Source organism: Schistocerca serialis, chromosome 5 (genome assembly GCF_023864345.2).
Source record: "Schistocerca serialis cubense isolate TAMUIC-IGC-003099 chromosome 5, iqSchSeri2.2, whole genome shotgun sequence".
NCBI classification, from domain to species: Eukaryota; Metazoa; Arthropoda; class Insecta; order Orthoptera; family Acrididae; genus Schistocerca; species Schistocerca serialis.
In genome coordinates, this window is record NC_064642.1 from 412070904 (window position 1) to 412647619 (window position 576716).

Sequence of the window (576716 nt, forward strand, 5' to 3'; positions counted from 1 at the left end):
GATATGCAAATGATTAGCTTTTCAGAGCATTCACACAAGGTTGACGCCAGTAGCGACACCTACAACGTGCTGACATGAGGAAAGTTTCCAACCGATTTCTCATACACAAACAGCAGTTGACCGACGTTGTCTGGTGAAACGTTGTTGTGATGCCTCGTTTAAGGAGGAGAAATGGGTATCATCACGTTTCCGACTTTGATAAAGATGGGATTGTAGACTATAGCGATTGCGGTTTATCGTATCGCGACATTGCTGCTCGCGTTGGTTGAGATCCAATGACTGTTAGCAGAATGTCGAATCGGTGGGTTCAGGAGGGTAATACGGAATGCCGTGGTGGATCCCAACGGCCTCCTATTACTAGCAGTAGAGATGACAGGCGTCTAATCCGCATGGCTGTAATGGATCCCTGAGTCAACAGATGGGGACGTTTGCAAGACAACAACCATCTGCACGAACAGTTAGACGACGTTTGCAGCAGCAGGGACTATCAGCTGGGAGACCATGGCTGCGGTTACCCTTGACGCTGCATCATAGACAGAAGCGCCTGCGATGGTGTACTCAACGACGAACCTGGGTGCACGAATGGAAAAACGTCATTTTTTCGGATGAATCAAGGTTCTGTTTACAGCATCATGATAGTCGCATCCGTGTTTGGCGACATCGCTGTAAACGCACATTGGAAGTGTGTATTCGTCATCGCCATACTGGCGTATCACCCAGCTTCATGGTATGGGGTGCCATTGGTTACACGTCTCGGTCACCTCTTGTTCGCATTGACGGCACTTTGAACAGTGGACGTTACATTTCAGATGTGTTACGACCCGTGGCTCTACCCTTCATTCGATCCCTGCGAAACCCTACATTTCAGCAGGATATTGCACGACCGCATGTTGCAGGTCCTGTACGGGCCTTTCTGGATACAAAAAATGTTCGACTGCTGCCCTAGCCAGCACTTTCTCCAGTTATCTCACCAATTGAAAACGTTTAGTCAATGGTGGCCGAGCAACTGGCTCGTCACAATAAGCCAGTCACTACTCTTGATGAACTGTGGTATCGTGTTGAAGCTGCATGGGCAGCTGTACCTGTACACGCCATCCGAGCTCTGTTTGACTCAATGCCTAGGCGTATCAATGCCAGGGGTGGTTGTTCTGGGTACTGATTTCTCAGGATCTGTGCACCCAAACTGCGTGAGAATGTAATCACATGTCAGTTCTAGCATAATATATTTGTCCAATGAATACCCGTTTATCATCTGCATTTCTTCTTGGTGTAGCAATTTTAATGGCCAGTAGAGCAGCTACAGTGGAGACATGTCCCTGCCTTGGATCCCCACGTCCGGTCCCCTCGTCACTTCACACAGATTCTCTCCAAGTCCCTCCGAAAACTGCAAAGTAAACAAAATATCACATTCTGAAAGTATGGCACTGCAATAAGATTTTTATAACCTGTATGTAGGAAATATTATTCGGAGTACAAACATGTTCTGTGAAGAATGAATGATTAGGCAATCTTAAATACAATTTCTGTAATTGATTTTTAATAATCTGTATATTGCCGAAAGTAAGTTTATCTAATGATAACTGGCCACGGAAACAAAATTGACTTCACTGGGTAAATAAGGGGGGGGGGGGGGACGTTCAGAAAAAAACTCCACTATTTAAAAGACGCACCAAATCCACAGTTTTGAAGATACAGTAATGAAATATTGTACCATGCTTTACATGAAATTAACACATTTACTGTTACGTTCCTTGGGTTATATATATTTAACTTTTTTATGGAATTAAAAAAAATTTAGTTTAAAAAAATAATAAATTTACCTTTTTCTCAGAAACTATTCAAGAGGTTTTTGCAAATTTTCTGTTTAATCTCTTGGCATATATGAAGCTTCTCTCATAAGGATTTTGAATATATCCAATATGAGAATTTTAATAACTGTTAATAATAATTCTGTAAGTATAACATAAAATTCATGCAAAATTCCAAGCACTTTACCCCATATCCCAGATTGCAATCATAATTTCATAATTTACCCTTGAGACAAGATTTATTGCGTTTATAGAAATAAGTATACAAAATTTCATATTTCTGGACTTTGTAGATTCTGAGAAAAATGTACATAAACTTTAAAAAGCACAATTCCCAGGAAATTTAATTTAAAGTTCATCCTAACGTCTTTCCTTGCGTCATCTCTGCAGAGGGCACCAGATTTACACTCAGTGCCCTCTTCTTATCAAGGCTTCTCCTCTGGTTTCTTGTTTTCTACCTTCTTTCCGCTGCCAGGTCTTCAACTGACTCTTCAGCTACAGAGAGACGCTGTACACCTATTTTTCTCAAGATGTCTTGAACGAAAATTCCTATCTCAAAACCCAATCTCCCTGATACCTCCATGGGCCCTACATTTCTGTCATGAAATACAAGAATTGTACCGTAAGTTGCAATTATGACAACTATAGCAGATGACAGTGTTTTATGACATCGTTTCCATTGAGTGAATTTAGAGACTCATTTGGATCCTGGGTTTTCCCATGAACACACTCCTTTAGAAGTTCAGGGTTCACAGCCTTCAAGATGTGTCCCCCGTGACTTCGCTTGAAATAATCCACGGAAGCGTTGTCCACCGAGCTAGTATTTACGTGTTACTTCAAAACACGGGCGTGACAGGAATGTCACGTCACATATTTAATTATTTTTCACGCACTTTGGATGCTATTTCATCATTGAAACTATGGGAACTTTTTCTCCATGACTTCTATTAATAAATAAAAAATAAACTGAAAATTGACATTTTCTACAAACTCATGAACGTTTTCCCCTTAACGTTTTCAGAGATGAACCGAAAATGTAAAGAAACGGATAGTCAAAATATAATGATTACAATATACACTACCGGCCATTAAAATAGCTACACCAAGTAGATGACGTGTTACAGACGCGAAATTTAACCGACATGAAGAAGATGCTGTGATATGCATATGATTAGGTTTCAAGAGCATTCACACAAGGTTGGCGCCGATGGTGACACGTACAACGTGCTGAGATGCGGAAAGTTTCCAACCGATTTCTCATACACAAACAGCAGTTAACCGTCGTTGCCTGGTGAAACGTTGCTGTGATGCCTCGCGGAAGGAGGTGAAATGCATACCATCACGTTTCCGACTTTTATAAAGGTCGGATTGTAGACTATCGCGACTGCGGTGTATCGTATCGCGTCATTGCTGCTCGTGTTGGTCGAGATCCAATGACTGTTAGCAGAATATGGAATCGGTGGATTCAGGAGGGTAATACGGAACGCCGTGGTGGATCCCAACGACCTCGTATCACTAGCAGTCGAGATGACAGGCATCTTATCCGCATGGCTCTAACGGGTCGTGCAGCCACGTCTCGATCCCTGAGTCAACAGATGGGGACATTTGCAAGACAACAACCACCTGCACGAACAGTTCGACGACGCTTGCAGCAGCATGGACTACCAGCTCGGAGAACGTGGCTCCGGTTACCCTTGACGCTGCATCACAGACAGGAGCTCCTGCGATGGTGTACTCAACGACGAACCTGGGTGCACGAATGGCAAAACGTCATTTTTTCGGATGAATCAAGGTTGTGTTTACAGCATCATGATGGTCGCATCCGTGTTTGGAGACATCGCGATGAACGCAAAGCGTGTATTCGTTATCGCCATACTGGAGTATCATCCGGCGTGATGGTATGAGTTGCCATTGGTTGCACGTCTCGGTCACCTCTTGTTCGCATTGACGGCACTTTGAACAGTGGACGTTACATATCAGATGTGTTACGACCCGTGGCTTTACCCTTCATTCGATCCCTGGAAAACCTTACATTTCAGCAGGATAGTGCGCGACCGCATGTTGCAGGTCCTGTACGGGCCTTTCTGGATACAGAAAATATTCGACTGCTGCCATGGCCAGCACATTCTCCAGATCTCTCACCAATTGAAAACGTCTGGTCAATGGTGGCCGAGCAACTGGCTCATCACAATACGCCAGTCACTACTCTTGATGATCTGTGGTATCGTGTTGAAGCTGCATTTGCAGCTGTACCTGTACACGCTATCCAAGCTCTGTTCGACTCAATGCCCAGGCGTATCAAGCCCGTTATTACGGCCAGATGTGGTTGTTCTAGGTACTGATTTCTCAGGATCTATTCACCCAAATTGAGTGAAAATGTAATCACCTGTCAGTTCTAGTATAATATATTTGTCCAATGAATACCCGTTTGTCATCTGCATTTCCTGTTGGTGTAGTAATTTTAATGGCCAGTAGTGTAATATGATACGTGAAATTTCAAATAATAATCGCCAGACATCATAAAAATCCCGAAAACAACTATAATAAAAATAAGTTTTGCAATTACAAGGAATCAGAGTTAGAATATGAATGATATCGAGAGGTTCATTTGACATAGCTGTATCGTCACCTACTACTGAACAGATGTCACAATGGAGCAGATTCGTTCGAGTTTGTACAGGTGGAGCGTGGTGACGGTGCAGAGATCTTATCTGCTCTATCGACCGCTAAGCAGGTCAGGCCGCGGTGGGAGCGCCCCTTGTGGTAGCCGGCGCGGCGGCCCGCCCGCGCCCGCCGGCACGCGGCTGCCCCTGGTGGATCTCAGGCCGGACGGCGACGTGTGAGGTGGTGCAGTGGCATCTCGGCTCGCCGCGCCTCGTCTCCAGTTTCCCTGCGGGGCTGTTTTTGTGCACCCGGCCATCTCGCGCTGCGCTCTCTCGCCTTCCGGACAACGACCCTCTGTTGCTGCCCCGTCACTGCACCTATTTTCTCTGTGTGCGTGCGTGTGCGTGGTCTTCTGGAGAAGAGGGCGCGCGAATCGTGTCCGGTGGACGCTGAATGCACCCTTCCTTTCCCTCTTTTCCGCGCGTCCGTCGATTTGGGGCGGCCGGCGTCGTCGCGTGGCAGGCCCGCTTAAATTGATTTACAGTCGGCGCAGTAAAGCTGCTAGCATCACTTAAGACCACACGACTGCCTCTCGGACCACCGGTTGCTCAGAGCAACAAGCGCCAGAACAGAGCCACGGGAGCTAATCTACGATTGTCGTTCAATAAATAATGCTAAATCGTTTTATTTCTTTTCTGAACACATCTTTTATGAAGAGCTAGAATTAATGATATCAGTCAATATTACCTTTACATACAGGGTGAAGAAAAGTTCGAACACTCGGACTTTGCAGCGCGATTCCTCAGATGCTGTCAATACAAAAATGTCTGTCACAAAATTTCGTCCTGTGCATATTTCGGGCGGTAAATGTACGCTAAAGATTGGCAATCTGGCAACGCCGTAATTACATGTACGGTAACTACCTCCGTTAGCAAGCTGTGCAGTTGGTGCAGTGTAAAGGATTTTTGAGTTAGCACGCGAGAAGACGAGGGTTCTATTCTGCGTCGAGGTTTATTTGTTTTCATTTGCTAAAAGTAGTCTGCCTGGTACGATGTCTGCCGTTTTAATCGTCATACAGTGATTACAATGAGTCTTCTAAAAAATATTTGTAGTTACGTGCTACGATCACAGAAATGAAGTACAATCGTTTTCATTAGTCAGCTTTGAAAGAAGCCGTTTGCACGTCGTGGACCCGAATTGTTTCGCGCCACTGCATTTAATAGATTTCGAACCTGTTTTATGTGGACCCTCCCCGATTCGGCCCATCGAAATTATTTGGAAAGCACGTTGCTAGCCCTACGGGTGAGGTAAGGCCCTAACGAAATGTAAAGTACCTGAACGTGGCAAGAATAATAGCTGGTGTTAATCCATGGGACATTTGGGGGAGGGTACACACAAAACAAGTTTGGAATCTAGTAGATGCAGTGGTGCGAAAGAATTCGCGTGCAAAAGAGTTCTTTAAAAGCTGGCCAGTGAAAATGATTCTATTTCCATTTGTGTGTCTGTAGTGTGTAACAGTATATACTTTGTAGATGATACACTGTAGTCTCTATATAAAGATTAAGACGCCATGTATCGTACCACGCAGACTACTGTCAGCAAATAAAGATAAATAATCTTCGACCCAGAATCGAACCGTCGACCTCCCGCATCCTAGCCCAAAACACTATCCAGTGCACCAACTACGCAGCATTACTGCTGTGTTCTGACAGACTTAGTTACCCTACACGTGATTACAGTATTGCCAGATTGCCATTTACTAGCCGAAATATGCGCAGGACGGAATTTTGTGAGAGATATTTTTGTATTGCTAGTATGAGAGGAATCGCGCTGCGCAGTCCAAGTGCGCAATTTTTTCTTCACCCTGTATACTATATTTATACATACCCTCCATCGTGTTCTATGACATGTTCTACGACATTATGTTAGAGTTGTGTAACAGCGGGTATTCTTTGTTGGTAGAACCTTTTATACTGCGCTAGTGGCCATGTTTTCACTGCACGAACTACTCTCTTATCTTCTCCAAGTATGTCCCACGTAGAGAATCCTTAAGTGGTCTGAACAGGTGTTGTCCGAGGCTGTCAGGTCTGGACTGTAGGCTGGCTGACGCAGTGATGTCCAGCCCAATTTGACAATGCCTTTCCGTGTCCTGGAACTTGTGTGAGAGCGTGCATTCTCGTGCTAGAACAAGGTTTCTTTTCGGTTACACATCGGAAACGGTTCTTTAGTTCGTTGGGAGCCGTCACATTATACCTTAGAATTCATAGTTGACCCCTTAGGCAACACATCCACGAGAATGGTACCAGACTATCCCTAAAGACTGTCACTCTACTTTATCGGCAGAAAAACCTGCCTTAAATACCTTCTTTACTGGCGATTGTAATTACTGCCACTCCAGTGACTGCCTGTTTGTTTCCAGGTCAAAGTGATGCATTCAGGTTTTGTCACCTGTAACGATCCATGGTAGAAAGATATCTCCGTTCGCCTCAGACTGCCCCAACAGTTCTTTGAATAGGTTGTGAGCATTAGTGGAAAACATCTCGCGCATACCTTAGAATATTAAAGATTTTCAGTCGCAGCACACGCACTTCTAATGGTCACCGATAGCCGAAGAGTCAGTTGTCAAGCGATCCACTGGTCTGTAAGGATCACCCGCGCAGTTCACCACGTCTGGAGCAGTGGCTGAACTCAGTTTCTGAGTTACCTGACGCTTTAGCTCTCTTTACCCGTCACCCTACAGTACTCCCATCAACTGCATCATTAGCATACACTCCGTGTTTCTGGATGTTCACCATGGTTTCTTTCTTAGCAACCAAGAATGCAATCACAGCACGCTGCTTGTAACGAGTGCCTTACGTAGACGCCACTTTGCTGGTTCACAACGGCTCCGCACATCTGTCGCAGTTGTTCGAAGCTTCGCGCACATACAGGAGAAACATTAGAACTGAAAATCGTAAGAGAACGCTTTGGTATACATGTATATACACTCTAAGAAAAAGACGTACCACGAAGGAATTATCCGAATGGGACTGAAATCGGTAAATGTGGTGAGTATATACACAAAACAAATGATAGAATTTTCACAAATATTGGATGATCTAAAAAGCTTCACCAATTGAGCAAGTTAATAACGCCTTGGTCCATCTGTGACTGTTACACAAGCAGTTGTTTGGCTTGCCATGGAATGACAGGGTTGCTGGATGTCCTCCTGAGGGATGTCAAGCCATACTCTGTCCACCTGGCGCATCGTTTAAATCCAGGGCAGGTTTGAGGTCCTGTCCATAATGTTCTAAACGTTCTCTCTTGGAAAGAGAACCGGCGACCTTTCTGGCCAAGGTAGGGTTTGCCAAGCACGAAGACAAGCAGTAGACACTATGGACGGGTATTATCTTGCCGAAATGTGAGCCCAGACTGTCTTTCCATAAATGCCAACAAAACAAGGCTTAGAACATCGTCGACGGGAATGACAACCAAAGGGGTTCTGCTACGAAAAGAAATGTCATCCCCGCCAGCACTCCCGCTTGTCGGTCCGTGTGGTCACTGTCTGAGGCCTGTCCAGATACGTCTTCGGCCTGGAACTTCATTGACTGGAGAAGAATTGTCTTTAGTGACAAGTCCTGCTTCGAACTGAGCCCCGATGACCAGCAGTGGGATACCAACCTACTGTCGCCCAACATACAGCCCAACAAGAAGGAGTGGTGGTCGGCGGTGACTTTTCTTCCATAGCAGGACCCCTTTGGATGTCATCCGCGGCACCTTGTCGGTCCGTGTGGTCACTGTCTGAGGCCTGTCCAGATACGTCTTCGGCCTGGAACTTCATTGACTGGAGGAGAATTGTCTTTAGTGACAAGTCCTGCTTCGAACTGAGCCCCGATGACCAGCAGTGGGATACCAACCTACTGTCGCCCAACATACAGCCCAACAAGAAGGAGTGGTGGTCGGCGGTGACTTTTCTTCCATAGCAGGACCCCTTTGGATGTCATCCGCGGCACCTTTCAGCACAGTGGAACGTTGACAATATTCTACGCCCTTCACGGAAGGCCGTCCTGGGCTTACGTTTCAGCAAGATAATGCCCGCCCACACACGGCGAGAGTATCTGCCACTTATCTTCGTGCTTGCCAGACCCTACCTTGCCAGCAAGGTCGCGTGATCTCTCTCTGTCTTGTCTTACCCACTCGTCGCCAATAGGGTGCCCTCGGGATGCTATACAAAAATTTCAAACAAACAACATTGATAGTTTTATTTCCAAAAAAGCAAGTTGACAGTACCTAACTTTTCCTACATCAAATGTCGCTAGCGAGAGGCAGTTCTTGCTGTACAGCAAGTGCAAGGAACCACTTTATGCGGATCTGTACAGCGGAGCACTAATCAAGTTGCAGACTCGGGCCGATCTTGAGCTCGAGGCTAGCATGAGCTGCGTTTATATGTAGCTGTAGCAGGTGGCGCGCCTGGCGCGGAGCTGTCCTATTCCGCGCACCATTGGTCTCCGATTCTTCACTGCCTTCTCTGGTCTTACGTTTCGCCTCTTCGTTCCGGCGTTTGTGGTTACACCAGAACACTCTCCACTTGAGAACGTTTACAGTATTACTGATAGGACTCTCGAACCATCACATCTGCCTATTTCCGTCTCATTCGGATAATTACTTTGTAATGCGTCGTTTTTCCTTTTTTTTCTTTTTCTCTTAGAGTGGATTAATGGTTGTGAAAAAGTAGGGACTCTATTTACTGAATGACCAGCGTAATTTCTTTACCCTTGCAGACATTTTACTGGAACGATACCCGGTCAAAGAAAGTGATTCGCCAAAAGTCAGAGTAAGGTAAACGTATCTAAAGAAATGCAGTGTGTGAATGTTGCGGCTAGGATATACACTACGTCTGACTACTCTGTTACAGAAAGGTGTCTATTGAACATGGCAGCACGTACCTAATTTACCGGTTTTGAAAGTGGAATAATAACCAGTACAAGGCGCATGGGTCATAAAATGTCGAAAACTACACAAAAATTCGAGTTTTCGAACTGAGCTGTGTATAGGGTGTGCAAGGATGTAGCTTTAGGGAGCCTGTGTAAAAATGACTTGCAACTGAATGCACAAAGACGGTTTCGGGAGAACTATGGACAGCGGATCTATACTTGTAGCCTTATCAGCACTTACACGAACATTGCAGAAACTGTGAGTAACTGTAAGTAAGTTGTAAATGTTGTTATGCAAAGTAACAGAGGAATAATGTTTACTTGTTGAACAGGCAGACTGCGTGCGTGCAATTAGTCTGTAATTGATCACACGGCTCAGTCACATTAACTTTGGACCAAAATGGTACTCAAACAGAGGATGACAGACTAAAGGCCGAAATACTAAATGTCCTTTTCCAAAGCTGTTTCACAAACATTATCGCACAGATGACAAAATGCAAGATATCGAAATAGACGACAGAGGGACAGAAAAACAATTAAAATCGCTCAAAAGAGGAAAGGCCGCTGGATCTGATGGGATACCAGTTCGATTTTACACACAATACGCGAAGGAACTGCCCCCCTTCTTGCAGCCGTGTACCGTAGTTCTCTAGAAGAGCGTAGCGTTCCAAAAGATCGGAAAAGGTCTCAGGTCATCCCCGTTTTCAAGAAGGGACGTCGAACAGATGTGCAGAACTATAGACTTATATCTCTAACGTCGATCAGTTATAGAATTTTGGAACACGTATTACGTTCGAGTTAATGACTTTTCTGGAGACTAGAAATTTCCTTTGTAGGAATCAGCATGGGTTTAGAAAAAGACGATCGTGTGAAATCCAGCTCGAGCTATTAATCCACGAGACTCAGAGGGCCATAGACACGGGTTCCAGGTAGATACCTTGTTTCTTGACTTCCGCAAGGCGTTCGATACAGTTCACCACAGTCGTTTAATGAACAAAGTAAGAGCACATGGACTATCAAACCAGTGGTGTGATTGGATTGAAGAGTTCCTAGATAACAGAACGCAGCATGTCATTCTCAATGGAGAGAAGTCTTCCGAAGTAAGAGTGATTTCAGGTGTGCCGCAGGGGAGTGTCGTAGGACCGTTGCTATTCACAATATATATAAATGACCTTGTGGATAACATCGGAAGTTCACTGAGGCTTTTTTCGGATGATACTGTAGTATATCAAGGGGTTGTGACAAATTGAAAATTGTACTGAAATGCAGGAGGATCTGCAACGAATTGACGCATGGTGCAGGGAATGGCAATTGAATCTCAATGTAGACAAGTGTAATGTGCTGCGAATACATAGAAAGAAAGATCCTTTATCATTTAGCTACAATATAGCAGGTTAGCTACTGGAAGCAGTTAATTCCATAAATTATCTGGGAGTACGCATTAGGAGTGATTTAAAATGGAATGACTATATGAAATTAATCGTCGGTAAAGCAGATGCCAGACTGAGATTCATTGGAAGAATCCTAAGGAAATGCAGTCCGAAAACAAAGGAAGTAGGTTACAGTACACTTGTTCGCCCACTGCTTGGATACTGCTCACCGGTGTGGAATCCGTACCAGAGAGGGTTGACGGAAGAGATAGAGAAGACCCAACGGAGAACAACGCGCTTCGTTACTGGATCATTTAGTAATCGCGAAAGCGTTACGGAGATGACAGATAAACTCCAGTGGAAGACTCTGCAAGAGAGATGCTCAGTAGCTCGGTGCGGGCTTTTGTTGTAGTTTCGAGAACATACCTTCACCGAGGCGTCAAGCAGTACATTGCTCCCTCCTACTTATATCTCGCGAAGAGACGATGAGGATGAAATCTAAGAGATTAGAGACCACATAGAGTCATACCGACAATCTTTCTTTCCACAAACAATACGAGACTGGAATAGAAGGGAGAACCGATAGAGGTAGTCAAGGTACCCTCCGCCACACATCGTCAGGTGGCTTGCGGAGTATGGATGTAGATGATGTAGAACGTGACCACCGCCTTCGTTCGTAGCAGTGGAAGGTGTATGAAGCACGTCACGTGGGTGGCGTGAAGGGGGGGGGGGGGGGGGAGGGCAAGACATTGCGGAAAAACCGCGATTTATTTGTTTGACGTCTAAAAGGGCATGACTATTGGCTTTCGGGCGAAGGATGGAAGCATTTCCGTAACGGCTAAGTTCGTAAACTGTTCGCCCGGCGACGCCATCTTAAAAGTATACCGTGCATGGCAAAATGGCGCTGCCCAAAACCAGTGCCGAGGCAACTGCGATGCAACACGGGCCATAGATGGCAGGGATGAACGACGACTGCGCAGTTGTGTACAGGCGGACATACGTGCAACTACTGAGCAACTGACCGCCCAGATGAACCACGTGGGTACCAACAGTGTCTCCTGATCGAACGTTCAGCAAACGTTGCTGCGTATGGGCCTCCTTAGCGACGCCTGGTTCATGCACCGATGCTGACTGCTGTCCATTGGCGACGAAGTCTGGAATTTGCACGCCAGTACCACAGCTGGACACCCACTGACTGGCGACAGGTGGCCTTTTCAGATGACTCATCTTTTATGCTCCATCGGACAGATGGCCGTTGGCATGTATGGCGTGAAACGTCTGAAAGCAGTCACCTTGTAGCAATTGACGGAAGGATCGAGGCCGGAGGAGGGAGCGCTGAAATTTAAGGTCGCCGAATGCCAGCGTCGACAACCAATGTCGTCATGGAGACAATGTTTTCCATACGTGTAAGACCCCGCACACGAGAAAAGGACGTGACGCTGCCTCCGCAGAGCGATACGGGGCGGTCAACGCTCTACTGTGAGTCAGACAGGAAGTCTTCACTCGCCTGTCGCGATGAAGAACAAAAAATAGTCCGGAGAGCGTTCAGGAAACTCAAGCGTTCATTCGAAATAACCGTTTAGCAACTTCCTGCGCAAGCATTAGAACAAAGTCCTGTCTTGAGCAAACACAGACTCCTATTGTTAAACAAGGACTGAAAATACAAAAGAAACAGAGGAGAGCCTACGCTGACACAGAGGAACTCAACACATCTACAATATAGGAACTCACATGGCAAGACTGCGACTGAGTTTACATTGGACAGACAGGTAAAAATATCAGCATTAGTTACACTGAACACAGAAAGACTCTTAAGAATAGTATTAGTCACTTTACATTTGCAGAGCACCTTGTGGACATGAACCGCAGACCAACAGACATGAACATCTATCTAAAAATTCTTAACTGTAGCAGCAGCCCATCACACAGTCTTATAATACAATAAAATTATCATATACATAAAGCCACAGTAGAAGGAAAGGAATAATTAATGAATACACAGCACTCTGCAACAGACCCCTAGTCTCTGCTGAAAAAGAACTATTAGAAGATCAAGGCACATAACGCACATGCACACACACACACACACACACACACACACACACACACGCACACACACACAGGTACATACAAAGATTGCTGCCGTCACAAAATTTGAAAATACCTCACAGAACATAACACAAGATGGTGGAATAATTGACTGTCCGACAAAAAGCGTCAGTGCGAGTAAGAAAGCACGTATGTTGTAGAGAATTGGAAAAGCGGCATAAAAAAAGGAAAGTAAAGGCCTTCTTTAGATACATAGGCTCCTCTTGCACTCACCAATTTACAATGCCCCTCACAACATTTTCAAAAATTAATACTTTAACCCAACAAACGACAGTTAAAGAATAACAAAAAATCAATGTTCGTTACAGAATATAATCTAATGGCAGTAGTATTGTAAACTGCAAAGTGGAAAAAACAACGAAAATTGTAGGCCCAACTTTTTGGCAAATATACGTGACATAATTCTGAAAATTCCTGATTAATTGCAGCTGAGAAACTGGAGCAAAATATTAGATGTAGTGCAAATGTCAGAAAGCCACATAAGCATCAGTAAGTGATGCTAGGGTATATGTTTCATTCTGTTAATAATTCATAAGTATAAATACCATACTCTCTAAACACGTATTTTCATTCAAAATTTTTTTATAATTATTTGACAGAGAAAATGTTAATTCTGGTTGTTCACTCTAAATCAGAGGCCAAGTTAGAAATTATAATTAAAAGTGGATTGGCTTTACTGAAACCAAAACGGCTTTCCTCTATACTTTACTTTCTCATGACCATATTGGTGCTAACGGTATCTTGTGCGAACTAGAAACTCTGACTACTGTGTAGCAACCGAACTTTTGAACAAGGTAAAAAGAAAATAGAGTTTTCTTGTGAAAGATAAACAATACAGGATCGGTTTCTGGTCTAAATACATTATCTCTGTGTGTGACCTCTACTGTGGCGGAGGAAACGCTTATGGTAGCCAGCGGCCTGCATTAACGGCGTCACCCGCTGGAATTAGCTTGACGTCCGTAGCTGGCAGAGGCTAATACTGTGACAGCCCTGTCCAGGCTTCTGGCCCATCTCAGGAAGCGGACTAGCCGGCCGGAGTGGCCGTGTGGTTCTAGGCGCTGCAGTCTGAAGCCTAGCGACCGCTACGGTCGCAGGTTCGAATCCTGCCTCGGGCATGGATGTGTGTGATGTCCTTAGGTTAGTTAGCTTTAATTAGTTCTAAGTCGTAGGCGGACCTCAGAAGTTAAGTCGCATAGTGGTCAGAGCCATTTGAACCATTTGAAGCGGACTAGAGTACAGATATCGAAGATACTGAAAGTGTAACCCACAGCATGATCGATGTCGAAGGCGTGTGCCCGTGCTGGTCGATGATTACCATCGATGGAAACCTTTAGGAACACATGCACAGTGATAGAGAGACTGGGTCGCCGCCAGCCTGGGCTCGAACTGGTGTCTCACTGCAAAGGTGGCTCCCAGCAGGAAAGTCATTGAGAGGGTGAGCCAGTAGTGTAGAGGCTCTAGGTCGTCTACATACGGTCCCCAGCACAGGCGGTTGCCTGCCACTGCTGGAGACGAAGTGTTTGGTAGATCACTGGTTACTTCATCTGGGTCTGCAGTAGTCTCCACCCAGAAGACAGCTGATGAAGACAGCTTTAGTTGCCATCACATACACACCTCGGTACGTTCATGTACACAGAATGTCGGGAAGCATCTGGCACCAATTGAGTACATCTGAGAGTAAGGTTCTGGTTTGGGGGATATTTATGAGAGTCTGCTGGCCGGTACTTCTCCAACAGCAACATCCCTGCCCCACAAGAGACAACAGACTGTAGCAGCTGGGTGTCACCAATGGGTGCTTATGACTTAATTCGTTCGCCTCTTCTTGTTTAATCAGTTCGTGAAGGAGCCTAGCTGGAGCTGTAGTAGTAGTCATCTTCGCCTTTCAAACGCCTCTCCTTGTTTCCTTGTTAATAGCTATTTTTTTCTATATGGTGCATCAGTCACCAAGACGAAAGCTTGTCTCCTCCTGTGACGTCGTTTCGTTGCTTTGGCGCCGGCAGTTCGGTATTCCAGACTAGGGTGTGGTGCAAAACCGTCATGAGAGTTCATTACAGTGCGTGCTAGGATGCAGACTAGAAGAACCATTCTGAAAGACAGTACAGTCTCTGTGGATGACAGATATGTAGAGTAAAGATACTATCAGGCTGAAGTTTTGTATCCGATTGTGAATGTGATCGAACTGCTGTGTTCGCTGTATATTACTTGCTAGATGGAAAAGTTCAGCGTTGAATGTCGGTCGGGCACAAAGTAGTTACGAAAGCGTTACTGCAGCAGCTTACGATTAAACTGATGTAAAGATGCACTGACAATTTATCGAGTTCTTCAGAAACAATATTTATGTCGTACGTCGTACAACTATCTGCACAGGGAGAACTGGAAAAAATCGTGTGCCAAATTCCGTACGCACGCCGAGACATTTCTCACTTGGAGGGTATCTGTAGATCATTGTCAAGGTGGCAAAACAGTGATAACTATGGTGCAGTTTGTGTTTTTACTGGACTGTTTGAATTAAATAAACACCAACAGCAAAATTATGGCTTTCAATTTATTAAACGATGTACTAATCGCATAACGGTTTCACCTCTCAGTACACGAGAGAAGCGTAACTGAGCAGGTGCAAACGGATGTTACATTATAACCCAGTGCATGGTCTCCGGCAGAGAGCTTTCTGGGCCTCCTTGCGTTGCGAGAATCAACCTTATCCCGCTGTCGACCACAGACGTTATCAGTATCGATTGCATCGCGCAGCGGCGACACAAGAGGTTCATATCAGAACATACGGCAGGCCCTTGCAATCCGTTTATGCCCACCCCATTAGCATGTTGTACTCATAGATAATTGAAAAACGAACCCATCCCCGAAATGTTGACAGTAGGGCTGTTCAGTAGGTTGGACGATCCTGCCATGATATTGCAGAGCCCTCAAATTGCCCTCGATAGCGCTGAAAGGAGTCAGAAATCCGTGCGTCACTTCGACCCAAAAATGACTTTCTCACCTCTCTTGGGACTGCATGAGTAAGACGAGAACTGGTACATGGTCTTTGTCACCCTCTTCTACTACTATCATCATGTGACAGACAAACCCTCCATTCTTTGGCGACGAGTACCCCATGCCAGTGATCCTGGTTCCATTCCAGTTGCTATCTTGCCTCCGTTCTTCGTGCACAGCAGTCTTCTTCCTGTGAAGAGACAATGCATGCACTCTCTCGTGAGTCTTCAACGCATTCGGCTAGACTGACGGTGTACACCAGCCGCACTGGACCGCTCGGACCTGGAGACACAGCAAGCCCTACCGAGCCGCACTGACGATGTGTGGTTAGCTGTACCTCTGTTACCCAAGCGGCTATACACAGCTGTTTCCTACGATCAAAAGAGTGCTCAGAAAGGGGACTGATGACCTCAGATGTTAAGTCCCATAGTGCTCAGAGCCATCTGAACCATTTGAAGTGCTGAGAAGGAGATTTTAGATAAAAGAAAGTAACTATACATGTGATGAGAGTGGTACAATTTTTTTTTGAGCAATTTATTATAGTTTCCATTGTAAATATGCTGACCGTCTACGGCAAGACGACTTCTCTGATATAGCGGCAATGCATTATATATACAAAACCTTCCTCGTGAGTCAGTCTATTTATCAGTGAAAATCGTGCCAAAATCCCTACAATTGTTCCTGACATTATTCTACACATAGGACAGGCGGGGACAAAGGTGCGCACGGGACAAAGACTCGAATCTAGTGTTTTTCCTGCTTATGATTGTAGCGTTGCAGTCCTGCATCTTCAGTTGAGACCTTTTACGGTGGGAGAATTAGGGGTGGTGGTGGTGGTTAGCGTTTAACGTCCCGTCGACAACGAGGTCATTAGAGACGGAGCGCAAGCTCGGCTTAGGAAAGGATTGGGAAGGAAATCGGCCGTGCCCTTTCAAAGGAACCATCCCGGCATTTGCCTCAAACGATTTAGGGAAATCACGGAAAACCTAAATCAGGATGGCTGGAGACGGGATTGAACCGTCGTCCTCCCGAATGCGAGTCCAGTGTGCTAACCACTGCGCCACCTCGCTCGGTAGAATTAGGGGTGTTGTGTAAATGGTTTGCTATTTGAAGCTTTGGAGATATAAGGTAAGTCAAAGTTTTGAACATTCGATCTAAATATTTACCATGTAATGGATGGCGATCTGTCTACTGCAACAAAGAATTATCAATAGCTCGTATGTAAATACATAACCTAACGCATGATTTAACCTTAGTTGTTAGTTTAACAAATTCACACATATGGCAGCTGTTACCAGAAGGAGGGAAATCAGCGCCATGGGGCAAAGATTCTACGATCTAGTTGGGGCAAATGTCTGTATGCGTACTTTTGCCTCAAAATGTTGGTTTTTTTCTTTCTTCTGTTTTAATACTGAACACGTGGGTTTGTGTAACTTATTTAATGGACCTTATGTCACATAGACGGTTTCTCCATTAACAAGACTAGTTCAGCTCCATGTTACAGAAGCTGTGACAGAAAAACGTCCTCCACGCCATTGTCTCGTAAAACGCTAGAGGAGGCTAAAAATCCAACAGAAAATGGATCTTCCATTAAAAATGCAGCTAAAAGGCTTGGATATAATGATCCACATGACGTAAAAGACATAAAGCAGGCTGTGGTTAAAAAAAGACTAGAAGAGCACAAGGGCCATTGCAGAACGGAGGAGACTGACAGATATTTTGCAGCCAGGAAACCACCACATTCATTCTGACAGGGCACAAGTACTGGCAGCTACAAGCGGATACCATGAAAGGCTACACAGAGAGCCCACAGAGATCCTAAAACACCAAGGAATATCAATAGAAAGGAGGAGGGTGTGAAACTGAATTACATCGGGGTTCCGGTGCTGAAGGAGACGTGCACCAGTCTTTCATCATAGGATGATATGGGGTGATACGAAAAGCGCTCGTGTACTCAAAACATGTGACGTCACCTCACTGCGCGGGGCACGCGTAATCGGAATTTCGCTGCAGTCAGTAGCGAACCAGGGCGTGAATCGGACACTCAAAGAAGCTACCATCCCCCTTGAAAATGTCCTCGGCAGATGGGGACGAAACAGATGGTTTAAAGGTGGAATCCATCCGAACACAGCATAATAACCCGGACCATTTAATTAAATGTAACTTGCAAACTTTGCAATCTAAATATAATATTTCACCCGATCGGGTCTGTAATGAAGACGAAACAGCAATACATACTTTACTGGAAAAACTGCAGAAAAAGTGGCAAGGAAAGCCAAATAATAATAATAAAATGTGTTAAAATGTTTTGCATCTAAATTAGTGATATGTTAGTGTAATCTTTTGATTTTTAATACGACCACAATGTTGGTGACAATGGTGATGATTATTGTAATGATGGTGATGATTTTGGCATAGTAAAGCATTATACAAGGTAACGATGGCAGTACCTGACAAATACTGTAATTCTCCTTTAGAGTAAAATAATTATAGTAATTTCTTTCTAAGTGAAATTTTGCTCCATAACAATAGGATGTTTACCCAGGCCCAGGGAAAAAATCCATTTTCTTCATTTGCAACATTCTGTAAAATATAACTTCAGTGCATAACAAACAATCTAGAACTTACGGTGTTGTGTAAAGTATGATCCTAGGTATATTGTACACAATTTCCATTGTCATGTAACCAGAAAAACAGAAGGGAAAAGCAGAAAAGTGTTAAGTTCTCGTCTTTGCCCCTAACTGACCTGCAGACAGAAAAACGAAGTACTACGCTTTAATTTATAATATGTGTAGATGTACAGAACATTTAAGAAATCGAATCCAAACACAGAGAGATATTATCCGCACAGAAATTAAACTATGGAGTAGAATGACTTGTCAGGCAAAATTTATTTCAGTCTGTTTTTAAAATTATTTACAATGTGTGGTAACACGTTTTAATTCATAACGGAAAAGGTTGTAACCTATTTCCCTGTTACTTAATTTTACATATCGATTTCTAAAACTTATGTGTAAGCCACGACACACACATCTCTACGCTGTGGCCGGTGGCTTGAGTTCCAGGCGCGCACCAGCCTCACGCTAAAGCAAACTCACCTATTCGTTTCCGCCAGTCGGTCCGCGACAGTGGCGCTGCAGTCTGCAAAAACTCACCTGCCTTACCTTTAATTGCATGTGTTCTTACGCTGCGCTCCTAATAGTGGCACATGTCCACACTTTCAATGAAATTACAGCCCTGGGAGCGATTTGCTAGGTCAGAAAACAAGCACTCAATCCATCTTTTTTTTTTTTTTTTTTTTTTTTTTTTTTTTTTTTTTTTTTTTTTTTTTTTTTTTTTTAGAAAGTCTATACCGTTGAGATTGTAACGTTACGTTCATGAGAGCGAGTTATTCGGCTACATATTGGTACTAAGCGAAGTGAGTTTCTTTGAGCAGCTGAACGCTAGCTAGTTGGTCCAGCAAAGCAACCGGTATGGCCCTGTCCAGATACGAAGGTCGTCAGTGTGGTTGGAAATGGGAAAATCCTCAGTGCAGGGAACTTGGACGGCAGTTTCTTACTTACTTGAAGAGACGAAGCCCCGGAAATGGCGGAGTGTCAGATAGTCTTAAATATGGCTACTTACAACACTTAGAAATTCTATAATAAAGTGTACTTATGCAATAAACCAAATATCAATACATCATCGATCTCAGAAAAAATGAGTTACAACCAATGAAACAATACTATTTTCAATATCTTAAAAACTACGCAAGTTAGTAATTTACGGTGACCAAATGAACCTTAGAATTAACAACTTTTAGATGTGCTTTCAGACGTTTCAGGCGATTTCACCAAACAATATCTCAATATAGCTAGCATCCCTGAAATATATGTATCTGTATCTACTTTATTTATTGATTTATTACATTTTTATATCCTTTTCATTATGCAAATGTTTGTCAGAACATCGTATTCTCAACAATAACACATCAAATGAATGCAGCATGAATACCTCATATCTTGTCATAATTGTGTAGTTATTGCTCTGTTTTTGTTGGTAACTTTATTTCAATATGATAACAATGGAAACAAAAAGCACTATAATTTATGAAGTGGTCAATCGCGTCTATTAGCCGACGCCATAACTGAAAACAGTACCAGAAGACGCTTCTGTCAAGCAGATATAAATAACTGCTTAAACAACATTTAACGACATTTTGTCGTCATTTAACATGAGCGCTCCGGTTCAAAATTGATGGGTTCTTTATTTATAAACAAACCTTTGTATTTATTGTGATTGGTTTCAGTATTACCATATGTTTATGACATTTATTTATTTAAATATTGCAATAATATATTAGTTTGGTACCGAAAGTGGTCAACTTGAGTGAAAATCGTGTGTGCAGAAAATAAGAACGATATGATTTTACTGGAAATGGGTTGGGTTGTTTCGCGGAGGGGACCAAACAGCGAGATCATCGGTCTCATCGGGTTAGGGAAGGACGGGGAGGGAGTCGGCCGTGCCATTTCAAAGGAACCAGCCCGGCATTTGCCAGGCTGGCCGGATGCGGGATTGAACCGTCGTCCTCCCGAATGCGAGTCCAGTGTGTTAACCACTGCGCCACTTCGCTCGATTTAGTGGAAATGGTCTTCCGCTAATGAGAGTCAGACAGTGGCAGAACACTACTAAATGGAGGTTGACACTTTTAGAGAGGTGAGCTCAGAGGAGCGACTCGGAACGCTTTTTAATACCGATTCTTGAAGAAGGCATACCTGCCTATGGTATAGTGAGATATTCGATCGTGTGAGTGATTGATTCTGGGCGGTGAACGGGTGCTACAAGACTTTAGCTTTAGAAGACACCTTTATATCAGTCATGGAAGAAGCATGTAGACCTGCCTTTAGTAACATGTGTTGTCTCGGTCATAGCTTCTGGGCGATTATGACTGCTACACTATTTCAACTTTTCAAGGGGCTCAGCTTTCGAGAAGTATGAATGTGCTTCAGTGCAGAACTTTAACTTTTTACGACTGCATTACGGACTTTAGAGCAGGCACAGGATGAGTTTCTCTCGTTATCTCGTGTGTGTTGTTAAGTAGGCTGTTTAGGTGTATATGTTGGTAACGCCACGTAGCGCTCTGTATGAAAATCACTGACTGTGCTGTGTGCAGTCTGTGGCTGGTTAGCATTGTTGGAATATTCGCTATTGTAGCGTTGGGTAGTTGGATGTGAACAGCGCGTAGCGTTGCACAGTTGGAGGTGAGCCGCCAGCGGTGGTGGATGTGGGGAGAGACATGGCAGAATTTTAAGAGCGGACGATCTGGACTTGTGTCCGCCAGAAAGAGTAAATTTGTAATACTGGATATCATGAACTGATATATATATATATATATATATATATATATATATATATATATATATGACTTTTGAACACTATTAAGGTAAATACATAGTATTGATCAGAATAAGTAAAGAGCGAAATGTCTGAGTATGTTCAGTTCTGCTCAGCTGTTTGAAAATCAAATAACGTAAGCGGTTTACCAGCACAGTAATTCAATAATATTTCTAAGGGGAATTTTCAAATTCAGTGCTATTTTCATAATACTCCTACCAAATAGAATCGTTTCATATACATCACGATAACAGCTTGTTTTATTTCTACATCGACATTTTCCTAGTGACTATTGTCTTTTGTCTTTTTAGTCCTTTTCACCCACTTTTAACGCAGTTCAATCAATATTTTATTAACACTTCTTGCATTAGACCATAACTAGCAGTTTGGGAGGGACTCTGACTGTCATTTGGATGCACTTAACTATCTGTATAATCAGCTATCGCCACAACTTAAGTTTATAAGAAAGTTAATTTGAGTCATAAGGCACGTCGTAATTGTCACGTGGGACTTGTCTGACGTAATAAGAATGACGTCATTAGCCAACAAAATTAAAGCAGCAGCCTCGCCTGAAGAGGGACACTTGGACAGTTGTGATAACGGGCTTGACAGATATCGACGAGTGAAGCTAGCAGATGCTTTGGCAGACACAGATGTGCAGACGTTTCCAAGATGGCGCTGTACTGTTTTTTGCTTAGGGGGAAGGTGGATATACCGAACCAACAAGATATTTCAATCCTACAGTCTTGTTATTATCATAAAGTTGTGATGGGCTATTTACAGGGGATCTCAAATTGATTCTCACATGTCTGGGTTTCCAGAAGGCTTTTGATACCGTTAATCACAAGAGACTTTTAAGTATATTGGGTGCTTATGGAGTATAGCCTCAGCTGTGCCACTGGATTTTTAATTTAATATCAGAAAGGCCAGTTCGTACTGATACGTAGTCACTGAGTGAAACAGAAGCGAGAACTGACGTTCCCCAAAGAAGTTCTATAGGCTGTCTGCTGTTCCTATCTACATAAATGATCTAGTGGGCAATCTGTCCAGGCCTCTTGAACTGTTTACAGATGATGTCGTCTTTTGCCGTTTAATAAAGTCATCAGATGATCAAAACCAATCGGAAAACGATTCAGACAAGATATTTGCATGGTGCGAAAGGTGACAATTGACTCCAAATATTAAGGTGTGTGAGATCATCCGCATAAGTACCGAAAGGAATCAGCTAAATTCCGGTTACACGACAAATCGCACAGTTCTAAAGAACTCCGTCTTCAGGCCACAAGTGGCCCATCGGGACCATCCGACCGCCATGTCATCCTCAGATGAGGATGTGGATAGGAGGGGCGTGCGGTCAGCACACTTCTCACCCAGTCGTTATGACGGTTTTCTTTGACCGGAGCCGCTACTATTCAGTCGAGTAGCTCCTCAATTGGCATCACGAGGCTGAGTGCACACCGAAAAATGGTAAAAGCACATGACGGCCCTGATAGTCACCCATCCAAGTGCCGGCAACGCCCGACAGCGCTTAACTTCGGTGATCTGACAGGAACGGGTGTATCCACTGCGGCAAGGCCGTTGCACACAGTTCTAAAGGCTGACAGTTTAACTAAATTCGTAGGAATAACTATTACGAGCAATTTAAATCAGAACTATTGCATAGATAATGTTGCGGCGAAGGTGATCCTAAGACTGCATTTTACTGACGAAAGTCTTAAAATGTGCAACACATCCATTAAACAGACTGCGTACTGTAATCTTGTCCGTCCTCTGCTAAAGTATTGCTGTGCGGCAGAGGATCCTTACCAGACAGGACTGATGAAGGACATTGAAAAAGTTGAAAGAAGGGCTGTTAGTACTGTGCTATCACGGAATAGGGGAGAAAGTGCCACGGATATGTTACGCGAGTTGAGGTGGCAATCATTAAAACATGTGCTTTTTGTATGCCGAGACATCTTTACAAAAAATTTCAATCTCAGCTTTCTGCTCCGAGTGAGAAAATATTTTTTTTGACGCCCACCTACATTAGGAGAAACGATATAAGTAATAAAGTAATAAAAATCAAGCTCACACGGAGATTTACCTGTTCGTTTCTCCCGCACGCTGTTCGAAATAGTGTGAAAGTGTTTCGATGAAACTCTGCTAGGCACTTAAGTGTGAATTGTAGAATATTCGTGGAGATGTAGATTTATTGTCTACGGAACAATAATAAACCTACATTGTTCGTAGTTTTTGTTCGTTATTCATAAAGTTCAAGAACAGGTGAAATAACGTATGATACCGTGGACTTGCTACTGCGAATTTGAGAATCTAAGCTATTAGTGAAGGCGCGAATTATTATCGTTTAAAACAAACAATAGGTAGGGCCCAAAATGCAGAAAAGTTTCGTTGTAGATCCTGTAAGAGAGACATGTAATACGAATAAAAGTTTCAGGTATTAATCAAAGTAGACGCCATTGATTTAAACAACATTTATTTTCGGTAGCATATACTACTGAGGTATTGTCAGATAATCTGGAGAACGCGTTTTGGAAAGCGGACAGAAGCAACTGCTTCGCTTTTCTTTCGTAATATTTATTAGTTTCACTTTCTCGAAACAATCTCTTGTACTATGTGTCACTGTCTACCAATTCATTTACAACCGATCAACGTAAATGATCAGACGACATTTACGCAGATCACACAACAGAACAACACTGTCGGTTTGCATGCGTGTGACAAAGATCGCCTTCTCCCGGGCATCGCAAGCGGAAGCGACGCCTGGAGAGCAGAAACGTCCAAGTTCCTAAATAGTTTTATTGTCACATTGCACTGCTCGGATAGATGCACAACACGAAGACCACAAGCACAGAGGCAGCTGGGCATATGTGCCGTTTCTTAAAGAAGGCAGTTGGTTGCGGTGAAGCACAACAGTCTGGTGTACGTCTTTGGTACAGAGGAAAGCCTGGAGATATTGTTACGTCACTTTTATGATCTTAAATCACAAGCACCGAGTTGCTGACACAAGCGCTTTGCACAGTAGTGTCCTGTTTCGTCGCACATTTCCTGTAGCCGCAGATGTGCCGCAGCGGTTCCTCGAACGCGCTGGATACTGCCCGACACGGAGCTGCAGCAACGGTTACAAGGCGCAGGTAACGCCGAGGTAACGAACGCCTCCGGCCAGCTGTAGCTAGACGGTGTACTTGACGTGCTCGTAGAAGGCGTGCGCCGTGTTGGCGGCGGGCGGCGACGGCAGGCTGGTGGGGATGGACGCCTGCTGCAGCTGCAGCGCCTGCTGCTGCACCTGCGGCGGCTGCGGCTGCGACTGCTGCGCCACCGGCGGCGGCGTCAGGTACGGCTTCCGGTCGCACTGCACGCTCACGCCGGCGCCGCGCAGGCCTGCCAACACACCAGCACCGAACATCACACCGTCTGAGCCGAATTATCATACACACAAGGTTTCAGCGACAGGTTCAACTGAAGAGTGTAAATGAAAAGCGTTCGAAGTTCCAAATCTGACATTTGTCAGGAGGATGAAAAACACTGAATCTCTGTTTGTGATCTGCATTCAGAAAATTGAGAGGAAATCTGATACATAGAATTATGCAGCTCACTGCATCACCGCAAAAAATAATGAGTCGAACTAGAAAATAAATAGAATGAGATTTTCACTCTACAGCGGAGTTGCGCTGATACGAAACTTCCTGGCAGGAAGTTTCATATCAGCGCACACTCCGTTGTGAAGTGAAAATCTCATTCTAGAAACATCCCCCTGGCTGTGGCTAAGCCATGTCTCCGGAAGGGGAAGGGTAAATTGGCTGGGGAAATAGCAGGAAAGTTAAAGGGGGGAGGCACTTTCATGAGTGGTAAAATACCAGTGGTTATAGGGTTCAGAAAAGACTCTTTTTTAGGGTAGGGAGGAAAGAAAGAAAGCAAATTTTAAGAGAGGTTAGAACTGAGACAAACCTTCAGTTTGAGAAAGAAATCAAAAAACATAATTCCAGCTTATTACATCAGCATAAACAGCTCTTGGTTAAGAATTTTCAACAGTCAGCATATATTTTAACTCTACCCAATTTTAACTCAGTCAATATGAAATGTCAGCTATCTTTATTGCATCAAAATATTTGAGGACTGAGAAATAAAATTAATGAATTAACTATCTACATAGATGAATTAGAGTCTTCAAACCCAGCTGACATTATCTGCCTCTCTGAACATCATGTGACCACTGGTATAGAAGTTTTAAGTGTTACAGGGTTTAGGTTAGCATCTCACTTTTGTAGATCAGAAATGGAGAAAGGAGGAGTTGCCACATTCATCAGGAACTGTCATAAATTTAAGAACATAGACATTCATAAATTTTGCCAAGAACAGCATATGGAAGCATGTGCAACAGAATTAGAATTCCACAAAAAATCCTTCATAATATTAAGTGTATATCGAGCACCTGCAGGTAACTTTGATCTGTTTGTAAACCATCTTGAAGCTGTACTGGCCCATTTAACAACCAAAAACAAAGAAGTAGTGGTTGCTGGTGATTTCAATATAGATTTCCTTAAAGACTCTCCCAGTAAGGACTTACTTGAGTTAGTAACACTATCATCCAACTTAATTCCCACTGTAAAGTTCTCCACTAGGGTAGCCACTTGCTCACAAACAGCCATTGATAATATCTTTATAGAAAAGTCCAATGAACAAAATTATATTACAAAACCAATAGTCAATGGCCTCTCAGACCATGAAATGCAGATCCTCCTGTTAAATGTTAATACTGAACAGGATATAAAATCTGTTAAATCTGAGCTCAAGAGTGTAATCAATAAGCCAAAAATTGATTATTTTAGGACACTCCTCAGAGACATTCACTGGACTGATGTTTACAGTGCTCCTGGCATGAATGAAAAATATAACACTTTTGCTAATAAAGTGCTTACCTTATTCGAACACTGTTTTCCCCCAAACCTTACCAAGGCTAGAGCAAAGTCTACAAAGAAGCCATGGATTACTCAAGGAATAGGGGTATCTTGTAAAACAAAAAGAAAACTGCATCTGTCAATCCGAAAATGTTCAGATGCTGATGCTACAGCACATTACAAGAAATACTGCAAAATATTAAAGACTGTAATACGGATGTCAAAGCAAATATATTACAAGGAAAGGATAGTCATATCAGATAACAAAATAAAGACAATATGGGATATAGTGAAGGAGGACACCGGTAGAACCAGACATGAAGAGGAACAAATAGCATTAAGAGTAAATGATACATTGGTGACAGATGTGTATAGTGTTGCAGAACTTTTTAACAAACATTTTATAACTGTTACTGAATAGATGGGGTTGTCAGGTTCGGTAGATTCTGCTATGGAATACCTCAGACCAGACATTTCAAGTAACTTTCATAATATGAATTTGACCATCACTACCCCAACAGAAATAATGTCCATCATAAAATCTTTAAAATCAAAAACATCTAGTGGGTATGATGAAATATCAACAAAGTTAATTAAAGAATGTGATTCTGAACTAAGTAACATATTAAGCTATCTGTGTAACCAGTCGTTTATCAGTGGAACATTTCCTGAATGGTTGAAATATGCTGAAGTTAAGCCACTGTTTAAGAAGGAAGATAAAGAAATAGCATCAAATTTCCATCCAATTTCACTGTTGCCAGCATTCTCAAAAATTTTAGAAAAAGTGATGTACAGTCGGCTTTATAACCATCTTATCTCGAATAACAAACTGTCAAAGTCTCAGTTTGGATTTCTAAAAGGTTCTGATATTGAGAAGGCTATCTACACTTACAGTGAAAATGTGCTTAATTCATTGGATAAAAAATTGCAGGCAACTGGTATATTTTGTGATCTGTCAAAGGCATTTGACTGTGTAAATCACAATATCCTTTTAAGTAAATTAGAATATTATAGTGTAACAGGAAATGCTGCAAAATGGTTCAAATCTTATATCTCAGGCAGGAAACAAAGGGTGTTATTAAGAAAGTGACATGTATCAAGCTATCAGGCATCATGCAACTGGGAACTAATTACATGTGGGGTCCCACAAGGTTCCATTTTGGGGCCCTTAATTTTTCTTGTGTATATCAATGACCTTTCATCAGTAACATTACCAGATGCCAATTTCGTTTTGTTTGCCAATGATACAAACATTGCAATAAATAGCAATTCAAGTGTAGTCTTAGAAAGATCAGCTAATAAAATATTTGTGGGCATTAATCACTGGTTCCTAGCCAATTATTTGCCACTAAACTTTGAAAAAACACACAACATGCAGTTCAGAACTTGTAAGGGGTGTCCCACGAGTATAACACATGATGACAAGAAGACAGAAGAAGTGGACAGTGTTAAATTCTTGGGATTACAGCTTGATAATAAATTCAACTGGGAGGATCACACCACAGAACTGCTGAAGCGTCTTAACAATTCTCTGTTTGCAATGCGAATTTTGTCAGACATAGGGGATATAAAAATGAAAAAGCTGGCCATAATGTCATATGGGATTATTTTTTGGGGTAATTCATCAAGCCAAGCTAAATTTTTCTGGACACAAAAACGTGCAGTAAGAGTTTTATGTGGTGTGAACTCAAGAACATCCTGCAGAAGCCTGTTTAGGGAACTAGGGATACTAACTACTGCTTCCCAATATATTTATTCCTTAATGAAATTTGTCATTAAAATATATCACCTTTTCAAACCAACAGCTCAATTCATGGAATCAATACTAGAAATAAGAATAATCTTCACAAGGATTTAAAGTCACTTAGTCTTGTACAAAAAGGTGTGCATTATTCAGGAACACACATTTTCAATAACTTGCCAGCAGCCATAAAAAGCTTAACAACCAATGAAATTCAGTTTAAGAGAAGCCTAAAGGATTTATTGGTGGCCAACTCCTTCTACTCCATTGATGAATTTCTCAGTAAAACCAACTGATATATATATATATATATATATATATATATATATATATATATATATATATAACTTCTGCACAATTTCAGTGCAGTGATGTATTCACTGTAAATATGTGTGTGTGTGTGTGTGTGTGTGTGTGTGTGTGTGTATGAACTTCTGCACCATTTCAGTGCAGTAATGTGTTCATTGTAAATAAGTATTATGGCAGTTGTATTACCTTATAAACAAATAAAAAACTTTTTTATTTTAAATTCAGTGCATTAGTATTTGAAAAATGACTCTTTCATATAGTGTTCATTAAAAAATGACGATCATTCCACTTGGGACCTGTGGAATGGTACATTAGCTTATTTGTTTTAGTTGTAAATATTTGTCATGTATTGTTGTTTTTCTGACATGTTCCACATCCTGGAGGACTCCTCACTACGGATCAATTGGAATGAAACTAAATCTAATCTAATCTAATATCCTTTCTTCCAGGAGTGCTAGTTCTGCAAGGTTCGCAGGAGAGCTTCTGTGAAGTTCGGAAGGTAGGAGACGAGGTACTGGTTGAATTACAGCTCTGAGGACAGGGTCTGAGTTGTGCCTGGGTAGCTCAATTGGTAGAGCACTTGCCCGCGAAAGGCAAAGGTCCGCAGTTCGAGTCTTGGTCCGGCACACAGTTTTAATCTGCCAGGAAGTTTGAGAAAATAAATAGTTTATTAAGATCTTTCTAAGTGCATTACCAGACACATGACTGGTTCTAAGAACCCGTAAGAAAGTTGTTACAAGTCGACTACTGCAATGAAGAAAATAGCACCAACCACTGTTAGTAACGCTATTTATTTATACCAACAGTGCCATTACCGGCTTCGAACCGACAACTTCATATTCAGACCGTTGTTCACGTTTACATTACCCTTATTGTTCGCTTTTTTCCCAACTAATGTAAACAACAACAACAGTCGTCTGAAGATAAACCTGTCGGTCGAAACAGGTAACACTGCTGTTTTTTTTTATAACAAATAGCATTATTGATTGTTGCTGATTTCTGTTTTATTTTCTGTAAAAATTGACTTGTATTTTGTACACAGCCACGTTCTCAAAACTGTCAGTTTTCGATAAAATACAGTAGCAGGAAGAAATTTTTTTCCATATGCCATTAATACTGAGACAAAAAATGGCTCTGAGCACTATGGGACTTAACTTCGGAGGTCATCAGTCCCCTAGAACTTAGAACTACTTAACCTAACTAAACTAAGGATGGCACACACATCCATGATCGTGGCAGGATTCGAACCTGGGACCGTAGCGGTCGCGCGGTACCACACTATAGCGTTTTTCCATATGCCATTAATACTGAGACAAAAAAATGGCTCTGAGCACTATGGGACCTAACTTCGGAGGTCATCAGTCCCCTAGAACTTAGAACTACTTAACCTAACTAACCTAAGGACATCACACACATCCATGATCGTGGCAGGATTCGAACCTGGGACCGTAGCGGCCGGCCTAGAACAGCTCGGCCACTCCGGCCGGCAAGATTGAGACACTACGTTTAATTTGTGGTAATACAACTACAGAAATGCAGGATTATGTTTGTAGGTAGTAGAACTGCAATGAACAAAACCCATCTTTCATGTTGTTGTAGTTGTTGTGGTGTTCAGTCCGAAAACTGGTTTCATGCCGCTCTCCATGCTACTTTATCCTGTGCAAGCCTCTTCATCTCCAAGTAACTGCTGCAACTTACTTCCTTATGAATCTGCTTAGTGTATTCATTTCTAGATCTGCCTCTAAGATTCTTACCACTCCCCCCCCCCCCCCCCCCCCCCCCACACACACACACACACACTTCCTTCTGATACTAAGTTGGTGATTACTTGATATCTCAGAATGTGTCCTTTCGATCGAACTCTTCTTCTAATGAGGCTATGCCACAAATTTCTTTTTTGTGCAGTTCTATTCAGCACCTCCTCATTAGTTACGCGATCTACCCATCTAACCTCCAGCATTCATCCGTAGCATCACATTTCAAAGGCCTCTATACTATTCTTATTGAAAGTGTTTATCGCCCATGTTTCACTTCCAAACGTGGCTACACTCCACATAAATACGTTCAGAAAAGAGTTCGTAAGACTCAAATCTATATTCGATGTTAACAAATTTCTGTTCTTCATAAACGCTTTCCTTGTCATTGCCGGTCTACATTTTACATCCTCTCTATTTCAGCCATCATCCGTTACTTTACTGCCTGAATACCAAACCACATCTACTACTTTAAGTTTCTGGTTTCCTAATCTAATTCCCTCAGCTTTACCTGATTTAATATGACGACATTTCAATGTCCTTGTTTTATTTTTGTTTATGTTCATCTTATATCCAAATTTCAAGACACCATCCACACCGTTCAACTGCTCTTCCAAGTAATTTGCTGACCCTGAGAGAACCACAATGTCAAGGACAAACGTGACCACTGTTATTCCTCCCCCCTGTACTTTAGTTTCTTCTCCAATTCCTTTACTGCTTGCTCAATACACAGATCGAATAACATTGGGAATAGGTTACAACTCTGTCTCACTCCCTTCTCAATCATTGATTCCTTTTCACGCCCGTCGACTCTGTGTGGTTTCTGCACAAGTTGTAAATAGCCTTTCCCTCCCAGTGTTTTATCTATGCGACCTTCAGAATTTGAAAGAGAGTACTCCATCAACATTATCAAAAACTTTTTCTAAGTCTACAAACGCTGTAAACGTAGATTTGCTTGTTCATAGCCTATCTTCTAAGATAAGTCGTAGGATCACTATTGCCTCGCGTGTTCCTACAGTTCTTCGGAATCCAAATTGATCTTCCTCGAGGTCGTTTTCCACTAGTTTTTCCATTCCTCTGCAAAGATTTCATATCAGTATTTTCGAATCATGACGTATTAAACTCATAATTCGATAATATTAACACCTGTCAGAACCAGCTTTCTTTGGAATTGGATTGATTATATTCTTCTTAAAGTCTGACGGTATTTCCCCTGTCTCATGCATCTTGCACACCGGCTGGAAGAGTTTTATCAAGGTCGACTTTTCCAAGGCTGTCAGTAGGTGTGACGGAATATCGTCTACTCCTAGAGTATTGTTTAGACTTTGGTCTTTCAGTTCTCTGTCAAATTATTCTCGTAGTATCATGTTTCCCATCTCACCTTAATCTATTTCCTTTTTCATTTCCATAATACTGTCTGCAAGAACGTCTTCCTTGTATAGGCCCTCTGCATACTCCTTCCACCTTTTTGCTTTCCCTTTTTGCTTAGGACTCGTTTTCTATCTGAGCTCTTCATATTCATACAGTTGGTTTTCTTTTCTCCAAAGACCTATTTAATTTTCTTGTAGGCAATATCTGCCTTTTCCGCAGGGAAACAGTGAGATAAGGGGAAAGCTGCTATATCATGCATGACGTTTAAATTTATTACTTATTTGCTACAACTCTATTCGCAATACTTTATGCGGACAGTGTCAGCACTTGTCATTGAATGTACCTAGAAAAATATATCAATGTACTTCACATAGTTCAGTAGTTATGACGTCATAAACATTGAGCTACGTGGAAATGAAAACTCTGGGCGAAATTCGCTAGAGACATGGGTGAAATATGTGCAAAAATACGTATGAAATATGTTAAATGTAAGAGAAATATATTTGACATGGGCGTACGTCAGCAGAGACACGGGTAGACAGCCCATTGTAAGCCCTAGAACGATTTCAACTAAATTTTGTACACGTATTATTTATCGATGTGGAAAAAATGGTAAGGTGGTAATAACCACCAGCCTCCCATTGGAGTTGGTGTGATGATGCAGAGAGAGAGGCGGGAAGAAGAGATGGCAAAAAGAGAGGGGGAAGGAGGACACAGATAGGGCGAAAGAGGATATGGACAGAGACAGCGTAAGGGAAATGGACAGAGAGGGGGGAGAGGAGGAGATGGACAGAGAAAGGAAAGAGGAGCAGATAGAGAAATGGGGTGGAAGAGATGTGTGGAGAGGGGGGGGGGGGGGGGAAAGGAGAGGGATAGAAAGATGGGGAGGAGGGAATGGATAGAGAAAGGTGAGTAGATGGACAGAGAAAGGGGGGACGAGGAAATGGACAAAGAAAGGAAAGACGAGGCTAATCTTGATCATGTTGTGCACCACAGTTTACAATAACGTTTTTGATTAATGAAACCCACTTCAGCTGTATTATCACAAATATGTTGTGTTATGGCCGGTTTCGTTCTTTGAACAATTCGGAAACCTGAAGGTGTTCAACGAACAAAACTGGTAGTAACACAATAAATATTTAATGATACAGCTGGGTTGGTTTTCATGTGCCATTAACGAAAGAGGAGGAGATAGACAGAGAGAGAGCAGAGAGAGGGAGATGAGTACCGAGAGGGGGAGGAGGAGATGGACAGAGAGAGGGGGAGGAGGAGATGGACAGATAGAGGGGAGGAGATGGACAGATAGAGGAACAGGGTGGAGATAGACAAACAGAGGGGAAGAGGATATGGAATTAGATGGGGGGAGGTGGACAGGGGAGGAAAGATGAGATGGACAGAGGGACGAGGAGCAGATAGAGGAGGTGGGAAGGAGAAGATGGAAACAGATAGTGGTAGGTGGAGATGGACAGGGAATGGGGGGGGGGGGGCAGGGGTAGGTGATGGAAAGAGAGGGGAAAGACGAGATGGGTAGGGAGATGGGGAAGTAGGAGATGGACTAACAGAAGATATAAATAAATACATACCCGAGCGTATACTTATCTACTATTTTTATAAAAATGAAGAAGGATTTTCTATAACTGTGTGACCAAAGCACACTAAAGATGTGAAACATAAGCAGTGGGAGAAAGAGGAGAGGGGGTGTTGGGGGAACAATTTCAGGGGATTAGAAATATGATGTTACAGTAGAGTATCTTATACAGGCAAGAAGTTCCACCGTGAATAGTCGGAGGAAATAAATCTATGGAAACCCATTATCGTAAAAACGACAACTCACCCGAGATAAGTGGTTATACGCCCTGAAATACACTTACTTCTGTGAAAATTACAACACCAAGAAGAATACTTGGGGATGATATGAGCATCATATGACAAATTAGCTATCAGAAAATTGCAATTATAAGGGACACGGAACTGTTACGAATTCTGTCTTTAAGCATTTAATATGAAGCGAATGAATGAATTCGTGTTGGTTTCGAGTAGGTGCAAGACTATTTTGTGATTGGCGCCACTTTGAAGCCATGCGTGTCAGCTCCCTATAATGTGGCTGTTCCGTATACGTATCTGTATCGAGTGGGTGTGTTGTGTGGCACCACATTAGTGCTGAACGATGATGATACAAGGAAAGGGTGACTCGCTCCGAAGACACACAGGCTAACGCTATGAAGTAGCACCTAGGAGGTTCCCATCCGATGGACGGATCACCATCAGTAGTGTCATATGCCCTAACTCCATAAGACTCTGCGGGACGTTTGAAATTTACGCCAAGGCATTGGCGCAGAGTCTGGTAATCGGGAACTGTGCGTCACCACGTCTCCTCCTCTTCCCGACGAAAGACAGACGATGAAAATTCTTTCCGCCTACATGATCCAAACTAGCTACTTTCCTATCGCGTGTCAATGCACACGCGTGCTTTGAAACCTCGGTAACAGAGGCGGATAGCAGTAGTATACTACTAGTGGTAGTAGTAGTTTCATTCACCCACAGGTCATATTCACAAGGGTACTGGACTGTCTTATACTTGCAATTTAAGGACAAAAAACTGAAAAGTGGAGCTGCTGTGAGCATCCCTCTTTCTGTCGCTTACAATGCCAATCGTCAGACCACGACCATCACGGTAGCGTCTAACATGTAAGCAACCATCCGAGAGGACCACTACCGAAAAGAATACATTATGCAACTCATAACCTTTCGTCAGGGTTCACGTGCCCATTACAGTCTGGTTTCTGGAGAGCGGAAAACGACGCTATGATATGCCCGCCTCTAATCCAACCCGTAACAGACAGCGTAGGAGCTGACAGGTACACAACTGGTGCAGTGCTAAACGCTGTGGTCGAGAGAGCTCGGTATGTTAACGGCCATACGAATGAAATAATGGCCACCCAGAGCTATGATCATATTGGGTTGTCTGACTCGTGCTCATAGTGTACTGTTGACTTTTCTCCGCTGTTTCTACATACGTATCACTGTCATACCTTGAATGAATCATAACGTCAGGCTTTGATAGACCCATTTCCTAGAGACCGATCATTATGCAGCCGTCGGAAATCCCCCACACGTTACATTGTACTCTTTGACGTAGATGAGACGTGCTGGCACTTGATTTCATTTTTTACAATTTGTCTGACAGCTCTTCAGTGCGTGATCTTCAGGTAAAACGAGCGGATAATATTGGGCCTAGGTGCGTGTCTCCACTCTGCGACATTGTTCCGCACAACTCTGGTTCTTTTTTTGTTCAAGCGTACTATTATTTCTAGTAGTTGTAGTTTACGCACACATTAATACACACTAAGAAAAAAAAACAAAGACGCACCATGAAGGAATTATCTGAATGGAAAGGAAATCGGTAGATGTGATATACATGTACAGACAAACAAATGATTTTAATTTCGGAAAAATAGAGTGATTTATTCAAGAAAAAAAAAATCTCCACAAACTGATCAAGTCAATATAGCGATGGTCCACCCCTGGTTTTTATGCAAGCAGTTGTTCGGCTTAGCATTGATCGAAAGAGTTGTTAGATGTCCTGAGAGGTATCGTGCCAAAGTCCGTCCAACTTACAGGTCAGATCGTCAAAATCCCTACCTGGGTGAGACGGCCCTGCCCATAATACTCTAAACGTTCTCAACTTGGGAGATATCCGGCGACCTTGCTAGTCAAGGTACGGTATGACAAGCACAAAGACAAGCAGTAGAATCTACCGCACTATACCGGCGAGCGTTACATTGCTGAAATGTAAGCCCAGGATACCTTTCCATGAAGGGCAACAAAACTGTGCGTAGAATATCGTTGAAGCACCACTTGCTGTAAGCGTGCCGCGGATGGCATCTAAAGGAGTATTGCCATGCCCTGGCTGTCGGTCTGTGTAGCGGGCGACAACACCACCGCTGTCTGAGGCATCTCAAGACACGTGTTCGCCTGTCGTCGTAGCTCGATTCGAAGCGGGACTCATCGCTGAAGACAGTTCATATCAGTCAATCAGATTCCATGCCGAATATGCGCGAAACCACTGCAAACGGGCTTGTGGGTGTACAGAGATCAATGGTAATCGGCGCTAGGGACGCCATAAGCGCAGTCCCTTTTCTGTGAGGCGCCTATTAATGGTCCTTGTGGTCTCTGGCACATCAGCTGCACGTCGAATCAATGATAGTGATGAGTCCGAGGCTCTGAGTGCCTCTCTGACGACCGCTCGATGCTCCTGCCTCTCTAGTTCAACACGTTTCCTTGTTAACACTGCGTTGGGTCACGGCTCACCCATTCCCGCCAACATCGTCGAATAGTGGCACCGCTCCTATTGAAATGTCGAGCAATTCGCCTATTACTCCAACCGGCTTTTTCGAGTCCAACTACAGGTCCTCTCAAATACTTACATCTGCGTATATTGTCCACGAGCCTGTCTGCTAGTCATAGTTACTGTCCAACTGAGAACACGGAATGAAATTCATAAAGACTTTCTGCCCTGGGATATCGGTATGTCCTCTGTTTACTGTCCTTGCCAGTTGCACTGTGAAATTGCGTTGCAATCTTACACATTCATCCATCACCCCTCAAAGTTTACAATTTCGCCTTTTGCATCGATACCTGTATGAACAATATTAATTTGTGACTAATATCTTCTGTTCTTTACCCCTACGTAGGGCGTCGTTATTTATTTATTTATTTGTTTTTTTGTCCTAGAGTGTACTGTAAGTAGGTTCTGAAAGAAACAAACAGTGGAAATGTACACTTATGAAACGGTTCAAAGAATTTTTTTTCTGTCCGAAGATTAGTTAACCGCTAACGTAAATCGCTGAAAGTGGTAAGGAGAGGGTACTAACTAATAATATCCGAGTGCTCTCAGGGGTAATTGTCTCAGAAAGGTTGGGGACAACTGATAGTATTTATAGATGTGCTGCGGTCTAAGGCGCTGCAGTCATGGACTGTGCGACTGGTCCCGGCCGGCCAGTGTGGCCGAGCGGTTCTAGGCGATTGAGTCTGGCACCGCGCGACCGCTACGGTCGCAGATTCGAATCCTGCCTCGGGCATGGATGTGTGTGATGTCCTTAGGTTAGTTAGGTTTAAGTAGTTCTAAGTTCTAGGGGACTGATGACCTCAGATGTTGAGTCCCATAGTGCTCCGAGCCATTTTTGACTGGTCCCGGCGGAGGTTGGAGTCCTCCCTTGGGCATGGGTGTGTGTGTTTGTCCTTAGGATAAAATTAGTTAAAGTATTGTGTAAGCTTAGGGGCTGATGACCTTAGCAGTTAGGTCCCATAAGATTTCACACACATTTGAACACATAGATGTGCTCGGATGTTTATTCTTTGAGGGCGTGCCTACGAAATTTTTTATTCTGTTTTCAATATCGGTCGAACTATTACATCTCATGAATACTCGTATTACTCGAATGACTTTCTTACTTCGCTGACGCAAGCTGGGACCATCTGCCGCTAAGGGACTCCGAATGGTGTTGGTGGTGTGTAACGTAATGACGTGACTGTGTCGGTGCATGAGCAACCTCGTTCTGTAATCGAGTTTCTAAGTGCAGTAAACGTGCCCCCAATTGAAATTCATAGAAAAATAAAGGCTGTGTGCGATGATGCTTGTATAGACATCAGTAACGTGCGACGTCGTTTTTAACCCCGAGAACGAGAGAGCATCAGTGGATATGCGACACAAGTGATCACCGACGCCAAGAAAGCTCAAGAGCATGCCATCAGAAGGCAAAATGATGCTCACAATGTTCCGGGGTGTTCAAGGTGTAGTGGATTTGGAATTCATTCCTAAATGACCTCCATAAACTCTGCAAGGTAACGCGAGACGAGCAGAAAACTGAAAGCACGAATACGAAGAGGTCGTCCACACATGGAGCATCCACAAAGATTAGAAAAGGATGGGCGCACTATGCATAGATAAATATCTTAGCGCAATGTTAAAAGATATACACAATGACATGAAGGAACGTCAGCAGAAGGTAAAGATGGGGCGATGGCACGGTGGCGCTGTTGACCCAGAAAGTGGTGCGAGAGTAGGTGGCTGTCGATATGTGTAAACGGGGCCTGCGGCCGGCGTAACGAGGGGAACGCACAGAATTAACCCGGCCAGACGGCGCCGCCCACACCGGTGGGGCGGCTCGCCAGCGTTAAACGCGCTGCTACTGCTGTCGACGACCGCCCCAGACCCTCCTTCCCAGGCCTCCCTCCTCAGGTTTCGTGTCTGCCTTATATTCGCTCTAGAGGTTACTTCGTCAGTAATTTTACGGGGCTATTACAAAATTTTGGAATATTTCTTTCTTATATGAATGCGTTGTGTCTGTTGTTTCGGACATTTCCGAAAGAACAGCCACGACGTATTCATATACAATCGATTCGCCTCGATGGCTAATGAATCCGCAACCTCCAGTGCGGATGCACGGCATGGTAATATGGTTCGCCCACCAGTGGGAATCCAAAATTAGCGAGCAAGGAGGACATGGACGGCTTTACTTATATGAATGCGTGGTGTCTGTTGTTTCGGACATGTCCGAAAGAACAGACACGACGCATTCATATACAATCGATTCGCCTCGATGGCTAATGAATCCGCAACCATCAGTGCGGATGCACAGTATCGTTCGACCTTCAGGGGGAACTTAAATTTATCGAGCTAGGAGGACATTGACGGAGATTGCGGATAGGTGGCTCTACGTAGAAATGTGAGTCGTCCGCGGAGCGTGCCGAGACAGTCCGTGCATGTGCGATAGACACTGTATGAGCATGTCGCAGTGGTTAACGTAACTGCCTAAAAGCTGGAGATCACGAGTTCGAGGCCCGGTCCGGTACACATTTTTCGCTCGTCGCCGTTGATCCCGCATAAAGTCCTAATGCCGCTGATACCATCACTTCCTTTCCTTTTTTCTCCTTTTCATCTCGTCACCGCTACTTCACATAATTTCTTTACTTATTGTACATGATACACGAATGCGAATGGTAAAGCAGTCGACCGAAACTGTCGGAACGGATCATGAGATATAAATCGATTGGGCATTAAACTTTTCCATCTGGGGTTGAAAGAATGGGCAGGTACAGAGATTGCAATCAAACTTCTGATGCTGATATTGCTGATCTTGTTCACCCAAAATTAAAGAAGAGAAATATATGATTGGGAAAATGAAAAACCTGTCAGAATGACTGGTTTTTTTACATCTCTGAAGAGGCATTCTGATCTTACTGCCTGAAATTAAAGAGGCTATCTGAGATAGGGGCCTGTGGGACGGTTAAATCGAATGTATAGGGATTCTTTGAAATGTATCGTACAATTGTCATTAACATTGTCATAGAATAAGCTAGTGGTTATGATCCTAAACTGTTGCATGGGGGATCTTGAGTTCAAGACTCACCTGGACTGTACAATTTTAATTTCTATATACAGTTCGAGTACATTCTAGAAGTATCCACAATTGTCAAGAATCATTGTAGTTGAACGTTCTGTAGCTGTATATATACTGTATGTGTTCTGGCCGGAGGCAGTTTGCTCCGTGCTCTCGTATGTGCAAGTGCTGAATAAACCTACGTTAAGTGAAGTTAGTGTTCGTCATTCATCTAATTACACCTTCTTCTACGTGACAATATAAATGTGACTGGGTGCAGAACAAAGCTCTCTGATATCGACGAAAATAGATTTCCGTTTAACAACAAAACTACAAAAACAGTAAATGAAAAAGGAATTCATGTCGATATGAAACACAGAATGAGATGGATGAAAGGAGTTAGAATTTCACAGTTGTTGTTAATTTCTAAGATGTTGTATTTTTCTTCATTTTCAAACGCAAGGACTTAATATAAACTTGTAAAAATAGATTTTCTCCAGTTTGCTGCATGGAAATGGCCGACACTGAATATGCAAACGAATACCTATTTTTACCGTGGCTCCAGCATTTACACATTGCTTTTTCTCAGCGGTAAAAACGAAAACGGATCGATTATGTTTGTTATGAAACAAAATTATTTTTAAGAATCATTATTATTATCATAGTTTTTTTGAGACTGTAATATTGGTTATGTAAGTGACGAAAAGTTACTATTTTTCTTAATTATTAGCATTTATGCATGATTACGTAAATTGGAGGTGGAGGGAGGGGGGGGGGGGGGAGAAAGAAAGGAAAGGAAAGAAAATAATGATATGATTCCCGATGCAGCTGATATCATTACTTCCTTTCCTTTCTCTCTCTCTACCTTTAATTTACTTAATATGTAGCACATCTGTGGATTCCACGTGTTATGTGTTCTTTCGGACATGTCCGGCAGAACAGACACCACGCATTCGTATAATTAACGTGTGACACTCTGCGGTGGAGATTACAGCATAGTCCACCCACTATAAACATACTTTTTGCTATGTACCACACATATACGTAACAAACTTTAAATATCTCACGAAAAGTCTTCTCCAAGCTGTAGACAGTCCCTGCAATAGCTCAGAGACTGCTTTATTACTCACTTCCAAACGGACAAATGAACTAATTGGCAACACAACGTAACAATAACTACGTTAGGGCTACTATACGGTATTCTTCTTCTTCTTCTCATTATTATTATCAGTAGAGTGATCAGACATAAAACGTCAACAGTCTGAAATCTTCCAGTTTCTGCTCGTTCAGAAATTAGGAGGCCAGTGATTCACGAATAGCAAGTATAGTCAACACATTTTTAATTGGGGGGAGCACGGTGCATGTGAAATAAGTGTCGCTAGGCAGAGGAGCAGTGCAGGGGGAGCACGTTGTATACAAAAACGAAGCGACGCGTACACACATACACACTACCTGAATGCAACACATGAAAGAGAAATGTGACACTGAAGACGTGAAAGTAGATTTTTTGACTATGATGTTAATTAAAATAAAAACAAGGAACTGAATGGATGTGGAGCATGATTTATAATGTTCACTGACTGAGAACAATTCATGTACAGAAAAGATCGTTAGACGCATGCACTACCAACTGTCTCAATGATCTATTAGCTCGTGACTTAATCACAAAAACTAAATAACATTCATCTTTCATCAAAACTATGTTCCAAGAAAATTATTTTTCATTCTAAAGTTAAGCGCTAAAGTTGGGGAACGGTGCCGGGGGAGGGAAACGTTGGTGAGGAGAGTGGCGGGGGTGAGGAGGGGGGGGGGGAACTTGTTCTCACTGGTCATTGGAATGTATAGATATGCATATAAAGCATGACGTATAAGTTGCCTGTCTCTCTTCCGTACTGTGCACGTCTTCCAACCCTTTTTCAAATCAATGAAAGATTTTTTTTAATAATGAAGTGGCCCCACCCCACATTTACAGCCAAGTTAATGTTCACATTTGCAAAATATTTACACGAGCTTAGATCATAAGTACAGCAACAGCTCACTCTACAGAAGAGTTCCAGTGCACAACGTTATTCCCTTAAAAGGTAAATGTAGTCCCAGACGACAACATTATGGAAAAAAACCTCTTCTAATAATCCTGACGCTCCACCTTCATCTACCATTGCAAAGTCATGACCTACTGTACCTTCTACAAGTGTGCCTTCTTCCAGTTAACCATGTACAAGGGCGTGCACAAAAGTGATTCCTTCTAATTTTTTATACCAAAACTCCTACATCTTTTAAAATAAAACAAAAGTTTTAACATTCTACATCTTTATTCTTCATGTCTACACGTTTATTTCCCAACATAGTCGTCGTGGTGACGACCAAATTTCTTTCTACGATCACTGTAGAATATTTGGCTTTGTTGACGGAGGCACAACCTCACCTCTACTTGCACCTCTCCATCACTATCAAAGTGAAGTCCTCAAACGCGTTCTTTATGTTATGGAATCAGATGAAAATGGGATGAGGCCACGTCTGAACTATAAGGAGGATGATACATTACATTAGACCCAATGCATCGAATTGTTGCAGTCCGTGTGTGGTCTGGCACTGACATGTTGAAGGAGGGGATGCTCCATGTTTGGACGACCTCTTCGAATTCGTGCTTTCAGTTTTCTGCTAGTCTCGCATTACCTTCCAGAGTTTATGGAGGTCATTTAGGAATGAATTCCAAATCCACTACACCTTGAACACCCCGGAACATTGTGAGCATGATTTTGCCTTCTGATGGTATGCTCTTGAGTTTTCTTGGCGTCGGTGATCATTTGTGTCGGATCTCCACTGATGCTCTCTCGTTTTAGGGGCTAAAAACGACGTCGCACGTTACTGATGTCTATACAAGCATCATCGCACACAGCCCTCATTTTTCTATGAATTTCAATTGGGGGAACTTTTACTGCAGTTAGAAACTCGATTACAGCACGAAGTTTCTCATAAACCGACACAGTCACTTTATTACGTTACACACCACCACCGTCATGCTAAACTCCACAATTCGGAGTCCTTTAGCGGCATATGGTTGCAACTTGCGTCAACGAAGCAAGAAAGTCGTTCGAGTGATACGAGTATTCACAAGATGTAATACTTCGACCGATATTGAAAACAGAATAAAAAATTCGAAGTCACGCCCTCAAAGAATAAACGTCCGAGCACTTCTGTTGATACTGACACTTGTCCCCAAACTTTCTGAGACCATTACGCCTGAGAGCACTCGGATGTTAGTTGGTAACCCTTCCTTCCCCCCTTTCAGCGTTTTGTATTAGCGATTAACTAAACCTCGGATACAAAAAAAATTCTTTGAACCGTTTCATTGATAAAGTGACAAAAGGTTAATGATATTTAGTTTTTCTGTGTGTCTTATTAAACCACGAATTAATGAGTAAATCAGACAATTGGTATTGCTTATTTCTAACAATCTTTCTTTATAGAAATATGAAGCAGTTCTCAGTACTTAGCGAATGCTACGTATAACTCTTTCTCAGCAAAGTAGGTTAACGACACTTGTTAGGATACACACTTGTTAAGAAACATGCTTCCTCTGTCCCACTCCTTTCCCAAGCGACACTTACTTCACCCACATCCCGCACCCATATTTAAAATAAACGTTACTGAAATGTGTGCCTTGCACTTACTATTTGTAAATCATTTGGTTGCTAGATTTTATACTGCTGTACTGGCAGAAACTGAAAGAATTCACGCTGCCAATGCCTTGCTTCTGATCAGTGTCACTAATAATAATAATAATAATACTCACTGCGATTCACAGTAGTGTAGTAACCATTAGATACTTACTGTCGAGTTGAACAGTATTTTTTCATTTATTCTTATGAAGTGATTAATGAAGCAATTTCTGGTCTATTGCGGGAATTTTACATGAGATATGTAAGCTTATGTGATGTATATATGTTAGTTATACTACCACAGATACATTGTACAATGTACAAAATATATGTGCAGCAGATGGATTACATAGGGGAGATGATGTTCATACATTCGTTTCACAAGCTGTAATCTCCATAGTACTATGTCATGTGTTAATTCTAGTATTTGAAAAAATGTAATTATTGGTATGTTACGTAATCGGTATTACACTCTTACGAAAGAGTGATAACAGTGAAGTTGTTTTTAAATTAATTTAGTTCCGTGACCGAAACACAATTGCACCCTTTTGCTTTTACCGTAGAAAATTACATTTTATCCCTCACGGGTAATTACCTCCAGGTTGGGAACCTCTGAACTCGACAGACCTAAAAATACTGCATGTTAGTCTAACAAGAAGTAGAAAATAAGTGCAAATCTTAAGAAGAGAAAGGTCGTTGCGGTTTTCGCCGTTTCTCATAATATTCAAATTGATGTGTGTTAAAGAGTGACGAGCTACAATACCATAGACATAATCTATGGTTCCATGAAACCTGTGCAGGACTTACCAGTACGAAGCCATTTATTTGTCGATAATGTAATTGAAGTTACATTTTTAAGAGCAACAGTAATTTCAGTTTGAAGAGGAAAAATTACAATGTTAAATTAATTGTAGATGGCATCTCTACAGACTGTGTAACAAATGCAAAATTTTTAGGAACAAATATCGTTTCTCAGTTGAAGTGGTGTGAACACACAAAGGTACGTGCAAACAGAATGTCATAAGCATGTTGTGGCCTTAGATTCCTATCATCAATGTGTAACATGCAATGTCTTTTAGTTAAATACTACTCATATGCACACTCAGTTTCTAGCTATGGCGTTCTTTTTTGAGGAACAAATGCACAAAATATCAACACAATTTTCGAACTCCAGAAAAGAGCCATAAGAATAATAACCAAAAATAGTAGTCGAGCTCATTGTAAGGATCGGTTCAAAACAATGAGGATTTTAACTGCTCTATGTGAATGCATTTACCAGTCAGTTGCACACATCAAAAATAACATTAGTAATCACTGCACAAATAGCTCTGTGCATGACCATGGAACAAGAGCTAGACTCAACTTACATTTACCAAAAAAATAAACATAAAAATCAAAACAGCAGTTTCTACCAAGGAATAAAACTGTACAATAAATTAGCAAAAGACGTTAAAGAAATTGCAAAAATACACTTATTTAAAAAGGCAGCAAAAAAGTACCTGTTATGCAACACATTTTATACATTGAAGGATTACTTAGATAAAACAGAGTAAGAGTTTGGTAAAAGGAAAGTTATAGAAGTAAATAATAATAATAATGATTACAAAACATCCAACATTCCACGTAATACATTCACACTATGTTTTTTCCCCTCTTTTTTCATTTTCTAGTAAAACGTACCCCCAAAGCTATGCTTAGCACAGTACTAACACCTCTTCCTCTTTCTGAGCTCAACATCTCACTCATTGTAGAGGGATGCTGACTCAGTTTTTCAGGATAAAAAATGGGAAGCTGCGGCACAGAAAATGGCCCAGAGATCACCCGTGTGTGTGTTTGTGTGTGTAGTGTGTGAAGTGTTATGAAGCAATGCGTGTATCGTGTTTGCAGTGGCTGATAGATTTGAGTGAACAGTGTGGCATTACATTATTTAATAAGTTATTTGTAAAAGATGTATTGTATACTAGGAGTAAATCTAACGATTGTCTCCAACTAGAAGCCTGTAAATGTATGTGTACACGAATTAGCTTATTTTAAATTGGTCTAAACCTTTAAATACTTTGACATGTCCAATATCCTAGTAAAAAGAGATCTACAGATGAATAAAGCTACTACTACTACTACTACTACTACTATTACAATAGAATGTCGCTGATTTGACCTCGAAAGGTACGACCAGCCGCATACGCCGACCACCCCATTTTCGGTGTCTGTTTGGGCTTGTCGACTCATTGTCTGCTGTATGGAATTGTAGACAGGTGCTGTAGTTCGATCAATTTCTCTAGCTCGCTCATTGTGTGCTATTGTCCACGCATTTGTTTTACAAATTAGCAGCAACGTTCTTCTTACATATTAAAGCATATAAAACTAAATTATGGCATCAACTAAACGTAAACATGTTAATCTGTCTTTAGGGGAGAAATTTGTTAGTTTAGATAAAAGCGGGTCTCTTCAAAACACTAAAAACGAAGTAGTTTCTATGTCAAAGACTATAGAAAGAATAGGGAACCTCTTGAGAGTCATACAATGACGATTAATGACGAGAAAGGACTGAAAATACGTAAGCCTTATGAGAACCCTAAATGTGAAATTGTAGATAAAGCTTTCTGGATGTGATTTGAACAGGAGAGAAGAAAAGTAACTTAGTCGTCTGGACCAATGATAAAAAGAAAAAGCACTATTTTTCTATGAAAAATTAGACAGATGCAACAAAAATGAACTGTTTACATTGAGTGAAAGCTGGCTACATGGTTGAAAAAAAAAGAACTACATGGAACTGAAAATATAATTATTTCCAGCGAGAAGCCTTCCGCTGACGGACTAGATGCCAGCAAGTTCGTTGCGAAATTTGAAAACTTAGTAAAAGAGCTTGAACTGGTCAAGTGTATAACATTCATGAACATGGCTTGAATTATATAATGCTCTTTACAAGAACTCTTGCTGCTCAAAATGAGTCAGTTGTGTGCCACTGCAGTACTGTAATGAGATATGGCAGTTGTTAAACTTTCACTCACACTAACAATATCTTACTGTACGACACGACATATTTTACAGCAAAGGCACTACTGAACATTACACTTTCGTGTAAGATGTTTTAGTGTAGCGACGTATTTTTTTCGTTTTGATGTTGTTTTTACACGGAACAATATTTAGCACAGTACATGTAGTTTATAATTAAAGTTGTGCTGTACAGTATTGTGATGATACGGGTCAACAAAATTGTTTATCGGATAATCGGACCTTTTTTGCGTTCCGACCGGACTCCTGTGGGGACCTGGTTAGAGAGGTTCTAGTGCATAAATATATACGAGTAAATTAATTTTTTTCTTTTGTTTGTCGCTGTAAATACTTTTGCACTACATTAATATGCAGGTAATGTGTAAAACGTCTGAAAAGCTTATAACTCAACGTTTTTTTTCCCCACATTTTAATAGTTACATAAAATAAATTGTTTGTAACTATCTGTACCGTTATTTCGCAAAATAAAAGCTCCTTATTCTCTTACACAGCCGTAAATATGTAATATCCATGTTATACCGTTAGTTTTTTAGTTAAAATTCCCTTTATATGCTGTTCACCACATACCTCATGGTGATCAGAATTACCCCGCGATTTTGCTCATATTATAGGAGAATTTATTAAAGTAATCCAAATTTATACTATTCCATAGTGAAATACTCTTACCTAGTACATAAGGGTTCTTGGGGGAAAATATTAGATTTTTAACATGAGCACGAAGTGGAATGATCGAAATAGCCTCGAGCTACCCTAATGCATAGCACTAAAAGTTTACGACATTCATTACACTCTGGTACTGTACTGATAATAGCCTGTATATTTCGTGTGTAAGAATCTAGTGTTGGGGACGTGTTACTCAATGTTTCAGTCTATCATATGTTAATACAGTGTTGTGGGAAAAGCGTAGATCATACAGCAGTAATTTGTCTACACATTTTAATGTCCGCTCTCTAGAATAACCTAACGGTATATGGCACTAATAATAAGGCAGGGCCAATTCAGCACAGAGAATATTTTGGGAAGCAAGTTTATCGCGACGATTTCCTTGTATAAAATATTCTCGGTCCTCTTGCCGCGGCAAATTAGAGTAAACTATCGGGATTTCGACGATAACCTCCGTCACCTTCGTAAGGACCAGCTGACTGAGACGCTCATGGAGGCGGCGATGGAGGTTATCGTCGGAAGCTTTTACTGTAATTAAACACAGCTAGAAGAGTTAGAATGTAAGTTCAGAACATTTATTACTTAAGTGACTGAGAGACATAACGTAGTCCATGTAACAGTAACTGTGGTCACCCGCAGAGTCTACACAAACGGCTAATTTACCGTGCTCAGTGTCGCAAAACGGCTGAAATCCTGTTTTGGGAACGACACCTCAATGTCTAAGTAAATTTTCGCACAGCTGCACGACGAGTTATTCATCTGGCGCCGCCCACACGTTTGTAGGGGGTGAGGTGTGAAGCGCCATCTGTTGCCCTTATCGTAGATTTGATACTTATAATCCAGGAAGTGCCTGGTCCTACAGAATGATGGTCCTCCATTCATCTCCTCTCTCCGTGGTATCAGTCTGCTTCTCCTTTTAGACAACGCTTCTGAGACCTACTTCTTGCTATTCTTTTGCTTCGTTTTCCCTAGAATATATTTTTCACTACCTTTCCTTCTGACTTTATTTGTACATGCATGCCACTAACTCTAGCTTCTTTAGATTTTATTAGCATTCTTGGCTGTCTACACAAGGGTTTCATTCTTCATTCTGTTTTCACCTCCATTATCCGTTTTCCCTGCCCCCATGAACCATGGACCTTGCCGTTGGTGGGGAGGCTTGCGTGCCTCAGCGATACAGATGGCCGTACCGTAGGTGCAACCACAACAGAGGGGTATCTGTTGAGAGGCTAGACAAACGTGTGGTTCCTGAAGAGGGGCAGCAGCCTTTTCAGTAGTTGCAGGGGCAACAGTCTGGATGATTGACTGACCTGGCCTTGCAAATTAACCAAAACGGCCTTGCTGTGCTGGTACTGCGAACGGCTGAAAGCAAGGTGAAACTACGGCCGTAATTTATCCCGAGGGCATGCAGCTTTACTGTATGGATAAATGATGATGGTGTCCTCTTGGGTAGAATATTCCGGAGGTAAAATAGTCCCCCATTCGGATCTCCGGGAGGGGACTACTCAAGAAGACGTCGTTATCAGGAAAAAGAAAACTGGCGTTCTACGGATCGGTGCGTGGAACGTCAGATCCCTTAACCGGGCAGGTAGATAAGAAAATTTAAAAAGGGAAATGGATAGGTCAAAGTTAGATATAGTGGGAATTAGTGAACTTCGGTGGCAGGAGGAACAAGACTTTTGGTCAGGCGAATACAGGATCATAAATACAAAATCAAATTAGGGGTAATGCAGGAATAGGTTTAATAATGAATAAAAAAATAGGAGTGCGGGTAAGCTACTATAAACAGCATAATGAACGCATTATTGTGGCCAAGATAGACACGAAGCCCACGCCTACTACAGTAGTACAAGTTTATATGCCAACTAGCTCTGCAGATGATGAAGAAATTGAAGACATGTATGAGGAGATAAAAGAAATTATTCAGGTAATGAAGGGAGACGAAAATTTAATAGTCATGGGTGACTGGAATCCGAGAGTAGGAAAAGGGAGAGAAGGAAACATAGTAGGTGACTATGGATTGGGGCTAAGAAATGAAAGAGGAAGCCGCCTGGTAGAGTTTTGCACAGAGCATAACTTAGTCATAGCTAACACTTGGTTCAAGAATCATGAAAGAAGTTGTATACATGGAAGAATCCTGGAGATACTAGAAGGTATCAGATAGATTATACAATGGTAAGACAGAGATTTAGGAATCAGGTTTTAAATTGTAAGACATTTCCAGGGGCAGATCTGGACTCAAACCACAATCTATTGGTTATGAACTGTAGATTAAAACTGAAGAAATTGCAAAAAGGTGGGAATTTAATGAGATGGGACCTGGATAAGCTGACAGAACCAGAGATTGTACAGAGTTTCAGGGAGAGCATAAGGGAACAATTGACAGGAATGGGGGAAAGAAGTACAGTAGAAGAAGAATGGGTAGCTCTGAGGGATGAAATAGTGAAGGCAGCAGAGGATCAAGTAGGTAAAAAGACGAGGGCTAGTAGAACTCCTTGGGTAACAGAAGAAATATTGAATTTAATTGATAAAAGGAGAAAATATAAAAATGCAGTAAATGAAGCAGGCAAAAAGGAATACTGACGTCTTAAAAATGAGATCGACAGGAAGTGCAAAATGGCTAAGCAGGGATGGCTAGAGGGCAAATGTAAGGATGCAGAGGATTATCTCACTAGGGGTAAGATAGATACTGCCTAGGAAACCCAGTTCTAAGCAAAGAAGGGAAAGCAGAAAGGTGGAAGTAGTATATAGAGAGTCTATACAAGGGCGATGTACTTGAGGACAATATTATGGAAATGGAAGAGGATGTAGATGAAGATGAAATGGGAGATACGATACTGCGTGAAGAGTTTGACAGAGCACTAAGAGACCTGAGTCGAAACAAGGCCCCTTGGAGTAGACAACATTCCATTAGAACTACGGACGGCCTTGGGAGAGCCAGTCCTGACAAAACTCTACCATCTGGTGAGCAAGATGTATGAGACAAGCGAAATACCCTCAGACTTCAAGAAGAATGTAATAACTCCAATCCCAAAGAAAGCAGGTGTTGACAGATGTGAAAATTACCGAACTGTCAGTTTAATAAGTCACAGCTGCAAAATACTAACACGAATTCTTTACAGACGAATGGAAAAACTGGTAGAAGCCGACCTCGGGGAAGATCAGTTTTGGATTCCGTAGAAATGTTGAAACACGTGAGGCAATACTGACCTTGCGACTTATCTTAGAAGAAAGATTAAGGAAAGGCAAACCTACGTTTCTAGCATTTGTAGACTCAGAGAAAGCTTTTGACAATGTTGACTGGAATACTCTCTTTCAAATTCTAAAGGTGGCAGGGGTAAAATACAGGGAGCGGAAGGCTATTTACAATTTGTACAGAAATCAGATGGCAGTTATAAGAGTCGAGGGTGGTTGGGAAAGGAGTGAGACAGGGTTGTAGCCTCTCCCCGATGTTATTCAATCTGTATATTGAGCAAGCAGTAAAGGAAACAAATGAAAAATTTGGAGTAGTTGTTAAAATCCATGGAGAAGAAATAAAAACTTTGAGGTTTGCCGATGACATTGTAATTCTATCAGAGACAGCAAAGGACTTGGAAGAGCAGTTGAACGGAATGGACAGTGTCTTGAAAGGAGGATATAAGATGAACATCAACAAAAGCAAAACGAGGATATTGGAATGCGGTCGAATTAAGTCGGGTGATGCTGAGGGAATTAGATTAGGAAATGAGACACTTAAAGTAGTAAAGGAGTTTTGCTATTTGGGGAGCAAAATAACTGATGATGGTCGAAGTAGAGAGGATATAAAATGTAGACTGGCAATGGCAAGTAAAGTGTTTCTGAAGAAGAGAAATTTGTTAACATCGAGTATAGATTTAAGTGTCAGGAAGTCGTTTCTGAAAGTATTTGTATGGAGTGTAGCCATGTATGGAAGTGAAACATGGACGATAAATAGTTTGGACAAGAAGAGAATAGAAGCTTTCGAATTGTGGTGCTACAGAAGAATTCTGAAGATTAGATGGGTAGATCACATAACTAATGATGAAGTATTTAATAGAATTGGGGAGAACTTGACAAAAAGAAGGGACCGGTTAGTAGGACATGTTCTGAGGCACCAAGGGATCACCAGTTTAGTATTGGATGGCAGCGTGGAGGGTAAAAATCGTAGAGGGAGACCAAGAGATGAATACACTAAGCAGATTCAGAAGGATGTGGGTTGCAGTAAGAACTGGGAGATGAAGAAGCTTGCACAGGATAGGGTAGCATGGAGAGCTGCGTCAAACCAGTCTCTGGACTGAAGACCACAACAACAACAACAACATCCGTTTTCATATACTCGTCGATATACGAGTAATTTCCGTAATATTTTTTCCCTTTTCTCCCTCCCGTGCTGTTTATGCTCATAATTATGATCCATTGTTATCAGTGTTCTTATCAGCGCTGTATACACTCTTAAGACAAAAAGAAAAGAGAAAAAAAAGAAAAATGAACCGATGCACCCCGCAGAAATTACCCGAATGGAACGGATATCAGTAGATGTGATGTACATGAACAGACAAACGAATGGTTACAGTTTCAGAAACAATGGCTAATATATTCAAGAGAAAGGGATTCACAAACTGACCAAGACAATAACCTGTTGCTCCACCTCTGGCTTTGATGGAAGCAATTCTTCTGCTTGGCATTGATTCGTAGACTTGTTGGTTGTCCCCTGAGAGTTATAGTGCCAAATTCTGCAAACTGGTGCGTTATATCACCAAAATCCCGAGCTGGTTGGAAGCCTCTGCCAATAATGCTCCAAACGTTCTCCATTTGGGAGAGATCCGACGACTATGCTGGCCTCGGTAGGGTCTGACAAGACAAACAGTAGAAACTCTCATTGTGTGCGGGCGTGCATTATCTTGTTGAAGTGTAAGCCCAGGATGACTTGCCATAAGGGCAACAAAACGGGGTGTAGAATATTGTCGACGTACCGCTTTGTCGTAAGGGTGCTGCGATTGAGAACCGAAGGGGTCTTGGTATGAAATCCACTCCGACTTTTCGTCCAATATGGGGTCGACAGATTGGTTGGTAACCTACCACTGTCCAGGGCGTTTCCAGACACATCTTCGACGTAGAGTCTCCTTGACTGGAGTACAAATGTGTTCAGTGATGAGTCCCGCCGTGAAACGAGTCCCGATGACCAGCAAACATTTGTTTGGAGACGCCCCGTACAGCCTTTCCTAACTTGGTAAGGGAGGTTGCCGGATCTTCTCTTCCCAATTGAGAAAGTTTGGAGCATTATAGACAGGGCCCTCCTACTAGATCGAGATTTTGACGATCTGCGCGACAGTTGGACATAATTGGTGCGATGTTTCTCAGGAGGACACTCAACAACACTGTGTATTAGTACCAAGCCGAACTAAAGCATCACGGCAACAGGTGGACCAATCGTTATTGACTTGCTGTATTTGTGAAGCTCTTTCTCGTGAATAAATCATCCAACTTTTCTGAAGTTGTACCTATTTGTTTGTCGGTACATGTACATCACGACTACCGATTTCCGTCCCATCCAGATAATTCTTTCGTGGAGTGTCTTTTTTTTCTTAGAGTACATATTCTTTCTTATAAATCCTAGTTAATGCTTTGTTGGAGTACGTGACAGCTCAGATTACCTGCAACTGTTCGTTGTTGTATCTCTTTCGACACAAGGCTCTCTTCTTCCATCAATATTCCTAAATATGCCAACTGCCTTACTCTTTCAGTATCCTCTAGGGATAGTCTTCTCTCGGTTCTTCCTCCCTGTTTCGTAGGCTGTTTCATTTCATCAGTTTCAACTCCATCTTTACTGTTATTTCTTGTCAAAATAGCCATATTGTCTGGATAATCTAGATACTGATTCATTCTATTAAAAACTGTTCCTGTATTGTTTGTCCTTACCCCTCTCATTAGCTTTTATAGAACTCCGTCCATATTCTCTGGGGGCTCTATTGGTACCGAGAGACCGCCGTGTCATCCTCTGCCAATTGTGTAATGGAGGGTTCTGGTATTAGCACACCGCTCTCCGGCCGTTATCTGTTAGTAAACCTGGAGCCGCTACTTCTTCATCAGTTGCCATCACGAGGCTGAGGGCACCCCGTACCAGTCTTTCCTCCAAGTAAAAAGGTTTGCCATCGCCAGGAATCGAACGCAGGTCCTACACGTGACATACAGCCATGACTGTTTCCTTCCTCCTTTTTTAAAATTTCTATTTTGTTCGTTATCGTTCTTTGCATTTGTTAGGGACGGACATCCCATGAAACTCGTTCAAGTTCATTGTTGCAACTAACCCTCTGACCGAACACGCTGAGTAACCGCGTTGGCGACTGCTCAGTTGCGGAGAGAGGCAACTTTCATAAGGTTCTATTTAAAAGAATAGGTGGGAGCACAGTTTCTTGGTGGAGCCCTCATTTTGATCATCATATTTGCTTATAGATTTTGAACTGAACATAAATATGTGCGTTTTATCAGTTTTTCAGGATTCAGAATTCCCTCATTGATTTTTAACCATTAGCATCTACATACTGAACTGTATGGGTACTTGACGTTGAAATATGTTTCATGTATTCCGATACTTAAGTAATGAAACTTTCTAATATTCTTCTCAGTGTGAGAATTTGATTTGAGTTTATTTTTCCTGTCAGAATCATCCTTTGTACTCCCACACTGCACTCGCCATTCACAGTCTTATTTTTTTGAGTTAGGATTTTGTGGAAACCTTCTGTATCGTACGCAGAAAGACAATTCCTCTGTAATGTGCGCTGTTTGGGAACGCGCATTATTCTGCTGCAAGGTGCTATGACAGATGCAAAACAGCCAACCGATTGCAACAAAATTTTACTTTTGCCAGGTTTCGACACTGATTACGGGTGTCTTAATCATCAAGTTCACTATTACCTGAAAAGATTAGAACTAAATATTAACATACAGAAAACTGAAGAATAACCTTTTTTATTCCAAACAGATTTATAAGAAGACTGTACTCACATGTGGTAACTGACGAACAAATTGGAGAGCAATTATGCTCTCTTCACGTAAAATATTTGATTAAGAAGTTAATATTAAATCCACATAAAATTAAAGACATTGAAAGAGACATAAAGCTGGTAAGAGCCAGTAAAACTGTGGCTACATGGAGGAGCACAATGCTAAGGGCTGCGACAGATGACAGTCGCTGGGGAGGACGTCAGACAAACAAGTATGAGGCACACATGCCGCAATCGCCGGATCGTGGACACGAAACAAATCACGCCATCTAAAAGCAAACGAAGATAACAGCTGCCTGACTTCTGAAAAATATTTTAAATAGCGTGCAAGTGTTCATCTCAAATATGAATAGCCGGTATAATGCAGTATGAAAAAATAATATAAGATAATGCATCAGCAAATGGTAGGTACATTTTTGTACGAAAGGATTACAGTGTAATAAATGCTGTAAGATCTGGAATTCCAATGTATGCAGATGAAGCTGGGAGACGGAGTTGGTGATATTATTCATTTACGGGGCACTCGTTGTTGTATGCTTATTGAATATCATGGGGATGCGTAACTGCCTGCTCCTTGCGCAATAGCACTCAGAGTGGGTTCTGTAGACACAGGAAGCGTTTTCCGTTTATAAGAAAGTCTGCGGACACCAATACGAGTATGACTTCGTTCAATATAGGAACTGCCTCCTTCTACTTCCAATCTGCGTTGCATTTGAAAAAAAAAGGCCTTTGTCGTCCACAGCCTCTATTAGTAGTAAACTTGTCAGAGGAACAGAGAAACGTAAATCCACTCCAGGCAGCGATTCTTTATTGTTCTTTCACTCAGGGTCTGAACGTGGCTCTGCTTCCTCGGCACTCGCCACCATGTTCTTCGGGCGTTCACTGTAGAGTCAGAGTGGGTCTCGTGGTGCGCGTCATCTGTGGGAACCTTCTGCTTCGTTGTTTCTCCCATTACTCCATGGCGACACAAGACGGCCCATTTTTCTGCACCTAGGTCTGCAGTCTGCAAGTCGCCTTACGTCGTGTAGCTGGTTTACTTTGTGTACGATCCTCACTTCCGCCAAACTCTGTTCCATTTCCGATTGGGCCGCAGGAAGACAGATTGTTGGTAAGTCTCCCTTTGAGCTCCAACCTCTCTAATATTACGTTCATCGTCTTTTCGCGAAATATACGTAGGACGAAGCAGTATATTGCTTCACTCTTCTAGTGACACACTCTCTTGGACCGCAGTTGCCTAAGCTTCTCCGTGAGGCATTCACCCTTGCTAAATTAACCTGCAATGAAACGCGCCGCTCTTCTTTGCATCTTCTCTTTTTCCCCTTCTCAATCTTAATTGATACTGATCTCAGATGGATGAGCAATATTCAAGCACAGGTCAAATGAATGTTTTGTAAGCTACCTCGTCTGTCGGTGGATTCCACTTCCTCAGTTTGACATCTGTCTTGCCTGCGATCAATTTTACGCGGGGACTTCAAAAAATAAATTACGTATGTCGTCCCACACACCTTTGTGTAACAAGAGTAGCGCATTATCGGAAGATAATACATGTTCTGGGTTTCCCGCAAACACAGTTCTGCTGCGGTACTCTAAACAGATGTGTGTGAGTGAAATGGGAGGCAACTGGAAATGTGCTCCAAAGTTGAAGTACGCGGGACACTACGATTCTTGTGGACTAAAAGTCTACATTGCACACAGATTTGCAGTGAAATTCAGGTGATTCGGGTCCGGCCAAGACCGGACAGACGTGTGTGCTGCTGATCGGGAAGGAAGATCATCGACGATGACTGCACATGACCATGTCCAGGTAATCGAGGAACTGATTCGCAGCAATCGCAGATATTCCAACGACGAGGACATTCACACAGCGCAATATGATGTTATTTATTATATACCAGTTGCGGTGCTTCAGTGCACCATCTTCAGGCCTTAACTGACGCTAATGCGGTTAACTCCATCAGTATACACGATTCGTCAGTGGCCAACATCTATGAAGTGGTTTTCGCAGACTACCTGTAACAACGATATTGCGTCTCCAACCATCAACTACCGGCTGACTTTGAATCAGCTGCCCGGAACTGGTAGCCATATAATAAATGACGGTTGTAGGTGTTCAATTTTATTACATAAGTGAACGGCAGAAATCCCTCAAACCACCTATCACAAGAATGGTTACACAAAAAATTCACACAGGGGTCCTCGAATAGCTTTGTGACCAAATAGCGGTTCTGTATCACCGGGGAACTGGACGATTTGTAGAACGGTACGATCGGTGTTTACAGAGACTTCGTGGCTATGTTGTAAAATTGTGTCATGTACCTGCGTCACTTTTAAGAAGTCAATAAAACTTATGTGGTCCGCCATAAAAAAATGTAGCTTATTTGTAGAAGTCCTCGGTATTTGTTCATTAACTGGACTTTTGTGCATGACCAAGCGGATTCTAGGAATATAAACTTGCTGCCACACTCCAAGTTACATAACTATTCTGTGGCAGTTTACTGTTATGTTTCTGATAATGCAGAGACTTTATATGATTCATACTTCCAGACTACTACTCTTCTAATCAATCAAATTTTTTGTCGATTCACTCATATACTGACAATTACTATCTTGTGAAGGATTTTCTGTGAATGTCAAAAGGTACTCATTGAGCCTTTTATATACGAGATCTCGTGTCTGCCTTTGAGTTGAGAAACCCATTTGGACTGCCTTCCGGTCCGCAGCTCGTGGTCGTGCGGTAGCGTTCTCGCTTCCCGCGCCCGGGTTCGATTCCCGGCGGGGTCAGGGATTTTCTCTGCCTCGTGACGACTGTGTGTTGTGTGCTGTCCTTAGGTTAATTAGGTTTAAGTAGTTCTAAGTTCTAGGGGACTGATGACCATAGATGTTAAGTACCATAGCGCTCAGAGCCATTTGAACCATTTTTTTGACTGCCTTACGTTTAATACCTGCTCCTCAACGCATTTGAGTCTGTATAGACACGTGAGGTAATCTGAGATGTAGAAGTACACTGGTTTTCAAAAGGAGGTTTTTAATTCTACGTCTTGTCGATGCCGATTGCATTATGTTGTTGTGATCTTCACTCTGAAGACTGATCTGATACAGCTCTCCATGCTAGTCTATTTTGTGCGAGATTCTTCTTCTCACTAGAAATGCCGCAACCTAAATCCATTTCAATCTGCTAGCTGTAGTCGAGCCTCGGTCTAGCTCTGCAGTTTTACTCCCAACACTTCCGTCAATTAGCAAATTGACAATTTCTTGATGTCTCGGGGTGTGTGGCATCAACTGCTCCATTTAATCAAGTTGTGACATAAATTTCTTTTTTTTCAGAATTTGATTCAGTATCTCTCCATTTGTTGTTCGATCTACCCAATTAATCTTCAACATTCTTCCGTAGCAGCAGATGTGAAAAGATGCTATTCCTTTGTTGTCTAAACTGCTTATCGTTCACGTGTCTCTTCCGTGCAAAGCTACACTCCAGAGTTAAACTTAAATTGATGTTGGATGTTAACAAAGTCCTCTTTTACAGAAACCCTTTTCTTTCTATTGCCAGTCTGTAATTTGAGTCCTCTCTACTTCGGCCATCATGTGTATTTCTTCATTACAGACCGAGCAACGGCTGATGGAAGACAGGGCAAGAAACTGTCGCAGAACACACCTGTAAGCACTGGAACTCTAAATATGGATAACCAGACAGGGATTTGAACCTCGATTGGCACGGAAAAGAAAGTAAGTCAATTTTATTGGTCACTATATGACCACGGTCAGCAATCCGCAAGAAATCTAAAATATTATCAGAGAGAAAAGATAAAGTTCAGGAAATGACAAGGGGTAAAGTCTTGTGAAGAGCTCTCTGAGAAGGTATTTATGGGTTTAGAAGCTGCTTTTTTGTCCGTGGCTTTGCCCGAGTATACACATGTCAAATATATTTCACAATGTGGAGAAGACTTGGAATGCTTAGACATATTTGACAATCGTTGCCCAGCAGGGGCGAAAACGTTTATATGTAATCACCTCCCCGTGGACATGACCAATAAAGTATGTGATGGAGAACGACTCGGGTTTAGGACACTGTAAGCAAGTAAACACTGGCTCCCGTTCATTATTTGTGTTCTGTAACTCAATCTTAACGTTTTATGAAAGGCGTAAAGTGGACATCTGATAGGTTTGCATCTCCTAGTTCTGGCACGAAGCACTTCCTGCATTCAGTAGACGGCATTCATAGAAAGCAAGCATGCGATTGGCAGGTCCTCTACGGCAGTGCTAAACAAATAAGCGAAGTAACGAAAGGACAGAGGTGAGGACTCGATAGAAGTAACCTGGTGGTCTGGAAGTTGAATAAAATAAACGAATGTAGCCAGATGCGAATTTTTGGCAGCTATATCAAAATAGTTACTCTGGAGCGGAGACTGATGGAAGTGAAAAAGTTACACTACCAGCTCTCCGTGTGTGGGTGTTGGCAGAGCTCTCTGTTAAGGTAAGAACATTACACCAACAGGCTGTCATCAGTTATTACGACAGTTCCTAGCGATTTTTATGTAACTCTGTATTCAAGATTGGCTAAGAAAAGAATACTCCAGATGTTTTCTGCTGTTACTGCTGCAAAATTAGAGCGCAAGAAACGAGTAATAAAGTTGAACCTTCCTGACAGATTAAAAGTGTGAGCCAGACCGCGACTCGAAGTCAGAACCTTTGCCGAGTACGAGTCTCGGTCCGGCACACTGTTTTAATCTGCCAGGAAGTTTCATATCAGAGCACACTCCGCTGCAGGGTGAAAGTTTCATTCCGAGTAATAAAGTTCTGTGTTCCACAGAAGAGAAATAAAGAAATCGGCATAACTTTCAAACCAAATGATCCATAGTGTTTGACAAAAGTAGGAGAGTGAGTGCATCTGCAGTCCCCCCTGACTTAATATCTGAGGCAACCAAACTCAGAGTTCTAAAATTTGCGTTGTAACTTGACAAGAAGATGCAATAAATTTTCTTAGCTAAACAAACCTTTGCCAGTTTTGCCAAAGAGTTTTAACAGATTAGTACTCACAAAGCTTCTGAATGTTTCTAATTGGCACCGTAAGTCATTGAATAACAACTCTTATTTTTATTATTTATTAATTCAGGCTGACGCTAGAATCATATTTGGGAAAAGTCGATTTTCGCTCTCAGTGTTAAATTCTCTTGGAAGACTGTAATATCATTTTCAGACTTTTGGAATGACTTCTCGTAGCAGGATCTCAGCTGGTCTGTATTTTAATTTGTAGTGCGAGAGACATTCGAACCATGTACGTAATTTCTCGTGACTCAGACCACTAGCAGCGTTAGGGACCTTCCAGTCCAATGTGCGTCTGATACGCTGGCAGGCAGAGAAGATGTCGGCAGCCAGAAGGAGAGGGTTAATTTCCCTTTGCTTTCAGAAAAATTACCATTGCACAGTGAATTCTTTTACAAAACTTTGTCGGCTGCACCAGGCATCAGAGATAATCCACTGATGTCAGAAGAAACTTTTCTTGACTTAATAGCGTTAATACACTCAAGAGAAACTGAATTAGAAACAGCACCTTTATTGGAGGAAATGCCATTCTGCCAGGTTCTCGAGTGGCATAATGACGTCATACCATTTGCAGACTGTCGGTGAGACATTCTATTGCAGGGTGAGCTAGGCGCGATATAAGGAGTGGAGGGGAGGTTAACGGGGTTATGAACACCCTCTCGCCACCACCAAAAAATTAATAAAAGCGCTTAATGTTTTACATACACAAATTTCCAGAAATTTCAGCTGATTCTCAAAGATGGGAGCCTGCGGAGAACATTCCAGCCAGGTAAAGGTGTCTATTCACAGACTGACCCCTAATACCAGCTGCCGACAACAAATGAGACACGAGACACGCTTTGAGAGTCCCCAGTGGAACGGGTAAAACACAGGAAGATGAGTAAGCCGAGACGGAATGAGAAAGATTACGCGCCCCACTGACAAAACAAATTACATTCAGAACTTAGGCGGAAATGATCGAAAGTAATAAGAATTCCATCACTCACATTCTCACAAAGTCGTATTCTGCAAATCAGTGATCTTAATTGTCAGTGCAAAGTGAAATATTGATAACGGTGATTGAATACTTCGAATTTATTGCGTGTAAATTACGATGTTGTCAAAATTGTGAGAGTTAGTCTCTATTGTAGTTCTTCAATCACTTGCGTGACACATGTACTTCTCCATTTTTTGTATGAATGCTTTTCAAATGCTGTATTTCACTGAAAGGTATTTTTCGAATGTTATGCTAAAGTGATGTACTCATTAATGGAAAAAACTGTTATTCATTAAATTATATTATAGTTATTGTCTGATGGGCCGACTATAGACCACGTGGCAGTTTTAATTCGTTATTCGTTGGTCTTTTCTTTTCTTCCAGTGCTATTTCATTTATCCACTATGTTTTTTCCTTCTTACCTTCTGACTGCTTCAGAACAACCTTTTATTCACTTTCGTACCTTGGAATCCTTCCATATTAAAGACATTTTCCTTAAACACTTCTCCGTCAGTTGTTTCTTCAAATTTCATTTTGCTTCTAAACCTTTTTTTTCTTCGTAGACCCAAATTGTTACTATCTTTTTATCCAATACATGTTTGAATATGTTTTTGGTTAGTTTACTTACTTGTATTCGATACTGAAATCGAAGAAATAGCGGCCTTCTATTTCTCATTACTTCTGATATGTTTTCTATGTTTCGATAAATATCATCGCTACCTCGCAATTCTCAAACTTTCGTGGTATCTAGTGGGCCTAATATTCTTTTCTGACGAATCGTCTTTCTAGCATTTCTAAATTATGTAAGTCATGGTTTAATGCTAGACATTACCTTCCATATAAACATACTACCTAGATTACTGCACTCCAGAGCCTAATTTTTGCAATTTTAGACAGGTGGTTTTCATTACAAAGGTATTTATTTATACTGTATGTCTTTCCCATTTTATGTATCATTTTCTCTGTAGCAGCTTTTTCGAAACATTTTCTTGGATTATCTCCCAATATACTTAAATTTTTTAACCTTCTCTATTTGGTCAATATTTGTTTTCAGAAATTTCGATGCATTTCTAACATTTGTTAAAAATTATGCTTTCTCTGAAGAAATTATGAAGCCTGTACTAGCTGCTACCTCTTCTAAAAGATTAATTTGTATAACAGCGATGTAACATTTTTTAGAAAGAATAACAAAATTATCTGCAAATGCGAAGCAGTTTGTTTCAGTACTTTTGTTTCCTCCGCCAAAACTTATTGGTGAAACCTTACATTCATTCTCTTTTTCATTTAAAATTCTTGTCATTTTTTCGAGAACACACTTAAGTAACTATTCAGAGTTGATTCTACTCTGTTTACTAGCAAAAACGGTATGACAACTACAATACTGTTAAGAAAAGTAAAAGATATGACTGGGAACTTCCGTATAAGACCCTCACCTACATTATTAGATGTTGATGGTAAGCTGATGATTGGCATAAACTAAAGAATACAAGTTCGGAAACAGGACGAGATGTTGTAGCAAAGGAAGTGAGACCAGCAGTAAGAGCAATGAAAGATGGGAAAATAACAGGACCAGATGGGATGCATTCTGCATTTATTAAACTGTTTAATGCAGAACAAATAGAATGGTTTGCACAAAAATTCATTAAAATGAACAGTTCGGGTATATTCTCAAAATACTTTCAGTCAGAGTTTGTAAATTTACCAAAGAACGAGGAGCTAAAATATTATTTAATTTCAGAACAATAAGGCTGATGAGCCATCTCCTGACAATATTTACAAATAATTTAAAAGGTCTGTGAGGAACAGATGACACCTACACTGTTTGGCTTTTACATACGCTGTCTGTACTTGAGAATCTCTGTTCTGCATTCAAATTTTATTCCAGAGGTGCAGATATAAAACCTGCGACGTCTATACCTGTTTTATTGATTATCAAAAAGCTTTTGATAGAGTATGATGCAAGATGACCGAGATTCTAAAAGTAGCGGGATGGGTAGCGAAGTCTTTCGGATCATAATTAATATATTCTGGAAGCAAGATGCTGCTGCGAGAGTAGAAAATGAAAAATGTGCCACAGTAAAGTTGTGACAAAGAGTGAGACAGGGCCATGTTTAGTCGCTACTGGTATTTGATCTATATTCGGAATATGGCTTCAATGAAGCACTTGAAAGTGTCGAAGTAGGAATGGTTTCGAATGGAGAGAAGCCGAACAAAATTGGCTACGACGATGATGCCATAATGTTAAAAATATTGAGAGACAGTTTAAGTACTTTTCAACATCTTTTATCCCGAATAATTTGTGGCTTTATGGCCTAGAAATAAATATAACTAAAACAAAATTAATAGTCATAAGCGAGAAAGACATGCCAAACTGTCATCTAAGCATTAAAGGTAAATTAACTGAGCAAGTAAACAAATATACATATCTGTGAAGTAACACTGACAATCAGTGGGATAACTCTCAAGAAATTGAGGCAGGTGCTGAGAAATGTTTTGTAATGTGTTCAAGAGCCATCACGCCTCACTCCAAACAAAATTAAGATTTACTATTAAAAACAGTCTTGATCACGATTTATTTTACAGGTGACCGGTTTCGACCACTACTGTGGTCATCTTCAGACCAATGAGTTGGAACGCCTTTCTGTTGGAGAATCTCCAACAGAAAGGCGTTCCAACTCATTGGTCTGAAGATGACCACAGTAGTGGTCGAAACCGGTCACCTGTAAAATAAATCGTGATCAAGACTGTTTTTAATAGTAATTATTTACAAGACATTGATCACTGCTGTTCCCATAATGCATTCAAAATTAAGATTTCATTGTTGTTATACACACTGCCAAGCCACATTAACGTGACCACCGATCAAAAACCTGAACGACCACATCTTGCAGCGTGAACCGCTGCCGGTCGTGCAGGAAGAGGGTCACCGAGGTTCTAGAAGGTACCGGCTCCACTGCCGGGCCAGCTGCACTACGTTTCTCGGTTGAGCATCCATGCACAAACAGCTCGATTGGGTCTAAATCCGGGGAGTTTGGTGGCCAGATGAGTACGGCACACGGATCCAAGTGCTCTTCGAACCAAGCACGTACCGTCGTGCTCAAAAGTCTCCGAACGACCTGAATTGCATTTCGCCTGATTCACATGCAACCCACACAACACAGCTCTATAGCAGGTCCTCTAAGCGCTCCTTAGTATAATCGTTTGACTATTGAAAATGGCTCCAGCAAGTCACCACTAGAAAACTCTGTTCTGTATCGCAATAACTCTAGATGTACAGTAATATCACGATATTAGAAATATCAGGGACCACCTTATCACAGATAAGACTGTCCTTAAGGCTTGTAAGCTCATATTTATTGCAATAAATGACATACCTGAAATGTTACTACTCTCATTATTTCGTCAGATAGGTAATGCACGTAGTAAGTTCGTCGTATTCATAATTTCCTCTTCAAAGTAACATACCGTACTTGTTATTTAACACAAAATGACATTAAAAATTTGAGTTATTCACGAGCTGCTAATTGAGAATATGTATGAACTTCAAATGACACGACGAACTTCACAATGACACGATGCAATTGGATTCAAACCCAGGCCATGCAGACTAAGATTTCGTGACTGACGGAAACTAATAGTCATTCCTGACTAGGCATACAGAGAGTGATATACCTCGATTTTACACAGTATCAGTTAGCAAATATCAACTTTAAATTACGTAACGTAAACATTTTTAACGGACGCGAATTCCTACCCAGCATCTATTGTCCCTGCTACCGAACCACGAGAGATGGTAAATATTGCTTCTTCACAAGTAACTTACTTGAAATGCCGTCAGGTAAAGCTTTGTGTTGGACAGGGATTCTAACCCAGAACCTAATCGGATTGTTATCGAAGCACAATCAACTGTGACATATCGGATTTTCTCGGCAGTAGCTAAATGTTTTAACTGAAATGACGAGACCAAACATTAATTTTTTCCTTCCCAGGACTCCAACCCGGAACCTATCGCTGTTATGTTCTAGAGAAAACGAACGTTAAATATGGGTTTGTTACATCAGCAGCGACATGTGAGTATGTTTGAACTAGAAATAATATGACGAAGAGTTCAGTGCTGACTCGGAATCGAACCCCACACATACCGATGTTGACTACACACAAAGGGACGTCAGCTACTGAATTTTTCTCCACCAGTAGCTAGGAATAACATCCTTGAACTTACAGTGATCTATCAAATAGTTCTGTGTCTCACTGGGAGTCAAAAACGTCAGATATCGTTAGTGTTGACTACGAATGAAAATGCATTAAAAATCAAAATTATTATCCACCTGCAGATAGGTGTTCTCATGCTGGAGCTTGATAATACATAATGAAACCTTTAGTGCTGGGCCATCATTCGAACCCATTCACGCGGAATATGTGGACATGTTGAGGAATCTGCAGTTTTGAACAAACAACAAATTGCAGTCTAGCTGTATTGTCACGAAGGGATCAAATTCCGTGTTATGGGCGGTCTGAGTTGCATTCCAAGTTCAGAACCAGTTTTATCGACATACAGAAGCTCAAAATATGTAACAAGGGTCCTGTGACCCTACATGGCGTTTGTTTCGTCAGTAGAAACAAATAACTTGTATAAGAAAGGTTACTGGTGATAGAGTTCCCAAATTTCGCCACTCCTGACTTTATTGTGGTTCAATCTAACATCTACTTGGTAGAGAAGGAATATCATGTTTAATGTGAATTTCAGACCACAATGCCATTATATCTTCTTCACTTTGCGTAGCCAGAGGAGAATAGAATCTATCTCTCCCTGTTAAAAATCATGAGCAGAAGTTGGAATTGAACCCAGACTATCAGCACATGAACCTATCATCAATCCAACAGCCCACCAAATCCTCTTCTCTTTGGCTCGTTTTTCTATCATAACACCGTTGCGGCACACTCGATGAGAATTCCGACACACAGGCTCCCTGTAGTGGTTTGCAGCATGTTCAGTACATTCATTTACTCGGTTGACCGAATCGCCATGAACTAGCAACCTCGGTTACCCAGTGCATACCTTCAATTCTATTTTGTAATCACCGAAATAAAATCACATAACCGCCACCTATACAAAACTGCCAACAGTGTAGCATGCAGAAATTTAAATAGGAAGTGTTTCTTTCCATTCGAGCTACTCTATTGCGCTATTTGTTTGTTGAAAACGTCGTTCAGCGCAAAAGAAAAGCTGTAACTGTCTGTCTCTCAGAAGTCTAGATGCGGCCATATGAATTATCTCACAGCACTGTGGAATATAGAAGTTCTGTACGAATTTTTGTTGACTTCTGGAGGTGTTGTAGCTACATGACAGCTAACAGCGTAACGGTAAGCGTCGCACATCGTAGTGCAGATATCCCGAGTTGTATTACATTCGCTGCTACATTTTTTTTAAACGCATTTCTGCTGTCTGCTGAAGTTATCAATTTAATGGAACTTTGAAAATAATTCCCTTCACTTCTCAACCCAAAATAGCGCGTGTGGAAAAAGGGCTAACGTCTGCGACATTTTATTCTTTTCAGGTTTAATAGACGGCCAGGCAGCAGATGCATCTCGAAGCTTTTGTATTATGTATGGGGAGAGTGCATCGTGCCAAAATAGTCAGAAAAGTATTTTCTACATCACCTGGTAGTGGCATTTTATTCTTCTTCAACCCTTGTTTGACAGCTTTAACTCAGAACAAGTTTTCTACATGCACGTAATCAATAAACTGCATGTGCATTGTCAAACTGTTGTAGATAACATCAGAGAATTCGCGTATATCGTCGATGATTAATTTCTCTCTCATGTTTAGCATTGTTTTAACAACACTAGAAGAACTATTACGAAAATTGTGCACTGTATTATAAGAAATGAAATAAAACTACCCACAATAACCTTACGACGAAAGTCTGTTTTGATAAAACTTAGTATCTGTACACTAGCGTGCCTCTATCGGCACGAATTAGTAAAATACTATTCACATTTCGATTGGGTCTATGTTTAATTGGTATGCTGTGTCATACTCAACAGGTATGCAAATGTGGCATTTCATAAATAAAGTTATGTGTTCCTAGAAACCCGAAATTTGCTTGTCAGCAGCGGAAAGAGGCGTTACCTGTTGTGCAGCATTGTAAGTTTTTCACCATTATACAATGAGCTAAAAGTATTTTCTTGCGATTTCCTATCGATGTTTGATCTGACTGCTTGTAGCTCTTTCACAGAAGGGATAAAAGCGTTGCATTCAGGGAGACTGGAACCGCGGACAATAACAGACGCCTTTTCACAGGTAAGTACGTCACCACAGAGCTAGCGAAGAGGTATGTGATTGGCTTTCCTCTAACGAGTATAATAGTGGCTAGAACTCGTAAACCGCTATTTAAAGGACGAGATTAGTTGCGATTTCCACTTGCTACGACTTTCCTGGGCTGAAAGCCGTAAATTTACGATCATTTGTTACACCTCAAGCGATAATAACTCAGATTATTCAATGGAAATGACAGGAAAAAATCAAGTGAACTTTGAGGCTTAATTCCGTGCACACCAGGAAGTAATCGTCGATCACAGAGTTGCCAAATATACCTTGCCTTGTTGCCAAATCTCAGTTACAGTAACAGCAGGAAGAAGACGAACCGATGTGATCCTACAGCGGGCTGGGAAGTGACCATAGCTGGCGCCTCAAAGACGCCGCTGCTACGGTCTGGAATACGTAATGCGTCTGATTCGCATTTCTGTAACTAGGTTTAGGGACTGGAGCGTAGTTACTAATAATACTCAGAACTGACTGGAAACTAAGCATCATAAATCAGTAACTCTCATAGTTATTTTTATATTTCTTTCGTAACTGTACTCAAAACAAAGAAATTCATTCACGGACGTTTTCGTGCCTCGTCGATAGTCGAGCACACTAAACAAATAATAAAAAAAAGAATGTGTGTGTGTGTGTGTGTGTGTGTGTGTGTGTGTGTGTGTGTGTGTGTGTGTGAGAGAGAGAGAGAAATAAAGATAAAAAAGAATGAGAGAGAGGGTAGAAAATTATTGTAAAGAAATTGAATGCCGGTATATAAATAAATCATTCATAAATATGACATCATTACGAAAAGTCGTATTCATGATCTATGGAACAAGTATTAATCTAATCTAATATAATCTAATCATACCGTATTGCTCATTAGCCGTGAAGATTCATGAACTACCGAAATTTTCGCCAATATCAGTACCCAAATTTCAACTTGAATATAAAAGACGACAGTTTTTGGAATAAACTTGGACTCCTATCAAGACCCTTTCATCCCTGTTAACTAACCACGAAAGATGTCTGATATACCTCCATTCAGAAGTAACAAAGTGTATGCATTTAAAGATGAAGTGCATGTTGTGAAGTTCTGTGACGGAGGTACGAACCCAACACGTAATCGGATTGTTAACTAAGTAAAATAAAATGTTACGTATCGGTTTTTCATACCAGCTGCTACGTGTTTGAATCTAAAATAAGGATATAAATTTTCGTGCCTGAGCGACAATCGAACCGCACTCCTATTGTCCTTCTAATAGCGTCCACGAATATTGTTTCAGTGTCAATTGCTTACTCACCAACAGTAAGATGTATGCGTGTTTGACCAGAAATTGTTGGCAACACATGAACAGACATTAAAAATACACGTTATTTTTCACTAGCAGGCTGGTGTGCACGTGATAGGGCTTGAAATGAAATCATGAATATTTTTGTACTGGATCAGGATTCGGACCCACATACTTACCTTTGGAGGAGACCTAGAGAAGATCACAGTCTTGGAAAAATGAACGAAATGATTGAACTACACTGTTCCGAGGGATTCAGATCCTCGAAAGAGGAGATACGAATTCGAATCACAGTCCAGCACCAAATTTTTCAACGTCTCTAGTTCAATCAAGTACAAGTATAATAAGAGCCCTGTTCCTTTAAATGTAATGTAAGTAAGTTTACTGGCGGCAGTATTTCTGTTTACAGTGACCTCCGATTATGTAATTTCCCAAAGCAAACCGGCTCTGTCCAGCTGGGAATAAGGGAACGTGATGTTTAATGTGGATTCTGTGTTATAACGTCTTTCTCCTGGGATTACCAGAGGTAAAGTAAATCTGTTTGTGCTTCTTAAAAGTAAATGCCAGAACCGATACATTACTCCTGTGATAGTTCGTTCCACCAGACCATTGTGGCCACATTTCCCAGCCCCAGGGGTGCGCTGCAACGGATGATGTGTTTAGCTTACAAAATTAGTCACGGCGGAAAAACTACGAGTCTATTAAATGGTTAAGTAGAAGCAAGCTTCTGACGCGGAGATTATGTTATTCTCACGTAAGCAGGATATAAAGACTCTTCTAGGCACCATAGCCTCGATGTGAAGCCATTTTGAAATTTTCACTAATTCAGGAAATTTCTTAGTTCGAGAAAATCCTGTGAAGTGTGAAGTTACCGGATAATTCGATTATTGCCGTCATTATTACTGTCATTTTCTTCATACCGCTGCTGGAACACATTGGCTTGAAGATAATTTAATGCCTTTTGGTCATTATGGAAGTAGTTGCCCAAGGACAGGTTCTTTCCCTGTCTACGGAATCCTTTTCATGTTAATATCAAACATCAGCAATTACTCGTAGATTACATTAAAACTAAAGTGATTGATGAAGACGTTACTTGATAACTAAAACGCTCTGCCTTTCTTCATTTACTTGCGCCCAGAAGCGGCTGTCGAATGCTGCCAAACCGAAAGCCAAGGGATCTTACTGCTTTGCGATATACGTCGTTGTCAGTTCTTCCATATGATTTGGCTTACGTGACCTGTTTCAAGTTGTGTATGACAGAGAATGCTTTAGAAAATCAGTTGTTTTTCTTTGCAATAAACAGAAAGATTTTCATTCTAAGCTATCGAAGTTTAAAATTTTCGCACTATTAGTTCAAATTTAATATTCGCTTCTATAATACAGGAAAGTATTTCACAGTTGCAAATCCGCATCCGACTCATTGTCCTTACACTTAGTCGCTGACCAAAATTTTAGCTCAGAGTGACACCAGTTAAAGTAACCTAATGTAGCGAAGACTGTTTCCAGTGCTCTTTCTCACCGGAAAATATGCAGTTCACTCATTGGACTCCATAAGTACACTGTAACAGTAATTTCTGTGTGTATGCAATGCAAACTGATTGTAGAATTTAGTGGTGCTCTCTCTTCCACTTCTGTATACAATATGCCTGACCTAAACGGGCCCTTTATCATTGCAGGCCCTGGGCGGTGCAACATCATACTGACAACATTAATGTGCTTATACTGACAACCTCACTGTTCGTTTTACCTGATTTTGTAATCATTTAAATAAAACAACATGACCTTCCAGTGAGAGACATTTCTTCCCCCTTTTCCTTCTGTGAAATTTGTCAGTAAGCTTTTTGCCTTCCAACCAGCGAAATGCGGCAGAGTATGGCCGGTAAACGATTTACAAACTCAATTCAAAATTTAGAATAGTGTAAATAAATATTAACTGCTTCAAATACGATGCTTTTCGCTCCGAGCCACGAATCGAGTCGTTTATGCAGATTGTTAACTGAAGAGTTACAATGCTAAAGGGGTTAAGTAACAAAATGTATTATCTATGTTATTAAAAATAAACTTTACTCAAATAAAATGATCATAAATATGCACTAACTCCACATTAACACTTCCTCAATTACCTCTGAGAACAACAGCGCCTTTTCTAAATAAATTTGCATTGAAATTCTAAATGGACTAGGACTACCAAACAGCTTTTGTATTATTCTACTTCTAATAATCGATTCACTGATCAGTCTTGGCACAATTTACTGTAAAGGTAATTCAAATCTTGTGGTCGGGGTCTGCAGTCATGTAGAACTTTTTAAAGGACTTTTTACAGCCAACGACGAATATGAAGTTCTTAAAAAAATCACCGTAAAACTGTTTGTGCATCTCAGGTAGGGATTCCATTATGCTTTCGAGGTATCTTTCTTCTCTGGAAACAATTATTTTGCGCTAGTGACTTCACTGAATATAATCGTTTGGAAATCTTCACTTGGCCATCCTTTTCTCAACACTCTTTTCATTACCATCCCTGTATTTCACCAAATGCTCTTTACCTAAATTACGCCAGGCATGGTGATTTTGAACTTATATTAATCTTAGTTGTGTTCATGATCGTATCAGCTGCTTGCTGAAAGCCCATAAAATAACTGTCTTTCATCTGAACAACTTTAAATGGTTGCTTATTGTGAGCTGTTGCTATGGGGTTCATTACATCACCAGGAACAGGATGCTTCCTTACCTTTGCTCTTTTTTCAATAACTCCAAAGTCAAGGGCACAAGGTAGAAAGCTATGGCCAGAAACTAAATTTTTGTGATTTATTGACTCGTACGCATTACAGCCAATCAGCAACATACAGAGAAACATCATGATCTGATTTTTATTTTGAACGCTGCAGCTATCACTCCATATTATGAGTTCTTTCTTTGATGTGACATCGGAAACAGAATTTAGCCTAGCACTATAAAGAGATAAGAGGTTACGTTATTTGCGCTCCTACCCCCTACACCTACATGCTGAAAACAGTCGTGTCATGGATATGGACACTATATTTACAGCATAAGAGCTTTCTCGTATAAAACACGTCTAAATGCCTTAGAGTGGGGACCAACAATACCATTTGGAGGTCCACTACAAACACGCATACATGAATCTGCACTGTCTTTCTTTAAACTTTCAACTGTCTTTTCAGTTTTCATATGATGTAGTTGCAACAGCCTTTTGGCCTTAAAGCTCTAATATAGCCAATGAACTCTGCTTTCTGTATATTTAGCTTCAAATGCCTAGTAAAACTTTCTATTGTTGAGGTCTAAGCACAGATATTCTTTGCTTGATATTTTTTGGGAATAGTCTCTTGGTACTGAATTTACATGTTCTTTGATGTACCTGTGAACTATCCTCCTCTACCATCATTACATACTGTATCACCATTCTTCTTCTCCTTATTCTTCTTATTTGTCAAAGTTTCATTTTTTCTTACTGATAGCAAAAATATTAATGAACGTAAGTTTACAGAATCGAATACAATTTCCCGCACCAACAGGTACATTACACATAAAGAGCACTGTTGGCGGCTTTCTTTGGGATTCTTTTCATTTCGTCTGCGATTGACAGGATGACACGAATCAATCCCATTAGCAACGTCCCTTATGTTTGCTCATTTTCAGCACAGGTTCGCAGAGCCGTTCCTTCGTTCGGAATGAAAACCTACTTAACAGTTGAACGGATTCTGAAAAGATAATTTCCAGACGTAGAAAGTAACTGAAGCCTTAGAGCCAGAGAACAAAATAAGGTAAACTTGAAACCTACCTCATTGTTTGATGAATCTTGGCGGTAGCCTTAAAACCTACCTCATTGTTTGATATAATGTTAGCGGGTATTTCTTTTCCTCAATGCGTATGATATGATTTACCATTCTCCCTTAGATCATGCTGACGCTTTCTTTTAGAGTTACCACTTATTCTGTCACTTCCCTTTGTTGAATTACTACTATTGTTTTCATTGTCCATTGTACAGCCAGTGAAGACACGCAAGAGACAAGCTACAAAATGGGAGGAGCACACGGAAGTGTGTAATCTCTGTGTCCATTACAGCCAACTCGTGTAACACATTCTGCACTTACCCCAGTCGGCATGAGAAAGTCATAGCAGTTATCTCTCACGCCATCTGCTGGCCTCCGTAGCACATACATCAGCCATCATTGGAAGCAGTCCTTTTAGTATGTAAAAGCCCTCTTCACATACCACATAACGGTGTATCAAACACAGTTTATACAAAACTGGCTCTTCGCCGCTTGACCGTGAGAACCCTTCAATTTCTTTAGTTGTTAATGTTTAGAAGTATTAGTTGTTAATCTGAAATATCGTTGTTTGTCATGTCCTCGCTCAGATTTACTAATGTACCTGTAATGGAGTGAGAGGGAAAAAGTTTCCTGGGATGCATAGCACATATGACTTTAGAATGGAGAGGAGACTCTGTTGGCGTCGCTGGAAGTGAATAATGGTGGAAACACTTGAGGGAACAATTTAAAAAGAATTTATTTCCCAATGGTTCATCCTTATTCAGGGCAGTAGCTTTTTATCTTTGCAAATCAATGAACACCCACTATCACTCTATATGTTAGTGTTTCCCAGCAACTCCCTGTTCCTGAGTTCCACCTTTCGATATCAGAGATGAGTGCTCTGCTTGCAACTAGTTCCGGCAATACAAAGTACACAGTCAAATACTTTAACCAGAAAGGGAGACATGTGCGATGCAACAGTTGCTTCATTTTGTATTCCGGCACAGAAAATCTCAACTATTACTCGCTGCGGCATTCACAACAGGAAAAAAGTGCGAGATAGCGTTTGTTGCTCTTTGCATTCTGACACATCGAAGATATTAACTATTAATCGTTGCTACTACTTGAGGAAAACTGTACAGAGCTTGTTCTTTTCTAACAGGCAGAAATTCAAGATGATAACTGTTGCTGCATACTTATAAAAGACTCACCAGCTCTCCCTCGAATGTGACAGACTTCTCGTAGTTTTTACTGTGTCACCAGCAAAGTGTCACTCTATAGTGATTGCACCCGGTGACTGCTCATAGCAGCTTCCTGGTAATGATTGGCTTCGCCCCCTCCACTGGCCGTTTATCGACGGTGTTCGGAAATTCCCGTTACAAAATACAAGGACTTTTAGAGAGGAGTGAATACATAATATTTTGAATAGGAACCTCCGTCCAGAAACGTATCGTTTTCGTGCTACAGCCGTTTGAGAAGATGTCTGCTAGGTAGGTATGCAACAGGGTAGTCGTGATGAGGGGTGGTTACGTCGGATCAGCTGATGTAATTTGATGCTCATCCTACCTCTCTGGCCTGCTTGGAGCCTCATTCAGATCTCTGTGAATGTTGGAGCAATACGGTTGAATATACGTTTGCAGAGTACACCGACATGGCCCTTCTGAATAGCGAAGCTCACGGTAATGGAAGATCTGCTCGTCGTCTTTATCAAGGCAACGTCCGACCCCATCGCATACCCTTTTCGCCACAATTAGGAAACTTTCATCGTCAGCAGTGATGGTGGTGCTCCAAGGACACACCGCACACTCTAATTGGAAGAGGCTGTACTGCATCACGTTGAAGAGAACCCGTCAGCGGCCGTATGAGAAAATTATTTGGTTATTAATCAGTGGAACTATAAAAAATTGATGTAATGGGTCACTCCTAATCAGATACTTATAAAAATGGTCGCATTACCAACATATTTTCATATGGTTGTAGCACGGAAACGGTACGTTTTCGGACATGGATTCCGGTTAAAAATATCATCTAATCGCTTCTGTCTACAAGTCCTAGAAGTCTTTATGGGAATTTCCGAACATTCTATATAACAGTTTTTTTTTTCAGGAACTTTTGTGAGAATTTCTCCCGTGGTTATATTTTCCCATCGATCCTTCTGAATGCATTCCTAAAGATTCTTCCAAAATCTTACAGAAGGTTCTCGAAAATTCTGGCTGCTTGCCAGCTTGCTGCTGGTCCTGGAATGTGTTTTTCTTGCTGAGCCATTGTGGCATCGCCGCTTCTCAGCAGGTTATCAACAAGTCTTCACATGGAGTGCTGGCGCACTTTCTTATGCCCACCTGATACCGCGCTTTTCGCGTTGTTCTTAACAAAGTTTCTCTCCTTTCCTTGCAGTCATATCACTTCTCAAATTATTAAATTTTGATAGGCATGACATATCAGTACTATTAACGAATCTTAAAGGGACGATTTAACACCTATAAACTGTTTTATATTACACTGTACAGAGCTTCTTGTTGAGTATTTGTGTGAAACCTCAATAGATTATCGTAGTCAGTGTTTTGTACGAAAGGGTATTTGTGCACACGTTGAGAAAGTATGTGCTGATATGATTGTGTTGCGGCCGGAGTGGCCGTGCGGTTCTGGGCGCTACAGTCTGGAACCAAGCGACCGCTACGGTCGCAGGTTCGAATCCTGCCTCGGGCATGGATGTGTGTGATGTCCTTATATTAGTTAGGTTTAATTAGTTCCAAGTTCTAGGCGATTGATGACCTCAGAAGTTATGTCGCATAGTGCTCAGAGCCATTTGTACCATTTACGATTATGTTAGTGAGCCCATTCAAATATAGATTCTTGATTCCACTTCCACAAAACCTGACTGACGTTTTTAGATACAACTGTGTTCTCATACAGTATGTAACTGCAATGTCTGTTAATTGTCTTCTCTTATGTTGTCTCCTCAGTGTTCAGTGTATACCAAAAGCGTTTATTTTGTTTTGTATATTGTTTTAGAGGGAAGTATTTGCGTTTATGTGTGTAAAAATTTGATAACGCTCTACGAACAAGTAATATGGCAATCTCAGCTCCACACAGCCCAATAGTGGAAGTACATATTATTGGGCCAAATAAGTGATGAGACTGTTTAAAGAGATGGGCAGTTGCTACACAAATTACTTATTAGACACGCGGGCAGTGATGTTGGTTGTCAAAATGTTACATGGCAGTTTATGTCCAAATAGTCAAACAGTCGATTGTACTGGGTGAACATCAATAAATCCGACAAACTGCAAGGACGGATTCCTGAGAGTAAATGGAGGAAAAAATATCGTTTGATCATATGTCCGGAAATGCATCTATGCCATTGTAGATGATGGTGACGAATAAAAGTTACTCTGACCACGTGCTATGTGTTCCCTGTGTGTTGCAGGCTATGTTATTAACGCAGCGTACTTTAAGCAGCGAATGCTCCGCTATTCATGTTGGGATCACGCAGCGATGGTGTTTGTGTACGGCCAAGCAGATAGTAGCGGTCGAGAGGCATGATGACTGTACAAAATCAGATACCCTCACAGGCATCAACCGCATCACACCATATTTCAAGCCCGTATTGGGCGTTTGAGTGATCATAGGTCCTTTCAGACAGACGAACGTGCAGGGAGGCGGCGGACTGTGCCTACACAAGTTTGGAGGATGTTGAGGCGAACCTTAGTACAAGCTCTAGGCAAGTGGCCTGCCAACATAGTGTAAGCCAAAGTACGATTATTTGTACCTGCATGACAACCGATACTATCCCTGTCACCTGCAGTCCCATGGAGGCCACTTCGAACATCTGTTGTGACGTGGATGTGGTGCAGCTCTGTACTGTATTCAGGGATGATTTTTTTGCCGCTGCATGCACCCCGCCCATTGCGAGAAAAATGTTCTAGGACCTTTTTTCCTCCATTTCCAACTAGGAACCCGTCACTGCAGTTTGTCTGTTTTATTAACGTTCACCTTGTATAATCTAATAGGCAGATGCCAGTAATCAGTATAGTCAATGCATTAACACTGCATGAAAACTGCAGACAATATTCACTACTACCAATGATTACACTGCCAATTATTTCTTCGCCTACTTCCTTTCAGTATAGTGAGCGACACTTGGATGCTATATTTAGCTGGTTCGCAAACGGAAATTTAACTTGGAAGGACCCGAGTGTCATAAACGTGTTTGTCACTGTCAGCCACCCCGAGCAGATGTAGAACGGGGAAGTTACAGTGAGCATGTCTGCATAACAGGCACATAGGAGGGCAGCCTCCGTTCCATAAAGACTATATTATGCGAGACACTACATGAAATCCTTTTTGCCAAGATAAGCTCTAAAAGATGGTTGAAAAACTCAGAGCTTGAGACTGTGGGACTGGCCATTGCAGGCAGTCATGCCATACAGAAATATTCATTTAAAGCCGAGTAACAGGAACTACGATCAGTTTACAGTATTTATCTTGGGAAAAGAAACTTTTTCCAGTGTGTGTTTATGTGCAAGGTTTTTGGCTGGCCAGGGTTGGAAATTTGTCATATAGTGGGAGATATTCTCTTCCTCTCTGTGCCACGCCATTATTGGCCATAGAAACATTTCGATGTGTGACGTGTCACACGAATGGGCAGGCCAAGAAAGCAATGGCAGGCTTCCACATTCCTCGCAACGTGTGGTTGGGTGTTGTGCTGCTGAAGTATAGCATGTGGAATGGCCTTCAGGAAGGGTAGTGCCTTGGGCAGTAAAACCTCCCTGATGAAGCAGTAGCTCCTCAACACGTTGGTAATGGCACTCCAACACACCACACTTGGCGCTTGTCCAGTATGCCGCTCAACAATACTCTCCGCCCTACTGCGTAAGCAAGACGGCGTCGAACGCCTATGCAGTCATCACTGTAGGACAAGTTGAAGTGGTACTTGCCCAAAAACACAGCATTTTACCACCAGTTCATCACTGTCGGCATTCACGTGTCCACTGCTCTCTGCAACGTTGGCGTGTTCTGGTCAATGGAAGCCAAGGCAATGGCATGCGTGCCACGAGTCCAGACTATGGAAGACGGCGTCGAACTGTCGATGCAGACAAGCCCACATCCGTTGCAGTGCTCCAACTTCGTGCCAACACTGTGGACGAATCATACAATGAAGGCTTTCACGACCAAATGTTTCAGCTGCCGAGAATTCTTCCGGGTTGCATGGCCGTAGTCAATGGAACCCTCCTATCCCTGACGTTTCGTCCAAAGCTACGTTGGACATATTCGGAGGTGCTCCTGGTTGTGCTGAGTCTTGCCGACTATCCAACGTAGCTTTGGACGAAACGTCAGGGATAAAAGAGTTCCATGGACCACGGCCATACAATACGGAAGAATTCTCGGCAACTGTGAACGAAGCTGTACTGTCCGTTACGACCAAGCGGACAAGATGGCTGTCGTCTCGTGCGGTGGTCACATTATGTTGTCTAGTATCCTGTTGACGCTGTGTACGGTCCTCTTCTCTCCACTGGTTCCACATACGCCTCACTGTTGTATCAGCGTGCCCTGAATGAGCCGCAGTGTCATGGAACAACCGACGCGCATCCTGAAGAGTTATCATTCTGCTCCGCGCGAACGCACTCACATAGGATGTCGGCGAAACTTGGTGGGACTTGGTTACATGTTTCCACTACATATGGCGGCTTCACACCTACTGACTATTGCATAACATTGGCCTGGCCGAGCAATCAAAATACGACATATTTGGGCCTATGTGCATGTCACCTCTCTGCAATTTAAATACTTATTATGGTTCCACTACATGTCATCTTACTGTGGCGAGTTGTAGCTCATTGCTTCTGAGTGTTTCACGTTTTACAAGCAATAGTGTATTCTAGAGAAAGCTATCCCTAATCCTCATTAAGCAACACCAACCCTAGAACAAACCAAGCAAATAATATCGTACTTCAGTATAACAAGGCACCAGCGAAAAAGGGAATAACTGCGGAAAAGTTGTAAATAGGTAGTGACAAACTGGTCTGAATCCTTGAGGAAATACTATGGGACAGCTGGCAAAGTGACGAGACCTCAAAGAATGGAAGTGTGTGTTTATTCACCCACTTCATGAGACAGAAGACAAATGTGATAAAAACAAGTACAGAGGAATCTCCTTACTCTCAGTCATCTGCGAATTTTTCTCTGAATCGCTACCCAATATGTTAGAAAAACATATCTGAAGCGTGCCACTTAACTGGAGAACACCAGAGGCTGGGTTTCAAGAAAGCAGATGGTGTGCAGGCAAATCCCAGACCTTAAAATTACTCTCGAGATTCCCAAAACCAGATTATATGAGAAGAATTCCAGTCCCAAGCAGGGAAAAAAGAACCACGGTAACTGATCAAACAAAGCATGACTGACACAACATCAAAAGTTGATTTCTGAGGAGAATATTCTGCAGCATTGAAAGTCAAGATAAGAATCGGACCGCACTACTGTTCGGTTTAGTTCTGAATATATGAAAGGAGAAAAAAAGACTGCAGCAACTATTACTATTGGGGCATTAGCATTACTGCATCAGTGGGAATGCTGTGGTGTCGAAATATTAAAGAACGTCTAGAGAGTGAAACTATAATACGAGAAGAACAGAGTGGCCTTCCGCAGGTGTGTAGATAATACGTTTAATATAAAAGAGACAACTACGTAGATAATACATTTAGTACAAAAAAGACAACTGAAAAAAGAAAAGCCATAGAAGAGACACACATGATATTCGTAGATTTGCAGAAACCATTTGACATCGTACCGATAAAGAACCCATATCAATATCTTGATGAGAACACAATAAGTAACGTATATGTTTATGTGGGATTAGAGAGGAAAATTAAAACAGGAAACGAAATCTCCCGAGTAATACGAGTAACCAAAGTCGTTAGACAAGGATGCTCTGTTCAAGTATTGTCTGAATGAAGTTCTTAAAGAATCGATAAAAAATTGTGTAGGAATGGCCCTAGACATAGACAGAGCTTACCTACGGAGTTTACTATTCGTTGATGATCAAATAATATTTGCTGTAGATGAATTTCATGTAGAGTACATTATGAAGAAAATTTTAGAAACATAAAATAATTCCGGACTAACAATAAATGTCTCTAAAGCAAAATATCTCTGTATAGGAAGTAAACGACACGGCATTGTCATATATGGAAAAACTACCAAAAGTATAAATATCTGAAAGTTATAATATTACACGATAGTTGCAGTAAACAAGAAATAAGGCAGAGAACAATTCAAGCTGAACAAGCAATCAATACGCTGAACTCCGTCCTATGGTCAGGCAAAATCAAGAAAAAGGCAAAAAAGAGTATACGAATCAAAAACACAAAGGAGTGAAATCCCTTGAAATGACGAAACGAGACAGAAGAATACTTGACGCTGAGGAAATGGATTTTTTTTTTAAGTAAGTTGTAGAGTTTGAAGGCGACGGAAGACCCCACATTATAAATCAGGAGAGAAGAAGACTACCATGTCTATTGCCAAAGACATGGAAAAACGGCGTTTAAAATGGAATGAGCATGAAATGAGATTGGGGAATGAACGATTAGAAGATGCTAAAATGACTATAGGGGTATTCGTTATTGGCAGACATCTCCGAAACAGAATTCATCTTCATTGTCTTGTATTTACTGATGATGTTGCACCCTCTCCAACAGCAGACAACAACTACTTGAATCTCGAAACGAAATACATGGAACAGGCAAGAGCCATGGTCCGAATTTCACACGAGAAGACGCAGAGTATGAAAGAAGCCAGATTGGGATTCAAAAGATTCTGGACAATTTCCCAGGTGAGCAACTTCAAATATTTGGATGAGATGATTGACCAGCCAGAGCTAAATAGAGGATTTACGAAGACAGAAATGCAAAACTACGAATAGCATAGCAAACACACTTGGAAAAAATACAATAAAATAATCTAACAGAAAAGACAAAAATACTACATTATAAAATCGTTGCTAAAATAGTAGTACTTACGCATCTGAAATTAAGTTAATTGGTGGCAGATATCAAATAAAAAATATTGAAAAAGAAAGTAAAACAACGTGGAAAATCCTACGATCTAAATGTGAAAGTCGTATTCGGATAACGGAGGAATGGAAAAAAGACCTCAATTACCTGAGAAACGATTATTGGCACAATCAGGGAACGATGATCATATACCTGGAATTAATAACAATAGGCTCACAAAGAAAATTCGGAACTTAACTTCATCAATGAACACAACTACACTCAGAGCCGGCCGCGGTGGCCGAGCGGTTCTAGGCGCCTCAGTCCGGAACCGGGCGACTGCTACGGTCGCAGGTTCGAATCCTGCCTCGGGCATGGATGTGTGTGATGTCCTTAGGTTAGTTAGGTTTAAGTAGTTCTAAGTTCTAGGGGACTGATGACCTCAGATGTTAAGTCCCATAGTGCTCAGAGCCATTTGAACCATTTTTTAACTACACGCAGGCGTCAAGGAAAGTAACACACGTGAAGAAATCTTTGAAGATAGAAAGCCATTTAGAGCTATAATTAATAGTCACAAATTTTCTTAGAAGCCTCCTGAAGGATCAACAGGATCGGCAGAAGAACAGAAGAAGAAAGGCAGTGGAAAGATGGAAAGATATTAGGAGAAAAAGGAAGAGATACTATCGCTTGTTAAGCACAAGGAAGGGGAAAAAACAACGGACTGCTTGTAGTGCATTGCAAGATTGTCCCTAACAGTCACAGCGTTTAGTGAATATGGTCGCATTAAGAAACGTAGTTGGCGGTTCAGCAATATAACGGTAAGTTGTCAGGCGTTTATTGGATATGTTGTGGCACTGTGTGGCACTAAAACACGTCTTGGGACTGCCTGTGTAATGAATGCTACTATTTGGTCTGACAGCTCTACGAGGGGATGCCCTGTGGAGGGGTAGCTCATTGGCCTCTAGTTTTCGCCACCAGGGCTATAAGAGCGCCGCGGCGAGGCGTCGACCTGATTTCGCGTCGGCGTCGGCGTCAGTGTCGGTCGTGACGGCGCTTGTCGGCCTCGTCAGGGCGGCGCCTATTCTTTCCTAGAGCGCGCCAGGATGAGCTATAAACGTTCCGGCCCGCGGACCACCCATGGCGGCCATAAAGCGGCCGCGCAGCTGCCCGTGACGTCACACAGTGTCGCGCGCCTGCGCACCGCCTCCCGCTGCGCCGCCGCACGTGCCCCGTCCAGGCCGATCCCACGGGACGCCGACGCAGCCCCAGCGTCTGGCGGCCAACGGAGGCTGCAGGGATCACGATGAAGCTGGGGGTGTCACTGTCACACCGAGCATGCGGCCCGTATTCGGCTGCGGACACTGTGGGCCACGGACCAGGACGGCAAACCTCTAAATGTACGAGTGGAAAAGTAGGTGCGGAAACGCAGAAGTTGGGGTAGCGAGATCACTCAAACCGTTTGTGAATTTTGTCTGTCTGTCTTGCACGCCACAGAAAATTTCTTAAATAGAAGTATGCGATGACGCTATATATCTTGCAACACAAAGCAGATCCTGCCTTAAAGCTAAGTAACATTACAAAATATTTAATCAGGTGAACACCTGCAACTGAGGACCATATTTATAGAACAAAAATCCACTTCAGTTGACTCTAATTATATTTTAATTACTGTCGGATTAAGCACCCTACTGTACTTAATTTTAATTTTCTTGTCCACATGGAGACATGGCATCGTTAGTCGCCTAACTTGGTTCCAGTTTAAAGCCGGTATTGCTTGTCACTTATTTTTACAACGGTTGGTGTCGTGTGGTACTCCGTTCTATTTGTGTGTACATCACTTTTACGCGACTAAGAACTTGCTTTGTTTAGGGCTCATAAGAAGACGAGACCAGACATGTCTACTGATCTCAGCCTTTCCTATCTTTTTCTGGCCACCATTCTGCAGTCGCCGTCTTATCGCTCGATTTTTTGACATAATTTATGTACACTACTGGCCATTAAAATTGCTACACCAAGAAGATGACGTGCTACAGACGCGAAATTTAAGCGACAGGAAGAAGATGCTGTGATACGCAAATGATTAGCTTTTCAGAGCATTCACACAAGGTTGGCGGTGGCGATACCTACAACGTGCTGACATGACGAAAGTTTCCAACCGATTTCTCATACACAAACAGCAGTTGACCGGCGTTGCCTGGTGAAACGTTGTTGTGATGCCTCATGTAAGGAGGAGAAATGCGTACCATCACGTTTCCGACTTTGATAAAGGTCGGATTGTAGCCTATCGCGATTGCGGTTTATCGTACCGCGACATTGTTAATCGCGTTGGTCGAGATAAAATGACTGTTAGCAGAATATGGAATCGGTGGGTTCAGGAGGGTAATACGGAACGCCGTACTGGATTCCAACGGCCTTGTATCACTAGCAGTCGAGATGACAGGCATCTTATCCGCATGGCTGTAACGGATTGTGCAGCCACGTCTCGATCCATGAGTCAACAGATAGGGACGTTTGCAAGACAACAACCATCTGCACGAACAGTTCGACGACGTTTGCAGCAGCATGGACTGTCAGCTCGGAGACCATGACTGCGGCTACTCTTGACGCTGCATCACAGACAGGAGCGCCTGCGATGGTGTACTCAACGACGAACCTGGGTGCACGAATGGCAAAACGTCATTTTTTCGGATGAATCCAGGTTCCGTTTACAGCATCATAATGGTCGCATATGTGTTTGGCGACATCGCGGTGAACGCACATTGGAAGCGTGTATTCGTCATCGCCATACTGGCGTGATGGTATAGGGTGCTATTGGTTACACGTCTCGGACACATCTTGTTCGCATTGACGGCACTTTGAACAGTGGACGTTACATTTCAGATGTGTTACGACCCGTGGCTCCACCCCTCATTCGATCCCTGCGAAACCCTTCATTTCAGCAGGAAAATGCACGACCGCATGTTGCAGGTCCTTTACGGGCCTTTCTGGATACAGAAAATGTTCGACTGCTGCCCTGGCCAGCACATTCTCCAGATCTCTCACCAATTGAAAACGTCTGGTCAATGGTGGCCGAGCAACTGGCTCGTCGCAATACGCCAGTCACTACTCTTGATGAACTGTGGTATCGTGTTGAAGCAGCATGGGCAGCTGTACCTCTACACGCCATCAAAGCTCTGTTTGACTAAATTCCCAGGCGTATCAAGGGCGTTAATGCTGCCAGAGGTGGTTGTTCTGGGTACTGATTTCTCAGGATCTATGCACCCAAATTGCGTGAAAATGTAATCACATGTCAGTTCTAGTATAATATATTTGTCCAATGAATACCCGTTTATCATCTGCATTTCTTCTTGGTGTAGCAATTTTAATGGCCAGTAGTGTATCTTGCAATACAAAGCACATCCTGCCGTAAAGCTAAGTAACATTACAAAATATTTGATCAGGTGAACACCTTCAACTGAGGACCATATTTATATAACAAAAATCCACTTCAGTTGACTCTAATTATATTTTAATTACTGTCGGCATAACGATCCTACTGTACTTAATTTTAATGGTCTTATCCCACTACATGTAGACATAGTATCGTTAGTCGCCCAACTTGGTTCCAGTTTACAGCCGCTATTGCTTGTCACTGATTTTTATAACGGTTGGTATCGTGTGGTGCACCGTTCTGTTTATGTGTCTACACTCACATTTCTGTTGTGTATATCTGTTTTATGCGACTAAGGCCTTGCCTTGTTTATAGCCGTTTTATTCCTCGCTTATTGTCATTATGTCTGCTACTGTATAGGTGCAAAGCGCTCTCTTATGTGTGTACATTGTTATTCATGTTGCCTTTATCGTTTTACACGTAACTAAACACTTTACAAAGACGTTTTTGCTCTGTAAGACAAGTCTATAAATGGGTACCGATCGTGCTACCACACCTCACCTCTCGTTGTCGTATTGGTCAGCTTTTAGATATATTTATATATTTCATCCAAACGCACTGTTTTTGTTGTATTTTTATCTTGTATCTCTTTAATATTCTGTGCTGTGTCACGTTGGCTTTCAGGCGTTTTTGCCGATTCCCCTGTTTCTACGATATTATATTATTTTTATATTTGTAGTTCTACTATGTATCGATCTCGTTAACCGCACTTACATAAGCGGTCGGACCAGTCAACCGCCGCTTCCCGCTCTTTTGCGGCCATTTAGTTCGGTGCCCCATTTCAGTCGCTTCTACGTCTGTAGCTTCCGCCGCTGCGGTCAGCTGGCTTCAGGGCCGTCTGTACTAAACACTTCCGTGTCGCTTTGTCCAGGCAGGCGGTGTGGTCGCCGGTTCCAAGTGTGAGTTCAGTTATTTATTTACGTCATTACTGAGTTCATTTCTGTCCAGAACCCTCCCCGAAGCCAGCGTTTTTGTTCCAGTCCCATGCGTTTGTCTGACATGGGTGTGACCCACCCCAATGACTGACTGGCCCGACCGCAACACACTTATGTTCTCATAATTCTGTGAGTACACCACTCCTCATAACCCCATAGTAATTGTAAGAAAATTAGTGGCGAGCACGCCTCCGACCTCCATGTTCTGTGAGGAGGCGTCGACGTCCAATACCTTGTTCCCTATTCGTTGTTTCACCAAGTAAGACGGCATATTTTGCCTCCTTACATGTAATATTACAGCAGTTTTCATATTTTATTCGATATAAGATCGCTATTGACAAAGGGTGATTTTGGTACTTGGTTATTTCTTTATTGGTACTGGTTAGCACCATGTACCAACATTTTTCTGTAGTGTTGCATAGCTGAGATACTGACAGCAGTGAGCGGTGACCGTTGAACGTTCCTACGAAAGCGACGACCGGCACAAGGGAGGCTAGGAAAGAAACCGTGTTTTCAGATTGAAATTTTCACTCTGCAGCGGAGTGTGCGCTGACATGAAACTTCCTGACAAATGTGTGCCGGACCGAGGCTCGAACACGGGACCTTTCCCATTCGTGGAAAAATGCTCTACCGATCCTTTCTTACAGGTGTGCTACTTGTGGAAGTGTCACAGGAGAGCTTCTGTGCAGTTTGGAAAGTAGAAGACGAGATATTGGCGGAAGTAAAGTATTGAGGACAGGTCGTGCGGCGTGCTGGGGTAGCCCAGTCGGTAGAGCTCTAGCCAGCGAAAGGCAAGAGTTCGAGTCTCTGTCCGGCACACACTTTTAAACTGCCAGGAAGTTTCAAGCCGTGTTTTGTTCGACTGAGAGGGATGTTTCACTATTCTGAAGAGAACAGTGTGGAGGCAGAGGGTTTACACCCCTGTTGCCCATCTCCCCATGGCGAGGCCAGTGAGTGGATATGAGACGTCCTCCTCCAGCTAAAAAAATCGGTGAAAACAGCCAGGTGCTGGAAGCTGGGATGGAGAGCAGTAGCATCTTACAAGAGGCATCCTTTTGGTATGAAGGAATGCGCGGGGTTCACTAACAGCGGATGCGAGTTGACCCTTTGTAGATCTTCTAACGGGAGACGGCGAGCCACGTTTCCTGCCAATAAGCGGAAAAGTGAATTTGATTGGCGGGATCCATAGTGGTAGGAGTAGTTGTAGAATGTTTTAGAACAGTGCTCTGTACGGAGTATGAACAGCAGAAGATTTGCTGACAGTATCATGATCCATACAGTAGGAGGCACTGCTTTTGTAACGGGTGCAGGGACTCGTTGTGGGGAGTGCACACGCAGACTCCGCAATCGATTCTTGCTGGAAATCAGCGTACGGCGTGTTAAGGGGACTCTCCTGTGGGCATCGAAAGAGGACGCATCAAGCGGCGACCAATTTAGAGGCTTCGATGACAAGAGCGCCAGCGGAGGGTCTCCCTGTTAGAATTTGCAAAGTGTCGACTTGACCACTAGGAGGGGGTCATTTCTCTGGAAGCAAAGTAACGATTCTTTGCTTCTCTGTGGAGCCTGAGGCATATTGAAGTGGTTCATTACAACCGAATACTTGTGTTGAACTTCTGTTCCTGGCTTTTGTGCAAACAGAAATCTTGACTCATGTTCTGTGTTGTACTGAAGCAGTTTCAGCTGTAGAAGTTCTGTGGATGGTATATTACATCCTCCATACAGACAGAATTTATAGGTACGCAACGAACATCCTCTATACAGCGAGCAACAGCATCGAGCAGATCGTAGCTCCAGTACCACTCCTCTCAATACTGTAATCGGTGATACACGCACCACGGCTCGGCAGATAGGGAAACAATACGTTTCTCGCGGCTAATTAATATCAGCCAACCCATTGTATCCGTCTAATAAACGGGTACGCGATTTTGAGGAAAGTCACAAATGGTCTCCCAATCTCAAAGCTAGATTAAGAGTAGTATTTAACATTCTGTATTGACTTTATACATTTTTGCATTTTTCTGCTGTCTGAAAATAAATAATTTTACAATATCTAGTGCTGTTCGTTCCAGTGGGATATCTATTCAAATTACCGATCTCCTAACAAAGCTAGAATAGAGTATCATCACGATTAGATACCTCATGTAATGTATCCCTCTACACGTAGGTTGTCAATGGCAGGGGTGTTTTTAGTTCAGTTTCAGGCGTTATATTTCCATTGCAGACCCAAAATTGTGCGACCACTCATATACACGCCGTATGTACGCCACCTCCTGGGTATTTACAACCATCCTTCAACCTCTTCCTATAGGTGCTCGCGGCAGTAGTACACAAACAGCCGACCGGTTTCGCCGTTCCCGAGTCACTCGTTCCCGCGGCATAATGATCTTCCCATTGTCAAAGTCGTCTATGTCAGTGGATTTCCTCATTTTCGTTCCATATCGTCGCTAGCATGATTCTTTACTCATCTCTGCTCCGTCTCTATGCTTTCCCGCAACGTCACCAGGTGGGTTGTATCTCGATATGTGCAGTGGTCGTAATGATTGGGCTCATCAGTATATATTTGAATATACTGACGATCACTTATTCATTGGTAAATACCGTCACTTCTATGTTATCTCTGAATTTCCTGCAGTTATTTTATTTCTGAATGTGATAGACAGTTTCCGCCGCGTGGTTCATATGCCGATAGGGAATAATAAAATTATCAATGGAGGGAAATATGGGGTAAAACTTGTTGTGGGAGATCCGAGATTGACTGTGATAAGAAGGTTCATGTGGTTGGTTGTTGCAGTATTTATACAGAGGCGAAGAATTATGCGTAGGGTAAATCAACGTGGACAGCTACACAAATAAACTTCAGATTATAGACCACAACAAGGATGGCTTCTTGGAAGTATAATTGTTCGATCCGGAGAGCAATTCCAAGTTCTCTTACTGAACAGCGCCGGACAGCCTTAGACAACAGGACAGGTGCGAGTCTCAGTCAGAATTTCGAAAAATAATCCGAAGTGCACCGGTGCTTGTTAATTTCAATTCCGAGAACGGTGTGGTACTCGGGAAAGCTTTCACCGCAGGAAGTTCTCTGAGGATTTCATATAACATCAAGGGACTTCTTCCGGTTGTTGATTTGCCAAACTGGGTTACGAGTTGCTTCTAATGAGAGGCCACGCAAATACACCGTCGTCATTCGTTCTAGAAGGAGGTTCCCCGTTAAGAATATCCGCGGATGATAAATAAGCGAGCCGGCCGCGGTGACCTAGCCGTTCTAGGCGCTTCAGTCCGGAACCGCGCGACTGCTACGGTCGCAGGTTCGAATCCTGCCTCGGGCATGGATGTGTGTGTGATGTCCTTAGGTTAGTTAGGTTTAAGTAGTGCTAAGTTCTAGGGGACTGATGACCTCAGATGTTAAGTCCCATAGTGCTCAGAGCCATTTGAACCATAAATAAGCACATCATTCTGTAGCCATATCGCTGATTGTCGAAGAGGCCAAAATGTTTAATATATATGATAGTTGGCCTAATATTTGAGATCGGAGAGAGGGTTGCAGGTACATACGGAGTGGGCAGTGCAAGTCCACCGACCCCGGACGTAGGACTTTGTCGGCAGTACCGAGTTTCGCAGACGGACCTCATCGTTCCAGCGCAGGCACGTGTGATTTTACGGCAATAGCTTTGCTTTAGTAGTTGCTGATCGGCACTGGTAACTCTCAAATTTGTACATTAATTTAGTACAAACTGTAAGAAAAGTGGCGTTCAATAACTAACGCAACATTTTTTTATGAAAGCAGCTTGGTTTTATTTAGGATTCCATTTTCCGTCTAATTAATGGACCTTAGCAATAAACTAAGGGCAATCCGACTGTTGGAGATCAGTAATCGCTTATGGCAGAATGTGCTTTTTACCACCCACGCTAATATAGCAAAGCGGCCGAAACTCGGTTCAAGGAATAAAACGCTTATACAACAGTATGGTAATTGTCTTTCCTTTGTAGATGTTTTCATGATCTTCAAGGAAATGTTAATGTATACTAACCTCAGTAATTTAAATTTATGATGACACCAGGCCTGAAAAAGTGCAGTATTAAGCTATTTATCAGTAATCGTTAGTCATAAGAAAACCATCGATCATTTGCTATAAACTGAAACTATGTTTTTCTGCATTAATCATACAGTTTCAGAGAACGTTACACTTATAGTCGCCTTCAAATTCATTTTAGCTGAACAAGACGTCCTTCGAACACTTCTCATCCGTGTTATCTTGTCGAAACTAACTTTTTATGGAATGAAATTCTTTATTTTTCGGACTGTAACGGCGATCTAATACTGATTACATCTGTTTTCCTTACAGGCATGAAATTTTCTGATAAAATGTAGTGTTTACATATAAAATATCCAAAACCACTTATAAAAGATGGCTGTGGATATTTCCTAACGGCATTAGCAACTTTCCGTCCTATTAGATTCGGTAGAGAGCGAGGGAAATTTCACTGTTTGTTTGTGTCCAAATATTCGTTACCTTCTGCTCATCATCCCCACGCTACAGATACGGTGGAGCCAGTAGGCTTGCTGCACAATCTCCCTCGAATAGCGGTCCTCTAAATTTACCCAACAGGATTTTTACTTTTAAAAAAAGGAAGAAACAAAGTCACTTTTCGATCGACGATCCCCATTTAAATTCTCCGAATCTATAGTGACACTTTCGTACGAGATATACTGACCTGCAGTAACGCATCTCTGAATTGATATGATGTCCGTTGTCATGTCTGTCTGATAAAGGATACCTAAAGCTAGAGAAGCCTTTTAAAATAGGTTGCACATGTCTATTGTATGGTTTGTCTTTTACAGATGCGTCCCACTCTTTCGGAGCGCTCTTAACAAATAAAAGTCTTCCAATAGCTTTCTGTGTGATAGATTTCAATAGCTTATCCCATTAATATCGTGTCATACCACCCTCCTTGATGTTTAAATAGGTTACAGGTTTCAGAAGTTTGCTGTTAAACTTGCAGTCAGATACTAATGGATCTTTGTCTTTGTTTTGCGTTTCATTTCACATTTGTTACATTCCATAAACTTAGTAGAAATAATGTCTAAGCCACTTCCTGACGATCATTCTGCGATTATAATTCACATAGATAACAGAAACTAAAGGGGACAAACTGAGTTTGTTGCTGATCCTATCTGACAAACTGTTTATGAACATTGAGAACCTGACGTTACATTCGCTTATATGTGGTAAGGTATAACAAGAAAAAATCATTTGTTAAATTCATAATATATTTTATTTTATTTTGTGTCTTTATGTGCCATAATGCATAATCCTGAGAGGTTATGCACGGGTATGTATGTAAACTCTTTGGTGGTGATTTTGTATGTACAGTTCGCCAAAATATTATACAACGAAAGAGAAAAAAGTAATGTCATACATTAGTAATAATGTTGATTGGACTGAGGAATGCTATGAATACAAATGCAGTGCCATACAAATGACTAAGACGAAGAACTTACCCACAACACGGTTGACACCGAGCACTGCAGGACGATGTATTTAAGTCTTAACGAGGCGTAGCTAAAAGATACCTGAAGAATAACAAAGCAAGGTAGTAACTGAAACAACGTTGCAAGGGTCTCTTTTATTGATTTAGTCCTATTAAGAACCATAATGTACTTTGTCTCCTTTAGTGTCCCAGCATTACAGAATTAGGCTCAATTCTAGTGTGCAATTCCACCCGTCAGCTTTGACTAATGACTTAATGTGCGGTGTTATTTTATTTGTGCCGCAGACTGGTGTCAATGAACGTTAAATGATTTTTCTGGATTTCCTCGTTACGCGTGTATATTAAAAATTCGATGTGGATTGTTTTATTTTCATATCGTAATTTGTTTTCGGCATCTTTTGTTAATGAAAGTAGTCATGATTTATAAGTTCGTGATTTCTCACGCAATTGCTTTTCGATATGGATGAGTAAGTTGTGTTACAACAATAATTCTCCTTCAGAAAATGACTGACCGAAAATCCACTATAAGATTTTTGCTGTCATTTGGCATTATTGCTGAATTTTGTAAGTGCAGTATTTGTGGAAATTATATGGCTTTGAAAAACGTTCCATTATCACAAACTTCCGACGAATATATGTTGAGATGCAGGAAAAAATAATATCTGGAGATCCATAAGCAGGAGGACGTGGTTCGAAAGATCGAGGCTGAATTTAGAAGTAATAGTCATGCTAACCTAATATTTTTACTATCAATATTCTTGCAAATTCTGTCATGCACGAAGCAGGGGTTTCGCGTGGCACTGTAGTTGACTGGTTTTCATTTTGTAGCGAAGTCTGTGGGGAATTTATGAAGTATAGGGGATTATTGGGGGGGGGGGGGGGGGGGAGAGGCTGACAGGGGTTACAGTTGAAGTACATGAGCCACATTTTGGAAAGAGAAAGTACGAAAGGGGGCATGAGGTTGTTGGGCTTTGGGTTTTTGGAGTAGTAGTTACTGGAGGGATTGTGCTGATGTTGTATTTAGGGTCGTACCAAATCGTACATAGGAAATGTTGGCATCTTTATTGGAAGAATATGTGAAAGAAGGTATCGTAATCATGTCGGATGGGTTTGCTTCGTACAAAGGGTTGGGTGAAGGGGGATATCATCAATTGGTCGTGAATCACAATATTCAGTTTACAGATTACAAGACGGGGGCATGAACGAATACTATCAAGGGGTATTGGGGGGCTGAAAAATCTGTTGTCGGGCGCGGAAACAGAAGGATTTCAGTGTTGCAAGGTCATTTAGACGAATATTGTTGGAGGAAGAGTATTCCTAAAGGTTATTGTGAATTTCTTGCATTTATGGAAAAAGTCAGCAAAATGTACAAGCCTCGTTTTGTTAGATAGGTGTTGGTGGGTCTGATACTTTTTTCTTGCTTTACCTTGCGTTTTTTTATGTTATTGTTCTGTGCGATTGCTACTTTTTTGGTTTCTCTGGGGAGAGGTCTTTTGTCGTTTTAATATTTTTTGGTTACAATGGTAGACCGAGGGGGGTTGCTGTGTCTTTCCCAGGGATTTATATGATTGACACGTGATATCATTTTTTTTATTATTTTAAAATTTTGCGTCTGGTTGAGGGTGGATGGTAGAGAAGAACTGATTTGGGTGGTACCTCTTTCGTGCCTGGTAGTTTGTGTTTCTCATTAATTTTTTCATTAGTTATTCTCGATTTTGCGTATTTCGTTACAGTCTGACCTCCTAACGTTATTTTGTTGTTCTTGTCAGCCTCGACCTTTCACTCCCTTTGAAGTTCATATGTAGTAAGTTCCTTTCTATGTAGCCACTGTTACGTTTTCCTTTTCGATGTTTTTGCTATACTTCTCTTTATTTTACTTTCATTCATGATGTATCAGTTTTACTGAGTGTTATTTTGGAGCTACTGTAGCTGGAGTCACTTTCGTGTAGTATAGTTATCGGTTCCAAGGTTTGGTCATTTTTGGGTTTTTTTTTGGGTGTTTTAATTTAATTTCTCCAACTATCCTGCGCTTCTCCCGTTTGAATCAATAATCAATCATAGAATTAACGTAATACTGGAATAGGACGATATCACCATGCGCTATACTGTAATACAGCTTATGGTTCTCTGTTCCCCTCCACTCGCATAAATTACAATTATTATTATTCTGGATTCACAATGTGAGTACATTTTTCCAGCACCTATTCTAGATTACAGTAAGTCACTAATTATTGTTCTCCACTCTTCTCTATTTGTCCATAAATCTTCAGGAATGTTGTTCTTCCTCATTGCTGACTGAACTCCCTGTATCCATGTATCAGGTGGTCATCCCCTTTTTCTTCTTCCAATTGGTACCCAGTCGATTATGCATTTTGGTAGCCTTTCCTGTTCCATTCGTCTGATGTGTCCATACCATTTAAGTTGTTTGTGCTCGATGAAATCAATAATTGAATTTTTACATTTCATCTTGTCTCTGATTACTTCATTTCTTATTCTTTCTCGTCTTGATATTCTTGCTGAACGTCTCCAGAAATCCATTTCTGTGGCTAATAATTTTGATTTCAGTTGCCATTTTGTTGTCCACACTTCTGAACCATATGTAATAATGCTCCTAACTATTGTTTTAAAAATCCTTATTTTGTTATCAGTTGTTATGTGTTTGTCCCAGAGAATTCCATTCAATAAAGAGATTGTCGTCTTTCCAGAATTTATTCTTGATCTAATTTCTTTGTCCTGTTTCCCATCATTTGTAATTTTCACACCTAAATATTTATATTCCTCAGAAGCTGTTATTGTTCCCATCCCTTCTTCTAATATTAAGTCTCCATTCACTCCACCAATTACCATGTACTTTGTTTTATTCATGTTTACATTTAGACCTGATTTTTTATATTCTTGAATCACCTTTCTGGTCATATACTCTATGTCCTCACAGTCTTGGGCTATAATAATTTGGTCATCTGCAAATTGTAACGAGTATATTGTTCTATCATTTATTGGTATTCCCATAGCGTGACATTTTTTCTTCCAATACTGTAAAGTTACTTCTGTATATATTTTATACAATGTAGGTGAGATGCTACATCCTTGACGTAATCCTTTTGTGACTTGGAATCCATGTGATAGATATTTACCAATTTTTATTTTTGAAATAGAATTTTTATATAAATTTTGAATTGCTTTAATTATTCTTGGATTTATTCCTATTGATATTAAAGCTTTCCATAAACTGGATAAAGGCACACTATCATAGGCTTTTTCTATATCTATGAATACTAAATGTATAGGTTGCGCCCGAACCATTTTTTTTTCAATAATTTGTTGTAGGCAAAAGATATGATCAATTGTTGATCTTCCAGCTCTAAAACCTGCTTGTTCTTCAGCCTCCTTTTCTTTGTATTGTATTGTATTGTAAATTACAATAATAATTCTAATTAGACCCAAATTTCTTACACACCTGCTCTTCGGCTGTCTTCAACTCGTTTACATGTAATTCGTGCCTAAATAATAATCGCGTTAAATGTATTGTTTTATCGCATGCTATATTCGTTTGTTTACGAGTATGATCCGTTCCGTTCATAGTTTGACGATATGCAGCCTCTTTGCCTTACGTATGATGTTATTTTATCGCATGCTATATTCGTTTGTTCACGAGTATGATCCGTTCCGTTCATAGATTGCCGATATGCAGCCTCTTTGCCTTACGTTTGATGTCATTTGTCAAAGCCGACGGGTGGAATTGGTCACTAGAATTTATCCCAGAATTATGTAAAAATACTGAGAACAATTCAGGTGCGAGAAACACTGAGGAGAAAAGAAATTTTAAGTAACGTAGTGCTTGGCTTCTGCTGTTGTCTGACCTCATCGGATTACGAAGAAGATGGCGGTTTTCGTAAGTACATAAATAAACTGTTTACAATTTACAAACGGAGCCTTGAAATGTAATTTTAGTAAAAAGTGCCGATGCGATATACCTTTCATTGCAGTGGTGTTGCTATTCATAGAAGGTAGACGTAGTTAGTGCTTGCATTAGTACATATTTGTGAACATTCTTTGGCATAGCAAGTATTAAGAATTGATTTAAGTCTCTGGTTTTGTTTTGTACAAACGACAAGAAAATTTGCCACAGAGTATGCCATTGTGGAAAACATTATTTTGCTGTCATCATAAACGGGCAGCAGTGATCATAACTTTCGCTCAAATATATATTCAAGAATAGGAGACCCTACTCTTGATTTATGTGTTTAGATTGAACACGAAAGTGAATTTATTAGTTATCCCCGAAGTAACAGACGGTCCCGAATGAAGTAATGAAGATTTCAGAGCTAAATAAAAAAGTGACGATTCTCTATAAGAAAGGGTTGATTTAATGAGGCTTAGATAATGGAGCAGGGATAGACAAAACCCATTGTCGTCAGATATAGGACATTCGCAGTCCGGTATAGCGTACCGAGTTCTTTAATTAAACATTCGTCGAATCTGTCGTATATCAGAGCTGATGCTCCATGTGATAGTATCTAGATTTTCAGTCAACAATGTGCCACACGTGAAGTGCCTTTTTGAAAATACGGGCAGATGAAGGCTACCTGTTCACTTGGATGCAGCATTTGTAAGATATCGTGTATGAAGCTTATTCTTTTTTGGCGTTTACAAAGTTTAAGCTTATAACACGTTCTAGGATCATGCAACAGATGAAAAGTTAGGGTATTGGACAAATTCCATACCTATATCCTATTCTTACAGTCTTGAGGGACCTGTCCTCTTTTCCAGTTATTCACAACTATTCGTAGAATATTAGCTAGCAAAAGGGCTAATTTTGTAGCATATACGCTAAAAGACACATTCCACATCGCCATGTACTTAGAAGATATCGCACTCTCCCATCTTCTCTTATGGTGCAATGATATCCCTGCTCTGTTTTAGAAGGAAAGCTTTCCCCCAACAGCATCTGCACTATAACTTCACTTATCTCCTAGAGTAGTGGCACTTTGTCCTCCATTCTGTAGCCACTACTTGGATGAGTGGATGAATGAAGTCACATGATTCCTGTTCCTTTTCCTCTCTTTTCCCTCACGTACGCATAGCTAAACTCTGCAGCGTAATTTCATCTTATCAAAGCATATTGATTTATTTCATGCTCAGGCACTAGTTAAGAATGTCGATAGGATGTCCACCCATAGTTCTTTGTGGTTATCTTTGAATATGTGTGTGGCGAAAACCCACATCGTGTGTCCTGCTACCATCTTTATAGCTCACTAAATAACTGCAGCTTTGCAAATTAATGCTTCTAGATATTAGCCTGATTTTACATGCTGCACAAAGGGACATTGATATCCACGAAATATTCCCAGAGAGAGACAGAGAGAGAGAGAGAGAGAGAGAGAGAGAGAGGAAGGGTATAGAACTACTGCGCCAAATTTACGAGTTACTGAGTAATTTCCCAAGGGTCCGATGCTCGGTGTGTCGCCTGTTTTATAGGGACACGAAGAGCCTTGCTAAGCATAGCTGACTGAGTGGAAACACAGCTCCCCGCCTCTGCGATCTGTCATTCAGATTGTTAGTTTATTCGAGCTTTAAGATTTCACTGAGTCACGAGTACACAAAATTAAATGTTGTGCATAATTTGCGCATTTTCAACAGAACTTCACGATCGTGATCGAATCATTCCGGGGATAGAACTTCATATCAACTGGAGTGAGCGAATAGCCTAATTTACATCTCTAATAGATAACTGTCCTTGGTGATCTAGCGGATAGAGCACTAGACTTCAGCTCTGGTGGTTTTGGGTTAGACCCCGGATAGGGACGGGTAATTTTCTTCATCCCAGTCCCTCGAAGACAGCCCCAGGTCCGCTTAGCCTGTTATCAAATGAGTTCTAGGTGTCATTCCTAGGGACAAAAGGCAACCAAACCGCTTGGCTCGCCACCCGCCCCCTCTTAGTGATACAGCGAAAAAAGGCTGTACTCTAGCAACAGTCTGGCAAACAGCCGGGTCATGGGGCTGTGCCGCAAAATCATACCTTTTTACCTTAGTAGTTGACTAATTTGAGTGAAACAGCAAAATGTGATTTCAAATTGAGTGCGTGCTTCTTTAACCTATTGAAGCTATGTTGTGCTACATTTCGAAGAATAAACTCAGTAAAGTGAAATTCAATTTATAGATTTTTCTACTTTCAGATTTTAAGAACGATCTAGTATTGTATTTACTATGGAATATCAATTGTGCTCGTAATTGTTCAGGACACAAGCAAGCTTGTTAGGCGGAATCCACACGTAAGTGGCGTGGCGAGGACATGGCGCTGTTTGGAGTCACTCCTGTGTTAACAAATGAAGTAATGCACACAATAGTGGCGTCACGTTCCTTCGTCCACTCCACGTTCACAGTCACGAATGGCGCACCGGCATGGTGGAGGCCTTCAGATGGCTCGATGTTGCTTTCATTAGGGGTCCAACGTGGATGGAGGAACTGAACGTGATAATAATAGCTACCATTAAGAGCGTTCGTAAGTTTCAGAGCTAAATACATAAAACTGCTCTATATGACAAAATCAGTACTTATAAGAAACAGTTCGTTTCAGTGCTGGTCTTAAGAGAAGCACGTGAACAATCGCCTTGGAATATTGTAGCAAAAGAAAATTTACGCGTCAACAGGATACAGTGAATACATAGAACTACCTAATTTGGGCTACTTTTAAACCAAATGTTGTGCATGAAGAGCCATTGCTCTCGCCGTATGTAACAGTGTGGTGTGGATTCACAAGCACCTTTATTCTCGGTCCGTTCTTCTTCGAAGAGAATACACCCAGAGGGCCTGTCAGCTCTACCGTGACCTCTTCCTACAACATGTGATTCCTGCTTTGGAACAGCACAAATGGTTCAAATGACTCTAAACACTATGGGACTTAACACCTGAGGTCATCAGTCCCCTAGACTTAGAACTACTTAAACCTAACTAACCTAAAGACAACACACACATCCATGTCCGAGGCAGGATTCGAACCTGGGACCGTTGTGGTCGCGCGGTTTCTGACTGAATCGCCTAGAACTGCTTGGCCACAGCGGCCGGCTGGAACAGCACAACAGTGTGGAAACCAATATTTTCATGCAAGATGGGACAACACCTCATATCGCTGGCCATTGAAAGATACGCTTAATGAAACCTCCAGTAAACATGTTATCTCCATGACCTGCAAGATCTCTTGATTTGAAACCGTGTGACTTTTGGCTCCGGGGCTATCTAAAAGACAGCGTTTACCAGCGACACGTTCTGTCTCTACCTGATATGAAAGCCAGTATACGAGAACACGTTGCTCAGATTCCACCGGAACTGCTGCGAGCAACAGCTGACCACGTCGTTTTATGGATGCAGCATCTCGTTGACGAGTCCAGTGCTCATATTTGAACGAATGCGCAACCGGAGGTTACTAATAAAATCATCATTATGCCTTTCTAACTCGTTTGACGTTTCCTGACCACGTCTTTTTCCAAGTCCATTAAATATAGAAACTTTTCTATACGTCTTATTTGCACTCACAGCGACAGATTTGCACCTGGTGGCCAAAATTAGAACTAATTTATTTCCCAGTTTCAATCGGTTTCGCATTAACGCTTTAGACTATCTACCAAGCTTCGCTGCCAAACCATAATTATTGCCCACACTGGACCTTTGTCATAGCTACACTTTAGGTGAGCCATACCTAAGAGAGCGCAGTTAAGGAATAACCGGAAATATCTGGGTTATTATCAACAGCAAAACAAAATCATTTTAGATTTATATTTATTAACACAAAATCTACATGTTCAGAAAACTACAACAAGAGAGAGGTAATACTTCTATCGAAGTTTTCCAAAATACAAAAGAAGGGAAACGCGTACTCTTTCGTTCACCTGCGCTTTAAGAGTACTCAAAACATGCCCAAAGGGTACGCATTTAGCAAATGTCACAAATGAAAGCAGTCCTACATTTTAGAGACACAGTGCGGTTTCTGGGCCTAATTTTTGGCTCCAGGTTGTCATGGCTGCCACACCTACGTGACTTGAAAGCCAGAACCCTGAAGGCACTGAACATCCTCAAGTGCCTCAGCCACTGGTCTTGGGGCGCGGACAGGGCGCGTCTCCTACAGTTTTATGGAGCTTTTGTGCGTTCACGGCTGGACTATGGGTGCACAGTATATGGGTCAGCGAGGCCATCTTATTTGCGGCTCCTTGACGCTGTTCACCATGCTGGGATCCGACTGGCCACGGGTGCTTATCGGACCAGTCCCGTACCCAGCCTCTGTGCTGAGTCTGGCGAACCGCCACTTACCATCCGGCGGTAGCTCCTGCTGGTGCGCCAGGCTTGTAAGTTTCTTGCAGCTCCCAGATCGCCTGCTCACCATCTTGTTGCCCATCCACCTCTGTACCGCCTTTTTTCCCGTCGTCCCCGGGCTACGTTGCCGTTTGGGATCCGTGCGCAACGTGTACTAGAGTCCCTCGGTGTGGAGTCTGTACAACCCCAAATCCAAGGTTTTAACCGCCTGCCACCCTGGTTACTGAAGAGGCCCGGAGTGTTTTTAGATTTATTGCAGTACAAGAGAGATTGCACTCCTGCCACCGTTTTTAATGCAGCATTTTCTGCCATTTTATCTGAGCACCACGACTATACGGATGGGTCGAAACAAGGGGATTCTGTTGGTTGCTCAGTTGTTTTTCCATATCGTGTCCTCAAGGTCCGACTGCCTCAGACTTTCACTGTCTTTGATGCAGAATTGTTTGCGATCTTGCGGGCACTGGACCACATGAGACATTCTTCCTCTCCTAAATTTCTTATCAGTTCCGATTCACTCAGTGCCCTTCACTCATTGCAACGTTAGTATCCGGCAGACAAAATTGTCCAGACCATCCAGGATGCCCTCCTCCGACTACAGCGACTGGGGAAGGTTGTGGCTTTCTGCTGGGTTCCGGGGCATGTTGGCATTGCTGGGAATGAAAGGGCAGATCTCGCAGCCAAGGAGGCGTGTCTCGCCCCACAAGTATCTCAGTGTGCTATCCCCTTGCACACACTCACCTCGCTGTTGAGCTCACGGGTCATGTGCCGGTGGGAGGATGAGTGGCTGGAAGTGACTGACAATAAGCTCCGTATAGTCAAGCCCACAACGCGTGTGTGGTGTACTTCCTTTCAGCCCCATCGACGGGACGAGGTTCTCCTCACTCGGCTTCGAATAGGCCACAGCCCTACGACACACGGCTTCCTGCTCCGGCGAGAGGACCCTCCAATGTGTGGTGCTTGCGGCGTCCAGGTCACTGTGCGCCACGTTTTATTGGATTGCGTTTTATTTTCTGACCAGCGGGTCGCGGCTGACTTGCCAGCGGACCTGCCATCTCTTTTAGGCAACACTCGGACAAATGTGGTTAAAGTTTTAAAGTTCTGTGCCCTGTCAAATGTTTTTACAAAGATTTTAGGGAGAGGATTTTAATTTGCTCACTGTGTGACAAGCTCGCCCATATTTTATGTAAGTGGCCAGCCAATAACAATTTCCTCTGACATTCTTGTTGCTATGTTTCCCCTTTCCTTAGGTTTTACTTTCTTATATAGCATTTTCCTTCTTTTCCTGCTTTCTTTGAGTGTGTGCTTTAGTTTTCTTAGGTCTGTCCACATTCGTTCCTTTTAATGTGTGTCAGGGCGCTGATGACCTCGATGTTGAGCGCCCATAAGCCCCAACACACCACCACCACCACCAGTATCACCCACAAATAATGAGCACTCTTCATGCCACCACCTCTCACACTTAATGCACTGGATCCAGTCCTCTGGAGACGCCAAAATCTATGTTCACTACTCATAGCTTTCAGTCGTTTCCTTAAAGCACGCTCCTTCGTACCAAGAGCAGCCGCAACTTTTGTTTGTTTTCTCTATTTCTGTTCTGGCCTCATTGAAGAGCTCTTCATTTTAGGTGAGCTTCCTGTCCGATTTTCGTACTTAATCTGAAGTCATTCAGAAACAATCTTATCCATGGACTCCACAACGCACTCAAGGGGCACAAGTTTGCAGTTGTGGCCTAAAGAGAGATCAAGCGAGGTGGCGCACTGGTTAGCACATTGGACTCGCATTCGGGAGGACGACGGTTCAAACACGCTTCCGGCCATCCCGATTTAGGTTTTCCGTGTTTTGCTAAATCGCTTCAGGCAAATGCCGGGATGGTTCCTTTGAAAGGGCACGGCAAATTTCCTTTCCTATTCTTCCCTATCCGATGGGGCCGATGACCTCGCTGTTTGCTCCCCTCCAACCAAATAAACAAATCTAAAGAGAACGCACGCACTCTTTGGGTCATTATTTGCGCGCTCTTCGGTACAGAAACAATGATTCCAAGCGAAGTCAACTGATAGCAGCGCACGTCACATTGGCAAAACATGTGGTTGCATTACGGTAGACTGCAAGCCAGCCTTTCAAATTGCAGTCAAGAATTAAAGGCTATTGCTCGTGTATTCTGTGTCTAACTTATGCAACAAAGTACCAGAATTACGTCAAGAAAGCGGAAAAACAATTTTTACCGTTTCACTTCGGAAACATAGGATTTCTTCATACAACCTCTACGAGGCCATTCTAATAGCACTCTGAACACAACTTTGCCACTGGCGAGCTAATCAGTTTGGTCAACTGTAAGGAACACAGGCGGCGTTGTCTTTGGGACTGCGCACTTTTTGGTACATTTACTGTAATTGTAACCATCCGGTATCATTTCGGGAACATGCCCGTCAGCTAATGCTGGTCGCTACTGTGAACGCCAGCGCCAGTTTTCCGTTTTCCACAGGACGAGGGATTTTCTCGATCCTGGAGACAAAGGGCGAGTTTTCACTTAATCCCACTAAATTGTTGTGATCCTGCCCGATGCAGCAGTTTTCAAAGTCGAGAAATTTCAACAGTATGGGTGCTGTTTCCTAATACCCTTTGGGAACAAACTTCTGAAAATGACGGCAGGCAGCAGTACCTTTGGCACTACTGTGAGCGGTAACAAGAAACGGTCAGTCGAAGTGCCTACATTCTGTTCTGAAGGCTGATTGGCCTAAGGCCTGGAGTGATTTGGAGCTGGTGTCGAGGAATCGGTCGGCAGTTCTCATGAGGAACAGAAGCCAAGTTCTGAGCATTCTGCCGTGGACAAAGTGTTACGGTGAGTATTTCGGAAGTCGGCAGTTAGTGATCAGCAAAGTTGTTTTCTGGTGTAGAACTTCAGAAAGTATACAGAAATTCGTTCCCATGTGCAGGCGTGGGAACCGGCTTAGCCAGCTACCAGTTTTCGAAGGTGAGTGTTGGTGTTTAGTGGGCGTATACGGACTCTGTAGGAAGAGGCCGCCTAGCAGGGCGTGGAGCAACTAGCTAGCTGTAGGGTTTGTTTAATGAATGAAGCGGTATTGGTGGATGTTATTATAATATAATAAATTCTGTTTTGCTACAATGAGTTCTTACGTGTGGCATTATCCACTTTTACTTTAGAATGTGATCCTGTATGGTTTGTAGAGGAGGTGGTAGAAACCGGATGGTGTCAGAGTTGTGACTGACTGTGGTATTCGTTGCCCAATGCAGTGGTCGGATTTGGACACTGATTAGCAGTATAGAAGGAGTGACTATTTTAACAGCGTCTCGCGGGTCAAATCGACACAGAAATTACTATTTAGTTTGACAGAACGACGACATGCTGAAAAGTAATGCCTCAGACATTTTACATGAAAATTCTTAAAGGTTTTTAAATAAAACGAACGTTATTATCGTTCTACATGTTTATTCTTCGCGTGTACATATTTGCAGCCCTCTACCGCTAGAGAGCTTAGACTCGTAACTTGTAACATGGTGGTGTGTAACGCAACTATGTCCGTGCGTGAGAAACAGTGTGCCGTAATCGAGCTTCGAATTCTAAGAGTCCGTCCACACATGGAGCACCCTCTCCTCATGCATGACAAAGCCAGACCACATACGAGCGATGTGACATCTGCAACAATCCGATTCCTTGTGCTTACTGTCATCAGTCATTTCCACACAGACCGAGATGGCCCCATGCGATTTTGATCTGTTTCCGAAACTTGAAGAACAAATTCGAAGAAAAAATGGCTCTGAGCACTATGGGACTTAACATCTGAGGTAATCAGTCCCCTAGAACTTTGAACTACTTAAACCTAACTAACCTAAGGACATCACACACATCCATGCCCGAAGCAGGATTCGAACCTGCGACCGTAGCGGTCGCGCGGTTCCAGACTGAAACGCCTAGCACCGCTCGGCCACACCGGCCGGCAACAAATTCGAAGACTTCACTTTGATAATGACGGAGCGGTACAAGCACAATTGAGGTTATGGCTCGGTCAACAGAGTCAAACATTCTATAGTGACGGTGTCAACAAATTGGTCTCTCGTCGGGAGAAATGTTTTCGTCGCCAGAGTGGCCTCGTTGAGAAATAAATATGTAGACACGAGAAGTAAGGATGTATAATGTTAATAACGTTTGTTTTGTTTAAAAAACTTTAAGACTTTCCACATAAAAATTCGGAGGCATTACTTTTCTGCACGACCTAGTATATGTGTAGCAGTGCATAGAAATAATCCCGGCCCGCCAGCAAACGTTTCGGAATAAATTTATGGAGCAATAAGATACGTGATTTGCCTCGCGCACCGCACGGCGCGTGGTCTCTCTCCGCGGCCGCGAGTGGGTTTTTACTGGACGCTACGACGGCTCTGTGAACAGGAGGAGAGGGGGCGTTTCATTATGTCTGCAGAACCTGTCGTCATACGTCCTGCAATAACACTGTGCAACTAACAAATAATTTGAATGACGACATGAGCTTTGGAAGGGTTGCAACCGAATGGCTTGTTTTTAGTTACGAATTCTCGTGTTGGCATAACAAAGGCATATTCTACACGTTTTCGTCCCTTTGACAATTTGCTGTTGAATATTCAACGCTCGTTGGTAAACTGATTCCCTCAGAGCGGTTTCATTGCGTTTGTACGTAGGTGAAACGTCTCATCTGTCACAAAATACTTGATAGCGAAACTGATTCTGGCGAATTTAGGTGCTCTTGTTGCAGTGTTCGTCCAAAATGTGTTTTCTGAAATGCTAATCTATCACTGTACTATTAAGATTCATCTATATCTACTATTACAGACAAACTCGGTATGCCTGCGAATCCTAACAATGCATGTAAGAAACCTTTCTAGTTCGCTACGACATTTACCGAATGTGGTGGCGTTTTTTTCCCCATATTTATGTAACGCTCAAATAACCGACATAGCTGGGCAGGTACTAAAGAGTATAGAGACGGTCATATATTTCTTCTCATTTTACATTTCCTCTGAATACTGTTCTTCACTTTGAATAGCACAATACGGAAACACTTCTGAGACATGTTGTAAATATTGTGAGGCACCGAGCGAGGTGGTGCAGTGGTTAGCACACTGGACTCGCATTCGGGAGGACGACGGTTCAATCCCGTCTCCGGCCATCCTGATTTAGGTTTTCCGTGATTTCCCTAAATCGCTTCAGGCAAATGCCGGGATGGTTCCTTTGAAGGGGCACGGCCGATTTCCTTCCCCATCCTTCCCTCACCCGAGCTTGCGCTCCGTCTCTAATGGCCTCGTTGTCGACGGGACGTTAAACACTAATCTCCTCCTTATTGTGAGACAGATCGCAATACATATTCAGCTCTCACACTACGTCAAATATGCCATATGTCTTTCCGTTTTTTAGCTGTAGTTGATGCACTCAATATGTCCTTCGCTGCTGAACACTTACGAGGTGAAGTGCATCATTATTTCGGTCCAAGATGAGTACTTGACACTATTCGCAGCACGACCGCCTCGCTCCTCCTGGAAGCGGCACAGAATATTTTCTGCCCACGTCTTTCTGCGCACGGCAGTCCTGTGTGGACTATGCCTTAGAAGCTAAAAATATTCACAGATGAGAGCTTTTCAATCAGTAAGTAGTCCAGTACCTAAGTTTGTCGAACTCAACAAGTTGTTATTTGTTGGAGACGGAGCTGACAAGCAGGTAACAAAGCAAAGTTTCTCAGACTTTAGCGCAATGCGCAAGGATTTCCAATAAAATGAGGCATCTTACGAACTACCTTGACATATAATCAAGGTAATGTGTCAGTATTATATCGAGGCACATATTGATGAGCATAGTTGCATGAATGAAATTTTCTCTCTACAGCGGAGTGTGCGCTGATATGAAATTCTGGTTGATTAAAATTGTGTGCCGGTCCGAGACTCGAACTCGGGGCGTTTGCCTTCCGCGGGCGTGTGCTCTACCGACTGCGCTGCCAAAACATGATTCACAACACATCCTCACAGCTTTACTTCCGCCATTACCTCATCTCCTACGTTCCAAACTTCACAGAAACTCTCCTGCGAAACTTGCAGGACTAGCAGTCCTGGAAGAAACATACTGCGGATAGCCGGCCAATGTGGCCGAGCGGTTCTAGGCGCTTCAGTCTGCAACCGTGCGACCGCTACGATCGCAGGTTCGAATCCTGCCTCGGGCATGGATGTGTGTGATGTCCTTAGCTTAGTTTGGTTTAAGTAGTTCTAAGTTCTAGGGGACTGATGACCTCAGAAGTTGAGTTCCATAGTGCTCAGAGCCATTTGAACCATACTGCGGATACACTGCTTAGCCACAGCCTAGAGGATGTTTCCAGAATCAGATTTTCACTCTGCACTGGTGGAAGTAAAGCTGTAAGGATGGGTCATGAGTCGCGCTTGGGTAGCTCAGAGACAGAGCACTTGCACGCGAAAGGCGTAGGTCCCGGGTTCGAGTCTTGAGTTTTAATGTGCCACGAAGTTTCAGCATATTACAGTCTAATTCAGTAGTCTGGTTGGAGGTACCACAGGAGACACGAAAAACAATAAAGTATAGGGAGCTGACTCTGATAGTGAGCTACATAAATCGAGAACAGTGTCCGATTTCCGGTAGGGGACTCAGCCGACGATGACTTGGGCGTCCGTGACAAAACGGTTTAAGGAGGGAGTCGGTGCGTTCGCGACTGCATGTGCGCTGTGTGGTGTGCGGGTGTGTGTGCACTTGTCATTAAGGCTGCGCGCTTTTTGTGACCGTCGGCGTTGAAGCCGCGGCTGACTCAGAGCTACAAGTGTCCGCTGACGCGACCTTCTGCCTGTGCGCGCCGGCCGCGGGGACGCCGCCCCGCCTTCTGGACCTCGCAGGTGACTGCTGGAGGGGATACACGTGTCCCCCGTCGGGCACTCCGGCAGCCCCCAAGCGCAATTTTTGTAAGGGCAGTCTCGTGCCGGTCGCTATTGTGAACGCCAATGTCAGTTTTCTGGCATTCTGGGGATTCGTCCTAGAGTTAATTAATCGGTCGTCCCTGTATGGTCGTCTGGGGTGACTGCGATGTTTCCAAGAGCGAGTGATTTTCCCAGGATGGCCTGTGAAATGGAGACATTTTACCGCTGCAAAGTCTTCCGTGACGGAATCGATGGATACAAACTTTTCGGCTAACCTTCCGCGCCAAATTCAGGTAAAATACCAAGCTGTCGATGAGTGCTTGCATCATCGACGTCAGGGGCTAAATCTCATTCTTACGAAACTGGCGAGGCTCACACTTTTATGCCAAGAGGACTATACCTGAGTGGCTAGTTACGTCATGATGACGTCATGAATACTGAGGCTGTTCCTTCTACAATCTTAGACTATCACTCTCCAGTGTCGTTCGCTGCGTCACCACTAATAGCGTAACGATCTGAAGGCTTCCTCTGTGATCTTTATTTACGAAGCGCAGACTTCCATGCACTGCTAAGTGCGCAGTCGTAGTATCTATTGAATTTTTTATCATATAGTCTAATTATCATCGCTTCCTTAATCGCAGAGCCCCAATAGTTCGATTGGTGAGTCAGAATCCTCGCCTGTTCGAACGAAATCTTGTGTATATTCATTAGACTGTGACTTGTAACGTAAGGTAACGTTGATGTCCAATGCACCTGGCAGTAGCCCGTATACTCTGACCCACGTAAGTGCTCTTCACTTACATGGAATATTATAAATCCCTGACACTCTCACACCGAGATTAACTTTAATAGGTCGGGACATTTTTTCACTTTTCCTGCGTGACCGGAAGTCTAGGCTGGTTCCTTGTCTGTTTAGAACTATCTGTCTTATTCTTTGTCACACCGTAGATTGAAAGTCATGCGCTGTGTCTTCCGTCCTTGTCAGGTGGAACGGCATCGCGTCTCGGTTTCGTGGACATAGCTGACCGAGTGTCACGAACTGAATACCCGTTCCTTCCAAACACCGTCCTCGGATGAAGAGGAGGTCCTTTCTAGAGCTACCTCTACGTCTACATATTCCCTAAGCCGCCATAAGGGCCGTGGCGGAGAGTACTTCACCCGTCCACTCGCAAATATGCCTCCCTATGAGGCCTATTTCTCGTATTTTATCTTTGTGGTCCTTGCGTAAAATGTATGTTGGCGACAGCAGTTTCCTTGTGTAGTCAGCTTCAAATGCCGCTTCTATAAATTTTCTCAATAGAGTTCCTCGAAAAGAACGTCGCCTTCCCTCAGAGGATTCCCATTTGAGTTCCCGAAGCACCTCTGCAACACTTCCATGTTGTTCGAATCTACTAGTAACAAGTCTGGCAGCGCGCCTTTGCATTGCTTCGATGTCTTCCGACATGGTGTTGATTCCAAACACTCTAGTAGTACTCAAGAAAGGGTCGCGTTAGTGTAGTATATGCAATCTCCTTTACAGGCGAACCACACTTTCCTAAAATTCCCCAACAAACCGTTGTTGACCATTTGTCTTCCCTACCACAGTTCTCGCATGCAATACACTACTAATGCTGCATCCGAATATAACGATTTTTTTCCGGTCATCTGCATTAACTTACATTTTTCTACATTTAGAGCCAGCTGCCATTCATCACATCAACTAGAAATTTTGTCTAAGTCACGTTGTACCTTTCTGCAGTCACTCGACTTCCACACATTCCCGTACACCGCAGCATCATGTGCAAACGAATGCAGACTGCTGCCCACCCTGTCCTTCAGATCATTTATGTATATGGAAAATAACAGCTGTCCTATCACACTTCCCTGGGACACGCCTGACGATACCCTGGTCCCTGATGATAAACACTCGCCGTCGAGAACAACATACTGGGTTCTTTACGTTAAGAAGTCTTTGAGTAACTCATGTACCGGGAACCTATTTCATAGGCTCGTACCTTTGTCAAAAGTCTGCAGTGGAGCACCGTGTCAAATACTTTCCGGAAATCTAGAAATATGGAACCTACCTGTTTCCCTTCGTCTCTAATTTGCAGTATATCATGTGAGATAGGTCATGTTGAGTTTCGCACAGTGATGCTTTCTAGCTCCATGCTGATTCATGGACAGAGGCTTTTGTGCCCCAAGGAAATTTATTGTACTCGAACCTAGAAAATGTTCAAGAATTCTGCTGCAAACCGAAGAAGTTAAGGATACTAGTAACCAGTCTGGCACGGTGTTGCGATTGTCTGAGATGCTTATTTTGCTATCCAGTGATAGGATCTGAGAGTCTTTTGAAAATGCTCGTAGATGCATTTCTACAGAGATATCATTAGTAGTGTTGAAGTAATGACGATCTCAACACTGTCTCGCGGGTCAAAGCGAGGCTGGCGACCCTTCTTTACACAGATAGTGTATGTTTAATACTATAGATAATTAATCCGAGACCTGCCATCAAACGTATCCGGGTAAACCTGCACGCAACACCTTGCATAATTTGTCTCAGGCGCCGCACAGCGCTAAGAGTGCGTGATGTTTGCTCCACGACACAGCTACCGAACCTCAGCGAATGGAGGAATAGGAACGTTTCAGGCACTTTTAACACGGCTTGAGTTTGAGCCAAGTATGTTCACGTTAATACAGGGTAATTCGGAAGTAACGGATCACACGTCTATTCGGTAAAGCGTTTAGCGAGAGTGCATTTTTGACAGGTTTCGCGTGCAACATTTACCAAATGCATCGTATTCCAGTGTTATAAAATGCTGGTTTTTTCAAAGTTACTGACTGAACCTTTAAAGTGTTTACTACCAAGGTTGCAATGGAGCAACGAATTTGGTGCGTACGCTTTGTAGCCGACAAGGAGCAGCAGATACACAGCTGTAAGCATCTGGATTGTGAAAATTATGCACCATCGCAGATTATTCCACTTTGAGGCAAGTGGCACTTTGCGGCAGGTCTAGAGTCATCATCCTATGGATCGTCACCAGACCACAAAATCATTGTCAAAAACATGAAACAGAAACTACACTACTGGCCATTAAAATTGATACACCACGAAGATGACGTGCTACAGACGCCAAATTTTACCGACAGGAAGAAGATGCTGTGATATGCAAATGATTAGCTTTACAGAGCATTCACACTAGGTTGGCGCCGGTGGCGACACCTCCAACGTGCTGACATGAGGAAAGATTCCAACCGATTTCTCATACACAAACAGCAATTGACCGGTGTTGCCTGTTGAAACGTTGTTGTGATGCCTCGTGTAAGGAGGAGAAATGCGTGCCATCACGTTTCCGACTTTGATAAAGTTCGGATTGTAGCCTATCGCGATTGCTGCTCGCGTTGGTCGAGATCCGATGACTGTTAGCAGAATATGGAATCGGTGGGTTCAGGAGGGTAATACGGAACGTCGTGCTGGATCCTAACGGCCTCGTATCACTAGCAGACGATATGACAGGCATCTTATCCGCATGGCTGTAACGGATCGTGCAGCCACGTCTCGTTCCCTGAGTCAACAGATGGGGACGTTTGCAAGACAACAACCATCTGCACGAACCGTTTGACGACGTTTGCAGCAGGATGGACTATCAGCTCGGAGACCGTGGCTGCGGTTACCCTTGACGCTGCATCACAGACAGGAGCGCCTGCAATGGTGTACTCAACAACGAACCTGGGTGCACGAGTGGCAAAACGTCATTTTTTCGGATGAATCCAGGTTCTGTTTACAGCATCATGATGGTCGCATCCGTGTTTGGCGACATCGCGGTGAACGCATATTGGAAGCATGTATTCGTCATCGCCATACTGGCGTATCACCCGGCGTGATGGTATGGGGTGCCATTGGTTACACGTCTCGGTCACCTCTTGTTCGCATTGATGGCACTTAACAGTGGACGTTATATTTCAGATGTGTTACGACCCGTGGCTCTACCCTTCATTCGATCGCTGCGAAACCCTACATTTCAGCAGGGTAATGCACGACCGCATGTTGCAGGTCCTGTACGGGCCATTCTGGATACAGAAAATGTTCGACTGCTGCCCTGGCCAGCACATTCTCCAGATCTCTCACCAATTGCAAACGTCTGGTCAATGGCGGCCGAGCAACTGGCTCGCCGCGATACGCCAGTCACTACTCTTGATGAACTGTGGTATCGTGTTGACGCTGCATGGGCAACTGTACCTGTACACGCCATCCAAGCTGTGTTTGACGCAATGCCCAGGCGTATCAAGGCCGTTATTACGGCCAGAGGTGGTTGTTCTGGGTACTGATTTCTCAGGATCTATGCACCCAAATTGCGTGAAAATGTAATCACGTGTCAGTTCTAGTATAATATATTTGTCCAATGAATACCCGTTTATCATCTGCATTTCTTCATGGCGCAACAATTTTAATGGCCAGTAGTGTATATCATACGACATTCGTCCACAGATTGAATGAAGATGATCCTGATCGCTTACCAAATTGGAAGAAGACCCGCAGTTACGCATAATGTTTTGGTGATTGATGAAGTCAAATTTCATCTGACCAGTAGTGTAAAAAGGCTTAATAGTGTTTACTGATATTATTCGAAACTAAATCTGATAACTGCATAGGACGACAGTAGCCCAAGCGTCACTTTCTGAGGATGTTTTAGTTGCAGGATACCATAAGGCTCTTCTTCTCTGGAGAGACGTCAATGTTAAGAAGTACCTGAAGCTCATTAGACGCACTGTGTACTCTTTGCTGCAGCAGAGACCACTTTGATCGGTTGTGGTCGCAGGAGGATGGAACTCCCTCTCATTTTAACACCTACTACAGCAATTCCTTGTTCTACGGCGTGCTGGCAGTTTTTGGTCTCCCTGGCACGGAGTATGCAGTACGCTGCCAGTTGCATCGAAGGCTTTGCTCAAACACGCAAATATATCTGCTTTGGTGAATCTGGCCCATACTGAAATCATATAAGGCGATGAACTTCTTGCACGTTTTTGTTGTGGAGTATAGGCATACTCAGCTAAGCCATTGATCCAAAGTAATCCTGTTAGTCGGAATTTCAGAAGCTCGACCTGTTTTAAGAAACCAACAATTTATAGCATTGCAACATGATATATCTGCTACAAGTTACAAGTAAAAGCTGTCATAAAATGCACATCCGCTAGATCAGTAATTTCCAACCAGGGGCAAATTACCCCCTTAGGGGGTAAAACGAAACTAGATGATTCGATTCTGTTTCAACAACGACACTAAGCTGTTTTCGAAAGGTTATTAGTATTATCACAATTTTGTAAGAGTCTGGTATTGATTGTATAAGCATCAATAATTACTTTTTCTCAGTTAGTAGCCTTAATGCGGTGCACGTTACAGGTTCTTCACGTAGTCCACCCACTACACACGCATGTTGTAGTTTGTCCCGTACATCGCTGATAATAAAAGTGAGGCATACACGTAAAAAGTGGTAAACACCTTAAGTTGTCCAACTTCTGCCAGTTGAGAAGTAAGGAGTGCAGCACAGCAATTAAGTGGTTTACGAACAGTGAGTATAATGCACACACCTGAACTTGTTTGATTTTAAATGGCGTTGCAGAGTGCAGGTCAAGCAAGTGCCACAATGGAGAGGAGTAATGCAGGGGAAGCATGTTTTGTAACAAGTGTGTACCCTTACTGTGGGTAGTTAGATTTCTTTTCTGAGAAGGAGTTGTGGTTAGCACTTGCAATTCGCCACGATTTCCTTCGTCATTCATTCTAACACACACACACACACACACACACACACACACACAATCATTCATCTTTCATCATTTTAAAAATAAAAGTGTTCCAAGAAAAGTCTTTCATTCTACAGTTAAGTTTGGTGCTATAGTTGGTGATAATGTGGGGGAGCGGGGTGGCAACAGATGGAAGAGGGTGGAGGGCGGGGGTACTAGCCAATGTCTGATTGCACTCTGGAGTAATGGATCCAAAAATGGTTGCGAATCACTGTGCTAGAGGTCATGACGATCCAATCTGTGGTGTACTACTTATGGGGAACCCGGTAGATGGGAGCTGCATAGGATAATTCGCTAGACAATCTATTGGGCGAGTTGAAGCGGAGGTGAGGTGACGCAATGCTTAGCACGCTGGACTCGCATTCGGGAGGAAGATGGTTCAGAACCGCGTTCGACCATCCTCATTTAGGTTTTCCATGATATCCCTAAATCGCTCTAGGCAAACGTCTGGATGTTCGTTTTTAAAGGACACGGCCGATTTCCTTCACAATCTTTAAAAAAATCCATGCTCGTGCTCCGTCTCCAATGACCTCGTTGTCCACGGGACATTAAATCCTATTCTTCCTTCCTTCCTTTCTTGAAGCAGACGATAAATGAATCAAAGCAGGACCTTACTCTCCTAATTTCACTTCAGGTGTATACCAGAAAGTTTCCGTTGGAGAATTACGACTGAAGCAATAGAAGTAAAACTGAAGTTGTCACTTTATGTACTTTCAGACATAGGTCTATCAGTGAGTGGCAGTCATCTTCAAAGCAGGACCGGTGACAGCTCTCACACGACTGCATTTATTCCTCCTGTAGCTCAAAACATGTCCACATACCATTTTCCATGAGATTGCTCCGCTGGTGAAACACATGAACAACGTCTATAGTAGACTCGTCCACTGCGGGTGAGGTAATCGATTTTGAAGAAACTTGTCACTGCGCAGCTGCAAAGTTCAAGGTGGAAAAAATGTCGCGCTGCAGCACGCCACGGCAAATAATTCCCAAGCAAAGCATGTGTTCTCCATTTCTCTGTTTTATGTAGAGATAATATTTCGGTCCTTCGTGTCCATCTTCAAGTGCAATTTTTTTCATTGTACCTCTTAAGCGATACCCATCTGTGGAAAATGTGTCTCATTCACAAGAAAACTTTATGTCAAAATTTGAAGAGCGGAAATCAGTGAAAACTAAACCAAATGAGAGGACAATTATCAAGCATGAGAAACGTATCAGAAAAGATGGAACTTTGCTTGACTCATTACTAATGTTTGGAGAGGAGCAATGTTCTTCACTGCAGAACATCACTTTGTGGGACCTCTGTTAACATACCATTTCATGTCCTAGCTTTCACCGAAACTCAGATGTTTGAACTAGAAGGCTATCAAGAATCTCCGTACGCTCACAGGTCACCTCGTAACACACAGGAAATACGCCTGCTTTTCGCCTTGTGGCAGCGATGGTTGATATATTGTTTTTTTCGGGCAGTTCACACAGCTAAAGTGATGCTGAGAACTATTTAAGGAAAGTCTTACTAAAGTATCGAAGACAAATGATGTGCTAAGATATACTCCTATATAGAATCTAAGATGACGACAACATCGTATATCGTGGTAACGTATCGCAAGTAGAGATTGTTAATGGTCGGAAAGCAACTCACGGTGACTGGAGTTGACTAATGTTGTAGAAGATTGTGTTACAAAACCGCTTGCCTAATGTAACAGTGATGTTGCAGACTGACCACTTCCTGGAATAATCGGTTTATGTGATCAAAGTCCTATGCAGTCTGTAAAAACTGAGCATTTGAGACGTGTTGGGAAATCGCGAAACACTGTTTTTATGTAGGAATATTAATTATCCTCGTCTAGAGAGATATTTAACGAATAAGTTGCACTTGAGAATAGTTAACGAAGTCAATTAGAAATAACCGAGATTTCACCAATGGCGACGACGGACCTGCGATACGTTTCACGGTTTGATCTTTAGTGGTTTAGAGAAGTAAATATATCAAAGTTTTAAAAAAGTTAAATGTGTGTTTCACAGTAATATCTTCACTTATGGTCCTAAGGGGGTGAAATACGGCCTCAGAAAATCACGTTGTTAAGTAGACTTGAATTGTACTGTCAGAATGCGGGAAGAGGCCGACGACATACAGGAAATTCGTTTCCAGTGCACACGGTCGCGGCCATGCAGAGAGATAGCAAGCTGAGCGTGCCGGATGAAGCGCGGTAATAAGCAGCTAGCTGGTAGAGTGGAAACACCTTTGTGTGCTCTCCCTTGAGACCCTGAACGCTGAGAGGCAGATGTATGTAGCTGATCCCCAAGACGACGAACCCTGCTCACAAAAAAAGGTATAGGGGGGCAAAACTCAGAGGCGAGTACAATGCAGAAAAAATAATAATGTCAGTATCTTAATTGAATAGAGCACTGGTCGGATACTCTGGGATGATGCACAGTTGTCATTGTGATCCAAGGACGAAGCCTGCAAGTGTTCTAAAGATGTATAAGAAGAGACTGTGGTGCTTTTCTGAGTTGTTGACCAGATCGTGGCAGACATGTCACATTAATGACAGTTGCAAGGTAAGGAATGCATTTACAAACCACAAGAACATGTTACTCGTCCGCAGCTCACACATGCAACGAGAACACGGTAACATTTGACACGGTGCTAAACAGTTCAAAACGAGACTATGAAATAAACTATTGGTGCTCTTACCAAGCGAACTAGCGCAATGGTTATCTCTATGAATGAGGTGCAAATGTCGTAGCACCATCCTTTAAATCACTTCGTCAAATACTGGAATGGGTCCTTCCGCGAGGCCGAAAGCAGTTTTATTGCTTATCCTACATCATGTGAAACAGTATTACGTACTTATCAACGGTCGGTAAGTTTTAAACCTCCAGGGTTTACTTTTCCTCAACACATGCTCGTGGCAGCGGCAGTTTACAGTCTCAGACCAGTTCCTATAGGCACTGGTTAAACTGCAAGCTTATTTCAAGAATTGCGATGTTGTTTATGACGAACCGTCTGTCGACGCATCTGAGCAGAGTAGAGTGTGTGTCGATGTCATGCTACACTACTGGCCATTAAAATTGCTACAGCACGAAGATCACATGCTACAGACGCGAAATTTAACAGGCAGGAAGAAGATGCTGTGATATGCAAATGATTAGCTTTACAGAGCATTCACGCTAGGTTGGCGCCGGTGGCGACACCTCCAACGTGCTGACATGAGGAAAGATTCCAACCGATTTCTCATACACAAACAGCAGTTGACCGGCGTTGCCTGGTGAAACGTTGTTGTGATGCCTCGTGTAAGGAGGAGAAATGCGTACCATCACGATTCCGACTTTGATAAAGGTCGGATTGTAGCCTATCGCGATTGCGGTTTATCGTATCGGAGACATTGCTGCTCGCGTTGGTCGAGATCCGATGACTGTTAGCAGAATATGGAATCGGTGGGTTCAGGAGGGCAATACGGAACGCCGTCCTGGATCCCAACGGCCTCGTATCACTAGCAGTCGAGATGACAGGCATCTTATCCGCATGGCTGTAACGGATCGTGCAGCCACGTCTCGATCCCTGAGTCAACAGATGGGGACGTTTGCAAGACAACAACCATCTGCACGAACCGTTTGACGACGTTTGCAGCAGGATGGACTATCAGCTCGGAGACCGTGGCTGCGGTTACCCTTGACGCTGCATCACAGACAGAGCGCCTGCGATGGTGTACTCAGAGACGAACCTGGGTGCACGAATGGCAAAATGTCACTTTTTCGGATGAATCCAGGTTCTGTTTACAGCATCACGATGGTAGCATCCGTGTTTGGCGGCATCGCGGTGAACGCTCATTGGAAGCGTGTATTCGTTATCGCCATACTGGCGTATCACCCGGCGTGATGGTATGGGCGCCATTGGTTACACGTCTCGTTCACCTCTTGTTCGCATTGACGGCACTTTGAACAGTGGACGCTACATTTCAGATGCGTTACGACCCGTGGCTCTACCCTTCATTCGAACACTGCGAAACATTTCAGCAGGATAATGCACGACCACATGTTGCAGGTCCTGTATGGGCCTTTTTTGGGATACAGAAAATGATCGACTGCTGCCCTGTCCAGCACATTCTCCAGATTTCTCACCAACTGAAAACGTCTTTTCAATGGTGGCCGAGCAACTGGCTCGTCACAATACCCCAGTCACTACTCTTGGTGAACTGTGGTATCATGTTGAAGCTGCATGGGCAGCTGTACCTGTACACGCCATCCAAGCTGTGTTTGACTCAATGCCCAGACGTATCAAGGCCGTTATTATGGCCAGAGGTGGTTGTTCTGGGTACTGATTTCTCAGGATCTATGCACCCGAATTGCATGAATAAGTAATCACATGTCAGTTCTAGTATAATATATTTGTCCAATGAATGCCCGTTTATCATCTGCATTTCTTCTTGGTGAAGCAATTTTAATGGCCAGTAGTGTACGTTCTCCCGCTTCCTTTCATTCCACATTCACGCACTAGAACGTAAACCGAAAGCAACACTGTCACAGTTCGTGTCTGTAGCGGCAGTACTGCCTAGTGTCGTGGCGGTAGTGGAGAGCTTCCCCTCACAGCTGGCGCCTCGTGTGGATTGATGTGTGAGCACGTGGCGGCGGGAGGTTGGCGACCGTGCGGTTGCGGCGGTCAGCGCTGCCGGCCTGGTCACTGTCTGCGGCAATCTGCGCACTCCGCGCCGGCGATACGCTTGCATCACTGCCGGCGGCTGTGACTCACCGCCGAGTATCGGCCACGCGGAGACGTGGGAACCTCCCTATAGCGAGCTCCTTGCCTCGCGTTGGCGGCTCAGCTGAAGCGCAATTACTCGCTGAACCGCGTATGTCTAAACCTGTTTGTTGCCTCGGACACTGTGAAAGAATACTGTATGAGCCCCCTTTCATGTAGTATTTCTCGGGGATAGTTAAATTTCGTTCAATAACTACCAGATCTGCTGCTTTAGTGGGAGGAAGATTGACTAAGGAACCATTGCACATTATTTTCATTTCAATATATTTCACATCAGCGTCCTGTGCCATACATTTACGATAATTAAAAAAAAAAAAGGTTCAAATGGCTCTAAGCATTATGGGACTTAATATCTGAGGTCATCAGTCCTCTAGACTTAGAACTACTTAAACCTAACTAACCTAAGGACATCACACACATCCATGCTCGAGGCAGGATTCGAACCTGCGACCGTAGCAGCAGCGCGGTTCCGGACTGATGCGCCTAGAACCGCTCGCCCACAGCGGCCGGCTACGATATTTCCCTTCAAGAACAAACTCTACATAATTTATTTGTAGCTAGAAAATCAGGGTAGCTTGCCTTATTTCTTTTTATATGCCTCTGTAACATTTAGTTTAATCTCATTTTTCAAATCTGTCTTGTGACCTGAGATGGCCGTAGGAGACGAGCTTCTCCCATTCTGTAAAAAGTTCGCCCTGTGATTGGTCAGTTTAGAGCACACGCCGGCCGGAATGGAAAGTGCGACTGAGTTTTATGTTCGAATATTGTCCTCTAGACTACAGTGGGAACAGGCGCACAGTTTTTTATTGCGATTAGCTGGTACCCACCGGACTGGATGAGGGTGTGGAGCCACCAGAGTGTTTTTGTGATTGGCCGAATACAGCCCCACTTTGTTAAAACAAGCCGGTCAAGCGAAGACTAGGGTAGCTTTCCAAAGGGTTTGAAGAACACTGAGAAGCTGTGACCACGAGGTAAGATGTGCTCCTAAGAGAGCTCCTAATTTAAACTGAACTTGGGTAGGATTTCATAATCCATTGTAGGTGTTTACTGATTTACGTTAATTCAACCTCTAATTGTATCAGTACTCCTTGAAAGCATATGTAGGACAAAATATTTCTAACATCTGCTGCCTTCCAACTTCCAAGACATGAGATAGTTCCCATAGAACAAATTATCATTCTAACAGTTGGCCAGATCTTTCGAAACTGAGCAGTATAAATGCTGGGTTCGGTATCTAATTTGCACGTGACGACTTTAATGAATTTTCTCTGTTCTTTGACGGAATCACTTTTAGGAATCAGTCATGTAATAAAGTTGCCATGCCGGAGTTTTCTGCGCCAGTCTTTCAACGTTATGAATACAGACACGACAGAGGAGTTTTGATGATCAGTGTTAACCATTAGAATCTCCACCACTATGCAGAACGGCCGGCCGGTGTGGCCGTGCGGTTAAAGGCGCTTCAGTCTGGAACCGCGTGACCGCTACGGCCGCAGGTTCGAATCCTGCCTCGGGCATGGATGTGTGTGATGTCCTTAGGTTAGTTAGGTTTAATTAGTTCTAAGTTCTAGGCGACTGATGACCTCAGAAGTTGAATCGCATAGTGCTCAGAGCCATTTGAACCACTATGCAGAACGTAGTTTCTGGAACTTGTTTCCTTCATTGTGAAGTTAGTTTGACTCTGAGCACCATGGGACTTAACATCTGTGGTCATCAGTCCCCTAGAACTTAGAACTACTTAAACCTAACTAACCTAAGGACATCACACACGTCCATGCCCGAGGCAGGATTCGAACCTGCGACCGTAACGGTCACGCGGTTCCAGACCTAATCGCCTAGAAGTTAGTTTCTGGTCCTTTCTTCCTTCACCTGCAATATTACCTTCTCTTGTAGTTTTGCTTGTTTATTTGCTATAAATGTGAGAATATTGCCAATAACTATAGCTAATTACGTTCCAACGAGGTGCAACAACGTTACCATCCTTTACCAATGTTGATACACTATGTGATCAAAAGTATCCGAACACCTGGCTGAAAATGACTTACAAGTTTGTGGATTCCTCCATCGATAATCCTGGAATTCAATTTGGTGTTGGCCAACTCTTAGCCTTGGTGACAGCGTACACTCTCGCAGGCATACGTTCAGTCAGGTGCTGGAAGGTTTCTTATGGAATTGCAGCCCATTCTTCACGAAGTGCTGCGCGGAGGAGAGGTATCGATGTCGGTCGTTGAGGCCTGGCATCCCCGAATTGCTCTTCAACCAAAAGTGAGAAGCAAGAAGGTGCTTAAAACATCAATGTAGGCCTGAGCTGTGATAGTGCTACGCAAAACAACAACAAAATACGACCACACCATAACACCACCGCCTCCGAATTTCACTGTTGGCACTGCACACCCTGGCAGATGACATTCACCAGCCATTCGCTATACCCACATCCTGCAATCGGATTGCCACATTGTGTACCGTCGTGATTCGTCACTCTACACTCTTCAGTCGTCCAATGTTTACGCTTCTTACACCAAGCGAAGCGTCGTTTGGCATTTACCGGTGTGATGTGTGGCTTATGAACAGTCGCTCGACCGTGAAATCCAAGTTTTCTTACCTCCCACCTGTCATAGTACTTGGAGTGGATCCCGATGCAGTTTGCAATTCCTGTGTGATGATCTGGACAGATGTCTGCCTGTTACACATTACGACCCACTTCAACTTTCGGCAGTCCATCGAGCGAGGTGGCGCAGTGGTTAGCACACTGGACTCGCATTCGGGAGGACGACGGTTCAATCCCGTCTCCGGCCATCCTGATTTAGGTTTTCCGTGATTTCCCTAAATCGCTTCAGGCAAATGCCGGGATGGTTCCTTTGAAAGGGCACGGCCGATTTCCTTCCCCATCCTTCCCTCACCCGAGCTTGCGCTCCGTCTCTAATGACCTCGTTGTCGACGGGACGTTAAACACTAATATCCTCCTCCTCCTCCTCGGCAGTCCCTGTCAGTCAACAGACGAGATCGGTGGAAATCTCGTGTACAGACGTTTGACACAAGTGACACCCAATCACCTGACCACGTTCGGAGTGGTGAGTTCCACGGAGCGCCCCATTCCGCTCTCCCACAATGTCTAATGACTACTGAGGTCACTGATATGGAGTACCTGACAGTAGAAGGCAGCACAATGTACCTAATATGAAAAAGTATGTTTTTGGGGGTGTCCGGATACTTTTGATCGCATACTGTTTGCGTTGAAAGTTAACCCCCCTCCCCTGCCACTCCTTTCAAGGAACCATAAATATAATTTTATCTTGTTATGATATTTGCCTATTGAGTTGAGAAAAGGGGTTGAAGGATAATAGATATTAAATCTCACGGAAAAAATTCAGTATTCATTCTTCACCCTCGACTTCCATAGTGCCATCTTTCCTCTCTTACTGTAAAATCACTCACGACACTGTTTCCTTTCCCTGCATGTCGTGTGGAGTTACCATTTTCAGTTCCGATGCACTGTTTAATATAATTTAATGGGTTATGTTTCTTAATGAACTCTCACGATATTGCATAACGGTAGCAAATTATTATAAAAGTAAGAGACATCTTAAAAACCAAATTAAACAGAGTAGAACAACCTTTTAACCGTTACATAACATTTTGGGTTGTAGAGTGCAAACCACCATATGAATGGCGCATCTACATGAGTGATACATCTACAAGATTATCCTACAGTTCACACTTAAGTGTTTGACAGAGGGTTCATACAACCACATTCAGACTATTTCTCGACCGTTCCACTCTCGAATAGTACGTTAGAAAAACGAAGTCTTTTTGTGAGGGTTCTGGTTCAAATGGCTCTGAGCACTATGGGACTTAAAATCTGAGGTCATCAGTCCCCTAGACTTAGAACTATTTAAACCTAACTAACCTAAGGACAACACACATATCCATGCCCGAGGCAGGAGTCGATCCTGCGGCCGTAGCGGTCGCGCGGTTCCAGACTGTAGCGCCTAGAACCGCTCGGCCACACCGGCCGGCCGTGAGAGTTCTGGTTTCACTTATTGTATCATGATGGTCATTTATCTGTACTTAGGTGAGGAGTGATTTGGTTATTTTTCATAAAAAAACCGAGCTGCCCTTCTTTGAACTTTTTAAAATTCTCTATCTATACTATCTGATAAGAATACCATATTGCCCAGCAGTACTCCAGAAGAACATGGTCAAGCGTATTGTCGGAAGTTTCGTTAGAAGATCTGTTGTATCCTCTAAACGTTCTGATAATAAAACGCAGTCTCTGGTTCGCCTTCTCCCACGTCTTCTTCTATATGATGGCTACAATGTAAGCTGTTTGTAACTGAAATTTCTGGGTACTTAGTGGAATCGACAGTCTTTAAATTTCTGTGATTTATTGTATAATCGCAACTAAAAAATTTTTTTTTACTACTCGTCTTTACGAACTTACACTTTTTAAGGTACAGGCTCAATTATCACTTTCCACACCATGCTGGTGTCTTGTCTTGATCAAGCTTTCATTCGATTTGTTCTTATAATGACTATTAGAAGGTAAAAGACAGCATCGTCTGCAAAGAATCCCAGAGGGCTGCTGAGATTGTCACCTTAACCGTCTATATAGATGAGCAACAGCAGTGGGCCTATAACTAATCCTTTGCGGACGCCAGATATCACTCTGGTTTCAACAGATTATTTTCCGTCAAATAATGACAGGAACTTACTAGTCCAGTCGCACAACTGGAATCATGCTCCATAGGCAAGCAGTTTGATTAGAAGCCGCTAGTGGGAAACTTCGTTAAAAGCTTCCTGCAAATCTAAATATATGAAATAAACTTGAGATCTCCTGTCGATAGCAATCTTTACTTCGTATGAATAAAGAGCTAATTGTGAACGACAAGAACGACATTTTCTAAGTCCGTAGTGTTTATGTGGCAGTACATCGTTTTCACGCGTTATTTCATAATGTTCGAACACAGTATATGTATCCGAAATCCTACTGCAAATAGATGTTAAAGATAAGAGTCCGTTAGTCATTGGATTACTTCCATTTTGTTTTCTTGTATTGGTTGATCTGCGCAGTTATCCAGGCTTTAGACCGAGCGGACAGTTGCGTATGACTGTTAAAGATGGAGTTATTTCATCAGCATACTCTGAATGGAAACTAACTGGTATGCAGTCTGCAAATGAAGACTTTCCTTTCTTAGGTGACTTATTTTGTTAATAAAACCGTATATTTCGCTTATTAAAATTGCTTTATTTATTACGACGTTTCGGCTACTGCCATCATCAGATATCAAAGAGCTTGGAACTTACAGAAGAAAGTTCTGTGTCAGTACGTACGCCCAGTAGGGCATACGTTTTAGTACTGACACAGAACCTTCCTTTGCAAGTTCTAAGCTCTTTGGTACCTGATGATGGCAGTAGCCGAAACGTCATAATAAATAAAGAAATTTTAATAATCTATGTAGATGGTTTCATTCACTTCTACAACAGTGGCCTGACCTGTTTTGTTTACCAAGGAGGATCCGTCCCGATTCTTATTAATTTATTTTATGTTTTCACTCATGTATTGAGCGAGGAACAAACGACTTTCTTTATAACTCTCTGTGCACTGTTATCTTATATTATTCTCATGTTTGCTATACGAGACAAACGATGGTGGCAGCAAAATGGTCTTGAGTGCAGGATTTCTATATTTCCACAACACGGTTTCTTGAAAAGAAAGTCGTCTTTTTCTCAAAGACAAAATCAAACTTATATTAATCTGAACACATTACCCGCTGGTCCCTTTCAGGGTGATCCATATAACAATACAGTATTTCATAGTGGTGCCTAGGAGTCATTAGAACGCACCATACAAGCTTCTGACCTTCAGTCCGCCTCCAGTCACGTATAGATAGGGTTGCCTTAAGCCCTAGCGCAACCTGATGCAATTTGCACATGAACAGTCGGGCAGTATCTTTTCGCCAATTCCTTCTTTCTGCGTTATTCACTTCCTGAACCCCCATCATGTGCACATACTGGTACTGTGATGAATCACCTAAAACCAATCAGTTGCTGTCCGATGACCATAAAGACTAATAAGTTCCCTTTTACGTCTTCAGATAGAGAATTATTCACAAAGGATACAAATACAGCACAAAATCTAATTCCGGTTAAGACTGTCTTCAGGCATCACAAGCTACCGATTAACTACATCAGATGTTCGTAGATGGTTCAAATGGCTCTGAGCACTATGGGACTTAACAGCTATGGTCATCAGTCCCCTAGAACTTAGAACTACTTAAACCTAACTTACCTAAGGACATCACACAACACCCAGTCATCACGAGGCAGAAAAAATCCCTGACCCCGCCGGGAATCGAACCCGGGAACCCGCGCGCGGGGAGCGAGAACGCTACCGCACGACCACGAGCTGCGGACTGTTCGTAGATAACTGAACACCAGCAGCGTTGTTGACCTGACTCGTTAGTCGTCATTCACCCTTCTTAACAGTGCCAAATGGACACTGTTGATGTAACAGGAGCTTTTATAATCACTATAAAAGTGATTGGTGATGAAACTGAGGGAAATGAAATAAAAATCATCGCAAGATCCACCTTAGTCGTATCAGTTGGTACTCTTAAACTTCCACCCAATTTCATATCTGAAGAAAGTTTTCGATACATAATAACGGGTTGGACTCAATGAAGAGGTTATCGCAACCATCAGTGGGTATTCCTTATCGAAACCGAATTTTAGGTTAGGATCTAATCACTGGACAAACATTAAGCTAAGCAGAGTGATCTAAAATCATCTTCTACATAAGATGGTTATGTACGGATGCAGAGGTGTCTTGTTGAAGGATGTGGGCATTTGAAGGGATTCGTAAATGAAAAGAATTGTTTAAGGAGTAATTAACCAAGTTTATTCAATGTATGGAATACACACAAATGTACCTAGGTAGGTGAGTTAACGCGTTGTGGCGGGAAATTGGGTGAAGTTAATTTTCACATCAGCATAAAGACCGCAATAATGTAGTTGCTAGTTGGAAGCAAGAGCAAGAGAGAGCGTCCAACCTGGAACGAGTTCTCAATGTAGCGACCAACGGACATCACGTTACTTTCTCTCCCATGCTTTCTATTGCCTACCGACAGCAAGTGCACAGTACACATGTTGCCAGCAGATCAGATTTGACAACAAACATCCTCTGCTGAGGTAACGATCCTCCTTGGTACATAGGTCACAATGAATTATTCGTGAACATTATAATGCAATGTTAAAATGAAAAATCTACTTATCTATCTTCTTCTTTTATACACATGCTAGCCTTTTCCCTCCGGCTTCGACCGTGCATGTGTTCGACACACATGTTGAACACACCTCCTTCTCCGCCTCTCTGTGTTCACTTCTTCGTCACTCTGTCTACACCTCATCCTCTCAGCTTTATCTGTCTATCTCCTCGTACCCAAACTTCTGGCTTCTCGTGTCCTTCCTCCCCTCTCTCTTTCCATCTCCACCTCCCCCTCTTCCTTTCCCAACTGCCCCCTATCCCTTTGCACCTCCCACCTGACTTATGCATCTCCCAATCCATCCCTCTCTCTGTACATTTCCACACCTCTCACTCGGTCCAACCCCTCCTCTATCCTTCTCACCGGCAGCCAGCTGTGGTCTATGGCGTGTGTATACCCTGCAATACAATTCAAAAAGCAGGCCGGTGCTACTCTCGCAACACACCTGTCATGCAGAGCGGGCTACACAACACGGGCTTGAAAATCATTTAGTTGTCCCTGATGTAAAGGCTGCCCTGCTAATCAAATCGGTAAAGCAGTCATATACTACTCCAGTGCAACATGCCTGTCATGCAGGGCAGCCTACATGTCGATTATTATATTATAATTTATATCAGTAAATATTTCGTACAAACTGACTGAACTGCGATGAATTAAAGTCCTTCGTCGATCTAAAAATGACGCTGGTGCCATCTAGTGGTGAATGTTAGAACTCCTTGGAATCATCCATTTACAGGGTGAACTTTAATAAAACAAACAAACTGCAGGGACGGATTCCTGGCAGGAAATGGAGGAGAAAAGGTCCTATGAATATTTATCTGGAAACGAACGGCGTGTACAACGACAACAGATCGTTCTGGAACACAGTACAGAGCTGCGTAGCATCCAATTCACAACTGATGTCGAAAGTGGCTTCCATGAGATACAATGCACACATTCACAGGTTGCGTCGTGGATTGCCACAGTTTGGCTTACACCATGTTGGCCAGCCACTTGCCTGGAGCTTGTACTAGGGTTGGTCTCAATATCCTGTTGAACCGCCTCTCTGCCAGTTCGTCTGTCTGAAAGGACCCATGATCACACTAACGCCCAAAAAGTGGTTTCAAATGTCGTGTGATGTGGTTGGTGTCTGTGAGGATACTTGGTTTGGTGTAGCCGAGCTGCACCTCGACCGTTTCCATCTGTTTGGCCGTACACAAACACGATCTCGGCTTGTTCCCGAAATGAATACAGGACCATTCTGCTACATATAGAAGTCTGCGTCAATCACACACTTCCTCTGCGTGGGCCACGATTAGTAAGTCCCGGATGCTGACGCTCCAGCGCCTACAGAATAAAGTTCTCAGGTGGAGTCTTCACGCCCCTCCGCTTACCAGGATTGTCACTCTGCACCCCTCCTCCGTACTTACACCGTCGGAGGGTAGCACGGAACTTAAAGTTCCACCGCCACGCCTTCAACGTGCTATGCTCGGCTGTTATTCAGCTGTTGCTTTGAGTCCCCTCTCACTTGTCCACCAAGACAGTTGGACCGAATTTGAACAAGTGACTTAGTAAACTGCCACAAAAAAAAAAAAAAAAAGAATCACACACAAGGAACACACGGCACGTGGTTAGAGTAACCCCCATACGTCAGCTTCAACTACAGTTGCAACTATATATTTTCGGACGCATGTTCTGTCTCTGCAGTTTGTCGATTTTATTAATGTTCATTCTGCATATTAGCAATCTGACTGCAGTTGCAAACCAGTGCAGGCTAACGTTAATGGCAGGCCGACACAAGCTACTGCCGACCTCCTAAACGACCTGCGCTGCAGGACTGTGGTGTGCATACTGCAAGACCTTCGGTACACACACCATCAGATTATTTGACTTGTCGCTCTAACGAAGTAGGCGAATGTCACAATATGTCACGTGGTCTTATTGTGGCGTGTTTATCTTCTGTCGTTAGGTCAGACGATAGAAATGTCACATGCACGCTTAGAGTAGCAGTTTGACGGTGACCAACTTTAAACTGAACTTGATTAATTTTCACACACATCTGCTAAAATAATAACCAGCATAAAAATAACTTAACTTGGTTCTGGATGCTATTTACAATTGACACTCTGAAGTTCCTTTGGTCTTGGTACGTTAATCTTATTCTCACATATCTCTGATACTTGACAAAGTGTCTACACATTTATCTTTATGTCTATGTACAGGAATATGATGATCTTATTAGGCGCAGACTGAAACTTGACTATAAACTGGTACAGACTAATGCAGACTGGTACAGACTGGTGCAGACAAATGCAGACTGACTGATTGGAGGTCTGTACACTCGTTATAATACCTCGCGCATTCAGGTATCAGTGCGCGAGTGGGATCCGCGAGGAGAAAAGGTTCTACATTAGCAGAAATCTCATTGGCTACATTACATTTTAATACGCGGATCGGCGGAAGCAGAATTTGGTCCGTCTCTAAGGCAGCGCCATCTCGTAGTGCGGAGACGGACGAGCGCTGTGCCTGCGCTGTTGTGCTTAGCGGGGCGCGCTCTAGTGGGATAGTTGTGTACGCGCTGACTACGCAGAACTGTGTACACTTGTATGAGATACAAGCTGATAAGAACGGGTTGTTTACGTAGAGCGAATTTATAAGAGCGGTGAAGGGAAACGCAGGAAAAGGTATCAAATAAAATAATTGCCACTATACAAGTCGTCCGGCTGCACGTACTTAGCACTACCTTTGTGGAGCCAGGGTGGGTCGTTATTTTAAAATAAAGATAAGACTGGCTAGGCAACCTGTGCAAGTGTAATTTGCACCAAAGTGCGAGAATCTTTGGCCGTAGCCCTGGAGCCAGTGTCTGGCAGCGCGTCGGGCCGTAGAGCTGGAGCTGGAGCTGCAGCAGCCAGAGGCCACTTGAGAGGCTCTCAGGCGACCGCCACTAGAGGCGAGCGCTCCCGGCCGCAGACGGCGGCGGCCACAAATCTCTGCCGGCCCGGCTCTCCAGCAGGCACTGTCGCGAATCCAGCTGAGGCGCCGGACACACTTTTTCTGCACAGTCTCGCGATACTGAGGCGCGGTTAAGTGCCTACTAACTAGAGGGGCACGGCACAAATAAATGGGCGATGGGAACGTGTGGAGTACAGAATGCCGTAGCTGCCGTTATTGTTGTTGTTGTTGCTGTAGTCTTCTTCCCAAAGGTTGGTTTGATGCAGTTCTCCACGCTAGTCTGTCCTGTGCAGCCACCTTTTTCTATATAAATAAAAATCAGCTGCCGCATGTATGAAAAATCATCACCTGAGAGCGGCTTGACTGATTTGGTTGTTGTTTTGTTGTTGCGTTCCTTATTCTTAAGGTACAGTTTGTATGAAAGAAAATTTTTGGAAAGACCAACGGAAAAATTAAAATCAATTGCCGCACATATACCGGGTGATCAAAAAGTCAGTATAAATTTGAAAACTGAATAAATCACAGAATAATGTAGATAGAGAGGTACAAATTGACACACATGCTTGGAATGACATGGGGTTTTATTAGAACCAAAAACGTACAAAAGTTCAAAAAATGTCCGACAGATGGCGCTTCATCTGATCAGAATAGCAATAATTAGCATAACAAAGTAAGACAAAGCAAAGATGATGTTCCTTACAGCAAATGCTCAATATTTCCACCGTCATTCCTCAACAATAGCTGTAGTCGAGGAATAACGTTGTGAACAGCACTGTAAAGCATGTCCGGAGTTATGGTGAGGCATTGGCGTCGGATGTTGTCTTTCAGCATCCCTAGAGATGTCGGTCGATCACGATACACTTGCGACTTCAGGTAACCCCAAAGCCAATAATTGCACGGACTGAGGTCTGAGGACCCGGGAGGCCAAGCGTTGACGAAAGTGGCGTCTGAGCACACTATCATCACCAAACGACGCGTGCAAGATATTTTTCACGCGTCTAGCAATACTTTTTTTTATTCTAATAAAACCCCATGTCATTCCAAGCATGTGTGTCCATTTTTACCTCTCTATCTACATTATTCCTTGGTTTATTAAGTTTTCAAATTTATACTGACTTTTTGCTCACCCGGTACATCATCAATAAAGAACACAGGTTTGGTTTATGTCTGTCTTTGTTGTGTTCGTAATTGTCAAAACGAAGTTTGTATGAAAGAAAATTTTTGGAAAATCAACCGGAAAAGTCGGAAATGAAAGTAAACTGTGAAAGATAATTACTTGAGAACAGCTAGAGCGATTTGCAAGATTTTTTATTTTATTTATTTACTTATTTATTTATTTTTTGTTTGTAATTATGAGTAGCGATAGTATTTTTGGTATGTAAAATTAAAAAAAAAACTGCATCCAATTTCACAGTTGCGCTGTCACATGTTTTAATTTTCAAAAGCTGCGACATGGTCTCGAGCTGAACAATGACCCGAATATAGAATAAATTTCCTGCGCTTGACTTGTATGGCCATACATTTTTTGTCGTCATACTACCAGTTTCGGTCTTTAATGACCATCTGCAGATTTTCGACAAAATATGGGAAAAACACAAATACTCTAGCAGATTGTCTACAGCTTAAAACAATAAAATAGACCATAATGAAAAGTATTACTGACATGCATTTGTGCGCTTAAGTATGTGTTATAAAAACATGTGCCAATATACTGGAGCCTTGACATCGTCAAATGCAAAACACAAAATCAGCGCCAGTATTGTCGAATATAATTAGATAAAAGTATATACAAGAGTCATCTTGTAAGCAGAACTACTGTTCAAAACAAACTGCCTTACAGTAGCCACAAAACGTTTGTGTTGCAATTTCGCCAGATGTCGCTACTTAGGCGTATACATATACTACAATGATTAATTGTACGATGAAAAATAAAGGGAGGTACAATCTGTAAAGTCTGTAATGGGCTTATAAAGTGTAAGAGACATCATAGTAATAAAAAGCAATGAAATAAAACGCCACAAAAGTCAAATTGTTAAAGAGGGAAAAGTTAAGAGACAGTAATTGATTTATGGTCAAGTGGTGATATTAGAGATAATGAGATAAATAATAAACAGAGACAGTATTTGACATACGCTCAATGGCGATATTATAGGTAAAAATATAAATAATAACAGCGTTCCGAGTACACAGAATAAAATAAAAACGAGAATAATATAAAAATTACAAAACAAATAGCTAAATAAGCTCATTGAATAAAAACATACTGTCGCACATAATCACGTTCCTCTAACCACTTCTCGCCTATGCGGCGTTCTGGCGTTAGCGCTAACAGAGGGGGCTGATTATGTGCGGCAGTCTTTTCATTCATTGGGCTTCTTTAGCAATTTGTTTTGTAATTTTTATGTTATTCTGTGTACTTGGAAAGCTGTTTATCATTTATCTCATTATCTATAATATCGCCACTTGAGCACACGTCAATTACTGTCTCTTAACTTTTTCCTTTTTAACAATTTAACTTTTGTCATGTTTTATTTCATTGATTTTTGTTACTATAATGCCTCTTACACTTTATAAGCCCATTGCAGACTTTACTGACTGTACCTCCCTTTATTTTACATCGTACAATTAACTACTGCAGAACATTTATACGTCTAAGTAGCAACATCTGGCGAACTTACATTTCAAACATTTTGTGGCTACTGTAAGGCTGTTTGTTTTGAACAGTAGTGCTGCTGACAAGGTGACTCCTGTATATACTAATATTTAATTATATTCGACAATACTGGCGCTGATTTTGTGTTTAGCGTTTGACGACGCTAAGACTCCAGTATATTGGGACATGTTTTTATAACACATACTTAAAGCGCACAAATGCATGTCAGTAATACTTTTCATTATGGTCTATTTTATTGCCTTAAGCTGTAGACAATCTGATAGAGTATTTGTGGTTTTCCCATACTTTGCTGCAAACCTGAAGATGGTCATTATAGACCGAAACTGGTAGTCTAATGACAAAAAATTTGTGACCATAGAAGTGAAGTAAAGGAAATGTGTAGCATATTTTTATAACAAAAAGATCAATTTGACACTTACCTGTATATAACAAATAAATACATATGTCATATACAAAGGGAGGTTGTTATCGAAAATCTCGAAATGGTCGTGACCGATTTACTACAAATTTTTACACAACACTCTGATGTACATAGGCTATATATTTTCTTAATATATTACATTTATATATTTATATGTAATATATGAAGGGAAAACTTTGTCACCAAAAATGCCGAAAATATCTTGACGGATTTGCTTCAAATTTTTGCATAATAGTCCATTGAAGACTAAGACGGAAACGGACATAGTGGGGGGGGGGGGGGAGGAGGAGGAGGAGACGGACAGAGTTCGAGGGCGTGGATGTTTAGCACATAGAGATGGGGTGATGAGGTGATGTACGGAAGGAGAGGGGTGATGAGAAGATGTACAGAGAGAGGGGAAGGGCAAGGATTATAAGACGTATATGCAATACCCATACATGTTTAGCAATTGCGAAGCACTGCCGGGCTCGCTAGTCTTTTCATAAATACTGCAACCTACAGGCATTTAAAACTGCATATTGTAGCCGAGCCGCGTTTTCCATCTAACTGAATCTTATTACTGTAACCAAGCCATAATTTCCGTCTACAGTTTCTCCCCGGCCCCACTCTTTCATCCGTTATCAAACTATTCCTCGATGGCTCAGAACATCTCCTATCAGGCGATCCTTTCTGTCACTGAAATTTCGCCATGAAATTCTTTCCTCTCCAACTCGATTTAGTTCCTTTTGATTAGTTACCCTACCTAAAAATCTAATCTTCAGCGTTTTTCTGTAGCACCACATTTCAGATGGTTGTATTCCCTCCTTGTCAGAACTGTTTATCATCCACTCCTCAGCCCTGTACGAGCCACATTCCAGACAGACATCAGAAAAGAACTCCTAACAGCTACCGCCAAATAGCAAAACTCTTCGTCTGTTTTTAGTGTCTCATTTTCTAATGTAGTTCTGCCAGCATCACATGATATTTTGTTTTGTTTTACTTTTGTTTACATTCACGTTATATTCCTTTATCCACTCCGTTAAACTGATATAGGAAGCTACTTTGCTGTCTCCAATGGAATTCTATGTTATCGGCAAATCTTAACGTTCTGTAAAATAGAAAAGAAAGCTGAAGAAAGATCAAGCACCCAGCGTCCCTTTACAGGAGAGTGATTTTTTATTTCTGTCTTGGTAATCAATTTAAAGTTCAGCTAAATGTTATTTTAGACTTTTTAAACATTTCCTTAAAAATTTTGAAGAAATTCACACTAAACAATTAAGCACTAATGAATTACCATAGTTTCTTGTAAAGTTATTTGCGGTTAGCTAGATCGATCGTACCAAACGAGAGATCTTTTATTGCAAGTGGAGCGGAAGATCCACAATTGGAAATGAAATGAGCGCATGGCATCGTTGGCCGGGAGGCCCCATCCGGGGAAGTTCGGCCGCCGAGTGCGAGTCTTATTTCAGTCGACGCCACATTGGACAACTTGCGCTCCGGTGTCGAGGATGAAATGATGATGAAGACAGCACAGCACCCAGTCCCCGACCGGAGAAAATCTCCAACCCAGCTGGGGTCGAACCCGGACCCGCTTGCATGGGATGCGAGCACGTTGCCATCCAGCTAAGCAGGCGGACTTCGTAAATAGTGTCATGGAACTTTGGTGACGAAGATATTTGTGAATTCTCTATCTACAGAGAAAGGAAACGTTGCTGGTAAAGGCTACTTAATATCTCTTCAAGTAATCTTAATCTAGTGACGCATTGCTGTCAGCAATGGATTTCTTACACTCTTGGGGATGTTCGGTGTTGATTTGATGACGATGAAGCTAAAGTAACGTTTCTCTTCATTGTCCTGTATAATCACAGAATTAGAATATTATCGAATTTTGCAATTTTTATATGGTTTCTTGGAATGTTACGGTAATTAATCCTGACTACAGTCGTCATATACATGAGTATTTGGAATAGCATCCCAGTGAACTCGGGAGATACAAGCTACGCTTCGGATACGTGGAATATTACGTAATACTACTCCGTCACTATCATTGTTTAGGAATGTGTTGTCAACAGCAAGACTGAACTGAAAACAGCACAACACCATTACTCTTATACATATTACACCAGTAGTGGCGATGGTACTCGATAAAAAGCACTAGATTAGTTAAATGTGCGTTTTATTACATCCAGTGCCATCAACATGCTAAATTGTCGCTGCTCCAGTGCAGGACACGTGCTCGTATCGTTGCTGATACTGTACGGATGATAACACATTTAAGTAAATAGAAACTGAATAAGCCAATTATATACGTAACTAAAATATATGTTACAAGCGACACCGAAAATAAGGTTAGAACTGAGGTTTATCCTCACTACTCAAGTTATCAAGGCAGCGCATCAATCTGCGAAGATGCTCGTAAGGAAGAGAAGCAGTGTCTCTGTCTGTACAGTTCAGCAGCGTCCAAGAAAGAGAAGGAAATATGGTCTAAGGCGCTCGCGTGCAGACATGCTCTTCTGGAACAGCACTCTCGGAAAAAGCGCCAGGCAATCAAAATGTAACCAACCTCTAGCGCTGATTACTTTCAACTCTTTTTTCATATGGTTTACATGATCAATTTGCTAATTTAATAAGGCAGTCAGCCTCTTTTCAATCTTAATATAGCTGTTACCATTTCATTGTTATTAATTATAATTTTATCTCAGTTATGATATTCCTTTTCTATTCGCTGGTCGCTAGGGTGTTTTTCTCCGAAAATCCCGCCGCCAACATCCATAGATAATCGTTACGGAGTGCTCTGCACCTTATGCCAGGTTGAACTACTTGACAGCGCCTGAAGTCTGATATATTTTGAATTCTCAGGATACTGTCGAGAGTAAGTGCCGTTTGTCCTGTACGGTCAGTACCTGATGAAAATGAACCTCTACAGAATTCACATCCCTCTCCTATATTAAATATTTTATTATTGTAAATGTTTGGGTGGTACATAACATTTCAGATTCGAAAAATAATAGTTTACATTCCTCCAGCATCTATTAAGGGTTTGGAACAGTTTATTTCTGGGAAACAGGATAAAATCCCATCAACCTTATGAGGATTCAGGCTATTTAGCATGCCAAAAGCAGCCCTGCATCTTGTTAAGTGGGTCTTGATATTAGTTTGTCCAAAGACAGTCAAATCATTTGACAAAATATTAGTCACACCATGAAAAGTCCACAGCGGTTGCTTTCGAGCGGTGTAGATTGTGTATAGTTGGTACCAGGCGGTCATGTGCCTCTCCATCGCTGGCGTGAGTCATGGCACGTGCCAGTCGATTGTACGGAATCGGTGCAGTAAGGTGGGTGCGCGAGGAGACTTTACAAAATAGTTGAAAGTAACTGTAATATTTGGACATGCCCATGACCACACAGTGCGTGGAGTTCCGCGATTTGTTGGTGTATCAGTGCGGACTGTCAGGCATTCACACAAAGAGTGATGTATGACTGGCCGGAATGTAACACAGCGTAAGAATAGCGGTCGCAAAAAGACCCTAATTGGCAGGGACTGCAGACGACCAAAAAAAATGGTTCAAATGGCTCTGAGCACTATGGGACTCAACTGCTGTGGTCATTAGTCCCCTAGAACTTAGAACTAGTTAAACCTAACTAACCTAAGGACATCACAAACATCCATGCCCGAGGCAGGATTCGAACCTGCGACCGTAGCGGTCTTGCGGTTCCAGACTGCAGCGCCTTTAACCGCACGGCCACTCGGCCGGCTGCAGACGACCGCCACGCCTTGTCATTGGCAACTGGTATCAAACTGATCTGGAATTGCTGCTCTCAGTGAATGCAGATCCATCTCAAATAGCTTCCGAGAGCGATACTGTGAACGGAACTGGATGCAATGGACATCCGGAGTGGGATACCTCGCAAAAGTCCATTACTCCTAGTAGTAAATAAAGCTGCACGTTTTCAATGGACCTAAAGTCGCAGAAACAGTAGCTGATTGGAAGAATGCAGTGTCGCAAGGCGAGTCTCCATTTTGCCTGTTTTCAAGTGACCCAAATGTCCGTCTCCGTAGATTAGTGGTCACGGCGGCTGACTACCACGCAGGGGACCCAGGTTTGATTCCCGTAACTGCCAGGTATTTTCCCTTGGTGGGGGGACTGGTACGGGGTGCCCTCAAACTCGTGAGGCCAACTGAGGAGCTACTCAGCGCGATCAGTAGCGGTTCCAAGGTCAAGAAACCCGACAACAGCCGGGAGAGTGGTCTGCTTACCACATGTCCATCCATACCGCAGCCAATGCCGCCATTGGCAGAGTACGACACGGTGGTTGCTCGGGCCAGGTTAGCCCTCTAGGGCCATAGCACGGAACTTTATCTGAAGTGATGCAAAGCGTTGCGTGCATTACGACCCAATGACGCATTTAATGCTCAGTATGTGGAGGAGATTCTGTAATGTTTTGGGGGTGTATTGGAATCACCCATTGGCGTTGTCGTGACCATAAACAAGAATGTCTATCTCAACGCGTTACCTTTTCTGCTGCATATTCATGATGAGTATGCTGTGCAAAGCTACGGTTGCAGGTTCGAATCCTGCCTCGGATATGGATGTGTGTGATGTCCTTAGGTTAGTTAGGTTTAAGTGGTTCTAAATCTTGGGGACTGATGAACTCAGATGTTAAGTCCCATAGTGCTTAGAGCCATTTGAACCATTTTGCTGTGCAAACTCCCGTCTTCCGAGGTGACAACAGTAGTAGTCACAGTGCGGTACGAATTATTTCCTGATTTGACGAACGCTTAGGCACCCTGCGGGATTTCGTTATTTCCTGCTAAGTGACCCGATCTTATTCCCATGGAAAATTTCTCGGACCAACTAGAACAGCGGTTGAAACGAATCCTGCAATTTGGTAGCGCTATGTTGTCAATCATCAGGGAGTGGCTTCACATGGTATTAGGGATATAGGAACAGATATTTTGATCGTTGGTACCTTAATATGTATCCACTTCTTTCTGACAACTGTCCTATCTCTACGTTTCGCAAGCACAGCACATAATTTGCCACCTGATGTTTTCTGCACGCTCGTAACCACATCGCTAAGTGGACAAAGCATCTACTTGTCTTCACTTCAATACGTGACCTGCTGTCCAGGAGAAAACGAACATTAACGGCTTGCTTGTGTCATATGTACTTAGTTTTACTAACCAACCTAAAAATATACTACTCGTAACAGCTCTAATTAGTAGTCTGCAAATGAAATAAATACTGTTTCGTTCGAAGTTCGTCTAGCCGAGAATTGGCATGCTGAACAGGAAAAATCACCGTGAGCATTGAGGCAGTCATCCTACCGACACATCAAGCTGAAGATATCTATTGATAAAACACTGTGTCCTTCTGTGTGAAGAAGCGCATAACTGCCTGCTGCACATCCTCATCCGACAGGAGTCGGTGACCCTTGAAGGTTTCTTTAAGGGATCCAAGGTGCGATGGTCGGATGGTGAGAGATCGGAGAACTATAGGGTGGGTCCTCGAATGTCTCCCACTTGATGACGCACATTTCTCAGGTCCACCGGCGTCTTGTGTCGAATCGCGAACAGTATAGCACTTGGTGCATCTTCCCACAATTGCGGTTTTTGACAGGTTCTTCGTTCTCTGATGGGTATCTACCAGTGTTTGTCATTAGGCAGCCGAGAAGGGAATAACAGCAAGTTGGTCTTGTTTGTATGTATTTCGTAACAAAGTCGCCATAGTTCACGTTTCTGCATTTACCGCACACACGTATGAAAGACACGAATGCCTCACTAATCCGTTGCCTACATGTATATACCCGCAACGGAGTTGCGCTACGTTACACACACGCTGCACCAACGACCTCGGATGAAAACTTTATGAGCGCCTCTTATAGCACAATACACCTGCAGAAGCTTGTGGACTCTCTTCCTCATCGAACTGAGGCCATTATCGTGGCTGTAGGCGGTATTATGCGATATTAGTGCGCTGTGTCCTAGGTGTGAGCAATTCTTCGTTCGGTGTCGCTGTTGTGTGGAATGTAGGGCTGTTAGTGTGCTTTCACTTTCGCTGGCGCCCCAGAGTGAGAGGTGGTCCGTTAATCGGCTGGCGACGGCAGCTGGACGGCCGCTATCTGCTCCGGCGATTACAGAAGGGCCGGTCGCCATTAAGTTGTCCCGCGCGCTGACTTACGACCGCGGCTGCAGTTCGTCCGTCACGCCGGCGGATCAGCGCGGCCGCTGCAAGGCCGGCGCTCCGCCTTGCGTCGTCTTCAACAGCTGGCGAACTGAAAGGCTCAACGTACACATTTACGATCAAATGCCAGGTGACGTATGTGCATCGCGCTACAGATGCGCTGTAATACATTTATTTCGCGTGTTCCTAGTAGCAGGAATTTTGCGTTGCATGGTGCGTAATGCCATCGGTGCAATGCGTCTTTCCCCCGGCAGTGACAAAATATTGAAAATTTTTGCCGTAATTCTACACCGTTTTACGTCAGCCGTGACAGGCCAACTGCTTCTGGAGGAGTCAAACGCGTTGTACGCTGATTTGCTGCAAATCAGGTGAAATTCAATTCACAATGGCTACAATGTGTACTAAAAAGCTCAAAGTGCGTTTCAGTGCCGAGAAAAATGAACTGTTAATTGACGCCATGTCGAAGAAACATTGCTAGAGTTTTTCTACGATTCGCATATGTTTCTTCTTCGTCCATTACACACGATCCACTCACACTAATATGACCACCAAATAAGTCGACGTCAGCGTGGAATAACCACTCACAAACGGCAGGTGGCAACACTAGCAGTGGAGGGCATATAAAGCGTGTCGGAGGGACGCGGAAAACAGCGCAGTCGTTGCATCGTTACTGACATGGAGCAATTTGACGTCCAAAAGGGCATGATCATTGAATTTCGGGCCAAGGTTGGAAGCATTTCCGAAACAGCAAAGTTTCTAAACTCTTCGCGTATTGCTGTAATTAAAGCTTAACGTGCCTGGCAAAAAGGCGATACCCAAAACTGCTGCCGAGGTATCTTTGGTTCACAACGGGCCATAGAAGTGAGGGGTAAACGACGGCTACGGAGATGTATGCAGGCCATTAGACGTGCAACTGACGGGCAACTGACAGCCCAGATGAACTAAGGGGCTGTTGACAGTGTATCCTCTACGATCAATCAGCGAACGTTGCTTCACATGGCTCTCCACAGCAGGCGGCCAGCTCACGAACTCCTGAAGACTAATGTTCATCGGCGACGAAGGCTGGAATTTTCACGCCAATACCGCAATTGGACGTCTACTGAGTAGCGTCAGGCGGCCTTTCTACACGAATTACATTTATGCTCCATCGGACAGAAGGCCATTATTGCGTAAGGCGTGAAACGTCTTAAACCAAACACTCTCCAAACATCGATGGAAGGGTCCAGTCCCGAGGAGAGGGTGATGAGGTCTGGGGAATGTTTTCATGGTATTCCCTGGGTGGTCTCCTCATTCTGGAAGGCACAGTGACTCAACACAAGTATGCGTCTTTTCCTGGGGACCATGTCCACACCTATATGCAGTTTGTTTTCCCTCGGCTCTGTGGCATCTACCAGCAGGACAATGCTGCATGTGGCACAGGTCGCAGTGTATGTGCGTGGATCGAAGAGCACCAGGACGAGTTTACCGTACTTCCCTGGGCCCCAGGCTCACCGGTTTTAAACCCAATCTAGAATCTGTGAGATCATCTGAATCGGGCTCTTCGCGCCATGGATCCTCAGACGAGATACCTCGGGCAACTGGCCACAATACTGGAGTGGGCGTGGCTCCACATCCCTGTCGGTACGTTCCAAAAGCTCAATGACTCTCTTCCTGTAAGAGTCACAACGGTCCGCGCAGCAAAATATGGCTATTCAGGCTTTTGGCAGGTGATGACGTTGATGTGGCTGGATAGCGTACGTTTAGCTATCAGCAAAGCCAGGAGTTTCCTTTTCTTCCATGCGATCCATCAATGCTGTATAGAATATTAACAGTTCGGTTAAAGGAACATCACTTTGAACAATAATCCCAAACAGCTCGTTTTGACTGAGCAGTTTACGAGTTCGTGGTTTAACTTTCTGGCAACACACAAGTTCGCAACATATTTAATTTTCGCCTCTCTCTCGACGCACAACGCCCTATTCTGTTCCTGCGTGCAAAGTTCCTGCTCCTAAGAAAACCCAACTTCAGATAATTCATCAAATGGTTCAAATGGCTCTGAGCACTATGGGACTTAACATCTATGGTCATCAGTCCCCTAGAACTTAGAACTACTTAAACCTAACTAACCTAAGGACAGCACACAACACCCAGTCATCGCGAGGCAGAGAAAATCCCTGACCCCGCCGGGAATCGAACCCGGGAACACGGGCGTGGGAAGCGAGAACGCTACCGCACGACCACGAGATGCGGACGATAATTCATCGACTTGAGTCATACTCACCGATCTGGTTGGCGCACTGCTCAGTATTCAGGAGGGCAGTGGCTCAGACCTTTATCTGGCCATCATGATTTAGGTTTATTGTGGCTTTTCCAAATTATCTAACGACATCGTCATGGAATGGAACTTGACACACCAATCTCCTTTCCTTCTCCAAGTAGCACCCATTTATTTCTGTACCCAACAAGAAGAAACAAGCTTGTTAAAATGTAACGGCCAGCGTCTGTTGTGGTTCGCCTCGCTTGCCAAATTCTTGCTCTAAAATGTGAAACACAACTTGGGAGATGTCATACCGTGTGGACTTGGAAACACCCGACTTGACCCTACTTAAAGGCGTGAATCAAGCAGTCAGTCCGAACATCGATTAACCATAGTTTGTAACGGGGATGCAAATGAAAATGAAGGGCCGTACCACATCACAACGACGGGAGGAATTCTAGATTTTACTTATTAACTGAATCGGTGAATTGAAAAACGGATAATCTCCCAGGAATCTTTAGGAGCCATAGAAAACTGTTTTATTACAGAACGGGCTTAAACAAGGCGTCGTAATTGTGCTGAGTAGCAGCTGGTCTCAGGATGAAATAATATACACCATTATAACATACTACAGCCACCGAGTGTGGTTAGTAATCCAGTCTGAAAGTGCTGCAGATGACCCTTTTTCGAACTAGCGTTCTGTTGCAGCGAAATGATTGTGGTACACAAGTTCCTGTTATTCATCTTCATTATAGGAATAAAAGAGTGTGTTATGAGCCTATAGGTTCATTTATTGGTTACCGAAAGTACAACCACAGCCAAAATACAGCAAAACAGACATTGGTGGGTATGCTTCGTCATTATCTTGCTCACCCTTCGCTGGCAACTGGTAGATATTGTTATAAAATGATTTCTGCTCCTCAGGTATGTATGCTAGAATGTATACGATGCATAGTGTCTTCTTTTTTACGGGGACAGGTTCACCATATGCTTGTTTATCTGGGCATGGCCCTTTTCTAACTCTTACTCACCTAACGAGCGCTTCTGTTGATAGACTAAGACTCCTTGTTATACCAAATTTTTCGAACAGGTATAATGCTCAGTTCTCGCTGGAAAACGTAATTTGAAGAAAAATAGTGGACATGGCCCCCTTTCCAACTCACCGACTGCACTGAAATGTATTCTGAACTAAATATTTACAAACAAACGAATGTTAAGCATAAAAATCAGGAGGAAAGATTGCGCTAGTACTTAGTACCAGATTTCAAATGCAGTCAAGCATAAATTAAAAATAAAAGTTACGGAATGAAATCAGGGATGCCGCAGAAGGGCTGAGACGAGCGAGCGAGAGAGAAAGATAATAGCAATAAGAAGCAACGATGAAACTTGATAGCGTCTTACGTAGGCTGTAGGCCGTAACATCTCGCCGAGTTAAGCAGAAGGCAGCCGCCGGTTATTTTCCGACCGTGTGAATCGCATAAATTGTTCACGCCTTGCGAGCGGTAAAAATAATAATCGATTTTCAAAGACTGTCACTCCTATACATGCGCTTATCCGTACGTCCTCTGTGATGGACACTGACTACGCGAATACTGTGTGTTGACTGCTGCAGAATACTGGCAAAAGTGAGGCTGGATGACTCTGCTCGGCTCTATTCAAAAAGTCGGTGTCACTAAGAAAACAGCAAACTGCTACGCTAGGCACCACTTCATACCGCCACACTAAATTACCGTTCCTACACAAATCTGAGAGAACTCTCCGATCTCCAGATATGTTGGTTTGTCGTTGCCTGGCTGGTCCTGACTGCCAGCTACCTCCCAGGAAAATATCAGTGCGCTCCTAGCATCCTCTCTTAAACCAAAGAGAGTCTCCAATGGCTACCGACGTCTCGTTGATCACATACAATTACAGTCTGAAAGACAAAAGCATTTTTTTCTTCGAAGTTTGAAAGGCGTTGCATTAAAATTAACCTTGTTCGAAATTACACGTTTACAGTCAAAATGATGAAATGTAACTTCCTGGAGGCAAGTTTCTTTTTTTTTAATTTTACTTTATACATTAATTCCGTAACAAAATAAATGACGTGTCACGACTTGAACTAAACGTTCTAGGTAATGTGGGAAGGTGGGAAGATATTCCAGTTTAACAAATACGACAAGAAAACCGCTAAAGACGACATGAGTAGTCAGCAACACACATTCAGCACTGGGGAAGAGAATGCAGAAGATCTGCAGCAGAAATTCATACGTACTAAAAGTAATTTACTAAATACGTTTCTACGATGTAAGGCAGTGGCAACATATGGTCGCACCGCGATTCAACAACGATTTGGAAAGTTCTTTCGAAAACACAGAGAGCTGCGTAGCAGATTTAAACGAAATAGAATTCTTCGTGAACAAACGTAAGGACAGCCATGCGAGAATCTTTTCAGGAATTTGATAAAAGAAGCTAACTAATTATAATACTACCAAAACGAAAGGCTGAAAGAGTAAGAAATATCTTCAAAAATTATTTCACCCAAAAAAGATCACTAGGCAGGTCTTATTTGCGACCATTCCACGAAATCGAAAACGACTGATACAGAAATATGTGGGAGCGAACTGAGAAACCTGCTCATGTCGCTAGATAGAAAAGTGATCACTTGATATAATGGGGCTGACCTTTTTTCTACCAATAGAGAACTGTAGGTCGCTGAAGTAACGGTGCTTTCCATGTGATAGGAAGGTGATTGAGGTCGTTCCGGTCCATAACAAGTCTCACACCCACGCTGCGCAGAAATAAAAACGTATCTCACTGATGTCAGACTCTTGTAGAACTGTGCAACATACTTTGTGCTCGAACGTGATGACTTACCTACAAGCAGTCAAGAGTAGATCGCAAGCATCTATCCGGATAGCTCATCGTAAACAAGATTCAGGAGGTTTTAAACAGCAGCTTTTAGGTTCATCCCACGTTTTATGAGTTATGAAATACCTTAGATACAGTCACGCACTATTGCAACATAGACAGAAGAAATGTTTACATAATGTCCAACTTGGTATGCTTCTGGATTGAAGACAATCTAGTAAGCGGAAATGAGTACCTCTTTCTTAATGGTGACACGTAGAAGGAAATGAAAATAACGTACAGTAAATGTGATAGAACCTTTACGGCAATCAGTGTTCACATATGGGACATTTGTATACAGGTAAGACATATCGTTCGAAAATTGTTGGGAACTACAGCTAGATTTGCAGATTATCAGTGCTTACTGCAAGCACTGGTTGATCACATTCAACATAAATGCCCGCAAATAAAATGCCAGGCTAAATCTTTGACAATCAGCCCCTGGAGTCAATCAGATCTGTCAATGACTCACTTGCTAGCAGTCCGGAACAGAATACAACCATCTCGCTTCTCCTTGCCAGTCATATACAACTAGTAGAATTTTCACTCGCCTCCAGAATGCATTCAGCTGCTTACGGGTACAATGAGTTGTTTTAGAACAAGTAGCTACATTCGACTAAAGAAAATTGAAATAAGATTATTTTGACAACTGTGTAGATGGACTGCTTCCATGTCTCGCAGTCATGGGCGCCCCCAGAAAGTTTTCCAAGATTCAAAACTTGTCAGTTTTGATATATCTGATTCGGTGAGTTTGTAAATGTATGGTGCCAGTTGTTTTAGTATTTTTAAGGTAGCATATTTCACAGCGCATGCAAAGTATAGTACTTTATGTTATTGACTTGAATATGGTCGAAACCATTTGATTCAATGGACTGAAATTAAATACTCCCATGCTTAAATCCAGGCTACAAAACGAGTTATGAAATTAGGCTAAAATATTGACAAAAATAATTCATTCATGCTGTCATAATGTTAGGTTGAACTGAAATATAAAAACTGAAATAGAAAAGAAAGTCAGACTGATTGAAGAAATACAGCTGGATATCAAGAAAAATGCCACATTAATACCCTTCGAAGTGGAGCAACAGGGAACAAACTATAAAAAAGTCTTCGATGACGCCCTTCGGCTAAACTCTCTAAAGAATCGTTCTAAGAAATACCGAATTAAGGTATTTGCTCTATCAGTATTTGATCTGCTTATACATGCTTTTAGGTTATCCAAGTCTGCACAACGCGATCGCGATTCTTAAATACGTGTATTTGTTCTCTGTTTTCCATGTAGATCAACCTGAAGATGCCTAAATAAGGCGAAACGCGTAGTTGAAAAATTAAAAAAAGTAAAATTGCAACCAAGACTGTTTTTAGCCAATACATTAAAGAGAAGTTGTGTTGGAGGTACTTATCTTCTAGCGAGTAGTAAACATTTTCAGCCAAGAAAAGGCGACGGCGTTGAGAAGCCATTATGACCCATGAGCGGTCGATTACCTCTCAGAATCCGCTGAGACTATTCGGAGTTGGCCCCCAAGGCACCGACAATGGCACCGTCGTCTACCAGGATTAAAATTATAATGGACTGAGCAAACACCGTCATATCCGTGAGATGTCTCTCAAAGCGTTTTAGTAGAATTCTGGAACGATGGAAGAGTATAATGTCTTGATAAAGGGATGGGTCACCTGCGGAATGCCACAGGCGATCTAACTAGTGCATATGCTGAGACAGAAAGCTCTCGTCACGTTCACCAACGGGAGACATTTGCAGACGCATCAGTAACCCCATATGAGCCTAGGCTGAATGTTACACAGCAGAACGCCTCCACCACTCGCCTGGTTCAAATGGCTCTGAGCACTATGGGACTTAACATCTGAGGTCATCAGTCCCCTAGAACTTAGAACTACTTAAACGTAACTAACCTAAGGACATCACACACATCCATGCCCGAGGCAGGATTCGAACCTGCGACCGCAGTGGTCGCGCGGTTCCAGACTGAAGCGCCTAGAACCGCTCGGCCACACTGGCCGGCCCACCACTCGCCTGAATGATATTCTATCGGCAAATGGAATGCATCGTTTCATGTGGTTCCCAACCCACTCGTACCCTGCCGCCGTAGGGCACCCCGATTCATTAGCTCAAATGACTTCTCCATGCCTCTTGCTCCAGTGGCAGTGTTTCAGCGCCCGTGTTAGGCTCTGTCCAATGTAACGCGCAGTGGGTGAAGGTTCATGTGTGCTGAGCTGGTTGCTGTACCCCATAGCGAGAAGATAATGGTTCAAATGGCTCTGAGCACTATGGGACTCAACTGCTGTGGTCATCAGTCCCCTAGAACTTAGAACTACTTAAACCTAACTAACCTAAGGACAGCACACACATCCATGCCCGAGGCAGGATTCGAACCAGCGAGAAGATAGTTCCGATTGAATGACTGCTCACTGGCTGCTTACCATTGAATTGGTGAGTGATTTGCAGCAGCGTGGGCCATAAATTAGCTGTTACAATCCGCTGCCCATGGCGGCTGGCACTGGCGACGGCCGTTTATCCGGATTGAGGTACTTGCGGTACACACTTAACACTGTGGCACGTGAAAAGTTTAGAGTCTTTACGACCACGGTGGTAAAATAGCCCATTCTGTGCACACGCTATGTGGCTTTCTCTCCAATGTGATGATATAGCGCGCCTTGCTCATTCTGCGGTGTATTACAGGCTTGACGTCACAGTCACGTGACGCTCAGCACTAATCGATTCACCGTGGAGACTCCCTATCCAACACTGCAAGGACAGTTATTCATAAATGTAAACGACTATATACAGTATAGATGCGTGCACTGATTGCCCAGTAAAATATACAAATGTGTGAATTGACTGGTTGGAAGAAAAGGGAGGGAAATGGTTGTTATGATACACTAACGAATTAAATGGTTCAAATGGCTCTGAGCACTATGCGACTTAACCTCTGAGGTCATCAGTCGCCTAGAACTTAGAACTAATTAAACCTATCTAACCTAGGGACATCATACACATCCATGCCCGAGGCAGGATTCGAACCTGCGACCGTAGCGGTCGCTCGGTTCCAGACTGTAGCGCCTAGAACCGCACGGCCACTCCGGCCGGCAACGAATTAAAACTCGAGGGTCATACTGTAAGTACTGGGCAACAATTACAAAATTTCTTGATATTTATGTTTTAGAGAAACCAAGTACATTACAGTAATCTAAAGACTTTTCTCTCGCATCCCAACATAGTATCCACTTCTTTGCACACCTTTTTCACATCGTTCTGCGAGTTTGCAAACAGCTGTACGACAGAGCGCCTTTCCATTTGCGCGATGATACTGACACACTGCTTTCTGAATATCGTTCACCGTTTCGTAGCGTTCGTCGCCCGTCGCAACACTCGTCAAAAAATCGGCACTTGCATTTTGAAATCCTTGAATAAGGTTTTGGCTGATGCACTGTGTCCTACTCCAAGCTAGGCAGCGATTTCATTGACTGTGATACGCCTGTCATCTCTAATGAGATCACCAACTCATTCCTTATTGCGTACCGTGGAGGAAATTTGCGGACAACCGGCATGTGGCTCATCTCTGACACTCGTTTTCCCGTCTTAGAAATGCTTCACCTATCTCCCAACACTGCTAAGACTGATGCAAACATCTCCATAGCCTCGTTGCAGTCTGAGGTGAATTTGAGCTGCAGATTTCACTCTTTAACAAGGAATTCAACGGCAGCATGCTTTCGAAACGAAACAACATTGTCCGCCATTTCGGAAGTGCTGCCTATGATCACGTGATAGACGCTAATGACGTCGCAGTATGACAACATGTTATGGAAAGTCTGTAAATTACGATCCTGCATTCTGGTGAGGAGGCTGGGTGTTCCACAAATTCGAACCTCCACAAAATTTATAGTTTTCTCTTTGTGATGGGAACGTTATAGGCCGGCGGACTGTCCACAAGAAAAGTGATTTAATTTTTTTCAGTTCAGGCCCCTTTTGGTGGCATATTTGATCCAGTTTGTTGACTTACTTAATATTCGTCCGTTATTATTGTATCGTTTGCAAGTTTTTCAGTAAAGATTATCCCCTTGCATCCGAGAAAATAAGGGTATCTTTCCAGTAGACGACTTCGTCCTTACCACATAGGTGCTCTGGCTATCGCCCGCTGCCATAATTCTTGTTTAATTTCCACAGTCCCAAAATGAGGCCAAAAATAAATTTTTTTCGTGTGTCCACAATAGACCAGGAATTCGTTCTGAGGCTTAGTTTCGGTCAGCATTCAACATGGCACTCATTTTGCACAACACGTTGTTATAGTTCTTACTTCACACTGATTGTCCCACGCCACTTCTTTCAATTTGCCTATGAAACCAACTTTTCATACAGCTTTAACTACAAATCAGCAGATATCATGATGTTCACTACTCGATTATTTCATCTGTGGTTGCACTTACGGGATGCCCTCTACGTTTAACATTTCCGGGAGAATTACGATCACATATAAAATCTGTCAATTATTTACCAGGGACGTTCAATAAGTAATAGGACACATTTTTCTCGGCTAGTTTCGGCTGAAAAGAAGCGGAATTTGTTGTGCCACGCCGCTTCAGCCACTATAGTTTCATGAAGTTCTGATTAGAGGTTGCGCTGAAAGTCGTCTTCTTAACGGCGCCTGCAGCGGTGGTGCGTTCCTAATGTAAGTAGGCTGTTTATGTTTTCTCTATGTAAGTAGGCTGTTTATGTTTTCTTATTGGCAACGTTACGTAGCGCTCAATATGAAAATCACTGGCTGTGCTGTGTGCAGTCTGTGGCTAGTTTGCATTGTTGTCTGCCATTGTAGTGTTGGGCAGCGGCAGCTGGATGTGAACAGCGCGTAGCGTTGCGCAGTTGGAGGTGAGCCGCCAGCAGTGGTGGATGTGGGGAGAGAGATGGCGGAGATTTGTAATTTGTCATGAACTGATATATATATTATGACTTGTGATAATATCAAGGTAAATACATTGTTTGTTCTCTATTAATATCTTTCATTTGCTAACTATCCCTATCAGTAGTTAGTGCCTTCCATAGTTTGAATCTTTTATTTAGCTGGCAGTAGTGGCGCTCGCTGTATTGCAGTAGCTTGAGCAGCGAAGATTTTTGTGAGGTAAGTGATTTGTGAAAGGTATAGTTTAATGTTAGTCAGGGCCATTCTTTTGTAGGGAATTTTGAAAGTCAGATTGCGTTGCGCTAAAAATATTGTGTGTCAGGTTAAGCACAGTCATATATAAATTGTTCAAAGGGTACGTTTCACTAATAGCTGTTATTGAGCTTCTTTTGGAGGAAAATTAGAGCATCGCAGATATTCATAGGCGCTTGAAGATTGTCTATGGAGACCTGGCAGTGAACGAAAACGCAGTGAGTGTTTGGGCGAGGCGTCTCATATCATCGCCTCAAGGTCGGGCAAACCTACAGCCGTGACTCCTGCAATGTTGGAACATGCGGACACTCCCATTCGAGGTGATCGACGGATCGGAATTCAACATGTCGCTGCGCAAGTAGATGTCTATGTTGGTAGTGCAGAGACACTCGTCACCATTTGGGATACTCAAAGGTGTGAGCCCGCTGGGATCCTCGCCACTTAACAGAACACCAAAAGAGCAACAACTATACGGAATTTCTTGCTCGTTACGAGGCTGATAGCGACAATTTTCGGTCGAGGATCGTCACAGGCGACGAAACATTGGTTCATCTCTTCGAACCGGAACGAAACGGCAATCCATGGAATGGTGCTAAAATGGTTCAAATGGCTCTGAGCACTATGGGACTTAATATCTGAGGTCATCAGTCCCCTAGAACTTAGAACAACTTAAACCTAACTAACCTAAGGACATCACACACATCCATGTCCGAGACAGGATTACAACCTGCGACCGTAGCGGTCGCGCGGTTCCATTCTGAAGCGCCTAGAACCGCTCGGTTACATCGGCCGGCTGGAATGGTGTCACAACACGTCTCCTCAGAAGAGAGAATTCAAAGCCGCACCCTCAGTCAGTAAAGTTCTGACGACGGTCTTCTGGAGCTCTGAATAGGTTATTCTGTTTGATGTCCTCCCTCATGGTGCTACGATCAACTGTGAGTTATTTTGCGCTACCCTGAGGAAAGTAAACAAACGCGTTCGTCGCCATAAAAATGCAAACGAACTTCTCCTTCTCTATGACTACGCTAGTCCTCACACAGGACTGCGTACCCGGGAGGAGCTCACAAAACTTCATTGGACAGTTCTTTCTCATCCACCCTGCAGTACGGATCACGTAATTTCGACTTCCAACTGCTTGGCCCAACGAAGGATGCACACCGCGGGAAGCAGTACGTGAATGATTGGGAGGTTATTGATATAGCAAGATGTTGGCTCCGACGTCGACCAGTTGAGTGATACCATGCGGGCGTACACGTCCTGCCAGTAAGATGGCGTAAGGCCGTCGCCTGGAACGGAAATTATATGGAGGAACAGGGTTTTGCAGCAAAAGGAGTGGGGAATAATATGGCGTATTGGAATGCTTTTCAGAAAAAAGAGTGTTGCATTAATTACTGAACGCCCCTCGTACTACGTTTTGAAAATGAAGAATGTGACTGTTTACAAGTCTTCACTAAATATGGAAAACAGAGAATTGCTGACGGCAATATATTCTTGTTTACGGGTCTGAATGAAAATGCACAACACCATTTTCTTAAAAAGCTGTATTGTAAGTAGACTGTTAAGGTTTTTATGTTGGTAACGCCACGTAGCGCTCTGTATGAAAATCACTGACTGTGCTGTGAGCAGTCTGTGACTGGTTGTCATTGTTGCAATATTCGCTATTGTAGTGTTGGGCAGTTGGATGTGAACAGCGCGTAGCGTTGCGCAGTTGGAGGTGAGCCGCCAGCAGTGGTGGATGTGGGGAGAGAGGTACCAGAGTTTGAGCGGACGATCTGGACGTGTGTCTGCCAGAAAGAGTAAATCTTTAAGACTGGATGTCATGAACTGGTATATATATTATGACTTTTGAACACTATTAAGGTAAATACATTGTTCTCTATCAAAATCTTTCATTTGCTAACTGTGCTTATTAGTAGTTTGTGCCATCAGCAGTTCGAATCTTTTATTTAGCTGGCAGTATTGGCGCTCGCTGTATTGCAGTGGTTCGAGTAACGAAAATTTTTGTGAGGTAAGTGTTTAATGAAAGGTTTAGGTTATTGTTAGTCAGGGCCATTCTTTTGTAGTGATTATTGAAAGTCAGATTGCGTTGCGCTAAAAATATTGTGTGTCAGTTTAGTGTTGATCAGAATAAGTAAAGAGCGAAATGTCTGAGTACGTTCAGTTCTGCTCAGCTGTTTGAAAATCAGATAACGTGAGGGGTTTATCAGCACAGTAATTCACTAATTTTTCTAAGGGGACGTTTCAGTATGAACTGTACAACTGCGCATTTCAAGTTGACACCTGTTAATACCGTATAACTAGTACAGTAACAAAAAATGAATTATTTCAACAGCGTCTCTGTGCCAGGACGACAGCTTCCCGCACTGCCGCCGTATAAATAATACTGAGAAGAATACCTCTGTCAGTACGATCCCTGCAGTAGCTGTTCTTACCGCATAAACAATTTCGTGGAGCTAATCGTCAACATTTTTTGTAAAACAGTAGCAATATATTTCTTAAAAAAGTATGCTTGGTGGTTGAAATAAAGAAAACAGGCCTCTGTGATACCAACTTTTTGCCATAAAGTGTCTGCATGGTTTCGAAACGTTGCCTTGATGTGCCATCGTGCTGCCTGCTGTCTTATAATGCTGACACACTGTTAGCAGCGGTTCTGTGACAGCCATAGTATAGAACAGACCATCTCGCCTCAGTCGACAAACTCTGATAGCACTGCTCCCGAATGAAAATCATAAAACGAGCGGCACTCGTGGCTACGTGCCCAGAATATCGCGTAATGTGTGGGCGTCATTTCGACTGATTTATTCCAAAGCGGGTGCGGCGTCAGGAAGTCCGAATATACCGCGGCAAGTGGCTGTCGTTGCGCCGTGTCACGGGCTCCAGAAATAAAGCTGAGTGCCACTCAGCGCTAGTGCCTCCGCCACTCCCTGCCCGTGGCTTCTGCTGCCGCGCCGCCGTACCTGACTGCACGACAGTTCCGACGGAGGAATCGTCCCCGTGTGCTGGTTGCGGTTCACTCTGACAGCTGAGCCAACTACGCAAGAAAATCAAACTTCGTTCTTGATGCGGACACGGCGTGACGATAAGGTCCTTCTTGACGTCACCCCACGTGATATGTACTCTACGCTGAAGCTGTTTGAATTTAACTAGATTAACTCTTTAACGACGGAACAATTTCTATCAAACATGCTGTGCGCGTAACTTACTGACGTCCGCAGCTCGTGGTCTAGTGGAATGCCGGCACGGTAGCTCAGCGTGTTGGGTCAGAGGGTTAGCTACCCTTTGTAATAAAAAAAAACTGAGCGAACGGATCAATGAACAAAGTGAACGGGTGTCACCGGACGTCCGCCCTGAACTAATACAACGAATAATATAGAACAAAATGAAATTTTAAAAAAAAGTGGCTAGCGTTGCTACCTCTGGATCACGGGGTCCCGGGTTCGATTCCCGACCGTGTTGGGGATTTTCTCTGCCCGGGGACTGGGTGTTTGTGTTGTCCTAACCATTCCATCATCATTCGTGAAAGTGGCTAGATTGGACTGGGGACAGATTGGGAATTTGTACGGGTGCTGCTGACCGCGCAGATGAGCGCTCCACAAACCAAACATCATCATCACGTAACTTACTGAGGAAAAGTGTTACTATAGTGTTCAAGCACCTATAGTACTCATAGGAAGACAGCTGAGGCTGTAACAGGGCAACACGTAAAATTAAAATAAAATAAAATATTGTTGTTAGCGTCGAATCAACAGTATTCGTTGTCATTATGCTGATCCAAGAAGCCTGTTTAATTGAACATAACGATTAAAATTCCGTAGAATATTCTGGAAACTTTTAGAAAAAGGTAGACGTTTGCAAAACCTTCAAGATGGAGCTAAAGATACAGGAAATATTTTTCTTATGTCTTTATTTTCTGAGAATCAGTTTATCTTTCTATACACGCAAATCCCCGCTCGCTTACACTCACACACACGCACGCACACACACACACACACACACACACACACACACACACACACACACACACACGTGCTTATCTTTAATTAGAACATCGTAGGATACTCGGCTACCTTCCAACAACGAAGATCAGTGAACTCGACGCGAAGTCTAGCTGTTGCAGGAATCAAAATGAACAACGACGAATATTGTTTGCAAGCGATAACAGTGGGCTTTTTAGTAGATGCAAATAGTGTTAAAAATGTAGTTAATGATACCAAAAAAAGTGGAAGTTCTTAATAACCTTATTACTACACAGTAAAGGGGAGTGACAGAATACACCATTGGGTTAGTGGTGATGGAAAATTTCAATCTTTTTCTGAAAATAAATAGGCATAATGATCCGATATGAGTTTCTGAGAAACGGCAGGTTGTCACGAATCGAGAAGTAAACGTGCTTTGTTCATTTAACAAACGACATTTTGAATCTTTTCTTTTTTTTTCGTAGAGGTCGCGTGTACTTGGATATATTGAAACGTCACAGTCCACGGCAGAGGTTGAGGAAAATAAGTACATTTTCCAACAGGAGGCAAGCCCTCTGTGTTGATGTACGGGTATTCGATAGTATCGCCTTCGACTGCTGTCAGGTCAGTGGGATGGATCCACATCGGCTACAGTTAAGACTAATCTTCCTGTTGGATTTCTCTTTTTGTAATTTGTCCCTAACATTGTCAACAAGGACAGAGCCTTCAGCCCTCCTCATCCAGTAACATCATCAGCAGTTAATTGTTCAGAAATATAAAATTGTACATTTCATAAGTTGAAGACACATAGTGTCCTATGACTACAATATCAGTGAGTCGAAATACCTAGGCACATCTACAGGGTGTCTCAAACTTTTTGGGTCAAATTGAAATGGGTCGTAGTTGGTCCACAACCGATTGTATTGAGATAAGGAACCAGTGATCGGAAATACATATTTATTGCGTTATGGATATCACTGTGTACACCACATAACAACTTAGTTCATAGTAATTGTTCAAAGTGACAACCGCCAGTCTCAATGCATGCATGGCCATGGCACATGAAATCCTGCCACATTCCGTCAAAGATCAAGACATAATAGAATTAAAGACATTAGGAACCAGTGGGAATTGATTTATATCAATGGGGGAAGTTGAAAATTTGTGTATATTCTGGATTTGAACCAAGATCTACTTGCTAGGCAGATGCGCTGACCACCACATGGACTCCCCTAGCACGCCTCCCATCAGACCCAAATTCTCAACTTATATGTCACATTACTGTTGTAGTGTCCATGCTCATTAGTCTCATTACTCGCAGGATCTCGCCGATTACTGTAAGATTTAGAGCTTGGTGTGCATCTCCTCTGAAGGTATCACTGGCCATCAATGCCTTAATTATATGTAGGTAGTGTCTCTCCTTTCGCATATGTGTGAACACTACATGTATCTCTCTCAAAGATTCCAAGTGTCTGTTATACCAGGAGACAGGCAGGTTGGACCCTAGCAATCAGGTTTTCATCTGTTTCTAGGGTGTTTAATACACCAGCGTCTTGACATGGTCCCAGAGCAATAAGTTCAGAGGTGTGAGACACGGCGATCGCGCTGGCCATGGTACAGGACCTCCCATTCCAGTCCAGCGATGAGGGTACATGTTGTTGAAATTAGCATCAAAGTGGGCTCGTGCACCTTTGTTTTGAAACCATATGCTTTCTGTGGCCAACAGTATCTGAACTGTGGCAACACATCTAGCAGGAACGCCAGGTTACCATGCGTGCATTATGATTACCTGTCATCACTTTGAACAATTGCTACGAGCTATGTTGTTATGCAGTGTACACTGTGAATGGCCATAGGATAATAAAAATGCATTTCTGAACATTGGTTCCATATCTCAGTGTAATTGATTGTAAACTCACTGTAAAGTGTTTCAATTTGAATCAAAAGGTTTGGACACCCTCTGCTGGTAGGGATATGAAATGAACCGATCACAGAGACTCAGTCATAGGTGAAGCAGGTGGCAGACTGTGGTTCATTGATAGAGTATTAGGAAGTGTAAACAGTCTACAAAGGAGATTGCCTAGAAAACACTTGTGCGACCCATCCTAGAATATTGCTCAAGCATGTGGGACCCATACTGAGTAGAACTAACTGGGGATACGGTAAATAGTTTTATATCTAACTGACTCAAGTAACTGAAGTTTAACTACGACCACCCTCAACGCTAATGCAATATGTTGTAGAGTACTGCGTGAATGTTTTGAGCCCATTATAAAAATAAGCCTAACAAAAGGCATCGAATTAATTCAGAGATGTTGTGTTAGTATCGTAAAATGTTAATGTAGCATATACAAAAGCGTAGCACAGTTGTTCAGAGAACTTAACGGAATCTCTGGATGAAAGCCTCAAAAGCGGTCTTCTAGGTAGACTGCACAATATTTGTGCTGCACCCATTTTACATATCACTTAGAGCTCATGTTATATAAGGTAAGGGAGCAACTTTCTCACAGATTGTGGTTGTGTGCTAGACTGGGGTTTGAACCCAGGACTTGCCCTTTCCCGATGATGCACAGTATGTTTGCAGAGTGAAAGATGAATCCTGGAACCAATACCCAGGCTGCACGAAGCCATTACTCCATGATATCCTATCTTCCACAAGTGCTTGTACCACAATGTATACAGGAGAATGTCTGTCATGTTTTGAAAGTACGAGAGAGACATTGGCAGAAGTGAAGCAAGAGGACTTGTGTCTGTAAGTCAGTAAGGGTACTGGCTGTAGAAACTAGGTTTCAGGTTTGACATCCAGTCCAGAACACAGTTTTAACCCATCAGGTAGTTTCACCACAGTGCACACTTCCAGGATAGTAAAAAGGAAGAGAGATTAGGGCCACACATGGTATTTTTCTGACCATACTTCGAAGTGTGAAACACGTTACTGTGTGTCAGCAGTCGGACACAGAGGGTTCTGAGCCATTATATTTGTGTAGGTCGCATACATTCAGGAGCAAGCATACATTCAGAGGCAAATTAACCCTCCTTAACCGACTGTTCTATTAATTTATGACACACTCAGATTGCTTTATGACCCCCTGGGGATAATCTGTCGTTCTGAGAAACCCCCCCCACCACTCCCTCTCCCCCATCCTTCTGGAAATTCCCTCCCTTCTCCTCGCCAATAAGAGCTCAAACTTGATATCAAATTAATTGACTAATTAATTAAACTGATCAACTATTACACCCTCCCCCCTCCTGGAAGATCCCCCAGCCTTACTCTCCCCTCCACCACTACTAGCATTCCTTCTGCCACTTCCTCCCTCCCCTCCCCCATCTGGAAATTGACGAGAAAAAGACTCAGCCTGTGCTGGAGAGAAAGGATCTCTTGACACGAAATTCAAATCCATTGACAAAATAATATATTGTTCAATTCAATTTCTTATTTCATCAGTTTGTGGGAGACAGGGCTCCCCCACTTGGGTAGAGCTCATATATGCACCCCCCCCCCCTCCCCCCCCACAATCACCACTTCCCATAACGTAATAACTCTAAGCACTGAGGAATGGAATGAAGTGCGGTATATGGCTGTTTTGAGTTGCCCATATGTCTATCACCTGGGCGCCACCAAGGACATCGAAAACTGCCCCATGTCCTTATTACAGATCATGATACTAAATACGATGACTGTAGACTGTAAGTTGGCATCCTTTGATATTTGATACCCAGGAAACCACTTCTGCTCTCTCTCTCTCAAGTGGCTACTTTCTGCTGTAACACCAGCTCTTCAAACTCATAGATAGAGATGACACGCCTACCTGCCTGTGGTAACTCCATTTGTTCACGTGGCCCCTGAACAGAGTTTCAGGGAGAGCATAAGAGAACAATTGACAGGAATGGGGGAAAGAAATACAGTAGAAGAAGAATGGATAGCTTTGAGGAATGAAATAGTGAAGGCAGAAGAGGATCGAATAGGTAAAAAGACGAGGGATAGTAGAAACCCTTGGGTAACAGAAGAAATATTGAATTTAAATGATGAAAGGAGAAAATATAAAAATGCAGTAAATGAAGCAGGCAAAAAGGAATACAAACGTCTCAAACATGAGATCGACAGGAAGTGCAAAATGGCTAAGCAGGGATGGCTAGAGGATAAATGTAAGGATGTAGAGGCTTATCTCACTAGGGGTAAGATAGATACTGCCTACAGGAAAATTAAAGAGACCTTTGAAGCCGGCCGCGGTGGCCGTGCGGTTCTAGGCGCTGCAGTCCGGAACCACGGGACTGCTACGGTCGCAGGTTCGAATCCTGCCTCGGGCATGGATGTGTGTGATGTCGTTACGTTAGTTAGGATTAAGTAGTTCTAAGTTCTAGGGGACTGATGACCTAAGATGTTAAGTCCCATAGTGCTCAGAGCCATTTGAACCAGACCTTTGAAGAAAGGAGAACCACTTGCATGAATATCAAGAGCTTTGATGGAAACCCAGTTCTAAGCAAAGAAGGGAAAGCAGAAAGGTGAAAGGAGTATATAGAGGGTCTATACAAGGGCGATGTACTTGAGGACAATATTATGGAAATGGAAGAGGATGTAGATGAAGATGAAATGGGAGATATGATACTGCGTGAAGAATCTGATAGAGCACTGAAAGACCTAAGTCGAAACAAGGCCCCCGGAGTAGACAACATTCCATTAGAACTACTGACAGCCTTGGGAGAGCCAGTCCTGACAAAACTCTACCATCTGGTGAGCAGGATGTATGAGACAGGCGAAATACCCTCAGACTTCAAGAAGAATATAATAATTCCAATCCCAAAGAAAGCAGGTGTTGACAGATGTGAAAATTACCGAACTATCAGTTTAATAAGTCACGGCTGCAAAATACTAACGCGAATTCTTTACAGACGAATGGAAAAACTAGTAGAAGCCGACATCGGGGAAGATCAGTTTGGATTCCGTAGAAATGTTGGAACACGTGAGGCAATACTGACCCTACGACTTATCTTAGAAGCTAGATTAAGGAAAGGCAAACCTACGTTTCTAGCATTTGTAGACTTAGAGAAAGCTTTTGACAATGTTGATTGGAATACTCTCTTTCAAATTCTGAAGGTGGCAGGGATAAAATACAGGGAGCGAAAGGCTATTTAAAATTTATACAGAAACCAGATGGCAGTTATGAGAGTCGAGGGGTATGAAAGGGAAGCAGTGGTTGGGAAGGGAGTGAGACAGGGTTGTAGCCTATCCCTGATGTTATTCATTCTGTATACTGAGCAAGCAATAAAGGAAACAAAAGAAAAGTTCGGAGTAGGTGTTAAAATCCATGGAGAAGAAATAAAAACTTTGAGGTTCACCGATGACATTGTAATTCTGTCAGAGACAGCAAAGGACTTGGAAGAGCAGTAGAACGGAATGGACAGTGTCTTGAAAGGAGGGTATAAGATGAACATCAACAAAAGCAAAACGAGGATAATGGAATGTAGTCGAATGAAGTCGGGTGATGCTGAGGGAATTAGATTAGGAAATGAGACACTTAAAGTAGTAAAGGAGTTTTGCTATTTGGGGAGCAAAATAACTGATGATGGTCGAAGTAGAGAGGATATAAAATGTAGACTGGCAATGGCAAAGAAAGCGTTTCTGAAGGAGAAAAATTGTTAACATCGAGTATAGATTTAAATGTCAGGAAGTCGTTTCTGAAAGTATTTGTATGGAGTGTAGCCATGTATGCAAGTGAAACGTGGACGATAAATAGTTTAGACAATAAGAGAATAGAAGCTTTCGAAATGTGGTGCTACAGAAGAATGCTGAAGATTAGATGGGTAGATCATATAACTAATGAGGAGGTATTGAATAGAATTAGGGAGAAGAGAAGCTTGTGGCACTACTTGACTAGAAGAAGGGATTGGTTGGTAGGACATGCTCTGAGACATCGAGGGATCACCAAGTTAGTATTGGAGGGCAGCGTGGAGGGTAAAAATCGTAGAGGGAGAACAAGAGATGAATACACTAAGCAGATTCAGAAGGATGTTGGCTGCAGTAGGTACTGGGAGATGAAGAAGCGTGCACAGGATAGAGTAGCATGGAGAGCTGCATCAAACCAGTCTCAGGACTGAAGACCACAACAACAACAACAACAACAACTGAACAAAGCATCAGGTGGCGGCATTCCTCTGATTAGGAAATTCCAGACTTGCTCCCTGTCTCTGTTCAAATCGCTCTGAGCACTATGGGACTTAACATCTATGGTCATGAGTCCCCTAGAACTTAGAACTACTTAAACCTAACTAACCTAAGGACAACACACAACACCCAGTCCTGGGCGTGAGAAGCGAGAACGCTACCGCACGACCACGAGCTGCGGACCCTGTCTCTGTCTCTCTCAACTAATCACTTACAGTTTGTGTGAACACATACATGAAATAACATCTCCAGACATGCAGATGAGATTTTCTTTCCTCTTCTGAATGTTGGCTGTGGTAGAACCCTTCCCACTAATGTGTTCCTGTTGGCTAATGCTGGGAACAAAGGGAAAACTCATACAGTTGCAATTCCAAAAAAGGCATAAAATAGTCCATTTGCACTACCCTACCAAATTAGTTGTTTAACAATTTACAAGAGCCAGACAAATTGCTTAAAACACTCATCACCACCTTAAAATACTCTTCACTGCAATAAAACATATTTTCAACAGTTGAGAATCATGCACATACATTTCACAAATCAAGTAATTAAACTTCCATCACAAACAGATAACAGCGCTGAACATACCTGACGTCTTGTATGCACTAACATTTGAGAACACAAGCGTCCTCCTCCACCACAGAATTTCCACCTTACACAAATATATGTGGTGAAAAAAACGTTCTTACTGCCCACACTCCATCCATTGATTGCCGGGAAGCTGCAGCCACACCAGTAGTTGCGAGCCCATTTCCAGGTATCGAAATGCTGGCCTTATCGGACGTTCAGGGGCCAGAGAGATTGTTCCATGGCCACGCAGCCATCAACCAATCAATTTCATGAGGGGGAATAATCCTGGAGCGCTAACACTCTTCATATTGAGTCTTCTCACGCTAAACACACATTCGCTTCTGTCGCTGCTCTAACAGCATACAGGCTAATTCGCTATTCAGCCTTCCAGAGGGCAGCACGAAGTCTGCCATCAGGACTTGTCCCCAAGGCTGTGGGCAAGAGCTAGCAGGTCGGAGCATTCTTTGTAATAAGCACTTGCAGAACTGTTAAGGTGCGACTTCTGGTTGGCCACTGCCCATGGACACTGTGAGACAAGTAAGTATGGCTTGGATATGTAGTTCTAAATGAAATTCCACTCCGAGGTAGAGTCCCCACCTTAAAAAATCCACTTTACCCTATCCAAAACGAGGATGTTGTTGTCCACACGCCTCGAATTTCGCGTGAAAAGTGTAGAAAGATTAATCTCGAAAAGAAAGAATAAGGGAGATAACTGTAGACTCTAGCAAACGGTCGTCAGTAATTAACTCATGCTCAAAAAAATTATATGACGTTTATTTTTCGGTCTCAGGTGCTAATTTTTGACAGTATGACTAATTTCGATGACGTTCGGTCATTTCAGGGTGTGGGCAAAATAAGGTAAAACCACAAACGCAGCGCATTATCACGCCTAATACGGTGTAGCAAAACTGCTGTCATTCAAAATAGCTTCCAGTCGTGTCGGAATAGATATATAAAGATCCTGTATAGTTTTGAAGGGAATCTTACACTATTATGCCTGCAAAATAGTGGAAACTTCAAGTATCGGCGATGAAGGTGGACAGCGATCACGCACCTTTCTCTCCAAAGTAAATCACAAAAGTTCACTGGCCGTGCGGTTCTAGGCGCTACAGTCAGGAACCGAGCGACCGCTACGGTTGCAGGTTCGAATCCTGCCTCGGGCATGGATGTGTGTGATGTCCTTAGGATAGTTAGGTTTAATTAGTTCTAAGTTCTAGGCAACTGATGACCTCAGAAGTTAAGTCGCACAGTGCTCAGAGCCATTTGAACCATTTGAACAAAAGTTCACTAATATTGAGATCTGGTGTCTGTGGTGGCCTTTGGAGATGCGAAAATTCATCCCCGTGCTCACAAAACCTCGACGATGCGAGTTTTGTGAACAGGGGCCCTATCATCCTGGAACAGAACATAACATTACACTTGGGAAGCAAACACTGTACCATGTGAGGGGCCTGCCGAAATCATCACCGGACGTCCGCCACGTTTTACTGTTTGGACTTAAGATTGGCCAGAATTCGGAAACAGTGTGAAACAAGAATCATCCGATCAAATGTTGTCCCTCCATTGCTCCATAGTCCAAGTTTCAAGGCTTCGTCACCACGTTCTCCTGGTACAGGCATTACGGGCGTTTCCATCTGTGATGAGTGCTTTTGAAATTCCAGCTCGCACTATAGCTCCTTGATTATGGGGCTCCCATAGAATTGTTTTGGTGCTGACAGGGTTCACGAGTGCGACATTCAGTTCTGCACTGACTTCCGCAGCTGTTGTCCTATTTTTCAATGACCGTCCATCACGATCACCCAACACACACTTTCGTCTGCGTTGTGACTTAGAAGCTGATGTCTGTCTGCTTTCGTGTTTGCAGTATGAACCTACGATGCGGCGTCTCTTGAAGCACCAAACTCGTCGAACCCTTTGGTTACGGAAGCACCAAAGACTTCGGCTTCCTTGGTTACGGAAGCTGCCTCCTTAGGTGCACCAACAATTTGGCCACCTTCGAATTCACTTAGCTCCGACATAATGCACCGACAACTACACAGAACATTGTTATGATCAGGACTGGCACTTGCAACGTACTGAGGACATTGCACAGGTACCGTTCGTGGCCAAATACAACAACGTTAACCGAGCGAGGTGGCGCAGTGGCTAGAACACTGGACTCGCATTCGGGAGGACGACGGTTCAATCTCGGGTCGGCCATCCTGATTTAGATTTTCCGTGACTTTCCTAAGTCGCTCCAGGAAAATGCCGGGATGGTTCCTTTGAAAGGGCACGGCCGACTTCCTTCCCAGTCCTTCCCTGATCCGATGAGACCGATGACTTCACTGTCCCAACAACAACATAACCAACAAGCTCGGTTAGCATCTGCATTCATGCTCACGCACTCATTTCTCGCGGTGCTTTCGAATTTTTGTCGGACCCCTGTATGAGATCAACAGACTTGCTGAATTCTTTCGTGACGAATATGTCGTTTATAGTGATTTACTTTGTCAGTTCAGGGGACTAATGCATGCGCAGAAGAAAACCAATATGTAACAATTCTAGTCATACAGCCACGAGTACATCACATTTACTCTAGAACCATTGCAATAGAGCTGAACACACAGTCCACCAAAGAAAATTTGGAGAATGATGACAATGACTTTGTTGATCAATAGAGCATTAAGGAATAATCTAATATGCAGTTGTGATCAGTGTAATAATATCACTGGTTCTATAAGAATCACTTATATCAAAAACGAGAATGTGAAACGTCTCTGTGTTAATATAATAAGAAAGAGACGTGTATACTTTTGACAGAAAATTAGTATTATTCATATTCTTATATCAAATAGCCTCCTAAAACTGTCGAAGGGAAAGTGAACCAACAAAACGTTCAAAAACGATGTAAAAGCAACAACTTTAATGGTTTAGTTGATATTGCGAGGGCTATTCGGAAAGTAAGGTCCGACTGACGAAGCTTCGCATGGATGTGTTGGAAAGTTTCTCTAGTACGCCAACAGATCTCATCCCGTCGCTCTTTTCAGTTATGAGCGCTCAGTGAACACCCAAAGATGCCTAGAAAATAGTGTCTCCCGCCAAGTATGAATGCCTATGAGGGATTTCGCCTGATTTCGTGGAGCCCACACAACGAAACTGTTACGCATGTCTTTCTTCATGACAATTATCGACCGCACACTGCAGGGGAAATGAGGACGATCTTGTAGCGTTTTCGATGGGAAGCGTTTGACCACCCACCATACAGGCCGAACTTGGCTTCCTCTGATTTTCATCTCTGCTCACATGAACCGCTCTCTATGAAGACAACATTTTGGCACCGAAGAGCAAACTGCAGATCAGCGTAGAGAATTAGCGGACAGCACTTCTATAATGAGTGTAGCGGGACGTTGGTATAATGCCACAACAAATGTCTCAGTCGGTGCGGTGACTATGTAGAGAAGTAGCTGGAAGGTGTAGGTAACTGTTGCAAACAAAACGTTTTTGATTTTCCAAATAGTCCTCCTATAATAGTCCATTGAGTCACATATCTAATCCCTCTTAAACTTGAAAAATATTTATATTGCATGGTTAGTTAATTCCAGTCAATTCTCTTTTCAGCTCTTTCTCTGAAAGTTGACTTTAATGGTCAATTTAAATTCCGAACCCTAAGTGTATAGATATAGATTTTATGAAGAGGACAGTGCGGTGGCAGCTGAGGAGCGGTCCAGAGAAGTCAGTGTCGGAGGGACGAGTACTGTCACTGCAACTGAAGCAACCGCGCCGCGCGGCAGACAGCGCGAGGATTGCTGTGGGGTTACGGGCCATTATAAGCGCTGCATGTGTTGCAAGGCATTACGTATTACGCATTGCTGCCAGCGCCGCGCAGACGGCCGCTGCAAAAAGATCCGCGGAGGCGGCCGAGCGTGGATACGCTGCACTGTGCACTCGGCTGCTAGCTGCCGAGCCGTCGCCAGTTTCTCCGGAGATGCCCGGTCTTGGACGTGAACGTCCTAGTTCACGCCTAGCCTCGACTGTTATCAGCATCAGCTGAAAGATGGCATTACCTGTAACTAGGCACCTTTGACTTAAAGCTCCGTAACGTGTTTCAGAGACCTCTACTGCCAACATCATCTGGAGTGAACCTACATCTATATCTATACTCCGCAAACAACTTTCTAGTGCGTGGTGGCGCGTACGTTGAGTACTTCTGTTACTTCCCTCTTTCGTGTTCCACTCGTGTATAGTTCGCAGGAGGAATAATCGCCGGTAAGGCCCGTGTTGGCCTGAATCTATCTAATTCTACACTACTGGCCATTAAAATTGCTACACCACGAAGATGACGTGCTACAGACGCGAAATTTAACCGACAGGAAGAAGATGCTGAGATATGCAAAAGATTAGTTTTTCAGAGCCTTCACACAAGGCTGGCCCCGGTGGCGACACCTACAACGTGCTGACATGAGGAAAGTTTCCAATCGATTTCTCATACACAGACAGCAGTTGACCGGCGTTGCCTGGTGAAACGTTGTCAACAGATGGGGACGTTTGCAAGACAACAACCATCTGCACGAACGGTTCGACGACATTTGCAGCAGAGTGGACTATCAGCTCGGAGACCATGGCTGCGGCTACCCTTGACGCTGCATCACAGACAGGAGCGCCTGCAATGGTGTCCTCAACAACGAACCTGGGTGCACGAGTGGCAAAACGTCGTTTTTTCGGATGAATCCAGGTTCTGTTTACAGCATCATGATGGTCGCGTCCGTGTTTGGCGACATCGCGGTGAACGCATATTGGAAGCGTGTATTCGTCATCGCCATACTGGCGTATCACCCGGCGTGATGGTATGGGGCGCCATTGGTTACACGTCTCGTCACCTCCTGTCCGCATTGACGGCACTTTGAACAGTGGACGTTACATTTCAGATGTGTTACGACCTGTGGCTCTACCCTTCATTCGATCCGTGCAAAACCCTACATTTCAGCAGGATAATGCACGACCGCAAGTTGCAGGTCCTGTACGGGCCTTTCTGGATACAGAAAATGTTCGACTGATGCCCTGGCCAGCACATTCTCCAGATCTCTCACCAATTGAAAACGTCTGGTCAATGGTGGTCGAGGAACTGGCTCATCACAATACGCCAGTCACTACTCTTGATGAACTGTGGTATCGTGTTGAAGCTGCATGAGCAGCTGTACCTGTACACGCCATCCAAGCTCTGTTTGACTCAATGCCCAGGCGTATCAAGGCCGTTATTTCGGCCAGAGGTGGTTGTTGTGGGTACTGATTTCTCAGGATCTATGCACCCAAATTGCGTGAAAATATAATCAAAATGGTTCAAATGGCTCTGAGCACTATGGGACTCAACTGCTGAGGTCATCAGTCCCCTAGAACTTAGAACTAGTGAAACCTAACTAACCTAAGGACATCACACACATCCACGCCCGAGGCAGGATTCGAACCTGCGACCGTAGCGGTCTCGCGGTTCCAGACTGCAGCGCCAGAACCGCGCGGCCACTTCGGCCGGCAAAATATAATCACATGTCAGTTCTAATATAATATATTTGTCCAATGAATACCCGTTTATCATCTGCATTTCTTCTTGTTGTAGCAATTTTAATGGTCAGTAGTGTATTTTTATGTCTTTTATTCTTTTTTGCGAGATACGCGAAGGAGGAAGCAATGTATTTGTTAACTCTTCTAGGAACGTAAGCTCTAGGCATTTAAATGATAAACCACACCGTGATACAGAACGGCGCTCTTGCAGCGTCTGCCACTAGAGTTGTTTGAGCAGCTCTGTGACGCTTTCGTACTTAGTAAATGAACCTCTAACGAAGCACGCCGCTCCTCTTTGGATCTTCTCTGTTTCCTCTACGAGTCCTTTATTTCCTTCGTTGTGCAAATGGAAGGAAACAATAAAATGAATCGGTTTTCTCAAAACCCAGTGACAAGAGACCTCGTCGGCCCATCAGTGCGAGTACTGCAAATTAACATAGAAGGTATAAGTAAGACTAAATGTGATATCCTCTCAAGACTAGCACGAGATAACAATATTGATGTCATACTGGTCCAAGAAACACATGTAAACCACGAGGCAGATCTCATGAAAAGAGGTCTCATAAGTGGATACACCGTTGCTGGAGCTATTCACCACGAAAACTATGGATCTGCTACATACGTGCGTAGTGGCATTGATAACTGGGCTCCAATAAAAATAAGTTCTTCGGATAACATATTTTTAATAGAAACACTAGTAAGCAACCTCACAATAGTCAATGTATATAAGCCTCCCAACATCCAACGGCCAAAAGAAGCACTCCCTAAAACAAAATACCCTACCCTCTTAATGGGCGATTTCAATAGCTACCACAGTTTATGGGGCTATAGTGAAAACGATGATAATGGTCAAGCCCTACTTGAGTGGGCAGATATTGAAGACGTGCAAGTAATATATGATGCTAAAGAGAGACACGCCTTCTGGTCAGCTAGATGGCAACGCGGTTTCAACCCAGATCTGTGCTTTGTTAGTAGAGACCACAAGAGTAAAGGTTACCCATCAAGCAAGAAAGTATTAACTAACTTCCCACACAGCCAGCATAGACCTGTCAATGTCCACATTGGAATACAAGTCCCTCATATCAAATCAGCTCCAAAACCAAGATGGAATTTTGAAAAGGCTAATTGGGAGTCATACGCAAAACGTGCCGATGCCACTGTACGGTGGATAAAGCCAATCATTAACAACTATGAACGATTTAGTAAAGCTCTTATTGCATCAGCTAAGAAATCTATACCACGCGGTTTCAGGAAAGAATATGCACCTGCCTGGAATTAAACAACTGAACGCCTCTATAACGAGTTCAAAGAATCGGGAGACAGGGAAGTGGCAGAGGAACTTATCGAGTCACTTGACAGCGCCCGAAGAGAAAAGTGGAAAAAAACCGTGGAAGGTATAGACTTTAGAAAGTCCAGTCGAAAAGCGTGGGCCCTACTCAGGAAACTAGGATCTGGTGCATACAATCCCTGTGCAATTGCAGGCCGTATAGCCAATATGTCCAGGGCACCTCTTGACAAAGAAACCGCCAGAAACATCAAGAAACTAATTAAAACACGGTGGAGTCAAGCTACTGAAAGATCACATCCTGCAGCACCTTTCACAGTGGAAGAACTGAAAACGGCTATCTCGAACATCAAAACGAGGAAGGCAGCTGGGCCAGATGAGTTATACCCAGAATTCATTAGGTATAGTGGGAAAAATGTTATCAACTGGCTCGTGAACTTCTACAATAACATCCTTGAAGAAGGCCGAGTGCCTAAGATATTCAAAAGATCTAAAGTATTGCCAATATTAAAACCTGGGAAAACACCAGACAAGCCTGAAAATTTTAGACCAATCTCTCTCCTGAGCACCTGCTTCAAACTCTTGGAGAGACTCTTGTATAATCGTATTGGGACGACTTTGAATGAAAGAATCCCCATCGAGCAGGCTGGTTTTCGACCACAATGTAACTGTTGCGACCAAGTACTGGCTTTAACAACACGTATCGAGAACGGTTATGAACGGAAACTTAAAACAGCTGTTGCATTTGTAGATTTAACGGCTGCATACGATACTGTGTGGAGGCATGGTCTTCTTAGCAAGATACTAGAGATTATCCCTTGCCAGACCTTGTACAAATTACTAAGTGATATGCTCAGCAATAGAACCCTTGAAGTTCATCTAGAAGGAAAGAAGAGTCGAACCATTGTTTCAAACAACGGCTTACCACAAGGTTCTGTATTGGCACCATTACTTTTCAATGTGTACATAAGCAACATACCAACAACAAATGCGCGGAAGTTCTGTTATGCAGATGACATGGCCCTGGCTGAGCAACATGAAAGTTTTGAACAGTGTGAAAACTCCCTTAATCATGACCTCGGAGTAATGGGTAAATATTTCAGATCTTGGAGATTAATTCCTAACCCAATAAAGTCAGAAGTTACAGTGTTTCATTTAAACAACCAACAGGCAACCCGATCCCTTGACGTTACCTTTGCTGGTAGAAAGTTAAAGCATAACCCAAACCCAAAATATCTTGGTATTAAATTGGATAGATCGCTTACATTCAAACCACACCTAATAGATACTGCTGCTAAGATACGTACAAGAAATAATATTATTCAAAAGCTCGCCAATACTAGCTGGGGAGCTGATGTACATACTCTGAAGATTTCTTCTGTAGTGCTGGTATACTCTGTTGCGGAATATTGCAGCCCTATTTGGCTTAACAGCAGCCACACGTCTAAAGTGGATACTCAACTAAACAATATCATGAGAACCATAACTGGGACAATTAAATCCACCCCACTACCTTGGCTTCCTGTTCTCTGCAGTATAGCTCCACCACATCTTAGGCGGGAAACCACCTTAGTTTGTGAATGGCGTTAAAATCTCCTCCAATACCAAGCTTCCAATCCATCAGGACATTGCCTCAAATCTTTTCCGACTAAGATCTAGAAGACCACCACGGAGAACAGCTCAAAACCTTATGGCTACGTCTTACGATGCTGTGGATTCGTGGAAAAATGAATGGTCTCAGACCGGACTATCCAAGAACTGCAATGAAATATCACCTGGTCAAAACCTACCTGGTACAGACCTGCCAAGAAGAACTTGGGTTATACTCAATAGACTCAGAACTGGCCATGGCAGAAGTGGCGAGATGCTCTGTAGATGGGGCATACGAGATTCACCACAGTGCGATTGCGGACATCCAGAGCAAACGATCCAGCACATCATTCAGGAATGCCCTAAACGTGCGTTTAAATGCTCCATTAGAGAACTTTATGCAGCCTCCCCTGCAGCCGTCGAGTGGATGAGAAACCTAGACATAGAACTTTAAACGGACTCTATAGATTCCATATATGTGATTGCTGAATGACCTTATAGCAACAATTTGTATATGATAATATTATCTTATCTATTACAAGATACCTTATTGTAACAACCTGTGTATGCCTACTTTATCCTTAATTGAATGTCAATAAGACGAGACATTATTTATGTGTTATAATGTATGTTGATTTTATCTTTATCTGTCTGTATGTAATTAAACATGAAACCATTTGTACTTGAAAACCACATACGCTAAATAAATAAATTCGTTGATGGACTACATTTCCTGAGGGTTCTTCCAATGACTATCATTCTGGTATCTGCATTACTCACGAGTAATTTTATATGGTGTTTCCCTTAAAAATTGCTCCGTAGGCTTACTCCTAGGTATTTTGTGGCAGTAACTTCAGCCAACGATTGTTCCGCTATTGTGTAATTGTAGCCTAAAGGTCTTTCTGTCTGTGTTTTCGCAATACATCACAGCTGTTTATGTTGAGGGTCCGTCACCACTCCCTCTACCAAGCGCCGATCATTTGCAGATCTTCCTGCACTTCGCTACAATTTTCTACCTTCGCGACTTCTCTTAAAGAACATTATCATCCGAACAAAGCCTCATGGAACTTCCGACGTTATCTACTATGTCATTTATATATATTGTGAAAGTATAGCTCCTATAGCTGTACTATTATTATATAATTATGTATTATTACTACGTCATAAGCCAGCGGCCTTGCCGCAGTGGTAACACCGGTTCCTGTCAGATCACCGAAGTTAAGCGCAGTCGGGCTGGGCTAGCACTTGGATGGGTGACCATCAGGTCTGCCGAGCGCTGTTGGCAATCGGGGTGCACTCAGCCCTTGTGAGGCAAACTGAGGAGCTACTTGATTGAGAAATAGCGGCTCCCGTCTCGGAAACTGACATACGGCCGGGAGAGCGGTTGGTGACCACATGCCCCTCCATATTCGCATACAGTGACGCCTATGGGCTGAGGATGACACGGCGGCTGGTCGGTACCGTTGGACCTTCATGGCCGTTTCGGGAGGAATTGAGTTTTACTACGTCATAAATGCTGTTACCTCTGCCTTATTACTACAAGGCAATGCTGTCCAAAATTATAATTAACGGTGCTGGGGACCATTACAGTATTTAATCATACAATGTAGGCTTTCACGGCCGGTGTTGTCTTCAGTTGAAATTTCCGGGCTGAGAGGCCGTGGTCAATGTATAAAATTTCTACCTGACGTTTCGTCTCCATCTGCGGAAGACATCTTCTGAGGTCATCCGTCTACTGCCACTGAGGCTCCAGGTACTCTCGCATTTATAGAGCGCATAGAGGGCACCACCATCCGTCACGTGATGCCGACGGTATGCCTATCTTTGGAAGGCGTCATCATTCTCGATTAAGAGTAATCGATTGTCATTCTGCTGGCGCAACGTCGACATCCATATTTTGTCCAACTTTAAAACTTCCTCTTTTCTATTAAAGTTGTTATGGTGTTTGTGAATTTCTATTGCTTCTCTACACATGCGCGCATGATAATGGGATGTTCGTGCTAGAACGCTTGTCTCATTAAATTTAATTTCGTGATTCCCATCTCGAAAAACATGGTCAGCTACGGCCGATTATTCGATGTGTCCTAAGCGACAGTTTCTTTTATGTTCGGCTAAGCCGGTGTTTACACTTCTTTTCGTTGTTCCAGTATATACTTGTCCACAACTGCATGGAATTTTGTATACCCCAGGTGTTGCTAGGGGATGTCGGGCGTCTTTTGCAGTTCTGAAGTATTTCTTAATCTTCTTGGTGGGTCTGAAGATTGTTTCGATCCCATACTTGGCCAGAGCTTTCCCGATACGGTCCGTGACCTTATTAAGGAACGGTAGGAAATTTTTTCCGGTAGGTGACTGTTGTCGCTCTGGACTTCTGGCTTCTTTTCTTCTTTGATGGAGGGCTCAATCAATTTCCTTGCTGGTATATCCATTTTTCATAAAGGCTGACCGTAGGTGATCCAGTTCGTCTTGTAAGTGAGCCGGATCGCAGATTTTGTTGGCTCTGTCCACCAAGGTTTTCATGACACCTCTCTTTTGCCTAGGCAAATCGCCTCCTCCGATTAAAAAAAAAATCTAGAATTTTTTTTACTATTACCACTGACACCATCATCGTGTTCTAAATATTTGTTTTATGGAAAACTGCAAAAGATGCAAATATATTTTAAATTGTGTTGGTAGCCGCTTGTGTAAACTCTAGACGTAAGGCTGCCGTTTGATTGGAATGGCGCAAAAATTTGAGGAAGCTGTTCTTATATAGTTCTGTTTTTGTGTTTAAAGTGAATGTTCAGTTTACGATCCGTCCTTTTTAACTTAACGGTCAGACCGTCTGACTGCAACGTGTAGAGGTCGAGTTCGATTCCCGGCAGGGTGAAGGTTATCTCCACTCTGGGACTGGGTAGTGTGTTGTCCTCATTTTCGACACGAAAGTAGCCCAACTGAAAAGACATGCAGGGCAGTGGCCGAACTTCTCCAAGTGGGGACTTCCGACCATCAGTGCCATTCGATCATTTCGTTTCATTCGGTTTACGAACCTTCTTTGCAGTATTTCGGACGTGCTTTTTGCTGCAAACATGACGTCAAAATCAACGTGGAACGAATTTAAAGAAATGTTTCACGATGAAAATATGGTCTTTGTTAGTAAACAGAGAGTGGTATTTATTCATAGTGATACAGCCTTCCATTGCTATTACTACAATTTCCCACGCAAGTAGACGTATAAACAACAGCGAACTAGATCATCTCTCGCCGTTCCTGTTATTTTCACGTACAGTACATGGGAATAAAGATGTGGATGTCCTTCTTTACACGCCATTCATAGTCGTTATATGAGATGCAACGTCTTCTCTAAAACATGTTCAGTGGAACAGGTACCTCATCAGAAATAAGAAGAATGTCTGCAGTTAACCCCACACAGTCTCAAGAAGCTATGTGGTTTAGGATCGAGGAGGAAGTACAAATGACAGGCATCAAACCTGCACATGTGCATGATAGAAGGTTGTGACGAAAAGTGAAACACAACGCGCATCTAATAGCCTCCCAATCTGTGTTTACTGATCAGTTCCGTAAGGTTCTCACGATACAGAGTACGCAGCTTTCTTTTGATACTTTTACATGTCTTTCATTAATCCATATTTGGTTGGGGTCTCAAACCTTCCTGGCACTCAATAAATGGCCGAACGAGCGTTTTGTAAGCAATTTACGTCGAGCATAAGAAACATGTCTTGATGACCTCCCAATTAGTTCCTCTCAACATTTGGTAGCCAACGGTACATCCCATCATAGAGGAACTCTCACATGTCCGTGTTACTGAGATGCTGGCGAGCGGCTTCTCGTCCGCGACTCCAGTCTGCTACCTGTTCTTACAATAGTTGACAGCTGCACTAAAAATGTAAAACGTCTGATTTTAAAGAACTTTTGTGTGCAGTTACGTCTTTCGTTTCGGCATACAATATTTATAATTAAATATGCTCTAGTATTAATGTTGGTCCACCACCGAAGCAGAGGGGTCAGCAGGTCTGACTGCCATGAGAAAGACCCTGATTCAACTCCAGATACAGCCTGAGATTTGTTTGGTAGGAGTACTGGAACGGGGTCCACTTAGAGCCGTGGTGCCAATTGACAAGCTCGTTGTTTGAGGCTTCAGGATCTGGAAAGCCGACAACGGCCGTTAGAGCGATGAGGCGACAAAATGCCCGTCTATGACGTCATATGAGAGAGGACGATACAATGGCCGATCGGCATGACGCGATCCTCTTGGGCTGATCGCATAGTTTTCGGTACTAACCTTAATTTAAAAATGACTGTATTCGGATTAGAGAAATTTAGTATACAGTATAAACAAAGCGAAAAGACTGTAATGTAAACTATCTTTACTGAAATCGTGCGATTAGCTAATTTCGGTCACAAGTCATTTTCAGGCACCTGTAAAACCAACGTGGATGAGTACCACATTATCTGCATACATCTCCGTACGTCGCCGTGTATAAAAATAACACATTACACAATTCATATCAACACACCACCTTATCGTGCAATATTTCTACTTACATATGTGATATTACGTATTGTAGTTGTCAAATTATTTTACTTTACGCATACAAAGTACACGTTATTTCTAGGTTACATTGGCAATATATTCGCTTCACAAATGTTACAATTTCACATGTCATATTGGTAACTATTTAGTAATTACTACAGCTTGACAACTAACAGCAACTGCTATGTTGTTGTTAAAGATATGCACACATCCAAACACTGTAGAACTATCGGTAGCATATGTAAGAGGCTCATTGTATGCAGTGCTGGCAGGCCAGAATTAGGTGATGTATTGTGTATCACGTTATCAGTGGCCAAAGACCACTGAAGGGCATACAGACAGACGTACAGCACATTAGAAGTATGAATGTAATAAAATATTGAAAAATGAACACTCTACTAATTGCTAGCGTGCCAGACTTACGTGGGTCGTCAATGACTGAGGGCTATGTACACTGTTCAGCCAGAATATAATGACCACCTACCTAATAGCCAGTATGTCCACCTTTGGCAGGGATAACAGCGGCCACGCGTCGTGGCATGAAAGCAATGAGGCCTTGGTAGGCCGCTGGAGGGAGTTGTCACCTTCTCTGCACACGCAAGTCGCCTAATTCCCTAAATACCGGATAGGTGGGTGATGAGCTATAACGCCATGATCAGTCATATCCAGATGAGTTCGATCAGGTTCAGATCTGGCGAGTTAGCTAACCAGCACATCAGTTGGAACTCGCCGGGCCGCGCGGGATTAGCCGAGCAGTCATGGACTCTGCGGCTGGTCCCGGCGGAGGTTCGAGTCCTCCCTCGGGCATGGGTGTGTAAGTTTGTCCTTAGGATAATTTAGGTTAAGTAGTGTGTAAGCTTAGGGACTGATGTCTTCAGCAGTTAAGTCCCATAATATTGCACACACATTTTGAACTCGCCGGCATGTTCCTCGAGTTACTCCATCACACTCCTTGCGCATTATCTTGTTGAAAAATGAAACTGCCATCGGGATACTTGATAGTCACGTAGGTGTGTGTGTGTGGCCTGCAATTAGTGTACGATAGCCTTGACCATCATGGTGCCTTGCAAGAGCTCCACGGTACCCATGGATGCCCACATGAATGTTCCCTAAAGCATAATTGAGCCGCCGACAGTTTATCTCCGTCCCGCATTCAGGTGTCAAGGAGCTGTTCCTCTGGAAGACGAAGGATTCGCACCCTTTCATCGGCATTATGAAGGATGTATAGGGGTTCATCATACCATGCTTCACTGCGCCAACGTCCACTGCCGATGGTCAGCTGCCCATTTCAGTCGTAGTTGGCGGTATCGTGATGTTAGCATTGGGAAATGCGTGGGACCTCGGATGCGGAGACTCATCGTTAGGAGTGTGTTCAGACACACTTGTACCATTACTTAAGTTTGATGTTAGATCCGCCACAGTTCGCCACTTGTCTTGACATCCGTAATGAGGGGTGGGCACCCAACCCCCACGACGTCTGGACGTGGTTTCATCTCGGTTTCGCCACATGTTGAAGACACTTACCACAGCTCTCCTCGAACACCCGACAAGTCGTGCACTTTCCGAAACGTTCGTTTCGAGCCTCCAGACCATCACAATCTGCCTTCGGTCAAACTCAGATAGGTCTCGCGCCTTCCCCATTCCACACTCGGACAGCACGCTCACTGATACTACGTACAAGGTGCGTGTGTCTGGCTAGCGGTCATTCCTCGCCAGGTGACGCTGCTATCGCTGGACGGGTTTATGTCGACAGTAGGTCGGTGGCCATAATGTTCTGGCTGATCAGCGTATAGACACAAAGAAGCGAATCTATTGAAAAATTCTATCGAAGAGTAATACATAAAAATAAAAATTTCATAATATTTTAAAATTATATTGTCACCGACGGACAGCAGAATCCTCTTATGGAGGACAATTTTTACACACAATCATATGCCTATATGTCCGGCTTGCTTTTACTCAAAATGAATAACTAGTGATAGGAGGTACCAAAACGAAAAAGACTTCGAAAGGATCTTTGGCAACATCATAACAGCTGCTGTTAGTTGCCAAACTGTAGTACTTAGAGCGCATATACCAGTATGACATGTGAGGTTTTAACGTTTGTGCTGTGGATCAATTCCCAATATAATGATGGAATATGACGTATACTCTATACGTGTGAGCTAAAATAATTTGGTAATTACAATATACAGCACGTAATATCACACATGTAAGTAGAAATATTGCACGTTAAGGTGTTATCTTAATGTGAGTCCTGTGATGTGTCATTACTTGGCTGTGTCTGGAGATGTATGCAGCGTCATAGACACTCTTCCACGTTGGTTTCACGGATGCTTGAAAATGGTTTATGGTCGATATTAGCTAATCACACGATTTAATTAAGTATCGTTTACATTACAGACTACTGTGGACTATGTTTTCTTTTATTAAGCGTTTAGGAGTCGTGGATTCACGCAGAAACAAAATTACTTTTGAGATTAGGTATAAATTCGCCTCTGACTGGAAAAATGGTCATCAGTTTCTTTTTATTGCGCCATAATCGATTCCGGATCTACCAGTCCCAATCTCAGGTCCACCGGGTGTATATACATCCAATCGCTATGATATACTGAGGGTTGCAAGTAATTGCAATATCTGTATAGTAACCACGGAAAATATGGCCTAGGATCACAGCTCGCCACCATCACCGTCCATGCAAAAGCAGTGTCCACTCGGGAAGCGAAGATCATTAATGTTCAGAAGTAAATTTATTCCTAATCTAGTCATATGACTACGTTCCCGAGTTCCATCACGAAAAGGTAAAATTTGCATCTATTGATCATTAGAAGGGAATGAACGGTGTTGATATCTCAGTAACAAAAAAAAAATTAAAAGAATCACGCTATGGATGGTACGGGCAGATTTTCAGGAATCATAAGAAAGTTGTAAGTTGACTACATAGTCGTCTCACGAAGCAGTGCAGTTCGATTATGTCAGGGAAGACATGAAAACGACAGATTTCAGACCTGAGGCTGAGCACGATAGAAAGTTAAGATGCAAAGTGTGGAAGTGTGCGGGCTTCGCATCAGTGTAGGATACGCGTTGGTAGAGAAATAACAGACATTTATCCACAACTGAAGAGAACTGGTTTTCATTACACAAAGTCGAAATTTTGTCCAAGCCCCTTTGTAACTCCTTAGGACCGTTCAAGGATACTATTTCCGTGAAGACAACAGCGTCGCCTGTAAACATTAATACAGCGCTGATCATCCTATTTGGTAAACCGTTGATGTGTGGGGAGTGTTAAGAAAGTATCGGAAAATTTGTAATTTCGTGGGCTGCATCAGTCCTATTCGCGCGATTTTTCATTGTTATATTGGTAAACATGTCTCAAGCGTTTCAAAACACTAGCAGCCATATTGAATGTTTAGTTGGTCGTCAGTTTTCAGGAAGGTTACATGTGTCTGCTTACGAGTGGCGGCTACTGATTTGTTTTAAAAATGTATCACATAATTTGCATTACATTTTGCTGTATGTTGAAAACTGATTTTGGTGTGTCTGCTATGAGTAAAACAAGGGTTTACGAATGGTATAAGCGTTTGCAAGAGGGTCGTGAAGAAGTAGAAGATGATAAACGTTATGGACGCTCAAGCACATCAGTTACCGAAGAAAACGTTGAAAAAATGAAAAAAAAGACAAAGTTTATGAACGATCGCCAAATGAGAACCAGGAAAGTTGCTGATGATGTTGGCATATGAACTGGCTCACGCCTAGAGATATTTTCGAAATATTTTAGTATGAAATGTGTGACAGCAGCGACAAAAGATGGGTCTACGGGTATGACGTCGAAACTCAGGCTCAGTCTTCCAAGTGGAGGCATTGACAAGCCCGAGAAAAGCTCTCCAAGTGCTGTCAAATGCATAGATTCTGTTGACTGTTGACTGACAAAAGCGTACAATATTTAGTGGGGACTGCAATGAAGAAGATAACATTAATGTAGAGAAATAAATAAAATCATTTCCAAAAATCGGAAGTTCCCGACACTTTTTGAACGCACCTCGTATATTGGAAACATTAGAGGTCCTGTTACGCTTCGCGTATTAGAGGTCCTATCACGCTTCATACATAGAATAAATCTGCACCACTCATAAAAGAGAATGTGGTCCTCCGGGAAGGACATTACTTCCGGATTAACAGAGTGTCCTGAGCATTATTGTGTCTGTAGTAGGTGCAAGTTTACGTCTAGAGGAGCTGCTGACAGAAGCGATACTCGAGCAGGGAAGTGCGTACTCGGTTGTGAGCCGGCGTGGCCGCCCAAACAAACAGCCCAGGGGCCCGCGGGACCGCAGAGCGCCTCGTTGTGCTAGGTCGGGGCCGATTACGTCGCGGAAACAATTTACCCGCCGCAAGTGAGTCAAACAAACGGCGCAGGTAAACAGTTTACGCCGGCTGCGGCCGCGGTCTCGGGCGCTCGCTCTGCGGAAGCGGAAGTGGAGGCCGCCTCGCAGCCTCTGTACGAAGCCTCGTCCTCGTTACAATATCCATACGCGTCACACCATGTGTTTCGATCTAACAATAAGTTTAGTACCCACAGACGGAGTAAAATTCTTATTCTTGCCTGTTCTAGAAATGCGTCGGAGCAATTAGAGCGGTAAAAGTGAAAGAGTCATGACAACATTTATATCTACAGGGCGCAGCGCGGGAAATTCCTTATTTCTTAAATCATAAATCAGAAGGTATTAGAGACATCAATTTAATTTTTTTTTCTTTACAAGGAGTAACATCTAAAGCTGCGTTCCATTATGTTTTGAAAATGATACATTGAAGGCGGCCTTCGTTCTGCTCAATGCATTTGGAGGGAGAGTCGAAATCAGAAGTTTCGGTTCACTTTTTCCAACATGTCTCTGTCGTGTTGGCAATAGCAATACGAATGTGGCTCCGTAGATCAGCCAGGGTCTCCGGACGATTGGTTCACACCAAGATAGCCCCATAAAAAAAAGTCGCATGGCGCTGAATCTGGCGAGTATGCTGGCCACTGGAGATTGCCCCTCAAAGAGATGAGACAACATGGTCATCGATGTTCGTGCCTTGTGAGCTGTGGAGCCATCTTGTTGGAACCAGACATCACCCACATCCATTTCTTCAAGTTCTGGAAGAAAAAACTGTTCAATCATCTGAGCATAACGCTCACAAGTGACTGTCACTGCCTTATCGTTCTCTTCGAAAAGCCATGGGTGAATAATGCCAAATTTAGATAGTACACACCAAACAGTCACACGTTCTGTATGCAGGGGCTGCTCATGAAGTTTTCGGGGGTTCTTGCCACTCCAATACCGCATATTTTGTTTATTCACGCAGCCAGACAAGTGAAAATGTGTCTCATCGCTGAATAACACTAAGGCGTCATGAGGCAACTCATCGATCAAGGTTTCACACGCATTTTTTCGTGAAACAAAACAACGTGGATGAAGTGTGTGCACCAGTGACAGTTTGAATAGATGAAATTTCAACTCTTCGTGAAGAATTAGTCTCACTGTGCGTTCAGAAATTGCAAAGGCAGCTGCACGTTTGCGTGCAGATCGCTTGGGAGAATTCAAAATCGAAATGTTTTCAGGCGTTCTGGTGGTCCTTGAAGGCCCTGGTTTCTTTTTCTGCACACTTCCAGTATCCATAAAGGAGTCAACCCACATAACAATTGATTTCTCATCAGGAATACGACCTGCAGGCGCGGTGTTAAACTGTTTCCTGAATGCACGCTGAGTTTTGATGATCGAACGTCCATTCGAAAAGTAGGCCGCAACGGCGAACGCGTGCTCCTCTCTTGCCCACTGCATGATCGCTACTAACTAACGCTTTTTTTTAACTTAAGTCTCGCACTTTTGATTGCACTGAAACCCATGCAACAATGAGTAACAGCCGCTGTGTGCCGCGCGTTTCAAATAAGGAAGTTCCCTAGACGCACCCTGTACATACATACTTCGCATGCTACCGTACGGTGCATGGCAGAGGGTACCCTCTACCGCTACTAGTCTTCTTCTTTCCTGTTCCATTCGCAAATAGAGCGAAGCAAAAACGACCGCCTACGTATTTCCGTAGGAGCCCTAATTTAGATTCGTGGTCCTTATGAGAATTGTATGTTGGCGGCAGCAGGATATTTCTGAAGACAGCTATGGGGGTTCTCTTTTTCTCAATAGTGCCCCGCGAAAAGAACTTAGTCTTCTCTCCTGGGATTTGCATTTGAGTTCACGAACCATCACTGTTACACTCACGTGGTGATCAAATCTACCGTTAACAAATCGAGCAGGACGTTTCTGAGGCCGGCCGTTGTGGCCGAGCGATTCTAGGCGTTTCAGTCCGGAACCGCGCTGCTGTTACGGTCGCAGGTTCGAATCCTGCCTCGGGCATGGATGTGTGTGCTGTCCTTAGGTTAGTTAGGTTTAAGGAGTTCTAAGCTCTAAGGGACTTGTGACTTTAGATGTTAAGTGCCATAGTGCTCAGAGCCATTTGAACCATTTTGAACGCTTCTGAAATGCATCGATGCCTTCATTTAATCAGACCTGCTACAGATCCCAAACACTCTAGCAGTACTGAAGAATGCGTCTGTCCAGTGTTCTATATGCGGTCTGCTTTACAGACGAAGCACACCTTCGTAAAATTAGCCCATTAATATGAAGTCCACCATTCGCTTTCCCTTATACCATCGGTACGCGCTAGTTCCATTTCATATCGCTTCGCAACGTTACGCCCAGATTCTTAATCGCGAGACTATATCTAGCAGCACACTACTAATGCTATATTCCAACATTTCTGGAACGAGTCTCCCGCTCTTCCGCATCAACTTAGTTTTCCGCATTCAGAGCAAGCTAGAATTCGTCACACCAACTATAAATTTTGCCTAAGTCGTCTTGTATCCTCCTAAAGTCACTCAATAGCAACACCTGCTTGTACATTAGAACGTTATCAACAAACAGCCGCAGATTGCTGCTCTCCCTATCCGTCAGATCTTTTATGTGTACAGGAAACAATATCGGTCCTATCACACTTCCCTGGGAAACTCCTGATGGACGTTCACAACATACTAAGTTCTATTGCTTGAGAAGTCTTCGAACCACTTACATATCTGGGAACCTGATCCGTAAGCTCGTACCTTCGTTGACAATCTGCAGTGGGGCACCATCTCGAACGCTTTCCGGATATCTAGGAATGTGGAACCTGCCTGTTGTCCTTCATCCTTAGTTCTCTGGGTATTCTGTGGGAAAAGGGCAAGCTGAGCCTCGCACTGCAAGGGCTAGTCTCAAAGCTTTAAGTACGACCAAGAAAAAATAAAGCTGCGACTGTGAACCGACGTGATGATGTCAGTTCCTCTCTACTTATTCACACTTTAATGCGACACTTTTTCGCAACGATGGATGAGATGGTAGAACCTAAGCTGCAGAAGTCTGCTTTTCGGTTGTTTACAAAATGTTTCACTCGAAAATCACCTAAGCGTCGTTCTCGAAATGCATGTCACGCAATGGATTCTTCATGCGAGAAAAAAGGAAAAATCACAGGGCGACCAGGCCTGGAGAATGTGAGGGGAACAGGTGGAGCCCATGTTTTATAGAACAAAGACGCAGCGTGTGTGATTGTGTTCTGTGCAGAATGAGCTGGGGCGCTGTCGTGGAGCACAGGTGCCCTTTGCACAACTTCCCGCGACGCTTCGTCTTGACAGTCTACCCTAACCTCGTCTGCCAATTTCTGTGGCATGGTCCTATGACGGTTTCCACCGCACCAGGTCGGTCTCAAAAAACACTCACAAGCGAAACTTCCCATCGCACCCCTCTCAGATTTAGTGGTAAGATGGTCCATGGTAACGGTGTTTGTTTGCAGAGCGGGAGATCCGTGATCAAATCTCCCACACGCCCCATTTCTTTTTTGTTCATTTCACAGTCACTGACGTGACTGTTCTCCTTCTGCACTCTTGGCGATTTTCGTAGTATACATTGATCATAGAATATGGGCCATGCGGTAAGAATATATTACAGCCGCAAGTAAATGTACTAAATAGTGGGAGCAGGCGAGATGGCGCACAGACCTCTCAATCAAATGAAAACAACAAATAAACGGTTGTGAGCTATGTTACAACAAAGGAATTTAAGTGTCAAAACTTCCAAAACGGAACTCAAGACTTATAAGATGTGGTACTTATGTAGAAGAAATAGGAAGCACGTACGTCTCGAGGTCACTTCGTTACATCTCGCTGTTGCAAGAGGACGTTACACCACGACACAGACACAATTCTGAATACAGCGAACAGACCAGTTAGTGACCGGACGGGCAGTTCATAATTTTGTGAAAGAACAAGTAGGACGCGAGGGAGACTTGAACACTGATCTTACCTTTTGCAGTCCGAAAACGTGACCACATAATCACGATGCCGTAGTTATTCAAATTTGCTCGATGTTGCACATCTTGAGCTTGGACCGTTGAGTGGTTCTATTTTGCTTCTTTTTTCACAGTTCTGCACACCTTCCTGTTTTCATGCTTGATCAGTGTTCAGTTTTTGGCGTGCTATTCCTGGAGGGAGGGGGCGTGATGGTTGCGGAGTTTCCCTTGTCAGCAGCACCTTGTCCAATGATGATTGGGTCTGCGCAGTGTTTTCACCGCTTGTCGTGCCCCATTACGTCGGAGTCATCGAATTCGCCCAGCGCTCATCCATGGCGATGACGCAGCCAAGAAAGTCATATTGACTGGCCCTACACAACTGCGTCCTTTCCGCTACTGCCTCGAGTCGGCGGGCCCATAGAATGGCATGAGTAGTGGCAGGAAACAACGGGTGGCGACCTTCAGTGTGTTCAAAATATCGTCCAAGACTCCGAAAACTGAACGATGACTGAATTTCATTATTTCCACTATCGTCTACATCAGGCATGGGCAACCTCTGGTGATCTGCGAGGCTGATTCACATACTTACTTCAGTTCGCGGGCCGCATTGTCACGAGACGCAACGGTAGGTCTCCGAAAATAGAAACTATAGCACCCGTAACTTTAATGTTTACAGGGTAACGCACCGATACGAATGGCATCCGCTTCCTGGCACGCAGCGCCAACAAACTGACCCTGAAAGAACGCGGTTTCGAGAGTATATTCATTTTACGTTCGCCCCATCTTCGGATGTTTGTATTTACTTAAGCAATGTGAACATCGTTTCTTTGCTTACAATTATTCACAATAGCTGTCTTAAAAACTTCCGTTACAAAGTTCTGCAACGCCGTTAGTAAAGAAACAGTGTTCACGACACGTAAATATAAAAGAACTTCTGAGGATGGGATGCCAGGCATCTTGAAGTGTCACCACGGAAAAATAAAAACCTATAACAGCAGCTGGTTGCAGCTAATTTATTGTAAATGACCTTAAATTTCAACAGTTTCAATGTACTAATACGTCCACAATGGACAAGAATTATTTGCTAATGTTCATACGAGAAAGAATAAAAAAACAAAATAGGCAATGAGACACGCGATTACAGTCGACAAACAGTTAGGAGTAGCTTCGCGATTTTCGGCCACAGGCAGGTCATTAGGGCGTTTAAAATGAGTCTGTCAATATCTACAAATACTATTAGTAAACATTTTTAAAAATATTTGTCTAAAAATTCTTTTGATTACTGATCGCGTAGACACGCGCAGTTTCTCTAACATGCCAGTCTTAGAGCACCAGGGCCCTCACATCTCGCGACTACCGGTTTTTCATACAGAGATTGTCTGCCACTTCGTTCTTCATCATTAAGTCTTATTGACCGCACTGAAAGCACCTTTGCCACCTAACCACTGTGTCGTAAGATCGTACATTGTTGCTGTACTCTTCAACGGACTGTCGTTGCCTTTCAAATGCAGAAAAGAAAATTACCGTACTCCACTTTATCAGTGGGCTGTACCGTTTTGTTTTGGCTCCTCTGATGGCAAGTGGTCTCGCGGTCGCGTTCCCGGTTCCCGATCACAGGGCCCCCGTTTCAATTCCCGGTGGAGTCAGGGATTTTCACTTCTTTGGAGATGACTGAGTGTTTGTGTTGTCCTCATCAGTTCATCATCAATCATGAAAGTGGCGAGACTGGACTGAGCAAAGGTTGGAAATTCCTGCGGGCGCTGATAACGGAGCAGTTGAGCGCCACACAAACCAAACATCATCATCATCATCATATGACGGCATGCTACGGTACCGTGGGCGGGGATTTCAGGCCTGCACACATGTACCTCTGCACAAAGAAAAAGTGAATAACGCAAATTCGTTTTTTCGAGGTAATAATTAAAATTTTATTACTACCTCTCCCATGTTTATGGTTTGGTAGCACTCACAACGTTACACACGTAAGAAAATAAAATCATTTATCTAATGCGGGTTAAGGCAGTTCTCAGGTATTTCGCGCAACAAAGTAATAGATGATCTTCAAAAGACAGCATCAATGGAGAGAAACCGATTCTTATACAGCTTCCGTCTCCCGACTTTCTCTACGTTTCGCGGAAAGCAGCATATGAGCAATAGGAACAGCAATGGCTAAAATAGCAGCAATAACATGGTGTTTACGCACTCGGCGATCCAACGTATCATACCAGCAGAGACAGGGTATAGCCAGAAGAATCTTTTGGGAACAGATGTGAATAAGTTGTTATGACAAGGTTGATCAATATATATACAGGATGAAAATTGTTGAACTATATGAAACAAACGTAAATTAGCTACAAACTGTGCCATGCACGTAGTTTATTCAACATATAAACGTCTCTACGGATATTCGGATTTAGGCTACGACATATTTGATACGCCTGCATGATTGGCGATGATGTAGCGCTGACGAGTAGCGAAATTCTCCGTTACCCGCTGAAGTGTCGGAACATCGATGCCGTCGATGACCTCCTGAACGGCTGTTTTCAGCTCAGCAGTGGTTCTGGGGGTTTTGCTATACACCTTGTCTTTAATATAGTCCCACAAAAAGGAGCCGCATATATTCAGATCCGGAGAATATGCCGGCCAATGGAGGCCCATGCCAGTGGCCTCTGGATACCCCAGAGCCAGAATGCAGTCCCCAAAGTGGTCCCCCGGAACATCAAACACTCTCTTGCTTCGATGGGGCCGAGCTCTGTCTTGCATGAACCACATCTTGTTGAAATCAGGGTGACTTGGAAAATGAGGATAAAATCATCTTCCAAAACCTTCACGAATCGTTCGGTAGTCATCAATGACTATCGCACCGATTATTCCGAGATTGAACATTACGCACAACATTACCATTCGTTGAGGGTGAAGAGACGTCTCGACCGCGAAAAGCGAATTTTCAGTCCCCCAAATGCGCCAATTTTATTTACTGATGAACCCATCGAAATGGAAGTGGATTTCGTCGCTAAACCTAACCATACAGCGCATACTAATTCCCGCCCTGCGGCCAACCATTCAGTTTGAACGTTCTGAAGCAAACCGTTCAGAAGTTATGACGATGTTATTTCATATAGTTCAATAACTGTCACCCTTTATCTCTCCGCACCTCTACAGTATCGGACATGCCGTGTACGTTCACACGACGATAGAAATATTAACAAACGTTATAGTGGAATCACAGGCGTTCGCAAGAGAGGAGAGAGGAGTTAGGATTCCCCCCTTCCTCCCCACTCCTTGTAATCTGGGGATCTCGAGTAATAGCATTTATATTTACTATGAAATTCCCGTGCATTCTACCAACGGTCGCACTGCCGAGCACAAGGAGAAAAACTATGTTTTTTTTTAAAAATTATTTCTGTTCTTCAACTTTGAGTATTATTGATTTGGCATTTTTTCCTGATTGCTTTTATTGCAATCCAACGCTCTTTTCTCAACAGCTCCACTTTTTTCTCACTTTAGATATTTAATCGTCAATGAAAACTTAACGTTATTGCCATATGAAGAAAAGTATTTAATTTGAATAATTCGTTGAATACCCTGGATGTTGAATAAAGATAATGGAATACCGGTGGTGGACAAAAATACAGAAATTTTAAAAAAATCACAGTACCATGTGTGGGAAAATCGTTGACATTTAAAACAGCTTCAGGGCGTCTCGGAATGGATATATACAATTCCTGTATGGTTTCCAAGGGCAGAATAGAGGCAAATTCAGGTAACGATGATGGAGGTGGATAGCGACAATGCGCACTTCTCTCCCAAAGTGGAGCACAAAGGCTCGATAATACTGAGATATAGTGACTTTGGTGGCCAGGGAGATGCGACACCTCATTCTGGTGCTCACAAAACCAGTCATGGTCGATGCAAACTGTGTGAACAGGGCCCCTATCGTCTTGGAATACAGCACCAACCTTGGGGAACAAACATTGTACCGTGGGATGGACCTGATCACCCAAAATGGTCACACAATCAGTGGCAGCGATACGACCTTGGAGAGAAACCGCGGGTCCCATGAAATATCACTAAGTGGCTGCAAAATTATCACCGAACCGGAGCCATGTTTCAATCTCGGGAAGTGAACTCGTCCAGAAGTCGCAAGTAGTATGAAACAAGACTCATCCGACCCAATGAAATTCTTCCACTGCTCCACAATCCATGGTTTATGGCTTCAGCACCACGCTTTCCTGTTGCATCACTCATCGTTGGTTTTGGTATTCCAAGTTCGCACTGCAATTTCCTGTTCTTGGAGTTCCTTTCGTGCTGTTTTACTGCAACATTCAATGTTTCAGTGACTTTTGCAGCTGTCCTCCTCTTATTTTTCATCACAATCTTCTTCAACGATCGTACTTCGCGATCACTCAACGCACATTTTCGTCCGCTTTGTGCCTTAGCGAATGAAGTTCCGCTTTTCCTGTATGCGGTGTAAATTTCCGATACGGTGCTTCTTGAAACACCAAACACTTCGGCTCCCTTGGTTATGGAAGCGCCCACCATTTGAACTCCAGCAATTTGCTCATGCTCGAATTCACTTAGCTTCGACATGATGCACCCACAACAACAAAATGCAATGTTCTGGCGACGACTGACACTTGCAAAGTATTGAGATCACTTCACAGGTGCTGTTCGTGGTCAAATACAACAACCCTACGTGCAGGCTCGGCTAGCATCTCCATTTATGTTCAAACATTCATCTGTCGCAGAGTTTCCACAATTTTCTACAATCCCCACATGCTTACCATTTTGGTTTCAAAATAATCAGCCTTAAAACTTTGAGTGAATACCTATAAATCTTTTGAGATATAGCACATTGGAATAATTCTTGACACATTTAATTTTTGAGCAACTGTACGTTCTCAAACTCACCGAACCTTTAACCGAAACTGGTAATTTTAGAATCTTGTCCCTCCTTGACATATTTCTGCGGACGACTTCGCCAAAGCAACGTGCGGAAAAGCCTTGTAAAAGTTCGGATTCCTTTTCCAACAAACATTAAAATCCGATGAGTTAGGACAATCTAGAAATTAACGCTAACTGCATGTTACCTGTAATAAGTGAATGTAAATATCTAACGGATCAAATACTGTTGTTTTTGAGATGACATACGCATAAAATAACTGTATTCGTATGATTTACATGCCTTGCTTTAAGGAGCACTTTTAAATGTGTGCAAGCCCTAGTACTTCTGTTTGTTTGCAAACCGAGATAAGTGCTTCGCTAATGTTCCAGTGGCGCGAATAATGATGACCATTTCTCAATTGCTGTGAGTGACGCGTATATAACGTTAAGTGGATCGAAACAATTAAGATGGACGATTTTCCTCAGACAGAGTACTCTGTTTTTGCAGAGCATGTATCGGAATACTGATGCAGTGTGAGAACCACATGAGGTGCATCAAAAGAGGACACCTAGAGTATAGAAAGAAGGGCAGCGCGTGTGGTTGTAGGAATCTTTCCTCGCGAGATAATGTGACGGGAATGTGGAAAAACCTCAAGTGTAAGGCACTCGATGAAGGAAGCCAAATACCTCACAAAAATGTACTTAGAAATGCCCAAAGTCGGTATTCATAGTGGAACGTACTTATAGTTTGTAACCTCTGGATGTTCCAGAAACAGTGAAGATGGAGGTCAAAATAGAAACAGTTTTATTTCGTTCATAGTGATTCCATTCACCCCAAGGGCGAGAGCAGAAGGAAAAGGGGAAAGAGGATGGGGGGGGGGGGGGGCGGAGGGGGGCTTGCCACAAAACGTGACTGTTCTTCAACCTATAGGTCGTTAAGACAGATATTAAGAGGCGGAAAAAGAAAACCGATATTATTGAAACAGGCGATCTTCTTGCGATGGTGTCAACGTTGCATTCTGAATTCCTGTTTATTCTGCTGTGTTTATTAATACTGCTTGGTTTCAGAATTTATTTCGTTTGAATGGATTTTAACCATCATCGTATCTGTTTGTTTCATGCAAGGATGTTGATGACCTTTTGCTCCCTAAAAGAAAAACTACCTCTTATACACCAATTAATGTGACGATGTTTGGATGGACAACTTTGTAGCATTAACGATGTGATCGATGATGATGATGATGATAGTTCTGAAGGTGGCCTAAAAGTTGATGTTTGGTAGCTATATGACATGCCCCGGGAAGGAGAATGGCAGAATTAAATTACGAGACCATGAGGAGTGAAGTTTAAGTGAAGGATGAGGAGGGGGGTATCGGAAAAAAGTGAATTTTGCAGGTAGGCCTGAGGATTGTTCGGGTTATGGAACAGGATCGGACTGTGTTTGTGGTGGAGACCGGGTGCTGTAAAATTGGAGATATTATGCACGGTTAGACAACAGTACCTAGACCAGAGAAAGTGTAATGAGTTGTAGTAAGTGACAAAGAAATTCAGTTGTGAAAAGGAATAGGTAGCCAGTCTGAGTTGGAAAACATGGGGTAGTTAGAATGGGTGGATACTTTGATGGATAGTTGTGGAGGTAGGAAATCAGGGGCTACTTACATGTAGTGGTGTGTCGATTTTTTTGGGGAGGTGGTGGAGTTGTGAGCAGGAATTTTAAATGTACCTTTACGTGGGGATATTAAGTCGGGATATTGTTTTAGAGGGTGGTTAATTTTGCAAAAGAGCATGTTCTTGGGGTCGTAAAATGAAGGTATCAAAGATAATTACATAACCAAAAGTTGCTGGGGGCTGGAAACACACGAGCAAGATACGAGGGACCCGAGTTGCCGCGGATGCGATAGGCTTTGCAAATCTACGATTCAGGACTGGAGTAAATTCGCGCAACTCGGCTGTAATATCAAACGTGAAGGTCGCTGACTGACGTGGCGATGAGGCTTGACGCAACTGAGGGGCATGAAGAGGCAGTATGGACGCATGGGGACCCAACGCCTGTGGAACAGGACAGTGTGGAAGCCAGGAGTTCAGTATGTGATGATTACAGAGACCTTGCATGTTATAAGTCAGTTTTGTTGCGTCAGCAAGATATTCTTAGCGTAGGATATTTGGATTACAGTCTTTCTGGTCGGGATGAGACAAAATAATATCTTGGGGTATGTGTTTGGAATTTCACGTAAACATTTCCCAGGTCGTAGCACTCTCTCCTCCGGCTTGGACCCTTCCGACGATTGTTGCAGGGTGTTTGATGTCAGACGTTCCATGCCGTACACGCCAACGGCCATGTGCTATCTAAAAAGGCCTTCTGTCGCCACTCAGTGGACGTTCAGTTGCGGTATTGGCGTGCACATCCCAACCTTCGTCGCCGATGAACAGCAGTCAGCATGGGTGCATGACCAGTCTGCTGCGGAGGCCCATACGCAGCAACGTTCGCTGAACGGTCGGTGAGGAGATACTTTTGGTATCTCCTTGGTTCATCTGGGCGGTCCGTATCTCAACAGTTGCATGTATTTTCACCGGTACACATATCAGTAGCCAGCGTTCACTCTGTCCTCTACGGCCCGTGAGATACTGGGTGATCAAAAAGTCAGTATAAATTTGAAAACTTAATAAGATCTCTTGCGCGCGTCGTTTGGTGATGATCGTGTGCTCAGCTGCCACTTTCGTCATGCATGGCCTCCCAGGTCCCCAGACCTCAGTCCGTGCGATTATTGCCTTTGGAATTACCTGAAGTCGCAAGTGCATCGTGATCGACCGAAATCTCTAGGGATGCTGAAAGACAACATCCGCCGCCAGTGCCTCACCATAACTCCGGACATGCTTTACAGTGCTGTTCACAACATTATTCCTCGACTACAGCTATTGTCGAGGAATGATGGTGGGCATACCGAGCATTTCCTGTAAAGAACACCATCTTTGCTTTGTCTTACTTTGTTATGCTAATTATTGCTATTCTGATCAGATGAAGCGCCATCTGTCTTACATTTTTTGAACGTTTGTATTTTTTTTTTGGTCCTAATAAAACCCCATGTCATTCCAAGCATTCGTGTCAATTTGTACCTCTCTATCTACACTATTCCGTGATTTATTCAGTTTTCAATGTTATAATGACTTTTTGATCACCCGGTACTTCCACACTTGGCTCGAAAGCTAATAATCATGCCGGTTTGGTTCTCAAATAAATAGCTCCGTTTCCTCAATAGGGCGACACGCTTTATATACCCTCCACTGTTAACAATAAATAGCTCCGTTTTCTCAGTAGGACGACACACTTTGTATACCCTACACTATTAGAGCTGCCACTTGCCGACTGTAAGTAGTTATTCTACGTTCACGTCGAACACGCGCGGCGGTCACCTTAATATGACTGGACCATGTATATGCTATTATGTTTGTTCGGTGGAGATAGAAAGCAGTATTTCCACGTATGAATTTAAGGGATCCGGCTCGGTACGAGACTTCGACAGGTCAATGTTCTATATAAGCGTTGTCACGCGAGAGAATGCGGTGTGCCTTAACGTTTACGAGTATGTCGAAAGAATACAACGTAATCGCTGACTGACAAATTACAATTATTTATAGAGCATGGATAAAGATGCAGATGCAGCCGTTGGGGGATAAGAAGCCACACTACAAGAAAACAGCCTACATTAGGACAGCCAAATCGGTAGCCAGAATACCTTAGGGGAGTAAAATAACATCGAAAAAACGACGAAAGATGAGGCACGAGCCACGAGCTTAACAAAAGGCTTTTAGCGTTTACTAGTATGATATTTGTGTCGTTTGGTGACCTTAAATTTAGTATTGTCATTAGCCAAATAATATGATATTCGGCAGCTGTATTCTTCATAGCTACAGCTTAATTTTGTTGCGTTATTCCATTAAAGAGAAATCATTTTCTGATTACCTTGCATCTGTCTCATATCATTAACTTACGTACATATTTTAAATGATACTGTTTCTTTGATTTTAGATACAGTAAAGTGCATGAAAAAAATATGTGCCTCATGAATTACTACAGTTACGGTTGTTTTTTCATAGCATGCCTAAAATCTTCGTTTATACGTATCAGGTATTCACAGCACTACTACTTCAAGAGGCTGATAGGAGGTTATCCACAGACGTTCGCGAAGAACTTGAGATAGAGGTAAAAGTGGCCTTCTAGACGTAAACTAAGAGAATCGTCCTCCTAATATTTTTGTTTGAAATTATTGTTATTTTCATTCAATACTTTGTTCGATAACCCTCTGGCGATTTCCGTTAAACTGTCAAGCGTTTCTAGTATCTATCTTCAATTGTCTTCACTACATATCGCAAAAGAATCTTGAAACAGTGTTACGAGAAACGTAATATCATGTGTCTCTCACAGATATAGAAGTAGAAACAGTGCCACACCCAATTTTATCTTCCGTTGGAGGTCAAACGTTCCTAAATAAACAAATTCTCGGCTATTTCTTCAGCAACGAAAAAAAACAGTGTTTTCATCATACATTCGTGGGACATCACCCTCTGAAAGTCGATGTTCCTGTTTATATTGTAAATACACTTTCGAGTCACATTAATGTCAACACCTGTCAAAAGCCTGAAAAGCCACCTTTTGCAGCGGGGACCGATACGAGAGGTGCAGGAAAAGAGTCAGTGAGATTGTATGAGGCGTTTTAAATCCCGTGAGTTTCGTCGCCAGGAGAGTACAGCAAAGTCATCGTTTTGCCCTACAAGCTACGCACATGCACTGCGAGCTGTGTGACATGTTGCATTGCCCTGCTGGTAGATGCCATCGTGTCAAGAAAAAACAAACTGCATTCAGGGGTAGACATGGTCCCCAAGGGTAGATACACACTTGAGTTGATCCATTATGTCTCCGAAACTGACGAGATCACGCAAGGAATGACACGAAAACATTCCCAAGACCATAACGCTCCCTCCTTCGGCTTGAACCCTATTGTAGCAGGATATTTGCTTTCAGATGTTTCACGCTGTACACGCCAACAGCCAATCTGTCCGATGAAGCATAAAACGTGATTCATCTGGAAAAGCCACCTGTCATCAATGAATGGACGCCCAGTTGCGGTATTGGTGTGCAAATTCCATCCGTCGTCACCAATGAATAGCATGACCCAGGCGTATGATACGGAGGCCCATATGCAGCAACTTTCGCTTCACGGTTGTTGGGGAAATACAGTTGGTAGTCCCATGCTTCATCTGGCCGGTCAGCTGCTCAACAGTTGCTCGTCTATTTGCCCGTCCACAGCTGTCATCCATGGCCCGTGAGCCGTGCGGTCTGGGTCGTCTTGTGACGGTCCGCGCGGCACCCGCCGTCGGAGGTTCGACTCCTCCCTCGGGCATGGGTGTGTGTGTCGTCCTTAGCGTAACTTAGTTATGTTGGATTACATAGTCTGTAAGCTTAAGGATCGATGCCCTTAGCAGTTTGGTTCCATAAGACCTTACCACAAATTTTTCCATGGACCGTGGTGCACCACAGTTGCCCCTGCGCTGGTTTCGGTCAGTGCCATTTTGTCATGCACTGTATGCGAACGGCTGCACGCGAACAGTTTCGGAAATACTTCCACTCGTGGCCCGGAAACCAATTATCATGCCCTTTTGAACGTCAGACAAATCGCTTCGTTCCCGCATTGAGATAATGACTACATTGTTCCCCCCCCCCCCCCCCCCCCCCCCCCGACAAGTTTTATATACCCTCAACTGCCAGGGCTACCACGTGCCGTCTGTGAATGGATACTGCTCATTGACGTCCAACCTAAGGGTGGCCATGTACATGTGACTGCCTCATGGATTTTAGCTAGTGCTTCCACAGATAGACGAGAATGACCCTTCTCCTCCTATGTGTGCGAATGGAAAAGGAAGTGAAGGAAGATGCAGTTAAGATGTCGTCAACAGTGAGACCATAACAGGTAGTCCACCGTATCAGTGGTTAAAGCAAAAAAAGAAATCAAAAGAGATCAGAGTTCAACGTCTCGTCGATGACGAGAGTCAATAAAGACAATGCGAATGCTTGGAATGGACAATGACGTGACGGGGAATCGCTCTTGGCTACGTTTAAGGAATCCTTACTCCTTTAGTTTTGATTAAGAGAAAAATCTACATATGCAGTTATACTCCGTATACCACTATGAAGCGCATGGCAGAAGGTATTTTCCATTGCACCACATATTAATTTTTTTCCCATTATATCTGTGTCTGGAACACTGATAAAAGGTTGCTTAACTGCCTCTATAGCTTCTGTAATTAGTCTCATTTTGCTATCTCGATCCACACTGGAGCGATTTGTAGGGGTCTATAATATATCCCTAAATCCATTTCTTAATTGCGTTTCTTAAAACTTTGTAAGTAGGCTTTCATGGGAAAGCTGGTGTCTGCCAGTTCAGGTTTTTCTCTCAGTGACGTTCTCCCGTGGGTCAAACAAAGCATGGGGAGGTAAGGTAAAGCTACGCGCCCTGGTCCTAAATAGGCCATTCGGACCCGACCGAAAACCGTATCATTCTCTGCCAATGACGTCACTGGATGCAGCAGGGATGGGCATGTGGTCGCCACACTGCACTCCCTGCCGCTGCCGGGTTTCTTGTCCTTGGAACCGCCACTAATCGGTCGAGTAGTTCCTCAGTAGGCCTCATGAAGCCGACGGCACCCCGTATCGGTCCTTCCACCAGGGAAAAAATAACTAACAGTACCAGGAATCGAACTCAGCTTCGCCGTGCGGTTCTAGCGCTACAGTCTGGAACTGAGCGACCGCTACGGTCGCAGGTTCGAATCCTGCCTCGGGCATGGCTGTATGTGATCTCCTTAGGTTAGTTAGGTTTAATTAGTTCTATGTTCTAGGCGACTGATGACCTCAGAAGTTAAGTCGCATAGTGCTCAGAGCCATTTGAACCATTTTGAACTCAGGTTCCCCACATGGCAGTCAGCTGCCCCGGCAGCGGACGTGGGTCAAACAAATCTGTATAATTTGGCCATCCTTCTCTGTATAAGTTCAATAGCCCCTGTTAGTCCTATTTCATATGGGTTCCACACACTTAGATAATATTCTTAGATAATTTACACGAGTGTTTTGGGAAAAGCAGAATCAATGCATTTTCCTCATTATCCCAACTATTAACCGAAGTCCACCAACCATTTACCTGTATCTGATCCTATGTGTTCATTCCATTTCATATCCGTACAAACTGTTGCACCTAGATGTTAATATGACTGGATTGATCCCAAATTTGATTCTTTGATAATGCAGTCATAGAAAACTGAATGTCTGCGTTTTGTGTAGTTCACAATTTTACATTTATGAATATGTAAATTACGTTGTCAATCTTTAAACAACTTTGAAATCTTGTCAAGATCTGGCTGAATACTTGTGCAGTTTTTTCAGGCTTCATTTCATTATAGAGAACTGCACCATTTACCAAACAACATAATGTAACTGTCGACATTGTCTGTCGGCTTATTAATATAAAGTATGGACAGCAAGGCAACCAACAAGGTGCCTTGGTGCATGGCTGATTTGTTTCTACAGCTGTAGATGCTGCGCCCACCCTACCCAAAATCCTCAATCTAACCAGAAATTCCCGTATGTTCGTTCAAATGGTTCAAATGGCACTTAACTGCTCAGGTAATCAGTCCCCTAGAATTAGAGCTACTTAAACCTAACTAACCTAAGGACATCATACATATCCATGCCCGAGGCAGGATTCGAACCTGCGACCGTAGCGGTCGCGCGGTTCCAGACTGTAGCGCCTAGAACCGCTCGGCCACTCCGGCCGGCGCGTATGTTTGTACTTTACTTAATAAGCGTAGGTGTAGTACTGACTTAAATGCTTTTCGGAAGTCAAGAAATACTGTACTGACTTGACTACCTTTATACATATCTTTTAGGACGTCCTGTGAGATTTGCGTGACTTGAGTTTCTAAAATCGATGTTGGGGAATCCATGCCTGCTAGTAAGGAGCAAGTCTTTCCGTTCGAGATACATCATTGTGTCTTAGCTCCGAATACTAATGTCTTAAAACAGATACATATAAAATATATTACGATTCTTTTGTGGATCACTTCTGCTATGGTAGCAGACTGGTGTGACATATTTTTCTACCAACTCCTGGTAAATTGTTTTGTTTAATGGACCTACTGTTTATTATAGTTAAACGATGGGATAACTCACACGAAAATTCTGTATAGAATCTGACAGAGATCCCTTTGGCTCATAGAGCTTTCTTTAATTTTAGCGATTCTCGTTGTTTCTCAAAAGCACTGGCACTAATATCTATATAACACTTACCTTTATCGAGATGAAAGGGTTAAAATAGGGCAGCGCTTCAGTATTATCCTTTGTAAAGGAAATCTGCTTTGCTGCTTTCAACTCGCGTATTGACCACGAGGAGAAACTTAGAGAAATTAGAGCCAATACAGAGGATTACCGACAATCATTCTGCCCAAGCACTATTAGCGAGTAGAATAGTGTTGAAGGGATCAGATAGTGGTACTGAAAGTACCCTCTGCCACACACCATTAGGTGGCTTGCGGAGTATGATGTAGATGTAGATGCCGCACACACAGTATTTACGCATGACCAGAATTTCTTTTGGTTTTGTGAGGGATCTTCCGATAAAATAATGTTATGGTAGTCATTGAGGGATTGTCATATTGACAACCAAACAAGTTTCCTTTAGCTCCCCCTCTATTTACAGTCCTATGCTTTCGTTTATACCTGTAGTGCAGTAGTCACTATGCCTCTCTAACTTCCTTAACACAGACGGTATACTATATAATGTCCCTCCTATCACGAATTGTACTACTACGTAAATTTCTATACAGTGCTTGGGCAAATATTCTTCTGCACTTGGGCCACAGTTCCGCATGCCCCTGCCCGAGTTAAGTGCTTCAAGTTTCTCGGTGAGATGTAACACTACTGCCCGTTTATTTTACTGCATATGTAAATATTTCTAGTTCTTTTAGTTGCTCTTTGTATTAAGGTAATCACTACTGCTACAACCAATTCGTGGTAACTAATGCCAATATCAAGGTGGAAATCCTCAAAGAGGTCAAGTCTTTGCCGGCACGGTAGCTCAGCGTGTTCGGTCATAGGGTTAGCTGCCCTCTGTAATAAAAAAACTGAGTTCACCGATCAACAACGAACTGAAACGGATGTCTTACGGCGTCCGCCCCGAGCCAATGCAACGAACGAAAGCGAACAAAATGACATTAAAAAAAATAAATAAATAAAAAATAAAAAAAATATGGTAGAGCACTTGTCCGCGAAAGGCAAAGGTCCCGAGTTCGAGTCTCGGTCGGGCACACAGTTTTAATCTGCCAGGCTGCCAGGAAGTTTCATATCAGCGCACACTCCGCTGCAGAGTGAAAATCTCATTCCGGATGTATTTAGTTTTATTCCACAAGACATGTTGTCTCTAATTATCCCAATCAATTGTTGGATGATTTAAGTCTCCTCCAACGATGACAGTGTGTTTGGGGTACACATGTTTTAACGAGCTGGTGTCTTCTCGAAAGTTTCCAGTCAGATCTGGAAGTGAGTCTGGTGGTCGATAGAATGATCCAGTTATAAATTTATGCTCATCCTTGATACTGCGTCTTGCCCAAACAATATCGTGTGCAGCTTGAATTTCTATCTCGGTGGATATGAATTTCTTCTCTACTGGGACGAATACACCACCTCCATTTCTCATTAGCCATCCTTCAGATACACGTCTGGAGTTTGTGTTTCAATCGCAAACACGCAAAACGTCAAGAGGAGCTTCCAACCCAAGCCAGGTGATACAGGATTGCATTTACCCCAAAACTCTCTGTCAACTTTGGATTTTAAGCAACTTTCTATACCTATCATCGTAAGAACACCACTGCATTTTAAGAACGCTTCAAACTCTGATACTTCGTTGCGAATGCTTCGGCAGATGATTACTAGGATTTTAATAGCATTCTCAGTGGCAGTATTTATTTGGATCTTACACTGCCATTCTAGGAAGGAATAAATCTGCATGTCGAGATTGGGTTTTGAACCGCTCTCCTCCTCGATATGAGTACAGAGTTTTAGCCATCGCGCCTAATCTATCTATAAGATAATCGTGCTTGAGTTTATCAAAGGTATCATCCTGGAACCTGCCTGGAGTAATTTAGAGGAAGTATTGAAGATACAAATCAAGACAAGGATTCGAACCTCACGTCCAATGAGTGAGTACTCACAATACATCTCTCTTCTCGCTCATTACGGAATTAATATACACTGAAGAGCCAAAGAAACTGGTAGACCTGTGTAATATCGTGTAGGGCGTGGCATGGACTAGACTAATGTCTGAAGTAGTGCTGGAGGGAAATGACACCATGAATCCTGCAGGACTGTCCATAAATCCGTAAGGTGCGAGGGAATGGAAATCTCTTCTGAATAGCAGATTGCAAGGCATCCCAGATGTGGTCAGTAATGTTCATGTCTGGGAAGTTTGGTAGCCAGCGGAAATGTTTAAACTCAAAAGAGTATTCCTGGAGACACTCTGTAGCAATTCCCGATGTGTGGGGTCTCGCATTGTCCTACTGGAATTGCCCAAGTCCATCAAAACTCACAAAGAACATGAATGGATGCAGGTGATCAGACAGGATGCTTAAGTAAGTGTCACCTGTCAGAGTCGTATCTAGATGTAACAGGGGTCCCATGTCACTCCATCTGCATAAGCTCCACGACATTACAGAGCTTCCACCAGCTTGAAGAGTCCCTTGCTGATATGCAGGGTCCATGGATTCATGAAGTTGTCTCCTTATCCGTACATGTCCATCCGCTCGATACAATTTGAAACGAGGCAACATGTTTCCAGTCATCAACAGTCCAATGTCGGTGTTGACGGGCCCAGGTGAGGCGTAAAGCTTTGTGTCGTGCAGTCATCAAGGGTACACGAGCGGGTCTTCGGCTCCGAAATCCCATATCGAAGATGTTTCGCTGAATGTTTCTCACGCTGACACTTGTTGATGGCCCACCATTGAAATCTGCAGCAATTTGCGGAAGGGTTGCACTTCTGTCACGTTGAACGATTCTCTTCAGTCGTCGTTGGTCCCGTTCTTGCAGGATCTTTTTCCGGCCGCAGCTATGTCGGAGATTTGATGTTTTACCGGATTCCTGATATTCACGGTACACTCATGAAATGGTCGTACGGTAAATTCCCCACTTCATCGCCACCTCGGAGATGCTGTGTCCCACCGCTCGTGCGCCGGCTATAACACCACGTTCAAACCCACTTTAATCTTGATAACCTGTCATTGTAGCAGCAGTAACCGATCTAACAACTGTGCCAAACACTTGTCTTAAGTAGGCGTTGCCGACGGCAGCGCCGTATTCTGCCTGTCTACATATTTCTGTATTTGAATACTTATACCTGTTTCAGTTTCTTTGGCGCTTCAACGTATATACATTGGTATGCGAAACTTAGGGATGAAAATAACTTTCACATGACGTGTCGCTGACAAGTAACAAAGATCGGTGAAGCTTGGTGTACAAAAGGTAGCCGAAAGAAATAAGCAACGAGGCAAACAGAAATGACACTTTTATGCACAGACAAAGACAGTGAAATCACGACTCATGACAGTCCCTCGTACATTAGAAAAGGTGGAACGTGGTTTCTTAAAGGGTGTGTGATCATCAAGGACGGCAATGTGTGCTCTGTAACAGTCTCCAGTGTTGGACACGAGGTTCGTAAAGAATTATTGTGACAGGGCGTTATGTTCCTCCAGCAGCGCGGTTGACACTGCTGGATGGACGTTGGTGCATGTGGACGAGCTGCAATACGTCACTCCGCCACATCCCTCACGCTCTAGACGGGACTATAGTCGGTGCAACGAACAGGCCAGTCCATTCGCCGAATATCCTTTCGCAAAAAGAGCTCCCCAACCTACACTGTTTAATGCGGTCGCACATTGTCATCCACAAAAATGAAGTCAGGACCGAATGCACTCCCGTAAAGAAGCACATGGGAAGGAGTGCAGTGTCACAATAACATTGACTGGCGAGTGTCCCACGTTCAAAGATGTAGAGATCACGACAGCCTAACAACATTCTGCTTCCCAAAACCATAACACCTGGGCCACCAAAACGATCATATCCATACAGCTGTACGTAAACTCATATGGTGAAATGTGGTAATAAGTAATGTACCAATGCACATTGACGACATCCAAATATTTGAACAGTCACGGGTCAATGTTATTGTGACACTGCACACCTTTCCTATGTGCTTCTTTTCAGGGATGCGGGTGGAGGAGCTCTTTTAATGAAATTATATTCGGCGAATGCTCTGGCCTCTCAGATCCGCCGACTGTAATCCCGTCTAGCAGGTGACAGATGTGTTGGAGAGACGTATTGCAGGGAGCCTGCGTGCAACAAAGACCAGTTGTCAACCGCTCTGCTGGAGGAATGGAACGCCTTACCACAAGAATTGCTTACCAAACTTGTGCCGGCCGTTGTGGCCGTGCGGTTCTAGGCGCTTCAGTGCGGAATCGCGCTGCTGCTGCGGTCGCAGGTTCGAATCCTGCCTCGGCTATGGATGTGTGTGATGTACTTGGGTTAGTTAGGTTTAAGTAGTTCTAAGTCTAGGGGACTGATGGCCTCAGATGTTAACTCCCACAGTACGTAGAGCCATTTGAGACAATTTTTTGAACCAAACTTGTGATCAGCATAGGAGGTTGTTACAGAGCATGCATTGCCGTCTATGGTGATCACACACCCTATAACGAACCATGTCCCGCCTTTTGTAATGTGAAGGGCAGTATCATGAATCGTGATTTCACTGTAATTATTGTCTGTGAATATAAGTATCATTTCTGTTTGTCTCACTGAATATTTCTATCACATACCTGCTGTAATATACGGTATCATGTAAACGTAGGATTCCGCGGCTGTTGTCACAGCAAAATACTTCTGAGCTTGTGACTCCATTGTCAACTACAAAATTCCGACGTTTCGGCTACTATTGCAAGACGCCTTCCTCAGGGTGTATTTCTAGCAATACACCCTGAGGAAGGCGTCTTGCAATCGTCGCCGAAACGTCGGAATTTTATAGTTGATAGTGGGGTCATAAACCCAGAAGAATTTCATTTGTTGACTGTACCGTAGCAGCTCTTTCTACGTATCTTCCTACGTATGGTTCAAGTTTCGTCGAGCTATATTACTTGGCAGCGACACGTCGTAAGAAAGTTACTTTTGTTCCTAAATTTTGCACACAAGTGTATTATTCAAGGAAAATCCTGTCAAAGACGGGATTTTGTTTCGTGACGTACCAATGATTAACTATTGATAATACTTATGGATTGGTACAACTGGGGTTCGTAGAGGAATGAAAAATGATGAAGTTAATCTATAAGAAATACTAAATGCCCTGAGAATATTTACTGAAACTTTCAGATTACCGTTAAACACACACACACACACACACACACACACACACACTCACATACACACACACACACACACGCACACGCACACACACACACGCACACGCACCAGAGAGAGAGAGAGAGAGAGAGAGAGAGAGAGAGAAAGCACTCCTACCGAAATGGCAAAGAGAAACTGCTGACAAATTAATGATTTCATACAAAGTATGATGGAATAGTGATGGTGTGTGAAAAAAGTTGACCTGCTGAAATATGGAGGACCAGGCAGCGGCGGCTGACGGACACCTTATTACGCAACAGGCGAAAAGTGATATGAGTCGACCACCCACTCAAACTGCTCTTACGTAACACAGCTGTCAAAACCGATGGATGAGCAGAACAACAGCTGACTGAGGTTTCTCTTGTCAAGCGGCCAGCAAGCAGCGAGCGTTTCCATCAGAAGAGCCAACCTTGGAGCCATGAAATGTTGAGCAACGTCCCAGTTCTAGAAGGGGAGTAGCCGCCTTGTTGCCCGTTAGCTAAACTATGTAACACCTATGAAAATTACGTTTTAGAAGATATGAGCTCAACTTTACAGTATGACCTATTTTCATTTGTATGCTTTTTAGCTTCGTTTGTCTGGTTCTGAAAGGTCATCGAAAATCAGAAGTATAATACCAGACAAGTGTGTTTTCTATTAGCAGTTTCGCGATCGTGTTTTCAAATAATCGCTTAAAAAGGCATCTGTACTTGATTTACAGCGAAATGCTGATTGGCTCAACCGATATGCACCCAGACTCGGTCGGTTGGCGTGAGTGACTTCTTTATTTATTCGTATGGCCAGGGCCCCCCCGTCGGGCAGTCCTTTAGCCCGCTGCCGGTCTTTCAATTTGACGCCACATCGGCGACCTGCAGTCGATGAGGATGGTAGGATGATGATGAGGACACCACAACACCCAGTCCCTGGGCGGAGAAAATTCCCCGACCCAGCCGGGAGTCGAACCCGGGCCCAGAGGATTGACAATCCGTCACGCTGACCATTCAGCTACCGGGGGCGGACAGTGACTTACTGCAGATCGTCAACTATCCCAGATATGTACACTGCTTGACAGTTGCTAAGGAACAACTGACACCTGCTAAGGAACAACTGCCAGTTGCTACGAAACAACCGACAATTGATCGATACATAGCCCCAGTGATGAAAACGAACAGTCTCCCACTTGATCCACGGCATCGTAGAGTTCGTTTGTGTTTAGATTTGGTAGGCTGTTCTGGGCTACATATTTTGGAGTGTCTAAAGTTAATTCACTTCCGTCTTTACTTGTCACATGAAAGGTAGCATGCTTCAGAAAGCTGAGATATGATCATGTCACATCATGTCAGTGTCGGCACCTAATCAAGTTTACGGTAAGTTGGTGACATCTTTTCCTCCATATTTTCATTCCTCTTGCTACACGGTGTAGATAGCCCATCGGTTATTCCTCAAGTTTTTGAAGAATAGTAGTGCACCTAAATTCGTGTGAGTACTCGATAAATCACTGTGTCGTGTGCAGCGGAGGGTTATTCGGATTGTTGTTTGTCTTTCTTTTCCGCTTCATTAATGTGTGGGGAGGAACAAATAGATCTGCACGTGTGCCAACATACACTGATCAGCCGGAACATTTTATCCATCTGCCTTTTATCGATATAAACCCGCCCAGGCGACAGCGGCGTCGCCTGGTGAGAAATGACTGCTAGTCAGACACGCGCCCAGTGCATGTGTTATCGGTAACGGTGAGTTTACACACGTAAACCCCTTCATGAGGATCATGTTTCCCGACGACAGTGACATTTATCATCTAGGCAATGCGCCATGTCACCAGACCAGGAGCCGGCCAGAGTGGCCGAGCGGTTCTAGGCGCTACAGTCTGGAGCTGCGCGACCGCTACGGTCGCAGGTTCGAATCCTGCCTCGCGCATGGATGTGTTGTGTGATGTCCTTAGCTTAGTTAGGTTTAAGTAGTTCTAAGTTCTAGGGGACTGATGACCTCAGATAAGTCCAATAGTGCTCAGAGCCATTTCAACCATTTTGAACCAGACTAGGAGGGTGATTGAGTGGTTCGAAGAAAACAGTAGCGAATTCCAGTTGATGCGCTGGGCCCCCAACTCACCAGACTTGAACCCGATCTAACAAATGGTTCAAATGGCTCTGAGCACTATGGGACTTAACATCTATGGTCATCAGTCCCCTAGAACTTAGAACTACTTAAACCTAACTAACCTAAGGACAGCACACAACACCCAGCCATCACGAGGCAGAGAAAATCTCTGAACCCCGCCGGGAATCGAACCCGGGAACCCGGGCGTGGGAAGCGAGAACGCTACCGCACGACCACGAGATGCGGGCCCGATCTAACACATCTGGGATGTTACTGAATGTAGCATTCGAGCTCATCGGCTCCCTCCCCAAAAATTTATGGTAATTACGTGACTTGTTTTTACATGAACACATCGCCATTTGACAGTTTTTGTTGTTTATTTAATTACGACCGAGGTTTCCGTATTTTATGCCATTTTGAAGTGATTGAGTTTACGTCATTAACATATATTGCAGGATATCAAGCTCAAAATAGGTCATAAATTGAGAAAAATGTGTGATTGAGTTTACGTCATTAACATATATTGCAGGATATGAAGCTCAAAATAGGTCACAAATTGAGAAAAATATTCGCTCCCGGTTCATTTATTTACGTCTGGCATTTCGTGGGGAGCGAATGTTTTTCTTAGTTTATGGCCGATTAAATGCCAAATGCAAAAAAAAAAAAAAAAAAAAAAAAAGATTTTATAACTGGCGTTTCGTGGGGAGCGAATGTTTTTCACAATTTATGGCCAATTTTTAGCTCGATGTCCTGCAATATACGTTCATGGCCTAAACTAAATCTCTTGAAAATGACATAAAAGGCCGAAACCTGAGTCGTAATTAAATAAACAACAATACAGTGTTTTCATTTAAAGTTATTGTACGACTGTTGCTCAGCAGCATCAAAAACTGTTTAGGTGACTTGTGTGTCTAGACGTGGTGTCAACTCCCTGTAGCGACCTACCAAGGTCACATTACTTCCGTGTCCGAGGCGTCACCGCCATTTATCCGTGGCAAAGGTGGTTCAAATGACTCTGAGCATTATGGGACTTAACATCTGAGGTCATCAACCCCTAGAACTTAGAACTGCTTAAACCTAACTAACCAAAGGACATCACACACATTCATGCCCGAGGAGGGATTCGAACCTGCGACCGTAGCAGTCGCGCGGTTCCAGACTGAAGCGCCTAGAACCGCTCGGCCACCGCGGCCGGCCGTGACAAAAGGTGGACATACCGGCTATCAGGTAGGAGGTCATCATGTTCTGGCTAATCAATGTAAATACTCCCTCCTCTGTTATTGTACTGTTACGCTCGTTCAACAAAACAACATACAACAGAGGTTGTACAATATTTGTAGTAGAGTCCCACACGCCGATTCTAGCGCTCTATGCTTCACCGGGATTCATCTAATTAGTCTAAGTCGTTTTGGTTCTCACCATAATTTATGTTGTATGGTCGACTCATTTCAGTTAACTCCGAAACTTTATCCCCTGATGTGACTAATTACCGAAGAAAATGATTAAGAAGCGTACTGAAAAGCAACCGAATTTTCTCTACTATTCGTGCTCAGTGTCTTACAGCTGTTAACACTGAAAGCAAGCTGTTATTCATTGCACTAACTACATCTGTCTAAATCGTGCTGAACTTCTTTTTGTTGTTGGAGGATAAAAGAAATCCATCATCAGATCAGAATAATAAATGTCATACTTCGCTTTTCTTGGGGATGTTTTAATGATCTCTCTCGTTCTAAATGTAATGTACTGAATTCTGTCAGTAAAAAAGTGCGCCAGCCCCTTATACAGGGTACAAAAATACTGCAGATTATAGTAGATTGGTGTCAGACGACTACGAGGCACGAAGTCAAACGTCGTTTGGAGATTTAGCGATGCGAAATGTGTGTAGTCTCCTGTATCTTTTATTTGCAAAGTATCGAGTGGGAAAACCGTAAGCTGAGTTTTACACGAAAACCGGAGCAAGGAGAGTAACAGTTTACAAGCACCAACTTTAAAATTCTCAATCTAGTTCAAATGCAGTTCCATTTTTGGAGCACACAAGCAATGTTATATAGTTTGTTTGTTTACAGTCTACGTTCTAGCATCACACTTCTGACTAATAATTACTTATTAAAAAAATAGTTTGCTGTTCTGCGGCTGTAAAACCGGCGGTTTCTTTTCAATGTAACTAAATTTGTTGCTGCCATTCACCATTTTTGTATGTTTGGTAAAAAGTACTCACGATGCATTACAGTAAATTATTACATAGCGATTTTATGTGAAATACCGCATTGTTTAGGTAGCTTCGCTGTAAATAAAGTTCGTATAAATTTATAAGGAGTCAACACGGTGTACTGCGCAAGTGGACAATATCAAACGGAAATAGTCACGTGATGCTACCACAGGAATGGTGCTGAATTGTTGCTGCTACGGATCCAGTTCGAAATTCGTCAAATGCGGAGAAGTCAGATTTTATAGAACTATTGGTCTAAAGGTGGACACTTTCGTCTGAAGTCGATTACTAGAATTAATAAATAAATAACTAAATAAATAACTGTTTCTATCTGGACTGAAAATTTCTGTTCTAAATAGATCGTAGTTACGGAATATTGAGTGAGATGTTACACGGAAACTTAAAGGCATTTATTACCACTTATGCGGTTTTCTTACCCTTCGCTTGCGTGCAACAAGAAATTAACAGACACAGAAATGTGATGTTGATGCACTATTTGAATATTACACCTCCCAGAAACGATTGCGCCTAATGCCTCTTGCGGACAAAAAGTAACGTGCTTTGCTTACGCAAAATATCTTACATAGCGTGGACATGCCCAACGATTCTCAAATGGTTCAAGATTTAGAAGCAAAAAGTGATAGGGATTTGTAGTTTGGTCGTACGAGTAATACTTGTAACTTTTATGGCATACCAAGACACAGAAAAAATAATTTTTTTTCTAATTAGACCCCGAACTTCTGCTAACGGAATTCTTGAAAATAATACAGGCGTATAGCGCATGTCAATGCTTCGCCATAAACTCTTTCGCAAAAATAGCCTGTCTAAGGTGCCAGCTGAGAGGCGGAAGACTGGTAGTATATCGCAGATTTCGCCCCATTATCCCATGTTTACACTGAGAGACTGCTGAAAGAACGCTCGCGCTCTGCTGGCATTATACGGCTCTTACTTTAGCATATTTACCAGCAGTTTTCTGCTACAGTTTTGAATGGATACAATAAAATGCTTAATATCTTCAAAATATCTGTCAAACATTACTAGTAAAAAATAAATGGTTTCATTTCCGAAGTCCGCAGTCCGGGTTCAATTCCCGGCGGGGTCAGGGATTTTCTCTGCTTCGTGATGACTGGGTGTTGTGTGATGCCGTTAGTTTTAAGTAGTGCTAAGTTCTAGGGGACTGATGACCATAGATGTTAAGTTCCATAGTGCTCAGAGCCATTTGAACCATTTCCGAAATTCTTGTTTACCTCAACATTTAGTTACTTAAACAAGAGTAACAACCATGCCAAGAAAGCTCACCCCTTTCCGTGTTTATTTGTAAAAAAAATTTTTTCAGTATCTCCCGTAATCTATGAGACGTTTGGCACGTTGACGCCATCTTGTATGGCTAACAAATATCTGCATATCTACAAATATTAGTGTTTACGTAGCTTATTTCTTGAACGCTGTCGAAAAAAATTGAGAGCTTTGCTGGAAGTTCAGGACATAAACTAACTGTCGTAATGATGTAAGGGAAGAGATGATGCACAGATACATTCTTCGCTATTAATGCTTTCCCGGTATTGCTACTACCGACAGTCAAAAATCTTAGGAACAGCAGCAGACAGCTGAGCTTTGACCATTGCTGCTTCAAGGAATATTACACTCTTACGCCGTCACCTCTGGGTTGATTTCGTGAAGAGGAAAACACCAAACATATCTTCTTCAGTTGCACAAATCGACGTGATTGCACAAGTTCTCTTTTCTGAGATATGCAAAAATTGAACAGACCACTGTCGTCTGTAATAACGTGATTACCGGAGAATATCTACAAGCTACACGAGCTTTTATAAGTATTTGAGTCAACTTTGAAATCAGCCTTTATTAAAAAAGCGCATAAATTTTTATTTACATCTACATCCATACTCTGGAAACCAACGTGAACTGCAGTGCAAGTGTTACGGTTTCATTTCGTTCCATTCACGTAAGAAACGCACGAATAATGACTGCTTAAATGCTTTTGTGTGCGCAGCAATTAGTCTAATCTTGCTTTCGAGGTCCCTACGAGAGGAGTGCTGGTCCTTGATACTTTTTGTATTAATGTCTGCCTTGAAGCGTCTGCCAGTATAGGCTTTCAGCCAAGCAAACCTGTGACCATTCATGCCTCCTTCCCTTCTTTCTATACATGCGTTATCTCCTGGTCTTTCTGTCCGATGTGGGTCCAACAACCTTGAACAATATTTTACTATGTCTCGCATGAGTCATTTCGTCAGCGTCTCCTTTGTAGACTGGCTGTATTTTCTGCATATTCTACCAGTGAAAAGAAGTTTGGCCACTGCTTTGGTAATGGTTGAGATACAGTTTAGTGTTTAGTCGGTTAGTAGTTGTAAACTGTTATTTCTCTGCTTTATACTATTAGCAACATTATAATGCTGGATATAAGAAGGTTTCTCAAACGCCACCAGATTTTTTGTACTGGCCCACGTTACAGCTTACATTTCAGTATTTTGCATTCAGGTATTTTTCTGGGCAGCTGATCGTGATTTCTAAAACATTCAGCGTACGGCTGTTCTTCCTATCTCTGTACTTCTCAAACTCAATCAGTATGCGGTGGAGGGTGCATAATCTACCAACATTATTTTAACAGGTTTTCATTTCCATTTCCAGATGGAACGACTGTCGAAACTTCTTCGCTCAAGTCCGAATTAATCAGTTTTTACAGTTGTACTCACAACACGGTAGCCAGTAATTTATGAAATGAGTCGTCGAGGGCTGTAAGCTCTCGGAGTTTTAAGACTATCCACTTTCTACGACATCTCCACTGGAGATTGATGAGCACTTATTAAAGGAACATGTCACAGATCGAGCAGCTCTTCAACATAATACATGTGTGTGACAACTGCTGATCTTATATATCTGACACCATTCAATATATTTTTTGTTTTAGAAACGACATAATTAGTTATTATTTGCTTGGATGATTCGTAGTCTTTTACTTTATCTTGGTTTTGCTTTTCCTCCCTATCTTCCTTTACACATGAACTCATCTTCAGATTTATGTATGGAAAGACATTTATTTCAGTACATAACGTCTTACACGAAGAGATTAATAATTGTGAAAAGTAAACAAACATACGCTTTGTGTACTGTCCAAAGTGGAAATATTCTGTTTCGAGCGAATGGACGCATTAAAAAATAAACTCTCTTATCACAAGTAGTTTCCACGTCAAATGATCTGTTAGTCTTCAAGACAATAAACCCAAATGCTCCTTTCTACAGACAATTGTTTTTTGCTTTTGGTATCGTACCTCAATCAGTAAAAAAAGGAACCTTTATAGGATCATTCTGTTGTCCGTCCATCTGTCTGTCTGTCAAAAACCCATTTTCTCAGGAAATGGTAATTATATCGAGTTGAAATTTATGTTACATACTGAAGTCTAGGGTCCCTTGGTGTGCAAAAAATTTAAAGCTAAGTCAGTGCACTCATGAAATTTGGCAGCAAGCTATGTTTTATGGTGCAACTATAGGAAAAACCGAATATTGTTATTTTATACTTATATCACTTATTTGTGTCACTTGTTATGTGATTGTTTATCTGTCCGCCCATCCGTCTGTGGAAGATCCCTTTTTCGCAGGAACGGGTGGGTATATCAAGTTGAAATTTACTTGACATGCTAAAATTTGTTGTCTTTCCGCGGTGTAAAAAACTGAATAATGTAAGTCAGTGTAATCAAAAGATACGTCCATTTGTCACGATTTTTGACACTCGGAAACTGACTCATCAAAACCTCTTGGATACTCTCCGTCGGCCTAGAATCATGAAATTTGGCAAGATACAAGGTTTCACGGTACATCCAAACTGAAAAAAAAGGAAAGTTGCTAATTTATGATTATATCATACGGAAAAATTATTTCTTTTGTCATCTGTTATCCGACTTTAAAATCAAAATTACAATATTCTCGACAGTCTTGGAATTCCTGGAACGATATCTTGCCAGTATGAATACTGATAACAGGCAAAAGTCTTCGACACTCTCGACCCCAGGATGGATGAACTGTTTACACACGTAATTAATTTTGTACGGAACACTCGGTGTGCGAGTCCTATTCGCACCTGGTCAACTTTTTTACTATTGTCTTACTTTTGCACCAAAAATATGAAGTAAAGAAACAAATAATGGAGGAGACTAAGAAATTTGATTTTTCTCGTAGCTTATTTCTGAGAACACGCACAAAATCAAATGTACAGTTTCTGGTACTTCTTTAATTGTCTAAGGTCTGCATTATAGATTGCCAAAGCATAAATAAATTATTCAGGTAAGCGAAAACACTGCCGTTAATTACGGATATCAGCATAGGTAGAATTCTTCAACTTCAGAAAAATTCAGTCAAATAACTGACAAATAATCGGGTATCGTGAGATGAAACAACAGCTTGACATGCGTTGAAATCAAACTGAGAATGAGTTTGTTGTATTTATGAAATACGGGATGTTAAACCCTAATATTGCTTCCTGTTTCTAATGAAATATTAGCCACATTCCTTCGCCCTGGCTCACACATTGTCAATTAGTAACAAGACAGATTTAAGAGCGAATCCTGAAAAGGGAAAAATGGTTACTTATCGTCCGCTGCCGAGAGTAACATTCGTTACAGCTACTGAATGATCGTAAGCATCAGTTTAGGTATGCTTGGCAACAGAATGAGTAGAGCAGGTAGCGTTTTGTGCTAATCTACGGAGAAGGCGTTGGCCTTCGCAACCACATTACGTGAATGCTATACTTTGCCGCACACTTTGGAAGATCATATCGGAGGAAGGCAGGATAGAGGTTAGCTTCCCATGACGTTGAGATTGTTAGAGAGGATGCATGTGATCAAAATGGGGCAGGGAGTGGAATGAAACTGGCTCTGGCTTAGTTTAAGAGACAATCCTGGTACGCGCATCGAGAGGTCTAGGGAAACTACAAAATTGTTATTCAGTATGCTAAGACAATGACTGTAATAACTCTCCACCAGAAACGGTTGCCATGTTTACCATAGTGCCAAAAGAAGGGCGGACGTGAAATGTCAAGTACTAGATTATCGCAGGTTATCTCCACTACAGTAAATTGACGATATTCCATACAACAATCGCTAGACCAAGAAAGTTGTATATTGCAAAGTCACACAATTAATTTGGAAAACTCTTAGGTTTTTATATAGGCACTACAAAGTCTTTCTCAGGATGACGAAGTCTTCTTTGTTATACGTCAGATACAATTATTTCCTGGATTTACTATTGAAATGATATGTCACCAGAAATATAAGATCACATGGCGACTATATAAAAATTGCTGCTGAATATAGTTCAGGTAAGTTGGGGAACTGTATAGGAGTGAATCCACACTTCGACATAAAAGATCTTATTGCAGCTTCCTGGGTAAAATAATCCGTTTCTTAGCATTTTTCCGAATGTGTAATTGCACAAAGATTATAGTGCGACATGCGAATTTTTATGGCTTTCTGATATTATCTTCATAGTTTCTTTATTGGCGTCAAGGGACCTTACATGTGATGTACATCCGCCAGGAAAGGTCTCCACAAATGTTTCCAATCGAGGAATTCTGTTGACAATATTTGCCAATTGTTAATAGTATCGGCGCCCTTCATGACCAATACATTACATGCAGCGTACAACTGTATATTGCTCTCAATACCTTAAAACGTACAAATATCACTGAAATGCAAGACTGAGTCATGAAGGAAAGGATCGACAAGTTATTCGCTGACGAGTTACCAATGTTTTGCCTTTACGTACAAAGCAGAAAGGGCCATTTTGCATTGCATATGGCAAATCACAGTGGCTGATAAGTGGGAACTAAATTAGACCAGAATCACACGTAATTTGTTGGATGAATTTATATAATAAATATTTCAGGTAGATTTTGTCAGTTCTACTACTTCCATCGTAGTTTTCGTATAATAATCATGGGAATTACATAAAAGATGTTACGACTTTTAACGAAATAGATGGTAATTTCTCCCTCACTGAATATGTGAACTAAACAGGGCAGGGCGCGGGTAGTGTTGGTATAAAAGACCATCCACCGTGAAGCGTACACTCTGGCGTACGGAATTTGTACGTAATGTAAATACTTTTCTGTGAATCTGTAGATTTTTATTATGTCGTAGAATTTACAGGAATGCTACTGTGTCTATTATTAAACAGCTTGAAGGAGCACAGAATTTCCTGTGGAACTCAACGTCCCTATAAAGTGTTCTGCTTGAAATACGAAAAATGAGGAATGCTATTACAAACTGAATGCACCACGGCCAGATATCCTCTACAAATATCTCGCCAACTCCAGCTTCAAAAGATCTGTGTGCAAATGCGGGCAATTATGGATGAAAAATTACGCCGCGTGTATATTTAGGCCCATGTTGGCATGAAGAATGGATTGCCTAGCGAATAAATGGCTCTGACAAATAGGATGCAGAAAGTCTGCTTGACCACTAACTTTTCTACATCACCTCTTAGTTTCCCGGGGTAGCGGCACTGGACTGTGATAACATCTTGAGTTATATGGGACATTCATGTGCAAAACCAGAATCAGTCACGACAGCCGAACGTCGAACAATGAAATATTATAGCTGAAATATAATATATGCACCAGAGGAATAAGATACCATACATTTAGTGGCAACAGATACGAAAGTGTACTGTTTCTTGGCATAGTAGATGATATAGTGAACGTAGAAATAAGGAACGACAATTTTGATGCCGCACTTGATACGTGAAATGTGTAACAATAGACTTAAAATTTGCTGCTGCATCTGTACCAAAAGTTTCTAAACAAACCGATCTAGTGTATTATCGACACACCCACATTTCACAAGACGGTTAAATTTAGAGCAATAAATCAAAATATATGAAACTTAAAACTGTAATAATAGTTTTCAACGGTGGCTCGTTGAAGAAGAACTTAATTATTGAAATATTTCTCTGACGTTGAGAAGCTAATATTTCTGAGTTAGTTTTTGACAAATACGACATGCTCAGAGTAAACAGAAGTATCACGCAAGTGACCACATGGGTACGACACAATAATTTAAGCGCATCGTATTCCAATCTAGGCACTGAAATACGTACTGTCAAAAGAGAGGTGAAATGAGGAAGAAGGTTAACTGTCGTGCCGTGTGTATGTTGTGTTAAACTTTAAACATTCTCCTTTTTGAGTTTAGCGCAAAACAATTCTGTCACAGCTCTTTAATTTAGAAGAGCTGTTTTAATTTAGAAGAGCTGAATTCAAGGCAGGATACAGAACGCAAATTTTTGTCGAATAAAGACAATATTGACGATCGACAAGATTCATTACTGTGAAGATCATTTGACACGATGGAATTAAAAACATTTATCTGCCAGTGGGCAGTGGTTTATATCAATGGAGCCAATTGAAAATTCGTGCTGGACTGGAATTCTACCCTGGGTGTCTTGCTTACTAGGCAGATGTGCTCAACATTACGACATCCGGACACAGTGGGCACCACAAACCATACTTACTACCTTAGCACATATCCCGTCAGAAGCAAGTCCTCAACTTATACTACACACAACTGACGTAGTGCCACTGCCCATTAGACTCATTACTCGCGGCATCTCGTCGATTCCCGTAAGAGTGCGAGCTTGGTGTGCATCTGCACTGGAGGAACATAGGCCGTTGCCACCTTAATTAATTATATATGTGGTGTCTGTTCGTTCGGGCATCCCCGCAAGAAAAAAAACAACATATATATAAAGATGATTTGGTTAGAATATCACTCGAATGTCATGGACAGCATATCACCGCAACTGAAATCCTGCCGAACATTCCTGTGATTCATCTGAAAGATATATCTCCTGCAGCTGTTCCAAAGAATGTACACTCTTGATCAGGAAAAAGAACAGTACATCTTGAACTACTAGAGGTAGGAGGTTCCTGTTGACATGACATGTACTTTAGTGTGTTCTGCAGTAATGATCAGCATTTGATCCATGTCGGCCCACGGGTTCGAGGTCAACTTCGATATCGCGGCGCAACACCACCTACCGGTAATATGTGTCTACGGCTCTCATTGTCGCCATAAACTGAAGGTAATGGATCAGTGTGTCTTGAGCAGACGCACAGGATTGCTCGAAGATGTATGCGCGAACGGTACCGTCGGATCAGTAAATTTGAAAGAGGACGTATTATTGGCATGAGAGAATGTGGTGCATCCATCCAGGAAATTACTGCTCGTGTGGGACGAAATGTTTCGGTAGCGCAACGGGTGTGTGGAGGATGATTCACGGAAAGCCATAGAGCATGACGAGATCGGTCATGTCGCACCACCCAGACCAACCCCCCAGAAGATCGACACGTCATCCGAATGGATTGCAGGACAGGTCTGCGTCCTCCTCGCCTCTGGCGCAACAGCGAAACAGTGTAGCATATCGTACACTATCTGGGGTGACAGTCCTTCGCCATTTATTACCGCATAGGTTACATGCGCGTCGTCCACTACTGCATCTATCTTTGACGAGTGTGCAGAAACATGCTAGGCGGCAAAGATATGTGGAACAACGGCAATGGGGACAGAAATGGCATCAGTAGTGCTTTCGGACGGATCCAAATTCTGTTTGTTTCAAAATGATGGCCGTATTTTGGTTCGCCACAGACAGGGGGCCGGCATCACCGTGACTGCATTTTCATAAGTCATACAGCACCAACTCAAGGAATTATGGTGGGCGGTGCTGTTGGGTACAACCACAAATCTCAGATGGCATGTGCCCACGGCACGATGCCCAGTTTGGCCTGTGTGAATGACATCCGGCTACTTGTTTCCCTACCCTTTATGCACAACAGCCCAAACGCCATTTTTGTGCAACCCAATGCACTACCACATGTTGCTGCACAAGCACGTGCTTTCTTGGTGTCACAGGATGCCAGCCTTTTGCCCTGGCCCGCCAGATCACAAGACTTTTCGCCAATCGTAAGTGTGTGGGATATGGTGAAACGACGGATGGGGTATTGTGACCCAATGCCAACCACCGCACATGAACTTTGGAATCGGAATGCAGCATGGATGGCTATACCACAGGATGCCATTCGCTCCTTATACGCGTCGATGCCATCACAAACAGAAAAAATTATCAGGGCCCATGGCGGACCTTGTGCCTGCTAGGCAACAGGACACATGCTGAATTAAGATGACTGAAATGCTTATCGTTTCTGCAGAACATACTAATGTATATGTCCTATGAATATGAAAGCCCTGTCTGTAGTCGTTTAAAATCTTCTGTTTCTTCTGAACAGGAGTGTGGATTGATCTTACTGAGGAGTGACAAATCATCGCCACAGACGCGTGAAGCAATGTCAGCAGTTCGTAGGACAACGCACCTTATTAGGGGCGGTGATGTGATTCGCCTCTCATTTTTGACACACCAATTAAATGCGAACTGTGTCGATTATTATTCTCCTTCTTAACTGTTCGTATTCGATGTCTCATGAATTAGGTCTTATACAGAGGGATTACAGAGCTGCTTTAGTACATTACAGTGCACCATATTACGCGGTAATGGGAAGCTGATCCTGTAAAACAGGATTTCAGAATGGAATAAAACATGTCATCGAGGGAGATGTTGCAGACAAATGGACTCTCATTCGAGAGGACAGTGTTTCAAATCCCTCTCTGCTCAACCACATGTAGACTTTTCTGGATCGCTCAAGACAGATGTTGGTATCAAAAGTCAAAGTAGTCGCATACTCAGAGAATGAACGTAGGGAAGCACATGCAGGAATCCTGCATCTCCTCTCATGGCAAGGTCCTAGTAGAGGTGGTTTACAATTGCCTTCCTACGACTGTTATGAAGTGTCAAGTGTTTGTTTCGTGTGGAAGACGGTGATCAGCGCTTGTTCAGTGTAAAAAAAAATGGCTCTGAGCACTATGGGACTCAACTGCTGTGGTCATAAGTCCCCTAGAACTTAGAACTACTTAAACCTAACTAACCTAAAGACATCGCACACAACACCCAGCCATCACGAGGCAGAGAAAATCCCTGACCCCGCCGGGAATCGAACCCGGGAACCCGGGCGTGGGAAGCGAGAACGCTACCGCACGACCACGAGATGCGGGCTGTTCAGTGTAACGTTGGCTTTATGTTCTTACAGTTCGACTGCTTAGCTGGGTCGTAATTTGCTTGCCTCCCATGCAAACGAGCCCGGGTTTGATTCCCGACAGGGTTGGAGATTTTCTCCGCTCGTGTTCTGGGTGTTGTGTTGTCCTCATCATACTTTGATCCTCGTCATCGGCACGCAAGTCGCCCAGTGTGGCGTGGACTGAAATGAGACTTGCACTCGTCGGCCAAACTTCCCGGCCATCAATGCCACACGCTCATTTAATTTCATTTGTGTTGTTACGGATGAATGGGAAGGAGAGGGTGAAACACGGTGTCGGCACATAGCCTACACCTCTCGAAGAGCACCACGTGGACCGTCGATCTTAACATCACATGGTACAAATGGCTCTGAGCACTATGGGACTTAACATCTGAGGTCATCAGTCCCCTAGAACTTAGAACTACTTAAACCTAACTAACCTAAGGACATCACACACATCCATGCCCGAGGCAGGATTCGAACCTGCGAGCGTAGCAGTCGCGCGGTTCCAGACTGAAGCGCCTAGAACCGCTCTGCCACACAGGCCGGCAGCTTAACATCCCTATCCGACGAACGGATCAGTCAACAGTGTCACATGCTCTCACTTCATCAGACACTCAGGAGGGTTTTGTGGTTTAATCCGGGAAATTGGCTCAAAAAGCAGTTCTCAGAAACGTCACGCCACTACCTCTCCTCCGCTTACCACGAACATACCGACACTGAAAGTTTACGACCACCAGAAACCGAACCGGCTTGCCTTCGAATAGCGCACTACCGAACCGGCGTTCGTTCGCGACCTCGGTTGCGGAGGCGAGTGTACGCTGGCATCGTTCCTTCAAAATAGACACAGCGGATATCCTTGGCAGTCCTTCCTCAGCCTCAGTTTGTGCAGCGTCTCTAAAGAAGTCTGGAAATCTCGTCTAATCCGCTGCTTTGATCAGTTTGCTGCCACTTTTCAACTATATTACTTTGCCGAATTCACATGTAGTCTTTAGATGCCAACGGTCTATTTGAATAAAATAGTGAGAACGAAGTATTAATATGCTTGATCAGTCGTTTATATAAGCGATAACGAATCACTGTTTAAGTTTATAGCAGAACTTATGTCTCTGAAATTAAACACATCCATACTCAATTTTCATTCAACTTGTTGTTTGTAAATAAAAAAAGGTGGTGAGTTAAGTCATTTCCTTCCTATTCTCTTGTCTCCAGAGTACCAGCCGCAAAGGTTCTTTATGATTTATTCTCTATAAATTAATAGTAAGCGTCGGGCGCTGATAACCTCTTTGTTGTGCGCCCTAAAACACTAATCATCATCTTAATAGTAAGCGTAATGAACTTAACTATATTTTCGTTTATTATCAAAGTAATTTATTCCTTCTACTAATATTATTTGAAATTTGTGTTTATGTGCTCCAATTAAATAAACAGTTGGAAGTGGACGGTTTCGTGGCGTGATCATTGTGCGCCATTAGCGCGCTGTCGGATGTAGAGTTAAGTCTCTTACAAGTTGAACCTGCCATCTAAGTTTTCTTTTACGAACTCCGATCATCATTGCCCATGTTAAGCAAATCATTTAGTGTACTGCTGTTTAATATAAGCACGGTCATACGTCACAAAGCTCTTCCGCCCTCCAATGACGACATCTGAGCCTGCCTTTTAGAAGAATTTGAAAATGCAGGTAATGTGTTTAGTGGACGCAGCAAGATTTCATCATGAACCTTGATGTTAAAATTCTACTAGGGTATGACCTGCTTATGCTATAGTCAATCTGATGTGCCCCATCACAATTAAAATTCAAAATTCAACTTTATCATTTTACTTATTCGTTCTTTATTTTGCGTGATACATTGCAGAACAGATATGTTATTTCGAAGCTGACACGTTATGCTGGCATGCCGGACATTTTGCGATATTTCACCTTGTATCTGAAAGTCGCTACAAGGTCGAAATTACGAGTGTGTGAAATAAAGTAATAATAAAAATTTGCCGTCAAGCGGCGGAAATGTCATTCAAAATGTTCGTCATGACTGTGGTTCTCAACAAAGGAAAAATTCACATACTTTGTCTGATCGCAATGTAACGCAAAAAGGATCTGATCAGATATTTCACACCTATAAACCGCTGCGTGTGTGTGTGTGTGTGTGTGTGTGTGTGTGTGTGTGTGTGTGTGTGTGTGTGTGTAGTCTAAGTTTATCTTTCATGTAATTCTTGGGCATTCAGTGGAATGTCATTATAGTATTTATTGAGTGTTCTGACTTTTGTTTTATAACTTTAAATTAAATTATTTGTTTTAGCAAAGATATAGTTTGTTTACCCGTGTACTCTACATAGAGTCGTTAAAATTAACATCTTTACTACTTTATTTACTTAAATGATTTATGGATACCATGAAAATTCCAAGTAGTTGGACTTAGTTTGAAGCCGAATTTGAAGGCCGTTCCACCCGCAAGCTAGTTCATAGTGCTACCCCATTCTGTTAGGCGTTGCATTGCGGCTGCTAAGGGAGCAAAGTGCATCGCAATAGCGCTTTATATTGTACGTAATCAAGGCACTTCTATGTAGTAAAGGATAACACGATCTTTAGAGAGACGCGGCGGTTGGATGCTCCAGCGAGGAATGTGCGACGCCGGGAATTGTCATAGTCTGGACCTTGTTATCGGACGTCACAAGAGTCGGAGATGGGAGGTACGAGGCACTGAACCACGTTCCTTTTCAAAATACCAAGTTTTGTATGTGCAGCCCAGTAAGTTAGCAGACGTTTTCGAATTACCATTTACATTTTTGAGAGGTGTGCTCAGAGCTGCGATTGGGAACCTGAAGAACTAAAAAGAGGTTGCTGTGTTGTTCCGAGAGCACCAGCGGTTGAACATTCGCCGGTGTAGAGAGCGGAGGCGGAGAGGCCCTAAGAGCGGGAACTCTTTACGGCTGTGCCAAGGGATTGATCGACCGTTACACGGGCCGGGGCCCATCTTCCGGCCCAGCAGATGGTGGTGGTGCAGGCAAGGAACGGCCAGAAAAACACTACTTATAGCCCGACGACGGGCAACCGTGTCCCGAGTGTGCACACTAAGCGCCGACCGGCATTCCTAAAGTCTCGCCCAGCTTGTTTCGGCGTTTCACCACCTGATTGGTCATCAACAATCGTAGCTCGGTATGACCTCCCTTCCTCGACGCCACACGCTTTTGAATTGGTTATTGACCTTATGCAAATAAAATAAAATTGTAATTAGTGGCAGTATACTTGTTGTCTCAATCGATATCGATAACAGCCACGGTAAAACCTATCTAGATAAAGGACTTCAGGAAATTCCCGTTACAAACTTCCAGGACTTCGACAGGGGAGTGAGTACATAATATTTTGAATCGGAACCCATGTCCGGAAACGTACCGTTTCCGTGCTACAGCCGTTTGAAAACATGTTTCATTTACATGGATACTCTGCAAATCACATTTAAATGCCTGACAGAGGGTTCAACGAACCACCTTCACAAGTCTATATTATTCCAGTCTCGTATAGCGCGCGGAAAGAATGAACACCTATATCTTTCCGTACGAGCTCTGATTTCCCTTATTTTATCTTGGTGATCGTTCCTCCCTATGTACGCCGGTGTCAACAAAATATTTTCGCATTCTAAGGAGAAAGTTGGTGATTGGAATCTCGTGAGAAGATTCCGTTGCAGCGAAAAACGCCTTTCTTTTAATAATGTCCATTCCAAATCCTGTATCATTTCTGCGACACTCTCGCCCATATTTCGCGATAATACAAAACGTACTGCCTTTCTTTGAACTTTTTCTATGCACTCCGTCAGTCCTATCTGTAAAGGATCCCACATTGCGCAGTAGTATTCTAAAAGAGGACGGGCAAGCGTAGTGTAGGCAGTCTTCTTAGTAGGTCTATTACATGTTCTAATTGTCCTGCCAATAAAACGCAGTCTTTGGTTAGCCTTCTCCACAATATTTTCTATATGTTCCTTCCAATTTAAGTTGTTCGTAATTGTAATACCTAGGTATTTAGTTGAATTTACGCTTTTAGATTAGACTGATTTATCGCGTAACCGAAGTGTGAGTTCCTTTTAGTACTCATGTGGATGACCTCAAACTTTTCGTTATTTAAGGTCAGCTGTGACTTTTCGCACCATTCCGATATTTCTTCTAAATCGTTTTGCGGTCTGTTTTGATCTTCTGATGACTATATAAACATATATACTGAACAGAAAAGGGCCTATAACACTACCTTGGGGAACGCCAGAAACCACTTCTGTTTTACTCGCCGGCCGGGGTGGCCGAGCGGTTCTAGGCGCTACAGCCTGGAAGCGCGCGACCGCTACGGTCGCAGGTTCGAAACTTGTCTCGGGCATGGATGTGTGTGATGTCCTTAGGTAAGTTAGGCTTAAGTAGTTCTAAGTTCTAGGGGACTGATGACCTCAGAAGTTAAGTCCCATAGTGCTCAGACCCATTTTTTGTTTTTTTTGTTTTGTTTTACTCGACGGCTTTCCGTCACTTACTACGAACTACTGTCACCTCTCTGACAGGAAATCAGAGATCCAGTCACATAACTGAGACGATGTTCCATAAGCACGCAATTTCACTACGAGCCGCTTGTGTGATACCGTACAGTGTCAAAAGCCTTCCGGAAATCCAGAAATACGGAATCTATCTGAAATTCCTTGTCAGTAGCAGTCAGCAATTAATGTGAATAAAGAGCTAGTTGTGTTTCACAAGAACGATATTTTCTAAGCCCATGTTGACCGTTTTCTTCGAGGTAATTCATTATGTTCGAACACAATATATGTTCTAAAATCCTGCTGCATATCCACGTTAACGATATGGACCTGTAATTTTGTGGATTACTACCTTACTTGAATTTGTTAGGTAGGTATGCAACAGGAGAGTCATGGTGGTGGGTGTTTACGTCGGATCGACTGATGTCATTTGACGTCTGCCCTACCTCTCTGACCTGGTTCCCGCCTCATGTGTGTCTGTGAGCGTTAGAGCAGCTTGCTTGAGTACACGATTGCAGAATATACCGACTAGGTTTTTCTGAATGGCGAAGCTCACGGTAATGGAATAGCCGCTCGTCTACTGTATCAAGATCGTTCCCCAAAACGTCCGACTCCATCGCATTGTCTTTACGCCACAATTATGCAACGTCTTCGGGGAAGGGTACCTTCGCTGTCAGCAGTCGTGACTGTGGTGCTCCAAGGAGACACCGCAAGTCCGAGTTGGAAGAGACCGTACTGAATCCAGTTGAAGAGAACCCGTCAACGAGCGCATGAACTGTTTCTTTGGTCATTGAGGGAAATTGTAAAAGAACTGATGTACAGGGTCACGCCTAATCAATTACTTGTAAAAGTGGTGGTGTTACCAATGTTTTCAAATAGCTGTATCACGGAATTGGGTTCCAGTTCAAAAAATTGTCTCCTCTACAAGTCCTAGGTATTTGTAACGGGAATTTACAAACAACCTGTGTGTTGACGTCTAAAAGTAAAGGAAAGCGGTTGAACTATCAGGCGATGTTGAGGAAACTCGTTTAGAAAATGAGACACTAAAAGTAGTAGACGAGTTTAGTTATTTGGGCAGCAAAGTAACTGACGACGACCAAAGTAGATAGTGTATAAAGTGGAGACTGGTAGTACAGAATAAAGCATTTCTGAAAAAGAGAAATTTATTAACATCAAATATAAATTTAAGTTTTAGCAAGTATTTTCTGAAGGCAGTTGTAAGGAACGTAGCCTTGTACGGGTGTGAAACGTGGACGATGAGCTGTTCACATAAGAAGATAAAAGAGTCATTTGAAATGTGGTGCTACAGAAAAATGCTAAAGATATGATAGCCAGATCGCATACTTACTTATAATGTAGCGATACTGAATCGAATTGAGGAAAATGAAATTTATGGCAGCAGTTGACTAAAAGATCAGATTTGTTGGTAGGATACGTTCTGAGGCGACAAGGAACTGTCAGGCTAGTAACGGAGGAAAGTTTGAGAGAAAGCTTGTAGGGGGGGTCTACGGATGAATACAGTAAACAGGTTCTTCAGATGGATGTAGGTTGCAGTAGTTTTTCAGAGAGAAGAGTCTTGACAGGATATACTGGCGTGGGGAGGCATCAAACGAGTCGTTGAACTGAAGACCGTAACAACAACATTATAATTCATTTAGCTCAATAATTATCCATTCAGTCTAGTGACATCTCCTACGCATGGTGATATTACAATTGCTTGGTTGTAAAAATTAAAGAAACAATGCCTTTGGTCAGGTAACATATAATAGGAGCAATAGGAGACAGAGGAACTTGACTGTTAGAGTCAACTTAGTTTATGCTAGCAAACTCCATGTTTGTTGACGAGACTCAAATGGCTCTGGATAACGGAGCCGAATTGTCGCCGTATTTACTACATTTCCATAGTGCCTTATCAAGTATATCACCAGCGCACTGTCATCAGGTAACTAGTATTATTGTTTATCAAACATAGGACTAGGGTTTCAAAGGCACTGTACGTATCTTAATAAATACAATTTGGCATGTCGTATTCAATTAGGAGACTTACACACATACGAAAATTAAACAGCGAATAACTAACGGAGAACTATAGTACCGTTACCGACAAGTAATTGGCGAGGTAGCTTCGGTAGCTCTCTAAGTATGACAATGGGCGACGCACTTGTACCATGGAGGGCAAGTGAATTTTTGCAGTTGATCAGAACTGACTGCAAAGACTTGCAGACGACCCTCGTCATAAGCAATGTAAGGTAACGCGGTGTATAAGTAGCGGGAAACTTCGATATTGTTTCACCACACAACTGGCAATCAGTCTCTAGAATTTGTTCCCTCAAATATCTGAGTGAACCTATCCGGAGTGACTTGAAATAGGGCGAAAGAATCTGGTGGTGCTGAGCGCAGAAAGTGCACTTCAGCCTGTAACGAGAGTGCATAGGAAATTCTCGTCCGACTGTCACTTCAGTATTTTCACTTGTGAACAACGAAAGGGGAGAGAGTGAGGGAGGCGACAGGCTGGGGAAACATTCCAATAAGGGCTGAACAAATTGTCTCGGGCTCACAAATCCCGGTCACATTCTACACAGAATATGCAGCGGCGTTACCCCCTGTCTTAAAGGTAATATACCGTAGATTGCTGGAGCAAAAAACTGTGCCTAGTGGTTTGGATGTAAGCACGAGCTGCACCCGTCTGCGATAATGGTAGCAGAAGTGATACTTAGAGAGAATGAGAGTGGGGGAACACTGTTTATACTGGTGTCGTTATCCCTGGTTTCTTGAACTATGTCTAAAGTTTTAGAGACTTTCAACAGCTTGCGCAGGTAAAATCATTGACATTAGTATATTAGTTAAATGTTACACACTTTAACTCGAGAAGCAAAATTAACACCCTATGTATTCATAGCTGCGGACTATCGTAAGGAATTTCGTTCAGTCCTCGTGTATTGCATTTTTACCGTCTTATTTATTTATTTTTAATTATACTTTTGGTACTAATCGACATTCCGCCAAGAAATGAGCACTCTGTTATTGTGCAATATGCGACAAAAATCATCAGCGGTACGTGCATACCTGCGTAATAGATTCGCTGCAACAATTGTTGTGTTGCTCTAAAACCGTACTCACTGTCAGTCGAGCAGCAGATGGCTACTATGTAGGTTAGAACAGACTGATTTTATAGAAACCAAAAGCGAAAGCCACAAGACTAAGGCTCGGGGAAATGTCTAACAGATCACGGAACTGGATTCCATTCAGTTAACTCTTGGCTATTTTCTCCATCATCAAATTACTTTCTTGGGTGGCGTCTTCGTTCAGCTAGAGGTCCAATGGTAGCGAGAGTCGCCATTAACTTCCACTGTTACCGCCGCTTGTTCAAACAGTATGTCAGCAGATAATCACTCACCTACATATAAACTTCTGAATTCATAAGTCTTCGTAATACAGCTTACCGCACCCATTTTTATTTTTAACATTCATTTGCACTGAAAATGCTGTGGCTAGTTAAATGAGTTCCCTCTCTCTCCCCCATTCCCGCCCCTCCTCATCCTCCCCTCTCGCCACTTCCCCCCTCTCTCTCTTTGTCTATCCATCCCCCCCCCTCTCTCTCTCTCCCCTCCTGTCTACATCGTGGGATACGTTTAGATCACATCTGCACTGCACATGCGTATCGTTAAACTGATAAAGGGCCTGTCACGATACGAGTAGCAACCATCGTTGTATCGACCCACCAAGTGATGAGCATATGAAGAGATTTACTGTTTACATATGCGAGAGTTTGAGATATAGTCTATTTCTATGTACAGATGAATCAAGAAGATTTTCAATGGAAATCGAAGATTCACACAGGTGAACTTTATCGCTACCCACTTCATTTCCTAGTTATCAAGAAGTAGTTGCTTTTTACGACAGATACGTTATCTAGGGTAATGTAACAAAAAATTAAGGAAATTAGGGGTGGCAGCTCACGAAACTGCACTTAAAAATAGAAAATATAAAAAAGAAATTCAGTGCTTGACGGGTGAACACCTCTACAATGCAGATCGTAATTGCATGATGAAATAGGACAAGGGCGAAATCTGTACAGTGGCTACATGGAAATAATCTAAGCTGTTACGTGCTTCACTCAACACCAAAAAAGTAGATCACCCACATACCAGACGGTGGTAATTCGAAAAAGACTAAAAACAAAGAAGAAAAGTTCGCATAAAAAGAGTTACGTAGCTATTCACCTATCTTCAAAGGCTATGACACAGAATACGTTTCGGATTGAGTAGAAAGTACGGGGTGTTTACTTTACACTTCAGAGGCGCAACCTACTACTTTTCAAAAAATGTAAACGTAATGATTTATATTTGGCACTTCATTTCTACCTGAGGAGACCGTCCGTCGTTGGCCGGATTTCGATGAGCAATCAGCGTGCTCAACTTCGACACTATGAGCGTAACTCCCGATGCAGGTCGTACATTTCTTTCGTGTTTTATTCTACAATCATCCATTATTTTTTGAAGGAGCTGCCGGGCGACAATTTTTTATTTGTACACGCACGTACAATCTTACTTCACCAAAACTGTTTTACTACCTATGATATCTGTGTATTTTGTCGACCACTGACAGGATTCTAATGAATTTCAAGTGTCCAGCTACATCTTTTACCGATCACCTGGTATACATAAATATGTGTAGCAACTAGCTGGGATGCATGGCTTCACTCAGAGAGTTGATATGAGATTGTGTGGTTGTTGGAATAAAAGAATAACCTTTAAAATATAAGAGAAAAAAAATACAGGAAACGTATTCTAACTATTTACAATACTTGTTAAAGTATAAGAGGTAAAAATTTTTATTGAAAATATGTTCCAACTATTTACAATACTTGTTTACAAACAGCATTTTTCATTTTGTTATCTGTGGTATATACGTACGATTTTTTTTTTAATTTCCTACTCGGGAGTATGCTAAATATAACTGACCGTGAGAGAAGCAGGAGTCTTTGATGCCGCAATATTTTCAAGTTTGTTAACTGTAAAACTGTAGTCTGATTTGATTGGAAACTGCAGTCTTTTACATTGTAATGGCAGTTCAGTGGACATCAGTGGTATTGTGGGGATAAATAGTGTGTGTCCTGTGTACTTTCCAGTCGAAAGTTCGGCTTCGACTATGTTATTCGATAGCTGTTTAATTGTCATCCTTGTTCCATTACATAGTTTCGGTGAGTTTAGATTTCTGAGAAGTATGCTCAGAGTTCCAATTTTAAATCGAAGGCAGTGTAATGACATTCCTGCTACTTGCAAAGAGTTTAGAAATTCTGCACGGAAGTTCACACTTTCTTCGACGTTTACCATCACGTCGATCGGTTTGTATATTCTCCCTCCACCGGGAATTTTCTTTTGATTATTAAAAGTGATATCGTTGACAAGATTATTTTTAATTGTTAAAATTTCTCTTTGAAATAGCCTGTCCGGATTGGTATAGTTGTAAACAATGTTTGGATAAATTTGGTCGATTAGTTAGTTTTCAGCAGTGGCTTTGTTGTAGAAATCACAATTGAGTTTAATGAAGCCGGTCGTCTGGTCAGTAGGATATGTGCCTTCGCCTATTTGTAAAATGTGCTGTTGTTTCGTCTCTCGATGGTTCAACTCTCATATTTTTTGTTAGTTGCAATATTTTTGTGTGTGGCCAGAGATGTCATTTTTTTAAGCATGCATTATCCGGTCTGCTAATGTTGTCGTGTGGATAAATGGAAGCGTTTGCCGAAAATCTCCTGAGAGTATGAGTAGAGCTCCTCTCATCACTTCAAGATTTCCTCGAACTCTTGTAATGTTCTGTCCATGGCTTCGAGGGATTTTTTATGTACTATTGTGCGTTGGCCCCAGATGATAATTTTAGCTTGCTCTAGAAGTTCACTCCGTGTAGATACTCTTGAGATTGTACATACCGGGAATTGTTCTTCAGCTACATTCAACGGGGACCCGCCCAGCCGATTTGTGTCGAGGTCCGGTGAACCGGCTAGTCTGTGGAATGTTTTTAGGCGGTTTTCCATCTGCCTCGGCGAATGCCTGCTGGTTCCCCTTGTTCCGCCTCAGTTACACTATATCGGCGATTGTTGCGCAAACAAGTTCTCCACGTACGCGTACACCACCATTACTCTACCACGCAAACATAGGGGTTACACTCGTCTGGTGTGAAACGTTCCCTGGGGGATCCACCGAGGGGCCGAACCGTAGAATAACCCTGGGTTCGGTGTGGGGTGGCTGAGGGGTGAAGTGGACTGCGATAGTCGTCGTGGGGTTGTGGACCACTGCGGCTGCTGCGGGGACGGAGCCTCTCCGTCGTTTCTAGGTCCCCGGTTAACATACAATACATTACAATACAATACATTCAATGGTAGTTGTAGGGCGGAATGGGCAATTCGTCCTCCTTCCAGAAGTGTGGCTGCAATGCCAGATGATACCAGTATATGTGCTATGTGTTGTTCAGCACGTATTTCCACGAGCAATAGATTTATTAGAAACATTTTCCCGGTGCCTCCTTCTGCGTCCAAGTAAATAATTCCGCTAGTATTGTTGTCGGTCCGGTCTATGATAATGTCGTAAATTTCCTTTTGATTGTCATTAAGGAGTGGTTTGTTGTAAGCAATGTATTGAAGCAGTTCGTTGATGTTGTGCTTCTGTTCCTTGTAATTTCGAAGTTTAGCACACTGATAGCATCTTTTCGTGGTGCTTGTAACCCAAGTTTAACTAATGTTGTTTACTGTTAAACATTTATCTGCCAGGTGAATGAGTGTTTCACTGAAGATATGGTCGTGGAATTCAGTGATTATTTCAGGATGGGATTGTCGGATTTGGTACAGTATGTCGTCACTCATACTCTCTTTGGAGGAGTCCCACAGCTGTTTTGGATTCGATGGGTTACATGTTGTTAGAATTATGGCGAATTTGTTCAACTGAGGCTGTGTTTGTCGTTTTTCAGCAGTCCTAAGCGTTGGCATGCTTCTCTGTGCGTCAACAGTCTTGAAATCTGTGAAACTTGTTGATCCCCGTATTTCGTGTAACACGTCCGGAGATAGAAACATTCGGCGTTGTTCGAATGTACGGTGTATGCTCGGCCTAGTGCGCAGGCTTTCATGACTCCTGGACGATCTACTAGAATTTCTTGTTTTCGTCTTTGTGAGATTTTTCTTGTTGTGTTCCACGTGTAATAGGTAGGGACGTCGACATATAGTAATGTTTCCGCGAATGGATCCGTTTCGCACATTTGATAAAAAGCTGTTAATTTTGTGTTCTGAGGCGGTTCGCTTGCAATTTATTTGGTGGCGTCTTTTGTGAACTAAACTCTCTGTCTGTTCTCCAAATGTACTGCCAGATGTTGCATAGTTGGTTCGCGTTCGTGTATGGGAAAACCGAAAATCCGCTACGCTGCTTCATTACTGTCGATGTATCTTCCCAATTGGTACACGATGATTTCGTCGTTTCTCCTTTGTTCTCCACTGTCTTTCGCCTTTAAAATACTGCCACGTCACTGCCTTGTTCACATACTTACAGACATATTTGATGGATTTCACTGAATTGCAGTATTCTATGCTTATGTGTGCTTGGAACATTTTGGAAAGTAGTGTGTTATATGATACTAACTATCTATTTCCAATTCATCCCTGCCTCGTATTCGTATTTTTGCTGTGAAGCAACTGTTTTTGGGTGATCGTGTTCTGTATGTGGTATAGCCATGTCGTTAAAGTATGGGTTTGGATTTTTTTTGGTACATTTTCCATCACTCATACATGGAGAATTGGGTTTTAATGGCCCGCTTGGTCCGTGAATCATGCTTTTCACTACTATGTCGTGCAGTTCCGGTCCTTCTTGTGGCTCGGGGAATTCAGCTTCGATGGTTTTGTCGATATTCGTGGTAAGAATTCTGTCGTATAGCCATATAAGATTGTGTGAGTGAGGCAGTTCTCGCTTTCGCCATTCGATTGTGTACATCCATCATTTAACAGTTTCAAAGATATGGTACTTTGTGATGACTTCAATAAATCTCATTTGTTTTTGTCGTAAAACTCGGGCTATTATACCGTGTCGATGCACGGGGACTTGTCCATATCTTAGTTGTTTTTTGATTTCTGGTCACGAAGAGCTGTATGTGAATATTATGAAGAGGTCAGGTCGTCTATAGTTTCTTATGTAGGTCTTGGAATCTTGAGTGTATTCGTGCATGTGTCTCGGACTTCCTATGTATGAAGAGGGTAAGATTACCATTGTTCCTCTGTCGTCACTGTTTCCATGGTTTATGATTGCATCTCAATACATATCCCCCAGGAATTGTTGGAATAAACGGCGAGCGTTGAGAATGTGATTGTAAAAGTAATTCCGGAATTCCCCCTTGAGGAAGAGTGATAGGACCGTTATTGTTTACAATATTTATATATTATCTAGTAGAAAACGTGAGATGCTCTCTAAGACTGTTCGCAGATGGCGCAGTTGCGTATAACAGAGTAACAACGCCAGAAGATAGTAACAATTTGCAACATAACCTCCAGAGAACTGGTGAATGGTGCAGGTTCTGGCAGTTGACCCTGGACGTAAATACAGGGTTATTACAAATGATTAAAGCGATTTCACAGCTCTACAATAACTTTATTATTTGAGATATTTTCACAATTCTTTGCACACACATACAAAAACTCAAAAAAGTTTTTTTAGGCATTCACAAATGTTCGATATGTGCCCCTTTAGTGATTCGGCAGACATCAAGCCGATAATCAAATTCCTCCCACACTTGGCGCAGTTTGTCCCCATCAATGAGTTCGAAAGTATCGTTGATGCGAGCTCGCAGTTCTGGCACGTTTCTTGGTAGAGGAGGTTTAAACACTGAATCTTTCACATAACCAAACAGAAAGAAATCGCGTGGGGTTAAGTCGCCAAGAGGCCATGACATTAATTGCTGATCATGATCTCCACCACGACCGATCCATCGGTTTTCCAATCTCCTGTTTAAGAAATGCCAAACATCATGATGGAAGTGCGGTGGAGCACCATCCTGTTGAAAGATGAAGTCGGCGCTGTCGGTCTCCAGTTGTGGCATGAGCCAATTTTCCAGCATGTCCAGATACACGTGTCCTGTAACGTTTTTTTCGCAGAAGAAAAAGGGGGCGTAAACTTTAAACCGTGAGATTGCACAAAACACATTAACTTTTGGTGAATTGCGAATTTGCTGCAGGAATGCGTGAGGATTCTCTACCGCCCAGATTCGCACATTGTGCCTCTTAACTTCACCATTAAGAAAAAATGTTGCTTCATCACTGAAAACAAGTTTCGCACTGAACGCATCCTCTTCCATGAGCTGTTGCAACCGCGCCGAAAATTCAAAGCGTTTGACTTTGTCATTGGGTGTCAGGGCTTGTAGCAATTGTAAACGGTAAGGCTTCTGCTTTAGCCTTTTCCGTAAGATTTTCCAAACCGTCGGCTGTGGTACGTTTAGCTCCGTGCTTGCTTTATTCGTCGACTTCCGCAGGCTACGCGTGAAACTTGCCCGCACGCATTCAACCGTTTCTTCGCTCACTGCAGGCCGACCCGTTGATTTCCCCTTACAGAGGCCTACAGAAGCTTTAAACTGCGCATACCATCGCCGAATGGAGTTAGCAGTTGGTGGATCTTTGTTGAACTTCGTCCTGAAGTGTCGTTGCACTGTTATACTGACTGATGTGAGTGCATTTCAAGCACGACATACGCTTTCTCGGCTCCTGTCGCCAATTTGTCTCACTGCGCTCTCGAGCGCTCTGGCGGCAGAAACCTGAAGTGCGGCTTCAGCCGAACAAAACTTTATGAGTTTTTCTACGTATCTGTAGTGTGTCGTGACCATATGTCAATGAATGGAGCTACAGTGAATTTATGAAATCGCTTCAATCATTTGTAATAGCCCTGTAAATGTAACATATTGCGCAAACATAGGCAAATAAATCCACTATTGTATAGCTACGTTATTGATGCAAACCGCTGGCAACAGTATCTGCCGTAAAATATCTGGGAGTAACTATCCAGAGCGACCTCAGGTGGAATGATTATATAGAACAAATAGTGCGCAAAGCAGATGGCAGCCTCAGATTCATAGGAAGAATCTTAAGGAAATGTAACTCATCGACGAAGGAAGCGGCTTATAATGTGTTTGTTAGGCGGATTCTTGAGTATTGTTCATCTATCTGGAATCCTTACCAGACAGGACTGATACAAGAGATAGAGAAGATCCAACGAAGAGGGCACGTTTCGTCACGGGATCGTTTAGTCGGCACGCGAGCGTTACGGAGATGCTCGACAAACTCCAATGGTAGACGTTACAAGAGGGGCGTTGCACATCACGGAGAGGTTTACTATTGATATTTCGAGACAGCACGTTCCGGAAAGAGTCGCACAACAAATTACTGCTCTCCAAATACGCCTCGCATAATGACCATGACGAGAACATTCGAGAAACTGCAGCGAATGCAGAGATTTACGACAATCATTCTTCCCACGCGTTATTCGCGAGTGGAACAGGGTTGGAGAGCTCAGTTAGTGGTTCGAAGAATACCCTCCACCCCGCATCCTTAGGTGGCTTGCGAAGTATGTCGTAGATGTAGACTTTCAAATTAACTTTATGCTCTGTAAGCTAGTCGTACCTCCTAGCTGTGAGAAGGAAATGGCCGACCTGTTGACCTCTTTACACATTTGTTTGGCTAACTGAACAACAATTTTTGTAGGACGGAAGGAACAGAAGTGTGGACCTTATATGTGTATTTTTCTGTCAAGTGCTCTTATACTAGTAAGACTTTATCTTCAGAAAAGTTCCTCATTATACATCAGCAGCTGACTCTTGAATAGTTGGAGACAACACAAAGAGACTGATATGCAGCCAAGTGCGTGCTTGTCTATGTTTAGATGAAGTTGTTTCGAGGTTTAGCGCTGGATATCGTGTGAAGAACGAATCAGTATTGTTGTGTACATTTTCGTACACCACAGTAAGGAGAGGTGAACTACAGAGCGGTGAGGTAACAGTCGTCGTAGAAAATCTGGACAGAAACAGAAGAGATTAGTGAAAAGTTCACACAGTGAACAGAAGATTTACTTAACTTGTGCTTATCCTATGTACGTCGACTCATTACAAACAGTGCAACAAGAAACTTTAATCCATCTGTGTCAACCAGGATGAGGCTCCCCGAAGTAAACATGAACGTCGATGTCGAAGATGCGACTAGGCGGCCTGCATAGCGACGTGGCTCCGAGCGCGAGTGGGTTGTGGGCTGCCGTTGGTCATCAAGGTTGGCGCCGGTGGCGACACCTACAACGTGCTGAAATGAGGAAAGTTTCCAACCGATTTCTCATACACAAACAGCAGTTGACCGGCGTTGCCTGGTGAAACGTCGTTGTGATGCCTCGTGTAAGGAGGAGAAATGCTTACCATCACGTTTCCGACTTTGATAAAGGTCGCATTGTAGCCTATCACGATTGCGGTTTATCGTATCGCGACATTGCTGTTCGCGTTGGTCGAGAGATCGGATGACTGTTAGCAGAATATGGAATCAGTGGGTTCAGGAGGGTAATACGGAACACCGTGCTGAATCCCAACGGCCTCGTATCACTAGCAGCCGAGATGACAAGCATCTGATCCGCATGGCTGTAACGGATCGTGCAGCCACGTCTCGATCCCTGAGTCAACAGATGGGGACGTTTGCAAGACAACAACCATCTGCACGAACAGTTCGACGACGTTTGCAGCAGCCTGGGCTATCAGCTCGGAGACCATGGCTACGGTTACCCTTGACGCTGCATCACAGACAGGAGCGCCTGCGATGGTGTACTCAACGACCAACCTGGGTGCACGAATGGCAAAACGACAATCCAGGTTCTGTTTACAGCATCATGATGGTCGCATCCGTGTTTGGCAACATCGCGGTGAACGCATATTGGAAGCGTGTATTCGTCATCGCCATACTAGCGCATCACCCGGCGTGATGGTATGGGGTGTCATTGGTTACACGTCTCGGTCACCTCTTGTTCATATTGACGGCACTTTGAACAGTGGACGTTACATTTCAGATGTGTTACCCTTCATTCGATCCCTGCGAAATCCTACATTTCAGCAAGATAATGCACGACCGCATGTTGCAGGTCGTGCGCAGGCCTTTCTGGATACAGAAAATGTTCGACTGTTGCCCTGTCCAGCACATTCTCCAGATCTCTCACCAATGGTCAATGGTGGCCGAGCAACTGGCTCGTCACAATACGCCAGTCACTACTCTTGACGAACTGTGGTATCGTGTTGAAACTGCATGGGCAGCTGTACCTGTACACGCCATCCAAACTCTGTTTGACTCAATGCCCAGGCGTATCAAGGCCATTATTACGGCCAGAGGTGGTTGTTCTGGGTACTGGCTTCTGAGGATCTATGCACCCAAATTGCGTGAAAATGTAATCACATGCAAGTTCTGGTATAATATATTTGTCCAATGAATATCCGTTTATCATCTGCATTTCTTCTTGGTGTAGCAATTTTAATGACCAGTAGTGTATGTTGCGGCGGCAGAGGGTGATCGTAGTCCAGTGCCGCTGGAGGCGCGGCTCAACAGGCGCACACGACTGCGTCTGCCAGATCCTGCGCAAGCGCCATCGGCGGCACGGAAACTTTAAATTTCGTTGATAGGGTGCCCGTGGGGTCCTAACGATATGTGATACCTTAAGTATATCGAGAGTAAATCTAGACTACTTTTTGATGCTTTAGGACTTGTTCTGCCAACTTACCACTTCATTTGGTCATGTTGTTCCATAAGACTCTCTTGCGTGCTTATGTAATCCTCACCGTGTTCCATCCATACTGGCATTGACGTTACGTTACGCAGAAATAATTAACTGAGGGTAACATCGGAAGCCAATTCTAGTTTGGTAATATTGTCTTGACATAATAATATTCAAATGAAACTAGAAACGAATGCAAGTTACTTTATTTCATAAGGCATTATCAAAATGATTGACGAAAACGCACCAAGCTATGAAAAGGATTATACCCATGCAGAATAAGCGAAATGATTATCCGAAATCACTTTAGTGTACCGTTCGGTTATACATTTTTTAGTTAGGTTCATATTTATCTTTGAGTCTATCTGGATTTTTTTCTTTGCGTCTTTGCTGTCGTCGGTAAAGTGATTCACAAAAACGCGCTGATAGATCAAAAGCTGATCTATTTGATATTAGATGTCGTTATTAAAGTCTGAATGAAGAACCAGCGTAAGCATCGTATAATGTCGGACGCATAAAACGATAAACGCATTTTCACAGGTACGGTAAAGTTCGTAAATCACGGAGGATATAGCTTTTCCTAAGACTGCTTATTGCTTCATATTTTTTGGATTTTTGCTTTCCACACTCATCCATTGCCACGCACCGTGACCAAACGTCCTTACTAAAGCATGAGAACAAGGGCTGTCTACCACCTCAACTACGAGTGGGTGACGGTGGGTGACCATAGAGAAAAGTCTGTTTGTTCTTATATACACAAACCTTTTGTATATACTCGTAGATACCGATAATACGAGGAGCGTTCAAGACGTAATGCACGTTTTGTTCTCGGACAAGTTAGGTTAAAAAATACGAAATGCGTTGTGTGACATCGTGGAATATTCTCGCTTAACCTACGGTAGTTTCATGAAGTCCCGATAGGTGGCGGCGCTATACATAGTATTCAAAATGGCGTCTGTAACGGAGGTGTGTTCCAAACAGAGAGTCGTCATCGAGTATCTTTTGGCGGAAAACCAGAGCATCCCTGAGATATTCATATGCCCTTGCAGAATGTCTACGGAGACCTGGCAGTGAACAAATGAGTCGTTGGGTGAGGCGTCTGCCACATCACAAACAAGGGAGAGCAACCCTGTCTGATATCCCGCGTGCCGGCCGGTCGCACAGAGCTGTGACTCCTGCAATACTGGAACCTGCAGGTACTCATTCGAGGCGTCACAACTGAACACCTTGATGCTCAGCTGGACGTCTCTTTATGTAGTGCTGCCACACTGGTCCACCAGCAGAGGTACTCAAGAGTCGAGCCCCCGCTGCGTTGCTCGCCGCCAAACAGAAAGCTACAAAGAGCAAAGAAGGACCATCAGTGCGGAGTTGATTGCACTTCAGGAGGGTGCTACTGACAATTTTTTGTCGAACATCGTCACAGGCGATGAAACATTGGTTCATCATTTCGAACCGGAAACAGAACGCCAATCCATGGAGTCGCGTTACGCCACCTCTCTTCCGAAGAAAAAGTTCAAAGCCCCGCCCTCAGCTGGTAAAGTCATGTCGACGGACTTCTGGGATTCTGAAAGGGTTATTTTGTTTGATGTCCTCCCTCATGGTGTAACGATCAACTCTGAAATGTACTGTGCTACCACAACGAAACTGAAGAAACAACTTCAGCTGTTCGTTGCCACAAAAAATGCAAACCGACATCCTTCTCCATGATATTGCTAGGCCTCGCACAAGTCTGCGAACCCGTGAGCTGCTCACAGAACTTCGTTGGACTGTTCTTCCTCATCCACCCCATATCCTCTGGATCTCGCATCTTCGGACTTTCATCTGTTTGGGCCAATGAATGTACCATTCCGTGGGAAGCAGTACGTAGATGATGCGGAGGTCATTGATGTAGCAAGATGTTAGCTCCGACATCGAACCAGTAGAATGGTACCATGAGGATGTACAGGCCCTCCCAGTACTGTGGCGTAAGGCCGCCCCATTGGACGGAGATTGTGTTGAAAAGCCGGCCAGTGTGGCCGAACGGTTCTAGGCGCTTCAGTCCGGAACCACGCGACCGCTGCCGTCGCAAGTTCGAATCCTGCCTCGTGCATGGATGTGTGCGATTTCCTTAGGTTAGTTAGGTTTAAGTAGTTCTAAGTTCAGGGGACTGATGACCTAAGACGTTAAGTCCCATAGTGATGAGAACCATTTGAACCATTTTGTGTGTTGAAAATATGGTTTTTCAGCTAAAGGGATGGGGAATAATATGGTGTATTGGAAGCCTGAATAAAACCCACCTGCATTCAGAAAAAAAGAAAAAAATGTATTCCATTACCTATTAAACACCACTCCTACACTGCAAACTAGAACAACAGAAGGGTCAATAGCACCATCTAACCTATTCTATAGTGGAAAAGGAAGTTGACATTTACAAGAGGGCTTCAAAAAATAAGATAATCATCCCGTACCACTCTAGAACCGTTTCGCAACAAGAGTGCTGCGTTGTCAGGAGAAAGTACATCTTTTGGGAATCCTGCAGACACAGTTCTGCTGCGGAACCGATAACAGGTGTATCACAGAGAGTCAAATGGAGAGGTGAGTGGAAATTAAAATAAGTGAGACAGTGCGAATCTTGTGGGCAAAACGTGCAAACTGTACACATATTCTCTGTGAATATCTGGCGGTATATGAAACAAATATAATGCCGCCTCCAGCCGTAGTAAAACAATGTCAATAATTTGACCAAGGCCAAAAGACGTTAGTGATGCCGTCTGGGAATGAAGGTCATCGAATGGAACACAGGCGACAATTTCGAGGCAAGTCGAGGAACTAATTTGCGCCAATGGCAGATTTTCTGACGATTAGGACGTTCGCACAGCGGTTCTCGAATGGCTCCGTGGCCAATGAGCGGATTTACGTCATCATGGAACTGAACTTTCCGACCGTTGTTTACGGAGTCTTGGTGACTACGCTGAAAAATAGTGTCATTTACCTGTGTTACTTTCAAGTGTAGTCCAGTATCCAATAAAAGTTGCTTGGCTTGTCATAATAATATCTAACCTACTTTCTGAACTCTCTTCGTAATACTAGGTATTGGCGGCAGAAATCTAGCACTTCCGTGCATGCGATTAGAAAACGAGATGTAGCCGGTTGTAGGAGAGAGTGCTGGAGTCGGAAGTAATGGAGATAGAGACAGAAACATTCGCGGAGTGGGGCCAGGAATGCGGCCTTCCGTGGGCGGCCACAGCGTCGCGTGGCCCCAATATGGCGGCCGCAACCCGACACCACGGCGCGACACTCGCGCTTGTCGGCCTAACCTGCCTCTCCGGCGCGGCGTGAGACTCGTCTCCGCCAAGGCCCACTGCTGCCTGCCGCGATGGGTGCCGCTCATTCGCCCCGTCCCATCATTGTTGTCATCTTCAGTAGACACTTTCTCGCTATGTGGCCTCGACTTTATATTATTAGGTTGGTCCAAATCTTCGTAGAGTTTTCGTTTTGCATGTTGGTATTCCTGTTGCTGCCTGTTTATTTATCGACTGTGATTTTTTATTTATAATTTACTGTTGCTATTTGACTTTACATAATGTCCTTTTTTCACTTGGGCATAGTGAGTGGAGCTGTGTACGTTACAAAATGAGGTGCCAAATAGAGAAATCGAAACATTTCCCACATATTCTATATTCTTCTGCATGACTTCAATAGATGGGTTACAGCAACGGAGGCAGCCATAAACATTTGCGACATGTATGGGGATAAAGCCACGGGACATAGAATGGAAAGAAAATGTGTTTCTCGTTTTTAGGTCAATGGTTTTGACATTAGTGACTCTCCACGTTCAGGAGACATTCGAGGTTTGGTGAAGATCGTTTAAACGCATTATTCCACAATGGTCCTTTTCACTGTGCTCGAGAACTGGAAAATTTGATAAACTGTGATCATTCCACCACTGTGCGACATTTGTATGCATTGAGGAAGGCTCAAAAATCGGGTGTATGGGTACCACGTCCTCTAAACCAAACTCTCAAAAATCATGGAGTACATCTCTGCTCGTTCATCGTCAATTGGCTGGCGAACGACACCGACCCTTTCTATCCGGTATTGTTGTATTGTATTGTATGTTAATCGGGGGCCTAGAAACGACGGAGAGGCTCTGTCCCCGCCACAGCCGCAGTGGTCCATAACCCTAAAACGACTACCGCAGTCCACTTCACCATTCCGCCGCCCCACACCGAAATCAGGGTTATCGTGCGGTTCGGCCCCCGGTGGAACCCCCAGCGAACGTCTCACACCAGACGAGTGTAGCCCCTATGTTTGCGTGGTAGAGTAATGGTGGTGTACGCGTACGCGGAGAACTTTTTTGCGCAGCAATCGCCGACACAGTGTAGTTGAGGCGGAATAAGGGGAACCAGCCCGCATTCGGTGTGGCAGATAGAAGACCGCCTAAAAACCATCCACAGACTGGCCGGCTCACCGGACCTCGACTAAAGTCCGCCGGGCGGATTCGTGCCGGGGATCAGGCGCTCCTTCCCGACCGGAAAGCCGTGCGTTAGACTGCACGGCCAACCGGGCGGGCCCATCCGGTATTGTTACTCATGATGAGAAATGGTGTCTTTACGGTAACGTTAAGAAAAGAAATAAATGGTTGAACCCAAACAAAGTAGCTACTCCACGTACAAAGACATGCGCGCATTCACAAAAGATAATGCTGTGCATCTGGTGGAACAGTGGTGATGTGGTGTAGTACAAATTGCTTCCCCGAGGTGTTACCATCACTGCTGAAATTTACTGTTAACACCGAAATGTCTTGAGATATAATCCAAGAACACCGACCAGGAAGACTGAGTGAAGTGAAGCTAGTCCACGATAACGTCAGCTCGCATTCTGCTAGACTGACGATAAACCCTATATAGAAGTTGGTTTGGGAAGTCATTCCCCAGCAACGTTATTCACGTGATCATGTATCCTCAGATTTTCATCTTTTCCGCTCTCTATCTAACAACGTTCAGGGAACTTCCTTTGCGGATGAAACTGCACTCCGAACATGACGAGTTCTTCGACTCAAAACCACGTGATTTCTACAGTCGCGTTGGCAGACTGTTGTAAATACTGAAGGTGAATATGTTATTGATGATTAAAGTCTTTGTTATGTGCATTTGTTGTGTTTAGTACACTTATGGAAAAACTTATGCACCAGCCAAATATTTTACAGATCAACGTTTCGGCCACTGATCTAAGGGACATTCATTCACCTGCCTGGTATATTTCATGAAGGTCGCTTGCAACAGCGGTCGCAACGCCGGTCTATAAAACACTATGACTAACCTGTCACACTCCAGGAAGATGAAATGTTCTGGGCCTATCGGTGAAGATTGTATTTTCAGCCCAAAAATGTACTTTTTTCGGCTTCATTAGGAGCAGTGCATTTACAGCTACAAATTTCTTTACGTATATGAATGCATATAAACCAAAGGGTCTCATATCTATCGAATAAATTGGATCTTTCTTCTCGTTTTTGCTGGGCTTTATCCCGTATCTCCACGTAGTCGGTATTTTAAATTTCTGTTTAGGCAGTCTTAGTGGTAGAAAGTGACCGGATGACCTTTCTGTGGCGCGCTGTCCGGGAGGGTAGCAAAGTGCATGTTGCAAGAAATCGCAATTAAAATCCGTCAGCTTCTCATTGCTATTGCACCTTCTTGGCATTGTACGAGGGCGGTATGAAAGGTAATACCTCCGAATCTTTTATGTAAAAATTCTTAACGCTTTTTAAATAAAACAAACGTTATCAGTGTCCCATAACTTTATTTTTCATGTCTACATGTTTGCAGTCCTCCGTAGCTAGAGGGATCCGAATTGTAGCGTGTAATGGAGCGGCGTGTGACGTAACTGTGAGCGACGTTCAATAAGTAATGCAACGCATTTTTTTCTCGGCCATTTTCGGTTGAAAAGATGCGGAATTTGTTGATGGACGCCGTGGAATTTTTCCGCTTTAGGCTCTACAGCCTCATGAAGTTCCGATTGGTGGCGGCACTATACATAACTTTCAAAACGGCGTCTGTAACGGAGGAACCTTCCAAGCACAGAGCTATCGCTGAATTTCTTTTGCCGGAAAAAAGTAGAACGTCGCAGCTATTCATAGACGCTTGCAGAATATCTACGTAGATGCGATAGTGAAGAAAAGCACGGCGAGTATTTGGCCGGCGCATAGCTGTGACTTCCGGAATGCTGGATTGTGCGGGCACTCTTATTGGAGGTGATTGACAGATCATAATTAAACACGTCGCTGCTCAACTGCCCGTCTCTGTAAGTAGTGTTGACACACTCGTCCACCAGTTGGCGTACTCAGAGGTGTGTGACAGGTGGGTTTCGCGCCGCCTAACAGAATACCATAAAGAACAACGAAGGGTCATCTATGCGGAATTTTTTGCACTTTACAAGGTTGGTCGTGACAGTTTCTTGTTGAACATCGTCACAGGTGGTGAAACATTGGTTCATCACTTCGAACGAGAATCAAAACGGCAATCCATGGAGTGGCTCCACACTACCTCTTCTCCGAAAAAAAGTTCAAAGCCGCACCCTCACCCGGTAAAGTCATGACGACGGTCTTCTGAGACACTGAAGAAGTTATTCTGTTTAATGTCTTCCCTCATGGTACAACGGTTAACTCTGAAGTGTGTTGTGTTACTCTAGGGAAAATGAAGAAACGACTGCAATGTTTTCATCTCCGCAAAAATGCAAACGAACTTCTCCATGACAACGCCAGGCCTCACACAAGAGCCGCTTACACAACTTGATTAGAATCTTCTTCCTCGCCCACCCCACAGCCACAATCTCGTACCTTCCGACTTTCATCTGTTTGGCTCAATGAAGAATGCACTCCGCGGTTACATGGATGCTGGGAAGGTTATTCATGCAGCAAGACGTTGCTCCGACGTTGACCAGAAGGGTCCAGAAGGGTGCTACCACCACGGCATACAGTCCCTCCCAGTAAGGTGGTTTAAGGCCGTCTCATTGAAAGTGTATTATGTTGAAAAATAGGATTTTTTAGCCAGAAGAGTCAAGAATAGTATGGTATGTTGGAATCCTGGATAAAACCAACCAGCTTTCGAAAAAAAGTATTGCGTAACTTACTGAATGCCTCTCGCATATCGGTGGGTGAGAAAGCGTGCTGAATCGAGGTTAGAATTCGAAGAGGTCTTCCACACACGGAGCACACTCTCCTTTAGCATGACGGTGCCAGACCTCACGAGCACTACGGTATTTGCAACAATCATCTGCCCTGGGCTCACTGTTATCGATCATCCTCCCTACATCCCGGCTTGGCCACTTTCCATCAGTTTCCAGAACTTAAAGAATGCCATCGAGGACTTCACTTTGATAGTGATGAAGCGGTTCAAGCAAATCTGAAGTTTTGGTTCGGTGAAAAATGCCAATCATCCTATAGTGGCGATATCAACAAACTGGTCTGTCTTTCGGAGCACTATGGGACTTAATATCTGAGGTCATCAGTCCCCTGAACGTAGAACTAGTTAAACCTAACTAACCTAAGGACATCACACACATCCATGTCCGAGGTAGGATTCGAACCTGCGTCCGTAGCAGCAGGTCGGTTCCGGACTGAAGCGCCTAGAGCCGCTCTGTCACAGCGGCCGGCTCAGGACGACTATATTGAGAAAATGTGTAGAATGCTAAAGTGACTTTATTAAAAATCTGCCATCGTGAAAGATACCTTTTTGTCCAAATTGCACTTCTCCCAGTTTTTTTCCTTGCCGTTAATACAAACGACTAGTGCAGTATTCACCAGCCGTTGTTTTGATCGTGTCAATACAATCAATAACAAATCTTTTGCATCGCAGGGAACACAGGCCAAAACCTTCCCAACAGGTGAAAGCGACTTCGCTGTTACAGTTTTTTTAAGTTGCCCTTGTTCTTAGAGGAGGAATGACTGGTCTAAACTAGAAAAAGATACTATAAACGTGTGTATTACTGCTCGACAAAGAAAGTGGAGCACCCAAAAAATGAGAGGTGCACGAACAAGTTAGGGAACTCTAACGCTTGGATAGTGGAGGTGAAGATGGGGATATCGGCGATGGAAATGCAACCTTATTATTGACATCAGATATCGTCTTCCAGCATGTCCTGTTCTATGACTATCCTCTGGTTGTCGGGAAGGGGCAGGTTGTACGTTATGGTTCTCATAACTCTAGCAGGCTTTCTGACTTCAAACTCTTTTCCACTCTTCTTTCCACGCGTTGTATGCTCCTGCTTAAGATTCATGAAGGCGGACGTATATATTTCAATTACGATTGAATAATTCGAGTTATGCGTTGCGTCCTTTGAGAGGAGGTTCAAGGACCCCTTTTTTCGAGGACATTCAGAAACGGTCATACCGCTGCAGCTAATTCCTTTCGCATTGCGCTCAGTAGATGAAATTATGGTCAAGACCTCGTTCGGTAGGCTACAAACCCCCTTTATGAGCTGGGGAATTTACATGATGATCAGTGTCTCGTGCCTCGGTGTTAAACACCGACGTTTCTTAGGGTGGGAGTATGACAGTTCTGTTTGGAGATCGGGACAATAAGAGTCGCTGCCTACATAAGGATGATTAGTTGCCGGCCGGAGTGGCCGAGCGGTTCTAGGCGCTACAGTCGGGAACCGCGAGACTGCTGCGATCGCAGGTTCGAATCCTGTCTCGGGCATGGATGTGTGTGATGTCCTTAGGTTAGTTAGGTTTAAGTAGTTCTAAGTTCTAGGGGACTGATGACATCAGACGTTAAGTCCCATAGTGCTCAGAGCCATTTGAACCATTTGATGATTAGTTATTTTCGACGATTCAGTGATCGTTTTCATTGCATGTGGCCGCTGAATATGCACCGTTGCCGGAAATTTGAAGTTTTACTTTTGGATGCCAGATGTATGTCACATGAATTGAGTAAATGAGAAAAAGGAATCTCGAAGTGTTGGTCATTTCAATGAACTTGGCAGAGAGGAACTGTTCCTTTTAGGTAGCGGTTACTTTTCAGCATCGCGCTGTTTGTTTCAAGAGAATGCAAGCACCAAACACGTATGCAGACCCACCTCCGACGAGGGCTACGTACAACTAATACACCTGGAATTACTTTCAGATAGGGATTAAAGTACAAGTAGCCTCACTATTGTAACATGTATTTTGTATTGACAGGGGCTTCAGGAAGAGTCTGGACGTGTTGTGTTATGTTTTGTGGTGTTAAGGAGACAATATGACTGTTATTTGCTGGTGTTTTATGTCCCAGAAAAACATTCTGACCCGAATACACGATTAATTAGACCTTGTAGCTCCATAGCGCAGTTATAAAAAGGGAATGTTGCATTCCTCGGTTCGCATCCAATTTCGTATAGTCAAATTATGTCATAATACGCATTGTGTGTAATCGCTGCCTTCACATTTACGAACTATGGACCAAAAAGGCATAAACTTAAAACTTGGCCTGCGCTAACCAACCCGCAGTGCGACAACAATTTGAAGAAGCCGGTGCTGGCACTTACGTTCGTCAAAACGAATATTCACCAACACCGTTTCCTGGAAGTCAAATGTTCTTGATTTAAGAGTAAGCGAAGGCATTCTTCATCCGAAATGAGAATTTCGTGGGGGCAACGAAAGCACACAGTAAAACGCGGCCCACTCGCTTTCTTACGTCACCTTGTTAGAAAACAGTCTAGTGGCGGCTCATTCTGTGGTATCCTGTTTCGTTTGCCTCGCATCTCTTTTGTGATGCTTTTTCACAAGAGATGAAACAGCTGTAAACTGTCATACTTACTCTTAACATTACTGTGTATTGATTTTATACAAGTTTCACATATTATTATTGAAATTCTTCAATAAATGCCAGTTTCCAGGGACGTGATCGGTTCCATAAGGGATTTAATACTAAACTATCAGTTTTAAATTTATACTTGTTGTAGTACGGTAAAGAGAAATTTTCTTGGCCTGATACAAGGAGTCAAAACGAGCTGCGAGATTGTTTTGCGTCTGTTCCTCGTGTTTCGATCAAATTAATAAACTGGAATATCACGTCGTCATAATATTCTTTTTTGTAGACATTTCCTGGCAGAATCATCAATGGTTAGTAAAAGGGTAACAGGCAGAATGATCGTTCACTTTCAGTTGTACGCCATGGTATCCGAATTCAGCTATGGCTTCTCTCCATGGTGACTCACGTGAAAATTGTGTCAAAATTGCAATCAATAATAGTAACATTAAGAAAGTGAGTGACGAGGTATCGGATTATTGACGATTGAAAGTGTATCAACCAACTAACGCTACAGGTATATCATAAGAGAGTCTATGCAACATGATGAATTAACTGTGAGGTAGCTTTGTGCAATACGGGTGTTGCATTTTGTGAATGCTGATCGAAATAAAATTTGTAAACTGTATTCATACTAAGATTTTGAGCCTTTTGTGAAATAAATGCGGCTTTGTGCTGTGAACGATGTATGAGCCACAAACGAAATAGCAATCAAAACAGTTAACTGAAGCCGGTGACTTTCCATAGAGAAGGTCTAAAAAATAAGTGTTTTCAAAAAGGTCTCCCATATTCTTGCAGGGGACAGTACTGATCAAAACTTGAAAAAAAAAAAGTCATATATAAGACCGTATTGATACCTCTCACAGTGGAACACATGTACTGGAACTGTTGTTGCTACGATTGTAACGTAAGCAACGTTTAGAGGCGGTAGTATGAACCAAAACAAGAAAAAATGTCCAGTAAACATGTGCTGCAAGATGCATACCTTAAGAGCAATGAACACTTTCCATTAGAGGAGATGTGGTTCACAGTAGCGAAGATGAACAAGTGTTCATAATTCCTCATGTACGCATTTTAGAATCAATGGTTCAAAAATGGTTCAAATGGCTCTGAGCACTATGGGACATAACATCTATGGTCATCAGTCCTCTAGAACTTAGAACTACTTAAACCTAACTAACCTAAGGACATCACACAACACCCAGTCATCACGAGGTAGATTAGAATCAATGTTTAACGGACATTTTTTCCTTGACCTGCTCCATACCACCACCTCTAAGGGTTGCAGACCCTACAATCTTAGCAGCAACCAGTAGGTTACATGTATTCCACTGTCAGAGGTATCAGAACGGTTTTCCCGTATAATTTTCGACTCGTTCGTTTCCGGGATGGGGACCCACACCTCAGATTGATACATTTATCCTTCTCCATCATCCTAGCAAGTGTGTAACTTCCATACGGAAACACCCTGTATATAATTACCTTTACAGGCGCCGGCGTCTATAAATTTTGATGCGCTATAGCGTCGTTGGATGACGTTTCCGAACGTGGCTTCTTACGTAAAACTTGATCTAATAAAACTTCTCTATAACCTCTAGAAATGTGCAATATTAATTGTGGAACACGCTATACAGTGTGGTTCATTGATAGTGACCGGGCTTAATATCTCACGAAATAAGCATCACACGAATAAACTACAAAGAACCAAACTCGTCTAGCTTGAAGGGGGAAACGAGATGGCGCTATGGTTGGCCCGCTAGATGGTGCTGCCATAGGGCAAACGAATGTCAACTACGTTTTTAAAAATAGGAACCCTCGTTTTCATTACATATTCGTGTAGTACGTAAAGAAATATGAATGTTTTTGTCGGACCACTTTTTTCGCTTTGTGTTAGATGGCGCTATAATATTCACAAACGTATAAGTACGTGGTATCACGTAACATTCCGCCAGTGCGGACGGTATTTGCTTCGTGATGCATTACCCGTGTTAAAATGGACCGTTTACCAACTGCGGAAAAGGTCGATATCATGTTGATGTATGGCTATTGTGATCAAAATGCCCAACGGCGTGTGCTATGTATGCTGCTCGGTATCCTGGACGACATCATCCAAGTGTCCGGACCGTTCGCCGGATAGTTACGTTATTTAAGGAAACAGGAAGTGTTCAGCCACATGTGAAACGTCAACCACGACCTTCAACAAGTGATGATGCCCAAGTAGGTGTTTTAGCTGCTGTCGCAGCTAATCCGCTCATCAATAGCAGACAAATTGCGCGAGAATCGGGAATCTCAAAAACGTCGGTGTTGAGAATGCTACATCAACATCGATTGCACCTGTACCATAATTCTATGCAGCAGGAATTGCATGGCGACGACTTTGAACGTTGTGTACAGTTCTGCCACTGGGCACAAGAGAAATTACGGGACGATGACAGATTTTTTGCGCGGGTTCTATTTAGCGACGAAGCTTCATTTACCAGCAGCGGTAACGTAAACCGGCATAATATGCACTATTGGGCAACGGAAAATCAACGATGGCCGCGACAAGTGGAACATCAGCGACCTTGGCGGGTTAATGTATGGTGCGGCATTGTGGGGGAAGGATAATTGGCCCCCCATTTTGTCGATGGCAATCTAAATGGTGCAATGTATGCTGATTTCCTACGTAATGTTCTACCGATGTTACTACAAGATGTTTCAATGCATCACAGAATGGCGATGTACTTCCAACATGATGGATGTCCGGAACATAGCTCGCGTGCGGTTGAAGCGGTATTGAATAGCAGATTTCGTGACAGGTGGATTGGTCGTCCAAGCACCATACCATGGCGCGAACGTTCATCGGATATGACGTCCCCGGATTTCTTTCTGTGGAGAAAGTTGAAGGATATTTCCCATCGTGATCCACCGACAACGCCTGACAACATGCGTCAGCGCATTGTCAATGCATGTGCGAACATTACGGAAGGCGAACTACTCGCTGTTAAGAGGAATGTCGTTACATGTATTGGCAAATGTACTGAGGTTGACGGACATCATTTTGAGCATTTATTGCATTAATGTATTATTTACAGGTAATCACGCTGTAACAGCATGCGTTCTCAGAAATGATAAGTTCACAAAGGTACATATATCACATTGGAACAACCGAAATAAAATCTTCAAACGTACCTACGTTTTGTATTTTAATTTAAAAAGCCTACCTGTTACCAACTGTTCGTCTAAAATTGTGAGCCATATGTTTGTGACTATTACAGCGCGATCTATCACAAAGTGTAGAAAGTGGCCCAACTAAATCATTCATATTTCTTTACGCACTACACGAATATGTAATAAAAATGGGGGTTTCTATTTTAAAAAACGCAGTTGATATCCGTTTGACCTATGGCAGAGCCATCTAGCGGGCCAACCATAGCGCCATCTGGTTTCCCCCTTCAAGCTAGATAAGTTTCATTCTTTGTAGTTTTTTCGTTTGACGCTTATTTCGTGAGTTATTTGGCCCGGTCACGATCAATGGACCACCCTGTATATACATTTACGTGTATATCCTACGTCAGTCACGTCGTCTATGTCGTTCTGAGATTATGCAGTCATCATAGCAAGACTAGTGATACTGTGGCGTGAGAACAGCGTAAACAGTGAAATGGAATCCTATTAGTGTATGGGGGAAATGACAAGCATGGTGTCCTGTCATGGTTCCTCCAATGGCGCAACTCGACAGGTAAGTCTCATATACACCGCTAGATATCCTCATTAGCAACTCGATCGGAAAAAGAATGTTCAGCAGGTTGTTCCAGCTATATGCACGTACGGAATAATTCGGAAAAAAAACCACGAGAACGCCGTAGAACTCGCACAGTTTGAACGCTGTACGTCGAGGTGCGAGTGTTTCGATGAGTATAAGACGATAGTGAAACAAATGTGTGGTGTACTTGCACGCGCATTTACTTTACGCGTATGGCTCATAGCTTGTGCAAGCTCTCAGCCCACAAGCTTAGCATTCTCGATCTCATTTCCACCCGTGGGTTCCAATACGAAGAGTTGAATATCCACAGTTTACAGCTTGCGTTTTATTTACAGATGAAGTAAAGTTGACACAAAGTGGGATGTTAAATTACGGCAATATCTAGATGTCAATGAGGAATAGTCATGGAAACATAGCGTATCAATTTATCGGCTGCGCTTGACTGTGACCGACTCATAGGTCCGTACACATTGCCGGAAACTTGAACAGGTGCTGTTTATCACCAACTAGTGTCCGACAAATTACCTGCGTTACGCTTACGAAAAGACAACGAATGTTGAAAGGGGAACCACAAAATTTTCTACTCCTTGTACGGCAGTACCTAACACAAAAATTTAATGAGCAATGGTTTGTTTGAAAAAATCCATTAGCGTCATCTCCCATATCACCTGATCTTCACCCCTTGGATTTCTGGCTGTGGATACATTAAAAGACATTGCTGTTATATCGTATCTTTCGTCAAAATGCACACGCTACAGGAGCGTGTATCCCACGCATGTGATTAAATTCGAGGGCAGCCAGGTGTCTTGATCCACTAATAGGAGGGGCTGATTGGTTGATTGGTTGGTTGAATTGGGGGAGGGGACCAAACAGCGTGGTCATCGGACCTATGGGTTTCGGAAGAATGGGGGAGGAAGTCAGCCGTGCCCTTTCAAAGGAACCATCCCGGCATTTGCATGAAGCGGTCTAGGAAAATCACGAAAAAAATAAATCAGGGCGGCCGGACGCGAGTTTAAACCATCGTCCTACCGAATACGTCCAGTGTGTTAACCACTGAACCACCTCGCTCGGTAAGAAGGGCTTAGGAATGTGTAAGACTGAGTGGTAACTACATCGTCCACCTCCTATAATGTAAACAGATACGTGATATTAGTATTGTTCGTATTTAGTGTTTTTACCTGGCCTAGTAGGGAACATAAGGTATATGAACATCGTCAGATGTTGAGCAATAGCTGCAAAGCGCACAGAGATGCTGGGTACTCGTGTGAGACGGCATCATCAACACATGACAGAGTTTAAAAGGGGCCCCACTGTGTGTCTTCATTTGGGCGGCTATCAAATCGTGCAAAATTCAGATTTGTGAGGCATTCAGATCGACAGTGGCGCATCGGAATGTGAGACTAGGAATACTCGCCGTTAAGGATTCGGTCGACGGCATTTGACCATCAGAAGGGGGATCGCCGTATTGCACACCAAGCATATCGTAGCCCATTCACATCTGCGCCTCCCATCCGAGAACAAGTTACACCACAACACAAATAATTGCATTTGGAGAGGTGCAGTGACCGGGATGCGTGGAGTTCTGATGAATGGCGTCGCATTAGTTTAGCAATGAATCGCGGTTTGCACTAACTCGAACGACCGTCCTTGGAGCGTATGGCGGTAAATTTGGGGAAGACATTCCTTTCTTTCAATGTTTTGGAGAGGCACAGCGGTGTTACTCTTGGCGCCATGTGTGGAGAGTCATCGTGTTTGACTTCAGGTCAGGACTGATAGTGTTAGACGGAACTCCGACGGCAGAACGATAGGTTGCAGGTATCCTGCGTCCATATGTGTTATCTCTCGCGTGACAGTGTCGTGGTGCCATTTTTCAACAGGATAATGGTCGTCCACACATGGCGCGCGTATCTATGAACTGTCTGAGTGATGTTGACTGCTGCTTCTGACATTCACAGCGCGTCCTGCCTCCTCTACCACTCAAACACTTGTCCACAGTGAGCGTGACTGCCTGATATGAGTAGTTATGATTTCGCAAGCATCATCAAGTTATTTGGACTTTTGTTGCCGACAATGACTTTTACATCGCATCGTTTCACCGTGCCCTGTTTCTGGGTAGTAACGAGGAATAAACAAGGATGGAGAATATTCCACCAGGCCTCCGTGAACTCGAGCTAGGTCGCCGCCTTGAAAAGCAGAAAATAGATTTTGAGTCCTGCATCTGGTAAAGAAGTCGATTGCTAGTGATTGCCGATGTGTTTGTCTACACAGAACATAGAGTATGAAATATAAAGTAGTGAACATCATTAAGCGAGATGGGAGTATTGAGAAGTGACTACATTACAACAAAGGTGTGAGGGCGCAGTACCATTGCACTATGGGGGCTGAATGTCGCTTCAAGATACAGACCACTCGCGCATGTGAAATGTTATCAGGCGTCAAGAGCGAATATTGGTATAAAAACACGTAACACATCTGCAGTGATATATGAGCTCTTGCTGTCCACACATAGCAAACAGTAATTCAGTAAATGGTGATGTTAATGTTAATAAGTAGAGAAGTGTTTTCAGTTTTCGTCCCTTTTTGGTAAGGAACTGTAGATTTTTCGGTTCATTTCTGCCAGATTCGAGCGAACTACAGAGTGACATGACGAAATAACTAATTGAAATTTATCAGTTTCAGTACTTTCATAAGAATTTGTATTCAAAATGTTTCATCCTTCTCTTTACTTTAAATGAATGGAATTTTTCTTAATTAATAGAAGGTAAGCACGAAACAATATCTTTTTATACAGGGTTTTCAATACATCTTTCCTTTACGTATAAGAAACGAACAGGTAAAACAATTTGCCTCTTTTTCGGCAGTGAGAGTCAGATGGAGTCAAAGTGAAGCGAATACGTATCAGAGAACTTTTATGAGAACAGCCAATGGTCTCTATTGATGCCGACGCGACCCGAATTTCGATGAGAGGTTTTGCATTCGGGTGTACTATTCGAATACTCTGTCGTACAGTCTGAAATAGAGAAATGCTCTGTTCTCGGATTGCTGAGCTTTTTCATGTGCTACAGTCTTAGTCTCTGAGTAACTCCGTTCGCCCGTTTTAACCATGGTAGATATCAGGAAGAATGGTTCATATGGCTCTGAGCACTATGGGACTTAACTTCTGAGGTCATCAGTCCCCTAGAACTTAGAACTACTTAAACCTAACTAACCTAAGGACATCAACACATCCATGCCCGAGGCAGGATTCGAACCTGCGACCGTAGCGGTCGCGCGGTGCCAGACTGTAGCGCCTAGAACCGCTCGGCCACTCCGGCCGGCTATTAGGAAGAAGAACAGAAAGTAAGCAACGGATTATTTGTGCCGGGCAACTGAAGTTACAAAGTTGGGAAATTTTGAAGTACACCGCTATAATTATTGCTGCGTACCTTATCGTCGTTATACATGTTTGGCAACGGGGACAATCTATGATCAACGGCTACAGAGAGTAAGAAAAATAATTTCTAATAAACGTAGACCTGAAATGCATGATTTCCATAGCTAGAGACTATCTATTCGTGTCACGCAGAAACTTGTACAGTAAATTCTAGTAGACTAGACGCTATCCTATGCTCCACAATCATGCAATTGCTCAGCTCTTATTACCTGCGTCCCAATTGTGAATTCCTTACCCCGGTGTCAGCACATCTCGGTCGGTTCTGCATTCAGGAACTGGTGACTTGGTTCCCAAAACAGACACAGTAATTTCATACTTGCATCAACTCGAACTGCTTACAGGGGCTTCATTATCGCACACTTAAACAAATGTGGACACATGGGGTTCCCTGGATATGGCAGTTACTTCGTTTACTTGGATCTTCAGAGGATTTAAGACGCACTATTGCCACTTCCCACAGAATTCTTGTGCCGGCTTCGAAGTAAATATCTCGTCTATTCCAATAACTTACGAACTGACTATCGGCAAAATAACAAACAGAAACGCTGTAAGAGACGAGGCATCAAATCATTTACTGTTATGGAATATGATTATTTACTACTAAAAATTAAATATGGCAAACTAAAATTACTACGAATCTCTGAATGCTAAAATATTAAAGAAATAAAATGTGAATAATATGACCTGCATCCGATTTAGTCACGGTCTGTAGTGTTCGAAACCATTCAACACTTTTTGAACAATCGCTCCTATATCCGGAAGTAATGCGTATTATGTTACGTGTACCAATAAAATTGCAAATAAGCTTCCTAATAAGCCATTCTTATGGAAAAATATATTCACCTAGTAATGAATTTTGAGATGTGACATTACAATTGTTTTTAAACTTGAAATATTGTTATTGTTAAAACAACGGAAGTCCAGAAATTGTCGGATTCGTTAGTCCAAAGTGAGCGTTTAGAAAAACAATGTTGTGAAAAGAATGGAAATGTTACATGAAAGTTTTCGGTGAATGGTTTTTTTTCTTACTGTGTTTGTAAAGGCCTAACTCAACAACAATCGGCTTGTGAAACAGTTGGTAATCAACTGTCTTAAGAAACTGCTCACAATGTTTCAATAGAATTTCGTCAGTACGAATTTCGCGAAGGTCGACCTAAAACAGTTATTACTCCAACAAACGCTGATGCTATGTGCTGCACGATTTAGGAGAATCGGTTGTGACTTCCCGTGACTCAGGAACGTACTTTGGCATATCGGAGACTAGAGCACTCTCGGTTTTGCGTGAAAAATGACCAGACTCCGATGTATATCACACAGTTTGACCGAAGCTCAGAAACAAGTGTCGACTGGTGTAGGGAAATACTTAAAAATAGTTCCACTGAGGTAATGCACAATCGGTGAACATCGTAAGGGGAGACGAAACGTCGCTATATCAGTGAGATCCAAAAACTAAACATCTATCAGCTGTTTGAGTCGTCCACGATGAATCGGCACCAACAGAAGTGGTTGGTTCGTACAACTCTTCCAAGGAAATGATAGCTTATATCTCTGATTACGCTAGACATGTCGTATCCATTGCTTTAGCGGATTGAAGAATTATTAATTCTGTATAGCATAAAACAAAATTTTTGCTCTAAGTCATAACGAAATCAGGATAAATAAGAGAAACCGTTACGTCTTTCTTCATCATGAGAATGGGCATCTTTAAAAAGAATTGGGACAAATCAAGGAAGATGAAAATCCTGGCTTTAGAAGAGGGGAAAAGCTAAAAATCTATTCTGCGACTGTGACAATGTGAGCGGCACATAGCTATGGAGAATGCAAGAAGAAAATTTGAAGGAATTATGCAAGATTTAGCCAACACATTGCCCACCGATGACGTTGTGAATTGTCTAAATACACTGGGCCACGGATATGTCTGTTTAGCCTCTCCCGGTGTATTAACTGATGCAGTTCTAGAGTCCGCAGCTGTATCAAGCAATCATCTGAACACAATATTTACACGGTCAACCCTATATTTTTACCTGGATTCCTCTTGAAGAATCCTTCGTATTAATTGCTGAAAACTGGACTTGGAAATGACGAAGACCTGCTGTCATGTGCTGATGTTGACATACGTTTTATTCAATGACAATTATTTCGAACAAACTTACGGTGTGATTATAGAGAGCCCATTATTCCCTGCAGTCGCCAATTTATTTGTGTAAGATTTTGAAGTCATGACGCTGAGGACGGCGTTTTTAGAACCTATCTTTTTTTATTTTTAAGGAAGGTAAACGATCCGTTTATGATAGGGCCCTGGCCACAGGGAATAAACGCTCTGAACCGTTTCCTGGATCATTTTAATTACCTTCATCACAGCATCAAGTTCACGATGGATGGAAAGCTTCCGTTTCTAGACATGTTGGAAAATGGACGAGGGGACGGAAGGGCACACTGTTTATCGAAGACCGACGCACACGGCATACACGTACTGAGCACCATTGCCACATACTTGATGTACCCGTTGAAATCTGCTGTGGCGGAGCACAGCCTTATCGCGAGCCACTGAAGATTGTGTGATAAAACACAAGTGGTTGCTCTGTGTCTCGCTATTTGGACTGCGTTTTAAATGAAGCTATCGAAGATGTTGATTGGTAGAGCTCGCATTAGTGGTAATACCAGACTACAAAGAATCGGTTTAGACTCATGAACACAGAGTAGTCTAGCGGACTGGTGTGTAACACTGCCCCTTACCAGCAAGAGTAGGATCGAGAAGCCCAACTGCTGCTTTGCGGCGAGGTGCATCATCTGGCGACGTCACGTGTTCAACATCTGACAACCGCCTCTGGGGTGTTTCCCAACATTTTCGACCGCAATTGTCTTCTGTAATATCACTTGTCTCAGAGTCATCTGCGTCGCTAAGGAGCCTTTTATGATGTCTCGTCTAAGAGTCGTCAGGTGCATTTTCTCTGGTGTTTCAGCAGATATCTACAGTTTAGTTTTTGCATTGTGTAGCTGGAGTCAGTCCAAACAAATATCGCTCATTACGTCTTTCGTACAACGTCCAGTATCGACGGATGCTCCGTTCCCTTATGGTTAAACACAAACATTCATGGGCAGCGATTTTGTTCATCTTGAGACGGTGGATGAATCTGAAAACGACTCATTTGAGAAATAATAAAATGATTTACATCAAATATGTTTTTCTTTCATCGTTTTTGTATACACTTAAATGACGATTGGCAATGGTAGTGCTATATGTTACTGACTACATTTTATGGAGGACGAAGCCGCAGTAACAATACTGTGGACGTTTCTAGCTTTAGTAGTAGGTAACCGCGAGTTATTATTGATTACCAGGCTACGCGGCGCAGAGGTCAGGGATTAGGACATGGGAGCAGCGGGTTTCAAATCCCTGTCCCATCATCCGGCTTAAGTTTCCTGTGGTTATCCTCACTCTCGTCCAGTGAATGTCCGTGTGGATTATTCAGTAAGCCCACATCTGATTTCTTCCAGCAAACTCGTTCATATGAAGAGTTACTCATTCTCTAATGACCACATCATCGACGCAAAAAGACTGTCTATGGTACTACCTTCGCATAAGCTTCGAAAACACATTTTCGCTCTTCATTTAAAGGTTTCTGAAACTGTTTTGTAAACGGACAGGGAAAATAGCTACTGTTTCTACATTACTATCTTATTTCAATTCTAAATCTGTCGCTATTATAAGAAAATTAAATACACCTAATATCTCCGTATTTATACAAAATTAATTGAAAATATAACAAAATAACACGTCTTCCTACTTCGGTGCAGTCTCTAGGGACAATAAAGTGATAACTAAACTCTTACACTCTATTTTTGTTTTCGTTAATCCAGAGTAAAACACAAACTATATAAGGCTATCAGCGACAATAAACTAGCTTCTGCTAATGATTGAAAGAGTCCGACTGAAAATGAGTCAACATACTTCATAGGTCGATTGCTAAAAAATTCACACCCTCTGGAATTGAAGAGTCTAGTGCTAGAGGGAGAGACACCATATATACGGAAGAAATGAACTCTTTTGCGTGTTTTGAGGGCTCACTGCGTCTGTTAACTAGTGTTAAAATCTCTACTAAAAGCTATATCCCAAACGATATCTGAAAGTCTCTTATTCAAAGCCTTTTGTTCTGAGTTGATACGACTCACAGTGCCAGAAGAAGTTATGCCATCTTTGATGATGTCTGTATTATAAGCATCACTTCTGCAAATACAATGATATGTCTAACTTATTATTTTGTATTCTGTAATACCAGAATGAACACCACCAGCGTCACTTTCTTGAATTCAGCATTATTTTAGAGCTTTATATTAGGAAAATAATGTAAGCCCTGTCCCATCATTAATCATATAAATAAAGGATAGAAGAATTACATTGTAGATAAATGAGAATGACGATTATATGAATGGAAATGACAGCTAATTTTGGGGAGAAACTACACTGAAAGGAATTGTCTCGGAAAGAACTATTCCCTTTATTCTGCTAAAATACTGGTGTTATAAAATACGGGAAGTTGGAATTATTCAAGTAGATGGCTTTGAAAAGACAGAAAAGATCCCACGGCTGTAAAATATTATACTACGACACTGAAGGGTGCACTACCGTCATTGTTTCGAGAAGGAGGGGGTATTGCTTCGCTAAAACTACGACATTCACAGCCCATGAGATCCTTAGTCTCAACACATTGTCTTTCGTTTGAGAATGGTTTAGCGCTATCAAAAAGAGCAGAGTCCAATTAAAATGATGAAGAAATTAAATATAGGGAAATTAGTTTTATATTCCAAACTTTTCAGACGTGTTGATGGTTCAAATGGCTCTGACCACTATGGGACTTAATATCTAAGGTCATCAGTCCCCTAGAACTTAGAACTACTTAAACCTAACTAACCCAAGGACATTACACACGTCCATGCCCGAGGTAGGATTCGAACCTGAGACCGTAGCGGTCGCGCGGTTCCAGACTGAAGCGCCTAGAACCGCTCGGCCACACCGGCCGGCAGGCGTGTTGATGATTGTGCTTTGAGGTAGAGAGAGTGTAGATGTTTTCGCCGGACGTGGCGACCGCTTGATGCGAAGAGTTCGACTGCTTACGTAAAAGCCTCATTAGAGAAGCTACACGCTACAGATGTTAGGCGGACAGCAAAGGAACGGGCTGTAATTAATCGAGAGCCACGTTTTGGTCGTCTGTCTTCTGCCCAACGAGCGTTTACCTACCGCGTCAAACGAGGCGAGCTAGTGCACGCTGTCCGTGTTGTTTTTTTCCTTTTTTTAAAAGAAATATATGAAGAATGAGGAAAGCATGCTGCACAGCCGATCTCAACTTGATGGTCTTTCGTGTGTCACAGTGAAAAACGTTGCAATGATCTGTTTGAGATCAATTCAGTTTGTCGAATATAATGTAGTAACAAACGTATTTTAAATGAAAATATTCTGGGACGTTTAATTTCTTCTACATTTTTACTCTGTTTTTAAGCACTTTCAATTTGACTATTCAACTAACTTTTTACGTTATTCATATCTCACAGATATTGTTTTAACTTAGAGATGCTCTAGCCAGTATATTGATTGAGGTCTGTGATTATCACGAAGTAAAATACAAAATGATGTTAAACATTTTATCGACTTATTAATTTTTATCATGCATTCTATTTCTTGTCACTCATTTGCAAAATCCGTCGTAGAGATTATGGAACACTCAGGCAATTGATTCCACTGAATCAATTCAACGTCCTCAAAATACTCCCCACTGAAGGCAGAGCACGAAACCTGATGGAGTCAAACAAGGAAAATGTGGTGGTATTCGAGGACTGTTGTCCCTCTCTGGGTCAAAAGTACTAGGATGCCTCCGTGGATAGGAAAGCAATGTCAAAGAATCAACGCTTGCCATCCCAGTCCGGCGGCTGCGGTGGCCGAGCGGTTCTAGGCGCTTCAGTCCGGAACCGTTCCGCTGCTACGGTCGCAGGTTCGAATCCTGCCTCGGACATGGATATGTGTGATGTCCTTAGGTTGGTTAGGTGTAAGTAGTTCTAAGTCTAGGGGACAGTAAAAGGATTTGTTAGTGTGTAGACTAATTGAACCGACTGTGTGCAGCTTAATGCACAGTGCGACTGCTTGTGAGACAGGCAAGTGTACCGGACACAGACTGAATCCATGTATGGGGTTGATGAGAGCCGACGTGGAACATATGGCAGACAGAGTGTCTTTCTCTGACTGTTTTCCACTTTCCTCTAAGCCAATTCGAGAACTTTTCTCCTGTCTCTAACTCATAATCATGTCACACAAAGGGTCAAAACATTACAAAACGAAGAACAAAATTTATCCAACTAGCAGAGAGATAATACGCATGTACCAGAGCGTGCTGAAAAGTAATGCTTGTGAATTTTTCATGTGAAAACTCTTAAAGCTTTTTAAATAAAACAAACATTGTAATTCATATCTACGTACTTGCAACCCTCAGCCGCTAGAGGACTCCGAACTATAGCGTATAGCATGGCGGTGTCTAACCTGGCTATGTAACAGCGTGCCGTAACCGAGTTTCGAATTCGAATAGTTCGCCCACACATGGAGCACCCCCTCCTGCAGCACGTCAGTGCCACCTTCAGCATGTCAGTGCCAGACCACTCACGAACTGTGCGACATCTGCAACAAAGCGACACCTTGGGTTCATTGTCGTCGATCATCCTCCATACCGTCCCAACTTGGCCCCATCCGATTTTAGTCTGTTTACAAAACTTAACGAACACCTTACACCTTCGAGGACTTCACTTTGATAGTGATGAAGCGGAGCACGCAGAGGTGAGATTATGGCTTCGACAACAAAGTCAAACATTCTGCAATGACGATATCAACAAACTGGTCTCTCGTTGGGAGAAATGTGTTCGTCGGCAGGCTCACTATGTTGAGAAATGAGTATGTAGACGTGAAGAATATAAATGTAGAATCTTAATAACGTTTGTTTCATTTAAAAATCGTTAAGAGGTTTCACATAAAAAATTCGAAGGATTACTTTTCATCACGCTCTCGTAGTGTTTGCCTGACATCTAGGGATATAGAGCGACGGGACAACGGGAATGGCCTCCGTCCACAGGAATAAAACTGTAACGAAATCAAAGACGGGTTCTCAGTCATCATGTACAGAAAGTGAGGATTCCATTAGCTCGTTATTTCAAGTTACAGTCATAATCAAACGCATAAAGCGTGCACTTTGTGCAGTATTGTTTCGTTCATACTTGCAAGATAAGTCTATACTCGCAAAAAGATACCTTCCGAAGCTACTCAAAAGACGTTTTCCAAAAATATTCCTAAAGAAATAATTTAGTAATAACCTCTCTTAGAGCATATATTATATCTTCAAAGAGAAACAAATACTGCATTGCTGTAAAGTTCGCAAGTGGTATTAGCAACAGTGAATTCCTAGCAGAACAACAAGTTCAAAGAAATGTTAAAAAGAGTGAGTGAAATTAGGTGTGAGTGAATGCGGCAAACAGAAGATAGTGTCCATTTAAAGTAACACCATTAAGGGTCAAGCACTTCAGGCACCGGCAGTAGCCCAAGCTACAAAACACTGTGGAAAATAGTGTCAGATACGTCCATTAGTAATTGCCTGTTTCAGCTAAGTGGTGCAACGACGAATATCTCAAAGGCTTGACTTGATACGTTATGAAACGAAACGGCCCAACCAAAGTTTCTTTGGACTTCTCCTACCATTGGTGTAACGCATAAATGCTGGAATATCTTCTACGGGATCTGAATGTATGAGTAAATTAGAAACAACTGCACCTCTTCCAGATGTCCGTCAACGACGTTCAGAGAAGGACACATGCAACAGAGGAAGAGTTCAATGGCTAGAAACACATTTTTTTATGATTTGTGCTCAAAAAATGTGTGCTATGCAAATTAATGACGCCATATTGCTGGAATCTCTCCCTTGTCTTATGGTCAACATGCCTTAAATTGTTAATTACGCGTTCATGTGGCTGTCATTAGTTGTCCTATCCGGATGAATATATCCCCGTCGTTTCCGCGCCTTTACAGGCAGCAGCAAAATAAAAGTGTCCATTGTGTGCAAATAACATGAATAGAATGTGTGAAAACAGACACTTCCGCACAAGAATTATGAAAGACAGTGCACTACTTCAGGACAGCCATATTTTAAAATATTTCTGAACTGTCAAAAGTGTTAATCCTGTGTCAGTATGAATGGTGTACTTAAAAGCATACTGACGCATGTTTATGGTATGAGATTGGAAATATGTAATGAAATTGATTCTAAAGTACAGAACAAAACGTCGTAATTATAGAAAGCAGGATTTCATGACCGGTATTTGCGATATACCTGATATTTGTTTTATGGGTATTGGTTCGTGGTTCATGTCATGATTCTCTGCCTAATGTTCCATCTTCCATGAGGTCTCCAGAATTATGCTTTGGCCCACTAAATGCCCATGAAACAAATATCAGCAATAAAACATAATAAAATATTTGAAAAAAATTGCCTGTTTTAGCTACGTATGCAAAGTGGATGGAATTAAATCTGTCAGTGTTTAACGAAAACTCGAAGGGGAACCTACAACTACTTTTATTTTTTGGAAAGAAAGCGAAGTACCGTAATGTAAATATGAGTAACAGTAAAATTGTATAGTGAAAGACTTGCCCTTGGTAAAAAATAACTTAACCTAAAAGGCACAAATTGTTGAAAAACCCTGATAACCAAAATAAATTTTTTGAAACAAGAATTGCTTCTCCGTTTTCTAATATGGTATCAACATTATCACATTAATAGTATTCGCAAAAAACTTAAGTTTGTGTTCGATGAATGAATTACGAAAGATTCGTTCATAGACTCAAAAAGTTTAACAAGTCGTTGATGCAAAACACCTGCTGTGTTACATCCGTTACCGCTCTCGTGTTTCCCGTGATCGTCAAAGTAAAAACAGTTAGCACAAATGTGTATGAATTTTTTGACTAAAACACATATTAAGACACTCATGTAAGGGGTTATCAAAACTTTTCCGTTTGGGTGCGTTTCTGCAGCGTATATGCAACCAAGCGCGACTCCGACGCAGGAACATAAGCAGCGACATTCAGGCAAGGGGTTAGTGAGACCTTAGAACGAAAACTTTTTGATCGCACCTTATCTCATTAAATTAAACGGATTTCCTCTAGCTTCAACTACTTCAGCACTTAAATATAGCATAGTAAGAGCGAATCTAGTATACATTATGTGATCAAAAGTATCCGGACACCTGGCCGAAAACGACTTACACGTTCGTGGTGCCCTCCATCGGTAATGCTGGAATTCAGTATGGTGTCGGCCCACCCTTAGCCTTGATAATAGCCTCCACTCTCGCAGGCATACGTTCAATCAGGTGCTGGAAGGTTTCTTGGGGAATGGCAGCCCATTCTTCACGGAGTGCTGCACTGAGGAGAGGTATCGATGTCGGTCGGTGAGGCCTGGCACGAGGTCGGCGTTCAAACATCCCAAAGATGTTCTGTAGGATTCAGATCAGCACTCTGTGCCGGCCAGTCCATTACAGGGATGTCATTGTCGTGTAACCACTCCATCACAGGCCGTCCATTATGAACAGGTGCTCGATCGTGTTGGAAGATGCAATCGCCATCCCCGAATTACTCTTCAACAACGGGAAGCAAGAAGGTGCTTACAACGTCTATGTACGCCAGACGAGGTCGGCCTGTACGCTTTTGTGCTGTAGGTGTCCCTTCTCATTTCCACATCACTATCACATCGGAAACAGTGGACCTAGGGATGTTTAGGAGTGTGGAAATCTCGCGTACAGACTTATGACACAAGTAACACCCAGTCACATGACCATGTTCGAAGTTCATGAGTTCCGCGGAACGCCCCATTCTGCTCTCTCACGATGTTTAATGACTAGTGATGTCGCCGACATGGAGAACGTGGCAGCAGATGGCAGCACAATGCACCTAATATGAAAAACGTAAGTTTTTGTGGGTGTCCGGATACTTTTGATCACATAGTGTATTAAAGTGTGCTGCAAAAAGAAATTTGCTGGTAACATACCAGATTTCCTCTACGCTTTAAAAGCTCCAACACAAAATTTGTCAATGTTGGCTCTTAACAGACGGCGATTTTTGCCTAGCGTGGTTGTAGAGCGAACTTGCTTAGGACGACTTGGACTGACGCAACATTACCAGTAATTGTTAAGAGTTCCATGCTTCCGTTCGGGGTCCGAAACTTTGAGGTATTGTACATTTACATCTTGTATGTTCACAAGTAATGTTGTATAATAGCAGTAACCAGTTATATTTGATGGAAAAACTTAATTCATTTAAACCATGATCGCTTTCAAGTATTTCTTACTCATCTTCAATATATATCCATGGGACGCATGGAGCCTTCTATGTGATCAATAAAAAAGACAGTAAAAGAAAGAAACGGCGACATGATACACATTTTCAGTCTCACAAGTTCGATGTTAGATTTGTTCCTTATTTCATATAGATGAATGGTCGACTATTTTCCTCTGTTTCTGTAGAGACAGGTTGTTTTCCCTAACGCCTGTTATTCATCTAGGAATATTTCAGTTCTCTGTGTGGTTGTTTGGAAATAACCGATCTGTAGTCAAAGAAAAAGCAGTATCATTGTAATGGATAACGCTGCTGAAACATTTGCATTTGCGTATGAAAGTAGTTTGGCAATTTTTTTTCGTTTCGGTGAGGGAATGGCCTACAGCAGAGCGCTTTTATCATCATGTCTTTCCATTTTGATTAAAAACTTACAAAATCGCATAAATACTTATTTGTTTTCGACGACCGGTTTCGTCGAGCTTTGCTTCTCGTCTTCAGAACTTATTGTTACAAAACATGTACATTGTAACAATAATTTTTGATCACCAGAGGATGACAACCAAGCTTGTCGAAACCGGTTGTCGAAAATAAATAAGTATTCATGCGATCTTGGCTGTAGAACTTTTTTTTTACTAAGTATAAACATCACTCCTTCTCATTTCTCAGTATGAGAAATTTCATTCATTCCATTTTGTTTCTAATGCGCAGTTTTGTAAACAGCTCGTCTGTTTCTCCGTAAGTTTCATTATCTTCCGTCTTAATATACGGTAGGTAATTGACTGACCCGAGTACTTGGAATTAACCCGAACGAAGACATATGTTGATGATGATATCGACTATATTTTGTTTACTAGAATTACTATGTGTCGCGGAGAGCTGCTCGTATAGCCTAACGCGCGACGCACTAGCTCGCGACACCGGCATGTCAGGCAGATCCGGATGGAATCGGCGCGACGGATTAACTAGCGTTGGTCTGGCGCACCAGATAGCCCGAGTGTGGGTTTTAGGCGGTTTTACACTCTTGTTTAGGTAAATTTCTGTGCTGGTCCTCAATCTCGGCCTCAGAAAATACGGTACACAAACAGTTTACACGATTCACGGACAGATCACTCACAAAACTTCCCTTTCCTAGGTCAACTGACGACCGTGGCGATGGAAGGACATTCAGCTAAAATGTTTAAATAAAATCATTTGACAAATAATGAAAATAGTGGATCCAGCAGAATGGGATAAACTTTGAAAGAGAGAGAGAGAGAGAGTGAGAGAGAGAGAGAGGAAGTATGTTGTCAGAAAGCGGTGTTGAAAGTTGAGGTTGCACGATGGATGTACTTCTTTGGTAGGTAAACTAGCTTCTCAAAGGATTTGACGGTTTACCTCCATTTTACCGTCACTTAAAGACCATGTACTACATAACTGCTTATTCTTGTCTTAAAGTCAACTTTATTGATTCAGAGAGCGTAATTAGAATTTTTTGCTGCCTTCCATAACTGAAAAGTTTTTCAGACGGTAGATGAAGTGTTTTGGTGGATTCTTACAGTTTTCTTCGGAAATTTGGCAGAATTTCGCTGAAAAAAGCGAAAGCTCTCTAGTAAACTGGAAAGAACGTGCAAATTTGAGTCTCATGTGATTATTTATTGAACATGAGCTCATCATACGGATTATGCAGCACTTTGAAATACATGAGAGAAATGATAAGATAGAATGACATGTACACTATTGCGAACAATAATATTAAACAAGAATTAGATATTTTTTAAAAAGTGATGTTTATACTAGAGAAAGTGTAGAATTATATTTATACATATAGAGAGCAAACTATTTTAATTAAGTATCGTACTCGATATTGCAAAAACGAGAATGACATTTTATTTTGATTTTTAGTTGAGTTGAATTTTTGATGTGGACGATAATATTAATTTACTTTACAAGTTATGTGGTTTAAATTATGAACATGTCAGTTTAATGCCTCAACTAACAGTAAGTTCAGAATATCTTTGTGTCCATGCTACGAAGCATTACATTTTGTAGTTGGCATGAAGCTAAATGTATAGGAACGTTTTCCCAACGTTGCTTCAGTTGGATTTCACACAAAGACTGCAGAAAGTTACTCATGTCGTCTCACGCTAAGACGACAGCGGAACGAGAGTGGCGGAGGAGAGTCGTTGTTCAGGGTCTGCTGCAGCCACAGTCCTGCTGCGGTACCATTGACAGGTTCATCACAGTTTGCGACTGAAATGGAGCGGCAACTGGAAACTTACTCCAACGTCTAAACTGCACATTGATTCACGGCGATATTCTGGCGATATGTGAACCAAATGCAGTGTCACCTCCAGCCGTAGTGAAATGATGCCAACAATTTGATCAGGGCTTCACAGGCGGATTCTATCTTTCCAGCACGCTCAAAGAACTTTTGGGGTGAAAGAGATTATCCAACGTTGAAGTAATTTAAAAAAAGCGTTCTAGAAATGCTCCGTCGCCAGGCAGCGGATTTCTATCGTCGAGGAACTGATGACTGTGCTGAAAAGTAGCATCATGAATGTCACTTTGAATAAAAATTACTTATTTATAAAGTAAACCACCATATTTGTCACGTTAGCATGTAACGTGACAGTAACCACCGTATGAGTAAGTTTCAGAGATGGTAACGTCAGATACAAAGTTAAACTGGAACATTTCTCTCCGCAGACAGTAAACATAACAATTTGCAGCTCATTTTCCATCTAGTAACGGAAAGCAAAGCAGGGGAAGAACATTAGAGAGATGCAAGGCACTCACGACAGGCTGAGTACGTTCGTATGTGGATCCTCATTTTACGAAGCAAGCCTTTTGCGGCAGTTTTTAGGCATCTGTTTACTTCAATAAGGACTGATTTTGGGACTAGTCCACAATTCATGCCTCAAAAACACACCATATAAACAATAACGTAATTCTGAAAGTATTAGAAATTAGGAAATATAAAAACTTACGGAAGGCACCATTTACACCCCCTTTAAACAAGTGGACACTGATTTGAAAGGGGCAGCTGGCATCAGAGTCCACCTCTGTAGCTGAAAAGTCTGTGCGCGGACTGCCATGTGGAGGATCCGTGTTCGGTTCCCGGTACTGTGATGGATTTTTCCTTAGTGGAAGGACTACAACGGGGTGCACTCAGCCTCCTGAGGCCAACTAAGGAACTACCTGACCGATTAGCGGCGGTTCCAAGGGTAAGAAAACCGGTGTGCTGACTAAATGCCCCTCCATACTGCTTCCACTGCAGCCTTCGGTAGAGGATGACACGGCGGTCGGTCGTGCCGGTTGGTCCGCCTAGAGCCAGAACGTGGAACTTTACCTTACCTCTGACCTCGCATTGATTGTACAGGCTTATAGGGTTGAAGAGCAAGTCACTACACACAGTGATATCACACCAAATAAATAAAAAATAAACAGCTACATATAGAACACAACGGAATTGAGCGAGTGACAGTAGTAGTAGTAGTTCTAGTAGTAGTAGTAGTAGTAGTAGTAGTAAAGTATTTCGTCTTAGTTGTCTGAACTGAGACGCTTAACCAATGGAATCCTTGATAGAGGTGAGAACTAAATAATATGACGAACAAGTAAGTTTATCTCATCGACCGTAGTTCGTAAGCTACGATATTAGGGAGCCTTGCAGAGGAAAGGATAAAGATGATAGTACCTTAGACGTTTCCCCAAGCACTGCCAAACCATGTACAGATGATTGTTTCGATATTTATTTTCAACGTAGTATATTCGTCACAACGAACAGCAGCACGTTTCATTCGTCATAGAATCGTTTAGTTGATGTGAGAACGATGAGTGATGCGGAGATACTCAGCGAATCCTAGTAGCGTACGGTAGAGGAGCGATGTGTGTATCACGTAGAGGCTTGCTGTTGAACTTCCGAAAGAAGAAAAGTCGGTTAACATATTATTTGCTCCCACATATGTCTCGCGAAATGAAAACGACCAGAAAATCAGAAAAATTTGTTTCATATGGTACTTTATAGACACTCGTTTTTCCCATGTACAATTAGCAAATTGAACAAAGAGGAGGGAGAGTGGTAGTGGTACCGGAGGTACCCCCCTCCATACATCGCAGGATAGCTTCAACAGAGTCCCCTGGCGGAGAACACATTTCTCCCAACGAGATCCAGTTTGTTGATACCGTCACTGTAGAATGTTTGACGTCGTTGTCGGAGCTACAATCCCACCTATATTGCACCGATCCATTGCTATCAAAGTGAAATCCTTGAATGCGTCGGTAAGTTTTCGAAACAGATAAAAATCGGATGTGACCAATTCGGTACTGTATGGAAGATGATCGTTGACAGAGAAACCGAGGCGTTGGATTGTTGCAGATGTCGCAGTGCTCGTTTGTGGTCTGGCACTACCATTGTAAAGGAGAAGATGCTCCATGTCTGGACGAACCTGTCGGATTCGAAAATTGATTACAGCACGCTGTTTCTCACGCACCGACATAGTTACGTTACACGCCGCCATGTTACACGTTACAGCTCGGCGCCCTGAAGCGGCAGATGGCTGCATATATGTAGACATGAAGAATAAATATGTAAGATGTTGATATCGGTTATTTGATTAGAAAAGATTTGGTGGTTTTCACATTAAACAATTCGGAGGCATTATTTTTGAGCACGCTCTCGTAGATGTTGACCTTCCTCAACGTGTGAATCATAGTTTACCCTCCGTTTGCGGTTCAGATTACAGAAGCACCAACCTCGGGGTGTACCCTGCATCATACAAAGAGGGTTCTTATCAGACCTAACGTAGCAGTGCTTGTATGTTTAGAGTGTTATCAACACTAAGCGTGGTGACAACGTTGGAAATACACGCCTGAAGTTGCTTGGAATGGGATCCACTCCTGACTGATAGGCATATAGCCCAACACTTGTGCGCGGAACTTGCCTAACGTCCACTGCCACTGGCGTATCATATGCGCGGCTAACATGCGGCTACACTACTGCAAAGTGTCAATGCTTTCCCAGAATGAACCTTTCACACTAAATCGGTGTTTTCGTTGTAATATGAAAGCACTTCGTTGGATGCTTCTCTAACTGAAAAGTCAAACTATCACTTTAAATGAGAATGCTCACATTACAGAATACAGAAATGTGCGCCAGACAATATGACATCCATCTGCGGTACACCTTCGTACGATAAATTCGGTAAACGGAGCAAAAACAGGAAAAAATGTTTGTGAGGTTACGGAAAATTTCGCAGAATGTACTAATTGTGTTGGATATACGTCTAAACATATTTATTTGACGTCTATTTCGCAGTTTAATCCGACACTGATAGATAATTGTTTGGTTCTATGCCTAGAAAAACATTGGAGTCAAAACACTCCCTCGTGGAAACTGCTGTATTGTGCTTGTCCATTTGCAGAACAGTGGTCGGTTCAGCATCTTCCTTGCAATAATAGACAACCTGTTATGAGGGATCAGTCAAAACAAACGACGTAGACGAGTGAAAACAGGAAGCGTCGTTAAAGTGAACCAGCTCTATACTCCACAAGAAGCAGAAAAAACCATAGTCGATATAAGAGATTGGCTGGCGTACTTTCGGGAACCAATAGAATTTACAGGAACGACGAAGAATGATGGCAAATTGCACTTCTCAGATGCTGGCCTTCCCATTCATTTGAAATTAGGATAGTTACACGTAATGGTGGATACTTTCTGGACATAACTAAAAATACGTGTGAGAAATCTTTCTAGCAGGTGATGTATCGAAAAATAATTTTATGTATTTCGAAGTTTGCGTTTACGAATCTTTTTAACTTTTTTTCTCTGTCCCTTACTATAGAGAGCGAACTTGGAGTGTTTGTTCTTCATAACGTTTTTCTTTTTTTTACTGAGAGAATTCATTGATTACGTAACACGTTTTCCGGATTATGAAACATAAAATTAGACATTACATTAGTAAATTAATAATATGGTATTTTTAACTGTTAACAACTCTGGTTGAATCATCGAGCCAGCTTTATGAAGCCGTGTGTTTCTTACTTTGAAATGGTTAGCGAGCGAGGAGTTTATTACATATTAGATGAAATTCTGTCAACTATTTAACTGGAACTTCCTGGTAGATTAAATTTTAGTTTGGGACCGGGACTCTAACATGGGAAAGGGAAAGATGCCAGGTTCGATTCCAGGTCTGGCACAAAGTTATAATCTGCCAGGAAGGCTCTAATCAGCGCACTATTTAGCTGTTTTCGTTATACTCGGCTTCCGTTTAGATAGCCAAATATTCGTTATTAACAACCTTCCGATCTGAAGAAAAAGCAGAACAAGAATGATCATAAGAAATCGACGGACTTATAGTAAGCTTTGAGAAATCGCAGGATGGAAATGATGCAACGATGCGAATAGTGTATCGTTATTCATATGTATATAAATTAGGACGAATTACTACACTTTCCAGGAAATTTTATCATTTGTCTTTTAGAGGTTCTCACCAATAAAAATAATTGTGCAAAAATTTTAAATGGTTTTAATATGGTGATGAACGTTTCATTATTTGAAATAGTAAATGTAAGAAAGCACAGATTCAGGAGTGAGAAGATTTTGCCCAAGATATTACGTGTATCTACATTATAGAGAGGAAGGAGGAAACATTTGCTGTCGTGGTTTTTCTTCTTTCGTACTACACACATGAATAAATATAGGGTCCAGAAATTTATTTGAGACTACGCAAAAGGTTTGTAATAAAGGTTACACAGATTGTTACCATCGGTAAGACCTTGATTTACACAGAACTCAGGAAATACGACGATCTGATGTAGAAAATAGTATGGCTACCAAACAGACGACGCTCTGACGACCGAGTATTCGCGGTATAACCAAAACGTCGCGTACGGAGGAAATGCTGTAACTTACTCACTTACGTGAGTTACGAGCTGTGACTGGCAAAGTTCAGAGATGGCAGTCCCATCATCAGTCTTGCTTTCAATGTCCAGGTACTCCATTCAGGGACTCAATAAACGTACTTGCATTACTCAGTATAGTCTCGGAAACAAGACGGATTGGCGGGATACGACATGAGTAAGAAATAGGAATAAGAGGAAATAGTTTAAGGAAGCTTTGAAAGCTACCATCTCGAACGTTAGGGGAATGGCTTTTAAGTAAGCTAAACATTTGAAAGAAAAGGAAATAGATTTTGTAGCGATTAGAGAAACAAAGAAGAAAACATCTGGAACCAAATATGTAGACGAGTATATTATGGTATACAGCGGAGTAAAGCAGGAACAAAGATCAAGTAAAGGTGTTGCCAACTACATTCATAAAAAAGGGAACATAAAATACGGGACTATGAACATGTAAATGAATGAATTGTACTAGCAGGAATTAAAGGTCCAAGATGACTCCTAAGAATAATAGCAACTTGTACCCCAGAAGAAGGAAAAAATTGACGAATCCAAGGCCTTTTACAAAAACTTGTAAGTGATCTTAAACGGATAAAATAAAAATCAGTTCTTATGGGAGATCTCAATGCCAGAATTAAAAATATACCAGCTGCAAAAATAGTAGGTACATTTGGAGGAAACGTATGTAATGAAAAAGGAAAAACTCAGAGATCTTGCTACCTTTAATCACTTAAAAATTTCCAATAGTTTCTTTACGAAGAAAGGCATGCACATATTTACCTGGTCAGCAAGTGGATATAGCTATATATAGATTATCCAATAATAAATTAGGGATTTCCTGCACATGTTAGAGATACAAGAGTTTATTGGGGAGTGAATATTGGATTAGATCATTTCTTATTGATGTCAACAATTGACGTCTATGCAAAATGGAAAAACCGAAGAAGCCACCTATAGATCAAAAGGAAGCTCATGTTCTTAAAGTTTACCTTGTAGAAGATAGCACGATAAGAGATCTGTACTAAATGCTGATGACAAAAACGTTAGCAAATTTGGAAACGGTAAAAGACTTGGAAGAAGAATGGAAAAAGTTAAAAACACAGCTGTAACAAATATAGCTATTGAGTTACTAGGGAAAAAAGGCAAATACAGGAAACATAGAAGAGTAAGGATTTGGACACCAGAGACGGACGGGGCAGTTAAAGAGAAACAATAAGCTTTCAAGACCTATATAAATAGTCCCCCTATTGTAAAGTATAATGAATATAAAGAGAAGAGAAATTATATACATACAAAAACTGTGCTATGAAAAAAAAATAGAAAAGGCACTGGTTTAGATGTTATTAATGTGGAACTGTGGAAATATGGAGGGTTATTCCCAAATATAAGCCTTCTTCATATATTTATTCAATGTTGGAGAAATAAGAAAGTGCGAAAAGACTTAGTGAGGGCCAAAATAATATCTATCTTTAAAGAGGACGATAAAAATAAATGTAGTAACTATCGAGATATAAGCCTCCTGGGTTCAGCCTATAAAATATACGCCAAGACCTTGGATGTAAATCTTAAAAATGTCATGGAGGAGTTAATATCTGAAGAACAATCATATTTTAGAAAATGACAATCAAATATTGGCAGTGTTTTTACACTGCAACAAGTTATAGCTCAGTAGGAAAACACCTTTTTTTTTTTTTTTTTTTGAGAAAGCATTTAATAATGTGAATAGAGAAATGCTATGGAATGTCGTGGCTGAACTAGGTTATACATCATACCTCATAAATGTTATTAACAGACTATACACAAACACCGAAATTGTTGTAGAGATGGGAAATATGACAAGGTCAATGAGCACAATAAAGGAGCTATGACAAGGATGCTGTATTTCTTCAACATTCTTAAATATACACATATAGATGAAATTATCAGCAAATGGAAAATGTTGAACATAAATAGAGTTACTTTAGATTGTGGCACTAGACGAAATATAATTTTATTTACAGGTAACTTAACTCTGATTACAGGGAATGAGGACGACCTACAAAGGGAGTCTGTAACGTGTAGCAGATAGCCTCAGGTTACAACCTCACATTGTCGGTACATAAAACGAAAGTGATGGCATTTCAGGGCGGACTATTAGTAAGATTTAAGACAGTCTTCAATAATAAAATCTTGGAGAGTAAATCATTTTAAATGTTTAGCATGCTACATTACTTTCCAATACAAACATGACGTGGACCAAAACATAAATTTACTTCCGTATGTGGAACCGTCGTAAAAACTTTGCGGAATAAAGCTGGGAAAGAAACTCAACTGAAATTTTATAAAACGATAGCAGCACCAGGCCTTACTTATGAGAGTGAAGCATGGGCAACAACAAGACACCAAGAAAGTAGAATACAATCTCAAGAAATGAGATTTCTAGGAATAGCGAAAGGATGTACAAGGGAAGGTCGGATAAGGAAATGAAGATAAAAGAAAAGATTTAAGAATATGTAACTTAAACGAAGAAAAAGAAAAAGAGGAGAAAATGAAAAAAAAACAACATATGGACCCTATAGTTGGAGAAAGATTCCCGGTAAAGGCTCTTAAGTTACGCTGAAACAAGAAAGGTGGGAAGACCATACAAGAAATGGAGCACCGTGACAGGCAATTTGGCTAATACATTAAGTGAAGAGAAAGAAGAAGGAGAATATATAGTCTCCGCGGCGTACAGTTGTTACAAAAGTATTGTGTTAAAATATAGAGTTCGTATCTCAATTTTCATCATAAATGTTACCTGACTTGAGTTAATCAGGCAGCTTCTGTAACATTACACCAGTCGGAGAACCATATCATGTCTGTTGAGTCAAGCATTGTGTACTCGTCGTGGATTAGCACCGAACACACATTGCAGGATTGAATCTTGAGTGGCCTTAACGATGTAACGCCTAACGCTCACTGTTACTGGGGATACCAAAGAAACGCCCTGTCCATACGGCACAAAATCAACGGATTACTTAAAACCTGTAATGTTTCAGACTACACTTAAAGTGCTTCTCAGTTTCTTTCTTCTTCCTAAGCTTATAACAGGGCAGGAATTTAGAAAACGTGGTCGTAAGTAATACGTACAAACCACTCCACTGTGAGCATTCCTGTTAACTGCGGCAACTAGACCCGTAATACTTTGTTGTCAGGTAAAACACTACTTCTGCAGATCTTTTATATCTTTGTATCACAATGACGTTATTGCATAATAGTAGAGCACATACATCCAGACTAGCCCAGTATGTTTACCGAACTTTTCTGCCAACAAACAGATTAGTATCCAAGTGTTTGAGTCAGATTACACACTATGAGTTGACTGAAGTGCGTGCAAGGATGTGTTTTTAAGTTACAGGATGTTTTTAAATTTCTTCTCCTTGCGGTAGCGAATGCACTGCGCCAAAATTTAGTCTCTTCGATCTTGGAGTTAATAAGCAATTTCCATTGCATCTACTACGGGAGCGAGTATGTGTAGTACTAGAATGTATTCAGATAAAACAATAACCATTATTACTGAACGATTGTTACCATCGTCTTATTACTTCCTAATTGGTATTCCTTCTTTTTGTCTCGCACGAGTGATGTAATCTTGCAACGGCCTGTGATCGCCACCTTTTAGTACCTTTTTATTTCAATGGAGGCACCGGTCTCACAAGCTATAAATTTTCGTGACGTCGTGTCACTGATGCACGTTGTACAGCTTCCCAGTGTATCACTAACAGATCGAAATTGGTACTTTAGCTGTCTGCAACTGTGGCTAACTGATCATTACGTTTCACGCCTCTTCTTCGAGTAACTTCCATAAACTTTCTCATTTGTTACATGTACTTCCTTTATCACTTTCTTGTACTGCGGTATAAATTATTGTTGATAGTCGTAACTTGGAATCGTCGTAGTTGTAGACGAAAGTCATCGTAGTAATTAGCAGCGAGCCTATGTTCAAAGCTATTAGTTGCTACGATTATTTAAAAATTTCCTTGGTATTATATCTCATATTCTTCCTGCATGCAATTCAAAGTCAGACAGTACGCCACACAAGTAGCAGAGGACTGCACTCAATGTTCTTGTTTGGTTATTTTAGAATGGAAAAGAAAATATCGGGGCTTGAAAATATGTTAAGTGTTCTGATATACAGTATGAACAATAGGACGAAGGCAGTGTCAGTATTTTGCTCTTCCAAACGGACATATAATACTCAAATAAACAAATGCAAGGTAATTTCGGAGTTCTTTCCTTATGATCACATTTTTTATTTTGACGTCCTGCCATAAACAAAAGTTGTAGAAAATTAAAGTTGTGTGTCTACTTTGTAAGTTTTACACATAATGTTGCTTTATAGCCGCAGCTTTGTTGATTCAGTTTATAAAATGAAGATTTTATTAATTCGGAATCCCTTACACTTTTCTATTTACTATAATTACAAGATGATCGATCTTTTTCTGGCAAGATTATGTAGTTCCGTATTGTAGCTAGTCATACATAATCGAGCAGTTTCGAAGACTATTGCATTCCAAATAATGTGATTAGCAGTGAGGGAAGATAGTATTAGTAGTTCACTTCCTTTTATCCACTAGTCGAAAACGTGGCTATTGCTTGGAGTGAATTACGGAAATTCTTCAGACGTCAATATGGCTAGTCTAAAACACACCTTTTCCAGAATTTCTTATTGTTGCGTCACATGACTGAGTGTGTCTGAATTCAGAGGACTAACTGTAACATCCAGTGTAGGAAAACAGGGGTGGAGTTGGGTTGGGTTGTTTTGGGGAAAGAGACCAAACAGCGAGGTCATCGGCCTCATCGGATTATGGAAGGACGGGGAAGGAAGTCGGCCGTGCTCTTTCAAAGGAACCACCCCGCAATTTGCCTGGAGCGATTTAGGGAAATCACGGAAAACCTAATCAGGATGGCCGGACGCGGGATTGAACCGTCGTCCTCCCGGATTCGAGTCCAGTGTGCTGACCACTGTGCCATCTCGCTCGGTGAGAACAGGGGTAATACACAATGTGTACAAGAACAAAGAGCGAATGATAAGAATGGAAGGCCAAAAGACGCCTCTTCGAATTGAAAAGAATGTAAGGCAGGGATGCATTTCTTCATTTCTACTTTTCGACCTGTATATGGAAAACGTAGTAAGGTATAAACGAAAGTCTGGATTACACTTCAGGGTGAAAGAATATCAATGATAATGACCCCTGATGTGCTGCTATCCTCAACAAAAATAACGAAGAATTTCAGGTGCTGTTGAACGAACTGAACAGTCGAGTAATCGCAGAATATGACATGACAGTTATGAAAAGAAAGACGAAAATTTTGAGTAGTAGAAATGAAGTTAACGGCAAACATAGCATCAAAATTGGTGGCCATGTACCAGACGAAGTGAAAAAATTCTGCTACCTGGGAAACGAAAAGACGTATGATAGGTAAACGAAAGAAGACTTAAGAATCAAATTTAGCATAGGAAAGGAGAAGATTCATCGCTGAAGAAACTTACTACTACTAAACAAAGGCCTTTATTTGAGAGAGGTATTTCTGATAGTATACTAGAACACGGCTTTTTATGGAAGTGAATTAACGACAGCTACATTGGGATGAAGACGTTAGCACGAGAGAGGAAACAGTTGGTGGGTGTTCAAACCAGTCAGAAGGCTGTTAACACACACAGAAGAAGAAACCTCCAAACCTACTTTTTTTTAACGTTCTGTAAATTCGAGGAGAGTTAACGATTTCTGACAGAATTCTACAACAATTCAAGGCCCATTTTGCGTATCATTGCTAAGAATGCAGAGGGTTCCTGTTGTTTTTTTTTCCTTTCTTTCTTTGTACCTCTTGATTTCTCTGTCTTTTACGGAGTCAACTATATTGAGGCATACATTATATGATAAAGTTTGCATGAATATATATAAGTTGATCTCGAATTCAAGAAAAGTTAGATTCAATGTCATTCAGGTAACCTGATTTATTTGTTGCTTTTCTTCTTCTTTTTCATGTATTTTCCCCGTACCTGAACATGGTCGCCTTGTTAATTTTCGTATTTGGCAATATTAGTGGTAGAGGGCGATCGGATCCCTTTCCTGTCGGCACATTTTCTCCCCCGTGAACGAATTTGTGTGGCCGGACAGTCTGCGTATAACGCTAACCCACGTGAAAGTGTGCGAAAGTTTTATAAATGTTTGCGAATCGTTTAACGCAGGCATGTCGTGGGTACCAGCCCGGTATTCACGTAGCAGTATGAGGGAAACCGCCCGAAAGCCACATCCAGGCTGGCCGGCACACCGAGCCTTGTCGTTAATTCGTTGGGCTGATTCAATCCGGGGGCCAGCGCACCTCCCCGAATCCCGGAAGTGGCGAGCTAGCGCGCGCGTGTCTATACGGATGGGTCAACCTGATTCCTTTGATTGGTTTCCCAAAACTGCTTATGGTGAATGCTTAGCAGATTCATTCCACAATGCCAGGGCAAATATCCTAGCCTCCCAATCCTTGTCATTTTCAGCTAATGTTCCGTCTCTACTTACCCGAATGTCGACGGGAAGTCACACTCTGCCATTCACTCATCGCTTCTCCATACGTTCACATAACAGAGACGGAGGGAGACTGATGTTACGAGAGTGTTTTATTTAAGTATTCATAACTGAACATGAGGTGAGTGATTATAATCCCGAACCTCCTTCAACACAGGCGCTTGTCAATCACGCGACGCAGTTGCAAAGAAGAGTGTATTTCTCTCCTGGATTGTGCCTGCCATTCACTGTACCACACTTCCCTATCTATGGACCTAAATCCTTGAAATAAATCCGTCGTTAGGATTCCACGTTGGCTCATATCTTCAGCGTTAACTGTCTCTTCAGCCGATGCCTGACTTTTTAGTGGCTGCTCGAGATATGATGTAGTGCAAGTGATATTTTCTCCCTCTGTACATATGTTCCAGCATAGGAGGCGCCAAATCTTAATCTACAGTTTAGATACTTGAGTTGGTATGTCTTGGTCAACGCTATAAGGAGTGTAGTTGGAATTATGACATCGGAAAAAATCATAAATCACGCTTTACTCCTGGTTCAAGGATCCCAATGAGTTCTCTCGCAATGTCCTCCCTGCGGATATATAAGGGTCCGGCAGTTCTCCACATGGAAAGCTAGTTTGGTGCCTTCCGGGAATTCCATTTACGAAATGAAATATTGCGCTAAGTGGAGTAACACGTTTAATGCGTCCGTATGATTCAGTATGGATGTTTATCCTAAGGAAAGCGATCTAACTCCGTTAAGGACAACATTATGCTGTGAATAGGATATGGCCATCCAATTACCGACAATAAGCATCGGCTAAGCGAGGGCAGTAGTATGTCTGATCACAGATGTAACGTTGCTGGAGGCAAACACAGCATTTTAAACGGTTAGAGAAGTGATTAATGATCGACATCAAATGCATAAAAGAAGAATTTGGAAATCGTTGAGCGATTTTCATGGGAGGAGATAAAGTTACGCTACGAAGGTAAGATGGTAAAGGACATCACTTCATATCATTTGTTAAATTGTCCAATTATTCGTGAAATAATGTGATGCGCGAAGAAATTAATGTTAAAAGTGAAAAAATCTCAGTGTACACAGACATGGGGAAAGCAAGCGTTCGGTTATTGTCAAAACCATCAGTAAAGAGCCTTTCAGAAGACTTAAAAATTCCAACGTAAACTTAGGGTCGCAAGTACAACAACTGTACAATGTCGGAATTAGGTGAGCGATGTCGTTAACTGTACATATTAAGTTAACTCGGGATGCAACCCGCGTTTAGAATTAACTGAAACGAAAGTCGCCTTCCTGGCGGTATCATTGTCAGTGGAATATTAGTCTAATGACTTTCAGCTGGCTTGCGGAAAGCTAAAACTGAAAACTTTACAGTTCGGTTAACAGATTCGTTTTACAGAAGTAAGCGGACGTCGGTTGAGAACGGGTACAGACAACAATTACTTATGTGAAACACAGCACTACAGCCTCAAGTTTTTTTTTTATTTAAGGAAATATGTTTAATAAATAAGTGATTCAGTAGATTCACAGATGCCTCACCCGTCTGAGTAGCGTCATTTTTGGATCGTAGATGAAAACTTCAACAGAAGCAAGTAATACAATTAAATGTATTCCTGTATATGAATCTGGTCTACTAAAAATCGCAGTTATTTAAAACAAAATGATAAGATTATTTTACGATCTGACCTGTTGTTATTAGATACTGGCATGTGTACTGCCACATGATAATGATCTTATCTAAAATCTTTACCGTGAAACATAAGTTATCACTGTGTCATTCTGGTCATCAACCTTAACACTGAAGTTCTAAAAACTGTCGGATATCTTAGTCATCGCAGCATAACGGCTGCATCCCATGTGACCAGAGATTTGTCTTACACACACGCCTTTACGATTCTCGCCTCCCAACATCTCTTCAACTATAGTTTTATCACATTCCGATGGAAAATACTGATAGAAGACTTCAGAATGACAGCTCTTCTCTTCCTTCGGCTGATTCAGGGGGTATACTTCAACTATTTGAAGCAGATAGTATCATACGCTTCTCGAAACTTGCTACGGATATTTTAACCGTTCTCCTAAAAGCGACCTCAAATTCTACAACTGGCGTTAATCTGCTGTACGAAAATGTTTTGTTACTTGAACAGGCTACGTTTGTAGTCGGTATGAGTATATCAGTCAAAGGGCGATTAAAGAAATCCTAAAAGGCAAAGAAAAACAAGGAAATATATTACTGACGTATAAGCTCTTTAATAAAACTGAAAAGGTTGGAACGTAACCATTTTATAACCTGTTTCTTTTTATCAATTTTATTTTATTTTTGTCCTTATGTGACACGACAGTGATGGCCAACATTCTCAGATTTAGTTGATACTTATTAACTACACTTGTTACATCGCACGTACTCGTGCAGAAAGATAATACGGAGTACTTCCCCTAATGTCAATATTTCCTGCACACAAAAGTGCAACAGAAATTTTTTACAAGACATGGTTAATACGTAGAAATGAGTTGTTGATGGTAACTTACTAAACGTAGATGGGTTAGTTTTGAAGGCTGACCTGTTTTTATTGTGGAACATTGATCCATACTTGTTTAAGAGTTTTCATGGAAGACTATTACTGAAGCTTAAGCGCCTTCGACGTAACGTTAGCAGTCATATACCCCACCGAGAACATATTCAGTTTCAAAAATTCAGCGTGTACATGAGCAGAGAATGGACTTGTAGCAGAACTAGATCATGAGATCTCACACCTGATACTCGTAAATAACGTCCGACATCCACGGAATGAGCAGAGAAAGGTATACAGACTAGTAAGTGCCTTATTAGTGTTATCGCCGGCCGCAGTGGCCGAGCGATTCTAGGAGCTTCAGTCTGGAACTGCACGACCGCTACGGTCGCAGGTTCGAATCCTGCCTCAGGCATGGATGTGTGTGATGTCCGTAGGTTAGTTAGGTTTAAGTAGTTCTAAGTTCTAGGGGACTGATGACCTCAGATGTTAAGTCCCGTAGTGCTCAGAGCCATTTTTTTATCAGTGTTATCATAGCTTTGTGTTCATAAGTACAGAGAAAATACCCCAAGAAAAGATGTTGTGAGAAAGAGAACGCGAAAGTTTAGAGTTCCGTGGACTCCGATATTATCAGCAACGCCAGGCAGGACGAGGCTTAGCGGAGAATTCGAATGCGGCCCTCTTGAGGAGACCACTGCTGCAGTTTTCCTAAAAGGATTACACGAAACCGTCTCTAATTCGAGAATATAAAACATTAGGGTGTTTGAAGCAGATTACTCAACGAGATGATTTACATACTGCGTTTATTTTATCATTAGCTTTTCTCCTAATTTGTAAGATAATTAAATTTGTTTGTAATACATCGACATCACAGAAAATTGAATGATAATTTCCTTTTAGTTCATTGCATAAATACAGCAAGTTGTCACTTAAGGTAACAAATTTTGCCATAACGGGTTTGGAGTGTTCGACCATCTTCAGTTGAAACAACAATCAAGAGCGGAGTAAATCGATAGCGTTTGATTATCAGAGTAGTGGTATGTTCGGATGCCTTTCTCGTAATCCATATATCCAGATATAACACTACAAAAATAATAGTATGAAATTAAGCAATAGAGAAGAAATATGGATGAGAGGCTTGAAGGAGCAATTCAGGGAGTGGTAACCGTCAATAAGACTTGAATCTGATCTATTCCAGTTGTTACTGGGAGTGCGTACAAGAAGGGCTCGCCGAGGAGATTCACAGACGCGGCAGGTTGGTATACAACATATGTAAGCAAAATAGTGTTGAACAGGTATCTTTGGATCAAAGGCGCCGCTCGTCTTGCTGAAATCTTTCGTGCAAAGTTAGAGCACCACAAAGATTATATAACACACCGTATATGCCGCGAACGGACCATGTGAGTAAGATAAGAGGGGGTAAGGTGTGTACGGAAGCATACAGATTGTTACTTTCAACTCACCCAATACGTGATTACAGTAGACCAGGATGTAAGTAAAGCTGGAACGAACTATCCTTCATCAGGTACCGTTTAGTCACTTGTGGAGTATATGTGTAGATGTAGCTGTAAATACACCCACAGTGGAACTATTTATTTTTCGATTATCTCTTTAAATGCTGCAATTGTATGCAGCATCTCTGACAATAGTATCCTCTCTCTTTTTTAACCCTTTCAGACCTAATTTTTTTCTGGAGGAAGGAAAATTTTTATTTATGTAGTAATGCTCTTATGTGACTTTTGAATGATATTAGGTAAAGAACTATACAAATATATGTACCCGTTTTCAAAGCATACTTTGCACACTTGACTTCGTTTTATAGATTAAAATAACTGCCGCGTGAAGTGGCTGCGCGGTTAGAGGTGCCATGTCACTAATCGGGCGGCCCCTCCCGCCGGAGGTTCGAGTCCTCCCTCGGGCATGGGTGTGAGTGTTGTCCTTAGCGTTAAGTTAGTTTAAGTAGTGTGTAAGTCTAGGGAGCGATGACTTTAGGAATTCACACACATTTAAAATAACTAATTATGAAATTTTGTCTATTGTAATAAATAGTAAAATGAGCATTTAATAATTACCATGCAAAATAACAATAACAAGATTAAATTGCACAGTGGAATGTACTGAACCAACCACATCGGTGTATTCTGGTGGTCGCGAGCTGCTGCGCACTGCTACACTGACTTGTTGATATTTTCATAGTGATGCCCAATAGTTGGCAACACTTTCACGTGATGGAAAGGTTGAACATTCACAAACGTGTACCTCATTTTCGACGGGAAAGAATATTTGTGTTGCAGCTAAGACAAAGTAAAAGTTAAAGTACACAATGGTAGCTAGAGGGTCTGAAAGGGTTAAAGCACATTTCATAGCTACAGACAGTGTTAGCAACTACATAGAGCTGCAAAGGAACATTCGACCTGTGTTGACTCATACATTTGCTTTAGATGTGAACTATTTGATCTGATTTCGTATGTTCGTTTGCGAATGATATATAGTGTATGAAAAAAATATGTTTACAAATATGTAGAGCTATTAAGAGAAATAAAAAAGAAACAGTTTTATTATATGACACAAATATCACAGGTGCATCGCTTCCGCCCCCCCTCACCTCCCCCCCCCCCCCCCCCCCCCCCCCCTTGCGGTTCTTGAAGGGTTTGACGTAGCGTTCACAATTTTTTTCCCTCCTGCGTATGCAACACGCTGACATTGGAATCTGATTTGCAACACAACTACATCTTACTGCTAGGAAGGGTAAGTTATCGTTGCTGCTAGCAGTATCCACGTCGCTAATAAATAATTACACTATTACTGTTCGTGTTATGTTGTGTTTACATGGGAGTTTCTAGCGGCGTTCACAGGTTCTTGATGGCTGGTTACATTGTTATTGAATTAGTTGACGTACCTATCAATTATGAAGAAGCGGGATACAGTACTCGAACAGCAAGGCGTGTGTATGCAGTTAGTTTTTCAGGGAGGAGTTACCAAATCATGTCACATTCTAAAGACTTGATAGCCGTCTTCGTGAAACAGGATTCCTTAAAGCCAAGGAACTGGGAAGTGGTACACCTCGTTGTATGCGAACTGCTCGGTTTGAGGAAGCTGTGTTAACACCGAACTGAGGACAACCCCAGCACCGCACATGATTAACAGCCAATGTATTAAATATCTCCAAATTCAGTGTGTGGAACGTCTTGCACGAGACGGACATGCACCCAGTCAAGTGTCAGAAGATGCAACACCTTTCAGCTCATGACTTTCGCCAGTGGGTGGAATTCTGCCAGTGGTATTAGATACCAACATGTAATCATCCCTGGCTTCTAAACGTGCATTGTGTTTACTGACCAGGTTGCCTCCACAAGGGAAGGATATTCAACAGCGACAACAGCCTTGTCTAGGAGTTAGAAAATCCTAATGCAGTTCGTGTGCTCCACCACCAACAATGATTTATCATAAATGTATAGGCTAGTATTGTTAACGACCTTCTGAATGGGCCGTAGTCTCTGCCTCAGACACTCGGTGGACGAAATTACCGCATCTCTCTCCTTGAAGTACTACGGGAATGTTGGAGAACGTCCCTCTAGCTGTCAGGCAACGTCTTTTATTCAAGCGCGATGGAGTCACACCACATTTCGGCGTTGATACCAGAGAACATTTATATTATGTTTTCCCCAATTGTCAGATTGAAGAGATAGCGCCTGTACCGTGGCCACCATGTTTTCCCGATGTCACTCCCATGGATGTACTGTTGGGGGGGGGGGGGGGGGGGGGGAAGAGGGGCCATTTTGTGCACGAGACGTCAACTGGTCCTCCAGTTTGTTATACATTCATTAGCATGCAAATGCCAGTTGCGCATTATCGTTAACGAATTTTCAGCAACATCTCCAAAACAACATTCATCACCTGGCAGTTTGAATACTGTCTCTGAACATCACTAGCAGAAGGACATATAGGAAGAAAACGGCACAGCTGTCGAATCTTTAGCGCAAAAATAAATGATACTATTTGAATACCTCTGAACAGTCTAAAATTTTGCAAATGCAGTTGTTTTTTTGCACATTATACTCTTATTAACAGTGTGTGCAGTCATAAATCTTTCGTAAAAGTCGCAGGTGAAACCATTAGCAGCGGTTATAAAGACAGATGTAGTTTTCATTTTTTAAATTATATACCTTCTATTTACTTCACATGGCCTTACATGTACAATAACGTTACTGGTTCATTGTTGGGAAGGAACTCTAAGGAGTCGATTGCAACAAAAATGTCATGTTTTGACGAAGAAACCCATTTATCACACGGTAGGAAAGAAATACGGTTTTCTGAAGCACATGACATCCATCATGGACACCAGTCCTATCGGTCGCTCCCCTTCCAGAAGAACTTATGTTCCAATTGGGCATTTTGTGAACCACTGGTGTATAAAAATATGTAATCCGGGTGGTCAGTAGGTTATGTTTGCTGTCTAATTATGCTGCTGTATTTATAACTGACGTTGGTTTGAAGAAGCAAACTAACGGTTGAAATAATGTTAGACGCTTCATAAAGTTGAGACATTCTTGTTTAAGACTGAAGGAGGGTGGTCTGATCTTTGCAGTGCCACACCGATCATGATACTGTAGATGGTGGTGTACCTTTTACTTCCTGCAAAAGCACTACGACGTTTTGTCTGCAGTTCACGTGGATATAACGTAACACGAAAAATATGTGTAACAGTTAATACAAATACGAGTGCACATACTTTAGCAGATGATTCTATGAACGGTTTTGAAACTCAAAACTCTCATAAGTGTACGTTCTAATCTCAGCAATTTCCTAGATACAGCTTTTTAAAAGTGTTAGAGAACTGTCAGTACATACAGCAGTAAATTAACGGATCGTACCTTGTGTTTTCTTGTCATTTTCTACCTCATAGTACGTGTTGAAGAACTGCACCGCTATCTTCAACGCATTTTTATGTTCGTTATAGATACTGCACTTCGAACATCGCTCTTTAAATTATGCCAGAGTGTATAGTGTGTAAGTATCCTAGTGGAGAACAGGCGAGCGACTTTGGAAGTAAAGCAAGAATACCATCACTATTGTCCGCCTGCTTAGTAGCGTGATGACGTGCTCGCCTCCCATGTAAGCGGGCGCGTGTTCGATTCCCGGCTGGCTTAGAGATTTTCTCCGCTCAGGGACTGGGTGTCGTGTTGTCCTCATCATCATTTCATCCCCATCACCGGCGCGTAAGTCGCTTGATGTGGCGTCGAATGAAATAAGACTTGCTCTTGGCGGCCGAACTTCCCCGAACAGCGGCCTCCCAAAAATGTTCAAATGTGTGTGAAATCTCATGGGACTTATCTGCTAAGGGTATCAGTCCCTAAGTTTACACACTACTTAACCTAAATTATCCCAAGGACAAACACACACACCCATGCCCGAGGGAGGACTCGAACCTCCGCCGGGACCAGCCGCACAGTCCATGACTGCAACGCCTAAGACCGCTCGGCTAATCCCGCGTGGCAGGGGCCTCCCGGCCAACGACGCCATACGCTCATTTCCATTTTTACCGCCACTATTGGTCTGATACCCAGAATGTGTTTTACTGAAGTACGGCTCGTATATAACCGCTACGTAATGTGCAGTAGCTCCACTCTGTTGTAAGTCCAGATAACAGATACTGAAGGTACCGCTTAACGAAGACGCAGTGTTCGAGACAGCGTTGTCTCGCTAGCTATTGAATACAGAGCGTATTTTGGGTGAAGTTTTCTCTTAATGATATCCGACACCTTCGAACAACTTTCCTCCTGGTACACCTTGTGATCTGTCTGAGGTACTGAACCTCGCACAACACATAATCTTTATGCTGGAACTTAATTTTTTTTTTTTTTTTGCATGGGGGTGTAATTAGTAGCACATTCCATCACAGTTAGTTCATTGGAAAGAAAGAACATTATATTGCATCAGCTTCAGTTGGGTATGACAAGGAATGCTCTTCCTATTGGAGTAGATAACCACCGGCGTGCCGCAATGCTTAGTACTGGGTCCATTACTATTTCTGTATTACTTATGATAATGGTCTCGGCTCTTATATTGAAAGAAGCAAAATAATTCCCTTTGATGATGAGATAAGCATGAAATGAAGACGACTAGAGCTATCCCAACAGAGTATATTGTGATATTAAAAAAAAAAAAAAAAAACTGGGTTTCTGAATAATGACTGTCAGGTGACATACAAACGAATAGTTCGTATAATTTTCTGTACAAGACCGGCTGCCACTTCGAATGTCAACAATACCACAATGCCGGTGTATAATGGGGAGGGGGAGACATATTTAATACGGAACCTTAAAAAGAATCAGATGTGTATATTGGTAAAAACTTAAAATGAAAAATTGTAGTGTCTAATATACATAAAATAACCGACATCATTTTTCTCGTGATTGCTAATTTGGCAAGTCAAATGTCAGAAAGACAGATACAATCACTAAGTACTTACTGTCAGTTCCACACTCATATCAAGCAACAACAGTGTGTGTCTTTAAATGTCCGTAAACCAACTTGCAATTAAGTGGGCACACTAGAAAATGTTCAGCGTTCTCCAAGCAACAAATGCACGCCACCATAAATGTAACGAACACCATCAGAAAAGACTTTAGGACAACAGCAAGAGGCTCTACAAAACCCAAAGGAATACTTTAACAAACACGAAAACGGGTGAACTGTCACACGTTTGCGGTGAATATCTAACGGAATAGTGCTGGCCTCTTCCACAGAAACAATCACTAACGAAACAGTCTCTGGTAGAGCAAGTCAAAACAACAGGATATTAATAACAGTAAGACGCACAAAATAGCTTAAAAGTAAGTAGATCGAACTTCTATACCGCTATTAACTGTTACAGCTCCAGAACTGACGTAAAAATGAAACTATTGGCTGAAAATTAGGGTATTCACTTCTCTTGATTATTAAAAACCCTCTAATGATGCCTCCCATTACCAGTGGGACATGTTTTGGTAATGAAAGCAACAAAATTTAGTGGCAAAATAAGGCTAATTAAATAAATATTCCACTCTAAGTATAAAAGAAAATTACAATCGTTAGTCACTCATATTCGAGTTTCATCGATCACGTTCATGATAGCTCTTCAAATGTGGAACTTGTAAACCGGTTCAAAAGTAATACATTTTCTCCGTACATAAACTTGGTATTTCTAATTTCCCACGTAAGGTTGTGGAACATACAGAGGGCGCTAGCAGGAATCCAAGTCGAAGGTAAACTGTTTTCCTACAACCGTAACAAATATTAAGAAAACAATGCGCCTACAATGTTTCGCGTCTGCTTATTGAAAGAGCGGGGAGGACATATGACGACTCCTGTAATTACAACAATTGTCATTGGCTAACCAATGTGCTGACATTGATAGCCAGTGCTGAAGTACACATGAGACATAAAGTATCCACAGAATACACTTCACACTCGGTGTCTCTTCTTCCACATACGGTGAGTTTAAGAAACACTGACGCCAAGGATACATAATAATCTACAACACACATGAGTAAAGATGGAAACAAAGAGTGTCCTATACCTACAGCGTCAAAATTACGGGTTGTAGAGGATGCTAAAATGAAAACGTTAAGATAGGGAACTAATGGACCAACTTACACTTTACAGCAAAAATTTAGATCATGGAAACTTCTAGAAGTGACGGGTGCGTGTTAGTGCATGAATACAACTGGGCACACATTTCTGCCATGCACTTTCATACGTCACTGGCGTTTGTAGCACAATGAGACAGGCAGCCACGAACCTGTCAACAGGTTCTGATGTGGTGTTCTTCGCGATTTCATACATGAACGACAGCGTGGAATCCCTCGGAAAAAAATGCGCACTGGAAACACGTCACAGTCCATTGTTTATTGTTTCTCAAGGTAGCTGCGCCAGAGTCGATGCAGAAACGTATACACATTAGTTTACGAACACGTGTCTCAAGCTCACTGAAGACTTCATAACACCTGAAGTACTCATTTCCGACTGCAGGTTTCTCATCTCTGAATGCTCACAACTTAATACATGACTGCTTTGTAAAACCGTGGTCCCTGATAGTAAAATGAAAAAACAAGACCACCTGTGTTAGTAGTTTTTTTTAATTTTGATAAATAATTTCGGTTGGGTGCAAACTAATGAGTGTTGCAAAGTGCATTTTCCCTACAAGGTAAGGATGCAATAGAAAACTACGAGAAACATACAAGTAAAGTTATAAGAAAAGTCATATGTCCAACCACGTGACAACTTGTGCAAATGTCAGCGATCTCACATAACTGGAAAAGGTCTTCATTGTAGGTTAAAAATAAAAAAGTAATCATATAAAAGATTAAAATTACATAAACATAATATGTGACATTAACGCACATGAATTGTTACGAGATATGATTGCAGTTACAAGATCTGAGTGGCATGAAAGGTAATCAGTAGCTCAGAAGGGAGTGAGATGAAATTGAAGCTTGTCCCAGATGTTATTCAATGCATACACTAAGCAAGCTGTAAAAGAAGAAGGCCTTCCCGAAGATGTCTGTATGGAGTGTAGTCTTGTACGGAAGTAAAACGTGGACGAGAAGCAATATCAGCAAGAAGAGAATAGAAGCATTTGAAAAGTAGTGTTATAGAAGAATACAGAATATTTGGTGGGTAGATGGGATAATTAATGAGAAAGTACTGAATCGGGCTGGTGTAGAAAAAAGAAGGTGGCACAACTTAACTAAAATAAGGGATCAGTTCGTAGGGCAAATATCCTGGGGCATGAAGGAATCGTCAGTTTAGTAATGGAAGAAAATGTGTGTGTGTGTGGGGGGGGGGGGGGGGAATTGTAGGGCGAGATCAAGGGATGATTACAATAAGCAGGTTCAAATGACTGTAAGACCCGCCCACACGTTGCCAAGATTGCTTCGAGTACGCTGCAGAAGTTTGGCGGGGAAGCCCTTACACATACTTCTTACTGTCCCTCGTGGCCGTCGATATGCTTCGGATAAAGAGGTGCTCACGTGGGTACGATCAATGTTCCGTAGGCAACCGCAAACAAGTTTTCATGAATGCAGTGGCCACTTTGTCTCACAGTGAGATAAATTTATTAACAGTTATGGCCATTACTTTTGAAATAATAAAGAGTTCATTTTCTTCGTTACCACCTGTCTCGTTTTCATTTGATTTCCCCTTTATAGTTGTGCTGGAATAAGGACGTTTGCACAGGAAAGCTAAATCAAACCAGTCTCGGACTGTAGAACACAACAACAACAACAACAATAACAACAACGACGACGACGACGACAACGACGACAAGAGCAAAAATGTGCGGATGTATGGGAAATCAGTGGAAGGCGCCTACAGAAGTGCAATGTATACATTAGTCTGAGCGTCGAGCGTGACACTGTTGTGTTTTTGCTTGCTGTATGCAGCTGGCCGCTAGATCACTATCTACCCACGGCCATCTTCAATGACGAACGATTTATTTACACGGTTTCGGAATGAAAGCCACATGAAGCATCCTAGGTTTATTACAGAACACCATTGTTTTCGTAAAAATTTTAACATATCATGAAGATACTTCTTAATTTATATGAGGACGCTGACGTATGCTCATGTTGTCACGTGGATAACCGCGTAACATTTCTGACAATCTAGCATGTTCCGGAGTTAATTCGCGGATTGTTGCATAAATGTCGTTTTGCGATATTCGTTTTGGACTGGGGATGATCGTCGATTGGCCCGAAAGCGATTATCTAAATAAATAAATGAATATTCAGTAGCGTCTCCATAATTTTGGCCCTAAAGTCTTGACAAATACTGTGTAAACAGCAGTATGAATGGGAGGAAGTAACGTTGTGGGAGTGGTAACGCTAAGGTAGTGGTAAGTACCAAAAGATAAACTGAAGACAGATTATCGGTGTCACTAACTTTTTATTTTCTTTCACGACTCAATTCGAGGGCTTATAGCCTCGTTCGCATGAGGATATACGGATATAGCGGTCTGCATGTGTATTTCTTCTTCTAGACCTTCTTCTAGCTGTCACCAATCGTTTGTCTTACTTTTGACGTTGCTACAAATCACTTGTTACGATTCACTGGTTATCATTGTACACCACTGAATCGATACAGAAAACGATAATAAAATTATTTACAAGATATTCCAGCACGAAGCACATTGCAGATCGTTGTATACTCAAATTTCTACAAGTGAATATCGAAACATAAAACTCAAAATAAATATTCTCTAGAGATCATAGAGGTACAAAAATATAGTGTCTTGGAAGTCAAAAGGTATTACCTGTTTGTGTTGAGAATCAAGGTTGTAAAGCTTTATGTTTGCGCAACTATATGATTTCTGGAATGTACCTATTTTGTCGACATTCAGAGTAACAAATCTGTAAATAGAACAGCCTACAAGCTTGTTCTTGCTGGAAGATTATTTAAGTAGTTTTGCTATTGTTTATATATTACTGGCCAATGTGGGCCCTGTACCACACTGGATTGATAGAGGGAACACTACAGAGAAAAAGACGAGAAGCGTGTTCCATCAGAAGTTCGCTTTTGTAAACACGAACATGCTACGAGAGCACTTATCCACCTTCAGTGCCAGACGCAGAGAAGAGGCGTTGAGCAGAATGGAGTGGTTTAATATTAAAACTGCGATAGCGTACGTTCCTGTATTAGTCAACTAACATATTGGTTCCTCGTACGTATATTGCACGAAAAGATAATGGAGGTAAAATTATAAAGATAAGAGCTCACACGCGGGTTACCAGCAATCGATCTTCCCGCGATCCACTCGCGTCTGGAATAGGAAAGGGGGCTGGTGACAGTAGTATATATAGCACTGTCTGCTACAGACTATAATGTTGAACACGCGATGTGGATGATTTTGAAAAAATATTCCATAATTCGAGAGACAACAGGTGGACGACAACAAGAAATGTCGAGTAAATATGGGCTCTAAAGTGCATACCTTAAGAGCTCTGAGCACAAATTCATCTTCGCTAGTGCGAAACACATCTGTTCAACTACAAGCTCTTTGCTATTACAGAAGGACCTACAGAAGGCCATAAACAAATGCAAACACATTATTCTAGGTGAAACATCAGAGCTTCCTTGCTATTACGTACCACCTGCATTTGTGAGTCATATCCAGAGGAGATGCTCAGCATGCAGTCAATTCACAGTGCGGCATGCTTCGGACAGAATGATTTCGGTATCACGTACACTCTGAGAACCCCCAGGTTCGTCTCTGAAGCGCTGGCAGGCACAGATGGCGCGTACCTGTGGTGACTTGCAGACACCAAAGATTTAGAGTGTCCCCAAAACGAAATAACAGTGGGATTAAGATCGAGGAGCGAGCTGGCCAACGTACTGGACTCCCCGACCTATGCATTGGCCATTAAATGCTTGAGGAAATGGGCTCGTGCTCTATCAAGCATGATCAGTCAGGACTGTGAATACGGTTTACAGTAACAGCAGTTTATGGCATGTTCTATCCATGGAATGGTCCTCGTGTGTTTACTGCTTTCTTTAGGTCGTTCCATAATAACATAGAGCTTGAAGTAGCGAAGATGAAGGTCTCCCAGTTCTTAAGGTGTCGATTTTAGAGGACATGTTTATTGGACATTTTTATCTTGTTTCGCTGCAAAGTGCCACTTCTTAAAATATGGAATACTTTCGTCTAATACCCTATATATGTAGACAGATGTTTATAATGAATAACGTCAGTGTCATACGATGTTAAGAAGGCACAAAGAACAACAAATTTGTAAACGTAAGGTGGACAGCTGGATATATCCAGGAGACGATATAAACACGCAAGTCAATGCATGCAGGATGAGAGTCTTAGGGACCGATGACCTCAGCAGTTTGATCCCTTCGGAATTCACACACCTTTGAACATTTGATGAGAGTGTAGGGGTCAAAATGCATCGTAGAGGAAGGAAAAAAGTCAATGACGCGGATAATTAAACTGGCTACATACAGAATACGAAGTAGACTTGCATACCACTGTGTGCCTCTGAGGATCAGACGTACGTTTTCGAATCGTGTCGTGGGGTGAAATGAAACCGTGACTTGGGCAGATAATTGTTTCAGTTTCGAACCGGCAGCCCTTACCGTGCTCGGCGGCCTGCAGCGCGTACTGGTAGGAGGCGTAGGGGTCGTGCGGCGAGGGCCCCGGCGCGGGCGGCGTCAGCGGCTGGTGGTCGGGCAGCGGGCTCAGCGGCGGCGGCTTCATGTAGGCGTTGCCGTCGCTCGTGGCGAACACGCCGCCCTGCATGGCCCACGCGGCGGCCACCTCGCGGTCCGAGCACGCCTGCTGCTGCTGCTGCTGCTGCTGGTGCTGCTGCTGTTGCTGGTGCTGCTGTTGCTGCTGCTGCTGGTAGGTGAGCACGCCGCCGCCGCCCGCGCCGCCGCCCGCGTACTCGTAGCCGTAGTGCTGCGGGTAGGCGCAGGCGGCCGCGTGGTAGTCGGGCGCGGCGGCGGCGGCGGCGTCGTAGTGCGAGGCGGCGGCGGGCGAGAAGAAGCCGGCGGCGGCGGCTGCGGCCGCGGCGGCGGCGTGCGCGTGGGCGTGCGCGTGCCCGTGCTGGTGGTGGTACTGCGCCGCCACCGCCACCGCCGCCGCCGACGGCTTCAGCGCCTGGCACTTGCGCCGGAAGCCGCGCGGCCGCCGCCGGAACGAGCCCTCCTCGAACATGAACTCGGACGCGGGGTCGATGGTCCAGTAGTGGCCCTTGCCCTGCCGGCCCAGCCCCTTGGGCAGCTTGATGAAGCACTCGTTGAGCGACAGGTTGTGGCGCACCGAGTTCTTCCAGCCCTGGTAGGCGCCGCGGAAGAAGGGGAAACGCTGCTGCAGGAAGCTGTAGATCTCGCTGAGCGTGAGCCGTTTGGCGGGTGAGCTCTGGATGGCCATCACGATCAGCGCGATGTACGAGTAGGGCGGCTTCTCCTGCCGCCGCACGCCGGGGTTGCCCTTCTTCGCCGGCGGCTGTTGCTCCTTGTCCTGCGTCTGCTGCTGCTGCTGCTGCGTCGCCGGCTGTTGCTGCTGCTGCTGTTGCTGCTGTTGCTGTTGTTGTTGTTGCTGCTGCTGTTGTTGTTGCTGCTGCTGCAGAGCCTCGACGTGCAGCTGCTGCTGCAGGTGGTGCGCCTGCTGCTGCTGCTGCTGTTGCAGCTGCTGCTGGTGGTGGTGCGAGGTGAGCGCGGCGTGGTGGTCGAGCTCCGGGAGGGCGCCGGCGCCGGCGCCGCTGAGGATGACGCTGTGGTGCTGGTGCAGGTGCAGGTGGTGCAGGTGCTGCTGGATGTTGATGGTCTGCTGCAGCACGGACGCGTGGTGCTGCGGCTGCGGCTGTGGCGGCGGCGGAGGCTCGTGCGCGTCGGCGGCGGGCGCCGGAGCGTCCTCGCTCTTCATCATCTCGCTGGGCTGGCGAGTAAACAACTGGCGGCCGGCCGCCGGCCCTGCGCGCGCTGCCCGCGCTTTTTGTGGCGGGGGCGGACGCGGAGGCGGGCCCAGCGCCGCGGTGGGCGTGGCCTCTCTCTCCCCTCGCCGTCCCTCCGCGTCCGGCGACGCCGACGCGCGCTGCTAGCATGGCGGACGGCGACGCCGGCCGCTCGGGCTCCCGTCCGAACCGTCACTTCCTTTTCTTAGTCACTCGTCAGAATGAGGACGGGAACCACATTGATAAATAACACCTTCTCTTTTTTTCGGAGCAGGCTTCTCCCCTCTGAAGCAAACTCCTACCAGTGTCACCCGTTAAAACGTTCCAGGCTCTTATTCCGTGGACAAACGAATTTGTTCTAGAACCCCAACGTTTGTTCTTTATCTAGGGAGGAAATCTTCGGGGGAGGTTGTAGCTTTTATCAATGTCCAATTAACACACTAGTTCGGTATCTATTGACGTAGAAGTTCGTTTCCTTGCGCTGCTACGTAGACGCGTGTCACATGTTTTCAAAATTCGTGATGAATTGGTTCTTGCCGGCTGCTGTCGGCTACTGTTGCTACCCTTTCACCGTGGTTCACCCTCATCCAGATACCACTCAGCTTCACACCCTCCTCTTTTCGACTGATATTACTGGCGTGCTTAATTATCATTTTAAAAAAAAAACTAGTTTATTGATACAACACAAGTTATTAGTACAATTGAAAACAAGTATTATGATACAAATCATTCATAAACAACAACATTTTGTTATACACAATAACCCACCACCTTATTTAATTAGTCGGTCCTTTTATCATACATAACAAACCAGCTTAATTATCTTTATCGCCACTCCACATAGCCTGTCACAATAATAGCTCGCCGGCCGGGGTGGCCGAGCGGCTCTAGGCGCTACAGTCTGGAGCCGAGCGACTGCTACGGTCGCAGGTTCGAATCCTGCCTCAGGCATGGACGTCTGTGATGTCCTTAGGTTAGTTAGGTTTAATTAGTTCTAAGTTCTAGGGGACTGATGACCTAAGAAGTTAAGTCCCATAGTGCTCACAACCATTTGAACCAATAATAGCTCGCCGCAGTCAGGACCTGGGTCTTATCGAATCTAATCTGATTGTTTCTCAGCTTCAAAACGTCTTCTACAAAATCTCATATATGTTTTCCGTCTTCTACAGTTTCTCTTACGTTTTTCCAGTCAGTTCTGCACCATTCTTTTTGTAGTACGCATATACGAATTTACACAGCTACATCGTATTCTCGAAATTCATTTTTTATAGGGGTTTTAAGCATCCGTGATGACCTAAAGTGTTCTTGCATCTTTCAGGTATGTTTGTAGACTACGGCGATATTCCGTGTGGTTAGTAGTCTCTTTCATTATAATGACCGCGTAGATTATTTTGTGAGAAAGGCGAACCACAGACTCCATTTTATTACCAGATGCACCATATCCAGTAAAAGACTACCTGATCTACCGTCCTCCGTCCTTTCTTGGAGTGTTATTGCGTGGCATTGAGCCCTTACCAGCTAGTATTCACGGAGCACCCCGAGAAAATTTCATGGAAGGACAGCTCGTTTTGTACTGTCGCAAAACGGTGCAGAGAGTGTCACGGATATGATACGTGAGTTGTATGTCAGTCATTGAAACAATGGCGTTTATCGTTGCGGTTAGAACTTCTTGCGAAATTAGGATCACCATCTTTCTCTTCCGAAAGCAAAAATTTTGTTGGCTGCCACCTGAACAGCGAGAAGTACTCATGATGAAATATAAGAAGCCAGTTCCTGTAAGAAAAAAATTACGTGTTAGTTTTCTCCCTGCCAGGAACACTTGAGATATCGCAGACGGCAGTGTATCACTAAGATCTTTATGTCGCAGCCTTCAGTCTTTTGTTGTTTCAACGAAAGAATATTGTTTAGTCAACTACGTATTGGAAAGATATTTTAATTTTGCGTCGTAAAACTCCGGTTAGTAGATTTTCACATTCTATCCACTAGCATTATTATAGCATCGGTCTTTTTTTCGTGGCTGATGATCTGAATCCCGGTGTAGATTAAGACTAGTGTGTGTGTGTGGTGGTGGTGGGGGGCGGGGGGGGGGGGGGGGGAGGAGCGGGGCGTTTCGGTATGTTAGTAGTGGATAGTACATTTTTACCAATTTATTCCGAGGTTGATCAGTCTAATACTCAAATCTGAAGTAACTAAACATATAGACTTCCCGCAGCCTAATCTACAGTGCTTCGCGAAGGGCACTTAATACGTCGGTACCATTTTCTCTCCTTTTCTATTCCAGCGGAAGGTATTTAATCGGAAGAACGACTGTGGTTTCATCTAGGTACAACTTCCAATAATTATAATTTATTATTTTCCTAATTACTCTGTACTTAAGATGATGTACCATATTTTTTGGTTCGCCTTGGAATGTACGCTCTGGTACATTTTAAGGTAAACGTTTTAGTAATACGTAACGTCTTTTTTGTAGCGGCTTTCACACAAGTTAGCAGTGTCACGTACCAGAGTGGTTACAAACATAGGCTCATGAACATCCAGTTCGTAGAATGGGCTTAGGCTTGTTGTCTATTTGGTATCTATTTGGAAGGTAAATGCGAACGGAATGTTTAAGTGTATCTGCCGCACATCCTTACGTAGGCTGTGATTGCTGGGGTCCCCAAAATGTTAGAGACAACTCTGGCCGGCCGCTGTGGCCGAGCGGTTCTAGGCGCTTCAGTCCGGAACCGCGCTGCTGCTACGGTCGCAGGTTCGAATCGTGCCTCGGGCATGGATGTGTGTGATGTCCTTAGGTTAGTTAGGTTTAAGTAGTTCCAAGTCCAGGCGACTGATGACCTCAGATATTAAGTCCCGTAGTGCCCGGAGCCATGTGAGCCATCTGAAACAACCGTGACAAAACTGCTGTTGTAAAATATAAATAATCATTCAGCCTTACGAATAATTTCGTTTCATCACAACAGCACTGAGGGTGAAATGGAATCTTATGTTACACTTTGTTGCTGTTGGTGTGTACCGTGAGCAGCAATTTACTGTTGAGTGAACACATTGTTAACAATATTAGCAAAGACAGAGGCTGCGCGGGATTAGCCGAGCGGTCGGAGGCACTGCAGTCATGGACTGTGCGGCTGATCCCGGCATAGGTTCGAGTCCTCCCTCGGGCGTGGGTGTGTATGTTTGTCATTAGGATAATTTAGGTTAAGTAGTGTGTCAGTCTGCTTTTTACTTACACGCTAGTGCCATATCATTTTGATACCAGCCACCAGAATCAAGCAAACAGTAGGAGGCTAGGGAAAAGCTCTGTCTGTACTTTAAATGACATATGTATGCAATCTGCATGTATCGAATTCCACATTAATTTATTGCATCGTCTTATCACTTTCTTCGATAAGACAGCTTATAAATTAATGTCGCTCGTTTTAGCCCTTGACAGCCGAGCATTTGTGATCAAAGACGTTGTATCCCAATTAGGATAAAATTAATATGGGTGATGAACACTCATCATTTTCTTGAAGACTGAACGAGGGTAGCTTAGCCTACTATCGCTTTATTAATGTTGCGATGCTTTATGCTTATACTCTGCCATCATTTTCAGACGTAATTTGTGTATCAGCTAGACGACAATTACTGTCTTGTATTTGAAAAGACAATTTGTTCCATGGCGCAAATATGAAGTAACATGATGAAGAATGGAAATAAAGTTAAATCAATGTTTCAGAGAAAAGTGAAACACTAAGTACCTTCGTCTAGTAAAAAAAGGAAAAGTTGCTGTTTAAGGTTGAAAACGCGATATATGTATATCCCAATGCAATTACTTACGATGCTAACCAGCTAGTGAAAGATGATAACATGAACTACAGATATCACGACCGAAATACGTCCTGGAAAACCTACATATTAAATACAACCGTAACAATACCACTAAACATCCGTGCTAAGCTGGTTGGTTGATTCGTAGGAGGGGACCAAACAGCGAGGTCATCGGTCCCATCGGATTAGTGAAGGATGGAGAAGGAAGTCGGGCGTGCCCTTACAAACGAACCCTCCCGGAATTTGCCTGAAACAATTTAGGGATATCACAGGAAACCTAAATCAGGATGGCCGGATGCGGTTTGAATCGTCGACTTCCCAAATGGCGAGTCCAGTGTGCTAACCACGGAGCTACTCACTCGGTTCTGTGTTAAGTACTATGTGAAATACACAAGAACACACGATTTGTTTGATAAAAATAAATCTGCTAAATAGCAACAAGTCTACACAGACATTAACTTAACTCAGTGTCCACTGCAGGAAAGTAAAGAAAAAGAAAACCGGCGGGTATGTGTAAGCAAGATTTGTGAGAAGGACATAATGAAACAAATCCATTTTTGAATGGGTACTCTTACTATATGCAGATCGCATTCTGAGTTTTATGTACGTTGGATGTTAGTAATCTGAGCCGGACTTGGATTTAAATCAAGATAACTTCCTTTCGCGGCCAGTGCGCTAGCAATTTCGCGCATTAGTAGAGCTAAAAGCAGCGGTCTGTGTTCGAATCCTGGTTCGATATACAGGTGGCACTTGTAACATATAATCAGACTTATACTAGGACTACATCACCACATAACTAACAAAAGAGTGTTTCTTTGTGATGATTTTGGAGTCTCAAAGGAGGATGTGTAACAGTGAGGTACATTATGTTGAGATAATAGAAAAGCGTATGTCGGTAGCACAGGCAGTGCGGAAAAGTAATGCTAAACGAGAACAGTATATCACATGCTAACTAATTTCACAGACTTCTTGTCAACTCAGCTTTAAACCTGTAGAGTTCAGACGATACTAAGCAAATTATAGGCATCTAACATGGACCGTGTAAGTTTTCTTTCAGCGCTTCCAACGTCGCTTTCTCATTGCTATTCTATTTATTTAATACGAAGGAAGGTGAAAAATCAGCACGGTAGTGAAAGGCTGTATTTCATTGTCACAGAGATGCGCTTTGCCCAACATTTAAAGAAAAAAAAGTAAATACCATACTAAATTTCAATTTTGGGGTGTTTACAAAATACCCATATACGACTGCAGGAGCCAGCTTAGTTGACGCACAGTTTGTGCAGGAATAAATTCCTTTAGACGTGGAAACACGTGGAAATTAGAAATTGAAGGGAGATGCCCTGGTGATTGATGTACCTATTCCTTCAGTTTTCCCATCGTTAAAGGAATTGTATGGGCAAGTGTATAAATGGATTTTATTCTCTTGCAATCATGGTGTCTCCTACTGTATTGTTCCTCTTTTTGGTAGCTAATAATTGTATAGCATTCACTCCGCATTGTTTTACAACTTGCTTAGTAAATATAAGAAGAATGGGTTTTGGATCCCAGAAGATACTTCCCAGAAATTTAGGTGAGTTTCATCTCTCTTGTTGGAAGACCTCCCGCTTCGACACACTAATTTGATTTCTTTTTCGTTTCTAGCCGGTAGATGTGGATCACATTTTTTTCACCGTAAAAACTCGGAGCACAGAATCGTATGTATTCTTAGCTGACAGATTCGTTTTCGTGCTTGGATTTTGGTCGGCGTCCAGTTCACGCAAACGATAAATGGTTCATATTAAACAATTTTACGACAGCGTGGGATTCCAGTTTAGCCTTTCGAACGCAAAACAAAAACAAAAAAAATACAACGATTCTGAACAAGAAGCCGAACGTTATAAACTATTCATTTGATGTCATTCATGATGTATGAGATGGACCAATATGCAGCACTTGACAAAAAATAAACGTGCACTGTCATAAATACCATACCCGTGCTATTCCAAGAGCTTCTAAGTTTGTTCTCATATGTGTGACTTCATTGGGCCGTTAAATTTTACTCTTGGATCCGTAACATTTATTTTACTAGCAGTGTTCGTGGTGTGCCGGATCTTTACACTTCGTAGCCTTGTGCATAATAGGAAAAGCCACTGTTTCTTTATTGAGAATGAATAACTTTGCGATAATGATGTCTTAGAGCAGGAAAGAGTAGGAAATGCAGTATGGAAACATGGGACTAGCTTATTTTGTCTGCTCTAACGGTAAAAGAAGGTAGGTATTGCTAGACCATAAGTTTAATGAGTAGTGGTGGCAAGACATAAACATTAAATTGTCTACAGGATAGTGAAATGACTGGTTGAATTTGACCTGATGGAATATTATTTGATTTGCGTTGATACTTAGGAACACGGGAGCTGACGCTGATCTTAGACTGATCTTAGAAAATACGGAGAAGAAAGTCAAATTTACATTTGTAACAGTTGTAGATTTAGAATTTTTGACAGTCTAAAGTGAAATACGCTTTTCTAAATTCTGAAGTCACTAGGAATAGAATAGAAATAGCACAAGTTTATTTAAACTTGAACAGAAATCAAAAAGTAGAATTATGAGTCAAGGGCACGAAAGGATGGCAGTAGATAAGAATGGATTGAGACAGAGCTTCAGGCTATGCCACATGTTATTTAATCTGTCCACTGAGTACAAAGTACAGGAAACAGGGGGAAAATCTACAGGAAGACTAAGGCTTGACTATAGTAAACAGGTTAAAGTGGATGTGAGATGGAGTAGTTATATACATATGGAGAGATTTGCGCAGGACTGATTAGTGAGGAAAGCTGCGTCAAACCAGTATTCGACTGAAGATCACACAACAACATACTGGAAAATTGTTGTTGCTGTTGAGGTGTCCAATCTGAAGACTGGTCTGGCGCAGCTTTCCACGCTAATCTATCCTGCGCAAGTCTCTTCATGTATTAATAACTACTGCTACATAGATTCATTTGAACGTGCTTTCTGTGTTCACGCCCAGGCCTTCATCTATAATTTTAATTCCCCCACCTCCATCATTTCGTTCCAAAACGATTACTTCTTGATTTCTCAGTATGTGTGCTATCAACCGACCCACTCTTTTTGTCAAGTTGTGCCATTAATTTCTTTTCTCCAATATTGTATTCAGTACCTCCTCATCAATTATTTGATCTACCTTCTGATCTTCAGCACTTGTCTTCTTGTCTAAAGTGCTTATCGTCTAGGTTTCACTTTCGCACAAGGATAATTTCCAGATAACACCTTTTAACATTTAAATTGATATTCTATGTTGACAAATTCCTCTTTTTCAGCAATGCAAATCTCACTGTCACCAATGTGCGTTTTATACCCTACCTATTTCGGCCATCATCAGTTATTTTGCTTCACAAATAGCTTAACTCATCCACTACTTTTTGTGTATCATTCCTAATCCAGTTCCCTCGACATCGCCTGATTTAACTACATTCTATTGCCCTTGTTGTACTTTTGTTGATGTTCCCCTTATATTCTCAATACATTATCCATTTCGTCTGACTGGTCTTCCAAGCCGTTTCCCGTTTCTGACAGTGTCATCGGCAAATAAAATAATTTTTATTTCTTCTTCCTGAGCTTCAATTCCCTTCCCATACTTCTCCTTGCTTTCTTTACCATTTGCTCAATGCATAGACTGAATAACATCGAGGATAGGGTACAGTCCTGTCTCATTTACTTCTCAACTGCTGTTTCCGTTTTATGTCCTTCGACTCTTGTACTTGCATTATCGTTTCGGTATAAGTTGTAAATAACTTTTCACTCCATGTATTTTATCCCTGCTACATTCAAAATTTCGAACACTGTCGTCCAGTCAACATAGTCAAAACCATTTTCTAAATCTACAAATGCCATAAATGTTGGCTTGCAATCTAAGACAAGACGTTGGGACAATATTGCCTCACATATTCCTACTTTTCTCCGGAACCCAAAGTGGTTTTGGTTCAAATGGTTCAAATGGCTCTGAGCACTATGGGACTTAACTACTTAAATCTAACTAAGCTAAGGACATCACACACATCCATGCCCGAGGCAGGATTCGAACCTACGACCGTAGCGGTCGCTCGATTCCAGACTTTAGCGCCTAGAACCGCTCGGCCACCCCGGCCGGCCCAAAGTGGTTTTCGTTAAGGTCAGCCTCTACCAGTTTTTCCATTCTTTTGTAAACAATTTGTGTCAGTACTATGCTACAGCGACTTACTAAACAGATGGTTCGGAAGTAGTCACACCTATCGGCAACTGCTTTCTTCTGATCTGGGATTATTACATTCCTCAGACTTTAAATCTGAGGGTATTTCGGTCGTCTCATATTTCTGGTACTTCAGGTGGAAGAATTTCTTCATGACTGGCTCCCCCGAGGGTCTCAATTATACTGAGGGAATGTCGTCTAATCAAGGGGCCTTGTTTCCATCCAGGCCTTCCACTGCTCTGTTAGAAGAACAACGGAGGAGTTTCAGTGTGTCGTCCTTAGGTTAGTTAGGTTTAAGTAGTTCTAAGTTCTAGGGGACTGATGACCACAGATTTTAAGTCCCATAGTGCTCAGAGCCATTTGAACCATTTAGTTTCTGTGGAGAAATCAGTCAAACGTGTGGATCCTGAAGAGGGGCCGCAGACTTTTCTGTAGCTGTAAGATAACTGACTGATCTGGCGTTAGCCAAATGGCCTTGCTGTGCTGGTACTGAGAACGGCTGAAAGCAAGGGGACACTACAGCCGTTAGTTTTCTTCCCGAGTGCATGCAGCTCTACTGTATGGTTTAAAGATGATAGCGTCCTCTGGGGTGAAATAGTCTGGAGATAAAATAGTCTCTCTTTCTGGTTTCCGGAGGGAGACTACTCAGGAGGATGTCGTCATCAAGAAACATAAAACCAGCATTCTATGGGGCAGAGAGTGGAATGTCAGATCCCTTAAACAGTTGGGTAGGTAGATAATTTATGGGAAATTGGTAGTTTGAAGTTATAGTGGAAATAATTGAAATGTGGTGGCAGGAAGAACACTACTTCTGGCCAGGTGTGTATAGGGTTATCGACACAAAATAGATTGGGGCAAGGCAGGAGTAGGCCTAACAATGAATAAGAAACTAGGACGGCGGACAAGCATAGTGAACGCATTATCGTAGCCAATATGGACAACAAGCTGAGACCCACTGCAGTAGAACAAGTTTATATGCCGACTAGACCTGCATATAAAGAAGAGACTGAAAGAATATAATTATGATGAGACAAAGGAAATTATTCAGATAGTTAAAGAAGACGGAAGTGTAATCGTGATGGTTGAATGGAATTCGATAATAGGAAAAGGAAGAGCTGGAAAAATAATAGGAGAACGTGGAAAAGAGGAAATTAATGAAAGAGTAAACTTGCTTATAGAATTTTGTACAAAGCATTACTTAGCCTTTGCTAAAATTTAAACTCAGTCGAGAAATCGTGGGACCACCTCGATCAGGCTGTACGCGGCAAGCAAGGGCAGGTGGCATGGCATCGGAGTCGGTATGGCTCCACATCCCTGTCGGGCCCTTTCAAAACCTCACTGTTTCTCTTCCTGCTCCTCTCGCAGCGGACCGCACTGTAACAGGTGGTTATTCAGGCTTTTGACGGGTGGTCACGTTAATTTTACTGGACAGTGTACAATGGTAAGAGACAGATTTAGAAACACCTAATAAAGTTGTATCATAACAGTATACTAACTCCAATAGTGGGTTACGGATCGGGAGTCTGGGCGCACAGGCTCACAAGGGTGGTGCCTGCCATGACAGTGAGAAGAGTACAAAGGAACATGCTGTTAAGATCTGTGGGGGCTTACAGAACATCCCCAGGAAGTGCCCTACTAGTGATAGTGGGGCTCTGTCCTCTAGATATCAAAATACGGGAACAAGCAGCATGGTACTGGGTCAAGGAAGGGAACGACATGAAAATAGAGAACATACTGGGAGCTCTGGCTAGCGACAAGGGAGAAATACGAAGAAGGGGTGAGGACTTATGGCAGGAATCTTGGGAAATGGATGAATCTGGCAGTAGAACCTTCGGATTCTTGCCAAATGTTAAAGAAAGGTTAGGCATGAGTTATTTCGAACCAACCCAGGGTCTAATACATTTTCTCAGTGGTCATGGGCCATACCCGACATATCTATGTCGGTTTGGGAAAAGGGCTATACCTGAGTGTGATTGTGGCGCTTTGGAGGGTACTCCCGACAATGTGGTTTACGAGTGCCCCCTTTTCGATGATGTAGCAGCTACATTAAGACAGCAACTTCCAAACAACAACACATACGACCTACTAAGACACGAAGAGACTTTCGAAATTCTGAAAAACTTGGCAAATGAGGTATCACGAAAAGCTCTGACTGCATACTTGAGGGACTTTCGCGACTAGAAACAACCATTGAAAGTGCCCTAGTACCCTAATCCTGTACCGCCTGTGAGTGGACAGGTCGACTTTTAGTTGGAATCCGCCCCGTGCAGGGCTAGGGGGACTGGAGTATACCTATTCTCGACTAAGACAGCACCGAATCTGACGTAGGTTAGTTAGTAGTTAGTACCATTAGAAGTAGATACTAAATTAGGAACCCGCAGCGACAAGCAATTTTTGCCCACCCAGTGTCAGGGGCACGCTCATCGGGATTAGCTCGATGATCAGGGCTTTGAAGTAGGTTTATATCTAGGCTGACACTCCTGTAACGCTGCAGGCAGATAGGAGTTAGCAAGTAGGTAGGAAAATTAATAACTAGGTAGGAGTGTATAGACTAACAATCGTAATCTGCCTATTAACATGTACTGTGTCACACTGTCTGTAGCTCATAAATAAATGTGACATTGTAATAACATATAATATTGTATTAACATTAGCACTCACTAATCACTAAGGTGGTGGGTTAATTTGTATAACTATCATAGTTGTTATTGTAATAAATATTTTTAAAAAAAACATAAGTTAAGCGCTAAGTCATTTCGACTTATGAACTGTAGATTAAAACTGAAGAATTTGCAAAAAGGCAGGAAATTAAGTAAAGAGAGGTCGATAAATTGAAAGGTCTGTCAAATTTAACTTTCCGTGTCCCAAGAATAGTTGAGCCTTCTGTGACAACCAAATCGTACAGGGAATGTATCGAGCGATTCTAATTTTGCTTGCGTGTGTTGGTGCAGAAGAAGATGCTGATGCGCTGGCCCCCTGTTTACGGCGGCCACACGTGCTGGTATCGCCAATTGCCAGTGTGGCGCCGCGGGGCTGCGTCACTGGCGCCGCCATCATCATCTTCCTCGCAGACGCGTTCTTTTTTCTCTCCCACAGCAGATCAATGAGCGTCTGTATTTGCACCGTCAGGCCTCATTCAGCGCCGGAGATGATTAGACGGCGCCGTTATATCCTTTTCTGCCCCAGGCCGCTTCGACTAACAACCAAGAAACGATCGTACGGGGTATCTTCCCAGATATGCGAGCGGCTCTACAACTAGATCTACAATCCGTAAGCCCACTTACGGTGTGTGGTGGAGGGCACTTGTGGTCCGACTACAATTTAGGCCAGCTCCTGTTCATTCGCAAATGGTGCCCGAGAGTAACGACTTCTCTAATTTTCTAGTCGTGATCATTTCATAAGACATAGATGGGAGTAATACAGGTTGATTCAGCCGTCCCTACCCCTGTCGGTTTATGCAACCCACAATGTTATACCTGGCGTTCATAAACCACGCGTGAGATTTTCATATTCTCTCACGCGCTACGCGCGAACTATTAGTTCTACATAAAAAAGTTAACGGGACCTTTTTATTGGAAATTTATAGATAGATAGATATTCAGCGATCACAGGCCCTGCAGACCACGCGCTGCTTCCACAAACTGCCCGGTTCCTCCAAGTGTCTTCAATTCCCAGGCCTGCAAGGTCCTTCACCAGGTCGTCCATCCAGCACTGCATTGGTCGTCCAGTGGGGCGTTTGGTGTTTGGTTTCCCCGCTAGTGTCATCTTCGCCTGTCTTCCATCTGGCATACGGGCTACATGGCCCACCCATTGTATTCTTTTGCTCTTTATCTTCTGTAGGATAGTTGGTTGTCGCATCAGAAGGTAGATTTCCTCGTTTTTCCTCCTCCTCCATTCTCTGTTATCTAAAACTGATCCCCATATCTTCCTCATTACTCTTCTTTCAAATATTAATAGTTTTTCCGTTTCTCGCTTAGTCATGCTCCGTGTTTCTGAACCGTACATTACTGTTGGGCATATCACTGTGTTGTAGATTTTCATCTTAGTGTACACTAAGATCGATTTAGAGCCAAGCGTCTCTCAGAGGGAATGCATGCATTTAGTTCCCACTGCTATTCTTTCCTTGATGTCAATTTTTATGTTGTTGGAGGTGGTAAACCAAGATCCCAAGTATTTGAACTCGTCTACTCTCTTGAACCTCTTGCCATCTAAAGAAATTCTACCTGCTCTTGTCTTCTTCCTAATTGCATGAACTCTGTTTTGTCTCGATTCACTTTGAACCCTACCTTCTATGCAGAATTGTCCATTTAAGGTAGCTAAATTTTGCACTGTGATACGTTTGTGCTAGAGGCCACGGCTTTCGGGTTATTCAAGAAAAACGCACTGACACTCAGCCCCCACAGGTCAGGGTTTCTGGTATGTTATTCGACCTTTCCTCGTATTAATTGGCTGTCCCTTTTACGTTACCGTAATGCCGCGATTAATGAGGATAACGTGTAAGGGGCACCACACTAGTAGTGTGTTGATAAGATGAGAATTTGGGACTGACGGGAGGCGTGCTAGGGTAGTCTGTGCAGGTGCAATGACCGCTGTGTCTGGATGGCTCAGTGGTACCGGCACGATAGCTCAGCGTGTTCGGCCAGAGGGTTAGCTGCCCTCTGTAATAATAATAATAATAATAATAACAATAATAATAAAAAAAATTGAGTTGATGGATCAAAGATGAACTTGAACAAGTGTCACAGCACATCCGCCACGAGCAAATAGAACGAACAATAACGAACAAAACGAGATAAAAAAAAGTGGTCAGAGCGTCTGCATCGTAAGCAGAGGACTCAGGTTCGAATCCCAGTCCGGCACAAATTTTCAACTTTCCTCACTGATTTCAGTGTAAGGAGTGTGACAGAACCCTGTATTACATTTAAAACAATATAGTCAACTTAACGCTATTCTTTGCAATGTGTAAGCACTCAGATATCTATAGTAACAATGTGAGGGCGAAACATGGGAGCCCGATTATAAGCATTGTTGTGATACGAGGTGGTAGTGGTAGCGTCGGTCGAGAGCTCGGAGACAAGATGTGTCACGCTGCTCTCACGTCGGAGGTGGCAGATCTTACCATACTCAAGGCCTGAGTTAATTTGTATAATCAGGAGAGATTTAGATGGCTTAACTACGCTTGAAGATGGAATTCAAGGTAAAATTCGCAAGCATAGAGCAAAAGCAATTGCAAGGTTAGGCTCGTGATTGTTAGTCCGAGTTTGCAGTAATCCCATGTTTTACATGTCTGTTAAAGAAGCCTCCTTATCCTCCAAACAATAATAACTATACTCCACATCTAATTAATATCTAAATGCTGTAGTTATTAAATCTTAATGTAACTTTGAAATTGAGATAATTTGTTAATCTGGCACTCAGATATGATTGATATCTATGCCATTGTGATTGTCATTGTCTATTATTTCTGAAGTTTTAAATACACTTAGTTTATGAAATCCCTTCTCACGAGTCATTTAGTAGTTAAGAGGATCCAGACAAACTCATTTGTATTAAAATCGCCGCGCAGGGTAGCCGTGCGGTCTGAGGCGCCTTGCCTGGGTTCGCGAGGCTGCCTCCGTCGGAGGTTCGAGTCCTCCCTCGGGCATGGGTGTTTGTGTTGTCCTTAGCGTAAGTTAGTTTAAGTTAGATTAAGTAGTGCGTACGCCTAGGGACCGATGACCTCAGCAGTCTGGTCCTATAGAACTTACCACCAATTTCCAAATTTGTATTAAATTCATTCTTAGTAACAATAAGCTTTAGCCGCTGCTGCTGCATGCTGCTTCGCATTTCTGTAAACCACATGGAAAAAGGCAGTCATCTAAAGAGTTGAGTGCAAAACTTATGGCCAAAACAGAGACACTGACACACCACAACAAGTCATGTATTCTAATCCAGCAAATTTCGTTACACAAGTCAGATTCTGTATCACTTGTAAATTCTTGTTCCAAAACGCAGTCAGATAGCTTAGTTATTCATTGTTACAGGTTCATTTGTTCCAGTAGTTTTTCATATTCAAATACGCAGTCAGGTAGCTCATCCAAATATTAGTTTAAAGTTTTACATGTAACGATGTTTTGAGGGCTTAAATGTCTGTGAAACGGACACTCGTACAATACGCACACAGTGTTATGCAGATTAGATTGCGTTTACTGATAGCTCAGGTTTCTTATCGAGTCCATTTTCACAGACGAACATACGGAATATGGGCTGTAGCTACGTTACATATATTGATTGCATATACTTTACATCAGTCAATGTCCACTTGCAGCCAAGGTCTGTAATTCCTTCGTGTAGCGTCACAGGTCTGCGCGAACTGGTTGCAATGATGACAGCTGCATCGCCGAACGGCTCACCGTGCTTTTGTTCACTGACTGGTTTCCGTAGACATTCTGCAAGAGCCTATGAATATATGCGATGCTCTGGTTTTCCATCAAAATAAACTCTCCATCAAAACAGCTCTCTGCTTGGAACCATTTTGAAGGCTACGTGCAGAGCCTCTACCTATCGGAACTCCATGAAACCATAAGGGCTGAAGAGGAAATATTTCACGATATCCGGCGGAGCAGTGGGTCGATCATAGTCAATAGCATTGCATACGAATGAGGCAGAGTGCCTAAGCCTCGCCATCTCTGAGGCTCATGGCCAATACAAAAGGACGTCTAGCGCACCGGGAAGAGTCAGCGAACATTTTGTCTGTCACACAAGTTCTTTTCCATGATGTGATCTGTGATCTCTAGACATTTGATGCAAAGACTTTGAAACACCCTGTGGAATGCAGATTAGAGTAGATATTATTGACAGGAAAGCCAAAACCGGCTAGGAGCAATGATGTCACTGACAGTATAACTGTCTATAAAATACAAAGACCGCTGTGGTTATCAGAGCATTAATCTCGGGAAATTAACGATAACGCATTTCAGCATTGGTCAGCTCTCCACGTCCGTCAGCCATGGAAAGTTCGACACGACACAAAGATAGTATCATATTTCGCTCGGAAACAATATACAATAATTGGCAAACAGAGGTGTAGTTTACACATGTAGTAGAACACTAAGTTATGTTCATACGCAGGGGTAAATATAGTTGGAATTATAGTTCGTTGTGGAATCGTTCTTAAGTGTAGAGCAGGTTTGTCCACAGAAAAGCATCATAGATGTAAGGAAACCCTTAGCGACTTAACAACAATTTCCACTTGGACTAGAGAGTAGCAGCTACCGTGGCTGTAAATAAACGCCAAGTGCTGAGTTAAAAAAGTAACCTAATATTATGAGTACAGTGTTCGTGTTACCGTTATGGGTATTGAACATATTCACTGCACACCACGAACGATGTTATGTGAAATGAAAATGTGTACGCTCTCGTACAGAGGGGTAACACAAGACATAGATTTACATTTATTGCAACAAATCGCTCGAAAACTTATTTCATTGGAGAGTGTGTAACACTCTCAAACCCCGTGAGGGTATTACAAGACTTCCTGAGCACAAGCCGCATCCGTGATGTCCTATAAATTTCTAGGCCTAACAGTGTGCAATTGCGTGATATGTAACTATAACATAGCTTTTTACGCAGTTGATGCAAATAGAACGCAAGATACTGGGAAAATGCAGATAAGATACGAGTTTGTTCATAAAATTTGGAACGTTCTATATGTAAATATTGCTCGGGTGAACGGGTTCACCGCTTGTATTACGACAATACGAAGACAATAGCATGCAGTACTGTCAAAATGTTGTCTGACTGATGGAAGAGTCTCTTAGAAATAACTGAAAAATGTTTCATCAAGATCTCGCTACTGTTTATCCACCAGAAGCGGAAGAGAGAGTGAATAAGTTTTTTTTTTTTTTTTTTTTTTTTATTAAATAACGTCATGAGACTTGGAAAACAATCTAGCATCTGAGAATGCAGTGAATTCCGGGGTCGATCAGGGCAACTTCTAGAGGCGCGGTAACAACAATACCTCAATACGCAAATATGAACAAGATCACTGTTCGGAACAACCAGATGAGATGCCTAGATCAGCTGCAGGAATAATTTTTACGCAATTACGGACTCTATTGGAATTAAGAAAATATGGCTTTAAAGCGACTGAACTCAAATTCTCCATCCTTTTTCTCGCATGATACCTCGATAATCACGGATGAAGGGCAATAGAGAGATTCCATATGCTTAAATTTCCGGAAATCGTTTGACAAAATGACACATTTCGGATTGTTAACAAGCGTCCGAGAGTACGGAATAGGTTCTCAGATATGTGAGTGGCTCGAAGACTTTTCAAGGAACAGAAACCAATGCGTTGTACTAGACGGCGAGTGCTCATCACAAAGTTATCGTCAGGAGAGCCCCAGGGAACTGTGATAGGACCGATCTTGTTCTCTCTATACTTACTGATTTGACAGAAAGGGTGGGCAGCAATTTCCAACTGTTTGCTAATGACGCTGTAGTGTACGGGAGTGACTGTAGTAGGATACAGAAAGCCTTGGACAGAATTAGTTTTTTTCCTGATGATTGACAAAGTGTTCTGAATATGGAAAAAAAACTTATGTTAATGCAGAGGAGTGGGAAAAAGGTCTTATAATTTTCAAATACAGTGTTAGAGACATGCTTCTTGACACTGTCACGGCGTTTAAAGTTCTAGGCGTAACGTTGCATAGCGACACGAAACGGAACGAGTGCGAAGGTCGGTTGTAGGGAAGGCAAATGGTCGACTTCAGTTTCTTGGGAGAATTCTAGAAAAATGTAGTTCGTGTATTAAGGAGATACGGTATAGAACATTTGTGCGACCCATTATTGTGTACTCAAAAATGGTTCAAATGACTGAGCACTATGGGACTTAACTTCTGAGGGCATCAGTCCCCTAGACCTTAGAACTACTTAAACCTAACTAACCTAAGGACATCACACACATCCATGCCCGAAGCAGGATTCGAACCTGCGATCGTAGTGGTCGCGCGGCTCCAGGCTGTAGCGCCTAGAACCGCTCGGCCACTCCGGCCCGCTCTTGTGTACTGTTCGAGTCGTTGGGATCCCCACCAAGTCGGATAAAAGAAGACATCGGAGCAGTTCAGCGGATCGCTGCTAGATTTTTTACCGACAGGTTCCACGAATACGGAAGTATTCTGAAATGCACTATCGAGAATGTTTAGAAAATTGGAATTTGCAACATATTGCAAACTATTCTATTGCTATCATGCTACATCTTTCATTACGACCGCGAAGAAAAGATAAGAGAAATCAGGGCTTGTACGGAAGCATACAAACAGAAATTTTTCTCTCGCCCCATTTGGGAATAGAATAAAAGATATAATGACTACCAGTGGCACAAGATGCTAGCCATTATGCATCGTATGGTGGATTTCGCAGTGCGTATGTAGATGTACATGCATATGAAGAAGACCTCTTCGTTGTAGCAATGAACCCTCTTAGAATCACTGCCGCAGTGGTGATTCATTGCCTATTGTTGGCTTCACAGAACGTTTCCACAAGGTCACAACGTCTCGTCATACACAGACGGAGTCGAGAGAACAACATTATCAGGAGTGAGTCTTCCTCAGAAACTGATCTTGTTTACCACAAAAAGCAGTCAAAACATTTCCAGTGGGAGAATGCGAGGCACTGATGCAGCAGTTTTCAGTTTACTTGAATCCTGGTGACTCGTTTTTACACCGCAGTTACGCAGACCCGAAACACTGGGTAAACCAACTCTGTTTTGACAATGGGTCACCTGGCACCAACGCAAAGTTAGCTGTACGATCAACACTGTGCCATGTCGCAGGTATGCTGTGATGTTAACAAACGGTGTACGGGAAAGATAATTTTGCTTAATAAGGGATGCGATTTGCCTATTAAAACGACTGTTTATTCTACACACACATACACACACACCATATATATATATATATATATATATATATATATATATATATATATATATATATATATGTGTGTGTGTGTGTGTGTGTGTGCATGTGTGTATGTATGCCTTATAAGGCAAGGCAACTTCGCGATCAAGCCCACAGGACCATGCGATTCCGACCGACCACCGTGTCAACCCGTGCCCTGTGGCGCCATGCGGATGCGATACGGAGCGACATGGTATCAGAACACCGTTGTTCGACTCGTTGTCGGCTTTCCAAACCTTGGAGCCGCTACTTTTCATTCAAGTAGCTGCTCATCACGAGACCGAGTGCACCCCCTTCCCGTCGTCCCACGAAGGAAACGTCCCTGGCAGTAACGGAAATTCAACACGGGTATTCCGCGTGACAGGCAGCCACGCTGACCATTCAGCTATGAAAATGGATCCTAGTTTCAGTCTTATATCCCTCAATTTAAGTACTATTTGTTGAAGCTTCTCTATTGAATAAACAAACAAAAAAGGCATTCAGGGTTGTTTACGTATCCATTCAAGTATTTCATAGTTTCATGATATCATTGTAGGTTAATGTGAAGTTTTTTTCCAGTAGCCCACCCCTGTCTTCTTCTGCAACTCTGACCATTGTTAGTAATTCGAAATCAACTTTACGATGACGTTTCTTTTTCTCGTAATGACCAAAAAGGGCAGCTTACCAACTTCATTTTGCTTTCCTTGTTTTTTTGTTTTTGATTCTCCCACTAACTTCTCTTTTCTTCTGTACGAAGTCGCCTTCGAGCTATTATGTATCTGTCCCTGTCGTCTTGGAGTCCGTCTATGTAGTATATATTTTTTTAAATTGTTTGCATTTATTATGATTCTTAAATATTGTTTCCAGATGTTTCCTTACTTCTGTGATCTGGATATTGTTGATTTCTCTTCCCAAAGATACTCATCTCTTTCCATAGGTTCTGTAAAGATGTCTAAACAAGATGTCTAAACTGGTGATAATAATTTATGCGTATGCTGACAGATTTGTTCACTACTTCTAATTTTCTAACCATCTTTTCACTGTAATCATTATCTTTTTAATGGTTTGTCTTTCTGGTGTGTCCAGTGTATTGAGTATGTAATTCATTGCTTTACAGAGACTAGGTTCCAAGTTCCTGGAGCTCCATTTCTTGTTGTAGATGTTCTTAGTTAAGTCATATACCTATCGATTTTACTGATTCACCTTTCCTAATCCATTTTCTTGTAATAAGTCTTCAAGATATTTGAACCTATAAGTCTAACGCTTTCAGTCCATCACGTATTTCACGCATTCTTAAAAAAACACTAGTATTTCCTTCACAACTTCTTACATTTGTTGTTCGAGTATTTGCCAGGAAGTTCGATAAGTAACTTTAATTTCATCATTATTTTTTATGTAGTTTCATTCATAGCTTTCGACATACGTATATTAACATTAACAATATTCCCTTTGACCTTTAATAGAATGGGTTTTATTTTTACGAAGTTAATGAACTGAATCAAATTAACCATATCTCATCAGCTAAACGTTACTTATTACAGATTTCTTATGGATATTACTACATGATATAGCTGAAATTTTCCTTCTTTCGAGATAATTTGTTCTTAACTTTACTTGGTAATTTGAGGTAGTAAGCGACCTTAAACTGAAATATCTCATACACTTTGATTAATTTGTCTGAAATCTGTTTTCTTTCTCTGGTTGATATTGAAGTCATCAAGATGAATTTTAACATTGTTTCCATACAGTGGCATACTCCAGAAACGATCTCTTTTGACAGATGTTCCTAGATGTATAGCAATTTACAAATATGTTATTTTTATTTTCACATGTCCTTTTTAAAGTGATTAAAATGCACAGACTCTCTAATTATAACTAAAGATGTATTATGTTGCTTAGAATGCTTTTCCTACATAAAATGCAGTGGCAGACATTAGTAATTTTGTCTTTACTTTTGTCCCAGGTTTACTTTTGAAAATTCTGTATTGTTAACTGTCTGTTACATTTTCATCTAATAAGCTAGTTTTTTTTTTTTTTTTTTTTTTTTTTTTTGCTTTCGGGAAGAAAATTTTGTATTCCTCAGTAGTTATTACATTTTAATTTGAACTTATAAAGAATTCCAAGATCCTCAAATAGATCTTTACTATAGATGCAGGGACTCTCCAGGTCAGAAAATATTTGAAGATGTAATGATCGATTCTTATTTTGAACTACTTTCTAGAGTAGTGCAATCTTAGTGCGACATTTCTTGTAAAAACCAGAACTTGTATGTTTCATAATGTTGAAGATACCCAAGAATGTCCAAAATAACTGTTTCAATTTTGTCCAGATTCCTTTTTTTCCTGTGGTACTACGCATATCTAGAGGACACCCTGTCGACCGCTACCTGGGGAATCAGCCCCTGTGGGTCTATCAACATACAAGGACACTGATCGTTCTTACTATTGCATTTAATTATATTTAATGTAACGACAGTCTCTGTTAACGTTTCCAGTCTTTGATTTAATGTTGCTGTTGTTGTGGTCTTCAGTCCTGAGACTGGTTTGATGCAGCTCTCCGTGTTACTCTATCCTGTGCAAGCTTCTTCATCTCCCAGTATTTAATATGCCCCAGATTTAATATCCTCTTTCAAATCAGCAAGGAAGAACTAAGGTAAATTGGAGTTGCATAACCAATATTTCATAAGCTGTTGAAATAAAGTGTCCTTCACGTTACATTACATTACACGGAGAGGCGAGTACTTTGCTGCAGGGTTGACGTGTACATTTGGTCTATCGAAACACTGAGGCAGCTTTTTCTTACGACATTAGAGAGCTCTCTCGGAAAGTAGCTAAGTAATATTATACTTGATGAAGTTTTCTGCAAAACTTCTTACGATTTGCTGCTTCCTGATGATCTTGGAGTGTAGCTTCCACCCCGATTTACTACGTTTACGTGGAAGCAGAGGATAATCTGCACTAGCGCGGGTCCCCAGACTCTGCGCACAACTTGCACCGTCCTCGTGGCTAAGTACACGGAGCTTTGAACCGCCTTCTGTTTGTTGATTTGCAGAACACGTGCCCATCTTTTAGGGTTTGTTTGAACTTGTAATTTACGGATTCCATATTTCACTTGCTACCAGTTACTTGTTCCTCGGCCGGCCATCTTGTGGGCCCTGGATTAGAACCTCCCACCCCTCCGTCCCAAGGACTGTCACCTGTACCTGAGTGCTCTCCGCTGTATCGTGGCAGGAGGGTGGGCACCGCCTGTCCCGGGCAGGCGAGCAACTGCGCGTGCGCACAGAACGCCGCGCCGCCACAGGCCGCCGGCCCGGCTCGCTTCACACGCGCCTCCTACGCACAGCCGACGGCTTCTCGGGATGCGGCTTTCCTGGAAGCACCATTTCTTACACGTCTCCGCCCGGGATATTTCCAGACGCCTCGATGTCTGGCACCAAAATTCTTCCCAAGCGGTAGCGGGCATAGACCGTGGCTGGCGTTCACCAGGCAGAGCTACAGTGTGTTACACAAAGATACACACGATTTCACAGGATGTGTCTTCTGTATGACTGCAGGTAGAAATATGGGGTGAATTTTAATTTACCCGCAGGAATACAAAGTTTGTCTTTTCAAAAGAACCCTCCGATCTTACAATGGTATATCTTTTACATGCTTGCACGTACAATCTCGGGATACTTTTGACAACTAGGTTTAGGACCAAAGTTTTCATTTACTTTTCACAAATGTTCAATGTGCCCTCCACCGGACGCACGACACACCCCAAGACGATACTCAGTCTTGTCCCGTACCTCTGCAAGCATCGCTGTGCAGTAGGGATCACACATTGAACTACATTTATAAATTTTATTTTATTTACAATCGATTTATGTGTTACATTACACCATCTTCAGGCCCCGAATACAGTGAACGCATGTTCCGTCATAACTGTACAAAATTCAGTAGCAAATTTCAGCACCATCTTACTGAAAATGAGACGCGTATTAAAAAAAAAAAAAAAAAGAAGAAGAAGCTAAAAGCTCTGAGCACTAAGAGACTTAACTGCTGAGGTCATCAGTCTCCAAGAACTTAGAACTACTTAAACCTAACTAACCTAAGGACATCACACACATCTATGCCCGAGGCAGGATTCGAACCTCCGACCGTAGCGGTCGCACGGTTCCAGACTGTAGCGCCTGCAACCGCTCGGCCACCCCGGCCGACGACGCGCATTCAATTCATTCAAAGTCCAATGGGAGAGACAATTTCAGCTGAGAGTTTAGTAGCATGAACATCTTCAAGAAAGAGTTACCGAGGTGGCTCTCAGCGAAAAGACGGCACAGGAAGTGTATTCGTCGCTGGCAGGACTATTCGGGGTGACAAATGCAAACTCCTTGAAATAGTGTCTACAATCACTGCAGAATTTATAGCGATTTTAGAGGGACTTATACGCGCAAAAGAATAAGAAATAGTCTTTATTTTATCAGATTCACCGTCAGTACTGACGCTGTTAAAACGCTACGAAGTCAAAACACAAAAAATTATCTATTAAAAGCATTACAGTAGCAGTTCTGGAGCTTTGCCCCTTAGCCAACTCTGCCATCATGTTTTGGGTGAAGGCGCAGAACGCTGTATAGGGAAATGAAGTAAGTACTCTGGTCAAGGAAGCTGAGTACATTGGTGCAGTGCAATACGATGAAGAGCCACCTGACGAAGTTCTATATACCATAAGAACTAGAATCATGGCCCGATGGAACGAAAATCTCCATTGGTCTTACGAAATTAAAGGGAAACTCTATGTTGCAGTGATTCCTAATCTTCCACCATGCCCTTGTTATCAGAACTGAAAATACTGCAGAAACTTTATAGTGACAGTGGGACGACATCGAGTCAGTCACGGCAGATTCTGGCAACATCTCTAGCATTCCAACGTGGTCCTCTTCGTGTGAAAGTGGCAGTGAGGAGAATTTTAACTACAACTTTTTCGACTGCGACATAAAATGTCAAGAAACTATGTAAATAATTTAGCATCTGATCTCCTCTGCCAATGATTTACCAATGATTTTAGCGACAGGAGACACAAAGATTTAAAACCCCCTACATGATTTTAAGTCAGAAGGGTAAATAGTAATATTATTTTTCTGTTTTATTTTTCATTTATAATATAAATGAAAGGTTCTGATTTTTTATCAACTTACCTTTCATATTAATGAATGTATGTTAAATTTCTTAGATCATTGATTTAACTCCAGGTTAAATAAGTATAAGGGATAACTGCTGTTTTGTAACGATTCACGCTGTTACTCAGTTCAATGTTAAATTTTTTTTCAGAGGTGGTGTATGGGTGTGTCCAAAATCCATTAATAAATTATTAAAAACTATCTACTGGTACTTTCAAAATTCACTACACATTAATTATACTAAATTAAAACTTTTTGAGTTCAATGAGTAAGTGTGACCAGCGAAGAGCTACGACCTTAAAACAAATACAAGAGCTATGCACAATGTCTGTACTACATCACATTTATAATCGTTGATTAAAGTCAGACAACGTACAACAACGACGTATTAATAGGTAAGGATAGAGAAGGTAGGGAGGATGGTTAGATGTGTAAGGGATTATTCAGTAGTGTGTATGATCATATTGGGCTACATCACCCCTAAAATGGCGACCGTAACCCCTTTGCCACGGAATCCTGAAATCAAATAAGCTGCGAAAGAACATGAAATGTTGTTGGTAAAATCAAATAATTACGGAATACAAATAAAATCGTCAATGATAAAACGTAAAATCATGGTACTATTGCAAGGCAGAATTTTATGTAGTAATCAAAAAGACGTACAGAGTATAGAAATTTGTCGCCAGTCACGGTTAATTAGCTAACTTACCATTCATCGTCTAACCTCAGACCCAGTCGAAACATATCCACTAAATTTTGTCGCTTCGCGTTCTTATGCAGTGACGCAACCTTCTTCTACAATCTTATTCATCCTTACGAGTTTTTGTGGGCAACCGCTAACGTAAGCTGCCCGCCGTTGTTCCATTTCATAAACACTTCAACACGAACACAACTGTTAAACAACATCAAATAATCCAATTTGGTGTCAGTTTCAATAAAAACTGCAGTAGCTTCTTACTCTCCGACACCTGTGCAAAATAAAACCTACTGGTAAGTAACACTATCTTCAATTGTAGCTTTTTTCTAACTCAGGATGAAAAGCATTTTCCAAGCCGTTAGAAATCATTCGAAGTTCAGGAACTGAATTATACACAAGTGGTGGAAGAAGTAGAAGTGGATAGCGAAATAAAAAAGAATACACGTTCAAAATTTACGGTTTCCGACAAGTATGAATAATATCACTACGACGACGCAACGTCATTTCAGTTTCACGGGAAAGCAAATCGTCAATTATTGTTTCTGCTATCGCCACACTTCTGTAAAGAATTTTAAACTTTTATCATTTGCGAAACTTAGTCCTTTTGTAAGCTGATATACGTTCAGTAAAGACTTCTTGACAGTATGCGTCAGTGGTATCTACTAGGATGCCACAAAATTCCGAGTACCACAAAAGTTTTGTGCCTTTATACTAGTATATCTGGTGACAGATGGTATTTAAGATATTAAAGGCGAACTGTTGATAGCCAAAGGTGAACAGATAACCTCCACAGAAATCAAAGTTTCTTCAAAATTATCACTCCAGTTAATGTTTAGCACGATATTTGAAATGGGAATTTTACAGGCTAAAGTAATTAAATCGCTGTCGTAACACAAAGGAACCTGTGACCACTGGAGACAGAGCCACAAGTTCCTCCAAAAAATCGTAACACAACACACACACAAACACACACACACACACACACACACACACACACACACACACACACACAAATGTCATACTAACTAACGTAAATCCATCCAATGATGGAGGTTTAAACCTCTGAAACGCGTCGTGGAGATAAATAAAACGGTGACTGGTAACAGTAAACTTGTTGTTTCATTTAATGTCAATAACAGTCACGGTAAAGCCTAAACTAAAATGTTCGCATATAAAGGATAAAGTAAGATCAGTAAGCAGGACAAAAAACGTACCAGGACTGCGTGTGAAGTCAGTATCGCCCCTCGTTTTTCAGGTTTGTTGAAACAGGAAATCTAATTTAATTTTAATAACTGATATCCTCTCTAAACTCAAGCATTCAGTAAAGTGAACGTTATTTTGAGTTGATTTCAATTACTTGTACTAATTTGAACTCTCTTGTAATGACATTACCGCGAGGGATTAGCCGAACGGTCTTGGGCGCTGCAGTCATGGACTGTGTGGCTGGTCCCGGGGTAGGTTCGAGTGTGTGTTTGTCCTTAGGATAATTCAGGTTAAGTAGTGTGTAAGCTTAGGGACTGATGACATTAGCAGTTTAGTCCCATAAGATTTCACACACATTTGAACATTTTTAACGACATACAGTTAGTTTGTACGCAGTTTCAGTAGTACACTGGCAGGACTGCTAGGTAACAGCTACGTGTGCTGAGTTAAAACTTTCAGTCGTTTCTTTGTTTTGTGCAGTTCGTAATGTTTATTGATGATTTCATAACAGCAATTTCGATACATGTAATTGTTTTTGCTGATGTCGATAGTTCATTACTGTTAACGTGGTGTAATTTTAAGTATGGAATCATGCTCCTTGTAAAATGTAAACTTACACGGCCGGAAGCGTCACAATTCGCAAAATATTCGGGGCTGTTATGCCGCAGTCGAAGGTTTTTTTTTTAAAAACCCGACGTTTCGTTCCCATCTGCGGACATTTTCAAGGGGGATCGTAGCTTGGTTGAATGTACGATTCACATCCTGGCTCGCTGCGAACAAGAAACCGAATATCTGGTTCCGTTACGTTTGTTTTGTGGCGGCGTGGCAGTAGGACCTGGATTATTTTCACAAACATCTGAACGGGATCAGTCCGAAGATTCAGTTTACCAGGGAGGAGGAGGCAGGCGTGAGATTAAATTTTCTTGATGTGCTAGTTTTCAAGACAGAAGATGGTAGCTTGCGCCACAAGGCTTACCAAAAACCCCCGCACACAGACCGTTACCTACATCGGGATTCGAAATTGGAAAATTGAGGTAAGGACTATGGGACCAAACTGCTGAGGCCATCGGTCCCTAGGCTTACGCACTACTTAATCTAACTTAAACTAACTTACGTTAAGGACAACACACACGTCCACGCCGAGGGACGACTCGAACCTCCGACTGGGGCAGCCGCGTGTACCGTGACAAGACGCCCTAGACCACGCGGCTACCCCGCGCGGCCCAGGATTCGAACCACCACCCACAACAAAAGCGAAGCATCAAAAAACGTTGGCGGATAGAGCAAGGAAAATCTGTGAACCAGAGCTGCTTGGTGCAGATTAAAACATTTCACCAAAGCATTGCTCAAGAATGGTTATTCTATCGCTGAGGTGGAAAGAGCGTCAAGACCATCGCTTAGAAATGGTAGTGATACTCAAGCCCTGGTAAAATTGAAAGTTTTCCTACCATTAATTAAGGACGTGACTGGCGGCGTAGGAAAAATCCTGCATAAGTGAAACATCGCAGTAATATACACACTCACACGGAAGATACAAGATCACCTAAAATCGGCCAAGGACACTCGCCATCCGCTGTAAAATGCTGGAATTTATAGGATTCCGTGTAGTTGTGGGGAGGTGTACGTTGGTTCTACAAAAAGAACTGTCAAAAAACGACTCGAAGAGCACAAGGACAATTGCAGAAAACTGACAGATCGGCTGTTGTGCAACATGCTTTACAGCCAGGAGACCACCATATTCATTTTGATAGGACTTGAGTACTGGCAGCCAAAAGTGGATACCACGAAAAGCTATACAGAGGGGCCATACAGATAGTGAAACAAAGGAAGAGGGCGTGAAACTGAATGAAATTAGGATTCCGGTGCTGAAGAAGATGTGTAGCAGTCTTTCACAATGGGATGATAGTAAAGCGGACGACGGCCGTCGACAACGGCTAACTGCGCTCGCGTATTCAAAACATCTGACGTCACGCCACTGCCCTGGAGCTCACCTAATAGGAATTTTGCTGTAGTCAGTGGCCACTCAGGGTGTGAACCGGACAGTCAACAAAGCTACAATCCCCATTAAAAATATCCTCCACAGATGGAAACGAAACGTCGGGTTATAAAGAGAAATCCCTTCGACCAAGGCATAATAGCCTGGAATATATTATTAATACAATGATGCCCACAAAATTTCTTACAAATACGTTCTGTAGATTTTTAGTGCAAATATTACAACAATCCGCATTTTTGTACTCGCAGAATTTATGTTTTCTCTTGTGCTTAGCGTGATGAACTGACGCTTTCTTCGCCGGCCGATGTGACCGAGCAGTTCTAGGCGCTTCGGTCTGGAACCGTACGACCGCTACGGTCGCAGGTTCGAATCCTGCCTCGGGCATGGATGTGTGTGATGTCCTTAGGTTAGTTAGGTTTAAGTAGTTCTAAGTTCTAGGGGACTGATGGCCTCAGATATTAAGTCCCACAGTGCTCAGAGGCATTTTTTTTTTTTTTTTTTTTTTTTTTTTGGCGCTTTCTTCAGACACAACCTGTAACAAGAACCAGAGTACTTTATCGAATACAAGTTAAAAATCGATTCATAAGTGAAATATTCTTCAGACTAAGTTGTTCTTGTTTATTTCCGTCCAAAATCCTCGAGGCTGCCACCGTCTTCGTCTTGACCACACAATTCGTTGAACTGTGCTGCATTCTTTGTTAATGGCATAAGTTAATCGATTTCAAAGGAACATAAAGTTGCTGGACGTCTTTTGATGGTACTTGTTTGAAGATTGAAGCTTATTTATCGTAGTGTTTGTTCTAGTGTGACCAGATATTATGGTGATTAACAGTACTTTCTTAAGTTATTAATCTAGACTTTAGCCTTGTACTGTAGGGAAATGTGGTCGGTAAATTTTTGGGACAAAGAGAGAATAAAATCTTCTGAAATCTTTTGCTGCACAAGAATTTTGAAGATTAGGTGGGTAGGTTGGACGACTAATGACGAGAAAATGAACTTAACTGGGAAGAAGATAAATTTCAGACGTAACTTGATTGTAAGAATGGACAAATTCTGAGACATCAAGGAAGAGTCATTTTGGTAACAGAAGGAAGTGCGTTTGTTGAAGAGGGATTGCAGAGGAGGACGCTGACTTGACTACAGTAAGCAGGTTCATATGGATATAGGCTGCCGTAGTTATACCGAGACGTTATGGCTTGCATGGAATAGAAAACAGCAAGAGAGCTGCAACAAACCGGTCTTCGGGCTGAATTCAACGCCAACAGCAACAACGACATTTATAAGGGTGCTTGAGTTAAAATATTCTCTTAAATTAATCAAGTACAACCGTAACCTCACTTCTATCGAGATGAGGAGAACACTGAATGTCTGACAGAAAAACCAGAACGGAGGTAAGTAAAATCGTAGTTATTTATACCGAAAATGTACAAAATCGCAAAATTCAAACTGAGAGTGATAATGCAGTGATAAGAGACTGGATTGGTAATTAGGAGGATGACGGTTCACGTCCCCATCTGACTATCCTCATTTTGATTTTCCGTGATTTCCTTAAATCGTTTAAGGCAACCGCTGAGTTGGTTCCTTCGAAAGAGCGTGGCAGATTTCCTATCACATCTTCGCAATAAGAGCTTGTGCTCCACCTCTAACGATCTTGTAATCAACTAAAACTCAACCGGTAATCTTACTTTTTGTTCGCAAAATTCGATGATTACAGCGAATCGAGTTCAGCCAAGAGATGGTCACGGCGACTGGAGTTCAGCGCAAGAGTTACTCAGACTAGCAGAGCCAATCACAAACTTCTTACAAACAACCGAATGGCAAAATAGTTGTGATCATGTTGAACACCAGAGCTGACACTAATGTTAATGAGTAATGAAAACCATGTCAGTTGTATTATTTATTGTGTTACGACCGGTTTCGTTCACTGAACGTCTTCCAGCTGCCTGCAGTTAAACAAAAAGGAAATTAGGCTTAAAGAATAAAATAGGCAAGTCACACTGAATACAACGTTATCCTAAATCCACACCGAATCGTCCTAAAGTCATGAAACAAATTCTGAGGTTGTCGTATGTAATGTTAAAAACTGAATCTACAAGTGCTGGATCATAAATATTCTGCCGACGGCAAGGTGGAAGTATGGCGAGCAGACGGGGCATGCTGCGTACAGTTGACTGCCCTGGGTCGCTCCACTAGAGGTATAAATATTTGAACATGTTATTTGACCTTTGCGCCGAGACGAATAACTGATTGCATTAGGGTCAGAAGTGTACCAATGCGTTGTCGACTGCTCAATTTGTGAAACTCTTTCTCTGGAAAAAATCATTCAGTTTTTCTGATATTGTAATCATTTGTTTGTCTGGACATGTGAATTACGTCTACCGATAACCGTCTCGCTGGATAATTCCTTCATGGTGCGTCATGTGTATTTTTTTTTCTTTTTGACTGCATTTTAAATTCACGTAGAAAGCTACAGCGTCTCTGAGCATGTCAAAAATCTGTTCTTGATTGGAATTGGGCCGAACTCATATTTTTTCTTGAAATAGGACAAATATTCGCTTCCGGCAAATTAGCCTACTTGGGAACTAGCAAGAACAACGCTTTTCCTAGCAGTAGTGCCAACACGTCGTGAGCAGTGCGGGTCGATACCTTTCTGACGCCGACTGCTTTGAAATGGACTGGAATCGACTGCAGGCTGGGACCTGCGACCACCTGCGCTGCTGGGACCGCCCTGCCGGCAGGCGGCGCGCAGTTTGTTTTTAGCGCGCGCCACAGCCACGCAGCACGGCCCGGCCGCGACGCGGCGGCTGTGGCTGCGGCCGCACCGATTATTTTGAGATGCCAGTGATCCGGGTATTACGCGGGGTTCGGTTACTGCGGCGTAAATATTATTGTGCTGCGTGCGCCGCGAGCCCGACCCGCGCCGCTCCCCGCCACACGACGCCCTTTCTGCTCTGATGTCACTCGCGTCCCAAGCGCTGTTTTCTCAGCCTACGCGACTCCTACGTCCCCGCGATTTTGCCAAACACTTATTTTTCATTTCACTTCTACTAACAATAGTAAGCGGTAAAATGCAGTGGGGATCCTCAAAGTTACAGACTAATATCCTTAACATCGGTTTGTTGCAGGATTCTCGAACATATTCTCAGTTAGAATATAATGAACTTCCTTGAGACAGAGAAGTTGCTGTCCATGCATCAGCACGGCTTTAGATAGCATCGCTCCTGGGAAACGCAACTCACCCTTCTTTCACATGATATCTTGCGAACCATGGATGAAGGGTATCAGACGGATGCCATATTCCTTGACTTCCGGAAAGCGTTTGACTCGGAGCCCCACTGCAGACTCCTAACTAAGGTACGAGCATATGGGATTGGTTCCCAAGTATGTGAGTAGCTCGAAGACTTCTTAAGTAATAGAACCCAGTGCGTTGTCCTCGATGGTGAGCGTTCATCGGAGGTGAGGGTATCATCTGGAGTGCCCCAGGGAAGTGTGGTAGGTCCGCTGTTGTTTTCTATCTACATAAATGATCTTTTGGATAGGGTGGATAGCAATGTGCGGCTGTTTGCTAATAATTCTGTAGTGTACGGGAAAGTGTCGTCGTTGAGTGACTGTAGGAGGATACACGATGACTTGGACAGGATTTGTGATTGGTGTAAAGAATGGCAGCTAACTCTAAATATAGGCTGGCTCTGAGCACTATGGGACTTAACATCTGTGGTCATCAGTCCCCTAGAACTTAGAACTAATTAAACCTAACTAACCTAAGGACAGCACACAACACCCAGCCATCACGAGGCAGAGAAAATCCCTGACCCCGCCGGGAATCGAACCCGGGAACCCGGGCGTGGGAAGCGAGAACGCTATCGTACGACCACGAGATGCGGGCTCTAAATATAGATAAATGTAAATTAATGCAGATGAATAGGAAAAAGAATCCTGTAATGTTTGAATATTCCATTAGTAGTGTAGTGCTTTACACAGTCACGTCGATTAAATATTTGGGCGTAACATAGCAGAGCGATATGAAGTGGAACAAACATGTAATGGCAGTTGTGGGGAAGGCGGATAGTCGTCTTCGGTTCATTGGTAGAATTTTGGGAAGATGTGGTTCATCTGAAAAGGAGACCGCTTATAAAACACTAATACGACCTATTCTTGAGTACTACTCGAGCGTTTGGGATCCCTATCAAGTCGGTTTGAGGGAGGACACAGAAGCAATTCAGAGGCGGGCTGCTAGATTTGTTACTGGTAGGTTTGATCATCACGCGAGTGTTACGGAAATGCTTCAGGAACTTGGGTGCGAGTCTCTAGAGGAAAGGAGGCGTTCTTTTCGTGAATCGCTACTGAGGAAATTTAGAGAACCAGCATTTGAGGCTGACTGCAGTACAATTTCACTGCTGCCAACTTACATTTCGGGGAAAGACCACAAAGATAAGAGAGATTCGGGCTCGTACAGAGGCATATAGGCAGTCATTTTTCCCTCGTTCTGTTTGGGAGTGCAACAGGGAGAGAAGATGCTAGTTGTGGTACGAGGTACCCTCCGCCACGCACCGTATGGTGGATTACGGAGTATGTATGTAGATGTAGATGTAGATGAAGCGTTATCAACTACACATCTACATTTACAGTGAGCTGACAAAAGCCATAGGGTAGCGACATGCACATATACAGACGGCTGCAGTGTCGCGTACACAGTGTACGAAAGGACAGTGCATTGGCGGTGCTCTCATTTTTACTCAGCTGATTCATGTAAAAAGGTGTCCGACATGATTATAATCGCACGACGGGAATTAGCAGACTTCGATCGCAAAATGGTAGTTTGAACTAGATGCATCGGACATTCCATTGCGGAAATCGTTACGGAATTCAGTATTCCGAGATCCACAGTGTCAAGAGTGTGTGCGAATACAAATTTGAGGCGTTACCTCCCACCATGGACAACACAGTGACCGACGGACTTCACTTAACGTCCGAGAGCAGTGACATTTGCGTAGAGTTGTCAGTGCTAACAGACTGAGTGAAATAACCGCATAAATCAAAGTGGGACGTACGACGAGCGTATCCGTTAAGGCAGTGCGACGGAATTTGGCGTTAATGGGCTATGGCAGCAGACGACCGACGCGAATGCATTTGCTAATAGCACGACATCGCCTGCGCTCGTGAACATATTGGTTAGATCTTATATGACTCGAAAATCGTGGACTGATGAAATAAGTCCCGATTTCAGTTGGTAAGAGCTCGTATCAGGGTTCGATTGTGGCGCAGACCCCACGAAATCATGGGCTCACGTTGTCAACAATACACTGTGCAAACTGGTGGCGCCTCCTTAATGGTGTGGGGTGCGTTTACTTGAAATGGACTGGATACTTTGGTCCAACTGAGCATATCATTCACTTGAGTGGTTATGTTCAGCTACTTAGAAACCATATGCAACCATTTATGGACTTCATGTTACCAAACAACGATGTAATTTATATGGATGACGTTACACCATGTCACTGGGCCACAATTTTTCACAGTTGGTTTGAAAAAAAATTCTTCGCAACTCCAGCGCCTGAAATGAACTCCATCGAACATTTATGGGAGTAGTGGAACAAACCCGTTTCTGGGACATATAATTTATTCAAAATGGCAGCTGGATTTTCGCTACCCCATATGACGACATAACACCCTCCAACCCTAGGAAATTGTGGGAGATTTTTGTGGGGAAAGGTTAACAGGGCTACCTCCACTAATCTAACTTCCCCCTCCCCCCTCCCCCTTATTATAATGTCACCCCTGGAAATGGTAGGGGAAGGTCAGCTGGGCTAACCTAAATCGTGCAGATGTCAGAAAACGGTAATTATGTGCTGGAGAGGAAGGCAGGGTATTTTCTTTATAGCTCAGTTGCGTTACCAACAGTAACCAAACTTGGAGATCTGTATGCTAGCCTCAACATACAGGTACCGACTGAGCTAATTCGCACTACATTCACCAGAGGGCATTGTTGGCCTCCCCCCTCCTCCTGCACTTCCCCCGACTCCTTCCCACACTTTCTCCACTCTTAAACTTGTGCAGAAGCTTCAGTCTGTGCTGAGCTGTTGGATCCAGACAAGGAGGACTTTAACAGCTATATCATCTGTAATCATGTAGCCAAGGACTGTGTCCATAGACCCCTGCTTGTTGATTTGAAGGTGAAAAGAATGACGGAGTATAAGAAGAAAAAGAATATGGTCTAAGCACAGAGCGAAATCAGAACAATTACAGGTCTAAAATTTCATGACATGTTTCATAACCCACGATGGATCGTGAGAAAAACACAGACACACAGCAGATTGGATCACTGATTGATTCTCCTAGGATATGAAGCATTGTAATACAGACGAGAAAAATGGCTGGAATTTTTAGTGAATTTTCGATGTCCTACAACTGTTGGTCTGGAGATGTTCTAAAGGAACAATGATGGTAGAGGACAGCATCCCATCTGTGTCATTGAGAGGAGGCTGCTCTGCCTGTACTTGTCTCTGAACTCTCGAATAAAGAAGATATCAGGTAACTCTCTGATGTCACAGAACTTTCCATAGATGCTTTGTTCTCTTGTTCCAACCAGTCTGATGAGACTACTATGCCCCTCACAAAGATTATCTTGCGACTCTCTGACTTCCCATAAATGGATCATCCTGATTATTTCTTACTGAATTACCTGCCAAAATGCTGCTAGCGGTTTGGGAGAACTGTTTGCCACTTTCAACAGACTGACAAATTATGAGAATTTCAGCGGAAAACAGATAAAAAAATTACACTGACGTACTGCACTGACAGTTAAACCTTCCAAACGTGCACTACAGAGCATGAAATTAGGGAACTAGTGCCAAAGACACTTAGTCCATTACACTACTCTGTTGCTGTCCAGGGAAGCTTGAATTTTTCAGTGTGAAACTGATCACCAACGAGGCTATATCGCCACAAACGATTGTACCACCAAGCCCTATCACTAGGCCACTGTAGTAAACAGAATTCATATCCTGCACCACACAAAGTCATCATGTCCGCATCCTGCACATAGCTGTCGACCGCCAGGCACTCCTATATATATACCATGAAGAGACGCATATCCAAAAAACAAAAGCATATGCGCTGGATGTAGTCACAGTGCTAGATATCCCCCACATGATCGGTCGGTCATCCACCATGGTCAATAGCCTCCCCTCACACACACACACACACACACACACACACACACACACACACACACATGCTGGGCTGATGTGTGATCAGGGCAGCCTCGGCAGACAACTGCCATCTCTGAACTGTTGTACACAGGCTGGGATGATTCCTCCATCAGAAAGGGGTTCATTAACAGCACTGTTTACGGCCGAGCCTGCTTGCTGCCATGGTTTCGACAACGAGTTGCGACCATTTCCAGGCTTTGGGAGTACAAGAATACACATTTTCTGAGCTCTGTCGATGAGAAATGCTTGGTCAATCGCGAATTAATTTACCGATCTCGAAACTTGTATTAGCTGCAATATCTGATTTTACACGGCAGAGAATGATGATTTTTACGACACTTTTATGCTGAAATCATTGTGTACTATATGATAATTTCCTGAATTTCTTATATTTTCACATGTTTTGCCAGAATACCATACCATTTATGCGACTGCTCTCGATATCAACCTCATAATAGTATGCTACCGATCGCCTGCACAGTATGATTCTGAAGATAAAGAGTGGAAATGAGTGTTTAGAGAGCCGAAAGTGAAGTGTGGGACAAGCTGAAAACCATTGAGTAAAAAGAAACTTTCAGCTATCTCGCCTGCAAAGATTTGAATGTAAAAACTTGAACATAGAGGAAACAGGTGATTCCACTCGTATTTTTTAAACGAATGCCGATGTCGTTGATGTAACAGATTTCAGATCATCCTTATATTTTACAGAGTCAACTAAGGTACTAATATAATCATATGTGTTTCTCATGTCAAGAGAACCAGAAAATGTCTCTTCCGCCGAGGTTTCACCATCTCGATGCAAACAACACATCAGAATCGATGTTCTTTCAACCAAATGAAGACGGGAAATGTGTAAAATGGCAGTACACCTCACAGTCGAACAAGAGGCATCTGCAACTCTCGGACTTGCCGGATGTACAGAGGGGGTTTGTAAGGACTTGTGTCACTACAGCCCGGCAAAGAGTTAGGGAACATCTCACGAACAATTTAAGAAATTTAATACATGAAAAAATCAGAACCGAAACTACACACTTAGCTGGGCCCGGGGCCACAGCAAAAGCAACAGCTGAGACCTTACCAAGCGGAACCTATCCGATAGAAACAACGCGAAAGGTCTCCAACCCGCCAACTACACAAGGAGTCATAAACAACGACAAGAAAGGCGTGGAGACCACACCAAGAGAAGACAAAAAGAAAGCAGACTCTGACGAAACAACCGGTGAGGAAAACAGTCAAGCATGGATTGAAGTCGCGCGGAGAAACCGCCGAAGGAATCAGAAACGATGACCCCAACAGTAGTGGGCACGCAGCAACAACTGTAATATTTCTGGCGTAGTCAGCCATCATATTAGGCTCCAAGAAGCTGTTTCCAAAGCAGTGGTGATGCAAGCAGTATATTGATGACGAAATGTGGTGTGACGTACCTGTGACAGATGTTAGATTCGGTACCATTCCCGTGAGAAAGACCGCCTGCATAATGCTACTGCTCTGTGATTGGCTGCTGGGTTCAGAGCAAGGGCGCCAAAACGTTAAAGTATAGTTATTATTATTAGTTAAACTACACATTGGAATGACTTACTTTTTAATATCAATATCTGTCAACAGTTGAATATCAATAAGTCATTTCAGAATTATTAAAAACAATTTAAATCAAAAACAAAAGACTGACGAAATTTCAGACGAAGCACTTCGGAAGCGTTCGGGTCACGCCTTTTCTGGTATGGTGCTCGAAGTGTTTCGGGCTCTTCGTCACTCTGGATTAGGCAGTCAAGAAGAACAGACATGTTTTCTGTCGTGGAATGTGTTTCCAATTTTTATTTAAGTTCCTATTCGTCACTCTGGATTAGGCAGTCGAGATGTACAGTCATTTTGTCTGTGGCAGGATGTGTTTGCCAGTATTCAGTATTAAAAGATTCACTCCGGTAGTCATGAGGCGCAGACAAGTGCCACAAATAGTGTAAAGATACATTTTATTAAACATTGTGTTTGATCATGTACTTTGCTGTATCAGAAGGTGTTGTATTAAGATCGTGTAGTCTTCTCATGTGGCTATATTAAAATACGCGAGTGGCATCCCAAAGAAGTGATACATTATTTCAGAACAGAACTTCTCTAAAAGTCAGTTTCAGCCTCAGGGTACAGAACCTACGACCTGCGTGCTGTTTTCTGCGCCAGGGACATCAACTTGAAGACAGCAGGTTAGTGAACTATGACAGAACCTTCGTATTCCACACAGTGCAGTGGAAATAACTAGGCGCCTCACGTGTACTGCATGCACAGAACAAATGTGCTCAGTGACACGTCATGTGCAGTAATGCAGAGGAGGTAAAGGAGGATGATCGTTATTAACACCAACAATCAATTCATTCTTCCTTTCTTGCCCTACAACCCCAACAAGAAACGGACTCTAGGCAGCAGTACGCAGATTGTGGCTCTACATAGGACGGCTACACTGCAACTCCACGCCGGAAAACTTATCCGGAACATCGGAAAGCTGAAGGTAATGGAAATAACAGAATATGATGAAATAAAACCCATAGGAATACTAAAAGCCTACAAAGTAGGCATACCACTAAACGAGCTTTACAGAATCACAGATCCAGAAAAATGGCTTGAAGGGGCCCTAATTAGAAGATACCAGTTTTTTCACCTCCAAAGCCGAGGTGCCGAACTCGAAATTTAACCTACTTCTTTGGAACATAGAAGGACTAAGAAGCGCCTTAGATTTGACGGAAGGCGAGCCTCTAAGAAGCCTTGACATGCTCATTCTGACAGAGACATTTGCGACAGACAGTATAGAAATCCCCGCTTTCTACTCAAAACATATTCCTGCAAAAAAAATGACCGAGAGGAAGACCTACAAAAGAAATACCCTGCTTCTACAAACAAACGCTAGGAATAGCCTCTATGAACAAGAAGACAACATAATAATAGAGACTGAGAGTGACTATCATAGGCCTCTACATCGAATGCCTGAACCCAATTGAGGACGTCATTGTAATCGTGATGACGCTCTAGAAAAGACAGCCCCGGGAAAAAAATATTACTATAGCGGGACACCTAAACTGCAGACTAGGTAAGCACGACTGCAGAAGTAGGGAACTACAACAGATGCTTGCTGAAGAGGGATTCACACTGGTTAACAAGAGAGAACACAACACATACCATTGGGTAGCAGCACCATAGATGTAATCCTTTACAAAGCCAACGATTTCGAAATAACGGATAACAAGGGAATATATTCCGCCGCGAAGACACTAATAAAGAAACTCTGTCCAGTGACAACTACCTCCAAAATGAAGGAACCTAAAGGCACACAACAGAAAACAAAGCACACGAGAAGAAACTTCATAAAGATAGAGAGAGTAAAATATGCGAAAATGGAGACAAGCTTACCGTCTTTGAAAACAAAATACAGGGAAAAGACCTAGATACTGCAGCAACAGCGCTAGAAGACATGGTTAAAGCCGCAACCACCACAACCAACGAGAGAAAGGTTAATAGACGGTTCGAACAACAATGCAACACAGAGAGAGAGAGAGTCATATTAGCCCTCCACGTGGTCAAACGCACACAAAAACTAGACGATCTGATCACATATAGCAGGATCAGAAAAGAATACAAGAATCTCCCAAAGAAAAAACGAGACGATTTCACAGAACTCGAGTCTAGAAGAATGGTGGAAGGAGCAAAGGAAAACCCCTACATAGCTCTAAAGCCACGACAGTCATAGACAATGGGGAAAATAGAGCTGCCAGTCTGGGAGGACCACTTCACCAACATCCTGAAATAACAAAGAGTCGTCTAAGCTATGAAACAACAAGACAATACGAAGACATCAGAAGATTCACAGCAGAGGAAATTAATAACACTATATCAACACTGAAGAACAAGAAGGCAACAAGGCCAGACGGGATATTCAACGAACACATCAAGGCAGCCTCGGAAGTTTTAATTCCAGCAATCACGGAGATGATGAACTTGCGTCTGCCCACAGGACGAATCCCGGAGAGATGGAGAACCTCGACAGTCAGAATGCTGTACAAAGGGAAAGGAGAACCACGTGACCCAAACTCGTATCGGGGAATCGCACTAGAGAACAACCTCCTCAAAATACTGACGAGCCTAATGAAGATAAGACTAACAGAAGAAATCGACAACAAGATCCCAGGGGAACAATTTGGATTCAGGAAAGGCTGAAGTACCCAACATGCAGTCAGCAGCGTCATAGACGACATAGAGGAAAAAATAAGACTCCATAAAGGAAAATACACACAGTATTCGTCCATTTCACAAAGGCGTTTGACAATCTCAACAGGACCATAACATGCGCCAAACTAGAACAGATGGCGGAACAAAACAAAGAACTGTCTTGACACACAACATCCTGAGCAAAAACACTATCATAATATCAGACAATGTAACAGCCTCGCAAGAAATTACACAGATAAATGCGGTGTTACAAGGAGACCCCTTCAGTCCCCTTGTGTTCAACGTAGCCACACACGCCGTGGTCCTCGCAATAAGAACTTCGGCTCCGTCCCTCAGGATCTATATATACGCAGACGACATGGTGGTGGGATCACACCGTGCAAATGAACTACAGGAAGGAATAAATGCTCTTGGAACATGGACTGAAGACAACGGATTGCAGATAACGCAGAATGTACACATGGTCTGCAGGAAAGGAGGACGCCTACCCTCGAAGGACAAAATATACCTCAGACAAGAAGCTCTACAAACTACAAACAGCTTCAAATATCTGAGCGTAACAGTTCAGACAACAGCACACCCATACAGAATCCACACAACACAACGAGCAGCAGCCGCAACCGAAGCCATCCGCGACATCAAGTCACTAAGCAAACTATCCCTGGATGTAGCCATGGCCCTCTTAGAAGCCAAAATCGTTCCTATTCTACATATGGAATAGAGATAACATGGGAAAAGCTAGCTATGGAGACCTACTACGAATGGAAAAAGTGAAAGCCAGATTCCTGAAGGCAGCCCTCGGAATTACCAAGTACACCAAGTCAAGACTAGCGTATGAACGCGCGAGAGAAACATTTCTAGTAGAAGACCTGAGATGGAAATTCAGATTGCCCTACACAGGCAACTGGAAGAAACTACGGCTAGAGAGGGAGAAGAAAAGGAGGGAGATATGGCCAGAGCTCTACTCTTCAGAGCCCATGACCGGCACAAACCAAGAGATGAGACACTTCATAAATGCCGGCCGGTGTGGCCGAGCGGTTCTAGGCGCTACAGTCTGGAACCGTGCGACCGCTACGGTCGCAGGTTCGAATCCTGCCTCGGGCATGGATGTGTGTGATGTCCTTAGGTTAGTTAGGTTTAAGTAGTTCTAAGTTCTAGGGGACTGATGACCTCAGATGTTTAGTCCCATAGTGCTCAGAGCCATTTGAACCATTTTTGAACTTCATAAATTCCATGGCGGTTCACGGCTACCATCACGTAATCCGCCCGACGAAGACATTCCACGACCCGGACTCGATATGCATATGCTAACTCTATGAAAAACATTGACCAATATCATTTACTAACGTGTAAATACCGTGTGAAATCAATCATAGACTTCTGTGTTAAATAATGTATCTTAATATGCACAACTTGAGCGCAATAAAGTTTATTATACAAAGAGGTATGACGTCACTCATCGCACCACCTCACAGTCGAAGAAGAGGCTTCTGCTGCCAGACTGCAGAAATCAGTCACAGATGGACCAAAGACCTAAGGAAAAGATGCCTCCTGCAAGCTGTTAAACGTACTTCTCGGTAAAGACTCGCACCCCCCCCTCCCCCCCCCCCCCCCCCCCCGCCCCTGCTTCCCCTGGAGCAATAGCGAAATACCCGACTATTCGTTATGTCGTCATGGATGAAGAACTGTCTGAAAGTGGTCCTGGACTAATTAAAAACAAACACAAATAGGAAAAACATTAGGCTGTTCAAAACTACTCTTTGATGCTTCTCACTGCTGACACCTCTGTTCTTCTTTCATACGTATACCTGCCAGAAACTTGTAGCTCCGAAATATGGTCTCCTTTGCATATTCCTGTTCGTCAGATTTAGTAGTACACGTTAAACGTGTGCTATTTCGTGTTATGGTTTTCCAGTACAATTTCTCTGCATCCGTTTAGTTAGTGCATTAGACTGGTCAAAGCTACTCTTTGACGCTTCGCACTGCTCTTACCTTCATACCTATACCCGCCAGAAACATTTATTGTCTGTCGTTCATTGGATTTAGTACCGTGTGAGATATGTTCACAATATCACTTTTTGAAAAAACTGACGGCAATGCTGCACTGCTGATAAACTAGTCCACATGAATTTAACGATGGAGCTCACTCAAAAATCATTCTAAACGCGCTTCCGAATTGTGTACAAAGACTGCAGAATGGACTTGTGCGGGGCTGCTGGGCCTAAGTCTGCAACGGCGGCCAGCGAATGTGCCGTCAACTGCTGGGTGAGGTGGCATGCAGAGTCCTGTTATGATTTCACAAGAGTGATGTGGTCCATTCTGCACGATCGAAACAGAAATATGCACTCATATAGATGGAAGAGTAGACGGAAGCTGTCGCCGGTCTAGAACATCAGTATGCTTTTGCAACACCTGTGAGTGTCTGGGATGCAGCTAGCAGTTCTCTCCATTCACAAATAACAGACTCTGTCGTTCATTTTGACAGACGAAGTCCTTCCTAAGATACAGTTCTCTAACCTCCCCATTGTCATAACTTTGAACACCATTCCCCAATTATATGATTATGTACAGAGCATTCTGCAGCTAAATCTAAAAGCCTACACAGCAGCTGCAGCATCAGCAGAGAGAGAGAGAGAGAGAGAGAGAGAGAGAGAGACAGGTAATACCTGTCGGAACCAAATAGTTCTTCGTAAACAAAATTTATGACTAAAATATCTTATGAACTGTTAAGTGTTCTGACTTCAAAGACATTCCTGAGCGCTGAGGGGAAATGCTTTCTGCAAACTGAAACATGCCTGTCTTGTAAACAACAGAAAAATATCTGTCTGCTAACCGCCCCTTCCCAAATGTCCTTCCCTACCTCGCATTCGTAGCGACTGAGTAAACACACGTTTGCACATGGCTAAAGTATCACGAAAATCATGTACAACAGTATGTCACAGACTATACATTGTAAGTAGGCTGTTTAGGTTTTTATGTTGGTAACGCCACGTAGCACTCTGTATGAAAATCACTGACTGTTCTGAGTGTAGTCTGTGGCTGGTTTGCATTGTTGGAATATTTGCTATTGTAGTGTTGGGCAGTTCGATGTGAACAGCGCGTAGCCTTGTGCAGTTGGAGATGAACCACCAGCAGTGGTGGATGTGGGGAGAGAGATGGCAGAATTTTAAGAGCGGACGATCTGGTCGTGTGTCCATCAGAAAGAGTAAATTTGTAATATTGGATATCATGAACGGATATATATATATATATATATATATATATATATATATATATATATGATGACTTTTGAACATTATTAAGGTAAATACGTTGTTTGTTCTCTATCAAAATCTTTCATTGTGTGTCAGTTTAGTGATGATCAGAATAAGTAAAGAGAGAAATGCCTGAGTACGTTCAGTTCTGCTCAGCTGTTTGAAAATCAAATAACGAAAGGGGTTTACGAACACAGTAATTCATAAATTTTTCTAAGGGGACGTTTCACATTATTTGCATGGTTATTACAGTAGAAATACTACGACAGTGTAATGATGTTAGATTCTTTGTTGACAGCATAATGTTTTGTGAGAAATACATCACTGAATCATTTACACTGGTGCAATAACCTCACACCTTTATGCATAATTTTCAGCTACTGCAGGAGTAGTCAGAGATCTAAGACATAATCACAGCATTGCTCATTTTAACCCCCCCCCCCCCCCCCCCCCCCCGCACTGTTCGATAGTGAACTGATCATAATACTGTGCGAGTGCGCGCAGGGCTGAGAAACCATGTCCCCTACATCGGGATGACACTGTGATGGCAAGTGGGGGTGCTAGGTAGCAGCAGCAAAAAAGATCTAAACGCCTGTGATCAAACCATATAAGTTGGAAATGTCCACCCACGGTAGCTGAGTGGTCAGCGCGACAGAATGTCCGTCCTAAGGGCCCCGAGTTTGATTCCCGGCTGGGTCGGAGATTTTCTCCGCTCAGGGTCTGACTGGGTGTTGTGTTGTCCTAATCATCATCATTTCATCCCCATCGACGCGCAAGTCACCGAAGTGGCGTCAACTCGAAATACTTGCACCCGGCGAACTGTCTACCCGACGGGAGGCCCTAGTCACACGACATTTACATTATTTTAGTTGTAAATGGCTGACATTAAAATTGCTTTTCTGATGGAGCAAATTTTTGGAATACTGCAATAGCTGCCACTCTGTACGATTCTTTTTCCTACAGCTAATGCCTATTTTCTTAGAATTTCAAATGTCTATTCACCACCTCATCGGAAATTTGCCCTCGTGGCAGTGACTGTGTCACAAACTCTTCGCACTTCTGTAGGAATGCGATAGAAAGTCCCTTGATAATGGTCATACGTTGAAAGAAACTGTGAGGAGCTGTCCCAGAAAATATAACTCTTAGACCTTTCAGCGATAATGGTATAGGGGTGGATGTAGGTCAGATATAGCATGCTTCGTCTAAGAGATTCGAATTTCTCATGTGAATAGCACGCTAGGAAAAATGTTAACTCTGTCTACCCTAGTAACAGCTGAACTGTTAAATTCCACGTCATGTAAAATTTGGTGCCAGAAAATCATCTAATGAAACACGATCAAACCATATGGGCTGGAAATTGCTGTCGTTAAAACTGCTATTCTGATGGAGCAGCTGTCAGGGATATTGCAGTAGCTATCAGTTCTTACACTTCGTTTTCCCATAGCTTACGCATATTTTCTTAGAATTTCAAACATCTAGTCACAGCCTCATCAGAAGTCTACACTTCTTGTAGTGACTGTCGCAGATTCTTCCCACTTCTGTACAAATGTGATAGGAATATCTCTCCACTAAAAAGAACTTGGTTTTTAATCTCTGATTTAAAACTATGGAACTTGATTGGTCGAATTTGATACTGTCTGAATGCTAGAAATACTGAAGTACATATCAAAACTCATTTTGGAGTGTATAAGGTGTGGAAGACTAGTTTTAAGGGAACATTTATTAATCATGGAAGAGAGTACGTTATATATCGTCTCTGTACTTAAATATCCCTGACAGTTGTTTGGGATCTATCTTACATACAACTGATGCCAATACAGCATAGGATTATTGTGCTTCATTTTCTTCGTAGGCAAATTACATTTAGAAATTAGAAAGGAATCCATACGCATGTATATGACATGGAAGAGTCTAATTTTAATGGAACATTTGTTAATGGTTGGAGGGAGTGCCATACATAGAATCATTGCACTTAAATAACCATGACAGACGTTTGGAGATTAAGTCATACATATCTCATTCCATTGCACCTATGGGAACCAGTTCTTTTTTTTTTTTTTTTTTTAATTCCTAAGCGAGGTACATTTCGAAATAAGAAGGGGATTTACGAGGGTCACTCGAAAATAGCAAAAGAAATGCACACTATTTTTTCAGTCCATCTTTTATTCTACATATTTGAAAGTTTTACAGTGTGTAGATACATTCTTTAGGAACAATATTTTCATTTCTCCACGTAATTTACATCCCTCTCAACTGCCTTACGCCATCTTGGAACCAACGTCTGTACACCCGCACGGTAAAATTCTGGACCAACCTGTTGGAACCACTGTTTAGCAGCGTGCAAAAGGGAGTCATCATCTTCAAACCTTGTTCCACGAAGAGAGTCTTTCAGTTTCCCAAAGAGATGATAGTCACATGGAGCCAGGTCAGGACTGTAAGGCGGGTTGTTTCAGTGTTGACCATCCGAGTTTTGTGATCGCTTCCTTGGTTTTTTGACTGACATGTGGCCGTGCATTGTCGAGCAACAGCAAAACATCCTACTTTTACCGATGTGGCCGAGCACGACCCAGTCGAGCTTGAAGTTTCTTTAGTGTCGTCACAAATGCATCAGAATTTATGGTGGTTCCACATGGCATGATGTCCACAAGCAAGAGTCCTTCGGAATCGAAAAACACCGTAGCCATAACTTTTCCAGCAGAAGGTGTGGTTTTGAATTTTTTTCTTGGGTGAATTTGCATGATGGCACTCCATTGATTGCCTCTTCGTCTCTGGTGAAAAATGATGGAGCCATGTTTCATCACCTGTCACAATTCTTCCAAGAAATTCATCTCCACCATTCTCGTACTGTTCGAAAAGTTGGTTGCATACCGTTTTTCTTGTTTCTTTGTGAGCCACTGTCAACATCCTGGGAACCCACCTGGCATAAACATTTTTTAACGCCAACACTTTCAGTATTCTGCATACACTTTCTTCCCCCATCCCAACGTAGCGTGACAATTCGTTCACTGTGATGCGTCTGTCAGCAGTCACCAATTCGTTAACTTTCTGCACATTGTCTGGAGTGTGTGCAGTACGAGGCCTGCCGCTGCGAGGACAATCCTCAATATTGCCGTGCCCGCTTTCATCACGTAACCTGCTTGCCCACCGACTAACTGTACTGAGATCAACAGCAGCATCTCCATAACCTTTTTCAACCTCTTGTGGATGTTTTCACAGCACAGGAATTCTATGACAGCACGTTGCTTCTGACGAACGTCAAGTGTAGCAGCCATCTTGGAGACATGCTGTAACGGCGCCACTCACGGGAACAGATTGAACTAAGTTTGAAAACAACCGGGAAGGATGTATCTACACACTGTAAAACTTTCACACATGCAGAATGAAAACTGTATTCTTTTGGAGTGACCCTTATATATGCATGTATATGGCATGGAAGAGGTGGTGGTGGTGGGTAGTGTTTAACGTGGCATGGAAGACCATAGTTGTAATGACACAAGTTTTAATGGTGGGTCTGAGTGCCACACACAGCATCACTTTATTTAAATAGCTATGACAGATGTTTGATAACTATGTTACAGGCATCTGATTAAATTGCGTCGCTGGATGGGCTGTATTTTTCTTGTAAGCAGATCACGATTCGAAATAAGGATCGAGTCTATATGCACGTATCTGGCATGGAATTCTCTATTTTTAATGTAAGATTGGCAATGGTTGGCAGGAATACCACAAACATGGCATCACTGTACCAAAATAGCACTGACTGACGTTTCGAAACTATCCAGCGGTATTTCGCTACTAACTTTTCATGAATGCACTGAATTCCACATTTATTGCATGCAACACCTGCTGGAGCAGGTATACCATTAACAATGAACTTTCGTTGATCTTAGGAATGATTGAGTTACCGCATTCATGACCAGCACATCTCCAGCTCAATGCTCTCACTATCTTAAGCAAAGCAATGTCACAAACCTACCCTCACTTCACTGCAGTGATTACCATTTCCTACAGTCCATGTGTGTTCATGGTACTTTGTTGCTTTAGAAATACGTTCTGTGATGCCTCTTGAATTGCTAATTTGAAGCACTATGAGTAATTGCTGCAATAACATTGTCGCTTTCAAAGGCAGGAATGCCTAGACAGAATGTGTCATACTTAGCCGTGATATGCCCTCGATATATATGTCAGTTTGCCACACAGCTTCCCCCACTCTATTTGAATGAGCCTCACTTTTGTACCTCACTATACATTCTCAATTTGTTCTATAATGTTGAGGCCATTGTCAGCTGCTATCCTGACGTTAACATGAATAGACCAATTTGCGCTTAAATCATGCGTACTGGTGAAGAGTAACATTGATACGACAGCTCAACACTGCATAATTGCTGTCTACCAGTCCTGTGAGCCCACATCTGTTCGTGTTACATGAGAGATCTGTGAAGCAAAAGCATCATATGGATGCTGCTAGAATCGTATAGGTTAGCATACATCATGCAAGTATGTGATGCAAAAAAGAAAAAAATCTCTGGGATAGACAATGTATTTATTTCTCCTGGAAACATACGGCTGGGTTGGAATAAGTGCGGATTTATATACACCATTTTTTTCTCAGTCAGCATGTGAGATTGGGATAAAGGGTAATAAAAATTTCTGGTGTTGTGTACCCTCCACCATGCACTGCACTGCTGCTTGCAGTGTATTTTATTTAGACGTGGGATGTTCGTAGGTGATGGAGTTGTCTGCAAGCAGGCGGGAAGACCTTTGGCGAAGATTTGTTGACCTGAAAGTGCCTAAATCTATTGCACATTAATAGGACTAGAAACGTCATACGTTGTCATTGCAAGCGTTAACTGCCTTCAGATACCTAGCTGTAAGCATCTGGAACAAGTTGAAGTGGATTGCATATGTCACATTCGAGTTGATCTGACGGACTCATCATGAAAGCAACCCAAGCACTAGGAACTGAGAAGTCGGTGAGCTAAGGCAGGAGAATATCTCAGGCTCAAATTCATTTCCATGGATTTTTAAGGGGGGTGCAATCCACTCACTAAGAAGTGACTATCTAGGAGGCGAGTGACCGCAAATCCCTTCTGCAAGTCAACTAGAGACTGGGGCGCTACAATTTGGATCGAAATGTAAGGGGTAGTAAGATGACTGCTGTTGCTGGAGGAAAAATTGACATTGATTTGTTCTGGCTTGAACTTGTTCAAAACTGGCTCTCAATGTACAGTACTTGGTTAAGCATGTAAGTAATAGGTGTGTTTCTAAATAACAATTACCACTATGCCTGTGTGTACTACCCATGTCGACATACTTTGCTGTGCAAGGAATACAGTATCATCATCGGTTCACGGTCAGACAGTGTCTGGGAGTAAAAAAAAGAGCAACGCTGTGATGAAATCCCGAACACACCCCTGTTCTTGCAGCAATTCAGAATTGTGCGGGGAGGTCTCAAGTGATTGTACCAGTGTAAATGATTCAATAGATAGTGTATTGGAAATTCTGTGATACTGTTGGTTTTCTATTAAGGAGGTATGTGACATTTGAAAAAAAAAAGCTGATGTGCTTCTCATGAAACATTATGCTGTCAACAAAGATTCTGACACCATTACACTATCGTTTTTTAACGGTTGTAACCATAGATATAGTATATAGTCCATGACATACAGTTGTACATGATTTTCATGATAGTTTAGCCGTGTGAAGACGTGTGTTTGCTCAGTCGCCATGAATATGAGGTAGGCATATACATTTGGGAAGGGGTGGTCACCTAACATTTATTTTGCTATTATTCACAAGGTAAGTATGTTTCAGTTTGCAGAAAGCATTTCCCCTCAACGCTCAGCAATGTCTTTGAAGCCAGAACACTTAACAGTTAATAAGATATTTTGTTGTTTTGATCTTCAGTCCTGAGACTGGTTTGATGCAGCTCTCCATGCTACTCTATCCTGTGCAAGCTTCTTCATCTCCCAGTACCTACTGCAGCCTACTGAATCTGCTTAGTGTATTCATCTCTTGGTCTCCCTCTACGATTTTTACCCTCCACACTGCCATCCAATACTAAATTGGTGATCCCTCGGTGTCTCAGAACATGTCCTACCAACCGATCCCTTCTTCTAGTCAAGTTGTACCACAAGCTCCTCTTCTCCCCAATTCTATTCAATACCACCTTTTTAGTTATGTGATCTACCCATCTAATCTTCAGCATTCTTCTGTAGCACCACATTTCGAAACCTTCTACTCTCTTCTTGAATAAACTATTTATCATCCATGTTTCACTTCCATACATGGCTACACTCCATACAAATACTTTCAGAAACGACTTCCTGACATTTAAATCTATACTCGATGTTAACAAATTTTTCTTCTTCAGAAACGCTTTCCTTGCCATTGCCAGTCTACATCTTATATCCTCTCTACTTCGACCATCATCAGTTATTTTGCTCCCCAAATAGCAAAACTCCTTTACTACTTTAAGTGTCGCATTTTCTAATCAAATTCCCTCAGCATCACCCGACTTCATTCGACTACATTCTATTATCCTCGTTTTGCTTTTGTTGATGTTCATCTTATACACTCCTTTCAAGACACTGTCCATTCCGTTCAACTGCTCTTCCAAGTCCTTTGCTGTCTCTGACAGAATTACAATGTCATCGGCGAACCTCAAAGTTTTTATTTCTTCTCCATGGATTTTAATACCTACTCCGAACTTTTCTTTCCTTTCATTTATTGCTTGCCCAATATACAGATTGAATAACATCGGCGATAGGCTACAACCCTTTCTCACTCCCTTCCCAACCACTGCTTCCCTTTCACACCCCTCGACTCTTATAACTGCCACCTGCTTTCTGTACAAATTGTAAATAGCCTTTCGCTTCCTGTATTTTACCCCTGCCACCTTCAGAATTTGAAAGAGAGTATGCCAATCAACATTGTCAAAAGCTTTCTCTAAGTCTGCAAATGCTAGAAACGTAGGTTTGCCTTAGTCTTTCTTCTAAGATAAGTCGTAGGGTCAGTATTGCCTCACGTGTTCCAACATTTCTACTGAATCCAAACTGATCTTCCCCGAGGTCGGCTTCTACCAGTTTTTCCATTCGTGTGTAAAGATTTTGCGTTAGTATTTTGCAGCTGTGACTTATTAAACTGACAGTTCGGTAATTTTCACATCTGTCAACACCTGCTTTCTTTGGAATTGGAATTATTATATTCTCCTTGAAGTCTAAGGGTATTTCGCCTGTCTCGTACATCTTGCTCACCAGATGGTAGAGTTTTGGCAGGACTGGCTCTCCCAAGGCCATAAGTAGTTCTAATGGAATGTTGTATACTCACGGGGCCTTGATTCGACTCAGGTCTTTCAGTGCTCTGTCAAACTCTTTACACAGTATCGTATCTCCCATTTCATCTTCATCTACATTCTCTTCCATTTCCATAATATTGTCCTCAAGTACATGGTCCTTGTATAGACCCTCTATATACTCCTTCCACCTTTCTTCTTTCCCTTCTTTGCTTAGAACTGGGTTTCCATCTGAGCTCTTGATATTCATACAAGTGGTTCTCTTTTCTCCAAAGGTCTCTTTAATTTTCCTGTAGGCAGTATCTATCTTACCCCTAGTGAGATAAGCCTCTACATCCTTACATTTGTCCTCTAGCCATACCTGCTTAGCCATTTTGCACTTCCTGTCGATCTCATGTTTGAGACGTTTGTATTCCTTTTTGCCTGCTTCATTTACTGCATTTTTATATTTTCCCCTTTCATCAATTAAATTCAATCTTTCTTCTGTTACCCAAGGGTTTCTACTAGCCCTCGTCTTTTTACCTATTTGATCCTCTGCTGCCTTCACTATTTCATTCCTCAAAGCTACCCATTCTTCTTCTACTGTATTTCTTTCCCCCATTCCTGTCAATTGTTCCCTTATGCTCTCCCTGAAACTCTGTACAACCTCTGGTTCTTTCAGTTTATCCATGTCCCATCTCCTTAAATTCCCACCGTTTTGCGGTTTCTTCAGTTTTAATCTACAGTTCATAACCAATAGATTGTGGTCAGAGTCCACATCTGCCCCGGGAAATGTCTTACAATTTAAAACCTGGTTCCTAAATCTCTGTCTTACCATTAAATAATCTATCTGATACCTTTTAGTATCTCCAGGGTTCTTCCATGTATACAACCTTCTTTCATGATTCTTAAACCAATTGTTAGCTATGATTAATTTATGCTCTGCGCACAATTCTATCAGGCGGCTTCCTCTTTCATTTCTTAGCCCCAATCCATATTCACCTACTATGTTTCCTTCTCTCCCTTTTCCTACTCTTGAATTCCAGTCACCCATGACTATTAAATTTTCGTCTCCCTTCACTACCTGAATAATTTCTTTTATCTCATCATACATTTCATCAATTTCTGCGTCATCTGCAGAACTAGTTGGCATATAAACTTGCACTACTGTATTAGGCGTGGGCTTCGTGTCTATCTTGGCCACAATAATGCGTTCTCTATGCTGTTTGTAGTAGCTTACCCGTACTCCTATTTTTTTTATTCATTATTAAACCTACTCCCGCATCACCCCTATTTGATTTTGTATTTATAACCCTGTATTCACCTGACCAAAAGTCTTGTTCCTCCTGCCACCGAACTTCACTAATTCCCACTATATCTAACTTTAACCTATCCATTTCCCTTTTTAAATTTTCTAATCTACCTGCCCGATTAAGGGATCTGACATTCCACGCTCCGATCCGTAAAACGCCAGTTTTCTTTCTCCTGATAACAACGTCCTCTTGAGTAGTCCCCACCCGGAGATCCGAATGGGGGACTATTTCACCTCCGGAATATTTTACCCAAGAGGACACCATCATCATTTAATCATACAGTAAAGCTGCATGCCCTAGGGAAAAATTACGGCTATAGTTTCCCCTTGCTTTCAGCCGTTCGCAGTACCAGAACAGCAAGGCCATTTTGGTTAGTGTTACAAGGCCAGATCAGTCAATCATCCAGACTGTTGCCCCTGCAACTACTGAAAAGGCTGCAGCCCCTCTTCAGGAACCACACATTTGCCTGGTCTCCCAACAGATACCCCTCCGTTGTGGTTGCAGCTACGGTAGAAATGTATCTAAGGAAATACTTCGTTTGTGAAAATGAACGACAAATTCCGTTATTTATGAATGGAGAGAACTGCTAGCCGCACCCCACTCCACCATTTATCCATTTATATGGGTGCATATTTCTGTCTGGGACATGTAGAACGGACCAAATCACTCTTGTGAAATCATAACAGGACTTCTCATTTATCTCACCCAGCAGTTGAGGGCAAACATATCGGCCGCCACTGTGGATTTGAGCCCAGAAACTTCCCCACACGTTTATTGCGCAATTTTTGTGCACAATCTGTAAGTGCGTTTAGGAAGAATTTTTGATTGAACTCCTTCGTCAAATTCATGTGGACTAGGTTATACGGCAATACAGCATTCTCGTCAGTTTTTTCAAAAGTGTTATTATGAACATATCTCACAAGGTACTAGATCCAATGAACGACAGACAATAAATGTTTCTGGCGGGTATAGGTATGAAGGTAACAACAGTGAGAAGTGCCAAAGAGTAGCTTTGACCAGTCTAATTGTTCTGGAAAACCTTAACGCGAAATAACATACGTTTAACGTGTAGTAATAAATCTGACGAACAGGAATATGCACAGGAAACAATATTTGATTAGTAAACAAAACGTCCTCGGTTCCGGTTTGGAAACACACCAGCTGTTAAACTTTTATTAATAATCAGCATTGACTGCCAAAGACTGGCGGCAGAAGAAATTACCCCCATTCTGCCAACGGCCTTGTCAAACTGGGCGGAGGAGCGGACAGAGCTTCAGGGCGCTCTCTGGTCCTTGGGGTGGGAAATTACCCCTAAAAGCGGTAGAATCGGCAACAGTCAACGGCATGAGGATGCAGAAGGCAATGGAAACCACTGCATTAAAGAGACATAACGTTATCTATAGCACATGTGCCTCTAATTGAGAAAGTGTCATGATGGTTTCTACATTGGTAAAAGATTCCGGAATAATCCCGTATTCGGATCTCTGAGAGAGGACTGCCAAGGGGGAAGTGACCATGAGAAAAAGATTGAGCAACCAACGAAAGGATAACGTTCTACGACTCGGCGCGTGGGATGTCAGAAACTTGAATGTGATAGGGAAGCTAGAAAATCTGAAAAAGGAAATGCAAAGGCTCAATCTAGATATAGCAGCGGTCAGTGAAGTGAAATCGAAAGACGCCTATGATTTCTGGTCAGATGAGTATAGGGTAATAGCAACATCAGCGGAAAATGATATTCATTATTTTGTGTTACTGTGAACTGTTCAGTGATAGACTTGTTCTTAACAGGATCGACGGCAAACCAACGTCGGAAACAATAGTTGAGGTATACATACCGACGTCGCAAGCTGAAGAGACAGAGAAAGCGTATGAGAATACTGATAGGGTAATGCAGTACGTAAAGAGCGATGAAAATCTAATAGTCATGGGGGACTGGAATGCTGTTGTAGGGGAAGGAGTAGAAGAAAAGGTACGGGCATGGGACAAGGAACGAGGGAGGAGAAAGTCTAATTGAGTTCTTTAATAAATTTCAACTAATAAGAGCGAATACTCTGTTCAATAATCATAGTAGGAGGTGGTATACTTGGGAAAGACCGGGTGATAGGTCACATCATGGTAAGATAGAGATTCCGAAATCAGATACTGGATTGTAAGGTATACCCAGGAGCAGAAATAGAATCGGATCACAGTGTAGTAGTGATAAAGAGTAGGCTGAAGTTCAAGGGATTAGTCAAGAAGAATTAATATGCAAAGAAGTGGGATACGGAAGTACTAAGAAATGATGAGATACGCTTGAAGTTCTCTAAGCGTATCTCAATACAGCAATAAGGAACAGCTCGGTAGGCAGTACAGTTGACGAGTAATGGGCATCTCAAATAAAGTCGAGCTCAGACGTTGGACAGAAAAAATAGGTACAAAACAGGTAATTGCGAAGGAACCATGGCTGACAGAAGAAATATTTTAGTTGATCGATGAAAGAAGTACAAAAATGTTGAGGGAAATTCAGGGATGCAGAAATACAAGTCGCTGAGAAATGAAGTAAATAGGAAGTGCAGGGAAGCTACGACGAAATGGTCATGTGAAAAATGTGAAGAAATCAAAAAAGAAATGATTGTCGGAAGAACTGACTCAGCATATAGGAAAGACGAAGCAACCTTCGGTTAAATTAAAAGCAAAGGTGTTAACATTAAGAGTGTAACGGGAATTCCACTGTTAAATGTAGAGGAGAGAGCAGAGAGGGGAGGAGGAGATTAGTGTTTAACGTCCCGTCGACAACGAGGTCATTAGAGACGGAGCGCAAGCTCGGGTTAGGGAAGGATGGGGAAGGAAATCGGCCGTGCCCTTTCAAAGGAACCATCCCGGCATTTGCCTGAAGCGATTTAGGGAAATCACGGAAAACCTAAATCAGGTTGGCCGGAGACGGGATTGAACCGTCGTCCTCCCGAATGCGAGTCCAGTGTGCTAACCACTGCGCCACCTCGCTCGGTAGGAGAGAGCAGATAGGTGGAAAGAGTACATCGAGGACCTCTATGAGTGCGAAGGTTTGTCTGATGTGATAGAAGGAGAAACAGGAGTCGATTTAAAGGAGACAGGAGTTCCATTATTTGAATCAGAATTTAAGAGAGCTTTGGAAGACTGAAAATCAAATAATGCAGAAGGTATAGATAACATTCACCAGAATTTCTAAAATCATCGTGGGGAGGGGTAGGGGGGGGGGCGGTAGTGGCAACAAAACGACTATTCACGTTGGAGTGCAGAATACATGAGTCTGGCGACAAACCATCCGACTTTCGGAAAAATATCATCCATACAATTCCAAATATTGCAAGAGCTGACAAGTGCGAGAATTATCGCACAATCAGCTTAACAGTTCAATCATCCAAGTTTCTAACAAGAATAATATATAGAAGAATGGAAAAAAATGAGGATGTGTTAGATTACAATCAGTCTGGCTTTGCGAAAGGTTAAGGGAACAGAGAGGCAATTCTGACATTGCGGTTGATAACAGAAGCAAGACTAAAGAAAAATCAAGACACATTCATAGGATTTGTAGAAGTGGAAAAAGCGTTCGGCAATTTAAAATGGTTCAAGATGTTCTCAATTCTGAGAAAAATAGGGGTAAGCTATAAGGAGAGACGGGTAGTATACAATATTTACAAGGGAATAAGAAGAGTGGGCGACCAAGAACGAGGTGCTCGGATTAAAAAGGGTGTAAGACCTGTATGTAGTCTTTTGCCCCTACTGTTCAATCTGTACATCGAAGAAGCAATGATGGAAGTAAAAGAGAAGATCAAGAGTGGAATTAAAATTCAAGGTGAATGGATATCAGTGATATGATTCGCTGATGGCATTGCTATCCTGACTGAAAGTGAAGAAGAATTACATGATCTACTGAACAGAGTGAATAGTCTAATGATACAGAATATAGACTGAGTGTATATCGAACAAAGACAAAAGTAATGAGAAGTAGCAAAAATGAGAACAGCAAGAAACTTAACATAAGGATTAATGGTCATGAAGTAGGCGAAGTTGAGAGAGGACAAGTTACTCTCTCACCTATTTTTCGCATACGGAAAATTATTAAAGATTTTATTATAACCTGATGAACCTTGATGGAGAGACTAGAAAGTTAACGGCCTGAGCAGATGTTGATGGAGCCTGGTAGGGCGCTAAAAGCATGAGGTATTTTTATGATTCTTAGCTCATAGAAATGGCTTGTTGGGAGTTGAAAGCAATTGGCGGCGAGCCCATGCCTTAGTAAATCTTGCCGGACAGGCCCACAGCCATACAGAGCAGATAGGGCAGCCCCTCATTGAGACAGGGCTCCAGCAGAACAATGCCACTTTACATGCTGCGGCGCCAGCAGAAGCCTGGTCTGGGGCAATGGTCAAAAGGAACGCATCCACACAGTGAGTTGTAAACTGGGCATTGTGTGCAGAGCCAGACATAATAAAAATTGACATGTTTTTGTGCTCACCGATAGTGCAAGTAGGCCAGTGAACCACTCCCTCAGCCGCCTCTGTTGTATAAGAAAACTCTGGCATCTGAGAAACGTCTAGAGACAGAATCTTTGTTACACTTCATAGCTAGGACTAACAGGTTCCAAGGCACAGGCGATTTAGATAAAGATCTTTGAGATTGTATCTGTTCACTTGTTGCCATGGGAAGAGACATGACTTTGGAAATAATCATCTCTTTCCCCTCTGCAAAAACTTCAAAAAGCCCGTAATTGGCGGTTTCTTTTCTTTCAGAGATGCAGGTTTCTTAACTCTTGCCCTGGGTCGACATGAGTTCGTGCTGTCACATGGGAGGGGAGATATAGCGCCTCTAGAGCCTTGTGATTGGCTCAAGACGGGGTGAAGGCGGTGTCATTCGTGCACTTTGTGGGAAAACAGAATTTTTCTCTGGAGAACTGCTAAGCACTCGGGTGTGGGACTTTGGTCTGGTAAGCACTTCTGGTCGAAGCTGTGGCATGTGTGGTTGGTACTTGGGACCTGTCCTGAGACTGCGAGTAGTTTAGAATGGGGAGCCTGTGGTGAAGTTCTCCCTGTACCGACTGTGTGACTTCAAACGTCTCAGGTGACTCGTTCGCCAGGGCACACTTACTCGTTTTCTTGGTTTACCAGTCTTGTTTGGTATCCTTGTGAACTCTGTCGTATAAGTGAGCCAAACTGGTCCTTGGTACGACCAGCGAATGGATCTGTCACAAACTGAAATCTACTGTGATTTCAGAGCTCTGGTAGAGGGTAAATTGCGATCCTTCTGCCTGATATCTAGACCGTGAGATTTTCTCATTTCTTTCGTGGTCGCGATCGATTCACAGGTGCCGCCTCCACGTCTCACTTCTACTGCCGCACACATCACGCAAGTTGCAAGTCACGAAGTAAACAAGGTAACGTACTGCCGCTCCGGCATTGTCAGGGCATACAGATCTCAGTCGCCACTTGCTCTCAGCTGCACCTATGTAGAGAAACTTCAGTAGATTTGATCAATCAGTCTACTCAGCGACACATCTATTCAGCTTGTGTTATCCACATTTCTAGGGTCAGAGTACCTGACTTACTGATCACCTAGTTAAACTGTCTTTGCCAACCAGGATCGACCCAGTGGAGTTGTGAATAACTTGTTAGTTGTTTAGGGAATTGAATCTATAACTTGTTTAGCATTATGTCTGGTTTGAAAAAATAAAAGTTGGTAGTACACTAAATTTTGCCAACATTCTCAATCAATTAAATAGTCCTCCCAGAGTTTCCCTTCAAGGAATTCTACTATCTAGGGAGCAAAATAACCAATGACAGATGGAACAAGGAGAACGTTTAAAGCAGGCTAGCAATGGCAAAAGGGGCATTTCTGGTCAGAGGAAGTCTACCACTATCAAACATAGATTTTAATTTGAGGAAGAAATTTCTGTGAATTTACGTCTGGAACATTGCACGGTAGTGAAACATGGACTGGGGGGGGGGGGGGGGGCGGAAACCGGAACAGAACAGGAGGTTCTGCGCAGAATCGGAGAGGGAAACAATATGTGGAAAGCACTGACAAGGATAAGGGTCAAGATGATAGGACAACTGTTAAGGCATCAGGGAATGACTTTCATGGTACTAGATGGAGCTGTAGAGGGCAAAAACTGTAGCAGAAGACAAAGATTGCAATACATTCAGCAAATAATTGAGGATGTAGACTGCAAGTGCTACTGTGAGATGAAGAGGTTGGCACAGGAAATAGTGGCGTGCCGCATAAACCTTTCAGAAGACTAATGAAAAAAAAAAATAATAAAACGGTATAATAGCCACACCTTCTCCAAATTTCAAGTTTATATCCTTAGCGATTTGGGCAGCGCAATGATGAGCCTGTCAGTCAATCACGACATTGCCTTTTATATGTGGAGGTGAAGTCGTGATTTATGAAAAGCAAAAATATAGTCGGTGAAATGAAATTATGAAATGAACAGGCAGCTTCCAATCAGCAGCAAAAGGCCCGGTTCGCCATCACGCACATATCACATTGCCTAACCATGGTTCACGATGACATATGAGCCCAGTTAGGTGGACACTTTAACGAGAAGTTTACATTTCAAAGAAATTTGTATTAAGTGGGACAATATTTCGAACTGAACTTAGTGACGGCTCGTAGCTATATATTGGCAACTACTTCGCAAACGACTTGTTAGTGGATCCATTTCTACTGGAATGTTTTTGTTTTTGTTCGGTATACTTTCACCCGCGTCAATTTTCGAAAGTAGTTATGACACATGCTACATAATTTTTTTGCGAAAGAACTTGCTCCCCTTGTAGCGGCTGTTTGTAATAGCTCACTGGAGCAACGAAGGATACCGAGCGACTGGGAAAAAAAATTACAGGCCGGATGTATATAATTACGTGTCTATATCACTTACGGCAGTATGTTGGATAATTATAGACATTTTTTATTGTAATATATTATGACGTTTCTAATGAACAAAAATCTCGTATATAAGGTAGAACATGGAATCTGCAAGCCGAGCTTTTTTGAAACTCATCTCGCTCTCTTCGTCCTTGAGATTTAGAACGTCGTAGACAACAGTGCAGAGGTCGATCCCGTATTCCTTGACTTCCGGCAGGCGTACGATAAAATTCCGCAGTGTCTTTTAGTGAATAAAATGCGAACTTTCCGAATGCACCAGGTCGTTGAGGCATAAATTATTTTTGTTACCGAATATCAGACCATATTCGTATGGTTTGCCAGTCGATGTTAGGAAGAACTCCGATTACAGCTGGTAAATTGTTGTTTATTAAAACACGACCGGTTTCGCGACTTGTCGAAATTTATTATCCAAGAGTGATGGCAATGACTATGACCTTTTAGCGTTGTTCACCTGATGATGCGGCTTGAAGCCGTGAAACTGGCCGTGTTTTAATAAACAACTATTTTACCAGCTGTAAGCTATGTTCTTCCTCACATCACGCCTTTCAGCAGCTGCGGTTGCCTGGATTATAAAATAGTTTGCTTGCCAGTAGACACTGCACTTAAATAAATGTAGCATATTGCGTTTAAATAGACGGAAATATCTGTAGCTGGATAGACATAGTGAAGATCTAAAGAAGTGTAGTGCGTTTCTTCATGGGTTCGATTAGTAAGAGAGGGCTGATTAAGCCGAAGTTCCTCAAACTTCATTGTCAGATGCTCCAAGAGAGACGTTGTGTAGCCCGGCGAAGTTTACTATTAAAGGAGAGCATAAGTTGCAAGAAGAGCCAGGAAAAATAAATAGCTCCACCTACATGCCTCAAACTGACCACGTCGAGAAAGTGAGACAAATCAGAGCTTGTACGGAGGGTTACTGACACTTGTTCCTCTTCTGCACCATTCGTAAGTGAAACGGAAGGGGACAAAATTATAGCGGTGCCTGGCGTACCATTCACACAGACCAAAAGGTGGTTTGCAGAGCATAGATGTAGATGTGGAGGTGAGAAGAAGAATCCCTCACGCATTTCAGGAAACGCTAGTTACCGGTAGATGAGGGTGGCTCCACCTTTTTTCCAGGGGTCACTAGATTTCCTTCCACCACTTTGATTGTGGTTTCATTTCTGGCACGAGGTGGTAGACCCACGTCTCGTTAACAGTGAGGGTAAAGTTACTCATTTATGCCGCTCGAAGACCCGCTTATAATAGCGGTTTGTATGCACTTCGCCGGCCGAAGTGGCCGAGCGGTTCTAGGCGCTACAGTCTGGAACCGCGCGACTGCTCCGGTCACAGGTTCGAATCCTGCCTCGGGCATGGATGTGTGTGATGCCCTTAGGTTAGTTAGGTTTAAGTAGTTCTAAGTTCTATGGGACTGATGACCTCAGAAGTTAAGTCCCATAGTGCTCAGAGCCATTTGAACCATTTTTTGTAAGCACTTCCTGGCAAGCTTGTGGCGCGTAAGCAGACGGAGCCGCGACAACAGAATGTAGCGCCGCGTAGCGCGAAGTCCAGCGTCCATACACGCAAATTTTAAGCACTTAAACCATACCAGAAATGTCTCAGATCATAAGTTTTTTGAATAGCTTGCAGTTTATATCGACAGCTAAACTGTTGCAGATGTAATTGTTACAAAGTGAAAATCAAGGCATTACATATGTCCATGAATCGGGACTTTAATTTGTTGACACTAAATATTTTATAACATTTCCTGTGCAAGAGTTCTGATGATAATTTTTGAAGAATGTGTATTTTACTAACAATGAAACTGTTCCTTGTTTATTACCTGTAGTCGTCAAAAAATAGAAAGCCCATGACGAAAGCAAAAATTTTCCTTACAAAAAATGGTTCAAATGGCTCTGAGCGCTATGGGACTAAACTTCTGAGGTCATCAGTCCCCTAGAACTTAGAACTACTGAAACATAACTAACCTAAGGACAACACACACGTGCATGCCCGAGGCAGGATTCGAACCTGCGACCGTAGTGGTCGCGCGGTTCCAGACTGTAACGCGTAGAACCGCTCGCCCACACCGGCCGGCTTTCCTTATACCACGCACACCTAAGAAAAGAAAAATTAATGCGTTCAGGCACTTCACAGTAATAAATACTTCTGTTTATACCCCTCCCGCCGGAGGTTCGAGTTCTCCCTCGGGCATGGGTGTGTGTGTTGTTCTTAGCATAGGTTAGTTCAAGTTAGTTTAAGTAGTGTGTAAGTCTAGGGACCGATGACCTCTGCAGTTTGGTCCCTTAAGAACTCACAAACATTTGAACATTTTCTGTTTATACGGAACAGGAACGGAGTATCCGTTGTTCGGAACTCACTGAGGAGCCAAAACATTATGATCACCTGTTTAATACACTGTTTATCCGACTGTGGAACGAAACACATCACTTATTACGCGTATCAGGGATCCGCTGGTTTGTTAGTAGGTTTGTGGAGATAGGTAGCATTAGATGTCTAAGCACAGGACATGTAATTCGTGTAAATAATGGGTCACTGATTTTCATACGTGGTGATGGCGCCAGATAGCGACCCATATTAGTTCCATAGTATTTACATCAGGCAGATTCGCTGGCCGAGATATCAACATGAGTTCACTGCAATGCTTCTCAAGCCATTGTAGCACGGTTCTGGTTTCCTGGCGCAGACAAGTATACTTCTGAAAGATTACATCGCCGTCGGGGGAGACATCAAGCATGAAGGGACGTAGATACATCGCAGCTGTCAGATTGTCTTCGATTACTACCACAAGTCCCACGCAAGCTCAAGAGAATGTGTCCCATAGCATAATGCTTCTCCCAACAGCCTACGTCTCTGGCACTCTGCACGTTTCGAGCCGCCGTTCACCTCGATGACAAGCGTTTGCCGAGACGACTATGGACCTAGTGTAGAAAAAATGTGATTCACCCGAAGAGCCGACACGTTTTTATTGAGCGACGGTCGAATTCCCGTACGCACTGCAATCTTACTTGACGATGTCGTTGGGTCAACATGTAAACCCTAGGCGTGGTCTGCTGCGGAGCTCCCTGTTCAACAAAGTACGATGAAAGGTGTATTCCGAAACACTTGCGCGTACACCGGCATTGTTCTCTTTCGGCAGATATGCTACAAATCACCATCTATCCTACTTTTCAGAGCATAAAAGCCACCGAACCCAACGTTCAGTGAAGACCCGTGGATGTCTAGCCATGTAACGCCTAGTAGGAATTTCACTGTCCTTCTGTCTCTTTTCGTAGATGCTCACGACAGTATTACGTGAACATTCGACGAGTTTCGCCGTTTTCGAGATACTCATTGACAGGCTCTGCGTAATAATAATTTGTCAAAGTCATTTAACTCAACGGATTTTCCCATTTATAGCCCATAGCTTCACTATCGTGATCCTCCGTCCTTATCTGCTCCGCTCACATGCTTTTGTTAAGGCGTCAAGCGCCCACAACGCCACAGGCGGTGGGCAGTGGTCATAGTGTTTTGGCTTATCAGTTTATTGTGCTGCGTACCAGGAACACTTAAATTCGTAAAATGTGCTGATGCAAACTGATGATTCAGAAATGACCGACTTTAACAATACTTTTCCAATGAGAAACCTGAAATAGCAAAGATCTATCTCAAATTATATCGGCTGACTATTTTCTGAAAAAGTATTTTCACAGTTGAATTGTTTTTAGTAAGAGGATGGATCACGCCATCAGTTTCGGGAGGAAACTGCATTATATTAACAGTTTTATCGTTGTCCTCCTGAAGACCAAGATGTCTTTATGTCCAGACAAAGAGTGAACAAAAGTAATGAATTATTTTATGCAAATGTTAAGAACACTGAAAATTATAGCCTCCCATTTTTCCAGATTTTCCTCGAAGATTACGAGATTTTTGCTCGTAAACGGATTTAGGGGATGACAAGCAGCTTCTTCTTCACATCAGGGACGAATTTCCTTCTGGTATTACCTGCTATTGACATCTCCTCTACAAGTTTACTTGGTGTAAACTTCGTAATTTTGCGACTTTCCTTTCCGCATAATTTCCTGAATCTGTTTAACCACGTTGAAGAAGCCTGGAAATCAGTAATGTTCATATCATTATATGTGAATTAGTATGTGAAACAGTACGAAATAAGGATTCATGTTTTCCTTGCGTATAGAACTTAATAATCGGATCATGTCTTCCCGAAAAATATTGTGTTTTTCAAAGTAAATAAATCAGATATTTGAATAGTTGGTGTGTCATAATGTATTATATTTTAATTAATTAATTTAGCTGCGTAAGAAATTCTGTTTAAGAAAATTCTCTGCTTCTTATTTATTTTTGGTATTTTTAGTTATGATTTCCAGTGGTTTTATTTAGGTTCTAGCTTCAGTTTTTTAAAAGCTAAAGAATATAAGTATTTGGTTTTAAATACCACAGGAGAGCTAGATATATGTCCCGCAGCGTCGATCTCGCTGATACTTCTCGTCGAACTGCTCCCCATAAAATCTCTAAAATGTTTATTTCGCTACGAAGATTGTTCAGCACAACTAGGTGCTATGTTGTATGATGCGTACGGATTGATGTGTCCAACTTTTTTGTCAACGAAAAGTTTATTGTTTCTGAGATATTCTCTCGAAGCAAATTGACCGCGAAAAGATGCAAGCTCGCACTGTCATTCCACAGGGCACCTCCGATCGATGTAAGTCACATGATATCTGAAGAACGTTTGTCAAATCTTTTATAAATTGATAAATACACACCTTGAATGCGTATTATTTTGTTGAATTTGTTTATTGTTCCATCGACTTACTAAACATTCTCAATGGAGCTTAATAGCGTCGCGCAACAATAGCAAAATGCCTCCAACATAAAACACACCTGATCTCTGGAATCACTTCACACAGAGTCCTCCAATACACATCTTTGGTTACTTATTCCAGAGAGATGCGTCCGTAGCACGGAACGTCTAATTCTCGCAGGCAGTTTATAATACTCTCGACATTAATAATTCGCCGAAGCAAAATCGAATTTTACATCATTTGCAAACCTTTACATCTCCGCGTTGTTTACGTGACAAGTGTTTTGCTTGCCACTTATATCTTCATTTAGAGAGCTGTGAGACATGTACAGCAGCGCATCAGATATTATGGCCACATCCAAAAGAGTTCCTGGACGAGAGGCAGGCGAGTTATCGAACCTTGGCTGTTATTTACAATTGCGTTGCCGAGACAAGGCGTGTAGCATCACAAACTGTCGATCGAGGTAAATCATATTTCACTCATATGGTTGGCGAGGAAAATGTATTTTATAGGCTGTCGAAGAACTTCATGTGCAAGCAGACTATACAAAAAATGGTTCAAATGGCTCTGAGCACTATGGGACTCAACTTCTGAGGTCATTAGTCCCCTAGAACTTGGAACTAGTTAAACCTAACTAACCTAAAGACATCACAAACATCCATGCCCGAGGCGGGATTCGAACCTACGACCGTAGCGGTCTTGCGGTTCCAGACTGCAGCGCCTTTAACCGCACGGCCACTTCGGCCCGCGCAGACTATACAATTCCGCTACATACACTGAGAAGATAGAAATCATGGGATAGCGATACGCACATACACAGGTGGCGGTAGTGTCGCTTACACAAGGTATAAGAGGGCAGTGTACTGGTGGAGCTGTCACTTCTATTCAGATGATTCATCGGCAAAGATTTCCGACGTGATTATGGCCGCAAGAGGAGAATTACCAGACTTTGAAAGCAGAATGGTAGTTCGAGCTGGACGCATAGGACATTACATTTCGGAAATAGTTAGGGTATTCAGATATCCAAAATGTCAAGAGTGCGCCGAGAATACCACACTTCAGGCATCATCTCTCACCAAAAAAAAAAAAAAAAAAAATGGTTCAAATGGCTCTGAGCACTATGGGACTTAACTTCTGAGGTCATCAGTCCCCTAGAACTTAGAACTACTTAAACCTGACTAACCTAAGGACATCATACACGCCCATGCCCGAGGCAGGATTCGAACCTGCGACCGTAGCGGTCGCGCTGTTCCAGACTGAAGCGCCTAGAACAGCTCGGTCACCGCGGCCGGCCATCTCTCACCACGCACACAAGTCAGTGGCCGACGGCCTTCGCTTAACAATCGAGAACAGCGGCGTCTGCATAGATTTGTCAGTGCTAACAGACAAGCAACCCTGCTTGAAACAGCTACAGAAATCAGTGTAGGACGTACGAATAACGTATCCATTAGGATAGTGCGACGAAATCTGACGTTAATGGGCTATAGCACCAGACGCAAGTGTCTCTGTTAACAGCGCGACATCGCCTGCAGTGTCTCTCCTGGACTCGTGACCATGTCTGTTGGTCCCTAGACGACTGCAAAACCGTGGTCTGGTGAGATCAGTTTCGATTTCAATTGGTAAGAGCTGGTGATAGGTTTCGAGTGTGGCGTGGACCCAAGTTGACAACAAGGCACTGTGCAACCTGGAGTTGGCCAGTCGTTGATGAAAAGATTAGACTAGATTCTCTCCGTCAGCTCTAATTTCTCCCTCTCTGGATAAACCTTTTTTTAACACAGACACACATCGATTTTCATAAGTTTAAATAAAATAACATAATCTGGAATCGAGCGATGTTTTTATTTTTATGAGAGATAAAAATTTTAAATAGTTTTGAATCTTAAACATGAAATTACAGAACAATTTATCTGAAAAACAGCTGAATAGTACCAAAAAGTACCTCCTACTAATCACTCAGTATTTTATCCATTAGTTTCGCTGATAATATGTTACATCACCTTCACAATGTTCTGCCTGTGTTTGAAAATAAACGATAGAAGAGCATTGTCTATCTTACTATTGTGGTGAGGATTGGTGGGGTGTGGTGCCAAAGTTAGTAACGTTATTACAAACGCATCAGTATCCTCAGAGAAAATACTGTCCTGTGTGGCACGTAAAGCACACTGTCTGATCAAAAGTATCCATCCACCCCTATGTAATACGGAATTGAACATCAGATGCCAAGAGAGGCGGCACTCACCCTGCCTCTCGCACGAGCACCTCTCAGTTGTTGAGAGTGTTGTAACTGAGTCACATGGCCAAAATTTTGGACTAATAATAAGAACGTAATAAATCACTACTAGTATCATTCGATACGTTACATGCTACGAAATACTCATAGGTTTTGAAAGGTATGAATACTTTTCCCGTATCTGCGATCCCATTCCTTCACACTACATTTTTTGTGACCATATAAGGAAAAGTGTTGTTGCAGTAGACCTTCCTAATGCAGAGCTGCTGCGTCATGTGTCATGAAAGCACGCGAAACCGATCAAAAACGTCAAACGGTGTTTGAAAGGATACGACACTCCATGATTCGGTGAATTAACGTTGGTTTGAAAGCCAGTACAGGATATTTTGGACGTTTGTTATCTTTTCCTGGCGTGAGAACGTTGTAAAATACTTTTTCATCAGTAACGCAAAAGAATGCTTTCAGAGTATATGTAGATCTTTCTTGTTTTGCTACGTGACATTCGCAGATATGTAGTATTTGTGACACACCTTGCGTATTTTTTGACTCGTTGTGGAAATCCACCTCCGTAATATTAAGAGTTTCTACATGACGTCTATTCTGAGTCGTTTCTGTGAAACTCTCACACTGATTAGCAAATCCTTAATGAATTGTGCAGTATTTCTCATGATTAGATTCTCCGCAACACAAAAATCGGAAGTCTTGTTTCAGTTACATTTAGTTTTGTTCTCTAGTATCGGAAATGCAATCATATCTGCCAGAAAGGAGTCTACAAGCAATTTAGAGGGCTCGTTATGCAATTAAATTCATTCTTGAAGTTTTAGTTCAGTTCCGTATAATACGAGAGAACCGTCCTGAGCTGATGGCACGTAGCCGTTCTGTTAGTCTCTCTCTCTCTCTCTCTCTCTCTCTCTCTCTCTCTCCCTCTCCCTCTCGCTCTCCCTGTCTCTCTCCTTCCTTCACACATTCTGTCTTGTCAGGTAAAGGACGGCTCCATTCATCCCGGAAACGGATTGTGTTTGGACTCAATTTATATTTAGGCTCAACGTTCCCTTTGACGCCTTAATGGACAGAACACCTAGGAGTGTTGGATCTGGATGCAGAATAGGACAATAAATTACTGTCAATTTCCCTTAGTCTGCTGCTCCCAGATCTAAACTGTCACTCGTTTATCACTTCCATGAAGGTATCGCGACTAGCTCAACTATCTCAATGATAAGTTTCAGTACATTTCATTTATTAGCCCTGCTTTTGCTGATGTTTGTTAACAAGGGGTTGATGTTGTTCGGTAAATTAATATTTGTATTCCTATCGTATTACGTTATTCGATAATTAAGATAACAAACATAAATCTAAAATCAATACTATATACATTACAACAGAGAAGACAAAGTTGGAAAGATGCTTCTACTCCACAGACGGAACGATAAATCGAGCTCATAGATTGGTGCTGAACCTATTCCAATTATAGTCCGTCTTCGAATATGATGCATTGATGCATTGTTACCAATCGGAGGCCTCACTAAGTGTGGTAGTTTAAGTTCGCATTCTCCTTCCTATTTGTGGAAAGGAGTACAAACCAAATTATTCTGCTGACAGTGTTCTTATAAACATTGTCGAGTAACTTGTAACAACACCACAAAAACGAGATTTCATTTTAACTGGCGTCATTGCACTTCCGTGCAGATAAATATTTTTACCGTAGTATGGGCATTGGTTTCATTATCCACTAATTTTGCAAAATATTGGAATCGCTTCAGATAAAGGAAGCTTAAATACGTATTATTACTGGCAAGAAATACCATTGTTAGCCCATAACTGTTAACAGTCTAAATCTATATAGTTACCTTAAATCTACGTTAAAGTCCATATGGTTCTTTGGCGAACGTTTGGCATATTTCTTCGCACATCACGTTAAAAAGTAATGATGGCTCGGTGGGCTGAATGGGGGATGTTACAGAATATAGACAGAAGTGTTAATACAAGATAGAAGACCAACAGAAATTGAATAATGATAAATCGTTCAAGGTAATTTTAATCTGACGGGTGAAATCAGGTAATTTAAAATGCGTCCTCGAAGCATTTTTCTTAACAACTGACGAAAGAATGAAGACAGAAATTTGTATATTACAGAATTTCAGGCCGGCCGAGGTGGACGAGCGTTTCTAGGAGCTACAGTCTGGAATCGCGCCACTGCGCCGGTCACAGGTTCGAATTCTGCCTCGGACATGGATGTGTGTGATGTCCTTAGGTTAGTTAGGTTTAAGTAGTTCTAAGTTCTGGGGGCTGATGGCCTGAGAAGTTAAGTCCCATAGTGCTCAGAGCCATTTGAACAATTTCGAGACTTGACTTTTACCAGAGACTGTTCGAACAAATTTCGAAGTAACCTTTGAAACAATACAAATATGTACTTAATTTTCTCCCACAAGTCAGTCTGAATTAAGGAATAGCTAACTGGTAGATAAATTGTTACTACATTGCAATTATTGTATAAATTAATCAGTCTTTGTGAGGTTACTCTTCAAATAAGTTCCTCATGTTGTCCATACATGTTTTCGGAGACGTCACATGCTTCACAAACATTTCACGATATTGCTTCAGTTCCTGAAAATGTCCAAATAAGAGAAAAGAAATGATGTACTTTCTAAGAAAGACACTGAAGATAAATGAGAATGAGTTGAGTAAAAATGAACATAAAGATTTTTTCGGCATTTTTCTTCCATGTTTCAGCTGTGAGTTTCAAATATCGACATTTTAGAAGAAGACAATCACAATTTTGTTTATTTTCTTTTATGTCACTGGGCATAAATTTTATGGTATTATTTGCTTTGCTACTATGAATAAAGATAATCACTCAGGAATGATAGACCAATCTAGACTTAATTTAAGCAACTAAGTTCCATGAGGCTGTTCACTGATATCCTGCTCTATGTAGCAAAACTAAAACTCCAAAAACTTACAGTGAAATGCATGAAGACCTGCAGAGCATGGTATGATGTATCGATACCACCCCACAGGCATCAAAGTAGGCAATGGAATTGCGAGTTTCCGTCAGAGACCAATAGTGGTCGTGTAGGATCTCGGGGACCCAATAGAGGACGCCCACTGTGCCACACCTCCAGCAGCTCCGTAGCACGAGTGCCGTCTGCCGCCGCGATGTGGGATGGCTGGCGGCAGCCACTTGGCCCAATCGCACTTGGAGCCTCTTCGTTATGGGATGCTATGCTAACGCGGCTTTGTTGCAGCGCTGACGCCATCGTTCGTGCTGTAGTATGGAGAGCTTCATCCTTGTTAACATCGAAAAGTGGACTCTGTTTCTTCCTACAGTATTTGCAATGAGTCTTCATACGTTTAAAGAAATAAAAGCTAAGTTAATCTTCTGTTTACTGTGTTAACTTGTTCGCTTATCATTTCTATTCCTGTCCAGCTTCCCTAGGGCGACAGTTGCAGCACCACTCTTGCAGCACAGAGGATAAGCGATTGTACAGGGATTGCTAGACAACACTCAAGATAAGTAAATGTCATATATTGAGCATAAATAGGCGGCTAGTTACAAAGTCTTTCGATTTTGCCTTTGTCAGTAAATCACAGTAACAACAGTAAGATGTATGAGAGCTACCGTCTGGAGCATCCTAAAATGGAACGACCTCGTAAAACTATTTGTAGGGAAAACAGATGTCAGTCTGAGATTCATTAGAAGAATCGTAAGGGAATTTAATTCATCGACAAAAGGTATTACTTAAATACAGTCGCTAATTAGTGCCCCTGTACTGGTAGTGTCAGTAATTGAATCAGTTTTCCATCGCTGCATCTAGCTCTTTGACAAGCAATTTGGAGACCATTTAACTTAGAACTGTTATGCACAACTACCACGGAAACTAAAAGAAATGAACGATTTTCAAACGTTATAGCTACAAGCTGTGTGAGTTATTAAGCATCGCCTAGTCCTTAGGCAGAAAATGAACGTGGTGCGATATTCATGGGACGAACTGAAATTTTAATAAAACACCTTTCTGATAGCGAAATGGCGCTGCCAGACGTAACATCCACTTCTCACCGCGTGGATATTATCATATGCCCCTTACTCCCTGACAAGGCTGCTCGCTCAGCAGTGGTTGTTGGCTGTAGAGGAAAGTAACTGTAAGTAACGCTGGCATTTAATTCCCGCTGAGACTGAAGTTTAGTACCGGACGAAGACAGAGATTTCGCTTCATTGGACTGCTCGACTCTGACTTGGTGCGAGAGGATAGGGAGCGCTGGAAGTTCAGATACGTGGAGCGAGCTCGCCGCCTTCTGGTTTGGTTTGGTTTGGTTGTTTGGCGGGAAGAGACCAAACTGCGAGGTCATCGGTCTTATCGGATTACGGACGGATGGGGAAGGAAGTCGGCCGTGCCCTTTCAAAGGAACCATCCCGGCATTTGCCTGGTCGGTGCCTTCTGTTTTCGTCCGAAGTGTTTCAAACAACCTTAGAAATTACCGCATTTGCGCGTGCTTCCCAGGGATTAGAAATGTTGGTTGGAAGAAAATGATCAAAAATCTACTGCTGTCTGTGGAATAAATGGGCATAAAACGTTCACATTCAGGACAGTCAGTTGTTCATAAAACTGGCTTCGTGATTTGTTAGGATGCAACCAGATTTTGTTGTCTAAGAAGATGAAACTGTTAGAAGGGTATGGAAAGTTTTGAAATCACGTCTGAGTTTGAAGTATCAGTTTCGACATGACAAGCAAGAAAATGACGAAGGGTGAAGATCATCTTTCTTATGTACCAAGTAAAAGATTTGTGACGGTCGTCATTTATATTAAAAGAAAACTTTACTGACATTAAACTTGGTGTGACTCGTGATAAACCTCCTATACCCAGAGAGAAAAAAAGTGCTTTATGATTCTCTGCTCTTTAAAATATTTGATCTCAGTTTTTACATAAAAAAAGCGAAGCTGTCTTCATCCCGAAGGCTAGATTAAATACGGTAGTGTTTTACGTAGGATAACTTTTCTTTTACCGACTGACGTGCTCAGCCATTTGTAGGGGGAACTACAGTTTAACGTGGTCTCCGCACTAAGATGCATCTTTCCGTTTTCAGATTTACATTACCAGAGGCGAAAGAAGCAGTAATTGGCTCCAGATCTTTGGATTTGAAATCTGGCACTGAGACAACGAAACACATCGTTAACACCTATCTAAACAAACGACTACAAATGCAGTAGTATTCTCAAAGATAACGCTGTTTTGTGTGACACGTAAAGTACACTCTCCGATCGAAAGTATCCGTACACCACCATGCAATACGGAACTGAGCAATAGATGTCACAAGAGACAGACCAGCCAGTGTAAAAAGGAGACGTGGAATATTGTGTTGTCAGTAGAAAAACGGTTATGGCAGAATGGGTCGCTAAGGAGAGATCAGTGTCTACGAACATGAAATAGTCACTGAATGTCACCTGAGTAGCAAACCCATTTCAACCCTTGTACAACTGCCAAGTCGACAGTAGGTGGTGTGATTGTGAAGCAGAAATGCGAAGGTACAACCACAGTTAAACCAAGACCAGATTAACCTCCTGTACTAAAAGACAGGGACGGTCGAGCATTGCGGAGAATGGTTGTGAAAAATCGCACGAAATCAGCGGAAGGAATCGCCCGTGAGTTCCATAGCGGTATTAGCAGTCCAATTAGTACGATGGCTGTGCGTAGGGATAAAATAATTGGGTACAATGGTCAGCTCTTAAAAACCATTCATTTCTGCTAAGCGACACTTGAGGTGGTGTAAAGAGTGACGTCCCTGGAGAGTGGATGACTGGAAACGAATAATTTGGAGTGATGAATCACACTACATCGGGTGGCAGTCCGATGGTAGAACACTGCCGACAGTGAAGTGTGGCAGAGTTGTGATACAGTGTGGGGGTGCTTTTCATGGTTATGCTGCGGTCCACTTATTGTGCTTTAAGAAGATGCTTAATGCGCAAGGATATGGACACATTTTACAGCATCGTGCTCTGGTTACGGTAAGGGAGACGATGACTATATGGGTATGACAGTGTACCCTGTCATAAAGCAGCATCTGTAAGGCAGTTGTTTGTAAGAAACAACATTCCTGTAATGGAGTAGCCGACACAGAGTCGCGAGCTGAACCCACTGAAACACCTTAGGGCTGAGCTGGAACGTCGACTTCGCTCCAGACCCCTGCGTCCGATATCATTACCTCCCCCGGCTTGCGCTCTTCAGAAAGAATGTCATACGTCCTCAGACATTCACAAGACTCATGAAAGTCTGCTCAGCAGAGTTCAAGCCGTCATAAAGGCGAAGTTGAACACACGCCATATTAGTGTCCACTAATAGACGGCCGGATATTTTTGAATAGGTAATCCATACCGCAACATAATGTTCTGACGTAACCACAAGCGCCGGAACGACGAAGACGAACGGGAGAGCAGAGAAGGCGGTGAGCAAACGTCGGCCGCGGAATTGGACCGCACCGCGCCGTCTGAAAGAAGTGACTATAAGTGCCGATCCTGCTAGATTCGGGCGCTCAGATCGCCTCAGTGTATTAACATTAGTGGAATGTATTTGCGGAGCGTGCTACAAGAACAACTAGTTGTAATCCTTACCAATTACCTGTCTGGACTTTGAATATAGCGATGACTATTACTGTTTGCACGTTACTTGTGACAGCAATACATCTCCGAAGTTAAGTACTGTCAGTTGCTTTATAGAAATAAAACTACTAATGTTATTTGTCTGAATTGTTGTATAGCTTCCGAGAACGCTGCATCCCTTAGGCACCCTATTAGCGACGAGTGGGCAACATCCAGCCCATAATGTCTGGAAATCCGTTCACTATTTGCTGTCAAATGAGTGCCTGCTGCGTTTTCCTCCGATAGTACGGCAAATACCCGTTCGGAGTGCACTATCTGTAGCCCTGTATCGGCTGGCCAGCACTTCCTAAGTCAAGTGACAGCGTGCAGGTCTGGTCTGGTCAGCATCCGACTCACTCGCCGCCTCCTACTGCAGGATCAGTGGTAACTGCAAGCAACGCACTACTCTAAAACTCCGACCCAAGGCCGATTCACACTGGACGTCAAGAGACTACGCGTTTCAAATGGCGAGTTCACACTGACCGTCAAAGGTACGGAATGGAACGGGACAAGACGTCAATGCCAAGCATTCTCGGAAAGATAGTTTGGACGCTGACGTTGGCGTAGGAAAGTGGCGTCGTCAGCTTACATCGGGTGCCAACGTACCCACACCGCACACCTTGTAGTTACATTAGTGGATTGTGTGCTTTTATTTCTTCGTAATCTTTTGTTTGTTGTTTGTTGTTTGCTTTGGTTTCTTGGCACATTGAGAAAGTTTCATGAAAACATGGATACTTTTCCTGTATGTGCGTTCTTCCTCAAAACGGACCAAATGTTTGAAAGTGAAAAAATATTTATATTTTACTATACCTGAAAGACTAAAATGCCTACATTGTATGTAAATAAGAACGTAAATAGATTAAACGAGTATCATGAAAAGAATTTAATAATGGAAACTCAGTTCTCTTGCAGGAAAGAAACAGTTATTTTTGACATTATTGAATACTTAGGAAACAAAACGCAATGGATAAGGTAAAAGGGCTCTATGTTTTGTCTTGAAAGTACTTTGATCTGTGTGTATGCATACATTATCAAGAGAAAACAAATGTCGAAGTTTTGGAAAGTTTGTATGACAATTTTTCTATTCTTTGACTTCTCAGCAGTTTGGAAAATTTGCTATACAATCTTGGTCAAGAATATGCAAGATGAATTTCACTTCGGTCATTAATAAACTGTATCTTTGATACTTCCTTAATTCTGGAACTGCATTCCGACTTTTTGTCTCATGGATGGTATTTCATAAACTCTGTTTTACTATATGCTACTGGGCTAAGCGGGCTGTTGCGTTAACATCTGTCTAGCGTGGATATAGCTCCATTAGACGAAACACGTTTCCGTTCTTTTCTGTTCAGTCAACATGCAGTGTGCATCGACCTCTAAGGAACGCAGACATTCTTGGACAGGAATAATCATAGGCAATGTTGGCCGACATGAAACACAGTACACATGTAATAGAGGCGAAGCGGTGTTTTATAACGAAAACTGGTACAGATTTCATCACATTGGATGATGATGTTGATGATGAAGTTTGGGGCGCTCAACTGTGCGGTCATCAGTCCCGTACAAAGTCCCAATTTTCACGCAGTCCAATTTTTTTACACAGCCGAATCTAACCACTGTCACAAATGAGTATGATGATAAAATGATGAGGACAACACAAAAACCCAGCCCCCAGGCAGAGAAAATCTCCAACCCGGCCGGGAATCGAACCCAGGACCCTGTGAACCAGAGCAGCAACGCTAGCCATTAGACCCTCACATTGAAAAGCAGCATAACAGACACAAATGAAGTTCATGTTTGACAGCCGTCAGACTCCCAACATAAAGGTCGTTATCGGACTCTCAGTAAAGAATATGCCCTCCTCGACCGCTAATGCTACTTTTTGCACCTGTTATTGAGGCTGGCTTCCAAACTGTTGAGGAGTCATTGAGGAATGTTGTCTCACTCGTCTCTCAAGGCGGTTTTCAGTGCTTGCGCGGTTCGGGAAGGGGATGTTCGTTGAGAAACACGTCTACCAAGAGCATCCAGACATGAGCTATGGGGTTAGGTCCAGTGGGTACGCAGGCCATTCCATACAATCAATATCTTCACTTTCCAGTGTGTCCGACACCCCTGTGGTCCTGTGTGGGATAGCACTGTCGTCCACAAAGAAAGTAGGGATCTACAGCACCACTAAAGAGATGGACATGATCCAGAATTATCTTCCTACACTATTCCTGTGCTGCAACGGTACTTCGCACAAAGGCATGAACCAGTGTACGGCATAATACCTGCCCACACCGTAACGCCTAGGCCATACTGACGGTGTTAATGAACATTCTGTGGTGAGTAACGTGTTCCCCTCTCTTTCCGTACTAGCTGGTGGCCAGAATCACTTGCCACAGTGAAATGGGATTCGTCGGAGAACATCACTCTGGACCACTGTTGCCGACCTCAGCCAACATGCACCAACGTCTTCCTCAATGATGGCGTGGTCGAAGTGGGATCCATTGAACGGGCTTCCACGGAAATTAACCAGCCTGATTTAACCAGAGCGAAATCGTTCTGGCTAAAACACGTGCACCGATAGCGGTTGCAAGATCCGCGGGGATCGACCTATGAGTGAGATGTCCGATCCTTTTCGCGACGTATCGATCCATTTGCAATCTGGTGCTCTCTCTACAGCCACTGACATGCTTGTGCATAGCATTTACACCTTAAACTGTGGTTTTTAATTGCGAGATGACACTTTTAGTCACACCGGTTTCTATGGCTTCAGCAGGCGTCCAGCTGCTAGTTCACGGTGGTAAGCACTCAAATGATGTCTTGTAGACATGTTGTCGTAACACAGGGAATGTCTCGCTAATTGGTTCCACAACCATCTTCATCAAACACCGTACTGCGTGAGCTGTAGAATGCATACAGAGCGTTCGTGCAGAGGCTTCGCTGCAGTTAACGTGTCCCGACCTCTACATTTCCTTTTACCGTCATTGGTCGTGTGTTCCATGGCAACTGTAGGTTGTTCCGTAGCAATTTCGAGTTGTTCATGAGCAAGTGTCAGTTGTTCCTTAGCAACTGTCAAGCAGTGCATAATTGTACCACGCTGCTGGATATCTGTAAGTAAGCGGGGTGTTGTAGTACTTAAGACGTTAAACGCGGATATTGAGATGGGCACAGCTCAGATCCCCGTCCGGCAATCCATGTTTATTTTATCTCGTATTTACCTTAACCCGAATGGCATTAATGCCGAAGCTGTTCCCTTGAAAATCGCTCTGCCGATTTACTTCCCGTCCTTGTTAAATCGGAGTTATGCTCGCCTCTAGTGACTTCATGCCAGGACGTTAAAATACAATAATCGTTTCTTTTACATCTGGATCTGGGTCATGAGGATGTTTGGCGGTGAACGCCCCTCAGTGTAAACACGCCTGTCACTTGGTGGATCCTGGACTTATCCTCACTACAGCCAATGATTTTCTTTTGTAAGCACTCCCGACAAACAATTAAACACCCCCGAGGAGACATGACGCTAACACGCTGCAACACCGCCTCTACTCCTGGTAATAGCCTTATTTCTGTTTAGCAGAGATTCGACAAATTTCTTGATGTATGCCATGTGTAGCTGAAACCACTGATTGATGGTTAGATCCCATAGAACTTCCAAACTGTAGGGATGTTGACTGCTAAGCTATACTCTCTGTTCGAAGTTGTCCAGGACATTTTCTGTGGGGTTAAGATTGTGAGATGCAGCGAAACACTCGACGTGTGATAAGGTGCCTGAGTGTTTTCCATACTAAGAACATTTGCGTGCACCCTTGGGAGTATGGATGTTGCTGTCTTGGAAGGCGGGATTGACTGTAGCATGCTCATCAAAAAGATGTAGGAGGAAGGACATTTGGTTATCAAGAATGTTGAAATAAACATACTGATTCATGTTCACGACAACCTGAATCAATGGATACGTTTTACTGTAGCAAAAACACCAGCAAAACAGATAGAAACATCTCTGACCTGAATTGCACTCTGAACAATCTATGTGTGTGGAGACTTGGGGGCACCCGTATTTTGCGGACACAACTGGTTCACGGAAGTGTTTTGCTGTTCCGAAGTGATTGCTACCCTCACAACAGTATTCCACACTGCAGCTAAGCAAAACTACTTCCACTTCGAACAGTAAACCGTTTTTATTCAGTAACTAATAATGTGTAAAGTACACGCCAGTCTCACGAAATTATCAGAAATGCTTAAATAATCTAGACATTCAGCTGCAGTGGTATATGGTTACTGTTCTGCGGGCATTGGCTGATACCACAAAACTAAAGTTCTCTGAAATGGTCTTTCTGTCGCCAGAAAGTCCAGTTATTCCAAACCTTTTTCAACTGCAATGTCCTCCTAATTACCATATTTTCTTCCGCTGCTCTGTCGCGTTACATCATTAAAAAATTTTCATCAGCGGCAAGAGATATCGAATTTCAGTGCACAAATTAAGATGGAAAAGGTCGTCCTTTTTTCCCAACCATTCACAATCCATTAATTGTTTTATAATTTTTTAATTTTTTTTTTTTTACAATCATAGTAAATGAAATAACAACAAATTCTACACTGTTCCACGATATCTTGGTTTCTTGAAATTGCGTTGTCAAATGAAAATACTGACATAACAACTGATGGTGTGATGATGGCTTCAATAAAATTGAACAATGTGGTATTGTTAACACATATTGAACTTGTGGAAGACTCTTATGTGCTGGTGGTGTTGGGAAAAATGTGGAGATGCCGACTTGAAAATGGAGATTGGCGTAAACTGCCAGCTCGAGGAAGGCCTTCCGTCGTCCCGAGAGGTTTTGCCGAAAGTACCTGGCAAAGGTGAGTCCGCAAATCTCCGGCGAAACTTGGTGTCCGCATTTCTCCGGCATTCCACCAATTTCGGATTGAACGCCTCCTTGGGCAGTGAGTGCACTCAAAGCCTTTGCTTTATTTGAGGAGAAGCAAAATCACGACTGGTAGGATCACATTACAACCCAGTTTCTGTGTTATTTGGCCATTTGAAGACTTGTAGCTTCATGTGCAGCAGGATTGGCCTTCTGAGAGATACCCGACGGCAAATGTCCTTCGCAGGGAGTTCATTTCGCAGTTTTCGCTCAGAAACTGATTCAGATAGACGTGCATTTACTGACAGCAGCAATTTCTGTTTAAGACTGACTGTAATTGGCAGGGCGTGACATTAGTCTCCGCTCCCTGTCAGTTAGAATATTTTCGGATCGATGGCTTTGCGCCGTGTAACACGGCAGCGAGCGGTAGGACACTAATGCAGCGATCAGCGAACCGCGAGCCCGAACCATCCCCTCCACACCCACGGCACGTTCGGCTGTGTGTACCGGCTGGCTACCACCAGGTGCACTCTACCTGCAAGTGAACGAAACAATTGGACACTGTGCTGACGGAGTATGCGTTGGCAGGTAGTAGTCTGGGTAACCAGGTAGCAGCTCACCACTGGAACCGACACACCCGGACCACGGACCACAGTGCGAAACCATCGCCCATACACGGGTGAACGAGTCAGAGCACTTCCATTTGGGGAGCAGCCCGGCCGAACGGTCGGCCTATATAAGGAGACCTGTACACCATTCCTAAAAACATGTCTTGGATAATCTGCATTGATATATTAGTACTAAATTGGGCAGCTCCATTGCTGGTGTTGTCAAGAACACGTTCAAACACGATAGATCGCTTCTGTCATTTTAGCATGCCTCCACTTCAACCCACCTTACTGCTCTGGTTCGACAGAAACAATCTGCGATGTGTATACCACTTCAGTGTCAATGACTTACTTCAGCGGTGGGGAGTCGCATGACTTCCTGCTACTAGTTCAAAAATATGCAGCTCTCCAAAATGACAAATGATATCTTTTAAGTGGTGACTAGTTTTTATACAGTGAGTTGACGGGGACTGGAATAGGTCCTACGTCGCCTGTGAAGGATAGAGAGAGAGTTAGTTGTTTCAGTGGTAATGGGCCTGGTTTCAGAAGGTGATAATGAGGGGCCGAAGAGCGACGTTTCGAGCACTTGCTCTCAGGGACACGGAGAAAGTATTGATGGTCGCTGGTATCGAGTACAGTCATCTCGATGCTCTTTTATTCGATATTTTTACTCATGCCGGTAGGTATTGTATCGAATGAGCCTTGCAAAGATTTATTGCATTTTCAGTACTGGTAAAAAGACATAATAGTTTTATTCCTCCAGTTGTATAAGCTAGCCAAGGAGTACCTGTCAACTGCAGCTACTAGCGTTTATCTTCAGGGATAGACAACATGTTGTCTAAGTCACGTTACAGATAATAAGCGAAATTACTGGACGAAATATTGTTTTTGAGTGATTGCACAGACGAAGATGAAGGCAGCATAGGTAAGATTAAACTAATTTATTTTTGGACAGTATTCTGCTATTTTCTTGATAATGTATTCTGTAATTAGATATTTCAAGTTTCAAATGAAAAATAAAAAATAAACTGTAGTCTGTAATGAAAGTAAAACATGGTGTATTTTAATGCTTGTATAATTATACTCAAAATTTGTGAAAATGGACTGTCTTTATTAGACTTTATAACCGGAGATGGAGAGATTGGAGCAGAGAGAATCTAATCTAATTCCCCTTATCGATACTTATATTCCGGTGCTTACACTACTGGTCATTAAAATTGCTACGCCACGAAGATGACGTGCTACAGACGTGAAATTTAACCGACAGGAAGAAGATACTGTGATACGCAAATTATTAGCTTTTCAGAGCATTCACACAAGGTTGGCGCCGGTGGCGGCACCTACAACGTGCTGTCATGAGGAGAGTTTCCAACCGATTTCTCATACACAAACAGCAGTTGACCGGCGATGCCTGGTGAAACGTTATTGTGATGCCTCGTGTAAGGAGGATAAATGCGTACCATCACGTTTCCGACTTTGATAAAGGTCGGATTGTAGCCTATCGCGATTGCGGTTTATCGTATCGCGACATTGCTGGTCGCGTTGGTCGAGATCCAATGACTGTTAGCAGAATATGGAAGCGGTGGGTTCAGGAGGGTAATACGGAACACCGTGCTGGATCGCAACGGCCGCGTGTCACTAGCAGTCGAGATGATAGGCATCTTATCCGCATGGCTGTAACGGACCGTGCAGCCACGTCTCGATCCCTGAGTCAACAGATGGGGACGTTTGCAAGACGACAACCATCTGCGCGAACAGTTCGACGACGTTTGCAGCAACATGGACTATCAGCTCGGAGACCATGGCTGTGGTTACGCTTGACGCTGCATCGCAGACAAGAGCGCCTGCGATGGTGAACTCAACGACGAACTTGGGTGCACGAATGGCAAAACGTCATTTTTTCGGATGAATCCAGGTATTGTTTACAGCATCATGATGCTCGCATCCGTGTTTGGATACATCATGGTGAACGCACATTGGAAGCGTGTATTCGTCATCGCCATACTGGCGCATCACCCGGCGTGATGGTATGGGCTGCCATTGTTACACGTCTCGGTCACCTCTCGTTCGCATTGACGGCACTTTGAACAGTGGACGCTACATTTCAGATGTGTTACGACCCGTGGCTCTACCCTTCATTCGATCCCTGCGAAACCCTACATTTCAGCAGGATAATGCACGACCGCATGTTGCAGGTCCTTTACGGGCCTTTCTGGATACAGAAAATGTTCGACTGCTGCCCTGGCCAGCACTTTCTCCAGATCTCTCACCAATTGAAGACGTGCGGTCAGTGGTGGCCGAGCAACTGGCTCGTCACAATACGCCAGTCACTACTCTTGATGAACTGTGGTATCGTGTTGAAGCTGCATGGGCAGCTGTACCTGTACACGCCATCCAAGCTCTTTTTGACTCAATGCTCAGGCGTATCAAGGCCGTTATTGCGGCTAGAGGTGGTTGTTCTGGGTACTGATTTTTCAGGATCTATACACCCAGATTGCGTGAAAATGTAATCACATGTCAGTTCTAGTATATTTGTCCAATGAATACCCGTTTATCATCTGCATTACTTGTTGGTGTAGCAATTTTAATGGGCACTAGTGTACATCAGTACGACACCTTTTTTTACGATACTACTCATGAGTTATCGATACTTTCCTCTCGATACTGTGTCCTTTCTTGCACCTGTAGTAGGGTTGTTCAGTGACGCCTTAGGCAAAGGCTGAGGCAGCGGTTAGCTGGCACGGTGGCAGTGCCTGCGCCACTTTTCGTTTTTTGTTGTTTTTGGCCTCTCGAAACTTAAGAATTCATACGATTAATCTGGTAATGGCGATCAGCAACATCGCCGTCAGCGCTGTGAGCTCCTGGCAGCGGGCGGGGCGTAGATAACGAGCGGTGTGACGGCTCCCAGGCGAAGGCGCGGAAGAATAGGTGGAGGGGGGCGGGGGTTGTAAGCGACGGAAGCCCCGAGGCGTGGGGCCGGCGTTCTATTCTCGGTAGGGCCGGTAGCAGGCGGCGGGCGTAAACAAGGCGCCGGCCCAGCGCGGCCCTCACAGGGCCCGCTACAAAAAGAGGAGCCGGCGGCGGCGGCGGCGCGCGACGCGGACGGATACAGCGCAGGCGTAAACACGCCGTTTGTTTAGCCAATTAGGACAGGCGAGGCGCGGCGCGGCGCGGCGCAGCCCGAGGTGCAGACGCGCGCCGCTTCCGCCGCCGCACCGAGCCGCGCCGCGCCGCCTCCACACGTGGCCCGCACTGCCCCTTCCTACCTCCTGCCGCCCGACCTGGCGCGGGCACCGGCTCTGCCCACAACTGGGTCACTGGGCGCGGGCAGCCTCAACCGCTCTTCTGTACTCACAAGGAGACGGTGCGACCGTGGGGTCCGGGATTTGTCCGAAATTTTGTATGGTGAAAGAGGACCCCTAACCCCTCACGTGGTTAAAATATTAGGACGCACTACCCGGAAAATCCCGATAACAATCGATCCAAAGTTTCTTAGGTGCGTATGAGTATAAAATTTTAGTTCATTGCTGAGCTGCCGTCTGGCCTACATGGTTAGCGGTTGGACCCTTACGCCAGAGGTCTCGGGTTCGGTTCCTCCTCCGGCACTTTTTTTTTTCTTCTGTTGCTTGCAAAATTGCAGTGCATTGTTACAGGATAATTGCGAAATTAATTCCCGGGAAGACTATATAAAAATTCATTCTATAATTCACCATCAGTTATCGTCACCAATATTCCGAGACATGATTCAATATGCCTGGTTTGCCTCAAAATTATCAGAATCTCAAAACATTTTCGTATATGTTAATGGGGCATATTTTTGTACAGATTTATTGCAAACGCCCTGGGATTGTAAAAAATCCGCTTTTATATATATGAAGACAGTAACTGTTCTCGAAACAACAGAATACTGTTGATGACCGTGCAGCTTTTCCCTGAAATAAATGATGACTAACCGAAACCCTCAGCTGCCGACAGGTGTTGTTGATATACCTCGATGTGGACAACTGAATCGTGCAAGGGATAAGTCCCTGCAGTCGTGCTATTCATCTGTGTCCTCGGTGGCTTCACAGTCTGCCTTCGGCAGGGCAACAGAGCGGACGTGTACGTGTTGACTTCGTGCGGTGCGCGAGCTCGCTTTGTTTACTTTCTGACGGCCGTTGCTTAAGTGCCGGCTTACCTTGTACGATCCATGGCGAACCGTTACCGTAAATCAACACTCCGATTTAGTTTCTGCAACGATTATGCCCGACCCAAAGCACTCGAGGTGGAGCGTTTTCTGCGAGAGGAAGTGAAGATCCCGGCGACCGATATTATCGGCATACATTTGTCCATCGTGAGCAGCACGGTCTATGTGAAAATCATTAACGACGCGGCGTGCGAACGCATACTATGTGAGACCAAACAGGGGCTCCGCTTCTGTCACGCTGATGGCAATGTGGGGGAGGTAACCGTCGACCACGCAGGCTTAGGTATGCGAACGATACGCATTTTCGAATTGCCATTCGAACTTCCTGCTGAGGAAGTCGTCGCGGCACTACGCCCATACGGCACAGTCCATGGCCACACTGCGGAGAAGTGGACACAGTTTCGGACGTACTCTGTCCTAAACGGGGTTCGACAGGTCACCATAGATCTCCGAAGCCACGTCCCGTCCAACTTACAGATCGGCGGATGCCGTGCAATAATTATATACGACGGCCAGCCTCGCACCTGCGGCAAAGAAAGCCACCTTAGATCCGAATGCCTACAACGGCGTTTTACGCAACTTCCAGCTGCCGAAGAACCACCCACGTCGCAACCTACAGTGCTACCGGTGACCTATGCCGCTGCTCTAGCTTCTCCTACCGCTTTGCAACGTCGCCCGGTCACCACAAACGACGCCACCAACGAGCCCAACCAGACACCGACGGAGAGCGCCTCGCACGACCCGCCGCCTCGGCCGGCCATCGATGCCGCTCCGAAGGTGCCGGCGCAACCAGACGCTGACCCTGACCTCGGAAACACGATAGAGATCGACTCGCTCATCGTTCCTACAGCGGCCTTTCTGCCGGAACGACGCGACTCACTTCCGTCGTCGGACACGGAGGATCGCACAAGGAAACAACGTTCCCCGAAACGTCGCAAGCGAAGACGTCGCACCGTTTCCGGCCAAGAGGAGACGTTACAAGTCGAGGAGGACTTAACCGTCGACCAGCACGAGGCCTCAGAACTCGCTACTGCTGACGAAGACGTAATGAACGGGGAGACATCTATCGGTATGCCTGCGCCCCGTGCTGACGCTGAACTAAATCATGAACGTATCAGAGGCGACACTACACCACGCACAATTACAACATCTTCTGCAGACAAAATGGACGATACACCAGTTTCCGCTTCCACGGCGTGGCACGAGGAGGAGGTCAAGGAGCAGGAGCCGTTACGGGACCCTGCGCCGTCACGGCCGCACCACTAATCATACTCTCCCCAGACTCCCCTGCGGGCCAGCGGGATAACGTTCCGCAGCGACGCCCACACCCTTGCGCGGACGGCGGAGTGGACCATCCTCCAGCAATCCGACACCAGGCCTACCTTATAGCAACCATCAACACCAACAACATCTGTTCCAGGGTGAAAATCCGCCTTATGCAGGAGATGTTCTGGGCTTCGGATATTGATTTCGCCCTTCTGCAGGAAGTTCACTTGGCTAGTCTCCCGGATATCAATGGTTATACCGCCCACGCCTCCGCGAGTGATCGTATGGGCCGCGGGGTGGCCATCTACGTCCGCCACGGGATTTCTGTGACCGATGTCACTTTCCTTCCATCAGCTCGGGATATGGCACTCACTGCCATGGGGACACGCATCATTAATGTCTACGCTCCCTCACGCACCGACCGACGGCATGAAAGAGCCCAGTTTTATTCCGAGGAAATCCCTCCCCTGTTTTTAGGGCGTTATGACCATTGCCTACCAGGAGGTGATTTTAACTGCGTTCTGCATCCTAAAGATCAGATTCCCCACTATACTACATGCCAGGAGCTACGTATAGTGGTGCGAGACCTCCTGCTTCACGATACCTGGGAAGTACAACACGGCGACCTTTCTGACCATACCTTCCTTACAAGTCATTCCGCAAGCCGACTAGACAGGATATATGTCTCACAAACTCTTAGATCTGCGATACGGGGCGCCGAACGCTGGCCGCTGGCCTTTTCCGACCATTGCGCTTACATCTGTACGGTCCTCCTTCCACCGCAATCAGTATGGCGCAGCCGTGCGCCATGGAAACTCAATACCTCACACTTGCATGACCTGGCGTGTCGCCAACAAGTCACTGAAACGTGGACAGCCTGCGAACGACACCTTCCCCGCTACCACTCGGCCCGCATCTCGTTGTCGTGCGGTAGCGTTCTCGCTTCCCACGCCCGGGTTCCCGGGTTCGATTCCCGGCGGGGTCAGGGATTTTCTCTGCCTCGTGATGGCTGGGTGTTGTGTGCTGTCCTTAGGTTAGTTAGGTTTAAGTAGTTTTAAGTTCTAGGGGACTTATGACCACCGCAGTTGAGTCCCATAGTGCTCAGAGCCATTTGAACCAATTGCTACCACTCGACATTGACATGGTGGTTGGACTGCGCCAAGCCGGCGATCCGGAAAACACTGATGAGATACGGGAAGGACATGGCCGACTGGCGTCGCACCACTGTTGACTTCTATTACGCGATTCTCCGAGATCTGGATGCTCAACCGCCAACCCCGGACAACCAGTTGGAACGGCAAAGAACTAAGGCGAAGATAATTGCGCTGGCACGCCGGAAACTGCAAGGGGTCGTGATACGGACGCGGTGCCACGATCACGCGGATTTAGAAATTCCATCCATGCATGATATAGTGTCCGACAAACTAAGGCGTCGTCGGCAGATTACCAGCACTCTGACCACGCCTCATGGAACGCAGGTGACCACTCAGAATGACATCGTCCACGCATTCGTCGAGCACTACCGTCGTACTTATAGTGATGCAGACGCTGAAACTGCAGCAGACGACTCCATTTTGCATTACGTCACGCGCACCCTCCCCCACACGGAGGCGGATGCTTTGACAGTGGCGGTCACGCTAGACGAAGTCAACAACGCAATCCCCAAGGGTGCAGTCAACAGATCGCTCGGCATTGACGGCTTACCGATTGAGTTTTACCGTACCTTTCGGGACCTCATGGCACCACGGTGGACGACTATGTATCAAGAACTGATGACATCTGACCAAGCAATCCCACCCACCTTTGCTGAGGGCATCATTATACCAGTCCACAAACCAGCCCGTGGTTCGATGGTCACGAGTTACAGACCGCTCACCCTACTCAATGCCGATTACAAGATTTTCGCGCGCTTACTGGCAATGCGGCTCCGAACTACACTCCCTCATATCCTCTCGCCACATCAGACGACGCCTGGCGGACAGGTTAACATACAGACTGCCACAGGGGAATGCCGCGACTTAATTGCGATAGCGGCGGCCTGCAGACTCCGGGCAGCGGTCGTCGCTATAGACTTCGACAGCGCCTTCGATGAAGTGCGTCATCATTTCCTGTTTTCAGTGGCAGCCCGAATGGGCATCCCCCCTCCGTTTCTCGACGTCATCCGGCGTCTTTACGACAATACCAGTTCACATGTCCAAGTCAATGGACGTTTAGCAGGGCCGGTGCCTATTTGCCGTTCGATACGGCAGGGGTGCCCGCTCTCTTCTGTATGCCATTGCCCTTGAGCCCCTCATTGGGGGCTTGACGACCAAGCTCTCTGGTCTCACCCTACGCCAACACACTTTTCGCTGTCGCGCATATGCTGATGACCTCCTCCTCCTCTTCATTCGCTCCGGTTCTGAGATTCGGGAAGTCCTCGAATTGATTACCCGTTATGGGGCTGCCACTGGCAGTGCCATGAATGTCGCCAAATATTCTGCAATGCACATTGGACGAGGCCTCCAGAAGGGTGCGGACTTTCCGGTACCTGGGCATTACCTTTACCCCCACGGTCACACGCACAGCGGCAACGAATTTCCGTCGCCTGTTACACGTCATCCGCAACGACGTCCGCCAGAACCTCTTGCGTCGCCAGGACTTTATTAATCTTTATGTGGCATCAAAATTGGTTCTCCCTCTGCCAACTGCAATTGGGCGCAACCTTCAGGCGGCTTTTGGCTATTATCTCACGGCTGGTTCAATGTTTAAAGTCCGTTATGAGACACTTACCCTGCCCTCACGGCATGGTGGCGTCGGGCTCGTCAATGTCCGTATGCGAGCTGCAGCCTTGTACATGAGTACCATGAGGAAACAGTGGATGGGCCAGGGTACATCTCTAACACGCAGCTTGCTTGAGGTCCTCCTACCTGCTTCCACCTCACCACCGGTGTCTGTCGGCCATATCGTGCCTTATTTGTCCCATATTTCGACCTTTTTTCGTCGACTACAGTTACACACATACCAGTCTCCCACATACACGCCCACCTACGACTAAGGATTTTTACAGCCTGTTGCTGCGCTGTGTTCCCCGGAATGTGATGGAGACCAAACATCCCTTCATCCAGTGGCCCATAGTGTGGACTACCGTCCACCAGCCCTTCCTCCCTACGAACGTCCGGGCACTGTGGTATCACATAGTCAACAGGAAATTTGCCACGAAGCAGCGCCTGCACAACATTGGCTTGTCAGAATCCCCTCTTTGTTTCCTTTGCCAGCAACTGGACACTGATGAACACCGTCTGACATGCGCCTCATCGCAAGATGTATGGCGCTTCGTGCAGCAAATCATTGCCTGCTATCTCCCGGTGCCAACAGACACAATCGAACCTCGAATGTTTCTATACCCGGAGGACCGACATTTTCCCGCCGCCAAATGTCATGCTATTACGTGGGTCAAAGGGTGGGCGGTCGCTTATCTCTTTCATGAGGGACCTAAATCCCGCCTCGACTTCTGGACCTATTTACGAACAGCCCATGCAGCTCTCGAAAACACGCCACGTTACCGAACATTATTTGCTAACTATCTTCGAGCGGTCTTTGTTAGACCTCCACTGAGTTGGAGGGGTGCCTGGCTCAGAGGGCACCCACCCCTCCTCCCCCGGCGGTGTCAGAGTTTCAACCGCCTACGATCTATTCTACTTCTGACCTCCGCGGATGGGAGAGCGCGTCCCAGATTGCGCGGATTTTATTTCTTTTTGCTTTTCCTTTTTCCTTTCTTTTTCTTTAACCAGAATTTATATTTCTTTTCTCTTTCGCATATGTGTTCCCATAATTTCATGAAATTAGTGAATCTTACAAAAACACATGCAAATAAAGAAATAACAACGCCTTCCACTACTGTTGATTCCTGTGTCTCCCACTTCCCTAAGCACCACAGGCTCTGTGGTGGTGAGGACACTGTGGCCAGGCCTCGGGTTTCGACCCCTGCCCACTTTGCCCACCGAGCCCCCACCGGTCCACTTAAAAAAAAAAAAAAAATAAATAAAAAAAGAAAAAAAAGAAAATAAAAAAGTGGTTAGCGTTCAAGCCCCGTAATGACTGGATCGAGTCCCGTTCGTCCTTTTTTTTTTTTAATTTTCAGCACAGTCATTGTCTTTACTATTTATACTGCAATTGATATAATGGGGAAAAAAAGATGGATGTAGCGTCTGCCATGTAAGCAGGAGATCCCGGGTTCGAGTCCCGCTCGGGGCACACATTTTCAGTTGTCCTCATCGAGGTATATCAACAACACCTGTCGGCAGCTGAGGGTTTCAGTTAGTCATCATTTATTCCACTTTTATATGTTGCGCAAGATGCAAAAATTATTGCTTTGTTTGTTTTTACGATAATTACCACTGTGGTTCTTGTTTGTAATTATTATATGTATAAAAATTGAATGTTTACCAATCGAATTTGTTATTCTGATTAAAAACCCAATGATTCTCCTTATATACTTTACAATGAAATGAAATGTCGTGTGGCTAGGGCCTCCCGTCGGGTAGACCGTTCGCCTGGTGCAAGTCTTTCGATTGGACGCCACTTCGGCAACTTGCGCGTCGGTGGGGATGAAATGATGATGATTAGGACAACACAACACCCAGTCCCTGAACGTAGAAAACCTCCGACCCAGCCGGGAATCGAACCCGGGCCCTTAGGATTGACAGTCCGTCGCGCTGACCACTCAGCTACCGGGGGCGGACTACTTTACAATGAAAAATGGAAAACCCACCGCCATGAATTGTGTTGTTGGACAAAAAGAAAATAATTTTTGTTCAATAATGTAACTAATTTGTTAAATATAATGGAGGTTTGGGAAACTTTCTGAATAATTGATGGAGTGACAAAAGAAAATGAAACAGAAGGAAAAAAAGTGCCAGAGGAGGAAGAGAACCCGAGACGTCTGGCGTAAGAGTCCGAGTCCTAAACGTCTAGGCCAGACGGCGGCTCGGCAGTGGACTAACATTTTATACTCATAACGCATCTAGGAAACTTTGGATCGATTTTTCCCGGGATTTTCCGGGTAGTGCGTCCTAATATTTTAACCACGTGAGGTGTTATGGGTCCTCTTTAACCATACAAAATTTCTTGTCAGAGTAATGCCAGAGAGGTCGTCAGTTGGGAAGGCTTTTCATGGACTGCTACCGCTCAGAAAATTCGTCGACTTATTTATTTATTAAATGAAGCAATGTCTTTTAAATATTTTAAACATAGCTGCACAACAGCAACGGTTTCACGTAATAAAATTATAAACAGCCGACCAGTTGCAATCGATAAAGAAATTCTTTACCTAGGTTTCGACAAATATAAATTTGTCTTCTTCAGGAGGTAACAATTTTACATTAGTAAGGACTAATGTGCCATTGCCGTTTTTACAATTGTCAGCATAGATCCATCTGTCAAAAATAAAATATAGCCCTAGAATTAGGGTTTGTCACGTTAATATAAAATAGCTCATGGATCTTGCAGAGCTCACAACCGACTGAGTGTAATCGGCGAGCGTAGTTACTCTAATGTAAAATTGTTACTCTAATGTAAAATTGTTACCTTCTGAAGAAGACAAATTTATATTTGTCGTAACCTAGGTAAAGAATTTCTTTATCCATTGCAACTGGTCGACTGTTTATAATTTTATTATAATGTGTTTTAAGGTATAAACCTCACCTTCAGGCTACAATGACAGTACAAAAATAATTTATCAAAACTACACGTAGATACTGAAGTTGTTCCATTCAGAGCCGGCCGAAGTGGCCGAGTGGTTCTGGGTGCTACCATCTGGAACCGCGCGACCGCTACGGTCGCAGTTTCGAATCCTGCCTCGGGCATGGATGTGTGTGATGTCCTTAGGTTAGTTAGGTTTAAGTAGTTCTAAGTTCTAGGGGACTGATGACCTCAGCAGTTAAGTCCCATAGCGCTTAGAGCCATTTGAACCATTTTTGTTCCATTCAGTCTTGGCATGCGCTGTCGTCGTCTTTGTCCGTCTGAAATGGCCACCTTATTCCGCTATGTTCAGTTACCTCCATCGGTACGGCTTCTTGCTCATCATACTCACTCTTCACAAACTAACAAGGGACCCTTAAAATGTGACCTCCCAAACAGCTCTTTCGTGCAGTGGAAACGAGTTAGCGGTCAAAACTAAGCTTGTTTTGGTCTAACTGTCAATGTGTCAATCCTGGTGTTACCAGTCAGTTACAATGTCCTCTGTACATCTGGCTGTTTCAACCAAACTTGGCACAGAAACAGCAGTCCTCACGAGCACCACCATTGCGGAGTTTTTAACCACCTACCTTCAATAGGACTGGAGATACTAGCAAACAAATATTTTACCCAGCCCTGACATTACTTGACTTGATTTTCCTTTTTTTAAATTTTTAAATTTTTCCTGGAGGAAGCAAAATTTATCTTTATGCTTTAATGCTCCTAGGTGGTTTCGTAATTACACTCCTGGAAATGGAAAAAAGAACACATTGACACCGGTGTGTCAGACCCACCATACTTGCTCCGGACACTGCGAGAGGGCTGTACAAGCAATGATCACACGCACGGCACAGCGGACACACCAGGAACCGCGGTGTTGGCCGTCGAATGGCGCTAGCTGCGCAGCATTTGTGCACCGCCGCCGTCAGTGTCAGCCAGTTTGCCGTGGCATACGGAGCTCCATCGCAGTCTTTAACACTGGTAGCATGCCGCGACAGCGTGGACGTGAACCGTATGTGCAGTTGACGGACTTTGAGCGAGGGCGTATAGTGGGCATGCGGGAGGCCGGGTGGACGTACCGCCGAATTGCTCAACACGTCGGGGGTGAGGTCTCCACAGTATATCGATGTTGTCGCCAGTGGTCGGCGGAAGGTGCACGTGCCCGTCGACCTGGGACCGGACCGCAGCGACGCACGGATGCACGCCAAGACCGTAGGATCCTACGCAGTGCCGTAGGGGACCGCACCGCCACTTCCCAGCAAATTAGGGACACTGTTGCTCCTGGGGTATCGGCGAGGACCATTCGTAACCGTCTCCATGAAGCTGGGCTACGGTCCCGCACACCGTTAGGCCGTCTTCCGCTCACGCCCAAACATCGTGCAGCCCGCCTCCAGTGGTGTTGCGACAGGCGTGAATGGAGGGACGAATGGAGACGTGTCGTCTTCAGCGATGAGAGTCGCTTCTGCCTTGGTGCCAATGATGGTCGTATGCGTGTTTGGCGCCGTGCAGGTGAGCGCCACAATCAGGACTGCATACGACCGAGGCACACAGGGCCAACACCCGGCATCATGGTGTGGGGAGCGATCTCCTACACTGGCCGTACACCACTGGTGATCGTCGAGGGGACACTGAATAGTGCACGGTACATCCAAACCGTCATCGAACCCATCGTTCTACCATTCCTAGACCGGCAAGGGAACTTGCTGTTCCAACAGGACAATGCACGTCCGCATGTATCCCGTGCCACCCAACTTGCTCTAGAAGGTGTAAGTCAACTACCCTGGCCAGCAAGATCTCCGGATCTGTCCCCCATTGAGCATGTTTGGGACAGGATGAAGCGTCGTCTCACGCGGTCTGCACGTCCAGCACGAACGCTGGTCCAACTGAGGCGCCAGGTGGAAATGGCATGGCAAGCCGTTCCACAGGACTACATCCAGCATCTCTACGATCGTCTCCATGGGAGAATAGCAGACTGCATTGCTGCGAAAGGTGGATATACACTGTACTAGTGCCGACATTGTGCATGCTCTGTTGCCTGTGTCTATGTGCCTGTGGTTCTGTCAGTGTGATCATGTGATGTATCTGACCCCAGGAATGTGTCAATAAAGTTTCCCCTTCCTGGGACAATGAATTCACGGTGTTCTTATTTCAATTTCCAGGAGTGTATTTTAAAAGCACAATTTATACAAATGTATGTACCCGTTTTCAGTATGTTCTTTGAAAATTTGGATTCTTTTTATGGACTAAAATAAATAATTTAGAAGCGCTATTGTTGTAATACATAAAGTACTAATTCAATAAGTACCACGAATAAGAACTATAATACAGTAGTATAGAAGGGAGATGAGGATATGGTCAGAGAGAGAGGAAAGGTATTGGTCAGAGAGAGGAGGTGGAGGAAATGTGCAAAGAGATGGTCAGGAGGAGATGAAGAGACACAGAGAATGGAGAAGGGATAGGCAGAAGTAGAGGTGGGAGGGTGAGGTGGACAGACAGAAGGAGGAAGAGGTGGACGCAGAGATGGGGAGTGGTGGAATGCTGAACGTATGGGTCGAAAGCACATGCAGGCGAAGCTGTTGGGCAAAGGCAAGTGTTCAGAAAGAGAGGGTACGATCTTTTTTGGTTTAAAAATGAAAGTGCACAAATTATTTTAAAGCAGGGAAAACATATTGCTACTGGATCTAAACTTCATATGCACTGATAAGCCAAAATATTATGACTACGGGCCACCGCGACGTTGGATGCCGCGTGGTGGCTTTCCGGACACAGGAGGCGGTATCAGAAGTATGTAAGCCGGGATGGACGGGTATCACGCAAGCGAAGATGTGGGCTGCAAATGGGGAAATCCATTGAGATAAGCGATTTTGACGGCATCTAGGGAAAGAGGAAGAAGGACGGTGAAACTACCACTAGGCGCTAAATGGCTGGACGCCCACGACTCTTCACAGAACGTGGGGTTCGGTGGCTTGTCTTCTCTGTAAAATAGGATAGATGGTGATCTGTGGCATCTCTGTCGAAAAAGCACAATCCTGGTGCACGCACAAGTGTTTCGAAGCACACCGTTCATCGTACTGTGTTGAACATGGAGCTTCGCATCAGACCAGCCCCATGTGTTCACATGTCGACCCAAAGACATCGTCAGTTACGATTTTAGTGGGCATGGAACCATTGGAATTCGATCGTTGACCAATGGAAACGTGTCGGCTCTTCGGGTGAATCATATTTTTGATGCACTAGGTTGCTGGTCATCTCCACAAATGCTGTGATCGAAGTGAACGGTGGCTCGAAAAGTGCAGCGAACCATGGATGCAGGCGTGCGGGAGCGGTATTATCCTATGAAAGACATTATCTTGCTCTTGTATGGAACCTGTGGTAGTAATCACAGACACGCTGACAGCTGTGAACCACGTGCATCCCTTCATGTTTGATGTCTTTCCCGACGGCGATGTCATCTTTTAGCAGTATAATTGCAAGTGTCTGGAAGTCAGAACCATGCTACAGTGGTTTGAAAAGCATTGTAGTGAACTCACGTTGATGTCTCGGCGACCAAATAAGCCTGTTGTAAACCCTATGGAACCCATCTGAGTGGCTATCGGGCGCCATCACCGCCTACGCAAATCATCCGACCGTTATTTACGCTTATTACATGACATGTGCGTAGACATGTAATGCCACATACCTCCAAAAACCTATCAACAAACTGTCGGAGCACTAATACCCAGAATCAGTGATGTATTTACTTCCAAAGACGGAAAAAAAGCTATTAAGCAGGTAGTCATAATGTTTTGACTCACCAGTGTATGTTCTTAATTGTTACATTTGTTCTTTTTTAATAGTATTGAAGTTGGCGAAGAAATCTGAGGTCCTGAAATCTGTAATTTCACTTAGGATATAGTATTTACGACGTTTGGTTTGCGAAAGGAATCTCTTTGTTATTCTTTAAAATAAGTTTCATATTGTCACTTTTACCGTCAGATTGTCACAGGCCCTCTTGTAGCAATTGATTACGTCGACAGACATCAGAGATGTGGTAGCAAGACGTGCGGAAGTCAATCCAAGTGACGCCCCACCATTGCATTTGTGTTGGTATTAGCGTTTGACGAGGACCCGCCAGGGTAACTGAGAGCGCTAACGCGCTGCTTACTGGACTCGGGTAGGCGCGCCGGCCCCGGGTCGAATCAGCCCGGCGGATTAACGACGAAGGCCGGTGTTCTGGCCTGCCTGGATGTGGTTTTTAGGCGGTTTCCCACATCCCGCTAGGTGAATACCGGGCTGGTCCCCACGTTCCGCCTCAGTTACACGCGTCGCAGACATTTGAAACACGTCCGCCCTATTTCCTGATTTACACTAGACCCAGGGGGTATGGGGTGGCGGCAGGAAGGGCATCCGGCCATCCCTAAAAACCAACATTGCCAAATGCGTTGTAGCCACGCCGACCCTGCGATCACTGCGGGACTATAGCGTAAGCGAAAGAAAGAAAGAAAGAAACAGCGTTTGACAAGGATTTGAGTTGTCAAAGTACAGTGGGGCCGTTTTGCACCTGCATCGGTAAAGCAGTGGTTAAGTAGTGGTATTTGAAATAAAGAGGCATGATGAGGCAGTTCCTTCTTTGACTGCGTGCTAATTGAAGAGTCTGCCATGTTTCTTCAGCATCTCTGTTTTAGAGTCGTCGTAACGGAAATTCTGTTCCGCAATTCCTCCCTGGCTCTCAGCTGCCGTATCTTCTGCACTTATGGAGCAAACATCATCTGCTTTCCCAGCCAAATGATGTCTGTGTGACATCTGACCACACCCCATGTTGACTGCCGCAGTCGCACTTCTCAGATGTCCTCACTGGTCTGTCTGTGTCCAAGGTACCGTACTCCTCCTGGACGGCCCATCTCCTTTGGCTGGCATAAACCATCTCACTCCCCCCTCTACTACAGCGCACTCAGCTGACAACTGCGGCCAATCCCTTGGCCAGCCACACCAAACAAACATGACCGACGCGATATGTTAGGCCCAGAGTCAAACCTAAGGCTTGCCCACTGCTGCCCCTGTTGCTGGCTCATATTGATGGGGCCGCCTCCGCTCCACACTGGAGACGTCAAGACCAGCAGATGTCCAGATGTCCCCTACCAGCAGCCAGCCTGCAGTCGTCCGCTCAGGTTACGCTTCTTGGCGGCTAACTCTCAGAGCTTGCGACTCTGTGAGGTAAACAAGAAAAGGCGGCAGGCCCTGCGAAGTCCAATGCTGCACGGAAGGTCTTGTCTGCTGCTGCTGGTTCAGGCTGTTGGTACTTACCCGTCGTATCACTGGACTGCCAATCGCTGAGACGCATTGTCACAGCTCTCTGTTGCGTTGCCTCCTCCACTTGCTGACAACAGCGCCTACTTTCGAGACCTGAACATCTGGCCAACTCTGGCGCGACCATTTGCCGTTTCACGGCACGAACTTCCCCCTCCGCTTCAAAATTGCTCAGCACCCCCCACCACACAAGCGGAAACGAGCACCATTGACGTGTTCATAATAGTTAAAAAAATGTAATTCTGGGTGGTTATAATTAAAGTGCAGCTACTCACGGTGGTCCAATGTGGCTTGTAACTATCGCATTGCAGCGAAACTTGGTGGACGTGTTAATACGGAACCGATTTACGCTGTAAAAAATTAGTTACTGTTTTGCCCACCAGGTGCAAATCTGGCGTTGTTCACTCTTTATATCTTTGTATGAGGGTAGGACATCTACACTGTCAACTGACGAGCCATAACGTGACTGAACATATGGCTACCGAGAAGAGAAACTGTGCGCTGTTAGTGAAACTGTTTTATGAGAATGGCAGCAATTACAGTGCTGCTTTGAGAGAGTATCGCCGACTGAAAGGTCTGAGAAGATGATGTTACTAGTTAATTGTGAAGAAGATGATAAGGAAATTGAAAAACACGTGTGAGCTTGACGTGACGTCTGGAAGAGGAACGCGTCCTATCGCGCTGGAACTTATTGACAATGGTGCTATTGCGGTAACTGACCAAGCAAAACGTGCCACGACTGGTGCTAATGCTTATGCCGTGTCGCGAGAGTTGTCCAGCCTACGGTCATCGGTACGGAAAGTTTTGCGGTCTATAGCACACTGGTACCCGTACACGATCCAAATGGTGCAGCAACTGAAACCTTATGATCCACAACAACGCTCTGAATTTGCTCTTCGGTTTCTGGCATGGATCGAAGTTTATGACATGTGGCGGGCAATATTCTATGGAGCGACGAGGCACATTTTACAAAAAAATGGTTCAAATGGCTCTGAGCACTATGAGACTTAACATCTGAGGTCATCAGTCCCCTAGAACTTAGAACTACTTATACCTAACTAACCTAAGGACATCATACACGTCCATGCCCGAGGCAGGATTCGAACCTGCGGTCGCGCGGTTCCAGACTGAAGCGCCTAGAACCGCTCGGCCACACTGACCGGCTTACATTGTACACTATAGGGTGCAGTGAATATACAGAACTGCCGAAATTGGGACACTGTTAAGCCGCGTGTTGGCAGGAAGAGCCATTACACTCGTCGTATTTGACTGCTATGGATTCACACGCACCTTTATTCTCGGTCCGTTCTTATTTGAAGAGGCGACACTCAGAGTGCCTGACATTTGTGTCGTGAGGTCTACACGTTATCGAGACATCCTTGTGGAGCACGTGATTCCTACTCTGGAAGAGGGCAACTGTTTAAAAATCACTGTTTCCATGCAAGATGAGGCAACACCTCCTATCGCTTGCGCAGTGAAAGATCTGTTTAACGCAGCCTACCACGAACGTGTTACCTCCAGAGGTTTTCCAGATACGTTGCATGCAAGATCACCTGATCTGAATCCATGTGGTTGTTGGCTCTGGGAAAGAACACGTTTACCAGATACACGTTAGGTCTCCACCTAATCTGAACGGCAGTATGCAGGAACATGTTGCTCAGATTCTACGGGAACCACTGAGAGGAATTGTTGATCACGTCGTTTTACGGATGCATCATTTTAAACAAACTGTGTAACCGGCGGTTAATAACAGAACCAACATATGCCTTTTTCACTTATTTGACCTTTTCTGGCAACATCCTGGTCCTAATCCATTACTTATGGAAATACTTCTGTACGTCCTTCTTGCGTTCACAGCCCCAGAATTGTACCTGGTCGCCAAAACTGGAACTAATTGTTTTATCAGCGTACATAGGTTCCGTTAACCATTAGAATGTGTACAAAGTTTCGCATCCGTACGATAATTACAGCCCACGCTGGACCTCTGTGCGCAGCTGCACTTTAATCATAAACACCGGTACATGACAAACAAGGGAATTGACAGTCTAGCCTGCCACCGTGACACAAAACACAACAAATAATACAATCGCGTTGTGTTAGTGTTGTCTTCAGTGGTATCGAGGCTTGCATTCGTCGCCATACAAGGCAGTGACCGGACGACACCCTGAGCCGTGCCCATAATGAGAGAAAAAGGAAAAGTTACCACGTGACCCTGCTAGTTTCAAACCATGAGGCTTCTACTTCCCCCATGTGATAGCGTCCTCCCCCTGCATCATATCCAAGTTCATTCTACAACACAACATTGTTGTAGTCAACAGCTTATCACTTATTAACTCCACTAGCGCTACATTACTCTGCAATTCGCCCAGACCACTTTTACTGACTCTCTCTTTGGTTAAAATTATCGCACTATCCACATAAAGAGCCGTCCAAGCCTACAGTCTCCGTAACTGTGTACGAGAAGGCGCCTCAGTTTCAAAGAACTTCCACATGAGTTCTGCATCCGTCTTAGTTGATGTATTCCTTACTTGCGTCCAGCTTTGTAATTTTTTTTTTTGTTTATTTATAGACGCAATCACATTCTTATGACACAGTCATAACCGGTTCGGCCATACAATGACCATCTTCAGATTCTGAAGGCGGCATACATTGAGCACAGGTTCTTGCGTTGTCATGAGTTTGACAACGCATGAAACTGTGTTCAGTGTATGCCGCCTTTAGAATATGAAGATGGTCACTGTATGGCCGAAACCGGTTTTATGACTGTGTCGTAAGAATGTGATTGCGTCTATAAATAAACAAAAAAATTTTACAAAATAATCAATCACTCATTCCATGGACAGAATGTCGTTTTTACGTCCGGCTGCCAGCCCCAGGTCAACTCTAAAGGCTCTCTCATCAGCTGGCGAATCTGTTGGGTCATTGCGCTTGCAAGAGACTTCCCTCGAATTGTCACATCGTAGGAAAGTCAAATGCTAATAGCTGGAGAGGACCGCAAAACAATAATGAAATCTGAAATTGGCACCGGGAGGAACCGTGACCTAATGAAATTAAAAGGTTTGCTCAAGGTGGATACAAAGAAGGTCTCCTTGGAAATGATAGCAAAGAAAATCAAAGGGAGCAGGGGAAGTCAGGAAACGGCTTTCCATCGAGCCAGGCCGGAAGGTAAGCAATGCCACGCATACGGTCTTAAGATGAGCAGGCAAACATTCTGGAAAGAATCGCACCATGAATATAAGAAATGGTGTAGAAAGTCTTAGATTAGAGGATTGGCGAAGTAGGGCGAGTTCACACAGCGCAAAGTACTGATGTATGGACGCGGTGGAGATGTACCAATGAAAAAAAAAAAAAAAAGAAAAGAAAAGAAAAGAAAATAGAAGCGAGGGGCGATATCGTAAAACCAGTGAGGCGAGTGAACGCATGGAATTGTGGAATTTGTTCGACGTTGATCATGATAAAGTGCAGGTTGAGAAGAAATTATGGGAGTAGCAACCATTGACCAGTATGTGGGTCAATCCGGACAGAGCGCGGAATTGCGTGAAATGAAGAGTGCGGACAAGTGGAAATTTGAAGATACCACGGTTGACAACAATGACGGCGACGACAAAGGGTGTTGTGCGGAAGTAACTAAGTAAGCAGCGGTATTCAGGTAAGATATTCAGAATGTCCCAGCGAAATGACTCTCAGTCGTCTAATTCTCAATGTGAAACTGTAAAGTAAAATCTACTGTTTTGTGTTCTATATTATAGTCTGGTTTGGCTCATAACATTGTATTTCCCAGCAGCCAAAGTTTGTCAACTTTCCGAATCTTCTTTTCTATAATCTTAAATATGGCGCAGCACCTTACATACGAATAAGCTGCTTTATGTAAGTCCGTCCGATAATTCACTAGTACATCCTTATGAGATACGTCCTTCAAACGTAGAAATTAACCTTGTATATATCTGTTCCTCAGGAATCCATAGATGAGAAAGAAACTGAATATGCCAAGACATTTTACCCTACCATGCTGGGGTACGGAGGACCATAATAGTACTTCACTTGTATGACGGAATCATTTCCTGCAGACACCTTATTAGCTACTGAAATTATGTATTTTCTTAGCCATTTCATAGACCAGCAGGCCTCTTCGACGTCTCAACTCTGTCCACTACCGTGGATTGTGTTTAGTATCTGGAGCTTTTTGCACCAGCCCCGTGGAGAGGCTTTGCGCTGTTCAGTGCCCTTTGTCAGCTTCCCATCAAGAATAGTACCCCCACCCCCTATGGTTTATCGTCGGCGGAGCTTTATGTTGTTCTCCTGGCTGTCCAATACATCCGTCGCCATAAGCGGCTGCAGTACATTATATGCTCGGATTCGCTCAGCTCTCCTCTCAACGTCCAAGCTCTTTATCCCGTCCACCCTCTGGTCCAACGGATTCGGGACAGCCTCCACTTGCTCCATTTGGGGGGAGTCTCTGTGGCATTCCTCTGGATCCCAGGCCACGCTTGTACCCGCGGAAACGAGGCAGCCGATATAGCGGCCAAGGCTGCAGTCTCTCTTCCTCGGCCCGCTGTTCGCATGGTTCCCTTTGCCGATCTACAGAGCTTTTTATGTCGTCGTGTTACTCTTTTATGGCACACACATTGGTCTACACTTCCCGATAATAAATTACGGGACGTGAAAGCTCTTCCCTGTGCTTGGACCTCTTCCTCCCGGCCTCGTCGTCGAGAGGAGGTAATTTTAACTAGACTCCGGATAGGGCACTGTCTATTTAGCCATCGATATCTGTTAAGTTATGATCCTCCCCCGCTTTTTCCTCACTGCTCTCAACCGTGGACAGTGAGACACCTTTTACTTCAGTGCCCCTTTACAGTTGTCGCCTAATATATCTTCCCTTTTAGCAGATGACACACGCTCAGCCGATCGCGCCCTTGAGTTTATCAATGTCAGTGAGATGACAGCGGTCATTTGAAGCTCATTTTTGGGGAGTACAGCCCCCCCCCCTCTTCAATAGTAGCTTTCTAAGATTTCCTTCCGTTTTTAGTTTGACTCCTTCTTGAGTTTCGCTCCCATTGCTGCTGGTTTCAAATTCGGTTTTTCTTTTTACCCTTCCCTAAGCCACAGAATGGGTGCTTATGGCCGTAGCATTTTTGCGCCCTAAATCCATAACAAAAAAGGGGTAACTTTAACCCCCTCCCCGCTTCTTCTTGGCAGCCAGCATTAAAGTGTTTTTAGAACAATCACTGGTAACGGGTGACAAGAGTTAGTGTAGCAACTTCCTGTGCATCGTTTCAAACGTAATTTTATTTATATTCCTAGTCAGAACTTTGGCTTCTTCTAAACGCCGTGATCATTCTGAAACATTTATAATAATTATTTAACGTCCGGTCTTTTTTGGTATCTTATCGTGGAAAAATCTATATATTAATAGAAGTTTGTTTTTCTCGTACATCACTTTTAGTCATTGCATTAAAGAACATTCCCATCACATTACTCTTGTGTCATTCCTTAGATCGTGCCTGATAACATGTATCTATATATTCGTGCCACCACTGTTTACCGTTGTTTGTAGAAGACAAGCTGCATCTGGAGAAAAGAAGGAAATAAAAGTTGTTTTATTACTGAGTTCAGCTCCGTGACTCGTTTGTAGCATCGACACTATCCTATTCACTTCAAGCCTCTTTAACGCCACATAACAACTGCAACATGCATCCATTTGAACCCACTTACTGTATTCAAGCCTTAGTCTCCATCAGAAGTTTTTGTCTCTCAAATTTCCCTCCGTAACCAAACTGTCAAGTTCTTGACGGCTCAAGATATGCCCTGCCAACTGAACCCGTATTTTAGTCAGGTTGTGGCATAAATTTCTTTCCTCTCCAATTCGATTCAGCACCTTTTCATCAGTTATGCTATCCAACTAGGACTGCAATGGGGTTTCTGGCTCATAGTTCAATTTTCGGCCCCTTGTCAGGGCCACATCGATGGCGCTGCAGTCGCTGGTGGTAAAGGGAATTTCAAACTGCAGAATGGTGGATTGCAGGAAATTAAAAAAAAAAATGGACGCTATACTACTTTCACGAGATGAATAAACAGGCTCTGTTCTGAGTCGATCCGATACTCGGTTTTAATCTGTCAGGAAGTTTCTAAATACTCATTGCATTCATTCAAGAACATGACAGACCACAGAAATTTATTCAAAGCGAAGCTAGATTCTAAAACTGCCATTTTTATGTACCTTATTCCATGAGTTTGAGAACGTGTGGTGCACCAAGAAATAAATTTGAAAGAGTCTTCACAAAAATTATTGTAGTTTATATAACTGAAATGAATTAAAACATATTTTCCGAGGGAGTAGATACACTACTGGCCATTAAAATTCCTACACCACAAAGATGACGTGCTACAGACGCGAAATGTAACCGACAGGAAGAAGATGCTGTGATATGCAAATTATTAGCTTTTCAGAGCATTCACACAAGGTTGGCGCCGGTGGCGGCACCTACAACGTGCTGTCATGAGGAAAGTTTCCAACCAATTTCTCATACACAAAAAGCAGTTAATCGGCGTTGCCTGGTGAAACGTTGTTGTGATGCCTCGTGTAAGGAGGAGAAATGCGTACCATCACGTTTCCGACTTTGATAAAGGTCGGATTGTAGCCTATCGCGATTGCGGTTTATCGTATCGCGACGTTACTGCTCGCGTTGGACGAGATCCAATGACTGTTAGCAGAATATGGAAGCGGTGGGTTCAGGAGGGTAATACGGAACACCGTGCTGGATCCCAATGGCCTCGTATCACTAACAGTCGATATGACAGGCATCTTATCCGCATGGCTGTAACGGATCGTGCAGCCACGTGTCGATCCCTGAGTCAACAGATGGGGACGTTTGCAAGATAATAACCATCTACACGAACAGTTCGACGACGTTTGCAGCAGCAAGGATTATCAGCTCGGAGACATGGCTGCGGTTACCCATGACGCTGCATCTCAGACAGGAGCGCCTGCGATGGTGTACTCAACTTAGAGCCTGGATGCACGAATGGCAAAACGTCATTTTTTCGGATGAATCCAAGTTCTGTTTACAGCATCATGATGGTTGCATCCGTGTTTGGCGATATCACGGTGAACGCACATTGGAAGCGTGTATTCGTCATCGCCATACTGGCATAACACCCGGCGTGATGGTATGGGGTGCTGCTATTGGTTAAACGTCTCGGTCACCTCTTGTTCGCACTGACGGCACTTTGAACAGTGGACGTTACATTTCAGATGTGTTACGACCCGTGGCTCTACACTTCATTCGATCCCTACTAAACCCTACATTTCAGCAGGATAATGCACGACCGCATGTTGCAGGTCCTGTACGGGCCTTTCTGGATACAGAAAATGTTCGACTGCTGCCCTGGCCAGCACATTCTCCAGATCTCTCACCAATTGAAAAAGCCTGGTCAATGGTGGCCGAGTAACTGGCTGGCCACAATACGCCAGTCACTACTGTTGATGAACTGTGGTATCGTGTTGAAGTTGCATGGGCAGCTGTACCTGTACACGCCATCCAAGGTCTGTTTGACTCAATGCCCAGGCGTATCAAGGCCGTTATTACGGCCAGAGGTTTTTGTTCTGGGTACTGATTTCTCAGGATCTATGCACCCAAATTGTGTGAAAATGTAATCACATGTGAGTTCTAGTATAATATATTTGTCCAATGAATACCCGTTTATCATTTGCATTTCTTCTTGGTGTAGCAATTTTAATGGCCAGTAGTGTAACTTTGGTTCCAAAATGATAAGAATATTTCGTAAATTTTGTACAAACTTCGTATTTTCATATTGTTAAGATCATTATGAATACCACCTTTTTGTTTCAGTTACCTGAAATTGTATTCTCCTGATGATTAAGGAATCTAGTGTGCACTTTGTGTGCATATCGGAGACAGCCTACCAAGATGTGGGTTGCGTCCTTCCAGAAGCTTTGAAGACCAACGGGTAAACTGAGCTGTAGGTGGTGCCTCATGTGGGTTCTAGTGACGTCTACCGCTTTTGATCGGAAGAGACTCTATCTTGTTTCGAGCGGCTTGCCTAATTGGTAAAGACTGCCGGATTTGTTTGAAAGATGAAAGCAGAGCTCACCATCTGTAGCATTGTTGACAGAACTGATTGTGGACCTTTGGTACAGAGCCGAGAGGAGCACCTGAATTAGCTCAGACGGTTCTTTGACCGTGGAGGCTGCAGATTCCTCTACTTTCAAGAAGGTGGTGGGCATCGAATACCGTTAAAAGATCAGGGATCCATTACACCCCAGGTGTGGCGACGGATGTAGTAGGGGCTGTTTTGGAGTGGTCTGGGCTGTTTGTTAAGTTATAGTCTCGGGAAAGAACAAAAAGATTTTCAGTCTCAAACGGCGCAGGTCAAACCCAGGTCCAGGGTTGTCTAGGAACCACAGGTGTTTTAGTAGTAAACTGTCGTTGCTGTGTTCGGGAAGAACCAGAACTTCAGGTGCTAATAGAACGAACTGAAGCACGGGTGCTGAAAACTGGCTAAATTTCGAAATCAGTTCAACCAAAATTTTTACAAAGGACCTAACAGTGTTCAGAAAGCATAGCTTAAATAAGGTTGGCGGTGGCGTGTTTGTTGCTGTTAGAAGTATTTTCTGTCTTGCAGCGAAACTGAAGTACATAGTTCCTGTGAGTTAGCATGGGTAGACATATGGTTGACAACCAGAATGAATTAATAGTTGGTTCATTTACCGACCCCCAACTCACTGATATAGTTGCTGAACAGTTCAAAGAAGACTTGAGTTTCATTTCAAAAAGGCAACCCTTCATACAATTACAGTTGATAGTCATCTCAATCTCCTCTTAATATGTCTGGAGAATACATGTTTAAAGGCGGTGGCAGGGACAGAAAATCACCCCAAATGGTACTAAATGCTTTCTGTGAAAAGTGCTTTGAATAAATAATTCAGAAGCCCATTCGAAGTGTATGCAGTTGCAAAAACATATTCAACCTCTTAACAACAAATACTCCAGTGCAAATAGGGACCATTACTATGAATACATCGATTAATAACAACAAGGTCGTTGTAGCAAGATTTAATGCAAAATATATCTATTTAAAGAAGCAGACAAAAATTCGTTTGACAATTTCCTAAGAGACCATTTCCATTCCTTTTAAACAAACTGTGAAGGGGTAGACCAGATGCGGCTTAAATACAAACAAATAGAATCGACAGAAATTAAGAGATTTATACTGAATAAATTAAAAAGGTGTGGAATTGATCCCCCGTGGTAAACAAAACAGCTCAGAGCACTGTTGCACAAGCAACGAAAAAAGCGTGCCACATTTTAAAACGGCAACATCCTCAAGATTAGTGAAGTTTTACAGAAGCTCAAAATTTAGCGCTAAATTCAATGCGAGATGCTTTCAGTAGTTTCCACAACAAAACGTTGTCTCTGAGTCTAGAAGAAAATCGAAAGAGAGACTGGACACAATTAGTAGCTACAGCGATGGTAATGTTAGCGATGACAGTGCCACTAAAGTGGAGTTGCTAAATACGGTTTTCCGAATTTCCTTCGCCAAAGAAGACCAAATAAATATCCCAGAATTGGAATCAAGAACTGTTTTCAACGTTAGTCATTTAGAAGCAGACATCCCTGGTGTAGGAAAGCACCTCTCCAAACAAACGAAAACGTCATATAAAGCCATAAATCACTGGATGTCGTGAAATTCAATCGTTGCACTAGTGCCATATTTATGGCTTTATATGACATTTTGTTTATTTGGAGAGATACATATGGGGCCTGTAGATGGCATAATGAAATGCTGAAATTGGTATCCTTCAAAATAAAACAAAATAACATCTTAAGTTACACGGCTGTTGGTGAATTTCATTGACACTTACAATTACTTAATCAGCCGATGTCCCGTGTCCATAATGGACCAACAGAGATTTTACCATGTTAGTGTGCTCCCTGCCGCCGTTGGATAAGCAGCTGCAGCAGCAAGTCGTATACTCCTAGCTCACTCATTTGTTACATAGTTTAATTCCTAATTTCTTTGCGTGTTTTTGGTACTTGCATTGTTTAATTCATAAATTTCGGGCGTATTATAGTATTTGAGAGTTGTAGCATCGCGTTTTAGTACCTGAATAGTGTAAATTCGCGTAGTCGTTTGTCTTCTGTTTTGTTTTGAACGGCCAGTGTCGGTTGGTCACAGTCAGTGTGCTCCCTGCCGCCGTTGGATCAGCAGCTGCAGCAGCAAGTCGTATACTCCTAGCTCACTCATTTGTTACATAGTTTAATTCTTAATTTCTTCGCGTGTTTTTGGTACTTGCATTGTTTAATTCATAAATTTCGGGTGTATTATAGTATTTGAGAGTTGTAGCATCGCGTTTTAGTACCTGAATAGTGTAAATTCGCGTAGTCTCCTTCCGCCGCCGAGCAGTGTCAGCAGTGCGCAAGTAGCAGCATTACTGCATTTACTAGGCAATCTTGTAATTTAATAACCGTTTAAATTTTGTTGATTTGTTTGCGCTCTCTGTAGATTAGTTCAGACGTTCTTTGCAAAACAGTTTTGAGCATGGATAGGGACTGCAACTGCTGTGTTCGGATGCAGGCTGAGTTGGCATCCCTTCGCTCCCAGCTTCGGGCAGTGTTGGCTTCGGTCACACAGCTTGAGGCTGTTGCCAATGGGCATCACTGTGGGGGTCCGGATGGGGGTTTGTCGGGGACGGCCAGCTCGTCCCACGCATCCCCTGATTGGACTACGACTGTGGTTGCCCGGGATACTGCCCGCATTGAGGCTGATCCCTCACCTGTGGTAGAGTGGGAGGTCGTCTCAAGGTGTGGCAGGGGGAGAAAGACATTCCGGAGGGCTGAACGGAAAGCCTCTCCAGTTTGTCTGACGAACCGGTTTCAGGCTCTGTCTCAGGCTGATACTGATCTTCGGCCTGACATAGCTGCTTGTCCTGTTCCAGAGGTTGCCCCCCAGTCTGCAAGATCCGGGCAGTCGCAGAGGGTGGGCTTACTGGTAGTTGGGAGCTCCAACGTCAGGCGCGTAATGAGGCCCCTTAGGGAAATGGCAGCAAGAGAGGGGAAGAAAACCAATGTGCACTCCGTGTGCATACCGGGGGGAGTCATTCCAGATGTGGAAAGGGTCCTTCCGGATGCCATGAAGGGTACAGGGTGCGCCCATCTGCAGGTGGTCGCTCATGTCGGCACCAATGATGTGTGTCGCTATGGATCGGAGGAAATCCTCTCTGGCTTCCGGCGGCTATCTGATTTGGTGAAGACTGCCAGTCTCGCTAGCGGGAAGAAAGCAGAGCTCACCATCTGCAGCATCGTTGACAGGACTGACTGCGGACCTTTGGTACAGAGCCGAGTGGAGGGTCTGAATCAGAGGCTGAGACGGTTCTGCGACCGTGTGGGCTGCAGATTCCTCGACTTGCACCATAGGGTCGTGGGGTTTCGGGTTCCGCTGGATAGGTCAGGAGTCCACTACACGCAACAAGCGGCTACACGGGTAGCAGGGGTTGTGTGGCGTGGGCTGGGCGGTTTTTTAGGTTAGATGGCCTTGGGCAAGTACAGAAAGGGCAACAGCCTCAACGGGTGCGGGGAAAAGCCAGGACATGCGGGGACCAAGCAGCAATCGGAATTGTAATTGTCAACTGTCGGAGCTGCGTTGGTAAAGTACCAGAACTTCAAGCGCTGATAGAAAGCACCGAAGCTGAAATCGTTATAGGTACAGAAAGCTGGCTTAAGCCAGAGATAAATTCTGCCGAAATTTTTACAAAGGTACAGACGGTGTTTAGAAAGGATAGATTGCATGCAACCGGTGGTGGAGTGTTCGTCGCTGTTAGTAGTAGTTTATCCTGTAGTGAAGTAGAAGTGGATAGTTCCTGTGAATTATTATGGGTGGAGGTTACACTCAACAACCGAACTAGGTGAATAATTGGCTCCTTTTACCGACCTCCCGACTCAGCAGCATTAGTGGCAGAACAACTGAGAGAAAATTTGGAATACATTTCACATAAATTTTCTCAGCATGTTATAGTCTTAGGTGGAGATTTCAATTTACCAGATATAGACTGGGACACTCAGATGTTTAGGACGGGTGGTAGGGACAGAGCATCGAGTGACATTATACTGAGTGCACTATCCGAAAATTACCTCGAGCAATTAAACAGAGAACCGACTCGTGGAGATAACATCTTGGACCTACTGATAACAAACAGACCCGAACTTTTCGACTCTGTATGTACAGAACAGGGAATCAGTGATCATAAGGCCGTTGCAGCATCCCTGAATATGGAAGTTAATAGGAATATAAAAAAAGGGAGGAAGGTTTATCTGTTTAGCAAGAGTAATAGAAGGCAGATTTCAGACTACCTAACAGATCAAAACGAAAATTTCTGTTCCGACACTGACAATGTTGAGTGTTTATGGAAAAAGTTCAAGGCAATCGTAAAATGCGTTTTAGACAGGTACGTGCCGAGTAAAACTGTGAGGGACGGGAAAAACCCACCGTGGTACAACAACAAAGTTAGGAAACTACTGCGAAAGCAAAGAGAGCTCCACTCCAAGTTTAGACACAGCCAAAACCTCTCAGACAAACAGAAGCTAAACGATGTCAAAGTTAGCGTAAGGAGGGCTATGCGTGAAGCATTCAGTGAATTCGAAAGTAAAATTCTATGTACCGACTCGACAGAAAATCCTAGGAAGTTCTGGTCTTACGTTAAATCAGTAAGTGGCTCGAAACAACATATCCAGACACTACGGGATGATGATGGCATTGAAACAGAGGATGACACGCGTAAAGCTGAAATACTAAACACCTTTTTCCAAAGCTGTTTCACAGAGGAAGACCGCACTGCAGTTCCTTCTCTAAATCCTCGCGCAAACGAAAAAATGGCTGACATCGAAATAAGTGTCCTAGGAATAGAAAAGCAACTGGAATCACTCAATAGAGGAAAGTCCACTGGACCAGACGGGATACCAATTCGATTCTACACAGAGTACGCGAAAGAACTTGCCCCCCTTCTAACAGCCGTGTACCGCAAGTCTCTAGAGGAACGGAGGGTTCCAAATGATTGGAAAAGAGCACAGATAGTCCCAGTCTTCAAGAAGGGTCGTCGAGCAGATGCGCAAAACTATAGACCTATATCTCTGACGTCGATCTGTTGTAGAATTTTAGAACATGTTTTTTGCTCGAGTATCATGTCGTTTTTGGAAACCCAAAATCTACTATGTAGGAATCAACATGGATACCGGAAACAGCGATCGTGTGAGACCCAACTCGCTTTATTTGTTCATGAGACCCAGAAAATATTAGATACAGGCTCCCAGGTAGATGCTATTTTTCTTGACTTCCGGAAGGCGTTCGATACAGTTCCGCACTGTCGCCTGATAAACAAAGTAAGAGCCTACGGAATATCAGACCAGCTGTGTGGCTGGATTGAAGAGTTTTTAGCAAACAGAACACAGCATGTTGTTATCAATGGAGAGACGTCTACAGACGTTAAAGTAACCTCTGGCGTACCACAGGGGAGTGTTATGGGACCATTGCTTTTCACAATATATATAAATGACCTAGTAGATAGTGTCGGAAGTTCCATTCGGCTTTTCGCGGATGATGCTGTAGTATACAGAGAAGTTGCAGCATTAGAAAATTGTAGCGAAATGCAAGAAGATCTGCAGCGGATACGCACTTGATGCAGGGAGTGGCAACTGACCTTTAACATAGACAAATGTAATGTATTGCGAATACATAGAAAGAAGGATCCTTTATTGTATGATTATATGATAGCGGAACAAACACTGGCAGCAGTTACTTCTGTAAAATATCTGGGAGTATGCGTGCGGAACGATTTGAAGTGGAATGATCATATAAAATTAATTGTTGGTAAGGCGGGTACCAGGTTGAGATTCATTGGGAGAGTGCTTAGAAAATGTAGTCCATCAACAAAGGAGGTGGCTTACAAAACACTCGTTCGACCTATACTTGAGTATTGCTCATCAGTGTGGGATCCGTACCAGATCGGTCTGACGGAGGAGATAGAGAAGATCCAAAGAAGAGCGGCGCGTTTCGTCACAGGGTTATTTGGTAACCGTGATAGCGTTACGGAGATGTTTAATAAACTCAAGTGGCAGACTCTGCAAGAGAGGCGCTCTGCATCGCGGTGTAGCTTGCTCGCCAGGTTTCGAGAGGGTGCGTTTCTGGATGAGGTATCGAATATATTGCTTCCCCCTACTTATACCTCCCGAGGAGATCACGAATGTAAAATTAGAGAGATTAGAGCGCGCACGGAGGCTTTCAGACAGTGGTTCTTCCCGCGAACCATACGCGACTGGAACAGGAAAGGGAGGTAATGACAGTGGCACGTAAAGTGCCCTCCGCCACACACTGTTGGGTGGCTTGCGGAGTATAAATGTAGATGTAGATGTAGATGTAGCCGATTTTTTGCATATTTTTATGCTTTCTGTTATACTACGTCGACTAGAATTGTTAAAGTTAAATTAGATATGCACACAAATGCATATGTTTTGGAGTGTTTGAGTAAAGTGAAAGTCAGAGACAGCGTCCAACTAGGTAAATGTGGAAAACCACCCAAAATCACCCTGAAATTGGCTAGCAGAACAGACTTTTAACAGTGAGGGTTTGAACCAAGACATTTCTCGTCTGCCCTTTTGACTCGTTATCGGGCAGCCATGCAAATTGGACTGCGAGTTTCCTTACTATACGACTCCGCGTTGGGCTATATTGGAATCTACAGAGTTCGAGAAAGTTCCAGTTTCTGAAAAGGACACTTTTCCGACGTTGAAATTTCACATTCTTTTCCTCTCTACTCGACAGATCCATTTCGGTCCATGGATATAGAGGTGTTCACACCTATATTATAGAATATTCATTTTCGTTAGACTTATCTACAAGAGCTCTTCTGTTTAATACTGAATGCAGACTCAGAAAGTCGTCACAGGTGTCATTTATCCATAGACTGTAGCGATTACATTCAGCTGTACAGGAGGGTCGTGAGTCTGAGAGCTGAGGACGGATGTCGGGCAGGTACTCTGCAGCCTTGTTAACGATGTGCTAGGAACTGCCGCCTGAATGTCGCATCCACGCACCGAGCTGTTGGACAGGTCCTTTACTGCAGCTCAGTAAGAGATGTTCGAGGGTCGGACAGAGAAAGAATCGAGAACTTCGTTTCGGCTCTGTTTTGTAAAGGTTTGCTTCCTCCCTGACTGCAGCAGATCTCTGAAACGGCTGCAACGCCAAGGAAACGACATAATTTCCCGTGACCAGAGTGACTGAATTTCTGACTGCGCTCGTAAATACTAAATATCCTCTTTAGTAGAATAAGAATCGTTTCTGGAAATACGTGACGGCTTTGCAATAAATGAAATGTTTGCACCCCTACATTCCAGGAAATGGCGGGTGGTCCTCTTGGTCGCCCTCCGCCACCCTTTAGTTCCAAGGGGGCTTCAGCAAAATCTGGAAAGTAGGACGGACCTACTGGCAGTTAAGACCGGTCCTGAGACTTGGCTGCATTGCGCATGAAAAAATGTTCCACGGAGGAAAGGAAGAAAGTTCGCTGCTTAATGTGCCGTTGACGACGAGTTCGTTAGAGACCGAACACAAGTCAGGATTAGGGAAGGATTGTGAATGAAATCGGCCGAGTCCTTTTCGAATGACATTCCGGTTCTTGTTCAGAACAACGTTTTAATATCTCAAAAAGTTTCGTAACAGGCACATTATAACTAAATGTCCTTTCCGATAGACTGTGACAGATCCTATGATTCTCTCTCAATATACTCAAATTATTTTTGTTATTAGTTGTGCTTTTCTTTTATTTCAAAGCTGTATAACTCAGCGCCTATTAAACTTCCTTTGCTTTTTTCCAACCTATTTTCTGGATCGTTGCGACTATGGTAGTTTACAGAGAAACACGTTTATGGTTTCAATTTAGATGTAGAGAACGGTTTACTGTTTCACAGTCTTTAGGCTCTACCGATACGCCTTTTTCATAAAGAGACCACATACTACTTGTTTGATACCATGTTTGAACTATTGTCACGACTATTAATTTTATGTAAACACACGAGCTTAGAAGTCGCAGTAATTGTAAAAGTAAAGTTTCAAGTAGAAAGCTGTTAACTTTAACTTTACTTACTTTACATGTGGCAAGGGACTTATCGACCATACGCCTGCTCTATGAGCCTCTTCCACTTCTGCCTGTCCAATGCGTTGTTCGTCCAGTTGCTGTTGCTGTTCATCCTAGTTGTGTCCTCCCGAATGTTATCCCGCCATCTGATTCTGGGTCTCCCTCTTCCTCTCGTTTCATCTATTGTTCTGCTGAATGCCGTTCTAGGTAGGCTATTATGTGTCATTCTTGCTATATCGCCTGCCCAATTCAAACTTCTCCTCTTGAGCACTTCGACGATGTTACGGTGTTTGTACAGCCCTCTTAATTCTTCATTTCTTCTTATTCTCCATTGCATGTTATTTTCGTCGTATACAGATACAAAAATTTTCCTTAGTACTTTTCTTTCCAATATTAACAGATTTTCTTCATCTTTCTTTCTAAATATTAATGTTTCACATCCATATAACATCACAGGTATAATGGTCGATTGATATCAGTGGATTTTGAAGTTACTGCTAAGTGATCTTTTTCTTCCAATTTTGATGAAACTAAAAAGTGTCTTGTTTGCTGTTGATAAACGGGCATATATTTCTATATCTGTTCTGTTGTTATTACTAAAAAGACTTCCTAGGTACTTGAAGTGGTCAACAGTCTTGAAATTGAATCTATCTACAGTCAGAGGTGCATCTTTTCTGGTTTTCTTACTTATGGGCAGGTATTCTGTCTTTTCTTCATTAACATGTAATCCTGTTTTCTCAGCAATTTTGTAGTAATTTTGCATCATTCTGATTAATTCTCTTTTGGAACTACTTATTAGTGTTACATCATCGGCATAGGCATGTCTTGTAGTGCTCACATCCTGTAGCTGGATCCCTTGTGGACTGGTTTTAGAAAATTCTCTATCAATCTTCTCTAGGACAAGGTTAAATAAAATAGGTGAAATGGCATCCACATGCTGTTATTAACATGTTTGAACTCCCTTACTGAGTCATCTATTAATTTATGAATGTAGAAACCGGTTCCAGATTCATGGCGCTGACCGCAGTCTCCATACATTATTGTCCCGTCTGCTATTTTCAGTGAGCCTGTTCCCTGCCGTCTTACTTCTTGGAGAGCTACCAGTTGCACTCTATATTTTGCTAATTCGTTTGCTAGTATTTGGGCAGTTCCAGGACGATACAGGCTTCTAATATTCCATGATCCAAAAGAGAAATCCTTGTAGCTTTGCCAGTTTTTGATCCAGTAAATCCTGTCCTGTTTCCGAGCTGCTAAACTTAGTAAAATTTGTATTAAATAGTGCACTGTTTCCAAAATCCCATTTTATCATTCCAATCTGCTGAGTACTGAAACGGAATACGTTTTTTTCAGTGTAACACATTTATATTCTAATAGTATTATATAAGTAGATTATGTAAGTAGACTGAAGGGACGACTGAAAATTTGTACCAAAGACGCGATTCGAACCCAGGTCTCCTGCTCACTAGGCAGACGTCCTAACCACTGCCCCACACTGGCACAGTGAGTTCGCATAACCGAACAGACTACCCTAGCACGCCTCCCTCCTAAATCCAAATTCCAGCACATGCCTCAGCTCACTTGGTGATTCCCTCTGAACTCGAACATCTATGATGACTTGGAAAGGTCTCTAGAGCCATACAGTTTCATCTGATTAAAGCACCTATGCCTCGGTTTCAGGTAGAATCCCCCATTTAGTTCGATGCTGATGTGCTATTCCACTACAGTCAGAGAGCCTATGAAGTGCTATTTGAGTTTAGGGGGAATTACCAAGTGTGCTGAGGTGTGAATGGGAATTTCGATTTAAGAGGGAGGCATGCTAGAGTAGTCCGCGCAGATGTCCACAACCACTGTGCCAGGGTGGCATGGGGTAAGCGCAGCTAACTCGTTAGCAGAAGATCCGGGATCGAATCCCTGTATTGGTAGAAACTTTTATTCATCGCTTCAGTAAGCATATATACATCAGAGATGACTGAGAGTTGAAAAGGTCTCTGCAACCGTCTATTTTCATTTGAATAATAGTGTTAGATTAACTTCTACGGCTGTCGAGTGCTAGACGTCTGGTGTCAATATTAAAAGATGATCAGCAGTTTTGTCCGTCGACACTGCACACACAATGTCATTTTTCCAGCATTTAGGCGTATTGAAATCCGCTTCATTCTACGTCTCGTGTGAATATATCACTGGGCGTTCCCTTTAAAACGTCTGTTGTTTTCTTAAAATCGGAAGTACATCTTGTTCCTCACAGTCACTCGTTATTTATGGAACGTTTTAAAGTGGGATCCTACACATGTATAAATTTTTATAAGGGCATCTTCATTAGCGTTGAGTACGGGCAAGGAAGGAGGTGATGATTTCGAAAAATTGTTATTTGTTTGTTTTCTGCGTAGCACAATACAAAAACTGCCAACCTAGATGCTTACGTATGTTCAAACAGGAATTATAATTGTGAGTACATTGCTTCTTTTGATCTGGAATGAATATTCTAATCTTTTCGTCTTTGATGTCGTTTCGCCCCTAATTTATTGACGTTTACTGAGCATCCTTGACTTGGAATTTCATTCGGTCACCCTCGCAACGGCAACTTGCTTTTTCTCGTCTTCAATAAATTTAACTACGGAAACAGGCAGCCGCCACGTCGGCTCCCGAAGTCATTCTCTGTGATAACTTGCCTGTTGGTTATTAAAACTGCAACATCGGAAAGATAGAAAAGGACGAATTTTTTCTCGTTGTGTGTTTACAGTGCAGTAAGAATAATATATTATTAAATTTGTAGTTAAATTGCTGATTTATTATCGTTGATCAGTCCTCTGACTGGTTTGATGCGGCCTATTAGGAATTCTTGTCCTGTGGCAACCTCTTCGTCTCAGAATAGCACTTTCATCCTAATTCCACAAATGTTTGCTGTATGTGTTCCAGTTATTGTCTTCCCTTACAGTTTTTAAACCTCTATATGTCACTCTAGTACCGTGATAAGTATTCTCTGGTTCAATATGGCTCTAGGCACTATGGGACTTAACATCGGAGGTCATCAGTCCCCTAGACTTAGAACTACTTAAACCTAAGGACATCACACACATCCATGCCCGAGGCAGGATTCGAACCTGCGACCGTAGCAGCCGCGTGGTTCCGGACTGAAGCGCCTAGAACCACTCGGCCACCGCGGTCGGCTATTCTCTGGTGTCTTAACACTCCTATCATCTTGTCTCTTCTTCTTGCCAGTATTTTTCATATATTCTTTTCCTTGTCGATTCGGCGGAGGATCTCATTTTTACCTTATCATTCCACTTGATTTACAACATCATTTTCAGTACCACATCTCAAATGCTTTGATTCTCTTGTTTTCTGGTTTCCACGCAGTCCATCGTTCACTTCCATGCAATAATATGCTCCAGACATACGTTCTCAGAAACTTATTCCACAAACTAAGGGCACTGTTTGATACTGGTAAACTTTTGCTGGCTAGAAATGCCCTCATTGCCGGTGCTAGACTGATTTACAAGTCCTTCATGCTTCGCACGCCATATGCTGTCTCGCTTCCCAGGTAGCACGATTCCTTCATTTCGTCTATTTTGTGGTCCCCAATTTTAGTGTTAAGTTGCCCACGAATCTCATTTCAGCTGCTCCTTGATACTTATGTCGCTCATCGGTTTACTCTTAGTCCATATTCTGTGCACGGCATGTATTCATTCCATTCGATATGTCCTGCAATTCCTCCTCGATTTCGCGGATGATAGCGATGCCATCACCAAATGTTATCGTTGACATTTTTTCACCACGAATTTTAATCCCATTACCGATCCTATTTTTTATTTCTGTGGCTGCTTCTTCGATGAACAGACTGAATAGTAGGACAGAAAGACTTACATTCCTGTCTTACATCATTTTTAATCCGAGCAGTTCGTTCTTGGTCTTCCATTCTTGTTGTTCCAATGTTCAAATGTGTGTGAAATCAGAAGGGGCCAAATTGCTGAGGTCATCGGTCACTAGTTTTACACACTACTGAAACTAACTTAAACTAACTTATGCTAAGAACAGCACACACATCCATGCCCGAGTGGGACTCGAACCTACGGCGGGAGGGGCGGTGCACTCAGTACATGGCGCCTCAAACCGCGCGGCCACTCCGCACGACTCTTGTTGTTCTTTCTTATATACATTATAGAAGGTGAACATTAATAAAACTGACAAATTGCAGAGACGGATTCCTGACTAGAAATGGAGGAAAGAAGGTCCTATGAACATGTGTCCGGGAGTCGACGGTGTGCCCGCAACAACAACAAATCGTCCCGGAGCATAGTACAGAGCTGCCACGTCACAACATATGTTCGAAGTGGTCCCCATGGGATTGCAGGCTATAGGGACAGAAGCGGCTGTAATGCAGGATATACACTACTGGCCATTAAAATTCCTACACCACGAAGATCACGTGATACAGATGCGAAATTTAACCTACGGGAAGAAGATGCTGTGATATGCAAATGAGTAGCTTTTCAGACCATTCACACAAGGTTGGCGCCGGTGGCGACACCTACAACGTGCTGACATGAGGAAATTTTCCAACCTATTTCTCATACACAAACAGCAGTTGACCGGCGTTGCCTGGTGAAATGTTGCTGTGATGCCTCGTGTAAGGAGGAGAAATGCGTACCATCACGTTTCCGACTTTGATAAAGGTCGGATTGTAGCCTATCGCGATTGCAGTTGATCGTATCACGACATTGCTGCTCGCGTTGGTCGAGAGCCAATGACTGTTAGCAGAATACGGAATCGGTTGGTTTAGGAGGGTAATACGGAACGCCGTGCTGAATCCCAACGGCCTCGTATCACTAGCAGTCGAGATGACAGGCATCTTATCCGCATGGCTGTAACGGATCGTGCAGCCACGTCTCGATCACTTAGTCAACAGATGGGGACGTTTGCAAGACAATAACTATCTGCACGAACAGTTCGATGACGTTTGCAGCAGCATGGACTATCAGCTCGGAGACTATGGCTGCGGTTATCCTTGACGCTACATCACAGACAGGAGCGCCTGCGATGGTATACTCAACGACGGACCTGGGTGCACGAATGGCAAAACGTCTTTTTTTCGGATGAATCCAAGTTCTGTTTACAGCATCATGATGGTCGCATCCGTGTTTGGCGACATCGCGGTGAACGCACATTGGAAGCATGTATTCACCATCGCCATACTGGTGTATCACCTGGTGTGATGGTATGGCGTGCCACTGGTTACACGTCTCGGTCACCTCTTGTCCGCATTGACGGCACTTTGAACAGTCGACGTTACATTTCAGATGTGTTACGACCCGTGGCTCTACACTTCATTCGATCCCCGCGAAACTCTACATTTCAGCAGGATAATGCACGACCGCATGTTGCAGGTCCTGTACGGGCCTTTCTGGATACAGAAAATGTTTGACTGCTGCCCTGGCCAGCACATTCTCCAGATCTCTCACCAATTGAAAACGTCTAGTCAATGGCGGCCGAGCAACTGGCTCGTCACAATACGCCAGTCACTACTCTTGATGAACTGTGGTATCGCGCTGAAGCTGCATGGGCAGCTGTACCTGTACATGCCATCCAAGGTCTGTTTGACTCAATGCCCAGGCGTATCATGGCCGTTATTACGGCCAGAGGTTTTTGTTCTGGGTACTGATTTCTCAGGATCTGTGCACCCAAATTGCGTGAAAATGTAATCACATGCCAGTTCTAATATAATATATTTGTCCAATGAATACCCGTTTATCATCTGCATTTCTTCTTGGTGTAGCAATTTTAATGGCCAGTAGTGTACATAATCCTACTTCAGCTTACGCCATGTTGGCGGCCACCTGCCTGAAGTTTGTACAGGGGTTTGCCTCAATGTGCTGTAGAATTCGACCCTCCAAATCTGGTGTACGCACAGTCCGCTGCCTCCCTTCCCTGCTCGTGCGTCTGTCTGAAAGGACCCATGATCACACAGACCCCCAAAAAGTGCTTGAAATTTTGTGAGACGTGGTTGGTGTCTGCGAGGGTACTTGTTTTGGTATAGCCGAGCTACCTCTCGACCGTATCCATCTGTTTGGCCTTACACCAACACCATCTCGGCTTGTTCCCGACATGAACATCGGACTATTCTGCTGCTTACAGTACACTGCGTCAATCACTCAGCCTTCAACACACAAAGAACACACGACATGAGCTCAGAGGAACAGTCATTCGTCTGCGCCATCTACCGTGACAACGATGCATTTTCAGACACATGTTCATATGACCATTTTTTTATCTTCCATTTCCATTCATGTATCCTTCCCAGCAGTTTGTCAGTTTTATTAATGCTCACCCTGTATATTAACCGTCTTTCCCTGCATCTTTCCCCAACTTTTCTGATAAATTTGAACATTTTGCATCATTTTACATTATCAGAAGCTTTTTCCAGATCGACCACTCCTATGATGGTGTTCTGATTTTTTTTAAATCTCGCCTCCGTTATGAAGCGCAACACCAGAACTGTCTCTCCGGTGTCTCTATTTTTCCCAAAGCCAGACTGATGGTCACCTATCAATTTTCAGTTTTAACCTCCCTCCTTCTGTATATTATTCTTATCAGCAACTTGGATGTACGTGCTGCTAATCTGATTGCGTGATATTTGCCATCTTCGGAATAGTGTGGATGACATTCTTCCGAAAGTCCGATGGCATGTCTAAAATCTGATAAATTTTACTCACCAGCTTGTATAGTAATTTAGTTGCCCAATTCTCCAATAATTTTAGGAATACTGAAGGAATGCTATCCATGCGTTCCGCTTTATTTGATCGCAACTCATTCAAAGCTCTGTCACACTCTGACTATAATACTGGATTCCCTATGTCTCCCACATTGACTTCCATTGGTAGTTCTACTACGTCAGTCGGTTGTTCCTCTCCTTCGTAGAGGATTTCAGCGTATTCCCTCCATTTGTCCGCTCTCCCTTCCACGATCAACAACGGAATTCCTGCTGCACCCTTAACGTTGACACCGTTTTTTTGTTTCGCAAAATGTCTAACTTTTCTGTACGCTAAACCAGTTTTTCCGACGACCATTTATTCACCTTAGCTTCCCTGCACTTCTTATGCATTTCATATCTAAGTAACTTATATTGTTGTATTCATGTCTTTTTTCTTAACGATTATTCACTTCCTTCTTTCGTCGAGCAAATGACGTATTTCTTCTGTTACCCAATTTATCTTCACAGGTACCTTATTGGCACATATATTTGTTTGTCCGCCGGCTGCAGTTGCTCTTTTTAGAAGTACTACTCACCATGGTATTCGTTTTCACAGTATCTACAGGCTCAGAGAACTTCAAACGTATCTCATCGTTCCTCAGTAGATCAATATTTCACTTGTTTCCATGTTGATTTTTCCTGGCTTCAGCCTGCTATTCATTATTACCAAATCGTGGCAGAGTCTTTATCTGCTCCTGGGAACGCCTTTCAGTTCAGTAACCCATTTCGAGGTCTCTGCCTGACCAAGATGTAATCTAACTGGAATCTTGGAATCTTCGAGTATCTCACGGCTTTTCCTAAGTCTACCTCCACCTCTCGTGATTCTTGAACCAAGTATTCGCTATTACTGGATGAAGTTTACTGCAGAACTCTATTGGTCTCTCTCCTCTCACATTCCCACTACCAAGCCCATATTCTCCAATTCCTTCTCCTACTAGAGTGTTCAAATCTCATATAATTAGTAGATTATCATCTTCCTTTACATACGGAGTTACCCTTTGAATCCCGCATATCGCTTAATCTTCTGCTTGTGATGCAGGCATGTATACCTGTTCTGTTGTACAGGTTATTGGCGGTGGTCGATACCGATGAGAAGAACCCTAACGAACGAGATGGCGCAGTGGTTAGCACACTGGACTCGCATGTGGGAGGGCGACAGTTCAAACCCGCGTCCAGCCATCCAGACTTAGCTTTTCCATGATTTCCTTAAGTCGTTCCATGTCGGGATCGTTCCTTTGAAGCGGCACGACCGAATTCCTCCCCTATCCTTGACACCATCCGAGCCTGCTCTCCGTCTCCAACGACCTCGATGTCGACGGGACGTTAAACCCAATCTTTCTCCAATTTTTTTTTAATTTTTAGAATAACCCTATGGCTGAACTGTTCACAGCAGCTCAGTCTCTGCCCTACTCAGTCTCTGCCTAGCGCAGTCTCTGCCCTACCTCCCTATTCATAACGAATCCCGATTATCTTCTCATGTTCAGGGTTCACAGTCGTGTAGAACTTTTTAAAGGACGTCATATCCACCATTGATTGTAGAAATTATTTATTTCACAATTGCAGTTTCGGCCTTTTGACCATTTTCAAGCGGTACTACAAAATATTTTGCTTCAGTACGTGTCAGACTTTAAAGTCCTCCGACACGTGTACGTGTTATCATATCGAAGGACTTTAATTTATGACTTGTGCCGAAGCAATACCTCTTGCAGTACCGCCTGAAACTGCAATTGTAAAATACACTCCTGGAAATTGAAATAAGAACACCGTGAATTCATTGTCCCAGGAAGGGGAAACTTTATTGACACATTCCTGGGGTCAGATACATCACATGATCACACTGACAGAACCACAGGCACATAGACACAGGCAACAGAGCATGCACAATGTCGGCACTAGTACAGTGTATATCCACCTTTCGCAGCAATGCAGTCTGCTATTCTCCCATGGAGACGATCGTAGAGATGCTGGATGTAGTCCTGTGGAACGGCTTGCCATGCCATTTCCACCTGGCGCCTCAGTTGGACCAGCGTTCGTGCTGGACGTGCAGACCGCGTGAGACGACGCTTCATCCTGTCCCAAACATGCTCAATGGGGGACAGATCCGGAGATCTTGCTGGCCAGGGTAGTTGACTTACACCTTCTAGAGCAAGTTGGGTGGCACGGGATACATGCGGACGTGCATTGTCCTGTTGGAACAGCAAGTTCCCTTGCCGGTCTAGGAATGGTAGAACGATGGGTTCGATGACGGTTTGGATGTACCGTGCACTATTCAGTGTCCCCTCGACGATCACCAGTGGTGCACCGCCAGTGTAGGAGATCGCTCCCCACACCATGACGCCGGGTGTTGGCCCTGTGTGCCTCGGTCGTATGCAGTCCTGATTGTGGCGCTCACCTGCACGGCGCCAAACACGCATACGACCATCATTGGCACCAAGGCAGAAGCGACTCTCATCGCTGAAGACGACACGTCTCCATTCGTCCCTCCATTCACGCCTGTCGCGACACCACTGGAGGCGGGCTGCACGATGTTGGGGCGTGAGCGAAAGACGGCCTAACGGTGTGCGGGACTGTAGCCGAGCTTCATGGAGACGGTTGCGAATGGTCTTCGCCGATACCCCAGGAGCAACAGTGTCCCTAATTTGCTGGGAAGTGGCGGTGCGGTCCCCTACGGCACTGCGTAGGATCCTACGGTCTTGGCGTGCATCCGTGCGTCGCTGCGGTCCGGTCCCAGGTCGACGGGCACGTGCACCTTCCGCCGACCACTGGCGACAACATCGATGTACTGTGGAGACCTCACGCCCCACGTGTTGAGCAATTCGGCGGTACGTCCACCCGGCCTCCCGCATGCCCACTATACGCCCTCGCTCAAAGTCCGTCAACTGCACATACGGTTCACGTCCACGCTGTCGCGGCATGCTACCAGTGTTAAAGACTGCGATGGAGCTCCGTATGCCACGGCAAACTGGCTGACACTGACGGCGGCGGTGCACAAATGCTGCGCAGCTAGCGCCATTCGACGGCCAACACCGCGGTTCCTGGTGTGTCCGCTGTGCCGTGCGTGTGATCATTGCTTGTACAGCCCTCTCGCAGTGTCCGGAGCAAGTATGGTGGGTCTGACACACCGGTGTCAATGTGTTCTTTTTTCCATTTCCAGGAGTGTAAATAATTTATACAGTCAGTGTCGAATATGTTGTCCATTAACAAAAAGATAGCCTCCCTCCCGTTATGCCGATTTCCGCTGCTGTTGATACTGCCCTATATTCATCCGACCAGAAAACCTTATCTTCTTTCCCTTTCAATTCACTGGCCGTAGCCTTATTCTTTGCATCTCCCGTTTCTGATTTTCCAGCTTCCACACCACGTTCAGACTTACGACATTCCATGCTTCGAACCATAGAATGTTACCCTTTCGTTAGTTATTCAATATTTTTCTCTCGGTCACCATCCCCTCGGCAGCCTCTTCCCGGAGATCCGACGAGAGGACTAATCTGGAATCTTTTGCCAATGGAGAGATCATGATGACACTTTTTAAATTAGAGGACACATGTGCTTTGGATAAACATTAAGTATCTATGATGCAGTGGCTCCCGTATCCTCATGCTATTGATCATTGTGAATACTTTCGCCTTTTATGGCTATTTCCCATCCCAAGGGAAAGAGACTGCCCTTACATCTGTCTGCTCCTCACCTTCTTTGGCAAGATCGTTGGCAGAACAAGGGTGAGTAGTTATTCCGGAAATCTTCTGCAGTCATTGCTAATGATTTTTATTTAAAATTTAAGCATTGGTCGGACTGATTATTAGTGAAAGATGCTAGACCAGACAACAGGAGCATTTTTGGGAACGGAGAACTCGCACAATTTAGTACATATAGTTACCACCTCCGGCAGCAACAATGACTCCAACCAGGCTCGGGATCAACTTGAACTGAGCCTGGGGGAACAATGTGGGTACTTCGTTGTTTGCTGCTTCGAATCCATGCCTGAGCTGATCTGCCCCAATGGCTGGCGAGTGGTGACGCCTCAGTCTCTCAGCAATCTTGACCAGGTTTTTTCAGAGGGTTAACGAAATCAAGGACTTAACGTTCTCGATAATGCAATAGTAGGACGTTTGATATGTGGAGGCAAGTTAGGACATGACGGAAAACGTTATCTCGTTATCTTGTTGCAGGATAACGTCACGGAGACCTCACTGACAGGGCACAGCCCTCCGTCTTAGCATGTCTGAAATGTAATGCCTGCTGTGCAAATTTTCAGTTGTGCCAACCAGAACTATTCATGTTGTGTGTTCAATAGCAGCCCGTATCATCATTCCATGTGCTCGATCCGTGTGACGCTAACCGATGCAATCTGGCGACGTCCGTTTTCCTCGGAGCCTCCACTCGGCTGTACATATCCGTCGCCATGATATATGCAGAAGTGGAACTTATCTGAAAAGACGACGTGGTGCCACTGTTGTGTCCGTTGTTGTAATTGGGCCTACCACTGTCGTTGCACCTCCTTATTCCAGCGTGTCGTGGGAAGATGCAACGACTGTCGATGTGTTGAGAAGCCTTAGTGCTCCGTACGTCATTGCACTATTTGACTGGGTATTCCCTTTTGCAATCAAGCTGATTGCCTGACTCACAGTAGGTGAGGTAGTTGTCCGATCCTGCACGACAGAGTCAGAGCATGAAGTCTTCGCGAATTTCATCCCGTGTAGTCAGTGATGACTCCCTCTTCGAACTTACTATCGAGACGTGTCTGGAGACGCTGGAGACAGTGGTGGGATACCAACCTGAATGTCACCCGCCATTCACGTGGGGCCATTGTTATCCCGAACGCGTCGAGTATGCCTATCCTGAATGCATCGGTCCCATGTTTGCATGACAGCCGTGGGATCCTGACCAACGCGAGCAGGGGTATCGCGGAATTATAAACTGCAGTCTCGATCGGCCATGATCCAGTACTGTCAAATTCCAACAGATGCCGGCAGACGTTTCTTCTTTTTATACCTGGAATAACTCGATCCTCTACAAACAAACAAAATTAAAATGCCATTCCTGATGAGAAACCCGTTGCATAAGCTTTCCTTGTACGCAGAAGATAGCTGACCTCACTCCAATCTGCTATGTGCTGCTGTACTGAAAAACTAACAATTTGCAAATCCAAGCACATAGTACACTTTGTGCCAATTTGACGTTTGTTGGATGCCGTGTTCAAATGGCTCTGAGCACTATGGGACTTAACTTCTGAGGTCATCAGTCCCCTAGAACTTAGAACTACTTAAACCTAACTAACCTAAGGACGTCACACACGTCCATGCTCGAGGCAGGATTCGAACCTGCGACCGTAGTGGTCGCGCGGTTCCAGACTGTAGCGCCTAGAACCGGTCGGCCACCCTGGCGAAGCCGTGTTCATGCTGCTGTAATTTTAATGGCTAGCAGTGTATTTTCAAATAGAACGAAGCTGCCCTAAGTGAAATGATCAACTTAGTTCGCAGTGGAGCTTTGCCGAGTAATGATACTCGGCTTCAGCGTGTTCCTTCGTTTATTTTGAAGGAAACGGACAGACACATGGCACGGGCTGGCTACGTCCGCGGTACGCCAGGAAAGAAGAGTGCCTACTGCAGCTTCTCATTCGCGTGCAGGCGCGTGGCGGCCTTGTTTGCCCGTGTGGCCCGAATCAGCGGACTGGAATGCCGCCAGGCCTGGCGCACGTCGCCCACGTGCACGACGCGTGGGCGGCGCGCCGCCGCTGGACACGGGCCCGGCCGCCTCTTCCTCTGACAGCTGCTCTCTTTAGCGCTCTGAGCCGTATCACGTTCAGAACCGCGTGCTGCCGCACTGCACAGGACTCTTTGCGCGTCACTTTGGCAACAAGTTGTGCTTACACAAAAGGAAAAATAAAATGTTGAGGTGGTGGTAATGGATGTTCAAAGAGAGACACAACCGTTAGCCACGAGAACACGGTATGGTGATAATATAAGGGGTGATCAAAATATTCCATTTGAGAGCGTTGCTGCAGCCTACACCTATAAGGTGTACAACTTCGCCTCCGCCGATTTTTCCCCAACATTTGAGGCTTTAATGAAACAATTTGGTTACACATGTATCATCCAAAGTATTTTCCATCGCTGGCCACTACTTTCTCCCATCTGTCGGGCGGTGTACGATTCCTGCGTCGAAAAAAATGTTCGTCTTTTGAAGTGACCCACGAATCGATCCAGTTTGTGGCTTCTTCGTGAGATCGGAAGTGTTGGTCAGCCAGGCCATGCGCCGTTGATCTAAACAGGTGATAGTCAGAGGGAGCAATGTCTGGAGAGTACGGCGGGTGTTGTAGGACTTTCCATTTCAACGTTTTAAAGTGCGTTTGACCTCTTTTGCAACGTGGGGTCGAGCGTTGTCTTGGTGCAAAATCACTTTATCGTGCCTCTCGCTGTATTGCGGCCGTTTGTCTCTTAATGCTCTGCTCAAACGCATTAATTGTGTTCGATAACGAGCACCTGTGATTGTTTCACTTGGTTTCAACACCCCATAGTACACGACGCCGAGCTCGTCCCACCAAATGTAGAGCATGATCTTGGAGCCGTGAATATTTGATTTGGCCATCGACGTAGAACTATGGCCGGGATATCCCATGACTTTTTGCGTTTAGGGTTATCGTAATGAACCCATTTTTCGTCCCCGGTCACAATGCGATGCAGAAATCCCTTCCGTTTTTGCCTCTGAAGCAACTGTTCACAAACACACAAACGCCGTTAAACGTCTCTTGGTTTCAGCTCACACGGGACCGAAGTTCCGTCTTTCTGAATCATGCCCATAGCCTTGAGACGTTTTGAAATGGCTTGCTGTGGCACTCCCACTGATCGTGCAAATTTCTCTTGAGTCTGACGCAGTCTTCACTCAGCAATGTCTCCAATTTTGCATCTTCGAAAACATTCTCTCTTCCACCACCATGCCGGTCTACGACGCTAAACTCACCGTTCTTGAAGTGTTGAAACCACTCACGACACGTTCTTTCACTAATAGCGTCCTTACCATACGTACTTGAGAGCATTCGATGAGACTCAGCCGCTGTTTTCTTCATATTGAAACAAAACAGTAACACATCCCGCAAATGACGAGAATTAGGCTCGTAAACTGACATTTTCAATCAGGAACAACTTTATGATGCAGACACAAATCGACTAATGTTTGAATGAGGTTATCTTGACCGAGGTCCAAGCTAACTGCCTGACGTCTACGATCTGTTTCTTTAGACCACTACTTACCGTTGTCGCCACCTATCGGCAAACGGCAGAAGCAAAGTTCTACATCTTGTAAAAAAAAACAAAAAATTAAATAAAGTATTCACCTCGAAGGAGTTACGCGTGCGAATTGGTAATATACTGATATTCATATGGGTGTCGAAGGAAAATGCAAACTTGTGAACTTTGGCGGCCAATGGATGAACGTGTGACGTTGCTGCGCAATTTCGTCGCGCACCTGGCAACGACAGCAAACGCGGGACATGTCAATGCCAGAGCACGAAATCTTCGCGAATTTCATCCCATGTAGTTGGACAGTAACTATGCCTCGCACATAGGCCCTCGAACAATATGCGCAGATGTCAACCTTTGAGAGAGGACTTGTAGCTGGGCTCAAAGAAGCCGCTTGAAGTAATCGTCGATTCACTCGACATTTGAATGGGAGCGATGCCACTATTTGATAATGTTGACAAGAATGGGTGAACTACAGCCGAACACAGCATCAACAAGGAAGTGGTCGGCCTAGAGAGACGACAGAACGAAAAGAGCGAGCAATCGTGAGAGAGGCATTCAGTACCGGAAGTGCTGCTTCAGTGGCCGCCGGGGGCATTAATAGGCGGCTTGCAGTGACTGGAATAGGTCTTCAGTGATGACTCCCTCTTCGTAATTAGTATCGAGACGTGTCTGGAGACGCTAGCGACAGTGGTGGGATACCAACCTGAATGTCACCAGCCATATGGCCCGACAATCAGGAGCGATGGTCTGAGGTGCCATTTCATCTCATAGCGGGACCCTTTTGGTTGTCATCTGCGGCACCGTTACAACACAGCGGCACGACGACATTCTACGCCTCCTTTTATTGCTCTTCATGGCAAGGCATCCTGGCCGTACGTTTCCGCAAGATAATGCCTGCCAGCACGCTACTAGAGTGTGTACTGTTTGTCTTCCTCCTTGTCAAACACTACCTTGGTCGGCGCATCTCTCCACAACTGACAAAGCGTGGAGCATTATGGGTATGACCCTGCAACCAGTTCGAAATTTTGACGATCTAATTTGTCAATTGGACAAAATCCGGCACGATATACTTCACGGGGACATGCAACAACTATATCAGTTAATGTCAAGTGGCCAGAGGGCCAGAGGTGAACCATCGCGCTGCTGTCTTGCTCTTTCTCTTGAATAAATCATCCAATCCTTCTGAAATTGTCTATGCATGTCTATTACATCCACTGATTTCCATCCTATTCGAATAACTCTTTCTTGGTGAGTCGATTTTTTTCTTCTTCTTTTTTTTTTTGTCTCAGAGTGTTTATGTTAAGTAGCGCGACTTCGACGCGGATATATAAACACCGACGTATACCTTGGAATTATTGTGGCAATTGTGTGTTTCCGACGAGTATGCGGTAAATGCGACGCTGTTACCAAGTGTAACCAAAACAGGACAAACGTGCTGATATTCTTACCTTGGTTGCCGGAGGACAAAAGCCAGCAGATATCCACCGGAAAATTAAAAATTTGTATGAGGCAGCATGTCTGACGAAAATCACCGTTGTGGAATGGTGTGCCTAGTTCCGTGCTTGTCGCGGTTCCACGTAAGATGCCCGTCGACTGCAAGACCAGCTTGATCCGTTACGGACCATCTGAAGTCGAAAACACTCGAGTATCCTCCCTATAGTTCTGATCCCTCTCCGTGCTATTATCACGCCTTCGGTTCCTTAAAAAGGGGGTACGTCCTTGAAGGGACGACGATCCGTGTCTGATCAGGCAACTGGAGCTTCTTCAAGCAGTGGGACACGTTTTTTTAGCAAACGGCTATCTTCAACCTGGTGTGTCGATGGGATGATTGCCTCAATGCTCGCTTAGATTTCGTCTGAGTGGCATACCTACCGATTTTGGACTTTACGGCCTTCGAACGGAAACTTTTTAATCACCCCTTATACTTCTGTACATACAGCGCGTCCGGGCTAGAGATATACACAAACAATTGCTGGTAACGAAAGAACTCGACATTTTATGTTGTTCGGCAAATAGGCAGTCGATAGAGATTCTCTCCAAGATGTGTTCCTACCATTTCATGAGACACGCTGAGTCATATGGCGCATGCACACAAACGTTTAATGTGCAGCAAGCAGACGTACTCTTGACAGTCAACATGTTGTAGTTTGTCTATGTTGAAGCCTGTAACACGTGTTCAGTGGCGAGCAAGAAGAGATTCAAAATGGTTCAAATGGCTTTGAGCACTATGGGACTTGACATCTGAGGTCATCAGTCCCCTAGACTTAAAACTTCTTAAACCTAACTAACCTAAGGACATCACACACATCCATGCCGAGGCAGGATTCGAGCCTGCGACCGCAGCAGCAGCGCAGTTCCGGACTGAAGCGACTAGAACCGCTCGGCCACAACGGCCGGCAGCAAGAAGAGAATGGAACGTGGATCCACCCACATGTAAATCCATTTATCAGTGGACAGAACTCTTCGAGAAACGCTAAGTTTGAATTCGGATGCCGGAAAACATCCTAAAACGCATTTGAATGAAGAGACCATGGAATGTGTCAGTGAAGCATTCACTAGAAGCCCCCGTTAATCTATTAGACGAGCGAGTAGGAAACCAGCCATTTACCTTTCGACGGTGCACGACATTGTGTACAAATGTCTCTAGTTACGTGCTTACTAACTTCAGCTTCTGCATCACATTAAGCCTGAGGGTCACCGCAGACGATGTGAGTTTGAATTTGTTAACATTGAGTATACTCGTAGATTTAAGTGTCAGGAAGTCGTTTCTGAAAGTATTTGTATCGAGTGTAGCCATGTATGGAAGTGAAACATGGACGATAAATAGTTTGGACAAGAAGAGAATAGAAGCTTTCGAAATGTGGTGCTACAGAAGAATGCTGAAGATTAGATGGGTAGATCAGATAACTAATGAGGAGGTATATAATAGAATTGGGGAGAAGAGGATCTTGTGGCACAACTTGACTAGAAGACGGGATCGGTTGGTAGGACACGTTCTGAGACATCGAGGGATCACCAATTTAGTATTGGAGGGCAGCGTGGAGGGTAAAAATCGTAGAGGGAGACCAAGGGATGAATACACTAAGCAGATTCAGAAGGATGTAGGCTGTAGTAGGTACTGCGAGATGAAGAAGCTTGCACAGGATAGAGTAGCATGGAGAGCTGCATCAAACCAGTCTCAGGACTGAAGATCACAACAACAACATATATGCCTCTAAGCAGAAAGTAGTCGTATATGAGTCAACTGTCCTCTCTATTTGAAAATCTGACAAAATTTCTCAAATATCCTTTGAATATGTTCAATTACAGAACTAAAATCTGTGATTTATTTATTTGAAGAATGTATTTACCACATGCCCTCTTAGCTAGAGAGTTCGTTAAGGAGTAGAATTTTAGTTACAGGTGTAGCTGAAGTTTATAGAGTGACGCTATTAATTTATCACACATAAAATCCTCTGCATACAGAGCAGTTATGTTCTTGAAAAGAAGAAAAATATTCGAAAAATCTGTCCAGAGCCAATAATATGTCTTAGATTTGGTATTTATGAGGGGTATTCAGTAAGTAATGAAACACACATATTTCTGAAAGCAGGTTGGTTTTATGCAGGATTCCAGTATACCATATTATTCTCGATCCTTTTGCCTAAAAAACCCTATTTTTCGACATGATATACTTTCAATGCGACGGCATTACACCACGTTTCTGTGATGGCCTGTATGCCCCCATCGGAGCCAACATCTTGCCCAATCAGCAACCTCCCCATCACCCATTATTGCTTCCTGCAGAGTGCATCGTTCATTGGGCAAAACAGATGGAAGTCGGAAGGTGCGAGATCCGGGCTGTAGGGTGGATGAGGAGGAACAGTCCAATGAAGTTTTGTAAGCTCCTCTCAGGTGCGCAGACCTGCGTGAGGTCTTGCGTTGTTATTGAGAATTAGAAGTTTGGATACATCTGTGTGGCTACGGACACGCTGAAGTCGTTTTTGAGGATAGCACAGTACAATTCAGTTAAAAGAAATTTAACGGCAGCTCTCTGCCTGGAACACGCCTCCGTTACAGATGACATTTCGAAGGCTACGTATAGCGCGGCTACCAATAGGAACTTCATGAAACTATAGGGGCTGAAGCAGGGATATTCGATATCCCACAGCAAATTCCGCTTTTTTCAACCAAAATTGGATGAGAAGAAGAATGTGTCGCATTCCTTGTTGAGCGCCCCTCTAACGACCATAGAAAAGATTATTCTTTCTTAGGCATTGCAGCACTCAGTTAAAACTTCATCAGTAAACTGTTTCAAGAAGAAAAATGAATAGTTGTTATACACAAATAAGGTGCATGCAACATAAGCCTTAGCATTCAACACAGCAGAGCACGCTGTTCCAGTATGGAGCGCCTCATACCACGTTTAATACGTAGTCAAGCTTTACTGTTGCTTACTGGATTTCTCATGAAAACCACACTACACCACTTATATTCTGCGAATGGCATCATGCCCCTTAATTAAAGAAGTTAGCTGTCACGGAGACAGAAAAAAATAAAGGACAGAATCAAAGCTCATTCTACGACAGGAAGTCATACAGTCTTAATTATCACACTGAGAAAAAAAAGAAAGAAACAGAGTTACTTAATTTGTTTGTTCAGGCCATCGACGAAGTGGAGTATCACGTTGTAATCCGTTTTCTGGGTTTATAGGTGAACAGCACTACAACAATCCACGTTGAGTTGGTGGGACTGTATGACAATAAATCTCCACCATCTGGCACATTGGTTAGGTGGCGCAGTCATTACCAGTTCCGTCAAATGGATCGAATGATGGAGAAACAAGTGACAGAGCATGCCGAAAAACCGGAACATAAGCGAAATGGAGGCCCTCAAACAGGAAAACCGGCATGTTGAAAATTAAGCGATTGTGGAAACGTAGAAACCAGACACGAGCCAGTTTTCAACAGCCTGTATCAATTTCCGTACATAACAACAGACCCATCCGCTGGATTCCGCGACAGCTCACACCCATTTAAAAAGTCTACTAAGTCAGCAACTAGCAGCGGATATGTAGCTGCGTCAGGTCATTCCAGATGACTTCTTTAGCTGCCTAATCACCAAGGGCTTGTACTTGGTATACTACAATGACCTCGAGACAAAAAATTCAAGCAAGCAGTCTAAACATGTTGATTTTCCACCGCCGAAAAATGGAAGACCCATCACCGGGCAAGAACACGCTCAGTTCTTGTTGGAATTTCCATGGCGTGGTAGTAACAGACTGAGATCGTAAGGGGTAAACCATCACTGGAGAGTACTGCTGAAACCCCCTAACGAGATTACGGGGGATTGTCAAGAGGAAGTGTAGAGAGAAGCTATCCAAAGGAGTAGTTTTGCTCCACGACGATGCCCCATATATTTCTGATGCTGCTTCTTTGGTCCACCAAATGTTTCCTCTCCCCTATCCTTGCTCCTCCACCCCTCCTCCCCCCCGCCACTCGTAGAACGAAGAAACTATTGCTCGTCAATCATTTCCAGAATGAGAACAGTTGATTTTCGAGGTTGACACCGCCAAACCGCCAAAATGCAGACTTCTGCAAGCAAGGTCTTCGACAAATTATGCATCGTTGGGTAAAAAAGTATCGCATTGAAGGGTGAGTATGCAGAGATCTGCCAATGCCAAACCAAATTTGATTTCTAATATGTGATAATTAAAATTTCATTACTACCCCTTGTATACTGTCATTGTCCAGCACAATCAGACTACGTTCACGCCACAGATTTTCAGCAAAATTATCATCCATGGAAACAAACTGAGAAGTTAAACAACTTCACAAATATTCAAGCGAGAATTAACACATCATCGTTCCTCTAAAGAACCCTTCCCCTTGCGTTTCCATTTGTAAAGTTCTGAACCTACAATATGTGTAAGTCTCTAATGCAAGGTGAATCTTGAATGACGACAAATACTGCACTAGGCAAGATCGGCTGACAGCAGTTGGTAAGGCTTTCAATACTGTGTACATAATGCACAACACGGACACATAAACATAAATTAATAAGTAACCTCAATGAAAATCATTTGAATATGAGGAACAATAATATTGGTAAAATATGTGAATTATGGTATAGTAAAGTTTTAAGTAATATTTTGGGTCACAGTAGTTGGACAACTTATAGGTATTTAAGAATCGTCGTTGTATGGTAGCACAGTTGTGCTTAATCGTTATTCTAACAATTGATTCGGTGTGTTTTAAGACCAAGATATAGGCGATCTACACCAAAAGTAAATGCTAAATCATAAATCTCATACATATATCTTGCCATACAACAATCTATCGAAACAAAGTTGTCGCTATAATTGTATGAAAATTAGTTACCTGAGAATTTTACTCAAAATGAACCACTCCAGCATAGAATAAACGCAAAACTTGCAGAAAATCATTTATAGTATGTCAATATAATTATTCTACTCTAGAGTCTAATAATTATACCATAACAAAATTTCTCAGTTTTTTACTGTACAGGGCAATAATTTTATGCAATATAATAACAGATTGTATAAACACACATTCTAAAGACAATCACGAAATGGTTCACATTGTCTAAAAATAATATTGAATGTATTATGATTCAAAGCTAATTATTTCTTAGAATAATATTAATAATTATAATTATTCTTCTTATTATTATTAATCTTTTTGATTAGTTTGCACAATGATATGACCAGATCATTTATAAAGAAGTTTCAGAATGTAGATAACGTAATATGGAATGAAATTTTCAACTCAGTTATGCACAAATACAATTATAATCTGTGTTACAAAATATGTCTCATCATGTTTAAAGTCATACACACACACACACACACACACACACACACACACACACACACACACACGCCACTCTACTCACATCACTTCACAATGTAATTTTATTCAGACAATTTTGCTGTTCCTCTTTGCCAGGCAAATTTCAACAGCTTTCTGGGTGCTCCGTGACATGAAACAATAAAAATACAGCAGCAGCAGAAATCATCTTTATGAGCAGGAGTAGTAACAAACATCACATGTATATTTAAAGAAAGTAGTAAGCCTATATCAATATGAACAGTTTATGTATGCCACAGTTCTACAAAATGTATTCGATATTGTCATGTTTCTCAAGAGTTTATTGAATACATCGAATGTGTTTACATTCTTTACTTCTGCAGGCAGTGCACCATTTTTATACAACACTTTTTGTGATACACTATCTTGCTATGTACTACTTCTAATTTTATAATGGTCACCATTTACTGCTGAAAGTTCGAATGTGCTTAAAAGTAATAGGTAGTATTGCTTATATAGAATCGTGGAGGAATCAGCATTTCAGAACCTATAGAAATGTTGCCACATGATTTCCAACCGGTAACGCCTTTTAGTATTTTTTTCACTCGTCTTTCAATTTTACATAATCGTTTTGCAGAACTTGCATTTCTATAGAAGATAATATCATCCTGTAACATGTGTGTAACAGACTGTAACAATTGCATAGTAGGCATGTAGTACTTTTTCATTACTACAGCAGTGTCAAAGCATTAATGAAATGTAATGGTATTTATTCAATCTTTTTTTCAATTGTTAAATATGTTTTGCCTCTGCGTAACTGATCACCAAGTCAAACTGCTAGAAACCTAATGTTGGACGTTTGTTCAGTGCTACAGCTCCTAATTATAGAATTTTATTTCTTGTAGCTTTCGTTTTCTTTAACATCATGCAATTGACTCTAAAAGTATCTTCTTCGTCTTCTTCTTATTCTGTTATGACAGACGCCTTTTGCTGTAAATCAGCTTCATTGTGTTCTTTAATAGGAACTTAGACATGACAGAGGCTCTGATGCTGATAGGGAGTAAGTAAATTATTAGCAAAATAAATAAAAAACAGAGGTCCTAATATAGGGCCTTGAGGAAGTCCATTATTAGTTTTTCTGTATCCTGGAAAGCAACTTTTACTTTCGTGACATGTGACTGAAGCCAGTTGTAGGGACTCCAAGGATACCATATTTGTAAAACTGATAAAATCAAAAGCTTGCAATAGGTCTACAAATAGCTTATGGCGTAATTCATCTTGGTTTATATGATTCACTACTTGTTTCAAGAAATTTATGTAAGCGTATCCCACAATTTCTTTTTTCAGTGGAGTATTGTATGCACTTTTTGTAATATTATATTTTTTTTCTGGTGCAGATAACCTGAAGGAAGTTTTAAAGCAGGCCTAAATCAGTTGTTAGAAGGAAGAATATGTGCGGTTGTGTGACCATACAATGAAGATTCTTTTTACAAATGAAATGTCAATTTCAAAGACTTTACTGGTATTATAGAGATATAATTTTATGTCTATAGATTAAGTGGCGAGTGAAAATCTGGATCGAGGAGGAAGGCATGCCAGGGTAATCCACGTAGTTGTGCGAAACGCTGTGCCAACGTGGACTAGTAGTTAGAGCACCTGCCTAATAAGCTGGAGACCAGCGTTCGATTCCCGACCTTGGTACAAATTTTCACTCGCCGCTTGAGTCTGTATACGTAAAGTTTCTTTTTAGATTTTTCATCTTTTTTTAAACTGGTTAATCTTAAGTTATTGGTTTGATATTTTCGACGTTGTACATAAGTAAGGCCCTAATCTGATTACATATTTTCTTTCTTCTATTTTAATAACAATGATGACGCAACTCTGTTTTATGTCACAAAAATCGTTGTTTCTGGGAATGGGTGTTATGGCGCCACTGCCAGAGACTGCAGTCGCGTTGCTATTAAGAGGAGCTCCCCCGCCATAAACTCGTATTACGGCGGCAGCAGCAGCAGGCACTCTAACCTGAAAATCTGCAGCCGTAACGTGTGGGGCGCCACTGAGCTGGGATCTGCTCGCACGTGCCCGATAACACGCATATTAGCGAAGGTCGCGCCCCGCCTGCTTTTTTTTTCTTTTTCTTTTCTTTTTTTCCCTGGAGACCCCGCGGTACTCGAGATAAAGGCCGCTAATGCGTCCTGGGGCGACTGCTCCGTCCCGCCGGGCAGCGTCTGTGGCAGTGGCAGCCGCCTAAAAGGCGAGGGGCGAGCGGCTAGGGCAGCCCACCCAGCCGGCGTCGCGTCGCGTCGCTAAACAAGCAAACACTGTAAAATACTCCCCCCCCCCTGCCCCTACAAGCCCTTCCGGCCGAGGTGCGCCCTCCCTCTAGCTGCCCTTTGTGGTACCACAGGGTGGCGCCAACGCGTCTGCTGCCCTCGCCCAAAACCTGAGCTGTCTCACGATTCTTTCACAGTCCAACACCTACACTATCTGATCAAAAGTGTCCGGACAACTGTTAGTGGACATTAACACGGGCTGTGTCCACCCTTCGCCTTAACGACAGCTTGAACTCTACACGGGGGACTTAAATAATGTGTCAGAATGTCTATGAAGGAACAGCTGCCTTATCTTCTTCAGCATCTGAAACCAGACAAGGTAGTTTTTTTTATTTTTCTTTTTTTTTTATATAAGAGGTGGAGCCCCTCCACGCCCATACTGGCTTGATGGCCAACACAAAAGGTCTACTGCCATCTCTGCATAAGGGTTAGTATTCACTAAAGTGAGGTGTCGCAGGATGTGGGTACTGCGATGTTTGCGTACGTCTGGTTAGGGTTAACCATTAATACCCTCTCATCTGGAGATAGACTGGGTCGAAATCGAACGAAGGGTAGCGGTTTGAAGAGCAGAGGAAAAAAAGTGCCAAGGCAAGAGCCAAGGGAAAAAAACCTCTGCGATAGTTAGGTCGGGTGGTAAGAGCAGTAGCGGTTGTCTTGCTGCCTGCGAAAGGTCGTGCAAGGATTGGCTTTGTTAGTAGTGGGTATCATGCATGTCGATACCTTGACGTTGTGCGGTTGTGCTGTTCGGCGGCTGGCGCTGGGTGCTTGTGCAGAGTCCTCGTTCAGCGTCAGCAACCTGCAACAGTTAGGTTTATAATCGATCTTGTGTCCGATAGGTCATATACCGGAAGCACAGTGTGAGGGAGTGTTGGCGGATTGTTTGTGCGTCTGTGGGCGAGCTCGTCGGTGTCCCTGCTGTGGCCTGTTGGTCGGCTCTAATAGCAGCTGGTAATTACCAGTCAGTGATGCTGATATGCAGGGGCTTGCCGACGTTTGTCGCTTGTACGCGTATGTTAGTTTGCCACAGGTGGCTATGCCCTAGCTAGCAATGTCTTTGGCCGCTTGTGCTTCCACATGTGGTTGTGATTGTAGTTTCCCAGAGTGAGGATGAAAGGATTGTTCGAGTGTCTCGAGTTCCTGTATAGTGATGTTGGACTACTATATACCGATGCTTCTCCCGAGAAATATCGATATATATCGGCGACATTATTCACGGATACATCGATATCGGTATTGCAATACCAAATCCAGATATTTTTATTTTTTTCGAAATTTTCGGTAAATATTTTAAATTGTTCCTTTGAAATCGAAGTAGAACATTCATAATTTAACTTTCACTGTGTGAAGGACTCTTACTACTTTTTTTAGCTTTCATCACCTTTAGTCTTTCTCTTTGACTGAGCGCAGCAATTACAAGTGGCGCACTGACGGGTATAACAGTATTTCCGATGTGAAGACATAGTTTTAACGTAACTAGTGTGCTATTTCGTCACATCAGCGTTCTTCAAAAACAGTTGCTGAAAATGATGAACAGAAATGTAAATGACAAGATTGGTCTTTGCAGTGGGCAGAGACGAGCAACGAGAAATGCAGTCGTAATCGGCGCCCAGGGCTACCAACAGAAACTATCACGTTTATCTTCACCACGCAGTTTTGACACTACAACTTCTACTTTGCTGGGGTTTGCAGAAAAAAAATGTGAAGTCGACATTAAGTATTCTGGCCATATCCAATATGTGACGAAACCGAACGCTGGACCCATCGGACACCTTTTATCGTGCCACTTAGATGCAATCACCACTGCTAGCAAAGTGGTTATCGCCAAGCGTGAACTTGCAGTCGTTTTCCTTTCAATGCTTGCTCTAAAGGGGATAAGCAGGCTGCTAGCTTGTTAATGTACGAAATATCTAATAGGAAGTCAGTACTAAAATACACAGCTCGAAAGCTGGCAGTATGTTTGCAAATCAGTAATTAAATATTCAGCTCTAAAACCGGCAGTGTATTTAAAATATGCAGTCGATATTTTTGTAGCCCAGTATATCGATATTCTTTCTGTCGATGTACCGATATATCGATAATTTTGATAGGAATATTGAGAGCTGCTAAGGAAATTTTTTAGTCATCGATATATCGGATTCCCGATATTTTTAAAAATTTTAAAACTCCTGTGTTGGACGCTGGTGTCTGGAGCGAAGTCGACGTTCTAACTGATTCCAAAAGTGTTCCTTAGGATTCCGATAGGGACTCTGGACAGGCACGTTCATTTTGCGAATGTTATTGTCCATAGACCATTGCCTCACAGACGCTGCTCTGTGGCAGTTTGCATTGTCATCCTGATAGAATCATCGCCTCTGAACAATTCCTATGATGTTCGCTGTACACACTGCTGTAAAATCTGTTCATTTCCTCCCACACTTGGTGTTTTCTTACGCACGAGAAGAGGACCGCCCCTAACCACGAAAAACACCCCCATACCGTAACACAACTTCCTCTGTACTTTGCTGTTGGCACTAATCACGATAGAAACTGACCTTCTCCAGGCCTTCGCCAAACCAAATCCTTTCATCGGATTGCCACAAGGTATAGCGTGATTTTTCAGTCCAAATCACTCGTTTCCAGACATCCACTGTCCAGTAGCGTCCCACTTTAGACCAGCAGTAGGTGCAGATGGAATCCCAGTTCAGTTTTACACAGAGTACTTGCAAGCTTCCTACTTTCGTTTGTCATCAGGACTTTAATAAAAGTGACAAGGTAATATTAATCAGAACACAGGGAGGAGCTATGTCCTAAATAAGAATAGAGTTATTCATTCTTAACATCACAAGGCAAAAAAATGGCTACAGAAACGTCACACAAACATTTTTATTTGACAAACGCTTTCACTAATATGGGGTCTATGGTGGACTAAGTGATCAGCTGGGGATCGACACACGACACTAACCAGAACACTGATCGCTTTATCTGTCTTCATACACGTGAATCCGGGGTATGGCACTAAAACTATGCCACAGTCAAGCATCTATACTCAACAGCTCCAAAGAGAAATATATGGTTGAAAGAACAGGGTGCTGAGTTGCATATATTGGAGCGCTACGCCTTAGCAGCGAACACTTCACTTTTCTGCTGGTCAGGGCGGCACACCACGATGCGTTCGGTGACTGAAGTCATGGACGGCAGCAATCTGTTATTAATGGCGAGCGCCCGAAAAATGCAAGTACGCGGTCTCGCGTTCAGCTAATTCTGAAACCCCGGTGGATTACAGTTTGCAGGTGGACCTGTATGTCTGCCAAACCAATCTGACACCATCCCACGACTATGCGTGACAGAACATGTCAAATGTTTAGACGGCCGACTCAAGACAAATAAGTACACCCACGCATCACTCGTTGTGTGTGTGTTGCTAGAAGCAGTACCTCTGATGGTTCAGAAGGTGACTGGCACAGACTCTAAGTGGCACAATAGCAAAGGACAAAAGTCTCACCGTTTAGGTAAAGGCCTGCAGTTCTTTACTAGCGAAGCGCCAGTACAAGAGTGACCTCTTCTCTCGCTCTCTCTCCCTCTCTCTCTCTCTCTCTCTCTCTCTCTCTCTCTCTCTCTCCACTTTCCTCGCCAGCTCAGCAGCAAAGAACATTTACATCTTAGACTACTCCCACTTTAGCACAAGCCAATTACGAGCTGGAGTGTGGCATTCATTAGAAGCAGGGAGAGCGCCCCTTGTTCTGCATACACCGATTTGACCAATCATAGACTTTAAGTTAACTGGGAGAAAAGGAAAATGAGATTCAGCTTCGCGGCCTCTTTCCCCGTGTTCAGGCCATGTTTTTTGCTAACAACATGACCTGGATGGAACCACAGCCCTCCAAGAAAAGGTTGTTATCCTCCATGTTGTGTCCATTGTAACTTTCCAAAGAATGGCCATAAACTCGCTAAAAGCCTTGAGCCTTCACAAATATGTTTTGTAACAGAGTCTGAATGTCTAGGTGCCAGTGACATGTCCCACGGAAATTCCCACAGTCGTCTCATCGATTTCTGCCTAACAAGGGTCCATCCTCTGCTTTAATCCCTGTCTTCAATGTGCCGCCCATTGCAGCGGCGAGTTCTCAGCACTAGTGAGTCTGCCTAGATGCGGCCGCCTACCGACCGGCGCCATCCAACGTGTCTGCACAATGAGACCGCAGAACTCTGTGGTCCGCAAATTTTTCCACCCAGATTCTGCAGAAAAAACGCTCCCCTTGGCCCTCAATCGCCGTTCGCTTTTACTGCAATCATTTAAATAGGCACCCTATTTGCTTGAATGCAGGTAAAGCTTGCCGCTATTTCTTCACTAGAGCACACAAGCAAGAGCATTAACTATGGCCCACCATTTCATCGTGATGTATGAAGTCAGATCGCATCCAGGTATAGCAACCAAGTAATAAAAATCATCTTCCATAAGAACATCAAGTGGCATGACACCAAATTAGAAGTGAGAGTGCCCTGCAATCTCTCATACTCTATGGCATTAGCCCCTTACTAATTTGTATTTATCGTGAATTTCTCGCACAGCGCAAAGACTCAAGTTGCTGAAAAAAGTGCAGGTGACTCCTGTACACAAGAAGGGTAAAAAGACTGACCCACAAAATTAGGGACCAAGATCCTTAACATTGGTTTGTCGCAGAATTCTAGAACATATTCTGAGTTCAGTTGTAATAAATTACCTAGATACCGTAAAGTTTGTTTCCACGAATCAGCACTGTTTTAGAAAGCATCGCTGGTGTGAAACTCAGATTGTTCTCACATTGTATACTGAGAACTATGGTTGAAGGGCAAGAGGCAGATCCAATATTTGTAGACTACCGAAAAATATTTGACACTGAGGACTTTTAATGACGGTATGAGCATACGGAATAGGTTCCCAGATATCTGAATGGTTTGAAGACTTAAGTAGTAGAACCCATTACGTTGTCCTATTATAGCAAGTGTTCATCAGAGACAAAGGTATCATCAGGAGCATCCCAAGGAAGCTTGATAGAGCTGCTAGCAATTTCTGCATACAACAATGATCTGGTGGACAGGGTCGGCAGGGGCCTACAGTTATTTTGGATGATGCTATGGTCTACAGGAAGGTGTCGAAGATGAGTGACAATAGCATGATACAAGACGATTTACACAGAATTTTTAGTTGCTGTAATTAATGCCAGCTAGTTCTAAAGGTAGAAAAATTAAGTTAATGTAGGAAAAACAAGCCTGAATGTTCGCATACAGCATTAGGAGCGTCCTGCTTAACACAGTCGCGTCGTTGAAATATCTCGGCGTATCGTTGCAAAGCGATAGGAAATGGAAAGAGCGTTTAAGGATTGTGGTTGAGGAAAGCGAATGGTAGACTTAGGTTTGTTGGGAGAATTTCAGGAACGTGCAGTTCATTTGTAAATCAGCTCGCGTATAGGACGATAGTGCGATCTGTTCTTGAGTACTGTTCGAGTGTTTGAGAGTTGCACCAGGTCGGATTAAAGGAGGAGGAGAAGAAGTAAGAGGAGATAAGTGCTGAACGTCCCGTCGACTACAGTGTCCTTAGAGATGGAGCACAAGGTCGAATTAGCGAAGGATAGAGAAGGAAAGCTGCCCTGCCCTTTCCAAGGAACCATCGCTGCATTTGCTTTAACCGATTTAGTAAAATTACGGAAAATCTAAATCAGTATGGCAAGGCGCAGGTTTCAACAGTCGTTCTGGAAAGGCTAGGGTTTCAACAGTCGTTCTCCCGAATGCGTGTCCAGTGTGGGAATTACTGAGGCACCACGGTCCGATTAAAGGAAGATATCGAAGCAGTTCAGAGGCAGGGTGCTAGATTTGTTACCGGTAGGTTCGAATAACACGCAAGTGTTACGGAGATGATTCGAGAATTCAAATGGTTATCCCTGGTGGGAAGGCGACATTCTTTCCGAGGAACATTATTGAGATAATGTAGAGAACCGGCATTTGAAACTGACTGCAGAGCGACCTACTGCCCTCAATATACACTTCGCGTTAGGACCATGACGATAAGATGCAAGAAATTAGGGATCATATGGAGGCAAGTAGAGTCGTTTTTCCCTTGTTCCGTCCGTGAGGGGAGCAAGGAAGGATACGACTAGCAGTGGTGCAGGGTACCCTCCACCGCACACCATATCGTGGCTTGCGGAGTATCTATGTAGATGTGCATGTTCGTGGATCTCAAGCGCCACTTGTCATTATCTACACAAATTGGTGGTTTATGAGGAGTTGCTCGACCACTGTACCGCATTCTTGTTAACTCCCTACTCGCATTCATTATGCCAGCTGGACTGCTGGTTGTACTTTGGAGCTCACGAGTGGTTTCCGCTGCTGAATTCATGCGACATTTTACAACCAGCCGCAGCGTGATCGACGGTCTCTGTCCACCAGTGAATTACATGAGGCTGGTCTGGTTCTGTTTTAGCAGTGGTTGTTCCTTCGCGTCTCCACTTCACAGTCATATCACCAACAGTCGATTGGGGCAGCTTCAGAGGGGTTGAAACGACCGTGGTGGATTTGCTACCCAGGTGATATCTGATGACTAGTGAACGCTCGAAGTCACTGAGCTCTCCAGTCCGACGTATTCTGTTGTCACTGCCTCTCTGCTGACAACCCAATACTCCCCAACTAGTTTTACAATGGTGGATCCGCCTCGTGTGACATGTAATGGTCGCTTCTGCCTTACGAAGAGGTATGCGCATACTTTTACTTAGATTGTGTGCATCGCGACACTCCTGGGCATTTTAGGCATACACTGCGATAGCAGCGCTCCAAGCTGACAGTCCGAATAACATCGTTTATATTCATTTGCCACATCCAACAATGAAGGCGGAACGCTGAGATGTGTGAAACAAAACGTTACAAGACGTTTTATTTGCGATTCTTTTGTGACCCACAGAATGTCGTTTTCTTCAACCACGAAACAGTGGCTAATAAACAGCAGAAGTCATGACATTTTCCAAAAAGACTTCGTAGTTCGACACAGTAAAGGGAAGTTTTGTCCCAAACACTTGTAGTCAAACGAACTGATGAATGCGAAACGTAGGATATTCTTATCGAATGCAGTACCTTCACTGTTTAGGGTACTGAAAAAGCCACCACAATTGTAGCTAAGAGAAACCACATAGATGTGATAATAAAACAGAATAAACAAATTCCGCAATTCTGAATCGCCAAAAAAAGGCAGTATCTTCAACACAGTTGTCATTCGAAGAAGAACCTTTATCACTTTTGCACAAAATGTTCACGTGTTGAGAACTTCAAGTGAAGTGTAAGAATGTGCAAGTCATTAGACTCCATGCAAAATCATTACGTGTTAAACGAAGTTTCGATCGTGATAAGAACAAATAGCAACAGAAATACAAGCTCCTAGCGCGTGAAATAATGTATTTATATTCTTCTACTTTTAGTGGAGCAAGATGCAATTGTACGTAAATCCAAAAGTGTTTCTTCAAGAATACATCGCGGCTTACGTCACTGAATCTGTGAGATCAGAGATTTTTTTAGATTTACTTCACTTTCATTCATGTCTCTTGATAATTTACTAATACTTGGTAAGCAAAAATATCGTAACAATTTCGTAAATTAAGTAGAAATCAAAAACGAGCATTAACTGGTGTCTCGCTAATCGCCAGACGACAACAGCTTCCACAGCAGTGACTGTTGCGATTATGCAGGGTCAGTTTTTATCTTAAGACAACGAAATAACTCAAAAAGTGCGCATCGAATTAAAAAAACGTGTTCAGTATTTTTTTAAATGCTGTTCGTCCATACAAATGTTGAACCTTTGCCCCTGCCCCACCCCACTCTGATTCTACTGGAAAAAACATGGACTTTTTGATGTAGCACTTGTTGCGCGATAGATGGCACTGTAATGAACAAATAGCACAAATGGATTCCAAAAGGATATTTCTCGAGAAAAATGGACTGGATTAAAAAAGAAAAACAGACAAGACGTGCACAGTTATTGTGGAAAAAACTTGTGTGAGGTGTGTTCCCCCAACTCTCACCAACGGGAAGCTGTTTGTAAGAATTATTTCACAGTAAGGGCTCAAAAACGTCGCCGCCAACTTCGATGCGTTTATTTACTTGCACGTTGAATAATTTGAAACATCTGAGAAGTGTTTCCGATGTAAACTGCTGACGTAGATTGATGATACGCATGCTGGAACTTCATTGCATCCACTCTTCAAGTAACCCAACAAATAAACGACAGACGCAGTAAGATGTGGCGATCTCGTAGGCCACCGACTATTTGTACGCACGATCTAATACTTCCTGTGCTACTCCAGAATAAGGTCCTGGACAACCGTCATGTTGATATCATAATGTTTCTTGCAGGTCCAAGGGAAAGTCTCCAAGCAAGACAGGAAGATCGTCCTGCAAGAATATTTATCACCGTTTAAGGAACCATCGATAAAGAATGGACCAATGAGCTCCTCACCAATTATTCCACACCAAACATTCACATTTCACGGACGCTGATGTTCAATTTTACGTAATCAGTGTGGATGTTCCGCATTCCAGCAACACATGTTGTGTTATGCTGTGTTGATCTCGTACCGTGGTTCGTGAAGCTCGACTCACAAGTGAACAATACTCGAACAAATATATCGGCGTCTCTCTGTATTTGCTGAAGCGACCATTGGCAAAATGTGTCTCGGTTCTGGAAATCATAGCCAGGAAGTTCCTCATTAAGGGAAATTAAACTGATGAAATTTTTTACATCTCAAAATTCGGCAAACAGGAGTTTGGCTGATTCCCAATACGCGACTTCATTACTGAGTGCTAATGCGGGGGCTGTGATTCACTGCACCTAATATCGCAGTTAAATTATTCTCTCTAGAAACTGTTCTTCGACAGTTTCTTTTTCCGTGGTTGTACAGTTCCCTCTGGGGGAAGGGGGTAGGGGGTTGGGGTGGGGAGGTGAACTGTCGAATAACTCGACAAAAAGTACTACCTGATCACACCCTGTCTGGAAAACGTTGAGCGTAAAGGGTTTCAGCATTATCGACATTCCTGCCACTCTCTCCACAAATGTAAATTATTCCAGTTTTATCATCTGTCATAATAGCCTGCCTTCTAACTAATAACGCAGTCAGGTTATGAAGGGAAGTATTTAAAAAATGAGGGAAGATGTGCACACACTGAAATCAAGCCAAATAATGAATGAATGTTACAAAACAGCTACACGGATACAACTGCAAAACTCTGAATCGTTTGCACACACTTGTTTTCCTTTTCTTAAAATGTATTTCTCTCAAGGTAACACTGTTTTGGAGCTCAGCTGTGTTATTTGTCTATTACAGTGGGTAAGGTACGTATTTTTTTCCATAGAATATTTCTAGAATAATTCCTATTTAAGATTTAATTTGTAAAAATATTGCACACATATTTCTCCGTTTTCAATGTGTTTTAGTTGTCTCAACATAAAAAAACTCAGCCTATGTAATATTACTATTAGTTTAGTTGATGCCTTTCATGTGAGTTGCTAATCATTATAATAAATCGTGTGAGTTGCTCATCATTATACTCGTAATAAATAATCAGTTTCAATTAGAGTCGCTTTTCAAGTTTTCGCCTTTACCATTCACTCCCGTATACCATAGTTGTTCCCCCGAATGATAAAGAAGACCTTCTAGCTTAAAATAACATTTAATCAGATTTTTTGCGTGACCTGTGTTCATGTGTCACGCAAACTACGTCTCCGTAACTACTCATGCAAAATGATAGGATGCCGTCAAGAATAAATAAATGCAATAGTACGCTTGCAAGTTGATGCCAGGCATAGAAACTTATTCTGAATAGCCAAAGTGTCAGGACATCCGAGGCGAGTATCCTAACCGAAGAGATAACCGAATTAACGTCCAAATAAAGAATACATGTATGCCAAGTACACCTAAATCAAATGAGCAGAACTCTAGAACCTTATATTCTGAACAGAGAGGCGAACAAGTGACTGACCCATAAAAGTGAAGACATAATGTTATTGTGTAGCTGTCTTAGTAACGCGAAATGAAAATTCATTCGAATAGATTGCACAGTGAATGACGGAATGCTTCAGTTGGCATATTGATTAATTATTATTGAAAGCACTGTTACAGTCATGGAATTGCTGATGCTAGTAAGAAACATTCGCTGCGATTAACAGTTGTCGGGGAGACGGGATGGTGAATAGAGGAGTGTATGGTAAATTAGGAGGAGGGGATGGGTAAAGGGAGAAAAAATAGAAAATTGGCTGTGTTGACAGTACACACGGCGATAAACATAACCAAACTAACTTTCATCGCGTTTTTATTACTGTGTCAGCCTTCAACAGGCGAAATATCTGCTGAAGGAAAGATACCTCGACAGGATCGTTAGTCCTGAAGCAGCGAAATCTTTGGGCAAGATCAACACGTGCGTCCTATGTTAAGTTGGTCAGAGAGTGTGACGAAAACTGCTGGTTCCAGGGAAACGCAGGTCTACCGTTTTGTGTGAGCTGGTACTTTCCCGGTGACTGAAAGAATTCACCTATAGGTGATGAAACCTCCACTATTTTTATACATGTTTGTGAAAGGTTTTACATCATTCTTGTAATCGGTGTTATCAGTCAAATTAAAACCTACTTTCTGTACGTATACTGGTCGCAGAATTTCGATTAGTTAGTTTCCGCGAATCTTAACGTGCATATCCACATCAACGTCTATATTCTGTAACTATTGTGAAGGGCATGGCAGAGGGTACGTCCCATTACACCACTTAGTAAAGCTTCTCCCCATTCCATACAGGTATGGAGCGCGGGAAGAATGTATAGGTGCGCTCTTTAACTAATTTCATCTTGTGTTCACGATCCCAAAGTGAGCGATACTTACGGAATTGTAATATATACCTAGAGTCATAATTTAAAGTCGGTTCTTTAAAGTTTGTAATTAGGCTTTCTCGGGACAGCTTACGTCTGTCTTCAAGAATTGCCATTTCAGTTACTTTAGGATCTCTGTGACACTCCCGAACAGGTCAGATAATCCTGTGACCGTTCTCTGTAAACGTTCAACATCCCTTTTAGTCCTATTTGGTCCTGGCCCCACAAACTCCAGCAGTAAACTGGGACGGGTCGCGCAAGTGGTCCATAAGTTATCTTCTTTTTAGATTGATTTTACTCCCCTAGCATCCGACTAAGAAACCGAAGTCTGCCACCTGCTTTATCTACGACTAAGCCTATGCGATCGTTCCTTTTAAAATCCCTTGAGAGTCACCCAGATATCTGTATGGGTTTACCGATTCCAACTGTGAGTCACTGATATTGAAATCGTAGGATAAAAGGTTTTTACCATTTATGAAGTGCACGATTTCTTATATCTGAACGTTTAAAGCACGTTGCCAGTCTTTGCACCACTTTGAAATCTTATCAAGATGTGACTGAATATTTATACAGCTTCTTACAACCAGCACTTCATTATAGATAGCTACATCATCTGTGAGAAATCTGGAGTTACTGCAGTATTAGTATTGTCCGCCGTGTCATTAATATACAACATGAACAGAAAGGGTCCCAACACACTTCGCTGGGGCACATCCGAAGTTTCTTCCATAATTGTCGATGACTCTTCACCCAACATAGCTTGCTTTGTCTTCCCCACCGAAAAATTTTCAGTCTAGTCACAAATTTCGCTTGATACTCCATAGGACGGCTTTTGATAGCAAGCGTGGATGTGGTACTGAGGTAAATACTTTTCGGAAATAGAGAAATTCTGCGCCTACTTGACTGCCTTGATCGCTGCAGTCTGGAACCGCAGGACCGCTACGGTCGCAGGTTCGAATCCTGCCTCGGGCACGGATGTTTGTGATGTCCTTAGGTTTGTTAGGTTTAACTAGTTCTAAGTTCTAGGGGACTAATGACCTCAGCAGTTGAGTCCCATAGTGCTCAGAGCCATTTTTTGACGGCCTTGATCCAGAATTTTCAGTGCGTCATTTGAGAAAAAAGCGAACTGGTATTGACATTATGGATGTTTTCGGACAATGTTGGTTGGTATGGACCAGATCACTCTGTTAGAGATAACTCATTATGTTTGAACTCAGAGTACGTTCTAGGATACTGTAACAAATAAATACTAATCAGTAGTTCGAAACGTATTCTGGCCGATATGGGCGTTCTTACCCCCATATTCTTTTTTGCATTCTCTTACGCCTATTCTTAATATGTTATTCAGTACCTTTTTATAACCATAATTATTTTAAAACTTCCCTAGCCTTGCACTCCTGGTAATACGTAGTCACGCATTGTGTGCCATTAATGTGTCTGCTTGCATCGTGATTAGAACCACCACTGTTTTGTCTATTTTATACTCAATATAGCTTTAATCTAAACACTTGTAACTGATTTTACGCCGGCCGATGTGAGCGAGCGGTTCTAAGTGCTTCAGTCTGGAACCGCCCCACCGCTACGGTGGCAGGTTCGAATCCTGCCTCGGGCATGGATGTGTGTGATGTCCTTAGGTTAGTTAGGTTTAAGTACTTCTAAGTTCTAGGAGACTGATGACATCAGATGTTTAAGTCCCATAGTGCTCAGAGCCATTTGAACCATTTTTGAACTGATTTTACACACCACTACATAATCTTCTATAATCCACTGTCTATGCTTTCCGCGGTCGCAATATTTTTCTAATAAATTGAGTTATGTACAGCGCACACTCGTATGTAAATGTTGTCTTTCAGCGTATGAGGTAAGTGCGGCCCGGTATGAAAGTACGAGATGTGGGGCAGGTGCACAGAAAGATTCCCTCGCGAAAATTGTTGTTTAGTCGCGTTGATCGATGTCAGGGCTGTGATCAGTAACATAGATTGTTAATTAGCGTTTGTTATATGGCCCTCCCACTAGTAGAGATGGTGCCTATTTTTAATCAGAGGTATTACTAATTACTAGTTAGAAACTGAGCATAAGCTAACGGGAGTTTCGAAATCATAAAGAGTGAAAGCCTAAGGTCGACAAGAGGAGGGACGCAAGAGAACGCAACATGATGGGCTGAATTTTCTGAAGGAAGACGAAGTGCTAGCACGAACGACAGACGAGGAACAGCGTGGAAAGTTAGTGGTGGGAGGACAGGAGCTTGCCAAACAGCTGAGAGCCGGCTGCCGGCTGATGGCGCGCAAGTCCTCGACCAGACGTTCTCACGGGCCGGGGGTCCGAGGCAACAAGTGTCTGCCAGCAGATAAAGCCCGCGATAAAACCTCTTGTTCTGAAGGCTGTGCCCTAAAAGCCACCCACTTCTGTTTACCCGCATTTCACCAGAAGTCGAGAGTCGACGTCGCCGTGGCGTTATCGGGGAGCGAAGCGACGTCCGGGGATCTGGTGGTCCACTTGAGAACGCCTACCCCGGCCGTAAACACGGCACGCAACCCCGCACGCGGCTCCTGTCACTCTGCCAGCAGCCGCCGCGTCGCCCGCCAACTAAAAGCTGGTTATTGCTGTCGCTTTAGCGCCCCGGAAGGCCCAAACAAACCCGCCTAAACTGGCTAGCTGGCCCGTCTTCAGCTGCGGAGGGAGCCAGGCGCCGGCCGAGGTGCGAGGCTGCGACTGGTGCAGTGTTTACACTCCTGGGCTGGGCGATGATGCGTTTTTAACACGCGCTATCGCGAGTCATTTGGTGCAGTCGCTCTGTTCCACTCAAGTCTAGAGCCTAGTGAGCCGTGCACTATTAAATTATTACTGAATAACAGCATTTCATACCATGAACGAAGCTCTTCATTTCCCTTCTCAAGCAAATGTTCTCGAGCTACAGAAAAAAGCGAGGATGGTCCAAATGCCTCTGAGCACTATGGGACTTAGCTTCTGAGGACATCAGTCCTCTAGAACTTAGAACTACTTAAACCTGACTAACCTAAGGACATCACACACATCGATGCCCGAGGCAGGATTCGAACCTGCGACCGTAGCGGTCACGCGGTTCCAGACTGAAGCGCCTAGAGCCGCACGGCCACACCGCCCGGCATTCCTGTTTGTTGTTGTGGTGATTATAAGCGAGAGTTCCTAGCCGCCAGCTGCAGGCGATTTTTGAACTGTTAGCAGTGAACATATTCCAGTGCAGTGCTCACATCTCCAAATCTTTCGGAAAGTAGTTCGATTGCCACAGATCTTAAGATTTGTGGGAAATTTAGCTCTGTATAGCGAGTCAAAGCGAGGCTGGCGACCCTTATGTAACTGATTTTGATAGTGTAACAGAGCAGAGACTTAATCCAGATCCGCCAAAAGACGTTTCCCATTAAAACCGCGGAGCAGTGCGTCACGTAATTTGTTTCGGGAGCCGCCACGACTACTCGGATTCTGGTCACAGCCGCGACGTCCCGGAACACCCGGGACGGAAGAAACTTTTCACTATCACTTTCTCCCTCTAAAGTCTATTATCAGTATTGTCACTCATCGGTGCGCCACCATTATTTAGCTTCATTATTACAGGCACCAAACACGTAGTTTCCCTTCCTCTAACTCCATCTGCCGGCTGATATCGAACTCCATCGACAAAAATTTCGATAATTCTTCGCGGATGTTGTCTAGTTATTTGGTATAGGTAGACCTGCCGTCTCCGGTAGCCTGTTAGAGGGTAGTAATGTAACTGTTACTGACTTAGTTTACCAACCCATTACTTCTTATCTCTGTGAAGATGCCTTCACAACAGTGAAAAATCGTTAATATGCAGTCTATGAAATTGTTTTTGGCGTAAGATTTTGAAAACAGTTGTCTGACTTGTGTTCAGAAGTCACGAAAGACGCCGAATACCAAAGGTACGAATGTCACAAATCGCGTGTAGCACATTCTCTTGCAGATAGCGTGTTTTGGCGAACCTCGCGAGAACTGTATCTTCGATTCTAAGACGAATCTGGTTTCTCGTAGCCACCTATAAAAAAGGTAAAGCTGTCACAAAACTGAAGGTGCGTTTGAAAACTACAGTGCTTTACCATACATCGTCCTCTGTATGGGGTATGCCTCAGCCTTCCTCCGACTTTTGCAATGACTTAACCAGCCGCCGGCCGTTGTAACCGAGCGGTTCTAGGCGCTTCGGTCGGAAACCGCGCTGCTGCTACGGTCGCAGGTTCGAATCCTGCCTCGGGCATGGATGTGTCTGATGTCCTTAGCTTAGTTAGGTTTAAGTAGTTCTAAGTCTAGGGGACTGATGACCTCAGATGTTAAGTCCCATAGTGCTTACAAGGGAACCTTCCCATCGCACCCCCTCAGATTTAGTTATAAGCTGGCACAGTGGATAGGCCTTGAAAAACTGAACACAGATCAATTGAGAAAACAGGAAGAAGTTGTGTGGAACTATGAAAAAAATAAGCAAAATATACAAACTGAGTAGTCCATGTGCAAGATAGGCAACATCAAGGATAGGGTGAGCTCGGGAGCGCCGTGGTCCCGTGGTTAGCGTGAGCAGCTGCGGAGTGAGAGGTTCTTGGTTCAAGTCTTACCTCGGGTGAAATAATTTATTCTTTATTTTCGCAAAGTTGTGACCTGTCCGTTCGTTCATTGACGTCTCTGTTCAGTGTAATAAGTTTAGTGTCTGTGTTTTGCGACCGCACCGCAAAACCGTGCGATGAGTAGGCGAAAGGACGTGGCTATCCAATGGGAACCGAAAACTTTTGATCGCAAGGTCATAGGTCAACCGATTCCTCGACAGGAAATCACGTCTGATATATTCTTTACCAGACTGGTGACGGCATATGCGTCACATGACAGGAAAATGTTGTCGACTCACCTAACTTGTACACTTGGCGAATGGGTAAAAAGATTCTTCTACCTTGCCCGATTTAGGTTTTCTTGTGAATGTGATAATCACTCCCAAAAAAGTGATGAAAACATAAGAGTTTGTCACATAAACTGCAACAAATAATGCAACAGTTTCGCAGTCTCACAGTTTTCCTTGTGCTCTGTCAAAACATATGTTTTTAACGTTTTCAATTTTTTCCGCGTGTAGACCGTCAAATCCTGCATATGTCCAAGCAAATCTGAACATGTCCTGGAATTTTGGAGAGCGAAGTTGATTTTGTGTAAGTGCTTGAACTTTGATAATTGTCTGAAAATAAAAAATTAAAATTTTCGCTGCCGGGAAGACTTGAATCAAGGACCTCTCATTCTGCAGCTGCTCACGCTAACCACGGGACCTGGGCGTCCCTGAGTCAATATTCACATTTATATTGCATATGTTGCACATGGACTACTCAGTTTGTATATTTTGCTTATTTTTTTCATAGTTCCACACAATTTCTTCCTGTTTTCTCGATTAATCTGTGTACAGTTTTTCAAGGCCTATCCACTGTGCCACCTTATAACTAAATCTGAGGGGGGTGCATGGGGAGGTTCCCTTGTTAGAGCCATTTGAACCATTTTTGAACTTAACCAGCCCGTCTTAGGAGATCTACAGTTTAACGTGATCTCCGAAACACTGTGCAACTATTTTTTTTTTTTTTTCACAGCAGCAATCACTGCAGAATAACTGACAGAGGAATATCCTGGAACTGGCCGGGGATCGAACAGAGACTTTACCAACAGAAGAAAAAGTACTCTGAGGCAGTTACCATCACTTAGCACACGTCGTTGTACTGTTATTTCACTGCATTCATTGAAACCGTACACGGGGCGCATATCGGCCAGCTCTTCATCAGTAAATCTTTCCATGCTGTTAAAGTATAATGAACACTCCCGTAAAACAAACCCCAGACAGAATGAAGCTGTAGTGAAAGTAGGCTTGAGAACGCAGACTGAAGTCCATGCATGCGGACTACATTTGCACTATCGTGCAGATATTTTCAATGCAATGCAGACGTGAGCCGTGTGCTGGCTCATATCGATACGTAATGAGGGCGCTCAAAGACCGTGTGGCTGCACCACGAGACTTTGGTCATAGGCACTACTCGATAGGATACGCGCGAAAAAGAGAGGATTTAACGCCTAACGAAGCAGACAGAGAGGGTTTTGGTCTCCGAGTCTTGCCCTAGACCTCTTGTTTTGTGTGCAAGAACAAAGAGCATCCACGCATTGCACTTGTAGCGGCTGTTTACCGTGGTGTGGTACACCGTCGGAGGCGGTACTAACTGTTCGTCCGGCAGCGTGCTGCATCACTTCCATTGAAGAGTTCTGCCATGTGAAGTTTAAACTCCACTGCAGGTTGTCGAGGCATAGTCACTGGTGATTTAAGGCCATCTCATCTACTCAGCAGAATTCTATGGGATAACAATGAAATTCGCGACACGGCAGTGCAATTGAGATGTTATTTTATTTTATTTTCGCTACCAGTTTTGGCAACTCATCGTGCCATCTTCAGGTCCCATATGCACCTCTCAAAAATGATCGATACTGGAGTCATATGTTTCTGGATGTCGTGAATTCGTAGCTCAAGTGCTTCTTTCAAAGACTTGACTGCAAATCAAGTGCTTCCTTCGAACACTTGACTGCAAGACTTGCAGTTAAGACTTCGAAGGAAGCACTCGAGGTACGAATTCTCGACATCCAGAAACATATGACTCCAGTATACCAATATCGATCATTTTTGAGAGGTGCATATGGGGCCTGAAGATGGCATCATGAATTGCCAAAACTGGTAGCGAAAATAAAATAAAATAACATTTCAATTTCACTGCTGTTTGGAAAATTTTATTGTTAAACATTTCGCCAGTCGCTGTCTCATGTCCACAATGGATCAACAGAGACTTTTGGTTCTGGTGATTTTTCGTTGTTAATCTGAGGCAGTGTGTCTTGTTCTATGCGGCACCCTTTTTTTATTGTAATGTCTCTGGTCGCGCTTTGGCGCTGATAGAAGTATTTCTGTTCAATATTGTTTCAAGGATCCTTTCTTGTAATGAAAACAGTTTGTATTCTGGTTAGTTTCCGGAAGTCTATTAACGTAAAGAACGAGTCATTTAGGCATTTATCTCACATAAAATGATGGTATTAACAAGTTTGTTTGCGTGGTCATCACCCGCAGCAAGCACAGAAATACTTGTTTTGTAAAGAAAACCGCCTTTCCTTGCTGCCACTTAATTTGTTTACACCAGACGCTTTTCGTCTTTTTCTTGTTCTATGGCATCATCAGTAGGAACTATAACTATACAGTTTTGTTATTTTTAGGTTATTAAACAACGCTCGTCGTCATGTTTTATGAAAAAAAGTAATAACATATGATTTGCTGATCTGAGTTTCCTCTTATCTGATCTGGAGGTCGCACTACCAGTTCATTACTGACGTAAATGCACAATTTTGCGTTCTGACCTCCTTCACACTGTTCACCATGTTAGTATTTCTTTTTTGTGGTGTACTATTGATCTTTTGCCACTCGATGTAACTATTTCGTCGGAAACTGCTTTTAACAATATAAATATAGCAACTCCACTACGTGTTTCCTCTTCTTTAGCATGTTTACATACTTCTTGCCAACCTAATGAAGTATATGTTCAAGACTAACTTACGTTTATACCGCGTGTGTGTATGAGTGAGTGCGTGTGTCGTGAGAGAGAGAGAGAGAGTGAGAGACAGAGAGAGAGAGAGTGAGAGACAGAGAGAGAGAGAGAGAGAGAGAGAGAGAGAGCTGAAAAGTGTTTTTCCTTTTCTTGTTTTTGTTTTGGGAGGTTCGTGGTTTGAATTGTATGGTGTTGAATATGAATGTACTAGCTGTTAGCGAGTGGATGAAAGCTTTGGTGACAGCTGGTTTGACTTTTCGTTTCAATATTCTGTGGATGGTTTCATGGATAAGTTACTGTAAAGATGTTGGGTGGTATTATTATTATATTGGATGGTATTATTATATTAATCCTCTTTGGGAGCGTTATTCTATTATTATATCTGTTAGTGTAAATAATGAATTGCTTGGCATGTGTACTTGATCATTCACAGGGTTTTCCTTTCTGCTTTGGTTTTCTGTATGTGGTAATTTTGTTGAGTGTTATGAGGTGTTTTTTATTGTTGATACTAATTATTTTCATGTCATCTTCTCTAGTGGTTGGTTTGTGGTCTTGTTCTCTTAGGTGTTCTGCAAATGTGGAGTGGTTTGTCCCATATTTTGAGACTCTCAGGTGTTTTTTTTTATCTGACATCAAATGTTGTACCTGTTTGTCCTGTGTATCTGTCTTCACAAGTGTTTAACTGTAGTTGAGATATACCTGATTTCTGGTCTATGTCTCTGTTTTTTGTCAGTTTCGAGGTGTATTTTTGTATGGAATTGTCTGTTGTTTGTGCTATGGTTATACCCTGTATTTTAAAAATGTTGGTGATTTTATGGGTGAGTTTGTGTTTGTATGTCATTATGTACCATCTTGTGTTTCCTTTCTTCTTTTCTGATTATCCTGTTTAATTGTTATGAGACTGCGTATGTGTGTTTGGTTCTGTTGTGTTGTTGTCTGTGGTTTGGTGCTTTTTGCTTTTATTTTACTTTTAATTTTGTTGTTTAGCTTTGTGACTATGTTATTCTTGTAACCATTATTTTGTTCTATCTGCAATAATTATGTTCAGTTCTCTTTGGTAACTTTCTTTGGTGAATGCCACTGTGTTGAGTCTATGGAGCATGTGCCGAAGTGCTGCTTGCTTTTGAGAGTGTGAGAGGTTCGAGGATTGGGGAATGATAGTGTCCATTGGTGTCTGTTTATGGGAAATTTCAAACATATGCTTATTGTTTTGTTTTTTGTTCTATCCAGAAAGTTAATTTTGTTCTGTTCTCTTTCAATTGTGAATTTTATATTTTTATGTATCTTGTTGATATCAGTATGTAGTTTTTCAATTTTTGTTCGTGGTTCATCTATTAAGCAAAGGAAGTCATCCATATACCTGAACCAATATAATATGTGGTTTTTTTTTGCTACTATTTTTGTGAAAATGATCTGTTCAATGTAGTTTACAAAAATATTTGCTATGTCTACTGAAACTGGGGACCCATTTGGTAACCCATCTTCTTGTAAATAAAATTCATTTTTGAATTGGAAGTAATTTTTTTGTTATGAGCTTTATTAATGTGTGTATTTCCTAATCTGTTCATCAGGGAGTTGACTATAAGTTTTCAGGTTCTTATCTATGATTTATATTCTTTCTGGTACTGGTACATTGGAATACATGCTTTCTATATCAAATGAGAGGAGTCTGGGATGTGTATATCTTTTATTTATAATGGAGTAGCAAAAGAACAACAGTACACCACAAAAAAGAAGGAGAAACATGGTGAACATCGTGAAGGAGGTCAGAACGCAAAGTTGTGCTTATATGTCAGTAATAAACTGGTAGTGCGACCTCCAAACCAGATGAGAGGAAACACAGATCAGGAAATCATGTTATTACTTTTTTACATAAAAAAATCGCTACGAACACTGTTTAATAATCTAAAAATAACAAAACTGTATAATTATAGATCTCACTTAAAGCAAGGAAAAGGCGAAACGCGTCCAGGATAAATAAATTAAGTGGCAGCAGGAAAAGGCGGATTTATTTACAAAACGGGCAATGATATTATCTGCACCTTGGGAATATTAAGTGCAGTGTACCCCCAAGTGGTTCTTAACTAATAATTATTCTTGGTTGGCATTTTTTGTTTTTATGTCCATTCAGCTGCTATATTTCTTATTAATCCAAGCGTATGGCACTTTCCTTTCTGTATGTTGTAATCAGCTTTTCCATTGGCGCTAATGATATTCGTAACTGGTAATGCAGAAACATCGCCCGTACGGGGTTTTGATTGCGCATCCTTGCTATAGAGGAGCTAATTATGAATTGTTATTATTTTTGACACATGAATTTCTATCTGTCTTGCTAGTAACCAAGTATTTAAAGTGGTAATTGGAGTGTGTTACCATAATCTTTTATTGGTTTTAAAATCGCTTTGATAAATGTAATTACTTAGTTCAAGTTGTAACCTTCAGCGTCAAGATCCTTAAAATGAAGTGTTATGTAATTTCAAATGATGGTTGTTTCAGAGTGCTTGGTTTAAATTGTATTAGATTAATTGGAGCCTGTTTTCTAAAAATTCTGTTAAATTTCCTTTGTAGAGATCTCTGGAAAACAAAAGCAATTATTGTATTAAAACCTTACTCTGCTGGGGCCGAGTAGCTACAAATCGCGTGCTCCATACAGCTGCTTCTATGGTACACATCCTTCACCAAATCAAAATGCGAAGATAAAAGACATGCAATTACTGTGTAATGAGCCACGGCTTTCTTAAACGAAATATTTGGGCAGCATCCCTGAAGAGCCCCCAAAATTTCGTTGGTGGATTTTAGTTTTAGCGTTCACGTTATTATTTTGCAAACCACTGTAAGGTGCATGGGTGACACATCATTCACGTATGGCCCATGGGACGAATGACTGCTAAAATGCCGTGCGCGAGCTGTAATATGAGACATCTTGTCTTCGCGGTTCTTGCGAAATGATGTGCAGAGATTGTGATATATGCCTAGACTCAGCGCTTAATAACGGTTCTGGAAACTTTGTACGTAAGTTTTCGGAGTGTAATTTTGGTCTGTCTTAAAGTTCCCGTTAGTAGGGAAAGAAGGAAGGAACATTAAATATTGTCCGGTCGACGACAAGATTATTAAGAACGGAGCACAAACTCGCATTAAGGGAGGGACAGAAGAGAAATCCGGCCTTACAGTTTTTCAACAAACCACCCTGGAATTCGCCTCAAGTGATTTAGGGAAACGACGGAAAACACAAGACTTATTCCAGAATGAGATTTTCACTCTGCAGCGGAGTGTGCGCTGATATGAAACTTCCCGGGAGATTAAAACTGTGTGCCCAACCGAGACTCGAACTCGGGACCGCAGGAGAGCTTCTGTAAAGTTTGGAAGGTAGGAGACGAGATACTGGCAGAAGTAAAGCTGTGAGTACCGGGCGTGAGTCGTGCTTCGGTAGCTCAGATGGTAGAGCACGTGCCCGCGAAAGGCAAAGGTCCCGAGTTTGAGTCTCGGTCGGGCACACAGTTTTAATCTTCCAGGAAGTTTCATATCAGCGTACACTCCGCTGCAGAGTGAAAATCTCCCCAGGCTGTGGCTAAGCCATGTCTCCGCAGTATCCTTTCTTTCAGGAGTGCTAGTTCTGCAAGGTTCGCAGGAGAGCTTCTGTAAAGTTTGGGAGGTAGGAGACGAGATACTAGCAGAAGTAAAGCTGTGAGTACCGGGCGTGAGTCGTGCTTCGGTAGCTCAGATGGTAGAGCACTTGCCCGCGAAAGGCAAAGGTCCCGAGTTCGAGTCTCGGTCGGGCACACAGTTTGAATCTTCCAGGAAGTTTCACAAAACTTATTAGCTGCACGGAATTAGAACCGCTGTCCTCCGGAATGTGCTGAGCATTGCGTCACCTCATTCGGTCCACGCAGTACAGGTTTCCAGCATTTTCGTGACGATTACACAAAAAACCTGCTACCATTCACATGTCGTGCTTTGAGTGTCTTCAATATACTCCGAGGCTCATCGAGCAGTACTCTGGGTAGCACGAGTGTTTTCAAAGTAGCCTCCATCGGAGGTTGACTGCATTTTTCCAGTATCGTACCACTCAATCGAAAATTGACATCTACTTCACTACCAGTTGTGCTTATGTGATAATTCCATTTCATATCCTCAGTACTGCTATACTCAGTTGTTTATTTGAGATAACTGAGTGCAACTGCGGCTCCTTGGTATTGTGATCAGAGGAGACTTCGTTTTTGCGTATTGTGAAGCGCACATTATTACAATTCCGAACACTTAAAGCAAGTATCGTGCTCTTACTGTCCAGGATTTTTTGTTGGATTTACTTAGTTTGTCATCAGCCTGTGATATGCCTAGAGATTAATTCAGCAGTCATGAAACCTGATCGTTTCTGAACATGCGTACTTTCTGCCCTTAATCGGCAATTAAGTAGCGGACCCAGACTCGCCTCACAGCAGCTTTGTTCTCCAGCCTCAACCAGTCTCCGCTTCCCAACATCAACCGATCCCGGTGTACGACACAATGGCTGCCAACGCATTGGAGAAACTGAAATGCAATGACCAAGAAACAGCAGCACTGATATCGTCAGATTTGCAAATCAGCAGTACCGGAGATAGCATTCGGCTGCAACGAGGCCAACGAATTTTCGGTTTCCGTTTTAGTTCAGATAGAAACGAGACGCATCGAACGGACGATTTGTTGCGAATAAAAACACTCCTCTTCGTACTAATGAATCTATTGTTCTCGAAGACGTCATTGATACTGTGTATTATAGTATGCGCTAAGGAAAGAATAAGCATATGGCAGCTAACTGAGTAGGCAGGCATGGGTTCGTTGTAGCAGTGTTCGCTGCACTCGAATTCTGGAGGAAATGTGACAAGTTTCCGCCTGTCCTACCTGATTCAGGCTCTGTGTGCGTTCCCTGAATCACTGTCTGCCAATGCCAAGAGAGGTTCCACCAAAAAGCCTCGACGATATGCAATCGTTACTTCCAGTTCTCCTGCTACCTTTGTGTGAGGCGACTGTCACCTCGAAATGATGTCACAACTGACATTCCACTGCTGAACCTACGAATCCCTCGGAACTCTTTTATCCACATCATCAAAATAAACAACCACCGCAGAAGGACTGCGTCCTATCCACAATGCTATCCCTTGTAGTGTTCATACGAGGTCGACTGTACCTATGACGACGAGTAATCTGTCCTTGTGTTTCCATACAGTCCAACATCGCGCTACTGTCACACAGGAATGCCACACAAATCTGGATATTGCAGGAGTCGATAAGCCAGCCAAATTGAGACCCACAATGAGGCCCCTTTGAAACTTATCAGGTGCTGATAGGTCTGTCTCACATGAGTATGCGGCAGTTCCTTGACCTCCACAGTGATCGATGACAGGCGTGTGCGGCCAGAGTGGCCGTGCGGTTCTAGGCGCTACAGTCTGGATCCGAGCGACCGCTACGGTCGCAGGTTCGAATCCTGCCTCGGGCATGGATGTGTGTGATGTCCTTAGGTTAGTTAGGTTTAATTAGTTCTAAGTTATAGGCGACTGATGACCTCAGAAGTTAAGTCGCATAGTGCTCAGAGCCACTTGAACCATTTGAACAAGCGTGTGTTTGTACAAGGTTACATTAACATCCGGCCATGTCTTCTGTGTCAGACAGTGTATGTAGTAAATGTTAACAAATATGACAAAGAGTCAGCTAGGTGAATCTACGACTCTTGCTGAAAAGTAATGCATCCAAATTTTTTATGCAAAAATACTGAAAGATATATAAATAAAACAAACGTTATTAACATTCTGCGTCTTTATTCTTCACGCCTGCATATTTGCAGCCGTCTGCCACTACTGAGCTTCGAATCGTGGAGTGTAACCTTCTGTCGGTGCGTGAGAAACAGCTTTCTGTAACCGAGTTTCGAATTCGAAGAGTTTTTCCACACATGGAGCACCCTCTACTTCAGCATAACAATGCCAGACCACAAACGAGTACAGCGACATCTGCAACAATTCGATGGCTTCAGTCCGCTGTCATCGAGCATCCTGCATACACTCCAGACTTTCAGAGCGAGGTGGCGCAGTGATTAGCACACTGGACTCGTATTCAGGAGGACGACGGTTCAAACCCACGTCCGGCCACCCTGATAGGTTTTCCGTGATTTCCCTAAATCGCTCCAGGCAAGTGCCGTAATGGTTCCAACGAAAGAGTACGGTCGATTTCCTATCCCATCCATGGATCAATCCGAGCTTCTGCTCCGTCTCTAATGACCTCAATGATGACGGAACTTTAAAACCTAATCTTCTTTTCTTCTTCTGTCCCGAATTGACACCATCCGATTTTTTGATGGTTTTGAAGCTTTGCAATCGGAGATGAGGATTTGGCTCCGTGAACAATGTCAAACATTCGACACAGACGGTATCAAAAAACTAGTCTCCCGTTGGTAGAAATGTGTTCGTTGCCAGGGTTACTAGCCTATGTTGAGTCATAGATAAGTAGACATGAAAAATGAACGTGCAGAACGTTAAAATGCTCGTTTTCTTTAAAAAGCTTTCAGAGTTTTCACACAGTAATTCGGAGGCATTACTTTCCAGAACGTCCTTGTATTACGGTTGTACTGCGCCGCTTCCCTTTGCGTAATTAAGCTCTCAAGAATCACCAATAGACTACGTAAAAAAATTGTACTTACGATGGGTTCGAAACTGCATAGCTTAATACCTATGAATACAAGTTCAGTAGTAGAGGTGCGATTCATAATAGCGTAAATGAAGTTCTCAGGGCTCTTAAGCTACCTTAGAGCCAATGGTTACTGGACCTTTTTTCTTGTTTTGGTCCATTCTACCACCTCTCAGAATGCGGAAAGCAAAGAGCTTGTAGTAGAAGAGATTTGTTCACAGTATCGAAGATGAAAAAGTGGTCATACCTCTTGAGGTGTGCATTTCAGAGCCCATGTTTTCTAGACTTTTTGCTCCCAATGACTGTTCCTGTCATATCCCTGAATATTGACCTTTCCTCCTGGAACATCTTGTATTTACGATCCTTGACACTAGTGTAAAGATTGAATGTATTACCTTGTGATACTTCGTGGTTTTCTTAGTTACACAGACCTTGGTTTACAACACCAGCCGAGGAGGGATAAAACAGTTATCTTAGGACGTACGAACTTATGACCATTTAGTAAAGATTCTACACTTTTCCAGTTGCGTCTTGACACAGTTGATGCAACACTGCAGTATCAGAGAGAGACACTGCACATGTTACTCACACTCTTAGTTCCGGCAAAACATGCGGTGATGATAGCACGCCAGAGCTTCTCGAGACATAGGAAAAAGAAAGAGAGTGGCTCCTATCTGACACCAGTGTTCACTGTTTTCGTGATGCTGGATCACAAGAAGGTCGCAGGATTTCCCTGACTCATCGCTCATCGCAAAAGAGCAGTTGATGAAAAGTGGAGCGACTGGCATTAAAACTAATCTGAGCTCCTAAATGCCTAGCAGCTATACAACACGTGATTCGTCTAAACAGGAAGGAGACGCCAGGAATTGGTTTAGCTGTTGTGAGCTTATTAAGACTAATCTCCAAAGTCAAAAATCCTCGAATCTGATTAAGACTACAATGTTTCACTGTCTATTTTCTTTCGTCAATGATTTTGATGATGATGATGTTGTTTGGTTTGTGGGGCGCTCAACTGCGCGGTTATCAGCGCCCGGACAAATTCCCAACCTTTGCTCAGTCCGATCTCGCCACTGTCACGAATGATTATGAAATGATGAGGACAACACAAACACCCAGTCATCTCGAGGGAGATGAAAATCCCTGACCCTCGTCCATGATTAGGAATGCCACAAAGGCGTCTGGCAATAGAAACGAAGTTTTTATTTTATTTCGCCCCCTTAAAATGCCAATTTTTTTTAATCACTGACCTCATCGTGACAAATGTTTCCGATTTCATACGCCTAGGCTTCTGCGAAAGTTCTTTCCTATCAGTTAACCCTATGCTATTCTTGTGTATTTAGAAGGAATCACTTGAACGCTCGCATGCCATACCTGTGTCCTCAATAACAGCACCGTAGACGTTCGATGCGATAAAGACATCGAATCATTTAAGAACACGCACTGTTACCCTGAATTCGCTTTTGCTGGGCACAGTGCTAGGGAATGACGGAGAGAGCACAAATATAAATTCAATGGACATCCACTACACTATATTAATATATTAATAATAGGAACAATAGCAGAAACGGAGGACTTTGAGAAGGAAATGACTTACCGGAAGCCATCAGATGGAGGAAATCGTTTTCGTAATCACTCACCACAAAGAGGAGGCTGGAACTGAAGTGTCGGCAGAAGTGCCAACACCGTGTTGTTTGAGGAAGCCGAAATGCACGCTATAAGCTCACGCAGAATGGCGTGAGGTCTGAAACAGGATACATAATGAATGCTATAAAGAAAAGTACGTAGCTTCTGGAATACTTAACTTTAATCCATCATTTGTATACATCGTTCTTGATGAGACATGCTTCATACGATAATTATCAATTGCTATGGCACCTTGCTAGGTCGTAGCCATTGACTTAGCTGAAGGCTATTCTAACTATCTTCTCTGCAAATAAACGAGGCTTCGTCAGTGTTGCATCGTTAGCTAAGTCATCCGTACAACTGGGGCGAGTGCTAGTAAGTCTCTCTAGACCTGCCGTGTGGCGGCGCTCGGTCTGCAATTACTGACAGTGGCGACATGCGGGTCCGTCGTATACTACCGGACCGCGGCCGATTTAAAAGCTACCACCTAACAAGTGTGGTGTCTGGCGGTGACACCACAGGAACAACTATTAGAGTCATAACAATGGCTGGCGTTTCGTCCGGAGGGGCCCCGCTCCACCACGAGAGAGAGGAGCAGAAATCATAAAACTCAGACCATCAAATCCAAGCAATGAGGAATGTAGTAATAAAACATCGCAACACTGACTGGATTTAACAGCAGAGGTGGCTGCCCTGACACTCGCAGAAGAAGTCGGAATAAGCCGAGTAAATTTATTCAAGTATGAAGACCTATCAGAATTGCTGCTGGAGGAAAAGGAAGTATTCATAACACATAATCCGCATCTGTTAATTACTGTCACTATGGGAGATGTATAGCTGAAAGCAATTCTTGATACTAGAAGCCTTGGGGTTAATGTTACTTTATACATTCTTTTCGATATATAACAGTCTGTTGATGATAAGGAGAATTGCTTATACAAATAATTTCGAGCTAGAAACAATTAATTCCAAGAAACCGGTTGGTACTCTCCTCAGTATACCCTTCTTAGAATAAGTTATCAGTTACGGTACAGGAAGATCAGTGTATGTAAGTGAAGACGTTATTCAGACAGCAAAGGAGAGTGTAAAGTAAGACAGTCAACAAGTTACAATGCATAGAATTTTTCAGAGGTGCACAGTTCTGTTAGGCTGTCTGTGTATAAGTTGCGGTACATTGTCACAGACTAGAAATAACCAGGCAGACGAAAAAAGAAGCTATCTCTGAGAACGGTGATTTTTAGTAAATTGAGAGTAATCTATGGTCAAGAAGAAGAGATATACGTACTGGGATTAGGGTTGCCATACGTCGCGGATTTCGCAGACAGTCCGCGATTTTAATGCTCGAAGACGGGTGTCCTGGACGAAGAGGAAAACGTCCGCGAAAAAAGTGGCTAATAAGTAAAAAAAAAAATTTTACACAAGTTTTGCCACTGGCCACCGATCAAGTGTTTCATAACTCCTGCAAACTTGACGATAGCCATTGAAACCTGTGCTGATATTCCGTGTCACATGGGTTAAATTTTTTGAGGATTGTGTTTCTAAAGAGCAGTATTCAGAACTGCTTACTACTGTGCAGTACTATTTCTCCATTCCAGGGCATAATGCCAATGTGGAGAGAGCGTTTTCCCTAGTGAATGCACAATGGACAGAAGAAAGAACAAGCTAGCCTTAACATCAGTGAATGCAATGCTCCAAATCCAATATAACATGAAAAACACAAATTGCACGGATTTTCATAGACTGATTCAGATTCGGAGAGAGTTTCTTTCTTCTGTCCAGGGTTCAGAGAAATATGACTAGTTTAAGGCATAAAGTGTAAGATATATATCAATTGTAGCAGCATGATTGTCTACATGTTAATAATTTGTGTTCAGTGCTGTAATTAAAAAGTTATTTAATGTCAATTGCAATTAATTTTCTTCATCATTGACCACTCCTTTATAGACACCATTAATGCTTGGGTTAATTTTCCTTGTTAATTACAGCTTCTTTGCTGACAGAACTACTGTTTGAATTATGGTAATTATGAGGATTTGCCTGACGTGCAGAAAGGTGAAAGGACATCGTGTGATTCCAGGTTTCAACCACATCTTCATAATTACCACTGTAAAGTAATGATGAAGATTCAACTGAAATCCAAACCAATGGTCACTTGCACAACATATCTACATCTACATCTACATCTATACTCTGCGAGCCACCTTACGGTGTGTGGCGGAGGGTACTTATTGTACCACTATCTGATCCCCCCTTCCCTGTTCCATTCACGAATTGTGCGTGGGAAGAACGACTGCTTGTAAGTCTCCGTATTTGCTCTAATTTCTCGGATCTTTTCGTTGTGATCATTACGCGAGATATATGTGGGCGGTAGTAATATGTTGCCCATCTCTTCCCGGAATGTGCTCTCTCGTAATTTCGATAATAAACCTCTCCGTATTGCGTAACGCCTTTCTTGAAGTGTCCGCCACTGGAGCTTGTTCAGCATCTCCGTAACGCTCTCGCGCTGACTAAATGTCCCCATGACGAATCGCGCTGCTTTTCGCTGGATCATGTCTATCTCTTCTATTAATCCAACCTGGTAAGGGTCCCATACTGATGAGCAATACTCAAGAATCGGACGAACAAGCGTTTTGTAAGCTACTTCTTTCGTCGATGAGTCACATTTTCTTAGAATTCTTCCTATGAATCTCAACCTGGCGCCTGCTTTTCCCACTATTTGTTTTATGTGATCATTCCACTTCAGATCGCTCCGGATAGTAACTCCTAAGTATTTTACGGTCGTTACCGCTTCCAATGATTTACCACCTATGGCATAATCGTACTGGAATGGATTTCTGCCCCTATGTATGCGCATTATATTACATTTATCTACGTTTAGGGAAAGCTGCCAGCTGTCGCACCATGCATTAATCCTCTGCAGGTCCTCCTGGAGTACGTACGAGTCTTCTGATGTTGCTACTTTCTTGTAGACAACCGTGTCATCTGCAAATAGCCTCACGGAGCTACCGATGTTGTCAACTAAGTCATTTATGTATATTGTAAACAATAAAGGTCCTATCACGCTTCCCTGCGGTACTCCCGAAATTACCTCTACATCTGCAGATTTTGAACCGTTAAGAATGACACGTTGTGTTCTTTCTTCTAGGAAATCCTGAATCCAATCACAAACCTGGTCCGATATTCCGTAAGCTCGTATTTTTTTTCACTAAACGTAAGTGCGGAACCGTATCAAATGCCTTCCTGAAGTCCGGGAATACGGCATCAATCTGCTCGCCAGTGTCTACGGCACTGTGAATTTCTTGGGCAAATAGGGCGAGCTGAGTTTCACATGATCTCTGTTTGCGGAATCCATGTTGGTTATGATGAAGGAGATTTGTATTATCAAGAACGTCATAATACGAGAACACAAAACATGTTCCATTATTCTACAACAGATTGACGTAAGCGAAATAGGCCTATAATTATTCGCATCTGATTTATGACCCTTCTTGAAAATGGGAACGACCTGCGCTTTCTTCCAGTCGCTAGGTACTTTACGTTCTTCCAGCGATCTACGATAAATTGCTGATAGAAAGGGGGCAAGTTCTTTAGCATAATCACTGTAGAATCTTAAGGGTATCTCGTCTGGTCCGGATGCTTTTCCGCTACTAAGTGATAGCAGTTGTTTTTCAATTCCGATATCGTTTATTTCAATATTTTCCATTTTGGCGTCCGTGCGACGGCTGAAGTCAGGGACCGTGTTACGATTTTCCGCAGTGAAACAGTTTCGGAACACTGAATTCAGTATTTCTGCCTTTCTTCGGTCGTCCTCTGTTTCGGTGCCATCGTGGTCAACGAGTGACTGAATAGGGGATTTAGATCCGCTTACCGATTTTACATATGACCAAAACTTTTTAGGGTTCTTGTTTAGATTGTTTGCCAATGTTTTATGTTCGAATTCGTTGAATGCTTCTCTCATTGCTCTCTTTACGCTCTTTTTCGCTTCGTTCAGCTTTTCCTTATCAGCTATGATTCGACTACTCTTAAACCTATGATGAAGCTTTCTTTGTTTCCGTAGTACCTTTCGTACATGATTGTTATACCACGGTGGATCTTTCCCCTCGCTTTGGACCTTAGTCGGTACGAACTTATCTAAGGCGTACTGGACGATGTTTCTGAATTTTTTCCATTTTTGTTCCACATCCTCTTCCTCCGAAATGAACGTTTGATGGTGGTCACTCAGATATTCTGCGATTTGTGCCCTATCACTCTTGTTAAGCAAATATATTTTCCTTCCTTTCTTGGCATTTCTTATTACACTTGTAGTCATTGATGCAACCACTGACTTATGATCACTGATACCCTCTTCTACATTCACGGAGTCGAAAAGTTCCGGTCTATTTGTTGCTATGAGGTCTAAAACGTTAGCTTCACGAGTTGGTTCTCTAACTATCTGCTCGAAGTAATTCTCGGACAAGGCAGTCAGGATAATGTCACAAGAGTCTCTGTCCCTGGCTCCAGTTCTGATTGTGTGACTATCCCATTCTATACCTGGTAGATTGAAGTCTCCCCCTATTACAATAGTATGATCACGAAACTTCTTCATGACGTTCTGCAGGTTCTCTCTGAGGCGCTCAACTACTACGGTTGCTGATGCAGGTGGTCTATAGAAGCATCCGACTATCATATCTGACCCACCTTTGATACTTAACTTAACCCAGATTATTTCACATTCGCATTCGCTAATAACTTCACTGGATATTATAGAATTCTTTACTGCTATAAATACTCCTCCACCATTGGCGTTTATCCTATCCTTGCGGTATATATTCCATTCTGTGTCTAGGATTTCGTTACTGTTCACTTCCGGTTTTAACCAACTTTCCGTTCCTAGTACTATATGCGCACTATTTCCTTCAATAAGAGATACTAATTCAGGAACCTTGCCCTGGATACTCCTGCAGTTTACCAATATTACGTTGACTTTTCCTGTTTTTGGTCTCTGAGGACGGACGTTCTTTATCAACGATGATAATGTCCTCTCTGGTAAGCCGTCAGGTATTTTATCGTTTCGCCCAAGGGGGGGTCCCTCTAACCTAAAAAACCCCCGTGTGCACGCCACACGTACTCTGCTACCCTAGTAGCTGCTTCCGGTGTGTAGTGCACGCCTGACCTGTCTAGGGGGGCCCTACAGTTCTCCACCCAATAACGGAGGTCGATGAATTTGCAACCATTATAGTCGCAGAGTCGTCTGAGCCTCTGGTTTAGACCCTCCACACGGCTCCAAACCAGAGGACCGCGATCGACTCTGGGCACTATGCTGCAGATATTAAGCTCAGCTTGCACTCCGCGTGCGATGCTGGTTGTCTTCACCAAATCAGCCAGCCGCCGGAAGGAACCAAGGATGGCCTCAGAACCCAAGCGGCAGGCGTCATTCGTTCCGACATGTGCTACTATCTGCAGCCGGTCACACCCAGTGCGTTCAATAGCTGCCGGAAGGGCCTCCTCCACATTACGGACGAGACCCTCCGGCAAGCACACCGAGTGCACACTGGCATTCTTCCCCGACCTACCCGCTATTTTCCTAAGGGGCTCCATAACCCGCCTAACGTTGGAGCTCCCTATAACTAATAGGCCCGCCCTCTGTGACTGTCGGGACCTTGCCGGAGAATCGGCCACTGGCCCAACAGGCGAGGCATCCTGTGGTGGCTCGGAAACGATGTCATCACCACTAGGAAGCACCCTGTACCTGTTGGAAAGGGGTAAGGCAGCTGCCACGCGGCCAGATCCCACCTTCGCCTTTCGGCCAGGCACGCGCGAGCCCACCACTGTCCGCCATTCACCCTGGAGTGATGGCTGACCGGTAAGATGCTCACTGCCGGAAGACGCAGCGACATCAGGGGTTCCATGCGATTCCAAGGCCACCGAAGTAGGCATAGGTCTCACCACAGTTGCCCCAACGCCACTACGAGCCGACGCCTGCGCCTCGAGCTCGATGAGCCTAACAGACAAAGCCTCCACCTGCCCCCGAAGAGTGGCCAATTCTCCTTGCGTCCGCTCACAACAACCACAGTCCCTACACATGACTATGTTTACCCTACAAGCGAACGGTGTACTCGCCTTATTAGCAGCAGGAAATCGAAGTGCTCTCTCACTGACGGTCTAACCGACACTGAGCTGTTCTAACCAAACAAACAAAAGCCTGTACGATACGAGGGTCGATAGCAACGGCGATACTGTACACTACACTGTTATTAAAATAAACGGTTGTGTCTAGTAGGCACTCAAACACGCAAGAAATTACAAAAATAAAATAGTAACTACCCAGATAACTGAAAATAAGTTGTGCCTGTTTGAAGCTCGCAAAAATGTGTAACAAGCGAACGGTGTACTCGCCTTATTAGCAGCAGGAAATCGAAGTGCTCTCTCACTGACGGTCTAACCGACACTGAGCTGTTCTAACCAAACAAACAAAAGCCTGTACGATACGAGGGTCGATAGCAACGGCGATACTGTACACTACACTGTTATTAAAATAAAAGGTTGTGTCTAGTAGGCACTCAAACACGCAAGAAATTACAAAAATAAAATAGTAACTACCCAGATAACTGAAAATAAGTTGTACCTGTTTGAAGCTCGCAAAAATGTGTAACAAGCGAACGGTGTACTCGCCTTATTAGCAGCAGGAAATCGAAGTGCTCTCTCACTGACGGTCTAACCGACACTGAGCTGTTCTAACCAAACAAACAAAAGCCTGTACGATACGAGGGTTAGTAGCAACGGCGATACTGTACACTACACTGTTATTAAAATAAACGGTTGTGTCTAGTAGGCACTCAAACACGCAAGAAATTACAAAAATAAAATAGTAACTACCCAGATAACTGAAAATAAGTTGTACCTGTTTGAAGCTCGCAAAAATGTGTAACAAGCGAACGGTGTACTCGCCTTATTAGCAGCAGGAAATCGAAGTGCTCTCTCACTGACGGTCTAACCGACACTGAGCTGTTCTAACCAAACAAACAAAAGCCTGTACGATACGAGGGTTAGTAGCAACGGCGATACTGTACACTACACTGTTATTAAAATAAAAGGTTGTGTCTAGTAGGCACTCAAACACGCAAGAAATTACAAAAATAAAATAGTAACTACCCAGATAACTGAAAATAAGTTGTACCTGTTTGAAGCTCGCAAAAATGTGTAACAAGCGAACGGTGTACTCGCCTTATTAGCAGCAGGAAATCGAAGTGCTCTCTCACTGACGGTCTAACCGACACTGAGCTGTTCTAACCAAACAAACAAAAGCCTGTACGATACGAGGGTTAGTAGCAACGGCGATACTGTACACTACACTGTTATTAAAATAAAAGGTTGTGTCTAGTAGGCACTCAAACACGCAAGAATTTTGTCCTTGGTTTTCGTCCTTGAATTATGACAACCCTAACAGGGATGCATACTGGGCTGTCAGAAAATTTGCGTAGATATAATGAAGGTGTTGTTTAGTAATGAATATCGTAAGATAATAGTGTGAGTTTAAGTTGCGAAAGTAGCAGGGTACTTTGTATCGGTTTGACTGTCACATGGAAAGATTACACATCGATACATGGTACGTAATATAGGTATTCCGCGTGTTGTTTTGTTTGTCTTTTACTTGGTAGATAGTTTGTGTAGAAGTTTACGTGAACTTCCGTCCACAACAAAGTAGCGTTTCTCAGACGAAAGCCTAGAGATGTTGTGTTGTGGTCCCCGACGAAGTTGCAGTTGGACAGGATTCATTAGGAAGTGAAAATGTCGAGAAGCTCAGCATGAAGAGTATGTCTGAATACGGTAATAGTTTCATATCGACTTTATTTCTATTTTTGTTAAACTGTGCGAAATGTTTGGGTTATTAAATGTTAAGCAAGGTCTCTTATATTACGAGGAATCGAAGGGGAATAAGTCATGAAAGGAATACTAGTGAATAAAACAGCTGTCGACAGAAATCCGACAGACAGTGATAACAGAATTGCGCCTAGTAACGTTTTGTTTCTGTTTCTTTAAAATTCATAGCCGCGCGGTCTCAGGCGCCTTACCAGGGTTCGCGCGGCTCCCCCCCCCCCCCTCCCCCCCTCGTCGGAGGTTCGAGGAGTCCTCCCTCGGGCATGGGTGTGTGTGTGTTGTCCTTAGTGTAAGTTAATTTAAGTTAGATTATATTAGTGTCTAAGCCTAGGAACCGACGACCTCAGCAGTTTGGTCCCATACAACCTCACCACAAATTCCCAAAAATATTTTAAAATTCAGCAGCTTGGAAACGTGCGAGAGAAATGAGTTCATGAGAGATAATGTAATCGCAAAAGACAAAGTAATGCATGAAAGATTGATATGAATATGAAGAAGATCCTAAAGAAATATGTAAGTACGCAAGGGGAACGATATGCAACTACTATAGATTACCTGAGAAACATGAGCTCTACAGAGTAACATCGACTGCAGTGTCGTATGTCCAGTAAGTAAATTTTAATAACTGTGTTGTGTTTTATGAAGTTATTGCTCTCAGGTGAAGACGTTCACGCAAAAGAACTAAGAAGGAAAACTGGAAGAGGAAAATTAGGGTTTAAAAATCGGTGTTCTTGGGAACTTAGATTAAGATTGTAAAAACTACGAAGACATTTTCATTGCACGAGTCTTCGTCTGTAAGATGGGTCTCATTACATGAAGAATCATTAGCCTTACAGAGTTACATGCTAAGGCTAATTAATCACCTTCCTTCAGAAAAACCCCTACGAAATCCAACTTTCCGTTCCAAAGGTTTAACCGTTTGTCGTTAAAAATTTCGAGTCAGACAGCATTATCACAAGGTTATGCCTGAGAAATTGTCATGAATTAGTTTAAAAAAAGGTTTCAGAATTTATGTGAGGCACTTAAGGAATTTTACAAGAGAACGGTTAATTTTCAGACTTTTTTTTCCAGCTACAACTTTTTTTTCGATGTCATCTATAGACGCACTTGCACTATTAGGAGTGTCTCGTCCCATAAAGATAGTGCTCGATCCCTAATGAGCCTCGTAGTAACAACTACGCACGAAATGATAACTAAAATTAGCTGCTAGCTTAATATGAGCTAACTAAAATGTAACTTTTGTTTCACTTGAACTAGAGTGAGGACTCTGTTTCAACGCGTAGTCTTCGTGGTGATGACACTGACCCTCACTGATGGTGGAGAAAGGCAAACGTATGAATCAAAGATGAAGGCCTGAGTGGAAAGTTACGAAATCAAACGCGTTCTCCAATAACACTGCTAGCGGAAAATGAGAACCTGGGAATCACTGTTTGTAGATTGTAATGAACGGACTCATTATGTAGGTATTTGTTAACTTTGTAGGGTACGCACACTCCACCAACACGCAGCACTAGCAGTTCAGGAAGCATCGTGTTTTTTGGCTGCTTGTACAACCCATGTGACTCCATTTCATCGCGTGTGCTGCAATCGTAGAGCATCTCCTGAGACCACGTTATTTGTTGATCACTGTGGCGATGACGGCGAGCTGTTTTTGATTCGGAGGACATGGAAGCCTAAGAGATCTGAAAGTTCCCTCTGAATTCATTAGTAAAGGAGACTCAGGTTTTCTTTAGGAACATCTCTTCGGCGTGAAATAGAAAATCACGGCAGTACGCTATTTTCTTGTTGGAAGCTGGCCTTTGAATAGGACACGGCACTCATGATCAGGTTTCTGGAGCAGCCAACACCCAACTTAAGTGTCGGGTAGCCAGTATGCACCTTAGTAGATCTCGTGCTAGCCACCTGTAGGCCCTCCTTCCGTTTTTATCGCAACACTACAGAACATTTAATTTAAAGGCTGTCGGATCTTTAGAAACGACGCAACTTACAACAGATAACACCCAGCAAAAATTATGAGATTTTTTACTATCAAAAACAGTCTTGATCACAATTTATTTATTACGGTGGCCGTACTAGTAGTGATTCTCCAGCAGAAGGAGGTCCTTACTTATTTGTCTGAAGATGACCACAGTAGTGGTTGAAATCGGTCACCGTAATAAATAAATTGTGATCAGAACTGCTCCAGTAAACATTTGTAACACTTCGATCACTGTTCACTCCTACAATGTATTCAAAAAATGATGAGACTGTGTGCCCAGTGGGCGCGACGTGTCCGTCGTTAACGGTCAAACATAATCAATAGCTAGTAATGACAAAGATCCTCTGCAATAAATACTTATTGATCTTCAAACGATGTAAGACTTCTAACTTGTCACTCAGAGCGCAGTAATTCACAAATCACTCATATAAAATGTAATAGCCTGCCAACTGGATGCACACAGATTAAAAAAAAAAAAAAAAAAAAAAAAACATTAACCATGTTTCGATAGTCCTAAGGCTGTCTTTATCAGAATGGTAAAAGTTACCCAAAAATGTATAATGTATAGATAATACACATAAAATAGTTAGAGATGTTAAAATTCTCAGCCAAAACCAGAAAACTGTACTTACATGAAATCACATAACACCTTTAAAATTTCAGCAACTGTGTTCTATTCAAATGACATATTTGTGTTCCACGAGTGAAGAACAAAATCATAAAAAAGACAGACAGTTATACATAATGATAAAGCCATGGTTGCAAGTGGCGGCGCAAGTTAACTGCTGTAGCCGGCTAAAACTGGCGTCAGACTAAACGGCATATAAGCCGACACTGCCATGACATGGACACGAGGATTAGTAGTGACATCTAGTAAAAAAATGGCAAACTTATAAACGTCTGCATAAAGAGCAAAATTACAGGGCTGTAAGTATACACTAGTAACGCATAGTACCCAGATAACAGACAATATGAAAGTTTGTAAAAACAGTAAATCACCTCTTCTTGCAGGTAGTTTCAAATAAAGTGAAAAAATGACAATGACAGTTGGATAAGGGAAATCGACATTCCCGACGCTAATGTGAGGTAAATTCGAAAAACAGGGAATCCAAAGTAACGGCTCTAAACATTGAAAGAAGTTTTTACTACGCAACCGTAATTGTTCGTTAGCAGAAAAACCGTCTTGAAGCGAGAGGTGCTTGAAAAGTTCCAGTTCTTCAAGGATGTCGAGTCTGAGACCTTTTTTCTCGGAGTGTAGGATACTGACATCTTGCACTTCTTTGGGTTTACACCCTGTGATTAACAAGTGGTCAGCAAAGTAGAATTATGACGCACAGTATCCTTTTTTCCTAGAAAATGTTCTTTAAATCTCACCGATACAGCTCGCCCTGTTTTGTCCTATGTAAAAGGCCGGACAAGAGTCACAGACCATTTTATAAACTCCTGACTTTTGCAGATGAGACTGTGTTGAATCCTGATTGTTAATAAGATTATTTTCTAGAGAATTATTGGTGGAAAAAGCTACTTTGCAATCATATTTGGTTACACAACGATAACATCCCTGTAATTGTCTAGGGCGCCTTGCAATGGTCCTAGCGGCTTTCCCCATCGGAGGTTTGAGTCCTCCCTTGGGTACGGGCGAGTGTGTTGTCCTTAGCGTAAGTTAGTTTAAGTTAGGTTAAGTAGTCTGTAAGCCTAGGGACAGATGACCTCAGTAGTTTGGTCCCATAGGAACTTACCACTTACCACCACCAATCATATTTGTTTTCCAGAAGATGCTGTGTTCCCTAAGAGACATGATATACAAATAAAATTTTTCTTATGATTTCGGTCATTAATGTAAACGCCCAGAGTGATGATTTAAAGTTGTTACATGATTTCATGTAAGTACAGTTTTCTGGTTTTTGTTGAGAATTTTCACATATGTACACTATGTGATCAAAAGTATCCGGACACCTGGCTCAAAATCACTTACAAGCTCGTGGCGCCCTCCATCGGTAATGCTGGAATTCAGTATGGTGTTGGTCCACCCTTAACCTTGATGACAGCTTCCATTCTCGGAGGCATACGTTCAATCAGGTGCTGGAAGATTTCTTGGGGAATGGCAGCCCATTCTTCACGGAGTGCTGCAGTGAGGAGAGGTGTCGATGTCGGTCAGTCAGACCTGGCACGAAGTCGGAGTCCCAAAATATCGCAAAGGTGTTCTACAGGATTCAGGACTCTGTGCAGGTCAGTTTATTACAGGGAAGTTATTGTCCTGTAACCACTCTGCCACAGGCCTTGAATTATGATCGTGTTGAAAGATGCAATCGCCATCCCCGAATTGCTCTTCAACAGCAGAAAGCAAGAAGGTGATTAAAACATCAATGTAGGCCTGTGCTGTGATAGTGCCACACAAAACAACAAGGGGTGCAAGCCCCTCCATGAAAAACACGACCACACCATAACACCACCGCCTCCGAATTTTACTGTTGGCACTACACACGCTGGCAGACGACGTTCACCGGGCAGTCGTCATACCCACACCCTGCCATCGGATCGCCATATTGTGCACCGTGATTCTTCACTCTAAACAACGTTTTTCCACTGTTGAATCGTCCAATGTTTACACTCCTTACACCAACCGAGACGTCGTTTGCCATTTACCGGCGTGATGTTTGGCTTATGAGCAGCCACTCGACCATGAAATCCAAGTTTTCTCACATTCCCGCCTAACTGCCTTAGTACTGGCAGTGGATTCTGATGCAGTTTGGAATTCCTGTGTGATGGTCTGGATAGATGGCTGCCTATTACACATTACGACCCTCCAACTGTCGGCAGTCTCTGTCAGTCAACAGACGAGGCCGGCCTGTACGCTTTTGTGCTGTACTTGTCCCTTCACGTTTCCACTTCACTATCACATCGGAAACAGTGGACCTAGGGATGTTTAGAGTGTGGAAATCTCCCGTACAGACGTATGACGTAAGTAACGCCCAATCACCTGACCACGTTCGAAGTCCGTGAGTTCCGCGCAGCGCCCCGTTCTGCTCTCTCACGTTGTCTAATGACTACTGAGGTCGCTGGGATGGAGTACCTGGCAGTATGTGTCCGCATGTACTTTATGTATATTATCTATACATTATATACTTTCCTAGATAACTTTTACTATACTGATGAAGATAGTCTTAGAACTACCGAAACCTGGTTAATCTTTTTTTTTTCTGAGACATGTCATATAATTGGATACACGGTTGCTGAGCTTACAGCCACAAAATGTTTAAAATATCAAAACAAAGTCTGTTTATTCCAAGGAAGCCACAGTTAGTTCATGTTGATTTAGTATGAATCTGATGATAAGTTTCATAAAGTCGGCTATAAGATATTCCATGTGCCCATACCCACTCTAACAACTGGAATTCGGACGAATTGCTTAAGCTGACATCAGCGCCATCTAGCGGGACAATCGTAGCGCCATCTGGTTTCCCCCTTCAAGCTAGACAAGTTTCGTTCTTTGTAGTTTTTTCGTTTGATGCTTATTTCGTGAGATATTTGGCCCGGTCACGATCAATGAACCATACTGTATACCACGATGACGAGAGTTTCGTACCGACAGCTCACGCAGTAGGATGAACGGTATAGGCCTTTAGTTGGGACTGTCACCTTTCTCTTTTCACCAAATAAAGTATACTGGTTGTAAAGGTAGGAAAAAAGTACAATCTGTCAAAATAAAGTATTTCCTATTTTGTTTAATTATTACGTGTAAAACATTCGCGGATTTCATGCACATCTGTTCAGGGTAAAAGCTCGAGCTTTCAACGATTTCCGCCATCATCTTCGTCAGGAGCAACTGACTGTCAGAACTGTTTCTATCGTGGCTTATACAGCCGTTGTGTCAACGTCTGCACTGGTGGCGCCACCGCTCCCGTTGTAGCGTAAACATTGCCACGAATATATCTGAATCTTCTGTGCATCGAGAATTCGCTCCCATGCACCGCCAAGATTGAATCCATTGCCACTGTTGAAGTTCATCTCACACGTTCTTATTCCTGCAGCACAGATTCCCAGTATGTAGGAGCCTGGGACAGAACCTCTGTTTCGTCAAACAGGATTTTGTGTTTGTGAGACTATGCTCAGCAACCGCACATGTCTCCTGTTCTCAATTTTTCATATGTCGTTGATGTCCAGCACAGAGCTCGGAAACGCTGCGGATGGAGCGACCGATGTAATTGCTTCCCCACCCACAAGGGATGTTATAAATTCCAGGGCTCCTGAAGTCGAGTTTGTCCTTACCAGGGCGTAGCATCTCCCATATCTTCGTAGGAGATCGGGAAATAGGTCTCATACCTCATCTTCCCAGGACTCCTGCTGTTTTGCTGGATGTAGCACCTCAGAAGGCAAGGAATACAATCGGTGGCTCATCACATGAATCTTCAAAATTTTCACGTTTCCATTTCTTGGAGAACGCTGACTTCTTATCACGTGAACCACAGCCAGAACGGCTTCGGAACACGTACGTCAGATGATCGACGAGGACCTCTTGGATTCCGAAAATAATCATTTGAAGTACGTGTTCCGAAGAACAGCTATGGTTCAAGGGATATGAGGTAGTGTTCTCCAAGGAAAGAAATTGTAAAAATGTTGAAAATTCACGTGATGAGCGACCAATTGCATTCCTTTCTTTAAGCGGCGCTACATCTAGCAAAATAGGCGGAGTCCTGGGAAGACGAGGTATAAGACTTATTTTCCGACCTCTTAAGTAAATAAAGGACATGTTACGTCCTGTTAAGGACAGTCTCAGCCTCAGGATCCCTGGGAGTTACAACATCCCTTGTGAGGGCGGAAGCAGTTATAACGGTCAGTCATTCCGCTGTGCAGAACATCAACAGCATATTAAAAATCATGAGCTGGAGAAAGCCACAGTTGCAGAGTACAACCTCACAAATCCACACGAAATGCTGTCTGACGAAAACAGTTCTGTATCAGGCTCATACATTCCGTAATTAAAGCCGCGCGGTGTAGCCGCGTGGTCTGTGGCTCCTTGCCATGGCTCGCGCGGTTCCCACCGTCGGAGGTTCGAGTCCTCCCTCGGGCATGGGTTTGTGTGTTGTCCTTGGCGTAAGTTAGTTTGAGTTAGATTAACTAGTGTGCAAGCCTAGGGAATGATGACTTCAGCATTTTGGTCCCATAGGAACTTAACACAAATTTCCAAAATTTTCCTGTAACTAAAGAGTCTGAAAAAATAGAATTTGCGAGAAGAACTTCAGGTGTGATAGTGAACGTACACTGATCAGCCAGAACATTATGACCACGTACCAAAAATAGCCATCTTTGGCACGAATAACAGAGTCGACGCGTCGTATCATGGAAGCAATGAGGCCCTTGTAGGTCGCCGGAGGGAGTTAGAATCACATCTTCACACACAAGTCACCTGATTTCCTCAAATTCCTGGGAGGGGGACGATGAGCTCTGGCACCACGTTCAGTCACATCCCAGATGTGTTCGATCGCGTTCAAATCTGGCAAGTGGGGGGGTGTGGATGGGGGCAGTACAGCAATTGGAACTCGCCGCTGTGTTCCTCGAACAACTCCATCACGCTCCTGGCCTTTTGACATGGACCATTATCTTGTTGAAAAATACCACTGCCGTCGGGAAACGTGATCGTCATGAAGGAACGTACGTGGTCTGCAACAAGTCTACGATACTCCTAGGCCGTCATAGCGCCTTACACGAGCTCCACTGGACATATGGATGCCTACATTAATGTTCCTCAGAGCATAATGGAACCGCTGCCAGTTTGTCCCCGACAGGTGTCAATGACTTGTTTACCTGGAAGACGACGGATTCGCGCCTTCCCATCGCCATGATGAAGAAGGTATCGGGATTCATCAGACCATGCAAAGCTCTGTCACTGCGCCAACGTCCAGTGCCAATGGTCATGTGCCCATTTCAATCGTAGTTACCGATGTCATGGTTTTAACATGCGCACATACATGCATTCGTCGTCGGCTGCGGAGGCTCATTGTTAGGAGAGTTCGGTACATTGTGTGTTCAGAAACGTACTCTGCCCAGCATTAAAATCTGATGTTAATTCCGCTACAGTTCGCCACCTGTCCTGTTTTACCAGGCCTGCCCAGCCTACGACGTCCGACATCTGTACTGAGGGGTGGCCCCCTAAACCACACATCTTCTGGACGTGGTTTCACCTTGATTTCGCCACGTGTTGAAGACACTCACCACAGCACCCCTCGAAGATCCGAAAAGTCGTGCAGTTTCCGAAATACTCGTATCCAGCCTCTGGGCCACCACAATCAGCCCTCGGTCAAACTCAGACAGATTACGCGCCTTCCCCATTCTACAAACGGACGGCACTCTCACTGATACTACATGCACCTTGTGCGTGTCTGCCTAGCAGGCATTTCTCGCCAGGTGACGCTGCTATCGCCTGGACGGGTTTATACTGATAGCAGGCTGATCAGTGTAATCTTAGCGGTGCATGGAAGAGAGCTCTCGATGCAGAGAAGATTCAGAGACATTCGTCGCAGTGTTTACGCTGCTACGGAAGCTGTGACACCACCAGCGCAGACAATGACAAATCTGCGACTGCTTTACATAAATACTTGCCAATCATAATCTGACTGTGGGTTCTATAAGGCCACCACAGCAGCAGTCTTAATGGACCATGTTCTTGTAACGATTTCACGCGACTTTGCAGTGAGAGTGGAATGAGAATATAGCGAGGTTTTTCCTGTCTTAACAGTTCAAACAAATAAATAAATAAATAAAAAATGAGCAAGCTTTTTAAGATAAATAAATAATTCATTATTTATCGCATTCTGAGACGCTTCGTTTCTTGTATCCCGCCACTTAATATTCATGACAGAAAATACACGCTCTATGATTGCTGAAGTGACGGGAATCGAAAACTGAAATGAAATTAATTTGTGTAAATATGAAAAACTTGATCTGTCTTATTAAATATTTCTCGCCGTGTGCGTGGAGTGTATAACTCCGCAAAAACCTTCAGAAGTATATACACTCCTGGAAATTGAAATAAGAACACCGTGAATTCATTGTCCCAGGAAGGGGAAACTTTATTGACACATTCCTGGGGTCAGATACATCACATGATCACACTGACAGAACCACAGGCACATAGACACAGGCAACAGAGCATGCACAATGTCGGCACTAGTACAGTGTATATCCACCTTTCGCAGCAATGCAGGCTGCTATTCTCCCATGGAGACGATCGTAGAGATGCTGCATGTAGTCCTGTGGAACGGCTTGCCATGCCATTTCCACCTGGCGCCTCAGTTGGACCAGCGTTCGTGCTGGACGTGCAGACCGCGTGAGACGACGCTTCATCCAATCCCAAACATGCTCAATGGGGGACAGATCCGGAGATCTTGCTGGCCAGGGTAGTTGACTTACACCTTCTAGAGCACGTTGGGTGGCACGGGATACATGCGGACGTGCATTGTCCTGTTGGAACAGCAAGTTCCCTTGCCGGTCTAGGAATGGTAGAACGATGGGTTCGATGACGGTTTGGATGTACCGTGCACTATTCAGTGTCCCCTCGACGATCACCAGTGGTGTACGGCCAGTGTAGGAGATCGCTCCCCACACCATGATGCCGGGTGTTGGCCCTGTGTGCCTCGGTCGTATGCAGTCCTGATTGTGGCGCTCACCTGCACGGCGCCAAACACGCATACGACCATCATTGGCACCAAGGCAGAAGCGACTCTCATCGCTGAAGATGACACGTCTCCATTCGTCCCTCCATTCACGCCTGTCGCGACACCACTGGAGGCGGGCTGCACGATGTTGGGGCATGAGCGGAAGACGGCCTAACGGTGTGCGGGACCGTAGCCCAGCTTCATGGAGACGGTTGCGAATGGTCCTCGCCGATACCCCAGGAGCAACAGTGTCCCTAATTTGCTGGGAAGTGGCGGTGCGGTCCCCTACGGCACTGCGTAGGATCCTACGGTCTTGGCGTGCATCCGTGCGTCGCTGCGGTCCGGTCCCAGGTCGACGGGCACGTGCATCTTCCACCGACCACTGGCGACAACATCGATGTACTGTGGAGACCTCACGCCCCACGTGTTGAGCAATTCGGCGGTACGTCCACCCGGCCTCCCGCATGCCCACTATACGCCCTCGCTCAAAGTCCGTCAACTGCACATACGGTTCACGTCCACGCTGTCGCGGCATGCTACCAGTGTTAAAGACTGCGATGGAGCTCCGTATGCCACGGCAAACTGGCTGACACTAACGGCGGCGGTGCACAAATGCTGCGCAGCTAGCGCCATTCGACGGCCAACACCGCGGTTCCTGGTGTGTCCGCTGTGCCGTGCGTGTGATCATTGCTTGTACAGCCCTCTCGCAGTGTCCGGAGCAAGTATGGTGGGTCTGACACATCGGTGTCAATGTGTTCTTTTTTCCATTTCCAGGAGTGTATTTTATCATGTAATTTGATTAATAATACAATTTCCGTAGAAATATCATCCATATGTAAACTGAGTATTTGAAGCTATAAATTTTCGACTATGTTTAGAAAACGATGAAATTCAATTTAGCTGGTTAAATTAATACTGATTAGTGTAAATAGTCCGTTTGTGTCATTAAAATCAGACTATTTACGTAAGTATTCTAAAGCTTTGTTAACAAACTGTAACGCTTCAAACCACCGTCTCTATTCAGGGTGGCTTGCAGCTCAGCGCTGTGTGGGATCCAGCGATCGCGCCTTTGAAGAGGGCACATCGAACGCCGACTCAAAACATGCCCATATATGGCAATGTCACGAGCACCAGCGACGTCACAGCTGGCAGCTAGCGTATATTAGGGCGCACCAACAGCCCACTGGCAGTCAGGCCAAGGAGTGCTTGGCCGAAAGCTCGTGTAGTTTTAAACAATTGACGCGGTTGGACCCGAGAACATTTTATTCATCAATAAGTTTTGCAAAATCATTGGGCAGTTTTCTCCTAAGCTTACAAAATAACTTACGATGGCTTTCCAGTTTGATAATAATATACCTAGGCGGGGTCTAAGAGAGATCCATCGTGTTCGAGTGGGAAAAATCTACGTAATTTTTCAGTTAAAAGCTCTAAATTACACGACAAAAATTCATCGACGCTTTAATTACTTGAAACATGCCATTCTCAGACTTATCACTATTTTTATAAAAAAAGTATTAACTTGTTCTGAAGGACGTTTGTGGCTGTAAAATGTTGTGCCACTAATGGGAACAGTTTTATGTTATTCCTGTTATAAGCAAGGTTTGATCGGTTTGTAAACAGTAAAATAAATGTTAACGAATTTGTTAACATTTAATGGTTAGATCATCTATTGCATTTTCAGTAACACCTCTTTAACTAGACCTCCATACTGGTTGTAACCAGACGAATACTGGAAGCTGTACTAGCATTAACATGTATATCGCCGGAGGTTCCAAAGGTTATTGCTCTGCTGCAGGGCGAGCACATTCGAGTGCGGCAAGGGGAAACAGCAAACGGTCTCGCACATCGCGGCTCCTTGCTACTTTCCTACCATAAGAGCTCTGTATAAAAGCTGCCATTCAAACTTTTTGCGAGCAGCTGGAGGAGGCAGAGGGCGAGGCGGCTGCACGCGCCGTTCCCAGCGCAGCGGCCGGCGGGCGGCCGCCCTAGGCTGGGACTCACAGCTCTCGGCCAGCGCCTCCGCGGCGCGCCGACCGCCCACAGTGTTGTGTTAGCGCCGAGCCGCCGCGCCGGGACCTGCAAGAAAATGTAAACGCGCCCCATTTTCTCAGCCTGCCCCACATACTTTTTTTACGGCTGGTTGATAGAGACTCCGGTGACAAGAGCAGAGCCGATAAAAAAGCTCCGAGTCCACCTATGTCGCGCAGCCGCGGGCCTGTCTCATGGCGCGCCGGTCGAAGAGCGGTAAACCACACGCCGCCTCTCTTCACCGGTTGTGCACCGTTCCTTACGCTCATAAGCTTTGATCGCTGTAGCTGTCACCACGCCCAAAAGTAAAAGTGTCACTGAAATTCCGTTTTGTGTGAAATGAAACGAGTTTTCGATATCAGATGCCAGGGAGGTACTTAATTCCTGCCGCGCGGGATTATCCGAGCGGCTTAGGGGCGCTGCAGTCATGGCCAGCGCGGCTGGTCCCGGTGGAGGTTCGAGTCCTCCCTCGGGCATGGCTATGTGTGTTTGTCCTTAGGATAATTTAGGTTAAGTAGTGTGTAAGCTTAGGGACTGATGACCTTAGCAGTTAAGTCCCATAAGATTTCACACATCTGAACCTTTTTGAACTTAATTCCTATGGAGCTCGACACCGAGCCAACCAAAGCAAGCCGATGCAGCACTCAACAATTCTCGAGAAAGTGACTTCGAACTTTTTCGAGTGTCCTTAATAGGATCCGCCTTTCTTGGTTGGCAGTGTGGCTCTCTGCGCCACAGTGGGCTTGGGCTCGATTTCCGCCTATGAAAATTTTTAAACAATGGCGCATGCTCTATGAGCATTTCTGAAGCGTAATATACATAAAGACGGAAAAAAACATCAGTAGCACTCGAATCTGATAATCGCAGAATCGCTGTTAGAGTATGGTTTTGATAATCGATTTTTTCGTTTAGCCGGCCGCTGTGGCCGAGCGCATCTAGGCGCTACAGTCTGGAACCGCGTGACCGCTACGGTCGCAGGTTCGAATCCTGCCTCGGGCATCAATGTGTGTGATGCCCTTAGGTTAGTTAGGTTTAAGTAGTTCTAAGTTCTAGGGGACTGACGACCCCAGATATTAAGTCCCATAGTGCTCAGAGGCATTTGAGCCATTTTTTTTCGTTTATTTTCAGTTCAGTTCGAATACCTATGTCTTTCAAGTATAAAATTAATTAAACACGTGCTAATTAAGACATAAACTGGGGTGACGAAAATCATGGAATACCACCTCATGTCTTGTCAAAGTCGTTGCATATCCCTGCAGAAAGGTTGAGCCAAGCTGCCTCTGTAGGTGTCCATAATTGTGAAAGAGATTCCGATGCAGGATATTGTGCACGAACTGACCTCTCTGTTATGACCCATAAATGCCCGATGGGATTCATATCGGCCGATCTGGATGGCCAAATCATTCACTTGAACTGCTCAGAATGTTCTTCAAACTAGTCGCGAAAAATTGTGGCCCGGTGAAATTGCACGTTGTCATACATAAAAATTCCATGGTTGATTGGCAACATGAAGTCCATAAACGGCTGCAGGTGACATTGCACATTGTTGTTCTTGTTGCCGTCATCAGTACAGAAACTGGTCTGATGCAGCTCTCCGCGCTACTCTATCCTGTGCAAGCTTCTACATCTCCCAGTACCTACTGCAACCTACATCCTTCTGAATCTGTTCAGTGTATTCATCTCTTGGTCTCCCTCTACGATTTTTACTCTCCACGCTGCTCTCCAATACTAAATTGGTGATCCCTTGATGTCTCAGAACATGTCCTACCAACCGATCCCTTCTTCTAGTCAAGTTGTGCCACAAATTTCTCTTCCCCCCAACTATTCAACACCTCCTCATTAGTTACGTGATCTACCCACCTTATCTTCAGCATTCTTCTGTAGCACCACATTTCGAAACCTTCTATTCTCTTCTTGTCTAAACTATTTATCATCCATGTTTCACTTCCATACATGGCTACACTCCATACAAATACTTTCAGAAACGACTTCCTGACACTTAAATCTATACTCGATGTTAACAAATGTATCTTCTTCAGAAACGCTTTCCTTGCCATTGCCAGTCTACATTTTATAACCTCTCTACTTCGACCATCATGAGCTATTTTTCTCCTCAAATAGCAAAACTCGTTTACTACTTTAAGCGCCTCATTTCCTAATCTAATTCTCGCAGCATCACCCGATTTAATCGACTACATTCCATTATCCTCGTTTTGCTTTTGTTTATGGTCATCTTGTATCCTCCTTTCAAGACACGGTCCATTCCGATCAACTGCTCTTCCAAGTCCTTTTTTGTCTCTGACAGAATTACAACGTCTTCGGCGAACCTCAAAGTTTTTATTTCTTCTCCATGGATTTTAATTCCTAGTCCGAATTTTTCTTTTGTTGCACATTGTCATCCATAAAATTTCATCTTTGATTGGCAACATGAAGTCCATAAACGACTGCAAATGGTCTCCAAGCAGCCGAACTTAACAATTAGCAGTCAACGGTCGGTTCAGGTGGACCACAGAACTCAGTCCATTCCATGTAAACGTAACCCACATCATTATGGAGCCACCAGCAGCTTGCACAGTGGCTTGTTAACAACATGGTCCCATGGTTTCGTGTCTCCTGCTACACACTCGAACCCTACCGTCAACTCTTACTAACTGATATCACGATTTATTTCACCAGGCCGTGGTTTTGGTGTCGTTTAGGGTCAGCCGATATGGTCACGAGCCCAGAAGAGGCGATGCAGGCGTTGTCGTGCTGCTAACAAAGGCACTCGTGTCGATAGTCTGTTGCCATAGCCATTAATGCCATATTTCGCCAGGTTGTCCTAACAGATACGTTCGTCGTCCGTCTCGCATTGATATCTACGATTATTTCACGCACTGTTGCTCGTTTGTTGACTCTGACAACTCTACATAAATGCCTCTGCTCTCTGTCGTTACGTGGAAGCCGTCGACCACTGCGTTGTCCGTGATAAGTGCTAATGCCCGAAATTTGGTATTCTCCGCACACTCTTGACATAGCAAATCCCGCAGTATTCAATTCCCTAACGATTTTGGAAATGGAGTGTCCCATGCAATTAGTTCCAACTACCGTTCCGCGTTCAGAGTCAGTTAATTCCCGTCAGTAATGCCCGTCATGCGGCCGTAATAACGTCGGCAGCCTTTTCACATGAATCACCAGAAAAGAAATGACAGCTCCGTCTATGCAGTGCCCTTTTGTACCGTGTTTACGATATGCTACCACCATCTGTATACGTGCATATCGCTATCCCACGACTTCTGTCGCCTCAGTGAGTTACGTTTCGTACAAAAAAAAAAAAAAAAAATCAGCTTCTCACTGCAAATATAAATTCTTAATTACTGATCTTTTCTGCGAGATTGTTAACAAATATTGTTTAAATTTAAAAAAAAAACGCAAATTAAATTTTTGTCATCATTATGTCTTTTATGCCTCACGAAAGTGCTCGTGCATAATGTCCCTTTATTTAGAAATGTACCATAGCCAGGAACCAAACCAAGGCTGCCACATGGTAGATGAGCATTCTGCATCAGAACCTAATGGTACGTGGAAGAAGTAACCTTGCTTTAGGGTATTAACGATTCTTGAACAACTTCCAAGTCGGTTTTCTCGATGGTTTTTGAGAATTGCAGCCTACAACGTAGGGTGCTTGATATTTGAGTCCTGAAGTTCGCGTACCATATACATCCAGGAAACAGCGAGAAGGATTCGTGCACCGCGGTTTCTGTACGAAGTTGATTATATGTATACATATAGATAGTTCATCCATCCCGAGAATGAAGTACTTCGACGATTTTTGCTGTTAACGATATCGATACTGGCAAGATCAAACAAAATTTGTGACCATATGATAGCATTGATGCAGAACGTTTAATTGCTTACATCACCACGCACCGAGCGAAGTGGCGCAGTGGCTAACACACTGGACTCGCATTCGGGAGGACGACGGTTCAATCCCCCGTCCGGCCATCCTGATTTAGGTTTTCCGTGATTTCCCTAAATCGCTCCAGGCAGATGCCGGGATGGTTCCTTTCAAAGGGCAGCGCCGATTTTCTTCCCCGTCCTTCCCTAATCCGATGAGACCGATGACCTCGCTGTCTGGTCTCCTCCTCCAAACAGTCCAGCCCAATTCAACATCACCATGGGACTTGATACGTCAACATGTTCCTGAGAAAAAGGAGTCTTAAGAAATGGACAGACAGTCGGATAACAAATGACAAAGATAGTTCTTCGTGTGGTGTAAATACAAATTAACAATTTTTCCTTTGCCTGTGCTGTGGAACCTTGCTTCTTCCCAATTTTCATGATTCTAGGCAAAGATTTTGATGAGTGAGATTTCGAGTATAAAAATATGTGACATAAATTGCCGTATCTTTTGATTGCACTGACTTAGAAGTTTCAATTTTTTTGATCCCACCAAGGGACCATGGACGACATAAATCTGAACCTGCTGCATCTGTTCGTTCCTGATGAAAAGAGTTTTTAACAGTTGGATAGACAGATGGACGTACAACGAAGTGATCCTATAACGGTTTCGTTTTTACCAAATGAGGTACGGAAACATAAAAATACAAAAATCAGATTGCCGTGTGGTCTCCTTGTAAGGAAAATAGTACAGAAAACCCTATTTCCAATCTCGAAAGTCGTCTTCTACGATGTCACACATACACAAGCTCTGATATTCAGACCTCCCCCAATAACGTGACAACATAGATTTGCAGCGTCATATTTGGCAGTCTCAAGCTCTCGACGACTTCCTCCGTCCCCATCGTCTGGAGATATTTCAATAGGCCGTTAGGCAGTTTTTTTGCCTAATTTTGTCATGCAGACGGCCGTTTAAAGTACTTAAAGGGCTACAGAAATATATCCAGACGATGGCGACGGAGGAAGTCGTCGAAAGCTCGAAACTCACACATATGATGCTGCAAGGCCTCCAAGAAACATGCATTAATTAATAACGGTTGATAAATTTTTTAATGTTTCATCTTAGACTGCTGAAAATTTTTTTAGGGTGAAAAGGAGCGTTTGGGAGAGGTGTAAGGGCATTTATATTATCGAAGTCATTCGCTGTTTAACTGTAAAGCATCTGCTACGAAACCCAGCCTGCTCTAGCATTGTGGTAGGAATTGTTCCACTGCGCCTGTGGTATAAGATGTTAGCCATTACTGAGCTGTGTGAAACAGAGAGTACGTCGTAGTAATTTATGAGAAATCAGCATTAAAAGCAATTCTTGTTTTACTTTTTTATGTTTTTCCATACGCGAAGAATTGACAAAGTAAAGTAGTTATTCTTTTCTTTTTGTATTCCAGTTCTGATAATGGCCTGTTGTAGTCAGTACCACCTAACGATAAAAATTTTCTGTAATTGCATCAGCAAAAATAATAAATATTCCGTTAATAGAATCACTGAATATATTCTTAACAAAATGAAAAGTATCATTTTCCAGAAAGTATGTCGTCTAAGTTACAGGTAAGAAATAACAGGCGCCGTTCTTATTCAGAAGTTTGGTGTGAACACCACAGTGACATCCTACAAGTCGTCATAAGGTTGATATTATACATAAGAATAAAAAACAGAAGCATCAGTGTTATCGAGAGTTCTAAGGGGATTTTTAGAGTAATAGAGGTAAAAAAAACTATACTTAGAACACAAATACAAGCAGGAACAGAAGATTGACGACAAAGACAGAGGCAAGAATAAAGAAACGGCGAACAGTGGCGTCTTCACAATCACACGTAAGAAAACCCTTGAGAACAAGGAAGAGATCGACATTTCCCATGTACACTATGTGATCAAAAGTATCCGGACACCTGGCTGAAAATGATTTACAAGTTCGTGGTGCCCTCTATTGGTAATGCTGGAATTCAGTATGGTGTTGGCAAGCCCTTATCCTTGATGATAGCTTCCACTCTCGCAGGCATACGTTCAATCAGGTGCTGGAAGGTTTCTCGGGGAATGGCAGCCCATTCTTCACGGAGTGCTGCACTGAGGAGAGGTATCGATGTCGGCGTTCCAAAACATTCCAATGGTGTTCTATAGGATTCAAGTCATTACACTGTGCAGGCCAGTTCATTACGGGGATGTTACTGTTGTGTAACCACTCCGCCATAGGCCGTACATTATGAACAACTGCTCGATCGTGTTGAAAGATGCAGTCGCCATTCCCGAATTGCTCTTCAACAGTGAGAAGCAAGAAAGTGCTTGAAACATCAATGTAGGCGTGCGCTGTGATAGTGCCACGCAAACCAACAAGAGGTGTAAGCCCTCTCCATGGAAAACACCACAGCAGCATAACACCACCGCCTCCGAATTTTACTGTTGGCACTACACACGCTGGTAGAGACCACCGGCAGTTGAAGAGGGTCGTAATGTATAATAGGCAGGCATCTATCCAGACCATCACACAGGAATTTCAAGCTGCATCAGGATCCACTGCAAGTATCATGACAGTTAGGCGGGAGGTGAGAAAACTTGGCCGGCCAGTGTGGCCGAGCGGTTCTAGGCGCTTCAGTCTGGAACCGCCCGACCGATACGGTCGCAGGTTCGAATCCTGCCTCGGACAACAGGCCGGCCTGTACGCTTTTGTGCTGTACTTGTCCCTTCACGTTTCCACTTCACTATCACATCGGAAACAGTGGACCTAGGGATGTTTAGAGTGTGGAAATCTCGCGTACAGACGCATGACGTAAGTAACGCCCAATCACCTGACCACGTTTGAAGTCAGTGAGTTCCGCGGAGCGCCCGATTCTGCTCTCTCACGATATCTAATGACTAATGAGGTCGCTGATATGGAGTACCTGGCAGTAGGTGGCAGCCCAATGCACCTAATATGAAAAACGTTTGTTTTTGGGAGTGTCCGGATACTTTTGATCACGTAGTGTATCATCATCTGATCTCAGAGTCTCTCTCTTCTGACCAGGGTTACTGCGGTTTGAACAATATGGCATCCTTCATATGTTTCCACCCTGGTACATAGTGAAAGTTTTTGACCATGGAAGCTTCGAACACATTCAGCGCGACTTTTTCAAGATTTCAGGACAGTATACTTTGTGCTGTATCTGTTTTTAGCGACTGTCACGTGGTAACTTCTGTAGTAGCTTGCATTATAGTTTAGGAGTACCAGCATTATTTGAATCTTTTACACGTTACATACACTGATCAGCCAGAGCATTACGACCACAGACCCGCTATCGATATAAACCTGCCTAGGTGTCAGCTGCGTCACCTGGCGAGGAATGACTGCCAGTCAGACACACGCACGGTGCACATAGCATCAGTGAGCGTGCTCTCCGTGTGTACACGGAGGAAGGCACGCGATCTATCTGAGCTTGACCGAGAGCAGTTTGTGATGACTCGGAGGCTCGGCAAGAGCATTTCAGAAACTGCACGTCTTGACGAGTGTTCGAAGAGTGCTGTGGTGAGCGTCTTCAACACGTGTCGAAACCAAGGTGACACCACGTCCAGACATCGTGCAACCGGTTGGCAGATTTTTACATACATTTCAAATTTGTGATCATAAAAGTTAGATTGCTGTTCTTCTCAGTAATGCTACTTGCTTAGACATTGTTTTGAGTCAGGTCGATTTTACTTTTTGGAGGATTAAGTTGAATGAGAAATTATTTCAACGAAATTTGTATTTAACTAGCGGCCCGCCGCGGTTTCCTGCGGGTAAACACTAATTATCCACGATCGGGTGAACTGTTTATAATATGTAGTGAAAAGCAAGATAATGCATGATGCCCACGATCACAGTTGCGTCGAGTCTCGCTTTTGGAAGAAGTCTGATGTTCTGGAGCCTTAGCAAGCCTCTGAGCCTTGATACCGCGTAGTCCACAGTCTTTTTACCGTCCTAGTGTACTGAGAATAAGTAGACACCCAAATCGTAAAGCAGACTCAATAAAATCGTTTTTCCTGGCCAAGAAGTGAAATAGGTTAAAACCTATAGAAAGAAGCAAAGCGATTTAGTTAAATTTTAAGTATTCAAAGAGAAATCAGTAAGTCTGTATATCCTATCCAAGTAAATTCAATGTTAGTTTGTGTTCTTAAAGGTAAGATTGCCGCGCTTAATTGTGTTTTCAACCAACGTGGTTGGGAATGTCAGCGATCTTCTTGTGATAATTAGCAGTTATCGTCTTGAGAACACGCAGCTGCTCAGCACGTCACCAGCTCCAGCCAATGGTGCATTCAGTCTGGAGATGGCCTACTGTATGTATCGAAACAGGTCATTGTAAATAAATTACCTTTTGCCATCGCGACTCCTTCTTCATAAGCAAGCTTAATTCTCTCACTGAGGTACAAAAACCAACAGCGCCACCTATTCGTTCTTTGGCACACTGCAGAACTAAAAGCGACATCTTTTGTTTGTTTGGTGATCTACGCCGTATTGATCGTGTCACTGAGGTACACATCCTAACTATCAAGCATAGCGGACTAGTGAAACTTCAAATTGAGACACCTTTTTCGTGATCCGATCTTCATGAAATAATGCCTGCAGGCCGTATAATATCCCAAGCTACGCCCAAGTTACCTGTGAAAACGACTTGAAAATTCGTCTAACAGTTTCTATATCTACATCTACGTCTACAGTATACTCTGCGAAGTTCATAGAAGGGGGTACGTCCTATTGTACTAGTTACGAGCGCGGAAAAAGTGATTGTCCAAATCCCTCTAAGCATGCTGTAATTAATCCAATCTTATCCTCACGATACCTATGGGATCGATATTTAGGGGGTTTCAGTATATTTCTAGCATCGTCATTTAAAGCCGTATCCTGAAAATTTGTTACTAGGCTTTCTCGGGATAGTTTCCGTCTGTCTTTAAGAGTATACCAGATCAGTTCTTTCATCGTCTCAGTGACGTTCTCGCACAGGTCAAACAAACCTGTGAACATTCGTCATGACCTTCTCCGTATACGCTCAATATCCCTTGCAAGTCCTATTTGGCACGGGTCCCACCCACTTGAAAAATATTCTAGAATGGGTCCCACGAATGATTCGTAAGGAATCTCCTTTGTAGACTGACTGCATTTCCATAGTATTCTACTAACAATCCGAAATCTGCTTTATCGACGACTTAGCCCATGATATCGTTCCACTTCATGTCCCTGCTAAGTTTTAGACCCAACTACGTGTATGAGCTTATAGATTCAAACTGTGACTCACTAATACTGTATTCGTAGGATACTGTGTTTTTTTTTCGTTTTGCGAAGTGGACAATGTTACGTTTTTTAACATTTAAAGTAAGCTACCAATCATTGCACCACTTTGAAATCTTATCATGGTCTGAATGAAGATTTATTCAGCTTCGTTCAGACTATACTTCGTTGTAGACAGCTGCATCGTCCTCGAAAAGTCTGAGGTTACTATTAATAATTTTCACAAGATCATTAACATACATAATGAAGAGCAAGGGACCCAACACACTTCCCTGGGGTACACCCGAAGATGCTTCTACGTTTGTCGATGACTACCCATCCTAGATAACATGCTGCATCCTGTTTCCCAGGAAATCCACAGTCTACTCACATATTTTGTCTAATACCCGGTATGCTCGTACTTTAGATAGTAAACGTAAGTGTGGAACTGAGTCAAACGTTTTTCGGAAATCTAGAAATACTGCGACTACCTGACTGCCTTGATCCATGGCTTTCAGGACGTCACGTGAGAAAAATGCGAGTTGAGTTTCACATGAACTATGCTTTGTAAACCTGCGCTGATTAGCAGTTTTTAAGATTCGCGTATTCAAACGGACAAACAGACATAAAAAATGGTCTTACTGCATTCTGCTACACTTACTACATCACACGAAATCAGTTCTTGGAGAATATTTTCAGTATACGGAAATGACGGATTTACAGTTTTATTATTAGTATAGGTTGGAGCAAAAACATAGACCGATTATACAGTATATAACAGGGAGTGTATTGCCAGTTTTGGTTTGTTTGTAAATATAGCTACCAGACAACGCATTTTGTAACTGTAGGGGATATTTAACAGATTATGCCAGTACGTAAAACTGAGGAAGTGTACATCTTAGATTTCGGTGGATTTGTGAATATTTTTCTTTTTAGTATATATTTCGAATGCCACGTTGTTTACAGAATGATTCATTGTATCAGCGGTGAAGATCTTCAGAGAATGTTCTGATTATTTCAGCAACTGCATTATTAGGTACAGTAAGACAATCTCCCCTTATCATGTACTTTCTGCACGATGAATGACTTGATTCTCAGCTGAAGTGCTTGTTTCACATTATACTTCTGTAGACAAGGAGAAATGAAACAGCACAACTGTCATAGGATTTACGAAGGCTGCATACACTTAGGAGGCGTGTTGTGCAGAAACGCCTCAGCTGAGACGTTTAGCAGTTACCCGCAAGTTTGTGTTTGCCGGTTGTGTATAGAGGGAGCCCAAATGTTGACGAGTATGGCGGAACGCTGATGAAAGGCTTCCCGAAAACAAAAACAATACCCTGCAACAGGAGAGCCCTTCTTGCTGACTGCTAATAATCACAATTTTCACCTTTTACGATCCACATAAGCTGCGTCTTCCTTAACATCGTGTAAATGATCTGGTTTATTTTCTGACTTTAGATAACATCAGATTCGTAATATTTTTAATAACTGGAGGAACGCTGGGTTGTGCTAGTTTAATTATGAGTGCAGTAAACAGTAACATCAATCGCCCAAGTAAGATTATCCGTTTCTGATCAAAACTGACTGCGCTTCTGAGAACGGAAAGAGCAGGCGATGTGTTGCCTCTCTTCCACTGAAGGTGTAAAGATTGTAGAACAGGGCTTGATCTGATGCCGAAAACTCTGTTTCGGAGAAGTAACAGCGTCTTGTCTGTTGCTTTGGCGTTTGCATTTAGAAAAGTACCTGAGCTATTTTCATGAAAACGTCAGTGCAAACCGTAATACGCATCGTATCACTGAACAGTACTTGAAAAGAGACTTCAAATTTCCCTACAATTGTATCGTCCTATTTAAAAGAAAACGTAGTTCTTTCACTGAATCGATAAATAGAAAAAGTATTATCAATGCAGTAAATTACTTGTCCCTTTTGCGTACTATCGTTTTTGCCACTAGCTAGAACTGTTTACGAAATATTCGGAGTGTCAAAGTCATATGGTTTTATTCGAAAATGAGTCGCGTAGTCTACAACACAATAATGCAATCATAAATCTTTAATCCGAGTAGATGTGAAAGACCCTATATATCAGATCTGTAGTTGAAGAAATTCGCTCACTACGCCAAATAATCATAAAACAGAAACTGATTCACTAGTAACAGAACGAATCAGTGTGGCACATTGATCAACACTTTTTTACCTGATTATTTTACTTGAGCAGTTAATTTTTCATATTTTGTACCTCGATTGCATTATAAAATTTTTTTAAACAACATAACTGCAATGGTACGAAGTCCACTTTGCCTACTGAAAAAATATAAATATCTCAATATTTTACTCTGAGACTTTTCTATGTGCTAATCGTACTGCAGTTTGAGAGTGTTTTACTTCAGAGCCAATCTGAATTGCTCATCTTTCGCATTTCACTTCCGCACACACTTACGCTCAAGATAAATACAATTACAAAAACATTTATATTGATTAACTTTACCTTCTACGTTCAAAATCCTTTTCAGAAACGCTTTTGCAGATACTGCGAGTTTGTATATCCTCTCCACCTAGGCCTTCATCAGTTATTTTTCCGCAAAACTAATCTACTGTTTTCAGTGCTTCATCTAATCCGACCTCCACAGCAACACCTAAGTTAAATCGACTTCATTCTGTTAAACCTTGTTTTCCTTTTGTTGATTTTATTACCTCTTGTCAAGACACATTCCATTCCGTTCAAGTGATCTTCCAAGTACTTTGCTGTCTCTGATGGGTCATTGGAATTGAAAAACCTCAAAATTTTTATTTCTTCTCCTTGAACTGCAATGCACCTCCCAAATTTCTCTTCGTTTCCTTTGCTACTCACTCGCTCTACAGGTTGTACAACATCGGAGAGAGGCTTCGGTACCGTCTCACTCCCACCTCAACTACTTCTTTCATTTACGTCCTTCGAGTCTTATAACTGCTGATCGGTTTCTGTATTAGTTGTAGCTACACTTTCACCCTCTTTATTTTGTCCTTGTCACCTTCATAATTTCAAAGAGTGTATTCCAGTCAACATGTGAAAAGTTCCATCTAAATTTTCAAATGCTCTTTTGAGAAATGGAGAATATACAGGATAATCCCCACAAATTATGACACTCCTATTGCTCCTGCAGTGAAAGATGCTAAGATGGCTGTTTCCCTGATTGATTCTATAGGTTCCGACCACTAATATACGCCATATGTTGTCTCTGACTTTCTCTATATTACAATATTGTAAGGTCAACTTGTATTTTTAATAGATGATTACGGGTTTTTGACACATCAGAAAAATAGCCTTTTCAAAGTGAACGCGACGTTGTCTTTCCACACTGCTCAGCCATCCGGGGGCTCCAGTGGTGTCCTGAAGAAGCACCTAACACGGGGATCGAAACGTCGACCAATGAAGAAGTTTCAAGAATTATATGACGTGGCCTAAAAGGCTCTGAAGATTTAATGACATATATAAAACTACGAGGACATGCTGAAACGTAATGCCTCCACATTTTTATGTGAAAAATCTTAAATCCTTTGAAATAAAACAGATTTTATTAACATTCTACACCTTTGTTCTTCGAGTCTATCTACTAACAGCGCTCTGCCAGTAGACGGCCCCGAACTGAACATGGCGGCGTGTAACGTAACCTGCAGTGTGTGACGTAACTACGGCGGTGCGAGAGAAACAACTCACTGTAACTGAGTTTCGAATTTGAAGAGTCCGTCCACACGTGGAGCACCTTCTCCAATGACATGAAAATACCAGAACACACGCGAGCGCAACGACATTTGCAACAATCTAACACATGTTCACTGTCAGCCATCGTTCTCTAAATAGTCCCGCCATGGTCCATCCGATTTTCATCTGTTTCCAAGACTTAAAGAACACCTTCGAGGAGTTCACTTTGAAAGCGATGAAGAGGTTCAAGCACATGTGAAGTTGTGGCTCCGTCAACAAAGTCAAACAATCTTCGGTGGTTCAAATGGCTCTGAGCACTATGGGACTTAACTTCTGAGGCCATCAGTCCCCTAGAGCTTACAACTACTTAAACATAACTAACCTAAGGACATCACACACATACGTGCCCCAGGCAGGATTCTAACCTGCGACCGTAGCGGTCGCGCGGTTCCAGACTGTAGCGCCTAGAACCGCTCGGCCACCCCGGCCGGCTCTTCGGTGGGAGAAATGTGTTCTTCGCCAGGGTGAATACTTTAAGAAATAAATATGTAAACGTCAAGAGTAAATGTGGAGAATATTAATAACATTTGTTTCATTTAAAAAAAACCAAGAATTTCCACATAAAAAATTTGGAGGCATTACGTTTCAGCGCGCCCTCGTAGTTGTAGAAACGCAAAATTTTAAGGTAAGCTAATTCGTCCATGAGGGCAGGGGCTTACAAAACACTCGTTCAACCAATTTTTGCGGTGTATTGTGTTTGGCAGACAACAAATGTTGGGAAAAAAGATTCCGAGCTTTTCCGCTGTAATGTTTTAATCACGTGTGTAATAACATTTTCATTTTTTCATGTAAAAGTGTTTAATATTTTTCAAAATCTTAAAACAATTTACCATACAAGTGTATGTGTCAGGGCTGTTATTCCTTCTAGATTTAGTGTTATACAGATGTCACCTGAAGATGTGGCTTTAACGCCACGAGACCGGTAGTGGTACAGTAACAAAGGACCAAAATACAGCTGAAATCCTAGATAACTTTTGATTATTATTCATCTGATATCCTTATCAGGCTGGCTTCATGGAACAGACGGAGGAGATCCATCGAAGAGCGGTTCATTTTGTCAGGCTATCGGTTAGTAACCGCGAGAGCTTTGTTGTCTTCACCCACAAAGTGACAGACGTCGCAAGAGAGGTGTTTTGCATTACATAATGGTCTACTGTTGAAATTTCGAAATCGTACATTCCAAGAAGAATTTTGGCACCATGTTACTTCCTCCACGTAAGTGCTGCGAAGTGGCCACAACGAGAAATTCAGAAAACTTGGAGATCATAGAGAGCCAGAATGAGATTTTCACCCTCCAGCGGTGTATGCGCTGATATGAAACTTCCTGTAGAGCACTTGCACGCGAAAGGCAAACGTCCCGAGTTCGAGTCTCGGTGCGGCACACAGTTTTAATCTGCCAGGAAGTTTCATTATAGAGAGCGTTAGCGACAGTTATTGCTACATAGTATTTATGACTGGAACAAGTTGGGGAGATATGATAGTAGTAGTAGGAGCACCTTACGTCATACACCGTAAGGTGGTTTGGGGAGTGTAGATGTAATAATAGTAGTAGATATGTACATTCTGAAACAATAGTTATTACTTATTTATTGCTTATTAGCCTGATTGCATTTTGTTCTTAAGGCCCTCTCTTACATTTGCCCAGGAGCAACACATACGAAACATATTACAAAACCACCCAAGTAATAATAATAATAATAATAATAATAACGTTAACGACAGTAAAAATAATAAGGGCATTAAAATGATATACATTATCTTCGCACATTTTGCAACCATGTTTAGTATTATTGGAAGTGGAATGGATAAAGGAAGACGAGAAAATTGAAACAACAGTGAAAGTTGTTGTTAGCAGAGAACTGATTATGAACAGAGAACTCTGCCGACAAAATAATAGGAAAAAGTTCTGCTGGATGGAGACTGACGGGAATGAGTTGCACAGAGCTTAGGAGAGAAGGCGAACCATTAACTGTCTTTTGGGAAGTATTTCATTTCTCTCATATTTTGGGGAAGATTGATCCAAAGTCAGGTTCTCGATACAGCAAATGATTTAGAAAACATGACAGTGCTATGTGGTGGTACAGAGAGACTTTTACTTTGTTGAGAACTAGTATTTATGCTGTGCTGTTCAGATAGTAGAGTAATAGTCGAGAACAAATAAGTGTGAGTGCAATAATTGAGAAGACGGTAGAGCAAACATAAATTATGATAGTCTCTACGCTTATCGGCACGTAGACATGACAATTGTTTTTTAGGCTGGTGTGATATGGATGAAAAATCTTACGTCACAAATGTATCGCACAGAAGCATTCATCTCCAGTTCTAGCCTGCTTCAGCTGCCGAACGAAAGTCCTTGGAGAATGACATCACCATAATCAAGCATAGGAAGTGTTAGTGACTCTACAAACTTCTTTTTAAACTCGAAAGGAATTTTATTTTCTACATTTCTGTAGTGAGTGAAGTGCTGCTGACACATTCTTACAGACTGAAGTTGCAGGTTCAGCCAGTTTAACTACCGAGCGAGGTGGCGCAGAGGTTAGCACACTGGTGGACTCGCATTCGTGAGGACGACGGTTCAAACCAGTGGCCGGTCATCCTGATTTAGGTTTTCCATGATTTTCCTAAATCGCTTCAGGTATATGCCAAGACGGTACCTTTGACAGAGCATGGCCGATTTCCTTCCCCAGTCTTCCCTAATCCGATGGTACCGATGACCTCGTTGTTTGGTTCCTCCCAAATCAGCAAACCAACCAGTCTAAATGAAGGCCCTTAATTATCCTAAATCTACACTACTGGCCATTAAAACTGCTACACCACGAAGATGACATGCTACAGACGCGAAATTTAACCGACAGGAAGAAGATGCTGTGATATGCAAATTATTAGCTTTTTAGATCATTCACACAAGGTTGGCGCCGGTGGCGACACCTACAACGTGCTCACATGAGGAAAGTTTCCAACCGATTTCTCATACACAAAAAGCAGTTAACCGGCGTTGCCTGGTGAAACGTTGTTGTGATGCCTCGTGTAAGGAGGAGAAATGCGTACATCACGTTTCCGACTTTGATAAAGGTCGGATTGTAGCCTATCGCGATTGCGGTTTACCGTATCGCGACATTGCTGCTCGCGTTGATCGAGATCCAATGAATATGGAATCAGTGGGTTCAAGAGGTTAATACGGAACTCCGTGCTGGATCCCAACGGCCTCGTATCACTAGCAGTCGAGATTACAGGCATCTTATTCGCAAGGCTGAAACGGATCGTGCAGCCACGTCTCGATCCCTGAGTCAACTGATGGGGACGTTTGCAACACAACATCCATATGCACGACTAGTTCGACGACGTTTACAGCAGCATCGACTATCCGCTCGGAAACCATGGCTGCAGTTACCCTTGACGCTGCATCACAGACAGGAGCGCCTGCGATGGTGTACTCAACGACGAACCTGGGTGCACGAGTGGCAAAACGTCATTTTTTCTGATGAATCCAGGTTCTGTTTACAGCATCATGATGGTCGCATGCGTGTTCGGCGGCATCGCGGTGAACGCACATTGGAAGCGTGTATTCGTCATCGCCATACTGGCGTATCACCCGGCGTGATGGTATGGGGTGCCATTGGTTACACGTCTCGGTCACCTCTTGTTCGCATTGCGGCCCTTTGAACAGTGGACGTTACATTTCAGATGTGTTACGATCCGTGGCTCTCTCCTTAATTCGATCCCTGCGAAACCCTACATTTCAGCAGGATAATGCACGATCGTATGTTGCAGGTCCTGTACGGGGCTTTCTGGATACAGAAAATGTTCGACAGATGCCCTGGCCAGACATTCTTCACATCTCCCACCAATTGAAAACGTTTGGTCAATGGTGGCCGAGCAACTTGCCCGTTACCATACGCGAGTCACTACTCTTGATGAGCTGTGGTATCGTGTTGAAGCTGCATGGGCAGCTGCACCTGTACACGCCATCCAAGCTCTGTTTGAATCAATGCCCAGGCGTATCTAGGCCGTTATTACTGCCAGAGGTTGTTGTTCTAGATACTGATTTCTTAGGATCTATGCACCCAAATTGCGTGAAAATGCAATCACATGTCAGTTCTAGTATATTTGTCCAATGAATACCCGTTTATCACCTGCATTTCTTCTTGGTGTAGCAATTTTAATGCCCAGTAGTGTAGATAATGAGAAGAGCAATTAGTTCAAGTTAGAAAGAGGCAACGTCAAACTCCAGTCAAATGTCGACAAGTGTGGTTTGTCCCGGTGACACTTGTGGAAGAGAGATGAAAATACTGGAGTGGTGTTTTGGTAACGACAGGCTCTGCTGAAGGGTCGCTCAGCCTGCAGTGCGTGGCGCCACCCACGGCGAGGGGCCGCGCCGGCTCGCCAGTGACGGGTGACGCAAGGCGAGGCGAGGCGAGGCGAGGCGAGGGCGGCTCTGGCGGCGTTTAATGCGTTGTTTGGAGCGGCGCCGACACGTGTGGGGCACATGGCGGGCGGCGGCGAGCCGAGGCGCTCGCAGCACAGGTGACGGGGCGGCGGGGCAACCCGCTGGCGCCAGCGGCAGCGCCAGGCCAGCGCCACGCCACCTCGCAATCCTACACCCCTTAGCTTCCCCGTGCTCAGTGATCGATTCAGGCATGTGTCATGTGATGATAAAGAAATGCACTGGCCGACGTTCAGACTGTAGGGCCACGAAGCGGGAACGCAATAAGCTTCAAACTGACGTTGAATGTACTACAAGTTTAGATACGCAAATGATTAGAAATTCAACGCAACTGCACAGAGTAGGCATAAGTAATGCCATCTACAACCTGGATATAAGGAAGGATGACAGTGTGGGTTTCTCATTCATAAATTACATTTGCATATTGGCTGTTCGTGTCTCTTCCCTCGTGTAAGGTCGAGAAACGTCTACCAGCATGTACCAGCGTTCAGCAACGGCAGCATGAAGGGTTATCGACACTATTGTTTATTGTTATGTGATAAGGACACTACTGCTGGTCATGATCATACGAGTGTCATGGGAATTGGAATCAATGTCTTCAAGAGTGTTATAGTTGACGCCATGCCATGTTTGAAATGTCCCAGGTGACTAGAGCCCGGGAGGACAACACTGGTTGCTAGGCATGTCACAGTCATACAGGCATGAGACTTACCTTCAGTCAGGAAGTGGGCTGGTTTGATGTAAGACGAGTACCACACGGATAGTGCAACAACACATAGAGCACCATGGACTGTCAGCATTTTGGCCATTGCTACAACTTCGCTTCACTCGGCAGCAAAGATAGGCCTGCCGACAGTGGTTTGCTTGACAACACTGGACAAGTTAGCGCTGGGAAGTGCCTCACGATGTGTTGTCTGTGTGTGACAGCCCTGAGGAAATTGAACGTTACCACATTACATTCGTCACAGCCGTACGAGCCAGCAACTGGCATAATTGTATGGCGTGCTACGGGATTCGCGGTGGGATTACCGGTTGACATGGTCCGTAATTTGAACAGCAGCCATTGTGTTGCTGATGTATTAAGGCCAGGGGCTGTGCCCTGTCTTCGAGATACTCACGATATTACCTTTCAACGAAATAACGCAAGACAAGTTGTTGCCCACGCCGCTCCATCCTACTTGGGTGAAGAGGGTGTCCAACTGCTGCCTGGTCAGCATGCTAACATATGGTCATAGGTGGTCGAGCAACTGCTATGCCGTCACTTGCCAGCAACTATGATGCATGAACTCTGGCACAGAACTGGAGCAGCTAGAACTGACGTACCGGTATCTGTCATCCAAGCTTAGTTCATCTCTGTGTCCAGCCAGATCAGAGCCGTTCCTGTAGATAAGTTTATTAACTTCCTCATGTGTAGCCCCAAATTACTAAGAAATTTAATAATGTTTTCTTCCTATCGTACTGCATACGTACAAAAGGTAAGATTTAGTTATATACCATCCTTCCTGGTATTGTAATCTTCATGGGAAGTGTAATGTGCCCATTTTTCTCTGGAAAAGTGCACTAACATATTTCAGAGGATGGCATGTAAGTTCCTTTGCTCAAGTAGTTTCTCAGCTACACTGTTCTGTAATTGCAAATCTGGGTTAGCATTGCCACTGGCTGTTTCTCGTTTCAAAAAGGTTCAAACATGGCTCTGAGCACTATGGGACTTAACATCTGAGGTCACCAGTCCCCTAGAACTTAGAGCTACTTAAACCTAACTAACCTAATGACATCACACACATCCATGCCCGAGGCAGGATTCGAACCTGAGACCGTAGCGGTCGCGCGGTTCCAGACTGAAGCGCCTAGAACCGCTCGGCCACAAAGGCCAACCGTTTCTCGTTTCACTCTTGTTCTGTCTAACCTTTGTAGTTGGTGGAGTTTTCGAATACCTGGAAGCTTACATTTTCGATGTGCAAGATAAGGAAGTTGTAAGAGAAATTTGCGGCTATAAAACTATTGTGCTCTGGATAGGCACGTGTCCACAGATAGCAAGCATGGCTTTGTCGTTCCCCAGCCCACTCTCCAGGAGGACAGCATAACAAGCATTCTCCTATCGAGGGAAATATAAAATTCTTCACAGAAGCCTTTTACCCAGATAAGAGGTCTCTAGGCAGCTGTAACTTCCTTCTAGGCATGTGAATGTTCGTTACGATGCCTTGGAGTAACGCTCGGCTTAAGCTTTTAGAATACAGCATTCTGATTGGATCATTCTGTCATTTGTGGGAAAGCCCGCACTTTCGCGCAGTGCTTACGCTCAGAGTCTTTCATTCATCACTTTCAGCGTCATGAAGTGGAAAAGTTTCCTCGTTCAGCTGCACTCCTCTGAGCGATATAATGAGCGGTATAATGAGACAGAAAAGGGTAGGAGATCGTTTAGCGCTGTTATGTATTTTTCATTTATTGGAACTCTGAGTCTTCTTACTCATTGGCGGTGACTTCCAGTTCTCGCAGCAAGACAACGGCTGTTGGAAAAAAAACTATTCTCTTCAGGCTGTTGCAGAGTAAACACTTCGTCTTACAAGGGGACGCTCCATACTGTAAATCACGGATTTTGATGCGCTTCAAATATGTTGTAGAGGCACTTACTCTGAGTACCTGGCTATCTAGTTTTTTAGCGAGGGGCCTTGGTTTTTGAGAAAATTTATTTGGAAGTTCATCGCATGCTTTGTACACACATACGTTACGTATAGCCTGAACATGTCAGCGTAGTGCAGCGGTGAAGGTTCACGGCTACCGCGCTGCAGGTACCATGTTCAAATCCTGCTCTCATATATATATATATATATATATATATATATATATATATATATATTTTGATGCGCTTAAAATATGTTGTAGAGGCACTTACTCTGAGTACCTGGCTATCTAGTTTTTTAGCGACGGGCCTTGGTTTTTGAGAAAATTTATTTGGAAGTTCATCGCATGCTTTGTACACACATACGTTACGTATAGCCTGAACATGTCAGCGTAGTGCAGCGGTGAAGGTTCACGGCTACCACGCTGCAGGTACCATGTTCGAATCCTGCTCTCATATATATATATATATATGTATATATATATATATATATATATATATATATATATATATATATATATATATATGCAAGAACCGTCCGGAAAATTTAGTCCTAACGTTCAAAAACGAGTAGACGAATGAACTGGGAATTACAGAAATGTAGTCGCGTCCTGCACGAAATCCGGGAAGTTCACGAAACTGGTGTAAATTTTTTGCGTTCTGTAATTCTTCCGTGCATTATCGATTAAGAACAGGGCAAACCGATTAAACTTTATTCGCTGAGGAAAGGAAAGCGAGCACCTGCCCCCACAAAGTGGTCCCACCAAAGTGCACTCCTTATTGCCGGCCCTGCGACGTTTATTTTTACCGACAGGTGAAAATCTTCACGAAAATTATTCAGAATGCTCCCAACTTGATGAAAGACAATACAGAGATCGCTTCTGGGGAAGATTCGATAAAATTACATTCGCTAATCCTACATCAATTCAGCGCACCTAATTTTGAAAGCATGATTACATACGTATGGTCCCCATCGAAATTAGCGGATGAAAGAGAAATTTTTCTGAATGAAAATAATTGTGTTTCCCGGTATCACTCTTGAAGAAACCGTGCGCCTGTAAGACAGTTTCTTTCATAAAATGCGCGTGGTGCTGCGAAAATTTATACTTAGGTTGTTTCTATGATAAGTATCACCCATAATATTGTTCTCGCACATCAAGCAATGTGGAAGATGAAAAATAAGATTTTTTAATATTGTAAGACAGAAAAAATTAATAACTGAATATATCTTTATAATTTCGCACACCTTACACTGTATAAAATTGAAAAATTCGGTCGATTTTGGAAAAAAAAAGAAAACTACCCGAGCAGGATTTGAACACGGTACCTCCAGCGCGGTAGCCGTGAACCTATTTTTTCCGCGGCACTACGCGGACTTGCTCGGAATGTATGTAATGTTACGGGTATCGGTTTTCTAAAAAACCAAGGCCCGTCGCTAAAAAACCGGATAGCCAGGTACTCAGGGTAAATGCCTGTACAAAATATTTGAAGCGCATCAAAATCCGTGATTTACTGTATGGTGGGTCCCCTTGTTAGTCACTTCTGAAGTACACACTTGAGGCTAGGACAGGAGACATGACTCGTGAGATGAGCTTTGCTGCCACCGGAAGGATGTTTGTGCTTAAGCACTAAGTTCAAAGAAAGTGAGGTAGCGATATTCTCCAAATGATACTGCCGCCGACTACCTTATTCATGCTCCACGTGCTTTGTTAAGATGAGCCATCATCGTACCCACCAATGTCTATGAGACGCAATGTTAATCGGCTCCCTTCAGCAGCCGAGTACATTATCTTAAAGTTGCGCATCCAAACATGAGGTTTCAATGCACAGTTTTCGCAGTGTTATGGTGTTCACTTCCATCTTTCCACGTACTTGTTACTTGGCTGGTTCAAATGGCTCTGAGCACTATGGGACTCAACTGCTGAGGTCATTAGTCCCCTAGAACTTAGAACTAGTTAAACCTAACTAACCTAAGGACATCACAAACATCCATGCCCGAGGCAGGATTCGAACCTGCGACCGTAGCGGTCTCGCGGTTCCAGACTGCAGCGCCTTTAACCGCACGGCCACTTCGGCCTCTTGTTACTTATATCTGACAACTTCTGCAGTTACTGGCCTTGTGCGTGATTTATTAACGTAACTGTGTTTTGTCCTCCGTACCGACCTGTACCAATGTTACACTTTAGCTTTATAATCCCTTGTCCATTAGTTAATTGTTGTTTATAAAATACCAGTGGGTAATTCCCATTTCTAAAGATAATAAATTTGTTTGATAAGGCGTCCAATTGTTTCCATTCACAGCTACAAGATCCCATCTTCCATAATATATCTGTGAGCGTGGTGTGGTACCCATTCCTTTCATGCTCAATTGTGCCACCACTATTAATAATCATTTAAATAAGCAGTTTTCAGTTGTACGACAGTATTCTTGTTTTAAATGAATTTGCATGATCATTTGCGGTGGTTCATCATTCTGTTGGGCACCAGAATTTGATATTGTGCACACTAGAGGTATGATCCTACCACAACCACCAACCCACACAAGCTGTATCTACCAACTATCCAGTGCATTATTTTCTTTCCTACTGTTTGATGTCTTCAAAACGACGGAGACAGCTTGATTACAAGTCTTCATATACTACATTCCAAGAGTTTACCAAGCGAGATGGCGCGATGGTTAGCACACTGGACTCGTAATTGAGAGGACGACGGTTCAAACCCGCGTCCGGTCATTCTGATTTAGGTTTTCCGTGATTTCCCTAAATCGCTTCAGGCAAATTCTGGGGTGGTTCCTTTGAAAGGGCACTGCCGACTTTCTCCCCCATCCTTCCTCTAATCCGATGGTACCAATAATCTCACTGTTTGGTCCCCTCCCCCACATCAACCAACCGGTTTACATGTTGGAAATTTCTGGTCTCTGGCTAGGCACCTCAGTATAAAAAGCATAATCTTCTTTTGGTAAATATAAAATTAAAGACTGTGTCAGTATTGTGTAAAATAATTATCAGTCACAAACCTGCTGCATTGCTTCTCTAGTTAGATGGCTACTGCAAACAGGGAACAGAGTACTGACTGTCCCTTCAGGAGAGGACAGTGGTGCACCAGCGAGAGGAGAGGTATGCTACTGACTAGAGCAACAACATGCTGGAAGGGTTTCTTGGTGTGGGATGAGAAAACAGAAACAACGCAGCAAGTGACTGGGGCATGTTGTGAGTCTGGATGAAGACAGGTGTGTGCAGTGGATGAGAGCCGTTCCTGGCCTGGACAGTATATTCGACCCTGTTGCTTACAAATAGCTGCAGTGGTTGTCGAATGACTCATACTAGGCATCATTCGCACAGTGCTACCACAATTTACTTTGACCTTTTTATATGTTCGGTCGTGGTGTTTTTTCAAGATCCTTTCTAGCACCAGTTAATTTTATCACCACCTCAAGTGCTGTTAATCTTAAAACTTGGCAGATATTATTGAAACCTGTCTATTCTAAGATGTGCCAACGCTGAATTATTAGTTGTATGCAGTCAACTTTAATTTTTTTCTGTTTCTTAACTGTTAAACTTCCGTTTCCAAGGTTTGTCTGGTAAATAAAATTGTCAAATGAGTCGCCAAATGTTCTGGACCATAACTGATCCAACCGTTCCTCTCCCCATTCTAACTAAATACTGTGAAATACTGAAAACATTTTGGTAATCCTATAGGCCTGTTACATTTTCGTAGCAGAGTGTGGTTACATCAATTGCGTGCAGATGTTTGGTAGTACTGACTCAAGCTTAGACTTTGTTGAAGAATTTGTCCTTCAAGTTTACTGTTACCAGTCACCATTTTATTTTTTCCAAGACGCGTTTCGAAGGTTTAAACCTCCATCATCGGGTGGATTTACATTAGTTAGTGTTACATATGTGTGTACGTTGTGTTACGACATTTGGAGGAACTTGTGGCACTGCCTAGTGGAGAAACAAGATACTATTTCAGAATATGATTTTCGATAACTTTTGACAAAAAATTAAACTGATATTTAATGGTAAACTTTAATAAGTAAACTAGAGTACCTCCAGTGGTCACAGGTTCCTTTTTCTGTCGTAACACTTCAGATGTATACTGCCACATTTGTAAACAAATATGGCGTCTGGAATCAGCTGGGTGTAAGGTTCGTACAGCAGAAGAGAAGACATAATCGCAAAGTGCAAAGAATATACATTGTAACAACATTATTACAGAATAATCGTTTAAACCATTTGGAGGTGTTTGTTTTGAAGTGTCAAATATATGTGTGTGTACTTCAGGTGGTATATAAATCCAATTTTGAAAGGTTAAAACAGCTAAATGTTCGTACTCGTTTATGAGATTAGGTACAAGGAACACATGGCAGCACTAAAAAACAAAAAATACCACACATCAGCAATAGCTACCCACCTACATGAAACAAAACACCATGTTAACAACACAAGTATTAGCATCCTACACATCCAACCAAAAGGCAGAAAACTAGACATCCTTGAAACACTCCAAATATACAAACACCAAATGAAACAACCAGAATCCATCTAAAATGACAAAAATGACAATATTTACAATGATATCATCTCTGTTTTCAGCAACTGCCTACACTCTTAAAATGCACACAATCACACACACACACACACACACACACACACACACACACACACACACACACACACACACACACGTGCACATATCCTAATATTTACCATAAATATTGACAGCCGCCAAGAGTACAAGAGATTGACCTCATTCACAGATAATTCATCACACCAACAGCTTGTACCCCCTGTCAGCTTAAAACTGTATGTACATCAACTACTGGCACAAATGTATATCTATCTGCATATTTTATAACATTAACCAGTGTATTACCCCAACCTTTAGGCAGCTAATATATGCAACATGTAATCTTAAGACTCCTTGCCATGTAAATGTTTGCTCTTATATAATCACTCCTTCCTCTCTCTCTCTCTCTCTCTCTATCTCTCCCTCTCTCTTTCTTCAAAGAGTGTCATCTATGTATGATTTTACTGCTGTAGCCAATATGACCATTGTAATTCAAGCCTGTAACATTTTACCTAATTGTTATTAGCAAGTATGAAGTTTAAGCCATTTTAACATTTCACCTGATTGCATAAACGAGTACGAACATTTAGCTGTTTTAACCTTTCAAAATTGGATTTATATACCACCTGAAGTACACACACATATATTTGACACCTCAAAACAAACACCTCCAAATGGTTTAAACGATTATTCTGTAATAATGTTGTTACAATGTATATTCTTTGCACTTTGCGATTATGTCTTCTCTTCTGCTGTACGAACCTTGCACCCAGCTGATTCCAGACGCCATATTTGTTTACTTATTAAAGTTTACCATTAAATATCAGTTTAATTTTTTGTCAAAAGTTATCCAAAACCATATTCTGAAATAGTGTCTTGTTTCTCCACTAGGCAGTGACACAAGTTCCTCCAAATGTCGTAACACAACATACACACATATGTAACACTAACTAATGTAAATCCACCCGATGATGGAGGTTTAAACATTCGAAACGCGTCGTGGAAAAAATAAAATGGTGACTGGTAACAGTAAACTTGTTGTTTCATTTAATGTCAGTAACAGTCACGGTAAAGCCTAATCTAAAAATGTTTGCATTTAAAGTTAAATTTGTCCTTCATTGTTTTCTTGTAGCATTTGTTTTATTGATGTGAAATTAAAAATTTTCCCGGGGAGTTAGATGTTCGAAGCGATTTCTGGATTGCAGCAGGTCGTCATAAACTTCACTCCACCATATTTCAACTGGATACCTGCCAGTCATCTTCAGGTGAGCCATCGAAGACTGACGAAGACGTCTCCTCTCAACCTTAAATAGCACGCTGAGAGCATTGCCATAGATGCGTCATAGTCACGGTGACAGAAGGACCACACCGACAAATGGGAGAGGCCTTGATGGTGGAACTGTAAAGATCAACTGTCTTCGGCGCTGCCGCTAGTCACAGCCGTCGGAGCATTCTGGCGACTCCGTCTGGAGAAAATCTCGGAGATGACAATATTCAACACATTATCCAGCTGACAGCCGCTGTCACGGTTCATTCGATTTTTCGCCATGAGTATCTCAAGATACTTTTACAATGGAGTCCCACAACGATGTTGCTGTGGCCAAAATTAATGTTTTGTATTGTGGTAATGTGGGATTTGTATTATTTGTATTAATTTATATTAATGTATCTCCAACGGACATTCAGTGGAGTATGACAAAATATTAATTTTGAGTCTAACTACTCGAAAATGGCTCATATCGTCAAGATATTAGCCATGTTCAAATAATGAGACGCGTGAGGTGAAGGACTAATTGACATTTGTGTTCAGTACTGGCACAAAAGCTGGAGGTAACTGCTCGTTGTTATATGTCTATGAAGCTTTTAGTTTTCTGTTAATTAAGAAGAAATACCTCCTACCTGCGTAGCACAAATTCTTTCTTTTTGTACGTCGAGTACCGGCTTTGACGTTATGAAAACTAAAATGTAATATTTTTGTAAACAAGTGTCGTGAATGATTTTAGTGTAATCCAGTAAACCTTCGGTTCCTTAAAGAATCGAACTCCATGTGCAAGGGTTGGAAATTAAATAGTGGCAACTATTTATTCACAACCGATACAAAAGAGTTACACGTTTGCACCGGTTACTGTCCTTCAAAGTAGTCGCCAGCGTTGTGTAAAACCCGTTGCCAGCGATGTGGAAGGTGTCGTATACCGTTAGCTGAGCCTGTTCTGTTGATGGTGCGAATGAAACAGTCTACTGCCTGTCGAATCTCTGGAACAGTCCTGAAGCGAATGCCACGAAGTGGTTCCTTCATCTTAGGAATCAAATCAAAGTCACAAGGACTTAAGTCCGGGGAGTATGGTAAGTGGGACTTCCCAGTCCCATCGACCAAACAGAGCAGCCACAGTTTGCGCTGTATGCGCCCGTGCATTGTCGTGCAAAACGATGGGCGGGTTGCGCAGAAAGTGTCGTCGCTTCTTTCTCAAAGCTCGTAGCAGGAGATGCTCCAAAAACGAACAGCAGTAATACTGTGCATTGACAGTCTACCATGGAGGCATGTAATGCGTTAGGATAACACCATCACAGTCGTACACGAGAATCACCGTAACTCTCACCATACTGGGGCTCTGACGCCCTTTCGACTTTCGCGGCGACCCATAATGAGGCCATTCGTTGGATTGGCGTTTCAGTTTTGGCTCGTACGATGTAGCCCATGTCTCATCCAGTATAACGACACGGCGTAAGAAAGCCTCTTATTTGCGCTCATACCGCTCCAAGTCCGTCAATTCATGCAGAACACATCGGATGCAATTTTTCGCGTGCCCAGGCGTTCTTTCAGGATGCGAAGCACAGTCGTATGCGCAAATCTGGTTTCGTGGGCGACCTTACGTATCATATGACGTCGATCACTGTCCACTAACACGGCAACAGCATGCACTTCTTCTTCAGAGGCGCTAGGACGATCTGCCCGATGCATGTCTACTACAGTTTGCCAACCACCGTTGAAGGCTTTTACTCAACATGCCACAGTTCTGTACGGCAGTGCCGATTCTCCGCACGACTCTTGTAAACCTTGTGACACTGTCGTGCTGTACGACCTCTGGTACATTCAATCTTTATCCAACTCCGTTGACCAGCTGCTGTGGCCGAGTGGTTCTAGGCGCTACAGTCCGGAACCGCGCTGCTGTTACCGTCGCGGGTTCAAATCCTGCCTCGGGCTTGGATGTGTGTGACGTCCTTAGGTTAGTTAGGTTTCAGTAGTTCTAAGTCTAGGGGACTGATAACCTCAGATGTTAAGTCTCATAGTACTCAGAGCCATTTGAACCAACTCCGTCACCACAGCAGTGTTGCCACTATTTATGTTCCAACAAACGAATAAATCAGGTTCAAACGTGTGATCATTTACAGGAGTCAATGCGTTAGACATTTGACGTTAAGCTTGTACGCGAGAAAAAGTTAGAAACGGTTTGAAATAATGCTTAAAGTTTGTTTGAAGTCGCCAAATACTCTCATTATGAAATCGTGGATGAACATTAGGATTGGTAATTCGCGCTCCATTGTAAGCAAAAGCAAGTTTTGCACGGGTCACAACGACGTTTTCTCTCCTGAACTAGGTGTCGTAAAGTCATATAATTTTGCAGATACATCCAGTGATGTATGTAGATGTGCTGCCAATAGAATTAGTAGTAAAGAATAATAAATTAAAGCGTCATGTCTTATGATGAAGTTTACTGCATGAAGCGCGAAAATGTAGAAAGCAATAAAATTTGTTCCTTTCCTCATTTTGCGAGGAGCATCAGCGATAAAATATTTCGTAAAAGTTTGAAATTGTTGGAAGTCGCTAAGTACTCTCATTCTGAAATACTAATGAATGAAGTCCAGACATTTGTACGCCGTAAGTTATGCTGCTTCAAGACGAACTCAGAGTTGCTTACTGTAATACTTGTATTGTTGTGTTATAATTTTAATATACGATTATAAACTCCTGGAAATGGAAAAAAGAACACATTGACACCGGTGTGTCAGACCCACCATACTTGCTCCGGACACTGCGAGAGGGCTGTACAAGCAATGATCACACGCACGGCACAGCGGACACACCAGGAACCGCGGTGTTGGCCGTCGAATGGCGCTAGCTGCACAGCATTTGTGCACCGCCGCCGTCAGTGTCAGCCAGTTTGCCATGGCATACGGAGCTCCATCGCAGTCTTTAACACTGGTAGCATGCCGCGACAGCGTGGACGTGAACCGTATGTGCAGTTGACGGACTTTGAGCGAGGGCGTATAGTGGGCATGCGGGAGGCCGGGTGGACGTACCGCCGAATTGCTCAACACGTGGGGCGTGAGGTCTCCACAGTACATCGATGTTGTCGCCAGTGGTCGGCGGAAGGTGCACGTGCCCGTCGACCTGGGACCGGACCGCAGCGACGCACGGATGCACGCCAAGACCGTAGGATCCTACGCAGTGCCGTAGGGAACCGCACCGCCACTTCCCAGCAAATTAGCGACACTGTTGCTCCTGGGGTATCGGCGAGGACCATTCGCAACCGTCTCCATGAAGCTGGGCTACGGTCCCGCACACCGTTAGGCCGTCTTCCGCTCACGCCCCAACATCGTGCAGCCCGCCTCCAGTGGTGTCGCGACAGGCGTGAATGGAGGGACGAATGGAGACGTGTCGTCTTCAGCGATGAGAGTCGCTTCTGCCTTGGTGCCAATGATGGTCGTATGCGTGTTTGGCGCCGTACAGGTGAGCGCCACAATCAGGACTGCATACGACCGAGGCACACAGGGCCAATACCCGGCATCATGGTGTGGGGAGCGATCTCCTACACTGGCAGTACACCACTGGTGATCGTCGAGGGGACACTGAATAGTGCACGGTACATCCAAACCGTCATCGAACCCATCGTTCTACCATTCCTAGACCGGCAAGGGAACTTGCTGTTCCAACAGGACAATGCACGTCCGCATGTATCCCGTGCCACCCAACGTGCTCTAGAAGGTGTAAGTCAACTACCCTGGCCAGCAAGATCTCCGGATCTGTCCCCCATTGAACATGTTTGGGACTGGATGAAGCGTCGTCTCACGCGGTCTGCACGTCCAGCACGAACGCTGGTCCAACTGAGGCGCCAGGTGGAAATGGCATGGCAAGCCGTTCCACAGGACTACATCCAGCATCTCTACGATTGTCTCCATGGGAGAATAGCAGCCTGCATTGCTGCGAAAGGTGGATATACACTGTACTAGTGCCGACATTGTGCATGCTCTGTTGCCTGTGTCTATGTGCCTGTGGTTCTGTCAGTGTGATCATGTGATGTATCTGACCCCAGGAATGTGTCAATAAAGTTTCCCCTTCCTGGGACAATGAATTCACGGTGTTCTTATTTCAATTTCCAGGAGTGTACATTGAAGAGCCAAAAAATACTGGTACACCTGCCTAATACCGCTTAGGGCCCCCGTGAGCAAGCAGAAGTGCTGCAACACGACGTGGCATGGACTCGACTAATGTCTGAAGTAGGGCTGGAGGGAACAGAGCTATCCATAAACCCGTAAGAGTACGAGGAGGTTGAGATCTCTTCTGAGCAGCGCGTTGCAAGGAATCCCAAATATGCTCAAGCGGAAGTGTTTACACTCATAAGAGTATTCCTGGAGCCACCCTGTAGCAATTATGGACATGTGGGATGTCGCATTATCCTGTTGGAATTGCCCAAGTCCGCAATAATGCGCACTGGATATAAATGGATGCCGGTGATCATACAGGATGGTGACGTACGTTTCGGCTGTCGGAGTCGTATCTAGACGTATCAGGGGTCCCGTATCACTCCTAGTCCACACGCCCCACGCCATTACAGAGCCTCCACCAGCTTGAACAGTCCCCTGCTGACGTCCAGGGTCCATGGATTCATGAGGTTGTCTCCATACCCGTACACATCCATCCACTAGATACGATTTGAAAGGAGACTCGTCCGGCCAGGCAACACGTTTCCGGTCATCGATAGTTCAATGTCGGTGTCGACGGGTCCAGGCGAGGCGCAAAGCTTTGTGTCGTGCAGTCATCAAGGATACATGAGTGGGCTTTCGGCTCCGAAAGCCCATGTCGATGATGTTTCTTTCAATGATTCACATGCTGACACCTGTTGGCGGCCCAGCGTTGATATCTGCAGCATTTGCGGAAAGGTTGCACTGCTGCCACGTTGAACGATTCTCTTCAGTCATCGTCGGTCTCGTTCTTGCAGGATCTTTTTCCAGCCTCATCGATGTCGGAGATTTGATGATTTACGGGATTCTTGATATTCACGGTACAGTCGTGAAGTGGTCGTACGGGAAAATCTCCACTTCATCGCTACCTAGAAGATGCTATGCCCCATCACTCGTGCGCCGACTATAATTCACATTCAGATTCACATAAATCTCGATGACCTGCCATTGTAGCAGCAGTAACTGATCTTACAATTGCGCCAGACACTTGTCTTACATAGGCGTTGCCGACCGCAGCGCTGTATTCTGCCTGTTTACATATCTGTTGTATTTGAATGCGCATGCCTATACCAGTTTCTTTGGCGTTTCAGAGTATCTCTTAATGAATGTATTATGATAGCATTTACATTTTTTTATTTGGTCAACAATTCCGCCGAATGTTAGAAATCAAATATTTATTGCCCCTGAAAGTGGTTAGGCTGACAACCTGCAACTGGTATTGGGTTCCTGGTTCCGAGATAGTAATGTAGATGTTTGACACTACCGATAGGTTCTAGTAAAGTAGTATCAGAGCAGTACTTCATCAAAACGGGAAAACACTTTGATCCATTCCGATTGTCCTTGTAGTTACGTACGCAAAGTCTCTATGCTAGTTAGACACCTAGTAGCACTTTGGAGCTCACTAGTGGTGCTTTCGACGCATTTTTTACAACCACCCTCCTCAAAATTCTCCGGTCCTTTCCGGCAGTATGTGAGATCGGCCTAGTTTCGGATATCTGCTGTTGTTCCTTCATATGTCCATTTTACAATCAAATCAACAACAGTCGACTTGGTCAGCATTAGAAGGGTTGAAAGGTCCATGAGGGATTTGTTACTCCGGTGACAATCAATGACTAGTTCACATTCGGAAACACTGTGCTCTGCATATCGACCCATTTTACTGTTACTGCTTCTCTACTGACAACACTGTGTCTCCCGCCCCCCCCCCCCCCCCTCTCCACCGATCTCCTTTTATGCTGGTGGGTCTTCATCTTGTGTCATCTAGTGGTCAATTCTTAATTCCATGAGAGCGTCCGGATACTTTTGATCAGATAGTATACGTTCCTTACTGTGTCACGTACCCACAATGCTACCAGACCGCTGTCAGTCTCGCTGTAGGTGGTATCATAATGTTTTGACTTGTCAATGTAAAGACAGAAATGTACCAATGTATAACAACAAAATTAGGCTGTTGTATGTCGTAGCTCTCGTGTACACGTCTGTGACCGTTCTCAACGTCCAGCATGTGTTCAGTAGCTGACACCACAACCCTTAAGAAACGCAACGACGAGCATTCAACCATGTGACGACTCTGGGTCTGCATAGAGTACGCCAATGACCATCGTCGTGTATCATCACCTAAATGGTGCCACTACGCCATTAGACCAAATTGGCTCTCCTAGAGGCTCCTGCTGCTGTACACGCAACACTCTGTTACGCGCAGACGACAAATACGAGTGGCAGTACTGTTGCTAATTACGTAGTGGTTTTGTACAGCACGTCTGAGGTAACGTTTCTCAACTTTCGTGCCAGTTAATTTATCATGTACTGATTTCTTTTTTGTTTTCGTCGGTTTCTTGCGGTGTATAGGAGGAGAATTAATGTAACAACCTGTTGGCACACTCTGAGCCGGAACGATGCGTCGTGACGTTTTTACAACCGGCTGCAGACATCGCAACACGTACAGCTCTGCACATGGGGGCGCATTGCGTAACGGCGGACGATGGATGACCTCATCAGATTCCGTCTCAGCACCAGCTGACGTTCCATTACCGGCGAGTAATGGAATGTACGAGTACCAACACTACTATTTCTTCGTTTCTTTCTTTCTTTACTTTTTTTCTAACGGTTTCTCTAGAATGGTTATGCTACCGTCATCTCTCGTATAGTGTTACATCTTTATACGTCTTCCACGCCTTTCCACCTATTTAATGATCTCTCTTCTCCTGGTTTAATGGAACTAGAGCCAGTTTGGACTTGTATTAACCAAGGAAAAACAAACAAAACAACATTTTCTATGAGAGAATAAAACTATATAATAAACAGCCCAAGGAGATGAAAAAGGTTACCAGAATACATAGATTGTCAAAACTGTGTCCAGAATACCAAACTTTAGGCACTATCTCTCATCACGGGCAATGCAGTGGCCGACGGCCTTCGCTTAATGACCGAGAGCAGCAGAGTTTGCTAGAGGTGTCAGCGTTAGCAGAAAAGCAACACTACGCGAAGGAAATGCAGAAATCATTGTGGGACGTACGATGAACAGACACTGCGGCGAAATTTGGGGTTTATGGGTTATGGCAGCTGACATCCGACGCGAGTGCCTTTGCTAACAGCACTACATGCCTGCAACGCCTCTCCTGGGGTGCGCTCTAGAGGACGGCAAAAGCGTGACCTGGTCGGATGATACTCGATTTCTGTTGGTAAGAGCTATTGGTAAGGTACGAGTGTGGCGCACACCACACAAAGCCAGGGACCCAAGTTGTCAATAACGCATTGTGCAAGCTGGTGGTGGCTCCATAACGGCGTGGGCTGTATTTGCATGGAATGGACTGGATCCTCTGGTCCAACTGAACTGGTCATTGACAGGAAATGGGATCATTTGCAGCTATTCGTCTTCCCAATTACCAATGGAATTTCTATGGATGGCAATGCACCATGTCTCTGGGCCACAATTGTTTGCGATTGGTTTGAAGAACACACTGAACAATTCGAGCGAATGATTTGACCATCCAGTTCTCCCAATATCAATCCTATCGAGCATTTATGGGACTTAATAGAGAGGTAAGTGGGTCTTCAAAATCCTGCACAGCCAACACTTTCGCAATTACGGACGTCTACAGAGGCAGCATGGCTCACTGTTTCCTCGGGGATCTTCCAACGACCTGTTGAGTCCTTGCCACGTCGAGTTGCTGCACTACACCGGGGAAAAGGAGGTCCTACACGATATTAAAAAGATACCCCATGACTTTTGTCAAAGTGTATTTCTCTTTTGGTTTTTGTCTCGCAGTCCTCGGCCGACAATTGGTTAGTGATTTTCTGACGTTTGGCAATCACGGGTGGCTGGCATTGTCAGAGATTCACCCTCCATTGCTTGTGATGGAGGATGTTTGATAATACTAATCTGTCATACCGAAGAAAGGTCAGAAAAATCATCAAACAAACGTCGACCTAACATTCCGAGACGAAAGGTAATATGTAATACGCCAACAGGTGGCCACGAACGCGTCAGTAATTTTGTATTTTTCCATTTACTTCTAATATTCTATGAGTTTGATGTTTTGGAGAGTATTTTTTGGTTTTTCCACACAGCTCGTTCCATAATGGATTTTCATAAATATGGTATCTAAAGGTCTGCATTATTTTTGTGTCTTTTTCGGTACGGTATGGTCATCACTTTGTAAGACTTGGATCATGTTTCTCGTGCTGTGTGTTTTCCTAACGTTGTTCCGATTGTTCTACATAGGTCACGTTTTGATCAGTTTTTACCTTTGTTAACCTAATGAAGTTCAACACCCAAATTCACGTGAAATGTTCGGTTTTCCTGCGTTGAATTTTTTTAGTTTTACCTGCACTTGAGAAACACTATATATTTAAGTGATTAACATTGCTAGATCACAGGTACGTGCGAGATAATCATTGAAAATGTGAAATGCCGGCACAATATTAGCCGGTGTAGCCGCCAGAATGTTCAATGCAAGGATGCAAACGTGCGTGCATTGTGTTATACAATGTTGGATATCAGGTTTTTGGATGGAGTTCCGTGCCTGTTGCAATTAGTCGGTCAATACAGGGGCAGTTAATGCTGTTTGTGGATGACATTGGAGTTAACTGATGACGTCCCATAAGTATTCTCTTAGAGAAAGATTTGGTGATCGAGCACGCCAAGGCAACCTGTCGACACTGTAGAACATGATGGCTACCAACAGCGGTATATGGGCGAGCATTATCCTGTTGGAAAAGACCCTCTGAAATGCTCTTCATGAATGGCAGCACAAGAGGTCGAATCACCAATTGACATACAGTTCTGCAGTCAGGATGCGTGGGGTAGCCCCTAGAGTGCTCCTGCTGTTACACGAAAACGCACTCCAGAGTATAACCCAGGTGTAGGTCGGGTGTGTCCAGCACGCAGACAGGTTGGGTGCGGTACTCAACAGGACTCGTTCTAACCAACACATTGTCAATCACTGGCACGATACAGAACCAGCTTTCGTCAGAAAAAACGACTGACCTCCTTCCTGCCCTCCAATGAACTCTCGCTTGACACCACTGAAGTCGCATATCGTGGTGGTTTGGGTGAGTGGAATGCACACTATGCGGCGGTTGAATCGAAGCTGTCCGTGAAGTTGTAAAAGTTCGTTGTGTCGCTGTGGTGTTGCTCAAATTACTGCTGCAGATGCAGAACGATGCGACAGTGCCATACGCAGAACACGATGGTCTTCACTTTTGGTAGTGCCACGTTGCCGTTCGGAGTCCGGACCACCGCTGCCAGCATGGTACATTCCTGCCACTTCTTTCTGCAATATCGCAGAAGGAACATACATTAGATTAGATTAGATTAGATTAGATTAATACTAGTTCCATGGATCATGAATACGATATTTCGTAATGATGTGGAACGAGTCGAATTTTTGTTTTGTTTTTTTGTTTTTCTTTATTTTTTATTTTATTTATTTATTTTTTTTTTCCTTAATTTATATCTAAAAATTCCTCTATGGAGTAGAAGGAGTTGTCATTCAGAAATTCTTTTAATTTCTTCTTAAATACTTGTTGGTTATCTGTCAGACTTTTGATACTATTTGGTAAGTGACCAAAGACTTAAGTGCGAGTATAATTCACCCCTTTCTGTGCCAAAGTTAGATTTAATCTTGAATAGTGAAGATCGTCCTTTCTCCTAGTATTGTAGTTATGCACACTGCTATTACTTTTGAATTGGGTTTGGTTGTTAATAACAAATTTCATAAGAGAGTATATATACTGAGAAGCTACTGTGAATATCCCTAGATCCTTAAATAAATGTCTGCAGGACGATCTTGGGTGGACTCCAGCTATTATTCTGATTACACGCTTTTGTGCAATAAATACTTTATTCCTCAGTGATGAATTACCCCAAAATATGATGCCATATGAAAGCAGTGAGTGAAAATAGGCGTAGTAAGCTAATTTACTAAGATGTTTATCACCAAAATTTGCAATGACCCTTATTGCATAAGTAGCTGAACTCAAACGTTTCAGCAGATCATCAATGTGTTTCTTCCAATTTAATCTCTCATCAATGGACATACCTAAAAATTTGGAATATTCTACCTTAGCTATATGCTTCTGATTAAGGTCTATATTTATTAATGGCGTCATACCATTCACTGTACGGAACTGTATGTACTGCGTCTTATCAAAATTCAGTGAGAGTCCGTTTACAAGGAACCACTTAGTAATTTTCTGAAAGACAGTATTGACAATTTCATCAGTTAATTCTTGTTTCTCAGGTGTGATTACTATACTTGTATCATCAGCAAAGAGAACTAACTTTGCCTCTTCTGCAAGATCCGGGCAGTCGCAGAGGGTGGGCTTACTGGTAGTTGGGAGCTCCAACGTCAGGCGCGTAATGGGGCCCCTTAGGGAAATGGCAGCAAGAGAGGGGAAGAAAACCAATGTGCACTCCGTGTGCATACCGGGGGGAGTCATTCCAGATGTGGAAAGGGTCCTTCCGGATGCCATGAAGGGTACAGGGTGCACCCATCTGCAGGTGGTCGCTCATGTCGGCACCAATGATGTGTGTCGCTATGGATCGGAGGAAATCCTCTCTGGCTTCCGGCGGCTATCTGATTTGGTGAAGACTGCCAGTCTCGCTAGCGGGATGAAAGCAGAGCTCACCATCTGCAGCATCGTCGACAGGACTGACTGCGGACCTTTGGTACAGAGCCGAGTGGAGGGTCTGAATCAGAGGCTGAGACGGTTCTGCGACCGTGTGGGCTGCACATTCCTCGACTTGCGCCATAGGGTGGTGGGGTTTCGGGTTCCGCTGGATAGGTCAGGAGTCCACTACACGCAACAAGCGGCTACACGGGTAGCAGGGGTTGTGTGGCGTGGGCTGGGCGGTTTTTTAGGTTAGATGACCTTGGGCAAGTACAGAAAGGGCAACAGCCTCATCGGGTGCGGGGCAAAGTCAGGACATGCGGGGACCAAGCAGCAATCGGTATTGTAATTGTCAACTGTCGAAGCTGCGTTGGTAAAGTACTGGAACTTCAAGCGCTGATAGAAAGCACCGAAGCTGAAATCGTTATAGGTACAGAAAGCTGGCTTAAGCCAGAGATAAATTCTGCCGAAATTTTTACAAAGGTACAGACGGTGTTTAGAAAGGATAGATTGCATGCAACCGGTGGTGGAGTGTTCTTCGCTGTTAGTAGTAGTTTATCCTGTAGTGAAGTAGAAGTGGATAGTTCCTGTGAATTATTATGGGTGGAGGTTACACTAAACAACCGAACTAGGTTAATAATTGGCTCCTTTTACCGACCTCCCGACTCAGCAGCATTAGTGGCAGAACAACTGAAAGAAAATTTGGAATACATTTCACATAAATTTTCTCAGCATGTTATAGTCTTAGGTGGAGATTTCAATTTACCAGATATAGACTGGGACACTCAGATGTTTAGGACGGGTGGTAGGGACAGAGCATCGAGTGACATTATACTGAGTGCACTATCCGAAAATTACCTCGAGCAATTAAACAGAGAACCGACTCGTGGAGATAACATATTGGACCTACTGATAACAAACAGACCCAAACTTTTCGAATCTGTATGTACAGAACAGGGAATCAGTGATCATAAGGCCGTTGCAGCATCCCTGAATATGGAAGTTAATAGGAATATAAAAAAAAGGGAGGAAGGTTTATCTGTTTAGCAAGAGTAATAGAAGGCAGATTTCAGACTACCTAACAGATCAAAACGAAAATTTCTGTTCCGACACTGACAATGTTGAGTGTTTACGGAAAAAGTTCAAGGCAATCGTAAAATGCGTTTTAGACAGGTACGTGCCGAGTAAAACTGTGAGGGACGGGAAAAACCCACCGTGGTACAACAACAAAGTTAGGAAACTACTGCGAAAGCAAAGAGAGCTCCACTCCAAGTTTAAACGCAGCCAAAACCTCTCAGACAAACAGAAGCTAAACGATGTCAAAGTTAGCGTAAGGAGGGCTATGCGTGAAGCGTTCATTGAATTCGAAAGTAAAATTCTATGTACCGACTTGACAGATAATCCTAGGAAGTTCTGGTCTTACGTTAAATCAGTAAGTGGCTCGAAACAGCATATCCAGACACTACGGGATGATGATGGCATTGAAACAGAGGATGACACGCGTAAAGCTGAAATACTAAACACCTTTTTCCAAAGCTGTTTCACAGAGGAAGACCGCACTGCAGTTCCTTCTCTAAATCCTCGCACAAACGAAAAAATGGCTGACATCGAAATAAGTGTCCAAGGAATAGAAAAGCAACTGGAATCACTCAATAGATGAAAGTCCACTGGACCTGACGGGATACCAATTCGATTCTACACAGAGTACGCGAAAGAACTTGCCCCCCTTCTAACAGCCGTGTACCGCAAGTCTCTAGAGGAACGGAGGGTTCCAAATGATTGGAAAAGAGCACAGATAGTCCCAGTCTTCAAGAACGGTCGTCGAGCAGATGCGCAAAACTATAGACCTATATCTCTTACGTCGATCTCTTGTAGAATTTTAGAACATGTTTTTTGCTCGCGTATTATGTCATTTCTGGAAACCCAGAATCTACTATGTAGGAATCAACATGGATTCCGGAAACAGCGATCGTGTGAGACCCAACTCGCCTTATTTGTTCATGAGACCCAGAAAATATTAGATACAGGCTCCCAGGTAGATGCTATTTTTCTTGACTTCCGGAAGGCGTTCGATACAGTTCCGCACTGTCGCCTGATAAACAAAGTAAGAGCCTACGGAATATCAGACCAGCTGTGTGGCTGGATTGAAGAGTTTTTAGCAAACAGAACACAGCATGTTGTTATCAATGGAGAGACGTCTACAGACGTTAAAGTAACCTCTGGCGTGCCACAGGGGAGTGTTATGGGACCATTGCTTTTCACAATATATATAAATGACTTAGTAGATAGTGTCGGAAGTTCCATGCGGCTTTTCGCGGATGATGCTGTAGTGTACATAGAAGTTGCTGCATTAGAAAATTGTAGCGAAATACAGGAAGATCTGCAGCGGATAGGCACTTGGTGCAGGGAGTGGCAACTGACCCTTAACATAGACAAATGTAATGTATTGCGAATACATAGAAAGAAGGATCCTTTATTGTATGATTATATGATAGCGGAACAAACACTGGTAGCAGTTACTTCTGTAAAATATCTGGGAGTATGCGTACGGAACGATTTGAAGTGGAATGATCATATAAAACTAATTGTTGGTAAGGCGGGTACCAGGTTGAGATTCATTGGGAGAGTGCTTAGAAAATGTAGTCCATCAACAAAGGAGGTGGCTTACAAAACACTCGTTCGACCTATACTTGAGTATTGCTCATCAGTGTGGGATCCGTACCAGATCGGTCTGACGGAGGAGATAGAGAAGATCCAAAGAAGAGCGGCGCGTTTCGTCACTGGGTTATTTGGTAACCGTGATAGCGTTACGGAGATGTTTAATAAACTCAAGTGGCAGACTCTGCAAGAGAGGCGCTCTGCATCGCGGTGTAGCTTGCTCGCCAGGTTTCGAGAGGGTGCGTTTCTGGATGAGGTATCGAATATATTGCTTCCCCCTACTTATACTTCCCGAGGAGATCACGAATGTAAAATTAGAGAGATTAGAGCGCGCACGGAGGCTTTCAGACAGTCGTTCTTCCCGCGAACCATACGCGACTGGAACAGGAAAGGGAGGTAATGACAGTGGCACGTAAAGTGCCCTCCGCCACACACCGTTGGGTGGCTTGCGGAGTATCAATGTAGATGTAGATGTAGATATAGAATGGCAAGTCATTAATATACAATAAGAACAACAAAGGACCCAAGACTGACCCTTGTGGAACCCCATTCTTGATAGTTCCCCAGTTTGAGGAATGTGCTGATCTTTGCATGTTACGAGAACTACTTATTTCAACTTTCTGCACTCTTCCAGTTAGGTACGAATTAAACCATTTGTGCACTGTCCCACTCATGCCACAATACTTGAGCTTGTCTAGCAGAATTTCATGATTTACACAATCAAAAGCCTTTGAGAGATCACAAAAAATCCCAATGGGTGGTGTTCGGTTATTGAGATCATTCAAAATTTGACTGGTGAAAGCATATATGGCATATTCTGTTGAAAAACCTTTCTGGAAACCAAACTGACATTTTGTTAGTACTTCATTTTTACAGATATGTGAAGCTACTCTTGAATACATTACTTTCTCAAAAATTTTGGATAAAGCTGTTAGAAGGGAGATTGGATGGTAATTGTTGACATCAGATCTATCCCCCTTTTTATGCAAAGGTATAACAATGGCATATTTCGGTCTATCAGGGAAAATGCCCTGTTCCAGAGAGCTATTACACAGGTGGCTGAGAATCTTACTTATCTGTTGAGAACAAGCTTTTAGTATTTTGCTGGAAATGCCATCAATTCCATGTGAGTTTTTGCTTTTAAGCAAGTTTATTATTTTCCTAATTTCAGAGGGAGAAGTGGGTGAGATTTCAATTGTATCAAATTGCATAGGTATGGCCTCTTCCATTAACAGCCTAGCATCTTCTAATGAACACGTGGATCCTACTATATCCACAACATTTAGAAAATGATTATTAAAAATATTTTCAACTTCTGACTTTTTGTTCGTAAAGTTTTCATTCAATTTGATGGTAATACTGTCTTCCTGTGCCCTTGGTTGGCCTGTTTCTCTTTTAATAATATTCCAAATTGTTTTAATTTTATTATCAGAGTTGCTGATTTCAGACATGATACACATACTCCTGGATTTTTTAATAACTTTTCTTAATATAACACAGTAGTTTTTATAATTTTTGATAGTTTCTGGGTCACTACTCTTTCTTGCTGTCAGATACATTTCCCTTTTCCGGTTACAAGATATTTTTATACCCTTAGTAAGCCATGGTTTGTTACAAGGTTTCTTACGAGTATATTTAACTATTTTCTTGGGGAAGCAGTTTTCAAATGCATTTACAAAAATGTCATGAAATAATTATATTTTAAATTGGCATCAGGTTCATGGTACACCTCATCCCAGTCTAACTGCTGTAGGCTTTCCCTGAAATTTGCAATTGTTAAATCGTTGACTGAACGTACTACTTTGGAGGACTGTTTAGTATTGCTGAATGGAGCTATGTCATATATTGTAACTAGCTGTGCCCCATGATCAGAAAGACCATTCTCAACAGGCTGAGCATTTATCTGGTTAAACTTATCTTGGTCTATAAAGAAGTTATCTATCAGTGAGCTGCTATCCTTTACCACCCGAGTAGGAAAATCAATAACGGGTGTCAAATTGAAAGAACCGAGTAATACTTCAAGGTCATTTTTCCTATTACCCTCTTTCAGAGAATCTACATTGAAGTCCCCACAAATAATAATTTGCTTCCCCCTGTCTGACAGATAGCACAACAAGGAGTCCAAATTTTTCAGAAATAGATGAAAATTTCCTGTTGGCGACCTATATGCAGTTACAATTATAAATGTGCCTTTATTTAATTTAAGCTCACAGGCACATGCTTCTATATGTTTCTCTACACAAAACTTTTTTGTTTCTATACTTTTTGCACAATGATAACTTTTGACATATATCGCAACTCCTCCTTTCTCCATATTTTCTCTCATTACATGTGCAGAGAGCTTATAACCACTTACATTTACCTTATCCATATCAGTAACAATGTGATGCTCAGACAGGCATAGTATATCTATTTCATTCTCAGCTTCTAAATCTTCTAAACAAACCAGAAGCTCATCTACTTTATTCTTTAAACTCCCAATATTTTGATGAAATATACTTACATTATTTTTAATTATACTTTTATGAGAACCTTTCCTTATTCTAACATTTGCAGTACTCTCCTGTCTGAGTTTCTCATTGTGCTTAGGCCTAGTTCCTATACCAGTGGTCACATGGTGTTCAGAGAGGCAGATTATGTCAATTGGGTTGGGTGACTTTAATTCATCAATGCAATTACCTAGGACTGAGATACAATTTGGTGGAGATAAAATTTCTGGTGATTGGTGAAAATTTATAATTGATAGCTGTGATTGGTGATCCAATGTGCTAGAATTGTGCTGTTTAATTTCTTTCCTAAACTGAAGATTTGTTTCAATCCTGACCTCTCGTAGAACTTGACATCTTTCTGTCTTACCTATCCTAAAAAAGGTGCTGCTCCAACACCTGTAACCACTGGTATTTTACCATTCATGGCAGTGCCTCCCCCCCTTAAATTTCCTGCTATTACCCCAGCCAGTTTCCCCTTCCCTTTCCTGTTGAGATGTAGGCCGTGCCTGATATAGTCCCACCTACTGAGATAATCAACAGGAACCACACCAATATGAGCCCCCGCACCCGACCCAAGCAGCCGTTCCAACTCCAAATTAACTCTCCCAACAGAAGAGTTCAAATGAAGCCGGTCATGGCGTCTCAGGACAGATACAAATTCAACATTGGTGTGTCTCGATCCCGACGCAATCTTTACCAGGTCACACTCTATACTGTACCCAGGATCTCTGTCGATGCTGTTCCCTGGCCCTCCCACAATAACCACGGTGTCTTCCCTGGTAAATCCTTTACAGAGTGAACCTAAATCCTCTGTCACCTGATCCAGACTAGCACTTGGTTTGAAAAAATTTGTGACCTGGTATTCTGGTCCTAATTCCTCCTGCAGAAGTTGGCCTACACCTCTGGCATGAGAACTGCCTAACAACAAAACTTTCTTCCTTTTCGATGACTTTCCTACATTCTTTTTCAATTTCCTATTGAAAGTTTGTTGTGTTCTGTCTACACCTACCTCTGCTTGAGGCTCATCAGTTTCTAACTGAAGCAACAGATTCTCATAGCCCTCGTTCAAACTCAGTGACGTGTTGGTAATGATGTCTGTGTCGCCTTCAAGGCATTCTTGACTAACATCAATTCACCGAGTCCAATCCCAAAGGTAACTAACGCTCGAGACCATTACAGCGTGTATTTAAACCAAACACGATTCGCATTCTCATAGTGGCGCTACTTGGGCGACTGGCACGAAATTTGTATAAACATCATCTTTCAGATGCAGAAACATGCCTACCATCTTCGTTTATGTCGCACAACTCCTTCTTAGTGTTGCGTTTTTTTGTTTTCTTGTTGTTTTTTTTTTTTTGTTGTTTTTTTTTAATGCTTGGAAAAAGTGAAACACCAAGACCGACAAATATGATCACAAAGAAGTCTATCCCACCGATTAGGGACAAGACTACAGAAATGATCACCATTACAGACCTTTACATTCACGGTGACTGTGGTAATTCAGTACAGAGTATTTAAACCATGTACAGCACTCAGAGCCGCTAGACGTCGTGGCCTGGAATCAAAGAGGACTTGAATATGCTGCTGGAAATGCCACGCGGCCCGTATGCACGTCCACAAACAACCAACTGTGAATGCTGGAGGACTTTAGTAAACAAGGTGCTGACCGACCATATCTCAGACACGTTCCATGGGCGACATGGCAGGCGAACAGGTACGCCAGGGATGCAGTGGTACCCGTCGTTCATCGTACAAGGCTTGCACATTCCTCGCCACAAGCGACCAGACATTACACTGCTGAGATATAGCATGTGGAACGGCCTGAAGGAGGGTTACTGCCTCGGGCTGTAAAATCTGAGGTAGTGGCAGCTATTCAGATTGCCCTTAGCAGAAAAAGGAGCCACTATGAATTTGTCAGAGGAAATGGAAATACACACATATAAAAACGCTTTCCCTAATGTCCTTAATGAGCTGACTGAATAGACTAACACTTCTTTCCTGAAAAACATCCATAAAGTATGTGCTATACTCCAATACAAATAATATTAGTACACCTACCTGCAGATCAAGTAAACAATCTTTTTTGTATTTACCAACAATAGTCAGTATTATTTGTGACACTAAATGATGTTTACCGTGATATAGAGAAACAAGTAAGACCTTTTTTTACCTCGCTCGTTAATAGAGTAAGGCGCACCATAATCGATTCACACCACTTAATTATTTTCATTGGGAAAGCAGTCCGTGCCAGCACTCCTGGTTGACGTCACTACCATTACGTAACCATCGCAAAGTAATAATAGTTATTCTTGTTAAAACTTCGTTATAACTATTTTATAATATGTGAAAGGAGATGATACCTAGTAAATTTTCAAAAAGGTTAAGGAAATATTTTTGTATTTCATGTATGTTTTCCAATGGCTTTTACGACCGGCAGAAAGAAAAGTAACTGTCTGAATTTGCTACAAACAATCCTGTTGGAACAACATCAACAAGTGAACATTATAGCAGAGGTTGCAAATACCGCTTCAGTTGTAAATTACTTTATTTTCACACGACCGGTTTAGGACTATTATAAGCCCATCCTCAGGTGTCGTAGCTGTGCTGTGCAGGCGCACCTGGTACACGCGGCTCTCTGGAACCACAGCACAGCTACGGCACCTGAGGATGGGCTTATAACAGTCCGAAACCGGTCGTGTGAAAATAAAGTAATTTACAGCTGAAGCGGTATTTTCAATATGTGCTGTCTGAATTTGGCAGAAACATACAATTTGACAGACAATATGCTACAGTAGGATTTGTTTTTGTCTATTTGGAACACTAAATCAATTATGTTGGTTAAAATTAAGTTCTTTAATATTCAGTAGAATGTAAATACACTACTGGACATTAAAATTGTTACACCACGAAGATGACGTGCTACAGACGCGAAATTTAACCGACAGGAAGAAGATGCTGTGATATGCAAATGATTAGCTTTGCAGAGCATTCACACAAGGCTGGCGCCGGTGGCGACACCTACAACGTGCTGACATGAGGAAAGTTTCAAACCGATTCCTCATACACAAACAGCAGTTGACCGGCGTTGCCTGGTGAAACGTTGTTGTCATGCCTCGTGTAAGGAGGAGAAATGCGTACCATCACGTTTCCGACTTTGATAAAGGTCGGTTTATAGCCTATCGCGATTGCGGCTTATCGTATCGCGACATTGCTGCTCGCGTTGGTAGAGATCCAATGACTGTTAGCAGAATATGGAATCGGTGGGTTCAGGAGGGTAAAACGGAACGCCGTGCTGGATCTCAACGGCCTCGTATCACTAGCAGTCGAGATTACAGGCATCTTATCCGCATGGCTGTAACGGATCGTGCAGCCACGTCTCGATCCCTGAGTCAACAGATGGGGACGTTTGCAAGACAACAACCATCTGCACGAACAGTTCGACGACGTTTGCTGCAGCATGGACTATCAGCTCGGAGACCACGGCTGCGGTTACCCTTGACGCTGCATCATAGACAGGAGCGCCTGCGATGGTGTACTCAAAGACGAACATGGGTGCACGAATGGCAAAACGTTATTTTTTCGGATGAATCCAGGTTCTGTTTACAGCATCATGATGGTCGCATCCGTGTTTGGTGACATCGGGGTGAACGCACATTGGAAGCGTGTATTCGTCATCGCCATACTGGCGTATCACCTGGCGTGATGGTATGAGGTGCCATTGGTTACATGTCTCGGTCACCTCCTGTTCGGATTGACGGCACTTTGAACAGTGGACGTTACATTTCAGATGTGTTACGACCCGTGACTCTACCCTTCACTCGATCCCTGTTAAAACCTACATTTCAGCAGGATAATGCACGACCGCATGTTGCAGGTCATTTACGGGCCTATCTAGATACAGAAAACGTTCGGCTGCTGCCCTGGCCAGCACATTCTCCAGATCTCTCACCACTTGAAAACGTCTGGTCAATGGTGACTGAGCAACTGGCTCGTCACAATACGCCAGTCACTACTCTTGATGAACTGTGGTATCGTGTTGAAGCTGCATGGGCAGCTGTACATGTACGTGCCATCGAAGTTCTGTTTGACTCAATGCCCAGGCGTATCGAGGCCGTTATTACTGCCAGAGGTGGTTGTTCTGGGTACTGATTTCGCAGGATCTATGCACCCAAATTGTGTGAAAATGTAATCACATGTCAGTTCTAGTGTAATATATTTGTCTAATGAATACCCGTTTATCACCTGCATTTCTTCTTGGTGTAGCAATTTTAATGGCCAGTAGTGTATATTATCCAACTGCTATTTTTGACTTACAGTTTTGATATTCTCATATAGTGAGAAATGAAGTGTATTTTGATGTCGTATGGCTTTTGCCTATATTTCATGTCATGTACAGCTTTTGGCTATTGTAAGACAAGTATTTCAGCCACAATACATTGTCTGAAAGATCCTATCACAGCACGTTGGTGTACGCGATATGTATTTAAATATAGCTATTCACTTTATTTTGCTACATAGGGTGATACTTTTTACTAGGTTTCACTCAGGAAGAAATACCTTTCAACAGATAATTACAGGCTCACTACCAAGTCCCATATGGGAAGGCAGTGATCGATTGTAATAGTCTGAGAGCAAAATGTGGGTCTGTGGACGGCTTGAAGAGGAGCCGGCTCTGTGGCGTAACGGCCTCCACGCCTATCTGGGCTCTGCTCTTCTTCGACTGCGTAGCGGTGTGTTAAATCGTCATTGTGAGCAATAGGTGAACATTCATTTCGCAACTACATTGTGAAAGTAGAGTGAATTAAACAAAATTTCTATCAAATATTTTCCATAATGTTACCCTTGTCTAATACCGCATGACAGGAAGAAGTTATTTACGTTTTAGGAAATCAATTAGCATATTATGCCAGTTTGAAGGAATTCACTCTATGACTACCACTAATCTGAAAGACAATTGTTTGAAAGAAATTCTTATATTGTTTCGACTTTAAAACAATTAAACTGCGTCTAAGGAATTTAGTGGCAATGATGTGGCTGATAACCTTTCAGAATACAAGCAAACTTTGCTAAAGAAGTTTGTTAGATCATTTGGTAGACAGCAGTTTTCCCTTACTTGAATGGATACAGAACTTCTAGGACAGAAATATTGTCACGTCGAAACCACAATGAAGTCCAGATCTGAAGGTAGGGTCATCAGTGCAGTACAACACTTGAAACTGAAAGCCCCAACGTAAAGTCAGAATAGAGCTGACATTCTGGAAAGAGTGCAGCTATTTATACAAACATCTAATATTTCAGAATTCTGGCATTTGTACAGACATCGAATATTCCAGAAATATTCTAGAAATGATAAATACTAAATAACAAGTAATCGCTGGTGGTGAGGCTTGAACTGGCGACCCACAGCATATCAGCTGCCAGTGCTCTCCACTACTGCTGAGTGAGTACAGACAACAATCGGCAATATTTCATTCTTGAGTCAAGATACCTGAAATAGGTAGAAATAGGCTATTATCAGCCAACAAGTTACTTAGAGTATATTACACATCCAAATGCACCATATCACAACTTATTTTTACCACACTTATTGTATTACATTTTTATTTATTTATTTTGACATTTGTATTATATAAATTATGAATTCTATTCTCCCCAGCTAGGCACGAAAAATTATGTAGACCCATTTTAACAATCGCAAAGCTTTAAATTCTGCGTAGCCTTAGAGAAATTTTTGTATATTATGTTCTTTGTACTATTTAAAACAGCATTAATCAGTGCATACTAATTTGATCGTAACCATAAGAAGCCTTTACTATTAGATTTGGTAGCATTCTACCCACCTTAAATTTCAAGGCGGTGGGTTAATCTGTATTGTTAATGAAATAAGTAAGATACCCGAAAGGAGACTACAGCAGGAAGTCCTATGGAAAGACTGTTTTTCCATTGTTTTTCAGAAACCACTCTGGTCGTATGTTCTGTCATAGTAGAGTGGGCAGCATCAGTGACTGCGTAACTGTGAAACTCCCTCCGAACAGGACTTGAAAGGCCCAAGGGTACCGACCGACCGCCGTATCATCCTCACTCACAGGCGTCACTGGATGCGGAGATGGAGGGGCATATGGTCAGCACACCGCTCTTCCGGCCGTACGTCAGTTTACGAGACCGGAGCCGCTACTTCTCTGTCAAGTAGCTCCTCAGTTTGCCTCACAAGGGCTGAGTGCACCCTGCTTGCTAACAGCGCTCGGCAGACTGGATGGTCACCCATCCAAGTGCTAGCCCAGCCCGACAGCACTTAACTTCGGTAATCTGACGGGAACCGATGTTACCACTGGGGCAAGGCCATTGGCGCGTGACTGTGAAAGGAGGTATCTTAATCTGACATATGGTACGGCACCGTATTTCCTGCTGCAAGCCCAAGCAGACTCGCTACGCAAAACGGAAGCATCTTGATTTTGTCCTTAGTTACCACTCATAATAATTGTACCTTATTACCTGATCAATTGGGAAAAATATTTTGGTTAGATATCTAGCTTCGTGGTCGGATAATTCGTCCACGATACGTGCAAAGGTCGTACGGGATCCCGACTTGTGAAGGTAAAACATCTAAGCCCTATGCTTTCTAATTGTTCTGACAAAAGGAAAAACAACAGAAAAACAATGGATAGGCTAGGATCCAGCACGACCAAGACTTCACGAAGCTACTTACATAGCTTGCTGATATCATACCAATAGTCTTTATATGAATAGGAGAATGAGTCTAAAAATAACAGTTAACCTGAGTTCAAGAATCTTGACTTTCTTACAAAACTTAATACTAGATCGGAAATATGCGAAAAGTAGACATTCTTACACTACTTTTGTGTCCTGTGCACACGTAAAGGAGTGGTGGATTTCGTTACTTTAGCATGGGAATTCACCGCAAAAGCCTCTTCATACATTTGGAACAATTATCTGATTTACAGTGGATGTATGGACATGCATTCATATAAGGAAACCCGAGAGACAGAAATTAGCAAGAGGGGAAGACCTGTCGCTCCAAAATACAATAAATTACAGGAAGCTACAAGTGACGCATTTAATTGTAAGATGGCAAGAACTATGCCCCTTACATGAAGTCATTAAAGATCACCTAATTCACGCTGAGCGAACAGTAGGGCTGAACAAAAATGACTGACAAGGCACAATGCATCTTGTAGAGGGTATAGTATGGACGTATTGGAATAATTAATGTATGGTGATGGTTTTAAAGTAATTCACACGACATGAAAAACTTTATGGAAACGCATCGATTTACTGGAGGCTAATTTACCACAGGGAAGTATTCGAGTTGACTGTGGCCGGCTGGGGAACAGCGAAGGGAAGCAACAATAGGCAGCTTAGGATGAGTGGCAGTGAGTGGGTGGTTGACCCTATGCTGGTGTACCAGGAAGCAGACAGAGAACTTGTACGCCTGTTGATAAATGTCCATCGTCCTGTTTTCAGTGAAACATGCGAGAAAGCCGCGCAAAGCTATGGTGGAGAGGTCAACAAAGGTCAAAATATGTGTGTTCGTGACTATAGCAACTTCACGCTGAATTCACGGTCCACAGAGTCTGAAGTAAATCAGGTGAAGAGCGACAGAATGAAATACACCAGCCTCCAATGGGAACGTTGGACTAAGGAATTTGAAGTACTCTCCTGGGAGTGAGAATTCCGGAAAAATTGGTGTTTGTGCAGACGCTAACCTTGATGGGTGGCCTGGGAGGAGCTAAATAGCAGAAGTTGAGAGGAAGGGAAATTTTGTGGGAATTTGTTCACTTCCCAGAGCAGGCATTGGTCGGCACTGGGAAGCGACGCATAATTAACGCAACTTGTGCTGCAATTGGCGTAAGTGATTTTGCTGGAGGGGAAACCGAGGTGAAGAGCGGACTGGGAGAAGTCTCCGTAGAGGTCTTCTGTTCTGAGCTTGCCTAGAGTGCCGACGTGGTCTTCTTTACTCAGCTTGCCTGAGAAAGAGTGAACATCTCTGCAGTTTAGGACTTAGCAAATGGAACGATTGAGCTTGGAGATAGAAAGTTTTCATTCAGCTATGTACTGAGGAAGATAGCTAGAAGTGAATAGACGAGCACAGCCCTGCAGCACCACAAGGTCTGCCGACGTCCACAAAACGATGACGCCCCGCCACGCTGAATTCGGTGATATTGCACCTGCTCCGGTCACTGATTAGTTTGGTGGATCATGTCGGCAAAGTTTCCATGAGGGTTTCATGGGCCATGTATTGTAGAATTCTTCTCGCACTTCGCATTACATCTAGGTCAGTCGATAGGAATTACTTTTGACTTATCGTGCTATACTCCACACAAATGCAATTTATTACCACTGCCTGATAGGAGAGTCGTGTGATGTGATGATTGAAGATCGTGAGTTAAAATAAATCTGTGCTAATCGACTGCATCTGTCTTCAATCAAGTAGTTGAAATCCCAAGTCACTTTCTCAATTAATTTTATGTTCAACATTTGCATCTGGTGTTCAATAGCTGAATATAAATCAATGTGCACCCCTTTTTAATTAAAATGGATCAATTCTGAATCAGTTAATGTCAACACTGCCACCGCAGTTCAATCAGGAGTCACAGGGCCTTATTACCGTCTTTGTGTTATCTGATATTGCGGCAGTTTTGCACTCTCTGTTGATCTGTTAGTCAATTACCTGGGGTGAACACAAGCCAAAACCAGATAAGTGATGGGTGGGGTGTTACATATGGGTGACCCATGCCAGGGTTCGATACTTCGGGATTTGCTAGGAAGTAGTATTGGAAAAGGAAATTTTTCCATGTGATCCATTGCTTAGCCATTTTTAATTGAAAAACGGGTAGCAGTAGTTACAATAAGTTACATTGTCTTCTTCATGTGCTGTCCTTTCAAATTGACATTTATAGGTGCCTATGCATTATATTTGTGATTTGTTGGAGTACTTATGATGTGTAGTGCCGTAATCAGCCGATGCTGAGCACATAGAACACAATCATTGGTACTAGACCTTTTGGGGGAATGCTTCATGAACTATTTGTCGGGTCACTGCTCACACCCATTGTATCAATTTGTGTCCTGATATATGTTTTGCGTTATCTAATTATTGAGTGTAAGGTGTACTTGGGTTTTGAGTTGAGGGCTCGGAGGACGCAGGGAGTACAGGATTAATCCATAAGTATGGAAGATCCAGCCTAAGAAGCCAGAGTGTGTTGGAACAAAACCGTGTCCGACCATTATCAAACGATTCATTCACAAGTGATCCGCCGGGGGCACGGAGACGGTACTTGTCTAGATATCGAAGGGTTCCTCATAACAGGGGGAAGAGTCGCATTTTCGACCACAAAAGAACGAGGATCAAAATGCGGCTACTCTCAAAAATATTACTGACCTGTTGCAACAGATGCAAACGGTGAACTTAGATCAGAGCGCCAACCTTAATGCCGAAATTAAAAAGGTGAATTCGGAGCGGAACTATAGGCTCACAGTTCATAGGGAAGTAAAAGAGGAGGTAAAGAATCTCGGCGTCAAAATAGAGAAAGAGATTGCCATCATCAAACGAACGGCAATCGAAGCCAAATTAATTGCGAAAGGTGCAAGGAAAATAGCGAAACTCGGGACTCCACGCAAAGCGCGGCAAAAGTTGGAAAGGTCATGTTATCAAGGCTACAAGGCCGGATAAAACGTGTCGAAGAAAAGCAACAAGAGCAACCGGACATAGGGCCTAACGAGATGTTGAAAGAGGAGGTAGCGATATTAAAAAGAAATTTAGAGGACGAGGTAAAACTTGTCGTTACAGAGACATTAGAAAAGGAGAAGGGTGTAATTACTGCGTCGACTGAACCGTCTCTTGCCGGGACACAGATAACCGCTTCACGGTGTGACGAAGTTGACACTATAAGCAACGGGAGCCACGCCTTCATTCACAGCTCTGATGCAACGACCGAGGTAAACACGGACAGCGCGCAGCTGTCCAGTGAGCACAATTGCTGTCGGCTGATTAGAAGTACCGAACAACTGTCGAACATACAGAAGGGGAGAGATGACGATAGCGTGTCGGAACGAATTAGTCCACGTCCCGAAGTTCATACGAACCGTAAGAACGGGCGAAATGATAACTGGAATGATGACCGGTTTGACTACAAGCATTTTGTATCAGTCCGAAAGTTCCATCACTACAAGGACGAAGGTAATAGCTTGCATCCAGAAACTTTTATGGGACAATTCGAGTTATCTTTGCCCCCACACTGGCCATTGATGTATCAACTGGATTTTGTGTGCTCCCATATGGAAGGCGCGACCGCTGAGTACATGAGAAATGTAGCGAAGACGAGCGTCTCGTTCGAAGAATTCAAGAATGCCTTCTTGGGCACGTAGTGGTCTAAAGAAACCCAAGAAAGGATCAAACAAGAAATTACGATGTCCAGAGATATGGAAGGGGCAGGGTACTGGAGTCCGGTCAAATTTTTTGAAAATATGACAAAAAGGAACCTGTACCTAGACAACCCATGTAGCGGTGCTGAAATCATCAGATTATGCTACATGAAACTTCCCATCTCGTATCAACAATCACTTGCCGGTCGTTGTGGTAACGATACTGAGGTATTTAAGGGCATTTTGCGCGAACTGGAATTCGCATTTCAAGAGGAACAGGCGCGGGAGAAACGCCGACAGCGTGAACAAAATAACAACCGTCGCAATAATGGACCTCAGTGGGATAGTAGGCCAGTGCCGAACTACAACGGCCACAATCAAGATAAGAGTAATGCAAACTCGAAAAGAAGGTACACAGAAGAAGAGCGACACTCTCCGGTGCAACAATAAATTACAAAGGACTTGGGGCGGTAATCAGCAATCGGGAATGAACAGGAATAATGGTTACCAAAATAACAAACAGGAAGAGGTCGAAGTCCGCCCTCCGAAACCTGGTCCATCCTACCTTAACGGGCAGGATTACGAATGACTAGACCAGAGCGCGGACGTAGTAAATACAGGCTTAGAATAAGGATTTTTGCTAAAGTGTCTTGTTTGTTTGTGTATGTACTGATCTTAGTGGTAGAATGTCTCGTTTATATGTGCCTATATTTCGTGTTTTTATTATTAATAATGATATCTCGCCTCTCGATGTTTTGAAAGTGAAGTGCACTAGATTATTTTGTAAAAACACATAGCCGGCCGCGGTGGTCTAGTGGTTCTAGGCGCGCAGTCCGGAACCGCGGGACTGCTACGGTCGCAGGTTCGAATCCTGCCTCGGGCATGGATGTGTGTGATGTCCTTAGGTTGGTTAGGTTTAAGTAGTTCTAAGTTCTAGGGGACTGATGACCACAGATGTTAAGTCCCATAGTGCTCAGAGCCATTTGAACCATTTTTGAAAAACACATGATTAAAGAATGGAAAACAAATATTTCTGACGTACCCCTAGAAAAAGATAGATTAGGGACTCTGTAAGTTACAGGAAGGTTCACGGTAATTGTATCTCCGTCATTGGAGAACATATTTAAGGTGGCCAGTCCCGTAGGTCGTTACGAGGACGCACCGACGCATCTCGTATGCCCCTGAATACGTAAGAGATGGTCAGCTATGCGCAGTTGCTTGAATTAGCACACCCAGAGCATGTTATAATGAACCGGATGTAATTAATACGCCAGAAATACTTGTTGATACCAAGATAGTGTAACAACTGCGAGTGTGAGCAGTGAGCTATATTTGGGTCGTGCCATTGTGACATTGCTAATCCGAAACATGTTCACAGGCCTTATAAAACCATTCGTGACAAAAGGAGGAAACGGGAAGAAAACAGAGGAGAGAAGAGGTGTCGCAATAGAACACGATAAATGACGCTATCCAAACTTCCAATAAAAATCTTGGTAAGACTGACACATGTCTGAGTTTGTTGTGTTTTATACATGTTCGCAGGCACAATAAGAGGGATGTCTGTCACATAGGGAATTCAGAAGAAAAAACAAGATTAGAGATAAAAAGTAGTAAATAGTAGATATGTAGTCGGGTTGGCCAACACCGTGTTAGTCGTAGGAATTGGTAGTTAGAAATGGTGATGGGATCCTGTCCAGATAATCTTGATTCCCTATCCCTTGATTGTGTGTGTGTGTGTGTGTGTGTGTGTGTGTGTGTGTGTGTGTGAACGACTGTTAAGCAAGTCTTGTACATTTTTATGTTTAGGTATAAAATGAAAGTTCCCGTTACATTTCTATTTTAATTGATCCTGAAGTTGATTTACAAACAAGTAAAATTATTCATTTTGTAATGAAATAAGTGCTTTGGTTTCAATCAAACGTAAAAAGAAGTATGGTACTGATGGTTAAACATGAGCACTTTCCATGTACTAAAATTAGTTGTCTTAGTTTATAAAGGTGGCGTAACTGAGCGAGAGGGAGTTGAAGCTACGACACCTGGCACACCACACACGAGCTAACAAGGAACGAGGACGACAGCAATGAGGGGAGCACACAGCTGACGATGATGAAGGCATGCAGACCACGCACTGAATCGACGGGACCGATGGTCAACTCGGCAACCAAGGAGAGGTGAGATCCAGCACCTCTGTGTACAACAAACAGGTCGGTCCTGGTATCTGTACACGGTGCGGACTGGGGGCAGCAGTGAAAAGGTCCAAGAAGGTTTCTATATTTGTTGCTCGCCACGTCAAGTGGAGCAACGGCCCAGCTGACCTGTGCCTAATGACACCAACTTTGAGGACCTGAGCTAAAAATAGGCTCTCGTCTGATCACGGTCCGCCCCTTGCCCTAAAGCGTCTATAGAAGGAGCAATGACCTGTGGCTGAGCCGCGAGAGGTCACCGATCATAGATGCACCGATGGGGTGTTGTGCCTGTCAGACAAGATGTCAACAACGAGCTCTTAGGTGAGAGCCATCCTGCCTCAAGAAGATGCGGGTGCCTGTGGCGCCATCTCGGTAATCGACGTTGCTCTCTTCTCAGCCGTTAGTCATCCCTCAACTTGCTAGTCAGAACTAATGCCACTTCCGTTCCTGCAAGAAACTTGTGCCGTGTGTGTGTGTGTGTCAGTGTGGATTCAAATGAATAACATGCGCCTCAACGGACGTAAAGTACTCATTTGTTCTGTTTATGAATTATGTTATAAGAAGGTTATGATTTTATAAGTGTGCCATTTGTTAAAACGTCATATATCTGTCATGCCACGTATCTTTGTGTTAGAATAAGATTTCATACCTATACCTTGCTACAAATACACAACAGTGGTTGCTCAATACGCAATGATTCTTGTTATTTTGGTTGTGTTTTATAGATATGTATATACTTACTTACTTACTTATCGCGAATGGACCCAGAAGGATCACGCAAAGCTTTCTGACGTCGTTTCTTCCATACTTCTTTCATTCGTTCTCCATGTTTTCTTTTTCTTTCTTCTGTCCATTTTGTTCCTGGTCTCTTTAGTGCTTCCTTCTCCGACAATACAATCCACTTTTCCGCCTTATTTCTAAAAGTTTTTCTATCTTTGACATCTTTAAGTTCAATATTTGCTTTTTGTAAATCTAATTTTACTTGGCTAATCCATGGTGTTGTTGATTTGACTTTTTCTATGTAAGTGAGAATTCTGTTGGTGAGTCGTGTGGGGGGAAGTCTAGTGACATGTCCATAAAATTTTAATCTTCGCCTTCTTATGTCTGCTGCCAGGTTTGATATAGTTTCTGTGGTTTTTCTTGATTGTATCCGGTATCCTTCTTCTGTTAATTTTGGACCTAAAATCTTTCTCATAATTTTGCGTTCTTCTTTTAGTATTTTTTCTAAATCACATTTTGTGTGGAGTGTGAGCGTTTCACTAGCATATAGTGCTGCTGGCTTAATTACTGCGCAGTAGTGTCTGATTTTTGTGTTCGAGGAGATGCATTTTTTATTGTATATTTCATGTGTCATACCATATGCTCTCTTCATTTTCTGTTGTCTGATCTTCTGTGCAACTTTCTCTCCTCCGGTTGGCTCCAAAATTTCACCTAGGTATTTAAAATGTTTTACTCTATTTATTTTTCCATATTTTGTGTTCAAACTGTTTATATGGAATTTCGTACAGAAAAATTCTGTCTTTTGAAACGAAATTTGTAAACCTACTTTATCCGCGCATTCCTTAAGGATCTCTATTTGTTTGGTGGCGATTTCTTCATCATCTGCAAGTACGTCCAAGTCGTCCGCGAATGCTAAACAAGATATCTCCACGTTGTCTTTGGTTCTACCAAGATGGATTGGTTTCCAGTAGGATTGATTTTTTAATTCTTTTTCCCATTCCTTAATGACTTTATCCAGGACTATATTAAACAGAAGTGGAGATAGCCCGTCACCTTGACGTACTCCAGTTTTTATGAGAAAAGGTTCAGAGATTTCTCCCCTGAATTTAACTTTAGATACAGTGTCTGTCAGTGATTCTTTGATAAGCCTTAGTGTTTTGGAGTCAAGTCCAAGTTCCTCTAAAATGTTAAACAAAGATTGCCGGTCAATTGAGTCATAGGCTTTCTTAAAATCTACAAATGTACAAATTATGGGGGCATTTCTAATTGCTTTGTGTTTTAATATTGTCTTTAAATTAAATATTTGTTCTATGCATGAGCGACCGGGGCGAAAGCCTGCTTGATAATCACCAATTTGGCGTTCCAGCTGCTCTTGTGTTCTTTTCAGCAGGCATGTTGAGAGAATTTTGTAGGTGACTTGTAAAAATGAGATTCCCCTGTAGTTATTGACATTTGTTCTGTCTCCTTTTTTATGTAGCGGGTGAATAAGGGCACATTTCCAATCCTCTGGTAATTTTTCTGTTTCCCATATTTTTGTTATTATTTTTGTGAGCTCTTGCAACGTCTTTGGTCCTAGGTTTTTTAATAGCTCTGCAACAATGCCATCTTCGCCAGATGTTCTATTATTTTTTAAGTTTTTAATGTGACATTTGATTTCTTCCTGTGTTGGTGGTAATGAATCCGGTTGAGCGTTGGCACTGATTTCTTTGGGAAACCTTAAACTAGGTTCTGGGCAATTTAGTAGGTTAGAAAAATATTGAGCCAATACTTGACAGTTTTCCTGGTTTGTTAGGGCTAATTTACCATCAGGTTTTCTGAAACATAAATTTTGAGGGATATATCCTCGTATTTTATCTGCGAAAGTTCTGTAGAAGTCTCTTGTATTATAGTTTTGGAAATTTTCTTCTATGGCATCCAGTTGTGCCTTTGTGTACTTCCTTTTTGCTTGCCTAATGGATTTTGAAACCTGTTTTCTAACCTCGTTAAATAAATGTAGACTTTCTTGTGATTTTTTACTGTTATATTCTTGAAATGCCTTTTTTCTCCTTTCCAATGCATTTTCACAGTCTGAATCCCACCAAGGGTGTTTGAATATCTTTTTCAAGGGAATAGTTTCCTTAGCTATTCGCGTGATTTTAGAATGAAATTCTTCCCATGTGTTTGCCTTTTCCTTCTCCCATTCTTCTTTTACTTTAGATTCTTTAATCTTCTTGGTGTCATATTTCTGTATTTCTGTTTTCTTCTGATGACTTCTTCGTGCTGTAAACTTGATTTTAATTCTAGTTAGGTAATGGTCTGAATCAATGTTTGCTCCTCTGCGTACTTGGACGTCGTAAATTTCTTTTTGTACGGGGTATGAAATCGCCACATGATCTATTTGAAACTCGCCAATTTGTTGTATAGGAGATCTCCATGTCTTTTGTTTTCTTGGACATTTTCTTAGAGATGTTGACATTATCTTCAGGTTATTCTGCTTACATAGTTCGACGAGCCTTGTACCATTTTTATTGGTAAATTTATGTGCAGGATATTTGCCTACGGTTTTTTGGTGGATTTTCTCTCTACCAATTTGGGCATTAAAATCGCCGAGTAGAACTTTTGTATCATCTTTTGGAATCTTGGCCATTATATTCTCCAAATTTTCCCAGAACTTTTCTGTTTCTATGGGGTTTTTCTTGTTGTCTCCGTTTGTGGGAGCATGAACATTAACCATTGTGTATGTTTTGTTGGCACATTGTAAGCGCATCGTCATTATCCTATTATTTACGGGAGTAACTTCCTTGATGGAGCTGAGCACGCTCTTGTGTATGATAAACGCCATCCCGAGATGGGGGGCTCCTCTTCCGATTCGTTTATCCGTCTTGCTCTTAAAGATGCGATAGTTGCCATAATCTGATGTTTCTTCATCTGTAAAACGTGTCTCCTGTAAAGCTAGTATTACTATCTTTTGCTTTTCAAGTTCTGTTGTAAGGTTTAGAAGTTTTCCTGGTTGGATTAATGTATTTATGTTAAAGGTTCCAATGTATGTAGGTGTTTTAAGTGGAAGTTTGCCAGAGAGCTCCGACTTTCTCTGATGTAATCGTGTAAGTCCAGGTTCCCCAGAATCCGAATTCCTGGTTGCCATCTGTTGATGGGTGGATTGGTTACCACCTGGGGTAATGTTGTTATTACTTGCACGAGTCATACTTGCTTGTAATCAAGTTGGTCCAGTGTTTCCACTGGGTGTTTAGAACCAGGGATTGTTAGTTCCTGGCGCATTATGACCAGCCGCACATTGTGTGAACAGACGCTGACCAGGATGCCGATGGTTCCCACTTCACATATATATATATATATATATATATATATATAAGGTACATGTGTGTACACAATCCCAGACACTGGACTGGGCCAGACCTTGTTGAATTATGTAAAGATGACACTTACACCATGCACAATATAAACGTCCAGAGACAGTGAGACACAAAAAAAACTTTATTTATGAAATGTCAAATGGGCGTTCTCATATAATTGAATGAGGGCAACCACTATCAACTTCACAAAATGTTTCACGAATATTGTTCATGTATGTTTTTAGTAATTTAAGTCGGGTAGGGATGGGTAACTGAGAGTGAATGGACCTTAAGTTATAATTGCGGGTCTTGCCCTTCAAACGACAAGCACAGAGGTGCTTAAACATGTGTATTTGCCCTTTTCGACGTGTGTCCTTGTAATAAATTGTAGTTTTTTTTTTGAGTACACTGACCAATAATTCTCTTAGGAATCGGCAGAGATTAAAGTAAAATTAAGACCAAATAATGACCACGTCTTTACCAGTAAATCCAGTCATTGAAGGCAGGTACCCTAGCAATGAGTGGAAGTTTGCATCAGAGAGGAGGCAGTGGTAATCAATCGCCCGTAACTAATCATGCGAACGGATTAAAATACCAGTTATGGAGGTATTAATTTTGTACCACATGTGGTAACACCATAGAAGTCATCACCTGTACCACAAAATTGATTTGAAGAGAGGGGCTATGTAAGATGGCAAGAACTATGCCCCTTACTTGAAGTCATTAAAGATCACCTAACTCACGCTGAGCAAACAGTAGGGCTGAACAAAATTGACTGACAAGGCACAATGCTTCTTGTAAAGGGTATAGTATGGACGTATTGGAATAATTAATGTCGGGTGATGGGTTCAAAGTAATTCACACGACATGAAAAACTTTGTGGAAACGCATGGATTTACTGGAGGCTAGTTTACCCCAGGGAAGTATTCGAGTTGACCGTGGCTAGCTGGGGAACGGCGAAGGGAAGCGACAATAGGCAGCTTAGAGTGGCTCAAGCTCTGAGAAAGCGGTAACGGGGTGCGGCCTCCAGCTGCTTTAAGATGAGTGACAGTGAGTGGGTGGTTGACCCTATGCTGGTGTACCGGGAAGCAGACAGAGAACTTGTACGCCTGTTGATAAATGTCCGTCGTCCCATTTTCAATGAAACATGCGAGGAAGCCACGCAAAGTTGCGGTGGAGAGGTCAACAAAGGTCAAAATATGCGTGTTCGTGACTATAGCAACTTCACGCTGAATTCACGGTCCACAGAGTCTGAAGTAAATCAGGTGAAGAGCGACAGAATGAAATACACCGGCCTCCAATTGGAACGTTGGACTAAGGAATTTGAAGTACTCTCCTCGGAGTGAGAATTCCGGAAAAATTGGTGTTTGTGCAGACGCTAACCTTGATGGGTGGCCTGGGAGGAGCTAAATAGCAGAAGTTGAGAGGAAGGGAAATTTTGTGGGAATTTGTTCACTTCCCAGAGCAGGCATTTGTTGGCGCTGGGAAGCGATGCATAATTAACGCGACTTGCACTGCAATTGGCGTAAGTGATTTTACTGGAGGGGAAAACGAGGCGAAGAGCGGACTGGGAGAAGTCTCCGTAGAAGTCTTCTGTTCTGAGCTTGCCTAGAGTGCGGACGTGGTCTTCTTTACTCAGCTTGCCTGAGAAAGAGTGAACATCTCTGCAGTTTAGGACTTAGCAAATGGAACGATTGAGCTTGGAGATAGAAAGTTTTCATTCAGCTATGTACTGAGGAAGATAGCTAGAAGTGAATAGACGAGCGCAGCCCTGCAGCACCACGAGGTCGGCTGACGTCCGCAAAACGACGACGCCCCACCACGCTGAATTCGGTGATATTGCGCCCGCTCTGGTCACTGATTAGTTTGGTGGATCACCTCGGCAAAGTTTCCATGAGGGTTTCATGGGCCATGTATTGTAGAATTCTTCTCACATTTTGCATTACACCTAGGTCAGTCGATAGGAATTACTTTTGACTTATCGCGCTTTACTCCACACAAATGCAATTTATTACCACTGCCTGATGGGAGAGTCATGTAATGTGATGATTGAAGGTCGTGAGTTAAAATAAATTTGTACTAATCGACTGCATCTGTCTTCAATCAAGTAGTTGAAATCCCAAGTCACTTTCTTAATTAATTTTATGTTCAACATTTGCATCTGGTGTTCAATAGCTGAATATAAATCAATGTGCACCCCTTTTTAATTAAAATGGATCAATTCTGAATCAATTAATGTCAACGCTGCCACCGCAGTTCAATCAGGAGTCACAGGGCGTTATTACTTTCTTTGTGTTATCCGATATTGCGGCAGTTTTGCACTCTCTGTTGATCTGTTAGTCAATTACCTGGAGTGAACACACGCCAAAACCAGATAAGTGACAGGTGGGGTGTTACATAATACAATGACTATCGGTGTTCGATAGACTGAGTTTGTCCAGCTAAGAAAGTTAGACTCAAAGTTGGAATGCCCGATGACTACGTGGAATCCGACACCTGGTTCAACAATGAATTTAGAACAAATTGAATTAACACTTCAGCTACGTAGCTGTTTCTATTTTGGGGAAGAACTGTTGCAAAATTGATCGCCGATTTCTTAGCATGACCACGCGACTTAATATGAGCCAACGTGACAACGTGATTTCATAATTTTAAGTTCCACATGAAGTGATTAAACCTCATTTACAAACGCAGAAAACAAGTAAAGTGAATCAATTCCTACTCCTGATGTTGCTGATACCAGCAGCATTGAATGTGACCTGACTTATAAAATATCAGCCTGACTTAACACCTTACACTACGTTCCATCAGAGTGTGGGTACTCGCTGACTGCTTGGGTCTAGAGATGTCTGAGGAAAATTCAGCAACCTACCCAGACGCTGTACCCAGAGTGAATTCCTTATTGAGGGGGTGGCAACTGACCTATCCTCAACGCCTGTTAAAAAGTGTAGGCCGCTCATCAACCAGAGTGACTGGACAAGTGCAAGCGACTTTTACCGCTAGGTTCTTTCTGAACAGAGAAAGGTTTGTAAAAGTTCTAGCAAGTTCTGCACGGAATTCTAGAGGGCCAATGAAAGGACTAGATTTTAAAAAAAGGCGGGAAGGTTTACTTCTCCCATTGAGACTTCTCCCATTGAGACTTCTCCTCTCCAGGCAGGCATAAAGAAAGCCAATTAACTCTCCCACGGCTCCCAGAGGAAGAAACAAAAGGCCTCCTCTAACTTGAAGCTACGTCGCCATGTTTCCGTCTAATGCGGCTAACTATGTTACATGAACGTTTTTCCCAAACTGTTCGATAAATGATGTAAAACCCGAATGAAAAAGACAAAAGTAACCAGAGTAAATTAATCTCTATCGGTAAATGAAATATGAATCAGTAACAGTGATTGCTAATAATTAAATAAGGTGGAATGGGAACAGAAAAGATTAGGGCTCCTTTAAAAACCCTGGGAGACTGACACCGCACTCAGGTACCGGAAGTCAGAATGTTTGACAAAGTATAAAAACAGCTACCATTGATTATCCTAAATCATTTTTTAAAAAATGGTTAAAATGGCTCTGAGCAGTATGGGACTTAACTTCTGAGGTCATCAGTCCCCTAGAACGTAGAATTACTTACACCTAACTGACATCACACACATCCATGCCCGAGGCAGGATCGAACCTGTGACCGTAGCGACGCACGGTTCCAGACTGTAGCGCCCAGAACCGATCGACCACAGCGGCCGGCTAAATCATTTTAAATTTCCACCAAGAAACATGGATCTCTTTACAGATGTCTACCCTTACTGGCCTGCATTCGCGCATAGACAGAGAGAGGGAGAAATCAGAACACAGTTTTGGTGCTGCAAGTATAACGATTTTTTAACTGATGAACCACCTATAATGGGAGTAGGGGAGGGACACCAGTATCTTTTCGAGACTTCTTACTGGCCATCCGTCGCAATATTTATCATTCAAGCCAATAAAAAATTACGGGACGCCAGAAAACCCCAGAGAACCGAGTCTTCTTTGTCGGCAGTGCACAGTGGAAAGTTGCTTCGGAATCAGCGTCTTGACAGACATATTTCTCTGACATGGTTCTCCACGAGCGGACTTCGGAGACGAGGGCTGAGCTGAGCTTAGACGCAGACGCAGGTTGTTGGTACACAGTCAATGACTGATTTTGCAGCCACTTCAGCCGGCAGCTGCAAAGTACGGGTATGAACAGACCACAGCGGCAACAGCGAGGCGAACTGTAGGGGAACTCATTTTTAACGATATTTAATAATTTCAATCTTCACTCTGAAGACATGTTTGCAGACAGAGGTTCAACATCCTGTCAACTCCGGCCATAGATGCAAACGATACTCTTCTGTACTGTTTTCTATCCTTATGCACTAGCCTTTGACAATCACAAACCGACCTTCACGAATGTTTTTATTGTTGTGGTCTTCAGTCCTGAGACTGGTTTGATGCAGCTCTCCATGCTATTCTATCCTGTGCAAGCCTCTTCATCTCCCAGTACCTACTGCAACCTACATCCTTCTGAATCTGCTTAGTGTATTCATCTCTTGGTCTCCCCCTACGATTTTTACCCTCCACTCTGCCCTCCAATACTAAATTGGTGATTCCTTGATGCCTCAGAACATGTCCTACCAACCGATCCCTTCTTCTGGTCAAGTTGTGCCACAAACTCCTCTTCTCCCCAATCCTATTCAGTACCTCCTCATTAGTTATGTGATCTTCCCATCTAATCTTCAGCATTCTTCTGTAGCACCACATTTCGAAAGCTTCTATTCTCTTCTTGTCCAAACTATTTACCGACCATGTTTCACTTCCATACATGGCTACACTCCATACAAATACTTTCAGAAATGACTTCCTGACACTTAAATCTATACTCGATGTTAACAAATTTCTCTTCTTCAGAAACGCTTTCCTTGCCATTGCCAGCCTACATTTTATATCCTCTCTACTTCGACCATCATCAGTTATTGTGCTCCCAAAAAGCAAAACTCCTTTACTACTTTAAGTGTCTCATTTCCTAATCTAATACCCTCAACATCACCCGACTTAATTCGACTAAATTCCATTATCCTCGTTTTCCTTTGTTGGTGTTCATCTTATATCCGCCCTTCAAGACACCATCCATTCCGTTCAACTACTCTTCCAAGTCCTTTGCTGTCTCTGACAGAATTACAATGTCATCGGCGAACCTCAAAATTTTTATTTCTTCTCCATGGATTTTAATACCTACTCCGAATTTTTCTTTTGTTTACTTTACTGCTTGCTCAATATACAGATTGAATAACATCGGGGAGAGGCTACAACCCTGTCTTCCTCCCTTCCCAACCACTGCTTCCCTTTCGTGCCCCTCGACTCTTATAACTACCATCTGGTTTCTGTACAAATTGTAAATAGCCTTTCGCTCCCTGTATTTTACCCCTGCCACCTTTAGAATTTGAAAGAGAGTATTCCAGTCAACATTGTCAAAAGCTTTCTCTAAGTCTACAAATGCTAGAAACGTAGGTTTGCCTTTCCTTAATCTTTCTTCTAAGATAAGTCGTAAGGTCAGTATTGCCTCACGTGTTCCAGTATTTCTACGGAATCCAAACTGATCTTCCCCGAGGTCGGCTTCTACTAGTTTTTCCATTCGTCTGTAAAGAATTCATGTTAGTATTTTGCAGCTGTGGCTTATTAAACTGATTGTTCGGTAATTCTCACATCTGTCAACACCTGCTTTCTTTGGGATTGGAATTATTATATTCTTCTTGAAGTCTGAGGGTATTTCGCCTGTTTCATACATCTTGCTCACCAGATGATAGAGTTTTGTCAGGACTGGCTCTCCCAAGGCCGTCAGTAGTTCCAATGGAATGTTGTCTACTCCGGGGGCCTTGTTTCGACTCAGGTCTTTCAGTGCTCTGTCAAACTCTTCACGCAGTATCGTATCTCCCATTTCATCTTCATCTACATCCTCTTCCATTTCCATAATATTGTCCTCAAGTACATCGCCCTTGTATAGACCCTCTATATACTCCTTCCACCTTTCTGCTTTCCCTTCTTTGCTTAGAACTGGGTTTCCATCAGAGCTCTTGATGTTCATACAAGTGGTTCTCTTATCTCCAAAGGTCTCTTTAATTTTCCTGTAGGCAGTATCTATCTTACCCCTAGTGAGATAAGCCTCTACATCCTTACATTTGTCCTCTAGCCATCCCTGCTTAGCCATATTGCACTTCCTGTCGATCTCATTTTTGAGACGTTTGTATTCCTTTTTGCCTGCTTCGTTTACTGCATTTTTATATTTTCTCCTTTCATCAATTAAATTCAATATTTCTTCTGTTACCCAAGGATTTCTACTAGCCCTCGTCTTTTTACCTACTTGATCCTCTGCTGCCTTCACTACTTCATCCCTCAAAGCTACCCATTCTTCTTCTACTGTATTTCTTTCCCCCATTCCTGTCAATTGTTCCCTTATGCTCTTCCTGAAACTCTGTACAACCTATGGTTCTTTCAGTTTATCCAGGTCCCATCTCCTTAAATTCCCACCTTTTTGCAGTTTCTTCAGTTTTAGTCTACCAATAGATTGTGGTCAGAGTCCACATCTGCCCCTGGAAATGTCTTACAATTTAATACCTGGTTCCTAAATCTCTGTCTTACCATTATATAATCTATCTGATACCTTTTAGTATCTCCAGGGTTCTTCCATGTATACAACCTTCTATCATGATTCTTAAACCAAGTGTTAGCTATGATTAAGTTGTGCTCTGTGCAAAATTCTACCAGGCGGCTTCCTCTTTCATTTCTTAGCCCCAATCCATATTCACCTACTACATTTCCTTCTCTCCCTTTTCCTACACTCGAATTCCAGTCACCCATGACTATTAAATTTTCGTCTCCCTTCACTATCTGAAAAATTTCTTTTATTTCATCATACATTTCTTCAATTTCTTCGTCATCTGCAGAGCTAGTTGGCATATAAACTTGTACTACCGTAGTAGGTGTGGGCTTCGTATCTATCTTGGCCACAATAATGCGTTCACTAAGCTGTTTGTAGTAGCTTACCCGCGTTCCTATTTTCCTATTCATTATTAAACCTACTCCTGCATTACCCCTATTTGACTTTGTGTTTATAACCCTGTAATCAACTGACCAGAAGTCTTGTTCCTCCTGCCACCGAACTTCACTAATTCCCACTATATCTAACTTTAACCTATCCATTTCCCTTTTCAAATTTTCTAACCCACCTGCCCGATTAAGGGACCTGACATTCCACGCTCCGATCCGTAGAACGCCAGTTTTCTTTCTCCTGATAACGACATCCTCTTGAGTAGTCCCCGCCCGGAGATCCGAAAGGGGGACTATTTTACCTCCGGAATATTTGACCCAAGAGGAAGCCATCATCATTTAATCATACAGTAAAGCTGCATGCCCTCGGGAAAAATTACGGCCGTAGTTTCCCCTTGCTTTCAGCCGTTCGCAGTACCAGCACAGCAAGGCCATTTTGGTTATTGTTACAAGGCCAGATCAGTCAATCATCCAGACTGTTGCCCTTGCAACTACTGAAAAGGCTGCTGCCCCTCTGCAGGAACCACACGTTTGTCTGGCCTCTCAACAGATACCCCTCCGTTGTGGTTGTACCTACGGTATGGCTATCTGTACCGCTGAGGCACGCAAGCCTCCCCACCAACGACAAGGTGCATGGTTCATGGGGAGGCTTCACGAATATTGATGTTTTATTCAGATACTTGTAGATTTGAATCACATACCAGGTTTTCCAGGGCATTACCTTATTATTATCAATTATTGTTCTCTTTTGCATTCATGTGTAATAAACTAATTGAGATCATTGCTTAATTCCGCAGTAAAACGAACTCCTATATCATTGTTTTGTTTGGCAGCGATATAATTATGTCAGCTATACAGAGCCAAATTAATATATCCAATAAAAAAGTCAATTTAAAAGCACTTCCCATCCAGCGACAACTTACAGTTGCAGTAGCCTTGGAATGTGGAAAGGAATGAGGCCATTGATCCGAATAATCAAATGGAAAATCAAATAAACTCTAATTCTAATGTCCAGCAGAAAATCTTCCTCCAAGCATCGTCATTTGACAAACAAAACTGTACCTTACGGTAATATTGAAGCAGTAGTTAATAAGAGAAATACAAAAGTATGAGGTACCTATTTAACTGAACTAGTAGTCGGCTGATTAGTTAGAGACGAAGTGCTGCGAATAAAACTAGGACAGAGAATTGATCGCATACTATTTCGTCACTTAACCGTTTACCCGATAAGGACTGGCCTATTGCGTTCTCGTACATGGCGCGTGTTCGTCACTGGTAGTACTCGTACATAGCGCCAGTCTCGTCAGCTAGAGTTGTATGTGTTATGCTGCACGAGTATATTTTGTCTTATTCCATTACTTCATCTTTTCACTCATTTGGTCTACAGATATAGTAATGTCAAACTGAAATAATCACACCTCTGTCGTATTATATACTAATTAACATTGTCAAGCACGATGACCATAACCATACCCATCTCGCTGACATATGCGGTGATTTAAGGGTGTTTATTCATCAACATGAGCACTGGGGCATGAAAAATAATTTTACAAAGCCTGAATACTTGGTTTCAGAGGGATCTTGTTATGGACCTATAGTAAAGTGTAGCCGTTCATATAAATACTTGGGGACAAGCATTTCGGACGAAGGTGGAAGTAACTAGGATCTCAAGCACAGAATAGGAAAGGGAAATGTGAAAATTAACCAATTAAACTTCATTATTTGGAATAAAACGACGTCAAAAAAATCTGAAAAGGGGGAATAATGAAACTATAGTTGAGAAAATTTCTCTATATGGTGCTGAACTGCGGGAAGTCTCCAGGGCCAATGAGAAGAAATTAAAGACAATGGAAATGGAGTTTTGGAGACGAAGTTTGTGAAGTAACAAGAGGAGACAAAATGAAGTGCTATGAGAACTAATGGGAGTTACAAAAGTTTTGTGGACACAATTAAAAATAAACGGCATCTTAGAAGAATGCCAGAGGAATGATGGCCCTCTAAAATATGTTATTGGAGACATCCACGACACTGAAAAAGAGGAAGATGGAGTGAGGCATGTGATGCAAGAAAGAGCCATGCATGAAGACGACTGGCAGGCTAGGAGGAGATGGGAACTTGGATGCCAGAGACGCCGTAGAAATTCGCGAAAAGAAAAAAAGAAGAAGAGCAATCATTAAAGGAACCCTGTTTCCCTACTGCACTGGTGTACCCGTCAAGAACTAACCGAAGTCGCAAACGCCATACGATGACTTCCGTTACAACAAGTACTAAATCGCAGTGCTCTCCAAGAGCACATCACGAACTTTCATGCAAATTTCTTGTATACAGCGAGGAAGCGAAACCAGTCAGTGGGATAGCAAGTTAGTACTTAACTTTTGTAGATGAAAGAAGAGTGCGACCTATTTTACGGAAGACGAAAATAGGGAAGAATGAGCAATAAAACGAAGTAAAATAGAAAAGTGTCTCCTAAGAAATCTTCAAATAGTTTAAGTCTGTGCACAAAGTTGCTATGTTTACATTGGTCATCACTGCTAAATGTATCCACCAGTTTACGTTGTACTTTGTCTTGTTATCTACTGTTACTCATCTTGTAGATTATAGAATTTTCCAGAGCGATTCACACACACTTCGACAAGACCAAGTCGACCGTTACATCCAGCCTATGCGAAGAATAACATTTTATTGATCTATTAACCTAAATGCAAATGATAGATTCTAACAGATGATGAAGCCGTGTGTAGAATAATCCCATTCACGGGTCTTTTACATGCACACGATTAACATGGCAATTTGTTCCACTAAATTAATTAGGTTCAATATTGTGAAATTACCAGTGTATTGCGGAAGAATAGGACAATTAGACCGTGACGTCAGAATAATTATGAGCTTATCGCAAACTTTTATAAAAAATCTCAATATAGCGTTGACCGTTACGAAAAGCTGTTCCCGTTCAAATATGGTTTTATGCGGTCGCGAAGTGACATGAGTGTGTACAAGTATGTGCCCTTGCTCCGATGCCCGATGTAGTGGGGACAACCTTAACGCTTGAAAAGTCCCCGCCGTCCCGTTAAAGGTGTCACAGATGTTAAATCGGTCTATTCTCCCTGCATGAATGGCAACGTCGCCTATGTTCTTACCCACGGAAGCGCACTACCCTGATTATAAAACAGCCGGACACCATGGTCTGACACATTCGTTCCTCATCCATTTCTCATTCGTCTGCTATTGCTTATTCGTTCTTTGATAACGCGTAAATTGGAGCAGTAGCCTTCACCAAACTAGATAACAGTATGCTCTGACCTTCATTATCTGGGAGACTTGCAGAGTTAAAATTAACTATTAATTCAGTCGCGCTACGAGAACATATCAACGGTGTTGTGGCCATGCACGCATGTGGTCGGCGGTGCGCGCTGTTGCCTATGCCGCCCCTTGCAACGAATCTCTCGAACTCTCATGGCTATTTAGAAACTATCTTCGTGTAGTTAATCCCTCGCTCGAGTGTATTTGAGATTAGAATAATTTTATTGTTTCCTAGGCAAGCATGATAGCTACTTTGTCTGCTGTCATTTGACGTTAGTTTAACCCTCCTACTACCAGGACTTATTGTCTCAATGAGTATTTCTGGAGTCGTATAGACTCGAAGTTATTAACACCGGATATATTGGCAGTGCTTTAAGATCTAACATAAAAACATACATCACAGTTTTTCAATGTAACGTCAATGACGCTATCTGCATAGATATTACGTTCAAGAACAAAAAAAAAATTATATTGTGGTCATATTGACCTCAGTGGTACTGAGTGCAAAAAACAAAGAATAAATTTTAATGTTTTGTAAATATAAAACTGAACAAAACATCACTGAATACAGTTGATTCTGAGGAAAAAACCATATATTTTGGAAAAAAGTAGCTTTGGAAATAAGGGACATATGTTTTCCCGAGTGCTTATGGGCTCATTGATCCCAGTGATATTAGAAAGGATACAATAGATGATGGAAGAAACACTAACAATGGGAACAAAAACAAGTGGAAGATAATATTATCATTACAGAATGAGATTTTCACTCTGCAGCGGAGTGTGCGCTGATATGAAACTTCCTGGCAGATTAAAACTGTGTGCCCGACCGAGACTCGAACTCGGGACCTTTGCCTTTCGCGGGCAAGTGCTCTACCAACTGAGCTACCGAAGCACGATTCACGCCCGGTACCCACAGACGAGATACTGGCAGAATTAAAAGCTGTGGGTACCGGGCGTGAGTCGTGCTTCGGTAGCTCAGGTGGTAGAGCACTTGCCCGCAAAAGGCAAAGGTCCCGAGTTCGAGTCTCGGTCGGGCACACAGTTTTAATCTGCCAGGAAGTTTAATATTATCATTGTTACAGATATTGCGTATAACAGCCGTTCAACATAACATTCGCCATTCTATCTTCATAAATGTTATGTTCAACAAATAAACTAAGAATTTAAGCTGCGGTCATATTGACACCACTGAATAAATTTTTATCTGTTGTAAATACAAAAATGAACGAAGTATTATCAGATACTATTGATTCAGAGGCAGGAAGTCATATACTCGTATTTTGAAAATAATCGTTTTAAAAACAAGAAAGATAAATGTTTGCATAGTGTGTGTGGGGTCATATTGATCCCAGCAGTACTAGTAGGGATGAACATACTACGGGCTGCAGTAATCGAAGTTCGCAATACCTTTTCAGGTTAAATCTTTCCCAGTTTATAGCAGGCTGTTCCCACTGACACGGATTAGAAGCTTCCACAATGGGAAGGCTGCCTCAAATTGCACTCGTGTTTTGAAAAATATATTTCAGTTACGTTGAAATTCCCCGTAATGTTTCTTGTGTGTAACAGCACCTGTCCCATACAAATTCGTATAGCAAGTCTCGACAGGAAGAATTACTTGATGAGGAGATGCTGTCATGGCCATGGTGACAGGGAAATATCTCTTGAGATAAGAGGTTGCTTATCTGAGAGTAGGGAAGAAAATTGTAGTTATGGAATGAGATAAATTCAGATTTATATCTTTATTATCATAGCAGTAGCCCATTTGGCGAATTATTTCATCAGGCTGAGTTTACAAAATCCTACCAAATCAGTTGAACTCATACGTCCTTAGATTAAAGCCCAAGCTTTACGAATTGCCAAGCTGCGAATGAAATAAAATTAAAAAAGGACATGTGTGTGTACGACACGCGCTCTGAGGATAATGTACAGACTTTGCTATGTATATAGATAATTGATCTATGGGTTTTGATGAGAGAGTCTCCAAGTAGCAAAATATTTGACATAAATGAGCACATCTTTTGATTGCATTGACTTAGAAGCTAACTATTACGGTTCATGAAGCTCAGAGACGCTGCATATCCGGGATAGAAACTACGTCCCACACCCGAAAATCATATGACCTACAAGTAGAAGCGGAACAGAGTCAAACAAGCTGTGAGAAACTCAAAATTCGGCATGCTCATGCACTAACGGACAACAGTAATAGTCCAGCTGTCCTATGAAAAAACCTGCGTGTTGTTAGTGCAGGCAAAGTAAAAGTTTCAGCTCTTCCAACTGTCACAGCCGAAGAATAACGCGGATGCTTCACATTACCTAAAATTGGACTACAAACAATACACAGATTCATTGATTACTTCATGGGGGTAAACGACTATAGCCACGAAAATTTCAATGTAAAGCATGTTATTGTCAATACTGTCAAAAAAGCCATCATGCCTATCAGATCAGCATCCTGAGAGAAAGACAGGGGCACACGTACAACAAAGTGATCCCATAAGGGTTCCGTTCCTACCGATTACCTTACAGAATCCTACAAAAGGAAGATGAGATTTTAACGTCTCATCGATGGGGAAATATTCAGAGACAGAGTATAAGCTCGGAATGGGAAAGCTTGTTTCAAAGGAACTATCCCGACTTTTGCCCTAAAGGATCTAGGGAAATAATGGGAAATTTAAATCAGGGTGGCTACATGGACAGTGTTGCGAATAGGCTGCTGTCTGCTACCACATACTTTCAATGTATTCATGATATGACACCGCTGTTGACAAGATGCAGTACAAGTGAACACGATTTTTTAGATAAAGTACAATGGATATCGCAATCATCCTGCGGACGATAGCTATGAAAGTTGTCAGCATCACGAATGCTTCTGAAATGTCTGTTTAGCATTTTAACCATCCTCAGAATGAATGTGTCAACAGCGGTTATGGCACAATTGACGTAACATTGAGTATAATATCAAGCACGAAAAAATGAAGCCTATATAGCCTGCTTCTAGCCTCTGGAAAATCTTTCAAATTCAGCAGCACTGTGACTACAGTTACTGTCCCTAAGATTTTTTTTTTCAATTTCCATTCTGAAATAAAAATACAGCGAAAGCAGAATTAGACGCCTCCAGATACCAGTGATTCGAGCCACCATGTGCCCCTTATCCTTGACGTCCAGTAATGTAAGCAGAGCAGCTGGTGCGGCTGCCTGTGTAACGCGCTGGAAGTGTAGCAGAGGCTAATGCTTGAAGGGTCCAGCACAGAATGATTATGAGGACCTTTTGTTTCCTTGATAGAATCTTAAATTTGAGTGTGACGTTTCTGACGTCTCTATTTCTCGGTATTACATTTCCTATAAGTCACCGAGGGAGGAGGCGCAATGGTTAGCACACTGGACTCGCATTCGGGAGGACGATGGTTCAAACTCACGTCCGGACATCCAGATTTAAGTTTTCCGCGATTTCCCTAAATCGCTCCAGGCAAATGATGGTGCCGTCGTCAGGGCACGGTCGATTTCCTTCCCCATCCTTGACACAATTCGAGCTTGTGCTCTGTCACTAATGACCACGATGTTGACGGACGTTAAACCCAATCTTCCTTCCAATAAGTCATTGACTATGTCGGAAGTATTTCCACCGATAAACAAGACACACGTTCAAACAACTTTCGGGAATGCTGTCGGATGACACTTTCGACAACTGCCAATATTTCGTCTGATGAACACCTCGTCATTTTCAAGGCAAAAGTGTAGTGAGAGAGCTGTAATTACGGACTCATGAAGGGTTGCCAGGAAAATAAGAAAAAAATCATATAGGTACGAATATTAGCAACAAGCGGATGGAGACATAAAATGCGGTTACTTTCGCCAGTTCGGTGTGTGATCATACCCATCAAGAAAACGCTAATGTCACGCTCGCTGATTGCGAATTGGATTCAAAAGGCGCCACGCATCATATGTAAGCAAAAAGGCCCAAACGCAGTATATAGAGGCCTTCAATCGACAAGAAATACAGAGAGTTCCAACCAGCAGCAAAGTTCCACACTGACGTACTTCGAAAGCAGCGCCTCAGATGATTACTAGCCAACAATGAAAACTATGCGAGTGAGAAGACTTTCAATCAGTTAAGCTTGTACACTAAAAAGAGCTTGTAAAACTTTCCTCTCTGTAACTCTAGATTGTGGTTAGTACCTTCCCTTTGCACATTTGCCGATATGTACCTACACCTAGTTGTCAATCCCCTTGTAACGCGTAACTGAATCTAAGGGATTGATTAGAGCAGTGGTAACTGACTCCTTCCATAATTCATTGTTTGAGAACCATGTTTAGACGTTACTGCGTGTACTCTCATCATAATAGAGCTATAGCCCTGTGTGGTCTTTCCCGCTACTGGTTAAAAAAATATCGTGAGGTTACAAGGATCCCTGCGATTTACACGTAGTTAAGTGGGTCTTAGGGCTCAACTGATTATCCAGTGCTCGTTCTCTTTGGTATGTTCATGAAAACATGTTAAGAACCATTAAAAGCGCACCAAAAGCCAACCCAGAGTCTCATTTTCTTCTTGACATCATATCTACTTCCTTAGCCTGACATCCGACTACAAAGACCTAGAAACTCTCAACTTGACACCTATCGCCGTCTCACCCCAGCACGTAGCCTCTCGCGTGTCTGAAACGGATGATATTAGATCCCACGTCACCTCTACTCCAACTGTGGGATTCAAAGTAAGTATGTTTTGAGCCATCTCGGGATACGGGAGAGCATTGTGCAAAGAGAATTTAAACCCTCGGTAGCCTAACCAAGAACGATTTTTTATATATATATATATATATACATATACATATATATATATATATATATATGTGTGTGTGTGTGTGTGTGTGTGTGTGTGTGTGTGTGTGTCGTCAAGAACCATGGTCAAGCAACCAAATATGATGGTGATCTTTGGTTGGGTGTTGGCCCTAGATGCTTACGTCGTATGTGTGGTCTTCCTGCATGTGCCATGTTATAATGTCGTACCATAATCGTTGCTTGAATGCTACCAGGACATTCTCCTAATTTTCCGGTATACTTCACTGAGAAAGATACGGTAATTTTCTCCACCGGACGTGTTAGGCAGAAGATACGGCCGAATCAGATGGTAGTGAACAATACCAGCCCACGCATTTATGGTAAAAGTCTGACGACGGTGGAGAAATCGAGTTTCCTTAGGATTTTCCAGCTCCCGAACATTGTGGCTGTTGAACATTCCTTCCATTGTGAAGGTGGCCTCGTCAGTAAACAAAATATATGTCCAGAAATCAGTTACGTTTACAGTATGGTGTCTAACATTGTTGGCAGAATTCCATGAGATGGGGAAAGTCTTCAGCTGATTCTTCTTGTACATTCTGATACTTGAATGAATGCATGCCAGTGTCATGCAGGACGTGCCATACTCTGGCAGTAGACATGGTTCCTTCTCACTGGCTGGTGTGTTGGTGTTGCTGTTATCCCCTATTGGCTGTAACACAGCTTTCTCATATATATATGAATGTATGGTGTCTATTCTTTCGGAGATGTCTAAAAGAACAGACCCCACACGTAATCCGTAGCTATGATATATATCGTGTAAAATTCTGGTGGAGGAAGGAGAAAGAGAAGGAAGGCCACTATTGATGGCAGCTGCATCGGAACTTTTATCCGGAGTCAGCGACGACGCGCGAAAATTTGTGATGGACCAAGATTCGAACCCAGGATCTCCTGCCTACTAGACACTTAGTTGATTTAACCACTGCACCATCCAGACACAGTGGCTATCGCAGTTGCGTGGACTGTCTCGACACGAGCCCGATGTAGCTAACACCAACATTCCCTTTCCCTTTCATTTCCTTTCTCCCCCCTCACCATCAGTTGATACAGTATGTATCACAGCTGTGTATTCCGCATGGTGTCTGTCCTTTCGGATATTTCTGGACTATCAGACACCACGTGTTGATGTAACTGATTCGCCTCGATGGGCAATGAATTCACCATCTTCAGGCCGGATGCACAATTACGTTCGACTTCCTTCGGTGGGAATCTCAAAGTAGCGAGCATCGAGGACATGGACCGGTAGGTGGCGCTAGTTGGGAATGTGTGTCGGCCGAGAGGCATACCGAGATGGTCCGCGCAATTGCAGTAACCACTGAGTCCGATTGGCACAGTGTTTAACCCAACTGCCTTGTGAGCAGGAGAGCCCGGATTCGAAACCTGGACTGGCACATACACTCCTGGAAATTGAAATAAGAACACCGTGAATTCATTGTCCCAGGAAGGGGAAACTTTATTGACACATTCCTGGGGTCAGATACATCACATGATCACACTGACAGAACCACAGGCACATAGACACAGGCAACAGAGCATGCACAATGTCGGCACTAGTACAGTGTATATCCACCTTTCGCAGCAATGCAGGCTGCTATTCTCCCATGGAGACGATCGTAGAGATGCTGGATGTAGTCCTGTGGAACGGCTTGCCATGCCATTTCCACCTGGCGCCTCAGTTGGACCAGCGTTCGTGCTGGACGTGCAGACCGCGTGAGACGACGCTTCATCCAGTCCCAAACATGCTCAATGGGGGACAGATCCGGAGATCTTGCTGGCCAGGGTAGTTGACTTACACCTTCTAGAGCACGTTGGGTGGCACGGGATGCATGCGGACGTGCATTGTCCTGTTGGAACAGCAAGTTCCCTTGCCGGTCTAGGAATGGTAGAACGATGGGTTCGATGACGGTTTGGATGTACCGTGCACTATTCAGTGTCCCCTCGACGATCACCAGTGGTGTACGGCCAGTGTAGGAGATCGCTCCCCACACCATGATGCCGGGTGTTGGCCCTGTGTGCCTCGGTCGTATGCAGTCGTGATTGTGGCGCTCACCTGCACGGCGCCAAACACGCATACGATCATCATTGGCACCAAGGCAGAAGCGACTCTCATCGCTGAAGACGACACGTCTCCATTCGTCCCTCCATTCACACCTGTCGCGGCACCACTGGAGGCGGGCTGCACGATGTTGGGGCGTGAGCGGAAGACGGCCTAACGGTGTGCGGGACCGTAGCCCAGCTTCATGGAGACGGTTGCGAATGGTCCTCGCCGATACCCCAGGAGCAACAGTGTCCCTAATTTGCTGGGAAGTGGCGGTGCGGTCCCCTACGGCACTGCGTAGGATCCTACGGTCTTGGCATGCATCCGTGCGTCGCTGCGGTCCGGTCCCAGGTCGACGGGCACGTGCACCTTCCGCCGACCACTGGCGACAACATCGATGTACTGTGGAGACCTCACGCCCCACGTGTTGAGCAATTCGGCGGTACGTCCACCCGGCCTCCCGCATGCCCACTATACGCCCTCGCTCAAAGTCCGTCAACTGCACATACGGTTCACGTCCACGCTGTCGCGGCATGCTACCAGTGTTAAAGACTGCGATGGAGCTCCGTATGCCACGGCAAACTGGCTGACACTGACGGCGGCGGTGCACAAATGCTGCGCAGCTAGCGCCATTCGACGGCCAACACCGCGGTTCCTGGTGTGTCCGCTGTGCCGTGCGTGTGATCATTGCTTGTACAGCCCTCTCGCGGTGTCCGGAGCAAGTATGGTGGGTCTGACACACCGGTGTCAATGTGTTCTTTTTTCCATTTCCAGGAGTGTATTTTCACTGGTCGTCGCTGATTCCGCATAAAAGTCCCGATGTACGTCACAAAATTAGTTCCTTCCGTTTCCTTTTATTGCTCCCCCCTACATCTTCAGTTCACACAATAGCTTTCTCAAACAGAGCCGGCCGCGGTGGTCTCGCGGTTCTAGGCGCGCAGTCCGGAACCGCGCGACTGCTACGGTCGCAGGTTCGAATCCTGCCTCGGGCATGGATGTGTGTGATGTCCTTAGGTTAGTTAGGTTTAAGTAGTTCTAAGTTCTAGGGGACTGATGACCTCAGATGTTAAGTTCCATAGTGCTCAGAGCCATTTGAACCATTTTTCTCAAACAGAAAAGTTCACATATTGCGAGGTCTAGCAGGCTCCCATTGGACAGTAGAAACTTTCATGTAAATAATAAACATTAACAGTAATAATATGACTGTTTATGCAGGCACATGGATACTATTACCAGTGATGAAAAGTTACCCGTCCTAGCAGTAAAATGCAGCTGCTGTTCAAATCGCAGTTCAATGACAATGTATTGCATTTAGAGCAGTCAAAAAGGCAATGAACATTGACCTAAGGGAAGTCCGGTGTCAAACCCTTCAAGGGCCCTATTGGGAAAATAGTGCACATGTAGCGTTAGTGTTTATTATCTCTAATAACTCTATAAATTTGTATATGTAGTTATTTTTACACCCAATAAATTCAACAAGTAAGTTAACTGAGGATTCTATGTGTAAGTGCTTCTCTCAAGCGAGAGGTTGGCAGAGAACCGGGAGATATTGCATCAAGTCAGTCAGAAAACTGGTATCACACACTCTCCCCCTCCCCTCTCAAATAATAAAAAAAGCAGAGATAGAGCAAATGGAGAGTTTGCACCGATAAGTGTTCTAAAATAAGCACAGTATGTAAACTGATAATCAACCTCGCTTTCATGCAAAATAAAACAAAGAGAGAGAGAGACAAAAGATCCGTTTGCTTCGGTAAGTGTACTAAACTATGCACAGTACCAAAACGTACTGATGAAAGTGTTCCACACTTGCAGTTGGAACATAACCTTTCAGAAACGTTGCCGACGCACGGGTGGTTGCTTGCACAACATGCTTCAATGCACGTGTTTGCGCGCGGCTGCGCGTGTGTTTTGAGCTTTGATGTTAGTGGCAGCCGCTGCTATTCAGAGATGCACTGGCGGCGTCTCCTGTGATTTCAGCGCCGCTGCACAATGAGTGCTCTGCAGCTCGATACGATCTTGTCAGCAGACTAGTTCTGCCGCAATCCTCACATTCTTTCATCTTACAAAATCACACATTCTTTGTCTTGACGAAAGGTTAGGAGCACTTTAGGAACCCTCAATATTACATGTTAGCAGTCCGATGTCCAATTTGAGACGCCAAGAGCACGGAAGGAATCTGAGAAAAGCTGCGAAATGTAAGAAACTCTTGTGTACGGTACGAAAAGAAAATAGTGTCATCTAATACTAGCTGCATGTTTTTTGCTATCATGTGATACAATATACATTAATCAGACAGAACATTATGACCCCCTGCCCAATAGACGGCATGTCCACCTTTGGCACGGGTAACAGCAGCGGCTCGCCGTGACATGGAAGCAATGAAGCCTTCGTAGCTCGCTGGACGGAGATGGCACCACACTGCGCACACCTAATTCCCGAAAATTCCATGGAGAGGGGCGATGAGTTTTGACATCTTGTTCAATCACATAAAGATGCGTTCGATCGGGTTCAAATATGGCGAGACGGAGGACCAGCATATCAATTGGAACTGGCCACAGTGTTCCTCGAACCAATCCCTCACACTCCTGGCTCTGTGACACAACGCATTATTTTGTTGAAAAATGCCACTGTCGTAGAGAAACTTGATCGTCATGAAGAGGTGTACGTGGAATGCAACCAGTGTACGACACTCCTTGGCCGTCATGGTGGCTTGCACGAGCACCACTGAACCCATGGGTGTCCACGTGAATCTCCCCCAGAGCATGATGGAACTGCCGCCAGCTTTGTCTCCGTCCAGTGGTACAGGTGTCAAGGAGCTGTTCTCCTGGAAGACGGCGGATGAAGAAGGTATCGGGATTCATCAGACTCAGCCACTGCGCCAACGATCAGTGCCGATGGCCACGTGCTTATTTCAGTCGTAGTAGCCGGTGTCGTGGTGTTAACATTCGCACATGCATGGGTCGTCGGCTTTGGAGGCTCATTGTTAGGAGTGTTTTGTGCACTGTGTGTTCAGACACACTTGTACTCTCCCAAGCATTAAAGTCTGATGTTGCTTCCGCACAGTTTGGCACCTGTCTTGTTTTGCTTGTCTGCCCAGCCTACGACGTCTGACATCTGTAAAAGAGGAGAGGCCACTAAACCCCATGACATCTGGGCGTGGTTTCACCTCGTTTTTGCCACGTGCTGAAGACACTCACAAGAGCACTCCAGCACCCGACAGGTCATGCAGATTCCGGAATTAAAATAATTGTATGTGAAATTCTATCGCCCTTTGGATGATGAAAGTAAGAAATAAGAAGATAACCGAACGAGACAAGTGCTTGACGTAACGGTAATAGCAAACAAGAAAACACAGTCGCATTTAATTACAATCAAGTTTGGATTAAATAGGTATCGGTCACGGCTTCACACAAACAGAAAAGTGTATCGAAAGGTCTGCCTTGGGCTTAGTAACGAAGGAGTAATGAAAAATAAAAGTATCTTCATGGCATTTGCAGACATGGGGAAAGCCTTTGGGCTGGTACGGTGGAATAAAATGTTCAAAAGGCTCAGAATGAACTTTCAAGGACGCGATGATAACTTTGGAACATTAAAGGAACAGATACGTCTGACAACATATCCCTCCTCACCGGGCACAATGATACTACAAAAAGCTACTGGAAAGACAGATTTTGGATGGCAGATTAACAAAGAGATGAGGACTATTAAAAATAAGACTAGTGATTTGCTTGTCGTCGAAATTGGGAAAGACACATTGAAAGACGTAAAAGATTTCACCTAGCTCAGAAACAAGATAACACAAAACGCCTGAAACAAAAAAAGCATCAGTAACATAACGTTTAAGACGAAGAAAGCTTTCGTCAAGAAAAGAAATTTAGTACTGTTAAATGTTGACATAAAGATGAATGAAGACATTTCTGAAGCAATAAGTATCGATTAGAATATCGGAGAAGAAACTTGATACATAACGAGTATAGCACTAGTGTGTTAAAAAGTGGAGAATTAACGTACGAAATGAAGAAGTGCTTTGAAGACAAGGTAAAATATTTTCAGCAGAACACAGAGATGGTGCAGATGTATTGATTTTCCTTTTACGTTGGTGCATTTTGCGCAGCAGCATAAATCAAGTGCCAATATACTCTGCGAAGTGCGAGTAGTCTCATTTACACCGTTTCAGATAGTAGTCGTATTCTGTGTGCTCAAACGAAGAAACAGGATGCCGTAGCGTCATTAAGTTCTCTGTTCACGGTTTTTTGTCGCCAGCAGTATTTCGACCATAGTCAGTGAAGATTAATAACGACGCTGCTTCTTATTTTCCATAGCTGAGGTATTAATGGCTGAAATCCGACGTGGGCGCACTTCACTTGAAGAGATTCACGTGTAGAAAGTTGCAAAATTACAGATGTAAACATCGGTAAAGTATACAGCATGATATTGAACGGTCAGTGATCGAAGATGTATTAGACTTTAGACGGTGCAGTTTATTTCAAGTTTAGCAATGAAATAGCTTTCTCAGATATGGGCGCAGTATTTGTTTTCGAATCGCTTTAAAAAAGTTCCACTAATTGTAAATGCCGATTTGTTACTACGAATGAAATGTGAATCCACCATTTCACTTTAGAAACTACATAGCATTCAAATATAAAAAAGGGATTCTTGTTGTCAGTTACCTGAAAAAGCGTGAAACAGTAACTGGCCAATATTTCTCAAAAGTTATGTAGCAACTGAGGTGAAAGTGCCTCAGAAGAAGCCTGGATTGCAGAACGAAGTTCATTATGTTTTGTGAGGCTATTGTACCTGCACACAAACGTGTTTTACAACTGGAAACTGAGGGATTTGAAGTGCGAACTGTTGGAACATCCAGCGTGTTCACTAGATTTGGCTATTCCGACATTGGTGGATGGTAAATGCTTGTCCCTCAACGTGTTTATGTAGATTGACATTTCAAAGGCCTGGAATGGTAAATAATCACAGATGATGATGACGCTTGATGTGTGGGGCGCTCAACTGCGCAGTCATCAGCGCCCGTACAAACTCCCAGTTTTTACATAGCCCAGTTATTGTGCACAGTCCAGTCTAGCCACTGTCACGAGTGATGACGATGATGAGGATGATGAAGTGATGAGGACAACACAAACACCTAGTCCTCGGGCAGAGAAAATCCTCAATCCGGCCGGGAATCGGACCCGGGACCCCGTGATCCAGAGGGAGCAGCGCTAGCCACTAGACTACGAGCTGCGGACAATAATTACAGAGTGACGAAGTTTGACAATGTTCACTGACCTAAAAGGAGGCTACATCGAAAAAAAGTGCCTTGTTTTGTCTGAAAAATGTGTACTCACTGCCAAGCCGCAAAATTTTCATATTGTCCCCGTGAAGTGTAAAGACGAAGTAAGTATATGAGAGGTAGCTACCAGAAGAAATAACGGGTTCTTTGGACATTTGCTAAAACATTCACGGATAAAAAACTGACGCCTAAAGGCACAAAAATGGCGAAAAACTGTAGGAATTGACAAATGCTTTGCACTGAATAAGAATGACATGAAGGGGTAGAGGATGGTGAAGTAGTAATCCTAACTGCAGACTAAGGAAAAAAAAAAACACTTCCTTGAGGCGTTAACTTTCTCTCGCGAAACGAATCTTCTCAATATGTGTATAGTGACAATGGAACCAAATTGAAGTTAGCACATCGACATGAGACAGCTGCAAGACATAGCTGCAAGAAGTAGTCCAGACTTGATTCTTCAGCCAATGAGGATTTAACGGTTGTTCCCTTGCCCGTGGGAGCAGTGTTTCAAGTATGCAGCAATCCTTCCGTTCTGTAAGCTTCCTTCAGTACTTACGCGCAGAACACGGCCGCTAAATTATTATACTTAAAGCCTAAAGTAAAATTATGCGGGCTGGGTGATGCTGAGTAAACTTCATTCAGTTAACAGATCCCCGACAAGACACTCTAACAAGTCCTAACTCCTTCCAGTAACTTTAACTGTGCGCTTCCTCATTAACTAAGGAAAGAATATTGATACAAAGATGCAAGAAGTATTGCTTTCTTGTTGGTAGAACAGCAAAATTTGCTAAAACGTATCAGTATATTCGTGATGGATAATACCTGGTTACAATACGCAGAACTTGTAAAAGAAATAAATATATTTATTATGTATGGATTAATGTAATTGTAGGGATCTACAACAATGAAGTAATGGGTAAGAAGACAACGCACGCTACTAAGCCCGGGTGGCCGGTTGACGTCGAATTGCCATTTACAGATTTGTCGTGTTGGGTAACGATGCTGAACTGGAGGACATCGAATGAACACAAAGGGCAATTCTACACAACCAGATATTCCTCTGTGACCACAGCACTAAAATTCAAAAGCGTTACGGAGCTTTCAAATCGATCATCCGTATCAGATTTTATCATGGTAGTTGCTCATAATATTTCTATCGCCTGAACGTAAGTAACACCGACATAGGCACAAGTGATCATGAAATTGGAGTTATGAGCCATTAACTATTAACCTCTACGAACTGGCTACTGGATAACGACTCCAAGTGCTGGAACAATACTACAGACTTAATCTTAGGTGCAATTCCCATAATACAGCGTGTTACAAAAAGGTACGGCCAAACTTTCAGGAAACATTCCTCACACACAAAGAAAGAAAATATGTTATGTGGACATGTGTCCGGAAACGCTTACTTTCCATGTTACAGCTCATTTTATTACTTCTCTTCAAATCACATTAATCATGGAATGGAAACACACAGCAACAGAACGTACGAAAAGTCTCTACATTTGGTACCGGGGTTGCGTAGACAAGAGATTTCAAATGCCCCCATAAATGAAAGTCAAGAGGGTTGAGGTCAGGAGAGCGTGGAGGCCATGGTATTGGTCCGCCTCTACCAATCTATCGGTCGCCGAATCTGTTGTTGAGAAGCGTACGAACACTTCGACTGAAATGTGCAGGAGCTCCATCGTGCATGAACCACATGTTGTGTCGTACTTGTAAAGGCACATGTTCTAGCAGCACAGGTAGTGTATCCCGTATGAAATCATGATAACGTGCTCCATTGAGCGTAGGTGGAAGAACATGGGGCCCAATCAAGACATCACCAACAACGCCTGCCCAAACGTTCACAGGAAATCTGTGTTGATGACGTGATTGCACAATTGCGTGCGGATTCTCGTCAGCCCACACATGTTGATTGTGAAAATTTACAATTTGATCACGTTGGAATGAAGCCTCATCCGTAAACTAAAATGAGCTCTAACATGGAAATTAAGCGTTTCCGGACACATGTCGACATAACATCTATTCTTTATTTGTATGTGAGGAATGTTTCCTGAAAGTTTGGCCGTACCTTTTTGTAACACCCTGTAGATGCACTGTACTTTCGCAGAACTCTTCCAACAACCATAAGTCTTGCATTCGCTTTCCGTAATACTGATTTTATATGTTCACTCATATAATATCGCTTTTTGTTATTACTTCAACTAGTACGACGTGACGAGCACAAGATCTTGTAGTCTCATGCTGCCAGGTTCTTGTATGGGTTTAGCGACTAGTGTTGTAGGGTTATCCCAAAACTAATGCCTCCTATTTTTCTTCTAGAGTCCGAGCCGGATAATGTTTCTAATTTTTGCGTAAATGGCTTTCGAGTCGCATGTATACAGCCATCTTACGAGTGGAACGTCAGGTACAACGATATGAGCTTAATGACAACACAACACCTAGTCACCATTTGGAGAAACTCCCCGACCCGGCCGGGAATCGACCCCGAGACCTTTTGGTTGCCAGTTCGCCGTGCTGACCGTGCAGCTGCCGAGGTGGACTTTGATAGAGTTGGTGTAGTACTAAGTTCAGAATTTTTCCGCTAATCTTCTGTTGGTCCCATTGTTCTGCGACAGATATCAGCAGCAGCGTGAGACCGCTCCAACATGGCGTCTGACGACGAGGTGTGCATAAAACAGGGCTATGTCATTAAATTCCTAAAAACAGAACAAATAATACTAGATGGGTCCTGTTGGAAATTTGTCAGGACAGGATGAAGGTGATGATTTTCTGAACTTTATCACTACTGAAGGTGCAGCATGGTGTCACCACTATGGACCAGAATCCAAAAGAAAGTCTATGGAGTATCAACATGCGAATTCTTCAACAAAGAAGTTGTTCAGGACACAGCTATCTGCAGGCAAAGTAACAAGCACTGTCTTCTGGGAAAGGCCGGTAGTAATTCTTTTCCAAGTCTTGGAGCCTAAAAGACGAGGTGAAAGTCTTGGAAAGACGACATTAAGTGGGCTGAAAGCGCAAAGTTGCGGAGCCAGACCAGAGAAGAAGACAAACTTCCTCTTGCAACACGGTAAAAATGGACATCTCAACAGTTTTGCGCCCATGAAACCCATTGCAAATTTGGCTGGGCTGTCGTTCCACATCCACTTTGCAGTCTTCATTTAGCACCTTCAGACTTCCATCTCTTTGGACCTATGAAAGTTAGACTACGTCACCAATATTTTCCAGACTCGAGATATTGTGGTCAAAGCTTAAGACACAGGATAGCCACAGCAGGTAGAGGCTTTTATAAGTGTGCCATGCAGACTTCTGTTTATCATCGGTAAAAGTACATAACGAATGGTGCGTACTGTTCAGAGGCAACGCCTATTAGATCTTTATTTTATTTATTTATTTATTTTTGAGTCATCAGTCTGCCGATGGGTTTGATGCAACCCGCCACCAATTCTTCTTTAGCTCTAAAATCTTCTTCTCAGATTAGCAATTGCTCACTACATCCTAAATTATTTACTGGGTGTATTTCAATCTCTGTTTTCCTGTATAGTTTTTACGCTCTGTAGATCCCTCTGTACATGAATGTTATTCCCACATGTCTTAATGCATGCCCTATCACCCTGTCCGTCCGTCATGTCAACGTTTTCCATTTATTACTTTCTTCGCCGATTCTTCTTGGAACCTTCCCATATCTTATCACTCCACCTATTTATTAAGAGTCTTCTGTAAAGCAACATCTCAAACACGTAATTTCCCTTCTGTTCCGATTTTCCTACTGACCGTGACTGTCTACCACACAATATTATGCTACAAACGTACTTTCTCAGAAATTTCTTCCTCACATGAAGGACTATGTTTGATACCAGCAGACTTCCCTTGCCCAGGAAAACCCTCTTTGACCGTGCTAGTCTGCTTTTCATGTCCAGCTTGCTTCACCAATCATGGATAATTTTGCTTCCAAGCTATCAGAACTGCTTAACTTCGTCTAATCATGATCCATACTTTTGATATTAAGTTTCTTGCTATTTCTACTTCTCCTCATTACTCTCAATCCATATTCTGTACTCATTACACTGTTATTTCCATTAAGCAGATCATGTAAGTCTTCTTCTCTTCCACTCACCATAACAATGTTATCAGCGAATCGTATCATTGATATACTTTCGCCTTGAATTTTCATCTCACTACTGAAACTACCTTTTATTTCTACCATTGCTTCTTCGATGTCCAGATTGAACAGTAGGGTCAAGAGAGCATTTCGTTCTTGGTCGTCCATTCTTATTATTCCCTCTTGGCTCTTGAACATATTGTATATTACCCGTCTCTTCCCTACAGCTTATCCCTATTTTACTCGGAATCTTGTACCATTTTACATTGTTTAATGCTTTTTCCGGGTCGAAAAATCCTGTGACGTGTCGATTTTTCTGTGGTCTTACTTCCATTATCAATCGCAACGACAGAATGCCTCTCTGATGCCTTTACCTTACCTAAACCAAAACTTATTGTCACCTAACACATCTTCAATTTTCTTTTCTATTCTTCTGTATACTATTCTTGTCAGAAACTTATATGCATGAGCTATTAAGCTGATTGTAGGATAATTCTCGCACTTGTCAACTCTTGCAGTCTTCGGAATTGGGTGGATGACAATTTTCCAAAAGTCAAATTATATGTCAGCAGATTCATACATTCTAGACACCAACGTGAATAGATGTTTTGTTGCCACTTCCCCCAATGATTTTAGAAATTCTGATGGAATGTTATCTACCCTTTCTGCCTTTATTTGATCTTAAGTCCTCCAAAGACCTCGTAAATTCTGTTTCTAATACTGGCTCCTTTATCTCTTGTAAATAGACTTCTGTTTCTTCTTCTATATTCCCCCTCACAGAGGCCTTCAGTATACTCTCTCCACCTATCCGCTCTCTCCTCTGCATTTAACAGTGGAATTCCCGTTCCACTCTTAATGATACCACCCTTGCTTTTAATTTTACCGAAGGTCGTTTTGACTTTCCTATATGCTGAGGCAGTCATTCCGTCAATCATTTCTTTTTCGATTTCTTCTCTTTTTCATGTAGCCATTTTGTCTTCGCTTCCCTGCACTTCCTCAGTGACCTGTATTTCTGTATTCCTATAGCCTTAGAGAACTTCAAGGGTATCTCGTCATCCGTATCTCGTCATCCCTTAGTACTTCCGTATCCCACTTCTCTGCGTACTGATTCTGCATGACTAATCTCTTAAACTTCAGCCTATTATTCATCACTACTACAGTATGATCTGAGTCTGTATCTGCTCCTGGGTGCGCCTTACAATACAGTATCTGATTTTGTAACGTCTGTATGACCATCATACGGCCTTTTCCAAGTATACCCCCTCCTCTTGTGATTCTTGAACAGAGTATTCGCTAGTACTAGCTGAAATTTATTACAGAACTCAATTAGTCTTTCTTCTTTCTCATTCCTTCTCCAAAGTGCATATTCTCCAGTAACCTTTTTTCTGCTCCTTCTCTTACAACAGTATTCCAGTCCCCCATGACTATTAGGTTTTCATCTCCCTTTACGTGCTATATTATCAAAAAATGGTTCAAATGGCTCTGAGCACTATGGGACTTAACATCTGTGGTCATCAGTCCCCTAGAACTTAGAACTACTTAAACCTAACTAACCTAAGGACATCACACACATCCATGCCCGAGGCAGGATTCGAACCTGCGACCGTAGCGGTCGCGCTGTTCCGGACTGAGCGCCTAGAACCGCGAGACCACCGCGGCCGGCGCTATATTATCCTTTCAATGTCAACATATGATTTCTCTATCTCTTCATCTTCATCCTGCGACGTCGGCACACATACCTGAACATTTGTTGTCGTTGTTGGTTTGCTATCGGTTCTGCTAATAACAACCCTATCACCTTCCTAATAATAACGAATCCTAATCCCGTTATATCATTTTCTGCTGCTTTTGATATTACCCTATAATCATCTGAGCAGAAATCCTTGTCTTCTTTCCATTTCACTTCACTGGCACCTACTACATCTAGATTGAGCCCTTGCATTTCCTTTTTCACATTTTCTAGCTTCCCTACCACGTTCAAGCTTCTGACATTCCACTCCCCGACTCGTAGAACGTTGTGATTTCGTTGGTTACTCATGCTTTTTCTCATGGTCACCTCTCCCTTGGCAGTCCCCTCCCGGAGATCTGAATGGGGGACTACTCTGAAATCTTTTGCCAATAGTAAGATCATCATTACACTTCTTCAATTACAATCCACCCGTCCTGTGGATACACGTTATGTGTCTTTAATGCAGTGGTTTCCATTGCTTTCTGCATCCTCATGCCGTTGATCATTGTCGATTCTTCCGCCTTTAGGGGCAATTTCCCACCGCAAGGACAAGATTGTGCCCTGAACCTCTATCTGCTCCTCCACCGCCATTGACAAGACCGTTGTCAGAAAGATGGTGACTTCTTATGCCGGAACTCTTCTGCCGGCAACGCTGATTATTAATCAAAGTTCAAGCTTTGGCTGGTTTCGAACCCGGGACCGAAAACGTTTTGGCTACCCACCAGACCACGTGCATTGACCCCTGCCCTGCGTCCTTGGAGACAGGGATCTATGCCCTTGGTATTCACCCTATTTTTGTCAGAATTTCGAACATTTTGCACCATTTTAATGTCACAAACTTTTGCTAGGTCGACAATCCTATGAGCGTCTCTTGATTTTTCTTCAATCTTGCTTCCATTAACAACTGCAACATCAAAATAATGGTATGCTGGAAGTGTGGAGCATGTCGAGACGAAGTGGCGTGGTGAGAATGAGTTGGGGAATGCGCTAGTGGTCTGCTGTATGCGATATGCTAAATAATTTGTTAACTGTACACCAAGTGTGAGACTTCGCATTGTATTGCTGCACGGAAGGCTGCACTGTTCAAACGCCACACGCTGGCCGGAAACGACCTTACCGCGTTTGGCACACAAAGATCAACCATTTCCTCACATTGCCGAGACGATGAAGGTCACAGCGAACCAGGACCGCATTCCAGCTCTGGGCTCGAACGATCCAGTCATGCGAATTCAATGCAGGTCAGAGTCCACTGCTGTCCAAGTTTGAACGACCGCCATACTGCGGGATAGACACTGGTCACAACGACTTAACTGTACACAAAATCGAGAGAACTTACGTATTGTTTCAGGCTCGGTTACTATGTGAAGAACCGGCCAAGGAGGCAGAAGTTTGCTTCTAGTCAGCTGTGGTATGCTACGTGGTTGCTAAGATGTGTGTCAGGATCGCTGAACGATGTAACTGATTGGTAGCTTACTACCTGTAGCAACTTTATTTTATTTTAATTTACGGTAGACTTATGGTTATTAAGCTTGATTAATAGTGTATATATTCAGAAAAAGGAAAGATTAACTGAAGATAATTTTGATAATACAGAAATACAATATTATATCACTAATACTTTACATGAGGCAGCCAAAGAAGATTTAAGACAAGCAATTAATTGCAAGAGGACAGAATCATTGCATTATTTTCATTCAAATGTGGAAAAAGCGGTCAAAGTAACATGTGTAATGCCTAAATACACACCATACTCTGGACAAGATAGAATTAAGAGTACAACAAGCAAAAATTAGAAAAAAATGGTGACAGAAGCAAGAAACTAAGATTTGCGAAAAGACGTGATAATACTCATAATCTTGTTGAAGGACCACGGAGCTCACAGGCAGGAAAGATATAGAAAATACTGAGGAGGAAGTCTAAAGAAATACAACAAATTAGCCGCGCAGAGTGGCCGCGATGTTTGAAGCGCCATGTCACGCATTGCGCGGCCCCTCCAATCGGAGGTTCGAGTCCTCCCTTGCGCATGGGTGTGTGCATTGTTCTTAGCATAAGTTAGTTTAAGCAGTGTGTAAGTCTAGGGACCGATGACCTCAGCAGTTTGGTCCCTTAGGAATTCACATACAATTGAACACTTTCAACAACAAATTAAATACATTAGTCAAGTCTGTTTACATTGTCGACTAGCAGATACAGGATATCTTATACTTTTTTTAAATTTTTCTTAGGGACTGTGTGGTCTTGAATTTATGGGTTTTTTATTCCTAACATAAATAAAATATATTAGTATTCATTCGACGGAAACCTATTTTAAAGCATTGTTGACAGAAAATAAGAAAGAGCTTTTAGATACAATTATAAAGGAACAGAGTTAGCAGAAGGGATTTCTTTGGGCTTGGAAGTAATAGTAGATGCAATCAAAAAGGAACTGGCGGAACCCCCACTGACCTGTTGAAATATTGTACAGTTAAATTGCGGGAAATTTTGAGAGGTTTTTTTGAAAAATTTTTAAATGACGAGCCCATTCCAGAAGACTGGAAAGATGGATTTATGTCAACAGTTCATAGAAAAGAAAAAAGATATGAGTGTAAGAATTACGGAGGACTAGCTGTGGCTACGATATTTACCAGACGTTAAGGAAATGTTATTAACCAAGGCTTCAAAATCATCTAATATTAATCCGACCACCGTTAAAGCAGTTCAGAACCTATATTAAACTCTATAGCAAGAATAAAAATGCCGAACATTCTTTCACCTGGATTTAAAGTTACGGAGGGATAACGTCAGGGATGCAGCCTATCAGGGACAGTTTATAAAATACATACAGGGAAAGCGTTGAAAAATTGGAAGAAGAAATGTATGACACAGGAATCCCAATAACTGATGAAACTAGATTGTCACTACAATTTGCTGATGACGAGCTAATTTTAATACAAGATAAGGAAGAAATGGTATATATCACCATCAAATTAGATGATTATAAAAAAGAGGACCTGCAGGTCAATATCAATGAAACATAATACATGGTAATAGGAGAAGCAAATCAAGATTTGACACTGGAAGATGGGATGAAAACGTACTGATGAATACAAATATCCAGGAGCAAAGCTCGCACAGGATGGTAAATTACGTAAGAAATTATTTCACTATTAGTGTAATCAATAGACACTACTGGCCATTAAAATTTCTACACCAAGAAGAAATGCAGTTGATATACCGGTATTCATTGGACAAATATATTATACTAGAACTGACATGTGATTACATTTTCGCGCAATTTGGGTGAATAGATCTTGAGAAATCAGTACCAAGTACAACCACCTCAGGCCGTAATAACGGCCTTGATACGCCTGGGCATTGAGTCACACAGACCTTAGATGGCGTGTACAGGTACAGCTGCCCATGCAGCTTCAACACGATACCACAGTTCATCGAGAGTAGTGCCTGGCGTATTGTGACGAGCCAGTTGCTCAGCCACCATTGACCAGACGTTTTCAATTGGTGAGAGATCTGGAGAATGTGCTGGCCAGGGCAACAGCCGAACATTTTCTGTATCCAGAAAGGCCCGTACAGGACCTGCAACATGCGGTCGTGCATTATCCTGCTGAAATGTAGGGTTTAGCAGGGATTGAGTGAAGGGTAGAGCCACGGGTCGTAACACATCTGAAATGTAACATCCACTGTTCAAACTGCTGTCAGTGCGAACAAGAGGTGACCGAGACGTGTAACCAATGGCACCCCATACCATCACCCGCCGGCTGATACGCCAGTATGGCGATGACGAATAAACACTTCCAATGTGCGTTCACCGCGATGTCGCCGAACACTGATGCGACCATCATGATGCTGTAAACAGAACCTGGATTCATGCGAAAAGGTTCGTCGTTGAGTACACCATCGCAGGCGCTGCTGTCTTTGATGAGCGTCAAGGGTAACCGCAGCCTTGGTCTCCGAGCTGATAGTCCATGCTGCTGCAAACGTCGTCGAACTGTTCGTGCAGATGGTTGTTGTCTTGCAAACGTCCCCATCTGTTGACTCAGGGATCGAGACGTGGCTGCACGATTCATTACAGCCATGGGAGAAAGAAATACAGTAGAAGAAGAATGGTCGCTCTGAGGGATGAAGTAGTGATGGCAGCAGAGGGTCAAATAGGTAAAAAGACGAGGGCTAATAGAACTCCTTGGGTAACAGAAGAGATATTGAATTTAATTGATGAAAGGAGAAAATATAAAAATGCAGTAAATGAAGCAGGCAAAAACGAATACAAACGGCCGGCCGCGGTGGCCGAGCGGTTCTAGGCGCTCAGTCCGGAACCGCGTGACTGCTACGGTCGCAGGTTCGAATCCTGCCTCGGGCATGGATGTGTGTGATGTCCTTAGGTTAGTTAGGTTTAATTAGTTCTAAGTTCTAGGGGACTGATGACCTCAGATGTTAAGTCCCATAGTGCTCAGAGCCATTTGAACCATTTGAATACAAACGTCTCAAAAAGGAGATCCACAGTAAGTGCAAAATGGCTAAGCAGGGATGGATAGAGGACAAAAGTAAGGATGTAGAGGCTTATCTCACTAGGGGTAAGATAGATGTTGCCTACAGGAAAATTAAAGAGACCTTTGGAGAAAAGAGAGCCACTTGTACGAATATCAAGAGCTCAGATGGAAACCCAGTTCTAAGCAAAGAAGGGAAAGCAGAAAGGTTCAAGGAGTATATAGAGGGTCTATACAAGTACCATGTACTTGAGGACAATATTATAGAAATGGATGAGGATGTAGATGAAGATGAAATGGGAGATACTATACTGCGTGAAGAGTTTGACAGAGCACTGAAAGACCTGAGTCGAAACAAGGCCCCGGGAGTAGACAATATTCCGTTAGAACTACTGACGGCGTTGGGAGAGCCAGTTCTGACAAAACTCTACCATCTGGTGACCAAGATGAATGAGACAGGCGAATTACCCTCAGACTTCAAGAAGAATATATTAATTCCAATACCAAAGAAAGCAGGTGGTGACACATGTGAAAATTACCGAACTATCAGTTTAATAAGTCACAGCTGCAAAATACTAACACGAATTCTTTACAGACGAATGGAAAAACTAGTAGAAGCCAACCTCGGGGAAGATCAGTTTGGATTCCGTAGAAATACTGGAACACGTGAGGCAATACTGACCTTACGACTTATCTTAGAAGAAAGATTAAGGAAAGGCAAACCTACGTTTGTAGCATTTTTAGACTTAGAGAAAGCTTTTGACAATGTTGACTGGAATACTCTCTTTCAAATTCTAAAGGTGGCAGGGGTAAAATAGAGGGAGCGAAAGGCTATTTACAATTTGTACAGAAACCAGACGGCAGTTATAAGAGTCGAGGGACATGAAACGGAAGCAGTGGTTGGGAAGGGAGTGAGACAGGGTTGCAGCCTATCGCCGATGTTATTCAATCTGTATATTGAGCAAGTAGTGAAGGAAAGAAAAGAAAAATTCGGGGTAGGTATTAAAATCCATGGAGAAGAAATAAAAAGTTTGAGGTTCGCTGATGACATTGTAATTCTGTCAGAGACAGCAAAGGACTTAGAAGAGCACTTGAACGGAATGGACAGTGTCTTGAAAGGAGGGTATAAGATGAACATCAACAAAAGCAAAACGAGGATAATGGAATGTAGTCGAATTAAGTCGGGTGATGCTGAGGGAATTAGATTAGGAAATGAGATACTTAAAGTAGTAAAGGAGTTTTGCTATTTGGGGAGCAAAATAAGTGATGATTGTCGAAATAGAGAAGATATAAAATGTAGACAGGCAATGGCAAGAAAAGCGTTTCTGAAGAAGAAAAATTTGTTAACATTGAGTATAGATTTAAATGTCAGGAAGACGTTTCTGAAAGTATTTGTATGGAGTGTAGCCATGTATGGAAATGAAACGTGGACGATAAATAGTTTGGACAAGAAGAGAATAGAAGCTTTCGAAATGTGGTGCTACAGAAGAATGCTGAAGATTAGATGGGTAGATCACATAACTAATGAGGTGGTATTGAATAAAATTGGGGAGAAGAGGAGTTTGTGGCACAACTTGCCTAGAAGAAGGGACCGGTTGGTAGGACATGTTCTGAGGCATCAACGAATAACAAATGTAGCATTGGAGGGCAGCGTGGAGGGTAAAAATTGTAGAGGGAGACCAAGAGATGAATACACTAAGCAGGTTCAGAAGGATGTAGGTTGCAGTAAGTACTGGGAGATGAAGAAGCTTGCACGGGATAGAGTAGCATGGAGAGCTGCATCAAACCAGTCTCAGGATTGAAGACAACAACAACAACAACATGCGGATAAGATGCCTGTCACCTCGACTGCTAGTGATACGAGGCCGTTGGGATCCAGCACGTCGTTCCGTATTACCCTCCTGAACCCACCGATTCCATATTCTGTTAACAGTCATCGGATCTCTACCAACGCGAGCAGCAATGTCGCGATACGATAAACCACAATCGCGATAGGATACAATCCGACCTTTATCAAAGTCGGAAACGTGAAGGTACGCATTTCTGCTCCTTAAACGAGGCATCACAACAACGTTTCACCAGGCAACGCCGGTCAACTGCTGTTTGTCTATGAGAAATCGGTTGGAAACTTTCCTCATGTCAGCACGTTGTAGGTGTCGCCACCGGCGCCAACCTAGTGTGAATGCTCTGAAAAGCTAATCATTTGCATATCACGGTATCTTCTTCCTGTCGGTTAAATTTCGCGTCTGTAACACGTCATCTTCGTGGTGTAGCAATTTTAATGGCTAGTAGTGTATTAGAATGGAAACATAAGAGAGCAAGTAATTAATTATTAGAAGCATTATGACACACAGACAATTAAATCCCAATTAATGAAAAACTTGGGGACAAGTGAGTTTGAGCTTTGGAGACATGCAGGCGAGAATGGGCCAGACATGAGGTCATCAGGAAGAAAATGGTTGTCTTATTGATTTCGTGGAAGAAAAACAACTCACTTGGTATAACATACGAAAAGGATTTCAGAGGAGAGATTGCCACGACGTATCGTGGAATAGGGACCGCCAGGAAAGAAAAAAAGAGATAGACTACCGCCCATATGGTTACGTGGAATTGAGAAATAACTTAGAGGAAGGAATATGGAAGAAAATATAAGGACAGATAACCATAGATGGAGGGCGAAAAATAAATTTGATGTATAATTTTGAGTTAATGGAAAATGTAAACATATTGTACAAATATGGATAATAATAATAATAATAATAGTCGATGCATGAATGATTCAGGATGACTGAGTAAACAACCAGTAACAATCACGATTTCGTCGTCTGCTCTTTGTTGAGTCTCGTCACGTAGATGATGTCAATATTACGTCGAGAGCGAATCTAGCATGGACTATTGAGAGTTTCCGGGTGTTAATTTGTTTTGTGTTCAGGGATTTTCTCCTGACCTAATCTGTTGCGTTATAAAAACCGAAATAAGTGACAAAAGTACGTGTTAGTGCGGAAGACGGAGAGCCTGGAATCACAATTAAGAAACCACATAAAACCTTGGTAACAACACGCTGTGTTGAAAAAATTCACAGTACATATCTGAAATCTTGATCTATATAACCGTTTTATACAATTATATAACAGTGTTCAGCATATACCCGCCCGGAGCAGGGAAGTGAGACGGCCAGCCTAGGTGCGGTTTTTAGGTGGTTTCCGGGATGATGACTAAGTCCCGCCTCATTTACACGATTCATAAACACTCAGAACACTTTCGCAGTCTTTCCCATGACTCACACCACACGCAGACAGTTTGGGTACACACAGTCTGAGCCTTTGGTAACGGGGCGGCGACACGGAGGGCAACTGGTCATCATTTACACTAACCTTGTCAGATTCCTTTTGTAACCGTGCCTACACTCAGAGAAAGGCAACATAAAAAATAAGGGGAATATTTTGTTTTCAGTATCTGTATGAAAATATAAATGGCAGTCAAAGCAAAATGAGACAGATGGAAAAGACTTTCTTACTTCAAATGTAAGCAATGAAACTGGTAATACATTTGTCCTACTGTGAGGTTGTATGGTCAGTGCTTTCAAGGAAAAATGTGTGCAGTTGTCTACGGAATCAGGATTGTAGCCGGGAGCGCACCTCTTCGTCCGAAGAAAATTGACGGTCACGAATGTTTTTCTTCAGGGCTCCAAAGATATGGAAACCGCATGGGGCGAGTTTGGGACTGTATAGAGGAAATATCTGCAGCGTAGTTGAAACATCGGGCACGACAGCTCCGGGAAAGTCATGATTACCTTCTTCTTTGATTACAAGGATCCGCTGCTCATTGACTTTCTGGAACAAAAAAATGGTTCAAATGGTTCTGAGCACTATGGGACTTAACAGCTGTGGTCATCAGTCCCCTAGAACTTGGAACTACTGAAACCTAACTAACCGAAGGACATCACACACATCCATGCCCGAGGCAGGATTCGAACCCGCGACCGCAGCGACTTTCTGGAACATGGCGCCACAAATAACGCACAGTGGAACGTGGACATGTTGCGAATATTGAAGCGGGCCATCAAGTCGAAAGCGCTAGGTTCGTTGACGGACGGCGTCATTCTGTTGCACAACAATGCCCACCCACACGTTTCTTGGGATGTTCCGATAAACGATACAGAAATTTCGCTGGGAAACCCTGATACATCCTCCATAAAGCCGCGATTTCTCCTCATGTTATTTCCATATATTTTAAGCGCTGAAGAAAGACACTCGTGTCCGATGATTTGCTTCATATGAAGTGGTGCACCCCTGGGTACGATCACGGTGGAGTAGGGTGCTGCAAACATTTTTCCACGAAGGCACTGACTGTTTTGTGTGACACTAGTATCGCTATATTAACATTTATGGTGGATACTTTTGCAGTAATGAACAGCTTACCTCAAGGCCGGCCATGGTGTGCCAAACTTCAGAGCGTGCTGGCCGCCGGCGGGCCAAGACCCCGTCTGTCTCGGCTCCTCTTGTTCCTACTCAGAACTAACCGGAACCAAGCGACTTTTCATTGAGTATTGCGATGTGGCGTTTATCGGTCGGCTCAGCTCTCAAGTCGGAAGAACCGTATTGTCAGTGCTGTTTATCCTTCGCTATTTGTTCGTGGTATGGAGGACGTTGACAGATGCAGTGGCTGTTTGCACAAAAAGATCCGCCCTAGGGGTCTGTCGCCACAAGTCTTTAAAATGAATGGAAATAACAGAAGTGAGGGATGAGAATTCTCGGTATATATTATGCAGTGACATACGAGATGGTTGCTGCAAATTTTCTATGAAACGACATTGCAGTATCACGCAGAAAGAATTTAAAGATTTACTTCACAATGAAAGGGCAAAAAATTACAAAGATCGGCAGGCGGGATTTGTTGTTCTGTACATCAAGAAGCAGTTTGTGCTAATTTGTAGGCAAGGAGCACGAGAAAAAACTGATGGTACGAATTGTACAATTTATGACGTTGGCCGCATTATTCCGCTATCAGTTGCAACGGTTTTCGATGGAATTAATCGAAGAGCATGAAATCTTTATACATTATTGTAAAGTACGTTGTTTAAGCCAAAGTTTCAATTCTGGGATGATCTTTCGATTTAAAACACCCTGTTGTTGAATTTGTGGAGAAAAAAGGTGTGCAGTAACGAAAATTACAACATCCGGAAGGGATTGCAGACGTGGTGTTTTAAGTGGACTTGACTGCACACTGACCACAGTAAGACACTTGCACAGAGAGAAGCAAATTGTTTTCACTTGATTCAGGGGGGGGGGGGGATATTTACAAACGAAACAGCATTGTAGAAGGGACGCATTCTAACAGGCAGTCTAGATTCCTCACTGACGTTAAAAGAACCACGAGGTTCGAAGATCCCTTTGACGTTATGACTGTCTACACTGGTTTCCTTTGGTAGAGTCTTCAAGTCTCCGTAAGGAGGCTACAAAAGTGCTACAACGTTTCGAGCAACATAAGTGAGTGAAGGACGTTTTTGCGGTTATGAAGCTAAATAAGTCATGATTACGTGGAAACCTGAGTACGGATACCTGTGAAATTTTCTGCGTTTGTCCGAATACCGACAGTTTGAACCAGATAAAACTTATATGTCTTCAGCGCACCAAAAATAATTAAATTATACTCAAAATTTGTTTTGTTTTCTGTCTATGTTTTTGAGAAATGATAAATACAAAACCAGACCACATCGTGCGTAGTGCAACAGCACTGCCATTTACACTGAGGTGACAAAAGTCAGGGGATGCGATATGCACGTACAACCCTACGATGGCGGTAGTATCGCGCACACAACGTATAAAAGACAGTGCATTGCCGCAGATGTTATTTGTACTTAGATAATTCGTGTGAAAAGATTTCCGAACACACTTTGAATGCGGAATGGTAGCGCGAGGTAGACGCATGGGATATTCCTGTTCGGAAGTCGTCAAGAAATTCAGTATTCCGAGATCCACAATGTCAAGAGTGTGCCGAGAATACCATGTTTCAGGCATTACCTCATACCGCGGACAACGCAGTGGCCGGCGGCCTTCAACTTAACGACAGAGAGCAGCAGCGTTTGTGTAGAGTTGTTGGTGCTCGGCCGCTGGGACGTACAGAGGGCGCTAACAGGAATCCAAGTCGAAGGTAAACTACACTGCTGGCCACCGTAAATGCAACACCCTGAAGGAAGCATCCGAATCAAGTGAAATTTACACCATGGGTTTGCAGCGATGAGATATGCAACTGATTAGAATTTCAGCGCAGACGCACATCATAGCGCCATTTAAGGCTTGGCGATTTCGACGAGTGTACGTTCGGCACGTGTGTTTACCTTGTGGTTGTTTCATAAGACGATCAGTTATGCCTCGTAGACAACAGCGAACATCGTTTGATCAAGTATCCGAGTTCGACAGAGGAAGGATAGTGGCTTACCGAGATTGTGGATTATCATACAGAGAAATCGCTAGTCGTGTTGGACGAAACCAAACAACTGTAATGCGGATATGTGACCGTTGGATGCAGGAGGGTACGATGGACCGACGTGGTCGATCGCATTCACCTCGGTGCACCACTGCACGTGCTGATAGGCAAATTGTGCGCATGGCAGTGACGGATCGCTCAGTGACATCCCGAACCATAGCACAGCACATTGCGTCTGTAACGCATCATCCAGTGTCTGCGCGTACCATTCGACGCCGTTTACAGCAAAGTGGTCTGTCCGCAAGACGTCCATTGCTTCGTCTACCATTGACGCAGAACCACAGACGTCTCCGTCGCCAATGGTGTGATGACAGACGGATGTGGACGGCAGAATGGAATGACGTTGTCTTTACTGACGAGGCACGCTTCTGTCTGCAGCACCACGATGGTCGGATTCGAGTGTGGAGACACCGTGGAGAGAGGATGCTGGACACCTGCATTATGCACCGCCACACTGGTCTTGCACCGGGTATTATGGTATGGGGCGGTATTGGATATTACTCTCGCACGCCTCTAGTACGCATTGCCGGTACTTTAAATAGCCGGCGCTACATATCCGAGGTGCTGGAGCCAGTTGTCCTTCCTTACCTTCAGGGCTCGGCCACAGCCATATTTCAACAGGATAATGCGCGACCACACGTGGCACGCATTGTCCAAAGGTTCTTCGTCAATAACCAGATTGAAGTGCTTCCCTGGCCGGCTCGCTCTCCAGATCTTTCGCCGATAGAAAACATGTGGTTCATGGTTGCTCAGCGAGTGACCCAGATTACATCCCCAGCTGCCACACCAGATGATCTTTGGCAACGTGTGGAAGCTGCTTGGGCTGCTGTACCCCAGGAACACATCCAACGTCTCTTTGACTCAATGCAGAGACGTGTGGCAGCGGTGATCTCCAACAATGGCGGCTACTCTGGCTACTGATTCTGGCAGGAACCACATATCATAGACGTCTGTAAACGTAATCATTTGATACTTGGTCAACATGTTATCTACAAAATAAATTTTGTTGTGCTACCTCTTGTCTTTCTTGGTGTTGCATTTACGGTGGCCAGCAGAGTATTTTCCTATAACCGTAACAAACATTAAAAAAACAATGCGCTTACAATGTTTCGCGTCTGCTTATTGAATGAGCGGGAAGGACGTATGGCGACTCCTACAATTACTGCAATTGTCGTTGGCTAACCAATGTGCTGACAGTGATACCCAGTGATGACGTACACATAATAGATACAGTATCCACAGAACACACTTCACATTCGGTGTCCCTTCTTCCACATAGTTTGAATTTAAGAAACACTGACGCCAAGAATATATAATAATTTACAATACACATGAGTAAAGATAGAAATAAAGACTGCCGTATACCAACAGCGTCAAAATTACAGGTTGTAGAGGATCCTTAAGTGAAAACATTAAGATAGGGAACTGATGGACCAACTTACAGCTTACAGTAAAACCTTAAATCATGGAAACTGCCAAAAGTGATGAGTGCGTGTCGGTGTATCAACTACAACTGCAGAAATCAGTGTGGGACGTACGGTGAACATATCCGTTACGACAGTGAGGCCAACACTGGCGTTAATGGGCTATGGCAGCAGACGATCTACGCGAGTGGCTTTGCTAACAGCACAACACCGACTGCAGCGCTTCTCCTGTGCTCGTGACCATATCAGTTGCACCCCAGACAATTGGAAAACCGTGGCCTGGTGAGATGAGATCCGATTTCAGATCGTAAGAGCTGATGGTAGGGTTTCAGTGTGTCGCAGGTTGTCAACAACGCACTGTGCAAGCTGGTGGTGGTTCCATAATGATGTAGGCTGTGTTTGTATGGAGTAGACTGGGCACTGTGGTCCAACTGAACCGACCATTGATTGGAAATGGTTATGATCCACTACTTGGAGACCATCTGTAGCCATACGGGAATATCATGTTCCCAGACAAAAATGGAATTTTATACGATATTGCAGTGCCAGCGTTATTATGATTACGATGCACTGCTGCTACCACTGCCGGTACGAAACACATAAACTGAATTCGCAATTGTGAAGAAGGATTACTATTATCTGTAGAATGGAATGACGCTAATGAAAATTGGTGCCGGATCGGGACTCGAACCCGGATTTCCCGCTTAGTGGTAGCGGTCGCCATACCATGCTTTTTTTTGTTGATCTCATTTTGTTTCATATTGTTCATTGAATTTGTTGGGGGCGGACGTCCGATGACACCCGTTCATCTTCGTTGACCCACTCACTCAGTTTTTTTTATTTATTTTTTTTTTATTACGGAGGGTAGCTAACCACCATTTGGTTATCGTGCACGACTCACGGTGGGACCCAAACTTGCGTATGTCGTCAATACACATAATGGATGTACGAGTACAGGTCGCAGACACATGGTTGACGACGCTCTCAATAAGCGGGAGATCCGGGTTCGAGACCCGGTCTTTCCATTTTATAGCTGAGGATAGTCTTTATTCGCAATTGCGAATTCATTTGATATGGAACTTTACGACTGACAATTTGCCATGCCGCAAGGCCACAATTGCTCTTCATTGGTTAGAAGAATATTCTGGATAGTTCTACCGAATGATTTGACCAGCCAGATTGCCCGACATGAATCCCATCGAATATTCATGGGACATAATCGAGAGGTCAATTCGTACACATCTTGCACCGGCAACACTTCCGCAAAATCAACGGCTGTAGAGGTAGCAAAGCTCAATATTTCTACACGGGACTTCCAACGATTTTTCGAGTCCATGCCACGTCGATCTGCTGCACCACGCCGGAAAAAAAAGAAAGTATTAGGAGGTATCCCATGATTTGTGTCACCTCACTGCACTTTGAAATAATAAGCATTTTACTTACTTCTTTCCATCTGTCTCGTTTGTACAAGAGAGGAATTACACTACTGGCGATTAAAATTGCTACATCACGAAGATGACGTGTTACAGACGCGAAATTTAACCGACAGGAAGAAGATGCTGTGATAGGCAAGTGATTAGCTTTTCAGAGCATTCACTCTAGTTTGGCGCCGGTGGCGTCACCTACAACGTGCCGACATGAGGAAAGTTTCCAACCGATTTCTCATAGACAAACAGCAGTTGACCGGCCTCGCCTGGTGAAACGTTGTTGTGATGCCTCGTTTAAGGAGCAGAAATGCGTACCTTCACGTTTCCGACTTTGATAAAGGTCGGATTGTAGCCTATCGCGATTGCGGTTTATCGTATTGCGACATTGCTGCTCGCGTTGGTCGAGATCCAATGACTGTTAGCAGAATATGGAATCGGTGGGTTCAGGAGGGTAATACGGAACGCCGTGCTGGATCCCAACAGCCTCGTATCACTAGCAGTCGTGGTGACAGGCACCTTATCCGCATGGCTCTAACGGATTGTGCAGGCACGTCTCGATCTCTGAGTCAACAGATGGGGACATTTGTAAGACAAGAATCATTTACACGAACAGTTCGACGACGTTTGCTGCAGCATGGACTATCAGCTCGGAGACCAGGGCTGCGGTTACCCTTGACGCTGCATCACAGAGAGGAGGGCCTGCGATGGTGTACTCACCTGGGTGCACGAATGGCAAAACGTCATTTTTCGGATGAATCCAGGTTCTGTTTACAGCATCAAGACGGTTGCATCCGTGCTTGGCGACATCGCGGTGAACGCACATTGGAAGCGTGTATTCATCATCGCCTTACTGGCGTATCACCCGGCGTGATGGTATGGGGTGCCATTGGTTACACGTCTCGGTCACCTCTTGTTCACACTGACGGCACTTTGAACACTGGACGTTACATTTCAGATGTGTTACGACCTGTAGCTTCACCATCCATTCGATCCCTGCGAAACCCTACATTTCAGCAGGATAATGCACGACCACATGTTGCAGGTCCTGTAGGGGGCCTTTCTGTATAGAGAATATTTTCGAATGCTTCGCTCGCCAGCAGATTCTCCAGATCTCTCACCAATTGAAAACGTCTGGTAAATGGTGGCCGAGCAACTGGCTCGTCACAATAAGCCAGTCACTACTCTTGATGAACTGTGGTGTAGTGTTGAAGCTGCATGGGCAGCTGTACCTGTACACGCCATCCAAGCTCTGTTTGACTCAATGCCCAGGCGTATCAAGGCCGTTATTACGGCCAGAGGTGGTTATTCTGGGTACTGATTTCTCATGATCTATGCACCCAAAATGCGTGAAAATATAATCACAAGTATAGTATATTTGTCCAATGAATACCCGTTTATCACCTGCATTTCTTCTCGGTGTAGCAATTTTAATGGCCGGTAGTGCAGTTTCAGAACCGCCCTCGTCTTCAGTGGTCGCCAGGTTTTCGTGCAGCACCAGGCAGGACAGTGTCGCCCAGCAGAGCTGAGCACAGCCCGCGGTCAGTCGCCGCTCCGCTTCCGCGGTCTCCGCCCGCCGCCCGCTGCCTGCTGCTGGTGGAGCCCGCGGGTGCCCGCAGGCTGTGCGCAGCCCTGTGCCCGCTCGCCTCGCCGCGCTGTATATTGATTCTTGCGGTTGCAATAGCAAACCGCCGTGTTTTACTGCCACCGCGGCCAGCGTTAATTCTGGAGCCGTGACGTTTACGGCCCGCCGCGAATGTGCCGGCTGCGGCTGCGCGGAGCCCGCGACCCTAAGGACCTCACGTGCTCTGCCTCACCGTTACCTCGTCCACACCACAGCGTGTTTAAAACATGAAAGTCAAGTGTCATATATTCCTACGGCAGGTAGTACGGGTGAAAAATACGAGGCGTATTCCAAAACCAAGGACAGTTCGGTCAAAAAAGAAAAAAAGCTCATGAGAAAAACTTCGTATCGCCAGTAACATTTTACCACATATCTACTTTACTTTTCCACATAACTGCCGTTCACATCTATATACTTTCTGTAACGCTGCACCAGATTTTTTACCCCTCTACATAAAAGTCTGCCGCTTGGGAACTGAATCAGTTCGTAACGCCAGTCTTGAGTTCCTCGTAGTGTTGAAATCGCGGTCCACCCAGCCACTTTTTCAAATGTTGTTGTTGTGGTCTTCAGTCCTGAGACTGGTTTGATGCAGCTTTCCATGCTACTCTATCCTGTGCAAGCTTCTTCATCTCCCAGTACTTACTGCAACCTACATCCTTCTGAATCTGCTTAGTGTATTCATCTCTTGGTCTCCCTCTACGATTTTTACCCTCCACGCTGCCCTGCAATACTAAATTGGTGATCGCTTGATGCCTCAGAACATGTCCTACCAACCGATCCCTTCTTCTAGTCAAGTTGTGCCACAAACTCCTCTTCTCCCCAATCCTATTCAATACCTCCTCATTAGTTATGTGATCTATCCATCTAGTCTTCAGCATTCTTCTGTAGCACCACATTTCGAAAGCTTCTATTTTCTTCTTGTCCAAACTATTTATCGTCCACGTTTCATTTCCATACATGGCTACACTCCATACAAATACTTTCAGAAACGTCTTCCTGACGTTTAAATCTATACTCAATGTTAACAAATTTTTCTTCTTCAGAAACGCTTTTCTTGCCATTGCCTGTCTACATTTTGTATCCTCTCTACTTCGACCATCATCAGTTATTTTGCTCCCCAAATAGCAAAACTCCTTTACTACTTTAAGTGTCTCATTTCCTAATCTAATTCCCTCAGCATCACCCGACTTAATTCGACTACATTCCATTATCCTCGTTTGGTTTTCAAATATAAGAATAAAAAATAGTTACTTGATGCATTGTTGGGACTGTACAGAAGGTGCACGGAAACTTCCAGGAACAATTTTGATTATTGGCAGCGGTGTGAGGGGCTATGTTGTCGTGAAGGATGATTATGCCGGAAGGCAGTTTCCTGCGGAGTCGATTGTGGATCGCACTGCCCTGTTTGCTTAGCGATTCACAACATACATCAGCTGTAATTGTTGACCCAAACTACATGAAAAAAAAATGTAGCCAGCATTTTTCGATTCGAAAATAAAGCCAGATGCTGAAAATACGGCTGCAGATGTAAAGTCCTTTTATTTAGAACACAACCGGTTTCCGGTCCTTATACGCCTATCTTCAGGTTTTGACTCCGTGCTCTACACCCCAGGTAATACACAACGTCCTGCACTATACTACCGTGTCGCTCGGGGTCACAGCACGAACTAATAACACCTGAAGGTGGGAGTATAATAGCCCGAAACCGGTCGCGTTCTAAATATAAGAACCTTACGTCTGCAGCGATATTTTCAACCTGGTATAATGCTCAATTTCGGGTGTTCCTCCGACAGGATTGTTTGTCGAAAACAGAGAAATCGCGTTTCGACTCTCCGTTGGTGTGGGATATCCACGTCTCGTCGCCGGTAACAATGTGGGATAACAAATCATCTTCATCTTGTCTATAGCGCTCCTAAAACTGTCATGCACTACGCATTCTTTGCTGTTTGTGCTGATCAGTGGACATTTTTGGAACCCACCTCGCACACCGTTTGCGATATCCAAGCTATTACGTCACAATCCTGTAAACTGTGGTTCGGGTAACATTTAGGAATTCATTAGTCACACTGTTAATCGACAGTTGCTGATCGCTTCCAAGTTTTTGGTTCACTTGAACGACGATGTCGTCAGTCCGCATACTTGGCCTGCCACTCCGCTGTTCATCGTGAACATTTTTGCGGCCACTTTGAAGTTGTCAACACCATTTTCGAATTTGTTTGTCACTCATTATTTCAGGTCCATACATTAGGGAAAACTCAAGATGAACTTCAGCAGCTTAAGATTCTTTTGCCGGCAAAAATCTAATCACGCCCCGCACACCACAACAGGCGGGATCTACGATTGTCTCGGCCATGGCGATCTGCTCTCAGCGACTGGCAAACGACCACTGAATGAAAACAACACTGCAGTGGTTTTCTAAAGAGTCGGTAGACAGCGCTGCATGCGTGAAACTTTGTTCAGGTCTGCCATCAGTTAAATATTGGTCACGTGACCTTAGTTATGGGAGACGTCACGTAGAAGAAAATTTCGCAGAATGATACGTCCGGAAACAAATATCGGATATGGACCAATCTGTCTCACATACTCATCTGTCTGTTACGTAGAAGCAGACGTTATAGACAGAGCAGCATGTGGTTACCGCTCATCCTGACACATCTTTCAGCCCTTTCTGGCAGTGAATCACGCACTCTTCCAAATACACCTGGCTCCATTCGAATTGCGTCAGGTGCCTTGGCCATCTGCTCATGTAGCGCCTGCACGATGTCGATGGGCTGGGCACACATACCAACACCTTTCAGTGTCCCCATAGTCAGAAATACAACGGATTATAGTCCGGTGAACGAGGAGGGGGAGGGGGGGAGGGGGAGGAATGCTACCAGACCTCCTCGATCGATCCATCAACTATGAGAAGTTGTGATTATACAGCGTCGCACTATCCGTAGAAAATGGGGCACTGCCCCGTCATTCATAAACTACAGTCCTTGTCTTTGGGCAAGAATAACTTTCTCCAATGGACCTGATAATTCATTGCGCAGAACCCGGAGGTGCACAGCACTTGTTAATCTGTTTGCTAAACTGCTCAGCACTATGAGAGACACCGCCAGTTCCTGCTTATATAATGATACTGGCGTGATCCTGAATCCTCACCGCTGCAATTGCTCGAGTAATTGCACCTGAGCACACGTGCGTATTGCGGCAATTTACTATGCCATCCCTTGTAAATCGTGCCTCATCTATAAATAAATGCACACTGTGAACACCGGATCTCCAGTGGCCCATATCTCAGCAGGTTCGGGATATGTTGAACAAAATTTGGCATAAAAGGACGATATAGAGAGTCATCATGATGCATATAAATGTTATTTGATTGTCCTGATCGCAAAGTTTCTTGAACAAAATGACCGGTTTTGGATGTGCAATAGCCATCTTCAGAATCTACAATAAAAACAAAAATGTAAAAAAGTATATTACAAGCTACTACATTAGGAGATTAAAAACAAATGATAATATTTATAAAAAAACACGGTATACCTCTCATTCTGCTGCACTGCAGCAAATCATAAGACGTAAAAATAACACGAATCAGAACTGTCATTCAAGCTTCAACCAGATATATATAGAATGCATGGCGATTATAGAGGTCGTTGATGCATGTATAACGTACAAACAATTATGTAAAGGAATTAAACGAAAGTTCATATAAGAGTACAGATCTTTAAAATATTTTCAGTTATTTACTCGAAAGCAAGATTTCAAAAAAAGAAGTTTAACCCTATGAAAAATATATTCGTCTTCTGACAGTTTCAAGCTGGTCAGAATTTTACCCAATCTTCAAGAAACAAACATTGATTACCGAAGTCAGTCTAAAATTAAAGACATTGTGATGGTTCTAAAATCAGTTATTATCCATTGATGAAGTCTTATAAAGGAAGAAGACAGAATAAAATTGGAGAATGTACATATTGCCCTGTTTCTTATATCCCAATTTATGTTTTGATTCGAGCAGTAAGTTCTAAAAATGTTATTGTTCGAATCAAATATAAACTGAAATATCAGAAACAGGACAATATGCACGTTCTCGAATTTTTTCCATCTTCTTTTATAAGACCAATTTTAGAGCCTTCATAATGTCTTCAGTTTTAGACTGATTTTGAAATCGGATTTTAGTTTTTGAACATTAAATTATGGCCAGCTTTAAACTGTCACAAGACGAATACATTTTTCACATCGTTGAACTTTTTAAAAGTCTTGATTTCGTACATACAACTGAAAGTATTTTAAAAATCTGTATTTTTAAACGCACTTTCTATTAAGTACTTTGCACAATTATTTGTACGTTATGCATGCATCAACAGCCTCTATGGTCGCCTTGCGTCCTATATATAACTGGTTGAAGCTTGCATGGCATTTCTGACTCGTGTTAATTTTACATCCTATGACTTGTTTCATGCAGCAGAATGAGAGTCTTATCGGTTTTTTTTATAATTATTGTCATTTATTTTTAATCTGCTAATGCAGTAGCTAGTAATGTACTTTTTTTTTACAATTTTTACTTTTATTGTATATTCTGAAGATAGTTACTGCATAGCCGAAACCGGTAATTAATTCAAGAAGCTTTGCGATCAAGACAATCAAATAAAAATTTTGGGTATGTAATAGCAGGATTTTCTTTCTTCTAGCTTTGAACAATACTACCTTCTGTAGTAACACTTGAACCTTTTTTTCTTACACCCTGTATACTCCGCTGGTTTCCTTATGATGCGCGGTAGGAAGAACGGGTATTGTAATGGATTTCCCCTATTTTAGGGTTCGAACAGTTATCTCGTATCGACCTTGTGCCATATGCTAAAATCCCGTATTTACTGTTTTTGCGGTAATTTATCTTATTCGTGTAAATCATACGTCGAAATTTTATCAATTAAGGCTATCAGTGTAGTGAATTATGAATTTGTCCTTAACACGTTTGTCAGAAATACAACTAATTTGTTATTAGATAATGAACTTAAGTTTGAATTTGCGTTGTTCAAACAGTAGCTTATCCCAATTTTCAAAATAAATTATGAAGTCGTACCGCGAGATGTGATGTAGAACTAAAACGACGAATAAACCCTTAACGAGTGGCTAATAGTGTAATTTCGACCACTCTCACACGCTTTCGAAGTAAACCATTTAATTGCTGTAGCAAACTCTAAATTTTGAATCAATGGAGAGATGATCCATATAAAAAATGTTCGGAATCTTAAGTTTTCAGAATTCCATGTGCCAAAGAGAACAAAGGGGAGGCCAAGGTTGTAAAAGTCTTAAGTACCAGGAAACAGGAACGGTTAGCTCGTTCTCAAAAAATAGTTCAAATGGCTCTGAGCACTATGGGACTTAACATCTGAGGTCATCAGTCCCCTAGACTTAGAAGTACTTAAACCTAACTAACCTAAGGCCATCACACACATCCATGCCCGGGGCAGGATTCGAACCTGCGACCGTAGCAGCAGCGCGGCTCCGGGCTGAAGCGCCTAGAACCGCTCGGCCACAGCGGCCGGCAGCTCGTCCTCATTTGGAAGGAACATACCTGTAAGAGTCAGAAATCACCATAAAAATTTCTTGTCGATACATCAATTACTACAGGGGCTACTGAGGAAAAACTAGGTTCTTTTCTAGAATACTAGCTTACGACCCGAATAGAGGTTAGGCGAAAATATCTAGGCTAAGTAGCCCTATAATGTGGTTCTGCATACTATCTAAAGTATGTCAGATATAGGAATTTTGAGGGGTCAGTCGCAAGCGGTCGAAAAATAGAAACGTCATTTGAAAAAATCCTCTCGTAAGATGTGTAATCTCCAACTGAGACGGGCAAACAGAGGGTAGCCGTTTTACAACCACTACACGTGTGCGTCGTTTGTGAATTGATATTACTTACAAAAACCTTTTTGTCTGTAAGTTAGCACTTTGAGAGGCCTTCGAGGAACTTCTTACATGTGATGGCTACAGATGGCTGACCGTCGTATGATGACATCTACGACTTACACAACGCAGTGAACGGGTGGTTTCGTTTAACAGTGGCGATCCGGACAAAGGACTGACCTTCAGCATTATTGTGAATGGGCAACTGCCGAAATTATCTCATGAAGGACTGGTAAATATGTCGTGGTTATACGGACAGTCTATCCGTCATGACTCAGTAACTGCATATTTTTGGGTGAAATAAGTTTATTACGGGAATAACTGCAGAGCGTGTGATAAAGAGCATACTATAAAGAATCATCTCTATACTCACCTTAAAATATACTTACTGTAGGGAGATCTGTGAGGTATGTTAAAGACATTAAGGTGTAAAAACGTGCCTCTACATCTACATCTACATCCATACTCCGCAAGCCACCTGACGGTGTGTGGCGGAGGGTACCCTGAGTACCTCTATCGGTTCTTCCTTCTATTCCAGTCTCGTACTGTTCGCGGAAAGAAGGATTGTCGGTATGCTTCTATATGGGTTCTAATCTCTCTGATTTTATCCTCATGCTCTCTTCGCGAGATATACGTAGGAGGGAGCAATATACTGCTTGACTCTTCGATGAAGTTATGTTCTCGAAACTTTAACAAAAGCCTGTACCGAGCTACTGAGCGTCTCTCCTGCAGAGTCTTCCACTGGAGTTTATCTATCATCTCCGTAACGCTTTCGCGATTACTAAATGATCCTGTAACGAAGCGCGCTGCTCTCCGTTGGATCTTCTCTATCTCTTCAATCAACCCTATGTGGTACGGATCCCACACCGCTGGGCAGTATTCAAGCAGTGGGAGAACAAGCGTACTGTAACCTACTTCCTTTGTTTTCGTATTGCATTTCCTTAGGATTCTTCCAATGAATCTCAGTCTGGCATCTGCTTTACCGACGATCAGCTTTATATGATCATTCCATTTTAAATCACTCCTAACGCGTACTCTCAGATAATTTATGGAATTAACTGCTTCTAGTTGCTGACCTGCTATTTTGTAGCTAAATGATAAGGGATCTATCTTTCTATGTATTCGCAGCACATTACACTTGTCTACATTGAGATTGAATTGCCATTCCCTGCACCATGCGTCAATTCGCTGCAGATCCTCCTGCATTTCAGTACAATTTTCCATTGTCATAACCTCTCGATACACTACAGCATCATCTGCAAAAAGCCTCAGTGAACTTCCGATGTCATCCACAAGGTCATTTATGGATACTGTGAATAGCAACGGTCCTATGACACTCTCCTGCGGCACACCTGAAATCACTCTTACTTCGGAAGACTTCTCTCCATTGAGAATGACATGCTGCGTTCTGTTATCTAGGAACTCTTCAATCCAATCACACAATTGGTCTGATAGTCCATATGCTCTTACTTTGTTCATTAATAGACTGTGGGGAACTGTATCGAACGCCTTGCGGAAGTCAAGAAACACGGCATCTACCTGTGAACCCGTGTCTATGGCCCTCTGAGTCACGTGGACGAACAGCGCGAGCTGGGTTTCACACGACCGTCTTTTTCGAAATCCATGCTGATTCCTACAGAGTAGATTTCTAGCCTCCAGAAAAGTCATTATACTCGAACATAATACGTGTTCCAAAATTCTACAACTGATCGACGTTAGAGATATAGGTCTATAGTTCTGCACATCTGTTCGACGTCCCTTCTTGAAAACGGGGATGACCTGTGCCCTTTTCCAATCCTTTGGAACGCTACGCTCTTCTAGAGACCTACGGTACACCGCTGCAAGAAGGGGGGCAAGTTCCTTCGCATACTCTGTGTAAAATCGAACTGGTATCCCATCAGGTCCAGCGGCCTTTCCTCTTTTGAGCGATTTTAATTGTTTCTCTATCCCTCTGTCGTCTATTTCGATATCTACCATTTTGTCATCTGTGCGACAATCTAGATAAGGAACTACAGTGCAGTCTTCCTTTGTGAAACAGCTTTGGAAAAAGACATTTAGTATTTCGGCCTTTAGTCTGTCATCCTTTGTTTCAGCACCACTTTGGTCACAGAGTGTCTGGACATTTTCTTTTGATCCACCTACCGCTTTGACATAAGACCAAAATTTCTTAGGATTTTCTGCCAAGTCAGTACATAGAACTTTACTTTCGAATTCATCGAACGCCTCTCGCATAGCCCTCCTCACACTACATTTCGCTTCGTGTAATTTTTGTTTTGTCTCCAAGGCTTTGGCTATGTTTATGTTTGCTGTGAAGTTCCCTTTGCCTCCGCAGCAGTTTCTAACTCGGTTGTTGTACCACGGTGGCTCTTTTCCATCACTTACGATCTTGCTTGGCACATACTCATCTAACGCATATTGTACGATGGTTCTGAACTTTGTCCACTGATCCTCAACACTATCTGTACTTGAGACAAAACTTTTGTGTTGAGCCGTCAGGTACTCTGTAATCTGCATTTTGTCACTTTTGCTAAACAGAAAAATCTTCCTACCTTTTTTAATATTTCTATTTACTGCTGAAATCATCGATGCAGTAACCGCTTGATGATCGCTGATTCCCTGTTCTGCGTTAACTGTTTCAAATAGTTCGGGTCTGTTTGTCACCAGAAGGTCTAATATGTTATCGCCACGAGTTAGTTCTCTGTTTAACTGCGCAAGGTAGTTTTCAGATAAAGCACTTAAAAAAATTTCGCTGGATTCTTTGTCCCTGCCGCCGTTATGAACGTTTGGTCTCCCAGTCTATATCCAGCAAATTAAAATCTCCACCCAGAACTATAACATGGTGGGGAAATCTACTCGAAATGTTTTCCAAATTATCCTTCAGGTGCTCAGCCACAACAGCTGCTGAGCCAGGGGGCCTATAGAGACATCCAATTAACGTGTCTGAGCCTGCTTTAACCGTGACCTTCACCCAAATTATTTCACATTTCGGATCTCCGTCAATTTCCTTCGATACTATTGCACTTCTTACAGCTATAAACACGCCTCCCCCTTCGCTGCCCAGCCTGTCTCTGCGGTATGCATTCCAATCTGAGTTTAGGATTTCATTACTGTTTACGTCTGGTTTCAGCCAACTTTCTGTCCCTAGTACTATATGGGCGTTGTGACCGTTTATTAATGAGAGCAGTTCTGGGACCTTTCTATAGACGCTCCTGCAGTTTACTATTAGCACATTAATATTGTTATTCCCTGTTGCATTTTGCCTACTCCTACCTTGCCGCGTCTCAGGAGGCGTCTTGTCGGGCCTAGGGAGGGAATTCTCTAACCTAAAAAACCCACATGTGCACTCCACACCGTACTCCGCTACCCTTGTAGCCGCTTCCGGCGTGTAGTGCACGCCTGACCTATTCAGGGGGACATTTCTCCACCCGATAGCGGAGGTCGAGAAATTTGCACCCCAGATCTCCGCAGAATCGTCTGAGCCTCTGGTTGAAGCCTTCCACTCGGCTCCAAACCAGAGGACCGCGATCGATTCTGGGACCGATACTACAAATAGTTAGCTCTGATTCCACCCCGTGAGCTAGGCTTTCCGCCTTCACCAATTCCGCCAACCGCCTGTACGAACTGAGGATGACCTCTGAACCCAGGCGGCAGGAGTCATTGGTGCCGACATGAGCAACAATTTGCAGTCGGGTGCAACCAGTGCTCTCTGTCGCCGCCGGCAGGGCCTCCTCCACATCTCGGATGAGACCCCCCGGCAAGCAGACAGAGTGAACACTGGCCTTCTTCCCCGACCTTTCCGCTATTTCCCTAAGGGGCTACATCACCCGCCTAACGTTGGAGCTCCCAATAACTAATGAACCCCTCGCCCCGTGTGCCTGCTCGGACCTTGCTGAAGGAGCGGCCACATGTCCAGTCACAGGCAGAGCGGGCGATGCCACACGGCCAGCCTCCACATTTACCCTCCGCCTCGTGCCCCGCGAACGTCGCTGAACTCGCCACTCCCCTTGGGGAGAGGGTGGCCCAACCGTGCCCGGTACCCGCGAAGATGTCTCGACAGCAGGGACAGTGGGTGAAGCATGTAACACCTGGGGTGTACCATGCGACGCACCAGACTCCCCACTGCCGCTACACTCCGAGGCAGCAGCCTGAAGACGGCTGACCGCGGCCATCAACACGTTCAACTGTTCGCGAACAGTGGCCAGCTCCTCCTGCGCCCGTACACAGCAGCCACACATCCTATCCATCCTAAGAAATCAATTTACTGTAGAGAGTTAATCAACTTTTAACTAGACTGCTAATCCACTGAAGGCGGCTGATTGTTGACTAAACTGTGGTTGCTAGCCACTTCTTGTAGAAAACAATGAAAATAGCACTACCTGTCTCTGGACTGTATTGAAAACAAACACTAGCACTACTGGCACTATGGCTGACTAAAGGGACTCTCTCTGACTGTATTCAAAACAAACACGAAATCTATGGAACACTATTACTAGCACTCGACAATTAAAGGTTCCTAAAAGCAAAAACACATGGAAGAAGAAGTGACAAGTAAGAAAAATACGGTTAATACTTAAATTAAGGTAGCTCGCTGCACAGCAGACGTGAAGCAGAACTCTAATTTCAATAATAACCTCAGTCAGACTTTACACAGACGTTAACACTATGGCTTTTCGATGTACAAGTTCAGGAAGGAAGGTTAGTACATTCCTGAGATCGTCTGGCCGATACCAACGAGGCCGGAAGCAGGTGGGAATAGAGAGACAGAATATTTTCGCCAACACTTTAGTTCTGTATTATCGTAGATTGTAATAGTAAGTAGGATAGCCCTTCGAGGTACTCTTTGCAACATGTATGTGCAAAAACCTGACACACTATAAGCTTTGAAAAAAAGTTTGCGAAAGTAAAGAAATGTGTCCATGCAAGGCCGCGTTCCCGCAGTGTCACAAAAGTACCCACGAAAATATTGATAATAATATATGAAAAAGTTGACGAAAGAAGATTTTGTACTAGCCAAGAAGATGGGAGGGGAGGTGTAGAGAAATTATTAATGATCTAGATCGAACTATTCAAATGACAGAATCGAAATTACATTCATTTTGGTTGCAGAAGTGTTACATCTCATCTTGCATTGCGTTATGGCTTTTTTTTAAATTTTTAGTCATCAGTCTTCCGATTGGTTTGATACGGCGAGCCACGAATTCCACGCCTGTGCTAACATCTTCATCTCAGAGTAGCATTTGCACCCTACGTCCTCAATTATTTGCTGTATGTATTACAATCCCTGTCTTCCTCTACAATTTTTGCCCTCTACAGCACCCTCTATTACCATGGAAGTCATTCCCTCACGTCTTAACAGATGTGCTATCACCCTGTCCCTTTTTCTTGTCTGTATTTTCCACATATTCCTTTCCTCTCCGTTTCTGCACAGAACCTCCTCATTCCTTAGCTTACCAGTCGACCTAACTTTCAACATTCGCCTGTAGCACCACATCTCAAATGCTTTGATTCTCTTCTGTTCCGGTTCTCCCACAGTCCCTGTTCCACTACCATAAAATGTGGTGCTCCAAACGTACATTCTGAGAAATTTTTTCCTCAAATTAAGGCCTATGATTGATACTAGTAGACTTCTCTTTGCCAGGTTGCGTCACAAAAGTTCTACAATGCGATACGTTTAAAGTATTGGCATGTTTTAACTTTAAAATAAGTGATATTCTAACATGTTAGAAATTTGAAATAGCATGCTTTACCAAGTAAAAGCTATAAGCAATTTCTTAGATTTAATAAAAATCTGAAATAGCTGCAGTGGTCGGTGCCTGTGGGTCGAGTGTAAAGCAACGTCCCCTGGCGGGAGCTGGCAAAAGTTAAAACACAGGTGCCAGCGTGTCTTGGACGCATCGTGGACTGATTATAAGAACGTGTTGACTATCATCTGGGTGCAGGCAGAAACTTACATAGTATCTTTAAAGGAAGTTGTCAATTGGTGGAGCGTATGCTGCCAAACCATTTCTTTATGCAGTCGAAGAGATGATCATCATTCACTTGCAGTACGATAACAGCACATATCTAAAACAATCAAAACTTTGAAATTTACTGCAGTTAAAAATGTGTGCAGGACCGGACTCCAATCAGTGGACACTCTACTGCAGAGCAAAAATTCATTGCGAAAAAACCTAATCTTTGCTGAAAACTGACACCCAGAAGTGTAAGTGTTGTTGGACGGCCCGCAAAGTATGCATACTTAAATCCAATCATTTGGACATTGTTGGCTCGAGACTAGAAGCTACGTCAGGAATGTACCCGAGAGACTCTCCAAAATTATGTTTTTGGTGTGTGGGAGAGCAGCAGCATATTCGTAACCCTCTCGTAACCTCCGTCCCTTAACGACCGAGCGAAGTGCTGTTGAGTGAGGGCTGGAGAACTTTTTACTAAAACTAAAACGGGCAATTTTTGTTTTCGTTTTTTATCATTCATGTAGCTTCTTTTTTCCTTTTCGCAAAAGACTGCAGTGACTTCAATATCCCTCGATGAAAAAATTGTTTGGGAAATGAGGATTTGTGGTGGCATGTAAATAGCAAAAGAGAAATTTTCCAGTTTTAAATTTTTGAAATCGCTATGTCACTGGGTTTCCTCCCACCGGAAATGACTTATCTATCATGTTTTGACAAGTCTTTTAACTATGAAGAAAATATTATTCATTGGACGCTTATTTTTATTTCGTAATTATTCATTTCATGTCAGTATAGAAATTTTTTTCATCTAACCAGCATAGTGCAATCATATCACATATGAAAACAGTCACTTCGTTTCTGCATAAAAATCCAGCAACCAACTATTTTTAAGAAATATTTATTGTTTGTCCTTTATTAATTCTGAAAGTTTTTTTCCAATGAATTTTCTTGCTATCTTGAGATGGCGTAAAATGTAATTAATTGAGAACGAGTTGCAAATATGAGTTTTTACTAAAGGTGGTCGGCTCTGTAATCTTATAATAGAAACCATGTAAGCAATTCTTTGAAGTAATTTAGGGAAACCATTGAAAACCTTAATCATGATGATCGAATCGATACTGCATCTTCTATCTTGCAGAATATTACGCCAGTTTGTTTAAAAGAGCACAATCCCATTCCCTCAGTACCCCCCAAGTATATATATATATATATATATCTTCCCCCCATGAACCATGGACCTTGCCGTTGGTGGGGAGGCTTGCGTGCTTCAGCGATACAGATAGCCGTACCGTAGTGCAACCTCTTGCAGAATATTACGCCAGTTTGTTTAAAAGAGCACAATCCCATTCCCTCAGTACCCCCCAAGTATATATATATATATATATATATATATATCTTCCCCCCATGAACCATGGACCTTGCCGTTGGTGGGGAGGCTTGCGTGCTTCAGCGATACAGATAGCCGTACCGTAGTGCAACCACAACGGAGGTGTATCTGTTGAGAGGCCAGACAAACGTGTGGTTCCTGAAGAGGGGCAGCAGCCTTTTCAGTAGTTGCAAGAGCAACAGTCTGGATGATTGACTGATCTGGCCTTGTAACAATAACCAAAACGGCCTTGCTGTGCTGGTACTGCGAACGGCTGAAAGCAAGGGGAAACTACAGCCGTAATTTTTCCCGAGGGCATGCAGCTTTACTGTACGATTAAATGGTGATGGCGTCCTCTTGAGTAAAATATTCCGGAGGTAAAATAGTCCCCCATTCGGATCTCCGGGCGGGGACTACTCAGGAGGATGTCGCTATCAGGAGAAAGAAAACTGGCGTTCTACGGATCGGAGCGTGGAATGTCAGATCCCTTAATCGGGCAGGTAGGTTAGAAAATTTAAAAAGGCAAATGGATAGGTTGAACTTAGATATAGTGGGAATTAGTGAAGTTCGGTGGCAGGAGGAACAAGACTTCTGGTCAGGTGACTACAGGTTTATAAACACAAAATCAAATAGGGGTAGTAGGTTTAATAATGAATAGGAAAATAGGAATGCGGGTAAGCTACTACAAACAGCATAGCGAACGCATTATTGTGGCCAAGATAGATACGAAGCCCACACCTACTACAGTAGCACAAGTTTATATGCCAACTAGCTCTGCAGATGACGAAGA

At 43.1% G+C, this 576716-nt stretch overlaps 1 protein-coding gene, 1 non-coding gene and 1 pseudogene across 2 annotated transcripts; 2 read left to right on the forward strand and 1 right to left on the reverse strand.

The window, feature by feature from the left end:
• Positions 1-23621: 23621 nt before the first annotated feature.
• Positions 23622-282486, reverse strand: LOC126481974 (forkhead box protein F2-like). The gene is made up of 5 exons (XM_050105939.1): positions 282337-282486; positions 282102-282230; positions 281535-281960; positions 281018-281366; positions 23622-24543 (listed from the first exon to the last, which is right to left on the reverse strand). The coding sequence occupies exons 1-5, from the start codon at positions 282484-282486 to the stop codon at positions 24335-24337; spliced, it is 1263 nt and encodes a 420-aa protein (XP_049961896.1). The 3' UTR covers positions 23622-24334.
• On the forward strand, positions 101577-101649 carry Trnaa-cgc (transfer RNA alanine (anticodon CGC)). The gene has a single exon. It is a non-coding gene; the product is annotated as a tRNA-Ala (tRNA).
• On the forward strand, positions 163926-164043 carry LOC126482786 (5S ribosomal RNA; annotated as a pseudogene).
• Positions 282487-576716: the final 294230 nt, after the last annotated feature.

Bases quoted from the DNA above. Each gene is read 5' to 3' on its own strand.
- LOC126481974 (XM_050105939.1), bottom strand. From the start codon at position 282,486: ATGCTAGCAGCGCGCGTCGGCGTCGCCGGACGCGGAGGGACGGCGAGG. The intron at 281,961-282,101 runs GCGCTCACCTCG...CAACAGCAACAG, and splicing joins CGGAGCTCGACCACCACGCC to CAGCAACAGCAGCAGCAGCA. The intron at 281,367-281,534 runs AAGCCGTCGGCG...GCGCCCGACTAC, and splicing joins GGCGCAAGTGCCAGGCGCTG to CACGCGGCCGCCTGCGCCTA.